General features: G+C 39.2%; 2 protein-coding genes across 4 annotated transcripts; one reads left to right on the top strand and one right to left on the bottom strand.

Moving 5' to 3' along the window:
- The first annotated feature begins 69003 nt into the window (after positions 1-69003).
- On the top strand, positions 69004-463738 carry ANO4 (anoctamin 4). The gene is made up of 30 exons (XM_057316522.1): positions 69004-69095; positions 82196-82279; positions 90538-90789; positions 245480-245671; positions 262798-262902; positions 274775-274911; positions 277501-277659; positions 319400-319500; positions 322947-322991; positions 332802-332933; positions 359939-360045; positions 373837-373892; positions 376214-376335; positions 379539-379673; positions 380713-380809; positions 385441-385501; positions 406724-406806; positions 409344-409484; positions 412351-412515; positions 418572-418608; positions 420625-420736; positions 421708-421765; positions 421904-422001; positions 423715-423857; positions 439416-439568; positions 440534-440681; positions 451996-452115; positions 459387-459492; positions 460928-461123; positions 463287-463738. The coding sequence occupies exons 1-29, from the start codon at positions 69074-69076 to the stop codon at positions 461117-461119; spliced, it is 3363 nt and encodes a 1120-aa protein (XP_057172505.1). The 5' UTR covers positions 69004-69073; the 3' UTR covers positions 461120-461123; positions 463287-463738.
- Positions 463739-496061: 32323 nt separating this feature from the next.
- Positions 496062-550240, bottom strand: SLC5A8 (solute carrier family 5 member 8). 3 transcript variants are annotated; one of them, XM_057316152.1, is made up of 15 exons: positions 549522-550240; positions 544212-544277; positions 542550-542601; positions 537130-537197; positions 535968-536122; positions 533317-533457; positions 530208-530337; positions 527330-527418; positions 526321-526433; positions 522812-522879; positions 509284-509370; positions 505977-506182; positions 500180-500235; positions 496546-496625; positions 496062-496245 (listed from the first exon to the last, which is right to left on the bottom strand). In XM_057316152.1, the coding sequence occupies exons 1-15, from the start codon at positions 549870-549872 to the stop codon at positions 496120-496122; spliced, it is 1788 nt and encodes a 595-aa protein (XP_057172135.1). In that variant the 5' UTR covers positions 549873-550240; the 3' UTR covers positions 496062-496119. The 3 variants fall into 3 exon arrangements, with proteins under 3 accessions (XP_057172135.1, XP_026355602.1, XP_057172136.1); XM_026499817.4 differs by having other exon boundaries at positions 500180-500283; positions 549522-550239; XM_057316153.1 differs by lacking the exon at positions 533317-533457 and having other exon boundaries at positions 500180-500283.
- Between the last annotated feature and the right edge of the window lie 633 nt (positions 550241-550873).

Below are 550873 nucleotides of genomic sequence, written 5' to 3'. Positions count from 1 at the left end.
GTATATTCATGATCGGAGCAATTATAAAAAGCAGTTCAATGTGTATTTAATATGTATTTCCTGTGATGTTTCAAAAAGAAACAGGAAAACACCACTTAGGCAAAATTCTTATTATATTTCCTAACTATTTGTGGGGAAAGTTTGCGTGTAAAATTTTAAACTTAAATTCACGAGTTTATGAAATTTGGGGGAATATTAGGAAAACATTAAAAAACAATTGCCAGTAAATATGAAAATATAAAGACAAATATTTTATAAAATTTAAGCTGTTTTCCTATACATATACTGTTTTGTTCTTGTAGGAAAACACAAGACTTGATCTTGAAGAAATCATGCAAAGATTAAGCAAAACGTTTGTTAACTATAGCACATAGTAGTATTGGTATAACCATAAAATAGAATACAATATAGCCATTAAAAATGATGTAGACATTGATTTATCTTTTTAAAAAAAAAAATTTTATGTATTTATTTGTGAGAGAGAGAGAGAGCACAAGCAGAGGGAGCAGCAGGCAGAGGGAGAAACAGGCTCCTCGCCGAGCAAGGAGCCGGATGCGGGGCTGCACCCCAGGACCCTGAGATCATGACCTGAGCCAATGCTTAACTGACTGAGTCACCCAGGTATCCCTACATTGATTTATCTTAAGTATGTATGGGGGTGAAGTGGTGTGTTTTGCGAGACTGCTGTGATAAAACATTAACATAGAGTATTTTCTTAATTTTTGGTGTTCAGCCAGGGATAACACAATTCTTATTGCATAGGATGTGATATCTAGGTTAATATAATTAATCTCTGTGGAGAGTCCCTTAGGGTTTCATATAATGCATTTTATTTAATATAACCAACTTTCTTAAATTACTTTTGGTTAAGTTGGAATGAATGAATATAATAGAATGGATTAATGTTGGGTATGACTGTGGAGGACCTCTAGTGGTCAAATGTGATAGTGTTGATGCCCTTGTATCTACTCAGATCACCGCTTATGCAAACGTACTGAGTTGTGGAGCTAGAACGAAGACTAAAGCAGTTCGCACATGCAGGAACCTTGGGTTTACAAAGCACTTTGCAACTCACAGCACTCTTAGTTACATCCATGCCTGATCTTCCGAGCTATCCCATCTTAGTATTCTTATCTTCATGAGAATATTAGCACCATATAGACAGGAATTGTGTCTGTTTTGTTTACCACCGTGTTCCCAAAGCCTGAAACAGTGCCTGGCGCATAGTAGGCGTTCAGTACATGTTTGTCAGTAAATTAATGAGTGAACTCTCTTTCTGTAGATGAGGAAAATAAGGTTCAAGAAAACTGACTGTAAATATAAAAAAAAATACCTACTAGGATTGATTAACTGAACTTAAAGGATAAATTTATTTTTACCTATTTACACTTTCCTATAAATTTCATTTGTTCTTTATGTTAATATGATAAAGAAAGTAGGACTTAGGTGATATCTTTTTAAAAATCCACCGAAACATAATACCTTGTTTTTTTATTTCTTCTGAGAAAATTCTTCTTGATTTAATTGCTTTTGGATTACTCTTTATTTTAAGTATTCTAAGCTTGAATAGATTTAGAGATTAGTATATTTTTATGTCTTTAGTTTAATGGTTATAAAGCTCTTGACTATGTTCAAAGCATTGGATGGAGGACAATGTGATGAAGTAGGGGTGCTCTGTAAATGCTGGATGAATGAATAAAAGAAAAATAAGTTTAATCTAGTACAAAATACTAAAACTAGCAATTAAAATCAATTTCCTGACAGTGTAAGGGAAATAGATATTGGTAAAAGATACCGTATTGTAGATGGTCCTAAAACTCCATTAAAAAAATAAAAACAACGAAAAAAATCTTTTGAAAATAAGTGATTGTTCTCTGAGTGAACAGGTTTCATATGCTTCTTCCAAAACGAATAAATAGTTCTCGTTCACGCAGGCCTGCAAATGTGTTACAAAGTTGCATCATGTAGTCATCTCTCCAATAATTCATTGCCCTGCGCTGGGTGCTCTGGAACCCAGTAAGTCGCTGTGGAAGAACAGGCCAACCTGTGGTGTTCACTGGAAGAGGAGTGGAATGTGGCATTTTACATTGTAATCCCCAGCACTGAGGTAAAATGAAGGCAAGTGCCTTTATTTATTTATTTATCTATTATATTTAATTTAGTTTAATTTAACTTAATTTAAGTTCCAGTGTAGTTAACATACGGTGTTATATTTTATTTTTTTGAGTCACCTCCATACTGTTTTCCGCAGTGGCTGCACCAGTTTGCACTCCCACCAACAGCGCACCAGGTTTCCTATTTCTCCGCATCCTTGGAGGGCAAGTGCCTTTGAACCGCGATCTGCAGTAGTTTACATTTATCTGAGCAAAAATGTTTTGGAAGTCCATGAAGTCCCAGGTCTCCTTAGAGGTGAAAAAAAGTCAATACTCCTGGAAATTACAGCCTTTGAGATGAGCGAAGCTCAGAGAGCCAGTTAAGAAGGGAGCATAGTTCTGTGTCCAGAGAGGGGAGATGCTGTTCCTCTGACTGCCCGCTCCTTCCCTCACCCCAGCCCTCCACCTGGCTCACAGTTACCCGTCAGGTCACAGCATAAGCATCACTCACTCAGAAACACAGACCTTCCGAGCCTGGGTGCGGTGCGTCCAGCGTACTTTCTTCCCAACTCACACTTTTCCTGCCATTCGATTGCACCAAACACCAATCTCCCGCTGACTTATCTAAATCCCTGACCAAACCTAGGATGCATAGTTGCATCTCCCGAATTTAGTGCCTGCGTTTAATGCCTAAATGTTTGTGGAAGGAGGGAGGAAGGGAAGGAAATGCCCTTTTACTGAAGGAAATAAGCATCCGTGTGTGTAAAGGGAACCCCTTGCTTCATGTTGTAGACCCATCTACTGGGAAAGGGTTTGCCAGAGAAAATGCCAGCGTAGACTTTGAAGAAGTCCGCAGACGTGACCTGCTCATTTTGGGAGAGGAGAGGGGAAGAGGGCAGTTAAGAGGGGCCTTGAAGTTATGGATTTCTTTCATTACATTAACAACAGATTGCTACAGTTTCACAGAAGAAAAATGTTAGAAACTTCCCAATCTACTAGCCAGGTTTTTGTTTAAAAACACGTATTTTCAGGGATGTGGGAGAATACTCAGTGTAACCGAGATTAGCAAGGGTCCTGCTGCCAACTACTTCAGTCCTCACGCTGAGCAGATGGGGAAACTCAGGCCAGGGAGTTTGTTGTCAGTAGAGCCCAACCCCTGCGCTGCAGGGTCAGGTCAAAGTGGCGGAGATCGTTGTCCCTCGGGTCTATGAATTATCCCAGTTCGGTGGCCCCTTCGATGGGTCCTAAACACACTGGGTCCAGCCCAGAAGATTCCTTGTATTAGCTGTAACTGTGATAGTTTTCTAAAGCGATCTGAACAACCACAACGAGGTAAAACTCTCATTCGTTCGTTTGCTCCGCGAGTGAACGGTTTTTCTCAGGGCCTACTCTGCGCCAGAGGCTAAGCTACAGGCTGGGGACACAGCGACAAGCCCGGCCACTGCTCTCCGGGAGATGACAATCTTCGTTCAAGTGGCTTAAAAAAAAAAAAAAAAGTGTGATTTTTAAAAAATTTTTTTTATTTTATTTTTTATTTTTTTACTATAGTCCACTCAGTTCTTTCCTTGTGATTTATTTTACCCAGGGGATAAAATACCTTGATGACAAGCTTGTCTTCTCATATTGCTTCAGCCTGGGAGCCTATAAAAGAAAACGGAAATTTGGTATTTGTACCTGAGCCTCAAGAGCAAGGGTCATTTACCATCCATTGTTACTCAAAAACTAGAGCAGTAAGAATCAAGTCTAAACAAGGGATTGGAAATGGAAAGGGACCTGAGCTTTTTCTGGGTAAGTCATTACTTAAAATCAAGAAACAAATCTTTGACACAGGGCTGCTTCTCTTACCCTACGGAGTATTTCCTGTGCTTGATTCCTTCCTACCCCCCCACTAAGCTCCGCCTCAGTGTTAAGTGCACCACGGAACAGAGATGAGCTCTCCACGCGGCTGCATGGAGAAGGCTGGTCGCCCTCCAGCCCCCTCTGCCATGTCTGGGGCGTGTGGTTCTGAGACGCTTCCTGGGCTTGGACATCTCAGTGCCTTGCCTCAGCAGATGACAGAGGAAATCTGCTTTTGCTGAAAATTGCAGAACAACACCTTCTGGGCCTTTGCAGCATCTTCCCTACTGGCCTATAGCTCCATGGGACCCAGAGGCATCCTGGAAAAACCTGGTGTGTTGGCCACATATCCAGCAAGCCTGGTCTGTGGTATGCAGGTGTGCACAGGAACAACACAGCCCTTGACCCTCCCCCAGAGCCAAGAGCAACCAACTCTACCCTCTCTTACATCTTCAGTTTCTTTTACCAATTTTCCCCCTAATTCTACAAACATGCTATATGGCCTCTGATTATGCTTTTTCTCCCTATTCCCTCATCCCCAAGTGGCAACCATGTGTTGGTCAAGATGGGCTGGGCTTTGCTACAGAATCTGTAAAACACTCCTCTTGGCTTTTAGCAACAAAGGTTATTTCTCACTCATGCTAGACGTCCATCCGGGTCATCTGGGGCTCTGCTCATTGTAGTTGCTCAGGGACCCAGGCTGATGGAAGCTTCATTTTGACAAACACTTCAATTTTATTTTATTTTATTTTATTTTATTTTATTTTATTTTATTTTATTTTATTTTATTTTATTTTATTTTATTTTATTTTAGAGAGGGAGAGAGGAAGGGAATGGAGGCAGGAGCAGAGGGAGAGGGAAAGGAAGAATCTCAAGCAGGCTCCAAGCCCAGTGAGTAGCAGGACCTGAGATCATGATCTGAGCCCCAATCAAGACTCGCATGCTTCACCGACTGAGCCACCCAGGTGCCCCTTGACAAACACTTGAGCAATTACTGTGGAGGGAGAAGGGGGTGTGGGAATGGCCAGCCCCTCCTTTCTGAAACTTGTCCTTGGTCCTCCTGACATGACTCTGAGTTTTCTCACGATTCTCTGATGCCTCCCTCATCAGTCCAGTTTTCTGACTCATGTTCCCTCTCTGCCCTTTCCATGTAGCTACTCCCTAAGGAACATTCCTTGGCCCTCTTCTAACACATATTTTCTCTCTTGGCAATTTCTTCCAAACTGTGCTTTCCAGTACCATCTCCATGTGAATGATTTCCAAATCTGTATTCTCAGCCCCAGTTCCCTGAGCCCCAGTTCCATTGTCAGCAGCCACCAGCCTCCTCCCATAACTGCCTTAAAGTCTCTTGTCTGAAAAGGGACTTTCTATCTCCACCAAATCTACCCTTCCTCCCAACTCCCCTCTTTCTGTGGACGCCTCTTCCTTTCCGCACACTGAACCTCTCAGAGTATTTTAGGATGTGTCTTAAATCCATCCCCTGCCTTCTATCACCGCCCAAGCTCCTGGCACCTCTCTCCAGGAGGACAGAAGCTCTTTGACCATGTTTCCAGCTTCTCTCCATGGCTCAAGGCTGCACCTGGTGCAACTCCAGGGAGCACCATTCTAGGTGGATGGCACCGCCTGGTGTCAGGCAATGCAGTGGCTCTGCAGGCCCCACTGTGCCCGTAGTAATCTGCCTACAGCTCAGCTTAAACCGTGACAAACCATGGTTCAAAAACCTTCCTTGGCTTCCCATTTCAACCTGAATGCCTTGGCTCCACCCCCCATGGGTCATGATGGAAATCACTCTCCCTTTTCTGAACTCACATCTTTCCTACACCAAGTGGTATTTCCTACCCTGCGTCATAGTGATTTAAGAACAGTTTTTCTCTTATGTACTTGATAAGTGAGAAGTTTGAGGGATTAAATTAATAAACACTATTTGCTGCTTATGGTAAAAAAAAAAAAATCCACATCCAAATGGCTGAAGTTTTAAAAGAGAACGCATGGGCTCACACAAATGAGAATTGCAGAGGTTACATCCTACTGCTTCAGGCAGAGCTGAATGCAGGGCTCAAGTGAGATCCTTGGGATTCCTTCCCTCTCTTTCCATCCCGGAAGCTGAAATCACGGCAGGCCCATCTGGCGGTAGCCAGAGCCAAGGAGGAGGTGCAGCTGCTGGCAGAGAGGCTGCCCAAGGCAGCTGGAGAGAAGAAATACTCCAGCTTCTCCCTTTCCCTGTCCTGGGCTGCTCCACTGGTGCCTCCCTATGGCTGACCCCAGAGTCTGGGAAACACAGCCTGCAGGGCTCAGCGGGGGAGCCAGGGAAGAGGAAGGAGTGTTTCTAAGAACAAACAGGCAGACCACCAGCACAGTAACTCACTCAAAGTCATACCATGGTAAGTGGTGCCGCCTGTCTTGAACCGTAGCTGAAGCTCCGGATCCTGCTACCCGAGGCTGCAGCCAGCATGAAAGAGCATTCCAGGTGGAGCGTCTGTGTGAGCAAAGGCACAGGTGGGAAATTCTAGAACATGTATGGAAATAGCAGAGAGTTCCTTGGGCTGCAATGCAAGGTGCTTTCAGAGGAACAGTGGGGGAATAGGTTGCCCACTGTAAAGACTTAAGGCCTGGCTCAAGAATTTGGCCTTTGTTTGGGAAGCAAAAGGGAAGTTATTGAAGAAAAAGAAAGGGTTAAGATAATTTATTTACAACTATTAAAAATGTCAGAAACAGGAAGGAAATGCTTGGACTCTTTTCAAACAAAAGCAAGGTACAAAGTGAAACAATCTTCAAGAATAAAGATGACAAATATAGTAGAGTTGCTTTTTTCCTAATCTTTATATGGTTGCCATCTATGATACTTATAAGAGAAATTAGGAATGAGCACTCATTCGTTCAAGTGAGGACCTGCTGGGAGCTGGGCCTTGTGCTGGGGTTTTAGAGTATGCCAACTGGAGTCGTTTTCTGGGCTATTCTAATATTTCCCTTCTGAAGTTGCAGGAGAGCACTCCATGTAATGACATTTGGTCTGAAAAGAGACCTGTGGTAAAAATGGTTCACTTTGTACTCACTTGTGGTTTTAAATCTCAAGGTCATAGGCTTTGACTGGCTTTGAAGTTAAATGGCTTGAGCTCATTTGCCACTGATATTGGCGGACTGTGAATAAGTGAAGTGTGGACTGAAAAGGAAAATGCCTCTTGGGGAGGGGGAGAGTGTGCATTTTTGTGGGGTGAGATTGAGTTAGTTATTAAGCCCCTTGACATTTCCATTTCTTTAATCACAAACTGCAGATACTTGCTATTTAATATTAAGTTTATCATCGTCATCTTCAACGACACAGATGCACCAACTAAACGTGTGATTGTGAGCCATACTACATGAGGCATGTCGCCAAGGGGACATCCTATCATATCCACTGAGTTTCTACAGGCGGCTAGCTTTACCACTTTTAATCAGCAGGCAGTACGTAAAAATGCATGAATCCCTAGGTGTTTGGAAACTTTACTCCAGTTCCCCTCCCACGACATAATACTTGCAATTCATCCATTCAATGTTTATTAAGTACTTTCTATCTTCCATGAATCCAACAAAGATTAGTTGTCTATGTGTATTCATCTTTGGATAGTGATGAACAGAATAGAGACGGGTGCACTCCTCGTGGAACTTGCATCTGATGGAAGTCAACTATGTCCACGGTTCGGCACACCTTGTGCTGTCAAAAAGCTCCCTCTTTAGCGGAGACGACAAGCTTATGACCACAAACACAACGTGATGAGTGTATGAAGGTGTTCATTGTGGATGAGAGTCCAGAGAAAGCTCCTCTAAGAAACTAATGCAGTAGCTGGAACTCAAAGGGAGAGCAAGTTTCCCAATATTTGGGGAAACACGCTTTGAGCAGAAAGAGTGGCAGGATGCTGAGTTGTGGAAATGTGAAACAGCGTTCAGAGTTTGTGACGCAGAGCTCTGAGGGCATAGGAACAAGTGCGCAGAGCTAGGTCGTGTGGGGTCTTGTGGACCGTGTTTTAGGGCTTGGATTTTATCGTAAGGTGTATGGAGGCAGTTGATGGTTGTGAAACAGCAGTGACATGACTGGATTTGCCTCTTAGGGAAACCATCCACCAGCACCGTGACTCCAGAAGCTACGAAACAGGCAGGATTAAAGGAACTCAACCACTCCCTGGATGCAGGTAGTGTGTGTGGGTTGGGGGGAGAGTCTAGACATCTCCATGGCATCTGGCTTTTTGAAGCAGCCTTATTCAATCCCCAGGCTTCAGACTTTTCACACTAAACACATCCTGTTGTTGTAGGCCACAACCAGACCTATCTTCCCTGAACAGATCTTTTGCCACGTTGCTTCTTTGCTCCAAAACTTTGAGTCAGTGTTTTTTACTCCACAAATATGAATTTTAAAATCGCCTTCCAGGGCCCTTTGTTGGATCTACTCTATGGTTTCCACTTTGAATCCCTCTGCTCACCTCTTTTTGTGTTATAACACATTCCATTCCCTTCCACCTCAGTGTCCGGCGTTTCCCCTTGAGATCGTCAGTGTACCATGCTCGGAGCCTAGCTTAAGCGTCATCTCCTCCATGCAGCCTTCTCTGACCGCTTTGTGCCTGACTGATCTGCTGTCTCTTCATCTACTGCAGCTCGGAGTTAAGTACATGGCACTGGAGCACGGGCTTCACAAGGGCAGGGGGTTTTGTCTTTTTTGTCCACTGCTATATTCCCACACTTGGAACATGGTAGGTAGTTGATAAACATTTGTTGAGTGAATTAGCGATGGCTAAGGTTCTCCGTAGATATTTAAGAAATATAACATTATCAAGAAATAGAACACTTAATGAATTTGATCAAGCATTGTGATGGTTTCTGTGTACTCAAAACTTGATTAGACCTGGAGTATGTCCTCAAGTTCAAAGTGAGAATAAAATCATTATTCTACAGAATAAAAATCTAGTGAATGTTTACATTTTAACATAACCCCAAATCAGTAGGGAACCATCCAGATTTTTAAAAAAGAAAACAAGAATCTTAGATCTCTAAGAGTTCAACGTTTTCAAGATTGGATAATAGCGAACTTCGGTAAAGATGTGCGGCAACAGCAGCCCTCAAGCGTGGCTAGTGGGAGGACGATTAGTACAGTTGCTTCAGAGAGCAATTTTCTGGTTATTAGTGAAGGCAAAGATGTGTGTGCAGGACAGGCTAGCAGTTCTACCCCTACATGGAAGAACTCGGACATGTTCAGAGGGATACCTGCAATAATGCCACTTGTAGCATGGTTTGAAGTGAATAGCCAGAAACAACCAAAATGTCCCATCAACAGCAGAATGGATAAGTAAATTGTGGTGTATCCAAGCAGTGGAATCTTCTGGAGCTGTGAAAATGAATGAACCTGAGCTATAATTATTCACATGACTCAATCTCACAAATATTATATTAAGGAAACATGATCCCATTTATATAAAGTTTAAACATGAAATATAATACATTATTTCTGAATTGATACATATGTAGAAAAAGTATAAAATATGTCTGATAGGTGACCAACCATCCCGGTTTGCCTGCAACTTTTACTCTTTTATTACTGAAAGTTTCATATTTTGGGACCACCCCCCACCCCCTCCACTGCCGCCTGCCAGCCCCCAGTTCCAGGCAAACCAAGACAATGGGTCACCTTACTTGAAAAAGAGAAATGTCAAGCTTAGAATGGTGATTACTTCTTGAGGGAGGGAAGGAAGTGGAATTGGGTAAAAGTACACTGGGTATAATTCAGCTGAATTTGTAATGTTCTCTTTTTTTAAAATTGGATTATGGGTATGCAGGTGTTTGTTATATTATTCTCCATTTGTATATCTGAATTATCTCATAATTAAGAAAACCCCAAAAATCTCCTATTGTGGATGCTGTTGTGTGCCACCCAGACTCACCCCTTTCTTTTGGGACTGGAGGACTCACTCCTCCAGCTGCCCAGAGTGCTGGCAGGTTCACCATCTGACTCCCAGTTGAGTTTTGAAGTTCCCCAATTCCCAATTGCCTTTGTTAGAATAGACCCACTTCACCTATGGGGGCAGCCTGTGGCCAATGAGTGACTGACACTTGGGCATAAGGGTTCATCCCTCTTTCCTTAATTTGGTACCCTTCCGAAGGACCATCCAGGCTCCAGAGCTCCCTTTGGGATCAGCTGAGATGTCAGTTGTGACATCATCACAGTCCAACTACTACTTCCGCCCAATCGCGCTTCCTTCCCTTCCCTTACAGGTGCCAACCCAAGAGCACTCCCCACTAAACATGACGCATGCAAGTCTCCACCTCAGAGCTGATTTCCCTGGGTAACTTGACCTGCAGTACTGTCCTTCCAGAAAAAGAGATGGATGGAAAAAGAGAGAGAGATAGACTGAGATCACAATTGTAAATGTAACCCCCCTGCCTCTATTTTTTTCTTTACCACCTCCCCACCCCTCCTTGTATCCCATTTTGTTTAAAAATCTCAAGCCAACATGCTACGCAGAATTTGAGGTGTGGCTAAACAGAGTCTGGCTATAAAAAAGGAAAAAGAAATACTGATTAATTTTCAATGAACAACAATAGAATGATAAAATTTTTCCTTTCCTTAGAGGAATTTTGTGGGTTAGAGAACATTCTGGCACATGGTTTGTTTTTGTTTTTTGTTTTTTGTTTGGCACATGGTTTTGTTGTTTCCACCAAATGAATCATTCAAGGAGGACAGGTGATTCCATCTGAGTTGTGTCACTCTGGGAATAAAATAAAACAGTCTAAAACAGCATATAATAAATCACTAAAGAAAAAAAAAGATTCACTAACTCGTGTAATGTGGATAACAAATACCGTTAGAATAGAGAGGAGAAGAAAATCAGGAGATAATGCACATGGTCAGGCTTAGAACACGACACGGAATAGAAGTAAAGGAAGAAAAGCATGAGCATCTCAAATCAGTCGTCTCTCTAGAAGCGAAACAGATCCTACAGAAAGGTCAACCTAAAAACTGCCAAGAGCACAGGCTGCCTCATCTGTCACCACTGCACCCTCCCAGTCCTGGTCTCCATAACCTTGCATACTCCAGAAGGACACACGCACACAGCCACAATTCCTACAGTGGTTCCTAAACTGCCTGATACTATCTTAAGTCTTGCTAGCCAAGTTCCCTGGGGGCAGACACTGTTTGGTACTGCTTTCTAAATTCTGCTGGCAGGAAAGGGCCCTGGAAGCTAGATTTAAATCACAGCGCACCCAATTACTGGGTGTGTGAACTTGTTCAAGTACCACACCTCAATTTCCTCAATTATAAAATGAGAATATGGGACGCCTGGGTGGCTCCGTCAGTTAAGCATCTGCCCTTAGCTCAGGTCATGATCCCACGGTCCTGGGATTGAGCCCCACGTCCAGCTCCCTGTTCAGTGGGGAGTCGGCTTCTCCCTCTGCCCCTCCTTCCCCTAACTTGTGCTCACTCTCCCTCTCTCAAATAAATAAAATCTTAAAAAAATAAAATAAAATTAGAATAACACTCATAAGGTACATATGAGGATTAAGCCAGAAAATGTTTCCAAAGCATTGAGTGCAATGCTTGGAAAACATATATAGGGTTTAATAAATGGTAGATTAGTTGAATTTTAAAAATTAAAAAAATAATGACTCTAAAAAGGTGTAGGAATGAAATACATATTTCAATACGATGCAAATTATTTTAAACTGACTGTGATGTAGGATTAAAATAAATCTAGTGAGGAAAGAAGGAAGGAATAAACCTCACATTCTTACCAACCCATCTGTAGAAATGTTAAAATTAGAGCATTCTTATGACAGAGAATTGTCTTGATAGTTGAACTAAATTGTGAGGGGGGAAAAAATGGTCAGGTTCTGTTTAATGTAACAATTCCTATGAGAGTAATTAAAATCTGAAGTTCTGTTTCTTTTTTTAGAAGTGATGTCTGCCTGAAATGAGCTCTAATTGTCCCTATTTACACACTGACTGCAGAGCGCCCATCCTGCCGCAGACATCTCTGTAATTAGCTCCATTCAAGAACAAAGCAGTGACCATCTTTCAGCTGCTTTCTGGCTTTTGAGCTTAGGAGGCAAAGGAGAGTTTTTGGCAGACTCGCAAAATGGAGTTTAAATCTGCCACAAAGCAGTCCGTTGCAAGGGTGGTAATTGCATAGTTTGTTACAATTGATTTATACAAGCTCCAGGAAAGAATGATCTTCTGGCTAAAATTATCCAATGAATAACAGTAATATGTGAAATTTTCCCTCCTTGGAATTTTAATGGCTGTATTTAGAATAACGTGGTAATGTTGACCTGTTTCTCATACAGTGAATAAACCAGCTGATATTTGGGGGTGTCTCTTAATCGTTCTCATAGAGATCACCTTTTTGAATATTCACTTTCATCTGCTTCCCGTTCAGTATTCTGCAGTTTTCAGATGAACTTTCAATGAAAAAATGTAATTAACTGAATTATATCTTGTAAAAGAACATAGGCAAAAGTTAAAATTGTGCTGCTGGGTCCACGAAACTTTGTAGTGCCACCAAAATCTTTTACAAAGAGCCTATAGACTGAATTAGCATCCTCTCTCCCCCCGCCCCAACACAGACACACAGCACAGACTCGAACATATACACACTCAGCTCAGAGGAAGTGGAAAGATTCAAGTATGTCACACGCAGATACCTGATTTTGCTTGTTCCAGTCAATCTAGGAGTTTCTTTATGGTGTGAATTTCATCTATCTACATTATTGTGATTGGGGATGTTATTTGGACTATCTCTGCTATTTTACTCTGAGTTTCTATTTTCATACTTTCTCTTCTATTTCTTTTTCCTCCTTTCCTGCCTTCTGCTCTCTTTTCCCCTTCTGCTTTGTCCCAGTTTGTGAACATTCTGGTTTTATTCTTTTAAGGGTTACTTTAAACATTTGAACACACGGGCAAAATACAACAACCAAAGAAAACAAGGATTTAGCTATGTTTATCTTCCCTCCTAGCCCCATCTATGGTTGTTTTTCATGTTATTATCTAGAATTTTAGGTTCCATCTTGTCTCCAAATAAGAAAAAATAATTATTATTTCTATTTTTGCCGCCAATAACTATTTCTATGTTACAATCAATAAGTGTATTCCTCACCTTACTTGTGGATTTATTACTTGAGATTTTCCTTCTTCTTCTTCTCCTCCCCTCCTCCTCCTCCTTCTTTTTGTAATTTTATCAGGAAAGATCTTTGGATAATAAACTAGTCTTTGCCTGAAAATAATTTATTTTCTCTTTAAAAAACTTTTACTATATTTACTTTTGGGAATAAGGAATACTTTCACATGATACAAAATTCAAGTGAGCTAAAAGTTGTTTTGGTCAGGTATAGAATTCTAGATCAAGTATTGCTTTTCCTTGGCACTCTGGAGACAGCTCTGTTTATTCTTGCATGCTTCTGCTGATTAGAAGTTTTGCATCAGTCCAATTGTCATTCTTTGTAATTTTCTATGGTGGCTTTTAAGAATTTTCTCTTTTTTGATGTTCTGTAATTATGCTTCTACAAGGTATTTAAGAGTGAAAGCTTTTAAAAAAGTTGTCCTACTTGATATGCCTTGATATACATTTTTATATACCTTTGATAGACCTTTTTATTCTGCGGACTAATGTCAGAGCCTTACAGTTTATCTCTTTATTTCACTTTTACATTTCCTGTCACTTCATCTCTCTGTGCTATATTTTGAATGATGTCCTCACTTTTAATCGCTGCTTTTTTAACTGAATTTTACTGTAAACTGTTTTACTTTCTTATGTCAATGATTACTTTTTTTATCTTCCAGAATTTTTTTAATTGGTAGTTTTTCATAATTTTTTGCTCTTGATTATAACCCCCGTCCTTTATCTCTTTCAAGATTTTAACATAGTTAAAAGTCAGTCCCTTGAGGATTGCTGTATATCGACTTCCTTGAGTATACACTTTCTTATTTGTTTGGTTTGTTGGCTTTCGTGGGTTTGGATCAGCTGATTACTTTGTAAGCTTGTAGCCTCAGTTCTCACTCATTACTATGGATGATTCTGTTCCTGTTCCATCAAAACTTTATTTTTAATTGTGACTATATTTTTAAACTTAAAATATATATAAGCTATCATTTTGATGTATCTGTGCTGGAAAGGAAAGAGTTCATGTCCTCTTCTCTATTGTGACTGGAAATCAATTAATTTGATTTTTAAAAATCAAAGTGTATAAGAGAAGATAAAGCTGAAAAATATATGAAATGGATAAAGTTAAACAGGACACAATGAAAAAAATTAACAGATTATAGCTATAGGACATTTCTATATAATTCTGAGGTTCTGTCTGTGTTGGAGTCTATGTATTTAAGTACAATATTTCTCCAAAGATAAATAATTGGGGATTATGAAGTCATTTATTTATATTTTGAATTCAACAATTACTGAATTCCTCAGCCCGGAAGTGTACTAAACGTAGTTATGCAGAGTCCAGTAAGTCTTAGTTTTGCATCTATAAGATGGGAATCATAGTATATACCATGCAAAGGAGTTGTAAAGAGTAGAGATGAAGATTAAAAAGTACCTAGGGGAGTATCTGGTAACATGGTAGGCATTGAATAAATCAGAGCTCCCCATATTACTATTATCATCAGTTGACACTGTCATCAGGAGATCATGTTGATTTGGGAAGACAAACAGGTAAAGAAATACTTAAATACACAAACACTGGTCAACCGCGCTTGGGATGGCTGGGGAGATTTTGAAGAGAAGACATGTGAACTGGGTCTTGAAGATTGAGCAGGTGTTTGCCAAGTAGAAATACTGGAAAAAGTTGCAAACCATGCAAACTTGAAACCACATACTTAATTCTGGGAACTGAAAACACGCGGGACGAGTGGAGGACGCAGGTGAGTAGAGCTCGAGGAGATACATTTGAAGAGGTGGGCAGGGGTCACCGAGAGAAGGAAGGGCATTTCAGTTATAAGCTACAACAGTCTGGAAACGAGATGACAAAGACCCCAATTTCACAAAGATGGTAAGAGGGAAGAGATGGGAACAGATTTTGAAAAACAGGAGAACACATGTGCAGGACTTGGCAACTGATAGAATGTGGAAGTTCAAATGTCCGGAAGACCGCTTACCCGCTGTGGGGCCCGCATATGTTATTTTATCTCTCTGGGCCTTAACTTCCTCGCCTCTGAAATGGGGAGAAAAGTTGGGGCCTATCTCATGAGACTGCACTGAGCATTCAAAGAGACAAGACACATAAAGCATTGAAAAGAGCACCTAATTCAGAGAGAGTATCAATACGGGATAACTATTATTTTCGTGTGGAAAGTGGAGAGTGCTGGAGGAGCCAGCAATGAAGTCCAGATTTTTTCTGGCTGAGGAACTGAAGAGTTGCTGCTGCCACTTCCGGAGCTGGTGACATTGGGGGAGGAACAGATTTGCCTTGGATTTCCTACCCATCCTTGAAGAAGAGTCAAGCTGTTGTGAAGCCTCAGGTGTAACAGGCAGACGAGTCATTTGCTTCATTCCAGAGCCAGTGCAGAGCTTTCTCCATACCCTGTGGGAACGCAGAATGCTCACACCGTGCAGGGAGTGAGATGGGGGCTAGAGTCAGAAACTGGCCTGGAGGCCCCTGGGGAACTCTTGTCACCTTAGAGTTACAATGAGAAATGCACAGGAAGAAGGGGAAGGAACTTGGGAGTATTTTAAGAAACAAGTCTACAGACAGTTGCATGCTGCTTATAGGCTGAGAGAAGGAAACTATCCATTGAGAGATCAAACTCTTGATCCAGTGACTTTCAGGTAGGAGTGTGTACGTTCTTCTCTGCTGATACCACACCGTCATGCTAAGAGTCTCTTATGTTGCATCACTCTACGTCATCTCATAAACACTTTGAAGGATAAGAAGAGCAGATGTTACCTCCATTTTCCAGGTGAAAAAACAGGCTCAGTGAGATGCTGTTTGCTCAGGTCCCCATGGCTGGAAAACAGGCAAAATCTGGACTAATGCCAAATATTTTGCTTTCCAGTTCCTCTTACTGCTTCTCAACGTGCGTCTTTTTAGTGGGACCGCTTTTGTTCTCATCTCCTGATGTTTCTTTCCCATGAAAGGTGCTCAGTCATTTGACACCTGGCCTCTCTCCCTTTCCCCACTCCACGCTGGGGAGCTAGCAACTTACCTGACTGGTAAATTTAGGAAGAATTCTCCCCTTATCCCTCTTGGGAAGGAGTAAAGTGCTACTCTGAGCTGCAGTTGCAGAAGCTGTGGGGTAGGCAGGGGGGTGGGTGAGAGTGGAGGTTTTTTTCTGGTTCATTTCTGCCTGGAATTTGGTGCTTGAAATGGTCTAATCCAGGCTGCAGGTTACGGTTAATACCGTACATGTTACCCTCCCATCGAGCTTCTATTATGAATAATGCCAATATTCTGGCTTCTGTATGGGCAACACTCTAGAGAGTCTGGAAATAAGAATGAAACCATCATGACCAAGCACTACAATAACCACAGGAATATTGCGTGACTCAGAAAACACATTAGGCGTCAACAGAAGTCAGCTTGGAGAATCCGCTGACGGTACAAAGGAGCAATTAATAGGTGGAAATGCTGAAAATGAAACCCATTCTCTTAGGACAAAAATCAATGGACCAGATAACAAATTAACCTCTATTCACTGCTTAAGTCTCTAGGAGCAAAAATAAAATCAATATGTATCAGTGGTTCTAAGAAATAGCATCAGAAATGAAAACTAAGGTAAAGCATTAGGCTTTTGGGAGAAACCAATTTGTATAAAATAGGCTTCTTTTCTTAAAAATCAACTTACGTTTCACTTCTTTGGTGCTGCTTGTCCAGATTAACCATACCCAACTTTTTTTTTTTTTTAGTGCTTACCATATGCTAGATACCTCCTGACGCATCAAAATGTGCACACATACACAAGTAAAGGCAGAATGTGGTTCCTTACTGAAGAAAGAAGTTTAGCAAACTTCTCAACTGGGAATGAAGAAGAAATTAGCAGAGAAAGAAGACTTTACTTTGGACCAGGGCTGGTGAGACCTTGAATGTGTATTTGCAGACCCCAGTTCTTGTAGATTCAAATGTTAGAACACCAAGCACATTCCTGCTCAGGCCAGAATAGATACCACACAGCAAATCCCAGAAGGAGTAGCTTGGTGTGTCTCTGGATCTTTCCACCTCCCCTGCTTCTCTGTTGGAACCGTCGAGAGCGTTTGGTCAATGGCTCACCCTGTGCTCTCTGTATCTGAGCCTCTGAGAAGCATGTTCACCTCAGGATTCTTATATACAAAGACTCTCTCCTGAGTTTCTGTTGCATTTTCATTTACTAATGAAGTAATGCGAGATTAGTACTCTATCATTCTAGAAACTTGTTTTGAAAATAGTGTGATTAGCATAGACAGTAGATATTTTAAAATAGAAGTGTTACATTTGGTGCTTCTAATACTGATTTCTTCTTTTCTGCTTTGGATTTTTGCTTGGACCTCCTACACATGACTTATACAGTCTTCTAGGCTCTGAACTTCCTGGGGGCCATGGATTGGGTCATATTAATCTCTGTAGCCCTCCTAGTGGTGTGTGTACAGACTGTGTTCAATAAATACTTGTTAGATGAAAGCCCAGTCACATCGTAAGAGAAGACAGAACTCTAAGCCACCCTGAGATTTACTTGTTAATTTAACTTCCCGTCAGGCTTACATGACTTCTGAGAACACATTCCTATGGAGAATAAAGGTGTCTTGCAGGGGGCAACCGAAGTGCGCCAGCAGGAATTTTTTTTTTAGATATCTTAAGAGTTTGCACATCAACTTTCAAGTATATACTAGTGGCTGCAAACAAATGAGGAATTCTTTAGTGCAACTAATCTGAAAACGTTTTTACTTGTCAGAAATCCTTATTTTATTAGGATTACTGGTCAATATGAAAAAATGTCTTTATACGTCTTGATAAATATCACCAACTGTTTTTGAAACAGGTTTTCTTGGTTTCTAACACCATTAGAGGGGTAAGAACATACCTTTCGCAGCACTCTCTCCCGCCCCCAAGCCTGGGTAGTAATCTTTTTTCCCTTAAAGTTTTACTCACTTAATAAATGAAAAATACAAAGTTTGTTGTTCTTTTCATTCTCATTTCTTTTGAGGCTGAGCAATTTCTCCTATTTTTTAAAAAGATTTTTAAACTTTATTTTGAGAGAGAGAGAGAGAGAGTGCGCGCATGCTCACGAGCCAGGGGAGGGGCAGAGGGAGAGGGAGAGAGAATCCCAAGCAGAGTCCCCCTGAGTGGGGAGGCTGACATTTGGACTGATCTCACCACCCTGAGATCATGACCTGAGTTGAAATCAAGAGTCAGATGCTTCACTGACTGAGCCACGCAGGCGTTCCAGGAATTTTTGCTATTCATGTCCTCTGCTCATTTTTATCCTTAGCGGTCTTAGTGGTCTTCTTGCTAATTTGCTTAAGTTTTATTACATAAAGGTGAAAAATATTAACCCCTGTCTTTGTGCTTCTTGTATATACAGTTTTTCCAGTCTATTTGTCTTTTGTCTTATATTTTTTATGTTTTAAATTGTGTGCAATGAAATCTCTCTCGTGATTCCTTCAATCACTCCTAAGTTTGGATTGCCCCCAGAAGTTTGATAAATATTTGTTTTATCTTCTTCTGCTTTTAAAATATGGTCTGAGTTATATATATAAAGACTGAATCTGCTTGAAATGTATTGGGATGCATGTGTGAGATAAAGGTCTAAGTAATTTTTATGCCAAATTGCTAACTATTTCAATACCATTAATTGAATTGTTCTCTTCTGCATTATTTGGTGATATCTTTGTGAAAAATCACATATTAAATTCTTATGTGTAATAGGGTCTACATCTTTTAAGTTTATTCCAGTCCAATGATCCATCTGATCTTGAAAGAGTACCACACTGTTTCAAATACTGCTTTAGAATTTTCTACTATGTAAGACTCTTCACTCTACCCCATCAACATTACTATTGCTTTTTGGAAGTTATTTTATATTTTATATTCGCCTTTGTTGCTTCACATGAACCTGAAAATATTTTTGTCTTCTCCCCCTAAAAATAGTCCTATTGGATTTTTGTCATTGATCTATAAATTAATTTGTGAAGAATTGATATGCTATTTATTTTTTCAATACGGTATGCCTTTTCATTAATCAAGTATTTCAACTCTTGGTAAAATTTTGGAATTTCTTTATAGAGGTCATATACATTTCTCATAAAAATTACTACCAAGTACTTTATCTTTTTTTTTTTTTTTGCTACTGCAACTGGAATTTATTTCTCATTATATTTCCTAGTAGTTTCTCAGTGGTATGTAGAAATGCTATTGATCTCACAAAACACATTTAGTTCTTATCCTGCTTTTTTAATCCATGGGTTCTATCTTTTGTAGAGGATTCATGGGAAGAACATTTCTGTATCATTTGCAAAATCTAGAGTCACCATGTGACTCTGTGCCCCTCATATGAAAGATGAACATAGGTTTCTTTTGGGGCAAAGAGATGTATTTATGTCCTTTGCAACCCGGGTCCTCAAAATACTGCTTTCCTTCTCACCCCATGGCCACCCCTGGAATTCCAGCTGTGGCCAACCGCTGTTACACAGGGATGTTCTTTTTGCCTCCCGGGTTTCTGTTTTGGCCCAGACGTAATGCTCTTGTGGCTTGTAGAGTGTGGCCTCTCACCCATGTCCTCACAATGCCACTCTTCTTGTTTTGATATCTCCAGATGCTGCCACCAAGTGGCTCTTTGTCTCCATTTATCCTGCTCATCTGGGAGTCCTTCCAGGCAGACTGTACTCTGGTGAGGATATAGGAGCAATGGCCCATCTTGTTTCCTTTTGTTGCCCAAGAAACCCAAAGCTAAACTTGTGACTGTTTAACTTACCCCATGCTCATCTCTCCTCTTGATGGTTTTTTCAGTCTTATAATTTTTTTATTGTCTTGTTTTATATAGGATTTGGCATCATAAACCGCATCAAATCTTTTTTTAAAAATAGGCAAGATATAAATCATTAACAAATAGAACTATTAAATAAATTGTACCATATACACTATTTGTACTAGCAACATTAAAAAAAAGATGAGATAGTGGGGATAGGGCACATAAAAGTGTTACCACGTGACTAATTTTCCATTCAGAAAACAAGCTAGAATACTTTCAGTGTGTGTGTGTGTGTGTGTGAGAATATGTGTACCCATACACATGCATGTGTACAGATTGGTATTCAAACATACATGTGTGCACAGGTGATGGAAATATTTTAAATGAAAATGAAAAGTATTTTAAAACAACATGGTCATTGACACCTGGAACTGCATCATTCTGTTGAATTCCCATAAAAATGGTTTTTAAAAGATTCCAGCAACCCTATTTTAACAACATAATTTTTGTTCTAGAATGAAAACCGCTAATTAATGCCTCAAACTCTTCCAAATACTTCCGCGTTGAACTGATGGATATTAGGTTCCTGAACCCAGGGACTCTGTTACAGCTAAGCCTGCCCCCCACTGTCACAGGACGCAGCCTCTGGATGCCAGCGCTCCCCAAGTGGACCAGACCCAGATTACCTTCACCTCAACCTGCAATTCTGCTTGGGAAGTAGGAAGAGGAAGGGTGGGTCTCCTTGTTCCCAGAATACGCCTGTCTGGCCACTCTCCCGGAGCGGGTCAAGGAAATGAATTCTGGAGCTTCCTGGAGTCACTACCAATAGGACCCAGAACACCAGCCTTACTTAAGCTGAAGCAGACAACTACCGCCAGGTGGCGCCAACCGCAGCGTCCCAGGCTTAAACAGGTTTGGCTCTTGCAGCTCTGTTAAAACTCACCTCATTAATTCACCTGGCAATAATGACCCTTTATTTATTCGACGGAGGGTTTTTTGGACTTCTCATTCTGTATTATGGGTGGGAGAGTTGAATTTTAGGTTATTATGAGACTGTACCTTAATTTTTCCCCCTTCCCATCAGTATTTTATTTGGAAACATTTGAAACCTAGAGAAAAATTACAAGAACAGCACAGTATGTAGTGAACACCCATATATCTTCCACCTAGATTCACTAATTCTTAACGTTTGGCCTCATTTTCTCTCCAGATCTATGTGTATATTTTTTTTTCCTGAACCATTTGAAAATTAGTTTCATCATCTTGACTTTTCATCAACTAAATACTTTAGCAAATTGTCTGCTAAGAACAAGGACATTCTTCTACACAACAGGCACACTTAGAAAATGTAACATTGGGACAATATTATTATCTAATATATAGATCTTAGTATTGAATTTCCTAAATGGTCCTGATAATGCCACTTAGATTTTTTTTTTTTAAATCCAGGATCTAATCAAAGATCATACCCTTTATTTAGTTGTCATGACTCTTGGGTCTCCTTAATCTGATCTGGCATGACTCCTCAGCCTTCTTTTTTTGGGGGGGCGGGGTCTTTTATGAAATTGACATTTTTAGAGAGTCCAAGCCATTTTTTTTTTCAGTTGTCTGATTCTTTTTTTTTTTAATCATGGTTAATTTTGGATTAAACATTTTTGGCAAAAACACTGCAAGATGATGATGCATTGTCTTAAAAACAGTTTTTAAAAGATTCCAGCAACTCTATTTTAACAACAAACTTTTTGTTCTAGGAAGGAAACCACTAATTTTTGGCTCTTACATCAATATTTAAACACACACACACAAACTTTATTGGTACTTCCAAGTTTGTCATTGCATCCCACTTCCATACTAGATCACAGATTATGGAGAGCATGTCAAACAAAAGGAAATTAACACCGTGAAAATTGGTAGACCCAAGTTCATAAGGGATTGCATCTAAATTAAGTCCCAACTAGTTCTACTAAATTCTGTTTCTGACGGATACCTGCCTTGTTTGACCAGCAACCTTCCTTTCAAAGAGCCACCACTTCCCTCTCTGCATGGCCGTGGTTGGCTGTCAGTCATGGGACTCAACCTCCCTACTGTAGTGGCTGGTCCAAGGATAAGCGGGAGATGACCTGAATAGAGCCAGTGTCTTCCCTGAGAAATTCTGGAAAAGAAAGTCTCTTTCTTCTCCTGGGATCATGAAATAAAATATAACGCTGGCTAGATCCATTTGTGGTCGTCTTTCTAATCTTAAGGGGCAGATTCTATAGAAGAAGAGAATAAAATTCACACACACGAGATGAAGCAGTGGCAAGCTGCTGGGATAATCAGATAAATGGAGAGATGAAATTAGTCCATGTGACATTTTTTTAGTCCATGGATCTAGCCATGTCTGAAATGAGTGAGATCATCTAAAAGTTCCTCCCTCTTACCCCCAAGCTAGATTGAGTTGTGTTTCTGTCTCTCACAACTGAGTTTTCACTAGTGGACTCATGATTTAAGGACTTGGTCAGAACCTCAAGGATATTTTTCTTTGTGATTGTGGAAGCCATGTCAAGTCACTGAGGAGCCCCAGGCTCCTGGGCTACACATAGGGATGGTAAGGAGGGAGCTAAGTAAGTCCTTCGCAGTGCCTGCCTCATACTGGGAAATCAATGAACACTAGACATGAGTACAAAAGTCTAGGGCATCTGCCAGCCTTCTGCCATTTGCTCTGTGCCCTTGAATTTTCTCTCCCTCTGCCCAGACTAAGTCAAACTTTGCTGAGAACAATGCTTGGTCGGGTAGTAGTAATTGCTCACTGTCATCATCTTGGTCATATTCTCTCCATTTGTCCTATAAATGCAGCAACCCGAGCAGAGCACTGAATATGTCTTGAGGGTATTCAGCGTTTGTTAGGTTATTATTGTTCCAGGTGAGAGAGAAGCCATGGGTGAGGCCAAGCGAAACTTAATTGCACTGACATTTTTGGCAGCAGGCACTTCCAGCGTAAGCTAAACCTGAGGCTGGGGTGGAGGGGTGGTGGGGTGGAAGGGGCAGGGCCAGGGAGAAAAAAATGTTGGGGTTGGTATTTTTCTTTCTCCACCATTTGTATTTGTTTTGATCTTATTTGTCCTCTTTCTGCAACAGTTTCCAGAAGGAAGTTTCTTCTGTCAGAGCCCACAATAGCCTTGTGTTTTTTGGCTGTCAAAAGGACCAGTGTCAACTAGTCTTTCAGAAAAGTAAAGTTCCCAGAGAAGAAATCAAGAAGTTTCTGTAAGTACCTTCATGACTCAGGCATATCATAGGGATTCTAGAATTGCAAAGACCCTCACAATTGCTGCATTTTCTTGGCTCTTGCTCTAAGGACCCTAGCAACCACTAAGAAGGGGCCACCCCAGATAGGAACAAACAGATGTCCTGGCTTACCTCAGACCTGGAGGTCAGTGGAGGAGATACAGAATTGCTGGTCGGGGCAGGCTGTCCCATGGCATTAATTTCTACCCATTCTATGGTGTGTCTGGAGTGGGGAGCAAGGGTGCAGCAGGGACCACTCATGCCTGAACAATCTAGCTCATGTGGACAGAATCTGCTGAGTGTGCTTTGTAGAAATCAACCAATCCAGTTTGCCAACAACTTCCTGTATGTTTTGGGGTTGAGTGATGGTAAACTCAGGGTTGGGAGCAGATGATTTGACCATACCTCAGTTTCAAAGGTCCTGACTGAAGAGTAATCTTTTGTTTTTTTCCTACTTTGATCTACTTGCACAGGAAAAAGACCGGTCGCCCGAGCCTGGCAGGACCTCTTTGCTTGAGGGGCTGTTAGATCCCCCTGAGAAGGACTTGGTGCTAAGGACAGAGGTCCAGCACACAAATCCTGCCCAAGAAAAATGTCTCAGTGGTCTGAGGCGGGAGTGGTCTGAGTATAGTGCTGTTCACCTTCCAGGTGCTCCCAAGAGAGTCCTAGAGGAGAAGCTACAGGTAAAAACCCAAGAGCTGCTCTCACACATTTCTACGAGCGTCTACAACACTAGTCAGCAAGGCTTTGGGCCATGCTTGGGGAAGGACCCAAATGCACAGAAAGAGCATTTCTTATTTCTAGCAGAGTAGCTATGGGCATCATGGTGAGACTTCAAGGGTCAATGCAGGGAGCATGAAGGATGGTGGCAGCCTTGGTGGCCACCTGGAGGGACCTGAGTGCAGCTTTCGTGCGTCCCAATGCCTCCATGAGCCAAGGCAGTCTGTGGCGTGATGGAGACAGCGCTCCAGGTGGGCACCAGAGGGAGTACTGCACTGGCCTTGGACAAAGACCTCTGTGAGGGGGGCTGAGATGGTGGGGGACAGGGGGAAGCACAGAATCCTGTACTGTGTCCTTGCCCCAGACTTCCCAGCAATAATGGGGACAGAGGAGTGGGACAGACGTAGAGAGATATGATTTGTTATGGTAAATGTAACCCCATTGTTACTCTTTTTCTTCCAGGAAGTGGCCTAGGATGGAGGGGAGAGGGGGACGCGGGTTCTATCTATTCACGTTGACTTATTCCGCTGCTAAACAGCGGGTGCCACAGAAGAGAAGTGATGCAGAGTTGTTGTACCTAATTGGCTGGGGAGCAGAATTTGGAGGAAGCCTAATTTGGTGCCCCGGTGCCCCACACGGCATCAAAGAATCACAAAGGGTCTTGTGAAGATCAGCTTGTGGCTTTCCCTTAATTCCCCCTGAGGACCCAGAGTCTAGAAGTAGAAGTAGAATTAGAAATGTCCAGAGATTTGTAAGCAAAGCTTCTCGGGAGAAGGTTTGCACTGACATACTAAGAGGAACGATCGCATTTAAATCAACAACGAGCGGGGCATCATTTACCCCCTAGTCTCAATAGTGGAACAATTCCATAGCTGACAGTAATGTGAATCAAACGGAAGGGAACAATACTCATATGGCTCTAATACAGGCTTTTTGGAAATACCATTTGCAAAAACAGTGACTATCTCGGATTGCCTGTATATCATCTATTATTCTCTAGTAAGACTACTTTGTACACAGAAGCGTGAATCTAGAACATGATTGCTACAATCATGTATCAAGCCATCAAACCTAGTTTTCTGAATTTTTTTTTTTTCCGATTTAGTTCTTGGGAAATTCAGTGTGGCAGAACACAAAGGACATTTACATTGTAATCATAACCTGGTTTGCTCTACTTTTACCAGCTTGTGTGCCCTTGAGGAGATCACGTGACACTGCTCAGATTCAGTTCTGTAGGACTGAGAAAATGCTGGTAATAACATTTGCTGAGTTCCTGTTAGTGTGTCAGAGACAAACAATTCTCAGTTTCAGCAGGAGTTATTAATACAGTATAACATTTATTGCAATCTGATTTTAACAAAGGGTGTGTAAGCAAAAATAGCTCTAATGAGCACACATTGCAGACTGAGCTGGCTACTGAAATGAGGATGACAGGTGCTGGCATCCGGAGCCCCGGGTTAGGTCTGCCTGCTTGCACTTGCTTTTCTATCGACAGCAACTTTGGGCGATGCTGAAGACAAAGCCCAGGAACTCCAATCTGAATCCCAGCAGTTATGGTTGTAAATTGTTTGAACCTTGGTTTATCTACTGAGGTGAGATGGTTCAATATCTTAGAGAAAGTCCACTCCAGTACTTGGATTAGACATTAAGCTACAGAGGATTGTGATTATGTCACATCAAGCATCCAGAAAACACCAAACCTGAAGGGGAAATGATGTTGAGCTCTAATTGCACTGTTTCATTCCAATTTCTACCCTTGATCACCCTTGAGGTCATTCTCCATGGCTGCACCTTGTGGCTGCGGCTCCACAAAATCGGGACCCACTCCTGAGTAGAGTAAGCAGAGCCTCGTGAGGAGGAGGTAAAACTCACAAGTGAGGCTTAAAGTTTGAGAAGGGGGTTGGCTCCGCAGCACAGGGAGAGCAGAGCAACATTCCAGGCAAGGGGAAGAGTCAGTGTGAGCAAATGGATGGACGGATGGATGGATGGATGGATGCATGGAGGGAGGGATACATACCCTTTGCTTAGAAATAAAGATATCTCCTAAATATGGCTAGAGATTATGCTACATAATAGCTAATACTGTTCTCCCACTGGAATTATCATACCAGCTAAAGGCACATCCATCGTATGACTGGCAAGGCCCCAACTGACCATTCTGAATCCTGGCTGTGCTGGTTACTTGTTACCTGTGTTGTCTAGAACTAGTTATTTCCTGCAACGTCGTAGGCCTCAAGTGTCTCAGTTAAAAAAATGAGGACGTTAATATCCACCTCCAAGATTGTTCTAAGAATTAAATGAAATTTTATAAGGCTGTTAGCACAGTCCTTGGCATGTAGTAAGTACTGGATAAATGTTAGTTTTAACCATCATCGTCATCATCAACAACAGGTAATTTCCATCCAAGAAAGAGCAGAGACTGATTGCAACAGCCACCTGAGCAACATTTAGCAAACACCAGAGTGAGCTAAGTCATCTCAAAGCCAGAGAATTTCCAAAAGAAATACCCAGGGATGTTATCTGAAGATCTTCACTGGCCCAAACATATGTCTCAGCCTGAGAGATCAGAGCCTGGTTTGGGATGCCGGTTACTGAACCAGGCACAGCGAGTTGGACACCATGCATGTATAATAAACGCTGGGCCCCATCCGGGGGATACAGACAAGCAGCATGGCTCAATTGGAAAGACTTTCTAGGGATTGTTGTCCTTTGTAAGAGCTGTCACTCTGGACTGTAACTTTTGCTCTCCCCAAAGAGTAGCAGCATGTTCAAAAGAGATGAGTTGGAATACTGACTCCTGAGCTTACTGGCTCTGTAACCCTACTTACTCTTTCTTGTGTTTCTTCATCTTTAAAATGGTGGTGCTCTACTTAACTCCCAAGGTTGCTCCGCTCATTGGACAAATGACCAAAAGCAATGGATACAGAGTTGCTAAGATTAGCGCTGGTGGCGTCGTTACCCAAAGGCATCCAATTCTTAGATAACTTGCTTTTCTCAGAGAGCAGAAATGCCACCTGCCCATAATAAATATTTCAGGGAAGCTGAATTATTTATTTTTTATATACTTGGGTTTACAAGGAAGGAAATTGGTTTCTTTAAAACAATAACATTGATTGGCTTAAATGGCAGAAACAGCACTCTCCCATCCTTATTTACAGACCCTGGACTGAGTTCAAGCATGCAGAGGCACATTATAGACGTACCTTCTGACCTGTAGACAAATAGGAGGGTCAAAAGATCAATTAAGTAATCTTAACTCGTGAGTGGCAGGGAAATATTTCAGCTAAAACATTGATTTTGGTTCTGAAATGTAAGACAGCGGAGCTAAGTAAGTTCATGTATTCATAGGCATCACCTTCTGGCTGCTATCCCAGCCTGGGGGATATATGACTGACGGAAGGCAAACAGAACCCAAGGCTCGGAAAAGAGAGTAAGTAGGTATTTACTCAGCACCTCTTCCGGTCAGGCACCCCATCTGGCTGTTTCATGTAGGTAGCTCACCCAATGAATTTTAATCTCTGGGAGGTTAGTTTCCTTATTTCTTGTCTTCAGGTAATACAACTGGTCAGTGGCCAAGGTCGTGAAAACCAGGATCTGACTCAGAGACCGGTGTTCTTTGTCACCCCCAGCCTGACCATTCATTTAGTCAGTCAACAGACATCCATTGAGCTGCTCCTATGTACTGGGCAATCAGGAAGTCAAAACACACCAAGTAAGTTCTCTGCCCCCAAAGAGCTTACAGTCTAAGAGAGACAGACAAGTAACCCTACGATTACCATGCAGGGTGGAAAGGATGGGGTCAGAGGGAGATTTACTATGAATCTTAATCTTTAGAACTTTTCATTTTTGTGTGTCCCTCCTAAATAAATAACCCACCTTTATGCCTACATCTGTATTTGTAGTTTTGTATTATTTTTCCTAAAGAGGGCCCCTCCAACTGTATAAGCTTCAGAACCCACTAAACGTGGATTCAGCCCGTGGCAGGATTTAGAGTGAGCACCATGGACGTGGAGGTAAAACATATGTATCAGCCAGGAAGGCTCCCAGGAGCCTGGACATGAAATGAGACTTGAGTGAGAAAGGGATTTTAGCTACACCAAGAGGTGGAGGTCAGGTGTGGGGTGGGCAAAGAGAACAGATGAGAATATGTTAACTTATTCAGGAAGCCGTGAGCTGGATGGTTGTTGAGAAAGGTGTGTTGGCTGTGGGGGTGGCCAACAGGGGACGGGGTGCTGGTGAGGGAGGGGCAGGAGAGATAGCAGGCCAGTGTAGGAAAGGACTTTTATGCTAAATTCTATAGAACTTTAACTTTTATCTTTCAAGCTGGAAGGACCATTGAAGGGTTTTTAGGACTCCTTTGTTAGGATTATATTTTACAAGATCCCCCTGGCAGTGCGTAGGATGGCCTGGAATTATGGTGACCAACTGTTACTCAGGACTCCGCTGGTTTTAGAACTGACTGTTCTGCATCCTGGAAAACCTCTCAGTCCCAGGGAAGCCAGGACAGTTGGTCACCCTGCCTGGAGGAAGGTGGGCCCAAAGCAAGAGCAGGTGCTCTCGGTGATCTCCCCTGAACTCTAGGGTCTTCCTGCATGCAGCCACCCCCTCGGCAGCTCCGCTTGGATGTCTAGTTGGTAACTCAAAATCAGTGTGTTTAAAACCTCTTGGCCTTTGAACTTGCTGTTCCCTTTGCCGGAAATGCTGTTCCCCAGATACCTCAGGATTCACCCCTTCACCTCCTTCAGGTCCTTGCTCAGTCTTACTCACCCAGTGAGGCCTTCCTTGAACCCCTACCCTTACTGTTCCCATCCCTATCCTTGCTTTGAATGTCACTCTGACAGAGCATAGAAACTCTACGCCCTCTTGCCCCACATCTGGCTCTTCCTGAATTACATCCTCTGATAAACCAGTGACCTAGCAAGATGTTTCTCTGAGTTCTGTGAGCAAATTAACTGAACCTGAGGAGGGGGTTGTGGAAACCTCTGATTCATAGCCAGTTGAACAGAAGCACAGGTGACAGCCTGGACTCTGCTGTCAGCATGTGAAGTGGAGGAGGGGGCAGTCTTGTGGGACTGGGCCCTTAACCTGTGGATTCTGATGCTATCTCCTGGTCGATAGCGCCAGAATTGAACTGAGTCGTAGGCCACCCAGTTGGGTGGGATAAATAAATGTCGAATGAAGCATCTGCACAAGACATGATGAGAGTCTGAACTAGGGAATGAGCAGACATAATATCTACTAAGGAGCTATGAGCTTACGACTGGCTGGGAAGAAAAAAATTGGAGTCCAGACCCATTACAAATAAATTAATAAAAAGAGATTAATTTAAAATGAATAAAAGAGTTTTCATTTCACTTCATTTTTAAAAAACAGAGCTAACACCTTTATGAACCAATTTCCTTTCCCTCTTAGAAAAAGCAGAAACTTGGGTGCGCTTGTCATACTGAGAGAACTAATTACCCTCCTCACTGGTAAAGACAGTATGTAAGCGAGAAGCATAATTTCAGAAAAACAGGTCCTTTCTCTTCTCCCCTTTCTTGCCACTGTATTTATCAACCTTCAGGCAATGAAGAGTTTTGCTGTTTAAACCTTCTTGTTGACTCTCAAAAAGCAAATCTCTCTCTTTTTTAAAGGTTTTATTTATTTGAGAGACAGAGAGAGAGAGCAGGAGGAGGAACAGAGGGAGAGGGACAAGCAGACTCTGCACTGAGTGCAGAGCCCAATGCGGGGCTTGATCCCATGACCCTGAGATCATGACCTGAGCCGAAATCCAGTGTCAGCCCCCCAGGCCCCCCAGGAAGCAAATCTCTTGAAAGGCCTTTGTGGGAAGCCCTGTTTGCTGCTGGAACGTGTTGAAGAATATTGCTTCTTTCACAAGGTCTGTTTTGTATTTTCAATTTATAAAAGTTATTTTTTTCCCTTTTTTCCCCTATTTGCCACCTCCTACTTCTCCCTAGTCATTCCTCTTGGGCTTCCTATGTGCTTCCCTCTTTGTCTTTCTCACGGAGCTCACATTTACTGAACTTGCTGTGCGCTCCATGTGCGATGTAGGGCATAGGCGCCATCTCATTTAATTTCACAGCTGCTCTGTGAGGTGCTGTTAGGATTCCCATTTTACACATGGAGGAAAGCTGATGCCTGCAGAGCTAAGCGGTGTAGCAGGTGCGGTCGGGAACCCCTCCCATGTTCCTTAGGTCTTCACCGTTTTGGCAGGCCCTGGCTGACTTCCGACTGCAAGGATCTGCATCTGTTCCCCTGGCCATCAGAGCAGGCCAGAAGTGCTGGGGGAATTATGCTCATTTCCCCATCCTGACACCCTTTTCCCTGCCGCCACTAGTCTTTAACCAACGATTGATGGCAGTGGCTGTATAAATATCCCAGGTCCCTTGCTCTTTAAGTGGGTTAGAACTGAACAGCTTTTTCATGCTACCTCCCAGAGGCTCACAGTGTTCCAGTGGCCTAGAGGTAACTGTTTTGGTAATGTACTTTTTTTTTTTTTTAAGATTTTATTTATTTGACTGAGAGAGACAGCCAGCGAGAGAGGGAACACAAGCAGGGGGAGTGGGAGAGGAAGAAGCAGCCTCCCAGCGGAGGAGCCTGATGTGGGGCTCGATCCCAGAACGCCGGGATCACGCCCTGAGCCGAAGGCAGACGCTTAACGACTGAGCCACCCAGGCGCCCCTGGTAATGTACTTTTTTAAAAAAAAGTTTTTATTTAAGTTCCAGTTAGTTAATATGCAGTGTAATGTTAGTTTCAGGTGTACGATACAGTGGTTCGACAGTTCCATACGTCATCCGGTACGCATCACAAGTGCACTCCTTAATTCCCTTCATCTATTTAACACCCCCCCCACCTCCCCTCTTGGCCACCATCAATTTGTTCTCCATAATTAAGAGTCTGTTTTTTGGTTTGCCTCTCTCTCTTTTTCCTTTGCTTGTTTGCTTTGTTTCTTAAATTCCACATGTGAGTGAAATCATATAGTATTTGTCTTTCTCTGACTGACTTATTTTATTAGCATAACACTCTCCAGCTCTATGCCATTGCAAAAGGCAAAATGGCAAGATTTCGTTCTTTTTTTATGGTGGAATGATATTCCGTTATATATATGTATACATATACATATATATATGTATTCCATATATATATGGTATGTATTATATGGGATATACACATTATTCCATGTAATCCGTATATATCGCACATCTTTATCCACTCATCAGTCGATGGACACTTGGGCTGTTTCCATAATCTGGCTATTGTAAATAATGCTGCAATAAACATCGGGGTGCATGTATCCCTTTGAATTAGAATTTTTGTATTCTTTGGGTAAATACTTAGTAGTGCAATTACTAGATTGGAGGATATTCTATTTTTAACTTTCTGAGGGACCTCTATATGTTTTCCACAGTGGCTGCACCAGTTTGCATTCCCACCAACAGTGTAAGAGGGTTCCCCTTTCTCCACATCCTTGCCAACACTTGCTATTTCTTCATTGTTGATTTTAGCCATTCTGACAGGTGTGAGGGGATGTCTCATGTAGTTTTGATTAACATTTCCCTCATGGTAAGTGAAGTTGAGCATATTTTCATGTGTCTGTTGGCCATCTGTATGTCTTCTTTGGAAAAATGTCTATTTGTGTCTTCTGCCCATTTTTAAATCAGATTTTTCATTTTTTTAAAAGTTGTTGAGTTGTATAAGTTCTTTATATACTATGGATACTAGCCCTTTAGCAGTTATGTCATTTGCAAATATCTTCTCCCATTCCATAAGGTTGCCTTTTAGTTTTGTTGACTGTTTCCTTTGTTGTGCAGAAATGTGTTTTTTTCCTGTTTTGTTTGGTTTTGATGTAGTCCCAATAGTTTATTTTTGCTTTTGTTTCCCTTGCCTCAGGAGACCTATCTAGAAAAAAGTTGCTATGGCTGATGTCAGAGAAATTATTGCCTGTGCTTTCTTCAAGGACTTCTATGGTTTCAGGTCTCACACTGAGGTCTTTAATCCATTTCGAGTTTATTTTTGCATATGGTGAAGAGAATGGTACAGTTTCATTCATTTGTTGCTGTACAGTTTTCCCAACACCATTTGTTGAAGAGACAGTCTTTTTTCATTGGATATTCTTCTTGCTTTGTGAAAGATTAATTGGCCGTATAATTGTGGGTTCATTTCTGGGTTTTCTACTCTGTTCTATTGATGTATGCATCTATTTTTGTGCCAGCACCATACTATTTTGATCACTACAGCTTTGTAATATAACTTCAAGTCCGGAGTTATGATGCCTCCCACCATGCTTTTCTTTTTCAAGATTGCTTTAGATATTTGGGCTTTTTTTTTTTTTTGCAGTTCCATACAAATTTTAGGATTGTTTTTTCTAGTTCTGTGAAGATCACTGTTGGTATTTTGATAAGGATTGCATTAATGCATAGATTTCTTTGGGTAGTATAGACATTTTAACAAAATTCGTTCTTCTAATCCATGGGCATGGAATGTCTTTTTTTTTTTTTTAAAGATTTTATTTATTTATTCGACAGAGATAGAGACAGCCAGCGAGAGAGGGAACACAAGCAGGGGGAGTGGGAGAGGAAGAAGCAGGCTCATAGCAGAGGAGCCTGATGTGGGGCTCGATCCCATAACGCCAGGATCACACCCTGAGCCGAAGGCAGACGCTTAACCACTGTGCCACCCAGGCGCTCCGGAATGTCTTTTTCATTTCTTTATGCCATCTTCGATTTCTTTCATCAGTATTTTATAGTTTTCAGGGTACAGGTCTTTCACCTCTTTGGTTAGGTTTATTCCTAGGTATCTTATTATTTTGGTGCAATTGTAAGTGGGATTGATTCCTTAATTTCTCTTTCTGCTGCTTCATTATTGGTGTATAGAAATGCAGCTGATTTCTGTACATTGATTCTGTATCCTGCAACTTTATTGAATTTGTTTATCAGTTCTAACAGTTTTTTGTGGAGTCTTTTGGGTTTTCTATATACGTATCATGTCATCTGCAAATAGTGAAAGTTTTACTTCTTTCTTGCTGATTTGGATGACTTTTATTTCTCTTTGTTGTCTGATTGCTGTGACTAGGACTCCCAGGACTATGTTGAATAAAAGTGGGGAGAGTGGACATCCCTATCTTTGTTCCTGACCATAGAGGAAAAGCTCTCAGTTTTTCCCCATTGAGGATGATATTAGCTGTGAGTTTTTCATGTATGGCCTTTATTATGTTGAGGTATGTTCCCTCTAACCCCACTTTGTTGAGGGTTTTTATTATGAATGGATGTTGCACTTTGTCAAATGCTTTTTCTGTGTATGTTGAAATGATCATATGGTTCTTATCGTTTCCTTTATTGATGTTCTGTCAAGTTGATTGATTTGCAAATGTTGAACCACCCTTGTAACCCAGGAATAAATCCCACTTGATTGTGCTGAATGATTTTTTAAAATTTATTGTTGGATTCAGTTTGGTAGTATTTTGTTGAGGATATTTGCATGTATATTCACCAGAGATAGTGGCCTATAGTTCTCTTTTTTGTGGTGTCTTTATCTGGTTTTGGTATCAAGGTAATGCTGGCCTCATAGAATGAACTTGGGAAGTTTCCCTTCCTTTTCTCTTTTCTGGAAGAGTTTAAGAAGAAAAGGTGTTAACTCTTCTTTAAATGTTTGGTAGAATTCAAGTCCTGGATTTCTGTTTGTTGGGAGTTTTTTGATTACTGATTCAATTTCTTTGCTGGTTATCAGTCTGTCCAAGTTTTCTATTTCTTCCTGTTTTAGTTTTTGTAGAGTATATGTTTCTAGGAATTTATCCATTTCTTCTAAGTTGTCCACTTTGTTGGCAAATAGTTTTCATAATATTCTCTTACAATTGTTTGCATTTTTGTGGTGTTGGTTGTTATTTCTCCTCTCTCATTTGTGATTTTATTTATTTGGGTCCTTTCTCTTTTGATAAGTCTGGCTAGGGATTTATTAATTCTATCAATTTTTTCAAAGAACCAGCTCCTGGTTTCATTGATCTGTTCTATTGTTTTTGTAGTTTCTATGTCATTTATTTATGCTATAATCTTTATTATTTCCCTTCTTCTGCTAGCTTTAGGCTGGCTTCATTTGTTATTCTTTTTCTAGCTACTAGTTTTTTTGAGATTTCTCTTGCTTCTTGAGGTAGACCTGTATTGCTATAAACTTCCCTCTTAAAACCGCTTTTCTGAATCCCAAAGGTTTTGAAACATTGCGTTTTCATTTTCATTTGTTTTCATGTAGTTTTTGATTTCTTCTTTTATTTTCTGGTTGACCCACTCATTGTTTAGTAGTATCTTAACCTCCATGTATTTGTTGTCTTTCCAGATTTTTTCTTGTGGTTGACTTCTAGTTTCAAAGCAATGTGGTCAGAAAAGGTACATGGTATGACTTCGATCTTCTTGAATTTGTTGAGGTCTGTTTTGCAGTTTAATATGTGATCTTTTTTGGAGAATGTTCCAGGTGTACTTGAAAAGAACATGTATTCAGTTGTTTTAGGATGGAATATTCTGAATATATCTGTTAAATCCATCTGATCCAGTTATCATTCACATCCATTGTTTTCTTGTTGATTTTCTGTTTGGAAAAGCTATCCATTGATTTAGTTCATTTAAATTCAAAGTAATTATTGGTAGGTATGTATTTATTGCCATTTATTACTTGTTTTGTGGTTGTTTCTGGAGATTTTCTCTAATCCTTCCTTATCTTTCTCTTTTTCATGGTTTGCTGTTTTCTTTAGTGACATATTTGGATTTGTTTGTCTTTATTCTTTGCATATTTATTAGTAGTTTTTGATTTGTGGTTACCATCTGCAGATGCTCTCCTTGTCTGCTGTGGGCGGTGTTTGGTCCCCAGGCTGAATGAAGTGAGTTTTAACTAGGTGTGCTCTGATCTGCTTGTGAAATGAGATGTGTTACCACCTCCACTAGAACGAGGCCCTATAAAGCCCTCTGGTGAGATGTGGTATGGGCAGGAGTTTGTGCTGGTCTTCTGCGGTAGGGGCCCACTGTGTTGGGACTAAGGCAAACGTGGCCAAGAAGGGCAGTCCCATCAGAGTACAGTGGTGTGAGCTTGGTGTAAGCAAGTTAGTCAGTCAGTGCCCACACTGTGCTGGTTCCTGCAGGTGGCTCTGTGTTTCTGCTGAGGGGTGGAGGAGGAAAATAGCACTGGCCAGCTCCCTTGTTCCTCGAGAGGTCTCCCATGAATGTTTCTTCTAAGGGACATGGTCTGAGAAGAGAAAATAATCTCCCCACTGTGCAGCCCAGGTGCTCTTCAGATTGTTGCTTCTGCACTGTATATCCCCGAGTTGTTTGCCTACCTTCTCTTCTAGAGCACCCCCAATGCCTCCAGATGCTCTCAGAGCCAAGCCTGCTGACATTTAAAATATAAGCTTTAAGCCTGTCTCGTTGCAAGAACTCATGAAATTCAGACCCTCTCACTTCTAAGCCAATGGCTATGGGGAAACGTTCTCTTTGTGCATTCCCCTGTGTGCTTTTCTTTCTTTCTCTCTTGCCCTTCTCCAAGACCATGGCTCCCTCCACTCCACAGAAGCCAGTATCTGTTTCTCCCCTACACCACATCTCTGCACTTCCTACCTTCTTCAATGTGGCCTCTTCTCTACCTTTAGTTGTGGAGTTTGTTCTGCCAGTATTCAGGTTGACTTCTGGGGTATTTTGGATGAGTTGATAGTTATCTGGTTGTATTCGTGGGATGAGGCAAGCATAGGGTCCTCCTATTCTGCTGCCATGTTTCTGAGGAAAACTGTTTTGGTAATGTACCTTCAATTGGCTGCCTCCACGTCCCTCTCTCACTTCCCCCACTGGTATTTCCTGGGATCACTTCCTAAAATTTCCTGCAGTGCAGAATCCTCATCTTAGGGTCTGTTTCTAGGGGAACCAAAGATAAGTCCTTGCTTAAGATTGAGTAGCTACCAAAGGGCAGAGCTGAGCTGCACACTCAAGCTGTGTGATGCCAGAGCCTATGTGCTTAATCACAATGTTCTAATCTTTGCCTTCTCTTTATTATTTTTTCTCTTTATTCTATCTCTTGTTGTGGTGATAACTTTTTTTCTAATGTGTCAAATCATAGCAAACAATGCTTTTGTTTTTTTAAAAAACTCTCCTGATAAACAAACTGGAAAATGCTAGCATTTTCTTCAGATTGAAATTGTTTATAATGACAAATTTATTTTAGCTATGAAAGGACCAGTTTCTGCAAGTCTACAACCTAGCATTAATGGGAACAGCATATGATATAAGTCATGACAGGAACGAACGAGAGCCAGGGTGGATTGATGATAAGTTAGGGGTTCTTTGTTAAGTTAAAACTGAATTTGCTGGAAGGTCTTGGTCAGATTATGGAATTGAGAGAAAAGCTTCACAGTCAAGTCTCATAAAGGACAGAAAACCAGGGTAGACTTGGGGAACAAGAAACTACTGGACAATCTTTTTGGTATTGTCAGGTTGCTGACGCTTCAATCATTCTCCATCTTGGTGAAGAAGCTAATTCCAGGGAAAGAGGTGTGATTGGCTGAGCTGATACATAGATCACTGATACATATAGTGCTTTGATTGACACAAGCAATGGGGAGGATGCCATTTTCCCTGCAAAAAAAATCACCTTGCTGCTTTAGAAAAGGAGAAGTGGGATTCTGGATAGTCAAAATGACAAATGTTCTTGAGGAAGAAAAAGGAAAATGACTGTTGAGTAAAGAAAAGGCAAGAGAAGGGGGAAAATGACAGCACACAGAATAGACACATAAGGCATTCTGTAAAGAAAAGCAAGTGTGGATATTCCCTGCTGTCTACAGGGACCATGAATGTGTATGTTTCCTTCTGGGGTAATCTACTATTCTCCCTTTTGTTCATTCTTCTCCAGACACACCAGTTTTCCAGTGTTCTTCTATCATACCAGATACATTCCTGCCTCAGTACATTTGCGCTTGCTGTTCCCGTTCTGAAACAGTATTCCCTCAACTATCAGCATGGTTGTTCCTTTATCTTCTTCAGATCTTTGTTCCTATTTCACCTTCCAAGAGATGCTTTCTCTGTTCACCATGTCCCCCTCCCTTCTCTGCCTTATTTATCTCCATTTATACTGGATGTTATCTACTATCTATTATTACATATCCATTTGCTTTATATATGTATTCTTTCATAAGAATAAAAACTCCATGAAGGCAGAGATTCTGTAACCCCAGTTTCTGGAGTGCTCCTGACATATCATTAGTGCCTGATAAATAGTCATCAAATGAACAATGAATGGTCTCTCCCCTCTCCCTCCATTAAGGCTATTGACTGTGAAAATCAGGTTTCAAAATGACTCAGAGAGACAAACTCAAGACTGAGGTACTAGAGCAGGCAAGAGGGGGATAGAGGGTATCTAGTAGAGGCCCCTATGGGAAATATGCCCAGAGGATTCTCTACCCCTCCAAGCCCTGCACACACAGGGATGCTACAAGCAGATGAGGATTCTGGCTAGGGATGGAATTCCAGTTTCTATATGCCATTACTCTCTCAGTGTTTTAATTGACTCCTGTTAATGTTCAGTTTTATAACCTGCGGTAATAGCAATATTAGTTTATATAATGATATATAATAAAAACAGTAACCCTAAGAGGAGTGGTTGGATGATTATCTGTTATTTTATATATCATAGGGGCTCTGGGAAAGGAGGAAGGGTAGGCCAGCAAATATATGAAATTAATTCATGAGAAACTCATTCAAGGGTGAACTGACCTCAGTCTCACTCAAATAAAAAATAATCCTTACCAATCTTGATGACCCACTTTCTATGTGGCTTTTGTCATTCCTTTTATCTTAGAGTTTCCAAATATAAATAGTTGACTTATATTTCTTATTTTGCAAGTCACCAGACAACAGTATTAAAGCTTTTGTTTTGTTTTGTTTTATGTGTGGAGGGGGCATGGGGGGTGAGGTTGATTTGGGTATAAGTCTGCAAAATAATGTTTCCGAGTTAAACACATCTCCATGTCTTGCTCCAAGTTTTCTGAGAACTAAGTAATAATAAATTAGCTAAAGTCTGAGGAATGATGAAAAGTAAGTATATATCATCAAAAATTGATTTAATGACCACTAAGACATTTATTGAGCACTTAAAATGTACCAGGGCACTATGCTATGTGGGAATGGTTGACAGAAATCATCTAACTTAGCTCAAAAGACTTTTCAGTTTCAGATCTATAAACATTAAAAGGCTCTTGTGCCAGGCAATGAATATACAACAATAAATTACAATTTCTGTCTTCAATTTTTTGTGTATGTTTGATTAGTTTCTTTTATGTCAATGAAATGGCATGGAAAAATCTCCATAGATATGAAGACACATATGCCCACATTATCTTCATATGGGCACACAAAGACCTTCATTCTGAATTCATGCTTATCTATCTTCCCTGCCTCATTGTTTGTTTTCTCCACAAATCATACCCTAATCCTACTTGTTTCTCTCAATAAGCTATATGATCTCACATCCTTAGGTCTTTATACATGTTCTTCCCTTTGCTTTGAGTTCTCTGGTTTGTCAGCTACACGCTGAATGCCCTTAAAAACTTATTCCACACATCAACTCCTCCATGAGATTTTCCTTGAAACCCTTTCCCCATTCCTTGTTCACTAGGATCAGGAGCTGATCTATAGTTGTGGATGTTGTGCCTTCCCCATATTTAGTCTCCCTTCATTTGGTAATGGCACCCATTTTTTTATGAAGCCACTCCTACTTTTTGTCCATAACGTTTTGGTGAGACTGATCTCACCCTCAGCTCTTCACAGAGGGTACTTGAGCTTAAACTCCCAGTCCAGAGTCTCCGTGAGTGGCTCAGGGATGGACACATGACTTGCCCAGATGACTAAGAACCAGTATCAGCACTTTTGTTAGAACTGTTGAGAAAGAGGATCCCGATTTCAGCTGAGGTTGCTAAACTAGCAGACAAATCTGGTGGCCGTCTTGTGCATATGCGAGGAGAACCTGAGAATAAACCCAACACAGAGGAAAGCAGAGTTTAGGAGTAGACAGAGAGATTTCTAGAGATGCAGATACACCTTTGAAATGCTGGAAAATTTTACCTGTAGATATTTCAGCAATTTCTTGTTGAATAAATGAAGAAATGAGCCAGTAAATTCTCCTTTTTTAAAAACTAGTCAGAGTTGGGCTTCAGTAATTTGCAACAGGAAATATTCTGTTGAATATTCTCTTTCTCACTATTATATGATAGATAGATAGATAGATAGATAGATGATAGATAGATGATAGATAATATTATAGACAACAACACGACAACAGCATTGCTTTCAGTATCCTAGATAACTACTCTTCCATAAAACAGTGAGGTTCTCAAGGAAGGGGCATGTCTTATGCCTCAGTGTATCTTTAATAGTAGCACAGTGTTTGTTGAATGGAAAAAGGAGTGAATTGCTTCTTTTCTCTATATACCAACATAGTAGAATGCTACAGAACTTAAAATGGACATAGGTAATCCCAGGCACCTTCTGAATCATACTTAATGCATTTATGTCATATTGGTAATGACTTGTATGGGTATAACCCTCATAAAGTATTACAATGATCACACCTATTATTTTCATAGGCTTATTTTTTTTTAAAGATTTTATTTATTTATTCGACAGAGATAGAGACAGTCAGCAAGAGAGGGAACACAAGCAGGGGGAGTGGGAGAGGAAGAAGCAGGCTCCCAGCGGAGGAGCCTGATATGGGGCTCGATCCTATAATGCCGGGATCACGCCCTGAGCCGAAGGCAGACGCTTAACCGCTGTGCCACCCAGGCACCCCAGGCTTATTTTTTTTTTTAAGATTTTATTTATTTATTTGACAGTGATGAGAGTGATAAAGGTATCTTTTGTTATGTTAATGAGCGACTTTTAGAGCACTTAAGGATGGAGGCTGGTTGCCTGGAGAACCAATCCTGTGATTAGAGGGTTGGAACTTTCTGTTCCTCCCTCCTGACCTCCAGGGAGGGAAGAGAGTCTGGAGGTTGAATCAATCGCCAATGGCCAATGATTAATCAGTCATGCCTACATAACGGAGCCTCTGTAAAACCCCGAAAGGACAGGGTTTAGAGAGGGTCTAGGTTGGTGAACACATGGAGATTTGGGAGATGATGTCATTCTTTGAGAGAGCATAGAAACTCTACATCCCCTTGCCCATATCTGGCTGTTTCTGAGTTACATCCTCTGATAAACCAGTGATCTAGTAAGATATTTCTCCGAGTTCTGTGAGCAAATTAACCAAACCTGAGGAGGGGATTGTGGAAACCTCTGATTCATAGCCAGCTGAACAGAAGCACAGATGACAGCCTGGACTTGGCTGTTGGCATCTGAAGTGGAGGAGGGGGCAGTCTTGTGGGACAGGGCCCTTAACCTGTGGATTCTGACGCTATCTACAGGTAGATAGCGTCAGAATTGAACTGAATCATAGGACACCCAGTTGGTGTCCAAGAATTTCTTAGTTATATGGAGACTGCCCACCCCTGCCCCCTGCCCCACTGGAATTTGGTGCAGAACCTTTAAATGTTCAAGCAACTATCTTGGCCCGTGATATTTGATGCCATGTGCTAGGATGGAAGAGTCACACATGCTGAGCTGCTTCTCCTAAATTCACCAATCACCTACATTACTCCTCCTCTCTTGGGGATCAGAGAAAAGCCAGGAATGTGAGTCTAATGGAAGTTTTCCAAATGGAAACACGAGGACTGGGAAATTGGTATTACACAGCACAGTACTTTTTTAAATCTTAATTTTGTTTTGTGAAACTAAAGTAATATAGTGAGTGTAAAGCTAGGACTCTGGTTCAGTTCAGCATGACTCTAAAACCCGAGTGCTTAACCATTATGGAGACTGTATAGGTTACCATTACTAATAGTAGTATGCTGGTAAACAGTTAACAACCAGCTGCGGGTGGGAGAGAAAACCCTTCTTTTTAGTGTTTGCCTATTTCCTTGGTGTAAATATTCCCATCAGGTCAATTTTAAGCTACCAGCGGTTCAACAACTGACTTGCAAATCCCTATAAATTTAACAGTCTGCCCTTATGGGCCCATATAAGCCAGCTCTGGAACACCTCTGAAATATAGTTGGCTGAGCCTAAGAGGAATAGCTGCAGGCAAACAGCAAGATGTTTCCAGCTGTTCTTCCTAAAACCCAGATTTTATGGTTTTAGGTCTAATTAAGATAACAGCATTCCAGAGCAAGTTGAACACCTGGTGGGCCCTCATGATGTTGGACAGGAAGTGACTAAAGAGTAATGGCTTGATTTATGGCCTCTGAGAAACTGCATAGGAGTGTCCTGGCCTCCCTGTTTCTTTTTGATGGGCAATCCAGTTTTAGAGAGATCACGAGTACCAAGTGACTCTTCTGGTCAAAAAGAGTTTCAAATATTCATCCTTCTGACAAAGTGCTAAGAATGGCGTCCTTTAAGAATGCATTGCTGGAGCTGAGGGATTTTAGTTCTGCAGAGAGAAGCGGGACCAGAGAGCACTTGGGTGAGAGAGAGAGTGAGAAAGAGCGTGAGCTCTCTGTTGTCACAAATCCACAGTTGACATCTTGCAGGGCATGTTGGAGGGATGCAATGCTTCCTCCAGTAATCAATGGAGGTCTGTAGCTCAATGAGGGCTGTAATTTGAGCAAGTGCTGAGAGGAAAGACTAAGACTCTTTAATAAGGTGTCTGTGGTGACAAGGGCAAAGCAGGGCATACAGATGAGCATTTGGACAAAACCTGCCCCGAGAAAGTTCTCTTACTTACCACATCCTTAGGAGGAAGGCTGGAAATTGTTATTGGAACCCACTGTACATCCTCTGTAGTGTGTGGGTGGTGAGTTTATGCCACAGCTATAAATAGTTCTCCTAACAGAGTGGGCTCAATCACGCTCGATAAATGATTTTGTTAACTACACAAATTCTTGAGTTGAAGAAACTCTTCAGCTTCATTGAATACAGATTCCAGACCTCAAGGTCCCCTGCTCAAGGATGAGAGGTTCTGCACGTGAACAGAACAAGGCCATCAGTCCTTCCCAGGATTCTAGCTCAATGGAGGCCTAATCCTGTCTGTCTTTCTGTGTTACACGAGCAGGACGATGTTTTGACCTAGCTCTGTTCTCCTTCGCATCCGTCTGCTCCCTGAGAGAATCTGTTCCAAGGCCCCAGTGTTTTTGATCCAGCTCACTTGTTTTGAATCTGTTTTATTACTCCAAGGTTGAATTGCAAATTTTAATTTTCTAGTGGTGGCATAGTGCTTGTCCAGTGACAGGATTGTAGACATCTTACATGGAGGTATTGGAGAGTGACAGTGTTGTCCTCTGGTCCCACCATGTCCCTATTCATGAAGCAGTAATGCTCACCTATTAGTCCATGAACAAGCCTCAGAGGGACCATGAACTTCTAATTTGCTTGGGTCATGTCACTATGTCTGTTTTTTGGGGTAGTGGGTCTATCAGATTCTAAAAGTATTTTGTGACCCCTCCACCCCAAATTAAGATCTGCTGAAATTGTCCCTACCTTTTAAAAAATGTGAGCATTGGACTTTGACTTATGTCTTCTTTTCGATCCCCTTCCCACTGGCATTTTCTTAAACTTAAAAGTGTGTTATCATCTTCTGCATTCTGTCTGCATGATCTTCCTTTCTCTATCCTCCTCCTCCTCATTATTAATTTTATTTTAGGGCTTTTCAGAGAAGGCTTTTGAAAAGTAAGTAAACAGATAAATGGTTGATGTTGAAACTAGTCTTTCTGATCTGAGTCATAGGGTATGTCATGTAAAAATGTTTAAGTGCTAATGAGAAGCCACACTGCACTCTGGAAATTGGAGTAGGCATCTGTGAGTGGTGACTGTGTGCTGGTTTCATGCTAACACTTGATGTGGATTATCTCATGAATCTGGTCCTTTGAAGTGGGTACTCTCATTAACCTCATTTTATAGTTGAAGGCAGAAGCTTACAGAGTGAGAGTAACTTGCATAGGTCTGCAGCCTGGGTCTGTCTGGCTACAAAGCCCAAGCATTTAACCACTGCCCTGATTAGAGCTTTTTCTGCATCTGAAAAGGATCCCCTTTCTTTTTCTAACTTTAGGCTATGAGGGTATGGATCACAAAAAGGAACCTTGAAACAATCAGGTAGGATTTTTTTTCCTTGCCAACTTTTTATTTTCTAATATTTCAGACTATGGAAAAGTTGTGAAAATCATACAATGAACATCCACATATCCTTTATGTCAATTCACCAGATGTCAGCATATGCACATTGTGCTCTTTATACAGGTAGATCTTTTCTTAACCATATGAAACTACGTAGCAGGTGTTATGACATCTCATTCCTAAATTCTTCAACATGCATTTCCTAAGAAAAAGGTCGTTCTACTTCTACAACACCATAATCACATATAAGAAAATGAACAATTCTCTACTGTGTTCCAATACACAGTCTGTATTTAAATTTCTGTAGTTTTTCCTAAGAATATCTTTTATGCCTGTTTTTTATTTCTTTTTTTGATCTAGGATCCAATCAAGTTTTTATGAATTGCATTTCTTTATGATGACTCTCTAGTCTGTTTAAATCAGAACAGAACCTCTGCTTCCCTCTGTTACCCCATGACACTGACATTTTAAGAGTCTGAGCCAATTATGTTGTAGTCTGCCCCACATTATGCATTTGCTTTGTTCTGTCTTCATAATTAGATGTTGGTTAAACATTTTTGGCTGGAAAGCGTCGTAGGTAATGTTTTATTGCATCAGATCAGTAGGTGCCTCATGCCAGGTTGTCCCATTACTGGTGGTACCAAGTTTGATCACTTGGATAGTGTGATAGTCACAGATCTTTTCATTGTTAAGGTTACTTTCCCCATGTAATTAATAATTTGTGATTATTTGAGATTTCATCAATGTTTCACTTCCCAACTATCTTTCATCCAGTGGTTTTAGTATCTATCAATGACTTGCCTTAATCAATTAATATATGGAAGGTGACTAAACTGTGTTTTTTTTCTATTCTTTCTTCCACTTTCTGTTTTTTCTTAATTTGCCAACATTATTCTTTTAAAAAAAGCTTCCTTCTCCTCCTTTTTTGAGTATCACTATGGGATCATAATTTCTTAAATCTAGTTCAGTGTTTCTTTGTTCTTTTGACATAACCCCATTAATCTTTGAGCACTTCCTTGACATCTGGCGCAAGATGTCTTGATATCACCTTTTATGTTCCCTGCCCCAGACCTGGAACCATGTCCATAAGAAACCCTGGTTTCCTTGAATGGGAAATGACATTTACAAACAAAGACCTCAGTGTGAGGTATGCTCATTACTCCTGGAGTATCACTGCTGCTGGCCCTTTTTATAGATAAAGCTAGAAAAAATATTAAATGATGAATTCATAATGATTCCTCAATTAAAATAGAAATCAACCCAAAACCTTAATCCCCCACATCATACATGTATTTTCCTTATCCCACAGTGAAAACTTTGGTTTTCAACATCAATATATTTGCTTGTTTATACTATCGTAAACACAATAACACAATAAGCACAATATGGTTTCAGAAACACAACAACCAATAACCCTGTCAATTATAAACCTATTAAGCTCAAGATGTCTTTGCAATTATTTTGATCTTAAAATACAGTCTATTAAGAATGGGCAATCTTAGTATTACATTTAAAAGTTACTCGAATGTGACGATCTTATTGTAGATTCACTTCTTTCTGTAGTCAGTATTAAGGTTTCCTTTTTATTTAACCTTATGGTTTGACTATATAAAATATTTACACAGCTTTAAAGTTAAGACTAGTAAAAAGGTTCTAATCAGAATAGTCTTGCTAACACTGCTATTCCTTACACCCCACCAGCTACCCGCGATGGGCCATTTTTAATTTATCCTTCCTGACTCTCTTTTTGCAAGAATAAGGAAACATGTACATATACATTTTAATTTCCTCCTTCTTATACAAAAGAGCAAACTATGAACACTCTTGTACTTTTCTTTCTATCACTTCCCAGTATGTCTTGCAAATTACTGTTTTTCAGTTCATAGAGATCTTCCTCATTCTTTTGGATGGCTGCATAGGATTCCATTGTATGGGTGTGCCATAATTTACTTATAATGCCCTGTAGATGGGTATCTGAACTGTCCTTAATGTTTTGTTATTACAAGTAATATAATAACAGATAACTTGTACATATCTTTTGTATTTGTGAAGGCGTATTTTTCAGGGTAAATTTCTAGCAGCGGGCTTCATGGGTCAAAGGATTAATGCATATGTAATTTTGCTAGAAGATGCCAAACTCTCCCCCATATGGGATGTATCATTTTTCTCTCTCACCTTCAGTATATGGAAGTTCTCTTTCTTCTCGTAGTCTTGCCATAAATGTATTGTCTAGTCTTGAGGTTTTTGCCAATCAGATAGTTGAGAAATGGCATCTCAGTATAATTTTAGTTTGTATCTCTTTTATTGTGGGCGAACTTGAGCATTATTATATATTTAAAGGTCCGTTGTGTATCTTTTTCCATGAACTGCCTGCTCACATATTTTACTATCTGGCAGGTTTTTAGTGGATATTTTAGAAATCATCAAATTCTATTTATAACATTGGAGTTTACAAAAGACTTTTGTAAGTCATCTTATTTGATCCTAAAAGATTTTGAAAACCTCAGAAAGGATAAAGACAGCACCGGGGAAATCAAACAGTCTCGTTAATCCGGAAAATTTGGGAGTCCCTGCAATTTTACACATGAACTATCTTGTCTGATGCTGATAGGGCCCTTGGGCAAAATGTTTCATGTAGAAGATTATTAATGCTGCCGAGGGCAGCTTGTAACATCTGTATAATCATTTAATGAACATCCTAAGATGTCCGAAGTAGTCACACAAAGCTCCAACTGTTTTCTGCTTGCTGTGCGCCTAAAAGGAGCAGTGGGATGGAAACGGGGTTCGGCAGAACAGCAGCTACACCTATGAACCATCACACTCTGGTGGCTCTGTTCACTTGGCTGATCTTACGGTTTGTTTTTGAACTTTTGCTTTTATTCTCCCTTTTATTCAGAAAGTAACTTGAACTCTCCTCAGTGTCTGTACTGTTTGCTAAGTCCAGCGATTTTCCTTAAGAGGTTCCCTGCTGAACACTTTCCATTTAGCAAAATGAACCACTAAATGCAAGAGGGATTGAATTATTGGAATTATTATTTGGCCAATGTAGAATGATCAACCCTGCCACACTGTGACCCAGAGAAAGATTTTTGGAAAATAAAGATCATTCTCCTTAGTCGGAATAAAACTGCTTTGCAAGGAACCAAATTGGTCCTCTGTCAGCACGATCTTCTTAAGTAAAGAGAAAGACAAATGTGCTCTGTCCACAAACGAAGTTGGCCAAGCCAACTGTGGGGGGGGGGGGTGGAAAAAGCCTCACTAGCTTCCCTATTGATCTGAAAATCACCTTCTTGAAGAAATAAGGTGAGAGAGAGCACACATCTCTAGTTTACAAACCACTTTCGCTCATGGGCAGGAAGAAAGATACAATATAGTGTCTCCATTAACCTTAGACTATCCTCAGAAATCATGCCAAAAATGAACACAGGGTTGGAAATGGAGGGAAATGGATGACTCAGGGTTTCTCGTGAAGGGTGCAAAACAGCTACCCTCAGAGGCAGTCCCTTGACTAAAGCAGAGGTCAGAAATGACTCAACAGGACGCCTGGGTGGCTCAGTTGGTTAAGCATCTGCCTTCAGCTCAGGTCATGATCCCAGGGTCCTGGGATGGAGTGCCCACAGGGAGTCTGCTTCTCCCTTTGCCCGTCCTCCCACTTGTTCTCTCAATCTCTCTCTCTCTCCCTCTCTCTCTCAAATAAATAAATAAAATCTTTGAAGAAAAGACATGACTAAACATAATTTCCACCTGAAGTTAATCACCACAGGCAATGAAGTACTCGAGGCTTCCATATTTCTGTAGAATAGGTTTGAAGTTTACAAGGGTAAACACCAGGCCCTATAATAAATATGAGAGACAAGATAGTGCAGGTGGATTACAGGAGATTAAGAGATGGGTGCAGGAGAGTTCATATACTTTTTTTTTTAAAGATTTTATTTATTTATTTGACAGAGATAGAGACAGCCAGCGAGACAGGGAACACAAGCAGGGGGAGTGGGAGAGGAAGAAGCAGGCTCATAGCAGAAGAGCCTGATGTGGGGCTCAATGCCATCACGCCGGGATCACGCCCTGAGCTGAAGGCAGACACTTAACCGCTGTGCCACCCAGGCACCCCGAGTTCATATACTTTTAGACCAACTTGACTGAGGTATAATTCATAAATAACAAAATACACACATTTGAAGTGTACAGTTTCAAGAGCTTTGACAAATGTATATACCCATACCACCACCGCTGTCAAGATATAGGATGTTTCCATCACCCCAGAAGTTTCCCTTTTCTCCCTTCTCATTCCTGGACCCAAGCAACCACTGACCTGCTTTCTGTCACTATAGAGTAAATTGAAATTTCCTGTGAGTTTCATGTAAATGGAATCGTTTACAAATAGTATTTACAATTTTGTGTCATGTTTCTTTCACTCGGCGTAACATTTTGAGATCCGTCCATGTTGTTGCTTATACCAGCAGTTAGTTCCTTTTTATTTATCCATTGTATGGGTGTATGACAATTTGCTTTTCCATTCACACATTGACTGACATTTGAGCTGCTTACAGTTTGGGAGTTATAAATGAAGTTGCTGTGACCATTCACCTACAAGTCTTTGTGTGGGCTTTTGTTTTCATTTCTCTTGGATAAATACACAGAAGTGGACTTTCTGTGTTGTGTGGTAAGCCTATGTTTAACTTTATAAGAAACCACCAGGCTGTTTTTTGAAGTGGCGATAGCAGTCTACATTCCCACACGCAGTAAATAAGAGTTTAGTTACTCCACATCCTCACCAACGTTTGGTATTGCTATTCTTTTTATTTTAGACATTCTAATGGTGTCTCGATTGCATTTCTCTGTTAACTAATTATTTTAGCATCTTTTCATGTGTTTATTGGCTATTTATATATGCTCTTTAGATATTTTTTTGCCCGTTTAAAAAATGGGAGGTTGTTTGCCTTACTGTGGTTGTTAAGAGGTCCTTAGAGATATTTTTGATTTTTTGATACAAATTCTTTGTCATCTACTTGTATTGCTAATATTTGCTCCTAGCCTGTGTCTTGCACAGAGTGCCATTGATGGACCAAAAAAAAAAACCAAACCAAACCAAACCAAACCAAAACAGAACAAACCAGCACCCAAAAAAGAGATAAGAAGAAACACTTATGGTAAGAGAAGGTGACTTTTGAATTCAGACTGGAAGAAGAAGAGTTAGTGAGTGGGTGACCCCACTGTGGTGGAGCTTTCTCAAAGGCACCAGAAAATGACCTACCTTACATTGATTCTTTCCTTTCTCTTGGATAAAGCTCCAGTATGAGCTGATATCATTAAATTAGTTGATACTAATACTTGAATCACTAACAAGGACATTCCTCTAAAGAAGTATTTGGAATAAAAATAGCAATTTGCTTGCCAAATTACTTTCAGTCCACTCTTTTTTATAAGTCCAAAACTGATGGAATTATAGGGAGGAATTTTGGGGAAGGAAACTTCTGGTTTTGTCTGTAAATGTTTGTCAGTAAGTGTCTGTCAGTAAACTGAAGGATATGCCAAGACAACCCTTAAATCATTTCTTTCAACTTCCTTCATCATATAAGTGGCAAAATAACCATCCTTTGTAAATGGTCATTGTCAAAGTGCTAAAGCAATCTACCTATGAGTCACCTGGACAGACCATGGCCTTGATAGACAGTTGCTTCATTCCCTTTTCTGTAGTAGCAGCTTTATGAGATGAAGAAACACAATAGTTCCTGGTTACAGAAACTGGGATATAATAGTGGTTGTTTCCTTGGGATAGCTGTTTCCTCTTGGTGTTTCCAAGAGGTAAGCTAGCCCTTTCCTTCAAAATGGTGGGGATTCCTGAGATAGATAATGGGTAAATAGGTGAATGAGTAGATGGAAGAATGGATGGATGAATAACTGGGCAGCCAGAGGGAATTTTACCTGTCTATCTGTGAGAACAATAGGTAAAGCAGAAGTGGAAAGAGTATGCATTGAATGGGAAGGAGTGAAAGGAGGAATCAAGGGATAATAGACCACTGTGGTGCTGATCAGGAAAAGCAGAAATAAAAGCACACAGGAGAAGCTACCTGTAAGCAGAGGAGGACCACATGCATCTTAAAATACACCTAACTGGAGGGACTGTGAAAGGGTAAGATAGTTGGGAGTTGGTTCAGCAGTGGCCTTGCTGTACAGTTAGTTCATCAGAGGGTGAAGGGCAAGTGCAAAGCAGGAGAGAGGAACACCTTTGCTGGCTCCCTTCCTTCTATACTCCACTCTTCTATATTCCATTGTCTCCTGGTCAAATGAAAAAAGATGAGATCTTCATTATACTCAGTACAAGGTTTTGTTTTATTGACACATTCACATAATATGAAATCAACCCTTTTAAAGTGTAGAATTTGGTAGTTTTTAATATAGTCAGAGACTTGTGCAAACATCACCACTATCAAATTCCAGCACATTTCATCACCCCCAAAAGAAACCCCAAACCCATGAGTAGTCACTCCCCATTTCTTCCTCTCTCCAAGCCCTTGGCAACCACTATCTACTTAATTTTTTTAGAGCAGCCTTAAGTTTACAAAAAAACTGACAGGAAGTTAAAGAGATTTCCCATGTGCTTCCTGCCCCAACACATGCGTAGTCTCCCATGTTATCAACATCACTTACCAGAATGGAAATTTTTTACCAAGGATAAACCTACATTGACACATCATAATCACCCAAAGTCCATAGTTTACATCAGGATTCACTCTCAGTGTTGCACATTCTATGGATTTGGACAAGTGTATAATGACATGTATCCATCATGACAATATCATACAGAATATTTTTGTTTCTCTAAAAATCCTCTGTGCTGTGCTTATTCATCTGCTCCCCTTCCATCCCCCAATACACACTATCTATCTGCTTTCTGTCTCTATAGCTTTCCCTATACTGGGAATTTCATATAAATGGAATCAAATATATGGCATTTTTTACATCGGAAACCGGGGATGTACTGTATGGTGACTAACATAATGTAATAAAAAATCATTAAAAAAAAACACAAAAAAACACAAATATATGGCATTTTGTATCGGCTCCTTTCACTTAGCATAATGTGATTTTTTCTTTTTTTTAATTAATAAATTTTATTTTTAGAGCAGTTTTAGTGTACAGAAAAATTAAGCAGAAGATAGAGAATTCTTGTACCTTCTTTCCCCACTCCTTACACAGCATCCCCATTGCTTTTTTTTTTTTTTACCATCTTACCCATTTTTACATGTACAGTTCAATAAAGTCAACTCTATCCCAATTGTTGTGCCAGTGCAGTGGTTTTTTGAAAAAGGTAGGTGGAAAGTAGTCCCTTCCTTCCTTCCTTCCTTCCTTCCTTCCTTCCTTCCTTCCTTCCTTCCTTCCTTCTTTGAGAGAGAGGATGGGGGAGAGGGAGAGGGAGAGCAGGCTCCACGCGCAGCCAGGAGCCCAATGCCAGGCTCGTTCTCACAACCCTGAGATCATGACCTGAGCTGAAATCAAGAGTCGGGTGCTCAATGAACTGAGTCACCCAGGAGCCCTGGAAAGTAGTCCTCTGAGCCAAGGAGAAAAAAGTTGTGCCCTCCCTAGAACTGAGAGCCCATGACCTTTTTAAAACTCTCTTATTATCATGTAGCACCCCAGAGGCAGCCCCACCTGGCTGGGGGCTCACTTCCCCTTGCCAAGCTCTATGATAGGCCTGAGGAGCAGTGGTGACTCTCCAAGTATATGCACATTCCTCCCTGACCTTGTAGCATTGATTTGTTCTCCTCCACTTTAGTAAATATTTTAAGGCATTGAATTGGATTTTAAGTATCAGAGGCTTATTTTTATCCTGAATAAAACAACCGAATTCATATTGAAAGCACTAAATGATTCGACTTCAAATACTTGTTGAGTGAGTTCTTCCTAAAACTACTTTGTTTTTAATATATTTGTCTCTTGGAGGACAGAGGCCACCTGTTCTGAAATATTGATATTGATATTAATATAAGATCTGGAAAATTGATAGTATTCTTAAACATTGGAGATTTTTGCAGATAAGGAAGGTAATTTAAGAATAATTCCCATAGGACTGGATTACTTTTTAATGAATATCTATGAAAGGATAAATGGAAGAAAAAGTATAAGGACATAAAGATGCTTTCTGCATTTTTAGTTTATCTATATCCGGTAGAAAAAAACCACTGGATTGGAAATAATAATTGCTACCATTTGTTGAGGGATTAGTGTGTATCAGGTACCATGTTAAGCATTTTTACGTGTGTTTTCTCTTTGGAAATTCATAACAGTCTTATGAGTTAGATGTTATTATAATTTTTTATTGAGATGCATTTGACATATAACATTATGTAAGTTTAAGCACAACATATTGGCTTGATACATTTATTTGAAATATGATTGGCACTGCAGCATTAGTTAACACCTCTATCATATCAATAACTATCATTTCTTCTCGTAGTGGGAATAATTAAAGTTCTGGTCTCTTGCTAAGTTTAATGTTTATAATACGGTTTTGTTGTCTATCATCATTGTACTGTGTATTAGATCTCCAAGACTTATTTGTGTTCTAATTGCAAGGGAGTACACTTACACAACATTGCATGACTTTTGCAGGTGAATTTAACTTCAGAGTCAAAGTGTTCAAGCACTCTGCTGACATGTGAGTTGGATCAAGTAAATTCTCATCTTGATTATTTGGCTCAATGTAATTGGGCCTCAATTTTCCTCATTTGTGAAATGGGGATATTGGATCATGTTCCTGATTCTTAACCTGTGGTTGCCTTGGAAATGTGCTGAACCATCCAGTTGGGAACATGGTTGACTAAGAGCCCCCAGCTACTGCCCCTGAGAACCTAAGACCACGCTTCCACCTGGCTGCTTCCAGCCAACAATATGGCAGGAGTACTGATGCTGGCCCTTTTGGGCTTCCTCTGATGAGCAGGTTTGGCTCAGGGACTCCCCATCAGCTGGGCAAGAGTTCCTCAGAACTGCACTGCAGTCTGAATCTCTTCCTACCCAACCCTTTCTACCCAACACCTCCTTGCCAGGTATTGGACCTGCGTCATGATCCGCAGCCTCTCCAAGCCTACTCCTGTCCACATCCCATTTATCTGTCCCAGAAATATCTTTCAGTAAATCTGGTCGTGGTATCTGCTGCACAAAGGACCAACTTCCAACCTGGGTAGGGGGCTCAGGAGAATATTTCAAAGGGTCCAGAAATTCCATGTTCAATAACAATGTCTTTAGACTCTATGAATTCTAGGTCTCACATTTATATGAACTAAGAATATGAGTGAATATAACATAGAGTCACATAAGAGCATTATTGAATTTATAGTTACTTTTGTCATTATGCATGTTTTCAACCGTGAATTTTAAAAGAAAGATAAAAAGGATCTTCATGCTTGAAAATTTGGGGAGCCCTGGGCTGGATGCTCACTAGGGGCCTCAGGTCTAATGTGCTTCGATTCCCTGGCAGCAGTTACACAGCACAGTGGTTGCACAGCGGGGTTGAGAGCACGGGCTTTGGCACTGGGCAGACCAGGGTTTGAATCCTTACTCTGTTTCTCACTGGCTGTGTAAGCTCAGGCAAATTGTATAGCTTCTCCAAGTCTTTATTTCCTCATCTGTAAATAAAGATCTTGAGAGTGACTTCTGTACGGTATGATTGTGAGGGTTAAATGAGAAAAAAATGAGTGTAGAGTACTTGCCTGGCGCAGAGTGAGAGCTTTGTAGAAGTTCACTGGAGTTATTATCATTACTCACTCTTAGTTTCATTTTGTGTATTCATCTTTGCTTCTAACCAAATGATTGTTTATAGTGTATTTCATAGTCTTTAACTCTTCCTTCATGAGAACAGGAGATAGCATTTCTTATCTTCCTAAATTACGTGGTTCATCCTTCCAAAGAAATTGTGTCTCATGTTGAATACACCCCCCACTCCTTTGAGCTGAGACATTTGTAACCAACTGAGCTTTCATTTAATCATCTGGAATAATCTGGACCTTAGTGTTCTCCCCTATGTGATTTCCTTTCACAGCTACTTTGTCTTTAATGCTCAGACTGGGTCGCTATAATACAGAGAATTAAGGAAATCTATCATTCACACAACCCCATTTCAAATAGAGGACAATTTCAGGCAGATGTAAGGGATTCAGGTTTGGGAGCAGGGAAGCTTTTGGAATAATCTAAATAATTGCTTATCTGAGTGCTGATTTTACAGTTGACAGCAAAAAGTCATCTGGGGTGGCTCATTAGTGGAACAGGTGCGCAGGCAGCTGTTCTAATTAATGTGCTAGGAATCCCCATTCTTGATTTCTATTAAGGATTAGAGAAAAGCTTTGCTATCTACCTGATTACACAAGACTGGGCTGAGGGCATATAACCACTAGGAAATGTTGTTAGGTGAAGGTAATAAAATACATGACTTCAGTGGCTTAAACAAACAAGAGTTTATTTTTCTCATAAAAAAAAACAAACAGTCAAGAAGCAGATAGTTCCTTTTGTTGGTTTATCAGCTCAGCAATGTTTATGCATATCTCCCTGAGATTCTTTTGGCCTTTCCTTCATTGTCTCAAGATGGTTGTAGGAATTCTGATCATCGTGTTCACAGCCAAGGCAAGAAGAAGGAGGAAAGAAGTGGGAATGAGCAGGTCCAGCAGATCCCCAGGAGACCATCAGTATGAGCAAACATCATGCTCACGTCTCATTGGCCAGGACTGTGCATATAGCCACTGCCAACCTGCAAAAGAAGCTGGAAAATGAAGTTTTTAGCTGGGCATTTTGCCATCTTGTATGCAGTCAGAATGCTATTAGTAAGGGAAAGTGAAGCAAATATGTTGGGAGGGTTACCAATCAAAGTGCTCTCGGAGGAAAGCCTAAGAATCTTGTTGCTATTTCTGTCTCGGATCCACCTTGCTCTCTTTGCGGGAAGAGTGAGAGGACTAAGAAATGTTGTAGTGAAGTTACTAGAGATCAAAACACATCACAAAAAGCTTCCAGGAGGTGTCTGCTGCATTCTATTTAAGCTTCCACTCTACTGAGAAATATTTGTGGTAAAACTCAGTAATCTTATTTTTAGTAACGAAGAAATGTTTGCAGTAACAATGTCATGGCAATAGGATTTACTGCCATCACAGAATATAACCGAGATTCCTATCAAATTGTCCCGATTTCTCTGGAACGATGAGATGTATTTGGGGGACAGTACATCCTGGCATCTGTTTGCGAGGCAGTTGTAATTCACTGGAATTAGTTGTCCCCAAATTCACAATTTAGTTTTAAGCTATAAAAGAGATTCAAACTACATCAGGAGCTTAAGCAGAATATAAATAGATCTTAGAGTCCCGAGGTGTGCAATATAAAATAGGCCATGCCTCAGGAGTTTCTTGTGAAGATGCCTGCAACATGAACTTTTGGACCCTGATTCTGCAAAAATTACCCATCTGCAGAACTAGGTAAAAGTGTGAAAGGTGGGCAGGTATCTGTCTGAGCTCTTTCTCATCTGTATGGTACTTAGCTACCTTTGTCAGAAATTATAATGGATGTATACAGTTTTCATTTGTATTTTAAATATTGCTTAAAGTTAATTATATATTTTTCTTGGGTAAAATCAATGTAACTACTCAACTTGCAGCATTTATTTACATTATTTATATAATCCTCTTCCCTGATATCTTTATTATAACATCTTTAAATTGTTTAGGTGTCAGATTTCCCTTTAAAAAATTAATGGATATTTTCAAATTATGTTCTTCATAGAAAATTTGAAAATTACCAAAAAGTAAAAAAGAAAACCTCATATTATTTAAGACACATTTATATGTGTTTATTTGATTCAACCCTGATGACCACTTGATGCAGTGTCCAGGATATCCAAGATATACACAGATATGCAGTGATGTTATATGCCTGGAATGTACCAATACCTACTTAAATCTGGACAAACAAAATCATGTTCTAACCATGTACCCACTGATGCATTGGGTGAGAGCAGAGAACTTACAGGCCAATTTGAAAATGGGAATGAGCTGGAAGAGGGCAGTCAAGAAAAGGCAGCTGGAAGAGGTGTCTTATCATTTATCATACTATGAGTAGACCTGGTAACTCATTAATTTAGAAATATATGTAAATGCATATAACCAGAGAAGTTAGGTGACATAACAGGACACAGACACAAAGAATCAGAACTAGAACCTGGGCTTTCTCATCCTTACACTAATGAGTCCTCCCACTAAAAATGGATGTTCAGATCATGCCAGTGAACTGCAAACCTATTCAGCTAAAAAGTCCCCTGTTTATATTTTCATATTTTGTATGTGCTTGAGGATATGTTGAGGAGATAGACCTATTTTAAAATAATGCCCTGATTTCTTGCTTTGTTTTCCTCCTTCCTCCCTCCCTCCTTCCCTTCCTTCCTTCCTGCCAGGTAAGGGACCAGGAGATTTCATGCATGGACTTGGGAATCAGACAGACCTGGATTTGAATCTTGGGTCTGCTGCTCGCTAGATATAGATATAGATTCCATGCAGTTTGTTTAAATTTTCTATGCCTTAGTTTCTTCACCTACAAAGCCGATGTACGTGCACTTGTCTTATAGTATTATTTAGTATGTAATGGTTCAGTTAGGCTTGATTCTACTGCAGTAACAACTCAAGTTTATTTCTTGCTCCAGCAAAGTCTGCTGTGGGTCTGGGTGACTCCAGGATCGGCATTTCACATTGCCTCATTTTTATTGCACTTGAATATTAACATATTCTTGTATGATCACCATAGCAATGAAATACTTCAGCCTAGAAGTGATATGTATCATTTCTGCTCACATTTCCTTTTTAACTAATAAACAGTTTCATGGAAATGCCGTGCTCCTCCTGTGCATGTAGAATGGAAGGACTGGAAATGTTGGTATGCCCCCATTTACATCTACCCCAATCTGCTTTCCTCATTAAGTTTTCAGTGTTCTCTTCTCTGCACACAGAATCCATTCACCTTTCCCCAAGTTGACAACCCAGTAATTCCATCTCTCTGAGTCCAGGATGAAACATACTTCAGATCCAAATTTTGCTTCTCTTAATCCAGAGCCCTATAATTTACAGTTCATGAAGTGCCTAGTGCCTAGGACAGGGCAAATTCATTATGACTAGCAGTCAGGGATAACAGGTTGACAACAGCAGCAATAACAATATCTTTCCAATCCTGTTATGACATAACAACATCTTCTTCATCAGGATATTTTTATAGCTCAAGCCACCTGTTGTTTTAGCAGTGAAGTTTCAAGGCCCCCTTCTTAGGGACTTCTTAGGGAATTCACCTCTTTTCATCTGGTCCATGTGATTTCAATGGGAGTGCTCCTGCCCTCCTACCACTAGGGGTGGGCATATGACCAATCAATTTATTCTTATCTAACTTGCCATTGAGACATGTTCACTGAGATAGGTGCTCCACTCAACTTGGTCCAGGGAGACTCAATCCTAAAACTTCCACTGGAAAGTGGGGGAAAACCCACTTTTTCTCTTAGGATGTTGAGAGGTTAAGATGAAAGTCTGTATCTGCTAAAGGTCATCTTGTGACCAAAGTAAGAGGCTTCTAGAAATGAAATGAAAAGAGAAGGAATGCCAAGGAGTAGTGAGAATGAGTTCTGCTGATAGTATTTGAACCTCTGGATTCAGCCACTACTGGTTCTCTGGTATTTTCAATAACTTGAACCAGTAATTTCTCCTTTTGGTTAACTTGGATCGATTTGGGTTGTGTTGCTTATAGTGGTAGATTGCAAAAATGGCCCCCAATTCTTCCCCTCCTTGTATTCATACCCACTTGCTGTACAACTTTGAGGGCTTTCCACACTGACTCTGGGTCTAGTCAGGTGATTTGCTTTGGACAAAAGATGCCCACAAACAGGACACAGAAGAGGTCTGAAAACCATGTGTGCATCAGAGTTTTTTCTCTCTTGATGCTTTTTAGGCCCGTCATCACTGCTGCTATGTGAATAAGTGCAGATCATCTCCTTGAGGAATAATGAGATCATGGAACAGAGAAGAATTGCCTTAGCTGAGCCATCTTAGATTAACCAGCCCAGTCAACCTACTAACTAATCACCTACATATGAAAAAGCCCAGCAGAGATCGGCCAAGCTTTGCTCATACCTGAAAAACTTGCCAGAGGATCATGAGTCAAATAAATGATTGCTTTTTTTAAATTAATAAAATTTGGGGTGGTTTGTTAGGCAGCAAAAGCTGACTGATACATTTGCCGACAAAAGGGTTCTACCTGCTGTAGTCATGTTATGATAGTTCTTTTATATCTTGTCTTGCCCTTTTTATTTTATTTGTTAAGATTTTTATTTATTTATTTGAGAGAGAGAGAGCATGAGCAGGGCAGAGGAGCAGAGAGAGAGGGAGAAGCAGACTCCCCACTGAGCAGGGAGTCTGATGTGGGGCTTGATCCTAGAACCCCGAGATCATGACCTAAGCTGAAGGTAGATCCGTAACCAACTGAGCCACCCAGGTGCCCCTTGTCTTGCCCTTTTGAAAGCATACCAATTTTATAATAGTTTAATGAGCATGTAAGTAAATGCTCAATAACTATTACCTAAATAAATGCTTGAAATGAATAGGGGAACTTAAGTCAATGTCTTGCCCACAGAATTGATTCCAAAGTTGACTGTTTTAGGAAGTAAAGAACTGTGGAGGGAAGAACTGTGGAGAAGCTGAGTATCTTTTCATGCATTTGTTGACTATTTGCAATCTTCTTTTGGGAAGTGTCCATTCAAATAGTTTGCTCATTTTTGGGGGGAGAGGGAAGGGAAGTAGCTTATCTTATTATTGAGCTGTAAGAATACTTTAAGTCTTCTGTTAGATACAAATATTGTGAATATTTTTTTCCAAACTGAGGCTTACCTTTTTTGTTTTCTTAATGGTGTTTTTTTCAATAACAAATTTTATAATTTTAAGTCTAATTTATCAATATTTTATTTTATTGTTTGTTTTTATTTTTTTTTAAATAGGCTCCACACACAATGTGGAGCTCAACGTGGGGTTTGAACTCATGACCCTAAGATCAAGACCTGAGCTGAGATCAAGAGTTGGATGCTTGACCAACCGAGCCACCCAGGTGCCCCCTAATTTACCAATATTTTAAATGGTTCATGATTTTTATGTCTTATTTTAGAAATTTTTACTTATCTCAAGATCACGAAGATTCTCTCCTGTGCTTTTTACTGGAAATTTTTATTGTTTTACCATTTTACGTTTAAGGCTGTGATCCATTTCAAGTTAAATTTCATTTTGGTGTGAGATAAAGGTTCATCTTTCCCTTCCCCGCCCTACGCTCCCCTTTCCTTCCTTCCTTCCTTTGCATATGAATGTCCAATCATTCCAGAACCATTTGTTGACAAGACTATTCTTTCCTCATTGAATTACCTTGGCATCTTTGTTGAAAATCAATTGGCTCTGTAAGGATGGATCTATTTCTGAGTGCTTTATTCTGTCCCATTGATCTGTATGTCTATGCTTATGCCAATACTACACTGTCTTGATTCTGCGGCTTTAGCGTATATCTTGAATCAGATAGTATAATCTTCCAGGATGGTTTTTCTCTTTTAAAATTGACTTTCCATTTTCATATACAGTTTAGAATTATCTTGTTATTATTATTTTTTTAAAGTCCTGCTAGAATTTTCACATGGATTGCATTTAATCTATAGTTCAATTTGGGGAGAATTGACAAATCAACAATATTGAGTTTCCCAATCCACAAACATAATATATCTATCATCTATTTAGGTCTTCTTTACTTTCTTTCAGCAATGTTTTCTAGTTTTAAGACTACAGATTTTGTACAATTTTCACTAAATTTATTCTTAAGTATTTTTTATGCTATTATAAATGGAACTTTAAAAAATTATTGCTGGTATTAGAAATAGAATAACTTTTGTTTGGTTTTGGTAGTTTGTGTCTCTGAAGGAATTTGTCCTTTTCATTTAAGTTGTCAAATTTGTTGGCATGAAGTTATCATAATATTATTTTATTATTTTTTTAATATCGTAAAATCTGTAGTCACAGTCCTTCTTTCATCTCTAATATTGATGATTTGTGTCTTTTCCCATTTTTTCTTGATCAGTTTAGCTAGATGGTTTCAGTTATATTAATTTTTTCAAAGAAACAGCTTTTGGTTTTATTGACTTTCTTTACTACTTTAATGGTTTCTATCCTTTAGGTTTCAACTGTTATCTCTATTATTTCCTTCCTTCTATTTGCCTTGGGTTTAATTTCTTTTTCTTTTGTGGTATATTTAGGTGGAAACTTAGATCTTTGATTTGAGACCTTTCTTATTTTCTAATATAAGCAGTCAGAGGTATAAATTTCACATTAAGTGCTAATTTAGTGTACGCTACAAATTTTGATATGTTTTTTGCCAATTTTTATCCAGTTCAAAATACGTGTAATTTTGCTTATTTGTTCTTTGACCCATGGGTTATTTAGAAGTGTATGTTTCGTTTCTAAGTATTTTGAGATTTTCCAGGTATCTACCTAATATCGATTTCTAATTTAATTCAATTGTAATTGGGGCACACACTCTATAGGAGTCAGTCATTTTAAATTTGTTGAGACTTATTTATACCACAGGTGTGGTTCATTTCAGTGATTGTTCCATATGCAACTATGAAGAATATGCATTCTGCTATTGTTCAGTGAAATGTTTTATAAATGTCACTTAGGTAAAATTGATTCATGTTTTTCAAATGTACAGCCTTACCAATTTTTTTTTTTTTTTGTTCTATTCGTTTTATCAGTTACTGGGAGAGAGAATGTTAAAGTAGCCAACTATAATTATGAATTTGTTAATTTATTTCTTTAGTTCTGTCACTTTTTTGCATCATCTATTTTGTTATTAGGTCCACAAATATTTAGGATTGCTGTGTTCTTTTGATGAATTGATCCTTTTAACAAGAAATGTGCACTTTATTATTGGCCACATTCTTGTTTTAAAGTTTACTTAATCTGATGTTAATATACCTCTTCTTGTTTCTTATTAGTAGCATTTCATGTTATATTTTTCTCACTTTTTTAGTTTTAACCTGTGTCTTTACGTTTAAAGCACATTTCTTATAAATAGTATATAGTTGGGTCTTGCTTTTTTGTTTAATGTAAAAATCTCTTCTCTTTAATTGGTATGTATAACATTTATATTTAATGTAATTATTTTTATTGCTGGGTTTAATTCTATGTTCTTGCTATTTGTTTTCTATTTGTCCAACCTGTTTTTATTCCTCTCTTCTTTTCCTGTATTCTTTGGGATTGAGTTTCTTTTGTTTTTTTGTTTGTTTGGTTTTTTGTTTGTTTGTTTTGTTTTTTTCACTTTATCTCCACAATTGGTTTACTAGCTATTATTCTTTGTTGTACTTTTTGCTTGAGGATTAGAGCAAGCTTCCTTAACTCATCATATATCAGTATGAATTAGTAACATGCCTCTTCACATATAATGCAAGGATCTTTTAATATTTTATGTTCTATTTACCACCATCTCTTCTCTATTATTATATATTTTATATCTATAAATTTTATAAATCCTACAATACATTGCTATTCTTTTTTTACTTTAGATAGTTGTATTTTAAATAAATTTTAAAAACTGTGTGATTTGACTAATTAGGTTTCATTGGTGTGGTTTAATATCATTATGGTGTAACACCCATGTCAATGCATTGTTACATGAGTTGAAATTAATTTTATGGAATGGTGGGTATAATTCCTCTGTTTGCATAACACTCCTGGGAATCTATGACATATAGGACAAATATCTTACCATAAAGTTTATCAAGGAAATCGAGTAACAGAAAATGTTCAAGTGGAATTTTTGAAAATCAATTAATGTAATCTAGCACATCATTAGTGTAAAAAAGAAAAGTCACATGATTATATAAAGAATCCAGAAAAAAAATTTGATAAAATCCATCACCTATTCATTAAAAACTCTCAGTAAACTAGAAATAGGGAGGAACTTCCTCAACTTAATAAAGGCTATTTACAAAAACCTACAGCTAATATCACACTTAATGATGAGAAACTTGAAAGTTTTCCCACTAAGATCAGATACAAGGCAAGGATGTCTCTCTCATCCTTCCTTTTCAGATCATATTGGAAATTCTAGCTAATGCAAGAAAAGGAAACAAAAAGTATCTAGATTGGGAAAGAAGAAATAAAATTGTCCTTCTTTGCAGATGACATGATCAGCTATGTAGAAAATCCAAAAGAGGGGTGCCTGGGTGGCTCAGTTGTTAAGCATCTGCCTTCGGCTCAGGGAGTGATCCTGGTGTTCTGTGATCGAGCCCCACATCAGGCTCCTCCTCTGGGAGCCTGCTTCTTCCTCTCCTACTCCCCCTGCTTGTGTTCCCTCTCTCGCTGGCTGTCTCTGTCTCTGTCAAATAAATAAATAAAATCTAAAAAAAAAAAAACTTAAAAAAAAAGAAAAGAAAAGAAAATCCAAAAGAATTTACAACCCACACCCTCAAACAAAAACCTCTCCTGGCATTAATAAGTGATTGTAGCAAAGTTGCAGGATATAAGATTAATATAAAAAAATCAATCACTTTCCTATATGCCAACAGCGAACAAGTAGAATTTGAAATTAGAAACACAATACCATTTACATTAGCACCCACCAAAAATGAAATACTCAAGTATAAAAATATGTGCAAGATCTATGTCAGGAAAACTATAAGGCTGATGAACAAAATCAAAGAAGAAATAAATGAAAGCTATTCCATGATCATAGTTAGGAAGATTCAATATTGTCAAGATGTTAATTTTTCTCAGCAAGTTATTTTGTGGACATTGACAAACTGATTCTAAAGTTTGTATGGAGAGATAAAAGACCCAGAATTGTCAACACAATATTAAAGGAGAAGAACAAAGCTGGAGGCTGGCACTACTTGACTTTAAGACTTACTGTAAAGCTACAGTAATCAAGACACTGGTATTGATGAAAGAATAGACAAATAGATCAATGGGACAGAATAGAGAGCCCAGAAATAGACCCACATAAATACAGCCAACTCATCTTTGACAGAGAAGCGAAGGCAATACAATGGAGCAAAAGTAGTCTCTTCAACAGATGGTGATGAACAACTGGTCATCTACATGCAAAAACAAAACAAAACAATAAATGTAAACACAGATCTTACACCTTTTACAAAAATTAACTCAAAGTGACCACAGACATAAACATAAAATGCAAAACTATAAAACTCCTAGAAGGTAACATAGGAGAAAACCTAGGTAGCCTCGGGTATGGTAATGACTTTTTAGATACAAACCAAAGATATGCTCCATGAAAGAATGAACTGATGAGCTGGTGTTCATTAAAATTAAAAACTTCTGCTCTGTGAAAGACAATGTCAAGAGAATGGGAAGAAAAGCCACAGGCTGGGAGAAAATGATTGCAAAAGACATATTGATAAAAGGCTGTTATCCAAAAATATACAAAGAACTCTTAAAACTCAACAATAAGAAAACAAACAGCCTAATTAAAAAATGGACCAATGACCTTAACAGATACATCACTAAAGAAGATACAGATAGCAAATAAGCATATGAAAAGGTGCTCCACATTATATGTCATCAGGGAAATGAAAATTAAAACAACAATGAGAAACCACTACATACCCGTTAGCATGGCCAAAGTCCAGAAAACTGACTACACCAAATGCTTGAGAGGATTTATGGAGCAATAGGAACTCATTTATTTCTGGGGGGAACGTAAAATGGTGTAGCCACTTTGTAAAACAATTTGGCAGTTTCTTAAAAAACTGAATATACTCTTACTATACCATCCTTGGTATTTACCCAAAGCAGTTGAAAACTTACGTCCACACAAAAAACTGCACATGGGTGTTTATAGCAACTTTATTCATAATTCCTAAAGTTTAGAAGCAATCAAGATGTCCTTCAGTAGATGAATGGATAAAGAAATAGAAATGTACACCTAGACAATGGAGTATTATTCAGCATTAAAAGTAAATGAGCTGTCAAGCCATGGAAAGACATGGAGGAAACTTAAATGCATTTTACTAAGTGAAAGGAGCCAATATGAAAAGGCTACATACTGTATAATCCCAACTATATAATATTCTGGAAAAAAGCAAAACTATGGAAACAATAGAAAGATCAGTGGTGCCAGGGATTGGAGGGGGAAGGATGAATAGGCAGACTACAGAGGATTTTTAGGGCAGTGAAAATACTCTGTATGATACCATATTGATGCATATATGTCATTATACATTTGTCCAAACCCATCAAATGTATACTATCAAGAGACCCTAATGTAAACTATGGACTGTGAAAGATTATGATGTGTCAATGTATGGTCACCAGTTGTAACAACTGTATCACTTTGGTGGAGAATGTTGGTAAATCTCTGTATGGGAAATCGGCTGTATGGGAAATCTCTGTACCTTCCCCTCAATTTTGTTATGAACCTAAAACTGCCCTAACAAAATAAAGTCTTCGTAAAAAAAAAAAAAAAAATGGAATTCTCTTTCTTCTTTCTTTGTTTCTTTGTTTCTTTCTCCTCTCCTTCTCTCTTCTCCTCTTCTTATCTCCCTTCCCCTCCTTTCCCCTTCCCTCTCCCTTCCTCCTTTCCCCTTCCCTCTCCCTTCCCCTCTTCTCTTTCCTTCTCTTCTCTTCTTTCTTCTTTTTCTGACTGATGTCCCCAAAAGCCAAAAGCAAAACAAATGAAAAATGTTCCAATCCAAAATGAGATGTTATATTCCTCCTTCAAAGCTTGCAAATGAGGTGGTCAAACACTGGTAAATACAGATGAAAATGAGAGTCCTGAGGGCTGAGAGATAGTGCACGAGGTGCTAGCCAGAGGAGAAGATTGCCTGTGTCCTGAGATTGTTATAGATGGATAGTCCCAGAGGGGAAATCTCTGAAGAACCTACAAAAGTGCCCCATGAGAGACAGAAAGATCTAACCTGACATGAAAGGCTATTGTGACCCAGTATTAGCTCTCTGGGCTTTGGGTTGGTTCACCAAATGGAGAGCCATCAGTTCAAGTCAATGAATGGAGAATCGGGGAGTTCTCTCATTTAACAAGTTCCTTTCACTTAAGGATTCTCCTGCCACTGTTGCGGCACTCCTGCCACTAATCTTTTCTGGGTTTTGTTTACTTTTGTTTCTTAGTCTGCTTTTCTGCAGTGGAGGCAAATATTTTTCTCCCTAATGACCATATTCTTCTCACATGAAATTTATTCTCAGAAGACAGCTAGCAAAATCCATTCAGCATTTCTCTTGGTTATTAGTTTTCTTTGAACGAGTGGATGTTGTATCAAAGAGATATTTAAAATATCTTATTAACAAGTGCTCATAGAGGGTTTAAATGTGTCCCCCAAATATCAGTTTGTTACGTGCATTCCGATAATCCCATTATGCTCGCTTTCACTTCCCTCAATAGGGAATTAGAAACTTAAATATGTTTCAGATGAGGTCAAGTTTGCTTTTTGGAGTGATTAGGGAGTTCACTGGCTTGGATGTCTAGGGTGGGAAGGTGTGAAGCAGAACTGAAATGAAGCCAGAACACACTGATACCAGTTGTCAAGTATTAAAGTACCTCCATATTTGTTTGGTAATAAACAGGCATTGCTCCAAGACCCCCATCGCCTGGCACCTTGGTTCCCCTAGACTTCTCCAGCAGCAAAATGGTTAAGCATGGCAAGCCTGGGGTCCCTGTTTGACTGGTGGTGCCTGGCACAGTACTGTCTGTTCAATATTATGAATGCCGTCCCTTAGTGAAAGGAATGGAAAGGAATTACTACTTGATTGGCATTGCTAAGGGAAAACTGGACATAATAATCATAGGGGTTAACATCTGTTGAGAACTGTTCTAAAGGTTTTATACATATTAACTCATTCAACCCCCTCAACAATCCTGTGCTGTAGCTATTATAATTACGCACATTTTACAGACGAGGAACTGAGGCCCAGGTTATTTGCCCAAGGTCACACAAATAATAAGTGAAGGAATTTGGAATCTGAACTCTGGCTGACCCCAGAACCAGTGCGCCTTTTTTTTTTTTTTTAAGTCTCCTCATGGCTCTGACCTTCTTTGAGTCTCTAAGCAATAAACATTTATTGGGCTCCTGCCATGTAAAGCACTGTGTAAAGCACCATGGGTGAAATAAAGAAAAATTAGACCTAAATCCTATCTTTTCATAGTTTACCATCTAGCAGATTTGGTAGATGGTAAACTCTTTTCCTGATCTGGCCAAGTCCCACATAACCCCTTTCCGTGTCAGAGAGACCATGTGATGAACAAATTCCAAAGGAAATATTGGGTGTATAAGACTCGTATTAAATGGTGTTCACTGAAGATCAGAAAGGCAATATTTTCAAAGGTTGCTTTCTGGGACACAGGAAATAGTTTTTTAATGTAGACATTTTGGTTTTTCACATTGAGATGGAAGTTTGTGGTAATGTTTTTCATAAATATGAATTTAGAATAAGGTGGAACAAACTGTATCCAGACAAATGGATTTGAATATAAAACATTTTCATTTCCCCAACCTCCAGTTCCAGGAAGAACTCTGTTTGTGCCTCAACAGACCAGACATTACAGTTCTGACAGAGTTCTCTGGCCTGGCCAAAGTGTGTTGTAAAATGGTTTCATGCAATAGTCTTTCTTGAGGGAGGAAGATGATTAAGATCTATAAAATAAACTTACCTACAGCTCAGGTCTCCTAAACACTGACCCCTTCCTAATCACCTTTCCCCCATAGTCAAACATTTTTTTCCTCTCACACTAATTGGTTCAACTAATATTTGTAGAATACCTATTATGGGCCAAAAATGGGCCAGGTGTTGTGATACACTGAAATATGACATGGTTCCCGCCTCCCAGTGGGAAGATGGATGGACACATAGACAAAACTACAATATGTGATAAATGCTATAATAAGTGATATACAAGTGTATTAAGTGTTACAGGAATACAGAGGAGGTAGGGCCATAAAGCTTTGATCAGTCAATAGTAGCAATATTTTTAAATGTCTAGTTTGTTAAGTCTTTGATAATGGGCCAAATTCTAAGTCAAGTTGATCATGGGCAAATGAAAACTAAATTAGTCTTCACATGCAGTAGTTTAAAGAACGAGTATTTGCAGAGTAGTTACTAAACTCCAGAATTAAAATGTTATTAAAAATGTTAATCACAGAGAGTCAGTCTCTTCTACTGTCAAATGCAATCTAATCACATTCAGGCAGTTAATAGTAAGTCAAATAGTTCTAGTTCAAAGCATGCTGAAAAGAAGAAAACTAGTTTTCCTCAGTCTATCATCTGAAAAAAAGCATTTTCCTGGAAAGATTTAGAACACAGCTTTCATCAGGGTTGTGGCAGTTCATATTTTACTCCTGAAAACATGGCTAATGAATAAAACATAGGAAAATTTGAATGACAAGCCTGTCTTTAAGAAATTTTACTGGCGACAACACAAATCCTGAACCTTATCTTTCAAATGTCATTTCCTTGGTGAAGTCATCTGTGAATCCTGCAAAGACAGAATCACTTGCTCCTGGCAGCCAGGTTTCTTTAATAGCCTGTGCTCCATGACAGTATCATAATTCTTTGTTGGCCTTTGTTCCCCTCAAGAATGTGAGGTAGGGAGACGGCCCCCTCCTGCTGCAGACCCGGAGACAGGAGGCTGCTTAAAGATCTCAGTGTCACCTGACAGCACAGGGCTCTTAGTAAATCTAAGGTGTTTTTGTCCATCAATTCCTCAACCAAGAGGCTCAGTATTTTCAATCTTAATTTTATTGAGGACACGGAATATCTCAAGGACTTGGAGTGGTATTATGTGGGCAGAGGTTCAGGTGGCCTTAAGAGAGGTTAATTAATTAGACACTACATTTGAGTTCTTGCTAATTAGAAAGAGCTGCCAAGAATTAAAGTGCGATTTGTAACTCATTTTGACTGTCCTTCTTCATGACCCTACCTGAGCTGGAATGTGGAGGTAAAGGGAGAGGAAAGCTGGAAGTCAGAAGACAACTTACAAATAGCCTTGGGTCCCAGCGGTGGCACAGAGAAGGACAAGAGGTGGCACAGGCTGATACCAGTGCCCAGCTTCGGGTGCTAAGGAACTGAGGGGTGGGAATAGGGAGGCGGCTGAGGTCCTGGAGGGGCTTGGGGTGCACTGGGGGAGGCGGACCTGCTCTGAAGCCCACCTTGGGGCTATACCAGTCTCCTCATCCTGGGGCAGGTTTCCACATGCTCTAGACTTGGGGGCAGCAATCCAGTGTGGGGTTGGGTGGAGTGAGAGGTTGAAGAGACCTAAGGGGAGAGGAGTGTGGGGGCTCTCAGGAGGCAAGTTCAAGGCAGGAGCGGTGTCCAAGACAGAGCCTCAGAGCGCCTCAGGGATGATACCATCTGCGTTCCACCTAACCGCAGCTGCCCTCCTGTGAGGTGGGCATGACAGTAACAACGGTAACCCTCACTATACAGATGGGGAAAATGAAGGCTCAGAGAGGGTGTCTTGACTAAGGGTCGCGCGCTGGTGGTTGGTTGACCTAGGCAGCACAAACTGTCACATCTACGTGCTCTCACTCCCCAGGGCGGGCCTCGCCCTTTTGCCGGTGTGGTTCCACCTGTAGCAAAGGTGGAGGAAGTGTGGGCAGTGATATTTCATCCCTGAGCTCCAGCATGGGTCACCTGCTGCCGCCTGGCTGCCCTCCCCGAAGAGCAGGAGAGCGAGGAGGGGCGCGAGGGGCGCCAGAGCAAAAAGTTGACGTCTGGGTTAGGCCGCTGGAGCCCAGGAAGCAGGAGTGCGCGGAAGCTTCCTAAAGATAACTCCCAATCTTGCGTTCGCTAAATTTCCCTGCCCTTTCTGTGCCTCCACCCGAGTTGGCACAACCCCAAAGGCAGTTAATAGCCTCGACGGCATCGCCATCCAATTTGCTGGACGCTGGTGGTTTTCAAGGCCCTGATTCCCTTGGTGACCAGGCCAGTGGAAGCCGGGGGGGGGGGGGGGGCACTCACGAGCCTGTGAATTTACTCTTGGAACTTGCAAAACTCCGGTGCTCCTAACCCCGAGGGGTCCTTGGACGGCCTCCCCTTTTTTCCCGTTCTTCCCTCTCCCCTTACCCTGGGACCCATTGGTTTCCCACATCTCTTTCTCCTTCCACTTGCCCCTGAGCCGATTCCAAAAGGAGAACCCACCCGCATAGTAGGATGGTTGGGCTTTCAGGTAAGGAGAGCTGGGAGGGGCTCGGGCATTCATTCATTCAACAAACACTGCGTTCTTGCTCTGATTGAAGCACGGGTAGTCAGTGTGGACCAGGACTAGTCACAGCCTGTAACGCACCAATAAAGGTGACAGGATGATGTGCTGCGACAGGTCTGGGCTGTTGGGGTCAGAAGTCTGTACTTGTCCACAGGACACAGTTGCTACTCTCCCCTGGGCTTTGGCCTCGGAGGCAAACCTTTCTTGAGACTGTCCCCTAGGTTGGGAATCGCTTCCGAGAGTCAAGCGGCCAGTGCCACCCCCCCTGCGTCCCCAGGCGTGTTCTCCAGTGGAACTTCCCTAGGAAAAGAGCTGAAGGCTCGAGGTCCGAGAGGCTGTGGCGCGCTCGGGACTCCCCGACCCCTCGTTTGCCGGCGTCACGCTACCGCCCCCACCTGGAGGGGCACCCTGCCTGCTTAGAGTGGACTCAGGCGGGTCCTGCCCGACGTCCGCCCGTAGGGGCCGCATCCGCCGCGCGCCCGGCACCTCCCACGGCTTGCTTCGCTCCTCCTTTCTCCTGGGCGCTCGTCCTCCGCCGCAGGTTCAATCCCCGCGGGGACCCGGAGCACGGGGACCGAAGCGCGGCTGACCGTCTGCGCCCTCGCCCCCCACGCCCTTTCAACCGAGACCCAGCCGGGGGCACCTGCGAGCGGCGGGCACCTCTCCGGGGCGACCGCGGCGGGCTGACTGGGCATGCTCAGGAGCGGGGCGGCCGGGCGCCGCGGGAGCCAAGCGCATGCACTCGCGGGGCCAGGGGCCGACCGTCCAGGGGCGCGGCGCGCAGGCGGCCGCTTTGGCCGACGCGCTGGCCAGCCTGGGCAGGACGCGAGCCAGGATGGCCTCCCTCACGGCATACGGTAACGGCGGGCGGTCGCGGGCTCTCGGGGCGGCCGGGGCGGGCGGGGCCGGGAAGCCGTCCGAGCACCCCGGGGAACTTCGGGCTTCGGCTCCCGGGAGGGTCAGGACGGAAGGGAGGGGGCTGCAAAGCGCGCAGGCCTGGGGCTGGGGGCGGGGCGGGGGAGGCGAGGCTCTGCGGGGTTGGAGTTGCCTGAAACCTGGGAAGGGGGTATTCGCAGAAGGAGTTGGTGGAGTAAAAACTCCTAAAATGTAGGTGTCTGGGAGCTTTGGGTCTCCAGAAAAATTCCACTCGCTTCAGACCACAGAAGGGAAGGGATGAGGGTGTTAAGTTCGTTTCTAGCGATGCGAGGCTTGGAGTTAGGAGGTCTGCGTTCAGTCAGCGCTTATCCTGTCCCTGACTGACCTTGGGCAAGTTATTTAAACTTTTTTGTTTTTGTATTTCTCCATCTGTAAATTAGAGATGAGAACATCTCTCTGACAGATGCTATGGGGTTAAAATAATATGCACCAAAATATGTTTTTAATGCAAAAAAAAAAAATCGGCTTGGAAATAAAAGTTCCATGGAAATGGAAGGCATTATTTCCCCCTCCCCCATTTTGGCTAAAGAAATATATATTTTTATTATTTCTTTAAAGGCATTGCAGAATTCTAAGGAAAGCAAAATCACAGTGTGAAGGTTTCCAGCTCAGCTAGAAATCCCAGCGCACTGGGGAAGCCAACAAGGCTTTTTATCAAGCTTACTGCTTGTGTGGAAAAAGCAATTCTCTGTAGACCTTTGTCAGAGATGCTGCCGAGATTGGGTTATAGGAGGCTGAAACTCAAGTAGACCCCCACCCCCCTTCCCCTGGCTTGCAATCATTTGCTGTGATAACATCTAATTTTGGCGTTTAAATGTGAAGGTAATGAGAATTGTTGGAGAATGTTTTGCAGGGACCTCTCCAAGCCTGGGGTTGGTGGGAGGGAATTTGCTGCTTTTTGGTGTGGCGGTTTCATCTCTAGGCCAGTGATGTCCCCTGCCATTTCCCCAAGGTTAAAGCAGCTGGTCTTTTTTGGGTGGGGATCTAAACTGTTTAAAATGATCACTCAGGTGGCTCTCAGGGTTTGCAGTTGAGCCTTGTGAACTGATAAGGAATTGTGAGAAGATTACAAATTGCATACTAGTGGCTTTTTTTTTTTTTTTTAATTCAGTGCATCTTCTGCTGGGCTGTGACTTGTTCTTACTCCTGCTGCACAATTAACACATAACGTTGTCATTCTTGGGTTACCATCTGGGGATAGTCCAGCATTCTGATGGTGTTTTAAGTATATTCATTGGCAGATACCTATTTTTATACCTTTTTCTATCAGAGGGATCCATCATGTTAGATTTCACATGCTGCCCTGTGGATACTGTGAGTGATCGTAATAATCAGCTCTTTAAATTTCTAGAAACTTTAAAAGCTTAATTGGGCACCCAGGTAGAGAAACTGAAGTCAGAAGAAGTGAAATTATTTTTGAAAAGCAAGCGTATTTCAGTAATTAAAGGGGTGGCGGATAATTTTTTTTTTTTTTTTTTTGTAACTTACAATTACACAGGTTTCTCTTTAGGACCTTAAAGGGAACTAACACAGATTTAAATAAATATATCCATTAGAATTTGCACTATTTTAAATATATTCTTTTTTGTTTGTTTATAGAAGCTTTATTTTATCATTTTATTGCCTCGGATATTTTTTGCTTGATTTTTCTTGAGTTTAAATATATTCTTAACACTCTTCTTCCTTCCTCATCTCTAGAGTGGTGAATACATTTGGCCACATTAATTCTTTGGTCCGTAGCAAAGTGACCCAAGACATGACAAGATGAGTTAGTCCATCAGGGTTTCCATCCTAGTGAATGAGTTAAGGAAAAACAAATTTGAGCACATTCAACGTATTCCTCACCCGCTGAATGCTGTTGAGATCATTATCTGATGAGAGCTTGGTCTGGCTCCGGAACCTTCTACAAATCATCTCTCTGACAACTGAACTGCTTTAAAAAATGTTCTTCCCTTTCAGTTCTGTTGGATTTGGGTTTAGGTATCATGATGGGGGATGATCTAAGTTTCTTGCCCGGAATTTATAGGGTTCAATTTTTATATTCATTTGACTGATTTAATAAATGCCTTAGTCCTATCTTTAGCATAGGGGCTGCCAAGAGAATGAACAGTTATACTGTAGACCGTGTGTTAGGTTCCTGAGAGAGAAATTTGGCTTATATATGCATTTCATTAGCAACAGCCTCCAGTAAACCTCATTAGCTTCCCATCTAAATATGCATTTTTGATCCTATATTGGAACTTGTTCTTTCTGTATTTTAGCATGAATTTTTACTTTCAGACAGCCATCTAGACTCATATCTTCTAGAAATGTGAAATGAGACTCAGGTAATAAGTAACTGTAATGTGCACTCTAACAAATATATGTTCAGTAGATGATGCAGTTTTTAAAATTCTGGATTTTTAATGCCTCAACCTTTTGTACTCACCACTGATTTTTCTTTCCCTGTCCTTTAAATGGTTTAGGCTCTTAACCACTTTTAGTTCATTATGTAACCATGTGCATGAGACGAAGGATGGGTGACAAGTCTCCTTTAGAGAGAAATGACTGGGACTTGATATGTTCTTGGCCATGCAAAAGAAGGCACAGGGGCTGTGTTCTAGTGTGAACCAGAAAATGACTTGTGGTTGGACCTGTCAGCTTTGGATCTGAAGAGGCTTAGTAAGAGGATTGAGGAGCTTACAGAGCACAGTGGGGGCTATTTTAGGGAAAGTGTCCCTGAGGAGATATTTGAACAGACACTTAAGTAAAGGAAAGGAATGAACCATTCCATTATGTGGGGAAAGAGCATTCCTAGCAAAGGGAACAGTAAGAGCAAAGGCCCTGGGGTAGGAATGAGATTGTCACGTTCACAGCTAGCTAGAAGGTCAGTGTGTCTTGAGCAGAGAGAACAAGTAGAAGGAGGAAATGCAGTCAGAGCCAGCATTATTCTTATAACTGTTCTCCCCTCATTTTCCTGCTACCTCTTAAGTTGCTTCTTTGTGGAGTTCCTTTGTTTATGTAGGTGTTTGCCTGGGTTCTGTCCTTGACTTTATAATCTCACTCTCAGCCATTTGGAGGATACTAATTAGGCACCTACCAAATGCTGGACAATGACCCTAAATGTAGAGTCAGTCCCTTGGTGGGAGGCCTTTAAATTGGGGTGACAAAGTTTTCTGCATTTTAAAGTAGAAGTGTGGGGCATCCTCAGACATAAACAAATCAAAATGGTTCTTTATATGAATTGCCTTAGTTAAATCTCACAAAAACCTTTAAGAAATTGGTCCAGTATTAGCCTGGTATTCATTTGAAGAAATTGAGGCGTGGATAGGTTGAGGAACTTACTTAACCTCACATAATGAAAGTGGAGCCCAAATGCAGATTTAGAGAGTTTGGCTTGGAGCCTTGGGCTAAGCGTAGTTAGGAAGCGGAAGAAAATGAGCAAATGTGTGTGTGGGTAATTCCAGGCAGAAGGTGTGGCTTGAGTGAAGGCTGAAAGACGATGGGTGACCAGAAGTTCAGCAACTGATATTCGAAGAGGGTATGGGAGAGGGGTATAGTAAGAGCCAAGCCTAGTCATGCAACGTGAGGATGAAATGAGGCAGAGAAGGGGTGAGAGCACAGGACATAATTTCCCCTCCTCTGACTTTGTCTTTATTCGACTGATTCCCCAATGGAAATCACCAACTCAGAACTTCTTCCTTGTGAGTGCTATGCCTGTATACCTAGCTGAGGGCTAGCCTTCTCTATATGTGTGCGTGTCTAGCGTCTCAGCTCAGCTTGGTGTATCCAACACAGAATTCCCGTCCCTTACCTGTTTCCCAGTGAATAACTTCAGCTCTCCAGCTGCTGAGCTCAAACTATGTGCCAGGCTCTATCCTGGACATAGGAGGGCCTGAATGAGTGAGATCTCATTTTTTCTCTCACAGATAGCAGGATCAGCTGGAGGAAACAGACTTCTAAACTGAGAATTATAACGCTGTGCTGGCGGGGGCGGGGGGATGGGCTGGGAGGAGTGTGGGAGAGGTCAGAACAGTTCCTTGGAGGAGACAATGTTAAGAGACTAATTGGGAGAAGGAGGGCTTTCCAGGGAGGGACAACAGCATGAACAAAAGTAAAGGGGAGAGATGGTAGGGGGCATAAAGGCAGCTGCCAGGGGCACATGTTGGTAGAGCGTGACAACCTGGAGAGGTTGGCAGGGGCCATTCCACTCTTTCTAGGCACCTAGGCCAGAATCCTGGGAGCCTTTGAGTCCTCTCTGGAACATACTAACCATAATACCTTGGGCAAAGGGATTCCCCCCCCCCTCCCCCGTGTCTCAGTTTTCTTATTTATAACAGGGGGTCATTCAGTAGTACTGTAGTGCGTATGTAAAGTACATAGTGACTGCTCAGGAAGCATTACTGTCAACGGCTCTCCCAGCCAATGTACTCTCAATCACCAGGTCCTGCTGATTCTTCTTCCTTAAAATCTTTCTACTCTCTTTTCTCCTCTCTCTGCCCACTGCTCTTATGTTAGTTGAGTCTGCCATCATGGCTCGTTTTGACTGCAGTAGCAGCCTCCCAGCTGGTTTCTCTGCCTCTAGTCCTGGTCTCATCAGTCCCAATTGCAAATTTCATTCTGTATTCTCCTGCTTATAACACTTCAGTGGCTCCCGTCTGCTTATAAGTCAAAGTTTAACTTCCCTCATTTGGCAAACAAGGTCCTTAAGGAACTGACCACCCTTCTCTCTTGCGGTCCCAGCATCCCACCTTTTAGGGACATGGGTGGTTTAGCATGACTGATTATATCAGGCTTTCTCAGGTGTCTGGACCTTGGCCCATGCTCTGAAATACACCCCCCTCCTCCTTTACAAGGCTCACTTCACTCCCCTTCCCCCTGATCTGGGATGTCTCAGGGTAAGTCTTCTCCCGCCCAACTCTTCATTTTGTACTGTGAATATTCCCATCTGTGGGTTGTAAAATCCCAAAGGACAAGGACCATATCTTGTATTTTTGTCTTCCTGGTGCCTTGCACAGTGCCTGACACGTAATGGGTGATCAATCTTTGGCTGTCTGACCGACTGAATGGACTATGTCGGGGGGCACTACGCTGCGCACAAGTTTTTAAAACCTCATTTCCCTACTGCAAATAACAAGCAAAATGACTTTTACCCTTCAGAAAAGAGGAACAAGAAAAAGACCAAAAGCATCCACACCATGTGGTACAATCAAGATGCATGCTATCTGACTGGAACTCATGCTTTATTTACAAAATAAATCCAAGGAGGTGTTTGATGACCTCCCTTATTTTCGCCTTCCACCACCTGGCATTCTTATTATTATGCAATCCAGACACTCATGGTCAACATTGATTAGGATCCTTTTGATTAAGAAGCTGCAGCAAAGCATGTACATGTTATTCTTTGACCTTCAGCCTCCACATTTTAGAAGTCTCTTTCTGGGGTAAGATTAAATTAAAATTTTATTTTGATGCTGTGAAGAAGCATTTTAATCTTTTCCTTTAAAACATAATGTCCTGGGGCGCCTGGGTGGCTCAGTCGTTAAGCGTCTGCCTTGGGCTCACGGCGTGATCCCAAGGTCCTGGGATCGAGCCCCACATCGGGCTCTTCCCCTGGGAGCCTGCTTCTTCCTCTCCCACTCCCCCTGCTTGTGTTCACTCTCTCGCTGGCTGTCTCTATCTCTGTCAAATAAATAAATAAAATCTTGAAAACAAACAAACAAACACACTATAATGTTCTTTGTACCAGCCATGTGGAGTTTTCTGTTAGAACATAGTTTTAGACACACAGTTCACAGCTACTAAGGAAGTTTCTAGAATGGACAATTAACCATATATTTTGTGAGTGCTCACTATGTGTCAGGCACTGTTGTAGGTTCTGGAGGTAAACAAAAAACAAAAACTATCTGTTTTCATGAATCTTACATTGTATTAATAAGAAATGGATCTTTACCTTCTGGAAAAAAATGAAAATAGAATATAGGATTTTCAACATTGAATCAAATAGGTAAAGGGGGAAAGAAAGGAAAGGAAAGGCTTTTCTCTAATTAGGCTTCATGAAAGGGCTTTTGTCACTGTGGAGACTGTGAGAGTGGGAATCAAAGGGAAGCTGAGATAATGAGTATCAGACACAGTGTTTAAAATTCAGGAATGGTGATTAAAGTATTTGAAAGCTTCCTAGAGGCTCTGGCAAACATTCATTGTGCCTTCCATGCATTAGGCAGAGCCAGGCACTATGGCACAAGATGAATAAAGGATGGCCTTGCCCTCTAGGACTTTGGGTCCAGCTCAGGTCCCATGGGGGATGCAGAGGCTGCTGGTACTAGTATGGTTACAACTAGTGCCTGCCCCGCTTGTCTCCTAGTGCTGTGGCAAAAAGCACATGAAAGAGCAAATGCAAACATTTTATGAAAACCTAGAAAGCCCGATAGCAATTTAGTATACAGCACTCTGCTGTGTTGTCTTTATTGTAGTAATAAAGAGATCTGGTATGGGGGGGCGCCTGGGTGGCTCAGTCGTTGGGCGTCTGCCTTCAGCTCAGGGCGTGATCCTGGAGTCCTGGGGTCGAGTCCCATGTCAGGCTCCTCTGCTGGGAGCCTGCTTCTTCCTCTCCCACTCCCCCTGCCTTTGTTCCCTCTCTCGCTGCCTGTCTCTCTCTCTGTCAAATAAATAAATAAAATCTTTAAGAAAAAAAAAAAGAGATCTGGTATGGGATCAGGTATAGGATGATAGGAAATGCTGTGCTGAGTGGAAACATACTTCTTGCGCTTTGATTGATTCATCAGTACCTTAGTGAGACCTCCCGAGGCACCAGTTCCTACCTGGGGCCAGCCTGTGTCTACTGTATGTGGTGGGCAGTCAACACTTCTTGAATGAATGAGTTTCAGTCACAATATAGAGGAGGAAGTTGAAGCCCAGGGAGGTTAGCTGATGATATACAGGCTAGGAGGAAAGGGTGGGTCTTGAATATTAACTTTTCTGTAAGCCTATAAAATATACAGCAAACATGGAATAAATCACACCAGTATTTCTGAAGAAGAGATATATGCATATGTATAGACACACATATCACTATATATATATGTATGTGTGTGTGTGTGTGTGTGTTCTCTAGTACCTTTTATAAACAATTTCGAGTGATTTTTAAAAAAATCAGATGCAGTAGGCAGCTACACAATGAATATGTACTTTTTTAAATTAAATATTTCTAGTGCACTAGTTCGATAGTTATGAAAGGAATTGTATGATGTTTGTTTTCGTAGAGTCAGTAGATATGTATCATTTGTCTTTTTGGTGAATTCTTGTTTCATCTGTTCATGTGTATAAGCATATTTATGATAAGCTCTTAAGGGTTTAGTGAAAACATTTTCTTTCCTTTTTAAAAAAATCCCCTTCTTATTTTTTGTTGGTGAGATGTTTCCCCAGGCTTTGTGGATTCTAGAGGAGAGCTTTACCTCACTCTGGAGTCCCTCTACCAGCAACATTAGCACTGGCTGAAAGTCTATGCAAAATGCAGTTGTCAATTACATCTTATTAAACTTAAAAAAAGAAAAAGAAAAGAAATGCCAAATTAAAGGCCCACCCCAGACCTACTAAATCAAGATATTTACTTTTTTTAAGATCTTCATTTTAATAAGATGCCCAAGTGATGTGTAATCTTAAATTTTCCTTATTTTTACTAAATTTTTGCTGGCTCAACCAGTTACTGTGTGTTGAAATCTCTCCATATGATGGTGTATTTTTTCTCTCTGCAGTTCTATTAATTTTTGCTTCATGTATTTTGAGGTTATTTTATTTTGAATACACAGATGTAATATTTGTTATATCTTCCTGAAGCGTTGAGCCTTGAACCTTTTATCATTATTTATTGACCCTTTGTATCCTTAACAATGCTTTTTGCCTTAAAGCCTTTTTTATCTAAAAATAACATAGTTACTCTGGCTTTATTTTGGTTAGTATTTGCTTGTTTTTTTTTTTTTTTAATATCTTTTAACATTTCTGTATCCTTATGTCTTAGGCATTTCTTTTCTAAATAGCATTTGATTTTTTTTTTTTTTAAGAAATCTTTCTCACAATTTCTTCATTGGCAAATTTGGACCATTTACATGTATTGTGATTACTGATATATTTGAACTGAATTCTACCATTTTACTTTGTATTTCCTTTGTCTTGTTTTTTATTCCTGTGCTTTATTCCAATTTATTTTCTTTTTTCTAAGTTAACTTAAAAGAAATTTTTTTTTAATAGTTAAATCCACTCTCCTATTCTTCCGCACCATCTATATGTCTCTCCCTCTAACACAATAAACTGGTTCGGAAATACAGTCTATTCCTGTTGTTTTTGTTAATAATTACTCTTCTACCTTCACTTAAATCATACCTAACAAATCCTATACTTATTCATTACCCTTTGTTTAACTAACTCTAAATTTAATCTGTTGACTTCTCCCCTGAATAGTCCTTTGACTTTGAGTACCCAACTCCTGGCTTGTGCACTATTATTATTTGGTATTTTAGTTCTATTCTTTGTTTTTTAAAATCTCCCAAATTAGGTATTATAATGATCATTTTACATTGAAAATTTTTATTTAGGGTTGCCTACATGGTTCCTGGAATTCTGCAGTCAGTGGAAAGACATAAATGGGTGCAGTGCTTTCTTTTTCTCCTCTGTGGTTAAGAAGAAAGTAAGACAGAGTGAGTCTTGAAATGGGTGAGGTTTTCTTTCGTTGTAGGAACATTCTGTTAATGAGTATACCCAAAATAATTTGAGACCCAAAAAAGTGTGTTAATTTTAGTCACAACATTTCTGTTAACAGAAATACATAAGATGATGTCCACCTTGTTCTCTGTAGAAGCTCGATGCTTAGCACATCAGATAAATGACTGTCAGATATTAGGTCCGGATGCCGGAGGAATCCACCTAACCCGGCTCGTGATATTAACCTGCCCTCCTGTCTTCCCCTCTGTTCTCAAATAGTTGTCTAGTGTAGGACAAACCTGGGGGTTAATTCCAGCTTCATGACTTCTCAGAAGTAGGAGTCTGTGCACATTCCCTAATTTTGTGAGCATCTGTATAGTGGGATAATCATAACTACCTTGAAAGAGTTGTTTTGAAACTTACATGAAATATGGATGTAAATGAAATAATCAGTGTTTAGCGTAGTGTCTGGTAAAGAGCAAGTGCTCAGTAACTGGTATTGTCTGATTCCACCACCATCTCCTTTTCTTTTCTTTTTTTTATCCAAGATTTTATTTATTTATTTATTTATTTATTTATTTATTTATTTATTTATTTATCAGTCAGAGAATGAGAGAGAGAGTACAAGCAGGGGAGGCAAAAGGCAGAGGGAGAAGCAGGCTCCCCGCTGAGCCCGATGCGGGACTCAATCCCAGGACCCTGGGATCATGACCCGAGCTAAAGGTAGACGCTTAACCAACTGAACCACCCAGGCATCCCCCCATCTCCTTTTCTTAGATGTTTTTTCAGAATTTTCATTCCTGGCCCTGTCATGATTTCTGTCCCTCTTTTTTCTTAAAGAAATTTCTTTAAAATTTACTGTGAGTTATAGCATATATACAGACCTGGGGGGTGGGTGGGTGTAGAAATTTATAGTTTAACAAATACTTATAAAATGAACACTGTGTGACCACTACCTAAGTCAGAAAAACAGAACATTTCCAGGACTGCAGGACCCACCCCCGAGCTGTACCCCCTCCCAAATCAAGGTTGCTTCTTGTCCACCAAAAAGAACCATCAGGCTGCCTTTTGTGCTAATTATTTACTTTTCTTTACAGTTATTTTTCTTTACGGTATTACTTTTCTTTACAGTTTTACCATCCGTGTGTGCGTCCTTAAACAATATAATTCAGTTTTGTTGTTGAAATTTTCATCAATAGGATCATGTGTTGTTTTGGGGTTGCTTCTTTCATTCAACAGTATTTGTGAGATCTATCTATAATATTTTGTGTACCTTTACTTCATTTATTTCCTTTGCTATATGGCATTCTATTTTATGGATACCTTGTTCTTTTGAAGTATAAAATAAATCATAGCTAACACTAATTGAACACTTTCTATGTGCTGCCTTACACGGCAAGTGCCTTTATTATTCTCATCATACATACAAGGGAACAGAGCTACATAGAGATGAAATAATGTGCCCAAGGGTTGGAACCAGGTATCTAATTTAGGTATTGACTCCAGAACCCATAGGGTTTATTAATCTCATTCAGAGTCTCAAATTTTCCCATTAGTTACCTGATCTTTTTCTTTAACTGCAGTTGGTCCCTAAAGGATTAAATGGATATTTGGGCCCTTCCCCCCAAATCTAGCATTTTTGTTTTAATTCCTACACAGGGGAAGCACCTTTTACACAGAATGCCATAACTTGTGCTGTCATTGTCACAGGTCTTTATACTTTTGTCCTTTGAGTCTTTTCAGAATATTGCCACCAAAATTATGCCCTAGTTTTACCCTTTGGCTTTTATTCAAATTTCAGTAGCTTTACCATTACGGTTTATTTATGGCCTCTTCCCAAGTATTCGTTCCTTATTCAAGCACCCTGCCTCTTTGTTGATTGCTGATTTCTAAGTACGCTTTTCCCTTCATTTCTTTTCTCTTCTCCCCGTCTGTAGCCACTTCTGGGCTTGTGAATTTCTCTCTCTATATATTTATTTATATATCACCTTTGATGCCATTGACCTTATCCCTTGCAATTCTTGTCCCTTCCAAAAATCTTTTAAGGACAGATCATTAGCACGGGGTTTACAAAGAATTAGGAATGACAACTTTAGAGCAGTGAGATATGTTTTAGGTCTGGATTTTGTTGATTCAGCTGATCCCACAAATGTGTACTGAATTATTTGCTAACTGTGCATTTGTGTAGCCTATTTATTTTTATTAACCATATCACATCAACCCTCCCCACCACTACCAAAAAAAAAAAAGTGAGATAAGCATTATTGTCACCATTTTCAGGTAGAAACAGCCAACAGCTTGACTAAGTTGTAAGAGTTTATGTGCAGCAGAACTGGGCTTCGAACACAGGCCTGCGGACTCCCAGCCCAGTGTTCTTCCTCTTTAATCCCAGCCACCTCTAATGAAGTTACACTAACAGAAAAGGGAAATGGTCATTTGTCTATTTTTTTTTAAATTTCATGCATCCTTTTTTCTTTCTTTCAACCAATGAGCATGTACTGAAGATACGCTTGATGGCAGACACAGCACTAAATTCTGGGAATTACAAATTGAATAGTGCACGGGTATGTCCTTGGCAAGCCCGCGATTTAGTATGTGTGCTGCCGAAGCGAGCACAACAAGCCCACGGTTTAGACCTGTGTGAACCAGTACGGTCTCCCCGCTCAGTGCTGGTGGGGGCCTGTCTGCTGTTCCGGAGGTACCCTGGAGAGTGCGGGTGGTCTGGGAATGTTTCTTAGAGGAGGAGTTGGCCACATGCACTTGCTGAAATTATGTTTCCCACATTCAAAACAGTTTAAAATATTTTCTAGCATTTTACCTTCCTGTTTGTGGACCTACCACGGCCTTGACGTGGCTTCTGAGGGCCACCATCATTCCTCTGCCCTCTGGCTCACCATCTGCTTTTGTTAATATTTCCCAACTGCTTTCAATACACAGGCTTATTGGGATGCCCTGCAGATGCCTCTGTTTCCTTCCTTCTGTCCACGTACCTGTGCTCTTTCCTCCTGAGAGCGTTCGCATGCCATACCATCATCTTCTCCACCAGTCCACGTCGTGGTCTCATTAAAATCTGACTCTCAGAATGTTTCTATAAACCCTTCTCTTTGAGTGCAATTGACTTATGCTTAATAATTAGACCTATAATTTTTGCCATTTATAGATTAGGGTTTCAGAGTTTTCCTAATATTTCATAACATAATATTCGAATAGTTCCTTTAGGTCAGTTTGGTAACCATCGTTATAATGACTCTTTGTCTCTAACCTGTAGAGTTTTATATTGGAAAATATACATTTACTTTGATATTTTAAAATCACATATTTATGCCCTGCTGTGTTTCCTAAATAGTCTGAAGTGGTTCTGATCTCGATGTGGGCTCTGTTCTGCTGCGTGCTCTGGTGGGGCTCTGGTGCTCAGGCTTCTCAGTCTTCCCATCAGAGCCTGGGGGTGGGGGGGGATGCTGCCCACATGCATGATGATATGTGGATGAAAGTGCTGAGATGCTACGTCAGTGGAGCATTTGGGGTTTTTTTTGCCCCTTGTGCCTAGAACATTTTCTGTTCACAATTGTGAGGAATTCAGTGCCACGCATTGTACCTTTAGCCCCAAAGGGAACTGCATCCACTTCTGTTGTCCCCACTGGCACTTCTCCCACGGCTCAGCCACCCTCACTTCCAGTCAGGATTATCGCAGCGGCCCCAGCAAGGAGTCTCTCTGCCTCTCATCTTGCTTCTTCCAGTCTGTTCTCCACAGGGCCGCAAAGTGATCTTTCTAAGTGAAAATGGGATCGTGCTTTCTAGGCGGGATCCAGACTGTTAATGTGGTTTATAAGCCCTGTCGTAGTCTAGCTGCTGTTCACCTCTCCTCTTCCTGTGCTCAGCTGCCAACTCAGGAAGCTGCCTGTGGCCTCTGAGCCTCCAGATGTGCGTGCGTGCGTGCGATGAAGCCTCTATCTGGATGTTTTTCCTCGGTTCCCCCACCTTTGTCCTCATCAGGTGGTTCTCACCTTTAGGTTTTAGTTTAGATGTCACTTCCTCTCCAGAGCCTTACCTGCCGCCCTCTCTGGATCAAGTGTTCCCTCACCTGTCCCTGCACCTCTGCCAGCATCCTTTCTCACCCCCACTACAGTAACAGTGGCACCCAGCTGAGATTCCCTGGGTGGGGCAGTCTGGGTTGTTTGTTGAATATTCCAAGTGCCTGGCACTGAGCACTAGGTAGGCATCAATGAATGAACCAATGAAGGAGCAGGAGACTGCCCAGAACGGGGGGCTGGTGAATGTACCAGCAGTCATGTATTTACACTGTGTTCATGGATATGATCAACCTTCTCTTTTATTTCCTTAACAGACAGAGATGTGAGCAGTGGCAGTTATAACCTTTCCTCCGCAACGACAGGCAGCTACTACAGTTGTGTCAGCCAGATCACCATAGGTGAGCGATTTTGACATTTGTTTTATCAAAATTATTATTGCTTGGGAACGCCTGGGGTGGGGGTGCGGAGGAAGAAGTGAGTAGAAAATGTAATGGCAGGAGCCTGTATTTTCAGATTCAGAGCAAATGCTCACGGACTCACCTTGCTGGAGCACCCTCTTGTGGCTTCTTACTGCTTCTGTAGAGAGATCCTTGGAGGAAATGTGGTCCGGGGAGCTTAAAAAAAACAAAAACAGCAACAACAAAAACTCCGTGTTTTCCCAACATTTCATCATTTGCTTTAACTTTTTAATTTGTAAATCACCTGTAATATCATGTATACTTAATATTAAAATTGACTTCCTTTTTGAGATTTATATTCCTCTATTGCTGTTCTTGGCCATTAACATACATTATTTTGCTTAATCAGGACTATATGAGGAGGGCATATTACTTTTCCGTCTCACAGATGAGGAAATCTGATCTTTTCCACCCAGCCAATGATTAGTGTATCTAATTTCAATCCAGGTTTGTTTGACATTAGAGTTCATGCTCTTAAACACTATATGATAGTTTCTCAAACCTCAGTAATGTGGACACCTATAAAAAAGAGAAAAGAATTATGAACCCCTAAAATTGATTTAAATTATTTTTATTATAATGATACTTAAGTGTGTTCAAACATAAAAATAAGTGTAGGTGCCTTATAGCCATACAAATAGCCATACAAATCAAATTGAATTTACAAAAAAAAACACTGCCAAGGAAAATAATTACAAATCTGTCACATTAATTTAATATGACAGACATTGCTATCTTGCCAGTACATTACTTCTTGTAATGCAGTGTGGTCCTGGCTGAAGGGATCTTTGAGTTCAGTACAGCTTTACTGCTAGGCATTCATGATAACTCTGCTCTCCCACCAGCTTTCTCTGTCCAACCCACTATGAACTCTCTGCTAATGCTGGTGGGGTTATTGGATCTTCCTTTGGTATAAATGAACCTTGACATATCCATCTCTCTCCTTTTCTCATCGAGTGTACCAATTGGTGCCAACTTGATGAAAACACAAAAGCAAATCTAGGCCCTAAAATTACGTGGTAGAACTTGGTCCACAGTATGCATCTATTAATTTTTAAATGGCTAAATTAACTTAAAAATGAAAAATAAAAATGATTAAAAAATTCTTGTGGAGAGTTCATGGACCCTGGTTTGAAAATACTAAATAACCTGCAATGACGTTCCTAAAGACCTTTGTTAAATAGTGGGAGGCTCAGAGGAGGGGGGACAAGATGAATGCATGGATGAAAGGAGGGATTCTGGTGGTGAACACGATGGATTTCATGTGTTGGGGGGTCGGGTGTCATTGCAGAGTAAGTAGCTGTGACTTTATTCTTGACAAGAGATAGTAATGAACTTGGGAGGTGGGATGAAGAGCAGGTCTGGAGGGACAGACATGGGAGAACTGGCAGGACTAGTCATTGACCGGATGGGGGAAAGACAGGTGTACCTTGACATTCTGAGTCAGGGTAACAGGGAGTCTGAGCCATCCCTAGAAATATAGCAGTCAGGAAGAGGACTTGATGGCTACAGGTTAGATATGTCAGACTTGAGGTGCCTGTGAGACTCCCACCTCAGAATGATCCACAGGAGAGAATGGGCAGGAGATGAAGATACTGGCATTCTCTACACAGAGAAGTCGGTGGAATCTTTGCAAGAGGATGAGGTTGTAAGAGTCAGCATACGGAGTGAGTAGAGAGCCAACACCCCGTCTTTGGGGGAAGCATAATTGGTAGAAAGAATGACAGAGGTAGGAAAACCAAGTGAGCACAGTTTTTGGAAAGCCCAGGGAATTTCTAGGAGAGGCTGAGGAGGTTAGAGTTCAAGGGCTGCCCTGGTGACATCCCCAAGGGCCATGGCAGTAAGTGGTGAGAGGGAAGCCAGGTTGCGGAGCTTGGAATAAGGAGTGAAGAGCTGTGAGTAGAGACTTGTCTTTTAAGACATTTGTCAGTGAAACTGGAGTGGTTAATAGTGAGGACCAAATGGGAGTTTTCTCAGTGCCAGGCACTGTTTTAGGTACTTTTTCTGTATTTACTCATTATCTTCACAAAAATCTTACAAGTTAGAGACTGTTAATTTCCCTGTTTTTCAGATGAGGAAACTAAATTCTAGAGAGGTTAAAAAGTTACTGAAGTTACATGGGTAATAACAGATGGGATTTCAACCTGGGTAATTTAGCTCCCATTGTATGACACTCTTGCTATTTGCCACTGGCCTAGTGCCCTTTCTTGGTCTTTTTGGGTTTCTAAACTCAAATCCAATGTGTGTGGAGGTTCTCCCCCACCCTCTTCCCCCGCCAGTACTAAGCAAATTTGACACTAGCAGGGTGTCTGAGGTTTCAGTTCAATTCTGACACCAAAGTCAACTTCATTAGTAGCAAGACACCCATGTCACTTTTATGGCTCTGAAGCATTTTCAGCGACTGTGGATGAAGACCAAATATATCTGGAAAATATATTTTGGTCATCAATGACCAAATATATATTTCTTATAAGTCATTATATTGCACCTAGTCTAGTCAGCTTCATCCACTATGTCAGGGTGTTTTGGGTTGAATTGTGTCCCCTGAAAAGATATGTTGAAGTCCTAACCTCTGGTTGTGACCTTATTTGGAAATGGGATCTTTGCAGATATTAATCAAGTTAAGAAGAGACTCCATTAGGGTGGGCTTCTAATCCAGTATAACTGGTGTCCTTACAAGTAGGGGAGAAGAGACACAGACACACACAGGGAAACATTATGTGATGGTGGAGGCAGAGATTGGGGGGTTATATGTGCAAGTCAAGAAACACCAAGGATTGCCAGCAAGTCAGAAGCTAAGAGAAAGGCATGGAACAGGTTCTCCCCTAGAGACTTCAGAGAGAGCATGGCCCTGTCGACATCTTTTCAGACTTCTAGCTCCAAAGCTGTGAGAGAATAAATTTGTCTTTTTAAGCCACCCTGTTTGTGGTACTACATTACCAGCCCTGGGAAACTATTAACAGCAGGTCCTTACCATGCAGTCACCTCTGAAGGGGAGGTGAGTATGACAGACAGTTTTCTCAGAAGGCAGAAGCATAAATGAAAGCCTCTTTAATGTCGCTTCAGTTCCCTAACTCAAAGTGGCTGAAACCATAAGGAAATTTATTTCACGTAACAGGAAGACCAGAGGCAAGCCTGTCCTTAGGATGGGTTGATTAAGCTGCTCAATGATGTTGTGAAAGACTTTCTTCCCTTTGCCTTCTGGGAGAATTTATCTTAGTGTGGCAGCCACATGGCTGCCATGGTTCCAGGAATTTCATCTAGACACAATGACCAGAGGGAAAGGAGCTTTGGTGCCTTCCTCAGGCTTTCACTTGAGATGCTGACAGTTTTTCCAGAAGCCCTCAGAGACTACTTCTATCTCATTGGGCGGGATTGGGTCACATGACCCCCTCCTTGGACCAATCACTGGCAGGGGAGATGAGAGTCTCTTTGGCCAAGTCGGAGTGCCAGGGGAGGGAAGGGGGTGATGTCAGTTTGCCTTGAGTGCCCTGGCTGAGTGAGTGTCCACTGAATTCCCAAAGTGGACCCTCTTGAGAGGAAGGAAAGGGATGGATTCTGTGCAGGCATCAGGCAGTGTCCACTGCCCAGAGTGTTTTGTTTTGTTTTGTTTTTTAAGATTTTATTTATTTGACAGAGAGAGTGAGCAGCAGAGGGAGAGGGAGAAGTAGACTCCCTGCCCAGCAAGGAGTCTGACGCAGGGCTGGATCCCAGGACCCTGGGATCATGAACTGAGCCAAAGCAGATGCTTAACTGACTGAGCCACCCAGGCGCCCTTCACTGCCCACAGTCTTTCTAGTACAAAGCACTTGGGCAATATTTATAGTAAAAGCAGAAAATAATTAACAGCCTTAGACTCAAAGTACCAGAGGGAGGACAGATATCTGGATCACCCAGGAGTTCTTTTTTAAAAGCTCTTTTTGTTCACTTTCATCTCCTGTACTTCAGTGCTTCTCATACGGAACACTTACTCATCCATTCCATTTAAGAAAATAGCATACTTGTGGGCTTCCTGTAAATAGTTCCTTATAGGAACCTATGCCCTACCAAGAGAAGAATTGATAAACAAACGAAACAGTAACAAAACAACTAAGGAAAAACAATGATGACAACAAAAACAATTAAGGAACAGAATAAAAAGACTCCTGAAATCTTTCTATTTATCCATGAGACTCTTGGAAAACTCCTTATTTTCTGATAGTAAACTCCTACTCTACCTATGTATAAGAGATTTAAAAACGTGGTAGTTAACAGTTTTTCTCAAAACAGCTTACAATTCTAAGTGTTCTTTACATGCCTCTTTTCACAATTTTGGGTGATATGTTGACACGACACAGAACTCCAAGGGAACTGAGACCCCTGTTCCTACCCCACTCCCCAACAGGGGACGGGATGGTGGATAAGGGAGAATGGATTGGCTACCAATGTGACATTTCTGTTACTTGCCTCTTAGACGTTTGGACACCAGCTGTTCCCCTAGATGGTTGGTTACCCTCTCAAAATACTTTGACCTCATTGCAAATTTAGGCTGGTCCATTTATATTCCATTAGAATCACACAGACATTATCATAGTTAATTTGTATCAATAGCGTGGATTAAAATATTTGCTAATGAACTCCATTTCTGGAGTAAATGACGTGGTAATTTTCCAAACTAAAAAAAAAGGGCTTGTTAGCTATGTGAATGTTGTCTTTTCAAAACTATATAAGTCAGCTATCGTTTTATTTTTTATTTATTTATTTTTTAAGATTTTATTTATTTATTCGACAGAGATAGAGACAGCCAGCGAGAGAGGGAACACAAGCAGGGGGAGTGGGAGAGGAAGAGTAAGGCTCACAGAGGAGGAGCCTGATGTGGGGCTCGATCCCATAACGCTGGGATCACGCCCTGAGCCAAAGGCAGACGCTTAACCGCTGTGCCACCCAGGCGCCCCCAGCTATCGTTTTATAAAAGAAACAGTAAAATCTGAAATTGTGGAGAATCCAGATTTCACTGGGACTTTTAAGCATAACACTTTTGCTCTGTGCTCTATTCTGTATAATGACTCCACAGGAGTTTAGGAATGTGAAAAGAGAAGAGGGGTTTAAGCAAGTTTCTGAATGAAGCAACAGGCAAGGGAAAACATGGTCCTGTATTTATTCTTCTTGTAAAAGGATTCTCTGATGTAAATAAATGGTAATACATCTTCGAGTTTAAAAAACAACAACAAAAAAAACATAACGGGGGGCAGTTGGTGGCACAGTCGGTTAAGTGTCTGCCTTCTGCTCAGGTCATGATCCCAGGGTCCTGGGATCAAGCCCCATACCAGGCTCCCTGTTCCACGGGGAGTCCGCTTCTCCTTCTCCCTCTGCCCCTCCCCCTGCTTGTGCGCGTGCACGCCGCTCTCTCTCTCTCTCTCAAATAAATAAAATCTTAAAAAAAAACACACACAACATAAGGGAACGTCAAGTTAAATGGAGAATTCTGGAATTTCATTTCTATGGTCCAGTGAGCTGTGGGACAGTGTTGATCATACAATAAAAAAATTGACCTCAGAGGTTTAGTCCAAGAAACACGGTCAGTTCAGTCTTCTGCAGCTCTGGGTCCATGGCAGTTCCAAACATTGAGAATTTGTGTTCTCATTGATTATCTTCAGAGGCGCCATAGCCCTCACTGAAGAGAGAGGCACTCACCTTCCTCACTACACTCCACGTAGTAGAACGCACCTTTTACGAAGGTGACTTACCAAGAAGAAGTCCAAACAATCCAGTAGGCAAGTTCTCAAGTTTGGCACCATTTCCCTTTCCTCAAGCATTCTGGTCTATGGGGATTTGTCTGTGAAAAGTTGTTCAGGAAGGCATAAATAACCTGAGTGATGTGGGGGGGGGGGGCAGGCTCCATTTCAAGCCCCCGGAATCCTTCTTGTCACCTGCTCTCTTAGCACCCGTGTTGTCTTCAGTGAGCCTGGGCTTAAATCTTGACTGTTACTTCTGTGGAGCTATTGACCTTGAGGAAGTAATAATGTGCTTCAGCCTCAATTTCCTTATCTGTCAAATGGGAATATTAGTAGTATCTGCCTGACAGGGTTATTGTGAGGTTTAAATGAGGTGGTGCTGGTGGGTCCCTTAGCACAATGCCAGTAAGTGTTAGACAGTATTGTAATTTTTAGTGGATTTATTATTTTATGACAATGAAGTAGGTTGTTTGTTCCTAGGCTTCACCCATGACTTCTATGTGGGTAACTACTAGATTTATGGCTCTGGTCCCAGTTCTCCTGATCCTCACTTCCATTTTTTTTTTCCTCCAGCTACCTGCCAGATATTTCCACATAGATATTTCCATGAAGGCTCAAACTCTTCATGTCTAAAAACACACTCAACCTTCCTCAGCCCTTGCAAGGCCAGTCCTTCTGATCGCCACAGTTAAGATGAGGAAATCCACCGTTCCGTTTGCCACGAGTCTTCTCTGACATCTTGCTAGTGAGGGACAGAACTACCTGGGGGCCCCAAGCTTTTTTCTTTAGTCAGTGTCATGTATCTCTCTGGACTTCTTTTCCTTTCCTGCTGCCAACACTTAAATATGCTCTATTAATAATCCTCCCTTAACCTGTCCTTCACAGCTTTTTGCATCATCTCCTTGCTGCTGGCATCTAGGAACTCAGTGAACAGCAGGTACCCACTGAGTGCCAGCTCTGAGCCCAGCTTTGTGCTAGGGGCTTGTGGGAGAGGAGGGAGGAAAAGCCCCGAATAGAGAGATACTGGGAGGGAGTTTCAAAAATGACTAAGATACCTTCGAACCTTGAGGAAGGCTCAGTTCATGAAGCAGCCACGCTTGGAAAGAACGCTTGGCTGTAAAGTGTAGGTGGGATTGTTTGACATATACCCTGTTCAAGTGGTTTTCAGCACCGTGTGGGTGGACGGCCCCAGACACCATCATCCAGGCTGCAGAAGCTGCACAGGTGTCCTCTCTTGTTACCTCTTTTGGGCATTCTTGATTCCTCCACCTGTCCTTCCCAATTTGGACTTTCTCTTTCAACACTTCCAGTCCCCACACACCAGCACTCTGTAGTGGGCTTTCCTTCACAAATGGTTAAAAAAGCTTGGGGGTGTCAGAGGAGGCCTCCCAGAAGAGACAACCACCAGAGCAAGAAGGGACAGATTCTGGCTATTTTTGCTGCCATGAATTTTGATTATGCCAGTCCTCACTTCACAGACTTCCAGGGATATTGTTTTCCTTGACAAAATTTTAGTTTTCTTACATTGGCATTTAAGACCCTCAACTGCCTTGTAGCAACCTACCTTGCCATTTTTGTTTTTTTCTTCCTAGATTATACTTACATTCCTAAATTCTGTATCTAGGTTGCAAATATAAAGGCCTGGAGAAGTCAGGAATGTAAGACAAAGGAGTGAAACAGGCTGGGAGTAAGGTATTAGGGAGTGGTGGAGACTGTGGCAGACTGGAATTCCCCCACTCCAGCTGAAGAGGGTAGCTGCTGGAATTGCTCCAGCTAACACTTGCCATATGGGAATGTGTTCCTGATCTTGAGGAGAAGATCAAGAGATTTTTCAAGAGAAGCCAGATAGCTGGATTCTCTTGAGAACTCTTTAGATTTTTATGTTGTTAATTTGAATGTGAGTTTTACTTCAATTTAAGAAAAGCATGGGCCAAATAAAACATATCTACAGAATGGATCTGTCCCCGTTTGTTCTGGCCTCTATGTTGCAACCCTTGCCTATAAGGCCAAGTTCATACCATCTTCTCCATGACCTCCTCCCTCCACCCAGAAGAGCTTTCTCCCCTGAGATCCTGGGGGGAACATTTCTGTCCTACTTTAAAGTATCTCTTTCACTTTCCTTTGTACTGTAGTTAGTTGTGGTTTAGGGGAAAGAATACAGATTTTGGAGTCAGACAGGTCTGGGCTTAAATTCTGCCGCTGGCACTTACTGGCTGCTTGACCTAGGGCAAGTTGAGATCCAGTTTCCTCATCTATGGAACTGAAATAGTAACAGTCTCCTTGTACAGTTGCTTGCTAAATGCATGTTGAATGGTGAACACGATCCGTGAAGTGTGACGATGCCTGCCCGTTTATTAGTAACATGCAGCCCTATCTCAAGTGGTGTTTGATTTGACTCACAGCTAAGACTTATGAGAAATACGAAAACAGCTATGGTAAGAGGCTTTGCTTGCTGCTTCTAACTTAATGTGTTTGTCTCGCCAGGTTATGATGTTGCTGGGCCTGTTGCAATCGGGCTCACCCACTGGAAAAATCCATATGCACAAGGTAGACCTACCCTTCCATCAGATCTGCCTCTCTTCGTCTCCAAAGATGCGGGCATCCCCGTGTACCACCGATCCCTCACCCACAAGACTGAGCTGGCTACACCTTTGTCTTGCCCAGCCTCACTGTCCATCACTCCAGTGCCTTCTTACAGCAGCAGCAGCCAGGAAACCCTCAGTCAAGACACGACAGGTAACGGTGTTGGCTCCCTGTTGGAGATTCAGGACTCAGTGTATTTAAGGGTTCCTTCATGCGTTTACCGGCTGAACAAATTGCGTCTGCATTTCTGCTTGTATGATGCTGTGGCCTCCAACAATTCTCCTGTATTCACTGGCCTTTAATAACTTGGCTGTACCAAAGGAAAGTTAGATGTGTTTAGAAATATTTGATCTAAGTGTTAGTTCTAATTGGTAAAATGTCATCTGGAAATCAACTCTGAATCAGAATTCCAAGTTTTGTCATATGAAATTTTGTTTCTTTAATTTCTTTAATCCTCTGTTTAGTGACAAAGCATCTTCTTGGACTAAACTCTCGTATTCAGAAAAATTATCAAGAAGTCATTTTTGAATACCTTAGTTACTACCAGTTCACATCGCTCCACCAAACTGATCTATGTCAGGGGTCTGCAAACTGCTGCCAATGGGCCAAATCTGAGCCGCCCACCTGTTTTTGTGCAGCTCAAGAACTGGCAATAGTTTTTACTTTTTAAAAATGATTGGTGTCATGGTTCATTTGTTAAGTCTAATTTCATCTTAGTTACAGCTGCTATAACAATACCCAGACCGGGTAGTTTATAAACAACAAATTTATTTCTCACAGTCGTGGAAGATAGAGGTTTGAGATCAGGGTGCGAACGTGGTCAGGTGAGGGCCCTTTGTCAGGTCTCAGACTTCTTATAGTATCCTCATATGGTGGAAGGGGCGAGGGATATCTGGGGGGTGTCTTTTATGAGAATGCTGATCTCATTCTTGATGGCTCCACTGTCGTGACCTAAATATTTCCCAAAGGCCCCATCTCCTAATACTGTCACTTTAGGTATTAGGATCTCCGTATATGAATTTGGGGGTGGGGCGACTAACATTCAGACCATACAGTTGGGAAAAAAAAATATTTTGAGACATGAAAGTTACATGAAATTCAAATTTGATTGTTCATATATAAAGTTTTATTGGGACATAGCCACACTCATTCATTTATGTATGGTCTCTGGCTGCTTTCCTGTGACAATGGCAGAACTGAGTACTTGTGACAGAGAGTGCATGGCCTGCAAAGCCTAAAATATTTACGATCTGGCCCTATGCAGAAAATGTTTGCCAACCACTGATCTATGCGATCTTTGGGAGTCATGACTTAAACACTCAGGGCAAGAAAAATGCTCACAACATACTGCCTTAAAATTTATCACTTACATTTCACTTTAAATGAGTTACAGAAAGCTTTATGCAGGGATGATAACCAGCTAATTGTTTTTATTTCTAAAGTCCAAGTTGGAACTTTAAATTATGAAAAATCTATCCTGACACATTTTTCTTCTATAGATATAGCACTTAGGAGTAATGGTTTAGTTGGACAAATCCAATGTGTAATTCCTGTTCTGGAAATAAATCTTTGAAGTTGACACGCAATAGTCCCAATGACACTGAACGGTTCACAGATGCTGCCACCTAGAGGTGAGATGCTGATGTTGCAGAAGTTCCAGATTATCAAAAGCATATCTCTAAAGCAGTAGATTGCAGGCTCCACCAAATGTGAAGGATCACCGTTGAACTTGTTAAAAATAAAGATTCCTGGGCTCCTCCAGGGGGTGCTGTGTCCATGGCACAAAGTAAGCTTCAGCCGTCTGTATTCTGCAGGCCGCACTTTCCTGAAATATTGGTTTCTGAGCTTCTTCTACATACATTGGGGGACCCCCTATGTATTTGTTTAAGTGGCTAGATGGTATTACTGAGCATTGGAGGAACATTTGCCTACCATTAGCTCTGCCATGGCAAAAATGAGCTATCCTTCTAGTTGTCCTGATGGAGGATCAATTTGAGAGTAGAAAAATCATGATCCGGGTTGAACTTTGAAATTTCCTGGGTTTTGATGTTACCATGAATGAAAACTGACTCTGCTTGCTTTAAAAGTTTAATAAAACCTGATGTTAAGAAACGAAGTGCTGCCTTTGGCCGGGGTAGCTGCAGGGTTCTGGCATTTCTTGGCAAAGACGAATGTGAAATGGCAGCTGCCAGATTCACATTTTATCACGTTTCTCTGTGAGTTGACTTTTTTCTTTCCATAGAGCACCGTACTCAGAAGCAATCCAATTTCTGGAGGAGGTTTCTATTTTTAACTTGCAGATTTTCAAAAACAAATTAAAAGCCCATAGTTTTCTTCATTCCTGGGAACTTTCCATTTACAATAAAATATTGGATTTTTTCCAAGCAACTGTTTATTATTATTTTTATTTGTATACTTACAAAGTTAGCCTCAACCTTTAAAGATAAACAGGCACGTAGTATTTTATGATAGAAAAGTGAAGATGCTGGTATAGCTTCTGTAAGTCTCAATTATGATTATATATAGGTTAATTATTATATTTACTTGATTTCTTACAGCAATTTATTGATTTTCATATGCATTTTCTGTGTAAAAGCATCCAGTTTCCTTTCTCTTTCCTTCTTGCTTTTTTAAAAATAATTTGGTAATGTCATCATTTGTTTAAATTTTAGTTTTTGCTTCTCTTGCTAGTTTGAAGAAGAATCTGGGGTGAGATAAGTCAGTTGTGCTACACCAGAATTTCCTGAGGATTCCAGCTTTTGTCAGACATCCCTTCACATTTCTAAAGTCATCTTTCTTCTGCACAAACTGCAGGTCTAATGGGAGAAGCCAGAAAGTTTTAGTCACAAAATCACTCTACACTTACTTATTGATTATTGGGGTTTTCTTATGTTTAAGAACTTCTCCAAACATATTTAAAAATAATGTTTCTACTTTATAAACCCCACCACTCTACAATTCTAGAAGCAACTAAAAAGATACAGAATGACTAGAGCTTCTGGAATTGTCATTTTATTGAGCTGTTTTTACTCTTGCCACTACCCTATGCCATCATCCTTTCCCTTCATTGCATGACTAACTTGTATAATAGGTTCTCTTGATTTGACTTCACTTAACCCTACTTGCCACCTTGCACAGTGAACAACCTGTGAAACTCTGCATGGCCCTCCTTCCTTACGGTGGAGAGTGTTATAATCGGTAAATAAATTGTAGCAGGTTAGGTTGGAAAAACAGTCTCCATTGTCTGGCTGGCTCCATCCATTCATCCTTCCAGCCATCCATCCCTCTGATACATACCAAGTTCTCACTCTGTGCCATGTACTGTGATAAGTCCTTGGAATAGAAAACTGAGTAAGGCATCACCCCTAAGGAGCTCAGAGTCTACAGGAGGAGACATATAAGTAAATCAAGTATTTTAATTCAGTGTAATAAGTGCTAAGATAGAAGATTTCACATTAGGTGATCACATATACATTTTTGTTATTGAGGTATTTCATTAATACACTATTAAAATACAAATAATATAGTATTAAAATATGCTGTTATAAAAATGTAACATTAAAATATATTCATAAAAATATATCGAGTACAAAAGATGTTATTGAATGATTTCATCAATTAAAAGAAGATAAATTTGAGAGAACCATAGGAGGAAAGTCTGGAAACTCGCTCTGTCTCAGATATTCTGCGTAGGTTTGATACCCAGTTTTTGATGGGTATCAACCTGCTTTACCACTTGCTTCCCTACTTACATTTTTGGTCATTCTCTGCCACCAGCTGATTCTCAGTCACTTTCTCCCATTGTATTCAGTGCCCAGCTGCATGCTGGTGACTCTACTGTGCTATTGCCCTGTCTGATTTCCCTGCCAAGCTTTAAAGATGAGCTTGCAACTGCCTTCCAGAACTTTCAGCCTGGATATATCCCAGACATCTCAAAACTATGTGCCACAAAAGGAACTTGCTTCTGGTAGCTCTCAGAGTTGAGTTTCTTACTCTGTTTAATGGTGTCACAGTCTGTCCACACTCCTAAGCCAAAAAGTCAGCGTCCTCATGCTCAACTCTCTGCTGGCCGTCAGCCTCCATAGCCAGCTGGCTCACACAGACTTTATGTTTACCTTAGAAATATCTCTAATTAAGAGCATTCTCATCATCTCTACTAACACGATCTCAGCTCAAACTCTCATCATCTCTACCTGGACTAATACAGCAGTCTTATAACCAGCTTCCCTACATCTTAATTCTTCCATGTCCACAGGGTTCATTTTTTCAAATTCATCTCTCTCTCTCTCTCTTGCTCTCTTCCTCCCTCGCTCTATTACTGCCCTCTCCTATCCCTTGCGAAAACCGCGGTTATTTCCCCCATTGCCAACAGTAAAGTCTAAACGCTTTATACATGGTACTTGAGGGCCTTCCTAACTAGCTTACCTGACCCCCTGACATACCTCACTACTCTCTTCAGATGCATCCATACCATGGTTACATGTAATTCTTTCCTGTTCCTCAAACATTCATGATTTTGCACATGCTGTGCCCTCTGCGTGGATACACTCTCCTCCTAGAAAATGTTTTCTTCAAACTTACCTAAGAAGTGACCTCCTCTGTGAATTCTTTTCCTTTTCTCCTCAGCATATTTAATCATTCTTTCTGTTTCCACTGGCAATTCCCATTGACATTTTGAATTCTGCTCTTGTTACATTGTGAAATAGTTTCCTTTTCACATGTGGCTGGCCTACTAGATGTAAAGTTCTTGAGTTGAGATTTAGTGTCTTAATCATGTATTTGTTTGTTCAGTGTAGAGCCTGGTATATAGGAAGTATATTTTCTAGGACCATTTCAACTGCAGATTAGACACAGTTGAAGAGAGAATTAGGCCTGGAAGATAGAGCTGAAGGAATTATCCCAAATGCAAAATAGAAAGGTAGGAGGTAGAAAAACAAGAAGACAGAATGAGAAAATCCAATTTACAATTAATAGAAATCCTGTTCTGGATTAAGAGAATAGTAAGAATGGAGAGACATAGAATATTTAAAAAAAGACAATGAGAATTTCCCAGAAATTTCCCAAATATTTTGATTCCAGAAAAACAGTGAGTACCAAACAGAATAAGTAAAACTAAATCCACATATTATCAACATATTATGGTGAGTCAGCAAAACACAAACATAAAAATATTAGAATTCTGAGGGGAAAAAACAGATTTCTTGCAAATGAGAAACAAACTTAAGGTAGACTTTCCAATAATAATGATAAAGGCCAGAAGACAGTGGGTTGGTATCTTAAAAGTACTGAAGGAAATAACATTCAATTCAGAATTCTAAATCCAGCTAAATGATTACTGAAGAGGGTTGTCAGCATGAGAACATTTTTGGAAAAAGATTGGGAAAGTATACACAATGCAAACCTAGTGAAAGAATGACTGAAAAGCCTACTTTAGAAAAGAAGGAAATTAAGCCAGAAGAAAGGACTAAGATGAAAGAAATGAGGGGAAAAATATATTTTTTAATTAAAAAAGATCCCTCTAGAAGAATGGTTTTCAACCAAAAATGATTTTGTCTCATGGTGGACATTTGGCAATGTCAGGAGATATTTTTGGTTGACATAAGTGGGCAGGAGGTATTACAGGGTTTGAGGCCAGGAATGCTGCTAAACATTCTGCAATTTATGTGACGTGGTCCTTAATTCATTGTTCATGTTCATCATTAATTCTTAATGCTACTTCTTCCCTTCGACTTTCTCTTCCTGTGTCTTATACCTTGCCCTTGCCGTGGTCCCTGCCTTTGTGGCATTTCCAGGGCTCTGTTCTTGCTGCTCTATCTGGGGCTGTTCTTGATAAAGTATGTCTTTGGCACTTCTGATTTTCTCTTTTCCATATTTCTTCCTGTCCTTTAACTCTTCCTAAATTTTATTTCATGCTGCACCAAGGCCTTTTCTCTTCTTGTTCACTTATATCAGTTTCTCAACCTTGGTATTATTGTCGTTTTGAACAGAGTCATTCTTTGCGGTGGGGGCTGTCTTGTACACTGTAGGTGTTCAGCTGCATCTCTGGCCTCTACCCACCTGGATGCTAGTTGTGACAACCAAAAATTACCTCCCAACATTGCCAGATGTCCCTGGGTGGGGAGGTGCAACATTGTCCCCAGTTAAGAACCACTGATTTACACCAATGAAATCTGGTCCTGTTCTTTGGAATTCTGCTTAGTGGGAGCAATCTGGTAACCTAATTGTTGAGAATGTGTTTGTGGGTTGTAATGAATTTTACCTTGTATTTAACAGGTGCCTTTTGCAAATTGTATCCTAGTCAAAAGCAAAGAAGGAATTTCTTTCCAAAGAGAGAGATTTTTCCCCCAAGTTTAAGGTGTCACCTCTTTTTAAAAGATTTATTTATTAAGAGAGAGAGAACACGAGCTGGGGGAGGGGCAGAAGGAGAGGGAGAGAGAGAATCTCAAGCAGAGTCCACTCTGAGCACAGAGCTGGATGTGGGTCTTGATCCCACAACCCTGAGATCATGACCTTAGCTGAAACCAAGAGTCAGTCACTTAACTGACTGAGCAGTCCCTCACTTGTGAAAAGGAAGGAAGATGTGAAATGACCATTCTCTGTTTCAGATTGGTAATCATTTCCCAAGGGTCTAGCTTTTACCTGTGTACCTACAATCTAAGCATGGCACTGTGTCTTTCCATGATGTTCACTTGCCTTTCCTAGTGACCTCGTAAGCTTACCAGTGCTTCTGTATGTGTGAACTCTGAAAACTTGAGATATGTCAGACTATGGTGATGCCATGAATTTGTCTGAGATATAGAGTACCTTAGAAGAGGTATCTATTTAATAGCGTGAATTTAATTTCTTTCAACAAATTGTGATCAGATACATTCAGAATCGACGCTGAAGGAAACAGAGGAGTTTTAAATTTCAGAGGTAAAGTGCCAGAAAAAGTGACCCTGCAACTTGAGCTCCTGATGTGACCACGAGAGTAATCTGACCCAGCTGGGAGCTCAGCGGTCTCCCTTTAAGAGACACTCACTGACCTGCCCTTGCTTGCGGACTGTGTGTCCAGTCAGGCTAAAGCCAGGAGTTCTGCTGGAGTGTCAGCCCAGCTCAATTCATGGTACAGAGTAATGCAAGGACAGCTGTAAAAAACAGGACAATATAAATTAGACACAGTTTCTAAGCCATTATATTTTAAAAAGGTGAAAGAGGTCAAAAGGTAGAAAGAAAGAAACGAAGGAAAGAAGGAAAGAAAGAAAAAGAAAGAAGGAAAGAAGAGGATTTCTTAAATACTATACATAGAGTGGGGCTTGTGTTTTTATCCACTCTGACAATTTGTCCTTTAAGTGATGTATGAGACATTTAAAATGATGGCTGATATAGTTGGATTAATATCTACCGTATTTGTAGCTGCTTCCTATTCATAGCATTTGTTCATTGTTTCTTTTTTTTTCTTTCTTTTTCTGTCTTCTCTGGCTTTAATTGAATATTTTATGAATCTTTTTTAATGGAATGGATACCTACCTGGTTCTCTCTCTGCCTTAAATTTTTTTCCTTTTCTCAAAATGTCCGTGAAAGAGTATTTCAAATTTTTTAAAGATTTAATTAATTAATTAATTAACAGAGCGCACGTGCACACAGTGGGAGGGGCAGAAGAAGAAGGAAAAAGAATCTCAAGCAGACTCAGCACTGAGCCTGACTAGGGGCTCTGTCTCATGACTCTGAGATCATGAGCTGATGCTGAAACCAAGAGTTGGATGCTTAACTGACTGAGCCACCCAGGCACCCCAGGAGTGTTTCAATTTTAACTTTACCCTATGGAAAAAATTTCCTGGTAAGGTTTAGGTGAAATGTGGGTCTGATGATTAGCCTACTTAAGTTGGGTAGTTGTAACAAGTAAAATCACTTGTTCTGGCTTTTCGGAAGGTGATTTGTGGTTTTCTAGAATACTGACGGGGTAGAAGATATCACAGTAGAAGGGCAAGCGTTTGAGTAGAGGTTGTTTCGCTAAGGGACTGGTGTTCGAGGCAGTGGAATGGTGTACCAAGGCTGATTCCAGGGCAGCTGGGAGTAGCTGTATCTTTCTATTCAAGGTTGAACAATGAATGCATTGTCCATAGAGATACTGTTGTACGTGGTAGTTGGGTTCTCTCAGGCTATTACTCTGGTATTTCCAATTTTTTTTTTTTGGCATTCAATGAATTAATTGACATTTGTGGTCAGGTCCAGAATCTTAACCACCATGTATATGCCACTTCTCTGAGAAAAACTCACATTAGTTCGGGACTACCTTCACTTTAGGACTAAGAGGATCATTGGAAATATTCATTTGACAAGAGAATTGGCTAAGAGAAATATATCACTGAGCTTTCTTTTTCTAATTTCCCTTTGTTCTCTTAAATTTGGCTATATTGTTCTTTTCAGAATTCAAGGCCATGCCCCATCACTTGATTTCTGATTCTAGCACAATCCTGTTAATTCCTTCTCTGTGTGTGATGGTTATTTAGTTCTAGAAGATTGAAGACACCAGTGAATCAGGAAATGATTAACAGCACATGAGGACAAAGTCAATTAAATGATGCAGCTATGAACCTACTTGAGGATTTCTGATATAAGACATTGCAAAGTTTGACTTAAAGCTGTATTAAATCTAATTTGCAAAGAATGATATACTTTAGAATCAGAGGCATTCAGATGCTCTAATAAAGTCATCCATTCATCTGGTCATCTGAACTCTGCTACTCAAAGTGCTGTCCTCAAGAGATAAGAGGGCCTGATTGAAATAGTCCCAGAGCCGTGGATATGATGGGCATTTTGGAGATAGCTTCAACTGGACTTGTGACTCATAGACGTGGTATGTGAGTGAGTGGCGATCCCAAGTATTTCAGTAAAGTTAATATATGATACTGAAGCTTTGAAGCTTAGACCAGTGGTTCTCAAACTTCAATGTGAATAAAAATCACCTGGAGATCTTGTTAAACAGCAGATCCTATTTTAGTAGGTGTGCATGTCTGTGTGTGGGGGGGTGAGATTCTGCTTTTCTAACAAGCTCCCATGTGATGGTTGTGGAGCTTGGAATTTAGTATGAGATGCAGATAACAATATTATACCAAAGAATGTATGGTTACCAACAGGCAGTTGCTGTGAAAGAAAGGGATCTTCTTAAAGATCCTTGGTAGTATTGTTTCGATCAAAACAGCACTCCATAAAGACATTTGCTTTACCACCAGCTTTAAGTGGGAGGTTGCTTGTGATGGGAAAATTATTGACCGGTGAGGTGTAAATGTTCTCACTTTTTATTGTACATTGTTTAGATACTAAAAACCAAACCAAAAACCCAACAACCCTGGTATTAACTTGAGAGTGAGCTTACTTATCTTAGTTTGGCATCTCTGGGGAAAAGATTCTGAATGATAGATGTACATGTGAGAAGTTTATTGGGGAGAGCCCTTGGGATCAAGGTGTGTGTGGGGGCGGGGGGATGGAAGGGTGGAGCATTAGGCAGAGAGTGGATCTGAGCTGCAATGATGCACAATGGCCTCAGCCCATCACAAAAGGAGATCTGGAGCTGGGATGACCCTTCAAAATTGTCCCACCACAGCGCATTTGGACCCTCCCATCATTGCCTGAATGCAGCCTGATACAGGGAAAGGGGTGATCTTGAGAAATTTTCTTTGAGAGCGAGGCCCAGAGAGAGACTCAGCTGAGAGCCATACAATGTCAACACTGGCAGCAGCTGGGGGAGTAAGATGGCGCGGGCTGGCAGCCACCACATTGGCTGGTTGAAATGAAGGAAGCGGATATAAACGGGAAGGAGTGAGGTGGAGGGACTGTGGCGCTCTCAAGACTCGGCTGGGGTAAGTCTCCGCAGACCTTGGCCGGATGGGGAGGAGGTGACTGGCTGCTTGTTTGTTCGAGTGCTTAGATGAAGTAGGTTGGGATTTTTTGAGATGTGGCTCATCAGAGTTCGGCAGGTTTGTGGGTACCAGCTGATTTGTAAATAATGTGGAAAGCCAAGACGAGGTAGAGGATCAGGAAAAAGAGGTCTGGCATCTGGGCACATTTTCTGAGCACCTGGATTCAGGTTCAGTTGGTAGCTCTGTCCAGCGAAGAGGCAGCTAAAGGGTTGCGTTCACCTTGTTAGGAGCCTGCATGATTGGAAATTTGTCTTTTTCAGGAAAATAAGGCTACAACTGACTTACGGTTATAACTGGAGAATGGGAGAGTAGTTTTCTCTTCAGAGGTAGTGTAATCAACAGCTGTGCCATCACGTGCCTACTGTGTGTCAAGCACTGCATCAGGTGCTGGGTCTACCGTGGTGACCCTGGACAAAGTCGCTTTCATTATGGAGTGATGGTGATGATGCAGGCTAGTGGACGCAACAGAGATTAAATCATCACACAAATAAGAACGTTTGGTCAGCTCAATGAAAGACAAAGACTGTTAGGGATTTCTCACGGGCGGCGCTGGCGGGGTGCAGCGCAGCCTCTAGCCCAGGTTCGGGGCAGGACTCGCAGCGGCGGGCGGCGGGGGCGGCGCCGGCGGCTCCGGGGACAGCGGGGACTCGGTGGGGGCTGCGGCGGCCCGGCGGCGGAGCGTGGCCGGGGAGCGGAGGCGGGCGGCGGGGGCGGCGCCGGGGGCTGCGCGGTGGAGGCGGCAGCTGCGGGCCGGCTGACGCTCGAGCCCGGCGGGGGAGCGTAGGTGGAGGCGGCGGTGTTGGCGCAGGTGGAGCGGCTGCCGCAGCGGGAGCCCGAGCGCGGCGCAGCGCAGACCGCAGGGCCACCGAGGGCGAGCCCGGCCACCTGGCGGCGCAGTCGGATCCCGGCTCCCGCAGGGGGTGCAGCGCCGACTCGCTCCAGGCAAACAAAAACGAAACCCTCTACTAGGGAGTGTAACGAGAGGGCGTTTACTTCAGATTTTGGAAACGGAGTGCAATCTCTGAGTGTGGCAGCAGGTGTGAGAGCGATCTCAAAGATGCCTTGGAGCTGGTGAAGATTATGGTGGGAAGGTGGAGACCAAAGACCTGGCGTCTCTCCCAAGCTGTGTCACGTATCATGTTACCTTCGCACGAAGGGCTTGACCTCTTTGAGCCTTGACTTCTTCATCTGTGAAACGGTGCTGTTATGAGACTCAAATGAGGTACAGTAGACAAAAGTGTTCTTAAAATCCTAAAATGCGAGTGAAAGCTATTAATTACTCTAGCTCACTGATTCCTTCTCTTTCTTCTCTTACTTGTCTCATTTCTCCTGGGCTGGGCTTGGATGCCCAGTTTGGTGGGTTGTAAAATGCTATTCAGGTACCTTTTCTCAGCTTGTGGCTTTAAAGTATTTTTTTTTTAAACTCTTACCTAAAGTGAGAAATAATTTTGTATTGTTATCTCCCCCTCCCCTATCTCCCCTGAAAAAAGTTTCAGAAAATATTTAGCCTTATTATTTGTCATGTATTCTGATAGCTTTCATTCCATTCTCCAAAAAAGTGCTCATCAAGATCTATTAAATTGATGTCCTTCTTACTAACGAAATGTAAACCATCAGTGGGTTTGATACTTCTGCAATAACTGGAACATTGAATTATCATATGACCAAGGAATTCTACTCCTAGCTACATACCCAAAAGAACTGAAAACAGGTGTTCAAACAAAAATTGGTACACGTGTTCCTAGTGGCACTATTCACAATAGCCAAAAGGTATGAACAGTCTAAATGTCCATCTGATAAAATATGGTATACGCATGCAATGGAATATTATTCAGCCATAAAAAAGAATTAAGTACTAATAGTTGCCACAATGTAGATGAACCTTGAAAACATTGTGCTAAGTGAAAGAAACTGGACACAAGAGGCCATATATTTTATGATTCCATGTATATGAACTATCCAGAATAGGCAAATTTATAGGGACAGAAAGCAGACTGGGATTGCCCGGGCTGAGGGAAGGAGAAAATGAGGAGTGATTGCTTAATGTATATAGGGTGTCCTTTTGGAGTGCTGAAAATTTTCTGGAACTGGATAGTGGTATGGTTGCCCACATTATGAATATACTAAATGTTTCTAATGATAAATTTTATGTGTTATAAAAATTAAAAAAAGGCTAACTATCTGTGGTCCCGGACCACCAAAATTGGTCCAAGCTTCATAGTATGGAGTTTAATACTCTCATGCTCTTGCCTGGTCTGTCGTCTTAGCTTTGGCCCTATGTTCCAGCCCTGCTGGTATACTGTAATTTCTTTCTGCCTTTACTTATGCTGAACTTTTACTGAGAGTACCCTGTTCTTCCTTCTCTTCTTCCTGATAAAATTTAAGATCTGGATCAAATGCCATTTCTCTGTGAGGGCTACCCCACGCTCCTTCCTCGGTGTTCCCATAGCACCTTATTCAGACAGTTAACCACAGCGAGTCCTAGTTAAGTGTGTATCATCACCCTGCAGATGGTAAGCTCCATGCAGGCAGGGAAAAGGTGTGATTTGAATTTGGGTCCCTATGGCCTTGGGCAGTAAGTGATACATAATTGTTGATCAATATTTGTTGAATTAAAGACTTGGTTATTAAAGTCTTGGTTCTGCCCTTAAACTAAGGCTGTATCCTTAATCCTTAAAACTCTTTGTAATAATCATTATACTTGGGTTACAATCATCCTTGATTATCTTCATCTAATTACCATTAATTGACTTAACCTGAAATTTCTTCCCAGTTTACTAGCTCCTGCTCAACACCATGATTTGTTTGCTTGGCTGTTTGAACACTCCTTTTGCTTTTGCCTGCTCTCAAATTTGCTGATATTGCAGCTGATGTTCTCTTACTTCCCTTCCCTATGCAGAGAGGTTCTTTGATACCTTAACATTGAATCGTTTTCCCTGTTAGAGGGAAAGTGTGACAGAGGATAAATCTTACTATTTTAATCTTTTACTCTTTCATCAGGGCACCATTTGGTCTTAGAATAGCATAGTTTGCAAAGAGGGTATGAGTGGTAAAGCACGAAAAGGGTAGTTTTTCCCCACTTAATCCCAAGTCAGGGCTTCAAGTGTCATTAGTATCACTGTTACCATTTTATGAAGCATTAGATACCATTTCCTTGCTAAATAAAATACAACTACGAAGATTTAAAAGTTCCATCTAAGTGATTTTTGGATATTGTACATTATGCATCTGTGCTGCTAGCATTTTCCTTCTAGTTTTATCGAGATATAATTGATATAACATTGTATTAATTTAAGCTGTACAACATAACGATTTGATACATGTATTCCTTAGATTGCTTTTTCATTTTGTTGATGGTTTTCTTTTTGCAGAAGCTTTTACTGTGATGCAGTCCCACTTGTTTTTGTTTCTGTTGTCTTTACAAATCCAAAACCCCAAAACAGTCATTGTCAAGACTATTAAGGACCTTACCACCCCTCATGTTTTCTTCCAGAAATTTTATGGTTTGTACTGGTAGCTTTGAATTACAACATAGTAAAGGCTGCTAAAGCTAATATTTTTGAGTTGAGGATTCAGAATGAAACTGAAGGTGTCACTTTAATTTGTGCACAGAAAATTATTTTATAATGTAGTTTAATGATGGAATAGGGATTGACCAGAAAGCTGAAGAATTAACAAGGGGCAGGAGAACAATTAGGTGATACCTCTTCACCTGACCCAACATTTGATTTTTTTTTTTTTTAAATCTGTTTTGCATCTTGGGGAAAAAATTGCTGTATAAATTCAGTTGCACTACTTATTGAGAAATATTATTTCTGACACACAATTACTGCTATTTTCATAACCGTAAATCTAGTTAGGTACTTAATTCATCTAATACTTTTTGAATGCCTCCTATGCACCTGCCATTGTGTAAAGTATTGAGGATGTAAAAATGAAAATGTAGGGTCCCTGGTCCTTTTGAGGCTTCCAAAGAGAAAATTATTACATGAATAGTTATGATTCACTGGAATAGACTCCTCTCTCATCACCTGCTTCCCTTACACTCCTTCTTTGTTTTGTGGCTGCTCTTTATAATACTGGGTTCTGTCCCTTTGGCCTCTTCAGGTACTTTACCTTCTCAGTTCCCCTTTCCAGTTAGCACTTACATTCGCTAATTCTACATCCTATAAACAAAAAGACAAAACTCAATTCTCAATCTATAAAAAAAAAAAAAAAATACATGCCCAAAAACCCAACAAAATAAGGAAAACCCAACTCTTAACTTGAATCCCCTCTCACTACTGTCCACCTGTACATCTCTTCACAGCCGAACTCCATCCAAGAGAAGCCAGCACTCCTTCTCTTCCGTTTTTTTGATTTTTGTATTCCTTAACCCTGCATCTGACATCCGCCCACCCCCGTGTGGGGTATATTCTCAGGTCGTCAGTGACCGCCTCATTGCCGAACCCAGCAGGTATTTTCCCATCCTTACCTTTCCTCCTCTCTCTATGGGATATTTCAATTCTTGGGAGATCTCTTCCTTAAAGCTCTGTAGCCATGCATTCTGTTCTTCTCTGTCCATCACTAGACCTTCTCCTACATATATCCCTTACATAACAGTCTGCTCAGTCTGCCCTTTGCCTCCGCTCTTCCTCCATCTGCTTCCTGGTCTGTAGCCACTAACCCTATTTCATCTGAGGTGTGTATTCTGTATTTTAGGCTCAAATCTTCCACCCAACTCTTTCTGACTTCTTTCTTGACATGTCCATATAGATGTCCCACAGCACCCTAACTCAGGTTAGCCAAAAACAATCTTTTTGCCTCAAATTCTTTTCTGTCCTGTATTTTCTGTCTTGTTGAATGTAGTCAGTTGTCCAAGCCAGAAAACTAGACTAATCCTAGGTTCTTTGTTTTGTCCTGTTCCCCACATCCAAGTAGTAAGCCTTGCTGAGTCTGTCTCCTCATCCCCACTCTCCCGCCTTGGTCCTACTCTTTTCACCTTTGGACCGTATTTAGTCCCTGGTCTTCCTTGCAGTCTCTCCAGTCCATTCTCCACATGGCTGTTGCCTTAATCTTTCTAAAGTGCGAATCTGGGTGTGCCTCTCCCTTTGTAACTTTAGTGGTTCCCAGACATCTCGAGAATAAAGTTCAGTCTCTTTAGCCCTTCATGATTGGGCCTCTGCCTGCCTCCTTTCCACCCTGTCTCTGATTACTCCTATATACTAGTCTTCCTCGGGTTTAGCTGCTAAGGCCTGCCGGATTGTGAGGGCCTTGAGTATTGTATGCCAAGAACCTTGACCTTTTGTAGAGGGAGTGACTGAGAACTTTGCATTTGAGGAAGGTGAATTTCAGAATTGAAAGAAACCTTTGAAGGCCATTGAGTCTAGTCTGTTAATTCCTGATAAGTAGATACATGTTCTCTGAACACAGATTGCCAACCTGCCGCCTGTTCTTTGTTCTGATTTATAAAATGGGAACAGTACCAGCTTCTATTCAAGCTTATTTTGAAGTCTAAAGTTACCATTGAATTCATCAGAGAGGACCATCCCACTATTCTCTTCCATTCCTTTTGCTTTAGGGCTCTTGGAGCACTTTTTGTTTGTGTTTCTTCATCTAGCTAAGATGTTTTTTCTGCCCTTTTACACTGTCCACATACTTCAGCTAATGTAGATATACTCCCCATTCCCTAAAGGACTCTGGATTTTGGTATAAAGGAAAATAATAAATACCCAAGACACCCCAGATCACGTTATACCTGGGAATGTCCTAGATGAGGTTTTTTGGATCTGAGATTCACAGTTGAGGGCCTTGCCTTGGGCCCTTCCTTCGTCAGCCTGGAGTTGATCTGCTCTGAAATACTCTGACCCAGATGCACTGTTGGTGGAAAGACTCTGGTCTCAGAGTCACCTGCCCTTGTTCCTGGCTCACTCAGGATTAGAGTAAGGTTGACATTGAACTGTACTTGGATGGGAGTTGTTAGTGCAGATGGTGACCTCAGAGTGTAATGCTTGCCACGTGGTCCGTGTCAGAGAGCAGATGGGTGCCTTCCCTCTGCACCAGCTGACACTTGAATCCTCCTCAAAGGCACACCATACAAATGGAGTGAATAGGTCTGGAGCCCGCAAGACAAGGAGGCAGATCCCAGCATTCTAACAGTCCTGTCTGGAGAGAGCTGCTGGGTATGTGTATTTAGGGGCAGGTCTAGAATTTGTTTCCTCACAGAAGAAAAGTTATTCTTCCAAATTCTGTGACTTAACATCCCTCTAAATAGTTCGCCATATGCTTTCACATGCGTGATCTGATTTGATGTTCATGTTGACCCTGTAAGGTAGTATGTTAGTTTCCTAGGACTGCTGCAACAAATTACCACAGACTTAGTGGCATAAAACCACGGACATTTGTTCTCTCATAATTCTAGAGGCCAGAAGTTTGAAATCAAGTTATCAGCAGGACTGTGCTTCCTCCAAGGAGCTCAAGGGAAGAACTCCCCTTTCCTTTTCCAACTTTTGGTGACTCCCCTTGATTTGTGACAGGGTAACACCAATCTCTGGCTCTGTCTTCATATGGCCTTTGCTGGATGTGTCTTCCTTTTTCTGTCTCTTAAAAGGACAGCTGTTACTGGAGTTAGGGCCCATTCTTTTCTTTCTTTCTTTCTTTTCTTTCTTTTCTTTCTTTTCTTTCTTTTCTTTCTTTTCTTTCTTTTCTTTCTTTTCTTTCTTTCCTTTTTTTTAAAGACTTATTTGAGAGAAAGTGTGAATGGGGGAAGGGGCAGAGGGAGAAGGAGAGAACCCCTAAGCAGACTTTCTGCTGAGCACGGAGCCTGATCCCAGGACCCTAAAATCATGACCTGAGCCAAAATGCAGTCAGATGCTCAACCAGCTGAGCCACCCAGGCACCTTTTAGGGTCCATTCTAATCCAGGATGAGCTCCTCTCAAGATTCTTACCTTAATTATATGTGCAAAGACCCTTATTCCAAGTAAGGTCCCATTCTGGGGTTCTAGATGAACATATATTTTAGAGTGCACCATTCAACTTATACTCCTTTGTGGATGTGGAAACTTAGGGTGATTTTGCTTCGACACGCTGGAACATGGTAAGTCTTTGGACAACCGATCTCTTCCTCTCACTGGGTCTTCTTTGTCCTCCATCTCTCCAAATGTGGGCCATCTGCATGCAGTGGGGGTACCACTTTCATTCTATGTATTTAAGAACCTACTGCATGCCTTGTGAAATGCATATATCCTTGTCAAATTAAGAACAGACTAATTTAAGAGCTTTTTAAAATTTGGCTGAGACCAGAATGAGGAGAGAATGAGTTCATAATGGATTCCTCTGTCTTGGCTGAGTTGTTTTTCTCCCCTAATTCTTCTCTTTCCCACATCTTCAGAGCTATCAGGAGGGGCTGGGCAAAGCCTTGCTGCTAAGGTCTGTGGTCAGTGTGGCTGAACTGACTGAGTGAGGACATGTGACCCCTTCAATGTGGCTGGGGGTTTTTTTTTGTTTGTTTTTTGTTTTTTTGTTTTTTTTCTTTGGTCCCTGGGTAAAAGGCACTTACACCTCAAACCTGAAGCTTGAAAGGTAATGTGAATAAAAGCAATGTTTTCCATTTCTCTATACATTTCTTAGGAAGGCCAGATGAAACTGTGATGGAGTTTAAGGTTGTGATGTGTCCTTCTTGAGCCTGCACCCCCAGGGACCACCCCAGCATCCTACTGTTGTTGTTCAGGACCCCTCCCTGGGACAATTTCCCCTAGTCCCAAAGTTTTCCCCTTTTTTGCCCCCTTATATATACTTTGTGGTCCCATGTGCCATTTTCTCAAGGATTTTTATCTTTTATTTAAACACTTTATTATGAAATAGTTCAGGTATGTGAAAATACATTAAAAAATGAAACCCATACCCACTACTTACCTGAAGACCTCAAATATTGCCGGTATGTTTGAAGCCCCCATGTACCTTTCCTTTCCCCCCAGAGGTAAGTGCTATTCTGAATTCGGGGTTTATCGTTCCCATGCATTTCTTTACGTGGTTACTCCATTGCCTCTCTTCCTGTGTGACACAAATCTTGATCCCAAGGGAATGCAGAGCTTCTTTGGGCTTTGGGGGAGGCCACTTGGGGTGATGTGTAGGGGAAAGATAAGGTGCTAATATTCATTGGGTGCCTACTGTGTACCAGGTCCTGTGTTAGGGGTCTTCTGTGCGCTCATTAGGACATTGGCAGCATGGACATCAGCCACCAGCATTTGGAGTCATTATCCTTATTTTACAGCCATGAAAACCAGGAACAGAGATGGGAAGTAGTTGCTCAAAAGTCAGAAAATTAATACCTGTCTGACTGCACCATGTTGTTCTCAAACTGCAGCTCCTCTCTCCATTAGGGTGCTAGTTGAGCACCTGGCTGTGTGACTCTGAATGAGTTTCCTAACCTCTCTGGTCTTTCTCCCTTTCTAAATGTGTGGCTCCTGCGCCCCTCCAGCCCTGATGCAGGAGCAGCTACTGGTACCCAGAGTGATACGTCTTCAGTTCATGGGTCTGGGTGCTTTATTTTAGTCATGTGGGCTTTTGTGAACTGGCCTAGAATTTTACCATGACTTATAACTCCACTTCTTGCATTCATTCACCAGTCTACCCCACATTAATTGAGCATGGGCCAGCACTGGGACTTCACCTTGACAGTGTAAGAGGCATACATACTCCTTAGACACATGGCGAGCTTCCTTTCTGAGTTCTGAACAAAAGGCTCAGTAACACCTTTTTTCCTAAACTGAGGACCACCTGTTAGCATCTCAAGGAGAAAATGAAAGCACAGGGTGGGGGGTGTGTGCATATTTGGGTAAGAGTGTCCTCTGAGGAGACCTAACACATTTAGCTGCAGACTACTTTTAAGCTGGAAAACCACCCTGATACCCATGGACTGTTGGGCTAATTACCAGGTGATCATTTTTGTTCATATGCTTCCCCAGAGCATCATTCAATCAAACGTGTGTTATGGAAGGAATAGTGCTGGTAACGTATAAAGTGAAAGCTAATACTCTTGGTCACACTCTTAAGGATGACAAGAGGTGAGTCCAGCAGCCATGGTGATTATAGGTGAGTTAGTGGTACTGCTTGCTTGATTATACCGTCATTCTAGCTGTTAGGGTTTGCAAGGAGAAAGCCGCCTATCTGAGAAAGACATCAGTTAAGACTAAAAATGTCAAATTGCTTTGTTTACTTAAATGTACTAAGAAGGAATGAAAATGTGGTAAAACCTTGTTTTCCTAAAACTGGGAGGAATGAAACCTTTTATAGATATCCTGGGGAGGGGGCGGACAGCAAAGTAAACTTCTCTGGAGAGGGACTGACTGCTAGAAGGTTTGGATTTTGCGTCAGGCTCTAAGGGTCCAAGTCGCAGCTCCACGACTGATTGTCCAGAGAATCTTACGTTTCAGTTCTTGTCTGATAATGCCACACCAGATTCACATTAAGCTGCACAGGAGGGCCATTTTTATGCTGGAAGTATGACTTAATTAATGTAATAAAATTGTTTACAAAACAGTAGGAAGAGATATTCAGGTAAGATCTGAGGAATGCCGAAACCCACACTGCTTGAGACCATGTGGAATCGAAGCGATGGAAGATTTGAGTCTTAGGTGAGCATTGTATGCACTGTACATACGAAGAGTCTTTCTCTCCTCTAACTCAGCAGAAAACAAGGTCAAAACCAAACCAGAGGGACCAGAGACAAGTCCTCAATGCTTTGTAATACACGTATTTCACATGGTGGGTGGAATGAAGGTTGTGGAGATGACAAATTCCTTGAAACCCAGGGAAAATGTTGTGACTCTGACCTTGTAGATTTTACATTTATTTTAGCCCTCCTCACACTGCATTTTAATTTATGTGCTTACATATCCAGCTCTCTGTTGGGTCTGTGAGTGCCCCCTGGGTCAGGAACTTCATCTTGTTCCTGTATTTTCAGTGTATTTTTAACACAGGACCTGGGCATCGTAGGTCCTCAATGCATTCATTGAATCTAATTGCTTTATTTGGTTTGTTACAGCTTTGAACTGTAAATGCCGTACTTTTAGGTTAGTTTTTAGTAGTATCTTTGAGTGAAAGAAGACCTGATATTTTTCTGTGACTTAAAATGCTACAATTTCCCCAAATTTTTAGATCTCCCCACGCTGAGTTCACATTATACTTAGATGTTTTCAGGGGAGTGGGAGTAGCATTAATTTTAAGGGCAAAATGATGTTTTTATAGAATCTGACTTTGACTCCTTTAAATCTCAGTAATTACCAGATATTAAAAATGTTATGTCATGAATCTCTGTGACTATGATAGCATCTAATGTGTGAGGAGCCATCTGTTTAGGTAGCTACTTACAATGTGACAAATAGCTTCTCTCTTGAAACCAAGAAAAAAACACCAAAATGCGAAGATAAGGAAACCTATTCATGGAGTCATTTTTTAAACCTACAAAACATCCATGCTTTCTCATGGGACTTTAGAAATCAGTTTTCTTGGGTGTCATTCATTTAATTACAGAATTATGCATCCTTATCAATCTCACTTTTCTCATCAAAGATGCAGGGATATCCTGAGAAGTATGTATTTGTGATTTTTATACAAAGGAAAAATGCTACTGATCTAGCTGGTTCCTGCAATTGATCTGACCTCTTAATGAATAATGCAGAAAGATTAAGAGGATATCCATGAAGATAATAAGAATGTAATTGTTACTTTGGTGTTGTGATCTAACAATGAGTGTCTAGTGTGGTCATCCCACTGGGATGGAGGGAAGATACCCTGGGGTTTCATTCCTGTCTCTGCCCTTACCAGCTGCTATCTACTGGGCAACTCTCTTAGCATCTCTGAGCCTAGTTTTCTGATCTGTGATGTGAGTCTGTTAGAAATTTGTGTACGGGGTTGTTGTGGTGGTTAAATGAATATGGGAACTCTTGATAAGGACTGTAAAGGACTATACAAATATAAAGAATTATCCTAGAAGGGCAGGTCATCTGGATTGTAGATTACTCCTAGGAAAGCTTTGTCATTTCTATGGACATAATGTATAGGTACATTCTAGAATGACACACGTCACTCCCATGTCTAATATGACCTCTTTGCTTCCCACCCCCATAGGACTATGGTAGGGCTCCATTAAGTTTGTTAAACACCACGAAAGCCATCTCTTGGGGAGGCTTAGGAGCCAGAGGCAGAATTAGAATAGTTATAAGATATTGGCTTAACAGTATTTCCAGGAGTAAAATGAACCTAGCATTTTATTGACTAATATTACTTTTACAATTTTTTTTCTCAGCCAAATTATTCAAACTTTTAGGAGATAGCATTTACATTTTTCAAGTAATTCAGCTTAGAGATTGTTTATTATATGAATAGTAATAAAAACATGTTACATTACTTTTAGAATTTATAAAATGTTTGGATAAATATAGTGATAGTTACATAATACATCATGTTCCCCCTTTTTGCTTTGGCTACCAGAAAACTCAAAGCTCAGCTTTCAATTATAGTGACCATTTTAGCAAAAGGCAGTTTTAAGAGGGCTGTCCTTAGACTACCAGCATCAGAAATCACCTGGTGTGCTGTTCATATGGACTCTGGACCTCACCCCAGATCTGGTGTAGACTTCTTAGAACTTGGGCCTTAATAATCTGCATTTTATTAAATTTTTTAAATTAAAGATGTTTATGGAGCAAGAGAAAGCACAAGCAGGGGTAGAGGGAGAGGAGAAGCAGACTCCCAACTGACCAGGGAGCCCGACTTGGGGCTTGATCCCAGGACCCCGGGATTATGACCCCAGCCAAAGGCAGATGCTTAACCAACTGAGCCACCCAGGCTCTGCCAATAATCTGCATTTTAGATGGAACACTGGTTATTTTTAGACACATTAAAGTTTGAAAATTCCTGGCTTAACATTTCAGAGGCTTGATTCTTCCTTCCATGGCATGAGTTTCAACTTTTAATAGCCATATTTTATATCTTATAATCACCCATAGCCTTTTTGGAATAGGCAAGGCAGAATAACTAAGAACATTTATGTCTATTTGGAAAAGATTATTCTGTCTTGGTTTTGATAAAGTATGTTCTGCCGGTTTTCTTGTATTCCTTTTCCTGAGGTGTGAGTAAGGGCTTCAGATCAGCTCCTGCGTTGGAGGAGGTGAGGAAAGAGGACTTGTGGCTGGGAACTGCTAACTCCTATTGTTCTGGTGTAGAGGATATAAAAAGACTGGAGAGCCATAGATCTCATAGTTAACAGACTGTAAGAGACCCTGTCTTGGGGTGGGGGCAGTGTGCGTGTTACATTGATTTAACCATTTCTAGTGCAATGCTAAGATCCTTGGGGACAGGGACTTTCTCTACCTCTTGAGTGCAACATAGAGCCCGGCATAGCACAAGACAGCTGTGGGAGGGAGGGAGAAAGGCGGGCGGGCAGGCAGGTGGGAGGAGCAGAGGTGCTGATGGGTGTCCAGAATCTAAATTTAACCTATTGGTCTAAGTTGCTGAGAATTCTTCTATCCTTGGATATGCCTATCTCTAAAGATAGACATTTTAAAGCCAAATCTAAGTGATTTTACAATATGATTGATTCTGTAATACTCTCCACATCATGGACTCTATTGAAAAGGAATGGGTTAAATTAGAACTAGCAGATTTTAGCCTGAAACGAATATGCCCTTTGGTTTTCTTGAAATACTATTACTCTGTCTTACCTGTATTCCTTTACTCCCAAGTCTCTGCATCTCTTTCAACACCCAACACAGATGGCATTTGAGTCACAGGGAGACCATGTGGCATAATGTAATGACTGTAGGACAGGAACACCTCAGCTCAAGGGTGCCAAACCCTCCAGGAATATTGACACTTTGAGATCTGTGACCAGGGCACACTAATTGTAGATTCTTTTACCCCCTTGGAGCCCAGTGCAGCTACAGAAAGAATCCCAAGGCCATGTCACCAACCAGGTTGATTAAAAAAAGAATAATCCTCTAGGATTTTGATGGATTCCTGTCTCACATCGAGGTCTTTCATCCATTTGGAGTTTATCTTTGTGTACAGTGTGAGAGAGTTGTCAAGATTCATTCTTTTGCATGTAGCTGTCCAATTTTCCCAGCACCATTTATTGAAGAGACTGTCTTTTTTCCACTGGTTGTTTTTTCCTGCTTTGTCAAAGATTAGTTGCCCAAAGAGCCGAGGGTCCATTTCTGGGTTCTCTATTCTGTTCCATTGGTCTATGTGTCTGTTTTTGTGCCAGTACCATGCTGTCTTTGTGATCACAGCTTTGTAGTACAGCTCGAAATTCGGCATTGTGATGCCCCCAGCTTTGTTTTTCCTTTTCAGCAGTTCCTTGGCGATTCGGGGCCTTTTCTGGTTCCACACAAGTTTAAGGGCTGTTTGTTCCAGTTCTTTGAAAAATGTCATTGGTATTTTGATTGGGATGGCTTTGAAAGTGTAGATTGCTCTGGGTAGCATAGACATTTTAACTATGGTAATTCTTCCGATCCATGAGCAAAAATTGACAAGGCAGGAGACAACAAATGTTGGAGAGGATGTGGAGAAAGGGGATCCCTCTTACATTGTTGGTGGGAATGCAAGTTGGTACAGCCACTTTGGAAAACAGTGGTAGGTCCCTTAAAAAGTTAAAAATTGAGCTACCCTAAGACCCAGCCATTGCACTACTGGGTATTTACCCCAGAGATACAGACGTAGTAAAGAGAAGGGCCATATGCACCCCAATGTTCATAGCAGCATTGTCCACAATAGCTAAATTGTGAAAGGAGCCGAGATGCCCTTCAACAGATGACTGGATTAAGAAGACGTGGTCCATATGTACAATGGAATATTACTCAGCTATCAGAAAGAACGATTGCCCAACATTTGCAGCAACATGGATGGGACTGGAGGAGATTATGCTAAGTGAAATAAGTCAAGTAGAGAAAGACAATTAGCATATGGTTTCACTCATTTATGGAACATAAGAAGTAGGAAGATCGGTAGGAGAAGAAAGGGAAGAAGGAAGGGGGGGGTAAAAAGAAGGGAATGAACCATGAGTGACTGTGGACTCTGGGAAACAAACTGAGGGCTTCAGGGGGGGTTGGGGGACTGGGATAGGCTGGTGATCGGTAGTAAGGAGGGCACATATCGCGTGGAGCACTGGGTGTTACATGCAAGTAATGAATCATGGAACTTACATCAAAAACTTGATGTACTGTATGGTGACTAACATAACATAATAAATTATTATAAAAATAAAAAAACCCTGCCTTAACATTGGATTAATAAATTAAGGCTGCCTTATCAATAAAAAAAAAAAAAGCTGATTGAGCTTACTGTGCATCTTCTGGAGTTCTATGGAAATGGAGCCATGCACAATGTATCCATCCATGATTTTTCAATAACTCCTTCAATTCCTAAACTGTACACTTCAAATATGCACAGTTTATCACATGTAATAGTGTTCCAATAAATTAATTACAATTTGAAAAAAAAAAAAAGAATCCTAATGGCCATGGTGGCCTACCTTTCCAGTTCCTCCCAGTCAGAAGTAATCTCTCCTTTAATTGTTTTTAAAAATAGGTTTATTAATTGAGTAGACATAAACTGTTTATAAAATGTACATACTTATCGATAAAGACTGGCACAATCTCAAACATCTGTTTATCCACCACCCAGTTTAAACAAAAGACCATAAACATTGCCTTTGAACAATCCTATGGCCTCTCCCTGATCGTATTTTTTTTTTCTCTCCCATATTTAAAGGTAACTACTCTCCTAAATTTGGAGATTTTCATTTTCTTTATTTTATAGTTTTACTATACATTAATATTCCTAAATAATACATAGTTTAGTTTTTTAAACTTTTAAAAATTTTTGTTAAAATTCAAGGATAGCTAGCATGTATCATTATACATAGTTTAATTTTGTTTTTGAACTTTATATGAATAGGAAAATTCAGTGGATTTTTGAGACTTTTTTTCACCTGAAGATAAATTGGAGGTGATTCATCTAGGTTATTCTGGACAGTGTTCATTCCTATCTGCTCCTGTACAGTGTTCCAGTGTATTAATATACCTAACATCTCTATTCTGCCATTTACAGACACTTGCATGATACCAGTTTGGGGCTATTACGAAAAATTTTCTTGGGGTACTTGGGTGACGCAGTTGGTTAAGTGTCTGACTCTTGGTTTCAGCTCGGGTTGTGATCTCAGGGTCATGAGATGGAGCCCAGCGTTGGGCGCTGTGCAGAGTGCAGAGTCTACTTAGGACTGTCTCTTCTTCTCCCTCTGTCCCTTTCCTTCCCTCAAATAAATCTTAAAAAAAACAAAAACAAAAACAAAAAATTTTCTTATGAATCCTCTTGCATGTGTCTCCAGGAACAAGAGTTTCTTGAGGGATCTACCCAGGAGTGAAGTTGTTGGGCCATAGGGTATAAACCTGATCAACCATACTAAAGGCCAGATTGCTTCCGAAGTTGGTTATATCCATTTACACTTTCACCATCAGTACGTAATTTCAATGACCGTGATGATGATGATGACAATAGATGGCTAAGTCACATAGTGTTTACTGTGTGCCTGGCAGTCCTCTGAGCGCTTCACACCTATAAACTCCTCCAGTCCCCCCGACAGCTCTGAGTGTCCTCATTGCTCTACATCCTTGCCAGCCCTGAAAGTGTTTTTTTATATTTTGCCAGTCTGGTGGGTGGGAAATGGTAACTTACTGTGGTTTTTACTTTGTATTTCTGTCATTACTGGTGACGCGGAGCGTCTCTTCCTAGGTCTCCGGAGTGCCCGTCCAAGTCCTTCCTTCATTTTTAAATTGGGTTGTCTGTTGGTTATCTTTAAGTCCTAATAACTGTACTTTTTCTACTTTCTATTGTAACTATTTGCATCCTGCCCTATTTCTTCCATTAGACTGAACTTCCCAAGAGAGTGACAGTATCTTAGATGTTTGTGTTCTCACAGGGTCAAGCATTGTGATTTGAACCTGGTCATTGCACAGGAATACTTATTTTTGAAAGTTTGTACCCTTTTACCAACCTCTTCCTATTTTTCCTAGCCCCAAACACCACTTTTCTGAGTTGTTGCTGTTCGTTTTGTTTTGAGATTCTACATATAAATGATACCATGAAGCATTTGCCTTTCTCACTTTATTGTATTGTCCTCAAGGTCCATCCATATTGCAAATGGCAGGACTTTGTTCTTTCTCATGGCTGAATAATATTCACGTGTGCACGTACCTGTGCGTGTGTGTATCTTGGTGTGATACTGTGTTTTATAGTAAATTTGGTGTTTTATCCCTGTTTCTAGTACAGAGTTCCTAAAACTCTTGGCATTTTCTAAGTGATGGGAGCAATAGAGCTTTTTTGTTAATGAAGTGACTTTTGTAAAGCAAAAGAAGGGGCTGGCTGCCAGTGGAGCTAACTATGTGATTAGAGGGCTGGAACTTACAGCCCCAGAAGGGAAAAAGAGCTGGAGGGTTCATCAGTTGCCAATGGCCAATGACTTTATCCATCATGACTATGTAATGAAGTCTCCCTAAAACCCCAAAGGATCAGGGTTCAGAGAGCTGCTGTGTTGGCAAACCTGTGGAGGCGCTGGAAGAGGAGTGCCCCTAGAGAGGTCATGGAAGCTCTGTGTCCTTCCCCCATGCCTTGCCCTGTGCTTCTCTTCCGTCTGGCTGCTCCCACATTATATCCTTTTGTAATAAACCAGTAAGCAGAATGCTTCTCTAGGTTCTATAAGCTGTTCTGGCATATTAATCAAAGCCAAGGAGAGGGTTTTAAAAGCCTCTGATGGGGGCGCCTGGGTGGCGCAGTGGTTAAGCATCTGCCTTCGGCTCAGGCCCTGATCCCGGCGTTACGGGATCGAGCCCCACATCAGGCTCCTCCGCTATGAGCCTGCTTCTTCCTCTCCCACTCCCCCTGCTTGTGTTCCCTCTCTCGCTGGCTGTCTCTATCTCTGTCGAATAAATAACTAAAATCTTAAAAAAAAAAAAAAAAAAGCCTCTGATGTTCATTTAACTAGTCGGCTAGAAGCACAGGTAATATATAACCTAGGCTTGCAATTGGCCCCTGTGTGGAAGCTTGTCTTGTGGGGCTGAGCCCTTTTATCTGTGGAATCTGATGCAGTCTCAAGGCAGATAGTGTCAGAACGGAGTAAAATTGAGTTGAAATCTTGGACACCTACTGGTATCTGAGAATTGCTTGTTGGTGTGAGGAAAGCTACACACACTCAATGCTGCAGTGAACATGAGAGAGCAGGTATCTCTTCGATATCTTATTTTCATTTCCTTTGAATATACAGAAGTAGGATTGCTGGATCATATGGTAGTTCTATTTCTAATTTTCTGAGAAACTTCTATGTGGTTTTCCATAGTGACTGTACCAATTTACGTTCCTACCAGCAGTGTGCAAGGGTTCCCTTTTCTCTATCCTTGCCAGCACTTATTTCTTATCTTCTTGATGTAGACCTTCTAACAGGTGTGAGGTGATATTTTGATTTGCATTTCCCTGATTAGTAATGTTGAATACCTTTTCATGTATATACTGGTTAGCCATTTGTAGGTCTTCTTTTAAATGTCTATTCTGTTCCTCTGTTTTTAATCAGATTTTGACTATTGAGTTGTAGGAGTTCTTATACTTTGGGTATTAAACCCTTATCAGATACATGATTCGCAAAGACTTTCTCGTATTCTGTGGGTAGTCTTTACATTTTATTGATGGTTTGTTTGCTTTACTGTGCAGAAACTTTTTAACTTGATGTAGTCCCACTTGTTTTTGCTTTTGTTGCCTTTGCTTTTGGTGTCCGTATGAATACTTACTGAACGAAACAGAGAAGGTCAATTTTGCTTTATAAAATGGTGATCCTTTCCCTCAATCCAGCCTGAAACATTTTCCCTCACAGATTAATTGAATATCTGTCAGGAATGTTGCAAAAGGAATTCCTCCACTGGGAAGGAGGTTGGACTATATAACAGACTTTCTTCCAACTCAAAAATTTGTCAATCCCTGTGAAAATCTTTGACCTATCCAGAAAAGTTCCCTTTGTATCTGGCTTATTATAACCTTGACCAACCAGTTTCCTGGATCACATAGTCACTTACTTAAAAACAAAACCTAACTTTATCATGAAATACAACACAGATATGAAGACAAGTACATAAAGTATATGGATAATTATAACAGCCAAGTCAATTTTTAAAACAACCTCCGTTGTGATGTTGGGTAGATTATCAGCCATCCTTAGAAATTCAGCCTCTTGGCATGATCTAGACAGGGTTGGCAAACTATGGTCTGTGGGTCACATGTGGCTCAATGCCTGGTTCTGTAAATAAAGTTTTCTTAGAACACAGTCATGCTAATTTGTTTTCATATCACCTATGGCTACTTTCACGTTGCAAGAGTTGAGTAGTTGTAGCGGAGACTATATGGCCTGCAAAGCAGAAAATACTTACTCTCTGGTCCTTCATAGACAGTTTGCCAACTGCTGTTCTAGAGTCTGACTTGGAAAAACAGAACTGCCTCTATGTTCTGTGTGGTTTCTTCTCAATAAAACTAGTCTAGAAAACCTTTGTTTAAGAAAAGGAAGTTAAATAATTATAACATTCAAAAACATTAAATTCTAGGATCTCTTTGAACGAAATCTTAAGAATAGTCAGAAACTAAACCCAAAGCAAATTACCTCTAAATCTTGACCTCCTTAAGGGTGTACTGAACTGCATCAACAATATTTTATAACAAAAAGACTGGAGCAACCCAATAATTTTTTAGGTCACAGGGTATAACTAATTGAATAGAAAGAGATCAACATCTTGAGATTATATCCCTGGAGAAGGCAACACCTGAAACAGATTGAGTTTTTTGATTAACTTATTCCTTAGTGAGTAGAGGTGAAACATCCAAACAGATGAAAATACTTGATGGGAAAGAGAGCATGCATCATTCTGGAATTGACATTTGAGAAGTGCATGTGCACACTGCCCCCTTCCCCACACTACACACACACACACACACACACACACACACACACACACACACACTCACGCACGATGATGCTTAGTCAAATACAAACCAAAATGAGAGGACCCCTGTCCGTATGTTTTCTACTTAGACATAGAAAGTTTTGGCTTTAATTCTTTTCCACAACTGTCAATTTCACTGTAGCAAAATCAATCTAATTTTCTTTGGACAATCTCACAAATGAAAACGTAGGGAATAATTTTAACTTACCTGCCTATAGGGTAAGTGCAGTTGAAGCCCAATAATTGTATCAAGTTCATTAAAAAAAATTCCAGTGTAATCTCTCCTCCAAGCTGTATTTCGGTCTAAAGGTCTGATATGTTCAAGGTGTGTGGGGGTACCTTTCCTCGTGCTTGTGAGGTGAAGAGTGAGCTGTAATCTGAGAAGGGGCTATACAATTCAAAGCCTGATTACACCACCTTCGTCCTCCTTCCTTTTACAATTAAAAAAAAATTAGGGGCCCCTGGGTGGGTCAGTCGCTTAAGAGTGTGCCTTTGACTCAGGTCATGATCTCAGGGTCCTGGAATCGAGCCCCAAATCAGGCTTCCTGCTCAGTGGGGAATCTGCTTCTCCCTCTCCCTCAGCTCATGCTCTCTTTGTCTCTCTCAAATAAAATCTTTTAAAAAAAATTTAAAAACAATTTAAAAATTATATACAAGAATGTCTTTTCCAATTTGCATTTGAAGAATGCTTGTGTAGGGTTTCTGAGTGAAAAACTAAACACATTAAAATAGCAGTCTTTGAAATAGAATTATTTTTCCTTCCTCCAGAAAGTAACTACTGGAAGTACAACTCTTTGGAAATGTATTTCTTAAAAATGATGTATAGAACATAGGTGAGTTGGAGATCAGAAGGAGGCCATAGACCCAAACTGAAACCTCTCCTCTAAGAGTGATCCGTGTGCATGTGTATACGTATCTTGCAGTATTAGCTCCTTTATACCCACCAAAGTGGGTGTAAATGGCAGGTGGCAGTGTGATACAGTGGTTGGGAGTTCAGTGTTTGTCATCACACCTGGGATTGCTTCCTAGATCCCAGACTTCCTAGTTGTGTGACCTTGGAGAAGTTGTTTGTCCTCGCAGAATCTTAGGTACCTCACCTGAAAAATGAAAGCAGTATCGATCTCTACAGTAGTGTTATTTTAAGTATTAAACGAAATAACACATATAAAAGCCTTAATGTAGTACCTAGAGTATAGTAAAGGAGTGAGAGAAAAATGAACAGGACGCTCACATGCTTGTTAGTTGCCCCTCCAGGGGTGAAGTTACTGACAGCTAATATAGGTTATTGTGTGTGTGTGTGTGTGTGTGTGTGTGTGTGTGTGTGTTTGAGAGAGAGAGAGATTGCCATTATGACATTTTAGAGCTGAGCCTTTTGCTTGTTAAGGAAGACATTTAGTAACTTTCTCCCAGCTGTTTTTAGACACTTTTTTTTTTTTTTAAAGATTTTATTTATTTAATAGAAAGACAGCCAGTGAGAGAGGGAACACAAGCAGGGGGGAGTGGGAGAGGAAGAAGCAGGCTCCCAGAAGAGGAGCCCGATGTGGTGCTTGATCCCAGAACCCTGGGATCACGCCCTGAGCCGAAGGCAGACGCTTAAAGACTGAGCCACCCAGGCACCCCTAGACACTTAAATTTCTAAGACTTTGCAATCCGTACTGTAACCACGGACTTCTTACCAATCGATGATTAAAAGCAGCACTGAGTAAAGGTGTCAAAAGGTGAAATGATGATAGTAAACCCTTAATGAGTACTTGCTATAATGCTTGGTGCTATTCATTCACGATCTAGTTCTCTTTATCTTCATAAAACTTTAGAAGGTAGCAGTTGTTATTCCTATTACGCAGGAGGGGAAGTGACCTATTCAGGTTACACAGCTAGGAACGGGTAGACCCAGAACTCAAGGCCAGGCAGTCTGACTCCTGAGCCTGTTCTGGGCATGTCATTGGGTCCCGGATGCTCAGATTTTCCTGACCTCTTCTGGGCGGTGAGGAGAATGGTTGCTGGAGCTGAGGCTGTCAGAACGAACTCGTGAGAGCAGTCTACAGAGATCTAGACCCATGTTAGAACTCACGTTAAGTTAATGGTTTTGTTCAAGATCACCCTGGGGATTTAGCACCAGAAATGACTCCAGACCTCCCTGCCTGGGAAGATGAGGTCTTGCCCCCTCAAGTTTACTTTTCTTTTTAGACCTTTCATTATGGGGGTCAAGGAGTATAGGCTCCAATATAATTGCTGGAGTCTGTTGATGGGATACCTTTTGGGGGGACTTTTAATGTGAAGGGGCTACTTGAATTTGTCATAAAAAGAATAATTGTAACCTTCAAGAGTTGTTTTCAAGGATTAATTTAAGACTGAAGAAAATCCCCTTGATCTTCAGGGTCCACTCTCTGGTCAGTTGATTATTTATTTACTTATTTATTTTACAAATACCAATCAAAAAAGGAAGAAGGAATGCCTTTTGAAATAACTCCTAGCCTTTTCTTTTCCTTTTGGGGTAACTTTTCTTTGCAGACTACATTTTTAAGAACTGGCTAGGAATGAGTGGAAGATGGGCAAGAATGATTACGTAGAAGAAAAATATCTAGGTAGTTGTATTTAAGGTAACTCCTTAGGGATACTGCCAAATGTCTTGGAACACACAGGTATTCAGTCCAGGGTTTTAGCATTATAAGGCACCTCAAAGACCATTTAGTCCCCATTTTTGCAGGTAAGGAGGCTGAGAAAAAGCAATTGAGCGACAAAGCTGGGGACTAGAAACCAGGTCTTCTGATTTCTATGTCCCTTTTTATATTTTGAACTGACTGCTGGGAAGAGCAAAAAGCCATGATGAAGAGGCAGCTGCAGCCTTAACATTTAGTTTCGCTCAAGTTTGGGCTCTTTCACAAAGAGATTCTGTAAGTTAGACATTTTCTAAGTTTTATGTGGGAAAAGGAAAAATTGCCTTTGTTGCATGTAAAATTTGGCAATAAACAGTGCCCTTATTTTGTAACAGTATTGCTTGGAATTCAGGCTTATTCAGTTTAATCCCTGTCTTTCCACTTCCTTCCACAAAATGAATCTTAGTGTCTACAAAGATTATCTTCCAACCTTTTACTTATACTGATAGCCCCCGTTCAAAAATTGTGATTTACTGTCTTGTTATTCACTTATGATCAGGAATGTTCTTATACTATCATTTCATTGTCATTCCTCATTGGCTTTAGAAGATAATGCTTAACATTTTTGAAAACGTCCTTTTTCTTCCTCTCTGCCACAGCAAGGAGTTTCAACAGACTTGAATACTTTTGAAGACAAATGAGGGTGTATGTATGCTTGAGTTTTCTGTGGAATCTTAAAGTGCTTGAAGGCAATGTGAGTCAGTAAGGTAGATAAGTATAATTTAATTAACATATACAAATTAAAGATTATGACAGCTGAGTTCTAGTGTTGTTTTCTGCCACAAGGAAGAATCAAAATACGAGACTCCTGGTCATTTAAAGTCCAGAAAAGGCAACTCCTGTGTCTTCTTTCCTGGTCTGCTCTAGGGCTGCCTCTCCTGTTGGAGATTGTATAGTGTGCTGGCAAGAACACTGGACAGAGAACTCTGAAAGATCCAGGTTCGTGGGCTGACTCTGCCCTCTACCCTGTTAGGTTTGGGGCAGATAACATTACCTCTGTAGTCCAAAGTTCTCTATGTGTCAGTTTGGGTTATGGCTTAGACCAGTGATTGTCAACCCAGGCTGTGTCTCCTGATCAGTTGGAGAGATTTTGTTTCCTGGATATTTTATTATGACAGTATTAAAACAGAAATGTTGGTTGAATTTTATAGTGAACACCCACACCTGGATTCTACCATTAACACATTATCTATTAGTGGGGGGGGGGCTTTAAAATATACACACACTCACACACTCATACATGTTATGGAATAAATACCTCTGGGATTAGTGAAGGTGAAGAAGGGAAATTTCTGTATATACTTGTGGTGTTTGAGATTGTTTTACAGCAGACATATATTACAACTGCTACTATTGCTATTACTAAAAACCACCATAACAAAACAAAAACATACACACATATATTCTGGGACTCCAGCCTCCTAAGAGTGATACAGCAGGTCTGGGGTGGGGCTTTGGCATCCCTATTTTTCCAGAATGCAGGCAGGATTGAGCACTCAGAACTATGCAGTCACTACAGTACCACTGAAGTTTTAATATTCTAAGGGGCTATGAACTGTCCCTTTTTGTTAACCGGAAGTTCCCTCTGTAGTAGATTGGTTCCAGATTCGTCCTGGTTCATATAGGCATGCAGCTGAGTGCTGCTATTGTCATCATAATGAGCCTGTAGGCAGCTTAAGGAACATCCCTGTGTAAGTGGAGAAAACCTCCTTTGCAAGCAATGCAACCTGGCTTCTTGCCTTTTTTTTTTTTTTTTTTTAATTTTTTAAATTCTACCGTGGGACTGTTTGAGATCTCTCTAAAGCCCTTAATACTACCTCCTTTGCCTCTTTCTTTGTAGATAATTGCCTGGTTTTCTATGATTGAGACCATTGTCGTTCTAGGTGGTTCCCCGTTCTACTCCATTGGTTCCATTCAGAAGTGCTTGTTCTCCAGGGAAACCTTTAACCCTCAGATCTAGGCTGGGTGTTCCAGCTCCCCAAACATCCTGGCCCTTCCTCCTTTTGAAGTACTTTTCTCAGTCATGTTGCAGTTGCTCATCTGTGCTTCTTTGTGTCTTCCCCACCGTGCTGTCTTACGTATCTTTGTTTCTTCAGTTGGTGGCACATGGTAAGTGCTTGATATGTAGGTATCAGTGACCCATGTCAATGTGAGTTTCTTGCTATCCTTGATGGGACTTTTGTGTTCCCAAAAAACTTTGTATTTGCCAGCCATTTAAACAATATTTTATTAAAGTTACAAATTTAAAATTCTAGTTTTTCCTTAAACTTTCAAACTCACAGAACTTATATGTAGATTTTAAATTTACAAATGTTAATAGTCACAAGGATTCTGGTTATAGTTTTGTCTCAGTTAATTAAATTCTCTTAAACACTCGAATGCATTAATGATTTTAATATTGTTTTCTTTTTAAGACTTCATTTTCCTGCCTAATAAAATTTTCCTAATTCTTACAAATCTAATAAATGTATAATGTGGTGAAACTTCTCCTAAACCTTCCAATATTGTAACAAGCTTAGCAAAGTTCTGCCGTACCTTTTAACTTGAAGTCACAGAATCACATAATTTACATTGGAATTGCAGTGGTCATCTGCTAGCTAATCCAATATGCCATACTCTTTTAAGCATTATAAACACTTCAAATATAGAACACAAAAATACTGATATGACAGAATTAATTTATAACATTATTTTCATGAATTTCTAGATACTCCCAGGCTTAACAGATGTTTACCCACCAAAAAAAGTAATTCTACCATCAACCATTCCACTAGGTTTTAAGGCCAGGAGGTGCTGACATCCAGATGGACTTTTCTTAAAACTATGGCAGACATGTAGACCTCTCTTTCATAGTTGCCATGACAGGGAGGTCTGCAAATCCACATGTTCACATGGAATGAACGGTCTTACAGTCCTCATCAGATGGATTCTGGTTATATCTTCTGTAGTCTGATTTAGGTCTGTAATACCCATCTGGGTTGTTTCACTACTGGATTGGTTAAATCCAATGCGTTTACTGCTTGATTGTATTCCATTTTCTTTTTTCTCATTCCAATGTTTGTAGCTATTTAGATAATATCGGATTGTAATCTGTGTATTTCTGTAGTTCTGCTGACATAGTTTTTAATGACAGTTAATAATTGTTTTGCTATGAAGGACCCTTTTATTATCCCCTACCATGGATTTTGGAGGACTAGTGGGGGGGGGAAGGGCAACATTTAATAAATGATAATTACTGATCACTTTCTTTTGGCTGACCAAAGACAAATTTAACTTCCTATCAGAGCATCTTATTTTCATGAGCTAATTAGTGCCACAAAATAGATTGATAGAATTCCAATTGAAAGGAGGATTGTTTGTTGGTAGCCTGATCAGTGCATATGCCTAACATCTGTTAGGCTTATTGGCAAATGAAATCATTTTTCAGATATTCGTTTCCTTTGTAGGTATCTGGTGGTGGACCACAACTCAATCTTAAAAATTTATCTGTTTTCCTCCCTTTCACAATGGCTGCTTATTCATTCTTTCCATCTTTTGGGGACCTTTCTTATTCATTGCCTTCACCCCTGACATCTCTGATTTCCACCTTCCACTGTTCTCTTCAGCCCATAAGCATCTTACTCTTGCTAAAGAAGCTCCTGATTGGCTTTGGATTCCCGTGAGCATTTTCTAATCTACCCTGATTTTTGTTGTTGTTTTGCTTAATCGGCGTTTATGTTCTAGTATCTCTTCTTTCCTCTCTGACCCGTCCTCTGTCACTTTCGTTAGCTTTCTCTTCTCATGGGGGCTGAGGGAGAACACTGAGCACAGGTTTTTGGAGTCCGGCAGATCAGGATTTGAACCTCAGCTCTGTCTTGGGCAGCGCTTGACTTGCTGAGCTTCAGTTTCCTTCTCTGTCAATGAGGATGACAACAGCTCACTTACAAGTTGTTGTAAGGGTTCAAAGGACAATGTGCATATAAGGTCTCAAGTGGTGACTGGCATTTTATAGACTCTCTTCGTAGTTGTAATAATACACATATTACCCAAGCTTTACTGAAGCATTGTCTTTTCCTGTGAAGCATTCAGCTTTCATTTTGTGCAGTAATTCCAAAATTTGTGTCAAAGCTCCTATTTCCCAGCCTCCAGATTCCTGGGTCTACTGGTGTGCTAATAATCTTCACCTGGATGCCCCATCTAATCCCAGATTCAACATTATTCAAGCAGGACTCAGCCTGTGATTACTTGGTTAACAGAATCTCCATCCCCGCAGTGGCTCTGAGGTTGGAGATTCCCTCCCTCTCTTTTTTCCTCCTCCCTTCTACCCACCCAACCAGGAGGCACTGAGCATTCTGTTATGGGCTCTTCACTATGCTCTGCACTTAGGCTGCAGGAAAGAGCAAGAAGGTCTAAAGGCTGAAGGGAAGGATGACTTTTAAGGAAGTGTGATAGGTGCTCTGATGGTGAAGGACAGAGTGCAGAGGACCCTGGCAGAGTGGGGATGAAGAAGGGCCAAGTTTAAATTTCTTCTCCCATTCCGTTTTCCATAGATCCAATAAATTCTACTTAGGAAATATCTTATTTCCATTCCTTTTTCTCTCTTCCCAGTGCAATTCTTTTTTTCAGTCCCTGTATCCAGGCCCATTGGTTTAGGTTGGACATTCCTAAGAATTTCCCAAATTTGTCTCCCCTCTGTCCTGTAAGCAGCCGCCAAGGTCTCTTCCTTAGCACAAATCTGATGCTATCTCTCTTGCTTAAAACTCTTTATTGGCTACCCCTCTGAGGATACAGTGTAAGAAACCGAGGCCACTCTGGGTATTCCAATCATGAAAGGATTTAACATGGGGGATTAGGGATTATAAAATCAGAGGAGGATTAGAGGAGCAGACACAGGAAGGATGCACCAGAAATCTACCTCTAAGGTCTCTACTAAAAGTCTGGAGTTTAAGAACTTCTAGCCATAGTTGTTGTTCATAGATCAGGAAGCCAGAGGTGCTACGGCCCCTCAACTGCCTTTCCTTACCCAGCAAGACCATGTACCCCAGTATGGTGCTGCAGAAAGACATCACTCCTCTATAATCTTACCAAATTGAAAAGCAGCCAAAAGAGGCCAAGAAAATGGTCTCCTTCTAATTTCCACCTTCCAAAGCCTATGCAAATACATCAAATTCATGGACCCTAATTCTCCTTCAGAGTCCTGGCTTCAAGGAGTCTGGTAAATGTAGGTTGGGTTTTTTTTTTTCCTTTTTCTTTTTTTTTCTTTTTTTAAAGATTTTATTTGACAGAGGAAGAGCGAGCACAAGCAAGGGGAACAGCAGAGGAAGAGGGAGAAGCAGGCTCTGCGCCGAGAGCATGGAGCCCGAGGCAGGACTCGATTCCAGAACCCTGGCCACCCAGACATCCCTAAATGTAGGTTTTAATTTGCTGGCCTCTGTATGGGAAGGGAGACTAGAAGAGGGAGGAATTGAGGGTGAGCAAGGCACCCATGGCATCCGTCCCACCAGGCTCTCTGCTCCCTATAGCAAGTGCTGCAACCTAATGTTCAAAGCTGTGTGCAGTTTCATCCCTGCTCATCATATTTTGCTTAACCTCTTCTGCCACCTACAATGTCTGCCACTGGCAGGTACTAAAAAAATGTCTGTTGAACGTCTGCATGAACTAATGAATCCATTCATTCCTGACCCAGTTCTCTTTCACTTCTGGCCATAACTTTATCAGGTGTGATCTTCATGGCTGGTCCCAACATCTGCCTGCAGAAAGCCTGCCAGTTCTCTGAGGCCCAGCCAAATCTGCCCTCTTCAGAATGTCTTCTACAATTCCCCTGCATCCCCCCTTGTACCTGTATCTTAGAGCTTATCACCATCTGCCTATGTTGAATGTAGCTATGTACTCGTATTTTTTTTTTTTTTTAACCTACCATGTTGTGAACTTCAGGAGAACACTCACTGTTTTATTCAAGGACATGGCATCCTTTCCCTCCATGCTTCCTTTATGCTTTTCTGACCACCTTCCCCTCTCCTCCTCCTTTTCTCCAGACATAGCCACTCCAAGACCCTTCTTGGAGACATTCTTTTCACTTTTCTTATATTTCCGTATTGCAGTTGAAACTTGATAATTTATAGGTGTGGTTAAATCTTTGTGGCTGCCTTTCTCTTGTCTTGCATGGAGACCTACATGCCAATTTTTTCTTATCCTAACACATTTTTCTTGTTTTACTCTTAGGTAGTAATGCAGAATAAATCTAAAAGGGGAAGAGCCTTTGAAGGAAAGAGGAAAAATTTTAAATTTCTTTTCAATTTTTTAGTGGGATTCATGATATGTTCAGTGTTCTGGTTTTCTAGGCCTTGACAATAGAAACTCTATTAGTGGAACATTCCAGACATTATCACATTGACAGTTGGGATTCTGAGGTATAAAGACAGGGTCATGTGATTTGTCTTGTGTTTGCCACAACGAATTTCTTAGAACTTTTTTGGAGTATGGGGAGTTCTCTCACTATTCTTCTTTTTAAAAGGTTCATTTTCCAGAAGTATCTACCTCAAGACAACTGAAATTTGTAGAACACACACACAAAAAAATGAACCCATAGTCTTCAGGGAAAGTGAGTTTTTCTTTTTGTGCTTAAATAGACTTTGTCTTAGAACAGTTTTAGGTTCCCCAAAAAACTGAGCATGAGTACAGAGAATTCACATATACCTCTGTCCCTATATCCATTGCCTCCCCCATTATCAACATACCTCACCATAGTGGTACATCTCTTACAACTGATGAACTTACATTAACACAACATCACCCAAAGTCCATAGTGAACATGAGGGATCACTCAAGGTTATACCTTTGACAAAACCCATGAAATATATGATGTATCTACCATTATGGTATTACGCAGTAGTTATAGGCCATAAAATTCCTTTGTTCTCTACCTGTTCATCTACCTACTTAACCCCTGGCAACCATTTATCTTAACCATCTCCATAGTTTGGTGTTTTCTAGAATGTCATATAGTTGTAATTATACAGTATGTACCCTTTTCATATTGGCTTTTTTCACTTAGTAATACACATCCAAGTTTCCTCAGTGTCTTTTCATGGCTTGATAGCTCATTTCTTTTTAGTGCTGAATAATTGTATTCCATTGTCTGGATGTATGACGGTTTTTGGACATTGACCTACTGAAGGACATCTTAGTTTCCAAGTGTTGGCAATTATGAATAAAGCTGCTATAAATATTTGTGTACTGGTTTTTGGTGGACATAGGTTTTAAACTTGTTTGGTGAAAACTAAGGAGCACAGTTGCTGGATTGTATGGTAAGAGTATAACTGTGTTTGAAAGAAACCACTAACCTGTTTTCTAAAGTGGCTGTATGACTTTTGCATTCCCACCAGAGATACAGATTTATTTTTGTTAGAGGATCAAGGGACTTCTGAAAAATTCATAAATGGAAAAATCCACCCCTACAAAGGTGTAGAATGGTCAGTGTATGGCCTAGTTTCATTTTACCAAAATATGAGCATGTCACAGTTATTTAAAATGCTCATTCTGTTTCTCCTCTCAACTCAAATAATAGAACTCAAGATTGGTTACAGAGAATGAGGGAAAATTGTATTTAAAAAAAGGCAGATTAGATAATCACATCTGTAGCACTGATACTATGGTTCATTCTTGATTTTTCTGCTTGTGGATCAGCAACTTTGGAAGAATGAGGAATGCAGGTGTTTTTCTGCACCCCACCCCAAATGACTTGGCCAGGTGTCTGCAGCCACTTGGGTGGACTTCCTTGCTGATGAGGATGTCACCCAGTTAGTCACAACAAGGGGAGACTAGTTCTTTAGGTGCTAATGGCCATTGCAGCTACAGACAGAGGCATTTTATTCCTGTTCTTTAGATCCATCATAGCTAATTTTCTGTGAGATAGGAGGAGTGGGTGAGAAAATTAGGTAATAGTCTGGCTGGTATGGAGGGTCCATTGTAAGTGCTAGGTCTTGCCCTACTTCCTCAGGCCACACCCCTTCTTGCAGTGGTGCTGCTATGTTTGATGGGAGCACTGGATTTCCAAGGAACAGCCACAGCCCATTGGTAGGCCTGCTTTTATTTATTTATTTATTTTTTGATTTTTTTTTTTTAAAAGATTTTATTTATTTATTCGACAGAGATAGAGACAGCCAGCGAGAGAAGGAACACAAGCAGGGGGAGTGGGAGAGGAAGAAGCAGGCTCACAGCGGAGGAGCCTGATGTGGGACTCGATCCCACAACGCCGGGATCACGCCCTGAGCCAAAGGCAGACGCCCAACCGCCGTGCCACCCAGGCGCCCCTAGGCCTGCTTTTAAGAGTGAAATTCTGCACTCAGGAACACAGGACTCTGTCTCCTCCAAACTTAAATGCTGGTGAAATTTCTCCAAGAAGGCCCTTCTGCTCTAGAAAATCAATAGCCTTTCCTTTGCCAGACAATTCAAAGTAGAAAGTATGTTTGGAATGCCTTATTGTCCCCAAGGTACCCTAATTAGTTGGGTTACCATTAAAAGCCAGGAGTTTCAGAGGTTGAATCTTTGGAGTAAATTACTGCCTGTGGTGTTCTATAATTTCAAGGAGAAGGAGAATTCTTAAATAAAAAAGTGAGCTAATTAAAAATCAGCTCAGTGGGATTTTTAAATTTTATGCACTGAAAGATTTTTTTCCCCACTCACATTAAAAACAATTCCACAAGTATACACTGAGTATCCGTATATACCAGGCATTGTAGTAAGCTGAGAGGTTAAAAAGACAAGATACTTTTACATCTCTTGAGGAACACAGACTCTAGTAAAAGAGTCAGACACACAGAGGAGCCCAGTCTCCCTATTACCATTTGAGTGTGTCCAGGGAGAGTTCATCTCTGGGGATACAAAGGTAAATAAAACTCAAGACTAGGACTTTCCTGAAGGAATCTGCTAAGAAGACAAGATACCATGTGATCAGTGCCATAACGTAGAAATGGTTAACTGTAGCGCGTAGGGAGTTTGTGTCTGGAAATGCTTCAGGGAGGAGGCTGATGCTTGAGTTGGGTCTCAGACAGTAAGAGTTCAGGAAGGGGGTGAACAAGGAGAAGAAATTCTAAGCAATGGAAAAAGCTTGTGTCAGGACCCTGGAATTTTAAATAGCTTGGCATGTTCTGGAGCTCTGAGTATTAGGACATGGTTGCATGGGAGGAGTCAAGTGGGGATGTGTGAGTTAAGGAGTACCCTTCATCCTGCACACGGTAAGGAGCAGGGAAGAGTTTTCAGTGGGAGGAGACAGGAGGGTTGTTTTCACTTAAAAATCCTCAGGTAGCTGTGAGGGATGGATTGGACAGAGTGAGACACAAGTCGGGAAAGCTGCTTCTGAGACCATCTCGTTAGCCCAGGGGAGGACTGGTAATGAGGCTGGGGTGGTGGTAGTGGGGAGCTGATGGACGGAAGAAAGAAATGTTTTGGAGTGAGTATGGGCATGAACTAAAGAATGATGCTTGGGGGTCGCCTGGGTATCTCAGTTAAGCAGCCAACTCTTCATTTCGGCTCAGGTCATAATCTCAGGGTTGTGAGGTTGAGCCCTGCATCAGGCTCCATGCTCAGTGGGGAGTCTGCTTGAGATTCTCTCTCCCTCTTTCTTTCTGCCCGTCCCTCTGCTTGCTCTTTTGCTCTCTCTCTAAAATAAATAAATCTTAAAAAAAAAAAAATGCTGAGATTTCTAAGTATCCTATAGGGTAGCCACGTAAGGGTCAATAAATATATTATTTGGGCAACAGAGTAGAGGGTGATGCTCTTAAATGGAAAAAAGGAAATCCAGAGGAAGAACAGGTTAGGGGACAAATGTTTGGTATCGAGTCTAGGATTTTTCCCCCCTTTTTTAAACAAAACAAAACAAAACTACCTGTTTCTTGCCAATGACAAATCCATATGCCTGTTTTGTAGATCGGCATGCTATTGCTAATTGAAAATACTCTAATTGAAAACTGTGTCCTTCCAGATGACCGTTGGAAAATAACCTTCATACATTATACAGGATTGCCATGGTTATTTATTTATTAGGCCTCCTCTCAGGCTGGGCTAATCAGAAACAGGGATGATGTGGTCAGGCTTGGGAGGATTTCTGTATCTTGCCTTCAAGACAGCTCCCTGGGAGGGGAGAGAAACTGTCTAGATTCCCGGGCTGCTGGTATTCTGAAACCGTTTGTTCTAGTTGATGCTTCAGAGATCAAGGACCTTGTCCACTTCTCAGGATGAGCTTGGGCCAGAGCAATTTTAACATTAAAGAGAAGGAAAATGTGAAATAAGGATCTAGTAAACCCCCCTGATTTATGAAATAAACATAATTTAACATTTTTACTCAGTTCTTCAGTTCCTGCTGTATGGGCGAGGATCAGTATGCCATTTTTGGTAATTCCTGCTTCTAATGGAGCAGGTGTTGGCATGTAACACGTAGGTGCGCCTGTTCCTGAGTAATGTCTGTTATACATTATTAAATATGTATATAAACTTGAACATTGTGGTATTGTCCTGAGTATCCTATTAAGTGACCTCCAAGATTTCATTCCCCCTCAATAGTCATGGATGATTAGAACTTTGGGTAGATGTAGAGAACATAGGAGCAGTTAAACAATGTATACATATTGGTCATGCTGTAAATATTCAAAAAGTGTATACTGAGTACTAGGTCATCTGGCATGAGTACGGAGTACACAGCATGTTCTGGACACTTACTTTTAGGCTCTGGGGACACAATAAGCACAAGAGCCCATCCTTGCCTGAAGGGAGCCTACTTATTAATGTAGAAGACGAGTGTTAAATCAATAATCAAATAAGATGGTTACAGATAGAGATAAATGTGAAAAGTGTAGAGAGGAACGTGCTGGAAAATGATTGGCAGAGTTAGGGAAGCCTTTGCTTGGATGTGAGGCAGAGGATCTTGGGGTGGGAATGAGCTCTGTGAATTCAAGAGACAGAAGGAGGGCAGTGGTTGGGGTGTATGTAGATACCACAGGGGACAGAGAAATGTCTAACTTTTTCCAACCAGTAATGGAATGCTTACTAGAGACTCAGATTTGTGCATGCTGTGTATAAATGCATATCACATCTCATTCAACAGCTTAGTGAGGTAGGCATTGTGATTCCCATCTCCTAGATGAGGGACCTGGGTGTGAGGAACCAGGTTTCTAGGACCTGAGCCTGGGCCTTCTGACTCTTCCACTGCCCCGAACTGCGGACCAGCAGGATTGAGCGAGGCACTTGGAAGGAAGTGCTGAGTCACTGGCCTCCTAGGCTGCCTTTCAAAAGATGTTTGTCTTAAATTTTTTGATGGCGTTAATGGGATATTAACAGTGATCAAGCAGTGATGATAGTGGTGGCAGTAACTCTGCCTGCTATCACATAGTTTTATAGTTTGCGAAATACTTTAATAAGGTTCCTCATTTGTGGCTCAGAAGAGCCCTCAAAGGTGAGTAGAACTTGTTTTATTCTTCTCATTTAGGTTAAGAGATTACCTGAGGTGATACAGGGGACAGGGCTGGGAGTTGGCTCCTCTGAGTCTAATTCAGGGTCCTTGCCTTAAACCACAGAAGCTCCTGATTGAAGGAGGAGGTATATATATGGCTCATAAGCCTGTAGTCCTTCAGACTCCCAGAGAACAAATCTGTGCTTTCTTCAGAGTGCTTTTGCCTGTGAAGAAGAGCTACAAAAAAATGGACTCACTCATGAATATATTGAGCTCCTATGGTGGGCCGGACACTGGGACCATGAAAGGATCTCAAATAGGTTAAAAGACACAAATTACTGTAGCACAGTGTTACTTGCCCTATAATACAAGACTAGAAACAATGCTATGAGAATACAGAGGAAGATGTGATTCAGTCTTCTCTTTGGGAAAGCTTCACCAAGAAAATAACCATGAACTGGGCTTTAAAGGATGAACAGTAGGGTTTCTCCAGGGAGAGAAGGTTATTCTAGGAAAAACAGATACTTACTTTCCCTCAGATACCCTATTCCTTTATCTTGGCAATAAGGTGTATACAGAACACGGGATATACAAGAAGGACTGACGGGAAATGATCCTGGTAGATTGAAATCCAGTTGCAAAGGGCCTTGAGTGCCAGGCTCAGGAAGTGCTATATTTGGTCTGAACTTGCCAGGTTTTTTAGTGAGGCAGTGGCATGATTATACTTGCCATGTTTTAGAAAGCAAATGCTGTTGGCAAGGGGACATCAGGTTGGGACAAGGGAGAAGTCAGAAATTATTGTAATAGTTTGGGAAAAGGACCAAGCCCCTGAATTGGTTGTCATGCCTAATTATACATTGAGGAGAACTGTAGGGGTAACATTTGTGAGGCTTAAAGGTTAATATGGAGACATACCAGTTGGATTTTTGGATGCACACACTGGTTTTCCAGTTGTACGCACACACACCTTGTTTTGGTCTCCCCAGACTCAACCCAATTCTGACTCTTCAAGCCAACCATTGATTTATTTTTCTATCTTCAAAAAAAGAAAAACTTTTAGGTCTGTGATCTTAGGGATCCTTTCTGTGTGATGATTGTTGATCCCATAGGTTTCTTCTGGCTGAGAAATGCTGAGTGCAAACACATTTTTGAAAACCTGGATGCTATAACTATATTTATGTATCGTTGATTATTTACCTTTTATGTATTTGGAACTGTTGTTGCATATTTGAAAGCCCGCCTACTATGCACTTTGGGGAAATTATTCTCATCCAGTGACCTCTGGAAGGGAAACATTAGCAGAGCAACTTACTTTCTTTCCATTTCAGGCTTCCCACTGAATGCTGAAGGAGAATTTAGGTATTAGGCAAAGGATTGTTTGTACTGCAGTGCTTATGTCAGATCCCACACTTTTCTGGAATATTCTCCACTGTTCTAGTAATTAGGGACCACTCATCCTGGTTTTGACATGTAATGTAGAGTCAGAGTTGGGAAAAAGAAATTGACAAATACCAAACATAGCACTTCCTGAGCCTGGCACTCAAGCCTTGCTCTTGAAATTGTAGCCTCAAGAATTTATTTCTGTTGTGTTAAAAGGGTTACATTTAATCTGAGGTAAAATGAATGTTTCTTCTTTAACGTGGAGTTGTCTCATTCCTACTTCACCCAAATTCATGTAACACTATGGGAAGAGTCCCCAAGGCATCCGACCTGTTTAGTCAAACAGATTTTGGGGGTTCTCCTATGTCCAAGTCCTGGGTTTCCGTGGAGAAGAGGAAGCATTTGAGGCTTTTCTGGTTGTTCATATACTGGTATTACCACCTGGGCAAGCGAGCTCCTTCAACCTCCTCGATTCCCAGTTACTGCAATGAACATAATCCTATTCGTGTCCTGGGATTGCTGTGAAGACTAAGATAAGTGAGGCCACTTGAAAAAAGTCTGACACAAGTTGGGGTTCAGTATATATTAGTTCCTTTAGACCCTGATTTATAGAAGTTTGGTAAGACACAGGCTTTTTTTAGGGAGATTTTTGTTTTCAAAACCATTGATGGGTAGCTATATTACTTAAAATTCCTTGATTTTCATACCTCTGTAGACAGATTCTGATGTCAAAAATGGCAGTATATGTCCAGTTTTCCTCTTGGCGATCTAGAAAATAGATGTTCTTACTTTTTCTTTTCAGGCTGGTTACGGAAAGTAGAATCCTTTCAGTGTTAAAAGACCGAGCTTTAGGAATCCTGGTCTCTCAGACTTTATAAAGCTCTGTCAGCAGGTTTCTCCGAAGCAAATTTTCTGAAAAAGCTATCTTTTTTTCTTTTAAAACACGTGGCAGGTATAGGTACATAATTCAGATTACCTTCCAGTCTTTGAAAAAGGGAGTTAAATCATGTTGTAGAACTTTAGCCATTCTCTTGGCCATTCATATGGCCATCCAACAAATACTTATTGTGAACCTTTTATGCATTAAGTACTAGTGTCTTATCAGTGAGCAAGATGGAGTCTCAGAAATTGTCCCAAGTGTAATTGATGTGAATATTTTGTCCCTCACAAAATTTAATTGCCATTTGTTGCTATCTGAAATGGAAGTGGCGCTCTCATCTTTTGAAGACGGAGGAGCAGAGTAGTGGCCAAACTTTAAAAAATTAATGGCATATGGGTAAGTGACTGGAATACCCGTTTTCATTGACCTAATTGGTATATAGATGTGCAGTTATTTAATCTAAGTAATTTGTACATCTGTGGTTTTATCGTTTTCATGCTTCATTATCACCCTGTATAGTCAAGCTATTGAACCTGTTCCATAAACAGTATTAATCTCAATTACTTTGGGAGCTTTAAATAATATTCCCTTATTAAATAGATTCTTTGTTATGCTGCCCATGTTTTTGCAGTGTCAGAAGCTGTTGATGCTGATAAAAGCAAACATTAGATTAAAAAACCTTTTCATGTTTTTAATGAGATTTAAAAAAATAACATGCACATCTATGTTTCCCAAGGTTTTGGTTATGGAAAACACCTTGTTAGGCTAATTTAGAACTTTGAGTCCAAAGTCCAACCTCATGGCTTGTTTTTATTTGAGGGACATTAAAATAGTAGAACATTTTCAGTCTTGGCCAGAATGATGGTGTTGAAATTTCGAAAAGAAGATTTAAATTTGTCCATGAGACTATAAACTTCTTGAAGGCAGGGTCTGTCACTTTCATCTCTGTGGCTCTGAAACATACTTGGCTGTTCTTCAAATGTTTGCTGATTGGAGTTGAACTGAAGTGAAGAATGAAACAGAATTTGGGACTCTATGTTCCAGGTCTTCCTTACTTAATGTACATAGGACTACCCTGGCAAACCATCCTTTCTTCATTTCAGAAATTCCATTTTATTATGTTCATCTTTGATGTGGAACATTTTTATGGCCTCCTGCTGTGACTCATTTGGGTGTTGAGTTAACTGTTTTCTTGGAGCCTAGCCCTTCTTTTTAAGTTGTGGTATTCAGGCTCCCCAAAGTTAGTTTGCCTCTGGGTAGAGATCACAACAAAATGTCCAAATGATACTTTAACTTCTAGGTAAGAACTAAAATGAAAAACTCTGTATCATGTAAGTCACCTGTAAAACAAACCTAGGAACATTTGTGTCTTCCCATTAACTCTTGGCAAGCACAAAGGAATTAATCTTTTGTGCACAGATAAAAAGGTGACCAGAAACCATCTCCTCACATTAAAAAAGTTACGAGGTTTTGGTGCGGAGTCCAATTTGGCATTAACTTTAGAATCTATTCCCCTAATTTAATTGTCACAACCCCAAACGGATTCATATATATGTGCTAAGTTTATGGGTTCAGTATTAAAATAGAATGGGGGGAAATAGCAAGAGGGAAAAGTGTCGACTTCTCTACTCATCCTTTAGTCGCCATGAAGGGGTTTGCTCCTGTGCCTCTATTAGTCTAGCACAGTTCTCACACTTCAGTGTGCCTATGAACTATTGTACAGGGTTGTTTACCCAATACCACACATTCTCAGTCTTACGGGTGATTTAAGAGACCTCAAAGGGGGGAGGCACCTGGGTGGCTCAGTCTTTAAGCGTCTGCCTTCTGCTCAGGGTGTGATCTCAGGGTCCTGGGATCGAGTCCCACATTGGGCTCCATGCTCTGCTGGGAGCCTGCTCCTTCCTCTCCCACTCTGCTTGCTTGTGTTCCCTCTCTCACTGGCTGTCTCTATCTGTCAAATAAATAAAATCTTAAAAAAAAAAAAAAAAGACCTCAAAGGGAACTTTAGCTATCCTTATACATTCATCTCTAACAACTACTTCTGTGCATATATTGCACAAGAAATTGAGGAAATGGAGAGACCTTTTAACCCTTTTCTGCCTAAATTTTTCTTGTGTAATAGGGAGACCAGTCCCTGGTCCTCTCCTCCTGTGCCTTGGCCATAAAGAAGCTCACATCCAAAGTGCCATTACTATACTCAGAGTGACCTCTCTGTGCACATTAGCAGGTTATCTGGTCTGGAGATGCCAGCAGATCTCATTTAGGGTGGGTTTCAAGTCTGGCTTCTTGCAGATGCTGTGGGATGCACAGGAAACTTCCTGAGTGCTTGGGGTCACTACGGGGCTTTAGAGCTTGTTTTTAATAACAAGCAAATATGATCAGCAACTGGATAGAGAGTGAGATGCCAATCCTGCCAAACTTCTGTTGGAGGCAGGGGGCTGTCCTGTCCCTCTCAGAACCGGCTGGCTTCTGATGCTCTCTTGTCACACTGACAAGGGCCCCCTGGCTGGGCTGATTGGTTGCCGGCAATAACTGATACGGAATACTGATATATTCTCCCCAGCAGTTCCTTCCACTCCAAAGAGGCTCCTTTCCCCTCTCTTCTAATGTTCCCGACCCCAGCCTGGTGCCCAGCCAACCCCGACCACGACGCCCCTGCACCCGGGGGAGGAGGACAAGTCCTGGGCGTGATGCTCTGAGCCGGCGGTGAAATCCACCAGGCTGCTTTCGCTCCAGCTCGCTCTCTCTGGAGAGTCCTGCTCCAGACTTCTCAGGGTTTCTACAGCACAAACAACTGCATGCGGGCCGAGGGGAGGCTGAAAAGGACTTGTGTGTGGTGGTTTTATTGCCTTTCGTCACTTTGCTGGCCCCATCCTGAGCCTTGCCTGGATTTCTTTCTGCCTAAGACTCTGAGGAAGGATCCCTTCTCCTTCTTCTGACTCTTTCTATTTTTATGGTAAGTGCTTGCATTGAATGAGCTGCTCTGCGGCAGTGAACTGAAGGCTCTCGCTCGCTCCCTCTCTTCCCAGCTAAGCTTTAGTGACCTTCTCTCTGCGTTTCTCCCTTTTTTCATGGATCCGTGTCTGGGGTGATCCGGCTAACTAAAATGCCAGGGGTCCTTTGTCAGCACTGTTTGTCTTTTAATTCTTATTTAATTTTTTCCGTAAACCTGAGCTGCTCAGCTGTGACGGAAACATTAGCACTCTCTTTGTCCTTGAAGCGGCAGCCGGGGGACTGTGTTCATGATGGTAAACTGCAGCAGTGTGCAGGGAATCTGTGCAGGGTGACCGACAAATTTGGGCAAGACGAATCCTTGGTGTGCTGAGGGTGCACTCTCAGATCCCGGAAGGGCCGGGGCTGGCGGCCCACCTAGCAAACTACTCCCTCTTTCCAGGTGGAGATGAGCACCCCTCTGAGTTATGTCGGAGTCTGCACTTGAAGTACCTGCCCCTGAGTTCAGAACAGCCCTGTATCTTGTGGGCTCTACAACTTGGGCAGTAACATTCGAGGCGGGCGGAATCCTGCACTGGCGAATGGAGTAATTCATGACCTCATTGCTGCTTTTCCTTTGGAATCTCAGGGTGCCTGTTCGGCAAACCATATTTTACATCCTCTTTAGAGGCTGGTGGGGCAGTGTTGATAGGAACATTTTTTGAGTTGACAACATAGTTTTCATCCTCCTGGGAAAGAAAATGCTTTGAGGCTACTGGAATGGTCAGACTTTTCTAAGTGGAAAATAAGCAGGTTTCTGAGAATGAACATACGTGTTGCAGCGTCCACAGGCAGGCTGTTTATTCCAGGGCATCACTCTTAGAAGAGTGCCCTAATTTTTCACCCGGTCTCCTGAGGCTTGCTGCAGACAGAACCACAACTTCAGGTCTGTTGCTGGCTACCTGCCTCTTGCAGTCCATAGGAAACCAAGAACATTGTGGTATCGTTCTCAGTGGTGGTTCATGGGAGTAGCTCTCTTCACAAGGGGATTTTCTTTTTTTGTTTTTGGTCGCAGGTTTATTGAATTATTTTGGCATTCCAAAGAATAAGCTTCACCCTTAGTTCTTTTCCAGCCTTAGGCTGGAGCTGGGTTGTCTTTTTTGATTTTGTTTGGGATTTCCAGTTCTGGTCCATTTCACTCTAGGGAGGGTTCTGATCAAATGTAATTCAGCCTGTGATTTGTAAGATACTGCACTAATAAATGTGATTTTTTTTTTTTTTGGTAACAAATGAGAGGGGAAAAAAGTGGGATGAACTGTCTAGTCTTTCCCCCTGTTGATTGGGAGTTTGGAATATAAAGTTCCTTAACTGTCTTGCTCATTCTCACCACTTTTATTTCCACTGCCTGTGTGGATTTTTCTTAAAATAGTGGTGATGACATCCGGCATATGCTTTTATTCTGTTCCCTGGGTTCAAAGTAGATATATTTGGTGGAGGGTTCTTACATGAAAGCATACATTTAAATAGCAAAAATTGGTGGATGTTTACATGATAATCTATTTGCTGGTTTCATTCTGCAACTGGGCTAACAGCAACAAAATAACAAATTAGGATCCTTGCAGACTGTAGTCTCTGGATCCTTAAGTAATGTTTGAAATACTTTCAGCATTGTTTGGACTAACCGTTCTAATATCCACTCTTCTTCCTACACTCAATTATGGCTCATAGCAATGTTGTGATCTGACTGGTAGACTTCGCGGCTTCTTTTGATCATTCTTTTGTGCTTACTTGTTTACTTTCATCTTTAATGGTGCTTCCCTACCTTATTCTTTTTTTCCCTCCAATTGCACAGATTTTTATCAGGTGCCTGGCAACACAATTTGAGGTATTCATCAAGATGGGAAGAGTTAGAATCAGCTTGTACATCATGGAAATAGACTCCGTATTTTGCACACTGCAAGCAATTTTGGATGCATTTAGAAAATATTTCCCTTTAATTAGTAGCAACTTTAGCTTTGAGAGAAAAAAATTCCTTAGGCTTCTTAATCTTGCTGAACAGAATGTCTGCTTATGCAATCAGAATTTTGTGTGTGTGCGTGTGCGCGCATATGTGTGTGTGTGTGTGTATGTATGTATGCAAACATAAACACAAACGTACTGTTTAGTTATGATTGTTATGTGGACGTGTTCTTAACAGTTGTTGCGTGCTCATTTAGAGAATAGAACAAAATTCCTAAGCTCTTGCATAGCATCTTCTAGCTAGCTTTTTTTTTTTTTTTTTTTTGGTAGGGATTTCCCCACTTCTTACACCCCTCCTCCAGATAACGCCTTTGGGAATTTCTTCCTTGTCTCACAGCATGGTGTCATGTTAATTCCTTTGCAGGGTCTCTGAAGGCAGCCTAGAAAAGGACTGCAGGAAAGATTGATAAAAGCAGTGCTGAGTGGAGCCAGTGTGTGTGATGAAGTCACCACAACATTTTATTTGTGTGTTAATTTAGCTGCTGCACCTTGCAAGTGATTTTGCTGTCTTGAAATGGGTCTAGAAGCACCTAGGTTGGTGTAGGTGCACTTCCTCATTTTTCACACTTCTTGATTACAGCTATCAGTAAAACCATGCTTTTTACTGTTTCTTTTGGTGGTGGTTTAATTTGAAACCTGCAACTTCTGTTGTAAATCAGTATTTCAGGTTTATCCTCTTCCTTTCTGTGTTCTTTCCTACTTCTGCTTCATGTATGTTTATGTGAGCATGTATACGTGTACACATAGAAACTCAGGCAGGGAAAGTTGATGACTAATGAAGAGTTGGTTACAGCTGCTTTTTTAGTGGCCGAACTCCAGAGTTCAACCTGCAATCCTATTCAGGAGGGAAGAAATTGCCCCCAATAATATAAATATAACCTCATGCTTCTGCAGGCATTCTTGTCATTGAAACTATTTTCCATAGTTGATTACCGGGACCAGAAATAGAATCAGTTTTGCATTTTAATTAATGACATTCTAGATCTCTCTAGGTTGGACTGCCCTCAAATCTTGACATGTTTACTACCTACAAGGTCTTTGTATTAAGAGGGGGAGTTTATGGAGTTTATTTTTACAAAGTAAAAAAAAAAAAATTTTGATTCTGTGACACAGGCTTTCTTTGGGAATTGGATAAACCATATTAAGGATGTTGGCTGAATTTTTCTGTTGCTTTTTCCAGTGTAATTAATATAGTCCCTTTACCATCTCTCCGAGAGCCTTTTTTTTTTTTTTTTCTTTACAGAGGAAAAAGAGGAATGTACAACTCCCACATAAAGCTGCTTAGGGAGAGAACTGTTCTTTAACAGAGATTCAAGACCACTTCTAACACCAGCTATGGTGATCTACTTTGAAAGGAACTTGCTATTCAATTGGTGACTTAGATTGTATAAAATAGAAGAAATGCTTCATGAGCTGTGTTGAATACTGCTTTTTTGATCTGTGTCTCCCTATTGAATTCATCTAGGACTATAGTCACTAGACAGCTTTGCAGAAGAAAATCATGTCCTCAGTAGCATAATAATCTAGCCAGACTGTCATAAATGTTTATGTTGCAAGTTATATCTCTTGGGTTGTAGAGGGAGATGGCAGAATTTTGGAGGAGAACCAAATCACAGCCCCAAAATAATGCAAGACAAAAGGGGAAATTCTTCCCCTTTATTTAGCATTTAATTCTCCAGTCAAGCTGTTGGCTCCTAGGTCTGAAGATCCAAGAAATTGTTAAAAACACATAATGACATGTTTTGTTTTGGAAGCCTTTTTCTAATAGAAATCTTTGACCCTTAATTAGGCATCTGCTGTAAGGCATCAGTGACCTTTTGGCTTGTGTGAGCCAGCAGCCATGCTTCTAGAAAGTAGACATCTTGTAATACAGCAGGAATTTACTTACTTACATTTTTCCTGTTGGTCTCCCACTGGGGACCTCCTGAGAGTGTCAGAGGGAATGAGTGTCTGGAGACAGTCAGAGAAGACAGCTAGTCACAGTGGGATGCCTTCAGAACCCAGGGTTCCAGTGCAGGCAGCCCCAGGCACCAACTGCTATGAGACGCAGACTCCTATCTGCTCCCTTGAGCTTGGGCCAGACAATCTCAGAGGGCTCCCTCAGCTACTGAAAATGTTGAACTGTTATTTTACCTCTATTTTTTTTTTACTAGATGGGTGGTAATTTTTAAGGCAATTGATCCAGGTTAGACATTCTTGGAGAGGAGGTGGGCTATCCATTCCCTTGATCCTAGAACTATGACCATGACATGAGCATCAGAATTATTCAGAAAAGTGTGATTATGGTGAAGCTTCATGAACAGAGCTCCTGTGTATATGATGATTACCTGCTCACCCTAGGACATTTTGAAATGTTTTCTCCTTACCTTCCGTAAAGCACCTTGAGGAGTGTCTTATCAACCCTCTCATTTCCTAGATAAGGAAGCTAAGGCTCAGGGAGGCTAAGTGCCGCCACACGGCTGGAGATCTGGTTGGCACCTGGGCAAGACATTTTGGTGCAGTGTGCATGGATTTACTCAGATCCTTGTTCCACTCCTGGTGTAGGGCCCTTTCCGCAAGACACAGCTGACACTTACTGTGTCATTCATTGCTCACAAAACTGCTTTGTGGCTTCTAACTCACTGGTGTCCTTTATTTCTGGGTTCATTTCATGCAGATTACGTGGCTGTACCAGTCAGAGTGAGTCACATCAAGCCAATATTTATGGTAATTTGTTCATGCGTATGTAGAAATGCATTTTTTTGTATTGAAGTTTTGCTTTTCTTTTGAACATTTTAAGAATTCTAACACTGTGCTTAGTCCCCCCCCCCCCCCCCCGTGCTTTAACTATTTAACTGATGATTAGTTTTGTAGAGGGAGGGGTATGTATGAATGGATTCTTTCACCTAATACTTACTGAGCACGTATTGTGTCCATCCAAATGGCGAGCGGTAGGGCTCCCGTGGTGGAGTGGGGCTCCCGTGGTGAAACCGCTGGATGCTGCTGTCTCTGAGGGTGTTCAGAGTGTAGTTACACTTCATGGAGTTTGTCTTGGTTCCTAGCCAGTGACCTTACTGCTTCACATGGTTTCTCAGAATCCAGTTGAGAAGCTATTTGCTTGGTCAGTTTCTGCCTGGGATTATTCCACTGACAAGTTCTTTTCCTAAAAAGTCACCTTTGCTGTCATTGCAACCTGTATCTTTCAGTTTTCCCAAACCTTAATCTTAGCTTCTGTTACCTGACTGAACAAAAGAGATTCATTAGCTAAACTTGTGTGCACTATTGTGATTCACAAAGAGTGTTCCCTTCTTTGGAAAAACTCTTCCCTGGACTTCTAAATGGGTAGTCGAGATAGAGCATGGTGTCTAGGGAACTAATTGCAGGTTAAAGACCAAATCCGTTGGCTTTGCATAGCAAGCCCATAATTACGTACAGCCCACGTTTGCTTGTTTTGCCTCTTGTTCTGAAGCTCCTGTGGAATGTTTCAGAAGCACCAAACCTATGGCGGTGCTTAGAAATGTGCAGTGTTCTCCCTTGATCCAGTGCCTTTGCATGTGCTGGTTCCTCTGCCTGAATGTTTCTCCTCTTTTCAGACTAATTTTCAAGGCAACTTCAGATACCATCTCTCATGGACGCTTTGTGACACTTACCCTCTTTACTGACCCTCGTTGTGCAGAGCTGAGCTAGGTCGTTAGTGTCTGTCCTCTTAACATCCCTCAGTACAAAGATCTCATAGGACTTTAGAGACTGTATTGTGATTATTTGTCTACTGGTTCTCTTTCCCAAATAGATGTTTTGTTCCTTGAGGGCAGGGTCTCTATTCTCATCTCTATATCCTAAGGCCTAGTTTAGTGGACTGCAGATACCAATAGCTAGCGGATACCCAGTAATCCTTGAACAAGCAGATTGGGAATCACCATATGAAACCTACAGTGCTGGTATTGGCAGCTACTGCTCTATGTGGAGAACTTAATTTTTCAAAATAATGTGACTATATGAATTACACTGAGAAGGATAAAGAGATTGGCAGTCATCCTAATGTAATCCATTAGAAATTCTATGTAAAACCCCCAGAAAATGTTTGTCTCTAAATGAGTTTCAATAAAGTAATCAACAAGAATTAAGTGCCTTCTCGAAGCAAAGCATTGTGTTAGGTCCCCAGGAATGAAAGATTTAGGAAAAGCCACAAACTAGTAAGGATTTGTTTCATGTGTAAATGACCTGGTTATGAGGCAGAGATTCTGCTGGGCTGTAGATATGCAGGTAAGTCGGGGTAGAAAGGGCATTCCAGACCGAGGGGCTCGCTTTAGCAGGAACCTAGACATCTGACGGTGTGTCAACAAGGGGATGGATGGCTTGGGTGGTGGTGGTGGTGGTGGTAGTGAAATGGAAAATGCGGGAAGATCAGGGACCTTCGGGTGGGGGAGATGGGGATGATATCGGAAGAGCTAAGTGGCAGTTTATTATTTCTGAAAGATGGGAGATAATTAATAGAGCCTGGATAAAGCCAAAAAGGAATCTCTCCTCAGGTTTAATTAAATCAAAGTCTGTATTCAGCAGGGAAGGAGAGCAGTTGCTCAGTACAAAACCACATAAGACATTTGCTTCTCACCCAGCCCGTTTACCCTTGAGGGGACACTTTGACATTCAGAGTCATCACAAGGAAATGAAGCCAGGAAATCTAATCTGAATCCATCAGTTTAGACCTAGAGAGAATTTAGGATGGAGGTCACTGAAGTGCCTGTGAAAATGCTGTCCAGAGTGTAAAGAACCCCATGGTCCTTTGGTGCTTTATTACTCACAACTTCTAGTGTTTTTTCTTTGGCAGTTAGCTTTGTGCTATTTACAAAGAATACAATCATTTTATTAATCAGTGGGGATATGAATGGAGAAGCTGTGTTCATGTAGGTGAAAGAGTAGCTTATTAAAAACTGTCTGTGATCAATTCTGTTCATCCCCAAGGTATGGTTTCTGCTGTGCCTCTTCCCACTTCCTTTTTTTTTTTTTTTTTTTAAAGAATCAGGGAACATATGTTTAGGGAGTGGTAAGTTAAATTTTGTGCCTCTGAGAGTTAGATCTGGTCGGATGCCTCTCCACCCTGGTTGTAACCTAAGAAGATGGAGTTGTAAGGATAATCTCTAGAAACCTTGGACAGAGCATGAAAGCAAATAGATTTTGAGTGAGAGATGAGGAGGTAGAAAAGCAGCTCACTCACAATTGCTTATTAAGCACTTTCTAGGCTTCAGGCACAGTTCTGGGCACTGGAGAAACAGTGAACAAAACCATCTATATCTTGCTTTCATGGGGCTAACATTCTGGTAGAAAGGGGAGGAGCAAACAGACAAACACATTAGCAGAAACAAAGCATGTCAGACGGTGATATGCACAATAGTGAAAATGAATGTTTATGCTACTATTATCTTCATATTTGGGCTTTCCATTTATTGAACTTATAATATTTAAATTATTTGGCTTCATGCATTGTTTTTAGCTTACTGTTTTTATATTTACTTTCTGACTAGTCTGCATAAACTACAGTCTTGAGGGTCTTTTCCCCTAGGTAAGTACAGCTGTTGAAACAATTGGAGTACTGGGAACAAAATTTATAATCAGGCATTTAGTTCTGGAATTGACTAAAAGTAAGATGGGCATCAGAGTTCATGAATATCTTTCTCAAGGGTAGAATTGTCAGAATTTAGATGAAGAATATAGGATAGAAAGAGACCTGTCTCTCACTTGAGTCTGAAGGGAGCAGATTGGAGTGTTCTTCTGGGGGACTAGGAGCTTGAGCTTAGGGTGCTCTGGCCCCGGGGTTGGGGGGGGGGGCGGGGTGGGCAGGGAAATGGTGGACATCACCAGTGAGCACAGCTCATTAGGAAGAGATGAGAGTGAACTAGAAACTGAACATACAAGAAATTTAGCAAAGAATTTCAGTTTGGGAAGGAAGGAAGAAAGATAAAGCGAGTGAGATGCATGTATGTCAGTGAAGAACATTTGTAAAAACAGGTCCTGCCTAATTTACAATGTCTGGGTGAGTCAGTTAATAGAAATGGTATCTTAAAACAAAAAGCAATATTTTTGAATTTTTAAAGATCCTTACCCTATTATGTGTGGTCTTTAATTCAGTATCAGTGTTCTACTCTATTCTAAGCAAGGTTTTGGTCAGTACTTTCTACCTTTAGTCTAAAAGAATTAGGATTTAAAGGAGAGTCTGTCCTGGTGGTGGAGAGGCTGGGCTCTGGGGCAGGCAGTCTGATTCCTGGCTCTGCCACTTTCTCATCTTTGGACCTTGGACAGGTTGCATAGTCTCTTTGTATATCATTGTCCTCAATTGTAAAACTGAGAATAACTAACAATCCCTATTTCGTAGAGTTATTGTGAGTGTTAAATGCCATAGTACATGGAAAGTGCTTAGCACAGTGTCTGCAAGATGATTATGTTGCCCAACAATTGTTAACTCATTATCATTATTTGTCTCTCTGGTGTTAGAATTTGGAGAAATTCTATGAATGTATGTTTGTGTGTACATATTTACCTGCTTAGCAGACTCTCTTTGAATGATCATGATCATACTTACTTCTACATGTTTGGATGAATGATTTTATGATGAAGTTTTTTAGGAAGATCTCAGTTTTTGCTATCAGTCTCTGAAATGCTGATTCAGTTCACTTGAATTGCAAGTCTGTATCACAGTGACCTATGAACAGGGCAATTGAAGGAGTGAATGACCACAGGGGTCCATGGAGGAAGACCTATTAGACATAGTAAGTGACTTTCTGGCAGGAAAAGAGAAAAATGAGGTGGAGGGGGGGAAAAAGGAGCAAGATAGCAGCAAATAAGATTAAATTCCTTTGACTGGGACAGAGGGATTAGGGATGGTTCCTGCTTAGTGGTGTGTGTTCTAAGCAGGCTATGCTACAGTTTTGTTTGCAATTCCCAGGAGAGAATAAGCAAGGAGATGGGATTGGTGTAGACTGGGGCAGAATGGTTAGGGAAGAGTTATGTGGCAGTTAGTTTGTAGGGAAGATTTCTAAAAGTAGAATGCCTGGATCACAAGGTATGTGGGTTTAAAATTTTGATAGCTCTTACCAAATTGCTAGTGACAGAAGTGTGCCAATTTATACTCCCAGCTGCACTGAATGAAAATGCCTGTTCCCTTATTCCTAAACCCACCAGCAAACATTTTGATCTTTGCGAATCTGCTAGGTGAAAAGTAGTATCTCATAGTTTAGTTTGAGCATGTTTTCATGTGTTTACCTATATTTTCCTCTTCTGTGAACAGTCTGTTAATGGTTTTTGCGAGTTCACTTTTATTTGAGTTTTGGTCTTCCTGATTTTTTAAGAGCTCTTCATGTATTAAAGAAATTAACATTTCCTTATGATTTCCCACCTACTTTGTCATTTGTTTTGATATTGTTTGTGGTATTTTGGAGATAAATTCTTAAGTTTTATATAATGAAAGTTGTCATGTTACTTCTGTTGTTTCTGGATTTTATAATAATGAAAATGCCTAACTCAAAGTTAGGATCCCTAACTTTGGGATCCTAAAACAAATTCAACAGTGTCTTTTTGTATTTTAATGATTTTATTCTAATTCACACATTTTTAGTAATGAAATAGAAATTCAATTTTATTTCTTCCCAAGAACTACCTAGTTGCCCCCAAACATTTTTTGAACTCTGTATCTTTTCCTTACCTGTGATAGGTTAATTCTTGAGAAAGTTGATGTTTACTTAGACCAGGGTAGAGGTGGCATGACAGGGTGGCATCATCTATTAAATCCCCTTCAACAGTTTGAACTGTTTGGGGAGTTTGCTCTGTTTTGTTAACTTAGTTTGTTGGCTAGCTCTACACTGTTAATTTCTCTAGTTTTTTTGTTTTCTCTAGTTTGTTTTAATACCTGATGTGGCTAGTCTCCTCTTATTATTCTTTGTTCCAGGAGTTTCCTGGATCTTCTTACATGCTTGTTTTTCTATATAAACTTTAGAAGTTGTCTGGTACTGGAAAAAAATCATGTTTTTGGGGAAGGGTCAAATTTATAGATTAATTTATTAAGAATTTATGAAATTGAATCAACTTGTGCCCAGAGTATATGTTCCCATTTATTCAAATCCTTTATGGATCTAAGTAGTGTTTTTACAGTATTCTTCATATATCTCGATAGTAGTTTTTTTTTTTTTTTTTAAGATTTTATTTATTTATTTGACAGAGATAGAGACAGCCAGCGAGAGGGAAAACAAGCAGGGGAGTGGGACAGGAAGAAGCAGGCTCATAGCAGAGGAGCCTGATGTGGGGCTCGATCCCATAACGCCGGGATCACGCCCTGAGCCGAAGGCAGACCCTTAACAACTGCGCCACCCAGGCGCCCCTTGATAGTAGTTTTTTATTTAAGTAATTTGCTATACTTTCATGATAGGTTCTTGTCTAGTCTTCATATGTTTCCAGAGGTTTTGAGGGATGAGAAAGGAATGGGATTGTTCTTTAGGCACCAAAGAATAAATAAATAACCTGGGGGAAAAATACTGATAATTTGCATAGATGGATGTGATTGACTCATTTTTCTTTTATCCCTTTTTTATTTATTTTTATTTTATTTTTTTAAAGATTTTATTTATTTGACAGAGATAGAGACAGCCAGCGAGAGAGAGGGAACACAAGCAGGGGGAGTGGGAGAGGAAGAAGCAGGCTCATAGCGGAGGAGCCTGATGTGGGGCTCGATCCCGGAACGCCGGGATCACGCCCTGAGCCGAAGGCAGGCGCTTAACCGCTGTGCCACCCAGGCGCCCCGTTTTATCCCTTTTTTTAAAACCCCATCTTTTGAATTATTGATCTAACTATAAATACATATTTGCCTTGAATCTGTAATTGAATTTAATACATGTTTTTCTCATTCCCAGATTGAGAACACTAATGGCTCAGATCCTTTTGTACAGTGTTCTGTAACATTGTCTTGTATGAATTTATTTGCCTATTAATAAACTAATTCAGGAGGCATTTAACAAGTACTTACTATAGGTCAAACATTAGGAATATGCTAATAAGATGTTCCTTTCATCAGAGGGTTTGCTGTTCACTAGGACACTGGCCTGAAAACAAATTATAATGTACTTTCTTGAAATTATATGAAGGGTGGAATTGAATCTTGGAGTAGGAGTACTTCAGGCCATCCTGAGACAATCAGGGAAGGCTTCACTGAGGAGGTGGCATCTGAACTGGGACCATTTAAATGAGTTGCTGCCAGGTGGGCAGAGCAGGGGAGGCTGCACCAGACAGAAACTAGCAAGTACAAAGTCACTGGGACATGAGTCAGTTACAAGTAATTTGGTCTCTGAGACTATGGAAGGAGATGATGCTTAGCTAATGGGCAAGTGCTGCATCTCAAAAGACTTTATATAACATGGAGAGGAAGTTTTCCTATATACCGTAGGCGCTGGAGAAGATTTTTGAGCAGAAAAGACAAGGTCAGATTGTAGATTACATCAGTTTGGTAGCTATATGGAAGATAAATGAGAAGAGCAAGGGTATACAATCAGGAATACTAGTGTGGAGGTATCAACTCTAAGCCCAGTGGGGGACTATTTTTCTCTTAAACTAGGGCTGTGGCATTAAGAATGACAGGGATCCTATGTAAGACTCATTCATTCAACAATTATTTATTAAATTCACCAATAGGCCTAGGCTTTATACTAGGCTTCTAGGATGCAGCAATGTATAAGATACGCTTTCTGCTTCCAGTGAGATCATGTTCGAGTGGGAGGAGACCAACAAAGAAGCTGATAAATAAGCTGATATGACAGGCACTGGTCAGTTGAATGAAGCAGATGAAGGAGAAAGGGAGGTTGGTGTGGATCATGCTCATCAGGACACGCCTTTCAGCAGAGTGATAGTTGAATAGAGACCCGAGCGGGAGTAGGGGAGGGTATAAGCCAGAGGATATATGGGAAGGGGTATCCAAGCAGAGCGAATGGCTGATGCAAAGGCCCTGAGAATAGACTTTGCTTGGCACGATTTAAGAATAGCAAGGAGGCCAGGAGGGCTGGAGCAGAGTGACAAAGCAGGAGCTGGGAGCCAGAGGTCATGGTAGGTATCCATGAGATGTTAGAGTGAGATGGGAAGTCAGGGCAGTGTTTTGAGTACAGGCATGTAATGATTTGTCTGGTATCCTTGAAAGCATCTTGTCTGTTGCTGCATGGAGAACAGATCATAGGGAGTCATGGTGTAGATAGATCAGTTAGGAGGCTAGTCTAGAAATCTGAGGTGATGATGGACCAGGGTGGTGACATTGGATGTGGTTGAGGGGTGGCAGGATTATGGATCTGTTTCCAAATTGGAGCTGAAAAGATGCAGGAGGAAGGAGGAAGATGGTGGAGGAGTAGGGGGTCCCTGTTTCAGCTGGTCCCCTGAATTTAGCTGGGTATCTACCTAACCATTCTGAACACCCATGAAATCAGCTGAGATGTAAGAATATACATCTGGATCTCTCCAAGCAGAAAAACACCACCTGTCCCGAGGTATGAAGGGTGGAGCCATCATTATGCGGGCAGATATTGGAAGATAAACAGAAGGGGGAGGGAGCTGCCATAAGCTGGCACTGGGAAGGTGAAATAACACCTGAGCGCAAAAGTGTCCCACGCTGGGGACCGGTCACAGACTTGCAGACTGGTTAGCAGAGGGGAAGGGACTTTAGTCTAGCCCCCTGACAGGATGCAGGAGCTGCAGGTGCATGTGCACGAACTGTGGGTGGCTCATGGGTTTAGAAACACAAAAGGCAGAGACGAGCCCGACCCTGGAATTGACCTCTGGGAGGATTGCTGTGGGATGCACAACTGGGGACGCTGTAGTTTTTTAGCAGCACAGACAGAAAGGGAAACTATGTGTCCTGGAGACCTCAATGAAGAGCAGACGGTGATTTCTCTGTTCCGAGATAGAGGTTTGGATGCAGTCACTTCTGCTTTGACTTTCAGAAGACGCAGAAAGCCGCCAGGGAAAGCCACCAGAGAACAAAAGCTCCAAAAGACTGGTTTTCACTGAGGCTCCCCTCCCCAGTAGGGGGCAGAGCAACTCTGTTCATCCAGGGTTGCCTGAGTAACAGCACAGCAGACCCCTCCCCCAGAAGACAGGCTGGAAGAACAAGAGGACGACAACCCTAGGGTCCCTGTAAAACAGGTGCATCTTGCTTGGGTTGTGGTTAATACTTTGGACTCTGTACATTCCCTCAACCCCCCCCCCCCAACAGAATGACTAAGAGGAGGAACCTCTAACAAAGAAAAGAATCAGAGACTATGGCCTCTGCCACAGACCTAATGGATATGGATATAAGCAAGATATCAGAGATAGACTTCAGAGTAACAATTATGAAGTTGATATCTAGGCTTGAGAAAAATATTAGTAACAATATAGACTCTCTAAGGGCAGAAATGAGATCTAATCAGGCTGCAATTAAAAATGCTATGAATGAAATGCAGTCTAAACTGGATACTCTGACTGCCAGGGTAAATGAGGCAGAAGAACAAATGAGTGAGCTAGAAGATAAGATGATAGAAAAGAAGGAAACCGTGGAGGCCTAGGAAAAACAGCTTAAAGCCCAAATGATCAGACTGAGAGATTAATGATGCCATGAAACATTCTAATGTCAGAATTATTGGGATCCCTGAGGGGGTGGGGAGAGAGAGGTCTAGAAGATGATATATTTGAGCAAATCATAGCTGAGGACTTCCCTAATCTGGGGAAGGAAACAAGCGTTTGTGTCCAAGAGACAGAGAGGACCGCTCCCAAGATCAATGAGAACAGACCGTCACCTGGACATATAATAGTACAACTCGCAAATCTTAGATCCAAGGAAATCATCCTGAGAGCAGCTAGGGGGAAAATGTTTCTTACATACAGAGGGAGGAACGGCAGAATAACATCAGACCTGTCCACAGAGACTTGGCAAGCCGGAAAGGGCTGGCAAGACATCTTCAGGGTACTGAATGAGAAGAACATGCAGACAAGGATACTTTATCCAGCAAGACTGTCATTCAGAATGGATGGAAAGACAAGAAGCTTCCAAGACCAGAAGAAACTGAAAGAATATGTGACCACCAAGCCAGCCCTGCAAAAATATTAAGGGGGATTCTATAAAAGAAGAAAGACCCCAAGAGTAATATAGACCAGAAATTTACAATCTGTAGAAACAAGGACTTCACAGGCAACATGATGACACTAAAATCATATCTTTATAATCACTCTCAACGTGAATGGCCTAAATGCTCACATGAAATGGCACGGGGTTGCAGATTGGATAAAAAGACATGACCCATCCATATGCTCTCTATAAGTGACTCATTTTGAACCTTAAAGATACATCCAGACTGAACATGAAGGGATGGAGAACCATTTTTCATGCCAACAGACCTCAAAAGAAAGCTGGGGTAACAATTCTCATATCAGACAAATTAGATTTTAAGCTAAAGACTGTAGTAAGAGATGCAGAGGGACACTATATCATTCTTAAAGGGTCTATCCAACAAGAAGAGCTAACAGTTGTAAATATCTATCCCCCCAACATGGGAGCAGCCAGCCAACTACATAAGCCAACTGTTAACCAAAATAAACATATTGATAATACTTTAATAGTTGGAGACCTCAACACTCCAGTCTCAGCAATACACAGATCATCTAAGCAGAAGATCAACAAAGAAACAAGAGGTTTGAATGACACACTGGACCAGATGGACCTCATAGATATATATAGAACATTCCACCCTAAAACAACAGAATACTCATTCTTCTCAAACGCACATGGAAATTTCTGCAGAATAGACCACATACTGGGTCACAAATCAGGTCTCAACTGATACCAAAAGATTGAGATTATTCCCTGCATATTTTCAGACCACAGTGCTTTGAAACTGGAACTCAATCACAAGAAAAAATTTGGAAGAAACTCAAACAATTGGAAACTAAGGACCATCCTGCCCAAAGAATGTTTGGGTAAACCAGGAAATTAAAGAAGAACTGAAGAAATTTATGGAAACCAATGAGAACGAAAACACATTGGTCCAAAACTTATGGGATACTGCAGAGGTGGTCCTAAGGGGAAAATACATAGCCATCCAAGCCTCACTCAAAAGAATAGAAAAATCTAAAATGCAGTCCTTCTATTCTCACCTTAAGAAGCTGGAGATGGAACAGAAGAACAGGCCTAATCCACGCACAGAAAGACAATTAAGATTAGAGCAGAGATCAATGAATTAGAAACCAGAAGCACAGTAGAGCAGATCAAAAAAACTTGTGTGGAACCAGAAAAGACCCCAAATCACCAAGGAAATGTTGATAAAGAAAAAGCTGGGGGCATCACGTTGCCTGATTTCAAGCTATATTACAAAGCTGTGATCACCAAGACAGTATGGTACTGGCACAAAACCAGACACATAGATCAGTGGAACAGAATAGAGAGCCCAGATATGGACCCTCAACTCTGTGGTCAACTAATCTTTGACAAATCAAGAAAAAATATCCAATGGAAAAAAGAGTCTCTTCAATAAATGGTGCTGGGAAAATTGGACAGCATATACAGAAGAATGAAACTCGACCATTCTCTTATACTGTATGCAAAGGTAAACTCTAAATGGATGAAAGACCTCATTGTGAGACAGGAATCCATCAAAATCCTAGAAGAGAACATAGGCAATAACCTCTTCAACATTGGCCACAGCAACTTCTTTCAAGACACGTCTCCAAAGGCAAGGGAAACAAAAGCAAAAATGAGCTTCTGGGACTTCATCAAGATAAGAAGCTTCTGCACAGCAAAGTAAACAGTCAACAAAACAAAGAGGCAACCCATGGAATGGGAGAAGATATTTGCAAATGCCATTACAGATAAAGAGCTGGTATCTAAGATCTATAAAGAATTTCTCAAACTCAGCACCCCCCAAAAAAATACTCAAGTCTAAAACTGGGCAGAAGACATGAACAGACACTTCTCCAAAGAAGACATACAAATGGCTAACAGACACATGAAAACATGTTCAACATCATTAGCCATCAGGGAAATTCAAATCAAAACTACATTGAGATACCACCTTACCCCAGTTAGAATGGCAAAAATTAACAAGGTAGGAAACAACAAATGTTGGAGAGGATGTGGAGAAAGGGGAACCCTCTTACACTGTTGGTAGGAGTGCAAGTTGGTACAGCCACTTTGGAAAACAGTACGGAGTTTCCTCAAAAGGTTAAAAATAGCGTTACCCTATGACCCAGCAATTGCACTACTGGGTATTTACCCCCAAAATACAGATGTAGTGAAAAGAAGGGGCACCTGTACCCCAATGTTTATAGCACTAATGCCCATAATAGCCAAACTGTGGAAGGAGCTGAGATGCCCTTCAACAGAAGAATGGATAAAGATGTGGTCCGTATATACAATGGAGGGGCGCCTGGGTGGCTCAGTCATTAAGCGTCTGCTTTTGGCTCAGGGCGTAATCCTGGAGTCCTGGGATCAAGCCCCACATCAGTCTCCTCTGCTGGGAGCCTGCTTCTTCCTCTCCCACTCCCCTGCCTGTGTTCCCTCTCTTGCTGGCTGTCTCTGTCAAATAAATAAAATAGTAAAAAAAAAAAAAAAAAGCATATATATATATATATATATATATATATATATATATATATATATATATACACACACACATTATATATATATACACACATATATATACATATATATACACATATATACATATATACGTATATATATGTATATATATATGTTCGATCCATAAACAACCTTCATGAATGTATTTATATATATGTATATATTCCATTATATATATATAATTAATCCTTTCTGATGGCTGAGTATAATTCCATTATATATATATAATTAATCCTTTCTGATGGCTGAGTAATATTCCATTATATATATATATAATGGAATATTACTCAGCCATCAGAAAGGATGAATACCCACCATTTGCATCGACATGGATGGGATTATGTTAAGGGAGTAAGTCAAGCAGAGAAAGACAATTATATGGTTTCACTCATATGTGGAACATAAGGAATAGCATGGAGGACATTAAGAGAAGGAAGGGAAAACTGAAGGGGGGGAGGAATCAGAGGGGAAGACTAACCATGAGAGACTATCGACTTGGGAAACAAACTGAGGGTTTCCGAGGGGAGGGGTGGGGGGATGGGTTAGCCCAGTGTGTATTAAGGAGGGCACGTAGTGCAATGAGCACTGGGTGTAATATGCAAGTAATGAATCATGGAACACTACATCAAAAACTAATGAAGTACTGTATGGTGACTAACATAACATAATAAAAAAAATAAAACAATAAAACCTTCTGAGCTTTTTACAAACTTAAAAAAAATAAAAGGATGCAGGGAGATATGCCTAGGAAGTGAAATGGGCAAGTACGGAGAAGATAACTTCTGCTAAGGAAATTTGCAATATTTTCAAGGGAGACGAGGAAGGAATAGCTGGGGTGGGCCACTGTAGCAAGAGCAGTCAACACAGCAGTATGGTGAGTGGGCCATGGTGAACCCTTGCAGGGTTCTTCCATGCATCTGTATACTTGTAAGCCACACTGGAATGTGTGAAATGATTCAAAAGAGAATCCCTAGGGTTTCCTTAATCTAAAAGGCTATGTTAAATAGGGTTAATTGAAAGTATATGTGTCTACTTTTCTGGGCAATAAAATTGATAAAGAGACTACACTTAAATTTAACTTTAAGCAATTTCACAGCCCAAGAATTTTCAGCAAGCAGTTATCAGGGCTCTGATAATGTAAGAAGTTGGCAGCCCATTTGCATTGACATGGGTCAGAGGAACAATGTGGGAAACATATAAAAAGACCCACAGATCATGGATGTTAGGAGTGTGGGGGAAAATGAACTAAGTATGGCTGAACATTTTAAATTGCCTAACATTTTATTCAAGTGCTTTTAGCTAAGAGTTCTTTCTAAAGCCTGGGTACTTTTCTTTATTAGCAGAAAGGTTATAAAATGTTCCAGAGCTGAGTCAAGGCTAGTTCTCTTATCTTTGAGTATGCAGTGCTGCCTGTTTTAAATAGTATATTTCTGTAAATCACGTGGTATGTTCTGTTACAAAACAGAAAATACATTCATGAAGGTTGTTTATGGATCGAACCCGGGTATCCCTTTCATCAGACCTTGCCTTTTGAAGGATTTTAGGCTGTTCATAAGAATCCAGATTTCCCTTGCAAAATTGAGGATGAAAACCATGCCCAAAGCTGTTCCAGTCACTGTGGACAGGGTAAATTTCCACAGTATAAGACAAGTGAGAGATCAAAGCTGTATAGGAATAAAGACTGTTCTCTTGGCCATAACTGATCAAGGGATATAGTTTGACACATATTTTTCTCCAGTTGACTGTATATACAGTCAACCATGCACAATCCTCATTGAATTGGGTGGATTCACTCTTTCTTAAATTCATCTGTGTTGTCATCATAAGTCACAAAATTAAAGAACTCTATAGTTATAGCCAGAGTGATAGATAAAAAGGAGTCTGTTAAATCATGGCAGTCAATGTAAAATCTTTCTCCTGTTATTTGGCTTCTGTTTTTATAACTTCTTATAGACTTAGATAGACTTATGTCATTGTGTTAAAGATGTGTGTGTGTGTGTGTGTGTGTGCGCGCTTGCATATATACGTACATGCGGACACATACACATATGTAATTCCTCTTTTCTCCTCCCCAGACAGTAGTCTCTGAAATGATGAACCATTCTTATTTTTCTTTTAATTTCTTTACATCTAGTTTAGTATCTGACACAAAGTAGGATCTCAAAAAATGATTGTTAATCAAAACAGAGAAACTTTTTTATTCTGTTGATTAACCACTGCTGTACCCTGCTTAGTTTTGAAATTCTTCTAGGGACCCTAATGATTGTACCCTGTGTTCCTGGTATCTTGGTTTTATGTGACAGTCTATGGCATATTCATGACTCCAAACAGGAAAAAAACAAACAAACAAAAAAACCCAAAAAACCCCGGCCTTTTAAAGAGAAGTTCTGTACATGAATGTAGAAGGATGTGGAAGGAGCACGAGATTATAGGACAAAACTCCAGTCCATATGTACATATATAGGTGTTATAGGTCTATTGTCTCCTATTAGAAGGATTTTAGGCTGCTGATAAGAATAGAGGATACTTGACATAGTAAAAGTTCAAAAGCAAGGAAGAAAGGATGGGAACAAAATGGAACCAGGTATACAATTAAATTGCGTGTCAGAATGACCTAAGTGTAGGATACAGAGGCCACAACTTTGGCTCTAAGCTTTCAGTCAGCCAGCAGGAAGAGGAAGCTCTTGTAGGAGTAAAGAGAAGCCAGTTGCTCAGGATGATTATAACTATTCTTGGCACCAACATCAGACAAGGATTTCTCCCAAGAGTCCCCATAAAGAGTACACTGTGTTTTGTTTTGAAAATCATCAAGTCTTGTAAGGCTGGTTCTTGTAAAACACATTTGTTTTAATAGCATTGCTTCAAAGCAAATTTTGTTAAAGCAACTGCAAGGTTCTGATCAGGTATTCCATTCTCTGATGATGTGGTTTGGCCCAGAGATGTGAAGAGTAGGTGGACTACTTGTCCTTCAGTCTTCCCTGTGTATTGTTTTTCTCAGCTGAGGTTTTGAGAATTATTCATTGATATTGAACTTAAAGGAGCTATTACTCTCTCCTACATAGGCCTAGAGTGCAACAATTTTGTGTGGCCAATTACAGAGAGACACAGTGTCATAGGAGAGTGTCAAATTAAAGCTGGGGTTAGCATCCTTTAGAGTGAGCCAGTTTGCTAACAAAGACATTTGCCTGAATAGAAAGCTGCCCTCCTTATTTCCAGGGGTTGCATGGGGGAAACTAAGCAGCTAGGCCAGTATTATATATAAAAAGTTCTTTACTGGGGCACCTGGGTGGCTCAATTGTTTAAGTGTCTGCCTTCGCCTCAGGTCATGATCCCAGGGTCCTGAGATCACGTCCTGCATGGGGCTCCCTGTTTTGTGGAGGAGTCTCCTTCTCCCTCTGCCCCTCCCCTTACTCAAGTGCTCTCTCTCTCAAATAAATAAAATCTTAAAAAGTTCTTTAGTACTAGCACAAATGGGTGGTCTACTCCAGTGACTTTAAACAAGTATTCTTGGTGGTGTACCTAAACACTCAGGAAAGTATGGAAGGTTCCAAGGGCATCAGTTTCCAAAATCTGGACCGTGTGCTCAGTCTCGTTTCTCCCCACCCTTTCACAGTTACTCTTTCCCCATTTTAGCAAAGAAAGGCATCTCTCTCATCTGTCCTAAATCTTGCTGTGATGTGTTGTGCATGGGCGTAGAATCCACCTGGGCACTGAACACAGCAGTAATTTGAAATATTTTCTTACAAAGTAGTATGGTAGTGTGAGCAATAAAAGACTTACTAACACAAACATATGCTATCTTGGGATAAACTTCTGCAGGGAGGTAGACTGAATCTAAGAGTTAAAGAAGAAAAACTCACTATATAAATTTTCCAACTGGAAAGGAGGAACTTGAATTTGGTTATTTTTAAAGTGGATGATGGTGCTTATATTAGGGTTCTCTAGAGAAACAGAACTTAACACACACACACACACACACACACACACACACACACACACACCCCTGGTTGTGGAGGGGGCAGAGAGAAAAAGGATGAGTGAAAAAGAGATTAAGAGATTATAAGGAATTAACTCCTGTGATTATGGAAGTGAAGTCCCAAGTTCTGCCCTTGGCGAGGTGGAGACCCAAGAAGAACCAATGTTTCAGTTCTGGTTCAAGGGCAGGAAGAGACCAATGTCCCAACAGAGGGCAGGCACGAAGGAGTTCCCTCTTAGCCTTTTTGTTCTATTCAGGTCTTCAACTATATGTATCAGCTTTAGGGAGGACAAACTGCTTTTCTCATTCAAATGTTAAACTCATCCAGAGACATCTGTTCCAGAGTAATGTTGGACCAAAAGTCTGGATACCTTGTGGCCCAGTAAAGTCAAAATGTAAAATTAGCCATCATGGTGGGAAATAGAGAAGTTATGAATTAAAATTTTACTGTTTACATATGCCAGAAATTATATTCTTCGTAATTCTATATAAGTTTATGACGAGGTCAACTTTAAACTTCCTGGGGGGAATCAAAACTTTGGAAGGGGATACATAGGTTTTTGTCTTTTGTTTTTAATTTTTAGGACTTACATGAACAAAAGTGTTTGGAGACACAAATTACTGCCTATCGTATGACCAACGTAATTGCTAGCTTGATAACATGCTTTACCCAAAACAAAATCTCAAAGGTAGGTCAAAGTTTAGTCCCTTCTTTAGGTGAAGAGCATAGGTTCAAAATGTCATTACAACAATTTTCACTACTTTCACCACCACCGCCTTGGTCAAAGTCACAGTCCTCTCATGACTGGATCATCACAGCAGCCTCCCTGCTTTGACCTTGACTGTTACCCAGTGTTCTTAGCACAGATGCCCAGAGTTACCTGGTTAAAACAGAGGTCGTGTCATTTCCGTCCTCTGCTCAAAATCCTATTTTGATCTTCCCTGGACCTGAATGATTTCCTCACTCTATCATATCCTATTTTCCCCCATACTCAGCTGGCTCACTGTGCTCCAGCCACAGTGGCCTCCTTGCTGGTCCTGCAGCATGTCACCCAGCACTCTACAGTCTCAAACCTTTGCATTGTTATTCCTTGTGCCTGGGAACACTCTTCTCTGTCGTCTCAGCCAACCCCTCCCCTTAAGTCTTTGCTCAAAATCTCTGTGAAGTCTTGCTCAACTACCCTATGTGGGACTGCACCCCCTCCCACCGCTTCAGATTCTCTGCTTTGCAGCTTAATTTTTCTTCCCATCTTCTAACACACTATGTAATCTACTCACTTGCTTTGATATTTGTTTTCATTGCCCAGAGAGCAATGATTTTGTCTGTCTTGTTCACTGGTCTTCCCCAGTGCTTGGAATAGTGCAAGCAGGCACATGGCAGCCACATAGTAAGCACACAGTAAGTATTTATTCAGTGAGTAGGCCTACATTTTGTGTAGTTTTCATAGATCAAGTTCAGTATTTTATCTACATTTTAACAAGATAGGTAGTAAAAAAAAAAAAATAGTATAGAACCTTGAAAAGACACAATTATTGTTTAATGTTTTACTAAATTTGAGTTGCAAATCTTTATTTACCCTTGTCTTCCCTGTTCCTTGATATTAGTTTTAACTTAAATTTTTTTGTGCATTTATCTTGTTTGAATTTTTCATTGAAAAATGTTTATTTTGAAACCTTGAATACCTGTATTTCTTAAACAATCTAGTCCATTTTAGAGTGAGTTGAGGTGAACAGAACAATGCACAGCTGGGGTTTCTGGATGACTGCAAGGCCAGAGGAAGGGCTCTTGCTCAGGGGTGCTCAGGTGTTTCTCCAACTCTCCCCCACTTTCTTACCTTGGGAATGTGGCCTTGCACATGCGCAGCTGGCTTCAAGAACCAGAAGATGTTTGTAGCACCACTTAAAAAGGAAAAGCAATGTTTTTAGCATAAGTTCTTTCGGAGTAAAGCCTGAGAAGGAAAGGGCGGAAATCTGGTGAGATTTAGGTTCCTCTCTCAATTCTGGCAGTACTCTGCCCCCATGGAGAGGAAGGGTCATAGGTGACACCAACAAGCCCCATAGGGAATCAAAGAAGAAGGGAAACTCTATGCGAAGATCTGCTCCCCCTACTTGCTATAGGTACCTTTTTTTTTTTTTCCTGTTAAATTCTCTATGCTTGCTAAGAAAATTAGGAATGTATAGCCTAGGGGTGTGTCTGTGTGTGTTGCTGGTGGTGATGGGGTTGTCGGGAATGTTGATGTTGATGGTATTGGAATTGTTGGTAGTGGTGTCGATGACTGTTTTGATGGGGCCGTGGTGGTGAAGGAGGAGAAGGTGCTGGTGGTATGCAGAGATTTTTCTACCAATCCATAATAAGACCTGTTGTGCCATATGAATTAAATACAATTATTTTCATTTTTATATACTCATACATACATATGTAAATTATTTTGGAATAGCTCTAAACTAGTCATTGTTCTTACTAAGAAAGAGACTATATTAATGTCTTTCAAGAAATCCTAAGATTTCTAGGAACTTCTTTGAGTCAGATAAGGCCACTTTCCTATTTGTGGTCCTTTGGACTCTAGCCTTTAACAAGTTGAGTTGTTTGTCTGATGGTTGTTCGTGCACACGTGTTCTCTCTTACTCATATGGATTCCCTGTCAGGGTAAGATATTTTCAGCCTAGTGTTGTATTACCATCCTAAATCCTTCAAAGCAAAGGCAAATCTTTTGTTTCCCCATTAAGCTGTTGCAGTGTTAGCATCTTGATGCTACAATGCATTTTTCAGCATGCTTCACACACTCTGTCCCACTGTGTCTTTACAATAGTTACGAGAGGTAGGCAAGGATTGTTATTATCTTTATATGTCATTCGGGGGTTCATTTTATAGATAATAAAAACTGAGATTCAGATAAAATGAATTACTCAGGTCAGCAAATCCCAAACAGAATCCGGACAAAGTCCAGCATCTTGTAAATCTTGATCCTTTTGTCAGCCTGTTTTTCCTTTTCTGAACCCTGGTACTCCCCCCCCCCCCCCCGACAGCAGATGGGGAGCATCCTCCCTCTCAGTATTAGCGCCTTGCCTGGATCAGCAAATCCTTGCTCTAGATCAGTTCTCCAGTTTTTGTACCAATACAGAATGTCAGGTCAGCCCCTAGCTATAATTGTCCTTTTTGTTCCTATTAGTACTTGGCTGTATACTTGACTATAATTCTGACAGATTGGATTGTGCTAATTCTTCTACCAAATAGAAATATCTTTAGTTCTAGAAAACTATAATATTTACCAGGATTTTTTTTTTGTGGCAGCTTATATAATAATATAGAAAGACATCCTTAAAAACTAACTTTTTTGAGATATATTGTACATAGCATATAATTCATCCACTTCAAGTATGGTTGACCTTGGGTCCTATTAGTACTTGGTTGTATACTTGAATATAATTCTAACAGTTTGGATTGTGTCTATGCCAGTTCTCCTACCAAATAGAAATATCTTTAATAGATAACTTGAACATTTAGCATATAGTATATTCAATATTTAGCAAAACCCATGGTATTTCACTTACTATACTGCCATTTACTTATTTGGATTAAATTTGTTACAAGTTTTTATAAGCTTGTTTTCATATACTTTGAAAGTGGAAATAAAATGAGTATAAATAGTAATCCATTTTGTCTAGACTACAATTTAGACTTACTAATTTTAAAAACTATTTTAGGCATTATTGTTAGTAAGATTTTAGCAGATAACATTACATATATGAGTGTGTGTGTGAATTTGAGTGTCTATTTTTTGCCAACCAAGAGAAGAGTCTTTTGAGGACAAGAGTATTTATGACCATAAAACTAAACAATTGAAAAATTTGGCACATTTAAATATTGCAATAAATAAGCAAGAATTCTTAACTCTTTATGTAATTTGTGTATAGAAATGCATTTTGCACATTGGCAGATGGGATCCATGAATGTTAAGAGGAAAGTTTGGTAAGATTTAGAAGAGAATGAAGTTAATTTTTAAAATATGTTTAATTCAGTGTTCTTTAATTATCTTCCCAAAGCATTTTAAATATGTAACTGTCCTAGCACTACCCACATGGCATAATATTTTTTTAATTTAAAATATTTACTGAGCATCTACTGTATGCCAGGCAAACTGCTCAACAGTGGGCATACAATACTGAATAATATGGTATAATCTCTGTCCTTAAAGAACCTAGAGTTCGGTGTGATAGACATATGAAATAAACACGTGACTACGTATATAATAAATTATGGTCCTTACTATGAATAGTAAGAAGCAAATTACATGAGCAAGAATAACTGGGGAATCATGATTTGTGGTAGTAGGGAAGACCTCTCTGATAAAATGGTATTTATGTGAAGATCTGAAAGATGAGGCAGCATTACTCAGTTTAGAGTAGGTTAAGAGTAGCTCAGATGGAGGGAATAGCATCTGCAAAAGCCCCGTGTTGGGAAGGGATATGAACTGTTTGAGGAGACAAGAAGTGGGTATGGGTAGCTCAGTTAGCAGGTTATGGGAGTAATTCAGTCAAGAAATGAGGTAGTCTAGAGACTAGACCAGACTAGGTTAGTGGCCAAAAAGTTAGACATGAATGGATTTTTAAGAAATACATAGATGGTAGAATCACCATGACTTGGGGATGAATTTGGTATAAAGGGAGAAGGAGGTATTGACAAAGCTATTGATAAAAATAGGTGAATTGGAATCTATCAGATTAAACTGTTATTGTTATACTTTATCTTCTATGAACATTGCAAGACAGTTTATATGTGTATGACGGTGCACTTTCTAACAATACTACTTACTTTTTCTAAACTTTTCAATTGTAAGCTTCTTAGAATTGAGGATTTTCTTGGTATGTCTTTCAGAGTTCTTAGCCCTTTAAACTCAGTTTTTGAGTCAATTTCTTTATGTAGAGAAAAGAATGCTTAATTTTAGTGAAAAAAATCTTAGATCTTTTTTTGGTGGGGGGATGACTTAGGAGAGTTTTCTTGAAGGCAGAGATACGAAATGTAAATTCTTTACAATTTGCCTTTGAGTTGTTATTTTGTAGGGATCTGGGAAAATACAAAATTCAATCAGTGGGCATGATGGGGCATTTATATAGTTCCATAAGTGTATGCCATAGAGACCTTTCAAAAGATAAAAAGATAAAAATTACTTCATTATCTGACTCTGGGGTATAGTTGTAGAACATGCCTACTTGGTAAGATCCAAACAGGAAGATACACAGTTTATATTCCATTAGTAATTGTTGTATCTGAGTAATTTAACTAGTTCCCAACAGATAGGACCAAGGATAATAATCCCTGTTCAGAGTCTGGTTGAGGTCTTTTTGGATTGGGTATGACTTGAGATTTTTGAAAACAAAATACTTGAGAAGAATCAAAGCAATATTGTAATGATGCTGAAAACAGGTTTACTGAACAGCTCACTTAGCCATGTATCTAACAAATTATAATATATGTGAAATGAAGGTTTTACTCTAATCACTACATCTCCTTACTAAAGTGATGGATAAACTTGATAGCCATGAATGATGGAAGGAAACACTGTTGTCCAATTGTTGGGTTCCATATTTTTATCTGCTGACATGACCATTGACTTTAATACTGCAGACTTTCTTTCCTTTTTTTTAAAAAACATTTTTAAGAGCAGTTTTAAGCTCACAACAAAATTGAGCAGAAAGTATAGAGAGTTATCATATAGCCCCAACCCCAAATTATCCAAATTATTTTCTAGCTTCTCCTTTATAGAAGATTCTGCCATAACTAAAGACTCAGAACATAGGACTATGCTTCATAGGCAAAAATAAAATTTTTACTCTACAGCCATGTGTAGGTTTTAAATATACTTAATATAAATATAATTCATGTGTGTTAAAAACTAATCCTGTTTTTAAATGAGGAAATGTATGCTTTGGAACATATTCATGAATAATTAGTTTTTGAAAACCCTTACATCCTGGCCTCCTTAGTTCCCTAACCTAATCTTTGGTCATTCTTTTCATGGTTCGAAAAATTAAAAAACAAATTGCAGTTCCCACTGTTTCATGGCCCCTTGCCTTTGCTTTTGCCATTTCCTTTGTTGATACACTCTTCCCTCTTTTGATTGACTTTCTGATATATTATCCTTAAAACCTCAGCTCATCTTAAGGAAACTTCCCAACACTCAGTTTGGGCTCATTGCTCTTGAATTTTGATACCGTGACACCCTTTTGTAGAATTATTTTAAAACTGCAGATAGTGTACATTGGATTGTATATCTTTCAAAGGTAAGCACTGTGTCTCATTTACTTTCATACACAGGACTTAGCAAGGTGAACATGCTTGACATTCAGTGCTTGTTTTATTGAAGAACAATGTGCTGAAACTCATGTTTTGCAAAGTTCAAAACCACCATTCAGGTATAGAATTTTATGACCAGCTCTTATAAAGATTGGCTGTAGAAAGCAGACACTTGGAAAAGGACTGAAAAAGGGATAATGTGAAAATTGCATTTTAAAATTGCTGGTGATATAATAGATTTGTATCTTGGCTACATGCTGGTGTTGCCATGTTAGGCCTTGAAAAATTTGGGTCAGCGACGGTAGTGGATGTACAAATGGTGAAGCTTAAATATGTTCATCTAAAGTTGAGCATCTTAAATCATCCCAGGCTAATTTTTTGTCAATCTTAGATTGCCCTCAAGTAGCTAAAGAAAATTGAAGGTGGGGGAAGTTTTCATGTAGTGCAAATAGAGTGAACTAATTTTTTAAAGTTGCAAAAAATTGTTTATTAACCAGTTTCATCATTATAACTTGAATGACCAACTAATTACCTAATATGGTAATATCTAATGGGAGAAACAGAGAGGGCATTTTTGAAAGAATATAAGCCTAAGATTCAGGTAATTTGGCTCTCTTCCCAGTGATGCCTTACTCTAGCTTTGTGGCCTTGAGTAAATTGCTGAAACTCTGTAATTCTACTTCCAAATTTGCAGACTGGTTGTTCTCAACTGTGGTGATTTTGTTCCACAGGGGACATTTGGCAATGTCTGGAGGCATTTTTGATTATCATGATTTGGGGGATGTTATTGGCATTTGGTGACTAGAGACCAGAGCTACTGCTAAGCATACCTATAGCACACGTAACAGCTGCCAACAACAAAGAATTATTCATCCCAAATCTCAGTAGTGTCAAGGCTGACAAATTATAGGCTAGATCACTTAGTCTAGGAGGGACTTTTCCAACCTAATTATCTCTTATTCTCAAACTTAGGCTGATCTTCTATTTTTTTTTTTTTTGTCTATTTTAAATGACCTGAATAATATAAAGATGACATTCAATGAATTCAGTTGTCTGATAGGTCTTCAAATGATGTTTTAGTGATTTAGAATGAATTAAATAACATAAGCAGAGAAGAAATGTAAAAATTTACTACTCTGCACTTTATTGATAGAGCATTCTCAAATATAAGTTAAGTATAATTGTAGAAACCCCAGGATAGATGAGGATGTTTATTTTTTCAGTAGTGTGACAGTTTGCTGGTGCTGTCAGATAGGTACTATTAGTATTCATAGAAAAGGGGAGAAAAGTATTTAATGTTGGAGAGCTTAAATACTATAATTTCTTTGAAAGCTGTATTTCAGGAAATAGCTTTAGGGGTGGATAAGCATCCCTATGATTTAAAGTAAGATTCATCAGTGATATAAAAATATTTTAGTATACTGAATTTTATGGTGTGCGATAGTTAAGAATGAGCATCAATGCTAGTAGAATTCTAAATTATTTTGGAAGAAATGTGTATTTTGAAATTCTTGGTGGTGATGAATGATTATAGCCTATCTGCTCCATATTTTTAGGATATAAAGGTTGACTTAAAGAACTTGAGAACAGGTTTTAAAAACAACAACATAGGTACCAAGCACTCTTTTCCAAGCGTAAGATAGTTTTTCATTTGTTGTCTATAAGGTCTTTTAAAGACTGTGGTGAAAGCATGAAAGGCTTGAGGTGGCTGTGGAAGGAGAAGTTGGAGGGGAGTCTCTTCCTTTTGTCTTCTCACTTCTCCCTTATTCTCCCTCCCTGCTTGCCTACTCCAACCCCATGCACACTTACTTACCCTGTATGGAACCCCAGTTGGAGTCCATGCCAAGTTCCTTTGATGGTGGTGCCACGTCTTATTTGTCTTTCTATCTCAAATGTCTGGCATGTGGTGGGTCTGAATTACTACTCTGTCCTCAGGCTTTTTCCCTCAGGCAGCCCTGGCATAGTTTCTACTTTTCATTCTGTCTTTGAGTCTCTTCTTCCCTCCATTCCCCCTCTACTTACCCTCTCCCTTCCTTTCTACTTGGCTTGGCGTTTAAAATTTGTGTGGTTGTATAGCTGCATTTTAACATTTGTAGATGTTTAGAGCGGAAGAGAAGCCTTCCCACCTGACCTCAATCTGCCACACTGCTGGAACCCATTCATTCTTCAATGTCTCTTACTCTTTCCTTTTATCACCAAAGAAACTCTTTCAAACAGCTAAATGATGGGTCCCCTGGTTTTCTTTCCTCCCCAGCAAGAAGATCATTTTTTCTCAAAACCAATGCTCCCTTTCCCTACCCTGATTACTATGTAGCATGAGATTTGACAGAGCAATGACAAGGGATGATTACAGAACAGTTCTTTTACTGTGTTGAAATACATTTGTGGCGTTATTGTCTCAAGGAAAACCAAACACTTCTCAAAACTGAGAAAAATGTAAGTCAGCAAGCAGATCTCTAACTCCCCATGATAAAAGAAATTGAGCGTGATAGAGCTGTCAGTTCTTTCTCTACTGCTATGTCAATTACTTTTCTTCCCCTCAAAATAGAACTGGTATATAGACAAAATTCAAGCTAGCAGTAGAGATTCTGGACTACCTCCATCATTGGATTTAAATCCATAGTGTTTCCCAAGGGCCTGTTCATCCTGTTTTGCAGTGCACAGGTTGTACTCTTCATCTTTTTTGTGTATGCTGAAAAGGAAAATGATAAAGGAATGGATCCTTCTCTTCCTTCTGCTTTGTCATCCTGACCCTGGTTGTGCTGGTGGACTTCTTTATTAATGATGCAAGGTCCAGTTATCTGCATTGTGCTGAGCTGGGCATCATTTTTCATATCCTACTTTTTATCAGTCAGCACTGTATTGAATAGTCTTGGAACTCATTTACCTGGCACGCTGTGTCTGACTATGCCATAGCCAGCACACTTTCAAATAAAAGTGCTTACATTTGTCGGAACTGACGGGACATACCTGTATTTCTGATTGGCTCCCAAATTTGTCTGTTGATGCCCTGAAGGTAGTTGTCAGTTTTATTTATAGAAATGGTTTATTCAGTATAGTCCTATCTAGTGAGCTGCCATATGGTACCTTAGTATGCCATCAAATGGGTAATCAAAGCTTAGGGACTAATTTCCAAGAAATAATAAAACAAATTTGAGCTTTATTTGGGACAGTCTAGGCATCAGTGACTGGAACACTGAGAAAGGTTTTGCCTTTCTCTCTGCTATTTGATAGATAGCAGTTTTTAAACAGGTATGCCTAGTATAGTACTTTAAAATGTTTTATTTTTATAATTAAAAATCAGTATGGACTGGAAGAATAGAAACGAAATGACTCAATTTATAACCCTGTTACCTTTATACTGTTCTTGGCAATATGCTTTCAGATAATCATAAAAATAGAGATGGAGTCATATATATGAAATTAAAAAAAATAAATCTACCTATATACGTATTCAACTTGTTTTTTCAGTTAATTTGTCTTGGAGCAGGTTACATGTCACAATATGTAGGTCCACCTCGTTCTTTTTAACAGCAGTGTGGTACTCCAGATCATAGATACAGTGTCCACGATTTAGGTATGTCTTCCACTGTTGATAAACACAAGGCTATTTCTAGTGTTTCACTGTTATACATAGCAACTTGTGAACATTGTTGTACTTATATCTTGGAGTAAATAGGTTGATGTTTCTGTAGGATTAATAGGTAGAAATAGAATTTATCACTCAACAGTTACGCATATTTTGAATTCTGATGGATATTCTCAAACTGCTTCTCCCCCGATATTCTTTTAATTGGCATGTTCACCAGCATTGAAGGCAAGTGTTTATTTGCCCCACACCCCAATCAGTCACCAGTGTTTTTCTTGATGGAAAAAAGTTTTAAGATTCTTTGGTGTTTGGGCCCACAATCCTCACCCTGACCACACTCACCAAATAGATTCTTATTGTACTCCATGGAGAGTACAAACAAACAAACAAAACTGGAGATACGGATCTTTTGAGCAGCTTAACCAAACGTAAGCAAAGCAAATGAAGTGATAGTTAAACAGAGTTTTCTGCTCACCCCTGTGCTAAACAGGCAGGCAGGCTGGATCGCATGGAGAACTCCCGCACAAAGTGGGATTGTCGTGAACCAGTTGGCAAGTCAAAGGTGTTTCTCCACTTCTTCCTCCAAATTCCCAGCCTGAGTCTTGGATCTAACGACTTCAATTCGAAGAAGTCCACACTACTAGTGTTCAAGTGATAGAGAGCATTTACCTTAAGACTTGACAGTCCCCCTTCTCAGATCTTCTCAAGTGAGACAGCAGCCCCTGGACCCGGCAGCAAGTGTGTGAGAGAGTCTGGGAGAATGAGCACCCCCTCCCAACCCCATGCATACACATGCACAGAGAGAGCAAGACAGAGGGAAACATTTTTCCAAGGGAGTCCAAAAAGTGAGCAAAGAGCATGGATAAGAGAGTGTTAACTGGGTGTTATCCCAGCTACTGGGTGAGAGGGAGAATTTTTTTTTTTTTTTAAAGACAAAGTCTTAAATCTTGATCAGCGTATTATTTGATAGAGAAGTGGAGGGGCATGTGGTAGAAGAACGCAAACTTCCAGTGGGAACCATTACACATTGTATTAGATGTGTACTGCTTATCCTTGGGGTTCTTACCCATACTGCCTTTGTGGCTAAAACTTGAAATATTTCTATTTGTTATTTTTTTTCAGATCTTATCATTTACTACATTATGCTTTGTTTTATATTTTCCTTCTCTTGATGTATTGTTTGCTTGAAAATAACAAATCTACTTGAAAAAATCCAACCTTAACATTTTCATTCAGTTGTGCTTTTTTTAAAAAAATTATATTTATGGATAATGCACAGCATTTTATGTTGCAGTTATGTCTAGGTTCAATGTCATCTTTGCCACCTACTTCTTGCGTTACGTAAACATTCAGTTTATTAAAGGCATAGGAATACTTTTTTTTTTTTTTTTTACTGTGCCTTAGTAAGAAATTGTCAGCCAAATTATGTCTTCTACTTAAAAATTAATTTTCTTATACACATGGTAAATTTTAGGTAAGCCAGCTCAAATTCTATACCAATTCAGGAAGTCCTCTGTAAGTAGATTATCATGAGAAAGAACTGGTAAAATACGTTATATCACTTAAAGGTAGAGAGTCACTCCTTTTTGTTAAACACTTAACTCTTCTTTTCCACACCTGACATTCTCTGTCATTTCTTGTTGCTTACAAGACAGTTGGGACATATATTGCTGTTGCCTTTTACTTTCACATGTAGGATAGAACTCTGAAAAATTAAAGGCTTTGTCGTGTCATCCTTGACTTAAATCATGAGCCAGGTATTTTAAAATAATTTTATATTAAACCATTTTTAAAACCAGCTTATTTGTATAAATCAAGATATTTCCTTTTTTCCCATAAAGTTCTTAGTTTTTTTTTCCCCCTTGGAATGGAAGCCACTTGGAATGAAACGACAAACTGTACAATCTCTAAGTATTTTATAAATCTGATAAAGCTTTGTTTTGTAGTTTGAGATGACTCTGCAGGTAGCAACAAAATCTATTTGGAGGATGAGCTATTATACACCCACAGAGTGGATTTAATGAAATGGTAGGCAATTAAAGTTTACATAAACATGTACTATGTTAGAATAGTTCACATATAGCAAAGATAATTGGATTTTTTGGTACAGTAACCAACCAGTTAGACAATAAGAATAAAAGTGCTATAAAACTTACTTATGAAGACTGCCATTAAAAGACAGCCCTTGTTAATATTGAGAATTTTGGGAGGTATGAGTGGGCAGATGAGTAATTGAAAAAATAATGTCAACATAAAAATCAAATCAAGGATTTCTGAGCTTGTTTTTCACAACTGAGTGCTTTTGAGGCTGTGTAGGAGACTGTGCACTTTAAAAAGAGCCCTGGGTTAGGAGCAGGAAGATCTGGTGTTGGACTTAGCTGTCCTGTACATTAGTCATGTCACTTGCTCCTCCAAGTCTCCAATTCCTCACTTTAAAAAGGACTCTGTACTGCAGAGGAAGGGCTTAATAAATGCTTGTTGAATGAATGAAAGTTTAAAAAGAATCCCTTTCCAAGATTGGGAAATTCCATTAGGAATAAAAAAATAAATATAAAAAGACAGCAGCACAGATTTCCCAAAATCCTCCAACCAAACATTCTTTCTATTTAGTTTAAATTCGTAGATTTAGAGATTTTTTCTAAAGAATGCATTTTCTTAGATGGGCACAGAATGACTTCTGGTCTCAGAGTATAATGCCATATTAACTGATTTAGAAAGAGTCTGGTATTCTACAGAAATACAACTCTGGATAATGCCAAGTTGTCACAGATGGGAATGAATTAGTTGTCCAAAACATCCAAGTATGTGATGCATAAAGCAACATTGGCAGCCTGTGGGAAAGATCTTATCAATGAAGTATACAGAACAGTGAATGTTTACTTCACAGAGGAAATGGCTTCAGAGACCAGAAAACTAAGTTGTCATAGAAACTCCCATGACAGATATTTTAATTCTAGTATTGACGCATTAAGTGGAGTCAGAAACAAAGGAAGTATATTATGAATATTAAACTAAGATATTGTGGTTTTACTTTTTAACTTGCTTAATTGTCCATTTTCAAAAAGATTCTTAATATCTAGAAGGGAGCAAAATATTTCTGTGCAAATTAGCCATAGATTTTTGCTGAAAAGCTGTATGAAATTGGATCTATTTTTCATAAAATGGTGAGCTTTTTCATGTTTCTCATCATAAATTATCTTTTTACTTGAATTAAAAATAATTTCACTGGTATCAATAGTGGCATAGGAAGGAATATGTCCCAACTGTCTACATTTTCATACATAGGATCCTTAATCTTTTACTTGAAGAATCAGATAGTAGTTATTATTGGTTTACAAGTAAAAAGTATTTCAATCTGCTTGATAGCAATTTAAGAAAACAGACAAATATGAAATTACTGGATTATCTAGAAAGTTAGTATTTATTGAGTATGAGCCTGGCTATGCTTAACTATTTGTGTACATAAATCTCATTTAATCTTCTAACTACTCTGTAATATCTTTTTATTTTTTGATGTATAAACTAAGGCTAAGAGATATGCAATGATGTGGCCAAGATCATACATAGGTAGATAGGCTAAGGTAGAATTTAAACCCATTGGCTTCCAAAATGGCACCATGCTGCCACATATAATCAACTAGATACAAAATCTAAGGAGCAGAATGGACATTTTAGGATAAAATGTGGCTGAGATAGGGTAAAGACTAGGATAATGTCCAGGCCTCACATGTGAAGGACCAAGTTAGATATGGAGTTAGACTTTGATAACTGGATTTCCAGCCTGGCATGAAAATTTGAAACCCTTAAGTGTGGACATGACCATATTTCCACATAATTTAACTAATGCTACTTGGGTAAATGATCCAAAGTATGCCTATCTGTGTTTTCAGCTTTTTAAAAGGGAATGATATGATTCTGGATTTTTTATTATTTACAGCCTATTGACTGGACATTTTCAGATGTCTCCCTGCAACATTTGTGTTATTGTTTATAATGTGTTAGATATTATTAAACAAAAAGCTTAAATTGCACAAAATTACTTTATCATAGGACTTGTTACCAACATTAACGATCTTGAGAATATATATCACTGAGGAATTTGGACCAGTCAAATCATTAGGCAGAAAAATGTAATCATCTTGACCTCAGCCAAGCACCAATGATGGGCAAATTAGTTGCACCATGCTCTACTGTGGTTGATGTGATGTTTTATATAAATGAGCATAGATTAGTTGAAAAAGAGTAATGGTTAGAAGTGAAAGAAAATGTACTAAAGACTGAAAATTTGAATTGGAATGTGAAAAACGACTGAAGAGGACAGCTTTGGAAAATGTATAAGCAGATTTTTCTGAAGTATGTGTTTAAAGACAGAAAAAAATATGTCTGAAGATGCAGTTGAGAAAGAAAGATATGGAAAATGGTGATTGGCCATAGAAAAAGATTCACAGAGGTCGTTCATTTAGTAAATGATTTGATGGATGCAGCTAATATGGCTACAGATAACCAGGATGATCCATTAATATTTGATACATTGAGTTCCACTAATCTAACTCATGGGTGTACTATGATGAATACCTCTCTTTCTCTCCCCCTCTCTCTGTGTTTGCTCCTACCAATATATCAAACACTGTCCGTGGTGCTGAACTAGTGTTGTCTGTTGGAAGTTGTAGGGATGTTTTCCTTCTCCCAACTGCAATGCTCTGTTTCCTTACCTTGTGCTGTGTTTGATTGTAAATGCAATATATAAATCTTTCAGTAATAGTTCTTGTTACTGCCATATCCAAGTATTGGATTTCATAGAGATTCCAAACTTGGCGAAAACTGAGCTCCTGATATTTTTCCCAAACTAATTCCTCCTGCAGTCTTCCCCATCTCAGTAAATGGCAGCTCTGTTCTATTACTCAGGCTGAAACCTTTGGTATCATCCTTTACTGAACTCTTTCATATCCTGCATCTATTGGATCTACCTTCAAAATAATCTAAATTTAATCAGTATCTGACCAGTTTTCACCACCCTACTGTGATCATCCTCGTGCAAGCCACCATTATCTCTCACTGTTAAAGACTTTTCACTGGTCTTCCTCCTTATGTCCTGCCCCCTCCTTATGCTAACTTTCAAAGTATGTTCTCAATCCAGCAGCCAGAGTAATTTTGTAAAATGTTAAAGTCAGATCATATCACTTCTTTTCTGAAATCCTATGATGGCTTTCTGCTTCAGTCAGAATAAAAGCCAAAATCCTTATGATGGTCCTTATACGACGTGGCTTTCTTTACTATTTTGTGTTCAACTTCTCACCTCCTCCTGTACTCTGTTTCAGCCACAGAGGGCATTTTAATGATCCTTGAACCCACCCGATTATGTTTTTGCTTAAGACCTTTGTACTTGATGTTTCCTTTCTGCCTGGGGAGTTTTTCCATCATTATATACATGGCTCCCTTGATCACTTTCTTCAGGGCTTTATTCAAAATCTTTTTCATTGACTTGTCTCTGGTCTTCTTATCTAAACTTGTAAACAAAATAAAACAAAAAGCAAACAAGAAACCCCTCCCCCGTAACAGTCTGTATCTCCTCTTCTTTGATTTTTTCCCCCTTAGCATGTTTATAATCCAAGAAACTATAAATTTTAATTAAATGTATTATTCATTTTTAAGATGTAAACTCAATGAAAGTAGGGATTTATTTTTTTGCTTTGTCTACTGCTGTGCCTAGAATAACGCCTGGCACATAGTAGGAGCTCAATAAATATTACTTGAATGAATAGAATTCACAAATGATTGGTTTGGAGGAAAATTAAATGTCAATATCTGATGATATAATTAGACACATTCTGTAAGATTATTTAAGTAACAAAGAAAATGTTCTTAGCATTGATTGCTTTATGGTTTAGATTCTGTTTTTTTGTGTGTAATAAAATAGGTATGAAGTCCAGCTGTTTAAGATGCAAAGGACTTTAGCAGACATTCCAGAGCTGGTCAGTTCCCAGGAGAAAGCTTACATGAAGTCTCTTTATCCTATGTATCTTGCCTTCATTATTTACCCTACTTCTAACATATATGTCTTAGAGAAACTGAAGGTTTCTAGTGGTATAGGGCTAAGAGGGGTATTCCCCTGAAACGATTTCAGATGGAAAGAGGTAGGTTGTATCTAGTCTTATTTCTAGAAACAAGATTTAATATGTGTTCTTGACCAAAAAAAAAATATAAATAAATAAAAATTAAATAAAAAAAAAATCAATGTACACCAGCCGCTAGGGGGTGCTAGGCATTTATATTCAGAGTAAGGTCCATAGTCTTGTTTGTGTTGGCCAGGTAGGATGTCTAGTCTAATTTCAGACCATTTCCTTATTTGTGTTCCTTTTAGTATTTTGTATGAAACCTACATATACTTAATACTTTACCCACTCCCCTTCCCCCGAATATATTCTCCAGTCAGAGCACTTAGGGGATCATTTGGTTTCTCACCTTTAGATACTGTTTAATTATTGATAATCTCGTTCCCATTTGCCAAGTGTCAGTGGCTCATGCAGGGAGGGTTATGGCACTGCAGGTCTGCTGTTGCTTTCCCACCTTTAGTAATTCTTCACTTTCCTAAAAACTATAAAAGTCATTTAAGTGATTTTTGCCTGTGTATGTAGGAGACTTTAAGAAAAAAATGTTCAAAATTACTAGTATTTATATGTATGAGTCCCTGTTTTTTTTTTTTTTTTCTTAAGTTTTTGGTTTTGTGCTATTTTAGTTTAGGAAAATAACACATACAGCACCACCTTATTCTTTGTAATTTTTATACATGATTGCTTGTAAAAAGTAATGGGAAAGACCAGTATCGCATTGCCAAGAATTAAGCAAGAATCAAATAAGAGCGGGGCAAAAAGTAGAGATAGAAATACATATGCAAATAATCTTCTTCTCTCTAACCTAATATAGCTTACTAGATCCTTAAGTTAAACTTTGTTCTTCTTTAGTTGGGACAAAGTACCTTTATTAGAGTACTCTGCTGGTAGAGATCCATGTGTGAAAACCGTATCTTGATTTCTTTCAATACAGTACTATATGGAGGGGCACCTGGGTGGCTCAGTCATTAAGCATCTGCCTTCGGCTCAGTGCATGATCCCAGCGTTCTGGGATCGAGCCTCACATCAGACTCCTCTGCTAGGAGCCTGCTTCTTCCTCTCCCACTCCCCCATTTGTGTTCTCTCTCTCGCTGGCTGTCTGTGTCAAATAAATAAATAAAATCTTAAAAAAAAAATACACTACTATATGGAAAAACTGAGTCAATATATGTTGTCATATGTAGGGGTTAAAATCAAGTTCTTTGGTGTTATAGGCCTTGGTTTAAAACTAACTCTGTTGCTGTGGGTACAACTGTGTAGCTCAGTCAGTTAAGCATCTGACTTTTGATCACAGCTCAGGTCTTAATCTCAGGGTCCTGAGTTCAAGCCCCGCGTTGGGCATGGAGCCTACTTAAAACAACAACAACAACAATAACAAATAACTGCTGTTTCAGGCAAGTTACCTAAGTAACTTAGGTCTGTCTTGATCCTCAATTTCCTCATCAGCCCAGTAAATTTAATAATCTCTACCTCATAAAGTAATTGTGAGGATTCCTAGAGACTTATGTACCTATATTGTCAATAGTACTTGTGTAGTTCTTTATGCATATAAAAATACACATATGCATATGTATAATGGCCAACACACAAAGTGTGGCATACAGTAGCTCTCTACAGAAGGTAGTCCCTTTCTACTTTTATATCCAGATTTTTAATTTAGTTGTTAGATTATCCCAGTCCTAGTGGAAAAGTTAAAAGTTGACTTTGTTCTCCCTTAACACAGTACAATATGTGTAGAAATCACTGGTAAGAATTCTGTCATTAGAATTTTTAGAATGTAAGTAAAAATCAGTATTTTGCTTTATGAAGATATTTTTATTCTGGGTAGAATTCAGAGAAGAAATCAATACAAGGTAATTCACTCTATTAAAGTCGTGCATGTTGAGTTATGCTTGATTGCAACACTGCAGGAACAAAAAACTTTGTATACAGTTCTTTCTTTAGCTTAATGAATGCCAAGACCTAGTCCTCTGTGAAATGGGTGCCATAGCTTTCCGTGATGCACTGTCCATGTAAAATTATCTGTCACTCCATATTTTCTATAGTTTCACAGGTCATGTGTTCACAGTTTGTCTAAGATGCTGCACCATGTTAGAGAATGATAACAGTATTATATTTAAGTCTTGACTCTTGTACTCAATAATTGTGTTACTTTGGACAAGTCCATTAATTTGTTTGAAATACACTTCTTGTCTCTAAAGAGGAGTAGTAATTTTATGTGTTGCGTATCCTTGTATTGGGGCTTATGTGAAAATATAGACATGAGAGCTTTTATAAACTGTAGGATGCTCTCCAAATGTAAGATGGTTTTTGTTGCTGGGCTGGTGGCTGCTTCTTCCACTTGTCAACCACGTTTCAAAGCAATATAGAGTTGCTGTTTAAAGTAGAGAATATGTAAGAGGCCCCAGATGATGTGAGGAAACCACATTTTTCTACTTGCTTTCTCAAATGGCAGTGGTAAGAAGTCTGAGACAGAAAACCAGAGAATTAATTAGGAGATGGTTCTACATTTGCTTAAGAGAATGAAGTTTTTAGGATGCTTTGGAAATTAAATAATATTTAGGAATATGTTACATTTTTCTACATGAGTGTTTCAAAGTATCCTTTGAGTAGGACCCAGACAGATTCTCCTACCTAATCCCAATATGCCTTTTTCCTTACTGGGGATGACACCATAGTAGGTTCTGTCACCCGGGACCATCTGCTCTCAGGCTTTACAGCAGATGACACTCACGGGGCTGCTTCTTGGGCCATAATGAACATCACGTGGGCCCTCCAGCCTCTCTCTCTCTCTCTCTCTTTTGATTTAGTTTTATTTTATTTTATTTTTATTTTTATTATTTTTTAAATGATTTTTTATTATGTTAGTCACCATACAGTACATCCCTGGTTTCCGATGTAAAGTTCGATGATTCATTAGTTGCGTATAACACCCAGTGCACCATGCAATACGTGCCCTCCTTACTACCCATCGCCGGTTTGTCCCATTCCCCCACCCCCCTCCCCTCTGAGGCCCTCGGTTTGTTTCTCATAGTCCATAGTCTCTCATATTTCATTCCACCCTCCAGCCTCTCTTGTAGGGCTCTTTTGTCATCCTTCTTGCTTGAACAAGGGTTTCAGACAGTGCTCTGCTGCTGCCATCAGTTATGACCTGGCTGCTGAATAATCATGTTTCTTGCATTTTATTCCACTACTCCAGCATTTTTGTCTTAAGACATGGTTAATTCGACTTGTATTCATTGGTGGCTTATGCATCATCTACTTTGAGAGCAAAAGCCAGGATTTAAAAAAAATTTTTTTTAAATGTTTTTTGTTTCTTTTTTGAATTCAGTGATAGATGTCTTTTATAAGTGTTATAAGAAAACTGCTTCTTGTGGAAAGTAGACTGGATCTATCCCTTGGTAACATAAAAATATATTTCCCTCTGACGAAGAGCTTTACATGTGTATAGTACAATTTAAAATTTTAATGTGTTTACAACTTGTGTTGTTACAATGCCTTTTCTGTTGCATTGTAACTTGGCTAAATATGCCATTTTAAACTGATATTTAAAACTGTATAAAGATCCTGTGGCTATTGATAAAAGTACTTTAGTAGAAAACACTGTGACATTTAAAACATTGCCACACTGTATTAGGTGACTTTTCTTTGACATTATTGTAAACATCCCATAGTTGATACTTAGCCATTTTTCTGTTGCCAAGTGCCTTGCATAAGGCCTTCTGAGTATATTGATGCTTGTGAATTATACATTTTAGAGGTACCCAGAGAGGGCCCCCTCCTAGAAGAAAATGTTTCCTCCATTGGTTTTCTGATGGAGATTTGCTAAAATTCCAGATGGATTACTTGGAGTTTTGTTTTGAACAGGTAGCTTCATAAATAAAGTCACTCAATTTTGAGTGATTCAATGAATATTTGTTTTGTTTTTTAAAGATTTTATTTATTTATTTGACAGAGATAGAGACAGCCAGCGAGAGAGGGAACACAAGCAGGGGGAGTGGGAGAGGAAGAAGCAGGCTCCTAGCGGAGGAACCTGATGTGGGGCTCGATCCCATAATGCCGGGATCACGCCCTGAGCCGAAGGCAGACGCTTAAACACTGTGCCACCCAGGCGCCCCATCAATGAATATTTGTGTGCCCAATATGTGATATGTACAAGAATCAATTGTTTCTACAATTGTTTTCGATGGGCCTGGGGAAGAAGAAAGTAATCTGAACACTGCGTTCCTGAGTGTAGTAATAAAGGACTGGCACAGAAAAACGGTATGGGCAAGTTTGACCATAGGATATGTTTCATAGACTTAAATAAAATGTAATTAGTGAAATCTGTGATCCTGGCTTCATCAAGTTGTACTATAGTGGAATGCCTAGTGGCCTACGTGTAGGCAAACAAGGGTTTTGCATGGCTGTCTGCCACTCATCCACTTAGCTGTGACCCCTTGAGCAAGTCCCCTCACTTCTCTGGGCTACAACTTACTAGTGGAATGATGGAATGGAACTAAATAACTTAGAAAATGAGTCTGTCTTTTCTGAAGCCTGCTTACCTGAATTTTAATGAAAATATTGGTGGTTAATATTTATTGGGAAATTGAAATATAGCAGTCACCATCTTTATTCCCATATTACAAATGATATGATTTGTAAATTACCAGTCCAATACTCAGTTCTGGTGTCACAGTCAGGATTGAACTGAGACCCGCCAGTCTCCGCTATCCTTGTGCTTAGCCCTTCTGCTGCACAGCCTCTGAGGGAAGGCTGACGAAGAAAGGGAAGCTCCACCTCCCTGCTCCTCTGTGTAATTTTTCAAGATCCCTCGGAAAGATGCAGCCTATCATGAAAGAACACAGATGACCTTTGCAGGAGAATTATGTACTCTTATATTTCAGGATGCCCGACAAGCCCACTGAGGTCCATACTTATTATTATTTTTTTTTTCAGTGCAGGAATCCTTTCTATAAAATCTATGACCAAAACTGTCTTTGCCTGGGTAGGGGTAGGTGTTGGGGTCAATTGGCAAAGAAGCAAGACCAGTAGCTTCTTTGAAACACCTGTTAGGGAGAACTAGCAGTGAGAAAAGAATATCTCTTTAAATAACTAGTCTTCTAATCCACATAGAACTGATGACATTTGCCAGTGTTCATTCATCACCTCAGGAGTCATTCTCGTTTCTCAGAAACGTATAAAGCGTCCACTTAAGTAAATATTATTTTATGTTGCTGATGTTGGAACTTTTGCTTTAGTCAGGAATATTCAGCTAATAGTTCTTTTCCTTGTTGTGCTTTTTGCTTGTGTGTGTGTGTGTGTGTGTGTGTGTGTGTGTTTTCAAACCTACTGATCAATGATTTCAGGTAGTCAGCCGCGAAGTCGAAACCATTTGCCTCTCAAGATGTGCTGAGTTAGTTTTATCTTATCACAACAGAAATGAATTTATTGGACCATTTTGGACAACATGGTCTTAAAGATACCATCTTAAATAAAGAGAAAGTAGAGGAAACAAGATTTCAATCATTGCTTTCTTTCCCAGATCTATCTCATCACCTTTAATATATTGTTCATTTCCTGTAGAAATCTTGGGAGCTGTTACTGGCATCTAAAAGGAGAGAGTCCTGGAGATAGAGCCAACTTGAAATAAGCTTGCCCTTCAGTCAGGGGACTCAGTCAGCCCAAAGCAATTTTTTAAAAAAGATTTTGTTTGTTTATTTGGCAGAGAGAGAGCGAGAGAGCACAAGTGGGGGAGTGGCAGAGAGAGAGGGAGAAGCGGGATCTCCGCTGAGCGGGGAGCCCGATGTGGGGCTGGATCCCAGGACCACGGGCTCATGACCTGAGCCGAAGGTAGACATTCAACTGAATGAGCCACTCAGGCACCTCCCCACCCAAAGCAATTTTATAGAGAAAATTGATACCAATCTCTCTCTTCACTCTCTCCCATTGGCCAAACTGGAAGAAGAATGAGACTGATAATAGGACTTAGATAACATTTGTCTGTAAGTTTTTATTTTTTCCATTAGAAAAGACAAAGGCTCAGGGGTGCCTGGTTGACTCAGTCAGTGGAGCATCTGACTCTTGATCTCAAGGTTGTGAGTTTGAGCCCCAGGTTGGGTGTAGAGATTTCTGGGGGGGAAAAAAAAAATCTTAAAAAAAAAGAAAAAACAAAGACTCATATAATAATATATCAATGGTTGTCAATTCTGGATGTTAGACTCACAAATATTAAATTACTTTTTGTTTAAAAAAAAAATGTTCATTTCCTGCTAATGCTTTGAACACTTAAGCTCAATAAATATTTAAACTTGTGTGTAAGCAACTGGTTTTAGACTTTTAGAAGACTGATTGCCTGGGATTGACACTTCTAACCATGTAAAAAAAAATTTTTTTTTTTTCAAAATACTCTGTAGTTTATTTTCTCCATTTATTTGTGAACACCAGAACTAAACCCATATGAAGGGTATGGGGGAAGGTATGCGTGGTTTCCAGAAAAGTATTGAGGAGCTAGACAGGGTAATGAAAATGGAATATGTAACTTATGGTGCCCGGTCTCTATTTTTAAATAATGGAGAAATTAAAAACTAACATTTAACACCTTCATTCCAGCATCTGATCATAGTCATTGGGTTTTGTTGCAGCTCAAGAAAAAATTGTATGAAAAGAATAATAAACAAATGGAACATATTGTTAGTAATATGCACAAATACATTAGTTTACTATTTTAGATAACTCATTCACTATTTCATATAAAAATTTGATAAGAATCACAAATTTTTGAAAAATTTTGAGAAAATTTGTGATTCTTACCAAATTTGTTTCTAGCCTCTAGCCTATTCAGAGATGAGTAGTCGTAACTTGAAGATTGAAATTGAGATGTTCTACCATTGACTACCTCATATTTAATCTCAGATCTTTTCAGCTCTTCTCTAATTAAGCAGTTTTTCTGTTAGGCACTTAATCTTACATCCCCTTGAAACCACACTTTGATATTACCTCCAGTCCAAGCTCCACCACTTTCTTGTTAATTGTGGGTTCTTGGGTCAGGTGTCTAGCAGAGTACCTGGCTCATAGGAGTTCTTAAAATCTTTGTTTTGTTTCCCTTGCCTCAGAGCCTCACCTTTCTCTACCATCCAGATCCTGTCTATACTTCAAAGACCAGGTCTGGTCACATCTCTTACATGAAGCCCATGAGACTTATATCCTTCTCTGAGCCAAATAAGGAAAGTTATTTGTCACTAAAAAGATACCACTGTGAATTACTTTCTTTTTCATGTTGTATCAGTTGGGGCTTTTTGGCTAGAAGCTTTAAAAATGGATTTGGTTAACTTGAGTGAAGAAAGAAAATCTGGGGATAGGCTGTGTGTAGCCCACTGAATTCACCAGTGCCTAGAGAACCAGGGCTGGAAATGGATAGGAACAAGGCAGTATCACATGGATGAGGAATGAAGAATCTGGTAAATGGTCTCATAGCTGGAACAGTCTGATCAGCAAGCCATTGATGAGATGAATGAACTCCAACCACTTCTCCTGCTGTTGTGGCAGTTTCTCACGATGCAAATAGGAAGAGACCATGTAATGGGCTCAGCCCAGCCACACCAGGGCAATGAGTTAAAGGATTTGTCTTTTTGATTGCCCTAGAAGAAGGTCAGGTGCCTGGATTTCCCATCCCCAAAGACTATACATAGTAGGAAACAGATACCCCCTTAAAAGAAAATTGTGATGGTGTTAAGAAGAAGAAATAGATGGTTAGTGACCAAACAAGATGTTCCCTACCAGTTTTGCCCTTCAATCTCCAGAAATTTTTTGAGAGCACAGATTGTATCATACTATTTTTTTTTTACAGTTCCTGTAGTTTATTCATTGCATATTTATTAACCCCTTATGTGTGCACCAGTACCTATTTTAGGTGTTGTATATGCTTTATTTAGTAGTATATACATAAACATTCCTTTCTTTGGAAAGCTTGCCTTTTGGTGAGGAAGTGAGACAATGAACAAAATGAGTAAAATTTGGGTTGTGTTAGTAATATTGGTTATGGAGGAAAAATAAAGCGTGGCGGGGTGGTAGAAAATGCTTTGGTACAGAACTTGCAGTTTCAAAAAGTGGTCAAGGAAGGTCATACCAGGAAGGCGACATTTGAACAAAAACTGGTTTGCACAGGGAGCGAGCAATGCAGATCTGCAGAGGGAGAGTGATCACATCAAAAGCAACAAACATAAAGGGCCAGAGGCATGTGTTCCCTTGGCAGGCTGAGGAACAGCATGGAGGCATGTGTGGTTAGAGTGGAGTGAAGGAGAGGGAGATGAGATCAGAGATGTAGGAGAGAATTGGACCACCATGGAGGCAACTCATGAACAACACGTGGCCTCCGTTTCCATGGGCCTTATGGTCTAATAGGAGGCACAGATGTGTGAAGACCTACTTCAGTCATTACAGTGAGTACCCACATCAGGCATGCGGGTGGGGTTCATTGCACTCAGGTGGCAGGACAGGCCTGGCTAGGTGTCTACCTGCCTGTGAGCTCTTTCATGGAAAGACCTGTCTTACTCATTTTCCTTCCTTACCTGATTGTAGAGTGCCTGACATATCTTATTTTTGTAAGATTTTGTGTATTTATTTTAGAGAGAGAGAGGATGTGTGGGGAGGAGCAGAGGGGGAGGGAGAGGGTGAAAAGAATCTGAAGCAGACTCCGCACCCAGCACAGAACCCCACACCCAGCTGGAAACCTTGACTGTGAGATCACGACCTGAGCCGAAACCAAGAGTCAGATGCTTCACAGACTGAGCCACCCAGGCGCCCTACTGGCATATATCTTTTATGTGTATATTTTTAAATTCATTTTGAGTGACTGAATAATGAGTAGTTTGGGCACAATACTTAAGGAGGAGCTTTTCTTCCTTAATCGCATATAGTGAGGCTTACAGAAACGACAGGGAATAAGGAAAAGTGACAGAGGATGCAGGGACTGGGATTTGGAATCTCTGCAATTTATTCTCAGTATTTTTCCTGTCCCTGGCATCATTGCTTTGATGTTATGAAATACTGAAAACAAAAACTGCTAAAAAGGATTTTGGAGAGATACACGTAATATCTGTATTAGTTGCATAATTTGTAATGCCAATGTAGTTGACTATTTTACTGCAATATAGGGATTTGATTTATTGGTTTATTTGTGCTGTTTTATCTCCGTGTGGAAAATTCTGGGCTTGTTATTGTAATTTTTCTCTGCAATGTACCCGAAGAACCTCCAAATGTAAAATGAAACACATCCCGTATGGCTGTAGGCAGCTATCAGGAAGCTGATAATTTGAATTTTTCTATTGCAACTGGTGCTGCCAGTATCTTCAGCTATTTAATATTATTTAATGCTGAGTGGTTCCTTCCACCATGGCCTCTTGAATTGTGAAGTGGAAGTTTGGTGCCCTTATGTAACCCAATGCTTGTATTATTTAATTAAGCAAGGTACTACATGAATCAACAAAACAATCCAAGCCGAAATCAGGAAAACACGTTTCAATTAGTGACAGCAGGACCACTGCCTGAGGGCCCCATTCATCCGGTGAAAAATATGACAATGCCAGAAAAATACAAAGCATTACTTATAATAATCTGTCTGCTAAGCCAGTATTTATTGGAGTTGATAATTTTTGCAAAATACCTCTCGTACTTCCCTTTATATTCCATCTGTCAGTAAGTTTTTGGAGTACTCACAGATAGAAATGTAAATTTGTGTTAAGTACATAAAACACCTAGTAAAGGCTTGTCTGGGTTCAGAAGCCTATTAATCAATTTGAAAAACATTTTGTGTCAGGTACTGTACTAGGCATTAGGGGTGCAAAAATGAATTTAAATATGAAGTCTTTCCTTAAACTTTTAACAAGAAAGCGAGAAGCCATTAACTAACATCCCATGTGATAATGGCTATGATACTAGAGTATTTGGAATAGAACACTTTGAGTGTCTAGAGGAAAGAGAAGGTATTCCAGCAAGGCACAGGAGATGCTCCTGAGAAAGTTTTTATGATAAAATGGAGAAGAAGGGAAAGAGATTCCAGATGAAGGGGAACAGCATGAGCCAAGGTCTAGATCATTGATAAAGGGTAGCACTGTAATAGTGCCACATAGATACATACGAGAAGGCTGGCTGAGCGATTGGGATTTATCCTGTTGGTTAATGGAGAGCCAGGAGAGAGATGTTGTCTGTGAAGTTCTTGTGGAAGGTTTAAGTGAAGATGTCAGAAGACCTTTAAGAGAGAATAGGTGTGGAACTTATGAGGGAAGCTGGGTTGATATCCCTAGAGAAGGAATTTACGTTGGAAGTGAAAAGGGCTGCTAACAGGAGGTCAGAGAAAAGTACGATTTGTGGGCAGGTTGAGGAAAGGATGTCCAAGAAGCCAGGCTTTGCCTTGTGTTTGGACTAGGTCTGCCAGCTATTCTTTTAATAGTAAAAGATAATAACTAATAAAAAACAATGGTGATAATGATGTGGTAGCTAATATTTATTGACCCACCTACTCTGTGCCAGATACGTTCTGAGAATTTTTTGTTTAATCCTTATAGCAACCCTATGAGACAAGCAGTATTATTGTCATTCCCATTTTACAGATGAGGAAACCAAGGCACAGATATTTAAAGTCATTTGCCCAAGGTCACACAGCTACTAAGCAGTGGATCTGGGACTCCAACGGAGGCGGCCTGGTTCCAGAGTTTGTACCATATTATATCTCTCAATTCTAACCATTGTTGGGAGAAGTATTAGGAATAAAAACTGTTTCCTTATGCCCAAAAGTCAGGACCCAAGAGTGTTAGCGGTTAAGTCCCATAAAAGTATAGCATTAACAGATTTTTTATCTTCAGATTTCCAACTCAGCATGTGATTGTCTGATAGAAGCATCATAGACATATTGAAGCAATTCCACTTCTCAGAAAGCCCCCACGCCTCTTGAAACTACCCCTTCTTTCTAACAGACTAGCTGATTCTGTTCAACATGAGTGAGGCTTGGGTATTCAATATTGCACAGGACTATATCTGGCCTGTTGGTGGTCCGGGTAGGGGGCATGGCTGACTAGCTGATCCCTGTGATGATTAAGTATGGAATTTAAGGAAGTTTGGTGCCCTTATGTAACCCAACTCAACCCAAAGGTTAAGTATGATGATTAAGTATGGAATATAAGATACAATGGCTGGCTGAGTTTGGCGGTGGTGAAGATGAGGGGATGTAGTAGCAAATGTTTGGAAGGGGCATGGACTAAAAATGAGTTGGGTGCCAACTTGACAGGAGATGACTGAGCCCCAAGATTTGTTAAGTTTTTGATGATTCTAAGCTGACAGTGTCATAAGGGAAGAGGAACAGAGTGCACATTCGATCTAAAACCAAGAAATACCATTAATGTAACAGGAATACAAAAAAGGTGAATTTCCCAGGGCCTGAAAAAGTCGAGGAAGACTTTGCCAAGAGAAAGGGATAAGAACTGGATAAGCATTCAATAGCTCGAGCAAAGATAGGTTGGGAATGCATATGGTGGGCACAAAAGTTAGAGCAGCCTAAGTATCAGGCCACATGTGCGATGAGGAAGGTGGGAAATAGTTTGAGTGAGGTCAGGTGATGGGGGCCTTCAAGGGAGTTTGGTGTTAGGGCATCTCCACTGGCTCCCTTTTTCTCAAACAAGGAATTAAATGAATACAAGGGTGTTTTAGGGTCACTGATTCTTTTTTTTTTTTTTTTTTTAAGATTTTATTTATTTATTCGACAGGATAGAGATAGCCAGCGAGAGGGGGAACACAAGCAGGGGGAGTGGGAGAGGAAGAAGCAGGCTCATAGCGGAGGAGCCTGATGTGGGGCTCGATCCCGTAACACCAGGATCACGCCCTGAGCCGAAGGCAGACGCTTAACCGCTGTGCCACCCAGGCGCCCCTAGGGTCACTGATTCTAATACATGGGATGGCAGAGAGGCCGCAAGAGGGAAGGGAAGTTAGACTGAGATCCTAAAGTGTGTGTGAAATGGATGGAGGCCTGGAAGAGGATGTGGCTGTGGGACTAAGGAGTAAGGTGCCTGACATATCTGTCATGCAGTGTGAAGTGAGGATTGAAAAGAATATAGTGAGATGGAGTAGATGAAAGAGAAGGAACGTGACAGGTAGGCTCCATATCCAGCCTTGAGGAGTGGAAGATTGAGAACACCACTAATGAGCTGCCTGGGAAGATAGGCCTGTTGCATTATCAGTTAGAAGATTTTTAAAAATTGATCCTCCCAGAATTATATACTATAGTTTACTGATTCTAAGATGCATGTCTTTATCTCTCTGGGATTAAGATGCATCCTTTATGTGCTGTTGGCCAGTCTGCAGTTGTGACGTCCTTGCCTTTATCTGTGGGTTTGTACCAGAACTTGCAGAATTAGTGTCAGTGGCTCCGATGAGAAAATCTGAGACAACATGGGATCCCTCTCAATGGCACAGAGAATGATTTTGTGTGGGAAGCACTGAGACTGGAAACACCTAGTCAAAACTGATTTGGGCATTCACACTGTGCAAACGAACAGAGATTAGGGATAACTTAGCCAGTCTATTTCTTTTTAATTTATGTACAAGAATGATATAGGATAAAATACCAGTCTAAGTGAGTTTAAAAGAGCCTTTCGATAGAGATAAAATAAAAATTAAAAATAAGAAAGCATTATTTCATAGTTTAGTTGGTGGTAGTTTTTTGTTTGAATTCTCAGTACATATAATGGACATCTTAAAATCAGAGACGTCTTCTGCTCATTGAAATAAGGTAAAATATCCAGGACCCACTGCTTGTTTGAAATTTGCTTGCTAGGGGTTTAAGACAAATAATCATTTTAGAGACTTCTTTAGGCAGAACTTTGTTTCATTTTTGTAGATTGAGTGGATTTAGATGCTGTCCACTGGTGAATTTAGGTTGGCAAGAAACAATGATTCTGTGTCTGTGAGCTTAGACTCTGAGAAAAATAGTGAATTATTGTAAAATGTGCTGTAGTCTACAGTGTGTATTGGTCTTCTCTGAAGTCTGAGTAAGTAATGCTTTGCACATAACTACTCTGCTTGTCATCCAAACATGGATCCCATAGTACTTTTTACATAGCACTTCTGGTACACAAGGATGGAATAAATGACTTCTCAAAGATAAGGGACATTAGCCACATCGATAACCTGTGTTGTCAGTTTCCGTTTGAATTTCCCCAGTTTGAAACAGTTTGTACTACTAGGTTGGTTCGGAAAAAAACAGGCATTATGCCACTTACAGTTGGGGAACTGAGACCCAGGGAGGGTAAACAACTTGTTCAGGTCATGCTGGTTAGTAGGAAGTGTCAGAGAAGAGATGGACCGAAGTTAGGTGGCTTCTTGTTCAGTGCTCTTCTTTTTACTTGTTCTTACTGAGTCGTTCTGGAGCTTGGATTTGGAAACAAAATAAAACCATATCCCTTTTTTGAGTCACAGCCCCTCAGGTATGTGAAGGCAGCCCTCACAAGTTGTCAGCTCATTTCCAGGCCAAGCATATCCCTTTTCCAGACTGGCAGTATCAGAATTCTCCCAAAGATCCTCGAAGTGACATTTATTGGACGTATATTGGCCAAGGGGGCATGTTGGGCTATGAAATGTTATTTCTTGCATTTGTCTTTGGTTAGCCTCCACTCAATATACTATAAAACTACCTTCAAAACTAACACATCATCTTATTTTTGAGACCCTGCTAGAATCCTTTAGGTACGCGTCTAACACTGTTTGACAAAGCGCAATGAAAGGACCATCTCCATTTGTCCAGCCACTGGTTCTTAAAGAAAAGTGGGCAATGGCAGCTCTCTCTCTAAACTAAACAAAACAAAACAACCCCCACAAAACCTATGCCTCACCACATACCTACTGGAACAGAAATTTGGGGAGAGCAGCCCAAGGATAGATATCATGAAAGTAAATACGCTTGAAAGATTCTAATGTATCCCTGAGATATTACTGTTATACTAATGAAGCCTAAAATGACATTTTAGAAATGCTCCCACCTAATTTTATTTGCTCATACTAATCTTACCATTATTTGATTCATCATGACTTTTTCCATAAAAACTATTACTGAGCTAGGTCTCCTTAATCTTACACATATTCATTTATTGATTCATCCATGCAACAAATACACATACGAGTGCCTGGTATGTTTTAGGTATGGTTGACAAAGTGGTGAATGAGCAAAATACATATCGCCATGGAGCTTATATTCCACTGCAGCTAAACAACAAACAGGTGGAAGTATTTCTTCGGAAGTGGTAAATGCTAGGAAGGAAGATGTAGCTGGGTAACAGGATAGGTAATGATGGATAGGCGGTTTCAAACTATACAAATAAAATGGTCAGCGAAGGCTGAGGAGGTATAAGTGAGGAGAGTCCTGAATAAAGTGAGAGAGCAAACCATAAGCAGATCCAGGGTGAAAGGTAGTCCAGGCAGAGGGAACAGGAGGTGCAAAGGCCCTGAGGCAAGGAAGAAGTGGGACTGTTACATTTCGTGTTAGTATACAACCATTTTTTGATTCTGCATAGTTGGGCTAGTCTTTCAGAAACTTAGGATGTAACTTATCAGAGCCTGAAATTTTTGAAATAATTAGGGGTTTCTCATCCTTCTTTTATCTTAGTCAAGAACTTTTTGACAATATTTAGTCTACTTTTTCTGTTTGCTCTTTGTAGAAGACAATAATTAAAGTCAGGTGATTGTGTATCTTCAATGACATTTTTGTTAGTGCCTTTTAAGAAAGGTGTGTTGCCTCATTGTGGGTGTCTAGAACCTTCCTGGTAGCTGAGTCAACCAGATTGGTGGACCTGACACTGGCATATATCTCAGCCAAATATACTGTATAGCTTCTGACAAATGCTCATACTGCAGTGTCCCTCCCCCCCACCCCCTGCCGCCCCAAAGCCAAGGACATAATATTCTTACTCATTTTCTGGCTCTGAATGTCTTTGTTTTTGCAGCCTAACCTTTTTGTCATCTTTGGCATTTTTCACAGGCTCTGTCTCATTCCTGGCTTTAGTTAAACTTTACTGACATTCTTACAGGTCAGTGCTTTTCATCTGTTTCATTCTTTGTTACTTGTTTCCCCTTCCATCTTCTGTGTGCTTGTTTTAAAACCTGACACCCTCCGAAAGTTCTCTCCTAACTAGTTATTTTCTCTAGAAGCTTGCTCTTTTGCCTGCTCCTCAGAGCTGCCTGTGCATGTGTATGCTTGCAAGCACGTGTGTACGTGGATGTCATTCTTAAAGTCTCTGGTTCCTTTTGAGGTAGACGAGTTCCCATTTAGAACATCCTGAGCGTAACATCATGCTTGCTGTGCTTCTAAGTTTGGTAAGCACTTTTATTAAAAACCTAAATTCATGCTTAACTCAGCCTTTCTCTTCTTTTGTGGGCAAACTCCTACATGATACAATTTCTTTTTCCTAAAGTTCCTGTTTCGCCAGCATCACCAGCCAGTGATTCTTTGTTAGAATTACGGTAAAGGAGCTGTTGCTCTTCTGTTAGCATAGTGATTAAGAGCAGGGCCAAATACAGTCCAAATCCAACTCTGTCACTTACTCTCTGGGTGACTCTAGGCAAGTTGTAAGGAAGACTGAGGTAGTACACTCTAGCTGCTTAGGACAGTGCTTGATACATTGTCATCACTTAATAATTTTAGTGGTCTCTCAGATGCCTGGCTGGCTCAGTCAGTGGGGTATCTGACTCTTGATCTCAGCTCAGGTCTTGATTTCGGGGTCATGAGTGGAGGCTACTTATTATTATTATTATTATTATTATTATTATTATTATTATTAATTTTAGTGGTCTCTGAGATGCCTGGGTGGCTCAGTCATCTGGGCATCTGACTCTTGATCTCAGCTCAGGTCTTGATTTTGGGGTCGTGAGTGGAGGCTACTTAATAATAATAATAATTTATTATTAATAATTTATTATTATTATTATTATTTTATCTGACTCTTGATCTCAGCTCAGGTCTTGATTTCGGGGTCATGAGTGGAGGCTACTTAATAATAATAATTTATTATTAATAATTTATTATTATTATTATTTTAGTGGTCACTACCACCACTACCACCATTATCATCATCACCATCAAATCATGTTTCTGAGAAAACAAATTGTCAAGGCCAGTCAAGAATTATCAGGTTCTCTAAAGTGTCTGGATTGGTAAAATTTCCCATCACTATGATGTTGTAACTCTAAAAGTATTGTTCGTTCTATATTAAGAAAATACCCTTCACACCTCTGTTCCTAAGAACTTCCATTTCTTTTTATAGAGCAGTTTAATTCTCCTCGACTACTGATCCCAGACTTATGTATGCAAATCCTCATCAAAGTGTTTAACAGAATTGGGGACCTTACTGGTGTCAGAAAGTACCCTGTAACCTAGAAGGCAGAGAGGCAAAAGAGAATTCTGTTACTGTTAGGAATGATTGCCATCCCTTCAAGACAGACAAATTACTTTTAACTTGATTAGAATTTTGAACAAGGAGAAAGGAAGGGCTTAATTAGTCAGTTTAGGGTAAATAATTCATCCATGGTGATAGAGTGGCATGGAATAATCTGAGAGCAGTGGTGGGAATTTAGAGTTTAGTCTGAAATATATAATGTTGTTCATATTGAAAAAGTGCTCAGAAGGAAAGCATATTGGTTATTAGACACTTCTCTTCAGATAGAATTTAAGCTAATAAACTTCTTTCTTTCTTTCTTTCTTTCTTTCTTTCTTTCTTTCTTTCTTTCTTTCACTTTAAGTCAGAGACAAGGCAAGGCACATCAAAGATGTTCGTTCGTTTGTTCGTTTGTTCATTCATTCACTCATTCATTCTGCAGTTACCTATTGGGTGTCCACTGTACATCAGGCACTGTTCTGGGCATTAGGGTTACAGAGGTGAACAAGATAAACAAGATGCCTGCCTTCACAGAGTTTATATTCTGGAGGCGGGAATTAAATGTTAAATCAGAATGATAATTTCAGCTGGAACAGGAGTAGTACAAAGAGGAAAGAAACACAATATTAAGGAAAGAGATAGGAAGGATGAAAAGTTGCAGTTCTGGGAAGGGGGAGTACTTGGAGGTACAGCTGGGTTTAATATTTTCTCATCTAGATTGGGAAGGCATTTATGGGTTTCTGGCAGGAGAGTAACATGCTCTGAATTTCATTTCACAGCAATTCCTCTGTCCCTTGTCAATAATGTATTGGAAAAAGATGAGGCTCTTTGTGAGGAGACCTGTTAAGAATTGGGTCTGTAGGAAGGAGGATAGTGGTTTGGACTGGATGGGGAAAGTGGACTTGGAGAAAAGTGAATAGGTTCAAGGTATATTGTGGGAGCTGAATTAACAAAACCTGCCAGTAGACTAGCTGTGTGGGATGATAAGACAGAAGGATGTTTCTGGCCTATCTAATGGGTGGAGGGCGGAGTGAGCCCTTTATCGAGAAAAGCAGAAGAGAAGCTGCTTTTTGGAGAGAGAGGGGATAGAGAGGGAGGGATGAAAAATTAAGGTTGTGGTTTGTTATGCTTGAAAAGCCTATGAGGCATGACGTGGAGGTATAAATAGCCAGCCAGTGGAACAGTCAAAACAAGAGTTAAATTTGAGAGGGTCCGTATATTCATAGTATTAATACCATGGGAATGGGGGAGATTGGCAAGGAGGAGAGAGGGGAAAAGAGCCCTGGACAAACTGTGGTGAAATCCAGTTTGATTGGTGGGTAGAGGAAGAGGAGATTATTAAAAATAAAACTTTTTTAAACAGTAACAGTCTTTTTTTCCCTCATGATTCTGTGGGTTGAGTGGGCTCATCTAGGTAATTCTTAGTTGTGGTTTCAAGCACCAGCTGGGGGTTGGGGTCCCCTCAAAGCTTTTTCATCCCACAAAGTTTGCCTGGCTGGAAAGACTCCAATGGCTGGGGCTTCTCAGGCAACTCTCTCTTCGAGGTCTCTCCATATGGCAGCCTCAGGGATCTGAACTCCTTACACAACAGATGAAGGATTGAAAAGGAACAGCCCGAGAGGAAGAGGGAAAGCCAGGAGAATCTTTTATTGCTGAATCCAAGAAGAGAAGTTTGAGGAGGGTAGTTGTCTATCATGTCAAGTGCTACTGGAAGATTAAAAAGTTGAAAGCACAGAAGGTGCATCATATTGGCAAGACGGAAGTCCTTGTGCCCTAAGCAAAAGTGGCTTTGGTGTGATTTGGGGGTGGGGGGGGGGAGATTGGAGGGATTAAGGAGTGAACAGAAGGAGGGGGAAAGCAGATGGAGATGGTGAGAGCATTGAGTTCTCTTAAGAAGCTGTAAAGGGGCCAGAGAGAGTAGGACCCAGAGGTGGGTGTGAGTTTAAGGGAATCTTAGACATTTGAGATGACACCTAAAAGAAAAGTTCATCTGGGCAGAGGCCTGGCTGGCATATGGTAATTTCTCTGGGGCTTAAAGGGTAGAGATAGCTTGGAGTCAAGGTCTCTGTTCCCTTTTCAGCTTAAGGCAATCTCTCTCCCTCCTTTGTCTCTTGCCAGGGGTTTTTTGAGTATCCATCTGTGACTGAAATTAGCCTGTCCCTGCACATCTCAGTAACATGAGCCAATAAATTTGCTTCCTTTTTTCATGGCTTAAGATACTTGCTATAGAATCTTTTTATTGTCCATGTGATACATACATCTATATATGATACATGTCTATATGATGAACTTTGAAAGAATTTTAAAAAACACGCTGTATAGTTCCTTCTAACAGCCATCCAGACTAAAGAAAGGGGGGGATGGGGAAAAAGTAATATTTTATTATAGAGTTGTTTTTTGGATAGCATGTATAACATTTCCTTTTCCATTTCAATGTAAGTTACCCAATATTTAGAATTGGAAATGAAATCTGATGCCATCTGGTTCAAATTCTTCACTGAATACAAGACATGGATGCCTCAAGTGAGTGAATTACCTGTGGAAGGAAAGAACCTAGGACCTGGGCTGTAACTTAGAAACCAGGTTTTGGAGTCACACAGACATGAATTTGAATCCTGGCACTGCCCCCTCACAAGTCCTGCGCTTATAAAAATTATTTAACTGCTCTGTTTGTTTTCTAATATTTAATCTGAATTAGTTAATACATTGACCTTACAGTTATTGTGAGGCATAAATGAGATTGCAAATTAATTAGGAAGTCATCTTGTACCTAGATATCCTTTGTTTAGTGTTAGCTCTTAAAACGTCCCAAGACTTTGAATGAATTAATACTCTAAACACTGAAAAATTGAAGATCACAATAATAAGGGTCATATTTTCCTCTCATCTTATTGTTAGTTTTGGCTAAACCAGTAATTAGACTTTCCAATTGAAATTATTATTCAGATTAATTGTAGATTCACATGAAGTCATAAGAAATGATATGGAGAAAACCCACATACAGTTTATTCATTTTCCCCCAATGGAAACACTTGGAAAAACCCATAGTATCACTCAACAATTTGGTGTTATAAACAGAAACATTTTTTATTGATGCTAATACCTGTTAGGACATCCGAAGTTATTCTTTAGTACACAGTCCTTCAATAGAATTTGGAAGCTTCATGATTTTTATTTTCTATCATTGCTCAAATGGAAGTATGGATAGCAAGCATTTTGATTCTCTTTTGTAAAGTTGTGATTAGCTTTACATAATTTGGAGCTAAAGCAATGTCCTGATTTGAACATCTGATAGAACCTATTAGACAAGAGGATTTACTGCAGCAGACTTCTGACTTGGCTTTGATTTGGTGACCTTGGCCAAACCACTAAATTTTTTTATATTCTAGAGCTAACTGTAAACAGGGCAAAAGTACATATCTCTGCCTGATTCATGGGAATATTTTGGATGAAGTAGATACCATGTTTATCTATCCCCTGCCTATGTTTCCAGCCTCCTTTCTTGATACTCTCCTTTTGCCTTCTATGCTTGGCCATAAGAATGTTCTCAGTTCCTCAAGCATAGCATGTTGTATCTCGTTTCTGCTCATTTTCTTAGGCTCTTTCCCTCCACCTGGAATATACCCTCATTCCCTCTCTGCCATGCCTCCCAATCTATTCACAGATATATCCCCCCTCCCCCCTCTAAGTCGTACTTATTTTCCAGATCATATCTTTAGCAAAGTCTATAGGGAAAGCTCCCCATGACCTCCAGGCTGGATTAGATCCCCACATCGTATGTTTCCTTAGCATCCTGTGCCCTTATTTCTTGGGACTTAGTCCATATCCTTGCTCTGTTTTGTCTGGTGCCTATTTTCATCAGCATACAAAGCAAAGGCAGGAAAGAGTACTGTCTAGATCCCTGCTAACCACACCTATCACAGTACCTGCTGCAGGGTGGGTGCTCAGTAAATACCCTGGAATGAGCGACTGAATAAATTTAATAAACATACGCTTAGCTTTTTGGAAGAAAACACTATGCAGGTCAGGTGGAATTGTGGGTGGTATTTATTTAGTATGTGACTCATCTAGATTTAAGACCATTAAATGTTTAAAACTATATCTTTATGGGATGGTTTGGTTTTCCTTATTTTTTTCCCCTTTTCTTTTGTTTTCATGTCAGAATTGCTGTGTAATTATCTTGCAAAATACCACAAAGTGTGGCCAAGATGAATTTTAAAAAAGAGGACAAGCCCAAAATAGAGAAGAATGTTTACTTTAATGCATTAAAGAGTTCTGAACGTGAAGCTCTTGCCAGGAAAGCACATACAGTGTAGCAAATGGCTGCTTCTCATTCTGCCTCAGATGGTGAAAATACCTTGCAGTTTTCAGGCCAGTTGAAGTTGTCTGTGCTGTGTGCATCCGAATGCCCAATATGATGCTGTAATTCTAGCTCTCTTGCTGAGACAGAATAATGTTAAAGTGTGCTGTCTGCTTTGGTGTCTTGTACTGACTTTTAAAAAAAATCAAAGAAGAAATTTTTGTGTCTGTGTCACAAAAGAGATCTCATTGCTTGTTTTTCCTCCTTGTAGGAAGAGACTTATAAATGTTCCCCTTTGGGGGACTGGCCTTGACTTATCTCATTATTCTGCTTTCCATTTTCTCTGTCTTAAGTGTTGGGAAAATCCCAGTGAAGCCAGCTTTCTGCTTATACTCAACACTTACATTGGGAGGGAGGAGCCCAGACCTCTCTGTTTCTCTTTCTCAGCCATCAACAAAGTGTTTTGAATTTCTGTCAGGAGAACCAATGGTTCTCGTACTTGGTTTACCATCAAAATCACCAGGAAAACATCTTAAAAACTTAAAAAAAAAATTTCAGGGCCTCATGATCTAAAATGCTCACTCAGTATGTCTGGAGTGGAACGTGAAAATTAAACTGTTTTGGTGATAATGATGTACAAACATATTTGGGAGCTCTGTGGGAATCCCAAATGCTTGAAAACATTTATGTCCCTTTGATGCTTTGGGGTTAACATCTCAGTGCATGAACTTGGTCCTTTGTGTTCTTACTTCTCCTGGTCCGTTGCTTCCTGGTTCATTTCTCCTCGTGACCCCCTTGCACTTTCTCTCAAACCACTGGTAGGTTGCAGAATGTACCACAGGTTTTGTCTGCATTCGGACATGGTAGAGAGTTCTTACCCCTTCCATGCCCTGGGTAATTCCCACTGACGTCTTGGATTTTTCTCATCTCTTTTGATTGAGCTGTCACCCCTTGTCTGGGCTGTCCTTGGCCTTTGCTCTTCCCTTGCCTTCCATACTTGTCACCTTGTATTGATTTGCCCTGCACATTGTGGATGCTAAATAAATAGTTATGGACAGAATAAGTTGCCTGTTTACTTCTGTTTTTCCTACTGTATAGTGAGTATCTTAAAATAAGACCTGTGTTGGGGCACCTGGGTGGCTCTGTCAGTTAAGCTTCCGACTCTTGATTTCTGCTCAGGTCATGACCTCAGGGTCTATTTCTATTCCTACCTGTCCCTTTGTATTTCTGTCTTTAGGAGATTTACTACTTCATAAATTTTAATGCTGTTTCCACGTAACCTATATTTCTATGGTCACAGATATTTTTTTTCAGATAATTCTAGTTTGCTTGCATTTTAATTTTCTTGAACTAGGCAAGTTCAGGAAATTTTATTTAGATCAAATCTATTGATGTTTTTCTTTGTGAATCTTTCCTAGGTTTTGTATTTAGAAATCCTTTCCACATCCACAATGCAGACAGATATTTACCTGTATTTCCTCCTATATATTTTTACACATTAAAAAGTTGAAATTTCTTAAAGGAGTAGTTCTATAATGCATCAGGTGGTGTGTAATAAAAGAGGGAGAGTATAACAACCACAGGGGATATTTGAAGTGAGGCTGCAAGGGAAGCAGAGAACTGAGGGGGCCAGGAAGCAAGCCAACCAGATGTGTGGGTGTGCCTGTTCCCGGGAGAAGAATTAGCAAATGCGAAGGTTATTAATGGGAGCATGTCTAGCATACATACCAAAGGAACATTAAGAAGGCTAGTGTGGGTGGAGCAGAGTGGGTGAGGGGAAGAGAGCAGGAAATGAGGTCTGAAAGAGAGTGGGCTAGAAGCGGGAGTGTCCAGCTCTCATAAACCATTGTGAGTACTTGGGCTTTTACTTCTAATGACATGGGAACTACTGCAAGGATTTAAATAGAGGAGTGATCTGACTTGACTTGCTTTTTTAAAAATTACTCTGACGGTTTGATAAAGCATAGATACCTAAAGAAACACATCCAGGGGGCGCCTGGGTGGCACAGCGGTTGAGCGTCTGCCTTCAGCTCAGGGCGTGATCCCGGCGTTATGGGATCGAGCCCCACATCAGGCTCCTCCGCTGTGAGCCTGCTTCTTCCTCTCCCACTCCCCCTGCTTGTGTTCCCTCTCTCGCTGGCTGTCTTTCTCTCTGTTGAATAAATAAATAAAATCTTAAAAAGAAAAAGAAAAAGAAACACATCCAGGAGAGGGAAGAACCTAGCAGGGACCCTCGGGTGGGAGCAGCCTGGCATGTGGGAGGAATGGCAACAAGTTCTAGTGTGGCTGAAGGTGGGGCAGAGGAAGGTGGAGGGCAAGGTCAGAAAATGTGGGAGGTTGGTGAGGAAGTGTTCTTCCTTCCATTTTTTTACTTTCTTATTGGTTATCTAGTTTTTACTCCTTTTTGGGTTAATTTTGCTCGTTTATAGTTTGTCAGAAAATAGTCCGATTACATTTCTACATTTTTCAGTACTCAACTGCTTAATTTTCTCTTAAGAATTTTTCATCCACCTGTATCTATCAATATCTTTTCTTTTGAAATTGGTGTTTTCTTATAAACTTGTTAAAATCCATTTGCAACATTAATGAAAAGAGTAGTATATTTATTTTTTTTATTATAAGAATATTTTTTTATTATCTTAGTCACCATACAGTACATCCCTGGTTTTTGATGTAAAGTTCCATGATTCATTAGTTGCATATAACACCCAGTGCACCATGCAATATGTGCCCTCCTTACTACCCATCACCAGCCATTAGCCATCAGGGAAATTCAAATCAAAACCACACTGAGATACCACCTTACGTCAGTTAGAATGGCAAAAATTGACAAGGCAAGAAACAATAATTGTTGGAGAGGATGTGGAGAAAGGGGATTCCTCCTACATTGTTGGTGGGAATGCAAGTTGGTACAGCCACTCTGGAAAACAGTGTGGCGGTCCCTTAAAAAGTTAAAAATTGAGCTACCCTATGATCCAGCCATTGCACTACTGGGTATTTACTCCAAAGATACAGACGTAGTGACGAGAAGGGCCATATGCACCCCAATGTTCACAGCAGCATTGTTCACAATAGCTAAATCATGGAAGGAGCCGAGATGCCCTTCAACAGATGACTGGATTAAGAAGATGTGGTCCATATATACAATGGAATATTAGCTATCAAAAAGAACGATTTCTCAACATTTGCTGCAACATGGACGGTGCTGGAGGAGATAATGCTAAGTGAAATAAGTCAAGCAGAGAAAGACAATTATCATATGATTTCTCTCATCTATGGAATATAAGAACTGGGAAGGTCAGTAGGAGAAGAAAGAGATAAAGAAAGGGGGGTAATCATAAGGGGGAGTGAAGCATGAGAGACTATGGACTCTGAGAAACACACTGAGGACTTCAGAGGGGAGGAGAGTGGGGGAATGGGATAGGCTGGTGATGGGTAGTAAGGAGGGCACGTATTGCATGGTGCACTGGGTGTTATATGCAACTAATGAATCATGGAACTTTACATCAAAAACCAAGAGTAGTATATTTAAAAAAAATAACTTACAGCTAGCCTTTTTTTTATTCATCTGTAGTATCAGTTGGGTTGCATTCAAATATAATATATGTGATAAACCCTACTGCAGAGGTTCAACCTAATGGGGCTTTTTTCCCCTCACATTAAAGAAAGCCAGTAGGTGGGTAATTCAAGGCTAGTTCAGAAGTCTCTAGGAAGGCATCAAGGATACAGGCTTCTTCTAGCATACTACGCATGTGTGTGGCTGTCATGCTGTTCACAAAATGTTCTCCAGACTTAAAGTTCTGTTTCCAGACAAGAGGGAGAAGTGGAAGGGCAGAGGGCAGCTAAGACTGTCTTTTTTCATTAGGAAACAAATAATTTTCCTGGAACCTCCAGTATGAAGCATCTGATTACTTCATGGCCAAAATTGGGTGACATAACTACTCTTGGCTTCGGGGGAGTCTCTAGGAGCAAGTATTTTGAACTGGATATATTGCTGCTTTGACTATAATCTGCACTTTCTTAGTTAAGAAAGAGGGAACTAACAGTGTTTGCCACAACAGACAGCCTATAGGAGAAGCAGTACAGATAAGTTTCAAAAGAAAAATATATATGGTCTAGTCAATATATATGTAAAAATGATAAAACCTCTAACAGTCCAAAAATGCAAGTTAAAACTGTTATCATTTTGGCTCATTAGGTGGTAAATTAATAATAGTGATGATACTCAAAATTAGCATAAGGTGAAATGGCACGCCTTCAGGAAGTATAACTTGGTATAACCTTTCTGGAAGCAATTTAATAATACATGTGGAACGTATGTGTAAGGGTATCTTATTGAGGGTTTGTTTTGCATTTCCCTGATGACTAAAGTTGAACACCTTTCATATGTTTGATGACCATTTGAATTTCCTCTTTGGTGAGTTGCCTGTTCAAGTCTCTTGCCCATTTTTCTACTTATTATTTTTTTCTTATTAATATGAAGTTCTTTACATTTTCTGCATATAAGCCATTTGTCTGGGATATGCATTGAAAACTTCTTCCAGTCTGTAGCTTGACTTTTCAAAGCTCTCCTAGTAATGTCTTTTACATACAGAATTTAATTTCAGTGTTGTCTAATTTATCAGTCTTTTTCTTCATTATTAGTACGTTGTATGTCCTATTGAAGAAATTTTTCCTTACCCCAAGTTAATATTTTCTTATAAGATGTTGTAGAAAATTTATTGTTTTTACCTTCATATTTAGATCTAAACATACTTATTTAAAAGGTTTCCTTTCTCGGGGCGCCTGGGTGGCACAGCGGTTAGGCGTCTGCCTTCGGCTCAGGGCGTGATCCCGGCATTACGGGATCGAGTCCCACATCAGGCTCCTCCGCTATGAGCCTGCTTCTTCCTCTCCCACTCCCACTGCTTGTGTTCCCTCTCTCGCTGGCTGTCTCTATCTCTGTCAAATAAATAAAATCTTTAAAAAAAAAAAAAGGTTTCCTTTCTCAATCATTATCTTTGCCATAATTCAAATATCTTTATTCACATCCATCATCTTCTGAGCTCTTGCTTCTGATGCATTGGTCTATTTATCAATCAGCGCACTAATACTATTCTTTCTTATTTTCTGTAGTTTAAAAATAACTTTTGATATCCAAGATTTGGCAAATTCTTCTATTTTTTTCCCCTGTTCATTTGAAACCTATAAAGTCCTTCATTTATCTTTACTGTAGAAATTACAGTATACTTCTTTGACCTATTAAAGTCTACTGTTAATTGAGGTACACAGAAATGTTTTATATGTATACTTACTGAAGGCTAGAATAATCAGCGTCTCTATCCCAAACAACATAAGATTCTTGTTTATCTTTTTCAAGAAGGTCTCCTATTCTGCCTATTGGCTTTACATATCAATTCTTGCATAAGTTTGTCATATAAAACCTGTTAGGATTTTGACTATGATTGCTTTGTATTTGGAGACCAATTCAGGGAGAATTGATATTTTAAACATATTGAAACTTTCAATCTGTGAACACAGTATAGCTCTTTATTAGTTTAAGGCTACTTAGTTTTCTTAGTCATGTTTTCCAGTTTTCTTTATACATAATGCATAATATTATTTTTAGGTTTAGTCATAGATATTTGTTATTTTGATACTCATACAATGATATTATCTTAAATTTAATTTTCTCTATTGCTGGTATTAGAGATATATTTAATGCTTAAATTACTGACTGTATATTCAGCAATACTGCTCAATTTGTAGATTCTTAGATTTTCTATAAACGTAATTATATCATCTATAAATGATGACAGTCATGTTTGTTTCCTTTCAAACCTTTTATCTTTCCTGTCTTTCTGTCCTGGGTAATTTCATCTGTTCAGTGTTGAACTGGTGATAGCATGCATATGTACCTTATATTCTATCTCAAAGAAAAACTTTCAGTAATTCATCATTCAGTATGATGTTTCTTGCAGATTAATCACCAGGTAAAGAAATTTCCCATTTTCCCCTAGTGTGCATATGATTTCTCTCCTTTTTTCTGTTGACTTTCAAATCTTTTTTATTTTGAAAAATTTCAAATTTATGGAAAGGTTGCAAGAATAATGCCATGTGTTGCTTAACACTTTTTGTTTAGATTTTCTCATTGTTGGTATTTTTCACATTTATCACTGTCTATTCATATTTTCATTGTAACTATTCCTGAACCATTTGGGAGTCAGCTGTGGTTATATGACCCTGTAATCCTAAGTATCTTCTAAGAACAAGGATATCCTCTTATAAGCCACTGTACAATGATCAAATTCAAGAAATATGACATTGGTTTGATTCATTATCTAATGTGCAGTCCATAGTCAAATTAACCCAATTACCCCAATAATGTCCTTATAGCAAAGTTTTCCCTCTCTGGGCTCAGATATTGTATTTAGTTGTCTATCTGTTTAGTTTCCTTTAATCTGGAACCTCAAATTTCCTTTGTCTTCACTTTTACTATGTACTTTTTATTTCTTTTCTGTATTCTTTTTTTTTCTCCCTTTCTTGCTTCCTTTTGGTTTGGGCATTTAAACAAATTGTTTTTTCCTGTTGGTAAAGACTATAGTTTTTCCTTTCAAACTTTCAAGACTATAGTCTTTCTTACCTTTACCTTATATATAAGTTATAGCATTTTTCCCTTGACTTATTAAAGTCTAGTGTTAATAGTAGTATCCATAGAGGTATAACATGTATATTAGTCAAGAGCTAAAGATAACATCTCTGTCCTCTTTGCCAATAGCACAAGGATCTAAATACTAAATCTTCCCACACCTTTATGTAGTACTTTGGCTTAGTATTTTACTTATACCTGCTTTCTGGTCCTCTTATATTAACTATTACTTCTTGTGGTTTTTATAGTCAGTAGCTTTATGTAGCTTTCCCAACATAATAACCAGTTTATTTGCTTATTATTGCTTTCTGCATTTCACTTATTCCTTCTGGATTCTGCTTGGTCCTTAATAAGGAGCATCTTTTTTGGCTCTGATGGTAAATCTTTAATGTTTGCTTGAAAATGTCTCTTTTGCTTCATTTATGAATAATAGCGTTGCTGAGTATAGAATTCTAAAGTGTGTTATTTTTCCTCAATTCTTAGAAGATAATTTCTTAGACGTTCTTAGCAGATATTTTTTCATTGCTTCCTGCATCTTTTGTAGCTAATGGGAAATCTGTCAGTCTACTCATGTTTTCTTTGTTGGCAGTTGTCTTTATTTGCTTTAGCTGTGTCCTCTTTTCTTTGAAGGAGTGCAGTTTTAAGTTGTGATAGCTGCGGTCAGGTTAAGAAGTATTAGAGACCCATGTCTTCTTTCAGTTGTGAATATTTTTCAATCACTAGCTTGAATTTTTCTCCCTTGCTATTCTGTTCTCTTTCATTTTAAAACTTGTGTATGCACAGGGTTGACTATTCTATGCTTCATGCTTGCTTAATGGATCTTGTATATTTTTCATTTCATTTCTCTGTACTGCATTCTGCATGATTTCCCCAGTTCTACCTTCTAGTTTATTAACTTTCTTAAGTTGGCTTCTTTTTTGGTTCTTTTTCAGAACCACCTTTTATTCCCATAGAACTGTAGTCCATTTTACTAATTCGATATAGTAAAACATTGTCTCTTTAAGATTTTTCTGTTTCTTTAGTTCTTGGGGCACTAATTATTATATCTTATATACTTCCTCATCATGTTCCATTTTCTTGTGTGGTTTGTAGCTTTCCTTGGTGAACTGATATTCTGCAGGACTTTTGATCGTTTTGGTTGTTTATATGTGCGTTGGTGGAAGGGTTCCATATGTCCTGGCTCCTACATGGAGCCTTTCAGAAACATTTGATGTTTGCTCCCAACTGACTTAGATCTCTATCCAGTTTCTATGTTAATTTCTCAATTCGGGACTCTCACTCCATACAAATATGAATTTGAGTTCTGTACCTGTGCATGATCAAGGCTAGGGTTTGGATTTCCCATAGGTGGCCTTTCTTTTTTCCTCTCTCATGGCATTGTTCAATCAGCAAGATCCCTTGCTACTTTCTTAAGTGAGTGAGCAAAATTTATGTAGTCCCTTTTTCATGGACTGGGTGACATTTTGAGTTCTTGGGATTTGTTTAAGGAGACTTAAAACTAGCTCTTACCTCATGTGGTCCCAAGCCCTTTTCTTTTACCTCCTCATATGCTCTATGACCAAGTTCCTAGGTTTTTATTGCTTAATCTGAAACCTATTTGGACCACAAGTGTATCAGTTTCTGCTTTCTTTTCAGGAATTGAGTTCCTTCTTTGTTTTTGTAGCTGGAGTAGTCCATTTTTATTTTCAAGCTTGGCTCTGATTGTTTTATTTGTTATATCTGTATGCATAGCTTCTATGTGTTAGTAATGTCAGCTTGGTTCAGCACATCCTTTTTTCTCCTTTATTTCTGTTTTTTATTTTCATTAACTTCTACTTTTTGTCCTTAAGCTTTTTATTATTATCTTTATTTACTAAAACAACTTTATGCTAACATTGGAGGAGATTTATTAAAAAAAAAAAAGAAAGAAAAGAAAAAGTTGCCCATAATCTCATAATTGGGGCAGAATGGCCTATTTGTAGTCTCTGGATATCCTTCAGGTCTTTATTCATAGGATTTTGTGGTTACATCTATGCCACATATTTAATTTTGTGTTCTAACTCTCGTTTCATTTTTTTCCACATTTCTAAGTAATCCTCAAATTACCCCTTTTAATGGCTCTATGATAGCTTCTTGATGTACTCTATCATGCTTAGAGAGTTTCCTGTTTTCAGTTTTTCATTGTTTTAAGCAATTTTTCCCAGAATATTTTTTGCATATGTAGCTTTTACATTAATTTCTTGGCTAAAATCTCAGGAAGGAAGATGTTCAATTAAAAATTCTTGGTCAGGCATTACCAATTTGTCCTTTGAGTGGACTTTCTCATCTTATAGTAACTTTAGGAATACATTTACATAGCAACCAAAAGCATTTATTTAACACTTACCGGGAGGGCAGCTCCGTGCATTTTGAACACCGTAGTGATTAATAAGACCTACTTCATGTTTCAAGTAACTTACAGTGAAGCCAAGGATGTAGCTGTGTTAAGTTTTATAATATTAGGGCAAAAGGAATAAGTGCTATAGTCAAATCTAATCAAGGAAGAAATTTCACAGAAGAGCTTACATTACAGCCAAGTGTAGAGGAGAGAGTAGGATCTCCCTGGGCAAGGAGAGGCTGGACAATGTTCCATGCTGAGAAAAGTTAATGGGCAAAGCCAGAGGCATGGAAAAGTCTACAGTGCATTTAGGGAACATTGAAATTGATGGTGTGGCTGGAACAATGGATGAGGAAAGGAGTAGGTGGCAGACGAAGTTGAAGGAAGGTTGTTGGATTGTAGATCTTGAGTACTTTACTAAATGGTTTTGACTATAATCATCCAGAGTTTCACTTCTGCCTCTAATTACAAATGCTGGGTTTAGAAAAGCAGCACGTATTGTAGAATCATGGTACCTTATGGTAGGCAGAGGTCTCAGCCAGTTCTCTATTTTATAAATGAGGAAAATGATTGCTATTTTAGGAAACTTTTCCAAGTTTACACCGATAGGTTGAGGTATATCTGAAGGTAAACCAACTCCCTTTTTCAGGAAATATTTGCTGAACATCTGTTCATGGCTCTAAGCACTGCTTCTGAAGAAAATGTGAATAAAGCATATGGCCAGCTGTCATAGCTGGTCAGGGAAAATAGAAAAATCAATCATTGTAAAACAGAGTGGGGACAATGATAGAGATGGGTAGAAGGTATTCAGAGAACACAGAAGAGGGGCCGCTATTTTAGCTTGGCAAAGTGGGTGGAGGAGAAATTGTGGAAGATGGTGTCTATATTGTATCATAAAGAGTGGGTAGAAAGAAATTTGCTAGTTATGTGAAAACCGTGGTGAAGGAAAGGTGTTCCAGTATGAACAAAGGCATGAGGTGGGAAATAGCAAGGTGAATATGGGAACCAAAGCCATTTCATATCCTAGGAGAATCTGTAGTGAGGCAGAGAGTGTCAGGATGTAAAGCAGCTACTAGATGGCTAGATTGCGCTTGTCGTGGTAAGCAGTATGGGCTTTATCTTTTAGGATAGCCGAGGATCTTAAAATATTTAAGAGGGAAACTTGGCAGGACTTTCTGGCTGATCGGAGGTAGGGCTAAGCCTGAGGGAGAGATGAGCAGAGTATGATTCTCACATGGACTTACATGTCTTCTTCAGTTAGTTGGGTTCATCAGGTTTTAAGGTGGTGGTGCTTTTGTTTCAGTAGAAGCGGTGCACTGTGGTGTCTAGGGCAGTAGAGCAGCCCTTATTTGGGCATATGGAGGTTCAAGCATTTTTGAAATGCCTGAGAGGACATCCAGGTACTTTTGGAGGTCACTTCCAGGGGCCATAGACATTATCACATTTTTAAAAACCCCTCTTTATTGCTAAGAAGTTTGAAGGTATAAAAAAACATAAGGTTCAGGGGCACCTGGGTGGCTCAGTTGTTAAGCGTCTGCCTTTGGCTCAGGGCGTGATCCCAGCATTCTGGGATTGAGTCCCACATCGGGCTCCTCCACTGGGAGCCTGCTTCTTCCTCTCCCACTCCCCCTGCTTGTGTTCCCTCTGTCGCTGGCTCTCTCTCTCTCTCTCTCTGTCTCTCTGTCAAATAAATAAATAAAAAATCTTAAAAAAAACAAGGTTCAGAAAACCTTCTTTTTTTTTTTTTTTTTAATTTTGTTTTTTTTTTAATTTATTCGACAGAGATAGAGACAGCCAGCCAGCGAGAGAGGGAACACAAGCAGGGGGAGTGGGGGAGGAAGAAGCAGGCTCATAGCAGAAGAGCCTGATGTGGGTCTTGATCCCATAACGCCGGGATCACGCTCTGAGCCGAAGGCAGACGCTTAACCGCTGTGCCACCCAGGCGCCCCCAGAAAACCTTCTTAAATGGACAATCTCAAATGTGCAACAGGCAAAGCAGAACCAGAAGTTCTTATGAATAGAGTAGCTCCTCATTACAGAATGACAATACTAGGTGGTAATAATAGTAACATTTATGGGGCACTCATTATTTTCTACAAGTGCTAAATGCTTTGCATTCATGGTCTTATTTAATCCTCACTACAGTCCTTAAATGAGGAAACCAGGGCACAGAGAATGTAATTACTTGCCCATGGTCACTAATTAATGCACGTGCTGAGGAATACCAACTCTGAGGCCCTCACTCATCAACTCCAGGCCATCCAGCCTCCCCATGAAGCTGATAGACAGGTGTGGTGCCACATTGAGATTTTCAGGGTTCAGCTGTCAAAACGATGGCATCATTGAATCACCTATGTGGAATAAGAGGTTGAGGGCTTTATATCAGCTCTGTTTGAGACCTGGTAGATGTGGAATGAAAGAAATTAGATGATCTCTGAATCTTTCTGAGTTTGTAACAGGACTACAACCTCCTTAAATTGAAATTATAAAATAATCTATGTCACTGCTTCTCTTATGAAGGATTTTTCTTACTAAATATGTCAGGGGGAGAAGACAGATTAAATATTAATTTAGGCCTCCATTTGAAATCAAACCGTTAGAACCAGCAAAGAAAATTAAAGGTAACCTTCCTTAATTTCTTGGCAGGGATATATGTATGAAAACATAAATTCTGTCATCAGAGGTAGAAGAATTTGAGATTGAGGACTTCATGGGTTGGGAAGAGCAATTTTTTTAAAACTACACCTCTGGAAACCATATATATATTATATATATATATGTATATATATACATATATATATAATATATATATAATTTATATTTGCTAAAATAAAGCTATTTTAAACCTCATACTAAATATGACATTTTCTATATTTATATGGGTGTGGATTATATAATTAATTTCTACTTATTTCTTGCTTCTTAGAAACTTTATGGTCCTTCATAGTTCAAAGAAGATCCCTTTTAATTTCCTCTGTTTACATTAATTTGCACATAAAAAGGATTTTATCTTATTTGAAATGGAGAACCAGGCACAGAAAATCAATGCCTCTGTGACTTAGCTTCCCCTCTTCTTAGAGATACAAGTGGAGTTTCAGGATTTGGGGTCTATTTTCCCTTAGCTTCCTGTTTCTTGCCAGTAATTTCATCGCAAAAACCACTTCTCCTCTGCCATCTGCCCTGCTTCTTTTCTCTATTTTCCACCCCCGTTTCCTCATTTTCTAATTACTCCCAACAGCAGTGACTCAAACATGTATTAGAAGCAAGAGTCACACAGTTGCCAAATAGGAGTAGGAATTTCACAAAAGGAGTCATTGTGCATCTGGATTTTCATCTCCCAAAGAAAAAGAGCAAGGACCCTGAAGGAAAGTCAAGCCTTAGGGCACAAAGTAACATAATAAACATATTCAGGAATAGCACTTCCCTGTAATTCCTCTTCTGTTACGTCTTTAAGGTAGCCTTCCAGGCTGTTCAGTTATTTGATTTCCTCCCTCTTTTGGGATACAGTATCATACAGTAGCTCTTCCCTAGTCAGCTGAACTCAGATATGGTCATATGACTTGTCAGAGCCAGCTAAATGCAAGTGGTAGTGACAGATGTCTCTTCTGAGCAGAAGATTCAAGAGTCCGTGCATGCTTTGATGTATTCTAAATTTGTTTTAAAGATCTTATTTATTTGAGAGAGAGGGAGAGGGAGGGCAGAGGCAGAGGCAGAGGGGAAGCAGACTCCCTGCTGAGAAGAGAACCCAGTGATGTCAGGCTAGATCCCTGGACCCCAGAATCACTACCTGAGCTGAAGGCGGGCGCTTAACTGACTGAACCACCCAGGCACCCCAGTATATTCTGATTCTTGACAGTAGCTGCTCTCAAGTTGAGTCTCTTGAGTGATGATATGAACAGTCCCCTAGCTGACTCACAACAGGACATGTAACCTGACGAAGAAATAAACCTGTGTTGTTTTAAGTCACTGAGGTTTTTGGGGTTGTTTGTTTCTGTGGCAAAACCTAATCCATCCTGACTAATACACTAAACTCTTCCAGCATCTTAGGCCCATAAAAAACCTATAATCCTCAGTGCCTGGGTGGCTTAGTCAGTTAAGCATCTGCTGTCAGCTCAGGTCATGATCCCGGGGTCCTGGGATCAAGTCCCACATTGTATCGGGCTCCCTGTTCAGCGGGGAGTCTGCTTCTCTCTCTGCCTCTGCCACTCCTCCATGCTCGTGCTTGTGTGTGCGCTCTCTCTCTCTCTCTCTCTCTGGGTCTCTCATTAAAAAATCTTTTAAAAAATGTATAATCCTGTACGTAGATCACAGATGATTTGCAGACTTGAAAATTTAAAGTATTTTTAGAGCATTAACTCTGAGAATGCACTTTTTCTGCATCTCTGTAGTCGTGCCTAACCTATTGCACAATAGTTTTGTGTTTAGAGATTGGCTGTGTTTCCAGAGGTTTCTTAAGGGCAAGATGATGTCTCATTGTTTCTTATTCCTGGGCACCTAGCACCATGTATGTTTAATGGGCACTAGATGATGACAGATTAATGAAAAGGACCAAAAAATTGCCTAGGTGATCATATAACTATGATAGGTGATCCATAACTATTTGGTGTTGAATACCTTAGTATTCATGGTCGTGAAAAGTGCATTCATCTCCTTGGTGGTAGCTCCTTGGCTAATTTTCCAGGCACAAAGGAGCAGTTTAATGTAGATTCTCAAGTTGTATTTTCCATGCCACTGGGGCCTTTAAAAAGCTTTATTTAAAAAAGTACCCTTAGTGCAACTTTGGCTGGAGGGATGCTGTATTTGCATATAAACTTATGTGGAGCTGGATGCTGAGCTTGCATCTTGACCATCTTTCCACTGGGCATTATAATTAGGAGGAATCCTGATGCCAAAGCTTGGCTAGTGCATAGTTATTGATTCAAAGTTTATTATTTCACCAGGGATTGTGAAGAATTTTATTTGGTTCAAAATGTGCTTAATACATGTTATTCTGAATGTCGAGGAATTATTGAGTTCTGCTTTGTGTGCTTGCCTTGATCCAGTGAAAGCTCTGCCTCCATCCCTCCCCTCCTCCCACCAGCCGCATTTTATTTCTTCCCAAAAGGGATTTCAGGCATCTGGGAGAACATGCGTACACAAAGCTGTTGTGATCGAGTTCCTACTTGCTTACCCTTCCATTCCCTCCCTCCTCTCTAAGTGTAAATTCCCTAAATGGAGCACACTTTTTCATGTTTGTCTTTTGTCTAAGCAGGTTCTCCAGTGTCCAAAAAGCCATTCCCTGAGTTTATTCACTTATTCTATTTATTAAGAGCCTACTCTACACCAGACATTGTTCTAAGCCTTGGGAAGAAAGCTTTTTGGGAGCTTACATTCTATTGGAAGAGACCGATGACTAACAAATAAGTAAATACATAGTATGCCAGGTGGTGATAATATAGAGGATACTTGGGATCATGAATGTGGGAGTGGGGCAGGGCAGTGCTGCTAATTTTTGCAGGGAAAGGAAAGCCTAATAGATAAGGTGCTTCTTAGATGTCTCAAGTGAGGAGGAAAGCCATGAGCACAGGAGATGAAGAGAAGCTGGGAGGGTTCACAGCAAAGAGAAATGCAAATACAAAAGCTCTGAGGCAGGAGCATGCTTCAGGGACACAAAGAGGAAGGAAACCTTGCCAGGGTCAGAGGGATGAGCTGGGGGTGGGCTGCACAAACCATGTAGGGTTTTTTGATCAGTGTATTTTTTTTTTTTTAAAGATTTTTATTTATTTATTAGACAGAGATAGAGACAGCCAGCGAGAGAGGGAACACAGGCAGGGGGAGTGGGAGAGGAAGAAGCAGGCTCATAGCGGAGGAGCCTGGTGTGGGGCTTGATCCCATAACGCCGGGATCACGCCCTGAGCCGAAGGCAGACGCTTAACCGCTGTGCCACCCAGGCACCCCTGATCAGTGTATTTTGATCTTTGGTCTGAATGAAGTGGGAAGCTATTTTGCATTTTTTGGGCAGAGGTATGTCTTAAAAGGATCTGGCTGATGGGTGAAAATAGATTGTCACATGGGGTAGAACAGGAAAAGGGTGACCAGTTAGGAATCTCTTAGACTTATTTAGACAGGAGATGAAGGCATTGACCTTCAATCCTCAGTTCAAGTGTTGGCTTTTCGAGGAAGCCTCTCCTAATTCCCCTAGGCTGAGTTGGGCCCACTTCCGAGCTCCTGTAACGAACTTATTTTTGAAATGAAGTTGTGTACTTGAGTTGGCTTAAGTCTGGAGGTCGATTGTAGAATTGAGAGTTCTCTGAATTCATTGCCAATTAGAATACTAAGTTTATTTAAAGATAATAAAATAAGCTATTTAAAAATATATATGTATGTTACGTTATTAAACATTACAGTAACTGCCACAATTATTTAGAACTTCAGGGGAGGAATATTTTGATAAAGTTTAAAATTACCAGTGAATAGTAATAGTAAAAAGCAGACTGACTCATAGCAGCTTCTATTATTGTTTTTAAATTCTTTATAATCTGCCCTTTTAATGCCTGCACCCAGGATGGGCTTATATCCATGTCCTTGGTTTGTCACTGACAGGAAGAACTTTTTCTATTGTAGGTGACAGAGCACCCAGCTCCAAGTCCCTTGAGCAAAAGAGAAGTTGAGAGGAATATCTAGCTTCAGGCATGATTTGACCCAGGGATTCAGTTTTCCTCTGGGTTGGCCTCCTTCTCAGGCAGGCTGTCTACTCTTAGCTGCAAGGTGGCTGACAGTGGCTCCAGCCCCGTGGATGCCTTGCTCTGGGTCACTACAGCAAAAGTCCCAAAATATCACTCTGATACCATCATATGCTCACCCTTGAGTCAGTCACAGTGGCCAAGAGGATATGATATTCTAACTGGCCAGACAGGCCGGGGTCTCTTTCTCCCTTGTCACTACAGCTTCCTCTCCCTAAAGGGTTAGGTTTCTTTCTTTTTTTTTTTTTTAATGATTTTTTATTATATTATGTTAGTCACCATACAGTACATCCCCGGTTTTCGATGTAAAGTTCGATGATTCATTAGTTGCGTATAACACCCAGTGCACCATGCAATACGTGCCCTCCTTACTACCCATCACCAGTCTATCCCATTCCCCCACCCCATTCCCCTCTGAGGCCCTCAGTTTGTTTCTCAGAGTCCATAGTCTCTCATGCTTCATTCCCCCTTCTGATTACCCCCCTTTCTTTATCCCTTTCTTCCCCTACCGATCTTCCTAGTTCTTATGTTCCATAGATGAGAGAAATCATATGATAGTTGTCTTTCTCTGCTTGACTTATTTCACTTAGCATTATCTCCTCCAGTGCCGTCCATGTTGCAGCAAATGTTGAGAACTTGTTCTTTCTGATAGCTGAGTAATATTCCATTGTATATATGGACCACAACTTCTTAAACCAGTCATCTGTTGAAGGGCATCTCGGCTCCTTCCACGATTTAGCTATTGTGGACGATGCTGCTATGAACATTGGGGTGCATATGGCCCTTCTCTTCACTACATCTGTATCTTTGGGGTAAACACCCAGTAGTGCAATGGCTGGGTCATAGAGTAGCTCAATTTTTAACTTTAACCAACTTGCATTCCCACCAACAATGTAGGAGGGATCTAAAGGGTTAGGTTTCTAAGTGGGAATCTCCTTTTCAACCTCCCTCCCTCCATCTCCCCTCCTTCTCTCTCTCTCTCTCTCTCTCTCTCTCACACACACCCACACCCACACACCCCTACCTTTCATAATAAGCTCTGCTTTTGCCTCAAGGACTTTACTTGAGCTGATCTCATCATATTTCGTGTGTGTGTGTGTGTGTGTGTGTTCAGAAAAACAAAATAATGCCTCACAAAAGCTGCATTTTGTTTTACCCTGTTGATGCTATATAAATCTGGGTCTCAGCATGAAACAGATGGAACACTCAAATTAGGATAATTTGAGAAGAACGCAGTAAAGGGACCATTTGCAAAGGTGTGGGCAGGGTGTAAGGAAACCACAGGAACAGTACAGCACTCTGGGGCTAGTAACTGCAGCTCTATTTACCTCCCCTAGGCCTGAGGGGGTGGAGGTCGATAGAAGCCGCTGGCAGACTTGTGTAAGGGGACACAGCCAGTCGTTACTGGAAATGAAGATGTATATTTGAGTCTGCTTAAGTCTAGAGGCCAACTACATAATTGGCCTCCAGATGGCAGCAATTAACACAAGGGCATTAATGCCCTGACATCACTCTCCTTTAGCTCTCCTGTCTTCTACTGGTGGCTCCCATTGGCAGAAGGCAACCAGAAGCCACAGGGCAGAGGAGCTCATTGATATAACCCATCTAAGTCAGCCTCTCAGTGCATAGGACAGGATGGAGGGGGTTGAGAGAAGATCTGGAGGGACACTGGGTGATACTCGGCACAGTTCACCACTTTTGCCCCTCTGTATATGCATTTATCTTTTGTCTAAGGGTAATGTCCTTGTTGCCTTCACAGGGGTCTCAGCAAGTCCCTATGGTTCTTTGTTGAATAATTTCACTTTAGTGGTGCTCCCTCCTCAAACCAGGAGCAAGGGACTAAAGGAACAATGCAAAGCACAGCTGCTGCAGTGCTGGATTCTGTTGCATGAGTTGTCTTTCCCCATCCTCGCTCCCGGTGCCCCTTACTTCTTCCAGCTTCTCAGCTAGATAGGACAGGTGGACCCAAACCTTTATTCCTGCAGAATCTCAGTTCTGGCAGTCCCTTCTTTATTGGGTTGTTTCCATGTTCCTGGTTCCATGGAGGAACATAGTCCTGCATATTGTATTAGCAGCCCAGTTTCTCCGTGGTAATTGGGATTAGTCAGTGAGTCCTTCCCTTGCCTGCTTAGTGATAATGGCCAACCCAAGTGACCCAGAGCCATCTCAGCTTCCAACTCAGTGGAACTCTGGCTGTTTCCTGATTAGAAGCACGCCAACAGGCACTAAGACTTCCCAGGTCAGGTGGTCAAGGTCATGGGGATGGAAAGCAAAAATTCTATAAGTGATTGTTAGGGTGAGAGTTAGGATAAGAACACTCTCACCTCTCCTCCTTGTTTCTGGACCAGTATATTTTGGTGAGGGAGGAGATAAATTACGTAAAATGCTGTTTACATGGGAAACATGGTAAGATCAGTAAATCCATGGATGAGAGTGCAATGCTGCACTTCTTTTGTCTCAAAATACATTCCCTGGACACAGGCAATGTTGGATAAGATAACACAGCAAATGGATAAGGCATGCTGCAAGTCCGTGAATAGTGGTGCTGGCAGAACTGCTGCAGAGAACGATACGACAGAGAGATCAGCCACTATGGTAAAGGTATACTGTTTTTCCCAATAACTGAAAGCAAATTAATTCTGATTTTCTTTACTATGGGGATGGAGGGAAATAGCATTTGCCTGGTTAGTAGCTGCATACCATATGCCACAGTCTGTTGATTTCTACAATAAAAATACTGCTGGAGCCACAGTTGTGATTGGCAATGCCACTTAGTTCAGTTTGTGATTGTCTCCCAATAGTCTCCACAAACCATCTGGCTTTTTCGGAGTTAAATAAAGATAAGATGGGAATCACCACCCTTTAATTCTTCCAGTCTTGGGTAGCAGCACCAATCTCTGCAGCTACCCTAGGTGTTGACAATGATTCTAGTTTATTCTACTGGATGGGGTAGTTCTAGGAGTGTCCATGTGGCCCTCACTCAATGAATCAGTGAATCAATGTGGGGGGTTTGCCGATTGACAAATATATCTGTTTCTGCTATACATTCTGGGACTGGGGAAATAGCCCCGGGAGAAGTCTCTGGTCCATTGGACCTACTGTGAGGTGGACTCAAGCCAAGACTCTTATCACCTGTCTCCAAGCTGTCCTCCTTTGAATGGTGCACCAAAGCAGTATTTCAGAGAGCAGTGTAAATTCAGATCCATTATCTAGTTTGTGGAAGTTCTGAGTATTTCCTTTTCTAGTGCACAGTCACCCTAGAAATAGCCACAGGATCCTCCAGGGAAGGCTTGAGGGATACCTGAGGCAGCATTGTAGGACTCAGCCTCTTCCTCTGTTGAGAAGCTGTGTGTTAGTGAAACTTAGTAAGAAGTTGAGAAGCCCTACCGTAGTGACTGCATTACATTTCGGCCCATGAGACCTAGAATTTTTCCTCTCATATGTGTCAAGTAGCACCTTCATAGGTTAATCTATTTTTATTTCATTTCTTGGAATCTTGATCCTTGTGGATCAAGGATCTAACTACCACTCATTCCTGTATCCAGGTACTTGTTCCTGACAGTCAGGTACCACCAGCTGGCTCTACCATTCTTGGATCCCTTTATCTCTATTGAGATCAAAGAACTTGATTTCATTTCAGCATCTTTCCCATCACCTTCCATCTTCACCTGCAGAGGACAGCCACCACATGTTTTTCAAGGGTGCCTCCCTCCCCAGTCTTGGTCAAGTGTGGGAGTTCTGGTTAGGGAGTGGTGGTTGCTCATAACGGAGCCACTTCAGCATCCCATCTCTCTAAAGTTGAGGCTCTTTCCCCTACAGAAGTCAGCTCACTCAACTTCTGCACAGGGCCAGATGGTAAATATTTTTCAAGACACAAAATTCAGCAACTGTTTTTGCCAAAGACTGATAATTTTTGTTGTTGTGATGGTGGTGGTGGTGGTGGTTGTTTATGTGCTTGTATTTTGATATAAAACAACTAAAAACTATTCTTAGTTTATGGACCATACCAAAACGGACAGCAGTCCAGATTTGGCTCATAGGCTGTAGTTCGCTGACCCTTAGTGTACAGGAGGGCAGGGAGATTCAATGTGACATCATAAACTTAGGGCACCTTTGAGCCCAGGCTTTAATTTGACAGTTTGTCAAATCACTGATGCCACTCTGGTGGTCAGGCAGAAACATTAAATCCTAAATCTTGGGTGAGTGTATACTGACACTGAATTAAACCAGACCAATGCCCTTAGAAACTCACAAATCCTCCCCTGGTTCCTGACAATGGAGATTGGCAAGGTTCTCTCCAGGCTTTACTAGGATCTAAACTTAGGTGTAGACCTAGAGGCAATGAGAGGTGGTAGAAATGGGTTCTGGAGGAGGATGAACCATCAGTAGGCTATTATACAGGGAGAGACTGATTTTCTTAGGGAGTAAATGTCTATCCCCACGTGCAGGAGAATTTTGTGGGTTCAGAGTTTTCACCTTTATCAGGGTCACGCACTCTGCCCACCACGACCTTAATATCACATACCTGGTGGAGCCGATGGTGTGATGAGCACTGCAGCTCTACAGCCTTTATAATCTGTCCCGAGTCTTGGTCCTCAGCCGTATCTGCCCTGTGACTCTGGAAGATGAGGGATTGTTATACTGTAGGAGAGGAGTAGCTATGGGAACTTTCTATCTTATGCATGCGTGCTCTCAATTGTATATTCAGATTTCAACTTCTCGTTTTCCATTTGTACACCTTCTATGGCTGTGAAAAGAAGCAAGAAACTTGATAATATTTATAATCACTACCATCACCATAGCAATAAAGTGCTTTGGCCTCTTAACCTCCCAGCAACTTGGCAACTTGAGTAACGGATATTTTGGCCTGGGTCAGTGGCCTTCCCTTTTCTCCTGGCAAGGAGGTTTTGCCTGCATTTCTCAAATACACGCGCAGTCCAATGCCAGAATCTCACTTCACGGTCTTCATAGAAAACAAATAGCATGTTCAGGTTAGGATGATTTGAGAGGAATTTCATAAAGGGATATAGAGGCCTGAAGCAGTGATGGGAGAGGGACTTGCCGGAACCCAAGGCAGTTGTCACTGTGTAGGAAGAGTTGCCAGAAAGGAGCTAAGAAGATCCTAAGTTGAGGGACAGAGTCAGCACTTTTGTCATTTTCCTGTAATATGTTATGCAGTTATGCAGCCAATCTCATTTTAAATGTACCTTATTTATAACCCCAGAGCATCCTATGACTCCTGTTTTTAAAAGTTCACAAAGTAATCATTTCACTTTCTTTAGACATCCTGGTCATGTTGTTCAGCTGATGGAATTCAGTTAAGCAGCTTTGGCTGTCTCTTGAAAAACTAAATGAATATAGTGAGGATATCTTTTCAGTTTTCATTAACTTTTTTTATAGCGTAGTCTTTGAAACATGACAGTTTGTTGTTCCGTATATTTGTAGGATTTTTTGTAATGTAATTTTATTTTTTAATTTTTTAATTTTTTTTTTTTTTTTTTTAGAAAACTATCCAGATCTATTTTCTTCAAATACCATCATAGCATAATTTATTTTAATCCCTGAGCCTGTGGGTCATTTTTATCTGATGATTACTTTCATTTAAATTTAATGAGGGTTTGCAAGTCCTTCCTTTAGATACTGCAGGACAATAAATAAACTTTTGTAGTGTGGCGGGGTGATTCATAGTCCAAGAAATCAATATCCCGACTTTGGTATGCATTAGTTCACGGCAAGGACTATTTTTTTCATTTGTTCTTGAAATTACTTTAGATTTCCAAACACACAATTCTACAACATTCTCTAAGTTAAGGATGGAGGTTCATTGGTTCTGAAGATGTCTCCTTCTCCACCGTGGTGTTTTTCAGGTATTACTGGGATATGTCCTTATTTATCTGGAGAATGGGTCCTCTTACTCTTTTGTATCTTTCCTACCCAGTACTAGGAGATGACCAAAAAAAAAAAACCCCTCATTTAATAGGCAGCATACATGCCTCTTAACATCACTGTCCCCATATATGGGGCTATTAATTATTCCCTGGAAATCATTTTACCAGGGCAGTGCCTAGTGGTCTGTCTCCATCCGTCACTTTGTGATTACTGAGTTTTTATATCACCTTAAATTTTGATGAGCTGTTGCCAAAAGAAAGAAGGTCATTTTTCATGTCTGTTTTATTGAAAAGACTAGACAAGACAAAGAGGTGCTACCTAATCTGTGATGCCCGTGAAACTTTCTAACCCGTGTTCTTCAAGAGATAAAAATTTCTTTAATCAAACTCTGTACAAAATAAATGGGGTGTTGTTTGTGAGAAACCCCTCTCTCTCCACACCAAACTTTTCAGCACCTTTCGATATATAGCTTGAAAGTCTGGTTCTCTAGGAAGTGCTTGTGTGTGTGTGTGTGTGTGTGTGTGTGTGTGTGTGTGTGTGTGTGTGTGTGACTACTAGAAGCAATTAGCTGTTCCCAGAGCTGTGCCCCAATGCACTTTGTATGCATTTCTGTGATAGCATTAAACACCTCCTGGTTTGTTAATGTATCTTTTTACAGGTCTTTCTCTTCCTGTAGACTGAGCGACTGAGCGCCCTGAGAGCCCAGACTGTTAATTATGTACCATTCTGTACACAGCGCTGCTCAGTGCCTGATGGCCGGCTGAGTGAATTTTGAGCAACCAGCTCAGCTGACCTGTCTTTGCATTTGTATGGGATTACCACTGATAACTCAGCTGAATTTATGATACATTGAGGATGCTGTTTTCCTAGTCTCGGCAGCCAAGTGGTTATTGGATGAACTTTTGCAATGTATTTTCATTCAACATTTTTTACGCACCTATTAAATGCCCAGCTCTGACTTAATCTTTGAGAATTATAGAAGAGTAGCACCTTGTGCTGCCTTGCCCTTCTTTCAGTTAGGAAGAAAACATAAAAACCAAACAGCTGTATCACAGCACTGTAGATGCTGTCATGGGAAAGAGTGGGAACAGAGGCGATGGAGTGGAGCAGGGCAGCTAAAGGAGACGCACCAGCACGCAAGGGAGCGCGAATGCATGGTCATGAGGTCAGCTCCATTTTCTGAGCAACCCTGGCAAGCGGGTATAGTCAGGAAAATGGGTTCATGTGTCCAGGTAACCATTTGCCTTTCACTCTACGATGCCAAGTGATAATGAGGATTAGCTGCAGAATTAACACACATTTTCGGCTAAGCAAGTCATTAAAAATAAATGTAAATCCAATTTAGCTACTCTTTTAGCTTTAATAAACTAATATGTTACCGTAAGAACCTTGTTAATTTGTACGTTGATAGGAAAAAGCCACAAAAATGACGTGATTTGCACTTTAATTTATATTCAAGCAGCTGTAATTTTATAAAAATGGAACACATTGGCCAGCTACAAAGTCCTTATTATGTGATTTCTACAAGTCATTGAAAGTAATTATCATATAATCCAAATGCTTCCCTGAGGTTCCCGTGGGAAATAAAGAATATTCAGTCCTAAGTATCTAGGACCTTTTCTCCCTACCATCTGTTAGTTTAACAAATACTGAGTGCCCGCTACGTGCCAGCAAACCAAAAGACAAAAATCCTAAGTTTACCCTTGGCCTGACTTCTGAGGTCACAAAGAATAATTACTGGAAAGGATATTTTCAGAGGCCCTTTCCAACATCCTACAGCTGGGACTCCTAAGCCAGTCCTTGGTGGGGCGCTCTCCTTCTGAATCTACACACACTCCAGAGGCCTGCTGCCAGAGGCATGATGAGTTTGTGTTAATTAAAGTAATTGGTGGCTGTAGGAGATAAACATCAAAATCCTTGTGGTTGAACACAACAGAAGTTTCTCACTCAGGTCAAGTCCAGCTGTCCTGCAGGGAGGAGTGAAAATCTGTCCCATCTTCAGGGACCCAAGGCTGGCCTCTGCCATCGTCAAAACGTGGTTTCCAAGGTCACCCTGGTGTATACCAACCCACTGACACCCTGAAGAGAGAGAGTTGATTTCCTGTAGGAAGGTTCTGTGAGCCAGGGTGGCACACATTGCCTGTGCCCTCCCACTGGTTGGAACTCAGGCACGTGGGCACAAACACTGTAGGAGAGGGAGCTTGGGGACTCTCGCTGTGAGCCTGGGGGAAAAAAGAAAAATAGAACTAGGTTTGGTGAATAACTAGCTAGTCTTTGCCATAATGATGCTGTACTGTTTTTGTCATTATTAATCACATTATCCACAATTACCATCTATTGAGCACCAACTTGCAATAAGAATTTTATACTAATTGCCTCATAATTTTCACAACAACCCCATTTATCCCTTGGTTCACCAGCATATGTTTATTGTGCTCCTCTCATGGGCCAAGTATCAAGCTAGAGTGAATGCAGTAATAAAAAGCAGATTAGGGATCTATGTTTTGATAGGATTTTTTGATGTATTGCATCTGATATAAACAACAAAGAATCAAGAATGACTTTCAAGTTTGGGCATGAGCAACTGGGAGAATGTTGTCATTTACTGAAGTCAGCACAGAGGCAGGGGCAGCTTTGTGGGGTGGATGTGGGGAAGCACAGAAGTTGTTGTTATTGTTTTGTTGTTGTTGTTGTTTTGGCCTCATCAAGTTTGAGATATCTCCTAGACAAGCTGCCAAGGTCACAGTTGGATAAAGAAGTCTGGAGCTTAGGGGCGGCTGGGTGTCTCAGTCAGTTAAGTATCTGACTCTTGATTTTGACGCAGGTCATGGTCTCAGGGTTGTGAGATCAAGCCCCGCATCAGGCTCTGTGCTAGGCATGGAGCCTGCTTAAGATTCTCTCTCTCCCTCTGCCCCTCCCACCCCTGTTCACACACTCTCTTTCTCCCTCTCTCTCCCCCTCCCTCTCTCAAAAAAAAAAAAAAGTCTGAAGCTTAGGAGAGGTCAGGACTAAAGATTTAATTTAGATGTCATCAGCATAGATATGGTTATTAAGCCAAGAGAGCAAATGGGACCCTCAGAGGACGGGCATAGATAGAAGAAAATGGTTTGAATTGGTGTTTAGGGGTCCTCTAACCTTGAGGAAGGATCCAGAGCCAGCTTCATGGGCAGGTGACTTTCACAGGTGTGTGCACAGGGCCCCTGTGCTTTAAAGGGTCCATGCTTGGTTTAATGGTTTACTGTTGCTGTCTTGGAATTCTTAATTTTTTAAGAGCCCCACATTTTCATTCTTCAGTGGATCCTATAAATTATATATAAATTCATCAGTCCTAAAAGAAATTCCTAGTGAGGCAGAGGAAATTGAGTGTGGGGTCCTGAGGGCAAGGCAAGGAAAGGCTTTTAAGGTGGAAGATGTTGTGAGAGAATCAAGAAACATAAAGACAGAGAAATAACTATGGGATTTGACAAGATGGAGATTGCTGGTGACTTTGACATGAGGCACAGAGTAGAGTGGAAAGGGGCCACTGGAATTGGCTGAAAAAAGAATGGTCTTACAGCTGACTCTACCTGTAGTTTTGGGTGGGCAGGGTGTAGGGAAATGTGATGGTAGCTGGAAGGGGATGCTGGGTCAAAGAATGTTCGTTTATCTGCAATGTGAGGGATTCAGTAGACAGGAAGACACTGGTGATGCAGCGAGAAAGGGAAGAATCATAGGGGAAAGTGCTTGAGTGGTGAGAGGGAGCATGTGGAGGACAGGTGGGGGGGTGATTATAAGAATAGACTTCTTCGTTTCAAAAGCAGAGAAGGCAGAGGCTATGGGTTCAGGTAGGTCGGCGATTGAGAGTTCATTCTAGGCTGAATGCTTCTTTTTTAATGGAATCTGGGGAGAGGTTAGTAGCTGAGGTGGTGGTAGAAGGTGTCATGAGTTTGGTGAGTCACTTTGGAGAACTGACAGGTCAGTTTACTATAAAAGGGTAGGATATGGGGGAAATCTTGTGCTGAGGTTCCATTAGAGATTTTTGAACATCCATTTACAGTCAACATGGTTGAATGACCTTTTTCCAGAACCGTTCAGTTTTTCAGGTGCAAGTCTAGAGTAGAAGGATAGTGGGATTTAGACAGAATTGGTTCTATTACTGTCATGTTTTACAGATGAAGAAAGTGGGGTTCAGAGAACTTGCTAGTAATTGGCAGAAATCAAACATAAATCTCTGACCGCGGACCCCAAGTGCTTGAGTACTGTGCCATATTTCAGAGCTGTTCTTGTTAGTATGCACTGATCAGTGTAGCTTCTACAATATTATGCTACTTCCCACAGTGGTGAGCAGGTGAGTAATCCCATAGTCTGTATCTCCGTTTTTTTCTAGTGTTATCCAAAATATAATGTTTTTCAGCTAGTCAACAAACCATGGCCTTTAGAATCACAAAGCAATATTGTCCATTAAAGATATGCTGGTGGGGTGGGAAGAGTTTGAGCAAGTTTGAGTGCCACTTCTCCTGTTGGCCATGTGATTTGCAGGGCTGTGTAAGGATCCATTCAACATTTATTGAGCACCTATAGTGTGCCAAGCAATATGGAAGGTGCTGAGGAGATAGTAGTGAATTAGTCTTAGTCTTATCCCCAGTGAGTTCAGTGAGATAATATATAGACAGTGTGGACACAAGTTGGACACTTGATAGGTGTTATTCTTTGCCTTCTTTTTGTAGTTGTTTTCAAGTAACTGATGATACTTCTTGGTAAGAATATCAACAACCAGTGGGAAATTTGTTCCATTTCCTGATCAGATACTAAGTGAGGGTCCCTCTTATGTATAAATACCCAATTGCGTTACCATTTAAAATTTGGTTCCCACCCAGCCAAATCATAATCAACAACTTGGAGCCAAGGCAAGACTTCTACTGAGTTGATTTTCTCTCTCTCTCTCTCTCTCCACACACACACACACACACACACACACACACACACATATAATATATATTATATAAAATTATTTTATATATGTAATATATAATAAATTGTTATATATTATATATTTTATATAAACATATAAAATTTGTATATAAATCATATATATAAAATTTTCTTAAAGCAGTAGGAATGAACACAGGTTAGCATGACTGCCTATTGGCAGTAATCCCTGAGTAGTGCTGTTGTCTATGTGGCAGTTTTGTATTTTATTGTATTTTATTTTATAGTGAAAGAAGCATCAGCTTTTTGTGGTTTATTTGATCTCTAAAACCAATGAGAATTCTTTAAGTGAAAAGAGTCAACCATCAATAGGTCTTAAATTTTACCCTCTCGATGCATGCTGTGATTTACCAGTCAATATTTATTTCTGAGCTCCAGACCTTGAAAGCTCTGCCTGTGGTACTTGAATTCGTGTTTCCCAAGAAGTCAACCCTTGGGATGGTAATTGTTTTATAACACAAATGAGGGTGGATTTTGTATTCCTGGAGGAGGAAGTATTTTGTCTTTCATCCCTGCATCAAAGGGTCTGTTGTAGGATAGTTTATAAAATGAAGGAAGGAGTGGATCCACGGTAGGGAAAAGGGCTTCTTTTGCATTAATGTATTTGAATTTAGTGCCATAAATCTCACTTTCTAAAATTTCTAGTGCCGTTCAAGTTTCCGATAGTGAAACAAGTCATTAAAACATAGCCTTGTCAGGGCACCTGGGTGGCTCAGTCAGTAAAGCATCTGCCTTCTCTTCAGGTCATGATTCCAGGGTCCTGGGATTGAGCTGTCATCTGGCTCCCTGCTCAGCGGGGAGTCTGCCTCTCCCTCTGCCCCTCCCCCTGCTTGTGCTTACTCTCACTCTCAAATCAATAAAAATCTTTAAAAAAACAAAAACAAAAATATGTCCGTATGTTTAGTACAACTTCCAACCAAGCCTCTGTGCTGCAAGAGTATCTACTCTAAGCTGAAGACGTTTATCTGTGGGACCATTTGCTCTGAAATTCCGTTCTTTATATCCCCTTAACTGTCACGCATCCACCCAGTGCGCTCTTAGGAGTCAGATTTTGTGGAAGAGTATGCCTTTTCATCAGTTTATTTGCAGAATATACTCAAGCATTGATTGGCTGTGCTTATCAAATTCTCCACTCTTAATAATATGTAAATAGCAATGTAAGATGGTTTCCCATTAGGTTTCTATAGTTAAGTCTTAGCAGTCTGTTGTGATGGAAGAGTTTGAGACCAGAAGATCTGATTTTAGTTTTTACTCTGCTGCTGACATTGTTGTGTTGTCTGGGCCTATCATGGAACTATTCTAGACTCCAGTGTCCTCACCTGGAATATGCGGTTATTGGAATAGATGATCTGTAAGCTTTCTCCCAACTCTAATGTTACATGCTTGTGGACTTTTATAATCCACCAGAGTTGTTTAAAAGGGAGAAAGGCAGTTGTCATAGCAACAGTGATTTAATGCACAACCCTGTTTCTTTTTTTTTTCCTTCCAATCTTTATTGAGGTATAATTAAAAAAATATTTAGGGGCTTCTGGGTCGTTCATTCGGTTAAGCATCTTCCTTTGGCTCAGGTCATGATCCCAGGGTCCTGGAATTGAGCCCCGGGCCAGCTCCCTGCTTAGTGGGGAGTCTGCTTCTCCCTCTCCTTCTGTGGCACACTCTCTCTCAAATAGATAAATAAAATCTTTAAAGTATACAACATGATGAATTGATACATGTATGTATTGTGAAAGGTTTCCCACCATTAAGTTCATTACCACGTTCATCATCTCACATATTACTCTGTGTGTGTGTGTGATGTATGTGTATGTGGTTAGAACACTTAAGTTCTGTCAGCAAATTTTATTTGTATAATACAGTATTAGCTGTATTTACAACATTCACCAATGTTATCCATTCGATCCATAGACCTTATTCATCTTATAATTGAAAGTTTGTACCCTTGTACCAGCCTCATCCTGTTTGTTCCACCCCCTTAACCCTAGTGATAACCAATTTATTCTGTTTCTATGAGGGTTTTTTTTTTTTTTTTTAAGATTATACATGCAAGTGAGATCCTGCAGTATTTGTCTTTGTCTGACTTATTTCATGAAGCATAATGACCTCTGGGTTCATCCATGTGTTGCAAATAGGATTTCCTTCTTTTTTACGGCCGAATAATATTACATTAATAATATTACATAATACATGGTGTATACCAAATTTTCTTTATCCATTGATGGACATTTAGGTTGTCTCTATGTCTTGGCTATTGTAAATAATGGTGCAGTGAACATGGGGGTACAGATATCTCTTCAAGATAATGATTTGATTTTTTTTTTTTTTTTTTTTTTGGTTACACACATAGAACTAGGATTGCTGGATCATATAGTGTTCTAGTTTTAATTTGCTGAGAAACTTCCATACTATTTTCTATAGTGGCTGTATCAATTTACATTCTAACCAGTAGTGTACAAGGCTTCCCTTTTCTCCACATCCTCACCAACGTGTTATTTCTTGTCTTTTTGGTAATAGAGACCCAAGCATGGTGTGAGGTGATACCTCATTGTGGTTTTGATTTGCATTTCCTTGATGATTAGTGATATTGAGCATCTTTTCATGTGTCTGTTAGCCATTTGTATGTCATCTTGGGAAAAATGTCTATTCATATCTTCTGTCCATTTTTAAATTGGACTGTTTCCTTTTTTGTTGTTGTATGAGTTCTCTATATGTTTTGGATACTAATCCCTAATCAGATATATAATTTGCAAACGTTTTCTCCCATTTAGTAAGTTGCTTTTTCATTTGGTAGTTTCCTTTGCTGTGCAGAAGCTTTTTAATCTAATGTGGACTCACATATTTATTTTCTTTTGTTGTCATTGCTTTGGATATCAAATCTAAAAGAACATTGCCAAGACCAATGTCATGGAGCTTACCTCCAATGTTTTCTTCTAGGAGTTTTACAGTTTCAGGTATTCCATTCAAGTTCTTAATCCATTTTGAGTTGATTTCGTTTATGGTGTAAGATAAAGGTCCAGTTTTATTCTTTTGGTTGTGGCTATCCTGTTTCCCTAACACTATTGATTGAAGACACTGTCCTTTCCCCATTGTATATTCTTGGCTCTTGCATGAATTTATTTCTGAATCCTCTTTTCTCTCCCATTGATCTATGTGTGATTTTTATGCCAATACCATATTGTATTGATTACTACAGCTTTGTTATATAGTTTGAAATCAAGAAGTGTGATGCCTCCAATTTTGTCCTTCTTTCTCTAGATTTCTTTGGCTGTTTGGGGTTTATTGAGGTTCCATACAAGTTTTAGGATTGTTTGTTCCATTTCTGTGAAAAATGCCATTGGAATTTTGATAGAAATTTTATTTAATCTGTAGATTGTTTTGGGTAGTATGGACATTTTAACAATATTCTTCCAATTAGCACAGAAATCTGATCACTTATTTGGGTCTTTTTAAAATTCTTTCATCAGTGTTTTGAGGTTTTCAGTGCACAGATCTTTCACCTTCTTGGTTAAATTTATTTCTAAATATTTTACTTTTTGTTGCTACCGTAAATGAGATTGTTCTCTTAATTTCCCTTTCAGATAGTTTGTTGTTAGTGTATAGAAATGTGGCTGGTTTTTGCATGTTGTTTTTGTGTCTTGAAATTTTACTGAATTTATTAATTCTAACAGTTTTGAAGGGTATTAAGGAGGGCACATATTGCATGGAGCACTGGGTGTTACACGCAAACAATCATGGAACACTACATCAAAAGCTAATGGTGTACTGTATTGTGACTAACATATAATAATAAAAAAATTTAAAAAATGAAAAAATTCTAACAGTTTTGGTGGAGTTTTTAGGGTTTTCTATAAATAATCATGCAAACTGAGAGAATTTTACTTGTATTTTTTCCTTTACATTTGGATACCTTTCCATTCTTTTTCTTACCTAATTGCTCTGGCTAGGACTTCTAGCACCATGTTGAATAAATTTGTTCAGAATAGGCATCCTCATATTGTTCCTGGTCTTACAGAAAAAGCTTTCAGCTTTTCACTATCAAGGATGATGTTAGCTGTAGGTTTGTCATATGTTTTTATTTCTATTATGTTGAGGTACATTTCTTCTATACTCAGGTTGTTTAGAGTTTTATGAAAGGATGTTGAATTTTGTCAAATGCTTTTTCTGCATCTATTGAGATGATCCTATCATGTTTATCTTTCACTTTGTTAATGTGGAGTATCACATATATTGATTTGCATATGTTGAACTATCTTTGAATTCCAGGAAAAAAATCTAGCTTGATCATGGTGTATGTATGATCCTTTTAATGTACTATTGAATTGAATTTGCTAATATTTTGTCTGAGGATTTTGAGGATGTTCATCAGGATATTGGCCTGTAATTTCCTTTTCTTATAATGTAATGTAGTGCAGTGCTTTGTTATCAGAGTAATCCTGGCTTCATAATATGAGTTTAGAAGTGTTCTCTCCTCTTCAGTTGTTTTTTTTGGAAGAGTTTGAGAATGATTGGTATTCATTTTTTTTAAATGTTTGGAGAATTCACCAATGAACCCATCTGGTCTTAGACTTTTGTTTCTTAGGATGTTTTTGATTACTGATTTTTTACCTCCTTATTAGCAATTGGTCTATTCAGATTTTCTGTTTATTCATGATTCAGTCCTGGTAAATTGTACATTTCTAGGAATTTATCCATTTTTTCTAGGGTATCTAATTTGTCGGCATGCAACTATTCATAGTAGTTTTAAATGTTTAAGGAAAAAATATACATTTACAATTTAAGGCATTTCAAATGGACCTTAAAATATAAAAATTGCCTGCCAGACAAATTTTCATTAATTATTAACTATATCAGAAATTTAAGTAATACTGAAATTAGTCAAGATCAATTTTATAACTCAAATCACATAAATAACCTTCATTGTTCTTTTGGAAATAATCATTGTACACTTGATTAAGAAGTTACATTTCAAAGTGCATGTAACTTAGTGTCATTTTTTTTCCTGTTTTTCAAACATCTGTTAAACCAAGTGTCTATAGAAGCACATTATACAGCTAAAAATCTAATTGGGTCATTATTAGCATAGAGCTGTAATCAGTAAGTAATTAGTGCGCTGTATTCTGAAGTTAGTTTTGATAAATTTTTAGACTTTTCTGAATTAACATTTGTTTTATGGCCAGTTAAATTAAATATTGATTAAGGAAATTCAGACAGAGGCCACTTGACCATCTGTCTCCTACCCTGTCCCCTGAGTACACTGCCTTGAACATCTGGGAGGCCATGCTGACTCTGGGGAAGGCTCATTGTCAGTGGTGGTGGCCTGGGATAGGCTGATAGACCAGGGTGTTGGAATCATTAGCAAAAATATTAATCAGATTAAGGAGAGTTGGGAACCTGGATGAGTGTTTTATTGCTATGGTAACAAATTACCATACAAGTGTAACAAATTACACTTGGTGGCTGAAAATGACACAAATAAATTATTTTAAAGTTCTGCAAGGTAGAAGTTTGATACAGTTCTCACTCGCCTAAATCAAATTGCTAGCAGAGCTGTGTTTCTTTTGGAGGCTCTAGGGAAGAATTTGTTTCCCTTCCTTTTCCAGCTTCTAGAGCTGCCATATTCTTTGCTTTGTGGTTCCTTCCATGAGCCAGTCATCGAGCATCTCTCTCTGACCCCAGCCACAAAATGTTCTCTGCTTTTAAGGCCTAATGATGAGATTGGGTTTCCCCATATAACCCAGAATAATCTCCCCATATCAAAGTTCTTAATCAAATCGGCGAAGTCATCTTTTCTGTGTGTATGGTATCATATTCACAGATTCCAGGAAAGCCATTATTCTCCCTACCACAGGACCTGAATTCAGTGTATTGGATTCACTGTCTGCACTTCCTGTGTTTACCGCCCATCTTCTCATTCTTCAGCTTTTTGTGTTTTGGCATCTGTTTCTGTCCCAGTTCACTTTAAACCTTTGTCTTCTCCGTTCTCAACTTCTTTGACATTCCTTTTGCATGCAGTCAGTCCCCTTGACTCCTTTCTCCTACTGAGAGCAATATTGCCATGTGGGCTAGTCAGGCTGCCTGGGTTCAAATCCTGGCCGTGCGACTTATGTGCGACCTTTGGTAAGTTACACACTATTTCTGTACCTCAATTTTCTCATCTGTAAAATGGAAATAAAGAATGTGTATGGCTAATGTATGTTTGACACAATGATTAAATGAGTTAACATATTTGTTACTCTTAGAATGATGCTTGGCACGTAGAAAACCCTCCACAAATGCTAACTATTGTTGCTGTTATTTTGGTTACTCCCCTTCTAGAAGTTCCCTCAAGATTTATCCGAGATCTCATTTCTTTTCTACAAAAATTACGGTATCTCTCAGAGCTTTAGCATTAATCTGTCTCATTCACTGGCCTCCTCAGTGCAATTCTAGGCAAAGAAATCCAGCCAGAGACATTTCCAAACTCCACACCTCTATTTCTGGCAGTGTTGGGTGAACATTTTATTTGGATGTCCAAATCCAAAGACTATGGCTTAAAATTAATACCTTGGAAAAGACTTATTTTTCCAGGGGGAGCCAGAGACCTAGCATATCCAAAGCTTAACCCAACATCTTGCCTATCAAATATCCCATCTGTTTTTATTTCTGCTGCTATCTTCAGATCCAAAGTTAATTTTGAGTCTTTCCTCACACTCCTAAACCTCAAAAAGTTTATCAAATTTTACAGAATCTACTTTCAGTCTCTCTTGAATCTGTTTGTATTCTTACTGCCATTGTTCTGATCCAGGCCCCTGTGATTCTTACCCTGATCTTTTTCCCCAGTTGAAGTAGGCAGTCTCTTCTTAAATCTCTGCTCTGATGATGCACCCTCCCAACATTGCTCACATATCTTCAGTGATTTGTCACTGTCCTTAAACTGAAGACTATTAGTCTGGCATTCAAGGCTCTGGACAAATTGCCTAAAAATTTTAAAATTCCATACAAAAGTTAGTTCTTATCATTACTTTCAGTCTAAACAGCCAGTGTTACTGTTCACATGTCTTTTTTTTTTTTAATTTCCAAAATATTTAATTACTTTTTTACTGGAGTAGAATACTTTAGTAAGTAAGTACAGATGAAAAGACACAGCATGGCATTATGGAAAAGAATAAACAAACTGGACTTAGAGTTAGGTTTGGTCTCTAATTCAGGTTTTTTAAATAATTTACTACTAAACAAGAAACATCCTTTTCCTAGAGCACTCTAATCTTATTTACAAAAATCATGCAGTTAACCTAGATTATTTTTACTTCCAAGTTGTCTTTTTGTCTATGCTTCTATACATCTCATATTTAAAATATTTGATCCTCCAGGGAATGTTTGTTTGTTTATTTTTAAAATATTTTTTTATTATATTATGTTAGTCACCATACAGTACATCCCTGGTTTTTGATGTAAACTTTGATGATTCATTAGTTGCATATAACACCCAGTGCACCATGCAATACGTGCCCTCCTTACTACCCATCACCGGTCTATCCCATTCCCCCACCCCCCTCCCCTCTGAAGTCCTCAGTTTGTTTCTCATAGTCCATAGTCTCTCATGCTTCACTCCTCCCTCTGATTACCCCCCCTTTCTTTATCCCTTTCTTCTCCTACTGATCTTCCTAGTTCTTATGTTCCATAGATGAGAGAAACCATATGATAATTGTCTTTCTCTGCTTGCCTTATTTCACTTAGCATCATCTCCTCCAGCAAATGTTGAGAAATTGTTCTTTTTGATAGCTGAGTAATATTCCATTGTATATATGGACCACAGCTTCTTAATCCAGTCATCTGTTGAAGGTCATCTCGGCTCCTTCCACGATTTAGCTATTGTGGACAGAGAGCTGCTAAGAACACTGGGGTGCATATGGCCCTTCTCTTCACTACGTCTGTATCTTTGGGGTAAATACCCCTTAGTGCAATGGCTGGATCATAGGGTAGCTCAATTTTTAACTTTTTAAGGGACCGCCACACTGTTTTCCAGAGTGGCCGTACCAACTTGCATTCCCACCAACAATGTAGGAGGGATCCCCTTTCTCCACATCCTCTCCAACAATTTTTCTTTCTTGCCTTGTCAGTTTTTGCCATTCTAACTGGCGTAAGGTAGTGTCTTAGTGTGGTTTTGATTTGAATTTCCCTGATGGCTAATCATTTTGAACATTTTTTCATGTGTCTGTTAGCCATTTGTATGTCTTCATTGGAAAAGTGTCTGTTCGTATCTTCTGCCCATTTTATGATTTATTTGTTTCTCACGTATTAAGTTTGAGAAGTTCTTTGTAGATCTTGGATATCAGTCTTTTATCTGTAGTATCATTTGCAAATATCTTCTCCCATTCCGTGGGCTGCCTCTTAGTTTTTTTGACTGTTTCCTTGGCTGTGCAGAAGCTTTTTATCTTGATGAAGTCCCACAAGTTCATTTTATCTTTTTTCTCTTGCCTTTGGAGATGTGTCATGAAAAAGGTTGCTTTGGCCGATGTCGTAGAGGTTGCTGCCTATGCTCTCCTCTAGGATTTTGATGGATTCCTGTCTCACATCGAGGTCTTTCATCCATTTAGAGTTTATCTTTGTATATGGTGTGAGATAGTGGTCAAGTTTCATTCTTTTGCATGTAGCTGTCCAATTTTCCTGGCACCATTTATTGAAGAGACTGTCTTTTTTCCACTGGATGTTTTTTTCCTGCTTTGTCAAAAATTAGTTGCCCAAAGAGCCGAGGGTCCATTTCTGATTTCTCTATTCTGTTCCATTGGGCTATGTGTCTGTTTTTGTGCCAGTACCATGCTGTCTTTGTGATCACAGCTTTGTGGTACAGCTTGAAATCTGGCATTGTGATGCCCCCAGCTTTGTTTTTCCTTTTCAACAATTCCTTAGCGATTTGGGGCCTTTTCTGGTTCCATACAAATTTAAGGGCTATTTGTTCCAGTTCTTTGAAAAATGTCATTGGTATTTTGATTGGGATAGCATTGAAAGTGTAGATTGCTCTGGGTAGCATGGACATTTTAACTATGTTAATTCTTCCGATCCATGAGCATGGAATATTTTTCCATCTCCTTGTGTCTTCAATGTCTTTCAAGAGTGATTTGTAGTTTCTGGAATATAGATCCGTTACGTTTCTGGTTAAGTTAATTCCAAGATAACGTATGATTTTTGGTGCTATTGTAAATGGGATGGATTCCCTAATTTCTCTTTCTTCAATCTCATTATTCGTGTATAGAATTTCACCTGATTTCTGAGCATTGATTTTTGTATCTCGCCACATTACTGAATTGCTCTATAACTTCTAATAGTAATATGGACGCCAAATTCTCAACAAGATCCTGGCTAATAGAATCCAACAGTACATTAAAAGGATTATCCATCATGACCAAGTGGGATTCATCCCTGGGATGCAAGGGTGGTTCAACATTCACAAATCGGTCAGTGTGATACATCATATCAACAAGAAAAGAGTCAAGAACCATATGATCATCTCAACAGATGCAGAAGAAGCATTTGACAAAATACAGCATCCTTTCCTGATTAAAACCCTTCAGAGTGTAGGGATAGAGGGTACATTCCTCAGTCTCATAAAAACCATCTATGAAAAGACTACAGCAAATATCATTCTCAATGGGGAAAAGCTGGAAGCCTTTCCCTTAAGATCAGGAACACGATAAGGATGCCCACTCTCGCCATTATTATTCAACATAGTACTAGAAGTCCTTGCAACAGCAATCAGACAACAAAAAGGGATAAAAGGTGTCCAAATCGGCAGAGAAGAAGTCAAACTGTCTCTCTTCGCAGATGACATGATACTCTATATGGAAAACCCAAAAGAATCCACTCCCAAACTACTGTTTACATGGCTTAAACATGCTTGAAACTAGACTCCTCTTCCTTCCATGAATTCACTCTGATCTTTCATACCCTTGTGCCCTTGTTGCCAGGAATGCTCTTTCCCTCCATCTTTGCCTATTAGAAACTTACCCAGCAGTCTAGACTTAGTGACACCATGTACTGCCCTCTTCATGAAGCCTTTCCTGATAGCCTTCCCCAGAACTCTGGGTGGGGAAAACTACAGCCCATGGTCCAAATCTGACCCGCTGCTTGGTTTTAAAAGTAAAATTTTATTGGAACCCAGCCACATTCCTTTATTTGTAAATTGCCAATGGCTGTTTTGGGGCTACACCAGCAGAGTTGAGTAACTGCAACAGAGATCATATGGCTCACAAAGCCAAAGCTATTTACTATGTGGCTCTTTATAGGAGGAGTGTGCTTCGAGTGTACATAGTCTGAACCATACCTCCCTTGTGGCCCTTTCACCTCTTCCTTCTGTTGGAGTTACTTCTGCATACTTTCTTTCCTTGCAAGATCACAGACTCTGCCTTCAACCTCCTTGTTTCTGTCATTGGGCCTAGGAGGGTGTAGAGCTCAGTCATTGTCAGTAGAAATAAGTTATTTTGTAAAAAATTCTTTTTAACTAAATTTTTGGTCACTTGACTAAATGACCAAAATCTTATATAATTAGCACTGTTCCTTTTAGGGGGTTAGTGCTTGTCATTTGATGTTACTGGTAATAAACCATTTTGTTTCACTTATAGAAGCATTTTATTGATTGCCAAAATAAGTTAAAGTTGAGTCCGAGGATCTTAAGAAATAATATTCTTACGCTATTTAAGTTGTTCACTTGGAGATACCACTTAATAAGTGGTTGCACTGAAATTTAGGAATGGCAGTGTTTACATTTTCACAATGTGTGTGTTTTACCATGTGAAATAGACACCCTAGTCTCTTGGTTATTTTTGTTGCCTACCCCCAACTGTATGTACTGGGGTGTGATAACATTTGACCACACCACTCTATTATGAAAAATGCCAAATAATTCAATTTGTTTTAGAAAAACCAGAAATGCCTTTTCACTGGCTGCTTAAGGAAAGACAAAATGACCTGATCTTTTTTTAAATCTATGAAGTGTTGATATCTTTCTCCAGATGGCATTGGATGCCCTAGCTCTTTGCTTCTTTAGGACTGGGGTATGCCTTCTCTGTCAGACTCTGAGCTCTGCGAGTATAAGGACTTTATCCTTTAATCTCTGAATCCTCGAATCCTCAGTGCTTAGCAGAGTGATCTCTTAACAAATGTTTGTTCCATGGATCAATCAATAGACAACTGAACGTCTCAAAAAGAGCTCTTTCCCAAGGTGTTAATTTTAAACCGTACTCTCGTAATTGCCTACTTCCATCTTGTTTACATCCTTAAGTATGATCTATGACAAGTTTCCTGTTAGAAGTTTTATATCTGTGTGTGTTTTGGCTGGGGGGGGGGGGATGGAATACATTGTGTCTATGGCCACAGAACACCAGGAAAACCCTTAAACTTTCATGGGATTACAAGAATTCCATAGCCATTTTCTCAATGTTACGTTCAGTAAAGACTTAGGATAAGTTAAATATTGCAGGATGAGGTGAAGTGAGAAATCCAGAGTTTAGATTAGCCTTCAGAGTAGTGAAGAAGAAAAAGATGATAAAAATGTTACAAAACGAGAAAATGGGGAATAAAGGTGAAGGATAGCCCACATGAAGTTTTTGAGAACCTTCCAAGAAAGTTCTCAGTGATGTTGTTGACTTTTGAGTATGTAGAACCTTTAAGTGTTAAAACTGAAAGGGATGGATTTCCAAGTCTCCGATAACAAAGGTTCAGGAGAAAACAGAATTCTCACAAATGAACAGACTAATGAAGGTGATTCTTATGCTGCATAGGAGGGATTGTAGTAAGGAAATTAAGAGGCAGTGAAGCACTCAGGATCTAGGAAGAGTAGGGGCTTAACTATTTGTAAAGAGGATAACATTAGAGCCCAGCAGAAAGAGAGCCATGGAAAAGGTGCCATCCAATAGGAGTAGATCTTGTAGATGCCCCTCAGAAGTGCTGAAGTAGTGAGGGAGCAGGGCGTAAATAACTCAGGCAAACTATGCAAGCACATTTCATGTCTCTGCTTTCATTATGTCCAGTAACATTCCATTGACTGAAGCAAGTCATGATGACCAAGTCCAAAATCAGCAGAGCAGGGAACATACTTTCCCTCCCTACTGGGAAGTACTGATGGGCCACACGGCAGAGAGAAGATATGAACTGGGGACAATAATTCTGGTTTCCTGAAATGAAGTGCTTCTGGTAGAATTCTGTAGCAGAGGGGGGAAAAATGGAAACTCTAAATCAGCCTCAGGCACAGGAAAGAAAGAAGTTACAAAAAAGGTATATAGAATCTAGAGATGGGTTTGAAGGAGAGAAACTCTGGTAATTTATCTCCAGCACTTTATCTGAACTTAGTAAGGCTGGTTATACATTATTATAGGCTCCCATCCTTTCAGATTCTGTAAATTCTTTACGTAGACATTGAGCCAAAAGTTAAATCTAGATAATATTATATCTAATCCTCAGCATTTTGGTCTTTTTCCAAAGTGCTTGAATGCTAAGTTCATGTGGCTTTAGATAGACAACTGTCACAAAAAATTACAAATAACAGTGACTTGGCAGTTTTGATGTGTTTTCATGTGTTGGTATTGCTGGATTGGTGTAACATATTGATGTTAAACCATCAAATAGCCTGCTACAATGCAGGGAGACCAAACAGGAGACGTGATGCATTCAAGGACCTGGTGTGATGGAGGAAGGTTGGATTGTAGCAAATCCTCTCATTAGGTCTACTAAGACTAAACAGTTCACCATCTTCAGGCCTCCAGAAGGGTCTCATATGGGTTACATCTCAGCATCTGTGACTGCTCCCTGGAATGTACCCACATTCAGTTACCCATCATTTCTGATACTCAGAGCTCCTCAGAACGTTTGCTGTGGGTCCACCTGAGTTCATCTGAGGTTGCACAAATTCTGCCCACTGAAATGGGATTATACCTACGCTAATAATAATTGGGGTACATCCTTGGCTTTGTGTAATCTACGTGTTTGAGTTCTTCCTTCCTAGAATATGGGAGGGTATCAGCCTATTTTATAAATATTTTGTAAAATGAATTTGAACCAAATAAAAGAGGACATTAGGAAAGCTCCAGAAGTTTTGGAAAGCAATTCTAAGCCTGAGAAGCAGCCAGGAGAATTTTCACCTCTGTTCTCATAAGTGTTTTGGGAAAAGGAAGTGACAGATTCATTCTCTACTTTGTAGTTAAATCTGAGAATAAGAGAAAACTAGAAATAAACACACCCTTGCACAAATTTCTTTCTTTTTTAATAAGGAATAGGTGAGTTTTATGTTTTGCTCATGGTAGTGACATTCAAAACATAGGTTTTCAGTGGTTTGAAAAGTAATTTATCTAAGAAATGACAAGGAGAGTGATGCAACACAGAGACGCTCTGGCTGCAAGTTGTAAAACATCGACAGAACTGCAGATGTTCCCGTGGCACAGAGCTCTTCTGAATCACAGGAGTGACATTTAGATGAAAGCAAATCGCTTTTACATGGGTGTACTTCTGCGCAATGCAGCCAGAGCTAGTGCACCTTGGAAGTGAGCCAGAGAGAAAGAGCACCAGCGAATTTTATTTTATTGAGAAAAATACTCACATTTTAGATAGGATTTTAGGGAAAATGTGAGGTACTTAAGAGAAATCTGAGCTTGTTTTCTCTTATCAAAATATTAAACATTTTTTGTGTTTCTGTGGACTCATTGACTTTCTTAGGAGAAGATTCAGGCCAAGTAGGAAATATGGGCTTGAAATTTGGGAGACAGAGCAAGAGTGACTTTGGGAATGACCTCATGAAGACAGTAGCTGGAGATGTGGAATCTGGCAGATTGCTTGGGGAGAGGATAGAGAGAAGGAGAAGAACAAAATCAAAACCTTGGGAAACACCTCTGCCTGTGGTAGAGTGATAATAGTCCCAAGTATACATTCATGTTCTAATCTGCAGAGCTTGTGGAGATGACCTTATTTGGAAAGAATTTATAGATGTGATTAGGGTCCTTAGTGATTAAGGACCTTAAGATGAAGAGATAATCCTGTATTGCAGGTGGCTCCTAAGTGCCGTCATGCATGTCCTTAAAAGAGAAAGGCAGAGGGAGATAGGAGGTGATGAAACTATGGAGACAGACATTGGAGTGATATGGTCACAAGGCAAGAAATACCAAGGAGTGCTAGAACCCATGAGAGGCTGAGAGAAGCAAGGAGAAAAGGTCACCTCCAGAGCTTCTGGAGGAATCACAGTCCTCCTAACACCTTGACTTCAGACTTCAAGCCTCCAGAACAGGGAAATAATAAATTTCTGTTGTTTCAAGCCACCAAAGCTATGGTAATCAGTTATGGTAGCCCAAGAAAACTAATACCCCCACCTTTGGGAAGAAAGAAGAGAGTTTCCAGTTAGGAGAGGGAGTGGTGAGAAGCGTGAATATCATGGAAACCAAAGGAAAAGTTTAAAAACAGATGAACAGAGGCAATGGCATTAAATTCTAGGGCCTAAGGAGTGAGAGTGAAAAGTGCAGGGAAGTCATTGGTATGTTAGAAGGTAATGATGACCCCTGCCTTGCACTGAGCACCTGCTGTGTGCCGAGAACCGCCCTAAGCACTTTGTAGGTATTAACTCATTCTCTTGACTCTGTAGGGTAGAAACTGTTATTGTCCCCATTTTACAGGTGATTAAAGTGAGGCGCAAAAGATTAAATAACTTGTACTAGGTAAAATGGGTAGAAAATGGTATGGCCAAGAATTGAACCCAGAAACCCTGACTCCAGCACTCACATTTTAACACCTACTATGCTTGCTCTCTTCATCCCTAAAGGTATGTGTTTCTCAACACTCTGCCTGCAGATCTTTTATCAAGTAAGGTAGATGATAGGTCTCGAGAGAAAAAGATACTTTTTTTGAAAGATATTTTGAGGTAGAAAGGTGGTAAGATTAGAAACTTGACATTGCCTGGGCTCCATCTTCTCAGCTGCACTGGGGAGGAAGCTGTCTGCTGAAGCTGAGGAAAGCAGCCAAGTTTCAGGCCTTAAGGAGTCTAGGAAAGATGAATATATAGTGAAACAGGAAGCATGAAATTAAAAATTTGTTGCACAGGTCAACATACTCAGTGTCACTTCCTTGGCTGGCTCTTGACTCTGCTCTGCCTTTTCCCGAAGAGTCTTTGCACCACGTTGAATGCAACATGCAGAGGGAGAAGGAACTGAAGGCAGATTGTTATCCCACATCTTTGTATGGAGTGTACTTTGTTCAGAGCTGAGAAAGGAATCTGAGAAGTACTCGATAAGATCCTTGTCCCTAGAGACTCTTGAACTACTTGGAGAAATGGGACAGCCATGTGCTGACAGATGAATGAGAATATGAGAGTAGTGGTTCTTACTGCAGTATTTTGATAGCTGGTCAAAAACCAGGAAGACATTTCAAAATGGATGGAAAAGAAGGAGAAGAGATGGTTTCATAAGAATTTGGGTCAAAGGGGTGTCAGCATACCATACCTTCTAACCCTGCCTTGTTAAATTATTTAGAACCGCTATAGACTTAAAACAGCCTATATAGGGGCACCTGGGTGGCTCAGTCAGTTAGGCATCCAACTCTTGATTTCAGCTCAGGTCATGATCTCAGGGTTGTGAGATCAAGCCCCACATCAGGCTCTACACTAGGCGTGGAGCCTGCTTAGGAGTCTATCTCTCCAGGCACCTGGGTGGCTCAGTCAGTAAACAGCTGCCTTCAGCTCCAGTCATGATCCCAGGGTCCTGGGATCAGGTCCTGCTTTGGGCTCCATCCTCAGCAGGGAGTCTGCTTCTCCCTCTCCCTCTGCCCCTCCCCCCCAGCTCCTGCTTTCTCTCTCTCTCTCAAATAAATAAAATCTTAAAAGTCTATCCCTCTCCCTTCCTTAGAGCCCCTCCCCCTCCCTCTCTGAAAAACAAAAACACAAAAAAAACCAGCCTATGTATTGGCATATAATTAATTAAATTCATCAGGCTGCATGCTATAGTGGAAAAGATGAGGGTTAAAATTTCAGTTACTCACTTGTGTGACATTGGACAGATAACTTTACCTCTTGAGCCTCAGGTTTCCTATCTGTAAAATGTAGATACGAGTTCTCTGTCTTGTAGGATTGGGGTGAAGCATTAATGGTGTAATGATCAATATTTAGCACAGTGCCTGGCATTTAATAGATGATCAGCATCAACATTTTTTCCCAAAGTAATTAAGAACAAATTGGACAATGCAGTTTATTGACTGATAGTTCATTTCTGAGGATGCAACTGCTGAGTCTTCAATAAATGTTAACTTTTCATTTCTGGAGTATATTTGATGTCTTATGTGCTATTTATTTACATCTCTCTCTCCCCCATGGACTTAGCCATTGTGTGAAGAGAGCTCTGATGAGCCAGGTCCTTTATCTGTACCTCTTAGAAATCTTAATTTCTGGAGGACCATATGAATTTGCTGAGGCAGTAAGGATTCCTCCCCAGTTCCCTTGTAACATACCCATCTTCCCCATATCCATCCTCTCCTGGCAATACTCATGAGGTTTTTTTTTTTTTTTTTGACATTTCCCCCCATGATCTACATTATTATATTTTTAAATATGGAATTCAAAAATTTCAAGTACCTATGCCGCTTATTTCCACAGTGTAATTTTTATCGTCATTTATAACATTTTGTACTTCCTTGAAAGGAGTTTTATAAGAGCTAGAAGTGCCCCACTGAGTCATAGTCCTGGTTCCTTTAGCCTTATAATTCTCTGCAAAAGGGGCAAGGAGAAATGTTTTTTTCAGGAGTGGTTTGTTCCATGGTTGCAGACTCAGACTGCATGTACTGTCCAATGTTGACTTAAAACATCTCCTAGCCCTTTAATCTGTCACCTGGAAATTTGTCTACATTCTTCTGGAGTCTTGGTGGGTCTACAGATAATTCGTTTTGCATCTCTCTGGAAATATGGAACATATAACCATGGTAGGGAGCATTACAGAGTGGAAGAATACCAGGTTGATGCTCTTGTGTTAGTTCCACCCACAGAGAAACACCTAGGAGTAAAAGGCTGACACTTGCCCAGGCACCTGAGCATCAGAGCGGGGCATGCATTGTGAGGGGAAGGCTGCCAGGTAGAATCCCAAGGGGTCACCCAGCCTTACCTGGGTGAATTTCCCAAGAACAAGTCTCAGGCTCATAGCACTGTGGGCTTAGAAACCAGGTCTGTGGGCGGATTCATTCTAAGCAATCATGAGAAGATATAAGTGTAGAAAGAAATTCAGGATGCCGATTTGTTAGCCCACACTGAGAACCTTGGTTGCTGGGTAGATGAGAACATTAGTATGATTACTCTCTCCCTGCAATGGAAACCAAATCCTAATCTGAAGATTGGTGAATGCTGTTAGAGCAAGGGCAGTTAAGTGAATAAAAGAGAGTAAAATTGTGTCTCAGGACTGTCTGGCTTTTGGAACACTTGAACTTTTAGGCTGTCGTCTGGATGGGCACAAACTCACTATGTTTGTTTGTTACAAGTTTTGTTGCTGTTGTTGTTGTTGTTGTTAGGCTTGGCTGACCAAACCTCATTTGTTAGAATTTACAGTTTGGCCCAGGTCACATCATTTTACCCCTTTGGGGAAATTTGAGATAACTCTTTATACCTCTGACATGACCCATGATTGCTGATTTATACTTTATTTCTGAGCAGGCTTTTGCTTCCCTCATTTCTAGGTTTTTAATAGACTTCTTGCTGACCTTCCAGTACTGATAATAAGTAGACTGATTGTTTCTCCCTGCCAGGCTCAGTTTCCTCATCTATATAAGGCACCAAATTAATTAGCCAACCACTAAGGTAACTTCCAACTCTAAATTTCTACCTTCAAATTTCAAGATATTCTTCTCAAAAAATTCTGCAATTTGGTAAAGCTCAACTTTGCTCCATCAGATGGCATAATTCCTGACCATGTTCCCCAGGCTTGTTGGCATTAAATAAGGCTAACACGTTTCCTTGGCTTTTTTTTTTTTTTTTTTTTTAAGATTTGGATTTAGGGGTGCCTGGGTAGCTCAGTCATTAAGCATCTGCCTTTGGCTCAGGGCATGATCCCAGGGATTTGGGATCAAGCCCCACATTGGGCTCCCTGCTCCTCTGGGAGCCTGCTTCTTCCTCTCCCACTCTCCCTGCTTGTGTTCCCTCTCTCACTGGCTGTCTCTCTCTCTCTGTCAAATAAATAAATAAAATCTTAAAAAAAAATAAAGATCTGGATTTAGTCTTCCATGAGTTTGAATTCTAGCTCTGTCCTCCTAGTGCTTCTTTAGACAAAACTCATCTTTCATATTTCACTGAGGCTTCTAAAATTACTTTCCAATTCTCTTTTCCATCAGTAATTTATTAGTTGGAAATCTGTAGTAAAAACTTTATCTTATAAACTATTTGGTTATCTTGAAATATGGCTAGTAAAGGAAAGGCAGGGATAAATGTTTGCTTCTTTCCCTTTATCAATTTTCTGAGTAATGAATTGGTGTTCTAGCAACCTCTAATGATGACCAGTGAGTATTCTTTTTAAAAATCTTTTGATTATTAATAATTTTATTATTTTAAAATATCTAGAATTTTTATATCGTTCATATGTACCAGTAGATTTAGTCCATATTGATAGAATCAGTGTAAGTCAATACAATCAATATTGTTTTTGATGAGATTGACATGATGTCTAGAGTTTGCTTTAAATTACTCTAGCACCTAAAAATCAAATCAACAACAAAGGGAGTGGAATATGATGAAACAAGATTAGCAAAATCTTTTTCTCTCCCCAGCTTTATGGAAAAATCTTGATATTTGTTGAAGCTAAGTGATGGGTACATGGAATTTATTAAACTAATCTTTTTGCATTTGGTATGTTTGGAATTTTTCCTGGATAAAATAGCTCTAAAAAGGTACATAATTCTGAGATTATCAGAGGCATAAATCTGAGTTCAGTCTTCAACTCTGGTCTATTCATGAATCTCATGGGAAACATTGCTTGATTTTTTTTTTTTTTTTTTTTTGAGTTAAAAGTTGCTTGGGGACTCCTAGGGAAGATGGTAGATTAGAAGGACCCTAAATTCACCTCAGCTCACAGATACAACTAGATAATACTCGCTTCAAAACAAACAGCCCAGAAAAGGACCCAAAGACTGGCCAAACAAACTCCACAACTGAATGTAGAGAAGAGGCCACATTGAACAGGGTAGGAGAGGCCAGGACTTGGTGGGAACCTAAACCCTGTGGATCTAACTGCTGGAGGGAGGTTAGCTACAGGTACAGAGAGGAGTGAGAAACAGACTAGCACACTGGGGAGCCTATAAGGGGAAGAGAAATCCCCATAGCATTTGGCTCTGAGAATCGGACTGAATTTCAGGAGTACTTACAATCAGCAGGACTTAAAGCTTGGAGCTTTAAAAATCAGCTGGCTCAGCTCTCAGAGCCCAGAAGGCAGTAGGAAGCTGAGCCCCTACCCTTAAAGAGACAGCACAGCAGACAGCCTGTGAGGATGCAGCTTGGAAGCAGCAGTTTGAAAGGCACCTGGAGCTTACAGGAAGGAAAGTTAGTTACTAATCTCAGAGTTCACTGAGAGACTTTTCCAGGAACAAATGAGCTGGCAGATGCCATTTCCCTCCTCTACCCCTCATCATAAACACAGCCACCTGTGGGAACCAGCGGGGCACTAGCAATCCCTACCTAACTTGCTTATACTGCGCCCTGCCCCTCCAGCCAGTCCTGCCTCAGTCCTGGTGCTGCAGATCCTCTCCCTGAGAAGACCCACAGAGACCTTGCCAACACTCTGTCTCCCAACCCCCTGTGGAAGATGTGGGCACTTTGTTAAGAATGCATCTCTCACCTGCGGGTGCTTTGCGGAGTGGTCAGGCTAGCCCAGGTCTCTGCTAAGGCTGTGTTTCCCCTGTAGAGGAGGACCAGCACTACCTAGTTAAAAGTGCACAGCTGGCCCACTTCTTTCAAGAGCAAGAGATGTAGCTGAGTTCCCAAACACACAGAAACAGACAGAGGGCTAGACAAAATGAGGAGACAGAGGAATATATTACAAATGAAGGAACAGGACAAAACCACAGCAAGAGACCTAAGTGAAACAGATATAAGTAACATGCCTGAGAGAGAATTTAATGATCATAAAGATACTCACTGGACTTGAGAAAAGAATGGAGAACAGCAGTGAGACCCTTAACAAAGAGATAGAAAACATTAAAAAGAACCAGTCAGAGATGTAGAACAGTAAGTGAAATTAAAAATAAACTTGATGTAATAAATAGGCTGGAAGAAACAGAGGAATGAATTAATGAACTAGAAGACAGAGTAATGGAAAGTAATAAAGCTGAAAAACTGAGAGAAAATTATGCAAAATGAGAATAGACTTAGGGAACTCAGTGACTCCATCAAACATAATAACATTGCATTATAGGGATCCCAGAAGGCAAAGAGAGAGGAAAGGGGACATAAACTTTATTTGAAGAAATAATAGCTGTGAAAACTTCCCTAATCTGGGAAGGGAAACCTATCCAGATCCAGAAGGTACAGAAATCCCCCAACAAAATCAACCAAAGGTGGTGCACATCAAGACACATAGTAATCAAAATGGTAAAAAGTAGTGAGAAAAAATTTTAAAAGCAACAAAGGGAAAGAAGTCAGTTACATATAAGGGAGTCCCCATAAGGCTGGCTATCCATAGATTTTTCAGCAGAAACTTTGCAAGCCAGAAGTCGGTGGCACGATGTATTCAAAGTGCTGAGAGAGAAAAATCTATAGCCAAGAATATTCTATCCAGCAAGGCTATCATTCAGAATAGGAGAAAGAGTTTCACAGACGCAAACTAAAGGAGTTCATGACCACTAAACCAGCCCTACAAGAAATGAGAAAGTGAACTCTTTGAGTGGAAAGGAAAGACCATAAATGAGAGTATGAAAAGTAGGAAACACGAAAGCAGTAAAAATAAGTATTTCTGTAAAAAATCAGTCAAGGGATCCATAAAATAAAAAGATGTAAAATACGACACTATGTAACTAAAACATGGAAAGGAGTAAAGAATGGGTTTGAACTTAAGTGACCATCAACTTTATATAGACTGCCATATGCAGAAGATGTTAATCTACAAACCTAATGGTAACCACAAATCAAAACCCACAAATAGATATGTAAAGAATAAAGAAAAAGGAACCCAAGCATATCACTAAAAACTAGCAAGCCATGAAAGGAAGAGAAGGATCTGAGAAAAACTACAAAAACAATCACAAAACAAGCAACAAAATGGTAATTAACACATATCCATCAATAATTACCTTGAATGTAAATGGACCAAATGCTCTAATCAAAAGTCACAGGGTGACAGTGGATAAAAAATAAGACCCATCTATATGCTTCCTACAAGAGACTCATTTCAGACCTAAAGACACCTGCAGATGGAAATTGAGGGGATGGAGAAACATTTATCATGCAGATGGGTGTCAAAAGAAAGCTGGAGTAGTAATACCTAAACCAGACAAAATAGACTTTAAAACAAAGTCTGTAAAAACTTAAAAGAAGGGCACTATATAAATAAAAGCAAATATAAACTATTGGGACTACATCAAAATAAAATGTTTCTGCATAGTAAAGGAAACAATCAACAAAACTAAAAGGCAACATGCTGAATGGGAGAAGATATTTGAAAATGACATATCTGATGAAGGGTTACTATCCAAAATATATTTAAAAACTCAACACCTAAAAACCCACAAATAATTCAATTAAAAATGGGCAGAAGACATGAACAGACATTTCTCCAAAGAAACAGACACATGGAAAAATCCTCAACATCACTCATCATCAGGGAAATGCAAATCAAAACTATAATGAGATATTATCTCACACTTGTCAGAATGGCTTAAATCGACACAAGAAACAAGTGTTGGTGGGGATGTAGAGATATGGGAACCCTTTTGCCCTGTTGGTGGGAATGCAAACTGGTGCAGCCACTGTGGAAAACAGTATGAGGGTTTCTCAAAAAGTTAAAAATGTAACTACCCTATGATCCAGTAATCACACTTCTGGATATTTACCCAAAAAATACAAAAACATTAATTCAAAGGGATTCATGCATCCCTGTGTTTATTGCAGCATTATTTATAATAGCCAAATTATGGAAGCAGCCCAAGTGTCCATCAGCTGATGAATGGATAAAGAAGATATGATATGTATATACAATGGAATATTATTCAGCCATAAAAATATGAAATCTTGCCATTTGCAACAACATGGATGGAGCTAGAGAGTATAATGCTAAATGAAATAAGTCAGAGAAAGTAAAATACCCTGTGATTGCACTCATGTGGAATTTAAGAAACAAAACAAATGAGCAAAAGAAAAAGACAAACTAAGAAACAGACTATTATTATGTTCAGTTAGCCACTGTATAGTACATAACTAGTTTTTGATGTAGTGTTCAGTGATTCATTAGTTAAGTATAACACCCAGTGCTCATCACAACACGTGCCCTCCTTAATACCCATCGCCCTGTTACCCCCTCCACCCACCCTCCCCTGCTTTGAAACCTCATATTGTTTCCCAGGGTCCATAGAATTTTATTATTTGACTTTATTGGATCTCCATTCATGAAACTCTCGTCATGAGAACTGAGAATGTCCACTTTTGAATGAAATAATGTTCAGTGAATAATGCAATGTGAAAATCAATTAGTATCAGAATTCCAGTGTCATTAGCATCCCTTAAGAATTTGAACCATAATTACTTATGCTGTCTGTATTTCATGCCAGAAAATAATTTGGCATTTTAACCATTCAGAACTGACTTCTTTAATAATGTGCTATTTCTCATTCCAGGTTTAAGTTTATCTATTCATGGGGCTGAAAAGCGTTTGCAAATCCATCAACGGCGAAGTGTGGCAAGCCGTCCAGGGTCACGTCGCCTGCCCGTGGTCAGGCATTCCTCACTTCCACCAGGCAGAAGGTCAATAAAAATGGAGGCAAGTTCTTCTGGAATCACTAATGGGAAAACCAAAGTCTTCCACCCAGGTAATGCATGGAAAATATTCCACAAAAACCCATTTTAGCAGCAACCTAATGTTGCCTGCATTATTTTTTTATTCGAGTTAAACTTACCTTTTTATTTTTTATGTTTATTTTTTTTAACTCTCCTTTTTAAAGAGTCTTGTTTTCTCCTCTCTTTTACCTTTGGTCAGTGGTAAATGTCACCAAGACCAAAAAGAAGAGAAAGAGCTCAATGTGTCAGAAAAGGTTAAGACTACATTCTACCTACAATGGTGGAATCTAAATGAAAATCTGAGTGAGTAAACTCTTACTCAGTTCAAAAAAGCTTATTGTATAATACAATAAAATAGAGATTTGGCCATTTTCTTGATAATTTGTTCTAAGATAGTCCAGGGAAAAATTCAGGCTAAAAATGCCCACTTTGAGGCCTGCGTTATCTGACTTGCCTTGGCTATATTGTCTGGAGATTAGGAGAGAAGACTGGAGTTGTATTAAGTTTCAAGGCTCTGGAGAACATCTGTGATTTCTTAAAATGAGTCTATATTAAAATAGGTAATTTCAACTAAAAGGTTTTATTTGCTTGTTTGGATGAGAAGCTCATCTAAGCATTCATTCATTCATTCATTTGTTCATTCAGTGAATTTATTGAGTGCCTTCTGTATGCCATGCATTGTTTTGGGTTGAGAAAAAGTGAATAAGGCAACATTTCTGCCCGTCTGATTCACAGAAACATTGAATTGTGAGGCAGTTCAGAAGTCCTTTAATGTAACTGTGACCTGATCTTGATTCCTCTGTGTTATGTCCTAGCAGGTGGCCACCTAGCCCCAACAAAAGCCAAGCCTCCATATCTAGATATGTCACACCATCTCTCTCTCTCAACTGATAACCTTGTTTCCTAACTTCACTGAGGTACCCCAGGGCCATTGGGTGTGAATTACTTCAGATTCCTTACCCTCCATCTCCAAATTTATCTCTGCTTACTTTCATCCTACTTCTCTTTCCTCCGGTTTTCAGAAAGTGAAGTTCCTCCCACTGTCCTTGACCAAGCCTTCACCTGTGGCCTTGGCCACCCTTCTTCTCTTGAGCCTCACTCAGGAGAATGTGTACCCTCATTGTTGTCTTTTCCCCTCCCTTGCTTTTGACTTAAGAAGGCTTAAGCTTCTCCCATTCTAATCATTTTCATTTGACACTGACCTTTTCTCTCTTCTGCCATGGTTCCTCCTCTAAAAGAATAATCTACTCTTGTTTTCTCTTCTCTCTCACTTCCCAGCCACTCTTGAACCTAATACAATCTGGTTTCTAGATTCTCCACTCTGTCACAGCTGTCTTGAGGCCCTTCGTGACCAACTTTTATCACAGAATGCTGTGTGGCAATCTCTTCTGATGCACGAGATCAGGGTGGACCACCACTTCTTCCCCAAAACACTGTTCCCTGGTTTCCATGATGGCCTTCTTTCTTGGTTCTCCTCTTGCTTCTCTCACAGGGAACTTGGATGGTTTCCCTACCACCAGTATCTCTCTCTTCCCCTTGCTTCCTGTCTCAATACATCCTTTATATCAAATCCAGAATGATTCATCTCTGCCCCTAATCATGTCATTCACCTTGTTGATCCTACCGATTTTGAGGTAAAGTTCAAACCTCTGAGCGTGTTAAAAACAAATGCCTTCCCTGATCTAGCTCTGCTGCCTCTCATCCTTCATTTTTGCCCCCTTCTGCCTTAAGCTTTATATTCTAGGATATCACTCCTAGTTCAACCAGAAAAGCAGAACCAGTAGAAGATGGATATTTAGAGATTTATTGCAAGAAATTGGCTTCCATAATTGGGAAGGCTGTGTAGGCAAATCTGAAATCCATAAAGCAGACCATCATCAATGGCATGCTGGAACTTTTGGGCACAGGTGAAGCTGCTGTCTATAGGAGGAATTTCTTCAGAGAAGCCTCAGCTCTGTCAACTGAATCAGTCCTGCCCGGATTATTTAGAATAATCTTTCTTATTGAAAGCAACTGATTATGGACTTTAATTATATCTACAAAACACCTTACAGCAACACCTAGATTAGTGTTCATTGAGTAACTGGGGATTGTAGTCTAGCCAAATAGTCATATCAACCACACCATCACATCTAATCAGACTGACTTGCTTTCAGTTCTCCATCACATGATGCTATTTCATGTCTCCCAACCTTTGTTCATGCTGTTCTCTCTAGGATGCCCTGGTTTTGTTCCATTATCTTTTAACATTTTGAAGTTACCTATCTCTCCACCATAAGGTCTTCAAGGGCAGGGATTCTGGATATTTATCTTTGTCCTTTCAATAAATATTTGCAGGGTAGGATTGAACTGAATCTTCATTAGCTGTTTTTCAGACTATTACAATAGCTTCATTGTACATTTTCCCAGCTTTATTGGGATATTGTTGACAAATTACAATAGCTTTTTAATTGTTCTACCTGACTTTCTTTCAACAAATATTTATTGGAGACCTATTAGGTTACCAGGCACTCTTCAAGTATTTGGAATACATTGGTGAATGAGGAATGAGTCTGGCAGTTTGAGGAACAGCACAGAGACCCCTGAGCCTGGAGTGAGGGGGAAACACCAGCCTAGATAGGTCAGATAAAGCAGGGCCTTGCAGGCCATTATAAGGACTTAGAACTCTTTGCAAAATGGAGTTCTTGTGGGTTTTTGAGCAGAAGATTCCCATGATCTGACTTATTTTTTTTTCAAAATTTATTTATGAGAGGGAGAGAGCACGAGAGTGTGTGAGCAGGTGGGGGGAGGGGCAGAGGAAGAGGAAGAGAGAATCCTCAAGCAGATTCCCCACTGAGTACAGAGCCTGATGCAGGTCTTCATCCCAGGACCCTGAGATCATGACCTGAGTCAAAATCAAGAGCAGGATGCTTAACTGACTGAGCCACCCAGGCACCCTGATGTGACTTATATTTTAAGAGAACCACATTGGCAACTATGTGAGAATACATGATAGATGGAGAGGGTGAAAGGAGAAAGGTCAGATAGGAGACCATCATAACAGTCTGGTGAAAGCAATGATGGTAGCTTTAACTAGGGGTGGCAGAAATGGTAGTGAGAATTTAGATTCTGGGAATATTTTAAAGTTGGGCCATCAGGATTTCCAAGTGGATTGGATGTGGCGTAAGAGAGAAAAGAGAGCTAAGGATGGCTGTAAGGTTTTCGGCCGGAGTAAGTTGGATTGGTATCAACTGAGATGGAGAAGGCTGCAGGGGAAGCAGATTCAGTCAGTTTTAAGGAAGAATTAGGGTCAAGATCAGAAATCCGATTGTGGACATGATAATATCGAGAACTAGTGAGATCATGTGGGTGGTAGAATAAACATGTCTGGAGTTTGAGAGATTGGTCTGGGAAGGAGATATAAAATCAACTATTGTTGACATATAAATGGTCTTTAAAGCCATGTGATGAAAAGAGGTGACAGAAGGAAGAAGTAAAGATGGAGAAGGGGAGAAGACTAAGGGCTAGAATCTGGGTGACTCCAATAGTAAAGGTAGGAGAGAATGAAGACCAAGAAAGAATGACTGTCAAGGATGTCAAGAAACTAGAAATTACATGTTTTGGAAGTAAAGAAAGTTTACCAAGAAGAGAGGAGTGATTATATAGGTTAAATGTTGCTGAAAGTCAAGTAAGATGAGAGCTAAGGGTTGGCCATTGATTTTAGTAAAGTGGCGATCAATGGTGATTTTGATAAGAAAAGTTTTGGTGAAGTGGTGGGGATGAATCACTGATTAAAGTGGGTTTAAGAGAAAATGGAGGGATATGAATTAGATATTGTGAATACAGACAACTTTTTAAAAGCAATTTTGCTGTGAAGGCTAGTGAAGAAATAAGGCCCTGACTGGAGAAGAAGTAAAGTCAAGAGAGCATTTTGTTTTTTTCAAAATAGCACATCTCCAGCAGATAATTTATGATGTTCAGGAGAGGGGAGAATTCATGATGTGGGTGTCAGTGAGAGATGAGAGCTATGCACAATAGAATTATGAATAATTTATCTGTGATAACAGATGGGAAGGGAGAGTGTATGTGGCTGTTGGCAGTGTGATGAGGGTCTAAAAAGTTCTTTCCTACTGTATCAGTTTTATCTGTAATGTGGGAAGCAAGGTCATCACTGAGAATGAGAATCAAGTCTTGTTCAGAGATGGAGGGAGAGGGAGATGGTATGAAGATAGGTGATATGGACAGGGGAAATATGATTGCCTGCCAACCCACATTAAAGGGCTATTCGAGATTCATGGTCATGAAATTAAAGTAGGACAGGTCATCATGGTTGTGTGTTTTTCTTTAACTTTGTTTAGGTACAAGCTTGAAGACATAGAATAGATGGACAGTTACATATAGTCGGGGTTGTGATTTTGCCAAGGAATTAGGAAAAGAGAGAGAATCGAAGGTGCATGAAAGGGAATGATGACAATTGGTTATGTGATTCAAGCTTGGTAAAGAGGGAAGTGAAGTCAATAAGGGAATGAGGGGCAGTGGGAAGTCGATAGAATTGGTTGGAGGTTCCAGAGCTTTGGAAGGGTGTCAGGTTCAGTGTAGGGAAAAGAGCTAGAAAGTTAAGAGGTGGTTGTAAGAGAGTGAGTGGAATGCCTGGCACTGATATTATGGAGGGGTTTGCTGTTAGTAATAATGACAAGGTCTACACTAGGGTATGAAATGAGTGGCTGTAATAGGGTGGAGGGCAAGATCATTGAAGGAAAGAATTCTCAGGGAGTGAGAGGCCAGGGTTTGGGAAAGATCATTCATATAGAGGTTGAAACTGTCAAGGAATTGAATAGTGTTTAGAAGAGGGATAATAAGCCAGGACTTGACCTCACCCAGAAGTGAGGGAGCATGTCCTGGAGGCAGCAGGGAATCCTTCAATGATGAAGGATTGAAAGTGATATAGCAACCTGAGATTCAAGACTGGAGATGTTTAGGGAATAGGGAGGACCAGGGTCTGAAGGTGCTATTAAGACTCAAGGAAGATACCTCTTCCTTTCCAGGCCCATTGGTGTCAGGACTGTAGGAGAAAAATAGTACCATAGGAAGGAGCCACAGGGGGAAGCAGTGACCTCTGGAAAAGCCAGGCTTTCATATGAGCAAGAAGATGAAGAGAACAATCTGAGGAAAGACTGATGATGGGAGGAGAATTCTGGAGGGCCCAGTGGAAGGGATTTGGATGTTGGGGAATTGTATTCCAAAGCTTTCTTTAATTATTTTTCTGGACCATCCCAAAGTTTTCCTCCAAAGAGACTATTAATATTATCCCTCCTCTACTTAATGATCTTTATGGCTGTCCAGAAGAAATCACAACCTTGTGAGTCCAGTTTTTCAAGCCCTCTGCAGTTTAACCTTTCCCTGTCTTTGCTGGCCTATCTTTTGTACCCCATTCTGCCTTATTCTACTTTAACCATATATGGTTCTTTGCTATTTCTCAAATAAGCTCCTCCCACTTTTGGAAATGCTCCTTCCCTTAGTAAATGTCTACTTAGACCTTCTCATTCCTCAAAATGTAACCCAATTCCACATCTTCTTAAAAGCCTTCCTAGATCTCACTGGTCAGAATCGGTCTCCCACTTTCCAGTACTTCCACAGAATTCAGAAGCTTAATCAAAGTCCACATGTTTTTTAGATTTCATAGGTCTCCTGAAAGGCAGGAACTGTATTCAGTTTATCTTTGTATTCTCCATCTCCACTAACCCCATGCTTTATTCAGAGAAAGGTTTGCTAAATGATTATTTGCTGTTTGTTGAAATCTATTCTATCCACTGGATATAGGTTTGCTTTCTGAAGTTACACAGACTAAATCTAATTCCTTTAAATGATGTTCCTTTAAAAACTCATCTTAGCTATTTGCCAGCTGAAACATTTCCTAGTTTCGTCAATGCTTCCTTCAATGATGTGGTATTCAGTTTTTTTACCATCCTACCCATTTTGTTGTTAGAAACCGTCTTATTTCAATTACTGCCTCTTTGAATATACAGCACCCAGAGTATTTTGTTCATGTCTGGCCCAGGTAGAGTCAGTCAGTGTTTACTTGACATCTTGTAATGTAATAAAAATTTAAAGAAATGTTAAAGTATTTTCTAACGGTGTAATGTCAGTGTGAGATAATTTAGCATATGTCAAGTCACTGATCTCACCTTAAAAACATCACTATGTTTATCCATAATTTTATCATAGATAGTGAACCCTACTTGCATTGGCTAATGGCAGAAAATATAAGTAAAGCCAATTCTCTAGCACTGAATTAAAACAAAAATTATATTTAATTATAATTAAAAACCTGTTTTTTAATATGTGTATTTAAAACTATTCTGCAGGATAGATATGACATCAGTTACATCTTTTTATTTTTAGTATACTAACACTAATGCATCATAGCTCTCTGTTGGGAGATTATAAAAGGGCTCTCAAACTTACTTGTAGTGAGTCATAGATGTTAGAAGCATCATGGCCATTTTAGTAATATTGAGGCCTATTATGTGATCCATCTACTTTTTACAAAGTTAATAATCGCAATTCTCAAAGTGCTTTCTAAAAGCTCACTCAGACTGGCTGTGAAGTACAAAAAGAAAAAAAATAAGTCTTGTTGATCTTCTATGCTATCAGCCCTGAACAATTTCAATTAATATATCCCCCTTTGGGTTTACAAACATTTCTGAGTTCCTACTATGTACAAACAAATATTTATTTGGGAGATAACTCGTTGGGACTGCAATGGTGTAGAACTCTTTTATACATGGACTTTAGGGAGCTTACAGTCATGTTCAAAGAGAAATCAGTCAGGGTTCTTTGGTTATAAACAACTGAAACTAATTATTTAATCCAAGCAAAGAAAGAATTTAAATCTGGAGGATATAGATGGAAAGCCTATGCATGGAACCAGCCTTGGAAAAGGAACAGAAACCAAGAAATGAATTATTTGATTATCTGGAATAAATGAACCCTTACAGTTTGTCTTAGTTTTGCATTATTTGGCTAACGTTTTGAAGACTTGGGAGAGACCAGTCTTATTGGCCATATACCTTTCCCTTGGCTGGGTAGGTGGTAATGAAAGAAAGGATAGGACAGAAGGAAACTTCTCCCTTCAGCTATTATAATAGGATTGTAGGACCACTTAATTTCTCCTCCCATCTAAACTACATATGGTAAGGGAAAGACACTGCCCCAAAAGGAAATAGAGGGGATGTTAGAAAAGAGAAATGTACATAGAAGATTGTCCACTACAGGGACCTGTATGTAACCTGCTATAATAGAAGTAAAACTGTTTTAATGGCTGGAATGGAGATTTAAATAAAGTTATGGGAATATTCTTAGTGGGAAAAGTTTAAGAAGGATTCACAAGGTATATAGTCTACAAATTGGACTTTGAAGGTCAGCTAGAATGTCAACGGGAGGATGGAGGGATGAGCATTCATATATAGGAGGGAACATAATGACAGAGAAAATGCACTGTACTGGTTATGAATGTAGGCTTTGTTGCTAGAGATTTTGAACCCAGATATGTTAACTGATAGCTATGCAGACTTGGGCAAATGACTTAGGTTCTGTGAATCTCAGTTTTTTGACCAGCGAAACGAGGATATTAATACCTATTTCATGGTGTTAGAGTTGCCAGATAAAATACAGGACTCACAGTTAAATTTCAAATAAACAGCAAATGTTTTTTGGTGTATTTCTCAATATTGCTTGGGGCACACTTATAATAAAAAATTATTAGTTTATTTGAAATTCAAATTTAACTGGGTACTCTATTTTTATGGACTATAGCTGGCAACTCTATATAACACCGTTAGGAGAAGTTGATAAATTCATTAATGTGAAATGCTGAATATGATCCTTGGCACATAGTAGGTGCTCAGTAATAAATGGTAGTGATCACTTTTGTTTTCACCATCACAGACAAAATTCAGAAGCCTGAAAGTGAATATGTCCCAGAACCCATTCTTGCTCAGTCACTGTACCATAGAGCAGTTTTCCAGTTAACTTGTGCTGGAATGAATATTCTCATTGTGCTATACTGACACAGGAGCTGTTTACCTTTGTCTTGTATTTGTGTGGTTTCATTTTTCTTCTGATAGTTTCAGATGTTTCTCTTGTGTGTTGATTTCTATTTGACCTTATCTTTTAGCCACTCATAATTAATGAATACTATTTTCTATTCCCCTTTGAAGGCTGATAATAGAAGTATTAAATGGCACCAAACTTGGGACGATAAGGGTCAAGAGCAGAGTAAACTGAAGCATTGATTGCAATTTTTTTAATTCGAAACTGTAAAACTTAGTGGGCATAGATCACATTATCCCAGTTTAATGACTATGCCATATAAAATAGAATTAGAAGCCTTCTGCAATCTTAAAATATTTCTTCTCTTTCTTTTCCTTTATCTGTTAGGCCAATCATACAGTCCCAGAGGAATATCATCAATCCCAGAATTTGTCCTTTCTTCTCTTTTGGAGTTTGTAAAATGGCATTTTTACTGATATGTTTCATGGTTTTCTCAAATAATTTCTAACACAATTCCTTTTATCTTTTAACTTCAAATCTGAGCAGCCCTTTATGCATGATTATTTTTTCCTTATGTATATATGGTGTCTAAATGCTGGGATGATTTGATTTCACACAAGAGAGACTTTAGGATTTTGTTGTTTCCAGTGAAGCTAGAATGTAGTTAGTTCTGTCTGTATACAGAGGTATTAAGCGTTTGACAGAAATAAAATTATAGCTACAATTTATTAATTGCTCTACCATATTCTCAACCTCAAGAACTGTTAAGCTGCTTGCATTCTTTATCTCATTTAATTTCCCTAATATTCTCATGCCTTTATCCTTATTTTTATGGCTGGGGAAACTAAGGCACAGAGAATGTTAAATAACTTGCCCAAGGACAAACAGCCAGTAGATGGCAGAGGCAAGATTCCACATCAGGTAGTCTGATTCTCTCATTCAATGTGCCAATGTTACCGTCTTCTTCAAATGATGTGGTGGCAATATATTTCTAGCAAATCAGTGTAACAAAGCCTTGGAAAATTTAAATTACAGGCCCTATAATAGTTCAAACCTTAGCGTAAGAAGACCATACTAAAGAAGGGATCAGTAAGATTCCATTGGAAAGTGATGATCCACTTTGTGGCTTCTTTTTTTGTTGTATTCTGCATTAGGCCTTAATTTTTCTGTCCTCCCTTTTTCTGGTTCCGGTATTATAGAACACATTCCCATTTCGCTGAGTTTTAGGTATTACTTTCTGGCCCTCATGTCAAGGTCTGATCTCAAATTAGGGAATAGACTGAACTCGGCAAGTGCCTTTCATGTTCTCTTGTGAGAGAGAGTACCAGGAGCTATGAGGAAAAGGACAGGGAGAGACAAGGAGCAAGTAAGGAGAGATTTTTAAAAAGCCAAATGAAGGCTGTCTTATCTCTAATTCTGCCAAAATGAGAGTGGAGATTCAACTCATTCTTTAGGGAAAAAGTAAGGAAAAAGCAAATGGATGGCTATTCTTTACAACAGTAATGATCATAATACAACCACCTCACGTTAAATGATGCTTCATTGTTTCCAAAGGGCTTTCACAAATATTTCTCCGACATCTCACTTAGTTCTTCCAGCAGTCCGTGAGGTGGAATTATTACTATTTTACTATGGCTCAGGAAATGAAGTTGCTTGCCCAAAAGTATAAAATTAGTAATCGGTGCTCCGTAACTAAGACCTATGTCTTTAAATTCTTACAAGTGTTTTTTGTTGTTGTTTTTGTTTTTCAGCTGTGCCATTTTTTTTTTTTTTTCCTCTTGAAGACAAGAATTAGTTGAGTGTGAAATTTTGGTGTTTTTCTCATCACTTTATCTGGAAACAAATATTGAGAATTGTGGCTGAAGCTTCTTTACTGAACCTAAAGAACCTGGCTACTCTTCCTGAGTAGATCTGAAGCTGGGTGAAATTATATGTGTGTTTTATTTGTGAAATGGATTTTTTGTGTGACCGGAAGCTAAGATCTTCCACATGGCTTTGAAATTATGTGGTAGAAAAACTATAGGAGTTACTTCGGACTTCTGTTTCATTTCTCATTGTGTTGAAGGTGAATGTGGTGTCTTTCAGAACAGTCAGTGGTGTGATTTGGAAATAACACTAATCATCCTTCATTTGAATCTCTTCCTCTTTAAGTGTTGGTGTTTTTGTTTTGTTTTGTTTTGTTTTTTTGGTTTTTTTTTTGTTTTTTTGATGTGTGATGTGAGTTTAGTAAATTTGGGGTGCTTAGGAAAACAAGCTATTTTGGGCATTGGTATCTGTGTTCCTTGCTCTCATTTGCTGAGTAACAAAATTGTGTTTTCTAAAAATATGTGCCAAATTCTTCCCTTAGATATTTGCATTTTCTTTTCCCTTTGCTGAGGGACATATGCACATATTTTGACTTATATGATGCATGTAGAGAGAATTTTCTGAAGAATCTTTTCACAACCATTTGAACACACAAAACGAACGAAGAAAAGCTGTAGAAAAGGCAGCCACAAGGAAAACCAAATGACTAATTTCTGGAACAAGGATTGTGTTTTGTGGAACCTAAAACTCTATCTTCTGCCCAAGGTTATTTCAAAAATTTTATATTTAAGAAGCTTGGACAGATTTAAATAAAAATTTATCTCAAGACCATACAACCGTAACTAGTGACCTAACCCCAACCTAAGCCCTTAATTGTGGTAGATAGTTAGTAGTAAACTTCTACTATGCTTAATTTCCTCAGAGATGAAGGTCATGTACAAAATGGACAGAACCTTAGCACTCACGAGGCTTGTTGTCTTGCAAGGCCATACTCTCATACATTCATCTCAAGCTTTTCTGTAGATTTATCATGCAAGTTAAGAGAATAAGCAACATTATAGTAATGCTGAAGGTCTCATAGTTTTTATCGTGCAACTGCTCCTAATCCTGAGTTTTTTTCATCCCTTCCTGTGTAAGAATGTGTATTATCAGAGCAACAGAACTCAGCAGGAGATTGGAAGACACCCCCACTCCCCCTCCATGGAGAACTGCCTACAGGACTCACAGATCCTTCCTGTCCTTCAGAGCTTTGCAGCTCTGATTTCCAAGCCGTCTTTGGAACTCCTAGTGCAAGGATGCCTTATAAGTTAGGAGGTCACTGTTTCGCCAATCCTGAGAAACAAACAATTTTGTTGAAAGTCAGCCATTACTGCCTCAAGTACTAGAATTATTCTTTCCATTTTAGACCTGAAAAACATCTACCCTCTATTAGCCACATGTGGTTCTCCAGTCAGGATCCAGTCCAGAATTGAGTCCTTAGAACTACTCAGTGTTAATCATTTGAAAAAACATCTTTAGTTTCTACAGTGACTGGTGTGGGTGAATCAGTCTGTGTATTCCTTCTAATACAATGTTGAGCTTTCTTTTGTAAGAGAATGATCTTGCAATATCACTAGATTTATAGTTACACAACACTAATATGAAAGAGTGATTCGTGGGTCTTTTTACAATAGCACTTATGAAGCATCCTCTCTTGTGAAGCCTCTATAGCTTATAGCATGCTAAATAGAATTTAGTAAGCACTATAAAGTTAAGACACAGAGATGGAAAGTTTTTCTAGAACCAGTGGAATATCCCACATGTGAATCTAGGGTTTCCAATTTCAGATCCTTCAGAAGAGCTAAATTTATTTTCTTCCTTCTTAAAAAATATATCTTGAACACAGTCTGATGCAGGGAAAGTTTGTAAAGAAGACAGAACATACCTCTCCCTCTTCTTAAATACCATTATTCATCTTAACACTGTCAGAAACACTGATTTCACTATGGGGAATTGAAAACAAACTCTCAATTACAAAAATGGTGTTTTTTGCAGCCTTTTTAGTCCAAAAATGTTACATGTGAGGATTTATTTTAGATATTTATATCAAGTTTTGATATATCACTGTTTCCTATTTTGTAAAAATGTTGCATTTGACAATTTGTATTAAAAATACCTCTCAGGACAGGAACTACCAATTTTTATTTGCAGAGTATAAATAGAATGTAACAGATGCTCAGATCAAGCATCATTCATTATGAGGAAATCACAGAAAATACCATTGTCCCCTTTAGCCTGGTTTACAGAGTTCCCCATCTTTTGTGTTGCATGGTGAAAGTAAAATTTAACTTGTCACACTTCTCTTTATTTCTGTTTCAACATGAAACAGCTATTCCAAGTCCAATTACAAAGTTTTTTTTTAATGCATTGTTTTTATTTAGTCTAGACCCTAAACTTGGAATTGGCCTTTATATTTCAGAGATGGATTTAATGGCTCAGGGTCGCATAAAAATGGAAATCAAGTCCAGGTCAATGTAGTGTCAGAATCTGCTTTTTTTTTTTTTTTTTACCACTTTGTGTTAATTTGTAAATATAATATCTATTTACATTTGAACAAGAAACTGAATTTTAAGTCATTTCAAGTTATTAAACTAAGGCAATATAACAGAATAAGAATAGTGATTGGATGGCTGGGTGGAGGGCAAAAGGAAGTGAAAGTCATACAACGTATATTGTCTTGTATCATAGCAGGAAATATTAAGTAATATATAAAATTGATCAAAGAACAATGGAACACCCACATGGAAATAGCCAAAAAGAGTAAAAGCAAACTCTTGAGAGTATTTGTGCTAAGTAATAGGTTTGGGGTTGAGAAAGGGGTAAGGCTGGCAACTGTTAGCTTTCATTATAAGCTTTAAGATGTTGGTACCTCAGCATTTTCTTTATTATTTGACAAGATTTGAGAAGAATTCACAAAAAAAGTAAATATGTGATCTAGAACATGTCTTTCATAGTTGTCTATAGATAACCTATCAAGATGCCTTAAAATTATGGACGATGAAAGAAAACTGGGATGTTTTCTCAAGTCTGTATCCACTGTTACTAGTAATATGAAATTGCAGTATAAGAGCTTTAACTGAGCAATTAATATGTTCAAGGCCTTGATCTAGGTTCTGAGGGGATAAAAAGGTAGATACAGTTTGGTCCCAGGCCCCCATCATGTGATAGTCTAGTTGAGGGTCTAGAGATGAAGAAGAAAATCTAGATGGGGAGAAATAGGAGCTCACGTGTTGTCTGTGTCTACTCCACACTGTGCTAGATACTTTACCTACCTTATTGCTGATGGAAAACGTGTACCATAGAAAAGATAAAATATAGGTTGCTATAGAAGTTCAAAATAGCAATGGTAGAAAATGGTGTTTGCTTGTTAGGGTCAAGAAATGTTTCCTGAAGCGGAGCATTTAGAATGGTGCTTAAAAGTAGAAAGGGATTTCTATAGACAGAAATGGAATGGGAGAGGCATTGACATGTGTGCTGAGACTCCTATTTCGAGCTTGTTTTTTCGATTCCTTTTGTATATAAGCATTTAGCTAAATCCGTCTAAACTAGTTACAAACCTAAAATGAATTTTTATTGTTTGCTCAGCTGAAGATCTTTTATTAAATGTAAGCACTGTTATCAAGGCTCTTTTTTATTGAAGCTACTTTCAACTTTACTCTCACACAACAGAATCACAATTAAGATTTGAGTATAATCAATCAAGTATGAGAAAAGCTCAAGACAGATTTGAAGATCACATGAATTTTGTGGCTATTTTTGATTTTTAAAATGGTTCATTTTGTTCTCCACATCTTCAGGAATCTTTTTAAAGTTTCCCTCTTCAATGTAACTTATTGGTTTAGTTTCCTTGGGATTACATTTGGTTGCATGTCAATTACTGAGGCCCAGTGGGGGTTATATTTTATTTTAAAACTTTATCAGTTTGAAACCATGACATTTTCACCATCTTGCCTCTGAAAAGGAGCTTTGTGTTTTGACTCAAAGTCAGAGGCATCTGTGACTGTAGAAAGAGCTTTGATTCTCAACTTTTTAGAGATCACATCAAAACTATAGGACTAACAATAAATAAATATCGGAAGTTCAAAGTAGGACATAGAACTTTTGTATTGAAGTATTTTTTCTTGTTCACTGGGCAGTATGTGCTAAAGGTAAAGCTTATCACCTTGAAGGATTCATTTGAAAATGTCCTTGCACAAGCGATCACTTTCTATTTAGGAAAGTTTACAAAAGTCCTTGTTTTATAGCATCCCCTACTTTGTCATGTTGGACTTTAATGAATGATTTCCTGCCAGAAGTTTCAGACCGTTATATTACACTTTAAAGTGTATTTTATATTTCTTCTAGAGCAGAGAAAGGAAAACACCTTTATTTTAGGAATTTTAAATGTGATCTTACAGTTTACTACGAAGAGAATGTTGCATCCTGCAATTTGGAGCTCTTTAAATTATATATTTTAAGAATTGTATTAATCCAGAAAATTTTATGTTAGAATTATCTCTTACTGGCCTAACATTTGTAGTCTTTAAGTCTTGAATCTGAACTCTCAATATTTAATATTCTCCACTGCCACAATCTGAATTTAATGACTTTAAAATTATAAAAATATTTTGTTTATTGTAAAAAAAAAACATAGACAAGATAAAGAATAAAACAAAATATACCCATAATTTTAGAGATGAGGGATAACTGTGTACCCATTTGGAGTATTTTCTTCCTGCCTTTTTTTCTAGTCATATAAAAGGGTACTTTTTAAAAATATACTTGAGACAAATCTATTTATCTCTATCCTTGTATCCATTTTCCTCACATTTTCTTGATATCTTAAGCATTAAATATTCTCTAAAGACAGACTTTAACGACCTGAATGCCTCCTTTATGTTGCCTCTTTTGTGACTTCCTACACTCCTATACTGTTCTCTAACAAAAAAATAATTACTGGGGCATCTGGGTGGCTCAGTCCATTAAGTGTCTGCCTTTGGCTCATGTCATGATCTCTGGGTCCTGGGATTGAGCCCCACGTGGGGCTTCCTGCTCAGCAGGGAGTCTGCTTCCCCCTCTCCCTCTGCTCCTCCCCCCCTTGTTCTCTCTCTCTCTCTCTCTCTCAGATAAATGAAAGAAAATAAATAAATATAAAATATATAAATAAAAATAAATAATCTTAAAAATAATTACTAAAAATTTATGGAATTTTGGTTATTAGAAATTGTAGTAATTTATTAGTCAAAAGTACTTCTACATGAATTTATGAGCTCCTAAGACAAACAAGGTAAATAAGTTGGGCTCTTGTGTATTAGCCTATTTATCAAGTCATTTGCTTTTTAGGTTATATAGTGGCATTTGTCATGTCGGAAGCACTAGAACATGGGACTATTGGTAAATCCTTTTCCCTTATTTCTAACAGCCTGTATTTGTGACAGCTTTGATATATGGGGGGTTTTTAAGACTGGTAGGAGCATGGGTTGGAGTTGCATCTTGACAACTTAGTAGCTGTATAACTGGGCAAATTATTCCTTCCCACTGCACCTTCTTCTCAAAGGTAAAGGCTAAATGAGATGATAAAGTACATAGCCCAGAGCCAGCCTATAGGCGGTATTGAATATTCTTATTTATTTTTTGTCATCGTTATTATGAAGCGTTTGGTTTTTGAGCAGAACAGTGGCAGCTAGCCTTAGCAGAGGTTGAAAAGCAACAGCACTTGTCCCTACTTATGCACAGTAGCCGGCCGTGGGAAAACCAAATAATCCATTTTAATTCCTGTTGAGAAGCTTAGTCTCAACTGTTAACTTCAGTGAGGCAACCACATGCATGCATTTGAGAAGTTCACGGTGTCTGCAGTGCTTGACGATGCTTGACAGTCACTGAAATGCATGCTGGTGTCCCAAAGAACAGACTTGTGGCTTCCTTCTCATTATTCAGTAGCAAGTTTCTGTATAAATGTCAATGTTCCTTTGATACATTATTATGATGGTAATAGTAACGGTTTCCATTTATGGAGTGCTGACTATCTGACAGCTAAGAGCTTGTCATGCATTATCTCCTTTAGTCTTCATGGTTGTTCTGTGAGACTGTTATTATCACCCTGATTTTATAGACGAGAAAACCAAGATTTAGAGATATTCAGTGTTTCCTAATAAGAGTTTGAATGCTGGTGTTCAGGACTCCAGAATCTGGGCTTATGGCTTTCCTTATAGCTCTACGGGCTTTCTTTCATAATTATCACGTAGCCTTAGTCATTCATTCAGCCTACATTTGTTGACGGCCTGCCTACTCGGTGCTAGGCACTGTTCTGTGTACTGGGTGACAGCGTGCAGGTAAAAGTTCCTGCCCTTCTAAAGCTCACCTTCTGTTATATTAAGTTACTTGTGTTCATGTCCCTCCTAGAATGAGCATCCTTATACGATAGCGACTGTGTCATATTCTTTTGAGTTTTAGCGATGTAACTGAAATTTATTCAAGGCTAAGAATAATTCTACAAAAATATTGGAAGCTACGGCATGCCCCACTCTATTCATCAGACTATCTTTTTATTTTAGCACTGGCTTTTTAGCTCTTCTAAAGTCCTCAGAATTGGAGATGATTATTTTAAGAAGCATTTAAAGGTTTATTATTGTTAGTGATAAAGCTACTTTTTAATATCTTGGTTCCTTTGATGTCCTTAAATGTTCTCTAGGTGTGTGGAACAGCATGAAAAAAACCCTCATCTTCAGAGCACACCAAAAATACGTGAGACAAATCTAGTACAACAGGTTTAATTACTTCATAGCAAAAATAAAAGCATTCTGATGTAATTGAAAAATTGATGTAGCAGGGAAGTCCAACTGTGAGGGGAAAAATGTCTATTTTCCTGTGATATAAAGAATATTAAATCCTTTTCTAAGAATGAATTACTATAGTTTTAGAGAAGATGATATAAAGTATTTGTGTTGGATGTCACTTTTTATCCATGTGAACTGAAAATAATTTTAAATGTCCTTGGGTGGAGGCTAGCATGTTTTATTCTTCACCCAGGAAGTCATCAGTAAATACTATGAAGTGTGTAGTATTTTAATAAAGTAATTGCCTTATTTTTTACGTTGGAAGTACAATTGAACCTTTTTGGTCCCATAAGGAGCAAATGCCTGGTAATATTTCTCATTTTTTTTTAAAGTCCTTTTTCCAAGAGGATCATTGGCAAATCAGCTGGCTGTTCATTTTAGATTTTGACATTGCTTCTCCTTGGGACCCTAATGCTGGGCTCTCTGATAACCAGTGCAAACTCCATGAATATCTTTCATTTCTCTAGAAGGAGGTGTGGATTTGCAAGGCTACCAGCTGGATATGCAAATACTACCTGACGGCCCAAAGAGTGATGTGGACTTTTCAGAGATTCTTAATGCAATACAAGAAAGTAAGTTTCCCTCAAATTTTAATTTGACCATGGAAGGAGAAACTATTCTAATACTTGGGAGGTATAATAAAACTAGAAACTTTAGATGCCAAGTTTAAAAAAAAAAATGTCTTAAAGGAGATACTGTGTAAAATAATTTTGAGACCAGAAGAGATGGTTAGTGAAATGCAGGTTTAATTTGTGAAACTGAGCCACGCAGTATTGGGGTCTTTGAAAAAACCTGATGGAAGAACTGAAGTTCTGTACTTAAGATAATATTTAGTAGATCACCAGGTACTGTGATTTTTTAGATTCTTTGATTTAATCATAATTAAATAAATTTTTGAGAACACTATTACTAGAATACTATCCCTTTGCTCAGATGTACGAGTAGTAAGTAAATGTTGATGGAGTAACCTGAAATCATGAATTTATTCTCCAAAATGGGTATCTCAAGTCACTGATGATGGGCTGTGACTTGAGAAGTGACCCCACTCTTCTAAGCATTTTGATTAATCTCTATGCTTCTTACATTACTTTTTTAAATAGTTTTTACTAGAATTTGATCTTAATCAATACATTTACACAAGTTGTAGATTTAGCATTGAGGATGGAGGATGTGGTATCATAGACTAAGTCATTGACATTCATGTTTCATTCTCAGAGCTCTAATACTAGATCAAGTAGTATTCTACAGTGTTGCGCTTGAAGGGGTTAGATCTGAAGACCACGGCAGGAAGAACCACTGTAATTTTTTGCTACTTTTAGTTTCGTGACACTGCGTTTCTATACTAAATTTTTAATGAGCAATTTTAAGCATTTTCATAGCAGTTATCCCCTTTTGTCATCATACTACCCTCCTGACCTTCTGAGATAATTAATACTTTCACTTTATAGGTAGGACAACTGAAGGAAGGAGAAGTTAGGTGCTGAGGTAATATGATCAAGATTGGAGACCAGCTGGAATGGAGGGTCTCCTACCCTTCATTTAATTCCTTTCTGAATGTGCTCAGTATGGGGTTTAAACACATCAAGGGGAAGGATCCTGAAATTGAAGATGAGGCTGGTTCTAAGAGAAATATTTTTAATGAAAAAGACAAAAGGACCAGCTATTTGTTCTGCTTGGGCAATCCTTTCATATTAGGTTAATGAATAAAAGAGAAAAAATTTCCCCAGGAGATTGAAAATCCGATTAATAGACACTGGAGAGAAAATAATTTTTTCATGGAAAGTTATAAAATTCTGTAATTATGTCATCTGATTTGAAAGATGATAGATTATATAGTGCTGAAAGGATTTTTAAAAAATGTTTAATAAGTGATAAAAGTTGGCTTCTATGCAAGTGCAGGAGATGAACTTAAAAATTTTTTAGGGCTGCATAAACTTACATCAAAATGAATTTAATGTTTATGAGACTATTTTTACAGTAATTTTTGTTAGGATATCTTACTAAAGAAACATTTGTATATGATAACGTGTATTGTTTAGAGTGGTGAGCTCTTTGTGAACAAGCAGAAGCGTATGTTTGAATAGTTAATATTTAAGTTTAAAAATAAGAAAAAGGAAATGTTATTTCACCTTATTAAGCAAGTCAACTCTTTATAAGTTTAAGAATTTTCTAATACTTTGGAACTAATCTGTTTTCTTGTTTAAAAAAAAAAAATAAGCTTTATGCTAAGTAGGTTTAGGAAGCTGTCTACATGGTCATTTCTGGTAGGAAAGATTTGGGCCATTTATGTACCTTCAGTTTCACCGTAGATTCTAAATGTGACTCAGATACTTAACAAGTTAGTTGACATTTCTAAGTATAAAAATACATAGTTTGGTTCTTCAAGGGACTATACCTTAGATTGTTATTTGTAGGAAGTTTTGAGAGACCAACTTACAACAATGTAAAAATAGGATTTGGACATCAGAAAAATTCCTTCTCTCCTACAAACATTTTTGTTAAGATGATGGAAAGATTTCATTATTTTCTTGGAATTTTGTGGACATATATGTATGACCTTTAAGATTAAGCTAGGAGACAGAGAAAATTTGCCAATTTTTTGAGTGTCTAAGCTAGGCCAGCCATTATGGTAAGTGCTCTTCCCATACTTTATCTTTTCTTAAAACAACCCTACAAGAAATAGTAGATGTGTTTTCTCGATTTTAAAGGTGAAAAAACTGAGTATATTTCCCCAAGGCTATATGGTTAATATTTGATAGTCAATATTTAGTCATATGCTGGCCCTTGTTCTGATAAATAAAAGGTTAAATAAACATGATTAGGAAAAGTGAACTCCATATTTTTTTATAAAATTATTCTTATTTTGTTACGTCTTGATGCAAGAATTCTTCCCCATGCTTCTACATGGTAAATTACATTTTTTGCCTATAGTGCTTGTGTCCTAACAATGGCTTCATCTGTTCAAAAGAAGATGTCTTAGAGTGGCTAGCCATCTAAAAGTTGTTTCTCAACTTTCCGCCTAACAGATGTGGCTTATAAAGAAGAAAAGTTATTTTATCCATTCACCCATCTCTCCATCTCACCTGTCATGTGCCAGGCACTACGTTATGCATAGTATCTTAAAGCAGTGGTGAACGTTTTGGTGCACAGTTCAGTTCAAGAGAAATTGAAAAACAGATCACATTTGTTTTGTTCAGATTGAAAACAACTTGATTGCTTTCTAGGAGAAAAACATTTCTATGTGCAAGTATAATGTAAGGGTGTGTGTGTGTCTGTGTTTTCCTTGATGTAATTTTCCCTTCTCTCTATTCTAACCCATTGTTCCCCATCCCCAGATGGTAGCTAGGTCTCCTGAGCTTCTTTGTTTCAGCAGAGTTCTGTGTTACCTGTAGTCCCCGGCTTTTGTGTTCTGAAAGTGTGGGCTTCTGAGTGGCTAATGCTTGGTAAAAAGGGACAGACACAGAGATACCCACACACAGAGACAGAGGGAGAAAAGGAATTTTCTGTCCAGCTCCCTTAGATTGTCCTGCAGTGGTAGCATGGCTTCCCGTGTATGGGGAGAAAGGGAGGGATTGGCTGGGTTGTGTGCCAGGAGCCTGTGCTTGAACCACCTGAACTGCCAGCGTTGGCTACGCTTCTCCAGCCTGAGGAAGGAGCAGGTCTTCCATGTTTCAGGGAACTTTGGGGGTTCTGGGAAGGTGGCAGTGTCATCTTCGTGTTTCTTTGTTGCATCTCTAGTACCTTAAGCAGAGTACAGAGTATAGTAGCTGCTCAACAAATTTTGTAAATGAATGAGTGAGTGAATGAATTCTACTCTAAACTTGCAATGTGGGTGGCTCAGCAGAAGCAGTGTGGCTTGGAGACCTGAGTGCTCTCTAAACGTTCTGCTGTTTACAAAACCTCTGTCAAAACCTTTTACAGTCCTACATATGTGGGGTAGAGGACTGGGAATGTCAGCAATGACTGAAATTAAATTGTCTATCAGGCCAGTTGGGGTGGGGACTTAGAGACAGATTTAACTTGATGTAATGATGACAAGGTCGTGGGGGCAATTCTTACTTATGGATTGCAATTTTTGCAATCAAATTGCAAGATTTTTGAAATATGGACATTTTTGAGAAGTAGACATTTAGAAATATTTCCTTCTGAAATTAGATTGAGGATCACGTTTTAAAGCTCTGTAGTCCATGAAGCCAGTGTGTTTGTGTATGTGCATTTGTTATATTAGCAAACCTTTAAGAAAGCTATCAAAGGTTATACTGAACCTTTTTATTCTTGCTTTAAATTATTACCAGTGCCCCGTCTTTTCTAGGGATCCTTCCTCTACCCTGCCCCACTCTTTGTTGCTTACCCCTCCTGCTTTGTCCTTAGTTTTTCTTTTCTTGATTCCTAGTATGTACAGATACAGACCATGGGGACTCTTGAGTGGCATTCAAACTATGGTACATTATTGTGTTATAATCCATTAGGTTCTAAAGAAGGAAAGTGAGCAAAAAGCAAAGTGTTTGAAATGAGGACTTGGAGGTTGGAAGGATTGTTGTTTTCCTGTAATCGGACTCTCTGTGCTTGCACGTGTGTCTACGTAATCACAGTGCTGTTCCTGCACTGGTGGTGCTCTGTGCTTCTGTGCCCGCAGAGACTGAGTCATTTCTCAGTGACATCCAGTGAGTCATTTTGAATCCAATTTCTTGAGCCCTGATTTCCAGTTTTATTTTTAATCCATATGGTCATGCTCTTTCAAAGGGGAGGATGGGAAGAGGGAGATGCTGACATCTATGGAACACATAATCTTGCCTGGCAACTCTGTGGTTGACCTTTTTACCCATATTACTCTTTTCAGTCTTAAGTTTTATTTGCTTTAATTTCCACATCCGATAAAGGGAGATAGTTCTAGTAAATCTATATAAAGCCCTTAGTGTGGTGCTAGGCACATGACAAGTGTTGGCCGCTACCTTGGCTTCATTCCTCTCAGTTGTGTGTGGGACATTGTATTATCCGCACTGATAGGACAAAGACACTAAAGCTTGAAGAGTTAAATGCCCAGTCTAATAGCTAGTAGGTACGAGGACTAGCATTTGAACCTAGGCTTGTCTGAATCCACAGCTCACGCTCTTTCCAGAGAAGAGGAAGTTATGGTCAGGAGACTGAGGATCTTTAACGCAGGACATCATTGACTTCATTTCACATTGTGAAAAGATAACCAAGGCTATTGAGCAAAGCTTGAATTAGGTACTTGGTTCTTCTCTAGGTATCATTTTCAGGTTGTTAAGAGGCACCGTTATTATCTGCCTTGTTATAGAAGTAATCAAGGTGTCTGTCCTTTTCTTTAGAATGAAGTTAGTAGCAAGAGAAGCTCTTCATAAGAAACATGCTGTCCCAGGAACAAGTTAATGATCTTTGCCCCATTGCAGAGTGTCCTGTGGATGCCCCATGCTGTGGTCTATGCTCTGTTGTATAAACTGTATCATCACTGAGCCAGGAAATGCCAATGAAATTTTTTTAATGAGCACACTTTTTAAAAAATTATGACTTTTTTCTTTGCAGAGATATATTTGAATCTTAAAGTATTTCAAGTAAACTTCCCATGGCAGAAAAAAGTACCTACTCTCATATCTATCACAATTAGAACCCTAGCTTGCTTTCTTCAGGTTTTCTTTGGGGAGATGTTAGCACAACCGTTTAATTGTTGCTGTAACACACTAGCAGAGATTTCCAAACTTTTTAAAGCAGTAGAATCGATTGTTTCTTCCTCAAATATATTTTCGCATATAGTCTCAATACATAAAAAAGGTAACTGAGTTGTTTGGGGTAGCTGGGGGTAATGGGTGTAGTGCTTTTCTCACTCGGTTTCCTCTTTGTCCCTTCCATTGCCCCTGAAGCTCCTCCAAAAGGATCCTGGGGTTCCAGGGAACACACTTTGAAAGCCCCTGACATTTGGAAAGGAATAAAACTAGCTAAGGGAGGATTTATGTCTTTTCCAATTTATTTATTTTGAGTTTTCCAATTTAGGCCCTTTTTTCCTCTCATTGGTAAACCAAACAGTCTCTGCCTTAGGGATGTTGTAAGATTCACGTGAAGTGTATTGAGCAGAGTTCTAGGCTTGCTGATATATACATCTTACATAGTGTTTGGTCTAAATCCCAGCCTAAGGTGCTCAAAGCTATGCTGAGTCTGTGTGTTTCTCTGAATTTTTAAAGACCTTTAATTGGATCTATTTGTTAAATTTTAAAAAGTATCAGACCTGTCCAGTGACAGATGTAAAGTCTAGCTTTATTCAGATAAATATTAAAACTGTGACAAGACAGCTGGGTGGCGGTTAAAGGACTTCCTGTGCTAGAAAGCCAAACACGATTTTTTTTTTAGTATTAGAGCGTGCGCTCTCACACGCGACCACGTGCGTGAGTGGGGAGGGAGGTAGGGAGGGACAGAAGGACAGAGGGAAAGAGAGGGGATGCAGATCCACTGAGCTGGGAACCTGATGCAGGGCTCAATCCCAGGACCCCAAGACCGTGACCTGAGCTGAAACCAAGAGTTGGACACTTAACCGACTGAGTCACCCAGGCGCCCCAAGCCAAACATGATTTAAGAACAGTGGGATGCTTTCCACAGAAACAAGAAACCGGCTAGAAACAGCGTGGATATGAGGGTCAGAACTGGGTTAGAGTTCCTCTCTGTCACTTGCTAGCTGGCCTTGCTCAGCGTCTCTGAACCTTTCTTTCGCATAATGCCCTTCTAAGGTATTTTGAGGACAAAAAGGGAAAACAGGCCTGAAAATCTTGAATACAGTCAGCTCTCAACACTGTAGTGCCCACGACTTCATCCTCAGTCTCTGGGTCTGAGAGAGAAACAGATACTTTGAAGCAATCCCACTAAGAGATAACTAGAATGAAAAACCAAATTGATAGAAACTTACAACTCGTTTTTTTAAAATTTACTTAAAAATGGGCCCGGAGTGCCTCCTATTGGCTAGTCCTTGCGTCAGTTTCAGAGCTGCCTGGGGCCTTCACCTGGAAGAGACCCTAAGGCTGGTTGTAAAGATGAACTGGTTACAGAACATCCTGCGAAATGTACAAATTAGGATGTAAACAAGCTTTTCTTTTCTTTCTTTTTTTCTTTTTGCATTCTAAATTATTCTTGAAGGTGTCCTTTTTTTGTGTTTTCTAATGAGGCTTTGAGGTTAATATGCAACATCTTCAGAGTTCTAAATATCAGATGTAACTAATAATTTGGAGCTCGGGACAAAAATAGTAAAATGGGCTGACACTCTGGAGGACAAATACAGACACCTGGATTACACTACACGGTCCTCCCATGTTGTCTTCAGTGACCTACAATTTCACTTGATTTTCTCTGCATCAGGAAATACTGAGATTAAAGTACTTCTGTGCAGTTAATGCCAGTGTGGGGTTTTTCTACTGCATTTGAGAAATAGGAAAGTTAAAAGAGCAGTGAGTCGAGCTCTTTGATTTTTTTTGACATTTATTTCTTACTCTCTAAAAGACACAGTTACTGTTTGTTTTCCCTGCCTTTACAGCACTGATTCGATTTCCTCCATTCATGTCTTGTTCATTTTCGTACCTCTAGCACCCTAACCTAAATGTCAGAAGATAATAACTTGTTTGCTTATTTATCTGAGAAATGTATCTGTGGCCTTCTTTCCTTAGAGAATGAATAATGGCTAATAATCCAAGTGATTTTCACTGAATAATTTAAATAATTACAAATATTTAATGAGTAGATTCAGTGCTATTGCGGTAAACTTGCCTTCCCATCACATAAAGAATGTCAGGATCTCCCTGCCTCCTGGCCCGCTGACTTCTGTGCTCTGTCTCTCTTCTGGAGTAACGCAGCAAGTCAGCCTACAGAAATCTCTTTCCTGTGCTGACTTTGGTGATTTACTCAGACTCTAGCAGGTTTTTGGTCTCCCAGGCAATTTGAGGTTCTCGACTCTTGTGTAGCTGTTTTATGTGAGTCTTTGCTCTTTTGTTCCCTGGTCTTCTTCAGCTGAGTGCCTGCTTTTTGTGGAGGAGAATCATTTGAGCTTCTCTCGCTTTCCAAATGTATGGTATCTACCTACTGTGACTCAGTTTTCCAATTCTGTTCACAAAGCCTTTTGACGCAGTGCAGGTCTGTTCCTTGGGTTACATGGAATTTTTGCATTTTCTCTTCTCTTGTCATTCTTTTTTTTTTTTTTTTTTGAGCTTTTATTTATTTATTTGAGAGAGAGTCGGGGGAGGGACATAAGGAGAGGGAAAGAATCTCAAGCAGAGTCTTTGCTGAGTGAGGAGCTGTAGGTGAGGAGCTTGGCTTGGGAGCTCAGTGAGGAGCTCGATCTCACGACCCTGAGATCATGACCTGAGCCAAAACCAAGAGTTGGACGCTTAACCGACTGAGCCACCCAGGTATCCCTCTTGTCATTCTTAACTGACTCCTCAGAATATTTGGCTCTTTCTTATTTAATGGGCCTAATAGCAGAATTTTGGCAGATAATTATCAAACTTTTTTTTTTTTTTTTTTTTTTTTTTTTTTGAGAAGTGTAAGGAAGGTGAGGGGATCCATTACAAGTAACCTTGTTTGGATGTAAAGTAGCTTTGTGACATCCATGCCATGGATAAAAAGGCCCCACTGCCACCTTGGCTAGATGGTGAGCTCTGTGAGGAGAGGGGCTGTGGCTGCTGTGTCCAGTCCTTGACCTAACCCAGCACAGGGTCCAGCCAAAGTAGGCACCCACTAAGTACTTATTGAATGAACAGATTTTTAAAAATTGATTAACTTTGGAAGTTGGGGGTTGTTCTTCTCATTAAAGAAATGATATAAGTTTGCTTCAAACGATATTGTACCTTGTTTCTAAAACTTAGCTCGTAAAGCTGCTCTATCAGTAACAATGGTGGAGTGTTGATAAAGGGCTCATGCTTCTTCTGTCTGTATACTTGTCAACATGGTCTGCAGTCTTCTTAGTGACCATGTGTGCAGCTGAGCATTTTTTGACAGATCAGCATTTTTAATCCCTGCTAAGGCTCTTGAGAGGCTGGCAGGTGATAATGGTGCCTTAATATCACTTAATTCTCTAAAAATCAGGTTTCACGACATACTGATTTCCCTTGAGCACTCAGGTAACATTAGCCCCGTAACAACTTTCAGACAGTAATACTGATGGGTAGCAGTGGGGAAAACAAAGGACTTCTCTTCCTTTTTCCAAGTGAGCTGGTCCCTCTAGAATCAACGAGTTGGGCCTTTAATGTAGAACAGAATTTTTCAACCTCAATTCTATTGACATTTGGGCTAGATATCTCATGTAGGGGCTATTCTGTACATTGTAGGGTGTTTAGCAGTATCCTTGGCCTCCACCCACTAAATGTTAGCACTACCCCCTCTCCTTAGCCATGATGATCAAAAATGTCTCCAGACAATGCCATGTATCTCCAGGGTGACAACAGGGTCCCAATTGGGAACCCCAGACTAAAGAGGGCTTTATAGGACTGATTATACCAATGCAGAAGGTGATACTTGCAGGAATGACCTGATAATTTTTTCTTTTCTTTTCTTTTTTTTTTTTAAGATTTTATTTATTTATTTGACAGAGAGAGAGACAGCCAGCGAGAGAGGAAACACAAGCAGGGGGAGTGGGAGAGGAAGAAGCAGGTTCCCAGCGGAAGAGACTGACGTGGGGCTCTATCCCAGAACTCCGGATCACACCCTGAGCCAAAGGCAGACGCTAATGACTGAGCCACCCAGGCGCCCCGACCTGATAATTTTCTATCTTAGCAAAAGCAAAGGGGCAATTCTCATGGGATGGATGAATGGATAGTCAAAAGTTTGTCGCCAGGGTGAGCCAGTCAGTCACTTGAACATGAATCTCTGTGTCCTCCTTAGCTTCTTTATTTCACACCTTACCCCAGTCTACCCCTCATAACAACCATTCCAACTTGTAAATGCCTCACCTCTTCTGTCTTGTGTTGCTAAGGCACAATTGCTGACGTAAGGTCCCAGAGTCTAAAATCAATAAACCAGCTCTGCCATGGGTCAGACTAACATGTCTATGATCTCATTGAATCCTCTTAGCCACCCTGAGAGAGAAGGTTTCATACCAGCCTCACCAGTGAGGAAATGGGAGCACAAGTTCACATGGGTGAGTGGTGGAGTTTAGGATCGTAAGCAGATCTACTTTGTAGAAATATTTTTATCCTGTTGTTCAAATCTAATCAATATCTACTTGAAATTTAAGCACTATGTACTTAAAAATTTAGTGAGTATCTACTTGGCAACTACAGAGCTCCTGGCTTGTGAATAAGAATTGTGTTAGGAAAAATGTACAGGCAAGGTCCTAGAACCATAGGATATTGGAGAAGAGGAGGCTCTCAGACATCATTAGACTGTGTCCACCTTGAGATCATCATTCTGTCATTAAACAAATATGTGTTGAGGGCTGTGCCAGGACCTCTGTGCACCAGTTAAGACAGACAGGGTCCCTGTTCTTATGGAACTTATATTCTAATAGGGTAAATATCCATCACGTAGTAAACAAATGAATAAACAATAAGTGCTGTGACGAAATGAGCAGTGAGAGGGGATGGAGAATAATCGGAGGACAGGAGTTTCTTTATGTAAGGTTGTCAGAGAAGTTGTCTTTCCTCTTGACATCGTCCACAACACTGGACATACTGTGCTCTTTCCAAACTGTTTCTTTCCTTGAGTTCCTGGCACAGCAAAGGTGCTCCTAAATCCCAGTTGTATGAAAAGACCATGATGTTTTCTTCTTTGGAGCTGCAGAGTCTAAAAACCTATAGTAAGTGTATCTTTTCGTCTTGCTACTGCCACAAATTACCACAAACTTAGTGACTTAACACAAATTTATTTTCTTTCAGTTCTGGAGGTCGGAAGTCATCGAGGTGCCAGCAAGACTGTGTTCCTTCTGCAGGCCTGGGGGAGAATCTCCTTTCTTGCCTTTTCCTACTTTCTAGGACACCTTCATTCCTTGACTCATGGCTCTATCCTCCATTTTCAAAGCCAACATCCGTAGCATTTCCCAATCTGTCTCTCTGACTCTGACCCTCTTGCCTCCCTTGTAATTACATTGGGCCCACCCATATAATCCAACATAATCTCCCATTTTAAGATCCTTGAATTACATCTGCAGAGTCCCTTTTACCATAGAAGGTAATATATTCATGTGCTCTAGGAATTAGATCACCTTTGGGGGCCATGATTCAGCCTATCACAGTAAGCAGTAAATGTTAATTTTATTGCCTTGCCGATATTATTTTACAGAAGAAAAACTAGATGTTAAATGAATTGCTTTGGAACCTGGTCACACCATCTAAGTAGATGATCTCTATTCCCTCTATATCCAAACTATGTTCTTTTCCTTATAGCACTCAATGCAATTTATAATTCTTCGACTCTTTGTTTTGTTTACTTATTCCCACAAGGGCAGGGAGACATGTCACTTTTATTTATCAGGGTATGGCTATCAGTCAACTCTGTGCACAGCACAGTGTGCACATCTCAAAATTTTTTGAATGAAAGGATGAATACTCTTGTATGTGCTATATAAGTGGTACCATATCGCCTGCAAATTATTCTGCACAGCAGCTTGTGGTGGGTTAAAAACACTTAATGATTTCTAAAGCATCAAAGGAAAAAGTGAAATTCAATGTTGGTCTGTCATTTGAGTTGCTGAGGAAGGGTCCTGTACCTGGCATTATGTATCTTCAGCCACTAGTGCTGAACTGTCATTTCTGATACACTGCAAGGCACTATGCATTTGAACGTGATAGTCTTTATTTGCAACTCTGATATATAGTGCTTTATGTATTGGCATCAACAGTCTCTTGGAAAGGCCCCTGAATGGGTAACTTCATGATTTCAATTTATGATTAGAGAAAGAAGAAATGCAGAAAACGTAATTGCATGCTTTGTTACTGCATGAGGTTTTATTTATTAGACCTTGGGATGTAACAAAGGTGTAAAATTACGGATCTTACTGAACCTTGCAGTTGGCACATATATGGGTTCACTTAGCAGGTTGTATGGCACTTTCATGAAAAATAAAATGAGATAAAATATAAAAGCTTATGTCCAACACAGAGAATGAGTTCTTAGAAGTCATAAGTGAAAGTACTTTATGCTAAACAAGTATGTGAAAGAAAACTAAACAAACATAATACCTCCTCTTGTCATGGAAGGCAAGTTATATTTATATTATGGAGGTACTTTACTTTGCTTCACATTGTCCTTGATCTTCCTTTATCAAGACACTGTTTGATCAAACATGTTTTACATCTGACATCCTTTTCTCTTAGGAAATAATATACCTATCATTCAAGTGGTTTTTGAAACAATGAAAAAATATGAAGCCAAAGGGAGAGATGTCTTCTATTTTGGTATTGCTTTTAAGATCCCAAATTCTTAACCTCACTTGTAATGTATTTATTTTGGTTTTAGTGGCCAAGGATGTCAATATTCTTTTTGATGAATTAGAAGCTGTCAACAGTCCTTGCAAAGATGATGATTCTCTGCTTCACCCTGGAAACCTGACCAGTACTTCAGATGATGCTAGCAGATTGGAAGCAGGGGGAGAGGTAAGTGTATGATTTCTTAAAAATACAATATTTCATCCAGGTGGAAACCTGTGAAGCATAGTCCAGTGGATTGTTTAAAGTCATCATCTTGTTGAACTGTAGGTTTCCAGAAAACAAGGAGCAGGTCTTACATCTTTTTTATTTCCTCCGTAGGTCTAGCACATTTCGGGGATCCTGAATCTACCTATGCTTAAACTTTACTAAATGATGCATTTCCCATCTTACACCTAGAGACATTTCATTTATGTAAAGGGAGATTCTTAAAACCAGCTGTCATTTTATGATAATCTACTTTCTGAGCGTCACTAGGAGAAAGCAAGCTTTACGAGCATGGACTTCCTTGTATAAATCCCCCAGCACATAGAACAGTGACACAGAATGGACCAGCTCTCAGTAGATTATGTTGTCCAAAGCCGCCCCCAGTTTCTGTCCACCTCTGTAATCTGGAAATTCATTGCAGTTGTAAATAAATCCATCTGTTCATATGTCATTTTGGAAGAAGAGTCTTTTGTTAGGGGCATTCGCTCTTGCTTAGATTTTGTTTCAGTGGAGTTTAGTACCTTCTTTGTATATACATTAGGTATACACAGAGTCATTTATCGCATATTCCTACTGTTTTTATTATTCCAGAGCCAGTTAACCATTGACAGGATGACACCTTTGAACAGGAAAAATTGCTTACTTTTGCCAAGCTTCCCAGACCTCTTTCTACCAACACCATATGCTACTGTCCGTGTATTTTTTTTTTTTTTTAAACTTCATTCCCTTGTCATTTCTTCACACAGTTACCTTGAGTGCCAAGATGTGGCATAAAGGAGGGATATCAAAAGGGATCTCAAAGAGCACCTACTCTCATCTCCTTAACTCACAGATAAGGAAACAGTCTCAGGAGGGTTAATGGCTTGCTAACCCTCCTCCTGATGCCGTGGCTGAAACCTTGTTTTTGCAGACGGATGCTGATGTGCTAAATCTACAGAGTAGTTCCCTGCTTGGCAAATAATTGTTAAGAAAGTGTTTATTTGGGTAGACTTCTGAGTACCTCTTAAAGCAAAAACCAAAAAAATAATCAGTGAGGATTGGTCATCCATTGAGAATGTCTGCACCAAGACATGGGATGTGATATTTCCATCCCTCCTGGCTGATATTTTCCCTTTTAGATGAGGCGGCATGCATTGCACTTGTGCAAGAATGTACATTCTAGCAATGATCTTGGAGGTCTGGCATGTTTGCCTCCCATATACCACTGTTTGAAAACTGATGTAAACTGGGCCTACAGAAAATTAGCCAACCCCCCTCCCCCCATTTGCACTTGCTAGATTCGTAGACGTATTTTTGAAATCTATCAACCTGAGAAAATTGGCTCTAGCCTAACCAGGCTGTACTTGATGGTCTCTTTCAGTGTTGTACATGATCATAACAAGCCTAGGGAGCCTGGAAGAAAATTACACCTACTATTTTGTTCTCTAATTTTTGTATGTGTAATCACTACAAAATGATGTTTATAACTTACATGTAAGTTTTGAAGCATAATAAAATAAACACCTTAAACTATCATCCAACTGAGGAACTAAGATGGTATTTTTCAAATTATAATGACAACCTAGTTGTAGGTTACTAACTCTATTTTTAGTGGAATGGGAAAGTAATATTAGCATGTATGCAAGTAGAAAGGATAAGTATTGTCTTGTGAAACTTTTGTCTCAAATAACTTGGTATGCTTATATATGTACACAGATATCACAAAGTAAAATGTTTTTTCTTATTGTGGGCAAAAATTTTGAGAAATGTTGAACTAGAATAATACTAAAACCACCAAAACTGCTTTCAAGCCCATCCTTCTACCTTATCAGAAGTCCTATAGTCCTGAATTTTTGGTTTTTTATTCTCTTGATCTAAAAATATCTTTACCATGCATATACATAGCCTTAACAACTTCTTTCTAGATTCATTTTATTTGTGCTTCATTAAAAATCATGTGCCATGGAGTCCTCTGTGACTTGCTTTTATTCCTGTCAATATTGTTTTAAGAGTTATGCTTACTCTTAGATATAACTGTAGTTCATTCATTTTTACTGCTGTATAATATTCCACCATATGACTATTCTATAATTTATTTACCTATTTTCCTGTCCATGGACATTTGAATTAGTTCACATTTTTTATTTTCTACTCTTATGAACAATGCTGCTATAGATACTCATATACATGTCTCCCAGCACCTTTAATAAGGATTTGTCTTCTTATGGGTTATATGTTACGCCAATGTTCAGTTTTACAAGATAATGCCAGTGTGTTTTCCAGAGTAAGTATTTCAGTTTTCACTCTCGCTTTTTAGAATATGATCATTCTCAGTTGTTCCACATCCTTGCCAACATCTGGCATTATTGTTAGGGGTCTTAAGTTTTGTCCATTTCACTCAATTCTTTTTCCAATTTTTAGTTTTTCTTCCCTACTATTTACATTTTTCATTAATAAAAATGTAATTTTGATAAAACACAATGAAAAATTCATTTACTTTTAATTTTTTAATATTATCTCAGGCTCATTTTTATGAGTGTCTTAAACTGGTTTCTTTCTCTGTGTGTGCAGACAGTGCCGGAAAAAAACAAATCAAATGGACTTTACTTCAGAGATGGAAAGTGTCGAATTGACTATATTCTTGTGTACAGAAAATCCAACCCACAGACCGAAAAGAGAGAAGTATTTGAAAGAAATATTAGAGCAGAAGGATTACAAATGGAGAAAGAGGTAAATAGTTTGCTTAAATGAGAAGAAACACAAATATGCATCTATTCATATCGAGAGGCAATTAAAAAATAAGCCATTATGTTCGTTATGTGAACTGAACATTTCATTTGTTTGGAGTTTGCCAGTCTGCAGTGTTTGGGGAATGTTCCAATAACTAATTTTTTGAAGCACGGTTTGCCTTTGAGAGCATTTGAATGCCAAAAGATTCCATGAAAATCAAAATACTCTATTTCAATTAAATGAATTGCTTCAGAGTGTTATGATTTACTTGACTTCCTATGTCTACAGTGTCTCTGTCTATGTGAATGGAGGGTTCTTTTGCATGGATTTAAGAAAACTTTGGATAAGATGCAATCATCCCACTCGGGAGCCTCTTTTTACATTTCAGGAAACATAATGAGCTTGGGCATCCTCATAGCAGGAGAGGCTGTCTGGCTGATTTGGCCAAAAACAGTGGGACTTTAGAAAATGATTCCATTTTAAGAGACATTCAGGTGTCTTTTCATGAGGTTCTGTAACTCAAGAGTTACCTTACCAGTGTTTTTCTCTCTCCCCTCTTTCCTTCTCTGTATAGGGACCTTTCAGGGAAAAATTACTAAGGAAGGTACCAGCGGCCCAGCTACACCTCTGACCCACAATGAGATTATTGTGTACCCCAAAACACCATGCACATTTATAGAACTTGGCCCTGTTAGGTAGATTACATAAGTCCTCTTAGATTTTCCTTAAACGTTTGCAGAGCTTCTGGACCTTTTCATAGTCAATGAGAAGAACGTATTGGCAGTTGGAAACATTTGCTTCTGATTTTGCTCCTCAAGGCCGAGGGGATAGATCTTTGAAATCAGACATCCAGGTTCTTCTTTGTATGGTACACGCAGGTTGCATGCTGATCTTAGGACACTTAAGATAAGCGGGATTTTTCCAGATCTGTTAGACTGACCTCAACTCTTGAGCGTTTATGAAACAGAACAGCATTTTTCTGGAACATCTCCAAAAAGAGCATTAGAAAAATGGCAAGGGGTGCTGAGTGGCTCCGTTGGTTGAACATCTGACTCTTGATTTCAGCTCAGGTCATGATCTCAGGGTCCTGAGATCGAGCCCTGCATCTGGCTCCCCGCTTGGTGCAGAATCTGCTTCTCTCCCTTTCTCTCCCTCTCCCTCTGCCCCTCCTCCTGTGAACAGCCCTCTCTCACTCTTTCTCTCTTGCTCTCTCTCTCTCAAATAAATAAATCTTAAAAAAAAAAAAAATGGCGAGATGATTGTGGCCATAACAGGTTCTCCTTCTCGGGAAAGTGCATATGGGTTTCTCCAAAGACTGTCTCAGTTGGAGGTTTCCTTGCAGCAACACACAGAGTTAAGTATGTTGTTTCCACTTTTGTGGGGCTCCAGGAAACCTTTGTTCCACCCATAGAACATACCTTTGATAAATCTTGTTCTTTAAGTGGTTATCGAGACAACTGTATACTCTTTTCTTAACATCGGCAGTGCATTAATATTTTTATTATTTTTTAAAGATTTTATTTATTCATTTGACAGAGAACACAGGCAGAGCAGCAAGCAGAGGGAGAGGGAGAAGCAGGCTCCCTGCTGAGCAGAGAGCCCGACATGGGGCTCGATCCCAGGACCCTGGGATCATGACCTGAGCTGAAGGCAGATGCTTAACCAACTGAGCCACCCGGGCGCCCCTAATATTTTTATGCTTAAAAATCATTCCTTCATCTTTTATTCTTATTCTTTATTCAGAATTTTTATATAAAGCAATGTGAATTGCCACCTGATCCTAAATAATGAAAGTCTTTCTTCTGATCCATTCTGACTCTGTCAGAGTCTTAATTCCCATCAAAAGTAGGTAGCTTTGTTCAATTACTGAGATATTTCTATTTTAAGCTTTGTAACTATGTTCTCCGTTCCTGGGGTTTCTTCTGCCTAGATTGTTTTAATGACATTTTATGACTTATTACTTAAAACTCAAAAAGCCCAATACTTTTCTGAATAATACTCAATACTACAGAAATTGCAAATCTTCTGTGTGTCTCCTGAAATATCATCTGTGCTACAGTAGTCGTCTACTGGGATTAAATCAGGTAGCAGAGAATTGTTCTGCCGTTTGTTACCCAGTTGTGCTGACCATGGTGTGCTGGATGATTGCTGCATGATTTTGGTTGTATACAAGATAATTTTGTTTGGTTTTAATTTTTTGAAATTTTAATAGCTAGATATTTGCTTAATGTATACTAGAAAAAATAGCAATTAGAAAAAGGGTGATGTCACCATATGGAAAACTTCATAAAACTTATCTAAGCATTTCTTCTCTTTCCCTCCAGAACTTCTTCTCTGGATGGCAGCTCTCTATTTCTCCTTTTCCCCCACAATCCTCTATCCACTCCCAACAGCTAGGTTGTCCTCTTTCTGGAACCTTCATTCTAAGCAGCCTTTCCCATTTCCTGGCTCCAGTCTTTTGCATACATGACACAATTGGCTCTAATTGAGCCTCTGAGCTCTGCTTTGTGTTCTCATGGCCACAGCAGGCTCAGCAAGAAGGGCCTTTGCAGGTTCTTCTGTGCCTGAGAGGTAGCAGGAAATTATAGATAAATTAATTTTTTCCCTGTCACAAATAATTAAAATGTCCCTTAGTTGAACAACAAACTTGTATCTACATTGTGTTATTAGATTTAGAAGCCATCAAAAGCACTCTAATTTAAATCAAGTGTTTTATGAACAGCTACAGCCAAGAGACAATAATACTAATAGCTATTTCAGCTTCCAGGAGTTACTTCACTCTTTTACACAGAAAACAAAGAACTTAGTTCAAGGTGGAAAAGAAAAAAAGAAAACGCAGAAAGCCTACTATGAATCCATATACGTCTGAAATGATTAACAATAAATACATTGTATGGTTAGTGTTTTTTTTTTTTCATTAGCTGTGTGTCATGATGCCCAACAATTACGGAAAACATGTTTCAGAGACTTAGATGTTTTTGCCTTCAAATGGGTAAAGACAGGCTCTGTAGTTGAACATTTTGATAGTAAGAGAATCGTTATCTCTTTTAACACTGAATTTCAAGAAACAACTAGGAGAATGTTTAATTCATGATAACAGTGAAGACATAGTCAAATTTAATCTTCCCTAAAAAACTTTGCCCCTGCCTGATTACTCAACAGCTAAGTGCTTGCTTTTGGCACCCTGGGTCTTTAATATTCTGTAACTCATCTTTCATATTAGCCCAGAGAAAGCAATCCACAGCAAACTTCCCGAATAATCATTAAGTCCAAATGATCTGCGTCTTAGTGTCTATTTAAGGAAATCCCCCCTTTTAAAGGTAAACTCCTATTTACTACTCACATTTTCCATTTCAGATTTTTTTTCTCATTTTAAATTTTATGTCCATCATTGGCCCTTTGGTACCTATTTTGAAATGATTATCATCAATAATAAGTTTATCTTTTCCTTCATATAAATAATCAAATTGTTGATGACTTTTGAATTGCTTGGAATGTGTGAGTCGTAGTTGTATTAGTGAAGCACACTCTTCTCTTTAGACCCACACAGAACTAGTGATAGCCTCTATCACTAGTCATTACAAAATAACTAATTACATAAATCATACCATTTTGATGATAGTTAATTCATTCAGCAAACATGCACACTCCCTCTATTCCAGGCACTGTTTCAGGTACTAAGAACTCAGCAGTAAATAAAACAGACAAAAAGCCCTTTTCTGTTGGAACTTAAGCACAAAATTAAAAAGTAAATATATATAAAATATCAAACATTATGGGGAAGAAAGTAAAGCAGAAAGTGTTGGAAGGGGTTTGTAATTTTTGTAGAAGTTGGCAAGGATAGGCCTCTCTTCCATGAAAAGAGAACAGTAAGTTCAAAGGCACCGAGGCAGAAGCTTCCCTAGTGTGTTCATGAAACACTGAGGAGGCCAATATGACCGGACTTACTGAACAAGGTGGAAAATAATAAGAAATTACTCCAGAGAGACAATGGAAGACGGATGACATTAGGCCTCAGTGGTCACTGGGAAACTTTAGCTTTTCTGAGTGACAAGAACATCCTTGGAAGGTTTTGAGCAGAGGCAGGACAAGATCTGGTTTCTATTTTATTAGAGTCACTCCGATTGCCTGGTGATTTTGGACTTAGAAAGGGAAGTCATGGCAAGGGCAGAAGCAGGGAGATCAGTTAGGAGATATGTTGCAAAATTCTGGAAGGAGAGGATGGTGGGTTGGTCAAGCACTCAGCAGAGATGTTGAGAAGAGTAGAAAGTAGACCTTATGGGAGTTTCAGACACTTTGGGTGAGTGATGTAAGAGAGAAGGGTCACAGGCTGTTTACCTGTTACACGCTATTCATTTAAGGAGTTGGAAGAAAGGAGCTGCCCTTTTACAGGGATGCGGAGAAGAGTGGGTCCTCTTGTAGACAGATTAAGCTTGGTGTGTCCCTGTGGTGGAGATGTTGAGTAGGACAGAAGAGTCTGGAATACAGGAGAGCTCTGACTGGGAGATAAACACTGGGATGAGCTCACCAAAGGAATGACTACAAATGGAAAAGAGACCCAAGTATTGAACTGTGGGACACACCTGTGTTGTGAATTTGGAGGATAGAAGAGTCAACAGAAAGGAGCAAGAAGGGAACTCAGAGGGTGTGGTGCCCAGAGGAAAGTGTTTCAGGAGGGAGTGATTGTGTCAAATGCTGCTGAGAGGGCCAGTAAGATCAGGACCAAAGTTAACTATTGAATTTAGCAACGTGGAGAAGTTTGGTGAGCTGGGCAAGGGAAGATTCTGTGGGGAGGTGGAAGTGAAAGCATGACGAAGGTATATTCAAGAAAGAATGGGAGGAGGAAACTTTGAGAGAGCAGTTATAAATAGCTCTTTCAAAAGAGAAATGGGGTGATAACTGGAGGAAGAAGTTGGGGCAAGAAAGAGTTCTTTGTATTTAAGATGGGAGAAATAACAACACGTTTTCATGTTAATAAAAATCGCTTACTTTCCGAAATTGGTGTTACAGAAGAGCGAAGGAAGAATTTACAGAGCATTGTCCTTGAAGCAATAAGCAAAAAATGATCACAAGTTCCTCCCATTGCAGGGACCTACTTGCCTGCATCTGTGCCCACAAATGCAACGTTCCCTCTCATGCCAAGGGTACCCTGACCATGCTCCTAGCTAAGGCCAACTCTTTGCTTTGGGCTCAAGATCCCATCCTCTGAGTCCTACTCAATAGCATTGCTTCCAAATGTGATTAATTATAGTAAGCTTTAAAAACACACAAAAAAAATACAAAATAATGCATTTTGTCAAAATTTTTTCTGTTTTCACTTATTTCTAGAAAGATTGAAAACCTAACTGCAATAAACACATACACAACACTCAAGATACTCAGGTATCTTGGACATTTTCCTTTGAGATTATGACAAAAATAGTATTAAAATTTTAACTCTTACATTTATTAAGCGCATACTATTATCATCCCCATTTTGTAGATGAGACAGTTGAGGCAAAGCAATAATGTGCCCCGGGGACAAAGCCAGCAAGAGGTAAAGCTGGGATTAAAACCTGAGCATACTTGCTCTTCATTCTTTTTTTTTTTTTTTAAAGATTTTATTTATTTATTCGACAGAGATAGAGACAGACAGCGAGAGAGGGAACACAGGCAGGGGGAGTGGGAGAGAAAAGCAGGCTCATAGCAGAGGAGCCTGATGTGGGGCTCGATCCCATAACGCCAGGATCACGCCCTGAGCTGAAGGCAGACGCTTAACCGCTGTGCCACCCAGGCGCCCCATACTTGCTCTTCATTCTTATATTGTGTTGATTTCTGGTATTTGAAGATGGATCTCAAAGTTAAGGAGGTTCAGAGAAAGGCTGAGGAGACAGGCACTGAGTTAGGAAAAGGAACCGGGAAAGTTGGGATTCATAATGAAGTTGGGTGCTGTCTAGACTGTAGTTCTTGTGCACTTTGCCTGCCAGTAGCCATGGATTTGAATCTTGTTACAACCACTTACAAGCTGTGTTGTCTGGAGTGGCTTACCAAACTTTTCTGGATCTCAGTTTCCTTATTTTTAATAAGGAGGTTGATATTGCTTACCATGAATTATGTGATAATTAAATGAGAGCATATAGACAAATACATAGTGCAGTATAAATCTTTATACTTTTATAAAACTATCCAAATCTTTTTTTAATTTTACTTTACCTTTTATTTTGATTTGGTTTTACCTTCTATTTATGACAAGTAATATTGATTTTCCCTATATTACTGTGTTGTAAAAGTTCTTTATAATTATTTTAAAAGTGAGTGCATTTAAGGAAATTTAGGAAATTGTTGTAGATGATACGCACATTTGGCAAAAATTGAGAAGTTGACAAAAGCATGATTCCACTTTGTTACTTGCCTAGTGCTTGTGGTGGAATAACCTATTTAAGTCAGTGAGACCTGCCTCATGGTTTTCACACCTTTGTATAATTTACTCCCCTTGAATGTGGGCAGGACTTGTGACTTGCTGTTGACCAACAGACTATGGCAAATGTAGTAGAAAGTCACTTATGTGATTATGTTATGGTATATAAGACCTCATATCAATCACCTGGTATTAGAAAGACTCTTCTTTGTTAGCCTTAAGGAAGTAAGCCCCCGTGTTGCAAGACAGTCTATGAAGGGGGCCAAGTACAAAGAAAGGTGGGGTAGCCTCTAGGAGTCAAGAGTTGCCTCCAGTTGACAGCCAGCAAGAGGACAGGGACCTCAGTCCTACAACCACAAGGAGGTGAATTCTGCCAACAACTGGGGGAATTTGAAAGCAGATCTTTCCTCACTTGATCCTCTGATGAGACTGTAGCCCTAACCAAGAGTAGTTTTAGAGCCTGGTGGACCCCAAAGGAGAGAAGTCAGCTATGCTGTGCCTGGGTTCTGACCTACAGAAACTCTGAGATCTCTAGTGTATGTTGTAAGCCTGTAAGTTAATAGTGTAATCTGTTATACAGTCATAGGTAGTTAATAGAGTGATTAAGAGTCTGGGGCTAGACATTCTCAGTGCTTATTTTTTTCCACCATTAAAAGCTGTGTGCTCCTGGGGAAGTTAGCTCATCTACAAAATGAGACTAATGAAATATATTTCATGGTTATTATGATAGTTAAATGAGATAATTCATATCAAGTGCTTAGCTCTATACCTGTCATATTTTAAGCATTTAATAAACCTTTATTATTATCATTATAGTTATACCAACTAAATAAAGTATATTAACACTCACTTCTAAAATAGTTTTTCAAGGCAAACTTTAGAAAATTTCTCATATAGTTCACAAATCCCTTAAAATGTAACCATTAGGAATCAACTGACCATATATTGCTAATGTATATGCATTAATGAGATTAATGGTTATCTATAATGCTCTTGGAAAAACTCAGAATACTTTAAGTAACAAGTTTAGCATTGTCAGGATTCAGGTATTTATCTGCTTCCAGAGGATTTGGTTTTGGATTCATCAGGAAATGAAATTATAGATCAACCCAGACCTTTAAAACACACACACACACACACACACACCCACACCCACACCCCTCTAAACTGTACTTGTTTGCCCATCCTAATCTTGCTTTACCCTATTCAAGGGAAAATTTCACAAAAATTTCCTCATTTAAAACTAATTTCACCCAGGTGTTCTCTGCCTACATAGGCTTCCTGCCCATACTACCATTTCTCTTTTTCATCCCTGTTTATGTTCTAAGATGCTCTCCTAATTAGGATCCAGAGCTCTGAGATATGAGGAGAAGAGAAACAGGGACTCCTCCCTCCCTTCATAGTTAAAACCATGATGAGTGGCAGGACAAACTGAACGATCCAAATTCCTGTCCTCTACTGCTTTCTGGCCTTAAAAGAGAGATTTACTTGGGGCGCCTGGGTGGCACAGCGGTTAAGCGTCTGCCTTCGGCTCGGGGCGTGATCCCGGCATTATGGGATCGAGCCCCACATCAGGCTCCTCTGCTGTGAGCCTGCTTCTTCCTCTCCCACTCCCCCTGCTTGTGTTCCCTCTCTCGCTGCCTGTCTCTGTCTCTGTCGAATAAATAAATAAAATCTTAAAAAAAAAAAAAAGAGAGATTTACTTTACTTAATAATCTCCATCTCCTCATATGTCACACATACGTATTACTAAGGGTCTCAGGTTGAGGTAAAGGGAAAAGAAATTTAAGGACAATCATAAGCAAAGAGCAGAGAAAACAGATTTTCTCTGAACATCAAAGCCCTAGAGATTCCTTGAAGATCTGTGTTAGTCCATTCTGGCTGCTATAACAAAGTACCACAGACTGGATGGTTTATAAACAATAGAGATTTCTCACAGTTCTGGAGTCCAAGATCAAGCAACCCACAAATGTGTCCGCTGAGGACCCACTTCTTGGTTCATAGCCATTGCCTTCTCATTGTTTCTTCACATGGCAGAAGGGGTGGGAGCTAGCTCTCTGGGCTCTCTTTTATATATAAAGGCATTTTAATATATATATATATATATATATATATGTGTGTATGTATGTCTGTATGTATACGTGTGTGTGTATATACATACATATATTTGTGTGTGTTTATATATATGTGTGTATGTATATGTGTATGTGTATATATATACGTATATATATATATATATGTATACACATACACACACACCCCCATTCATGAAGCTTCACTTCACCTTTCTGACCTAATAACCTTCCAAATACTTCCACCTCTTAATATCATGACATTGGGGATTAGGATTTCAACATATTTTGGGGGGACAGAAAACATTTAGACCATAGCAGTATCTTTCAGGGTTTACCATGGGCTTTTTCATTAAGTTTTTATTTTAATTCCATTATAGTTGACATACAGTGTTATATTAGTTTCAAGTGTACAATATAGTGATTCAACAATTCTGTACGTCATTACTCAGCACTCATCGTAAGTGTGTTCTCAATCCCCTTCACTATTTCACCCATCCCCCTACCCACCTCCCTCTGATATGCTTTATTTTAAATGAGTACCCTCAATTAATTTTTTTTTTCAACAAGAATACTTTTTACTTGAAGCATATTTCAGAATACATGGTTCAAAAAGATATATAAAACATTCCATCAAGAAAAAGAGTACAGATTTTCTTCAAGTGCACACAGAAGAATTACTTGGTTAAATCACATAAAAAGAGACATAACAAATACTACAAATTTAAGAAGACTGAGATCATACCAAGTATCTTTTTCAACCACAATAGTACAAAACTAAAGATCAACAATAAAGCTGAAAAATTTACACTGTAAATATTAAATATTTAATATGTAAATATTAACCCACTACTGCACAAACCAGGGGTCAGATAAGAAATCAAATGACAAATCAAACTAAGTCTCAAAACAAAGGAAAAAAAAAAACAATATTCCAAAACCTATGGGATACAGCAAAAGCAGATGTTAGAGTAAAATTTATGCTATCATACTTGTATTAAGAAAAAAAAGTTCAAATAAACGTAACACCACAAGGAACTAGAAAAAGAAGAAACTTAGCTGAAATTTAGTAGAGGAGAAATAACAGAGAAAAATCAGAAATAAAATAGAGACCAGAATAACCAATAACATAACATTGAAAGTAAGAACCAGTTCCACCCCCCCCCAAAATTGGCAGTGTTTTAACTACATTAACTATGAAAAAAAAAAATCTCAAAAACCAAAATGAGAAATGGAAGAGGAAACAATACAACAGATAACCACAGAAATACATAGTGTGATAACAGATTACTATAAACAATTATATACTAACAAATCAGATGGCTTACCAAAAGATAATTCCTGGCGCGCCTGGGTAGCGCAGTCGTTAAGCGTCTGCCTTCGGCTCAGGGCGTGATCCCGGCGTTCCGGGATTGAGTCCCATATTGGGCTCCTCCGCTGGGAGCCTGCTTCTTCCCCTCCCACTCCCCTGCTGTGTTCTCTGTCTCGCTGGCTGTCTGTCACATAAATAAATAAAATCTTAAAAAAAAAAAAAAGATAATTCCTAAAAATGTACAAGTTACCATAACTGAATCATGAATCTTGAATCCAAGAAATAAGAAATCTTCTTAGACTAATAACAAGAATGAAAGTTGAATTAGGAACCAACAATCTCCCAGGACAGGAAGGGCCAAGACCACATGATTTCATTGGTGAATTCTACCAAAGATTTAAAAAAATAATTTATGACAAATTCAAAATCATTCCATGAAGCCAGTACTACCCTAATACCAAAGCAGGATAAAAACAACACAAGAACAAAACAGTCTATTTCATTCGATATGTATATTGCTACTCTTTCTTTTGACATCCATTTGTGTGATAAATGTTTCTCCACACCTCACTTTCAAGCTGCAGGTGTCTTTAGGTCTAAAACGAGTTTCTTGTAGGCAACATATACATGGGTCTTTCTTTCTTTCCTTTTTTTTTTTTTTTTCTTTTATCCATTTTGACACCCTGTGTTTTTGATTGGAGCATTTAGTCAATTTACATTCAAAGTAATTATTGATAGGTATGTATTTCTTGCCATTTTATTACTTGTTTTGTGGTAGTTTCTGGACATTTTTTCTGATCCTTTCTTGTCTTTGTCACTTTTGGTCTCTCCTTTGCACTCAAAGAGCCCCCTTTGATATTTCTTATAGAATTGGTTTAGTGGTCTTTAGGTTTTGTTTGTCTGGGAAACTCTGTCTCTCATCGTATTCTGAATGATAGCCTTGCTGGATAGAGTATTCTTGGCTGCAGATTTTTCCCACTCAGCACTTTGAACATATCATGCCACTTTCTTCTGGCTTGCTAAGTTTCTGGTGAGAAATCTCCAGCTAGACTTATAGATTTTCCCTTGTAAGTTAAGGACTTCTTTGGTCTTGCTGCTTTTAAGATTTTTTATCACTATATTTTCCAAATTTAATTACAGTATGTCTTGGTGTTGGCCTGCTTTTGTTGATTTTGTTGGGAGTTCTCTGCCTTCTGGATCTGGATGTCTCTTTCCTTCCCCAGAATAGGGAAGTTTTCTGCTATTATTTTTTGAAACAAATTTTCTGCCCCCTTTACTCTCTCTTCTTCTGAGACTCCTAAAATACAAATGTTATTATGTTTGATGGAATCACTGATTTCCCTAAGTCTATCTTCATGTTGCTTAATTCTTCTTTTTCTCTTTTGTTCAACTTCATTGCTTTCCATTATTTTGTCTTCTAGGTCACTCACTAATCAGTTCCTCCACTTTTTCCAGCCTGCTGTTCATTGCATTAAGCCTGGTTCCAGTCATGCTTATTGTATTGTTCATCTCTGGATTGATTCTTTTTCAACTCTTTTATCTCTGTTTTAAGGGTTTTACTCATGTCTTCTTTTCTCAAGTCCAATGAGTATCTTTATGACTGTTACTTTAAATTCTCCATCAGTTATGTTACTTATATCTGTTTCACTTAGATCTCTGGCTGTGGCCTTATCTTATTCTTTCTTTTGAGATAAATTCCTCCATCTTGGCATTTTGTCTAAGCCTCTGCCTTCTTCTCTGTGTTAGAAAAGCCAGTTATGTTTCCTGCTCCTGAAAGTAATGGCCTTATGAAGAAGAGGTCATGGAGTGCCCAGAGCCTGGTGCTTTAGGAAGTGTCTCTGGTGTGTGCTCTCTTGTGGTGTTTTGACTGTTCATTCCTTCATGCCAGTTGTCTGTAGAGACTCCTCGCGGGCTGCAGGCAATGTTTGGTTCCTGGCCTGAATGTGGTGGGTTTGAAGTAGGTGTGTTCTTGTCTGCTTGTGAAATGAGATCTGACACCAACTCCATCAGAACTGAGGCCCTACAGAACTCTCTGCTCAGGAGACATGGTATAAGCAGGAGTTTTTGCTGATCTTCTGGGGAAAGGGGCCCACCACGCTGGGACTGATGCAAGCTTGACTGGGAAGGACAGTTCCACAGCAGCACAGGGGTGGGTGGGAAGGCGTGTGTGTGCGTGTGTGTGCGTGTGTGTGTGTGTGTGTGTGTGTGTGTGTGTGTGTGTTGGGGGGAGTTGGTGTAAGCAAGTTAGGCAGCCAGTGTCTGGGATGAGCTGTTTCCCTTGGGTGGCTCTGTGTTTATGCTGAGGGGTGGGGGACAGAAGTGGCACCAGCCAGTTCCTTTGTTTCTGAAGAGATGTCTCCCTGAGTGCTGCTTCTCAAGGAGAAACTCCTGGAATAGCAAGTAATCTCCCTACTGTGTGCCCCAGGCGTTTTTCAGATCACTGTTTCCACACTGTTTATCCCCAAGTTATTTGCTTGCCTTCTTTCTAGGAGCAGGACAGTGCCCTTTGAGTTCTATCCTAGCTGTAACCACAGACCTTTAAAACTCCAGATTTTAAGCCCTGCTGGTTGCAAAAACCCATAAAATTTAGCCCCTCTCATTTTCCACGCCAGTGGCTTTGGGGAAATGTTCTCTTTGTGTGTTCCCTTGTGTGCTCCTCTTTCTGTTGCCCTTCTCTGTAACCAAGCCCCCCTTCCCTCCACAGCACCTATGATCCGTTTCTCTCTTAAATCACATCTCCACACTTTCTACCTTCTTCAGTGTGGCCTCTTCTCTCCCTTTAGTTGTGGACTATTTCGGTCAGTATTCAGGCCAATTTCTGAGATATTTAGGATGAATTCATAGTTATCTAGTAGTGTTTATGGGACGAGGTGAGCCCAGGGTCCTCCTACTATGTTGCCATCTTTGGTCAGGGATTACCATTATTGATGCATGCTTTCACTGACTCCTTTTTAAAAGTGCTGTCTCGGGGCACCTGGGTGGCTCAGTCAGTTGAGCATCTGACTCTTGATTTTGGCTCAGGTCATGATCTCAGGGTCCTGGGATTGAGCCCCATGTCGGGCTCCATGCTCAGTGGGGAGTCTGTTTAGATTTTCCTTACCAGAAGCAGAGCCTGAGGCAAGGAATTTTGCTAAAGTTGATTGGCAGAGTACTCTTGAGAAAGGGAAGTAAGGAAAGTAGAAAAGGGCAGGGAGAAAAGCTAAGCCAAAAATGTGTTCTTTGATTCAACAGGGAAGCCCTGGAGCAGAGAGTACACCACAGAGCTGGGTCACCTTTAAACTCCCGTGTTAGTCATTGGCTGAAGCTTGTGGAAGTGGTAGGAGGTGGATGCTGTTCCTTTTTGACAAAAGGTGATTCTCCAACATTATGGAAGCTTGATTTCTGGGCCAGGGACCATTAGCATTTACTACCACTGGTAATGAGTTTGTAGTAGAGATGTTGTCAAGTCTGTGGTGTTTAGATGGCCCACTTTGAGATCCCAGTAACCATGGAATTCATGACGGTCCTTGATGGAAATAAAGAAAGAAGAAACGCACTTGGGCATTTTATTTTGCCCAGTCAGTGAACAGCTGATTTCCATGGCTATGTCGAGGTAACACCAATCAGTTTAGTTCCAGGGTTTCTCAGCTTCTGCACTATTGACATTTTGGGCTGGATAAGTCTTTGTTGTAAGGGGCTGTCCTGTATACCAAGGGATGTTTAGAAGCATCCCTAGTCTCTACCCACTAGATCCCAGTAGCGCCTACCCCCAAAGTTATGATAACCAAAAATGTCTTCAAGCATTGTCCTGAATCCCCAGGAAGGGAAGCAGATGAGTGCAAAATCATTCCTTGTTGAGAGCCACTGAGTTAGACCCTTTGATCCAACCTTATATAGTTTGTTGCAGTGTACATGAGGCAGCTAGAGGAACTAAAGGGAGCTATTACATACAGACTAACTGATTTAAACACTCTTGACATCAGACTCGTGAGTCAGAAAGAGTCCTATGTATTTGAGAAAAATTGGGTAAGATTGGCCTTTTGGGGGATGTAGATCCAGTTACTAATTTATCACGTACTAAATAAATAACTAGGTAAGATTCTTAACCTCTTACTACCTCAGTTTCTTCATTTTTTTTATTATCTGGCAGATAATTCAAATGGGGCTATTATAAGGATCAAAAGAGTTAACACGTTATAATGTGCTTAGGTAAAAGTCTGACACATACTCAGTGCTCAGTAAATGCTTGCTGTTGGTATTGATAGTGAAGGGAGGGGATCCATCCATTGGTCATCTGTTTCCTGATCTCAGGCATTTAACCCATCATGACCTCTTGGTCTGAGGGTCCTTGCCTTGAAAGGATTTGGTAGGTAGCAAAGATACCCAATGGCAAGTCTTACCTAATTGCCAAGGACTCAGTCCTTTTTGGTGTCACCTTCAACTGCCCCATATCAGTCCATTAGAATCACATCCTTGTTCCCACGGCTCCATCTTCTTAAGACAGTTTCATCAAATTGTGGGGGAGGCCCCTCTCTCCTTCTCTATCTCTGTCTTATTCTGTCTCCCTCCCTTCTGTCTCTTCTGTTTTTCTCCCTCTGTCTCTCCTTCTCCCTACCAACCCCCTCAATTTCACTATAATATGTAAAACCAGTTAGAGATCTGAGGGCCTAATTATTATTGCCTCCACTGCTTTTGCTTATTTAGGAAGACACTTATGTTGGCAGGTCAAGATGACCAGTACAAAGTTATCTTGAACTGACTTACTCAAAAGTTTATTCTTCAATACATATTTCTTATGACTCATGCATATTCCTTTGCTAAAGACAGAATTAACATTAATAGAAAAAAATACCCATTACATAAGGCACAGCTGAAGAACTGAGTTGGTATTATGAATTATTGTTACCATCCTACAAGACAAAATACTTTGAAAGACTTCCTAAGTGGTCTAAACTGAGCTTGTCTGATACAGAACACATTTTGCATTGTCATCGTTTACTACGTACCAGATGTAGGCATTGCATTGTTACACCTCTGAAAAGAACTGAAGTTCATTCGTTCGTTCATTCATTCATTCATTCATTCATTCTTGATTTTAATTATTTATTTGACTGAGAGAGCCAGAGAGCACAAGCAGGGGGAGCAGTAGAAGGAGAGGCAGAAGCAGGCTCCCCGCTTGGCGGGGAGCCCCATGTGGCCCTCGATCCCAGGACCCTGGGATCATGACCTGAGCCAAAGGCAGACTCTTAACCATCTGAGCCACCCAGGCACCCCTGAAGTCCTTCCTTTATGGTGTTATTTTTGTTCCTGTTGTTTTTACTACATGTTATATTAAATTGCTGAAGGTTACTCGAAGTATCTACTGGGGATATGGCACTACTTATTCATTAACGAGATGGAGAAATTTCAAAGCTTTGAAGCAGTCCAGAGAAGTATAAATCCATGGTCTCCCACCTGTAATCCTTGCAAGTGGAAACTTTGAAAAAGATGAATTATAAGCTGAATTTTATTAACCAAGCCTGATATACTTTGATTGCAAAAGTGATGATGCAGCACTGTCTCTTTTTTTTTTTTTTTTTTTTTTTTTTAATGATTTTTTATTATATTATGTTAGTCACCATACAGTACATCCCCGGTTTCCGATGTAAGGCTCGATGATTCATTAGTTGTGTATAACACCCAGTGCACCATGCAATACGTGCCCTCCTTACTACCCATCACCGGTCTATCCCATTCCCCCACCCCCCTCCCCTCTGAAGTCCTCAGTTTGTTTCTCATAGTCCATAGTCTCTCATGTTTCATTCCCCCTTCTGATTACCCCCCCTTTCTTTATCCCTTTCTTCCCCTACCGATCATCCTAGTTCTTATGTTCCATAGATGAGAGAAATCATATGATAGTTGTCTTTCTCTGCTTGACTTATTTCACTTAGCATTATCTCCTCCAGTGCTGTCCATGTTGTAGCAAATGTTGAGAACTCGTTCTTTCTGATAGCTGAGTAATATTCCATTGTATATATGGACCACAACTTCTTAATCCAGTCATCTGTTGAAGGGCATCTCGGCTCCTTCCACGATTTAGCTATTGTGGACATTGCGATGCAGCACTGTCTCTTGAGGCAGAGACCAAGGTTTAACTCCCTTCCTGTTGTGTTTTAGGCGTATTTTAAGAGCAGTTGTTAGTGTTGATGACTCCATTTCCAGATGGATTCATTCTTTATTCATTCATCAAATACCTAATGAGTATCTGCTCTTATTGAGGGAAGAAAGGCATTAAATAAACAAATGTGTCAGATGTGATGAGTATTATGGAGAAAATATGCAGGAATAGTGGGAGGGAGTCATTATTTCATTCCAGAAGTTCAGAAAAAGTCTCTAAAATAATGGGGGAGCTAATTAGCACAGAGAAATTGGAATTTGCATTCCTGAACCCTATACTCTAAGGCAGTTTAGAGTTTTCCACTGTTTTACTTTTGTCTTGCATTTTTGCTTGTGTGGGCAGAGATGAGGTTAAGAAGACTGTGTAGAACAACTGAGTAGAGAGGGTGTACTACAGGCCGGGGAACCAGCTGGATTCGGCTGGGGGAAGGGAAAGGGGAGGACTGTGGTGTTTTTGCATCTAAATGACTTCTCCCAGGGCACAGAGCAAGAACAAATCAAATGCTTGAACAGTCTCTCCTCTGGGGAGATTAGACCTTGTTGCAAACCCCCTCTTTAACGTGTTCTTTGTCATTCATTAGTTTAGTTGTCACCTCTGTTGGTGTTCCCTCTTTTGAGTTCTTCCGCACTTTTGTCTATACACACACCAACATTTCTTCTTTTCATGTCTTCCCTACTGCTTGTAACCACTTAGAGTTAGGGTTCTGTATGAGGACGAGCCACTCTGTGTCTTCCAAGAATGAAGTGTTCAGTATAGAAGCTTATACCACTGCTGAGAAGCCTACTGAGTGAAGGGTAGGGAAGCCACCTGCAACTACTTCCTGAAGTACCATAGGTGTGGGTCCCAGGAGCTGGCCTGGAAGCCACTGTCTGACTATGGCACAAATGATTCTCAAACAACTTACTGCAGCTGTCATTAACTTACACAAATAACTTCTACAACTGTCTCTAATGGCTTACCCAGAGTGGAACACAGCTTCTTCTTTTCCATCTTCCAGATTTCACCTAAGTATCATTCATCTTTCCACAGGGAAGGAGATTCTGGAAAATGTAGTCCTAATCCCCCCACACCCCCCCGCCCCAGCAATAGGAAGGCAGGCCTTAGGAAGGGGCAGAGATGCCAAGTTGACAAAAACATTATAGGCAGCCATCAGCCTACTCCTAACAGGATTGACTAGCTATCCGTCCCTTCACTTAGGGCTATGCCAGCCCCTTCTGTGTCATATCCAAATGGTTTTACAGTTCTAAGTCACGAAACTTAATACCACCCCCACCAAGATGGTGGTGGGATAGCCCTTTCTGGTGTTTCACATGGGCACGGCTGGGCAAATTGTCCACAATCACAGGCCTTCTCCACACCCACCCCCTTGTTTTGATGCTAACACCACATAGTTCTCTTTGTTCAATGCAGAATTAAATTCATTGAGACCAAATTTTTAATTTGAGGAACAGTAACTCACAGCCTGCATAAAGAGACATCCATGTATTTGTGATGCAGAGAAAAGGGAAAGAACAAAGGAAAGACAAGCTGAAAACTCCTTCCCCCACAACTGCCCACAGGAAGAATAAAAGAGGAAGGTCCTCTCCACCACTTCCAACTCTTTGGTGTTAGAGTATTGATCATTATGCACATGTGTTTTGAGTGTCTATCCTATTCCAGGCACTGTGCCAGGCAGTGGAGAATCAAAAATAAAAAAGTGTTCTAGTTATCTATTGTTGCATAACAACTCCAGAACCGGTGGCTTAAAATACCACTCATTTATTTTACTCTCAAATCTGCAACCGGGCAGAGCCAGCAGGAACAGCTTTTCACTGCTTCATGGGGTATCAGTTAGAGCAGCTCTTTCTAGGGGTCTGGAGGACTCCTTTTCAAGATGGCTGATTCACAGAGCTGGAAAGTTAGTGTTGGCTGTTAGCTGAGAGCTCAACCTGGCATGTGGGCTATGGGCCTTGGTTCCTTTCCATGTGATCTCTCCACAGGCTTTTCTGGGGCTCCTCTTCTTCAGGCTTCCCTGTCACATGGTGGCTGGGTTTCAAGAGAACAAGGCAGAAGTACATTTTAATGACCTAGACACAGAAGCATTTCTTCTATATCCCATTGGCAGGAGGAGGATCAAAGGGAAGGGACAGAGTCTACCTTTCGATGGAGAGTGGAAAGGTTCTAGCTATTGACATGACAGCTATTGTCAGGGCCATCTTTATAAAATACAACCTGCTATGATATGCTCAGTGTGTTGAGGAGCTTATTGATTAGCTATGGACCAGAGGATTGGTATACAGCCTGAAAAGTTTCTGTGGAAGCACTGAGGGGACTTCAGACTTTGTCTAGAGCTTTCAGGAAGGTTCACGGAAGTGACCCGGGTCTTGAAGGATAAATAGATGAACGGGTATTTACTGAGCAGAAAAGTAGAGGGCATGGCATTCCAGAAGGAGAACAGTATGAGCAAAGGCATAACTTCTGATTGGAGGCCTCAGGGCTCTTCTGTGCATCTCTGCTTCTCCATCTAATTAGTTCATGGAAATCCCATGAGGACTATAAGGGCTTCCCCACAGAGCCTAGCATAGAGCCTAGATCATTATTTCATCTTGACTTTCACATTGTTTATTCTCATTCAGCAATTTCATATAATTCATGTCGGATATAATTGTTTTCCTAGGCCTTAATGATTGGTCTGATACTGGCCAGATATGCATTTTGTAGTTATTTTTTTAAAGATTTTATTTATTTATTTATTTGAGAGAGAGAGGAGAGAGAGAGAGCACGAGAAGGGGTGAGGGTCAGAGAGAGAAGGAGAAGCAGACTCTCCGCTGAGCAGGGAGCCCAATATGGGGCTTGATCCCAGGACCCTGAGATCATGACCTGAGCTGAAGCAGATGCTTAACCGACTGAGCCTCCCAGACACCCCTAGTTGTTTTTGTTTTTGTTTTTGTTTTTTAAAGTGGTCTAACCTAGTATCATTCAGCTTCTTTGCAACCAAATCCATCCCATTGTGCTTCTATAGAGTCCTCTCGTTGCTGGATTTCCTTCAGGCCAAGAGTTTTAGTAAACCAACGGTGCCAGCTATTACCTGCAAACTTAAGGAAGATTGTGATGGTCTTCCAAGAAAATGATGTTTTTTGCTCACGAGAGTTCTTTTTTTTTTTTTTCTACCTCTTTTCTCCATTCTGACTTTTTCTACATGTGTCGAAATTAAAAAGAGCTTTATGGAAGGCTGGGAGTAGAGCAGGCAGAAGAATGAAACTGTACTGCCCGCTGTTTCCCTTGACCTTAGCAGTCCAGCAGGCAGGAAAGAAAATTACACACGGTGAGACCTCATGTCCATTAGTGTTTCAGAAATGCATTATGTCTCCTCTTGGGACCTCTCCTCCTCCACAGTCTGTAGGTTCCTTGGTTTAGCCAGGATATGATTTTGGAGTGCACAGCAGTAAATCACTTTGGCATTCATTTGAGGCTGCCTTGATTCAGCTTTTCAGACTAACAAGTGCCTGTGGGTCTTCTGAAATCTAGTTCTTTACTCGGCAACTCATGGATGACACTGTATACGTTATGTTTGAGGCATCCACTGTTACTTCTTATGGCTGGAAGAGTTCTCCTGCCCTGCTGTTCTCTGTACAAACTCTAGTAGAATGAAAAATAAACTAGTCTTGATTCATTATGTCATACAGCACTCTATTTGGTTGGCAAAACAAAGAAAAGCAATCAGCAAGTCAGTACTGAATTTTAGTTTGTGATTTTCCTTTTTTTTTTTTTTTCCTGTTTATACTTGGTGAAGTTGTACCTCTATCTCCCTTTAAAATGAAGTCTCTTGGGGTGCCTGGGTGGCTAAGTTGGTTGGAATGTCCAACTCTTGATTTTTGGCTCAGGTCATGATCTCAGGGTTGTGAGATCAAACCCACGTTGGGCTCCGTGCTCAGTGGGGAGTCTGCTTGAGATTCTCTTTCTTCCTCTCCCTCTGCCCCTCCCTCCATCTAAAATAAGTAAATAAATCTTAAAAAAAATAAAATGAAGTCTCTTTGGGAAAAGAGAGGTCTAAGTAAACCCTTAAATATTTGGAGCTGAAACTTGCTTTGAATGAATTTAAATGTTCTAAATGTCACTGGAAAGTACATCAAATATGGTAACAAGCCTGTTGATTAATTATCCCAACCATGTTTTAGCCATCATTTCATCACCATCATCATCACCATCAGTGAACAAAACAAGCCCTATCGTCATGGTGCTCACATTCTACTGGGGGAGGCAGTGAAAAATAAACATTATAAATACGAAAATAGCATAGAATATTAGAAGGTGGCAAATGATATGGCAAAGGCAAGAGTAGAACAGGATATGAGAGTACTGGGGGGGTGAAGGAATTCTGATTTTAAACAGGGTACTGAGTAGGGGCTCACTGAAGGTGACATCTGACCAGAGACTAATTAGGTGAGGGAGTTGGCCACCTTTATTCCACATTTTCTTCTCAGCCCTCGACCGTCTCACCTTTGTACCTTCCCCTACCACCACCACCACACACACTGCTGATAACCTTGCTTGTGCTCTGACAGAGAACAGAAGCAGCTGGGTGAGATCTTCTGCATCTGTCCCTATCCCTGCCTTCCCTCTGTTGCTATGCATGAAGTATCTGCCGCTATCTCAGGAGCCCTTCCATTATGTGCTATATCCCATCCCATTTCACCTTCTCAAGGACCTTGCTCCTGCAACCATCTCCTCTCTCTTTTGCATCATCAGATTTTGCTCTCTTCTCAATCATTACAAACATGTTCCTGTAACTCACATCTTAAAGAGAGAAATCCCTTGACCCCCCGTGTTCTCCAACAACTGCCCCATTTTTCTTCTCCACCTCACAGAAAATCTTCCTGAAAGATTTGTCTAGTATCGCCGTCTCCACTTTCTCACCTACCATTTTGCTTTCAAACTACTCAGGCTGAGCTTTCTCCTTCATTCAACAGAAACTGCTTTCATAAGGGTCAACCATGACCAAAATCTAGCAGTCATGCCATCTCTGTTATCGTATTGACATTGTCAGCAGCATTGCTGCTTGTAGTTTATTCTTTGTGCCTTGAAAAATGTTCTCTTGGCTCTGGAGCATGTCATACTGTCCTAGCTTTCTCCCTTCTTCATTGGCCCTTTCTCAATCTCCCTTGCTTGCCTACCTCTTCTCTTTGAACTCCAAATGGTAGAACATTTTCAGTCTTGCTCCTGCACTCCCTTTCCTTCTAGATCTCCTTGTGATCTTGTGAAGTTCCATGCAGATCTTTATATAACTTCCACATGTCACTGGAGGCTTTGTCATCTCAGAGGCTTAAGGTAACAGGGTTTAGTTCTTGATCTTAGGATAATAGGGGAGGGTGAAGGAGACTACTCTTATAGTTAGCAGGGAAGCTTCACCCAGACACCTACCTCTGTAGCAGGGAAAGGTGAATCACACAGCAGTCTTCAAGGTTCTGCTCACAGCTCAATGGCCAGAGCTTAAGATATGGTTCCAGCCTACCACAGTGGGTTGGTCAGAAGACCATTTTCCCTGAAGGAGAAGAGAACCCAACGTCAGGGACACATTAATGAACCCACACAACATGGTTTCAAATGATTATCTAATATATATTAACATTTATAATATCCAATATTTAATCTATATAATACTTATATAATACCTAATAACATATATATCTATGTATCTATATGTCGATAGATAGATAGTTATCTTAGTGCTATAAAGTAGGCAAAGGAGAGGAGTTACATCAGTCCCTCATTGGCATAATGCTGATATGAGTTAGGTATAATCTATCAGGTACATTTCTTTGTTATCAAAACTCATATGAACCTCATTCTTGACAACTTTTTCATAACCTTTAGGTAAAAAGCACTTTGTAAGCTGTACAGCTATGTGCCCTATTATTGCATCCTCCAATTTTGATCAGCATTTCCACCAAAAGATAAATAGAACAGGCCTAGGAAGGATGTCATAACCTCTCCAAGCTCATTAGAAGGTATTTCCAAAGTTAAATCACTTCTTCACTGGCAGCAGCCACCCTGTGCATCTGTCCTTTCTAGGTCGTGCTTATTTTATGGCTGTTAATCACTGTAATTTAGTAAGGGCATAATGACACATGGGTTATTGGCTGGGTCATAACTGTAAATAATTATCAGTGGCTTGATCATTTATGATAATATAAAGCATAACAGTGATGATATAGATGTCTCCATGTTCAACTTCCTAATATGCTACCTTGAAGAAATAGGGAGATGTTATGATGATCTGTAACAAGTGAAAGGACTTTTCAGGTTATGTAGATCAGAAATGACATTGCTTACTTCCGAGGAGAGATTTAGTGCTACACAGAGGGAGCATCCACAAAGGGAGCATTTTCACTCCTGTCCTCCCATAGGACATTAAACCAACTTCTGTTCATATCCATCACATTATTTATAGTTAGTGTAATAATGGCTTTGCTAAAATGTGAGTTCCCTGAGATGCAGGACCATGTTTTAGCTTTCTCTATATGCCTAGGGGCCAATATAGTGCTTGGGATGTAGTTAAAATTAATAATGTTGTTTGTTTGAATGACTTTATGATTCATTATGTTGAGAGGAAGAAAAGACATTTGCTTTACATACTAGGTTTACTGTGATCCTAAGTAGTGATAGAGGAAGGCTCTTCTATACCAGTGTGTATTAATTATCACTACTCATCAGATATAATCCATCTTCCTGATGGTCTTATAGACAAATGGATCCATATGACTATTTCTGTCCAATGGGATGGGCCCAGAAGTAGCATGTGTCCTTATGAGACCCTTTGAGATCTTCTTTCCCTCTGGCATAGTGACCCATCATCATGAATCACTGAATTATTAAAGTGAGTTGACCTGCAATGGACAGGTAGCAAAACCAAGAAATAAACCTTTATCATTGTACCAGCCAATAAAAATTATGTAACTTTAAATTTTCTAATAGTCACATGTGAGAAGTAAAAAAAAAAAAAAAAAAAATCAAATTAATTATAATAGGTTTTTTTTGTCAAATCTTTTTTTTAATATTTTTTATTATATTTTGTTAGTCACCATACAGTACATCCCTGGTCTTTGATGTAAAGTTCGATGATTCGTTAGTTGCGTATAACACCCAGTGCACCATGCAATACATGCCCTCCCCTCACCCATCCCTCACCTATCCCTTTCCCCCACCCCCCTCCCCTCTGAAGCCCTCAGTTTGTTTCTCAGAGTCCATAGTCTCTCATGCTTCATTCCCCCTTCTGATTACCCCTCTTTCTTTATCCCTTTCTTCTCCTACCGAACTTCCTAGTTCTTATGTTCCGTAGATGAGAGAAACGATATGATAATTGTCTTTCTCTACTTGACTTATTTCACTTAGCATTATCTCCTCCAGTGCCATCCATGTTGAAGCAAATGTTGAGAAATCGTTCTTTTTGATGGCTGAGTAATATTCCATTGTATATGTGGACCACATCTTCTTAATCCAGTGCTCTGTTGAAGGGCATCTCAGCTTCTTCCACGATTTAGCTATTGTGGACAATGCTGCTATGAACATTGGGGTGCATATGGCCCTTCTCGTCACTACATCTGTATCTTTGGAGTAAATACCCAGTAGTGCAATGGCTGGATCATAGGGTAGCTCAATTTTTAACTTTTTAAGGGACCGCCACACTGTTTTCTAGAGTGGCCGTACCAACTTGCATTCCCACCAACAATGTAGGAGGGATCCCCTTTCTCCACATCCTCTCCAGCAATTGTTGTTTCTTGCCTTGTCAATTTTCTCCATTCTAACTGGTGTAAGGTGGTATCTTAGTGTGGTTTTGATTTGAATTTCTCTGATGGCTAATGATTTTGAACATTTTTTCATGTGTCTGTTAGCCATTTGTATGTCTTCATTGGAAAAGTGTTTGTTCATATCTTCTGCCCATTTTATAATTTATTTGTTTCTCATGTATTGAGTTTGAGAAGTTCTTTGTAGATCTTGGATACCAGTCTTTTATCTGTAGTGTCATTTGCAAATATATTCTCCCATTCCGTGGGCTGCCTTTCAGTTTTTTTGACTGTTTCCTTGGCTGTGCAGAAGCTTTTTATCTTGATCAAGTCCCACGAGTTCATTTTATCTTTTGTTTCTCTTGCCTTTGGAGATGTGTCATGAAAAAGGTTGCTGTGGCCGATGTCGTAGAGGTTGCTGCCTATGCTTTCCTCTAGGATTTTGATGGATTCCTGTCTCACATCAAGGTCTTTCATCCATTTAGAGTTTATCTTTGTGTATGGCGTGAGAGAGTGGTCAAGTTTCATTCTTTTGCATGTAGCTGTCCAATTTTCCCAGCACCATTTATTGAAGCAACTGTCTTTTTTCCACTGGATGTTTTTTCCTGCTTTGTCAAAGATTAGTTGCCCAAAGAGCCGAGGGTCCATTTCTGGGTTCTCTATTCTGTTCCATTGGTCTATGTGTCTGTTTTTGTGCCAGTACCATGCTGTCTTTGTGATCACAGCTTTGTAGTACAGCTTGAAATCCGGCATTGTGATGCCCCCAGCTTTGTTTTTCCTTTTCAACAATTCCTTGGCGATTCGGGGACTTATCTGGTTCCATACAAATTTAAGGACTATTTGTTCCAGTTCTTTGAAAAATGTCATTGGTATTTTGATTGGGATAGCATTGAAAATGTAGATTGCTCTGGGTAGCATGGACATTTTAACTATGTTAATTCCTCCGATCCATGAGCATGGAATGTTTTTCCATCTTTTTGTGTCTTCTTCAATGTCTTTCAAGAATGATTTGTAGTTTCTAGAGTATAGATCCTTTATGTCTCTGGTTAAGTTAATTCCAAGGTAACGTATGGTTTTTGGTGCTATTGTAAATGGGATGGATTCCCTAATTTCTCTTTCTTCAGTCTCATTATTCGTGTATAGAAATGCAACTGATTTCTGAGCACTGATTTTGTATCCCGTCACATTACTGAATTGCTCTATAACTTCTAATAGTTTGGGAGTGGATTCTTTTGGGTTTTCCATATAGAGTACCATGTCATCTGCAAAGAGAGACATTTTGACTTCTTCTTTGCTGATTTGGATACCTTTTATCCTTTTTTGTCATCTGATTGCTGTTGCAAGGACTTCTAGTACTATGTTGAATAATAGTGGCGAGAGTGGGCATCCTTGTCGTGTTCCTGATCTTAAGGGAAAGGCTTCCAGCTTTTCCCCATTGAGAATGATATTTGCTGTAGGCTTTTCATAGATGGTTTTTATGAGATTGAGAAATGTACCCTCTATCCCTACACTCTGAAGGGTTTTAATCAGGAAAGGATGCTGTATTTTGTCAAACCTTCCAAAAAACAAAATGCCAGGACTGGATGGTTTTCCGGGGAATTCTACCAAACATTCAAAGAAGAAATAATACCTATTCTCCTAAAGCTATTTCAAAAAATAGAAACAGAAGGAAAGCTACCAAACTCATTCTATGAGGCCAATATTACCTTGATCCCCAAACCAGGCAAAGACCCCATCAAAAAGGAGAATTACAGACTGATTTCCCTAATGAATATGGATGCCAAAATCTCAACAAGATCCTTGCTAATAGAATCTAACAGTACATTAAAAGGATTATCCATCATGACCAAGTGGGATTCATCCCTGGGATGCAAGGGTGGTTCAACATTCACAAATCTATCAGTGTGATAGATTTTATCAACAAGAAAAAAGCCAAAAATCATATGAATCTCTCAATAGATGCCGAAAAAGCATTTGACAAAATACAGCATCCTTTCCTGAATTATAATAGTTTTATTTAATCCAATAGATCTAAATTATTTAAACACATAATCAATATAGAAATTAGGTATTTTACATTCTTTATTTCAGATATTCTAAGTCTTCAAAATTTAGCGTATATTTTCTACAGACAGCACATCTCAAATTGGACTAGCTATATATATATTTTTAGTAACATTTTTTATTATATTATGTTAGTCACCATACACTACGTCCCTAGTTTTTGATGTAAAGTTCCATGATTCATTACTTGCGTATAACACCCAGTGCACCATGCAATACGTGTCCTCCTTAATACCTATCACCAGCCTACCAGCCTATCCCATCCCCCCCCCCGAAGCCCTCAGTTTGTTTCCCAGAGTCCATAGTCTTTCATGGTTCATTACGCCTTCTGTTTACCCCCCCCTTTCTTCTTCCCTTTCTTCTCCTACCGATCTTCCTACTTCTTATGTTCCATAAATTTGACATCGGCCATAAATTTGACATCTTTGACATCGGCCACAGCAACTTTTTTTCATGACACATCTCCAAAGGCAAGAGAAACAGAAGAAAAAATGAACTTGTGGGACTTCATCAAGATAAAAAGCTTCTGCACAGCCAAGGAAAAAGTCAGAAAAACTAAAAGGCAGCCCACGGAATGGGAGAATATATTTGCAAATGACACAACAGATAAAAGACTGGTATCCAAGATCTACAAAGAACTTCTCAAACTCAATACCCAAGAAACAAATCAAAAAATGGGCAGAAGATACAACAGACACTTTTCCAATGAAGACATACAAATGGCTAACAGACACATGAAAAAATGTTCAAAATGATTAGCCATCAGGGAAATTCAAATCAAAACCACACTAAGATACCACCTTACACCAGTTAGAATGGCAAAAATTGACAAGACAGTAAACAACAAATGTTGGAGAGGATGTGGAGAAAGGGGATCCCTCCTACATTGTTGGTGGGAATGCAAGTTGGTACAGCCACTTTGGAAAACAGTATGGAGGTCCCTTAAAAAGTTAAAAATTGAGCTACCCTATGATCCAGCCATTGCACTACTGGGTGTTTACCCCAAAGATACAGACGTAGTGAAGAGAAAGGCCATATGCACCCCAATGTTCATAGCAGCATTGTCCACAATAGCTAAATCGTGGAAGAAGCTGAGATGCCCTTCAATAGATGACTGGATTAAGAAGATGTGGTCCATATATACAATGGAATATTACTCAGCTATCAAAAAAAAAAAAAACGATTTCTCAACATTTGCTGCAACATGGATGGGACTGGAGGAGATTGTGCTAAGTGAAATAAGTCAAGCAGAGAAAGACAATTATATGGTTTCACTCATTTATGGCCTAGCTATATTTTAAGTGCTCAGTAGCCACACATGGCCAGTAGCTACCATATTGACAATATAGCTCTACCATTTTAAGTCACTGATATTTGGGGTTATTTATTGTTGCAACATAACTTAGCCCATCTTGACTGTTAGACCAATCATTGATTTTCTTCAGATATCCTGATGAAATAAGTTTCCTAAGCTTGGTGTGGGGATCACCAGGGTTGATGCAGAGTAACCAAGAGTAGATTGCATTGGTGTTCACTTAATGGCAACAGAGGGAACCTTTGATGAACTGTGTGAAGATTTGTGTTTAGCTCCTTAGCCCTGGATCTCTCCTGATTGTGACCTAAAGGAGTGTTTGCTTGAGCTCCTCATAAATTTAAGCCATTTTGAAACCTTTGTTTTGGAAAGAAGAGGAATTTTTTTGTAATAGGGTTTTAACAAGGTAACAACACGAAAAAGCTACTCATAGTCTAGATCCAAGACTAGTTCATAAATTAATTTAGGGAACATTCATTCTCAATGACTATGTGCTTAGTAACATACTGGGTATTGGGAATACAGCTGTGGAGAAGCTGAACAGTCTCCTAGAGACAACAGAGTAATACATAATTACAGAATTAACTCATTGAAATGTGACCTCAAACTTAAAAGGCTTAAAATAACCTATGTTTATGATTTCATCGTTTCTGTAGGTGTCAAGAGTTCAGGTCTAGTTGAACAGGATCTTTGATCAGGATCCCACAAGTCTGCCATCAGATGTCAGCCAGGCTGCATTCCTTTCTGGAGCTTAAGCCTCTCTTACATGGTTTTTAGCAGAATTTAGTTTCTAGAGGTTGTAGGACCAACACCCCCATTTTGTTGCTGGCTGCCAGCCAGGGATTGCTCTCAGCTCCTAGAACCACTCATGATTCCTCGCCATTATAGACCCCCTTACAACACATAGCTCACTTCTTCAAAACCAACAGCAGAACCTCTCTGATCTTGAGAGTCTCTTTTAAGGACTCACCTAATTAGTTCAGACCAATCCAGGGTAATCTGTGCTTGTGATTAACTCAAAGTCAGCAGATCCGTATCTCCATCCCAGAAGTGATAGGCCCCCATATTCACAGGTTCCACACACACTCAAGGAGAGGAGGTTATACAGGGCGAGTACACAAGGAGAGTGGGAATCTTGGGATAATATTAAAATTCTGCCTACCAAGTAACTTGAGACCCGAAAGAGCCTGGAATCTATCAGGCAGAGAAAATAGCATATGAGAAAACCCTGAGACTATCAGGAGCTTGGTGATTTAGAAAAAAGAAGAAAGGCCCATGTGACTGGAACATAGAGAAAGAAAGAGAGGCATGAAATAACCACGTTAGTGATTTTCCAGAGAGCCACAGGAAACCATGGATCACAATGCATTTTTAAAGATGTTTCTGATGCCAGTGAAAATACACAAGGCAAGAATGGGATTTGGCGGGGGGGGGGGGGGGGGATTGGAATGAGCCCGGCTAAGAGGCTGCTGCAGTCTTTGAGGAGATAGATGATCGTGGCTCAAAGGAGGATGGTGGCAGTGGAGATGGAGAGAAGTGGGCAGATTCAAAGGCATTTTAAGAGGGAGAATCAATAAGACATGGTGAGTAATCGTATGTGGGGTAAGGAAGAAGAAGTCAAAGACAACTCCTGGACTTGAGCAACTTGGTGGGTGGTTTTGCCATTTCCTGAATCTGGGGATACTCAGGAGAAGAGCAGTTTTGCCAGAGAAGTGGATCCATTTTAGACACATTGAGTCTGATGTGCCAATGAGACAGCCAAGGGCAAGTATCATCATGGTGGTCATTGGCTATGCTGATCTGGAACTCTGAAGAGAGGTCTGGGCTAGAGATGAGATTCTGGGAGACTTTGGACAATAGGTGACACTGAAAGCCATTGGGAAGGGATGAGATCATCCAGGGAAAACAAGTAGATGAGACTAGAGCATGAATGGGCAACCCCATTTAAAGGTCTGCTGAGGAGGAGTGAGCGGTCATTTCACATACATATTTCCTGTTGCTGACACTAGCATCCTTCTCAGGGAATGAACATTGAGGCCATTTAGGAATATATGCAGTACCTCAGAGGTTTCTCTCCACCAGGGCATAGTGACTATGTGTATGTGCATGAGCGCATGAGTTGTAGAGAATTACATCAGAATCAGCTGAAGAGCCTTTTTGAACTACACTCACAAATTCTCATGTGTCCCTAAAGGAATCAAGTATAAAAATGCAAAAAAGGAAAAAAAGTCTCCTTAGAGACGTATGCCCTCATTTTTCAGAGAAAATGGCAGCTCAGAAAAGTGCAAGTGGCTAGATGGCAGCCCTGCTGAGAGGAGCAGAAATTGCTTAGTGATTACCTCGAGCCCTTTACCCCTCCAGAAATGTACAGTTCTCCATCAGTTTTAGAGAGTAGATTCCTGATCCACCAAGAAATTGCAGCATCAGCTAGGGGTCAACAGAATATCCACCAAGCATTCAGTAACTCTGGGAGGAGGATGAAATCCTCTTTCAGCCATTTACAGCACAACCATGTCAGTTTCAGAACAACCCTGCAAGGTGTGTGCTGTTGCCCCTGTTTTACAAATGAGGAAATGGAGGCTCATGAACTAAGAAACGTGCCCAGAAATACACGTCATGAGTGGAAGAACCGGGTTTCAAATTTATTTTTACTACTGGCCTTACATTCATTTTAGGATGTGTAGAGGGAACCGTATGCACTAGTCCCTGGATTCCAATGTGTAACTAAGCATTTTTCCAAAAGATAAAATGACAGTGGAATTGAATCCATGAGAAAATACATTCACATTAGCCCCAGCGAATGTGGAGCAACTGTTCTGAAGTCCAAATGCCTTGATGAGAACCTAGGTTCTACTCCTTAGTTACTGTGTGGTCTTAGCAAAGGTCGTCTACCTCTTTGTGCTTTGGTTTCTTGTCTGCAATAAATTAGGATAATACTAGTGCTTGCCTCATAGGGTTTGGTAAGATTATATTATTTAATGTATGTAAAACCCCTAAAATACTTCCTAGCATGTGGTAGCACTGTGTAACTGCTCCCACCTCTACCGCTGGTTGTTTTTTTTTTTTTTTTAATTGAACTATAGTTGACATACAATGTTATTAGTTTCAGGTGTGCAGCATAGTGATTTGACAACACTATACATTATTCTATGCTCACCATAAATGTAGTTACCATCTGTCACCATATAACATTATTACATTATTGACTGCATTCCCTATGCTGTATTTTTCATCTCCGTGACTTACTTATTTTATAACTGAAAGTTTGTACTTCGTTATCCACTTCACCCTCCTCCCAGCAACCACCAATTTGATCATTGTATTTGTGATTCTGTTTCTGTTTTGTTTTTTAGATTCCATATATAAGTGAAATCATATGGTATTTGTCTTTCTGTGTTGGACTTATTTCACCTAGCATAATATCCTCTAGGGTATAATATAGGGTCACCCACACACAGCCCACATCTTCTTTATCCATTCTTCTGTCATTGGACACTTAGGTTGCTTCCATAACTTAAATATTGTAAATAATGCTGCAGTAAACATAGGGCTGCATATATCTTTTTGAATTAGTGTTTTCATTTTCTCTGGGTAAATACCCAGTAGTGGAAGTATTGGATTGTATGGTAGTTCTATTTTTAATTGTTTGAGGAACCACCATACTGTTTTCCACAGTGGTTGCACAAATTTATATACTTGAGTCCACTCTTTTTGCCTTGATGAATCTGGCTGAAGGTTAATCAGTTTTGTTTATCTTTACAAAGAACTAGTTATCGGTTTCATTGAACATTTCTATTTTTTTTCTCCATTTCTACTCTGATCTTTAAAAGATTTTCTTTATTATTTGAAAGAGAGAAAGTACAAGCAGGGGGAGGGGCAGTGGAAGAGGGAAAGAATCTCTGGCCGACTCCTTGCTGAGTGCAGACCCCAGCGCAGGGCTCGATCCCATCCTGAGATCATGACCTGAGCCAGAACCAAGAGCCAGATGCTGAACCGACCCAGCCACCCAGGCTCCCCTCTACTCTGATCTTTATTATTACTTTCCTTCTACCAAATTTGGGCTTTATTCTTCTTTTTCTAGTTTCTTTATGTGTAAGGTTAGATTGAGATTTTTCTTGTTTCTTGAGGTAAGCCTGTATCACTATAAATTCCCTTTCAGAACTGCTTTTGCTGATCCAAAGATTTGGAACAGTTATGTTTCCATTTTCTTTTGTCTGCATGTATTTTTTTTTCCTCTTTGATTTCTTCCTTTACCCATTGGTTGTTTAGTAGTATTTTGTTTAGCCTTCATGTGTTTGTATTTTTTCCACTTATTTTTCTTGTACTTGATTTCTAGTCATCGCATTTTGCTCAGAAAAGATCCTTGATGTGATTTCAATCTTCTTAATTTATTGAGACTTGTTTTGTGGTCTAACATGATTTATCCTGGAGAATATTCAATGTGCACTTGAAAAAAATATGTATCCTGCTGTTTTGGGACAGAATGTTCTGTATATATCTCTTAAGTCCATCTGTTCTAATGTCATTCAAAGCTACTGTTTTCTTATTGATTTTTCTGTCTGGATGATCTACTCACTGATGTAAGTGGGGTGTTAAAGTCTCCTACTATTGTACTACTGTCAATTTTTACTTTTATGTCTGTTAATATTTGCTTTATATATTTAGGTGCTCCTATGTTGGGTGCATAGAGGTTAACAGTTATTTTATCCTCTTGTTGGACTGATCCCTTTGTCCTTATGTAATGCCCTTCTTTGTGTCTTGTTAAAGTCTTTTTTTTAAAGTCTACTTTTTTATGTAAGTATTGCTACCCTGCCTTTTTTTTTTTTTTCATTTCTATTTGCTTGGATATCTTTTTTCATCCCTTCACTTTCAGTCCGAATGTGTCTTTAGGTCTGAACCACTGCAGTCTTTTTCTCCGAGAAGCTTATCTGAGTTCCTAGCTGAAATTAATATTTTTTTGACCCAGCATTTTAAGGGTTTGCTTTGTTTTCCTACCAGTATAGTTATGAGAAAGCGACATCCAGCTATTTGCCTAAGGGGATACAGAACAGGTGCAAGTGACTACCCTGATTTGACCCTTTGTGCTCAATAAAATGAAACGTGAGGCATATTTATGCCTCAGGCCCTTTGCCTTTGACTCTTCTTGCTGCCTGGAATGTTCTCTCCCTGGATAATGAAACTGCATTCTTATGCACTTTCTTCAGGTTTCTGCTCAAATGTCACCTTATCAAAAAGCCTATTCACACGACTCTATCTAAAATAACCTCTTCTTCCCACCATTACTTTCTATTTCCTTACCATTCTGTATTCTTCTTCAAAGCATACCATCAGAAATTTTATATATCTGTTTATTGAGAGTCTCTCTCCCCAGTAGAATTCACAGAAGCAGTGATTCAGTCTGATTCATAGCTGTCCTCCTGACGCCTTGTAGGCTCTCAGTAAAGGTTTGTGGAATACATGAATGGGTAAGTGAGTGAGTGTTAAATTATAGTTCACAAGATGAGATTCATGGCCATCTGCAAAGAGCACCAGGATTTCCCCGTGCACTTCCACTGAACCCATTTGGAACAAACTGAATGATTCCAGACCTTCCTTCTGCAGGTGAGGAAACTGAGGGCAGAGAGGAAGAGGCCAGTTTCCAAATCTAAGGTCCAGTCAGAGACAGGGCCAGGACTGGGTAGTTTTCAACGTGCTTTCACAGCTTATGCCAATCTGTGCCTCAAAAAAGCCCAGGAAGTTTGGCATTCAGGGGTCATGTTACCTCCGTGTGGTCAGAGGGGAACTGAGAGAAGAGTGAAGTGACTTACCCAGGTGTGCAATGGAGAGTGGTGGCCGGACCTGCCCAGGTGTTCTTTCCACTGCACAGCAGCACCCAGTTGGTTGTTGGCCAATGGTTACCTTTCAAGGCAAGCCAAGGATACTTCTAGATACTTTTGGAAAGTATCTATGCCTAGGTCTTCTTTAGTCTTCTGTGTCCTAAGTTCCAGCTCTTTTAAGCCCATCTCCTTCAAGTTTAAAAAAAGGATTTGGCATCATCTTTTGAGTTCAGTAGACCTAAGATGATAAAGGGGCCATTTTAACTTTGGCAGCCTCTTGTAGGGCCCCTGGACTTCTCGGGGTGCTGTGGACAAACACACCTATGGAGACTATTTCCAAACAGACCTCCATTTCATTCTCCCATTACATCTGTTCTCTCTTCCTTTTAGGTACAGACATAACCCCAACCTTTTTACTTGAGATGAAACCAGAATCTAATGAGCTTGCAAGTGAGAGAGGCAGGCTCCCTTGAGCCAGACATTCACTCTGTGATATCCGTGGAGAGGAACAATCTTCAGTTCTCACATGCAACTGCATTTCCTAGTCCCTCCAAGCAAATACCTCCTTTTTCCTAATGTTCCTTCACTATATTTTCATGGCCAAAATTTGCAAACCAGGTTGGAAGAAAGTGATCTTTTTTGTCCCTCAATCAAAGCTTTAACTTTTGAAAATATTTTTAAATGCCTTTGATGATGAATCACATACATACCTTCCTCACCATTTAAAGAGCATGTTTAGTGCACAAGGAACTAACAAAATACTTTGCATGCATTAAACCTTGTAGTCCTAAGAAGAAATCTGAAGTGAATGCTGTTATTCACATTTCGCAGATGAGAGAATGGAGGCTTATAAAGATGAAATATTTTGCTCAGGGTAATCAGCTGCTAAGGTAGCATATCTGGCCCTTGAACCTTGAATTCCAAAGTTTAGGAATTCCAAAGCTAGGACTTTTAACCATTACACCGTGTGGTTTCTCTACTCTATTTTTCTCAATATATAAAGAAAGGTTGCATATTGTGCATTGTTTATTTCTTATTTTATAATTTTTCTCAAATTATATATGCGGTTATTATGTATCCATGGCTGGGGTATTAGCTTCTCACGGACAGGAACTGTCTCCTTTTTTTGTATAGGCCAAGGCACATCAGAGTTAGTTGCCTCATTCTAACACAAATGACCCTTTCTCAGCACAAAGCTAGTGATTAATACCCCTGCAATGAATGTTAAATAAATGATTAACCAAATCCTTTTAAATTGCTTTTCTTTCTCCTACTTTTTAAGAATTGCCACCATGTTTTAATATAAACCAACCAGTGAAAATGGACCTGAAATGAAAATAAATTGATAAAAGTTTCCCAGCATAAGATTTCTGTGGCAAATGTGATTTCTGGTGTATTTCCTTTATGTACACATACATACACACACACTGTCCAGGTGTGACTGTGTACGAGATCATGATCTCATTCAGACCTGTATCATAGATGTAAAATGAAACTCAAATTACAATGAGCTTTTTCTTTGAAATCAGCATATGTGTGTGTGATGAGGGCATGGAGGTGGGGTGGGAGGGTCGATCTGCATGACCGTCTCAGAAATTCTGGGAGGTTGCCAGGAGTTTTTGCCTGAGAATTCCTGGGAGGAGTGTGGAGAGCGTACAGCCAGAGACAGGGAACTCCAGGTGCAGAGCAGAGACTCAACGCACTTCTGACCCCTTGACAGAGTGCTCTGAGAGGGCTGACAGCTCTCTCCAGCGTGGGCTTAGGGAGCCATGCCTGGGCTTCATTCTTTGCTGCTGGTTTGCGTGTGGCAGGGAGAGCACTTGGGAGAGACATGGCTTGGTACTTGTGTGCCCTCCTTGAAATTAGTTCTGACTCCTCGTGGAAGTTCCTGGCTTTCTTTCAGAGAACAAGCTGAACATTGTTGGAAACAGTTCCACCTCAGCTCTGCATCCTCTTTAGAGCCAGGGCCAACGGCAGTGTCAGCAAGCACAAAGAGGCAGCTGTAGCAGCAGAGATGAGACATGGCACTACTGAATAAGGCCACCTTCAGGCAGCAGCCTGGGGGAGCTGTGGGAAGGGTTCCCTGAGCTGTCATCCTTCTAGAAACCCCCATTCCTCCCAGCTTCTATTTTGTCCCTCTTCTTGTTTCCCACCTCCCTCTCTGGTGGCTCCTTCTTAGTCTCCTCTGATGGTTGCTTTCTCCTCTTCCAGACCTTCTAAATGTCGATGTACCCTAACGCCTGGTCTTTGCTTCTTCCTTAGGTAACCTCATCAAGTTCTGTGCTTTTAAATATCAGTGGATTGTCTGTAATTCTCAGATTAGTAAGTCCCATCTCCCCAACCCCTGCCCTGAGCCAGATTCACCTACCCATTTGCGTACTTCACACTTGTATGTAAATATCTCCCAGGGATCTCAAACATAGCATATCCCGGAGTAAACAAACATCTTTTCCCTGATTCTTCTCTAATTCATTGTGCGGTACTACGATCCATCCACTTTTCCAGGTGAAACAACATGCCCACTCATCTGGACACTGGATTTTTTTTCTCTCTCTCCTCATTTGACCAGTCCCAAATCCTTTCAAATCTACCTCCAAATTAATCTCTAGTCTGTTCCTTTTTTTCCTTACTACATCTGCCTTCTGGTTTCAGCCATTATCTTGTCTCACCTGACCTCCTGGAATAACTTTCCTATTGACCTTCCAAGCCTTGTGTTCCCTCTGGGACGTTTTCCACAGAGCATTTAGAGTACACTCTATAAAACAAGGAATTCTGTTACCTTCCTGCAATTTAACCCATTGGTGACTTCTAAATGACCTTACAGAATAAAATCTGAACTCCTTACCACATTGAACTTGGCCTCGCATGATCTGCCTACAGCCATTTTCTCCAACTCCATCTCTGGTAACTCTCCCTACCTCACACTTTATAATGTCCAGTCACCTGAGTCTTTGAATTTATGGTACAATCTCCAGGTCTTTGTACTTGCTGTTCCCTCTGTCTGGAATGCTCTTCACTTGGTTTCTCCATGGCTAGCACTTTCTCATCTTTTGGATCTCGGGTTAGATGCCATACCTTCAGAGATCAGCCAGGCAATCTAAAGCCAGGTGCCTCCAGTTCTTCTCTCCCACAGCATTCTATTTTTTCCTTTTTGTCACTTCTCATAATTTTAAATCATGTTTATTTGTTTAATGTTTGTCTACTACTAGAAACTAAATTCTGTCTACCTCGTATATTCAGCCGAGTATCTGATATGTAGTAGTCAGTGGATATCTGTTGAATCTTAATGAGTGAATGTCCCTAGAGGAACATATAAAAGACCCTGGGGACCATGGAGGGACCCTGAGACAGAAATTGGGGGCTTGACTCTCAGGGTTTCTTCAGACTTAGACTTGTAGTCAAAGAATGGAAAATTCTTCTCAGATCCTGGTTCCTTATTTGCCACATTTACAGGTTGTAACTTGGATGAGTAGGAGTGCTGTGTTCTTCCCAACACCACCAATATGGCATGGCCCTTCTTGGAGATCATGATAACTAACGTGTTTCTACCTGTGCATCTTATCCATATTATGCCATTTAATATGATTCCATAATTAGATATTGCTGTCATTTCCCATATTACAGTTGAACAAACTGAGATTAGATAGCTTGCCCAAGATCACAAAGCTATTAAGAGAGACACATATGAATATGAATATGTGGAGTCTGACCTCAGAGTCTACATTCTTTTTGTTGTTGTTTTTCCTCTTTTAATTTATTCAAACTCAATATAGTTAACATATAGTGTATTATTAGTTTCAGAGGTAGAATTAATGATTTATCAGTTACGTATAACACCTAGTACTCATTCCATCCCGTGCTTTCCTCAATACCCATCACCCAGTTACCCTATCCCCTCCAGCAACCCTCAGTTTATTTCATAGAGTTAAGAGTTTTTACGGTTTATATCCCTCTCTGATTTTGTCTTATTTTATTTTTCCCTATATTGATCTGTTTTGTTTCATAAATTCCACATATGAATAAAATCATATGATAATTGTCTTTCTCTAAATGACTTATTTCACTTAGGATAATACCGTATAGTTCCATCCACGTTGTTGCAAATGGCAAGATTTCATTCTTTTTGGTGGCTGAGTGATATTCCGTTGTATATAAATACCTCATCTTCTTTATCCATTCATCTGTCAATGGACATCTGGGCTCTTTCCATAGTTTGGCTATTGTGGACATTGCTGCTATAAACATTGGGGTGCAGGTGCCCTCTTACACCCCTGGTAGGAATTCAAACTAGTGCAGCTACTCTGGAAAACAGTATGGAAGTCCCTCAAAAAGTTAAAAATAGACCTACCCTATGACCCAGAAGTTGCACTACTAGGTATTTATTCCAAAGATACAAATCCAGAGTCTGCATTCTTAAACTAACCTCTGAAGTTCAGCTACCCATGTGGCTCTGCAGCTATACTTTCTCTCAGAGTGACCTCTTCCAGTGCCATGGTTTAAATACCATCTATGTCCTGGCCATGCTTACTCTGTATCTCTGGCCCAGACTGCTCCCCCCTGAGTTCCAGACTAATTTATCTACCTACAAGGCATCTTCTCATAGGTAACTGAAACTTAACATTTCCAAAACTGAGTTTGTGCTGTATCTCCATCAGCATCTCCTTCTCAGCAATGGTATCAGGGTCATGAGATGTAAACATGCGTACATCCATACGTGTGTCTTAGAGAGATGGCTTGAATTAGATAATGGCATGGTATTTCTTCTTTTCCTTACTGTTGCTTGATTTAACCTTCCCTTACTAGATCATGACATGCCCAGGTGAGGCCCCAGACTTATATATACCCTTGTACTCCTAGCATCGAGTGCATAGAAGGTGTTGAATGGGATCTTGCTGAATGAAGGAAAGAAGGAAGGAATGTTTTCTGTGAATATTATCTATTTCTACTGCAGGTAGTTTCCATGCTACTTCTTAATTTCTCAGGATGTTTTCCAAACTCCTCTAACTGGCCATTTTTTCTTCTCCCCATGGTTCTAACCTAAGGGGTGAGATATTAATGAAATGACTCTGTTTCAAAAAATCATTTTCATTTCTCTTTGCTTTGTCACTTGCACACTTCGGATTTATGTGGAAAGGAATACTTAATAATGAGGAAAAACCTATTTAGAAACAGTAGCATAATCATTCAGTGGTAGAGAAAAAAGTGATATATGAGCCATATAATTAGCAGTAATCTGTCTCATATTTATTTTTCTGGGCTGAAGTTCAGTTCCTCCTTGAAAAACTGAATGTAAGTAATAAGTTACACACACACACACACACACACACACACACACACGACCTGTGAATAAATATCCATCATCATCCAAGGGAATTCAGCTAACATTTTTCTCAAGATTATGAAAAAAAACTTTAAATTGTCTCAAATCAAATCTAAGTTCATTAACTGCTTAATTTTGCTTCATTTTTGCTGCTTTGTTTTCTAAGATATAGAATTCTTTTCAATTTAGTTGGTGTAAACTGATAAAAGAACAATTCAGAAATTATGTATCTTCAATGCATGTACAAAGCCATGGATTTATTTAAACCTCAGAATTTATTAGGTAGAATTGGCAAGGGAGTCAAGGGATGTGAGTGCTAACTGTATCTGGGATAGATGTTCAGTTTGGCTATGAGTGAATTACTTGACCAGTCTCTCTCTCCCCTTTAAGAAATTGAAGGAAAGCCTCCCTTGCAAGGTTTGTGTAGGAATAAAATGAGGTAACAACGTGAAAGCGCTTCCAAAATTACAAAGCTCTACGAAATAATAATAAAATGATGGCTTTATAATTATTATTATAATTGAAATAAGGAAACTGAAGTTATTTTTATCATAATGAATGAATCAAAACAGCTATACTTTTATGCAGAAAATGGAAGAGATCCCACACTAGAATTTTAGTTGATTTCGTGTGTGTTCAGGTAATGAACTTGGCTTTTCCACACACAGAAATGTGGCATTTAAAATGTGCCCTAAGTAGAAATATTTTAATGTATTCTCTTTAATGTTTTCATATATTCATGGAGATCTACAAAATGATTTTTCTTCCACTGTATTTACTTTCCGTAAACCTAGCGATTACAATAAGAGAGTGAAGAGAGTATATCCTAAAATGATATTCTGCTATAAATCATAGTTTGGTTGAGTCTGTGAATCATTCACATTCCCACATTCCTTGTTGTACAGTTTCCCTCTTTGTATCATAGGAAGATGAGAGAAGAAAGAACCAGTGAATGTAGAATCTGTAGGAAAGCTAAGTGAGCTTAAAGAATTCCCATTATCACAATGAACATTTTCAAGTGGGAAAGCCACAAAACCTTCTCAGACTCTGAAGTATATCTTTAAAATAAACAATAAGATCCATTTGAGTATATGATATACTGCTATTGTTTATCTATGATAAACAATAAGATCCATTTTTTTTTTTTTTTTTTAGAAAATAGAGCCTTTCTTTTGTTTTATAACTTGGAAAACTGTTCTATATATTAGAAAACAAATGGCAGTCTTTTCCAATATACAAAAACGCTCAACTGATAAGCTGAGACCATCTCAGATCTGCATCTGCAGACATGTATGGGACGGGATGGAGATTTCTGTGGGTGTGTGCAATTTCTCCATGCTCTGTATGGACACTGCCACCTGTGAGCTCGTTCACACTCACCCTGGCTACATAGCTCTAAGCACCCAGTATAGAAAGGATTGGATATAATGGGTTACTAAATAGAAAACCAGTTTGTGCAAAGAGATCTAGCCCTGGTCCATCACATCTTCAATGTGTACTGGCTTGTCTGTTCCCTGGCTGGGCGCCTCATTTATTGTTACCAGCTATGTTGGCTCCAAGAGTCACTTCATCCACGGTTACTTCTTGCTTCACAAGACAAGCAGCTTTCATCTGACCAGGACTAACTGTTCACACTTCACTAACCATATTGTCAATTAGATGAGTATTGGCTATGTGCTCCCTCTGGACCAGACATTGTGCTAGGTCCAGAGGATTTACCTGTGAATAACAGAAACTTTCCTTGTTTTGGGGGGGCTTACAGATGTCAGAGATCTGCTTGTCCCAAGCTAAAATATAAAACCTCATTTCAGCTGGAATTACCAGAATGTTTGGTTTTTCAGGCCAATATCAAAGGGTGCCCTCCACCCTTGTGGATTTGGGTCCAGGCCCTCCTCCTTTTGGGAAATTCAGCACTGTCAGAGCCCCTGCGAATTAGTAGTTGATACTAATTTGATGTTCGTAATATCTTGAAGAATTATTATAAATTAAGTACAATATTTATAAGCCCAGCAAGAAGACTCTGAATGAAAATATGAGCAATGAATTGCAAGTGCACATCATCTGCAATTTAAAAACAGTTCCCTGTAGTGCAAATTTACCCCCTAAATTTGGGCTTCTATTTTTGCCAGCTGTGTAGAAGTATTGGAGTGTTTATAAATACTGTTACAAGGAGAGGTAAGCCACAAAAGCCTAACACATCTGTTGACATTCTTATGCTATAAAAATTTAAATGGCATGCAGTCCAGAATGAGCCTGTGTGAAAAAGATACGGATAAATAATAGACCACTTTGCTGGTTTAAGCTGGTTTGGCTCACTATTTTCTCATTTTTCTTCTACGTCCTTCAACAACCCACCCCTACCCCTGGGAAATGACTTCCAAAGAAAATCTAATTGGGGAGACGCCGGGGTGGCTCAGTCGGTTAAGCATCTGCCTTCAGCTCAGGTCATGATCCTGGGGTCATGGGATTGAGTCCTGCATCAGGATCCCTGCTCAGTGGGGAGTCTGCTTCTCCCTCTCCCTCTGCCCCTCCCCTGACTTGTGCTGTCTCTCACTCACTCTCTCTCAAATAAACAAATAAAATCTCTTAAAAAAATAAAATGTGAAGTCCTAGTTGACTTCCGTATGTGCTGTATTGATAAAAAGCCCAAGAGGAGGCAAAAGTTTTGGGCCAAAGAACACAGTCCTTTGAAAAAGCTTTCCCTGACACCCACCCAGATTCAAGACTCACATCACCAAGTCCCCCCATCTCCACCACCATCAATTTTTGCTTTTGTCTCGAAGGTTGAGAGATCTCCTCTTCTCTCTGCTTTTGCTGCAGCTCTCCCTTATAATGTTTTCTCCATGCAGTAGCCACAGTGATCTTTGAAAACCTAAATCAAAATGACTTCCCAGTGTTCCTAAAATAAAGTCCAGTTGTCCTGTTGGGGCTGATAAAGCACTGCACATGCTGGCTTCTCTCACCTTTTCAGCCTTTTCTTACGCTAATCTTCATGATGAATACACTCCAGCCACTCTGCTCTCCTTACTGCCCCTGAGCATCAGACATGCCAAGCGATTTCCCAGCTTAGGGCCTTTGTACCTAGAACACTCATCCCATGCTCTTACCCAGCTCTGGCTCCTTTGTGTCTCAAATTTGTAGGTCCTCTCTGCAGAGGGGCCTTTTCTGCACCCCTGCCCAAGGTAGTGTGTGCTCACCTCCCTATAACTTCTCCCATTAACTGCGTTATCTTCAGAACGTTCATCACTATCTGAATTTATCCCTTTCTTTTAAACTCGTTTTTGCCTGTTTTTTTTTTTTTTTTTTGTATATTTGTAGAATATAAATGCCATTCATATCTCTTTTGTTCACAGCTGGGTCTCCAGAGCCTGACACACAGTGGTATATTTTTTAAATGAATAGAGGCACACATAAGGACCCAGTTTTTTGCTGAAGAATGCCCCAAATCTTAAACTCCATATAGATTCATGTGTTCTAAGTTCCAATTCAATTTAAACCATAGGAGACTTGGGTATACTTTTCAATTTAGTTTCTTTTTTCTGTTTCAGTCCTCTCTAATAAATAGTGACATTATCTTTGTGAAGTTGCATGCCCCATGGGAAGTGCTTGGAAGATATGCAGAGCAAATGAATGTAAGAATGCCTTTCAGGTAGGTGTAAATATATTTTTCCTAGTCTCTGCTGTTCCCCTGTAAAACTAATGTGCTCCTCTCTTGAAACAAATAAAACTGAAATGCAGACTGGAACACTCTTAGAGAAGATCCTTTAAATGTTTAGGAAATGCATAAGTCTTCATGACTTTTAGTGACTTCATGGTTTTAGGTGAAAATTCTTGGCTAATTCAGTCCTTAGCAGGTAGATATGTCAAATGCCTACGAGAAAGAAGCATTTTCCAAGTGGCATTTTCATTTCTAAAATGCCATTTTCAGAAGTCCTGTGTGTTGCTGCTTTGAATGGCCAGACCCCAGGCATCAGTGGTGGAGGTTCCCTGACATTCAAATCTGCTTCCAGTAAAGCAAGTTCAAGAAATTTCATAAAAACGAGGTCTATTTTTTAAATAAACTATTTTTAAATTTTAAAAAAGTCAGGTCATAAATACTGTGCAAGCACAAGCATTGATATTTTTTCCAAGGGTAATTAGAAAATACTTTGTGTGGATTGCTTAGTTATTTAAAGGATTAATTTACCTTCATCTCATAGCCAGTATTCATATTTTCAGATTAAGGAAGAAAAGTGATCTCTATTTGCTAGATGGAAAAGTGATCTCTATTTGCTAGATGGAAATAAAGTATTAGATGGAAATAAAATAAAGTATTAAACTTGAAATTATAAATGCCAAGATATATGGGAAGTAAATAATGGAATCTTCTAAAGGAGATGGAAGGATTTAGTACAAAGGACAATTCTAATTCTTTAATAAAGAATTAAATACTTTTGCTTCACAATTTGACAATAAGACCAAGTCAGACGACAAACCAGGCAAACTGGTGCCAATTCTGAAATATACCTCTTAATGAGCTGTGGAAAATTATAGAGACAGGGAGGCACTAGGGACACATTTAGAGAAGGACAATTTCCATTCACAGGTCTGTAATGTATCTCCCTGGTGCATCTTATTTTCTTTGTTTATTGGCCTTTATATTCTAATACCAAGTCAAAATAGAGGCTGTTTACCTCAAGGCAGAATTCGCAAAGGAATTGAGATAAGCATCGTTCTAAACTTTTTATTTTTGTATTTAAAATGTAACAAAGGAAATCTGAGAACCCAAGGATTAAAAAATATTATATAAAATCACTGAGTCATTTATCAATTTAGTTTCCATTGAAACTTGTTACACTATAATTACAATTAAAGCCAGTTATTTATCAATGCTATAACTGTCCAGTATGGATTAATACTGTATCACACATAAAGACCAAAAGGGAAAGAAATCTGTGCTTAGATACAGTCGTATATCAGATCAGCATCTTATAGCCAACAATCCAAAGTCTATGTTCAGATATAAGTGAGATAGTAAAACTTAGTGAAATTGATACGTTATCCCTCCCCAGCAATCTCACAAAACCTTCCACCAGAATGTATTTCTCAAGCAAAGAACCCAAGCAGATTGCACAAACTTGAGCAGTGTTAATGCACAGCAAGTTCCTAGTCCCTGGAGGCACTTCATATATGAAGGGCCTGACTGTACCATAGCTAACACTTCTTACATGGTCATTACGTAGCAGGAAAGTGCTGCCTGCCAGCAGCATTAATACTTTCCTTATACCACGTTAAGAGAATGTGATCCAGGGAATAAATGAAAACAATGATAACTATGATTAATAGTCTTCTTTTTAAATGTAGCTGTTCCTGCAGGACAGTTTTAGGAGAAAATACAATTAATGTGTGGACACATTGGCCTCGTTAATATTGACGCGATTTTACCTAAACATAGCTTCACTTGCTACAACCTGATGCATTTAAAATGTGTGCTATTGTTTTATCCAGTGTTTCAGATAAATAACTGTAGCCTAAGAAGATCTATGTATTTCCAAAGGAGGAATTTTCCTGCCATATCACTTCAACAAAATGTACAAACATCAGTTTGGCTACATGTAAATGCCTCAAAGAATGTTATGTGTATTTATTTTTTTCTGTAGCTTACACTTTTGAATCCCAGGTTTAGTCTCCTTGGATTTGTATTCCTACAATGTGTGAAACAAAGTTAAAGAATAATTTTCTTATGGGAAGTTGTGAATAAAATTTCCTTCTTAAGTACCTATATGTCCATGGATATGGACTTTTTTTAATTAATAGACTGATTTTAGGGCATTTTTAGGTTTATAAAAATTTGAGTTGATAGTACAGTGTTCCCATATATCCACTCTCATGCCACTTACAGTTTCCTTATTGTTAATATGTTGCATTAATGTGGTATATTTATTATAATTAATGGATCAATATTGATATATTATTATTATCCAAAGTCCGTAGTTTACTTTAGGGTTCACTGTTTGGGTTGTATAGTTCTATGGGTCTTGAAAAATCCATAATGTCATGTATCCACCATTATGGTATCACACAGAATATTTTCACTGCCCTAAAAATCCTCTTTACTCCATCTGTCCATCCCTTTTGCTGCCCACCCCAGCACAAACCCCTAGCAACCACTGATCTTCTTATTGTCTCTATAGTTTTACCTATTAAAAATATGAATATATTTTTAAGTTTTCACAGATGTGCAAAGCTAGTTGTATATAGACTTCCCATTTTCCTTAAATGAGAGAGCTCAGTAACAGTTCAGAATACATATAAACCACATTAATTTCCTTACTACTCCATTGGTGGAAGCCCAAACTATGGAAAGGCTGATTGCATTTTTATAAAGCATCGAATCCATATGCTCTCCATTCAGATTACACCCTAAATTTTAATCTGTAATGCTTTAAAAAATGCAGATATACAGAAGTACAACACATCCTTAACAAATCTCACTTTTAAAAGATTTTTTCCAAGATTCCTTGTTTTACCTCTTTAATTCACCTATAATCAGGGCCAGTGGTTAGGCAGTATTCCCCAGTGTGGTGATTTGCAGCAGGATGTTGATGCCGATTAGTGTTCTTCCCATACTGGTAGTAAAATATATATTTTTATATTACCCTGCCTGTATCAAATGAGACAAGTGTTCTGTAAACTGAAGTGCTGTATAAATATTAGTTAATATAATAGTATGCCCGTTAAATTGTGCATGTTGCCGGCAGGCTGGCAATCCATTTCTTCATTCCTTGAAAAAAAGCTGACCTCAGCTAAATTCACATGAATACCAGTTGCTTCAAATCATTGCTCTGCACAGGCTGTGTAGGCGAGGAGCAACCATAAAAAATTATGATAATGAGAGGGAGAAATATCAATGGAAAGTATTTCGTAAGATTTCATGACTCAAAAATGCATGCCCTATGTTCCAACTACATTTCTCACTGTTAATCTCTTTTTAGTTTTTTCTTCTTCACCTCTTACAGGCTTCTATCTTCAATCTCCTTTCCTTCCTTGCTAGTTCAAACTGTAACTGACGATGGGTTTTCTTCTCGACTGGCTTCATTTTTGCTGTTCTTCCAGGAGAAAAATCTATTACCTGCCCCGCCGGTACAAGTTCATGAGCAGGTTAGTAGCATGCTCTGTCATGATGTGTTTGATATGTTGGCCTGGTTTTTTTCCAACAATGACAAGGAATACAAGCTGGGGAGGATGGGCCTTTGTCCCATGGCAAAATTGGCTGCCATGCACAGTCCAAAAATAGCTATTTCAGGTTAGCCTGAAAAGAAAAAAGCAAAGATGGAAATGTTTCTTTCAGAATCTTCCCTGTGATTTCTCCATACTTGGAAGGACAGAATTTATCTGCAGGTGTGTTGGGGCTGGTTTTTTGTTTTTTGTTTTTTTTAGCCCATTCTATTAGATAAATTACCAGAAAACCCAGCTGTTCAGCACATCTTTGGTCTGAATGTTATTTTTTTCCACGCAAATCCCATCCTCCGCCATAAGTAACTTGAAATTGGAAGTGCAGACAATGAACAACTCAAAAAGCTGATAGCTGTTTAGCCCCCCATGGGTGGGGCCCTCCTATATTAGTAATATTTTGTTAATAAAATATGCAGATGTATTAACTTACCAGAAGCCCTTCCTACTTTTTTTTTTTTTTTAACCTCCCCACCCACCCAAAATTCTACTGGCTAAAGATTGCCTTTAATGTACTATGTATTCTTCTAAAGTTTGTTTCTCATTTTTTGAGAAGCCAGGGAGAAAGGAGGAAGCATCAGTGATGTCCTTTAACTCAATTCTGTTGTGATCACTGGAAATCTAATTTCAAAATTTTAATTGGTCTTATGTATCATTCACCCTGAGCTGAGCTGATAGTTAAATTTGGAGACCATTGCATTTCTCTGAAAATCCTATTGTTCAGTTCTGTGAGAATTAAGATTCATGTTTACTCTGTTTGTGTGCTATGCAGAATGATAAGTATAAGAGTAATTGACATATTCTAGTGGATTTACTCAAATGCATGTATACTCAATAAAGTATGATACAAGAATTGACATCCAACGAAACAAAGATGTGTTTTCCAAAATTTCCCTGCACAATATCCTTACTAGCAGTTCTTCTTTGCTTAGACAGTAGCCATGGCATTTGGATTCACCATTATTTAGATTGGTCCCTTGTCATATAGTGACCTTCTATTAAACCCTGAGGTAACACATTAGCCTATATCAGTAGTCCTCTGTAATTCTCAAACTTTAACCAGCATCAGAGTAACCTGGAGGACTTATTAAAACACAAGATTGCTGGACCTGTGCTCTAATCTATGATGTAGATGTCCATCTGTCCTCCTGGATGGTATGTGAAGGCAAGGATGGCTTGTCCAATTCTGTATTTCCGGCACCTAGCACATAGTAGGTGGGGTGAATGGGCAAATGCGTCTCTACACACGTGAGAAGATTTGAGTGAGGAAAAAGGAGGTCACAAAGAAAAGCATAGAAAAACCAGGTGTGTCTAAATTGTCAGACACAGACTTGGAACTGAAACATTTGCCTTCACAATGGGGGAGGGATGAGCAATGAGGGCTTAAAAGAAAATGGTGGTAAAAGGAACCATAAATCTCAAGGTTGGATTGGACATCAGATGTCACCAAGTCCAGCCATTCAACAGATACTTGAACATCTGCTAAATGGCCAGCCAGCCCATGTTTGAACATCTGTGCAAACAGGGAATTTCAGAATGCAACTGTGGGCACCTGACTTTTAGGAAATTCTTCCTTAAAATAAGCCATAATCTCTCTGTCTCTTCAGCTTTTACTCCAAAGAACATTCAGATTATAGTTCTCCCTGGATAGATGAAAAATAATCTACAGAGCAAAAAGGCAAAGTGTATGAGAAAGATTATGAAATTCGAGGCAAAAGGACTTAGCAAGTATTTGGAAATTGAGAGACAGGAAAGAGAAAGAGGTTTCCATATCTAAGGGATTGGGAAAATGTTGGCGGTAAAAGGAGAATGGAAATCCAGAAGAGGTACAGGTATGATGAGAAAGATGATAATTTTTGTTTTAATAATTCAGTATTATAACTCACAGTAGGTCTTTGACACACAGGTGTCCTGAAGGCCTCTGGAAATGATGGCAAAGCAACTGGAAGTAAGGCTAGAGAATCCAGTTGGGAAGTCAGAGTATAGAAGTCATGACTTGAGCCAGAGGAGTGGATGGGGTTTCTCAGGGAAGGGTGTAAAGTGCAAAAAGAGGGCCGATGGTAAATTCCTTGGAAAATCTTGTTAAGGAGGCAGGAAGAGATGGAAGGAAGATGAAAAAGAATAAGGAGGCAACCTACGGGAAGACAGTGTCAAAGGAACCAGGGAAGAGTTCCCATAAGAATGGGTGTTCTTCAACTTCTGATGGAGGCTGAGAGATGAGAATCAGTTTTCAATACTTAGAAGTTAGTGATAACTACCATGATAGCAGTCTCCATGAGAGGTGGTTCTCAAAGTTGAGTGGACCTCAGAATTATCTTCAGGGTTTTTTAGCACTCAGATTATCTAGCCCATCCCTGGAGTTTCTGTGGTGAAGCGCAATATTTTGCACTTCTCTCAAGATCCTAAGTGATGCCGTTGTGGCTGATCTGGGACTACATTTTGAGAATCACGACCAGAGAGGAGGGTAATAGAAACCAAATTACAGCTGGTGGAGAATGGAAGGCCCTGATGCATCAGAGGCAGTGAGGGTTCACTACTACCTTGATAAATTTTTGAGATAGAGGAAAATAGAGAGGGGGCACGCTTAAGAACAGTAGCCAAGAGGAAGGAAGCAGAGGAGAGGAGACTGTGACAGGTGACCAATCACATATTCTCCAGGTATGCAGCAGAGAGGTTTTAAGTGAGTAAGAGTTTGGGAAATCCTTATTTCTTGAACTGAAAGAACAACTTACTGAACGGTAATATTTGGCCTGAAAAATTCAGTGCTACTTCAAGAGCATAAATCATAACTATAGAAGAATTTAGGCATTGGAAGTCACTGGAAGACTCAAAGTGAAGAGAAAAGAAATCCGAACCGTGGTAGTAGGACACATTGATTCAGACCGCCTGCTAAGACAAGCTCCGTTGCTTACCACATCACCGCAGTGGTGTACCTTAGTGAACTCCAATGTCTGGTTTCATTTTTAAAGTGCAGTTTGTCAGAAATTTTGGTATCTATTTTAACTCTTGTTTCACCTCAGAACAGATTCAGACAATGGAGAGTATCTCTTTGTAGCCAGCTCTGATATTCCAAATTGAAGGGCACATCTACGTCTGGCTATCCTGGTTGTACACCAGTAATAAAACATTGACTGAGTGTTCTAAAATTCTCATGCCATACTAAATATGGATATTTAATTTAGCATTTAGTTTCATCGACGTAAATGATAATTCCATTACTTTGCAAAAGCATCCCTGAAACAGCCTTATCTCCTTTAATGCTAAAGGAAATGATATTACAAAGTTTCCGAGCAGACAGAGATAGAGCATCTTCTCACAAATATCTCGATTTTTTTAAATCATCCGACCCCCCCCATAAAACACACTGATGTGGTTCAGACTTATATTCTTCGAGTAAATGCTATTTTCATCATGTATTTGGTCTATTAAATGCTCCTTTGATTCTTTGGGCAGATTTATAGGCCTTATAAATTGCCTATCCAATAAAGAGAGGGAATTTATCACCTGTTTTCTGCCCGGTTTTTTGTTTTTTTGTGTGTGTTTGTGGGGTTTTTTGTTTGTTTTGTTTTGTTTTGCCTTCGCCAAAAACTGCAAATATAGTCTGTGGAAGATGTGATTACAAAGGAACAAATTTGATTATGGTCAGTGGCTTGTAGCTGAAGTCTCATTACTACTCATTCCTTTTCCGTCCGCTCCCCCATACACACCTGCCTGATGTTACCCTTTGCAGTCGTTTGGCAAAATAACTGCTGCCCCTACTACATTATACATTCAGTGCAGTTGCAATCTTATCAGTTGAGTATACAGGCAAATGACAAAATAACTTGTATTTTCCATCCTAGTTTTAAAAAATTAATATATGTAGATGTTCCAAAGCCTTTGGACTCTTCTATGAGATATTTAGGTTGTGCCCCAGTTAGTAGCCTTGTGACCTAAAAGAATCCTAGCTCCTATCCAAGGAGAGGCTATAAATATAGGAGACCTGGCTCTCAGAAGAGGAAAAAGAAATTCAAGGCTCCTGCTGTCTAACTGTTATCAGTCCAGGAGGGCTTCATTTATTGCAATGTAGGGCTCTGTATGGTGCCTCCATTTAAAAAAAAAAAAAGAAAGAAAAGAAAGTTTATCTGTAGTTTCCTTTTAGGTATATCACCCCTAAAAATGTAATCTGTTTGAAATGTGATGCTATTATTATAATATTCTGGTCTGGGGAAAAGCAGGTATCTCTGAAGTAGCCTATTTCATTTCATTTAGCCTAATTAAGTTGTCATTAGTACAAACTCCCTCCTGGGTTGTTAGTGGCTCGAGGGGAATGCCCTGGTCTTCTTCAGGGTATACCCACAGCATCCAGGTTGGTGCTCTGCACACAGTAGGTAATTTATAAAGGCCTACTGATGGCTTAGTATGTGGGGAGTGAAATCCTTTGGCATGTGGCCGTTTTTTTAATTATTACCACTCCTAAGGTGGGTAGGATAGTCTCCCCTTTGCAGTCAAGGGAACAAAGCATCAAAGAGGTTCTAGCAGAACCTTCCCAAAGCATATTTCCAAGGCACAGCTTGGGAACGCGTAGCACACAGAGCTGGTAGTCTGTACCCATTTGCCTGGGCTGCGCTGCCAGCTCTTTCTAGCCACTCAGGACCTGACCTGCCATGAACCAGAACTTGGGGGGAACCCTGAACTTACTGTAATAACAACTTTCTATAAAAATAGCCACATTTTACTTCAGATATTAGCTTGACAAGTTAAGGCCAGAAATGCCCAAGTGGATGATCAATCCATTGTATCTTTATTGATTTGCCTATGTAGTCTATAAGGGGGCTTTTGCTCAATAAATGGCAGAAATGGCACAAAGTGATAATGCGTCCAGCCAAAATCAATACTAAATCATTAATCCAACATTTTCTCTTTGCTTTTCCCAGTCAGTGGAGATTTTATTAAGTAAGCCCAACTCCTATACTTAAGAGACAAATTGGATACTTTCTAGTTAGTTGGTTCCTCAACTCATACATCTAAGAGAATTTCAGGGTTGCCTCTTTAGGGAAGTTTATTAGATCAAGATGGGAGCACAGACCTCAGTCCACAAGTGAGAATCTTAGCTCTTGAATTCCCATTGATCTCTACATAAGAGTTTATCATCCTCATCTTCTGCATCCTAGACACCACCACTGAACTGAGCATTTTGTACATAGAAGGCATTGAGCAAACACCTGATATTTGTTATCTTCTGTAGTCCTCACCACTGACTCATGAAACAGGTGCATTCACTCCAAGAGGTTTAGTCAATTGTCCAGCATGCACTCATCATTAGAGAGATGGACAACAAGTTGGGAACGTACTTCAACTTCAGAGTCCATCATTCTGTATGAAAGGTTATCCATTATATTGTGAAAAGGAAAGCTCTTTATTAGCTTGTTGTTTAGAATATAGCTGAGATACTATTGCCCAAATCACCAGCAACATGTAGTAACTAAAAAACAGCAGAATCAGAAACCCAATTTGGGTCTCATGCTTTCCAGCCTGGTGACTTTTCACTATGTGTTTTTACTTGCACTGTGGAAGAGGATCCCCAGAGATGCCTAAGTACCACAGTTTGGGACGGGAATGTTTGTTGAAGAGTGGCCAGTTGTCATCCAGCCACAGAGAAACAGATCTTTGTTCCCAGAGTCACTGGACTGACAGGTGGAGTAGCATGTGGAGTGTTAGTCTCAGTATTGGGAGCCTGACCAGCCATGGCCAGGTCTCAAGGGGAAAATCAGACCAAGACTGTTTTCAGAGGCGTATTAAATTCCTGTTGCTGTTGTAACAGATTCCTGCAAACTTAGCTGCATAAAACAACACAAATTTATTATCTTACCATTCTGCAGGTCAGTAGTCCAGGGGTGGAGGCTTAACTGAATTCTCTGCTCAGGGTCTCTCAAGGCTAATGTGAAGGTGTTGGTTGGCCTAGGCTCTTCTTGAGGCCATGAGGGAGAATAATCTTCAGGCTTGTTCAGGTTGCTGGCACAATTCAGTTCTGTGCTAAATTTCTTTAGGATTCTTGGACAAAGGTTGTTCTCAGCTTCTAGAGGCTGCCTGCACTCTGTGGCTGCTGGCCCTCTTCATCTTCAAAGTCAGCAATGGCCAGTTGAGTCCTTTTCACACTTTGAATATCTCTGACACTCCCCTCTGCCTCATCTTTGCTATCTCTAGCTAGAGAAAGTTCTCTCCTTTCATTAATTTTTCTATTTAAAATCAACTTAATTAACATATATTGTATTATTAGTTTCAGAAGTAGAATTTAGTGATTCATCAGTTGCATATAACGCCCAGTGCTCATTACATCATGTGCCCTTCTTAATGCCCATCACCCAGTTACCCCATCCCCCCACCACCTTCCCTCCAGCAACCCTGTTTGTTTCCTAGAGTTAAGAGTCTCTTATAGTTTGTCTCCCTGATTTCATCTTATTTTATTTTTCCTTGCCTTCCCCTATGTTCATCTGTTTTGTTTCTTAAATTCCACATGAGTGAAATCATATATTTGTCTTTCTATCACTGACTTTGCTTAGCAAGAAGGTATTATGCTAAGCAAAGTTCTCTCCTTTTAAATGGCTCATATGATTAATTTGGGTCCACCTGCGTAATCCAGGATGCTCTCCCACTCTAAAGGTCTGTAACCTTGCTTACATTTGCAAAGTCCGTTTGCCATGTCACATGACATATTCACAGGTTCCAGTGATTAGGGTACACGCATATTTCGGGAGCCATTCTGCCAACCAGAAGAGGGTACAAACCACTGACCACATTTGAGTATTTGTTTCTGTAATTTTGAAGAGCACAGAGCATGGACCAGCATGTGTGGTGGAACCTGTACAGTCCATGCTTTGTCCTCCTGCTTCTGCTCAGGCTACCGCACTGAAGGCCGATTCACCCACCCACTCCCACCCCCAGCCAGTGTCTTAGGTGTTTTGTTTTTCAGATATCTTTTGAATATCTTTCTTCCACCATAGTGTTTTAAAAGCCCAGTTCCTCTGCTTTCCATCACTTTTATATTAGCCTCCCTGGTCCTTAAGTTACTAATAACACTATTTGCCTGGCAGCTTCTCCAAAGCATTGCATGCACACCATCCTTTGTAGGTTTCCTGACAACCCTGCAAGGTCAGTAAGATGGTGATGATGATGATTAGCCCAATTTAAAATAAGGCTTAAAAAGGTGAGTGATTCGTGGAAGGTCACACTGCTGATAAGCAACAGAGGCAGGATTTAGGCACCCCATTTCTACATCCCAGCTTCTTTTAGGAGCCTCCCTTCTCTTCCTTCCACTTCTGGCCCCTCCTCATTTTTCAATGAATCATTTTCATTACCCTGTTCCACTCTCTCTCCAACATCTCCACATTTCATTTAAATTGTGGTGCTACAAGCTGTTGCTGAAAGCTGCCCTTTCATTCCCATAGAGTATTGATGCCTGCTTTTGCACAGCTTTATTTGTTTTTATCCATGCTGAGCACTGTACCCAGCTGGATTTAATTCATAGTTGTGGCACGCAGAGCCCAGATTCTGTAAGAATGTGAACTTTGCAAAGTGTAATCCGATTAGTGCTGCAGACTAGAGATGTGTGGGAGGTAAAAGCTCTATTATGAAAAGCCTCTGGGCCAATGTCCTCTTTCTTGAACGAGTTTAAAGGCAATCAGATGAAATAAAACCAAGAGTTATGGGGAAGGCCACCAGCTTAGCCTAGGAAGTATAATTTATGAGTCCATTTAAGGACTACCTCATTGAACTTGGCCAAGTTGTAGATGCTGGTGAAGCACAATTAACTTTGAATTGAAAAGAAAAAAATGTTAAGAGGCAAGCTCTTTGCCCAAATTCTTATTTTGGGGGGAAAAAGTTTGTAATAATAGCCAGTACTTAGTGTACACCAGATAATCTTCTGGAGATTTTTACATATTGATTAATCACCACAACCCTATGAATTGAGTATTATTATCATGTCCACTTTATAGATAAGGAAATTAAGGCACAGCAAAGTTAAATGACTTGCCCAAGGTTACACTGCTAATATTTACAGAGCCAGGATTTGAATCCAGGTACTGCAACCCTGTGTTCTCAGTCACTATATTCTGCTGTGTCTCTGGTGTGCATTATGTCACTGTACTTCAAGTGTCTTTAAAGAGTGGTGAGAGAGGAGAGGACCAGGAGGAGGAAGGATGGAGGAGATGGGAACTGTTTCTCCCTCCCTCCCTTTGGGGCCTTCCAATGTATTATTCTCTTCTGGGCACATGACCTTGAGTAGAATCTTTATTTCTGTGTGCGTATATGTGGTAGGTACGAGTTGTCTTTGAGAGGAAGGGCCTAGAAAAGTTGTGAGATTCTTTCTACTCTGAACTTTCAGGGGTCCTGAAGAAAGGCCAGCCACCACTTGGTAGAAGGGGGTTGTGGTGAGACTGGAACCCTGCAGAGAATAAAAGAAGTGGTAAAAGAGTTAACTATTATTTTTCGTCTTGGAGCTCATTGGTTATAGAAAAAGTAATTCCTTCACCTAGAAGTTTCATTGAAAAGGATAAAGTGCCGTGTAAATATTTTTTGAATTGGAAAAAAAAATCCTGCCCAAATTCTATGTGTAATTAATAGACTTAGAGGGCATTTAGATATTTTCTTCATTAGAGGAATCCATCCCTTCTGTAGCCTTGAAGTGAAGATTTCCAGGATCAACTCCTTTGATGGGGTGACCCCTAAAATCAAGAGTCCAAAACCAACATTCTGTTCCTGGCTTTATTCACCGGCTGGGTAGTTTGAGCTGGATACTGACCCACTACGGGTCTCTTCTATGATGTGTAAAATGAATATGGTACCTGTTCATTCTGCCTCAGAGATGCTACTTGATACGTGCTCTTGGAACATACTTTCTTCAGTGGGTATAGACACCTGAAGTAGCACAGTTGTTTTCAAGTGTGTTGGGCATTTTGCTCCTTCTAGTGGTTTTCTGTGAATGACGGTCAATCTGGTCACTTGGAAGCCAGATGCTTTCATTGGCAGAAGCCAGAGGAATCGGGAGGGGGTTGGGCGGGGGGGACTGTGGCTTGTAAAGCACCCTCACAACACTGTTGTTTTCTGTGACTCGGCATCATTGTGCGCCGTGGCAGGAGTGACACATGTGGCATCATGCCCCGTACTTTGAGAGCCATGGAGTCAGCCTGAAAGACAGACTGAAAGCTGAACAGCCTGCTGTCTCCTGAGAGGCAGCTCAGGGAAGGTGTGAAAGGCAGGAAGCAAATCATGACATCACGCTCTGTGCACACAGGCAACCCACTGGGATGTGCTGTCAGCTGCCCTGCTGAAAGTTAACTACGGCCAGAGCACTTCCCTAACCAAGGGAAGATGGGGAAATTTTCCAAATACAAGATGAGTTTCTAGAACCTGCGGAATGTAAGAAGTTAAGGTCCCTGCTGCTTTGCTTAAGGGGCTCTTCACTTCCTTTCCAGAGCCTCCCAGCCTTGGTCATTTATTGGCATGTGGGTGAACATATAACTCTTGGCCGCTATTTCATAGACAATAATATTGAGGCCCTGCGATGAGATCGAAAAAACACTGGAGTTGAGACTCTCTACTTTCTGTCTGTAGAATAGGCGTATCATGGGCTCATGTACAGTGAGAGTGCCTGGGGTGTGTGGTGTGATAATTATGGCTCTATGGAGACTTCCGTCCTGTGTTTTGGGGCAATGCTGACATGCTGTACCCTTTGGTCTTGCCTTCCATGTACCACAGGATCGATAAACAAATAAGCAGGTTTCGGAGATGGTTACCTAAGAAGCCCATGAGGCTGGACAAGGAGACACTGCCAGACCTGGAGGAGAATGACTGCTACACTGCCCCTTTCAGCCAGCAAAGGATCCACCAGTGAGTGTTTCGTGTGAAAGCCTTTGTCTTACTAAGGACATGCAGCTGTCATAGAGCCTTCTCCTGTACGCCTTTGAGTCCTTGGCATGTGGAAGGAACAGCTTAGTGCCTTTCTTCCCTGAACGTCCTGTGAGTGTTCATATCCCTTTTGTGTTAGGGTAAGAGAACTGTTCTAACAAACAATCCCCATATCTCAGTGGCTTGACACAGTAGAACACGCGTTCATATGTGTGTTGGGAAACGACCTTCTCCATGGTGATTCGGAGACCCAGGCTCCTTCTGTTTTGTGCCTCAGCCAGTCCTCAGGCTCAGAGCCCCTGCAGGCTTATCAGCATCTAACCAGCAGACAGGGAAATTGGTCTATCCCTCGCCCTGTTTAAAAGAGGGGTCGTTTGTTTGTTTCAATCAATCTCTGTTCACTTCTCGGTTCCCCTTTCTTCAGCAACTCACCAAGTTCCCCCAGGAAAAGCCATACCCTTGAGTAGCCTGGTTGCTGGCTCTTCCATCAGTCTCTGAACAGTAATTTCTCACTTTTGACATGCGGGGGGAAAGATTGGCTAAATAATTGAGTCTTTGAGGAATTGCAAAAGTGATAGGGAATTGACTCTGAAGCTTCTGAGATGACAAGAAATTGGGATGGTGGGGTCAGTGGTAGGAGAGAAAAGCATACCAAAGACGTAAACAACTAGGCAAAAACAGCCTCTCAAAAGGCAAATAAATAAGTTTGGCCCAGCCTTGCTCTCAGCCAGACTTCCAGAATTCCTGGTTCTCCCACTCCCACTATGACTCCAGTCACAGAGACAGCCTCAGTAAAAAGGACTTCCCCAAGGGGAGGAAGAGGGTAACAGATTTTTTGAAAAAAATACAGTGCTAACTTTGAGAAAAAAAACCAAATGGCAGTTGTCAGGTTGCAGGGAATGTCCAGTTAGGGGCATGTTTCAGCAACAGGAAATCCGTTAATGTCTTTGGGCTTTTAGAGGGTGAAGGAGAAAAGGAAAATCAAAGAGTAGATGTTCTGCATCAAAATATATAATGTATAATGCAAGGGAAACCAATTTATAAGCCTCTAAAATAGCCAACCTCTGGATCCCCACAAGTCAGATTGATGCCAACCCAGCCACATTTTGTGAACATTTAAAAGGGTCATTGAAAAAGACATGAAATTCACAGGCTGGCCTCAGAATCCTAGTTAAATCCTCCGCAGGAAATAAGAAATGAAAAGGGTTTCATGTTAACGCAAAGATCAAGACTTATGGGTGTTTTTTAAGAGAAAAAGACAGATGAAAGCTGACATGTTCCTGCTCTTAAACCTTTGCTATGCCTGTGTTGTTTATCTTGAAGTTTCTTAGACAAGTGATTGTAGGTTTTAAATTCTTCTGGAGTAGAGCCTGACTTACATGTATAATTTTCCCTTTGCTTCTCACCTGCTTAGAGAGTACCTAGCACACACAATGCAGGAGCATCTCACAATTTTCAGGTGGATAGGTACATGAATGGATAAGGAGGTGGCTAGAAGAATCAAAGAAACACAGGGTATGTGCCTGAGGTTTTGCTTTACTTCAAAGGGATATAGGTAAATAGAAGAGGAAGGTTTCCCACTACTCATTTTCATGCTGGTTACATTTCCTGATGTTCTTTCTTGCTTTAGAACACATTTTTTAGCAGGGTTCTCAAAGTCAGAAGCACCTGGGCACCCATCAGGATCTCTAGGGAATAGAACCAAGATTCATATCTTTATAAGTATTTTAAAATATATAATAAATGAGGGATGATAGCCTGTGGGATCACAAAGGCACTCAGCCATCTCTGTCACAAATTTGAGAGGCCTTTTTTGATATGTTTGGGCATTGGTTCACTGAATAATTAATTCATTCAGCAGTCTCTGATTTGATGTCTACTTCTTGCCAGGCACTGTCTGGGTCCAGAGGATATAAAAATAAATAACACAGTCTTTAGCCCAACCTAGTAAAAACAGAGAGACCATTTTAAATAATTGTACACAATATGATAGGCGTGACTTAGAAGAAAGAGAGCTCCATACTGTGGATTTGGAGGGAGGTTCTAAAAAATAAGAATTGAACACACACAAAAATGCTCGAGATGGGTCTTGAAGGATAACATTGTCCAGGTGGGGGGAACAGATCTCAAGAGAGAATAATTTATAAAAGTATATGGGCATGGGGCACCTGGGGGGCTCAGTTGGTTAAGCGTCCCACTCTTGATTTTGGCTCAGGTCATGATCTCAGGGTGGTGAGATCAAGTCCTGCATCAGGCTTTACACTGGGCATGGAGCCTGCTTGACAGTCTCTCTCTCTGTCTGCCTCTGCCCCTCTCCACCCTGTATATGGCATGAACAGAATGGAGTGTCTGAAGAATTACAGGTAGTTTTCTGTGAATGAGCATAGGGTGGAAAAAGCAGAGGGATAGCTGGAAGGAAGAAAACCTAAGAATCAGGCCTCGGTGGGATCAAGAGGGTAGTTTGGGCAGTTCCATTATGCCGTTGGGTGATGAAGAATTAAAAAAGGTCTTGAACATCATGGGCGGTGGGGATTTCTTTCTCTTTGAGAATTGTCATGCTGCACGGACAACATCCCTTTAATGAATGTAAGACTTGAGGAGTGCTGGCTGTCCAGTTGGAAATGATTGGTATAATCAGAAGAAAAAAAAATCCCTAAAGATGGATGCTTCCCTAAGGTGACACTAATGGGTTTAAAGTAATCAGAGGTAGCTGGATAATGAGCTCTAGGGCTTATAATATGATTTTATGGTTTTCCAAACACAGTCCAAAATCCCATGTGACTTCTTGGTTTTGCAGAATATTTGATATTGTGTTTGCCTAGGAGTAAGAGAATAATAGATATTTGTGTGTGTGTGTGTGTGTGTGTGTGTGTGTGTGTGTCTACATGAATGTAGTGGAAAAGGGAGAGCAAAAATTAGGAGTTTAATAAATAATGATCAAAGTGGAAAAGAAGTCTTAAAAATACTTTGTGCTCAGGATAAAGCCCAGAGTCCTAAGCTGGCTCACTAGCTCCTGCTTCCCTTCCCTGTTGAGTGCTTCATCTACAATGAACTGTTTTGACCTTCTTAACTCAAAGCGTCCTCTTGTCTCCTGTTGTACAAGGTCTTCCCTCTGCCTGGTGTACTCTTTCCCTTAGACTCCCTTCTTTCAGGTTTTGTCAGAGGCATTTCCTTCAGAAAACCTCCCAAGATTTCCAACCTTAGATGTGCATTTCAAAAATAACATTCTGTGTGCACTTGGGAGATGGATTGGAGGTGAGCAAGGGTAGAACCAGGGAGATTGGTTATATTACTTCTTGGTTTTAGAACTCAATTCTGGGTGAGGTACATTCTTCTATATCTTGATAATATATTTTTTTCCTATCATAACTCTTGATATAGGACTATATAGACAGTAAATTCTCGAAAGGCTATGTCTGCATCATCAATTATGAATCTTATAGTTGGTGCTTAATAATGATTTGTTAAATGAGAAATGAATTGATAAAAATGAAAATAGAACAATCATGTTGAAGAAAGAATATAGATGGTGTGATGCTAGCTCATTGCACACTCCTCTCAGACCAAATTCAACCCATTCTCTCCTTCAGTGTGGTCCACTTCCATTGTCCCTGGTCTAGTAAATGGCACTAATATTTGTGCAGTGGTTGAAACCACAGTCAGGAAGCTATTTTAGACATCTCCTTCACCTCCACTTTCTGCATTCACTACATCTCCAAAGTCTGATGATTTTATAAGCTGAGTGTCTCTGTAATCTAACAACTTCTCTCAATGTCTACCATCATTATCTCACTTCTCAAACCTAGAAATAATGTAACAGATCTCCCTGGTTCTATCCTTGCCCACCTCCAGTCCATTCTCCCAAATGCATACAGAATGATGTTTTCAAAATGCATTTCTAATCATGTTACTTGATCCTGTTTAAAAACCTTAGGATAAATATCAAAATTATTGATGTGACCTACAAGGCCTTAGATAGCCTGACGACATGGTCAGCTCCTCTCCAACCTTATCTGCCTTTACTGTCTTCCACCCTCCCTTCTTATCATCTAGATACATACAGCCTCTCTCAGTTCTTTGGATGCACTCTCCTTCAGGGAATTTGCACATGCTGTTTTCTCTCTTGGATTCTCTTCCCACTTCTTCCCCCTTCCCCTAGTTTACTCTTATTCAGTCTTCAAAACCCAGCTTCAGAACTCTTCCCAGAGAAGCCTTCCTCTCTTCCTTCCAAAGACTAGGTCTCCTTGCTGTATTCTCTTTAAGTCACATGTTTCTATGTAACATTTTTTTATTTGAAATTCTATAATTTTGTAATTATTTGGGAATTATATGATTAATCCTTAAACCCTCCAGGTAAACTAAACTCCATGGAGGCATATACCATGTCTGTTTTTACTCACAATTATATCTCTAATACTTAACACAACGCTAAGGGGGGAATGATTTTGTAGGAAGTTTTTATGGGCCAGGCTAAGAAGTGGTGTACAGCACTTAAACCCACATTTCATGGGCTAGAATTCAGTCATGTACTTACCCCTACTCAAGGGATGCTAACATAACTAGTCTATCTGTGTGCCCAAGAGGGGAAAGGAAGCAGGTTTCCTGAACAACTCAGCTGTCTCTCTCAGTGATGGAGTAGGAATTCAAATTCAGACGGGGAGGCTCAAGATTCCACACTCTTTTTTTTTTTTTTTTTAAGATTTTTATTTATTTATTTGACAGAGACAGAGACAGCCAGCGAGAGAGGGAACACAAGCAGGGGGAGTGGGAGAGGAAGAAGCAGGCTCATAGCGGAGGAGCCTGATGTGGGGCTCGATCCCATAACGCCGGGATCACGCCCTGAGCCGAAGGCAGACGCTTTTAACCACTGTGCCACCCAGGCGCCCCGAGATTCCACACTCTTAAGCATTACACTCTACTATAGGATTTTTCAACTTTTGTGCTGTTGACATTTTGGACTGAATAACTCTGTTGTAGGGAGCTGTCCTGTGTGTTATAGTGTGGTTAGTAAATCATTGTCCTCTCTCCATTTGACGCTAGCAGCATTTCCCTCCTGCCTTAGTTGTGAAAATCAAAAATGTTCCAAACATTGCCAAATTTTCCTAGGTTGGGGGCAGGGGAGAGGAAGGGCTCAAAATCACAGCACTCTCTCCACTTGAGACCCATTGCTTTACTGGCTTTTATTACATGACACCCTTCGGGCAGGACCACCCACTTTCTGACATCAGTTAAACTCTAGATGAATCTGATAATTATGACAGACAGTTCTACTTAAGATTTAATTTTTTCCTCTTCACCTCCTTGCCTGTGAATGTTGGCCTGCTTAAATATCATCACCCTTCATTCTTACAATGGCATTTGCAGTAATATCCTTGGGGCAGTTACTTTTTAAGGTTGATACTCAAAGATTTGTGCTGGTAGACAGAGAAAAGGCAATGTAGATAAGTTGCGTGCCATTTTTTATAATAGATATACAATATATTCTTTCAATAAATAGATCAATTCTGAATTGCCTTTCAAGAAATGTTTGTGTTAGATAGAAGCGGGAAATGTTTCTCCTTGTAATTTTATTCCTGTTATTACCATTAGTTTCTTTATTTTTATGAAAAGCTATAAAAAATGAAGTGAAATTAAATATTGACCATTTCCTAATAGAAGATTCTGGAATTTGTTTGTTGTACGTGCATTTGTTTAAATAGGTACTTATTCGTACACACGCCCCACGCCTGTTGTTGTGGATGCTTGGGAATCAACAGTGAACAAATAGGCCAAGATCCTTGTTCTCCTGGAGCTCACCTTATAGCTGGGGCTGACTGGCAATTATGTATAAACCAGTGGTTCTCAGTAGGTGCATGATTTTGCAAGGTCTGGAAGCATTTTTGGTGGTCACAACTGGCAGCAGAGAGTGCTACTGGTATCTAGGGGATGGAGGGCTAAACATCACTCAGTACACAAGCAGTTCCCACAACAAAGAGGTCTCTGGCCCTGTATGTCAGTAGTGTTGAGGTAAACATTTAAAAAAATCAATTGTAAAGCATGTTAGACTGTGATGGATACTATGGAAAAAGAGAAAAAGAGGAGTAGGGGTTAAAAATGAAGAAATCTGGCATGGGGATGTGAGTGCAGGTTAGATTTTCAAAAGATGGTGTTTATATTCTTCTGTAGGCCTCAGATAGAAGGTGTGATTAGGGGGCGCCTCGGTGGCACAGCGGTTAAGCGTCTGCCTTCGGCTCAGGGCGTGATCCCGGCGTTATGGGATCGAGCCCCACATCAGGCTCCTCCGCTATGAGCCTGCTTCTTCCTCTCCCACTCCACCTGCTTGTGTTCCCTCTCTCACTGGCTGTCTCTATCTCTGTTGAATAAATAAATAAAATCTTTAAAAAAAAAAAAAAAAGAAGGTGTGATTAGAAAAAGACTTAAAAGAGATAAGAAGGGGGAATGGAGAGGGGGTTCTAGGTAAGGGAACAGCCAAAGCACAGGCCCTAATCTGTGAGCACATGTGGGTGAAAGTAAGACCTTTGTGGCTGGAATAGAAATGACAAGACCGGCAGCAGGGATGAGTTAGAAGGGAAAGAGGGAGGCTGATTATATACAGCCATGGCTTTTACAAAGGAAAGCGATAGTCTAATTAACTGTTGAAAATACCATTCCAACTCCTTTAAGAACAGACTGTAGAAAGCAAGAGTAGAAGCAGGAACCAGTTAGGAGACAACTGCAGACATCCCAGTGAGAGATGATGTATTTATTTATATATGTGTATATATATTTTTACATTTCTAGCTTTTAAAAGTCTATAGTAACAATAGATATCACATATAACTCAGTATCAATCCTTTTCCTTGCAAAGCTTGGTTGTACACAAAACATTTTAGCATGTGTCCTATGCATGTGTGAAATAGACATTATAGAAAGAGCCCTTGAGATGAAATTTGCTTACATGCCTTTCTCCCCCTGCTAGACTGTGAGCTCCTGAGGGCCAGAAGTTCCTGCCTGGTAGCCAGTGACACCCAGGCTATGATTATGATCATAAGACCAACGGAACAGGAAAGGCCGTAGCAGAGTTGGGAGTTGGCACTGTTGCCACTGCAGGAAGACAGAGCCGGGACTCTAGAATCTTGTTCTATCATCTAAACCCAGAACGTCCATATGAAAAGTTGAAAACCATAGTCAACTAGTCAGTTGTGGTCTCCATATCCTACTTGAATTTCCCCCTGGATTGTTGATTTATTTTTGGTCTCAGTTTTGCTAATAGACTATCTTCCCTATCCAGTTTTGTGGCTATTAAATTCTGCTCTCAGGGTTAATGCCCGACCCCAAGACACTTAACTCCTACATCATACATTTTAATGCACATGTCATGTGTGTGTGGGAAATGTCAAGTGGGTACATCAGAAGGCCACTTGACATTTAAATTGGCTTATATTCTTTTTTCTCCCTTTCCAGACCATGATCTAGGGAATAACAAAACAACACAGCTCTTTGTGCCCAAGAAAGAACTAACCATGGACATCTTGGTGCTGGGGCCAGTGAGGGCTGGTAAGGACAGAAGAAAGTTACTGAAGGGTGGTTGATGGGAGGTTCCCTGGAACCTCTCTTTGATTGCCTTCGGAATAAGCCAGCAAACCATGGCAGTGAGGCATGGACTGTAGTTATAAGTCAACTGGCTGTCTAACAGCTGTCTTCAAGTAGTGGTAGCAACAATTGCAATGATAAAAGGTGGTAGTAGCCACCATTTATCTGTAACTCTGTATTCCAAAGTTGTGTCATAGATGCATTACAACTCTGAGGGTACAGGTGTATGATGAGGGTCAGAGAGACTGAGTGGCTTGCTCATAGTCACTCCAGTCAGTGGCAGATTAGCGAACAGAAGTGTGTCTTCTCCACAATGCTGATACCTCAGGTATGTGCCACATGGGCAAAGCCAAAGTAGTTTCTCTTCCAGCTGCATTACACTAGTGTAAACAGGTGCATGTAAATATACCTGATTATGCTTGGAGTTTGTTAAAGCATTTGAGATGGGGTAAACAGACAAATAAAATGGTAAAATATAAGTAAATATTCTGAACTAAGGAGAATATAATTTAGAGTAGGCATTCAAGTTCAGGGGGAAAAAAAAACAGGCTTAGATTTGTAGCCCTCAATGGCCTGTCTATCTGTAATGGGTGATAAATGAGCCAGCAAATTGGGCTTTAAGCATAGTGGGTAGAGCAGAGGGAGAAACACAGTAAGTCACGTAATTCTAATTGTCAGGAAGAAACCCAATCCCTTAGTGAAGCAGAACTTTTCTTAGCATTTTCCTAGCATTTGCAAGAAATAAAATTCTTGCACAGGGAAAGAGGGAAGGCTGTGAATAAAGCAGTGAACAATTTCCTTAGCAACCTCCTTCAAGCAAACATCTTGTAGGGCTTTTCCATGAGCTGTTTTTGGTAGGTCCCTCAGCATGGTTCTGGAGAATTAATTGCTTGGGGCTATAACATTTTGGAGGAGTTTAGACATCAGCAAAATATTGCAGCATATCCTAAACTAACCTCATGTAAATCTTTTTTGTTTGAACTACATTCTGCAAGAATTACAGCTGAGAATTGATTAAAAAGCAAATAGCTTCATGTTCCATTTCAATGTATATTTGTGTTTGAGAAACAATAAAAGCAAATCTGTGGGTATACATTTTTATAAATCATTGTGTAATACCATTTGGTTGTTTTACATGATATCACCTCCATATCGCTTATCAGCCATAATTGTATGGGAGCCTAAGAGTCCGACTCCACAGAAAGCTCTCCTACTATAGCCATTATGTGGGGCCCAAGGCTATCAGCATTAGGGTCAGTCATTCATTGGAGTACTGTAATTCCAGAAGACCCCTCTCAAAACTCAGACAATTTCAGAGAAAGTAATTCAATACAACAGTGGGGATTTTGTTGAATATTAGGCCTGTGAATAAGGTAAAGTCATTATCCCTATTTTTATAGAGGACGAAACAAGCACAGAGAGGTTAGATAACTTGCCCAAGGAAATAGTTGATAAGTAGTGGGACTTGGATTCTAAGGTAAGACACTCTGGCTCCAGTCTTATCCTCAAACATTATATATCAGTTCTCTATCGCTGCTATAAAAAATCACCATGAATTTCGTGGCTTAACACAACACAAGTGTGCTGTGGTCCTGCAGGTTAGAAGTCTGCCATGGGTCCCACCAGACTAAAATTAAGGTGTGGCAGGGCTGCATTCTTCTGTAGAGGCTCTGGGGGAAAACCTGTTTCTTTGCCCTCTCCAGTTTCTGGAGGCTGCTGCATTCTTGCCTCTGGGCCCCTCCCTTCCTCTGCAAAGCCAGCAACGGCCAGCAACGGCCGCTGAGTTCTTCTCACATCACATCATTTCACTCTGACCCTGCTCTGTCATCCCACCTCCTTCCTCTTCCATTTTTAAGAACCCTGTGATTACACTGGGCCTGCCTGAATGGTCCAGGATAATCTCCCTACCTTAAAGTCAGCTGACAAGTAACCTTAGTTCTATCTGAAATATTAATTCTTTTTTGCCATATAAAATAGTCATACCTAGAGATTAGGATGTTGACATTATTCCGCCTAGCACGACTATATAAACTGGCCAATATGCAAAGCCCTGAGGGTCCAGAACAAAAGATAGGTAAGTTTGGGTAGAAGGAAAAGAAAAGGAAGAGAGGGTTGTGGCAATAGGATTTAGGGACAGTCAGTGAAATGGCTTGTGTAAAATATTTAGTCCAGTACCTGGCCCATAGAAAACACTCAATAATTAATAGATATGGTGATGATGATGATGAAAACACTCAATAATTAATAGATATGGTGGTGATGATGATGATGATGGAGAAGAAGAAAGAAAAGAAGGACCACAAGTACAATGAGAATTCTTGGGAGAATCTCTGAAAAGTTGCAGTCAACGTATAAAGGGCAAGTTTGAGGTGACAAAGACTATTTTTTGCAAAGTTAAATATCTGACCTTAACTGGAATAGCATTCCTTTCAAGCTAAATGTTTTCCCTGTTGTGGATATGTTATGGAGCGAATGTTCATGCCCCACCCCCCAGATTCATATGTTGACACCTAATCCCCACTGTGATAGTATTAGGAAGTGAGACCTCTAAGAGGTGATGAGGTAATGACGGTGGAGCCCTCATGAAAGGGATTAGTGCCTTAAAGAAGAGACCAGAGAGCTAGCTTACTGTCCACATGGGAGAATACAACCAGAAGTTTACAACCAGTAGAGGACCCTCACCAGACCTTGACCATACTAGCACCCTGATTTCAGATTTCCAGTCTCCTGAAGATAAATTTCAGTTGTTGAAAAGCCACGTCCCAGTCTATGGTAATTTTTTATAGCAGCCCCAACTGACTAAAGGCAGGATACACCACCATTTCACATTTATCAGTAATATAGGTACATTTGTTTTATCTTTTTTTTTTGAGGGTTTTATTTTTTTATTTCTTAATAATTTTTTATTGTTATGCTAGTCACCGTACAGTATATCCTTAGTTTTTGATGTAGTGTTCCATGATTCATTATTTGCATATAACACCCAGTGCACCACGCAATATTTGTTTTCTAACTCCTGTCAACATGGATGGCTGAAGCTACAGATTCTTCCAGCATGTGCCTTTTTTTATATTTTCTGTTTAGAGTTTTTCTGGTGTTTTCATCGATCTGAAATCTTTAGAGAGTCCTTTAGGCAAAGAGATACTGATATTGATTTAGATAGGATTAATGTTCTTTTAGTGCTCCCATGACTTAGAGGTCTCACAACACATGTTTTAGTGCAATCACTTATTTGGCATTAGGGTCCTCAATATGCAGGTGGTTTTTATTGATCCAGAAACCTACCTTTCTCCCGGAGAGTTTTAGACTTGAGTTGAAAATGAGACAAGCCACACAGCCTGAGATTTATGTTTCTTTTTTTTTTCATAATAATATTTTTTATTATGTTAGTTACCATACATTACAGCCCTAGTTTTTGATGTAAAGTTCCATGATTCATTACTTGCATATAACACCCAGTGCACCATGCAATACGTGCCCTCCTTAATACCCATCACCAGCCCATCCCATTCCCCCCACCAAAGCCCTCAGTTTGTTTTCCAGAGTCCATAGTCTCTCATGGTTCATTCCCCCTTCTGTTTACCCCCCCTTTCTTCTTCCCTTTCTTCTCCTACCGATCTTCCTACTTCTTATGTTAATAAATGAGTGAAACCATATGATAATTGTCTTTCTCTGCTTGACTTATTTCACTTAGCATTATCTCCTCCAGTCCTGTCCATGTTGCAGCAAATGTTGAGAAATCGTTCTTTTTGATGGCTGAGTAATATTCCATTGTATATATGGACCACATCTTCTTAATCCAGTCATCTGTTGAAGGGCATCTCGGCTCCTTCCACGATTTAGCTATTGTGGACACTGCTGCTATGAACATTGGGGTGCATATGGCCCTTCTCTTCACTACATCTGTATCCTTGGGGTAAATACCCAGTGGTGCAATTGCTGAAATCAGAATAATTGGTGGTTTTTTGATTTTGGTTTTGTTTTATTGGTTTGTTTTTTGGTGTCAAGTTATATCAGTTCTTTATATATTTTAGAATATTAACCCCTTATTGGATATATCATTTGCAAATATCTTCTCCCATTGAGTGGGTTGTCTTTTCATTTTGTTGATGGTTTCTTTGCTGTGCAAAAGCTTTTTCAGTGTAGTCCCGATAATTTATTTGTGCACTTCTTTCTCTTGTCCAAGGAGAGAGATCTAGCAAAATGTTGCTAAGGGTGATATCCAAGAGATTACTGCCTGTGTTCTCTTCTAGGAATTTTATAGTTTTAGGTCTCACATTTAGGTCTTTAGTCCATTTGTGTATGGTTGAAGAAAGTAGTCTAGTTTCATTCTTTTGTATGTAGCTGTCCAGTTTTCCCTGTATCAGTTATTGAAAAGACTTTCTTTTCCCCGCTATATATTCTTGCCTCCTTCATTGTAGGTTAATTGACCATCTAAGCATGGGTTTACTTCTGAATTCTCATTCTGTTCCATGGATCTGTGTGTCTGTTTCTGTGCCAGTACCGTACTGTTTGATTACTATATCTTTGTAGTGTATCTTGAAATCTGGGATTATGATACCTCTAGCTTCGTTCTTCTTCCTCAAGATTGCTTTGGATATTCAGGGTCTTTTGTGGTTCCATACAAATTTTTAGTATTAATTTGTTCTAGTTCTATGAAAAATGCTGTTGGTATTTTGATAGGAATTGCATCAGTTCTATAGATTGTTTCGGGTAGTATGAACATTTTAATAATATTAATTCTTCCAGTCCATCAGTATGGAATATCTTTCTATTTGGTGGTGTCATGTTCAATTTCTTTTATCAATTCATTCAACAACTGCTTTTAATGTATTGTGTGTCAAGTATTATGCTGTAGTAGAGAATGTTATTTTGTGTTCATATATATATTTATATATGTGAACATATTTTTAATTTAAATTTTTAACTTGAGCATATTAAATTTGATGAGAAAGATACTGTTTTACTCACAAAATGGTAGAAAGTCAATTTAAAGCATTTATAGGAAAAGGAAAGTTTTGCCAAATTTACATATAATAAAATAATCAAGGGTTAACAAAAGGGAAGCAAAAGGACTAGGGCTGCATTTGTGGATGGGTTGTATGCTGAATAATCACATTGTGCATTACATCATCTGGAACAATGGTCAGGAGAAACAAGGGAGATCAGTGGGGGAGCTCTGTGCTGCCTGTTCTTTATTCATTGTCTTATTTGACACTTGCAATAATCCTGCAACTTAATTTGATTATCCTTACTTTACAGAAGGTAGAACCCAGGCTCGGAAAAGTTAAGTACTTTACCCAGGGCTACACAGTAACAAGCAGACTTTGGGGTTAGAACCTAAATCTGTCTGATTTCGAACCCATGCTCTTTCCAAGATACCACAGTCAACATTCATCAAGCACTCATCAGGCTACTCATGAGACTAGTAGTGTTGTTATATCCACTTAGAAATGGAGAAGTGGAACAGAGAGGGTTAGTCAGTTGTCTGAGTTACCGAGCTGGCAGAAGCAGGAAATCCTCCTGAACAATCAGATTCCACAAGCTCACTGTTACCTACTCTGCTAGCATACTCAAACCCAGGCTCTCATATTTATCTTCATTAGGATTTGGGGAAGAAAGACAATAGATTTATCTCTTTTAAACCTGCACTCTTGAATCTAAAGGCAGGGCAGGCCTGCTTATAACAATTGTAAGGCTTGGGGCAAGAGTACAAACGAAGCTTATAGACCATATGTCTAAATAATTAAAAGTAATAAATCATGTTAACAAGTACAACAGTTTCTTTTACTACCTTGACAAATACACCTGCATAAAGACCTGTGAAAGTCTAAGTTCTCAGGATTCTTAGAAATCCGTTCCATTGGTGGGGTGTGGGGAAAATTGCCCCCCCCCCTCATGGCCTGCCCTCTTCTCTTCCTATCCCCAGCTCTGTCCCACACTGAGGGACCTCAGGCTCACGTATTTGGACACCCAAGCCCCATGCCCAGGTGCCATCCATGTCCTCTGCAAACATCTTAGCTACTTGGTAAGCATAGAACTGTCTTTAGGAGGTAGGTCTGAGAAGCCCACAAAGACCAGAAATGGCCTTGGTGATTTGGGGGCAGCCTGCAGGTGGGCACATCCTCTTGGCCTGGCCAATACCTCACCCTGTGGGAAGCAGTACATGTCGGGAGGCTGATTTATGAGCCCTCTAAAATCCAGAGCCTGGGCCTGGACAAGGGGCCTCTTACATCTGAGAATGGCACTGGGTGTGGGGGACAGAAGCTAAACCCATGGCCTTTGTGAATAGTACTTTATTCAAATGACTGCTAATTTACAACCATGTTTTAGAAATGTCTTTATCCCTGGAAATAAATTTGATTTTTCTCATTTCCCGCTTCTCTCACCCCCAGTACAACACCCATACCATCAGTTTTTGTTTTCCGCTCCTGATTAATGATATCACCACTGCATGTTGACCACCTTTGACACTGCCCTCTTCCTCATCGTCCACCATCACCACTCAGTCCTTTTGGTCTTAGCTCCTCCTTTCTGACCTCACTGCCAGTGTCTTAGTGAAAGTGGCCACCAACTCTTGCATGAACAATTATAAGTGTGCTCAACTCCTTCATCTTTTCCCCACTCCCATATCCACCACACCCATGTTGCTGGGGCACATGCAAGGCTCCTACCACTCGCCCACATAGCACCTTTGTACAATTAGGACACCCTTCCTCTAAGAATTCACAGCCCACAGATTGACAAGCAGAATATCTTGGATTTCTACCCATCCTTATCCCTTAGCCAGGCACCCTTCCTCATCCCTTAGCAGTGAATACAATGCACTGCCACAGGTGGTAGCATTGCTTCCTTGCTTGACAGCTTTCAAAGATTCCCTAATCCCTTTGGGATCAAGTCCAAACTCCTTAGGGCATGGCACACAAAACTGCTTTCCTCCCCTCCTCCCAGACTCCTGGGCTGGATGTGCGGAAAGTTCTTACCACACGGCCCTGGAGGCTATCTAACTATCCCGGGACTCCTGTTACATGTTCGTAAGGTGTGCTCTTCCTGCTCACTCTCTGTTGAAAGCCTGTTCTTCCCTCAGGAACTAGTTCAGATGTTGTCATCTTTGCGAAACCCCTTGTGTCTCATGCAGATGGCATTAGACTTCTGGGCCCATTAGCCTTTGTAAATACTGTGATTACAGCAGTGATTACATTGTACCACGATTATTTGTTTCCATATCTCTGTGTTGTACAAAGCACAGTTCAGCCAAAAGTAATTAGAAGGGATTTCCAGTTTTTACTCGAGTTTCTCAAAGGACACAAAAAAAGCCAAGTGCATGGTCTCAGCAACCACTTGTTATCATCCTTCTTTCTTCCTTCACACCTTCCCTTACGACCACTGACAAAGACGTCTCTCCTCCACTGAAGTCTCCACAGCCTTTCGCTCCTCTCCTCCCCACAAGCCTCACCCTTCTGTCCCATCACTTTGTTATGTGGACTGGCATAGCTTCTCCACAAGGAAGGAAAAAAATCCATCTTCTTCGGGATGGAGTAAATTAAGCCATAAATTGCAGGATGTTCTTTGTTGGGTTAGAGATGGGCCAGTCAGATTACGCTAGGTTCTACTGCACTAACATCCCTCCACTCCCAGTGTCTTACTCAGAGCGGCCAAGCATGGAAATGGGATGTGAAATTGTCCTTCTCCCCAGGAGGAGGGACTGCAAGTCCATGGTAATGGGTAGGGATATATAATCTTCACAAAGAAAAGCAGCAAGTTGGGAATAAAAAGCAATCTACCCAGGAATACCTTATGTTAGTATCATTTTGTCCTGTCACATTTATACAGCACATTAGTCGGGGAGCTCTCCTAGGGTTCAGGTGATGTCTTGCACTGTTTTGCTTTGTTTTGAACACCCTCCATGTTTTTAGGAAAGAACGTTTCCATAAAAGTTAGCAAAGACAGGCAGAAGAGAGACAAACTCTGTAGGGTAGAAATCAGACTTGGAATTGAAATATTTCGAAATTCAAATTCAGAAACCATCGTGATACCACAGTGATATTCCTGTCAGATTAACAAGCAGGATAAGTAGACGGTTGTTTACGTTGTATACGATTTCAAAGGAGAGAAGGTGTTTTCCCCAAAGGATGTTTCTCTTTCTAGCTCCCTGGACCTCTCAGGCTCCACTCAGGAAAACTGATACCCAGGAGCTGTTTCAGCAGAGAGGTTAATGTGGGGAATCACTTAAATAGGTATCAGAGAACTAAAATGTCATACAGGGAGCACTGAGTCCACACAGATACTAACTGCAGGAGGTGTGGGAAGAAGCCAGTGCCCCTAGGGCTAGGGGGTCTGAAGGAAGAAGTTGGGTTGATCAGAACCTGCGAGCTCAGGGAAGGTTGCCCGCGGGAGCTGACCCCACACCTCTGAGGAGGAAATGTTACCCTTCTGGTGCCAGTACCTCTGGGTTGTGCGGGAGTCCGGTGAGTCGAGTTTGGGGTGGTTTTTTTTTGTAAGATGGGAACTGGAACCAACTGCCACTTTGAGGTTGAAGAATCACTGTGGGAGCAACGTTGTCAGGACACTCGGCTAACAAGTAAGACCAGATCCCTTCACCTGCATTTGTTCCCCTTCCAGTCTCCCTGTAGTGCCTCCCACTGGCAGAACAGATCAGAGAGCCAGTCACAAGTGGAGCTGTAGTTGGCAGAGTCCCTGCTCCAGTGTTACAGAAGAGGGAGCTAAGAGAGAACTTGGTGACGGTACAGCCCCTAGTACCTGGAGTTTTACAATGTGAACTTTAATCCTTTGGCTAAAGTCATCTGCATTTAAAATAAATGCCCCTGGGAAAGATGAAAGTTTTATTGTTATTCTTCATTTACAACCTATTATGAGTAAGCTTATCAGCTCTTTTCTAGAGATTTAAAAATAAAGAAGAGGAGGGGCGCCTGGGTGGCTCAGTTAACAGTCTGCCTTTGGCTCAGGTCATGATTTCAGGGTCCTGGGATCAAGCCCCACATTAGGCTCCCTGCTCAGTGGGGAGCCTGCTTCTCCCTCTCCCCCCGACCCCCACTCATGCTTGCTTACTCTCTCTCTCTCTCTCTGTCTCAAATAAATAAATCTTAAAAAAAAAAAAAAAAGCTAAGAGGGAGTGCTTTGGCTCTAGCAGGGATAGATCAAGGATCTCACTAAGCTGGAAGAGGGGGTGGAATGTTAAAAAAGAAAAAAGACCAGGGAATTATGGAGAATAAATTTTTACCAACTTTCAAGTTTTGTGGATGCTTGGCAAGGTTTCTAGGTCTTTGCTGACCACAGCAAGATAGATGAACTGCAAGAAAGTAGATAGATCTGTCCCTTTGGTCAGCACTCAGTCCTACTCAGAGCCAGTAAGGGAATATAAAAATAAGACCCATGACCAAGACCAGACTAAGACAACAGCCACAGATGTGTCACTGAATGATCAATTTATGCAGTGATAATTGCCTTAGTAAATCAGGCAAAACCTTACTATTGACTCAATTACAGTAGCACCCTAATTAGTAGAGAGCTGAGGCCTGGGTTATTCTAAATTGGATTTTTCTGCTCTGAGGATTAATTAGGAAATCACTAGGTTTCCAAACTTGTTTTTATAGATTTTTTAAAAAATGATTTCCTCTTCATTCTGGCTCACTTTTGAATGGGAAGGAACAGTGATCTCTAATAAATGTAACTACTGCAATACTTTCGTGTTTTCATCCTGAATATCCATTTTGGCTCAGGCAGCATCAGGCACAGGCTCTGTGACAGGCACTGTGTAGGGCTGGACAAGGATGAATGAATCACAGCGTCTGTCCTTAACGCTTAGTGGTTGAGCTCACACAGGCTCTGGAGTCTGTGAGACCTGGGCCCCGAATGCCAGCGCTGCAACTCACAAGCTGTATGATTCTGAGCTTCAATTTCTTTATCTGGAAATTGGGATTCATAATAATACCCACGTAATGTGAAAATTAGCACAATATATAAACGCCTGTGGTAAATGTTCAATGAATTTGTCTACTAATAATACATGTACCTTACAAATGAATAGATAATTTTGCCATATGTGCGTTCTATATATGTTGATTTTCTCTGTCCATTGCTAAAGATGGAGGTTATTTAGGACCGGTCTGGATTGCTAGCAGTCCCAAGATAACACTTTTTTCTCTCGTCCTCTTTTCTCCTCTTTCCTACAACCTTCCTTTTCCTTTTCTTGCCTGCAATCTTCTGGGTTTATAAGAAGTAATTCCATCTAGCCTTGAGGCAGCTTCTTCCTCCAGAACTGGAGAAAATTAATTTCTTTTGTTTAAGCCACCTAACGTTACTGTGGTACTTTGTCATAGAATCTATAGCAAACTAGTACACATAGTTATTGTGTTTCATTCTTTATGATCATTTGGTCATAAAAACTTTTCCCTCGGAATTTTGAAGGTCTTCCTCCTCTGATTCCAAAACTCAGTATCGCTGCTTGGGACTTCAAAGACGTTCCAATTCCTAATTCTCTCAATTGTAACCTGTTTTCTCCCCTGTGTGAGTTTGTATGGTTTTCTCTTTGTCCCCAGTGTTCCGAAATATCACAGAAACATATCTTGAGGTGGCTCTCAGTTCATCTGTTTTATTGAATCAGCAGTGGACCCTTTTAACTTGAATACTCTTTTTCAGTTCAGGAAAATATTCTTGAGTAATTTTTGAATCTTGCATATGATTTATCCCTTCTTCTTTCTTTATGGAATTCCTAGCTGATCCTCTCATGTCTGTCTTTTCTCTCCTTTTTATTAATCTGTAAAGTTTTGCTCTAGGAGATTTTTCTCAGCTTACTTTCTGGAAGATTTCAACTTATTTTCAAATGCTTCTATTAAGTTTTCAAATTGTGCTATCATTTTGTTTTAATTTACAAGGGCCATTTGATTTTCATAATGTTCTGGCTTTTTAAAAATCGTATTTTGAGCTTTTTTCACAATTACAACATCTTAACTTTCTGAGCATAATGATATTTTTAATGTTTCATCACTCCACATGGCCTAATATCCTCTAACATGTTTCTTTCTATTTTTTACTGTCTTTATAATTCTCTTTCATTAATGAATTTCTTCAGATACCCAGTAATCTTTGGCTGACTGTCCACATTAAAGAATAGGAAATACGAAAACTTGAGTATAATTTCAGAGTAAATGGGTGGGGCTGTCAACTGGTAGTTTTGTTGTAGGGAGATGGCTGGGCGGCGGGGGGGCGGGGAGGGTTCATTTTGGAGTCTCCAATCTCTCCCTCTTCAGATCTTTCATCTTAAGCTGGTCAGATTCCCCAGAGAAGTCTCTGCCAGTGTCCTCCCTGGAAAGTCAAAACCTGGCTGCCAATGTTCTGGAGCCTAAGCTGATGAAGACAGTTGGGAATTTCGGCTTCCAGGATGCGAACATTCACTTGGTCCTCCAGTTTTCACTATGGCTCCCTTACCCCTAACCATGTCTGACGTCTTACAGTTCAGGGGCTGCATTATTACCCTATGCAGAAACAAAAACCAAAACCAAAAACCCTCACAAAACACAACTCCTCCAGGCTTCTGTTAAAGTACAGGTGAAGATCTCAGGATCTAACTTCTTCCTAAACAGCTTTCAACCAGTGCTTATTTTAGCAACCCCTTCACCTGGCTTCTAGAGGCCACTGGTGCCCCAGTTCTAAAATTTTATGAGATGTTGTAGTTTAAATATGATTGTTCTTGGTCTTGCCCAGAGATGGTTTAGAAATCTGCTAAGTCTGTTACTACCTGTCAGTCTGCTTCTCACATTCCAACATTTTGTTGCTGTTGCTTTCTGCTGTCTTTGTTCCTTAAGGGTTTATACCTGTATGTAAATGTGCACACAGCCCCATTAAGCTCCCTGCTCAGTTAGGAGTCTGCTTCTCACTCTCCCTCTGCCTGTCCCCCTGCTTGTGCTCTCCCTCTCTCTCAAATAAATAAATAAAATCTTAAGAAAAGTAAACACACACATTACTGTTATTTTCATGGGGGTATTGAGAGCCAAATTAAATGCAGGGGTTTAATTTCCCATCTTTACCTGGAAGTCTCAAGAGTAAGTATTTCTTAGTTTGTATTTAACGTTCACATAGTAAAGATGATGTCATAAAGTGCAATTAGAAATGACCAATAGAATAAGAAAATGTCTCACATTGCTTTATATTTCAGCACCTTATCACCTTAATGCTATGAAGAGGCTTAAAAGTCTTTACCGAACAGTCAGAACTCTGAATATTATGTATATTATATATTTGGCCTGATAGTTATCTCATCCTTTTACCAAAAACAATTATACTTAAGAAGTTAGTTATTGCACTGCGGTGCCTAAAGCCCAAAAAAAAAAAACCTCTCAAAATAGGCCTTGTCACATAAAAAATTAATTGGTTGCTTTGTTCCTCCTTAGATTTTCATTAATTTGAGGACATAATTTAAGTGACAGTTAACTGTACCACCTTTGCTTCTCCTTGTTAAAAAATAAATCACTATTTAAAAGTCTAGTTAAGAAAGTTTTCTGAAATATTTTTCAAAGCGTTAGCTTTCACTTTTCTTTTTGCATTGTGAAATAATACAACTTTAGCCATCAGAAAAGACTGGCGTTTTGGTCACCTATTACTACATAACAGTCTATCACAAAATTTAATTTAAAACACATTTTATTTGCTCATGATTCTTTTATTTCAGCAGTTGTGCTGGGTTAAGCTGGCCAGTTCTTCCACTGGTTCCATGTAGAGTCAGTATGTGGTTGCAATCATTCTACAGGGGAAGGTGGGTAGACAGTGAACATGTAGATACATCTCCTCCCACCCCCTAGAAAGTAAAACATAAGAAAAATACAATAAAACAAGGTAATGGAAGACAGAGAGACTTGAGGGACAGGAGAGTAACTATCCTAGCTAAGGTATTAAAGGTGACATTTAAGTTGAGACCCAACTTGTTGGGTTGGAAAGAAATGTTGGAAAGAAACAAGTTGTGCAAAAATCTGGGAGTTGCATGAACAACAGCCCTGGATGGTGTCACGCTGGGTTTTTTCAAGGGCAGAGGAAAGGCAATGTTGCTGGTTTATAATGAGCAAGAGGAAGAGGAGAAGAGGTGAGCACATTGGTATAGGCAGGACCAGACCATGTGCCTGGAGCATGTAGACCATGGGAAGGAGTTTTGGTTTTATTCCAAATTCCAAATCTAGGGGAAGTTGGTGAGGAGTTTTAAGCAGAAGAGGGATGAGATTTTATTTGTTTTTAAAGATCCTTGCTATGTAGAGAAAGAACTGATGGGAGAAAGTGAAATTGGAGGAGTTAGGAGATTATTATAATGCTCTTGGAAACAACTTCAAAGCAAAGAGGGTGATAAAAGATCAGATTCAGGATAACATTTCGGAAGAGGAACTCAGAGAATGTGATTGGATATTGAACATGAGAGAAAGAGAGGATAGAGGATGCATCTCAAGTTTGTGACTTGAGAAATTGGGTTTTTACCATATAATGGTATAGATCTAGAGTTCTGTTTGGGACATGTTGGGTTTGAGTTGTCTCTTTGACTTGTGTGGAGTCCAGTCATCTACCAGCTATGTTTGATGGTCTATCTCAATACTTTATAGTCTCACTTTGTGATTAACCCCTTCCTTGGGCAACTAAGACATTACGACCCACATTTTTCTGACAAGTAACTGGGTCCCAAAGAAGCTCATTGACTTCCTTGTACACAGGTCTATAGGGCATTTTCATCCCTTACTCACTCTCCTGGTCCAGTTTTTGTAGTCAAAGGGAGAGGCAGGATAAGGATCCCATTACTGAGGCTTTGCCTATATACTCAAATTTTCATTCATGTTTGAGGCAACTGGCTATCTCCTAGCCACATGTGGCTATTTATATTTTAATTTTAATCAGTTAAAATTAAGTAAAAGTAAAAATTTACTTTCTCATTTGTGCTATCCACAGTTTAAGTGTTCAGTAGCTACATGTGACTAGTGGCTACAATATTGGGCAGCATAGATAAAGAACATTTTCATTATCTCAGAAATTCCTTTTCAGCAACAGTGGACTCTAGCTAATTTGTACTAAATTAATTGTGAAGAAAGTGTAGTCATATCTTAATAGCTATTGCCTAAGAGGAAAGTTAAAAAAAATGAGTTGGTATTTGCTTTAAAATAACACATTTAATGGTAAGCTGTTTTTTTTTTTTTTTGCTGTTTCTTTTTTAATGTCAAAAAGGAACATACAAAGTCAAAACATGATACAAAATTGAGTAAATAATATTATGACATGTAATATATACTTCAGATTATTTTAAAATACACAGAAAAATAAAGATGGTAATGATCATTACATTAAAGTGGTAGTGGGAGGGTGCCTGGGTGGCTCAGTGGGTTGTCTGCCTACAGCTCAGGTCATAATCCCTGGGTCCTGGGATCAAGTCCCAAATTGGGCTTCTTGCTCAGTGGGGACCTGTTTCTCCCTCTCCCTCTGGCCCTCCCCATTGCCCGCATCCCTGACTCATGCTTTCATTCTCTCTCTCATGAATAAATAAAATCTTATACAAATAAAATCTTAAATAAATAAATAAAGTGGTGGCATTATAAGTGATTATTTTTCTCTTCTCAAATTTCCAAATTATATATGGATGGCCTATTACTCCTTAATATTTCAGTATGTATATCTGAAAAACAATGACACTCTCATACATAACAATAACACAACCCTCAAAACAAGGAACTTAATACTGATAGCCACCATAATGGTAAGCTGGTTTTATACCCAGCTCTAATGAACACCTTTCCCCAAATCACACCCCTTGAATGTTCGTGTTTCTCATTTTATCTGGTAAGAATAGAGGAGCCTCTATTCTCTATATAAAGAAACTAGGTTCTTTCCACCTTTGCATTACCCTCACTCAAAATACATACTGCATAACACCCACATTCCTTTGTACCCACTGCTCACCTCCACATGTAACACTCTCAGTGAACAGTTCTTTGCACAGAACAAGCCAAACATTTACAGAATGTTTACAACCAGCATATCACAGTACTTTACAACACTGCTGTGGACGATTGGCTTCAGAACAGAGTGCTAATAACCACAGCCTCAGGGAGTCTGTAGCTAAAACATAATTTCATTGAATATTCTCTTCCGGTTTTTGCCCTTCCTAGCATGGAGGAGATTGGGAGGCTCATCAAGTGAAAACTGAGGGCTGCTCACCTCCAGAGAAAGCAGGAGAGTAGAGACCCTAGAGGGGAATCTGTAGGAATTTAAGGCTCAGGTTTGCCTGTTACTTGATGACAGATCAGCAAGGCCTTCCTCATAGGGCAAGATGAAATCATCCAGAAAGTCCCTTTCACACATACATGCATACAGGCAGGCATGTGCTCTCAGCAGTTCCTTTTACAAATGAATGGGAAAATTTGGAACCGACAGATGGGTTTTGAATCCTTCCTCAGTTATGTGACTTTGGGCATATTACATAACTGCTCCAAAGGGTAGGATAAGTAGATATCTGTGCAGAGCCTCGATCGCATAATTATTCCTCTGCCAATTCAGTTTATTCCTCTCCTTATCCTTCAGGGTGAAGGAGAGAACAAAACTAGAACAGAAATTGCATTTTCCCTTTAAAAATTTCTTTTAAAAAATATTTCATGTTTTTTTATAGGTAGTACTTACATATGATAAAAATTTCCAAAGTATGCCAGTGAAGTTTCCTTCCTTTCCAGCCACCTAGTTCTCCCCAGAGGCAGCTAGTATTTCTGGTTGTCTGTGTGTCCTTTCCATAGTCATCCTGTGCATGTGCAAGCAAATAAATACATCATTACATTTATATCTACTTCCTTATATGTGTGTGTTTTTCTCTTTGATGCAAATAGCTGTGAGGCACCTGGGTGGCTCAGTTGGTGAAGCATCTGCCTTTGCCTCAGGTCATGATCCCAGGGTCCTGGGATCGAGCCCCATGTCTGACTCCCTGTTCAGTGGGGAGTCTGCCTCTCCCTCTGCCCCTTCCTTGCTTGTGCACTCTCTCAAGTAAATAAATAAAATCTAAAAAACAAAACAAAACAAAACCCAAATAGCTATGTGACTATTTTGAACTTTTTTTCTTTTGTTTGAAGACAGTTGTTTTGGCTAAATGGCTAAGAAAAGCTTGAGAGCAATGATATCAAGAATCATCACTGTGCCTTCTCTTAGCCCTTCAGTTTGAAAGAGTGACAGAGAAAATGAGATTGTTCGACACCCTGTAAGAAAATCCTTTGGCAGTGTGGAGAGAATGATTCAGGTGGTAGTTGGAAAGGTGAAATAGGTAGAAATATTTCCAGAAGAAGTAGATGCCAAGGTATAAGGAGATGGTATTTAGTCACATAGCCCCCAATGTTAGCAGGTGTCCTCCAGATGGTCAGTTCATTTGAGCCCATCGTAAGGGCTAGTCATGTGCCAAGCCCTGTACTAGCTCAGGGAATACAGAGATGAGCATGGCTGGTCCCTGCCCTCAAGAAGCTCATCCAGAGAAGTCAGGTATATAAGCAGACAGTTTCTATATGATGTCATAGAAGCAACAGCAATGATGACAGCTAACTCTGAGAGCTTATTAAACACTAGACAGTGGGGTTCTGCAAGGCTTGCCATCTCTCCTGATTCTACCAAAATGCTATGAGAGTAATTACAGTGTTATCCCCATTTCACAGATGAGGAAACCAAAACCCAGGGAAGTTGAGGGACAGTCTCAGTACCACATAGTAAGTGACAGAACTAGGGTTTAGTCTGTGGACTGTCTCATTTCAAAGTCTTAGGGGAAGGAGGGGTAATGTTAGAACTTAAGGCTCATTTTCCTCCTGCATTAAATGATTTCCTCCTTCCCTCTCTTATTGTAGCACCACATTACTTTTCAGGGGGCGGACACGGGGTTAAGGTAGACCCTTAAAGGGAGATGTGCCCTGTGCCCAGGCTCAAAGAATAAGTGGAAGCAAGGAAAACATTCCAGGCAGAGCAACTCTTGGGCTGATCTGAAGGAGAGTCAGCCTCCAGGAGTCAGGAAGTTTCTGGCACAGGGAGACAGGTGAGTGGAGTGGGTGAGAGGGTGGCCTCTGGAGCCAGACTGCCCGAGTTGAAATCCTGGCTCTCCCCTTTAGTTGAGTGACTTTGGGAACATCACTCACCTTCTCTGATTCTTCACCTGCACGATGGAGCTAGAAAATACTATGTCCTGGGTTATTGCAAGGATTGAATGAGTTAATGTATCTGGAGCGCTTAGAATAGTGCCTGGCACGTGCCCTATATATTTGTTCCCACTATAGAATCTCCAGGCTCCAGGTACAACCTAGATATAAGGAAGAGGAAAACAAAATTTTGAACCTCATCTGCAGTGCTTATTATAGAGAACTATTACATGAGCTCACACAATGTAATGTGGTGCTATAAAAGGAGAAGAAAGCAGAAAACCACTTAATAGAGGAGGGACATGGGCTTTTAGGCCAGAATTGTCCTGTCAAGCATGGTCATTCTTATCAGCTTTCAGCCATCATCTGGTATTGTGAGTCAAAAATGGGCTTTTTTATTTGTTTCTTTATGGCATCTTTATTTGGTATTAAAATGGAATGGTCTATCTTAAATAAGGTGAAAAGGCAGAGGAGGATAAAATAAAAGGAACTGCATTCAGCGTAACTTTGGTTTTCCTCTCCTCCACTTTGATGCGATAATATGTTTTCAGAAAACCCTGAAGAAAATACCAGCTAAGCTCTGCAGCTTCCTCATTCACCCACATAGCATTTATCTCTCATCCACCAAGTCAAATTACTTTTTCTGAGAACAGTATTCTATAACAGAATCCTAGGGAAGTGAAAGTGAGAGGAAAATACTTCTCCAGGGAATTGCTCATGTGATTTACATTTTATTTTCAAATTCTCTGGCCTTTGTCCCCTTTGTATACTATCCCAAACTCAAATTCCCAGCTGTTCCCAAACCAGACCCCATGCCTGGACTATCTTCCCTAGCTCAGTTTTCTCTCTTCCTCCTGACATTTGAACAACTCTTGGGAATCCATCTTCTTGAAAAAAACATTTAATAGCAATTTCCCCAACATAAATCCCAATGGCCCTCACTTACTGCTATTCAAAAACATATACCTGTGTTTGTACCAGCCACTCACTAGATGCTGGGGCTACAGAAATTAGTATGATTCAGCCTTTTGTCCTGAATGAGTTCACGGTCTTCTGTGGGACAGAGACATGAAAGGGAGGTTGATCCTGCCCGTCTCTGCCATATGATCAAGTTCATTTCCTTTATGGTTTGTCTTTCCCGCTAGACTGTAAGGCTCTCAAGAACAAAGATTTTATCTGTTTTGTTTACTGCTGTATAATCAGTACCCTAGACAAAGCCCTCAATAAACATTTGCTGAATGAATGAATGAATGAATGAATGAATGAAAAAACAAGTGACAATACAGAATAATTGATAAATCGATGTGCTTACAAGATAAGAAGTAGCACAGAGGAGGGAATACTGAATTCTTTGCAGGAAAGGAGTGGAGTTGGAGGGGTGAGGAGAGGTGACTTCTGAGCTGGGTTTTGAAGGCAGTGGCTGCCACCATTGGTATGCCTCGCACGGCATCCCCACTCTTAGGAGGTACCTCATTAAAGTTTGCTGAAGTTAATAAACTTCACAATTTATGAAGCAATTATACTTACAGTATGTCTAATACTGTACCATTTAACACATTCCTGGGAAGGGAAGACATGGCCACTTCATGCTGGTTATTGTGGTCCTGAAAGCTCTGTCACCTGGAAAACCTCTCAGTTCTCCGTGGGGTAGGAGTGTCCCCTGGAAAACCCAGTGTCTTGGTGTGTGTGGATATGAGCCCTGTGAGAAGCTTTAGAGGCTGGGTCGTCCACTGGCTGAGAAAGAAAGCAATTTTAAGTGTATGTTTTAGGAGAGGAGTCCCATCCAGCAAGGAACATGGGAAAGGAACAGACAGAGGCCCTGAGCCAGACCGGAGCTTATTCCCTAATTCCTATATCCACCACCCAAACCAGTTTCACGTCTTAAAATGTCTGAAAAACCAGATGGTTATGACATGGAAGGGGAGGGGCTGGGGAGACGAAAGGAGATAAAAACACAATACATTTTTAGTTGGATTTATCTAATGACCTTACTGAGGGGAAAAAATTATTTTATTTTAAGGTTTACTTAATTGCATTTAGCCCCAGCTCCTTCCCGGCATACTTAGGTTAATGCTCAGGAGACTAAGAACCAAAGCTACTGAGGGGTGTGAGCCTCTTGCCTCTGGTGTGATCCCTGGGCTCTCTCATGCTGTTCCAGACCTACCCGCTCTGTGACTGACGGAAGACCCCTCTGTATGAGTCACACCACATTACGTCACAGATTAGGCTCCTCACCTCCAGTTAACCTTCAGCTTGTGTTTTCAATGTGTGCAGCTTCATCATACACAACAAAGACACTTTCTTCAACAATGCCACAAGAAGTAGAATCGTACATCATATTTTACAAAGAATAAAGTATGAAGAAGGAAAAAACAAAATTGGTAAGTAGTATATTAGTATAACAAGCTACATCGGATTTGGGGGATTACAGACTTTTTTCTTTGGTTTTATAAAGCTTATATCAATTCTAGAACCACTCATCATTTATAAAATCTCTACTTCTTTGATGGATAACTCACAAGTGTAAAAATCTTAATATCATCCTTAGATCTCTTTAAAATAGCATGTTACCTCATTTACCTAAGATCATGGAGAATTTCTCTCAATTCAGCAAATATTTATGGCGTGCTCATTACGTGCCGGCACTGGGCTGGATGTTGGGGAGATGAGCATGGTTCTCTCCTGGGGCGTATGTTCAAGCATTTGAATGACGACAATAAACAAATGAATAGATACAGTGAGTAACGTGAAAAGATTGAAATGGTGAGGGGCGCCTGGGTGGCGCAGTCTGCTTCGGCTCAGGGCGTGATCCCAGCGTTATGGGATCGAGCCCCACATCAGGCTCCTCCGCTGGAAGCCTGCTTCTTCCTCTCCCACTCCCCATGCTTGTGTTCCCTGTCTGGCTGTCTGTCTCTCTGTCAAATAAATAAATAAAATCTTAAAAAAAAATTGAAATGGTGAGTTCAAGCTGAGATGGAGTGGTCAGGGGAAGCTTCATTGAGAAGCTGGGGTTTGAACTAGACCTGATGAAAAGAAGGGGCTGATATAGGAACATGGTGGTCTCAGGGGAAGAGGGGAGGTTGTTCTAGGCAAGTGCCGAGATGAGCTGTCACATAAGGAAATTCTCCAAATAATCACCTTCCCCATTAAACAGCTTCCATAATTCATATATATGGATTTTTTAACTTTATTTTTTAATTCCAGTGTAATTAATATACAGTGTTATATTAGCTGCAGTTGTACAATATAGGGATTCAATGGTTCTGTACTCAGTGCTCATCCTGATAAGTGTACCTTGATCCCCTTCACCTGTTTCACCCACCCACCCACTCCCACCTTTGGTAACCACCAGTTTGTTCTCTTTAGTTAAGAGTCTGTCTTTTGGTTTATCTCTTTTTTTCTTTGTTTTGTTTCTTATATTCTACATGGGAATGAAATCATATGCTATTTTTCTTGCTCTGACTGACTCACTTCACTTAGCACTCCATCTTCTAGATCCATCCATGTTGTTGCAAATGGCAAGATTCCATTCTTTTTTATGGCTGAGTAATATTCCATTGTGTGTGTGTGGGGGGGGTATGTATATATACCATATCTTTATCCATTCCTCTATTGACGGACACTCATAATTTATATTTCGGGCATTTTATGAGAACCATTCCATATTACCAAATTTTCTCCATTATTAAACAGATTATCATATATCAAGAGGACTCAGGTGGCTTTGTCCTTATCTCTGTCCAGACAAGATTTTTATTGATAGTTTGAACAATGACCTAGTCAGGAGACGAAAATCACACATAATTTTTACAGGGAAAGTTTAATATAAAATATATTATTAAATATTAATATAAAAACATGAGAGAGGATTGGAGTAATCAGGGATTGGTTAGTAAAGGTTAAGGAGAACTCTAGAGAATAAAGAAATAGGAGATATTAGAGGCAGCTACCACTTCTAGAAAGACTCTCCCCACAAAGCTGAGACGTAGATTCTGTTGGAAGTGGTGTAGCTGTGGTTCAGTAGGTGGCAGAACAGTTTTCTGGGGGCATGGTGGGGGACTGCCTAGAGGGGTTCCAGGGAAGCCGTTCATTGAGAGGTGTTGCATCAACAGCGTTGCTCTGTGAAGCTGTTCAAGGAGATACCTGCCCTTGGGGAGGTGCCATGTGCTACGGGCCACCATGCCCTGTAGGAAGTTGGTGCCATAGAAGCCATGTGTTGCAGAAGCCTGCTGAGGGAAGCATACTGGTATCAGGGAGACAAATTTCTTCCTCCTCCAGGGTGTTTCCAGTGCCTAATACTGACAAAGCTTAACATTGTACAGTCTGTTAAGGAGAAATATTTACAAGGTCTAGCTCCATTTTTGCAAAGTAGGCAATGAAAGTATAGTTGGAGCTAAGGGGCAAATGTATTGATAACTGGTACTTGGCCTAAACAGCCTGTCCATCAAGCTTTCAGGTGGAGTGGACTCTGGAAGAATGCATTAAATATGTTTGTCATTGGAGTCAGGAGCATAAAAGATCTCAGTGATCTGGAAATCTCAGCCAAATCCAACAAGATGACATTTAATTGTTTGTAAATGTGAAGTCCTATACTCGAATTCAGCAAAACAACTACCCTGGTACAGTGTGGGAGAAATGTTGCTTAAGAACATCATGAGAGGAACAGACTTGAGAGACTTAGCTGAACGCAAGCTCAGTGTGAGTCACTCTGTGAAGCCGCCAAAACTACTTTGATCCCAAGCTGCATAAATTAAAATATAATAGAAAATGATAACTATCTAGTCCAAATCTGGATACACCTGAAATAATGTTGAGTGAGAGTCTATGTAGGTGGATACGGTAAAATCAAACCTGATTTAGATATTCCTTAACATCAGCGGGGTTGTGAATTAGGATATCTTCATATTCTCTGCATCAATCACCCATCTTTGAGACATGTCCTCTCCATGACGTCCTCCATGACCATTCCACCTTGAAGGAATTCTTCCCTCTTCCCATGAATTCCTATGGCACTTTCTTTGAGAGATGATTTGATAATTATGTACAATTCTGATTATCTTGAATTCTTTATTTTCAATGACATTAGGAAAATTCTACCACCTAAAGAGAACCATTGTAATATTTTGGTGTATTAAATAATTTAAATATTACATTAATTACTTTTTTCATATTTATGCATTTATCCATAATTTTAACAGACTTAGGGTATACTACACTAACTTTTATCATACCTTTTTCAGTTAACATTGTATCATGAAAATGCTAAAAAAAAAAAAAACAAGTGAAAGTAAAATGATTATGGCAATAGCTATTCTGAATTATTTTATAAAATGCAAATTTATAAAAAACAGTGCCTTCACTAATATTGATGCTATGATTTGCAGCACACCTCACAGTTTATTATAAAACACTAGGGTGTTGAGAATCTGCAGCTAAAACTGCTAGTTGGACAATAAGCTCCTTAATTGTAAATAAGTTGCCCTATTTGTCTTTCTGTCATCATTGCCTAACATAATTCTGGCTTATAGTAGGAGTGCTTGTTGAAATGAATTGAAAATATTTTAAACATGATTAATATCTAACCATCAGCATCCTTGCACGGTCGAAAATTGTGTACAATGTGGCCATTCAGCAATTATTGTGCTTAACTTTTGCATCTCAAAATGTGAGCTGTTTTTAGAAATGGTCAAGATGGAGGCAAAAAGAGACAGTGATTTGTAAATATTCTTTTTTTTTTTTTTAAAGATTTTATTTATTTATTTGACAGAGATAGAGACAGCCAGCGAGAGAGGGAACACAAGCAGGGGGAGCGGGAGAGGAAGAAGCAGGCTCATAGCTGAAGAGCCTGATGTGGGACTCGATCCCATAACGCCGGGATCACGCCCTGAGCTGAAGGCAGACGCTTAACCGCTGTGCCACCCAGGCGCCCCTGATTTGTAAATATTCTAAAGGAATGCAGGGAGTGTTGTTACTAGTAAGAAATGATGTTTATAAAAGTTTCTCTCATTTGATGAAAGAAAGAGAATTCTATCCAAGAACTCCAGTGCCTTTTATTTTTTAAGTTTTTATTTAAATTCCAGTGAGTTAACATACACTGTTAGTTTCAGGGTACAATATGGTGATTCAACATACACTGTTAGTTTCAGGTGTACAGTATGGTGATTCAGCACTTCCATACAACATCTGGTGCTCATCACAAGTGCACTGCTTAATCCCCATCACCAATTTAACCCATCCTCCCCCCTACCTCCCCTCTGGTAACCATCAGTTTGTTCTCTAGAGTTAAGAATCTGTTTCTTGGTTTACCTCCCCTCTCTTTTTTTTCCCCCTCTTCCCATTTGTTTTGTTTCTTAAATTCTACATATGAGTGAAATCATGTGGTATTTGTTTTTGACTATTTCACTTACCATAATATTCTGTAGCTCAATCTATGTCATTGCAAATGGCAAGAGTTCATTCTTTTTTATGGCTGAGTAATATTCCATTGTGTGTGTGGCTATTTATATTTATATTTATATTTATATGATATGTATCTTTATCCGTTCATCAGTTCAGTGCTTTGAAAATTGGTAATGATGACCTGGAGAAGTATCTGATTAGAAATGACCAATCACAGAGTAAATTATTAACCTAGGGTCAGGCATTATTCTGAAAAATATGGAGTAAAACCACAAATGCTTGGTTGACCTGATGATTCATTGTCATGTTTGGTTTCATAAATGAAAGAAATAACATATTAGAAGAAAATTTAATTTATTGATAGAATGGTATTTATCTAATGTTATTTTCTACCTGAAGCTCTTTCTGAAAGTAGCATCTTCCATGAACCAACATTGATTAGCTGATTTGTAAACATGATTTGTAAGGACATTTTGCTGGAGTGTAAACTACCACTATGTAAGTTTTCCAGATTCACTCTGAATTTATTACAACTGTGAAAATCAAACTATTGAAATCCACTCTCAAAATAGAGCAATTAATAGATCAACATAGATTTATTTAACAATATAAGTAGATAAAATAAATTTTGAAATTGTGTTTTCAAAATTGGTGCTCAAAGGGGAAGTTGCTGAAGTGGTTGACTTCAAATATTAACTACTTTCTCACTTTGCACAACTTTGATAAATTATGATAAACTTACTGGGTCATCATCAGAGTCTGTTATTAGGTCCCGTAAATTCTGTTTTTTTCTAGTATCTGAGATGTTTGAAAGTTTATTGATGGGATGCCTAGGTAGCTCAGTTGGTTATGCGTCTGCCTTCAGCTCAGGTCATGATCGGGTCCTGGGATCAAGTTCCACAGCAGGCTCCCTGTTCAGCAGGGAGTCTGCTTCTCCCTCTCTCTCTACCCCTCCCCGCTGCTCATTCTCTGTCTTTCTCTCTCTCTCTCACTCTGTCTCTCAATAAAATCTTTTTAAAAAAAGGAAGAAAGTTTATTGATGAGATATGTGGATTTCTCAATAGAGACTTGAGGCAATCAGAGCTTTCCACATAATAATTTATTCATTCATAACAGAGGTATTTATTGAGGGCCTCCTGCATGCTAGACAAAATACAAAAGCCCTACAGATATTTGCATTTCAAATGTTGTTCTTAGACATTTATTGTTCATGTCAGTCATCTTAAAACACATTACTGTATTAGTGTGATTAAAAGTACCTAAACATTGATTGACCCGGCATCAATAAAAAGTGAATCAGTGCATGTTCCATTTCCCAATAAGGCTAAGCCTCTGGACTCTAATCAGGACCTAAAGCATGGGGAGCATTCCCCTGTTAGCCACTTGAGAGACATCCTTCTAGTCATCATCTTTGAGGTATATTTTAGGAAGTAGTATAATTCTTGACTTGAAAGACACTTTAAGGACCAACACATTGAACTTCCACTTTTGGCCAAGACGGAGTAACAGGCACAAGATTTACTCTCCCACCTGAAAAAAAGGAAAAACAGGAAAAAAAAATGTGGGAGACCATTCTTTTCAAGACACTGAACATTGGGCAGCCAAGAATAGAAATCCCTGAGAGACAGAAAACAAATGCAGTGAGCACTATGATTGCATCAGCCCACTACGTTGACATAGTTTCTAGATGGCAGCCTAGGGAGGGAGAACCCAGGCAGAACCTGGTAGACTCCCTGAGTTGCGAAGATATTGCTAGGAGTCTAAGGAAACCAAGGCAGTTAGAGTTCACAGAAGAAAGTACAAAAAGCAAAAAGTTCTGCCAAGAGAGAACCCTGAAGATCATCAGAGGGCCCCCCACCTTAATTATTTAGCAGAGTACTAGTTAGTGCATATGTATTAGGAAACTACTCAAAGCCAGTGAAAGAACAACCCCAAAGGATTTCCAGTGAAATTGGAACGGCTCATAATTCACAGAGCATTGAACATAAATGTTCTAAAGAACCCAATCCAAAATTCAGAATAAAAAAATCAAGGCCTAGGGGCACCTGGGTGGCACAGCGGTTAAGCGTCTTCCTTCGGCTCAGGGCGTGATCCCGGTGTTGTGGGATCGAGCCCCACATCGGGCTCCTCCGCTAGTAGCCTGCTTCTTCCTCTCCCACTCCCCCTGCTTGTGTTCCCTTTCTCGCTGGCTGTCTCTATCTCTCTGTCAAATAAATAAATAAAATCTTTTAAAAAAAAATCAAGGCCTAAATTCTTTGCTGCCTGCAAGAAACTTTAAAGACACAAATGGGTTAAAAGTAAAAGGTTCAAAAAAGTTATGCTTAACCAAAATAAAGCTGAAGTGGCTGTATTGATATCAGACGAAATAGATTTCAGAGCAAAGAATATTACCAGGGATAAAAGTAAATTCAGTCAGTTCATCAGGAGGACATAATCCTAAAAGCCTGGAGCTTCAAACTACATGAAGCAAAAACTGACAGAACTGCAAAGAGAAATAGACAACTCCACAATTACAGTTGGATATTTAAATGCTTCTTCCTCAGTAATTAATAGGATAGGTAGAAAATCAGTAGAGGCTAGAAGACCTGAACAACAGTCTCAGTGAACATAACTGATCTTCTGGATCACTTCCAACAACAGCAGGATACCTGTTTGTTTTTTTCAAGCGCACATAGAACATACCCAGGATAGGCCGTGTTTGGGGATATAGAACAAGACTTCATCTAAAGTGATTCAAGTCATACAGAATATGGTTTTTGACCACAGAGGAATTAAATTCAATGTTAATATGAAGATGATCTCTGGAAATGTAACAGATATTTAAAACTAATACCTTTTAAATAACTCATCAGTGAAAGAAGAAATCAAAAGAAAAATCAGTATGTTGCACTCAATGAAAATGAAAACAATATATCAAAAAGTGTACAGTCCTTAGGGAGAAATTTATAGTATAATAGGCCTATATATGAAAAGAAATGTCCAAATTAATGACCTCCCCTTCCACCTTAAGAAAGAAGAGAAAGAAAAAGGAATTAAAGTAGGTAGATGAAATAATAAAAGAGAAGAAATCAATGAAATAGAAAACAGAAAAAAATAATAGAGAAAATAAATGAAACCAAAAGCTGTTCTTTTGAAAAAAATTATAAACCTTGTGATGAACACACCCAAGGTGACTTCCTAGTGAGCCATGGCCTGTGTAATTACTTTCCCTTAAGTGTAGGTAGAAACTGTAGCTTACATTTATTTTTTTAATAATATTATTTTTTTATTATGTTAGTCACCATACAGTACACCCCTAGTTTTTGATGCAGTGTTCCATGATTCATTACTTGCATATAACACCCAGTGCACCATGCAATATGTGCCCTCCTTAATACCCATCACCGGCCTATCCCATTCCCCCACCCCCCTCCCCTCTGAAGCCCTCAGTTTGTTTCCCAGAGTCCATAGTCTCATGCTTCATTCCCCCTTCTGTTTACCTCCCCTTTCTTCTTCCCTTTCTTCTCCTCCCGATCTTCCTACTTCTTATGTTCCATAAATGAGTGAAACCATATGATAATTGCCTTTCTCTGCTTGACTTATTTTGCTTAGCATTATCTCCTCCAGTCCCGTCCATGTTGCGGCAAATGTAGCTTACATTTAACCAATAGAATTGCAAAGGTGATTGTGTCACTCCTGTGATTATGTTACATAACATGGAAAAGTTTAGGAGACCTTCCAGATGTAAAAGAGCTCTTAATTTGACTTTGACTTAATCAAAGGGAAGATCATCCTGGGTGCGCCTGACCTACTCAGGCAAGCCCTTTCAAAGAGTGTTCAGGCCTGCCCCCAGCTCAGAAACTTGAAGCAACAGGGACTCCCTCTCTCTGTTGCTGGTTTCAAAGAAGCAAGTTGTTGTGAATATAGCAGCTGCAGGGAAATCAGTTCTGTCAATGATCAGTGGGTCCTTTCCTAGTTGAACCTCCAGGTAAGAATGCAGTCTAGCCAAATCCTTCACTTTGGTTTTGTGAGACCCAGAGCAGAGAACGTAGGTAAAGCATGCCCAGACTTCTGACCAAAAGAAACTGTGAAATAATAAATGGCTATTGTTTTCAGCTACTACATTTCTTGTTACACAGTGATAGAAAACTAATGCAAATTTCTAGCCAGGTTTATCAGGAAGAAAAGAGAGAAAATACAAATTCCTGAATTTCCAGCAATAGGGGAGATGCTGTCACTAAAAAAAGGTGGGAGTATATTAAGGGAATATTTGAATAATCTTTCGTCAATAAATTTGACAACTTACATGGGTACATTTCTGGACAGATGCAAATAATCAAAACCCATTCAAGAAATAATAACCCTGTGTTGTTGATTTTAGCCATTCTGATTGGTGTGAGATGATACCTCATTGTAATTTTGATTTGCATTTTCCTGATGATAAGTGATGTAAGGATCTTTCATGTGTCTGTTGGCCATCTGTATGTCTTTGCAAAAATGTCTGTTCATGTCTTCTGTCCATTTTTTAATTGGGTTATTTGTTTTTTGGGTGTTGAGTTGTGTAAGTTCTTTACATATTTTGGATACTAACCCTTTGCCAGATACATCATTTGTAAATATTTTCTCCCATTCCATAGGTTGCCTTTTGTTTCTTTTGCTGTGCGGAAGATTTTTATTTTGATGTAGTCCCAATAGTTCATTTTTGCTTTTGTTTCCCTTGTCTCAGGAGACATTATCTAGAAAGAAGTTGCTACAGCCAATGTCAAAGAAGTTACTGCCTAGGTTCTCTTCTAGAATTTTTATGGTTTCAGGTCTCACATTTAGGTCTTTAATCTATTTTGAATTTATTTTTGTGTCTGGTGTAACAAAGTGGTCAAGTTGCATTCTTTTGCCTATTGCTGTCCAGTTTTCCCAACACAATTTGTTGAAGAGAATGTCTTTTTCCCATTGGATATTTTTTCCTGCTTTGTTAAAGATTAGTTGACCATATAATTGTGGGTTCATTTCTGGGTGTTCTGTTCTATTGATATATATTTGTATCAGTAAGGTACTGTTTTGATTACCACACCTTTTTATTTATTTTTTTTTAAGATTTTGAGACAAAGAGAGACAGAGCACAAGCAGAGGGAGAAGCAGGCTCCTTGCTGAGCAAGGAGCCCAATGCAGGACTCAATCCCAGGACCCTGGGATCATGACCTGAGCCAAAGGCAGATGCTTAACCGACTGAGCCACCCAGGTGTCCCATGATTACCACAGCTTTTTTAAAAAAGATTTTATTTATTTGAGAGAGAGAGAGAGACCAACTGGCGTGAGGGGCAGAGGGAGAGAATCTCAAGCAGACTCTGCGCTGAGTGCAGAGCCCAATGCAGTGATCAGTCCCACCACACTGAGATCATGACATGAGCTGAAACCAAGAGTCAGATGCTCAACTGACTGAGCCACCCAGGCACCTTGATTACTACAACTTTGTAATATAATTTGAAGCCCAGAATTGTGATGCTTCCAGCTTTTCTTTTTCAAGATTGCTCTGGCTATTTGGGGTCTTTTGTGGTCCTATACAAATTTTTGTTTGTTCTAGGTCTGTGAAAAATGCTCTTGGTATTTTGGTAGGTATTGCATTAAATGTGTAGATTGCACAGGTGTTGGTGAGGATGTGGAGAAAAGGGAACCCTCTTGCACTGTTGGCGGGAATGCAAACATGTACAGCCACTCTGGAAAACAGTATGGAGGTTCCTTAAAAAGTTAAAAATAGAAATACCCTATGATCCAGCAATTGCATTATTAGGTATTTAACCAAGGAATACAAAAAATACTAAATCAAAGGGATACACAAACCCCAATGTTTATAACAGCATTATCTGCAATAGCCAACCCAAGTGTCCATCAACGATGAATGGATAAGGAAGATGTGATATATATACACAATGGAATATTACTCACCCATAAAAATAGAATGAAATCTTGCCATTTGCTATGACATGGATGGAACTAAATGTATTATACTAAGCAAAATAAGTCAGAGAAAGACAAATACCATATGATTTCACTCCTATGTGGAATTTAGGAACAAAACAAATGAGCAAAGGGGCAAAAAGAGAAAGAGGTAAACCAACAAATGGACTTTTAACTATAGAGAATAAACTAACGGTTACCAGAAGAGAGGTGGGTGGGGGATGGGTTAAATTGGTGATGAGGATTAAGACATGCAGTCTTATGAGCACTGGGTGATATATGGAAGTGTTGAATCACTACACTGTACACCTGAAACATAATACTGTATGTTGACTAACTGGGATTTAAATAAAAAATTTTAAAAATAAACTTATGTATACAAGCATTAAAAATAAGAACCTAATTAGCTCCATATTTATTAAAGAAATTGAATTTATACTTGAAAATATTCTCACGAAAATACCCCTACAGGCCCAGATTATCTTACTGGTGAATTCTGTTGGGCATTCAAGAAAGAAATAGTACCAATTTTACAAAACTCTTTCACAAAACTGAAGTGTGGAGAATATGAGAGCATTATTACCCAGGTACAAAACCAGGCCAAGATTGTATTAGAAAACTATGAATCAATATACTTCATGAATATAGAGGCAAACATTGTAAACAAAGTTTAGTAAATAATATATATAAAAAAATATATATATATACATATATATATATAAAATATATATATAAAAAGGATAATTCATCATGATCAAGTAGGGTTTATATAGGTCTGGAAGGTTGGCTTAGTGTTTGAAAATTAACCAACGTAATTCTGTACTTTGGCAAAGTAAAAAAGGAAAATGATATGGTCATCTCTGCAGATACAGAAAAAAGTATTTGACAAAATTCTGCATTCATTCTGGATAAAAACGCAGCAAAGTATGACTAGAAAGGAACTTCCTCAACCTTAGTAAAGTACATCTATAAAATACTTATAGTTAACATCATACTTGATGTTAAAAACTAAATGCTTTCCCCCCAAGATAAGGAACAGGACAAGTATGTCTTCTCTTGTATTCATCATTTTGCTAGCCAATGCAGTAAGACAAGAAAAGTAATAGGCATCCAAATTGAAAAAGAAGTAAAACTATCTTTAGTCTCAGAAGACATGATCATCTGTATAGAAGCTCCAACATGATCTACAAAAACACTAGTAGAATGAGTATAGCTATGTTGCAAGAAACAAAACTGATATACAAAACTTAATTGTATTTCTATAAGCCAACAACACACACTAAGGAATTAAAATTTTAAAGACCGTGCCATTTATAATAATATCAAAAAAATATGAAATACTTATCTGACAAGAGATATGCAAGGGGTGCCTGGGCAGAACAATCTGTTGACCATCTGATTTTGGTTACAGCTTGGGTCATGGTCCTCAGGGTCCTGAGACTGAGCCCTGCATCTGGGGTCTGTGCTCAGTGCAGTCTGCTTGGGACTCTCTCCCTCTCCTTCTGCCTCTTCCCATCTCTCTCTCTCTCTCAAATAAATCTTAAAAAAGAAAAGATATGTAAGGTGCATATACTGAAAACTACAGAACATTTGTGGGAGAAATTTAAAACTTTAATAAATTTACCCTGATTCACCCTGTTCATGGATCAGAAGACTCAATGTTGTTAATTCTCCCCAATTTAATCTATAGGTTCAGTGCAATCTCATTCAAACTCCTAAGGTTGTGTGTGTGTGGCTATGGAAATTGACAAACAAATTAAAAAATTCATAACCTAGAATAGCCAAAGTAACTTTGAAAAAAGAAAAGCACAAATGGAGGGCTAACCCTACTTGATTTCAAGAATTATTATAGGCCTAAAGTAATCAAGAGTGTGGTATTGATGTAAAAATAGACAAATAGATCTGTGGAACAGAATAGAGAATCCATGAGTAGAGCCACATATATGTGGACAATTGATTTTTGACAAAGGCTCAAAGACAATTCAGTAGGTAAAGGATTCTCTTTTCAAAAAATGGTGCTGGAACAATTCATACCCATATGCAAAAAAAAATGAACCCATATATAAAAATTAATTCAAATGGATCATAGATCTAAATATAAAACCTAGGGTCACCTGGTTGTCTCAGTCAGTTAAGCATCTGACTTCAGCTCAGGTCATAATCCCAGGGTCCTGGGATCAAGCCCTGCATCGGGCTCCCTGCTCAGCAGTCTACTCTCCCTCTGTCCCTCCCGCTCCTTGTGCTCTCTCTGTCTCTCTCATATAAATAAATAAATAACATTTAAAATTAAAAAAAAAAAAACCCTAAAATTATAAAAATTCCAGGAGAAAATCTTTGTGGCCTTAGGTTTTTTGGGAATTTCTTAAACACAATACATAAAAGAAAAAAAAATGGATAAATTGGATTTCATCAAAATTAAAGCTTTTGCTCTTTGAAGTGTATTTTTGAGAGAATGAAAAGAGAATCCACATACTATGAGAAAAAAAATTCAAAGCATATGTCTAATGAAAGGCATCTAGAATATATAAAAAAGTCATAACTCAATAATAAATTAATGGGCATAAGACTTGAACAGATATTTCACAAGAGAAGATATGCAGATGGCAAATAAAGTTAAATATATACCCACCATATGATCTAGTTATTCCACTTCTTAGTGTTTTCCCGAGAGATAAAAGCAGATATCCATACAAAGACTTCTACATAAATGCTCACAGTAGTATTATTTGTAATAGCTCAGGACTGAAAACAAATATCAAGGGGAGTAGATAAACAGTTATATATCCGTTTGATGGAATACTCAGCAATTAAAAAAAAAAAGAGTTACAACATGGATGAATCTCAAAATAATTATCCTGAGTGAAAGAATTCAGATAAAAAGGAGTGACGCTGTATAATTCCATTTATATAAAACTCTAGAAAATGCAAACTGATAATGACAGAAAGTAGATCAGTGTTTGCCTTGGAGATGGCACAGGGAGGAGTGCAGTTACAAAGTGGCATGATAAAACTTTGGGGTATGGATATGTTTACTATCTTGACCATGCTGATGGTTTCAGGTATGCATATATAAGTCAAATCTTCTCAAATTGTATGTTTTAAATATGTGCCATTTATAGTATGTCAGTTATGCCTCAATAAAGCTATTTTTAGAATAATCCACATATCCAGGGCATCTTGGTGGCTCAGTCGGTTAAGTGCCCAACTCTTGATTGCAGCTCAGGTCATGACCTCAGTCAAGGTTGTGCAGTCGAGCCCTGCATCAGGCTCCATGCCCAGCGTGCAGCCGGCTTAAGATTCTGTCTCTCTCTCTCTGCCTCCCTCTGCCCCTCCCTTCCCTAGTGCACATGTGCTCACTCTCTCTCTAAAAAAAAAAAAATCCACATATCCAACACCCCTTCCCCATTTTATGTATGAGAAAACTGAGACCTGAGGACAAGAGGACTTTTTCAAAATCATACCGCTAGTCCAATGTAGAAGGATTAGATTTATCCACATTAAGGCTTCTGGATAACAACATAAAAAGAGCTCCTGGTAGATCTTTTTTTTTTTGGTATGATAAATTCATCCACTTTTCTCAGTACATTCTCATCTTTGTGCCAGGCACTGTAGTAGTATGTTTACTGTTTTCTTTCTATTTGAAAATCCAATTTCCCAGCCCTTGATTCCAATTTCCTAGCAGATAGCAAAACTTTCTAAACTGTTGGAGTCCCCAACTGGGTTTGAATCATTTTTGAAAACCTAGATTATTTTCTCCAAAAAGTACCACCCTTACATTAATCTTGAACGTCGTGAGGATTCAAACTCAGTATTAATTCAACTGAACTTTTTTGTTGTTTCAGGTCTGAATCGTTTGCTTACCAATGGCTCCTATGAAGCTGCATTCCCTCTGCATGAGGTACTGTCCTGCCTTTCCTCCTCTGTCAATGTCTTGTTATTAAATCGGCTTCTGGGAATAGTCATTAATTGAGTTTGTTGATATGACATTTGTTCAGAATGAATTTAATTTGTTCAGTGGATAATTAGGGAGGGCCTACTTGCATTGTGACGTCTCTCCCCCAGCATAGATTTATTTCTGGTTTTTTTTTTTTTATGTAATTGTAAGAATACTTGAATCAAGAGTCACTCAGCATGAATTCAGAGGAATCACTGAGGGACTCCAAGCCATAAAATTAAAGAAGCATTGAAAAATTGCATGAGGCACCAGACCCATGGGGAAAATGCTCTTGAAACATATAGTCGCTGTAACAAAGACATTTATAGCTGTTCCTTAGAGAGTAGGAGGGAGCCATCTTGAAAAGCCTCTGGTAACCAAAGGGTGATGAATGGAAATGAATAGTATTGTATCTGTTATTGCTTATTTAAGATATATAAATTTTGATATTCTCTTTTTTTGCTGCATAGTTTTTGTCATATTTTAGTACTTTAGTAAATAAAACTGTGGTTATCCTTAACCCTGCTTTCCCCATTCAATCTTGGGTTATTTAACCCAGAATTCTCTTGTACACATAGGTTTTTAGGGACATAATCCTTATGATTGGTGAGAGATTGTTTTCATCTTCATGGTATTGAGCTTTTACATTGTACCAATCACTGTGTGACAAAGAAAGCACAAAGATGATTATCCTCGCCCATGCCCTGTAGGACCTCACAAACTAGCCAGGCTGGAACTCCTGGGAGTGATTTCCAGAAGTCTTCTACTAGAAACAGTGTTAACAGTTTGCCAGTAAGCTTTGCAGAACAGTTCCAACAGTTCCCAAATGGCAAGCCTTTCCAAAACATACCTTTTATTTGGCTTACAGTGCTGCTTCTGTTGTTTTAAACACTACAAGGATGCAAAGGTGATGGAGAATGTTACAAATCTTATTCACTAAGAAAACTAGAAGCTTTGGTCCCAGACCCTATTTACAGACTTCCATGAAACATTTTTGGAATGATCCTTTTCATATGACAAAAGCAAAGATTTTGACCGAAAGGTTTTCTAGAGCCACACACGGGTGATTCTGAACTCTGAAGACGGAGTCCCTCCCCGCCAAAACATCATCTGGCTTCCTATAGTTACTAGTTGGATTGCCCAAAAAAACGTTTCAGAGACAACTGCATCCTCCCACAGCCGAGCCCCTGCCTGTAGTGAGGGCAGTGTCTGATATGGTAGGTGAGCAGAAATATCTGTGCATGTGAGTAGGTGGCAGGTATGAGGATGTCTGAGAAGATGTAGCTCTGAAACCCCATGGAGCAATTCAAAGCCTCTTCTCTTTGGCTTTCTTATCTCAGTAAAGCCCTGTGTTCTATGAGAAGAGAACTTCCAAGTTAGTAATAGCAGTTCTGTTGACTCTTTACTCTGTTTAACTTAATTATATTATTTAACATCCTAATAACCTTCAGAGGCAGAAAAACAAGAAGGGCAGATATTGTCGCCCTTGTTTCATGTTAAAATTTTAAGTAGAGGTTTAGAGAAAGGTTAGCCCCCTCTCGTTATCGTGTGAGTTGTTGGTTGAGCTGAGACTAGAACCTGAGTTTTTTTTATCTCTCAGCCTTGTTCACCTTCCACTAAGAAAGAACTTCTCAGGTTAATGTTAATAATTAGTCAACTTCCAGAAAGTACTTTTTCTGCTTGTGAAACTAGCATTGCCACTAACTGAACTCAGAAAAACTTCCACCTGTGTGGCCCTTGGTCTCCTCATTGGCTCCATGAGGTGGTTGAATTAGATTGAATTGTTGTAATTTTGAGGTTACAGCCAGCTTTTATATTTTAGGATTTTCGTATAGATAAGGCAAGGGCTTATCTGTGTGGCTGTTTACTAACTACCCTGTCTTGAGACAAATGGAAAAGAGAGCTAAGTCTTGGGCATGGCCTCTAGGCAAGACACTTTTCACTCAAACCATGGAAGAAACTTAATGAGGCAGGAATTATTAGTTCCATTATGAACTAGGAATCTAAGGCTCAGAGAGCTTAAGGTCTCCTAGCTAAAAATAGCAGAACTGAGTTTGAACTCAGTTCAAACCTGCCTGATTCCTAGCAAGCATGTGCTTTTTACTATATAGCACCATCAACAAGATGATGTCCACAATAACTGCTTTCCTTTCAATAGTGTGGATACATTTCTTCCTTATATCACCCCTATCACTACTCCTTCCATAAAAGACTAGTATTACTATAAGATTTTCTTTATGGCTTTTCTGGGTATTACCTCACTGGCAGTGGTGTTTTTATCCCAGGGAAGTTACAGAAGTAAAAACTCCATTAGAACCCACGGAGCGGAAAACCACCGACATCTGCTATATGAGTGCTGGGCCTCCTGGGGCGTGTGGTATAAATACCAGCCTTTGGATCTTGTAAGGTGAGTTCTTAACCAGCTGCAAATATAAAACTTAAACAGAATGATTAGGGAAGATTGTCAGCTGGGACAAGAAAAAAGTCTGTGTTACATAGCTCTTACTCAAATCCGGCTTCATCTCAAGAAGGCAACTCATCAGAGGACATCGGTCATTCTTGGAAACTAGACCTCAGTCTGATGAGGTTGGTGCTTCCTCCAAAAAGGTCTCAGGAAGGGGCTTGTGAGATCAGTCAGGCCTCCCACAGGGCTTTATCTGGAGCAGGTCATCCACGTGACAATTATTGACAAATTACCAGTAATCGTTACAGAAATGTGACATGTTTACATATATTAGTGACAAATATTAGTTACTATCTATGTAAGTAGGAAAAATGGAGTTCTATCATTCTAATAAATTTCAGGCTTATTGTAATTTTCAACTAATAACCTTTAAAAATTGTTTTAATTCTGCAAATCAAATTAGTATATCAGCTTTTAACCTATGATAACTGTACAGTGGAAATGTATGTTTTTTTAACTATTTATGTCCAACTTTCTACCATGGCAGCATTATACTCTGACATCTCATTATTTATTTAGAAACTGGTTATTAAGGTTGGGTAGCACCAATCCACACTTTGTGGATTCCTTATAAAAAAGAAAATCGTCTTATTTCCTAGACTTGCTGGATTTGGTTTACTTTCACTAGTGCCCTTAAAAAATGAGCCCAGAGGAAAATGAAATAATAAGACAACTCACTTTACACTTTGTCTCCCTGGGTAGTCACTCTTACTGCCAGAGTCCCTGTTACTAAGTATTTACTTCTATTGACCCAGGGTCATTGATGAATTGTGTACTTTTCTTTGTGTTGGTAGCAAATAATCCAGATGATCTGGGTGAGTGGAAAATAGTTTCTGAGATGAGACCATTTTCTTTTGATCAGTTTCAATACATGCTAAACCAGTGGGGGAAGAAAAAAATACAAGTAAGTGTTCTTCCCAGCCTCAGTCCCAATATTACAGGATTACACTGATTAAAAATTACAGAAAATTAGTGCAGGCAAAATATCTGTCCTCCTTGACAGTGTTTTGATTAAGACTTGCAGTTTGTCAATAAGTATTAATTAACTGCCCATTGTGTTTCTAGTATGATGCTAAATACTATTGGCAAAGACCAATGGAAGCCACTATCTCTGAGAAACTCAGTTTCCTTCAGTAAAACAGGCTCTGCATACTTGAAACAACTTGAAAACAATGCAAGACTATGCACAATTAGGTAAAATGTATGATGAAGGTGGTAAGTTTCATAACAATTTGGAAAAATGGAAAGGATAGATATGCATCAGTGCCTCTGTGGAAGGCTCTGTAGAGCTGAGCCTGGAAGAGAGTAGGATTTGTACTGGCCAAAGGGAAGAGAGATGAAAAGCATAAGCAATATTTCAGTAGAATGAGGTCGTGGAGTATCCAGGGAATCTCAACTCTTAAATAGCTCTTGTCCTATAGATTTTGCTTCCTCCATATCTCTTGATTCTGACCACACCCCAGGACCACCTCCACCATACTGCCTCCTTCACCTAATGACCTGGACTATGGCTGTTGTCCCATACTTGGTCTCCCTTTTCCCACTCTGGTCCCTTCTAATCTATTCTCTACCCTGCAGACAGAGTGATCGTTTTGGAATGTAAAGCTGATGATGTCCTTTGAATGTTAAAACTATCTTATGATTTTCCCATTCTCTCAGGACAAAGATTAATGCATTTAGCGTGGTTTACAAGACCTGCCGAGGCCCAGCCTCCACCTACCTCACCAGCTCATCTTTTGTTATCAGTGTTCCAGGTGCACTGCCCCTATTTCACCTGGTCCCTTCTGCCATAGGATGTTTGTACTTACGATGCCTTTGCTGGAAACACTTTTTCCTGTCCCCAGTTCCACCTAGGTAATAGTCACCTCCTCAGAGAAGTCTTCCCTAAGTAGGCTGGTCACATGGTCTTGGTTTATATACTTGTGGAATTGTGTTTCTTTCCTTTTGTAAACCCTTTTCCAGTTCTAATTATAAACTTATTTCTTTAATTGACTGATGTCTATGCACTCTGTCAGCCTGTGAGTTGCACAAGAGCAGGGACCAAGCTGATTTTGCTCATCATTGTACCCTCAGCTCCTAGCACAATATTTGCCACATGGAAGGTATTTTTTTATTTGTTGAGTAAATTAAAGAATGTATCTCTGTATTTGGATGTTAGCTGGAAAAGTCTTCAGAGAGCAGAAAGTTTCTGTTGGGACACAGTGGAAGATAGGATAAATAATCTTTAGTCCATCTTTCAGAATTTAAGGAAGCATTGGCTGTTCTAAGAGGAAAGCAGAAGCCAGTATTTGGAATCAGGTGGTCAGCAACATTTGTTTAGAATGAGAATAAAAAAAAAATAATTAGAATATTCTTATATTAGACTGAAAAGTAATTAACTTCTAACTAATGAAATAGAGCAGTTGAGAGGCATAGAAAGCACAATTTGGGTTGTATTTTAACATAAGTTAATAATATTATTAATGGTGTTTGAGAAAGAAAAACAAGGAATTCCCTGGACATTTCTAAACTTCGCACGCTGTAGGGCACTAGGCAGACTGGTTAGTCTCCGAAAAATATTTATTGAGGTAGATGTTGAAACTTGTGAAAAATCATAACTTAAAAGGAAAAGTTGCTCTCAGTGTCAATTCATGTTGAATCTCTGTAATTAGAATTTTTTTCTAATATCTTCTCATTCTGGCATCATAAACATCTTAGCTACAAAATATTGAAAGGGGTGTTTAAAGTTTCTCACAATAACTTTGTTTCCTATTTTTAAAGATACATGTAATTATAATACGGGTGCTACACACAAGCCCACAGAAATGGCGAAGATGAGATTATGCGTTGTCACCAACACTTCAAATTCCCCTGGCTCTGTATTAATAAGTGCCGTGTCTTCCTGAATGGGCTTGGGTTTATTCTGTGTTCTCAGAACAAGCTTGTATATAGTCCTGTTCTTCTATGGAAAGAAAGTTTCATTCTATTTCTGATATATAATAATAGGAGAAGAAATTTAAGCCCAGAGCCTTAATTTGGGCAAGTGCTCTATTCTCTTGGATGCATGTTTATCAGCAAGGCCACAACAAAGTAAAATGAGCAAAGTATTATAATGCCTAACTCTGAACACTTTGCTGTGATTTTCAAGGCGCTTGTGTCTTAAACAGGCGGTACTTTGGAGAGAAGATTGGGTTGTATTTTGCCTGGCTGGGCTGGTACACCGGCATGCTCTTCCCAGCCGCCTTCATTGGATTGTTTGTCTTTTTGTACGGAGTCATTACTCTGGATCACTGCCAAGTCAGGTACGGGGAGCTCTGGGTGAGCCTGCCTTTGCAGAGACGGGTGGTGGTGATTTAGGAATGTTCCAGGACTGTGGGCCCGCTTTTCCTTCTAACTTCTTTCTCGGTCACTCCTGGGAAGAATTCACTAGATCTTGCATCCATTGCCTACAGCTGTAGTCTTCAGTTACCAGGGAAACAAAGTTTACATTTGTGGACATATAAGCTACTCCATGTTCAGAGAAAAATCACTTTCAGTCACTGGCTAAAAGTTGCTTTCTTTCTGGCTTTTTTTACCTTTTCTCTTTCTGCTAATCCGGCAAAATGGTGGGTTAATAATCCTTTTTTATGAATTCTGTGTTTTTACAAGGACCCTTTAAACCTAAGCCAGAAAGACATTTACCAACTTGTTGGGGCCTTGAGAATGATTCAGTGTTGAGAATTGTTATCTCAGCTCTCTCACCAGAGTATAGTTTAGGGTATTCATAGAGATTTTATTGCCTGGCTGGACAATGATCTTAAATAATAAATGTGCCTTTTAAAAGTGATTACAAAAGTAAAAGTGATTGATTTATTCTCCCACCTGTAACAGTATTTTACTTTCTGGTGAAATTGTTAATGGGGATGTAGTTTTCCCCTAGAACTAATGCGTCGTATTTTTATTTACCCCTCCATTATTAGTTTTCATTTATGCACATAGAGATTGAGACAGGCACTTTTAGGTACCTGGTTGTTCCTATAATTCAGTATGAAATTGCTTCAAATCTGTGCAGTGTTGTGAATGACTTTTATGTCATTTAGGGGATAACATCTAACGTTGTGCTTCATGTGTTTTCAGAGTTTAACTTATTAATATGTAAAACCAAGAAACAACCTCATAAATAAGTAGGTTTATCAAATTATTAAAATGTTCAGGTACTTGTTAACAGATAAGGCTAGGAAGCTTCTAAGGACAAAAATCTAATCTGGATCTTATTTAGTGGTTACGGATTCTCGTGAAATTGGAGGGAAAAACATGCTCTTATGTCATTAAAAAGCGGTCCTTTTCTGCTCTCTTTTCCAGTAAAGAAGTCTGCCAAGCTACAGATATCATCATGTGTCCTGTGTGCGATAAATACTGTCCATTCATGAGGCTGTCAGACAGCTGTGTTTATGCCAAGGTAATTTCAAATCTGCGACATTTTAGGTAGATTGAGTTTTTTATACATTTTTTTCTGAGGAACAGAGGGTAACCATATTCTCTTTGTCATTTCTGGTCTTGGAGTCTCAAGTTTATATTGTAGGAGAGAGGTACCTCTGTCACTTGGTATTCTCGAATGTTTTGTACTGTATATGTATTTTAGATGTATTAGCTCTGATTGTCATCACAGGAAGCTGCAATGTGCATACTGCAGAAAGTACAGTTGTTAGAGTCAGAGAAAGACTCAGATCTTGACTCTGCTCTTTACCACTTGTCCTAGAACAAGTTATTTACCTCTCTGAGCCACAATTTTCTTATCTGTAAAATGGAAAACATGATGCTTGTTTCACATGATTGTTATAAGAAATGAGATAAAGTGTATACTGAGCAAAGTGCTTGGCAGATGGTAAGATCTCAGTAAATGAGTCACCATCATTTTCCTCTTTCATTATTGTTTTTGTAAAAAGAAAAAATTTAGATTGAGGACTGGTTCAACTATTTGCCTCCTTGACCATGCACATGGCCAGTCTCTTTGAGGCTGAGCTTTCTCATCTCAAAAATGCAGGCAGTGCTACCTGCCTTCTCTGCCCCATGGCTTGTCAAGAAGACCAAGAAGATAGTACATATATGGAAAAGTACTTTGAAAAAAACAAATACATAGCATCATTGTGTCTATTATATGTTACTTCATGTCCCTTTCTCATGTTATGCCTTACTTTATTAAAATTTTAGACACAGGGGCGCCTGGGTGGCACAGCGGTTGGGCGTCTGCCTTCGGCTCAGGGCGTGATCCCGGCGTTATGGGATCAAGCCCCACGTCAGGCTCCTCCGCTATGAGCCTGCTTCTTTCTCTCCCACTCCCCTTGCTTGTGCTCCCTCTCTCGCTGGCTGTCTCTATCTCTGTCTAATAAATAAATAAAAAATCTTTAAAAAAAAAAATTTAGACACATTCATCGAATTCCTTATTTTTTACTTATGGACAGGGTCACTAATACAAAGCAATAGCTGGAGTATGGGCTGCTGAAGACTTTTCCAAGACCACTACCTGTCAACTTGCCCAGATTTCAGATACAAAAAGGGTTGGCACACTTTATTGAATGTCTGCAATCCCTGCAGCTTGGATCTATTTAATTACACTGTTGGCATGGCAGAGTTTTGTTCATTTTAAACGAGGGAATATTTGATAGACAGCCAGGAGCCTGCCCATCCATGATGTCTGTGGCACTGCAGGTGGCCAGTCTATGTGGGTAGAGCCCAAACCACACCAGCCAGCTGTGATCTTAGAACGATGTGGATAAGTGCTGCAAGAGATAAAAAGCACAAAATGCTCTCCCTAGCTTTGGAGAGCCTACAGATAGACCCAAGCTAGTGAGGAAAATTTAACAGAATGAGCTTGGGAAATACAGATTTGGTGAGAATCAAAAGAGTTTTGTCAGTAATATAATCTTGTTTAAAGATCATGAGTTAAGCTTGAATGATTCAGGTGCAAAAATTCTGCTTTTTGAGAATCTCAGAAACCCAGTCTTCCATTGTTGTTGTTTGGGGATGTTTGTTTATATGGTAAGAAATGCCTTGAGTGATGTTCTCTCCTTAGGCGATCCAGGGTAATTCCCTAAGAGGATCATCATGGAAAGTTCAGGGTGCTCAGATTTTATAGGAGCCAGATGAGCAGTTATCCTACTGAACATAAGCTCTAGAATAATGATAATTATAATAATAGCTAGGCTGTAGGTATAAAAGTAGCTAGGCAACCTACATTTTTATTTGCAATTCCGATAGCAACTTCAAGGTAGATGTTATTACTCTCATTTTACTCAGAGGTAAAAATTACTCATCCGTGGTCACACAGTAAGTAGCTAGGCCTTGGTTTATCTGACTGCAGAACTTATCATTGTGCCATGCTGAGGCTACAAGATGTTTGGATTCTGGATTTTAGAGTTGGTCTTGCCTTAAAAAACTTAGTAAAATGAAAGCCGAACAAAAAGCCTCAGATGAATTGAAGTTCTATAGATTTTCCTTTAGAAGTATTTATTAGAAATGCCAGGCCATCAAAAGCTAAGCATATGCTGTATGGTGACTAACATAACATAATAAAAAATTATTATAAAAAAAAAAGAAATGCCAGGCCAATTTCATGGGACTGAAGATACGTGGGGATATTGGATCCAATCAGAGCCCAGATCCAATCTAATCAATGGCTGTTCTGCTGGTCAGGAATGCTTTATCCCCAACCTTTACATTTGCAAGGTCAGAAACCCAACTGAAATTGGCTTAAGCAGAAAGGGACTTATGGCTCATTTCACTGGAAAATATACTGGAATAGCTCACGCTATCTGAGAACAAGGGCCTCAAGGCCTAAACTTGTCCCCCAGGCCCCAGATGTCTCTCTTTGGCCACCTGTCTACATGATCCTTCTGCAGAGAGGTTGTCAGGAAGGTGGCTGCTGACTGACACAACATCAGGCTTATATCTTCTTTGTCTTCTTAGGCATGTTTTTATGTTTCTTAAAAATGCTTGATCTGCTGCTACAGAATGCCTGTTGCAGAACATGGATATTGCCTACTTTGGAATTCCTTGGAATCAGCCATCTTCCCCAAATACTTCACTATTTTGACCTGTGCATGTTTGTCCCCTGGAGGTGTCAACCATTTTGAGTAACAGTCAGAGGCCAGGCACTCAGCTCTCAGTCCTGGTGAGTTTACAGAAAGGAGAGGACAGTGTGTCCCAGGCACCACTGGGTGCTGCACTTTTCCAGAGGACGTTTTTGGTCAACGTTTCGTTTTTAAGCCTGCCTAGAACAAAACAGAATTAGGTGGAGTCACTGTCCCTGGATTGCAATCTACCGGGCCTAGAGTTTAAGAGAAGCTGGACTGAGGAGAGAAAGCCAGGCAGCACCTCCTCATCTCCTCAACCAGGGCCTGGTTGAGTGTCCCTGATGTTACCCCAAGAACCAGCCCCTGTGGCTTAGCCTGTTACAGCTGGTTTGATGGGAGACACTAATTGTCCAATGACCGTTGAGGGAGAGGCTGGAGTAGAACTTACGTATTGCTCCAAGCTAAGCTCCCACTCTGCTTGGGAACTGCCGCTCACTCTCCCTGTACACCACCACCTCCATCACACACACACACACAAACACACACACGCCAGTTCAAGGCAACTTCCTATGTCCCCTCGGGTTTGTCAGGGGTTTTGTTTTTGTGTTTTGTTAGTTCCCAGAATCTACTATCTTGCTTCTCTAGGATTGATTTTGGCAAAGGGAAACATCAGTCTATTTTCATTTACCATTTTAGTAGGAACCAGAAGTCCTTATTAACTCACCCCTCCTGATTCACATATTCCCAAGTAATTGCAGCAGAAAAATGTCTCTCTCCAAATGTTTGTATATCAGTTCCAGGGAAGGTCTCTAATCGATTCTGTTTGAGCCACATGCCGCTAGTGACCTATGTGAGAGACATCTATTACCAGGAGAAGGGAGAGAGGTAATGTGAACAGCCAAAAACAATGACCACCACAATTCATTCCAGAATCTACACTGATGGTGAAGGCTACAACTTCCACCAACTCCCCGTAAATACCCTAATAGCACAGACCAGCCACATACCAGTGGAAACTCTCAGGCTTGATTTAATGCTCAGTGCATTATACAATATGCAATATACAACGTAACACTCCCTCTGGGATATGAAATAAATTGTCTTTTGCCTTGTATCTACATTAGGTATTTGAATGCTGCTCATCTCTCCTATGTTCAAAGAAAAAGAAGGCATAAACTTTTGGAAAATTTTGAAATACTTCACACTCTGATAAAACAGGAAGAGACCTGTTTATAGTTGGCACATTCTCCAAGGGACAGTAAAATATATTTTATAGAGAGCTATAAAGCACCCAAAAATGGTTATGCTTTATGAACGTATCAGTCATCATTTCAGTTTGGCATGACATTGGTGTGATTTATCCTGGAGGCGGAAATGAGCATGGCAGCTTTGCAGGACGAATATCTTTGCTTTCTGCTGTGGTATTTGTGATAGAATATATTATCTAGCAATAAAGTATTTGCTAGCTGTCTTCGTGTTATGTGTAATAGGTAAATACAGTGATTACCTGCAGCTTTCATAAAGGTGGAAGTGAATTTTGTTAATGGTCTGATCTCTCTTCTTTGTAATACTAAAATCCAGAGGGCAGCCCAGAAAACGTTTGCTCAAAACTACACAAACAAAATAGCCATGTTTTCAAAGTGAATAAGTGAGGCATTAAAAATAGAAATCAGAAGACTTTAGAGCAGCAACAATAGTACCTCCCTGGTCTTAAATATAAGTATATCCATATGTCTACATATAATAGTTTTTATGGTGCATAAAAGAAAACTCTTAGCACTATTGGAGCTGCTGATAAATGTTCAACTAGGTGATATCCACATAAAGGGAACAACTTTTCTCTTGTGTATGCAAACTACTTCATAGTTGGAGGAACCCCCTTCTTGATTATGACCCAAAAGTAATATCTCGCAAAGAAACCTTGCAAAATTCATTTATTTTTACAGAACTTGAAAAAATGTGAATTGAAATATAGTATATGAGAAACTAGTTTAACTATGATTCATAATGTTCCCAGGTAACCCACCTCTTTGACAATGGAGCCACTGTCTTCTTTGCTGTTTTCATGGCAGTCTGGGGTAAGTGTTCTGTATCCATGTAACTCGAGTTCCCTTTATATGCTCTATACTATGTACCTTCAGAAATCTGACTTTGTCATGTGGATATGAAAGGAAGAGGCTTAAGTAAATTCAGTTGGCCATTCTATTAGACATGAGCTGATAAAAAATTCATTCAGTTTGTTTAAAAAGTAATGTCATAGAGGAGAAATACATCTCACTTCTCTTAAACCTTCAATAATTTCATCAACATTCCATTATTAAAGCAAAATTCACCTTCTGTTGGAGACAAAAATAAAGCTTATAGTATATCAAAAAGTCTGGTAAAGATCTTAAGTACTCGAAGAAGTATATGGGACTTTCTGTTGTGAGTGGAATCTTTTCCACTAATGGAATCCAGCTAATGTATGAGTGCCCACCTCTAGCTTCCTTCCAGTTCTGGTTAAAATGACCCCCTAAAAACAAGAGCTACTTACAAAACTCAATTGAGATCTCCTAGTTCAGTTTAAGTCAAGAGTTCCATAATAACAGGTGTGATGAAACATTCATTTAAAGAATTTCTTAACGCAAAGAAAGTGCTTAACCTACTTCTTTGTAAAATGGGTTTCATAATACCTTTCTCACTGGATCATTATAATGTTTTGATTTAGTAGTATAGAAAAGTGTCTGGACAAATTTAGAGTAAACAGCTAATGGTGGTTACCTTTGAAGAGAAGTTTCCCCTGTGGAAAGGGTAAGTGAGCAGTGATGAAAGACAGATTTTTTTACACTATATTTTTTCAATTTGGTTTAAATTTTTCACAGTTATTATGCATTTCTTCTAGAACTTAAAATACCAGAATCTCTGTTTTGCTGTTATAAAACTCTGCTAACTCAAGGCTTAGGCTCGCGTTATCCTTTATGTCTGGAAGGAATATTAGATCTCAATCTTTCAGAGACTAGCTGAATTGTCGTCTTCATCCTTTGAACTTCATAACATTTGAGTTCTGGCATTCTTTGGACACTTAAAATGATTTGCATACACAACTTATCTCCCCTAGTAGGTTCATATTCCTCAAGGATCATTATGGTTATTGGCAATTTCATACATTTCTTTTGAAGACAGATTCATATTTGTTGGATGGATGGAATGGATGGATGGATGGGAAAAAAAGGGAGAAGGGATAGAGAAGCAAATTATCAAAAGGGTTTCTTTCTAAGACAATGAATGTGTTTAAATGGTCTCTTTGACAACAGAAAATATAAAAACCTTGTTCTCTTGAGGAGGCTTGTTCTGGATATATTCTTTCTTCCCTACCTAGAGATCTTCAAAGGAAAATCGTCTTTCCCACTACAGCTCTGTTGAAGGAACATATTTTGAAACCTGTGACTAGCCCCTCTCAGTCAGTGGGCATTGGACTCAAAACCTTAGTCAAACCATAGTGTAGTGAGTGGCCTGGAAGAAGACCTGAGCTTCTGTACAAAGAGGAAGTGTAAAGATCACCCATAGGCTATTCTCAAGGATGTGGGTTGAAAAATGTGAAGAGAGACAGGGAGTTAGAAATAGGATTTGAGGGGCGCCTGGGTGGCACAGCGGTTAAGCGTCTGCCTTCGACTCAGGGCGTGATCCCAGCATCATGGGATCGAGCCCCACATCAGGCTCCTCCGCTAGGAGCCTGCTTCTTCCTCTCCCACTCCCCCTGCTTGTGTTCCCTCTTTCGCTGGCTGTCTCTATCTCTGTCAAATAAATAAATAAAATATTTTTAAAAAATAGGATTTGACACTGAAAAATGCAGAGAGGACAGGAAGGGGGGAATAAGAAGGAAATTGAGGTTGACCACGAGGTCGAAGCAGGGATCAAGAGAAATTAAGAGCAGGTTTAAGTTATGAGAAATCAGAACCTAGAAATAAGCAAAAGCAAAGTACTAGTGGAAAAGATATAAAGTAGAGGGTCCAGAAGCTCACTGGTAGCCACTGGAAGAAAATGCAAGACAGTCCCCCAAAGAGAAAGAATGTAGCCAAGTCACATTATTAGTAGAATATCAGGGTAAAGACAGGATCTCTTGTGGCTGGAGTCTCTCAAACTGCTGCTAGCTTCTGTATCCTGTTTTGAATAGGCTCTTTTAATTCCCATGGGACTCCTGCCTCCCCTGATAGGACTTGTGAAAAGACCTCATTGTCTGTGCTGTACGTTAGTTCATGTGCATTTCTGTCCCTTGCAAACAAAGGAAGCTAATCATAAAAGAATTTTGGTTATGGGACTGAGCTCTCAGATCAAGAATGTATATCGGGTTTTTCTAGAACATATTTGTATTGGTAACTATGATAGGAAATATAACAAGCCACTCAGTGCTTAAACATTGCCATTGTTACAATTGGGGGTACTTTAGAAAATGTATTCATTTATTAAATGAGTGGTTCCCAAACTTTTTCCACTCATGGCACACATATTAAATGATACTGTTTGCACAGCATACTGATGTAGATGAACTGCCCTAAGTGCCTTTGCCTTACCTGCCCCGAGAGATGAAGGGATTATCACCTCTTGTACACCTATAATCATCCCTGGCATACCCATTGGGCAGCTCTGCTTTGGGCCATGAGTCTACTATGTAATGAGTTAATTCTTAAGTATGGAGAGTAATTTACTGGAAGAATTAATACATAAAACTCCCTTACCCTCTTTAGTATTTAACCAATTTTGACTGAAATAATGTTTTCTTCTCCCAGTTTATCCTCTGAGACTGTAGAGAAATGAAATTCTGGTATAATGACATTTGTCTAAAGGGCAGAGGTCATCATCTCCCTTATCCCTCCCCCAGTACCACCATTATAAAGAGGATTGCATTCCTTCTTTACAGGTTGTAACGTCTTATGCTGGTGATAACAAATAGTTGTATTTTATCCTGACAACCTCTGTTGATTGGTGGTAGCTGCCTGGAGTATGGAGCTGAGAAGCTTCTGAGTTACAAGTGGGTGAATTAGAGATTTGACAGTTCTTGGGCCTTGGAGAGTACCCAGTAAGAATCTGATAGATGTATTGTAATAACCTTTGGGCAGAAGGGAACATTTTAGGGCCACTCCAGGCAAGGCAAGCCTGGAATAATTCATCCTCTGAATTGCTTTGTCTGAGTTGACAACTTACTGCTTAAATCTTGTATGGTTTCCAGAAATGCGATAGTTTGAGAAAAAGAAAGATTTACCCCAGTGTTTCACTGTAGATGAGTCTGTGCTTTTTGCAGAAATCTGGAATGGCCAATAATAACAGCTATAATAATAGCATACACTTATAGAGAGCTTACTATCTGCTAGACACCATCCTACACAGTGTACAGTATCATCTCAGTTAATTTTTATAGCAACATTTGAAGAAGGTACTATTATTATCCTCATGTGATAGATGAGGAAGCTGGGTAGTAGCTAGAAAGTGGCAAAGCCAGGAGTTAAACTGGGCACTCAGCTTCTACACTGTATTGCTAGTTCGTGTATTGTTTGTAACCCTATTTACTTCTGCTTCAGAGATCTAAACTTAAAGGACTGTTAAACTTGCCCCAAGGCCCATTTATACTGTTTCACAATGGTGATGTTCTATAAAAGTGTGTCACTTCTGATGGAGCTCAGTTTAATGGTCTCAGACTCATCTTTTATGATTGACAAGTTACATTTAAGGAAACAAATGCACTATATTTTTGGGAAATTGCTAGATACAGAGATGTTGAGAACAGATGTGAGCGGTTTACAGGACCTCTGAAGGATGGGGCTGATGTGTTTGTTTTGTTGCCTTTTGCTTTGTGTGTTCACCAGAGAAACAATAGGGCTCCATTTGGAACCAGTCCACAGCAGCTGGGAAGGACTTTGTGTGGGGTTAAAAGCTTGACAGAACCCCATTACCTTTTGATAGCAGAGCCTCCTGGGGGCCCTCAAGGTACACCTGTGAGGCTAGGGCTCTAGGCTAAACCACAGTGTGGCTGTTTCCTCAATGTTCATTTTTGTTCAGAAAGATTCAAGAGACAGAACAATTATGGCCTAAATTAGCTTCTCTCCCTAGGGGGAAAAAAAATGAGTCATTAGGGAGCTAGATGTTGGCGGAGACTTGTCAGGAATCAGATTATCTTTCTCTTTTCTTCATTCCTGGGGTTTTTTTTCTCCTTCTTTTTTCTTTTCCTTTTCCTTTTGTTGCCAAAAATTAAATTGCCCTCAGTAAATAAATAAATCAAGGTCTCAAGGTCCTCAGTGTTCTCCAATCAAAATAACAAGGTTGTGGTTATTTTAATGGAAATTCAAAGATTCTTTATATGGTTCTATCAGTCAATTTGTAAGTGAAGTATGTCTCATTTTTGAAAATAGGTTTTATAATAATTGTCTTTTATTGCCAGATATTTACATTAATTTTATCTTTATAGTCTTATGTATATGTCCAACAAAATATAGCAATTATATATTTATATACATATATATATATATTTACATATATATATGTATATTTACTAAATGCTTATTAGATGTGTAGGTGTTGTCACATATGACCTCATCAATTTCTTACAACCCACCTAGAAAGAAATTATAATCTGTGCCTTATAGATGAACATATTGAGGTTCAGAGAGCTTATGCAGTTTGCCCAAGATTGCCCAACAACTGCTAAGTCGTGGAGTCTGGTTTTAAACTCAATCTGGTCTGCCTAACTCAAGTCATTCCAGAGTTTGTGTACTATGTCATGCACCTTTTGTAGAACGTGTTAAGATTTCATTACTCAGCAGACACTATCACTTGGCAATGCATGTACAAAAATGAGTAAGATGTGATCTCTGCTCTCAAAAATCTCCTAGTATGTTGAGGGAGAGTTGATAATTACAGGACAGGTTATCAAGTCCTATTTACAATGGGAAAATGAGGATCCACGCTGCCAACTTCCTGAAGCCAAAAGGAAAAGCAGAGATGGTTTCATCCAAAAGGAGATGGTGAAACCAAGTCTTAAATTTGCCAAGCAAAGGAGTGGGGGTGGAGGGAGGTGTGGCAAACATTCTGAACTGAGAACAGGGTGGGCTAGGCTCTGAAAAGGAAGGCCTTTCAATGTGCTAGGGACATACAGTATGTATTAGTTTCCTAGGAGTGCTATAACAAAGAATCTCAAACTGGATGGCTTCAAACAACAGAAATTTATTCTCTCACTGTTCTGGAAGTGAGAAGTCAAAAATCAAGGTATGAAAAGGGCCAGGTCCTTTTGAGGGCTCTGAGGGGACACCTGTCCCATGTCTCTCTCCTAGATTCTTATGACAGCGAGCAATCCTTGACAGTCCTTGGCTTGTGGGTGCATCACTCCAGTCTTTGTCTCCATCTCCACCTGCATTCTCCCTGTGTCTCTGTGTCTTCACATGGCAGTCTTCTTATAAGGACACTAAATCACAGTGGATTAAGAGCCCACCCTACTCCAATATGATTTCATCTTAACTAGTTAATCTGCAGTTACCTTATTTCCAAAAAAGGTCATATTCTGAGGTTGGGCCTTTGTTAAAACATCAACATATCTTTAACAGGAGGCACAGTTCAACCCATAACAGAGAGTATGTTGAGGGCTGAGGTTTGTTTATCATAAGACATTTATGTTCCAACAGGGAACCATGGCTTCACCCTGTAGACAACAGAAGGCCAACTGAAGTTATAAGCTGGAGAGTGACATCATCAGTTGGGTTTGGGAAGTAACTCTGGCAACAGCAAGAGAGGAGTGAACGTGGGGTCACTTAGAAAGCTGTTCCAATATGCAGTCAAAATATTATGCAGCATCAGCTTTAGAAAAGATCTAAATTACGGAATAAAAACCTCATACATAAATGTGTTTTCCTAGTTTTAGTTATTTATAATAGGCAAAATAAATATCTAACAATAGAAGAATCAGTAAGGGAATTATAAGCAGCCCTTAAAAATTAGTCTTTCAAAGCAAGTAATAGAACATAAAGATTATATTTTAAAAATTGGTAAATACAGGATATAAACTATACAAATAAATGTGACTTCGGGTATATTAAATACTAATGAAAACAAAGTGATTATGTCACAATATTAATAGTAGTTTTGTCTGGGTGAGGGGATTACGGGAAGTTTTTATCAGCTTTATTTAGGTATAATTTACATAAAATCCAGCAACTTTAAATGTGCAATTTTACAAGTTATGTCAAATGTATATAGTCACTTAACCATCACCATAATGATGATATAGAACATTTTCATCCTCCAGAAAGTTTCCTCATGACTTTGCAGTGAGTCGCTTGGCAACTTCTAACCTGCTTCCTACCACTATCGTTTCACCTGTTTTAGAATCTCATGCAAATAGAATCATTCAATATTTAGCATTTTGTGTCTGGCTTTTTTCACTAAGATTAATGTGACTGAAATTCATTTTTGTTGTTGCATATGTCAGTCTGTTCCTTTTTAGTACAGAATAATACTTCATTGCCTGGATGTGTATATCCATTTACTAATTAATGAACATTAGGATCTAATCCAGTTTTTAGCTATTAAAAAATAAACCTGAGAATCATTGGATATTAGAATTTTTGCGTATTTGCATAAGTCTTTGTATCTATTTCTCTAGGGGAAATAACTAGGAGGAGCATCGCTTGATCCTAGGATAAGCGTGTGACTTTATAAGAAATTGCTTTCCAAGTGCCTGTGTCATTTTGTATTCCCAGCGGCATTATATAACAGTTCAGGTGTTCCACATTCTCACAAACTCGGGATTATCAGTCTGTATCATTGTAGCCATTCTAGTAGATGTGTAGTGTTATCTCATTGGGGTTTTAATTTGCATTTCCCTAACAACTAGTGATGTTGAACATGTTTTCATGAGTTTATTTCAAATCTGCACATCTTTGGTGAAGTGTTTGTTCAGATTGTTGCCCATTTGTTATTGGTTTTCTTATTTTTAAGTTAAAAACATTCCTTACATATTTTTTCAAATATTTTTCCCAGTTTGAGGCTTTCGTTTCTTTTTCTTAATGATGTTCTTTTGAAAAGCAAGAGGTTGTTCTTTTTTTCTTTTTTGTCTGTGCATTTGATTTTTTATTTAAGATATCTCTGCCAAACTCTAGGTCTCTTAAGATTTTTTTCTATGTCTTCTCATAAAAAGCTCATAGTTTTAGCTCAAATATTTAGGTTCGTGAGTTATTTCAAGTTGATTTTTGTATATAAGGTAAAGGTCAGCTCTATTTCTTGGCAAAAATGGATAGCCAGTTGTTCCAGTACCACTTGTTGAAAGATTATCCCTTTCCTCCTCGAAATCAATTGTCCATATGTGTGTGAATCTACATCTGGAATTTTTTTTGATTCACATATGTACTCTTAAAAAATCATTTTTATTGAGCTATACTTGACACATATTAGTTTCAGGTGTACAACATAATGATTCAATATTTGTATATATTGCAAACTGATCACCACAATAACACTAGTTAACATCCATTACCACACATTGTTACAGACTTTTTTTCTTGTTAAGAACTTTTAAGATCTACTCTCTTAGCAACTAACAATACAATATTGTTAATTATAGTCACCATGCTATATATTATATTCCCATGACATTTATTTTATAAAAGTTTTATATTTTATAGTCAAAATATGTATATTTCATAGTAAAAATCTGTACCTTTTGACCACCTTCACTCCTCTTGCCCACCTCCAGCCCCCACCTCTGGAAACCACAATCTGTTCTCTGTATCTATGAGCTTAGGGGTTTTGTTTGTTTCTTTGTTTGTGTTTAGACTCCATGTATAAATGAGATCATAAAGTTATTTTTGTGAAAATTCAGAGTTTCTATATGTGGTTCTGTCAGGAAGAGCAATGCTTCTCTTTGTTCTTCTTTCTCAAGATTGCTTTATGTATTTTGGGTCTATTGTGGTTCCATAAAATTTTAGGATTGTTTTTTCTGTTTCTGTGAAAAATGCCATTGGAATTTTGATAGGGATTGTATTGAATCTGTAGATTATGGACATATTAACAATATTAATATTTCTTCCAATCCATGAACATAGAATATCTTTCCATTTAATTGTGTCTTCTTCAATTTCTTTCATCAGTGTCTTACAGTTTTCAGTGTACAAATCTTTCAAACTCCTTGGATATATTTATTCCTAGCTGTTTTATTCTTTTTGATGCATTTATGTATTATATAAATTAGTATTAATTAATTAGTATAAATTAATTTTATATCCAGAAACTTTACTGAATTTATTAATTTTTTTATTAACAGTTTTTTGTTGTTGTTCTTTTTACTGGAGTCTTTAGGATTTTCTATACATTATATCATGTCATCTGTAAGTACTAACAGTTTTATTTCTTACTTTTCAATTTGGATGCCTTTCATTTCTTTTTCTTGACTAATTGCTGTGGCTAGGACTTCCAGTACCATGTTAATAAAAGTGGTGAGAGTGTGCATCCTTGTCTTGTTCCTGCTGATCTTAGAAGAAAACCTTCTAGCTTTTCACCATTGAGTATAATGTTAGCTGTAGGCTTGTCATACATGACCTTTAATATGTTGAGGTCCATTCCCTTTATACCCACTTTGTTGAGCATTTTTATCATAAATGGATTTTGAATTTGTCAAATGATTTCTCCATATCTATTGAGATGATCATAAGATTTGTATCCTTCATTTTGTTAATGTAGTCTATCACGTTGATTGATTTATGGATGTTGAACCATCCTTACATCCGTGAAATAAATCCCACTTGATCATAATGAATGATCATTTCAGTGTAATGTTGGTGTGTGTGTGTGTGTGTGTGTGTGTGTGTGTGTATATATATATATTTGGTTTGCATATATATATAAATATATATTTATATATTTTTTACTTTTTACTTTTTTATTTTTTAAGTTTTTATTTAAATTCTAGTTAGTTAACATATAGCATAATATTGGTTTCAGCAGTAGAGTTTGGTGATTCATTACTTACATATAACACCCAGTGGTTTGCTAATATTTTGTTGAGGATTTTGCATCTGTGTTCATCTCAATATTGGCCTGTAATTTTCTTTTGTTGTGGCATCCTTGTCTGGTTTTGGTATCAGGGTAATTCTAGCCTCACAGAATGAATTTAGAAATGGTCCCTTCTTAGGGCACCTGGGTGGCTCAGTCGGTTAAGGATCTGACTCTGGATTTCAGTTCAGATCATGACTTCCAGGTCATGGGAGCAAGCCCCGCAACTGGCTCCACACTCAGAATGGAGCCTGCTTGGGTTTCCCTCCCTTTGCCCCTCCTCCTACTCACTTGTTTTTGCTCTCTGTCTCAAATAAATAAATCTTAAAAAAGAAAATGGTACCTCCTCTTCTATTTTTTGGAAGAATTTGAAAAGAATTAGTATTAATTCTTCTTTAAGTATTTGGTAGAATTCCCCAGTGAAGCTCTCTAGTCCTTGACTTTTATTTGTTGGGACAGGTGTACTTTTATGGCAATAACACACTGTCTTGATTATTATAGCATAATAGTAAGCCTTGAAATGTCATTCTTTTTAAACATTGTTTTGACTGTATTAGGGACTTTGCATTTCCGTAGATATTTTAGAATCAATTTGTCAGTTTCTACCAGAAAAGATGCTGATATTTTGACTGTGATAGAGTTGAATCAAGAGATCATTTTGGGAAGGTTGAAAAGTCAATATCAAACACATCTATGAACATTATTTACTTTTTATGTAAGTGATTTGTAATTTCTCTGCAATTTTGTATTATTTTCAATGTATAGTTTTGGATATTTTGTTAAATTTATCAGTTTTTAATACATTTGATTTTTTAGTAGTTTTATTTCTGTGATGTTAATTTCCAGTTGCTCCTTGCTACTATATAAAAATACAATTGGCTTTTTTACATTTACCTCATATCCTGTAAATATCCTCACTTATAAGTGCTACTAGCTTTCTTGTAGATTCCTTGGGATTTTCAACATAGATGATTATGACATTTATAAATAAATACAATTTTATTTCTTCTTTTCTAATCCACATGGGTTTAATTTTTTTCTTGCCTTACTACACTGACAGAATAATGTTAGATAGAAGTTATGATATCAGACATCCTTTCCTTGTTCTCAGTGTTGGGGGGGAAGTATTAAGTCTTATACTATTAAGTATGATAGAAAATACAAATTTTTGTAAATACCCCTTTATCGAGTTGAAGAATTTTACTTTTATTTCTAGGGGCTGAATTTTTATCATGAATGGGTTTTGAGTTTGTTAAAAGCTTTCATCTGTATTAATAAAATATCCTGTTTTTAAAAAAGATGGTTGATATATTCATTACATTGATTCACTTTCAAATACTACAGTGACTTTGAATTCCAAAACAAACCCACTTCATTGTAATATATAGTTGACTCTTGACAGCATGGAGATTAGGTTCACCAAACCCTTTGCAGCTGAAAATCTACATATAACTTTTGACTCCCCCAAAACTTTACCCACTGTTGATTGGAAGCCTTACCTATAACATAATGAGTTGATTAACACATATTTTGTGTGTTATATATATTATATACTGTATTCTTATAATTAAGCTAAAGAAAAAAAAACATTATTTTAAAAATCGTAAGGAAGAGAAAATACATTTAGAGTAACTGTATCCAAAAAATCCATATAAGTGAACCCACACAATTTAAACCCATGCTGTTCAGAGGTCAACAGTATTATCTTTTTTCTGTATTTCTGTATTTGATTTGCTAAAATATTTTTAGGATTTTTGCATCTATTTTCATAAAGGTTGTCTATGAATTCTATGAATTTTCTTCTGGTTTTTTTTTTTTTTGGTTTTGTTGTTTTTTGTTGTGAGGTTATGTGGCTGCATAGAGTGAGTTAGGAAATGTTCTTTTTTCTGTTTTCTGGAAAGGTTTATATAAAAATGATATTACTTATTTCTTCTATGTTTGGTAGAATTCACCAGTGAAGCCATTTGGGCTTGGAATTTTCTTTGCAGGAAAGTGTTTAATACAAACTTTTTCTCCTTAACAGATTTAGAGTTCTTTAGATTATCTATTTCTTCCTGTCTTCAAGAATCTGTCATTTTATCTAAACTTGCGAACTTATTGGCATAAATTTGTTTATAATAATCTCATATTTTACCTTTGGTAGGATCTTTTACGACATCATTTTGTTCATTCCTGAAATTGTAGTTCTTGTCTTTCTCTTGTTTTCCTGTTCATGCTGCATAAGAATTTATCAATCCTATTGATCTTTCCATGAAGAAGCTTTTGATATTAATGGTGTTTTTATATTGTTCTTATGTTTTCTTTTCTCATTAATTTCTGTTGTTATCTTTCCTTCCTCATGCTTACTTTGGGTTTAGTTTGCTCTTCTTTTTAATTTCTTATGGTGAATGCCTAGTTCACTAATGTGAGAACTTTCTTCTTTTCAAATATGAATTTAATGCTATAAATTTCCTCTAAGTACTGCTGTTGTTGCATCCTCTGCATTATATTTTCATTTTTAATGAGTTCAAAATATTTTCTAGTTTCCATTTCTGATTTTCTCCATGACCCATAAGTTATATAGAAGTGTGTTATTTACAAAAAATTTGGGAGATTTTCTAGGTATCTGCCTGCTATTGATTTCTAGTTTAACTCAGAGAACATATTTTGCATGATTTCAATCCTTTTAAATTTACTGAGATTTGTTTTATAGCCCACAATATGGTATCTCAGCAAATCTCCCATGCCCATTTGAAAAGACTATATATTGTGCTGTTGTTAAGTTTAATGTTTTGTAGGTTTCATTTGGGTCCACTTGGTTGATTATTTTGTTTTAGTCATATATATATATATATATATATATATATATATATATATACACACACACACACACACACACACACACACACACACTAATTCCAACTTTATTTGTGGATTCATCTAGTTTGTCTTTCAGTTAGATCAGATTTTGCCTCATGTATTTTAAATATAGGATTGTTATGTCTACTTGAGGCCCCTTAGTCATTATGAAGTTTCCCTCATTATTACCAATAATATTTCTTGTTTTCAAGTATACTTTGATATTAATTTGATATTAATTTGATATTAGTAGTGCCACACCAATCTTTCTTGATTTGGGTTTGTATGGTATATTTTTCTTTCCTGTACATTTACCTCTCTGTGTCTTTATATTTAAAGTGTTTTATACACAGCTATTAATAGTAAGTCTTACTTTTTTTTCCAATCCAATGATCTCTTATTTTTCATTAGAATTTTTATACTATTTACTTTCAATGTAATCATAATACATTTGGTTTAAATATACCTTCTTTTTATTTGCTTTATATGTGTCCCATGTGCTGTTGTTTTATTTTCCATCATTTTCTCTCCTTTTGAATTAGATATTTTCATGATTTAATTTTATCTCCACTGTTGATTTATTAGTTATACTTCTTTGTCTTAATCTATAATGGTTATTCAAGGATTTATAATATATACCTTTCATTTATAACAGCCTACTTTCAAATAATATAATGCTATGTCACATGTGGTATGAGAACTTTAAAACAGTATACTTCACCTTTCATTTTCTGTCTGTTGTATTATTGCCATATATTTTACTGCTATTTTTGTCCTATATCTTACTGCTATTCTTGTTAATATGTTTTATTTTACATGTTATAAATATCTTGATACATTGTTATTATTTTGGCTTTCAGCAGGTAATTATCTATTAAAGAGATGGAAATGAGGAAAAAAATTCATTTACCCATATATTTACTTGTTTATATGTGCCCTTCCTATCTTTATATTAATCCAGATTTCCATCTGGTATCATTTCCTTCTGCCTGAAGAACTTCCTTTAAAGTTCTTATAATGCAGGCCTATTGGTAATGAATTTTCCCGATTTTTAAAGTCTAAAAATATCTTCAATTCACTTTAATTTTAAAGATACTGTTGCTGAATGTAGAATTCTAGGTTGACAGAGGTTTTTTTTTTTTCCTTTCAATACTTTAAAGCACAAGTTCTCAATCAGGAGTGAATTTTGCCTCTCAGGAGACGTTAGACAATGTATGGACACATTTTTTATTGTCATAACCGAGAGAAAGGAGTGATATTGGCATCTCAATCTAGTGGGTAGAAGTCAGGGATGCTGCTAAATGTCATACAATGCACAGAATAACACCCCCTCCCAACAAGGAATTAAATGGTCTACAAGGAATTAAAGGGTCTACAATATCAATAGTGTTGAGTTTGAGAAATGTTGCTAAATTTACAGTCTTTCTTTTCCTGAAGCATATGGCCTAGTTGAGTTTCTTTTGGAAAATCATCTGACACTTCTATCTCAAGTTCTCATTTAATCTGAAGATTAAAGTACCACTAACATATGCAATGTTTTGATGTAGAAAAATGACTTATATTTTCAAAATTGTTGACACAATGTTAATTGTGTCAAGATTGAAAAACCCTTAAGGGATGCCTTTCCATTGTATGGAGGCTTGCACAGTTTTTTATAAGATGTCTGCTGACTTTCTCTTTCTTTCTTTTTCTTTCTTTCTTTCTTTTTCTTTTTCTTTTCTTTTTTCCTACATAAGATTTTCCTCCCTTGTATCTGCTTTGAAGATTTTTACTTCTTATTCTCAGGAATTCGATTGAGATGTGCTTTGGTGTCATTTTCTTTGTGTTTCTTGTAATTCGGGTTAAGTTTCTTGCATCAATAACTTTAATTTTTGTCCAATTTTGAAATTTGTCCAGAATCACTCAATATTGTTCTATAGGTCACTTATGCCTTGTTCACATTTTTCATTCTTTTTAGTCTTTGTGTCACCTGTTGTAATTGTTTCTCCATAGAAACAATGTGAATTGTAAATTCATATTTGAACTGAATTGTATTGTAATTGTTTGAATTGTAATTGAATTGAATTGTAATTGTTTCTCCATAGAAACAATGTGAATTGTAAATTCATATTTGAAAAGAAGAAAGTTCTCACATTCGTCTTCAGATTCACTAATTTTTTTTTCCTGAAAAGTCTAGGCTTCTGTTAATCCTATCCAGTGTATTTTTCCTTTCATAGCTTTCATTTTCCATTCTCAAATCTCTGTCAGTTGGGGCTTTTTATGCCTGGTATTACTTTCCTCATTGTGTTCATGTTTTCTTCTATCTTCTTGACATACAAAGCATACTTGTAACAGTTGTTTTATCACCCTTGTTCTATCATTTCTGGGCTGTCTCCCTGGGAGTGACTGAATTTTCTCCTATTCATAGGCTTTATTTTCTTGCTTATTTGTATGTCTGGGAATTTTTTATTAAATGCTGAAAAGCGTTGAATTTTGTTTTTCATTATGTTTCCTTACTGTTGGACTTTGTTCAGGTATGCAGTTAACTCTCTTGAAGCCCAGTTAGATTGTCTTGTGACTTGGTATTAGCTTGTTAGGGTAAGTCCAGACCCACTACTAAGGGATGATCTTCATGAGGCCTCTTATAAGTTCTATGAGTTGCAACATACATGTACTCTGACTAGTGGGATTGGAAACTTCTTTCAGCCCTCTATGAATTCTGAGGATTTTTTAGCTACTATTAAGCAACCAGTAAAAATACTGTGGCCCTCACCAATTTTAAAAATAGACAAATAAACTATTATTTTGAAACTGAGTTTACACAAAGACACATTTTTATAGTTTCTCTTGAAAAATTCTAAGATCTGGCCACAGTGCAATCAGTGGAAACTGAAGAACACCTATCACTTTACTTGGTGCCCACACTCCCCACCTGGTCCTGTTCCCCACCACTCCCTATCATGTGGTTTCCTCTTCTAGGTTTTGTACTGATCTGGTCGTCTTAGCATTTGAGTTTGTGACTCCTCACTAAGCTCATTCATTATGGGTAGATTTTATGAGTTAAGTTCTCGGGAGGTGACCTCATTCTTCTATTTCTAAGTTCTTGGGAAGCACATCCACATAACTGCCCTGTACCTTCTCCAAATGAGTATTCTCAGAAAGTTATAAAGGACAGAAATAATTAAATCTGTTAGTATTATTCATTTCACTTTTAAAAAGAAGGCAATTAGAATTGGAAGAAAAATGACTATGTGTAATTTCCTAGGAAGAGAATCATGTTGACCAGGTTTCTGAAAATGCTTTGAGTCATTAGACAACAGGCACTTTTCTGAAATAAAAACCATCCTTCCTTTTTCCTATATATTGCTCATTTTATTTCTGGCCACAGCTCAATTCTTATTTTTATACAAATAGAACACAATCTTTTGACAAGTTAAGGAAAGATGTTACACTATAGGATCTTTAAGCCCTTAGGGTTTTTTCAAAAATAAGAAGTAAACATGTCTTTATAATTAATTTCCTGGCATTAGACACAATTCTCTTCTGGACTCCTAGGCTAGAAATTTTGCAAATGAAGAATCAGATTAGGCCTTTGAATACCTATTATGTTACTAAAGGGCAAAAACTAGCAGCATGTATCCCTAGCAGCTTTGGGAATAAATGTGGGTTTTTCCAGGCCTCCAGAAAAAAATATAGATCTAAGGGAAGCACAGAGAGTAAATGCCAGGCTCTCACAGGGAACCTGTAACCTGGTGTGTGGTACTTTGGTTTTTATGATAACTAGTTTCAGCAAAGTGCTCCTATGGTTCAAAGAGTAGGCTTTCTTTTTCTTTTTGGCTCTTCCTGATTCAATAGAAATTAGAGGCCCCAGATTAGACTGTGCCCTTCTAGCTACAAGACAGTACCCCTGGCTCTTACCTTAAATGCCAGCTGCCCCTAGTCATTGTGATAGCCCAAATAACCCTGTTATAGGTTGAATTGTGTCCTCCAGAAAGATATGTTTAAGTCCTAGCTCCCGGCACCTGTGCAAGTACTTTATTTGGAAATAAGGTCTTTGAAGATGTAATCAACTTAAAACAAGGCCATGCTGTATTCCCAATATGGCTGGTGTCCTTACAAGAAGAGAAAATGGAGAGACAGACACTCACAGGATAGGATGCCTTGTGAAGACAGGCAAGGGGATTGGAATAGTGCCTCTGCAAGGCAAGGGATGCCAAAGATTGCTACCGACTACCAGGAGCTAGGAAAAAGGCATAGAAGATACTTTCCCTGAGAGCCTCCAGTAGGAACTAACCCTGCCAACACCTTGATTTTGAACTTCTTACCTCTAGAACTATAAGAGACTAAATTTGCTGTTTTAAGCTCCCTCACCAAAAAAAAAAAAAAATATTAGACCCAAGCCCCAGTTCTGTCATTTACTAGCCATGTGACTTCTTAGTACCTCCGATTCTTCATTCATAGGATAATGAAAATAATACCCACCTTGACAGACTTTTGAGAAAATAAAGCATAGTACCTAAAATGTAATAAGTTTTTACTATCCAGTGACTAAACACTGCAGTGTTTCAACCCTGCCATGGAACCCAAGGTGTGCAGCTTAAAGGGGAGATTTTTCCTGCATAAGACTCTCAAAATGCCTCAGGAAGGTGACAAAAAATAGTAACTCGTGGGGTTTTTTCTTCCTGTTTGCAAAATGTTAACCATGGCTGTACTTTCCAAAAAAACTGTTATCAGTTAGGATGCCTACAGTTAACTGCTGTAATACACAAAAAGCAAAACCTAGATGTTTAATAGAACCCATGCACGTGAGGGGGCACCTGGGTGGCACAGTCAGTTAAGCGTCTGACACTTGGTTTTGGCTCAGGTCATGATCCAGAGTTGTGGGATCAAGCCCTGCATCAATCCACCTTCCCAACCCACCACCCCCATGCTTGTTCTCTCATGCTCTCTCAAGTAAAGAAATAAATCTTAAAAAAAAAAAAAAAATGCACATGAAACCCAACCAGATGTTTCTGGTTGTCAGCCTTCCACGTGGTCATTTAATTACCCAGGTTCCTTTTATTTTGTGGCTCTATCCTCTTCTGGGTCCTTAGAGTCCTCTCCATTCACCCCTCAAAAGAAGAAAAGAAGCATGGGGTGATATAATTACTTCCTAATTTTCTAGACCAAAACTGACATACATCACTTCTGTTTACTTTCTGTTTCCCAAAACATGGCCACATCTAACTGTAATAAAGGCTGGAAAATGTAATCTAAGTATGCCTAGAAAGACAAGAAATGGTTTTGGTAAATGTATAGAAGTCTGCCACAAATTGATCTGAAAATGACAATAATTGTTCTATTTAAGAAAATGATAATAGAGCATGGCCTGCAGAACACTCTCTCATGTCCTTTTTGTGTCCTTTATGGGCTACATGTGACAACCTTCTCAACTTTGTACAATTCTGAGCCAGGCGTGTCTTGGTGTTTGAACACAAACCTACCCAAACACTAACCTTGACCCTTCCTATTTCTATTACTTAAATTCAGAAGTCTCCTATTTTTCTAATGCGTCCACTAATGTTGCGAGGGCCTTGTTATTTGGCATTGATGTTAACACCTCAGATGAACTTCATTTGGTTAGGGTACAGTGTAGTATAGAGTAGAAAAGGGAGAGAAGAAACAGCACACAGAGCTCTGTCTTATCACTAAAATGAATAAAGTTTCAGATATTGTGGCTTGATATTGCCCTATCTAAAATCCGTAAGGGAAGTAACTCGTAGGTTTTTTCATCTTCATGCCTCCTCCAATGTCTCAGTGATTAAATGGGGTAAGCATTCCAGGCTGGCAGATAGCTCTGTACCACATGGTCATTCAGGAACTCATATTCTTACTAACAAGTTGTTTGCCATCCTCCCAGGCCTTGGCATCATTTGCATAACATCAACTGAGTCACTTGGACCCCACCCATCCAAAAGGGTAAAGAGAATGTGGAAAAAGCACCCTGTCTTAAGATATCAGCAGACAAGGGGCATACATCACATTACTTCCTTTCACATTCTGCTTGTGAGAACTGGCCTTTGGCCATATCTAACAGCAAGGAGATCTAAGAACTGCAGCATAGGTGGGCAGCCAGGACACCAGCAACAACCCTTTTACTATGGAACAAGGCAAGAATGCATCTTAGAGGCAGTCCTTGCCACAGGCTCCATGCAACCCAGTAATAGGAGTAATATTTAGAAGAGAATGATATTGGAGCACCTGGGTAGCTCAGTCCGTTAAGCATCCAACTCCTAATTTCAGCTCAGGTCATGATCTCAGGGTCGTGAGATCAAGCCCAGCATCGGCTCTGCGCTCGGTGTGGAACCTGCTTGGGATTCTCTCTTTCTCTCCCTCTGCCCCTGCCCCACTCCTGTGCTCTCTCTATTTCTCTCTCTCTCTAAAAGAAACAAAAAACAAACAAACAAACAAACCAACACAGAACGATATTTTATTGCAAGGCAAAAGAGAAGCAAAGTAAGTTTCAGTTTTTCATGTTAGTAAGTTATTTATTATCTATTTATTTATTACTATATAAAGTATATATACTAATATATATATTACTAATATATATATTATTAATATATATATTACTAATATATATATACTAATAAAGTATATATTACTATATACTATATAAAGCATTCACAAGATATAATTGCATGTTTTTCAAACTTACACCCTAATTTCTTATAAGATTTAGATAAATAAAAAAATAATTTACCATATTGCTCTCATTTTCATGATAGCATGTCATTTGTACATTTACTGTGCCTCTATGATGCCAGTCACTGTGCTAGACCCTGGGGATATAAAGAGAGCTAATATGTAGCCCTTATTCTCAAGAAGCCCATAACTAGTGATAGAAACTATCAGGTTTTTCTGTTATTTTTTTAAGTGCTGAATGCTATGCTCAGCACTGACCTAGAGTTTATCTGCACAGCTCAGTATGGGTATAGAGAAGTTTCAAAGGGAGTGGTTGCAGAACACATGGAGCCAAACTGGAAGCAAGAGTGGGAGTTGGTCAAATAGACCCAAATAGGGAAGAACACTATAAGCCAAAGAAATAGTGTGGGCAAAGCTAAGAAAGTCGTGTAACAGCTCACCTGTGAAAATGCTAGTGAGGTAGCCTGGAGTCTAGGGTACAAGTTAGGGCAGAGAGGGTTAGAGATAGGCAGGGACGTTAGGAGCCTTGCTTCCTGGGCTGGTAATGGGGGCTTTTTCTGTAGGTGGTGTCGCTCCTTGATACCCAGACCTGGTCAGACCTTGTTTTTGAAAAAGCATTATCTACATAGAAAGACAGATTGGCACCTAAGGAGTTCGAAATGCTAGCAGTAAGTTTAAACCTTCTGATTCTTTGAGGAAAAGATATTTTAGACCAAATCTTTGTGGAAAGAATTCTGCACAGTAGAAAATCTTGACAAAACACTTAGGAATTTTAAGTGTTTTTGAGAATCAACCCATAAAAGAAATAATGCTTTTTAATCAACCTTTAGTACTGAGTGGTATAGTGGTAGAAGACAAATATATATATTAACATAAAGCCAGCCTCAAAGGAGACAAAGAGGAAAATGTGAATTCATGATGTAAGGCAACATATAGTTATATGTTGTGCATATAACTATAACATATAGTGCATATGTTGTGCATATAACTATAACATATAGTGCATATGTTGTGCATATAACTATAACATATAGTGCATATGTTGTGCATATAACTATAACATATAGTGCATATGTTGTGCACTCGAAGTGCAGTGGGCTCTCAGGGCTGTGAGTATTTTGGCAAGGGAATTTAAATCTTGGAATAATAAGGGTGTGGGATTGAAGATTTGCCTTGAGAGGAGACAAGCTATATTTGATTCTATCCTAGTTCATGGTTAGAGATAGCAGATTCTTCCTCAAATGCATTTTCACACAAAAACACAAGAGAACGGCAATTGTCCAAGCAGCTAATTTCTTCTCATCCTCCCGTGTCCTGGAAGGGAGGAAGAGGACGATTAGCCACACGAGGGAATTCTTGGTTAGAGTTTCTCTCTCCTCCAGGCAGGATGCAGCACATGCTAGGGAGAAGAAAGGTGGTGGAATATTTCTGACAGCCACTGGTCTGTCTTAGAAGTCAGTTCCTTCAGATGAGCCCCACAGGTGGGTTGGTAGGGCTTGGTGGGAGCAGCAGCCAGTAAGACAGCCTGGTGCGTATCCTGTGGCCTTAGGCTGTCCCACAACGGTCCCCCATCAGGCCTCTCTGAGGCCACTGGATACAGTCCTGACTTTTCGTGAAGAATAACCACACTTTCAAGGGCTGGCTGCTTCATCTCTTCAAAGCCAGGGGAGACTCGAGACAAAAAAGAGAGAAAGTCTATAGAAAGTACCATTTGCTTGAGGGGCCGGAGAATCTCGTAAAATAATTGTCCCAGGGGGCCCATGCAAAGACGAGAAAATTGGTGAGGCAGAGGGCAAGTGTACAGAAAAGAGTTAACATAGCAGGCCTGCTTTAGAAAATCCTGCCTACCAGGTCTGCCCTGGACCCTTGCTTCTGTAAGTCTAAGTACCATAGCAAGGCCCAGGAGAGAGAGCCACCAATTCCATCTCCTGAGTGTCTCTGTGATAGCTTTCGCTGCAGTCATCATCAGAGTTTGAGAGCGTGTGCGTGTGTGTGTGTGTGTGTGTGTGTGTGTGTGTGTGTGTGTGTTGTGTGTGTGTTGTGTGTGTGTTGTGTGTCTTATCAATTTCCTTGTGACTTCGAAGGCAGCAAGATTATGCCGTGATTATTTTTTCCCCTCTGTCATTGAATAATAACTGAATTGAGTAGAAAATTACTTTGGCTGAATGAGGATAAACCTTGATTTCCCTGCGTGGGAAAGTCAGCTACCCCATGCCTCATTAAAAAAGGTTCTTAACAGAATTTGCACACTTTTTCCTTTAATGTGACAACAAAGAAATATTTTGAAAAAAAGAGTAAAATAGTAAAATTGCTTCTTTCAATAAAGTAGTAAAATACATTTTACATGGATATTTTTTGCGAGAAGGATTTGGGAGACACGCACTGGCAGTCAAATACATGTAAACTGCTAAGCTTTATTTTTGCTTTTCTGCCCTTACCTGCCCCTTGCGTTTAAAAATAAATACTCTATCAATGAGAAAGATGCTGGTAACCTACTTTTCTGTATTTTTATATCCCAGGAGCTTTGTTATTCTAAGTCTGTTTCTGCCTCGACTTGCAAATCACCTTAATTTAATTCTAAATGAAATCTCTAATTTTTCATTATGTTTGACACAAGCTTAGTAATTCTCAGAAAAGGTCCTTGTTAAATGAAGCTTAGCTACAAATTCTGATATTCAAGGATGCTTACACAAACAACTGTTATTCTCTGCAATGACTTCATTATTCAGTGACAGTTAACAGCATTGTTTTATTTGAAAAACGTCTTTGTGTTTCTCTGCTTGTTCCAGCGACAGTTTTCCTGGAGTTCTGGAAAAGACGGCGAGCCGTAATTGCTTATGACTGGGATCTGATAGACTGGGAAGAAGAGGAGGTTTGTATTATTTACCTCAGAATTTTTCAAAAAGCAAATCAACAAATACACAGTCCTCTCGAGTCATCACTCGGCTCTGTGACAGAGTCAGGTTTGCTCATAAAGCATTTCAATACCTGTCTTTGCAAAAAAGCTTCAGGTAGTATAAAAACGAGCAGAATTTAAAAGAAAGAAAAGACAACATTGTGATTGCTTAGTCGATTAAGATTCCGTGGCTAAGTGAAACATTTCACTTGTAGGTAGGGACTTCAGAAGCGTTAGTAGTAAGATTTGTTTAGTTTTCTTAAATAGTATCCATTTTCTTTCCTTTAGCAGAAGAGTGTTAGTCTTACAGCTGTAGGTTTGTTTAGTTTTCTTAAATAGTATCCATTTTCTTTCCTTTAGCAGAAGAGTATTAGTCTTACAGCTCTAGGTACATGGAAGGAAACCTCATGAGAGAATTCCAAGGAAATGTTTCTGTGTGCTCTCCAGAACCCTGGACAGTGCCCAGAGCTGCAAAGGCCCAGAAGTAGGACCTCAAGTGCATAAATGCTGAGGAGAAACCACTCCTCGAGAGGCCTCGTTGGTGGAAGCATCTAAATGCCTTGCGTGCTAGCCTGTGGCACTCAGGTTGCTGTGCAGAAAAGCCCCAACTTGCTGCCTGCCTTCTTCACGGAGAACCCAGGGTATTAGTTTGCTGGGGCTGCCGTAACAAAGGACCGCAGACTGTGGATTAAACAACAAAAATTAGTTGCTCCCGTTGCTGGAGGCTGGAAGTCTGAGATCAAGGCGTTGGTACAGTTGGTTTCTTTTGAGGACCATGAGTGCAAGATCTGTTGCAGGCTCCCCTCGTTGGCTTGTAGATAGCTGTCTACTCCCTCTGTGTTCACATCATCATTTCTCTGTGCATGTCTGTGTCTAAATTTTTTATAAAGAACCAGTCATATTGGATTAGGGGTCACTCTAATGACCTCACTTGACCTTAATTACCTCTATAAAGACTCTGTCCAAGTACAGTCACACTCTGAAGTACTGCGGGTTAGGGTTTCAACAAATGAATTTGCAGGGGGAGGGGACACGGTTTAGCCCATAACACCCAGACACACAGGTCTCATTCCATGATTGGCCTCAAGTCCCTGGATACTTAACTTAGTGACCCTTAGATGACACTCACAGCCTGATAAAGTCAGTTTCCCAAAGAAACAGAAGATTCCAGGTCTGTTCTGTTTATATCCTCAAGCGTCACTTTCTAAAATAAGGGAACGAAGTCAGAACCTGTTTATAACTGTATCTCCCCCGTCCTTCCCTGTTACCTGTCACTGAGTGAAGTCCAGCCTTGGGCTTATTCTGCAGCTGGAGTGAGGCTTCCCTTCCTCCTACACAGAGAGGCTACTGCCTAACTGTGCCCATTGTCCAGAACCTCTCTTCTGTCAGCTCCTGCCTCACTTTCTGTCAGTCTCTCCATCTGAGTCCCGAGCATTTCTGCCTGGGTTAACTCAGTCTCCATTTCACCAGACTTGCCACTCCTTTCCCCTCCTCTTGCAAGACATTCACATAGAATAGGTACTTAATTAACCAGAACCACTTTAGCCTATCCTCTTGCTGATTTCCCGTTCCTAATCCCGTAATTGCTTTTTAGTCAGAAACTTTTCACATTAAATGGAGCTCAACTAAATGAAACAAAACCTCAGCTTGATTTAGAATTAGAGCTGCCTTGATATTAGCTGGATTTGAAAGATGTTTACCTTGTTTTCAATACCAATTAATACATTTAAAATATACTGGTTAAAGGTGAATGACTCTTACAGGAACTTATTAAAAAGTAGATTCACCATATTTTTGGCTGCCTCAATTGAAAAGAAATATTCTTAATTGCAGGAGGAAACTAAGAATTATATTTGCCATTATAACTCACAACATGAATTCTAGGCATTTTGCTGTTCAAGAACTTTCTTTGCCCTGGTGTCTGTATCATTCCCTGGTAATAAAAGTAAAAGTTTAGTAGTCGTTTCAAACTGCTAGGGATGGAAAAGGTGGCCCCTTTTCTCATTCTGTTTGTTTCTGCAAGCACAGCTGAATAAGATAACAGAGACACTTAACTATAGTCTAAATTACACTGTCTTGGAGGGGCGCCTGGGTGGCGCAGTCGTTAAGCGTCTGCCTTCGGCTCAGGGTGTGATCCCAGCGTTCTGGGACCAAGTCCCACATCAGGCTTCTTTGCTAGGAGCCTGCTTCTTCCTCTCCCACTCCCCCTGCTTGTGTTCCCTCTCTCGCTGGCTGTCTCTCTCTGTCAAATAAATAAATAAAATCTTTTAAAAAAAAATTACACTGCCTTAGTGATAATAAGTCTAAAGCATCACCTTTTAGGTTTTCTTCAAGTGGCCAATTTCCAAACATTTAAACCTGGGTCTTTGAGCCACCTCACTGATTGACTAATTAGCGTGGTAGCTGTTGATTCAGTTTTATGGTAGTAAAAAGGTTGTTGGTTTGGTTTGGTTTTTTTACATTGTGTGTATATATCTCTCCAGTGCATAAAAAATGTGTCTGTTTGTTCTTAGGAAGAAATACGGCCCCAGTTTGAAGCCAAGTACTCCAAGAAAGAGCGAATGAATCCCATTTCAGGAAAGCCAGAACCATATCAAGCATTTGCAGATAAATGCAGCCGACTTATCGTTTCTGCATCTGGGATATTTTTTATGGTTTGAAACTTTTCTACAAAACTCTTTGTTTCATAAAGTACAAACCTGTAGCGTGGTGTCAACAATAATCATATCGGGCATTTGCATAATTCCACAAAACATTTTTGCGCATTCTGTTATTTACTCCTCACAAAGACTCTGTGAGGTGGTCAGAGATGGTACTGCTGTCCCTGTGTTCCAGATGGAGCCACTGAGACACTCTAGAAGGCTAAGGGGCTTGTTCAGGATCAGCCAGTAAATAGCCAAGAGCTCCAGTTCTTTCTGCTTGCCTCTCTGTGCTATGCTGAAAGGAAGTAAAAGTTGAGATAGGAGCTAGCAGCAGTGTTCTTCAAGCCTTTTGCTTGCCATGCCCATAAGTGAGACTACATTCTCTGTCATAACCCAGCGTATGCCATGCCAGGAGATGTATAAAACTAAACAGAGTAACTGAAACAGTGCTCACCATTGCAATATGCAATACTCTGATTTTTTTTTTTAATGCCAGCCACAACCCCTAAATATCATTTCCAGGTTCACTAATGGTTTTTTCAGTTTGAAAAACACTACTTTGAACCTGGGTTGTTGACTTTTCCTAAAAAGAAGTCGTTTAGTGATCAACTTTGACTCTGTTAATCACTGGACAAAACTTACGCAAATTTTTCAGAAATGTCATTTTAGAACAGTAAGGGGTGGTTAGGATTCTCCTTTCCTCTTTCCAAATGGAAGAGTGTGTAAATAGGTATTGTAAGTCATTAGATTAGAAAGGACAAGATGACAGCAAATCTAGACACTCCATCCCCCCTTTAGCCAAAGAAACTGGGAAGGTGAAAGGGTGGGTGGGCAGCACGCCTAGGAGTCTCTTGGCTCAGACCAAGATTCAAATCCACACCTTTCTATAGACACTACTCTGTAAGCCATTGTGTTATGCCTTGACTTTCATAAGTACATTCATATTTATTGTCTTTTTGTATCTTACAAGACATATAGACATAGAAGTTTTTCCTACTCTACAGATGGGCAACCTGGAGCATAGGAAGCCAAAGCCATAGAGAGGACAAACTACGTGCCCACAGTTAGAATGCTAGGTAGAAGCAGAGCCATGATCCAGACCGGACTTCTGACTGAGTCCCGCGAGCTGTCCATTCCACCATATTGCCACCCTGTCTGAAATTCAGTGTAGATTTCACCAATCTCCCCATCAATAGCTGAAGGATTAAGATGTGGGCAGTTGTTGTTGTTGTTGTAATTTTGGCCAGTTCCAGCTAGGGTTTATACTCGAGCTTTTAGACCATGTCACTCATAGGAAGCCAAAAATGGTGTAAAACAGAGGAATGCTTCTAACAATCTCGAAATCAGCAGAGTCCATCCTGAGGCTCAACTTAAAGTTTTTGATAACTAAGTAGGTAGAGGTCTTTAATTTGATAGATTGAGTCACCTAACGAAAGACACAGACTTTTTGGAGTCTCAGATTCCCAATAGATAGAAGACATGTTGTGTTCTTGTCACATACCACGAAGTCTTCAGAGAAAGATAACTAAATTCAGTGTTTGTAACTGATGAGTAAGAGATTATGTACCTGTCACACAGTTGGCTTATTCAGGAACAAATAGCTGAACTATGCACCTGTAACTATGTAAGGTGCTATAGAAACTATGGTGAGCAAAACAGACTCCACACCTGCCCTGACGGAGCCTATAGTGCCCCCCTCCCTTATCTGCAGTTTTGCTTTCTGGAGTTTCAGTACCTGCAGTCAACCCCAGGCCAGCAGCAGGTGATTCTTCTGACATATCATCAGAAGGTCAGTAGTAGCCTAATGCTATATCCAGGACCTGTGTCATCTGCCTCACTTCATCTCATCACGTAGTCATTTTATCATCTCACATCACCACAAGGAGAGTGAGTACAGTACAATAAGATATTTTGAGAGGGGGAGAGACCATACTCACACAGCTGTTATTACAGTGTATTGTTCTGCTTTATCATTAGTTACTGTTGTTAGTCTCTTACGGTGCCTAATTTGTGAATTAAACTTTCTCATAGGTATGTATGTATAGAAAAAAACATAGTATATATAGGGTTTGGTGCTGTCCGAGGTATCAGGCATCCACTGGGGGCCTTAGAAATATCCCCCATAGATAAGGGGGGAACTATTGCACTTTCTAAATGAGGGAAACTGGCAATAACCAAACTGACAAATTGTTAGAAATTATCAACAGGATACTAAAAGTAGAGTATAGGTACCATATGACAATAGCAAAGTCTGAGGGTCATGAAAAGCTTCAGTTACGAAGTGGTTCTTGAGCTGAGGCGTGACGGAGGAGTAGGTGTTATAGGGCGTGTGTGCGTGTGCACATCCATGTATGTGTGTGTGTGGTATGGGAAAGGGGGGTGGTCAGCCTTTTAGGCAAAGGAAATCGTGTTGGAGGTTAGCCCATTTGAAACCACGAGAGAGGTTCTGGAGTCCCCAGACAAAAGGGAAAATGGCATTCAACGAGGTGGAGAAAGTCTTGCCACCATTTAGGCTTTGCTTTTATCCTAAGAGTAAAAGAAACCAATAAAGAGTTTTACACAGAAGAGTGACATCCTAAGGTTTCCATAATAATAGTGCTCAATCTGATGCCCTGCTTAATAAAATGTTACCCCATAGCTTACACAGTTTATCAGCTTTCAAGCACTATGGTTTTTCTATTTGAATAACAAAGAACATACAGGCAAAAGAAAGTATTAACCACAATGAAAAGTTAGCATTTTATTGTGGTTTCTTGAGTCAATACCACTGTTGCTTTATTTCCTTTTCTTGTTTTCCAGTGGTGGGATTTTGCAGTGGTGGGAACCCTCCTCCTGAGACATTCCACCAGTGCTCACAGGCTCTCTGTCTTCCTCCCAGATCTGCGTAGTGATCGCTGCCGTGTTCGGGATCGTCATTTACCGGGTGGTGACTGTCAGCACTTTTGCTGCCTTCAAGTGGGCGTTAATCAGGAATAACTCTCAGGTTGCAACCACGGGGACTGCCGTGTGCATCAACTTCTGCATCATTATGCTGCTGAATGTGGTAAGTGACCACAGGGTAACCAGCCTCAGGTTCAACGATCTGGGCTGTGGTTTTCTTTTGATGCTAAGGGGACCCAGCCTCGGAGGGGTGAGTCTGTCACGTAGCGCGGATGGCTAGGCAGCAAACTGCTGGGCAGGAGATGCACTCAGGTCCAGGGATTGAGGAGGCTTGAGTCAGATCTAGGCTCCAGGATTTTCTACAGTGGAAGGCACTAGCCCTCTCTGAATCTCCGTTCCTTTATTTACCCAATAAGATAACACTGTATATATATACCTCTTGGGGAAACTTAGAGAAAGAACATATTTTAAAGTCCCAGCCCAGAATCTGTGACACAGCTCAACAGTGTTGGTTCCCATTTCCTTTTGATTCTGAATGACAGGAAAGGTCAGTATCCAACGCATTGCTTGAGATAACCCTGCAAGGGACCCATCAGGATGGTGCACGTTGCTTGTGTTAATTCCAGGCTTTTTTCAGTTTTGTATTTCAGCCCAGATGTCTCCCCTGAGCCGCATACATCCAGCTGCTTCTCGTCCCTCCAGACCCCTCTCTTCCCTCCAAAATCAGTTCCTCCACGCTCCCCGCCCTTCCCTGGTAGCCGCTCAGGCTGAAAACCTTGGCATTATCCTTGACTTCTCTGTTTCTCTCAGTGTCTGTTTCCAGAGTTTGATCACTTCTCACATGTCCCCAAGTCCCACCTTGGTCCCAGATCCCAGTAGCTCCCACCTGGGTTATTGCGGTGCTTTCCTAACTGGTCTCCCGGCTCCCACGTTTGCTCTCTCAATTTAGACTCATCACGGCAGCTAGTGAGAGCTTCTTACCTGCGAGTCAGCTCCTGTCGCTGCTCTGTTCACCGTATGCAGTGGCTTTCCTCTTGCTCAGAATGAAAGTTCACATCTCCATGTGGCCTCCAAGGCTCTCCTTCTGGTCCCAGTGACATCTACGACCTTGTCTCCGCATCTACGACCTTGTCTCCTCCCTACTCACCCTGCTTCTCCTGCTCCAGGCTGACTTTCCCTTTGTTCCCTGGATGTGCCAGGCATGCTCTCACTCTAGGGCTTTCTACTTGCTCTTCTCTCTGCCTGGAATATTCCTCCCCATGGGGTCTGCCTGGCTTACTCCCTCACCTCCTTCATTTCTTTGTTCACATGTTACTTTTCTAATATAAGGTTTCCATGGTCACTCAGTTTTAGAATTATAACCCTCTCCTGCCAGCTAAAATTTCCTATCTCCTTGCCAGCTCTATTTTTCTCTGTGGTACTTATTACCATATAACTTCCTGTTTTTAATTTATTATATGTCTTCTCCATTGGAATGTAAACCCATGAGGGCAGAAACTTTTATCTATTTGTTTTTTACTCTTATTATTTCCCAGTGTCTGAAACAGGGCCTAGCACATAGTAGGCTCTCAGCAAATTGTTGTGATTATTTGCAGAACAAATAGTATCATTTGCTGACATTGTTAGATTTGAGGTCAACCTATACATAAAAATACTGACACTAGAGATTTGTTAGCAGGGAATAAATAATGTATGTGGAGTGTTTGACATGGGGTAGCTGTTCATTTAATTATGGCTCCCTCACCCTTGGTTAGCTTGCATCTTAAATCTGGGCCATAATGTTGAATTTCTCTCATCATTAAAAAAGGGTTTTCCAAAGGCCAAGTAATTTAATACTATTATCAATATAGTTTAATCTCTTTGGATTGTCATTTCTAGCTCTTTAAATAATCCTAAATTCTATAACCCATAAGCTCAGAGTGATTCTTCAGAGAATTCAACCTACCCAATAATAAAAAGCTTTATTTAGGATTCTTAAGTGAGCTAGTAATCACTGAGCTAATGAAATATAGTTGATTTATTATTATTATTATTATTACTAAAATATGCAGAACTTCTTTATTATTTTCAGAATAATAGTTTCAGAATACAGAAGTTCTAAAAATGAAACAAGAGCAGTTGCTAATCATTTGACATGATGATTGTGTACGTGTGTGGTCAAGTGGAGGTTGAGAGTGGACATGTGGCACCCCCTGGCCCTCTCTCCTCCAGGACTCAGCTCGTCTCAAAGTTAATTGTGGAATATATGCATTGTGAAGGGGAGTGATTCATGGTGAAATTAACCAAACAGCCAGAGCACTGAAAGATTCTGCATCCAGGTAGTTTGCAATGAATTAAAGCCCTCTTTTTCTCTAATGTCTTATTAAAATTTAATTTATGCATCTTAAGAAATAAATACATGCAGTGAGTCTATAAATACATGGCTGCTCATACATTTTGAGCAGACATACCAATGTTGTCAGAGTAATACTTCGTTCAACTGGAAATCACTTATCGGGCAATCTCTACTTCATGAGACACAGTCAAGAAAAAGAAAGTAAACTAAAAATGAAGAAGGGAGCACAGGGAATGGGAAAACGATATAGTTATGGACATTGCAAAGCACGTACTGTGTGCTGGGAGCTAGACTACTAGGCGTTTCTGTGCTTCATCTAACAAGCATTTCGGAGTCACCAAAATGGATGATGTAGGGTCTACACACTAAAGCTGACATGTATTATGTTTATGAATGCCCTTAAGGGGTATTTTCATTTATTTTAGGTACATGTGAACACTTTGGTGTTCTGATTTCTCACCAACATCAGACGAGAAAAACAGGAGGTTACTAAGGCACGAATTCTGACAAGGGCAGGAAATGACAAGCCATAGCAAAGGGAAGGAAAGAAAATAAGAAACATATGTAAGAACTTTCAAAGCAGCAGCATGCAAGACCCTTCCGTGCAGGGAGCAACCACCTTACTCTCCTCAGCCCGTGTCTGATGACATCCCCATCCCAGCAAGCACGTTTACAGTCCTGCATTATGTCCTGAGGCCTTGCAGGTTCCATTACGAAGGCAACTGAGTGTGTAATATAGTTCGGAAAGATTTTCATCAGAATATCCAAAAAATAAAAAAGTAAGTCCTTAAGCAAATATCACATAAATGATAGGTGACAGACTAATAACTATAATGTAGCTTTGACCAGTTCAGAACCAAACTATCTACTGACTTCTGAAATTACTCAATTTAAGATATTTCATGACCCTACAATATACATTTTTTATAGCTACATAAATTATTTTCAACTACTTAAAATTTTGGCCATACTGGTCTTGCAAAAAAAATCATCATTTAGACATGAATCATTAATACTTTCCATTAATTGAGTATAAAAACCTTGAGAGCTAGATTGGTTTTTAACTTCTGTTCATTACAGCCTCTAATTTTTAAATATTGTTATAGATCACATACCCTGTTTCTGACTTTCTGCTAGAGTTGTCCAACCTTAACTGAACAGGCAGATCTATAAGGATGCCTAGTTTCTAGATTTTATGATGTGTATTTACACTTGTTTGTTAGTTTTGTTTTTGATGTGTATTTACTCTTATGTAGCGTGTACACTAAAAATTTATGTCATAAAAAATTTTTGATCTGGGGCACCTGGGTGGCTCAGTCGATTAAGCACCCAACTCTTGATCTCAGCTCAGGTCTTGATCTCAGGGTCGTGAGTTCAAGCCCTGTGTTGGGCTCCCAACATGGAGCCCACTTTAAAAAATACATATTCTGTAACCCAACAAAATATTAACCTTCTTAGTGACTGGTTAAGGGGCACTTACTAGTTTTCATTTTATTTCCTCTTGAAAAAGAAATACTTCAAAGATGGAGCGAATAAGATGGATTTTCTTGCTCCTTGTCATACTGTTTCAATCCCATTCTGCTTCACTAGTGACCAAAGGACATCCCAATATGGTGGTCAGAAACAAAAGATGCCAACAAAGAATGTATCCCAAGAGGAGAATAAACGTTATAACCATCCTTTTTATTCAGCCATACCAATATGAATCTCTTATTGCATTATACTCTAAACAGTGAAAAATACTGGGTCTTATTCCAGAAAGAAGTGAGCCAGAAAATATGGATTGCATCAGAACATACATTGATTGGGTGGACAAGATCAAATTACAAGTACTCATAGGTTCTTTTGGAAGTGTACTTAAGATCAGAACACTTTCTGTCAGTTACAGATTTAAACTCTCACAATTTGTGGTGTCCGGTTTGGAAACAGCTTTTCTACTGCTTTTATCAGAAAAGACCATCCATGATTTCTATCTCAACTGCCTAATGAGAATCCGACTTTTTCCGGAAGCCGCTCATCTGCAGGTCTCTTGCTGGCCATCAGGCCCTCTGCTTGTGTGCCCTTTCTGGTTACATCCTGCTCAAAGCCTCACTGCTCATCCCCTTGCACCTTCAACGTTTATAAAATGTTCACACATGCCATGGATCCCAACTGTGTCCCCATATACTTTGCCTTATTTTTCAAAAGGTAATAGTAACCATAGTTTGACTCCTGTGCTGTTCCCTAAGTTCCTTTTTTTTTTCCCTTCGGGGTCCAAACCAAAATAATATTGGCATGTCACCAGCTACCAAGACCTTTGAGACAGGAGTGCAAAGTGAGGTACTTGGACCAAAGCATGTCAACATGAAAGATCTAAAGGATAAACTCGACAATCAAAAATTGTATTTTGAGGAAGGTGGCCTCACCAGTCAAATTTAATTTTCCTTGAAAATTATATAACTAACTTTAATGATAGAGTGTAACAGTAAAACATATTTTATTAAAACTGTCCTAATCTGTGGTTAACCAGTATTTTTTAGATTAAAATGTATGACTATACCACAGGATTTCTTATTGAAAATTATACCAATCTCTTAACTTTTGGCTCTAAGAGTCTGTGGCTTCTGTACACAAAATATGATACTATGGCCATATTAGTTATCTTACTTTAGCGAACCATAGTCACTGCTGAAAATTTAGAGTCATACAGTCAGTATTTTCCCCTAATTCTGTAGTTAGCAGAAGTCTTGGATAAGAGAATTCAAAAGTTGGGAAGGACCTTAAGATCAATGAGTCCAATACCCATTCTCAATCACATAAAAGAAAACCATCATCTAAAGAAGAGGTGAGGTAATGTGCCCAGGCTCTGCAGCTTGCTGGCCGGCGAAGTCATAGTTACCGCCTGGGGAATTTTTTTTTTTTTTAGATTTTATTTATTTATTTGACAGAGATAGAGACAGCCAGCGAGAGAGGGAACACAAGCAGGGGGAGTGGGAGAGGAAGAAGCAGGCTCCTAGCAGAGGAGCCTGATGTGGGGCTCGATCCCAGAACGCCGGGATCACGCCATGAGCCGAAGGCAGACGCTTAACGACTGCGCCATCCAGGCGCCTCAAGCCTGGGGAATTTTGACCAGTGCATTTTCACTGCTTTAAATGTGATCTTAATTTTCATGTTGCTCCAATCCATCTGACTCGTTTTTCTTTTCCATTTTACTGTCTCTCATTTTAGAGAAGACACTTGTTCTTTTTCTCGATTTATACCCTCTCTGGGGAATCTCCTAGAGCTGGGTTTGCCCTGAACTGTACCCCCTGCTCTTCCATATACATATGCATACACACGTGTGCACACGCATGTATACACACACACACACACACACACACATTTTCCCTTCCCTCTTAGGATCCTCCATTTACCAGATGGCTGGTTGAGTTAGGATGCATCCAGTGCAGTAAAGGAAAAGCAGAGTATCAAAAGTTAGGAGTTCCTAGTAAGGTTTCATCACTTCAGCATTTATGAAAGCTCTAATCTAGAAAATACAGCAGTCCATAAACAATGAGATTACAGAATCTTACCATCAGAATCAGTCTTAGAAATGCTGAGGTCGCGGAATGTTGTGATTGTCCCAGCATCACTTAGCAAGCTGGTAATTAGTGGCAGCTAGCCTTGTTGCCAATTAATTACTCCAACATAGGAAGTGAGAATTTAAAAATAGTAAAGTGGGACCTTGTGCTTTTCTTTCTTGCCCTGAAAGGACACAATTGTTTGTTTACATTGTTTTCATTGTTGAGTAATGGGCAGTTAATGAAATTATTTTCACTCATGGCTTGATTACCTATTTCCTTTATAATTAGGGATTTTATAGCATCTACAGCTTCTTTGTTAAATGTATGAAATTTATTTTACAGCTCTATGAAAAAGTAGCGCTGCTTCTGACAAATTTAGGTAAGTGAGACCCTTCTTATTTCATGGTACAGTATTGTGATCTGGGAAGTAACTTTTCAAAGACTGATTCCTGAAACACTGCTGAAGAGAAATATTCTTTTTTATTTCAAATTGCATACAATAATTTGTTCTTTGCCTTCAACAGGACGTTTTAAATACATCTAGTAATTGGGGGATCATTTCTATTTAAAGGTTTAAAACCTGTCATAAACATTATCTATCATGAACTAATGTAATTTGAAGCAGGTTTTCTCTTAATGCACAAAAAATATTGCATCACAAAAGTTGTAGATGAAGTGCCCAGAGTCATTTAGAAAAGTGTTCATTTGCTATGCCTACAATTTTTATTTAATTAAAAATGTATCAGGTTTTCGTGGTATATAAAAACCACAGCAAGGTTAGTTGTTTTGAAGACTGGGGGCCTTCTACCAGGAGTGTAGGTGGCCTAATCATTCCTGACATTTACTTTCATCTGGACAAGTCACCCCTAAGAACATTTCTCTGACTCCATAAAACATTAGAACAATCTGGTAGCTGACTATGCACTGTACATTTTCCATGTTTTCAAGATAAATTGTCCCAATTTTATTAATGAAACATTAGTCATTTTACTCTATGCAATTTGAGAAAATTGCATGCTCCCACACGTAGACCTATTTTAGCACATTCCCATATGTAGCTTGTCCAGAGGGGGGTAAAATCACAAAAATGCTTTTATTTTTAATCATTATAATACAAGATGTCATTTATTGAGCCTTTCTATGTGCCAGATACAGAGCTAGGTACCTGGCATATCTCTTTTAATGTCGTTAAAATCCTCCGTCATTATCACTTGCCCTGAAAGATAGAAAGAGGTTTATATGCACAGAAGAGATAACTGCATTGGCAGATTGTGTCCAGTGGCACCTTGATCCAGGCTGGCAAAGATGCCAGGGAGATACAGTCCTGGCCCATCTGTGGTTGGGATACCTGGGCACCCACCCAGCTGGCTAACATAATGGGAGACCTTCCTACGTAACCAGTAGTTCAGTAGCAGAAGTGAAGTAAAGCTAAAACCTTTTGAAAATCCTTTGTCTTTTCTTCTCTCAACAGCAGTACAGCTTTGTTAAATATGATTCTCCTCCCCCTTCTCAGATATGCTCCCAGCAAGCATTTTGAGGCATTAGTGGAAAAGAAATTGATGGGGTGAAGTGGTAAAGAGCAATTAGAAGCTCAGAGAATGTGGAAACAGAGAAAGTACTATGGAATTAAATACATTTTCTTTGACATTGCTTGGGATGAGGACACAGCTCCTAGGGAAGGATGGGTACATTTGACATGAGATGTCAAGCTGGAAGTTTGATTCATATTTTGCTTCATATCACAATGTCCAAAGAGCACTTGCTTTATGGAAGTCAAACTATAAGGAGATAGAATTGGCTCCTGAGGTCAGAATATTGTAAGATACAGATGGTGATATACAGTAAAAGCTCTAAAGTGAGGTTGTCTCCTTGGTATTTGTCCATGAGAATTGAAAATGATGGATGAGGGTAACAGGCAAAAAAGTCAGATACTCTCAGCATTCTGAGAGAGGGGTCTGACTCCCTCTCATGCAGCAGCACCTGGCATTTCACCAGAATAGAATTGGAGAACAAGGAATTAATTAGGAGCTGGGAGGGGACCTGACAGACAGGCCTGCCCCACAGGCAGCAACTAAGAGCAAAAGGGAATGAGGCCCCTTCAGCTTAGCTGTCTCTACTCCAGGCCAGAGTGCCCCAGGATGCCCAGAGAGGGCATCCATTCCCTCAGCTACCTCAGTAGCTGCTTCCCACCGCATCCTGGTTGGGGCTGGTCTGCAAGCTTGAGGATCTCATGGGTGGTCCATTCCATCACACACCATCTGTAGGCAAACTGGGGTCTCCTGCAGCCTCCTTAGGACACCTCTGCTCCTGCCCTGTGTGTATAGGGAGTAGGGCAGAGGGAGTTAAGAAGGGGTCAAAGGCAACCTCTCAAACTCTGCTCCCCTTTTGTCCACAGAGCAGCCTCGCACAGAGTCTGAGTGGGAGAACAGCTTCACCCTGAAAATGTTTCTTTTTCAGTTTGTCAATCTGAACAGCTCCACATTTTACATCGCGTTCTTCCTTGGAAGGTAAGGGCCTGATCTCCACGCTTCTGCAGGCCAGGGACAGAGCAGTCGGCAGTCCCTGACCAGGGTGAGAGGGAAGCACCTCCTTCACAGTGATTTACATAAAGGGTAAAAAGAGATGAGCCTCCTCCGTTCCCTTCCTTTTCCCATCCTGGGGAATGGCCGCTCCAGTCAGAAGTTACCTGTGCACCTTTTCTTGCTAAGGTACATAGGGGAAAAGCATTTGCACAAGTGAAGGATGGATTTAAAACTTGTGCGCTCCATCCGCACCTGAGTCAGGCCCCCAGATCACACACCTATATGAGCAGGAGACCTAATGGGGAAGGTGGTCTGCAGTGTGTCCTGGCTGCCTGCCTTCACAGAAGAGGGAAGGACATCCAGACAGGAAAGGGGCTGACATAGGATGCCAGAGGAGAGCGGGCAACTTCTGAATCCCGCAGTTACGAGGATTTGCAAAAGGTCCTGTGTTAAGTAGTCCCGTCCTATGAATTCTTTTGTGCTGGGAAGTAGTTTCGGAGGAGATAAGAACCAGAGACGGGCGAGTGTTGGGTTTTAGTGGGATGGATGCAGTAGCTTCTTCTTGGTATCGAGCGACTTCAGTGTGGAATTCTAGTCAAACAGTAAAGCTGGTTATTTTTCTTTAAATTAAACTTCTACTCAAAAAGATCAGAATGTGTTTCAAACCAACATGCTGTTTGTTACACAGGCCAGAGCGCTCGATAGTTAGCAGAAAACGTTCAAAGTCACAGCCAGCGACAAGAGCCGGCCTCTGTGGTCAGCAGCCAGACAGTCCAGAAGGGAAATATACCCTGGAGAATTCCAGAAGCTGCAGTTTGACAGCTCTGGAGAGTTTCCTAATTCTCTCAGCCCTGGTTGTACCAGTAGTTTTCACTGGAGGATGTGCTAATCTGAACATACTAGTCACGAACGGCTTAGACCTACAGGATAACGGTTTGTTTTTCTGTGTGTCGAAGATTTACAGGACACCCAGGTGCCTACTTGAGGCTGATAAACAGATGGAGACTAGAGGAGGTCTGTATTCTTCCATCATTCCTTATTTCCTATAGTCTTATATTAAATAGCCTCGGGCAACTTTGTGCAGATTAGAAACCAGACACTCTTTCTTCCTCTGCACTGATTCTGGAATTTCTGTGTTTGCTTACCTCGCAGTGCCACCCTAGTGGATGCCTTATTGATCTCTGTATGCAAATGGGCATTATAATGGTGCTAAAGCAGACCTGGAATAATTTCATGGAACTCGGCTACCCGTAAGTACCTTAGACATCTAGAGTTGAGACGCAGCATTGCTCATTATTGGCGTTTCTAGGTGTGGCAAGTAAGATAAGCGATGCAGACTCCGCCGTTAAGGCAGTGCGTATACGTGGAGCTGAAGCGCGCATGCTCAGTTATTCAAGCACCGGCTCTTTAGGAAGATTCGGTACCAGAAGTGTGAGTGATAGTGAATATGCTTTAAAAAGTCTCTGTGGGGCCCTAAATATTGAACACTTCCTTATAGCAGCTCCTTCAGATAATGCGCGGCAAGGCTCACACTAGTTACGACCCATTAACTAGAGCTCTACTACCCCACCCCCGTGATAAATCAGGAATGGTAATTTTTTAAAACTACCTTAAATTGAAAATGTACAGAAAAAGAACTTAGGGAAAAGAGAAAAGTTTAGGGATGCAGAAGAGAAACTGGAGAATTTCTAGGTCAACATACCTTGACAAGTAAAAATATCCCCTGGTGTCGATAGTTTATGTTGATGACAATAGGCAAAAACTTGCATCACTTTTGTAAGGATAACCTTGAATTCTGCTGTGTTTGCTCAGCTCTGGTCAGTTAAGTTTTAAAGGAACATAAATCAGCAACTTCTATTTCTGCTTTAATTCCACACCTACTGGTTTCCGTGTCCGTTTGGTGTCTCCGTGGAGAACTCCAGGTTTCCGGGAGGACCACTTAGCCAGAATGATTAGCTAGATTTTGGATCACTTCGGAAAGGTCACCTCTTAGCTCTCAGTCAGAACCTATGCCAGTAATTTTCTATTCTTTGGTTTTTAGAAAACTTATTCCAAGTGCTTGATATTTTCTATCAAACTTTTTTTTAAATGCATAAAATTTAAAAATCAGCATTATATGCTACTTTAAAGTATAAGCCATAATTTATCAAAATGTCAGAGACATCAAGGAAACTATATTTTATCTTCTAGTAGTATGGACAGAGAGCAAAATTGTGAAGTAGGTTGTTTACCTTCGATACCTGTCCCATTATTTCCTTTATTTCGCAATTTGTTTTTGGGTTTTTTTGGCATGTCTACTCTTGGATACCCCTCAATTTTTCCTTGTCCCCTGTAGCGCAGAGATCTGGCCCTTGCACCCATTTCCTCAACCCTGTTCCTTATCATAAGATGCACTCCTGAACATTACTAAGGATTAATGTGCTAACCTCACCAGTGTGAGATGCATTTTATTGGGAATCAGAGCCCCTGTCGAGCTCGAGCTGAAAGCAGGCAAGTCCAGTTGAGGACGTGAAGGCTTCCGTGTGCTAAGAGAGGAAGCATTTAGTGGGTCTGCAGATCTTCCAGGCCCTCAGTTAGAATATGCAGGTCAGCACCCGCATGGTAAGACTGCCCATGGGTCCTAAGTTAAGTCAGCTAGGCCAGACCTTCCTCTACTCCAAGGTCTGGGTGTTGCCTTGGTGCTAGAGGGTCAGTGTATAGATGTTCTTAGTCCTCTATCCAACCCTCTGAGGTGACACCGAACATGAGACAATTGCATGAATAGTTAAAAAGTCATTCTGTTCACTTGTAAGGGCAAATGCATGAAGTATAGCCGTTGATATTGTCTTCCTAATCCAAGGCTTTATTTTCTTGGCAGCCTATCCTAAACATTTTTAGGTGGTTCTGTATTTGAAGTCTGTCTTATTACTTAAGTCTTCTGAACAGTCACATATTTTTTTAAAGGAATTGGTCTTGTTGTGCAGGTTAATTCAGAATTGGTGGACCAGAAGAAAAGTACGACAAGAACGTGGACCTGAAAGAAAAATAAGTTTCCCACAGTGGGAAAAGGACTACAACCTTCAGCCCATGAATGCCTATGGACTCTTCGATGAATACTTAGAAATGAGTATGCCAATATCCTATTTTATCCTATTAATTCTAAATGCCAATTCTAGATCTCAAGCTATATTCAGCTAGACATGCACCCTCTATCATTGAGGCCAGCAGTGTGTGGGGTTCTCCAGCTGAATGCAGAGGAGGGAGTTTCTTGTTTTAAGAAGCTCAATCCATAGAGATGGTGTCAAAAGCCTAGGCCTTCAAACTCTTCATGACATTGTCCTGTCCCTTGTAATTAATCACCAGGGAACAAAAATAAGTTGGAAAACGGTGAACCAAAGAAAAGAGAATTATTCATAGCATGATTGATTCATTCTTCTAGCAGACATGTATTGAGCCATGTTATTCCAGGCAGACGCTATGCTTGACACTAGAGCTACAAGAAGGAATAGCGCATAGTCTCAGCTCTCAAAGAGTACACGGGCTAGCGGGGTAGAGCCAGAGATATAAAGAGTAAGTGCAATAAGGAGTCCTAGAAGCTGCAGGATGCATCAGTAGAGGGGATGGCGGAGCAGCCATTTCTCTTGGCGAGGATGGCAGGAAGCTGGGAATGCTGAAGCTATGCTTGCACTTACATGTAAGGAATTAGATTTCTCCATTAATCAAACCCAAGCTATTTATCTTGTATGTTGTATATCTACCCAAGCATGTATTCAAGAGCATGGGCTATGGAACCAGATTACCTGGGTTCAAATCCCAGCCCTGTCACTTATTAACTATGAAGCTTGGACAATTAATCTCTGTCTCAATTTTTTCACCTCTAAAGTGGGGATAATAATGAGATCAACCATTTCATAAGGTCCTTATGTGGATTAAATGAGTTAATGAGCAATTAGAACAATGACTGGGCTCATAGGATACACTTGGGACATGTTATTTGTAGCATCATTATTATTTTCCTGTTCTTAAAGAAAAGCTAACAGAATTGCTTAGCAGATAGATGGTGTGTATGGGTTTTTTTTTTTTTCAATTATGTTTAAGCTCTATAACATTGGGGTAAAAGTGGGGGTAGGGATGGGCAAGATGCATTACTTCTGAAAGAAACAGTTCTTTCTGGGAAAATCTGAAAATTAAAGGAATAGTAGAATAGATGCTTAATGTTCTTAGATTGCTTATGTCTTAAGTATCTACTGATGTTTTTGAAGTTTCAATTATAGAAGGGATAATATAACTTAGAGAAGAAATCAATGTGGGCATTAATAATAAAACTTAATAAAGGGAATTCATTAAGAGAACTAACCATTTTGAGGTCTCTTAATGGACTTTTCTCCCATAAAGAAGGAAATGAACAATAATGTTGGTATATTGAGTGCTTGAAAAGAAGTTTTTATGGGGCTAGAATTAGTAGTGCTCCAAATACTGCAGTATCTGCAACAAGACACAAATCTCAGAAGCATCACAAGCAGACTAGTGAATCCTAACTGCTTCCTTCTGTTCTTCTCATTTTATTTTCTTAATGACTTCCGTGCTTTGTTATCTATATTTTTAATGTATTCATTGAAGTATGATAGTGCAGAAAGTATATAAATAAGTATACAGATCAATAAATTTTTACATATTTACCAATCTGTGTAGGTGAGAATTTGGCAAACTATAGCTCTCAGGTCAAACTGAGTCCATTGCCTGTTTTTGTAAATAAAGTTGTATTGGTTCACAGCAATATCCAGTTATTTACATATTATCTATAGTTGGTTTTGCACAATAATAGGGTTGAGTAGTTTTGACAGAGACTGACCTAGCAAGCCTGAAGAGTTTACTGTCTGGCTCCTTAAAGAAAATGTTTGCCATCCTGTATGGTCAATCAAGAAATAGAATATTATCACTTTCAAAGAAGTCTCTCTTTTCTCTCCCAGTCATAATACCCTCACTAACCACTCTCCTGATTTCTAACACCATAGATTAATTTTGCCCTTTTTTTAAAATCTCCATGTGAATGAAATTTTACAATACATACTGTTTAATAACTGGCTTCTTTCAAGATCATGTGTATAAGATTCATCTATGTCGCTACACATAGTAAGCTTTCTTTTCATTGCCGTGTAGTATTCCTAGAATGTATACCCGAAGCAAAATTATGAAGCAGGTGGGGTTTCTCTTTGATACTCACCTCCATCTTTAGGGCACATGTGATTTTTTTGCATTTCTACTCCCAGATACTCCCCAACTTTCTCTTCTTCCCCCCACACTGCACAAACCCACCACCACCAATCCTTCAGCCCTCTCCCATATCATAAAATGTACCTCGTGAGTATGAAACTTCGTGAGCACTGCTAAAGATAAATGTGCTAGATAAATGCTTTTTAATAGGAATCAAAGCCTTTGTCAAGCTTGAGTCAAGAAAAGGCGAATTTACTTGTGGAAATGCAGATGTCAGTGTGCCAACACAACTATTTTGTGAGTCTACAGATCTTTTAGCCTCCTGAAAACAGCAATGTACCATTATTTATCTCTCCATTCTACAGGTGATAGACATGTGGGTTATTTCCAGGTTTGGGCTCTTACAGATAGTATTGTGAACATTTTTTACATGTGATTTGATTAACATATGTACATATATCCGAAGGGAATTTATGTAGCGGTGGAGTTGCTAGGCCATAAGATAGGCATTTGTTGATCTTCGGACACTTTCTGTTTTCAAAACTGGGTTGTACCAATTTACACTCCGACCAGCAATCTTAGAGTTTCAGTTATTCCACATACTCACTAAAACTTGTTAGTCTTTGCGAATTTTAGCCCCTCTGGTTGGTATGTAGTAGTATCTCATGGTTTTAATTTGAAATTTCATGGCAACTAGTAATGCTGAGCACCTTTTCATATGCTTATGGCCATAAGGTTATGCTTTTTTGTGAATTTGCATTTAAACCCATGTTTTGTTTCGTTTTTTTAGTGATTTTAGAAATTATTTACCTATTTTGGATATGAGTCCTTTGTCAGATAGCTATGCAGCAAGTCAAATATCCTTTCCTGGTTGGTGGCTTGACTTCTTACTCTCTCTTATAGTGGTGTATTAAAGTGAACAAAAGTTTCAACTTTATTCTTCTTCCAAATTTGTTCCCTGTAACTTTTAGGATCAGATTTCTGATTTCTACACTTAGCTCACTTTTCTATTGGGATTTTCTTTTCCCGCTGATTTTTATAAGACTTTATTTTTTTAGGGGAGTTTTAGGTTTACCACAAAATTGAGAAGTCTCAGAGATTTCACATATGCCTCCTATCCCCACATGTGCATAGCCTCCCATTATCAACATCATTCACCAGAAAGGCACTTTTTTTTTTTTTAAATCAAGGATGAACCTACATTAACACATAATCACCCAAAGTACGTATTTACTTTACTCTTGGTGTTTTACATTCTATGGGTTTGGGCAAATGTATAATGACATAGATCTGGCCTTATAATATGACACAGAGTATTTTCATTGTCCTAAAAATCCTCTGTGTTCTGCCTGCTCCTTTCCCCCCAACCTTGTGTATATCTTTTGTCAGGTTAAAGAAGTTTCCGTATAGCCCTAGGTTGCTGAGAGTCATCATCATGAATTCTACTTAAATTCTATTGAATCATCTAAATCTGCTAAAATGATATGAGTTTCTTATCAATGTGGTGAATTTTATTGACTGATTTTTTTGTTGTTGTTAAAGTTGTTACACCAAACTTGGAAAAAGTACTCACTTGGTCATGATACTTTTTTTCTTTAATTGCCAAACTTGCTAACGTTTATATATAAGTTCATGAAACATATCCTACTATAGTCTTTCTTTTTTGTAGTATTTCTTTCAGGGTTTGGTGTCATTGCTATGATGACCTCTGATTTGGATAATTTTCTCCTTCTGTTTCTATTCTCTTAAACTGTTTGTATAAGATTATTATTTCTTATATATTTGGAAGAACTCAGTCAAGTTGGCTAGATCTGGAATTTTCTTTGTGGGAATATTTCTAACTGTGGATTTAATTTATTTAATAGACATAGGACTATTTAGATTTTCTATTTCTTCTAGTATTCCTTTTGATAGCTGTTTTTTAATTGTGTTTTTCAAGAAATTTATCCATTTCATCTAAATGTTGAAATTTAGTGGAATAAAATTGTTTATAATACCCTTCTATTAACTTATGTGTGTAAGGTCTGTAATGTTCTCTTTTTCATCTATAATTCCATAGTTTGTGCTTTTCTCTTTAACAGTGTGGCAAGAAATTTATTAATCTTTTCCATATGTAGAACATTCTATCCAACAGCAGCAGGATACATATTCTTCTCCTATGTACATGGAATATTCTCCACGATCATATGGTAGGACACAAAACAAATCAGCAAATTTAAGAAGATTGAAATCATACCAACTATTCCAACCACAATGGTATGAAATTCAAAATTTGCAAGAGGAAAGTTTTAAACCTACAAATATGTGGAAACTAAATAACATACTTCTGAACAACCAATGGATCAAAGAAATCAAAAGGAAAATAAAGTATCTCCAAACAAATGAAAATGGAAATACAACATACCAAAATTTATAGGACAAAGATAGTTTAAAAATAACAGTATAATTATTGTACAGTGTTATATTAGTTTCAGGTGTACAATATAGTGACTCAACAATTCTTTACATTACTCAGTGCTCATCCATGATGAGTGTACTCTTAATTCCCTTCATCTAGTTTACCCATCCTCCCACCCATCTTCCTTATGGTAACCAGTAGTTTGTTCTCTGTATTTAAGAGTCAGGGTTTTTGGTCTGTCATTTTGTTTTGTTTTGTTTCTTAAATTCCACATATGAGTGAAATGATCTTGTATTTGTTTTTCTCTGACCAATTTATTTCACTTAGCATTATACCTCCTGGATCCATCCATGTTGTTGCAAATGGCAAGATTTCATTTTTTTTATAGCTGAGTAATATTCCATTGTATATAAATAGCACCTCTTCTTTAGCCATTCATGCATCTGTCAGTGGACTCTTGGATTGCTTCCGTATCTTAGCTATTGTAAATAATGCTGCAATAAACATAGGGGTGCATTTTTTTAAATTAGTGTTTTCGTATTTTTTAGGAAAATACCCAGTAGAGGAATTACTGAACCATATGGTAATTATATTTTCAAATTTTTGAGGAACCTCCGTACCATTTTCCACAGTGGCTGCACCGGTTTACATTTCCACCAATAATGTACAGGAGTGACTTTTTTCCCCACATTCTCCATAACACTTGTTTCCTTTGTTTTGTATTTTAGTCATTCTGATGGGTGTGAGGTAATATCTCATTGTGGATTTGATTTGCATTTCCCTGATGATGAGTAATGTTGAACACCCTTTCATGTGTCTGTTAGCCATGATGTCTATAGCCATCTATATGTCCTTTTTGGAGAAATGTTTGTTCATGTCTTCTCAATTTTTCATTGCATTATAATTTTTTCTTTTTTTTTTGGTGTTGAGTTATATAAATTCTTTATGTATTTTGGATATTAACCCTTTAGCAGATATATCATTTGCAAGTATCTTTCCCCATTCACTAGGTTGTCCTTTTATTTTCTTAATGTTTCCTTTGCTGTGTAAAAGCTTTTTTTTTTTTTTTAAAGATTTATTTATTTGACAGAGAGACAGCCAACAAAAGAGGGAACATAGGCAGGGGGAGTGGGAGAGGAAGAAGCAGACTCCCAACGGAGGAGCCCAATGCGGGGCTCTATCCCAGAACGCCAGGATCATGCCCTGAGCTGAAGGCAGACGCTTCACGACTGAGCCACCCGGGCGCCCCTGTGTAAAAGCTTTTTATTTTGATATAGTCTCAATAGTTTATTTTTGCTTTTGTTTCCCTTGCCTTAGAAGACATATCTAGAAAAATGTTGCTATGGCCAATGTCAGAGAAATTGCTGCCTGTGCTCTCTTCTAGAATTTTTATGGTTTCAGGTCTCACATTTAGGTCTGTAATCCACTTTCAGTTTGTTTTTGTGTATGGAGTGAGAAAGTGGTCCAGTTTTATTCTTTTGTATGTAGCTGTCCAGTTTTCCCAGCAACATTTGTTGAAGGGATTTTTTTCCCATTGCATATTCTTGCCTCCTTTGTCATAGATGATTTTGCCATATAATTGTGGGCTTATTTCTGGGCTCTCTATGCTGTTCCATAGATCTATGTGTCTATTTTTGTGCCAACACCATACTGTTTTGATTATTATATCTTAGTAGTATATCTTGATATCTGGGATTGTGATGCCTTCAGTTTTGTTCTTCTGTTTCAAGATTGCTTTAGCTGTTCAAGGTCTTTGGTAGTTCCATACAAATTTTTGGATTATTTTAGTTCTGTGAAAAACGTTGTTGGTATTTTGATAGGGATTTCATTTAATCTGTAGATTGCCTTGGGGAGTATGGACATTTTAACAATGTTAATTCTCCCAATCTATGAACATGGAATATATTTGTGTCATTTTCAGTTTCTTTGATCAGTGTTTTATAGTTTTCACGGTATAGGTTTTTCACCTCCTTGGTTGTTTATTCCTAGGTATTTAATTATTTTTGGTGCAATTATAAATGGAATTGTTTCCCTAATTTCTCTTTCTTCTACTTCATTATTAGTGTATAGAAATGCAACAGATTTTTGTATATTGATACTACATCCCACAACTTTACTGAATTCATTTTTCCTTTTTAGGTTTTTTTTTTTTTGGTGAAGTCTTTAGAGTCTCCTATATATGGTACCATGTCATCTATGAATAATGAACGTTTTACTTCTTCCCTAGCAATTTGGATACCTTTTCTTTTTCTTGCCTGTTCTGTGGCCAGGACTTCCAGTACTCTGTTGAATAAAAGTGGTAAGAGTGGACATCCTTGTCTTGTTTCTGACCTTAGGGGAAAAGCTCTCTGTTTTCACCATTGAGTATGATGTTAGCTGTTGGTTTTCATAGATGGCCTTATTATATTGTGATACATTCCCTCTAAACCTACTTGGTAGAGGGTTCTTTTTTTTTTAATCATGAATGGATGTTTTATTTGTTGAATGCTTTTTCTGCATCTATTGAAATGATCGTCTAGTTCTTATTGTTTATCTTATTGACATTACAAATCATGTTGATTGATTTATGAATATTGAACCACCCTTATATCCCAGGAATCCCACTTGATCATGGTGAATGATTTTTTTATGTATTATTGGATTTGATTTGCTAATATTTTGTTGAGGATTTTTGCACTATGTTCATCAGAGATACTGGCTTGTAGTTCTCTGTTTTTGTAGTGTGTTTATCTGGTTTTGGTATCAGGGTAATGCTGGCCTCATAGAATGAATTTGGAAGTTTTTCTTCTTCTGTTTTTTGGAGTAGTTTAACACTTCCTTATATGTTTAGTGGAATTCATCTGTGAAGCTCTCTGGTCCTGGACTTAACGTTTGTTGAGAGTTTTTTGGTTACTGATGCAATTTCACTGCGGGTAATCACTCTGTTCAAAATTTTCTGTTTCTTCCTGATTCAGTTTACGAGATTATTTCTAGGAAATTGTTCATTTCTTCTAGGTTGTCCCATTTGTTGGCATATAATTTTTCATAATATTCTCATATAATCCTTTGTTATCTCTGTGGTATTGGTTGTTATTTCTCCTTTTTCATTTTTTGAGTCTTTTTTTTTTTTTTTTGATGAGTCTGGCTAAAAGCTTATCATTATGTTGATCTTTTCAAAGAACCACCTCCTGGCTTCATTGATGTATTCTAATATTTTTTAAAATTTTCTATTTCATTTATTTCTACTCTAATCTTTATTACTTTTTTCCTTCAACTGGTTTGGGTTTTGTTTGTTCTTTTTCTAGCTTCTATAAGGCTAGGTTGTTTATTTGAGATTTTTCTTGCTTCAAGAGGTAAGTCTGTATTGCTAGAATCTTCCCTCTTAGAACAGCTTTTGCTACATCCTGAAGATTTAGGACCATTGTGTTTTCATTTTCATTTGTCTCCATGTATTTTTTTATTTCCTCTTTGATTTCTTGGTTGATTCATTTATTGTTTAGTAGCATGTTATTTAACTTCCATACGTCTGTGTTCTTTCCGATTTTTTCTTGTGGTTGATTTCTAGTTTCATAGCATTGTGGTCAGAAAAGAGACATAATATGATTTCAGTCTTTTGAATTTGTTGAGATTTGTTTTGTGGCCTAACGTGTGATCAATTCTGAATAATGTTCCATGTACACTTGAAAAGAATGTGTATTCTGCTGTTTTAGGATGGAATGTTCTGAATATATCTGTTTAATCCATCTGTTCCAATGTGTCATTCAAAGTCACTGATTCCTTGTTGATTTTCTGTTTGGAAGATCTACCCATTGATGTAAACGAGGTGGTAGATTTTTCTGCTATTATGGTATTATTGATTACTTCCTGTATGTTTGTTAATAGCTGTTTTATGTATTTTGGTGCTCCCATGTGGGTGCATAAATATTTACAGTTATTATATCTTCTTATTGTTCTCTTTATAAATTGGTAGTGTCTTTTGTAACAGTCTTTGTTTTAAAGTCTATTTTGTCTGATGTAAATATTGCTACCAGCTTTCTTTTCACTTCCATTTGCATGATAAATATTTTTCCCTTCACTTTCAACCTGCATGTGTCTTTTCATCTGAAATGGGTCTTTTGTAGGCAGCATATGGATGGGTCTCGCTTTTTTATTCATTCAGTCACCCTGTGTCTTTTGATTGTGGTGTTTAGTCCATGTACATTCAAAATAATTATTGATATTTTGGTACTCATTGCCATTTTGTTACCAGTTTTATGGTTGTTTTGTAGTTCTTCTCTGTTCCTTTCTTCTCTTGCTCTCTTCTCTCATAGGTTGATGGCTTTCTTTAATGATACATTTGTATTTCTATTTTTTTGTATATCTGTTACTGATCTTTGATTTGTGGTTACCAGTAGGTTTATATATAGCATCTTATACACATAGCAGTCTATATTAAGTTGATGGTTGCTTAAGTTTGAACCCATTCTAAAAGCACTAAATTTTTCCCCCTCCCCCCACGTTTTAGGTATATGGTGCCATACTTTACATCCTTTTATTTTGTGAATCCTTTGATTTTTACAGATATACTTAATTTTAGTGCTTTTGTGCTTCCTACTTAACATTTCTCATAAGACTGGTTTAGGGGTGATGAAGTCCTGTAACTTTTAATTTTAATAGAGAGCAGCAGCAGCAGAGGGAAAGGGAGAAGCAGACTCCCTGCTGAGCAGGGAGGCTGACGCAGGACTTGATCCCAGGACCCCGGGATCATGACCTGAGCCAAAGGCAGATGCTTAACCAACTGAGCCACCCAGGCACCCTGTCTAGGGAATTCTTTCTCTCCTTCTATTTTGAATGATAGCCTTGCTGCATAGAGTATTCTTGGTCACAGGTTCTTCCTTTCAGCACTTTGAGTATATCATGCCACTCTCTTCAGGCCTGTAAAGTTTCTGTTTAAAAATCAGCTGATAGTCTTATGGGGTTTCCTTTGTATATAATGGTTTTCTTTCCTCTTGCTGCTTTTAAAATTTTGCCTTTATCACTGCTTTTTGCCATTTGATTATATGTGTCTTTTTGTGGACCTCCTTGGGTTGATTTTGTTGGGGGCTCTCTGTACCTCCTACATCTGGATTTCTATTTCCTTCCCCAGATTTGGGGAGTTTTCAGTTATCATTTCTCAAACTTTCTGCACCCTTTACTCTCTCTTCTCCTTCTGGGATCCCTATAATGAGACTGCTGATATGCGCACCAGATGTCTGCCCCCAGCCCACTGCCAGGGTTGCAGTTGGACTGGTAGGTGTGGTTTATCTTCCCCTCTCCCCAGGGCATGAGTCACTCTGGAGTGCTGTTGGCCACTGTGAGGGCTGCTTGCACAATGCCACCTCTGTGGCACGGTTTTAGATGGACTTCTGCCAAGGGTGTATTGGATGGAGGTGGATTCATAGGAGAGCATGGGGGCAGGGTGAGTTTTTAGCAAGCTTGGTGGAGGGTGTTCTTGCTGATTTTCACAGGTGTCCATATATCTAGGCTAGGGGACAGGAAGAGAAATGGCACCTGCTAGTTCTTTTGTTCTTGGAGAAGTCTCCTAAAGATCCCTGCCCCTCCAGCACATGTTTTGAGATTAATAAATAAATCTTCCCATATACCCCAGGTGTTTTTTAAACTGATTCTATGCTATATCTCAGTGGGGTTGTTTGGGCAGGGACTCAGCTTCCTATCACCCTCTAACTCTCCCAGAGTTGAGCTGCTAACTTTTACAAGTTCCAGGTGTTAAGCCCCACTGAAAACCAGAGGCATTTAACTTCATGAGTTTTTAGAAAGCCAAATGTTGTGGGGATTCATCTTCCCAAAGCTGGTCCCCCATCCCTGGGGTGTCTCATGTGAGATTTGCTCTTCTCCCTTCTTTATGCCTGTGATGTAACTTCCTCCAGTGGACAGTCTTACCGGTCAGTTTGGTTACCAAATGTATCTTCACCCTTCCTCCAATTTTTGATGCAGCCCCTCCTCTATGATTAGCTGTGGAGAGTCTGTTCTTTCTTTCCGTCTTTGAGTCATTTTCTGAGTTATTTACACTGATGTGGGTGTTTGTTAACTAGGTATATCCAGGGACAAGGTGAACTTAGGATCCTCTTTGCCATCATCCACAGAAGTAATAAGGACAGTTTTTGAGAATAAAGTTTATAGCAATAAATGTGTGTATTAAGAAATTTAAAAGATCTCAAGTATCCTTTCTGCTTCAAGGAACTAAGAAAAAGAACAAACTCTGCTCAAAGTTACCAGAAGGAAGGAAATAACAAAAACGAGAGCAGAAATAAATGAAATAGAGACCAGAAAAACAATAAGTAAGATCAACAAAACAGAGCTGATTTGTTGAAAAAATGAAATTGACAAAACTTTAGACTACAAAAAAAAAGAGAAGACTCAAAATTAGAAATGAAAAAGGATACTACAGAAATACGTAGGATTATAAGAGGCTCTAATGAACAACTACATGCCAACGAATTAGATAACCTAGAAGAAATGGATAAATTTCTAAAAACATACAACCTACAAGAGTGAATCAGGAAGGAATAGAAAATCTGAACAGACCACAAACAAGTAAAGAGATTAAGTCAGTAATAAAAAATATCCCACAGTAAACCTGGGACCATATGGTTTCACTGGTGAATTCTAACAAGCATTTAAAGAAGAATTAACACAAATCCTTCTCAAACTATTCCAAAAAAACAGAAGAAGAGGAAACACTTTCAGACTCATTCTGCAAGGCCAGAATTACCTTGATACCAAAGCCAGGTAAGGATACTACAAGAAAACTATGAGCAAATATCCTGGATGAATATAAATGCAAAAACTCTCAACAAAATATTGGTGAACTAATCATTTTAATGTCTTCTTAAACTCAAACACCATAACCAAATGGGATTTATCCCTGGGATGCAGACTGATTGATTGAAAATAGGCAAGTCAAATGTAATACATTAGTAGAACGAGAGATTAAAATCCTATGATAATCTCAATAGATTCAGAGAAAGCACTTGATAAAATACAACATCCTTTCATTATAAAAACCCTCAACAGATTGGGTATAGAAGGAACATACCTCTACATAATAAAGGCCATATATAATAAACCCATAGCTAATATTATATTCAGTGGAGAAAAATTGAAACTTTTCCTCTAAGATCAAGAAGAAGACAAGAATGCCCATTCTCCCTACTCTTATTCAATATAGTACTGGAATTCCCATCTAGAACAATTAGGCAAGACAAAGAAAAGGCATCCAAATCAGAAAAGAACTAAAATTGTCATATTTGCCCATTAAATGATTTTATATACAGGAAATCTCAAAGACTCAACCAAAAAAACTGTCGGCACTAATCAACAATTTCAGTAAAGTTGCCCGATATACTTACACTAATAATGAAACCTCTGAAAGAGATAGAAAGCTATTCCATTTAGAATAACATCAAAATCAATACCAAGGAATAAATTTAACCAATAAATTTAGCCACTGAAAGATCTACAAAACTTTGCTGAATGAAACTGAAAAGACTCAAATAGAAAGACATCCTCTGTTCATGGATTGGAAGAATTAATGTTGTTAAAATATCCATACTACAAGAATCCATCTGTAGATTCAACGCAATTCTTCACAGAAATGGAAAACAAAACAAAAACAAAACAGGGTGCCCAGGTGGCTTAGTCAGTTAAGCAGTTGCTTAACTTGGCCCGAGATCGGTGATGATCTCGGGCCCTGGGATCCAGCCCCACATCAGGCTCCCTGCTCAGTGGGGAGTTTGCTTCTCCCTCCCCCTGCTTGTGCTCTTTCTCTCAAATAAATAAAATCTTTAAAAACAACAACAACAAAGTAAAAGAAAAAGAAAAACCTAAAATTTGTATGGAACCACAGAAGAACTCAAATAGCCAGTGTAGTCCTGAGGAAAAAGAACAAAGGTGGAGATATCACACTTCCTGATTTCAAACTGTATTCTAAATCTGTAGTAACAAAAACAGTATCTTACTGGAGTAAAATTAAACACATGGACCAATGGAATAGAATAGAAAACCCAGAATTAAACTCCTTCATGTATGGCCAACTAATATTCAACAAGAGAACCAAGAATACTTAATGGAGAAAGGGTAGTCTCTTCAACAAATGGTGTTGGAAAAACTGGATAAGCACGTGCAGAAAAGTTAAATTGGACCCCTGTCTTAACATCACTCACAAAAATTAACTCAAAATGGATCAAAGACAAACATAAGAGTCAGTACCATACAGGGAAAGAGCCATAAAATCAAGACAGAATAAGTTCTCCAATGTAAGCAGAGTTGCAGAAGCTACTAAGGAAGCAGTAGTTAATTACGAGAGGTTCCAGCAGAGGCCACATCACGCTTACCGTGAAGGAAGACTAGAATTTCACCAGACTATGGATAAAAAACCCTGGTATATGACATAACCCCATAAAACCAGAAGTCCAGTGTGGCCAAAGTAGAGGATTGTTCGGGAAGCCTGTCTAGGCATGAGGTATGTTTGAACATGAGGCTTGGAAGATCCTTGAATGGCACAGTGAAAAATTTGGGATTTAGTCTACAGGCAATGAGAACCTTCTGAAACATTTGGAGTAGAGAGATGATCGATGATTGATTATGGGCTTTAACCAATATTGTCAGCAGTGAGATGGGGGAGGGAGGTGAAAGTCTGAGGCAGAGAAGTCAGAACATGAGAGTCTGAACTCCAGTAGGAAGAGTGGAGGCTTGGAGGCTAATTAACAGTCATGAAAAGTGAGCTAGATGAGACCTGATTTGTATGCAAGACAAATCTGAGGGTAAGGAAGACATGAAAGGAGGAGCATGTAAGGATGACAGATTGAGGTTTGAGATTGAATCAGGGTTTGGAGAGTGCTGCTTCTATAGCATAACAGCAGGCAGCTGGAAGTTCCCTGATAAGATTCAGGGTGAGAGAGAGGGAATTGAGAACCCTTATCAGAGAGCTAATAACGAAGTCATGAGAGTAGATGGACTGACCCAAGGAAAGAAGAAAGCCAGCAGAAAGAGGAAACCAAGAGGGAAAACTAAGGGAGATGCCTGTGTCTCCTGGTGGGTGAAGAGCCAGCAGCATAGGCACAGAGTATGAATGTGACCAAAGACAGGTGACACCCTGAAGATGGCTGTGCCACAGAGATGAGGTAAATGGACTGACTCTTCAGGACTCTGGAGCCACATTACCCACTAAGAATTGCTTCTTAGTTGTGCGTCAAGCAAGTTCCTTGACTTCTTAGTGCCTCCATCTCCTCATCTGTAAAATAAGGTAATAATAATGCCAATACAATAGGGTTATTGTGAAAACTAAATGAGCTAATATATGTGAAGTAATGAGAACAGTGGCTGTTACATAGAAATGGTATATAAGTGTTAGTCATTATTTTGTTACTTTCTAAAATAGTCTACAAAAGCAAAAACAAACTATACAGTCCTCCACTTAGCCAAGTACTTTTTTTGCAGTCCACAATGCCCAATAAATTCTATTTTTTAATTTTCAGTTATGTTCTCTGGTTGCTTTGCATCAGGGATTGCCTTTTTTTTAAGCTTGTTTTTAACATTTTATTTTCCAAATTTGCAAAAATAATACAGAGCTCCCATATACTCTTCACCTTGTTTCCCCTAATGTTAATACATTGTATATTTATTGAAACCAGAAAATAAACATTAGTACATATTGTTAATATAATACATAATATTAACACAATAATTAATACTATTAACTAATCACAGACCTTTTGTTAATATTACCTTTTTTTTTTTTTTTTTACCTTTTCTTGTCCAAGACCCATCCAGGATCCAACATTGCATTTAAATTGGGTCGTCTTGTTTTCTTCCCATCTATGACAGTTCTTTGTTTTTCATGATCTTGATACTTTTGAAGAGTGCTGGTTTACAGTTCAGTAGAAGGTCCTTCAGTTTGGCTTTATCTAATGTTTTCTCACGATTGGGTTCAGGTTATGGCTTTTTGGCAAGATCACAGAAATGATGTACCCTCCTCAGTACATCATATCAGGGGTATATAATGTCAATATGTCTTATTACAAGTAATATTTACTTGGTGAAGGTGATGGCTACCAGGTTTTTCCACTGTAAAGATAATGGACTCTGGGAAACAAACTGAGGGCTTCAGAGGGGAGGGGGGTGGGGGAATGGGATAGACTGGTGATGGGTAGTAAGGAGGGCACGTATTGCATGGTGCACTGGGTGTTATACGCAAGTAATGAATCATGGAACTTTACATCAAAAACTAGGGGTGTACTGTATGGTGACTAACATAATAAAAAATACTAATGTTTTTCCCTTTGTAATTACTATCTTGTAGGGAGATACTTTGAGAATATGCAAATGTCTTTTTTTTTTTTTACTATAATTTCCCCTATTAATTTTAGCATTCTTTGGTGGTTCTTGCCTGCAACAATTACCATGATGTTTTTGACCAATGGTGATTTTTCTATCTTTATCATTCCTTTTACATTCATTTTTATGCATTTATTTTCTAATTTATTAAAATTCAATCATAGGGAGGAGCTATCCCTTCTCCCCCATTTATTCAGTTATTTATATCAGCATTTATATCAGTATGAATTTAGATATTTTGTCTTTGGATTTAACCCAATACTATCATTTATTTTGTTGTATGTATCGTTCCAGCTTTTGCCATTGGTAGCTCCTTCATGTTTGTCCTGTGTCCTACTAATATGCTCCCCATTTGATTTCAAGGTCTTCCTAACTTTCTGGCATCATGAGATATTCCAGCTTCCCATGGTATTGTCCCTGCCATGGCTCTGGAATCAAACATTTTTTAAAGGAGCTCTGTTCCTTTTATTAGACAATGGTATTTAGAAAACAAGATCTGGATCCTAGATATGATCATTGCTCCTAGGATGTCATTCCTTCCAGGCCCAGGTAGTACCTCTTTTTCCAGTGTCCTTGCTATCTTTCTTGAAGAGATGTTTCCTGTGAGTCTATATTGGAAACAATATGGGCGAAGACAAGGGCACATTCAGATTATTACCCTTTTGAAAATAGTAATGGAAAACCAATACTCTTTGTTCTTTTTCCTTTTTTCTTCTCTAGTTCTTCAGTTTGGATTCACAACTATCTTTGTGGCAGCTTTTCCCCTAGCACCACTTCTGGCCTTACTGAATAACATAATTGAAATTCGACTTGATGCTTACAAATTTGTCACACAGTGGAGGCGACCTTTAGCTTCAAGGGCCAAAGACATAGGTAAGTTGGATTTGAAATTTTTTTAGATATTTTAAAGATATTAACCATCTGGCGGATAAAATACAAACAGACATCAACTTTAGATTTTTACTTGTGGTTTCCATGTAAGATGACTTAACTTATTCTAGAAAAGAATAATTATGTTAGCTTTAACTAATATGAGACAAGTAGTAAAGCTGCCTATTTTGAAATTTATAATTTCCAGTGCTAGAGAATTTGTGCTTAAATAGATTCTCAATTTGGTTATTTGAACTTGGACTCTTGATTTATTATGACTTATTTCCTTTTTAAAGTAATCTTCCATTGTAAGCACATGTCCAACAAATGTTTTCCTGAGTCACATAAAGCATGGTCCAGTTTTCTAAAGACAGAGATGGCCTTTGGTCTTTGACAAGAGGCTGAGTCGAATCAGGTGCAGCCTCTTGAGCACTGCCTGAGATCAGAGACCATTTTTTATTCATTCCTGCATCAAATGCTTAGAACAGAGCCAGCAGGCACTCAGTGTGTATGGAAGAGAATTGAATACGGATGTACTTGGCTCACAGTGGTCTTTAACCTCCATATCAAACAAACCCACATTCAGTGAGCACCTACCTTAGGTCAGTGCAAAAGGGACTGGGCCCACCCAGATGTCAGCACCCTAAGGAGCTCCCAGCCTGGTAGTGGCTTGACAGTGTGAGTGCTCATCTTATCGGATAACGTATCGGTGCCTTATCACCGACCAGAACTCTCTGACTTAAGTCTGATCCTGACTGAGTCATTAAGTCATGAGCATTGGCACTTTTCCAGAAACTCCTTCAGTGCCAAAGTGTTTGCAAGTACAAGTTCTTACTCTTGGTTACAAGTGTATTTGGGGATTTGAAAGGACCCATGAAAGGACTATTGAAATGAGTTACCCCAGTTGTTTTTGTACTATTATCTCTGCTGTTGTGTCTGGAACTAATATAACACTTCTCTTTGAATAGGAATTTGGTATGGAATCCTTGAAGGCATTGGAATTCTCTCGGTTATTACAAATGCATTTGTCATAGCGATAACATCTGACTTTATCCCTCGCTTGGTGTATGCTTATAAATATGGACCTTGTGCAGGCCAAGGAGAAGCTGGACAAAAGTAAGTTTGTCATAAAATCATGAAATCCCCGTTTCCTATGCACTGTGTGATGCTGGTACACTAAGTCAGAAGCTTCGGCATTGGAGCAATGCAGGATGAGAAGGGCAGTAGTGGGGAAGGTGGAATTATGAGGACACTTTCAGCCAAAGAAAACATATCCTGATCTACTGAAGAGATGGGGCTCAATACAGGTAACACAAGTTTTAGGTGGAATTAATCATTTCTCCTACCCCTGACTCCTACCAACTATGAATTCAGAAATGTATGGTATGCTAATGTGTGTAGCCAAAAAAAGTAGCACATGATACAGTAAATAGTTATGCCATTTTCATGAGTTTGTAAGAGGACAGTTACAATTTGATTCCTCTTGTGACATCATAGGAGATTCTGCAAATTCTCCATGGGAAATATGCAACCATGCAATATGTACCCTGTAGGTACTCAATAAGTATTTGTGGAGTAACTGAATGATTCTTTATTTTTTCCTTTTAGTCTTTTTTTTTTATTATGATGTTTAGTCACCATACAGGACATCATTAGTTTTTGATGTAGTGTTCCATGATTCATTGTTTGCATATAAACATACTCTCCTCCCTTCTAAAACCCTCAGTTTGTTTCCTGGAGTCCATAGTCTCTCGTGGTTCATTTTCCCCTCTGTTTATCCCCCCTTCATTTTTCCCTTCCTTCTCCTAATGATCTCCCCGCTATTCCTTATGTTCCACAAAAGAGTGAAACCATATGATAATTGTCTTTCTCTGCTTGACTTATTTCACTTACATAATCTCCTCCAGTCCCATCCATGTTGATGCAAATGTTGATTTGATTCTTTCTGATGGCTGAGTAATATTCCATTGTATATATGGACCACATCTTCTTTATCCATTTGTCTGTTGAAGGGCATCTCGGCTCTTTCCACAATTTGTGGACAATGCTGCTGTGAACATTGGTGTACATATGGCCCTTCTCTTCACTACATCTGTATCTTTGGGGTAAATACCCAGTAGTGCAATTGCTGGGTCATAGGGTAGCTCAATTTTTAATTTTTCAGGAACCTCCACACTGTTTTCCAAAGTGGCTGTACCAACTTGCATTCCCACCAACAGTGTAAGAGGATTCCCCTTTCTCCATTTGTTGTTTGTTGCCTTGTCAATTTTTGCCATTCCAACTGGTGTAAAGTGCTATCTCAATGTGGTTTTGATTTGAATTTCCCTGATGGCTAATGATGTTGAACATTTTTCATGCATCTGTTCATATCTTCTCCCATTCTGCGGGTTACCTCTGTGTTTTGATTACTGTTTCCTTTGCTGTGAAGGAGGTTTTTTTATCTTGATGAAGTCCCAAAAGTTCATTTTTTTCTTTTGTTTCCCTTACCTTTGGAGATGTGTCGTGAAAGAAGTTGCTGTGGCTGATGTCAAAGAGGTTACAGCCTATGATCTCCTCTGTGATTTTGATGGATTCCTGTCTCACATTTAGGTCTTTCATCCATTTGGAGTTTACCTTTGTGTATGGTGTGAGAGAGTGGTCAAGCTTCATTCTTCTGTACATAGCTGTCCAGTTTTCTGAGCATGATTTATTGAAGAGACTGTCTTTTTTCCATTGGATATTTTTTCCTGCTTTGTCAAAGATTAGTTACCATAAAGCTGAGGGTCCATTTCTGGAGTCTCTATTCTGTTCCATTGGTTTATGTGTCTGTTTTTGTGACAGTACCATGCTGTCTTGGTGATCACAGCTTTGTAGTATAGCTTGAAATCAGGCAACGTGATGCCCCCAGCTTTGTTTTTCTTTTTCAACATTTCCTTGGCAATTCGGGGTCTTTTCTGGTTCCACACAAATTTTAGGATTGTTTGTTCCAGCACTTTGAAAAATGTCATTGGTATTTTGATTGGGATAGTGTTGAAAGTGTAGATTGCTCTGGGTAGCACAGACATTTAACTATGTTTATTCTCCTGATCCATGAGCATGGAATGTTTTTCCATCTTTTTGAGTCTTCTTCAGTGTCATTCATCAGTGTTCTGTGGTTTCTAGAGTATAGATCATTTACCTCTCTGGTTAGTTTATTCTGAGATACCTTATGGTTTTTGGTGCTGTTGTAAATGGAATCGATTCCCTAATTTCTCTTTCTTCAGTCTCATTGTTAGTGTATAGAAATGCAACTGAGTTCTAGTAATTTGGGGGTGGAGTCTTTTGGGTTTTCCACATAAAGTATCATGTCATCTGCGAAAAGAGAGTTTGACTTCTTCTTTGCCAATTTGAATACCTTTATTCTTTTTTGTTGTCTGATTGCTGTTGCTAGGACTTCTAGTACTATGTCGAACAATAATGGCGACAGTGGGCATCCCTGTCATGTTCCTGATCTTAAGGGAAAGGCTCTCAGCTTTTCCCCATTGAGAATGATATTTGCTGTGGGCTTTTCATAGATGGTTTTTATGAAATTGAGGAATGTGCCCTCTATCCCTACACTCTGAAGGGTTTTAATCAGGAGAGGATGCTCTATTTTGTCAAATGATTTTCCACATCAATGGAGAGGACCATATGATTCTTGTCTCTTCTCTATTAATGTGATCTGTCACACTTATCAATTTGTGAATGTTGAACAACCTTGCATCCCAGGGATGAATCCCACTTGGTCGTGATGGATAATCCTTTTAATGTATTGTTGGATCCTATTAACTAGGATCTTGTTGAGAATTTTGGTGTCCATATTCATCAGGGATATCGGTCTGTAATTCTTTTTGATGAGGTCTTTGCTTGGTTTTGGGATCAAGGTAATGCTGGCCTCATAGAATGAGTTTGGAAGTTTTCCTTCTGTTTCTATTTTTTGAAACAGCTTCAGGAGAATAGGTATTATTTGTTCTTTCAATGTTTGGTAGAATTCCCCAGGGAATCCATCAGGCCCTGGGCTCTTGTTTTTTGGGAGGTTAATGATGACTGCTTCAATCTCTTCATGATTAATTGGTCTGGTTAATCAATTTCTTCCTGTTTCAGTCTTCATAGTTTATGAGTTTCCAGGAAGGCATGCATTTCTTCCTGGTTGCTTAATTTATTGGCATATAGTTGTTGATAATAGTTTCTAATGATTGTTCCTATTTCCTTGGTGTTGGTCGTGATCTCTCCCCTTTCATTCATAATTTTATTAATTTGGGTCCTTTCTCTGTTCTTTTGAATAAGTCTGGCCAGTGGCTTATCGATCTTGTTAATTCTTTCAGAGAACCAGCTTCTAGTTTTGTGGATCTCTCTCCTGTGCTCCTGGTTTCTAATTCATTGATCTCTGCTCTAATCTTAATCAGTTGTCTTTCCGTGCATGGCTTAGGCCTGTTCTTTTGTTCCATCTCCAGCTGTTTAAGGTGTGAGTATAAGGACTGCATTTAGATTTTCCTATTCTTTTGAGTGAGGCTTGGATGGCTATGTATTTCCCCCTTAGGACTGCCTTTGCAGTGTCCCATAGGTTTTAGACTGATGTGTTTTCATTCTCATTGGTTTCCATAAATTGCTTAAGTTCTTCTTTAATTTCCTAGTTTACCCAAACATTCTTAAGGAGGATGGTCCTTAGTTTCCAAGTGTTTGAGTTTCTTCCAAATTTTTTCTTGTGATTGAGTTCCAGTTTCAAAGCATTGTGGTCTGAGAATATGCAGGGAATAATCTCAGTCTTTTGGTTTCGGATGAGACCTGTTTTGTGACCCAGTATGTGGTTTATTCTGGAGAAAGTTCCATGTATGTTCAAAAAGAATGAGTATTCTGTTGTGGAATGATCTGTATATATCTATGAGGTCCATCTGGTCCAGTGTGTCATTCACAGCTCTTGTTTCTTTGTTGATTTTCTGCGTAGATGATCTGTCTGTTGCTGAGAGTGGACTGTTGAGTTCCCCTACTATTAACTTATTATTATCTATATGTCTCTTTATTTTGGTAAACAGTTGGCTTATGTAGTTGGCTTATATAGTTGGCTGCTCCCCTGCTGGGGGCATAGATATTTATAATTGTTAGATCCTCTTGTTGGATACACTCCTTAAGAATAATATAGTGTCCTTCTGTGTCTCTAACTATAGTCTTTAGCTTAAAATCTAATTTTTCTGATACGAGAATTGCTACCCCAGCTTTTTTTGGGGTTGTTGGCATGAAGAATGGTTCTCTATCCCTTCACTTTCAGTCTGGATGTATTTTTAGGTTCAAAGTGAGTCTCTTGTAGACAATATATGGATGGGTCATGTCTTTTTATCCAATCTGCAATGCAACCCTGTGTCGTTTATGGGAGCATTTAGGCCATTCACATTGAGAGTGATTATTGAGAGAGATGATTTTAATGTCATCATGTTGCCTGTGAATCATTGTTTCTATAGATTGTCTCTGTAAATTTCTGTTATCATTCTTGGGTTCTTTCTACTTTTATAGAACCCCCTTAATATTTCTTGTAGGGCTGGCTTGGTAGTCACGTATTCTTTCAGTTTCTGCTGGTCTTGGAAGCTCCTTGTCTCTCCATCCATTCTGAATGACAGCCTTGCTGGATACAGTATCCTTGGCTGCATGTTCTTCTCACATAGTGCTCTGAATATGTCTTGCCAGCCCTTTCTGGCTCGCCAGGTTTCTGTAGACAGGTCTGACGTTATTCTGATGTTCTTCCTTCTGTACGTGAGGATTCTCTTCCCCCTGGCCGCTTTCAAGATTGTTTCCTTGGATCTAAAATTTGTGAATTATACTATTATATGTCATGGTGTTGGTCTGCTCTCATTTATCTTGGGAGGGGTCCTCTCTGCCTCCTGGACACAAATGCTTGTTTCCTTTGCCAGATTAGGGAAGTTCTCTGCTACAATTTGTTCAAATATCTTCTAGAACCCTGTGTGTGTTTGGTGGGCGGGGGGGGGGGGGGAGATGGGTTCAGTGAGAACCTGTTTTTTGGGGCTTTTGTTCTCTGGCGGCTTTCCCTGGTGGCTTTCTGTGATTCTTCTGAGAGAGCAGCAGTGACCGTATCCAAATCTCTGTCTCAGAACAGAGAGATCGCGGTCTGCTCTTCACTGAGCTCTCCTGGCCACACTGACTCCATTTCTGTCGGTGCTGCTAAAATCCTGCAGCATCCTGGTTTGTGCGCCCCACAGCCACTCTCCCAGTCCTCACTCCCAGGGCTGGCTCGTCTCTGCCCTTTGTGCTTCTAACACCTCCAGCCGCCCCCGGTTCCCACACACGCTCCCAAGCTCCCGGTTTCAGTCTGGTTTCCTAGTGGCTGCTGGTCAGCGAGTCCAGCCCGCTGCCCAGCACAGGAGGCTTCTGCCTTCCCCAGCACCCGAGCACGGCGGCTCCCTCCCCCTTCCGTTTATCTTCCGATATCTGCGCGCAGACTCTCGGCTCCCCGCTTCATACCTCGAGACCCAGCGCCAGAGATGTTCTGTTTGTAGGGCTCCATATGTATCTTCTTAGGTCCCAGGCTGAGTTCATGGGTGTTCAGGATGGTCTGGTAGATATCCAGCTCGAGTAAGGGGACCGGTTAAAATAGGGTCCCCCACTCCTCCACCATCTATCCTGGAACCGAACAGAATGATTCTTTCCTGGCTATTGGCCTGACCAATGTACATATTACCCCAGGCAAATTCAATTCTGTAGCATCACTTAAATGATACCCAGAAGTCAGGGCTTTCTGGGTATTTCTGGTCAAGTAAAGTCCAGGCAAAATTATAATACATCCCCTAGATTTCATTTCTATACCCTTGGAAAGAGACAAGAAATTTAACCTACTTTCATGGGAGAAAAATCCTTGTTTGGATAAAGTAAAAACAATCCAGTTCTAATTGTGGGATTTAGATGTCTGTAGGTCAGAGTGGAGTATATTTTGGGAGACTTTTCAGTGCCCCAGAAATCATCCCATGTGGGCTGACTACTCACACAGGCAGCCCTGCCTGCTGGTTTACTAGTCGGAACTAAACTAATCCGTATAACCACTGTAGTTCGATTAGCCCCCAAGGAATAAAGTGCTACCAAATCAAGTCAGCCAAATTCATGCCCGCCTGGCCTAGGTCCAATTCCGTTGTTAATCTTACGTAACTGCTCTAAGGCATGGATAGTTGAATGCAATAAACCTCACAATCCAGCTATTTGAAGAGGCTTCTGTAAAGTCCTTTACCATAATAACCATGTGGCCATTAGACACTAATTAGCAACTTTAAGTGAACGTACCATCCTATTTTAAGAGGTTTAAAGACTTATGTTGTACTACTCACCTATTCTTTCTAACTTGTTGCCAATATCCTCTGCTTGACTGAGCCTAGAAAAGTTTGCCTTTGTTTAAACCACTTTCCCATCTTCTCAAAACAACCCCGGGAGTGGGACATGCATTATTACCCTCACTTTGAAGAGCAGAAAGAGATTGAGAGGTTAAATCCAGAATCACAAGACAGAGTAACTGATAGAACCCACATGAAGGCGAAGCCTAGACTCATGCAGTGCTCTCTGTGCTGAACCACAGCCCTGGGGGCTATTGCCAATAAATGTTTATCCAGCTCATCTAACGGGAGAACTCCCCAGGGGTTTAAGTCCCAATGGTTATTTAAATTCTTTTTGGACTGCAAATATAATGAAACCTGTGTTGGTCTGGGGGGGGGGGGGGACCCAAAAATAAAGTGGGAACATTTATGTGCAGTTGATAGTGAATCACAGCTTTAGAATGTTGACAACTTTTTGGATTTAAGACAATGTTCATGGAGATTAAAATTTATCTAACAGTCTCCTTGATTTAGGTTTATTGGGCTCCCCTGGGCTATTTTTTACATATAACCTTTCACATAAGAGCCTTCTGCCACTTTGAATATTTATAGATCTACCTTCTATCGTTTTTCTTGTTTTCACATAGTTGCATTTGTATAAGTTTCTTCATGAATCTTATTTTCTGCCTCATCAGCTACTCTGTTATCCTTTTTAAGGTTTTGGGGTTATTTCTTTTCCAGTTTGGAAATGCTTTAGAAATGATTGCCCTCATAGAAGAGCAGCGTTGTCAGATTTTAGCATGTTACAGGCTTTCAAGGTAGTGTGTGCAGAGTCACATTCCACTTACGGCGTTTCTCCAGGTGAATTAAATCCTAGTATTTCAGTTGAAGCTGACTCTAAATCAAAAGTGCTCCAAACCAAACTCCGAAACGCCCTCAGTGTCTCTTTCTTACTCTTTTTTCAGCTTTCCCTGGCTTCTCCAAAGATGAGAATTTCATACATATGTCCAGAGTCACTCAGTTCACATGCCTCTTATCCCTGTGACCGGATGTGTCAGCCATCCCTGACCATGCCTTCCAACCACAGTCCCCCTACTATCATGAGTGTTCAGTGAATGCCTCTTTAGTGGCATAGAGGGGAGGACGTTCTCATTTTCCAGCCAGATCTGAACATGGGAGGAATACCATGAGTTGAGGCAATGTTCTCCACACAGTGGATACACAGGAAATTTTTAAATGTTTCATCTTTCCTCTTAAGACATTTCTTTTCCTTTGGCTGCAGCCTGCCTCAGTAGGTTCCTGGACCAATGCCCATGCTCGGATTGTTCATTGTTTGCAAAATGAAGTCACTTCCTCTTTCAGGAGATCCTCACATGAGCCGTCTAGGAAAGTGCTTAGAGAACTAAAATCACCTCTAGATATGCATCAGGAGACAGAAATTATGAAACAAAATTGAAGGCACATACTATGAAATTTAACTCTGACAGAACAGTTTTAATCAACAAACTAAAATTATTTTTCAAACAGCAGAAAAAATCATTTTGAGCCCTCCCCCATCCACTGAATGTTTTGAGAAACTAATTACTTTGTTATCAGGCTAGAGTTGTGGAACATTCTCTAAGAATATGTGCAGGCCTTAGGATTATTGTGAGGTATATATCTGATGCAGTGATCTAAATCAAAGCTGATTTTCATGTAGAAATAGTGAAATCATAAGGACTTAGAGACTTGATCAAGGACACAGTGCTCAAACTGTCACAGAATGAACTATAGGTATCTTAATAAAGTGATATATTTTTGCAAATTATAAATCAATAGAGCAACATCATAACCAATTGCAAAGTTGTGTTTAAAAAATAAAGCCAACTGTACAGAGATTTAATCTTTCTTTTTTCATAATGTCTGGCATTTTTATTGCAATAAGTCAGAATTCCACTTTCTTCTGTCCTTATCTCATTAGCCTAATTATAAATAAATTTATAAATTTGTCATTATCTATAAGACACATTTGACTTTAAATGCATAAACCAGATCTTATTTCTTCTAGCTTTTTCATCACTTGAGCCCTATCCCATTCTGTTTGTGTCACTATATCCAAATTTGCCTTTGAGGCAAATTTAATAACAAAATTCAAAGACATTCCACAATAAGTTTGATCTGGAATCTACAAACTCAAAAGTCAACTTCAAGTTCTTTTCTTCCCCTTAACACTGATTACTAATGATCACTAGTGCATCTTTTTCCTTATAGTAAAGGATTGAAACAGTAAGTCATGAATGGTTTTAAAACCAGAATTCTCAAATTTAAATGAACGTAGTCTTTACAGAAGTTACTTGGTGGGTATTAAGGAGGGCACGTATTGCATGGTGCACTGGGTGTTATACGCAAGTAATGAATCATGGAACTTTACATCAAAAACTAGGGATGTACTGTATGGTGAGTAACATAATAAAAAAATAGGGGCGCCTGGGTGGCACAGCGGTTAAGCGTCTGCCTTCGGCTCAGGGCGTGATCCCTGCGTTATGGGATTGAGCCCCACATCAGGCTACTCCGCTATGAACCTGCTTCTTCCTCTCCCACTCCCCCTGCTTGTGTTCCCTCCTCGCTGGCTGTCTCTATCCTGTCGAATAAATAAGTAAAATCTTTAAAAAAAAAAAAACATAATAATATTTTTTTAAAAAGTTACTTGGAAAAGGCATGCATCCTAACTCAAACAATACTACCCTTACATATTTTCTGAATCTCCTTTCTTGAAAATGCCTTCAGAAGCCATCTACCAGCCCCTTAAGAAAATTAACTTTTTTTGTATTTACGGAAATCCTCCCTTCGTTTGATAGTTTTTTCTATCTCATATTGCCTGATCATCAGTGTAGCTTCATCTTTCCTCTAACTTGGAGCTGGTGGTGGGCCGCATCGAGGGTATAGTGATCTCCTGCCGCCTATGGCTCCAGATTGACATGTGAATGCCACTGGCTGAACTTCATACAGGGAACTCTAGGAAATCTCATTTTCCTGAATTGTGACCACCTCAACTATTTACTGTGGGCAATAGCTAAGATTCTACCACAGTGAAAAGACTTTGAGAAATGCCCAGGCAGTTTGGTATTAGCAGTCCCTCTTCTTCCCTGATTATGGACAGGATAGAGAAGGGAGACTTACACCGCTAACTATCAATACACATCCTACATGCATGTGTGAGGCTTTGTACACAGCACAGAACCACCAAAGGCACATTTTCAACTTGGATTTATGACTGATATTACATGAATATGCTTAACAAATAGTTCAAAGATACATCTTCTTTATTATAAAGGTAGAGTGTTGTCCATGAGACTGGTATTTTATTTAAATTTAGATTTTTCTCAATTGAGTTTTTGGACAGAGCAGCCATTAGGCCACAGCTTTAATCTCAGTAAAGCTGCAGGGCTGTTTTGGGAGATAAGAAAGAGTGCAGAGGGGCTTGTGAATATTTCATTTCAATGTTAGGCCTGTTTTCTGCCAGTTTGCAGAGCACCTTTCCTTTCCCACTGTTTGGCTCCTGAGAAAACTCTGCTATGTTCTATAGTTCACAAAAACTGGCTCCCTCTCTATGACAGCTAATAATCATCAAAGCACTAATTTGCTTCCATGTCATGTGCTAGGCGGTTCAAAGAGGAGTGAGACATTATTCCAAATTACCAAGGAGTGGTAGGGGAGACCTGCTGCCAGTTGGAGTAAGGCATGTTGCACACCCACTGACCATTTGTTTCACCCATGAGTGACTTGACAAATGGGTCCTTCTGCTTGCTTCATTTTTTTAAGGCCATGATAAAACCCCAGTGATTTGTCTTGATCAAGATAACACGCAGAACTCACGTCTTCTCAGAACTGCGTTTGTGTCATCATTTTGGTTTGGTGTCCAGCAGCTTGGAATAGTCATACCAGACAAGTTAATGAAGAGAATTTGAAAGCTATGATTTATTCATTAAATCAATAATTATTTATTGACCTTCTGCAAGGTAAAAGAAATAAAATTAATAATAGCCACTCACATTTAATTAAGATCTTGCTATAGGCTAGGCACTCTATCACTCACTTTACATGTATCATTTTGTTTAATCCCCACAATGACCCTAGGAGGTAAGCACTTTTGTTGCTTAAAGAAGTTACATAACTTGCCAAATTTGCATGGCTAGAAAGCAGAAGAGCTACAGTTTGACCCTCAAACCCAAGTTTTTAGTGTTGTAATATACTGACTCCTAGTGCGGAATAGAAGCTATGTTCTCAAGAAGCTTATTAGCCCTGGCATATGTCGGCAATAGTTTTATTCCTGGGTCATTCTTAAGACCTTGATAGAATCTCTGATGCTTTAGTTTTCCTCAAATGAAATTAATTGAATTTGATATTTAGTGGATTCCTACACTACACAAGGCATAAAAATACTTATGACACCTGCTCTGCTCCAAAACAGCCTAAAGCAGACCTCCCTCTACGCAGGTAACCCGCCCAGCTGCACGGTAATGGTGAAGTCAGGTACAGCGGCACCATACGTAAGAGGGAACGAGTCTTTTTCTGCGGGGATTAGGCATCTTCCCAGAAGGGATGCCATTTCTGTTGGTCATTGAAAAATGAGCACTATTTCTACTTAGAAGGAAATGAAGAGGGAATCCCAATAGAAAAGATAACCTGAACAGAGGCATGAGAGCATATGGTATATGCAGGGAATATAGTCTAGCATGACTGTAGAAAGGGATGTGCGTTTGGAAGGGGGTCATAGTAACACCAGTCACATTGAGGGCATTATGGGAGAGTGTAGGTATTCGTTAATAAAGGAATGTGTCTGTGTGTTTACATCATCAAGGAGAGAAACAGTGACTTGCCTACTAATCCTGCAATCACCTGTTTCACTGAAGTATTGATTGGGATAGTGGTATTCTGTACGACGATTCTGAACAAGAAGAACTAGAATAGAAGAATGACTTGTTCCTGATTCCACATACCCGGGGTTTTTCTGTGTATCCTGAGTGCTTATGACAAGGCAGAACCAGCGAAAGACATTTACAAGTGCAAGAGTTTCTAGGAAGTAGAGCCTTTAGTGAATTGGATGCAGTGGTGATCAGAGATCTAATTATAGAATTCTTTTTCAGGTGCATGGTTGGCTATGTAAATGCCAGCTTATCTGTATTTCAAATTTCTGACTTTGAGAACCGATCTGAGCCTGAGTCCGATGGCAGTGAGTTCTCGGGGACTCCTCTCAAGTACTGCAGGTGAGGATAGCACTCTTAGCCAATCCTGGGCTGGCTTTGCCATGGGGAGGTTTTGCTAAGAGAGCCCTTTCTGACTGAATGGGTTTAAAGCAGTGGTTCTCAACCTTAATCATGCATTAAAATCCACTGGAGAATTTTAAAATCTCCTCTTGAACAGGCTGTGACCTAGAAAATTAAAACAATCTCTGGGGTGGAACCCAGACATCCAGATCCAGGGAGCCAGATAAGAGTAACCCAAAGAGACCTACACAAAGACATCATAATCGAAAGTTAAAGAATATTAAAAGCAGCAAGAGAAAAACAACTTGTTACATACAAGGGGACCTCTCCCCATAAAACTTATCAGATTTCTCAATAGAAACTTTATAGGCCAGAAGGAAGTGGCATGATCTATTCAAAGTGCTGAAAGGAAAAAAAAAGCCTGCCAACCAAGAATATTCTGCCCTGCAACAGTGTCCTTCAAAATTGAAGGAGAGATGAAGAATTTTCCAGACAAGCAAAAGCTAAAGGAGTTCATTTCTACTCGACCAGCCTAACAAGAAATGTTAAAGGGACTTCTTTAAGTTGAAATGAAGGGGCACTAATTAGTAACAAGAAAGCAGATGAAAGTATAAATTTCACTGGTAAATATATAGAAAAGTGGAGATGATCACTTATAAAGTTAGTATGAGGTTAAAAGACAAAAGTAGTAAAAATCATTATAACCACAATTATTAGTTAAGGGATACACAAAATCTGGAAATTGTAACATCAAAACAAAATGTTGGGAGAGTAAAAATATAGAGCTTCATATTGTGATCAAACTTAAGTAATTATCAACTTAGACTGCTAGTTGTTATATGTAAGCCTTGTAATAACCACAAAGCAAAAAACCTATAGTAGATATATGAAAAAGAAAGCCACCAAATCATAAAAGGAGAGAGCAAGAAATGAACAGAGGGAAACTCCAAAACAGCCAGAAAATAATTAACAAATGGCAGTAAGTGCATACCTATCAGTAAATACTTTAAATAAAATAAATTCTTCAATCAAAAGACATAGAGTGGCTGAATAGATCGAAAGACAAGCCTGATCTATTTGCTCACTTCTGATGTAAGAACAAGATCTCCTAACATACCCAACACAGGGACACCTGGTATATAAAACAGATATTAACAGACCTAAGGGAGAAATAGATACACTTTAACACCCCACTTACATCAATGGATAAATCAGACAGAAAAATCAATAAAATAACATTGACCTATACAACATGTTATAGATATATACAGAACATTCCATCCAAAAGCAACAGAATAGACACTTCTCAAGCGCACATGAAATATTCTCCAGAATACAAATCAAAACCACAATGAGATACCACCTTACACCAGTCAGAATGGCTAAAATTAACAAGTCAGTAAACAACAGATGTTGATTAGAATGCAGAGAAAGGGGAACCCTCTTACACTGCTGGCAGGAATGCAAGCCAGGGCAGCCACTCTGGAAAACAGTGTGGAGGTTTCTCAAAAAGTTAAAAATATGGCTACCTTAAGATCCAGCAATTGCACTACTAGGTATTTACCTAAAGGGGCACCTGCACCCCAATGTTTATAGCAGCAATGTCTACAATAGCCAAACTATGGAAAGAGCGCAGATATCCACTGACACATGATTAAAAAGATGTGTATATATATATATGTATATATATATATGTATATATATATACACACACACACACACACACACACACACAATAGAATGTTAGCCATCAAAAAATGAAATCTTACCATTTATAATGATGTGGTTGGAACTAGAGGGTATTAGCTAAGTGAAATAATTCAATCAGAGAAAGACAATTATTTTATCTCACTTATATGTGGAATTTAAGAAACTAAACAGGATCATAGGGGAAAGGGGGAAATAAAATAAGATGAAATCAGGGAGACAAACCATAAGAGACTCCTAATCATAGGAAACAAACTGAGGGTTGCTGAAGGGGAGGTGGGTGGGGTAACTGGGTGATGGACATTAAGGAGAGCACTTGATGTAATGAGCACTGGGGGTTATATGCAACTGATTAATCACTAAATTCTACCTATGAAACTAAAATGCACTGTATGTAACTAAATTGAATTTAAAACATTCTCCAAGATAGACCATGTTCTGCCACAACACAAGTCTTAATAAATTTAAGAAGACTGAAATCACATGAAGCATCTTTTCTGACCCCAGTGGTATAAAATGAGAAATTACAAAAAGAAAACTGGAAAAATTCACAAATATGTGGAGATTAAACATACTACTCAACATCCAGGGGGGTCAAAGGAGAAATAAGACATAGCTTGAGACATTTGGAAATAGAAATACAATGTACCAAAACATATGGGATAAAGCAAAAGCAATCCCAAGAGGGAAGTTCATAGCAATAAATGCCTACCTCAAGATACAAGAAAAATCTCCACCTAACTTTATACCTCAAGGAACAAAACAGAACAAAAAAGAACAAATGAAGTTAGTAGAAGGAAAAAAGTAAAGATCAGAGCAGGAATAAGACTAAAAACAAATAGAAAAGATCAATGAAACTACGAGGTGGTTCTTCTTTGAAAAGATAAATAAATTGACAAACCTGTAGCTAGGCTCTCCAAGAAAAAAGATTCAAATGAATGAGAAATGAAAGGGGGTATATTGTAACTGACACTGCAGAAGAACAAAGGATCATAAGAGACTAGTGAAAAATTGTATACCAAAAACTTGACAACCAAAAGAAATGGATAAATTCCTTGAAACATACAAATTTACCAAGACCAAATCAGGAAGAAACAGGAAATCGGAACACACCAATTACTAGTAAAGAGATTGAATCAGTAATCGAAAACCTCCCGACAGGGGCTCCTGGATGACTCAGTCGGTTAAACCTATGACTCTTAATTTTGGCTCAGGACATGATCTCAGAGATGAATCCCAAGTGGGCCTCTGCACTGGGTGTGGAACCTCCTTAAGATTTTCTCTCTCCCTCTGCCCTCCCCCCCCCCCACCCCTCTCTCTCCCTTTCTAAACAAACAAACAAAAACTCCCAACAAACAAAAGTCTAGGACCAGATAGCTTCACTGGTGAGTTCTACCACACATTCAAAGAATAGATACCAATTCTTCTCAGAATCTTCCAAACAATAAAAGAGGAGCAAATACTTCCTAACTCGTTTTACATAACCTTAACTCCAAAACCAGACAAGGACACCACAAGAAAAGAAACTACAGGCTAACATCCTTGGTGATGTTACTTACAACAGCATAGATGAATCTTAGTAGCATAGTAGTAAAGGAAAAAAAAAATGCAAGCCTCAGAAGACTACATACAGTATAATATCCTTTCTAGAAAGTTCAAAACCAAAACTAAACAGTATAGTATTCAGACAAATATTGATACAAATGTTTGTTAATAATAAAAATGAAATTCAGGATAAGGAAAGCAAGGGGAGGAGGAGCACAGAGAGTAAGGTATAAGTTCCTTATGTTTTAATTCTTGTGTTACATGATAGATATGAGAGATCATCATATTAAGTATTAAATAAATATAAAGGTTAGAGAAAAGAACACGAATGGATCAATGAGGTTAGTTAAAAAGATTATGATTAGGCCAATTCTGTGTACCTGAGGTTGAATATAATGTTATATGAAAATGCAAAGGATGTAGAATAGTCAAGATACTTTTGAAGAATAACTAAGTGGAGATTTACCTTACATTAGAACTAGTATAAAATTAAAATAATTTTTCAGTGTAGTGGTGGTGTCACCGAATCAAATAGAAAATGGAATAGCGAGAACTTAAAAATTGCATATTAAAGATGTAATAACAAAATAACACATACAATATGATTTATATAGAGTTCAAATCAGACAAAAGTACACACTGTTTTATTGAGGAACACTTGTATAAGTAGTATAACAATAGAGAAAAGCAGAAAATTAAATAGCAGTGAACTTTCTGGGTGTCTGGTATTGCCAGTTCGGCATTTCTAAGTTACTGACCATGTTCTAGGTCTTTACTTGGATGGCGGTTATGTGAAGTTCACTATCATTCTTTTAAATGTACGTACACTTTTACGTTTTTAAAAATGGGAATGAATTAACTCTACCTGGCACTGGAAAAAAAATATGTTTGCAAGCCAAAATTCCATTTCCTGAGAAATAAAAGCAGCCGTAGAGAATGCACTAACTTAAGTAGGGACGTCCTGCCTTCCCCACACGTGGAATCAAAGCCAAGAAATTACAAGTGTTACTTTCTGAAAACAACTCTGACTCACTTGAAAAAATTCTTCCAAACATTAATGCCACTGGACCACTTAGTTTCTTTGAAGATACTAAACGAAGATTAGAGGAGTAAAGTGTTGATTCAGTTGGCTTTGAAACTTGTCTTTCTGTTTCTACAGCAAGACCAGGGAAGTGTTTTCTTTGCACAAGCAGACATGTAGCCATTTGGCAAATAAATAGCACTGCATCAAAAACAGACACATAGGGCACAAATGACATCTGAGCCCCTCTCAAATCTCTGCCTCATTGAAGAGGCCAGTGGGATCAGGAGTAGGCTGGCACGTGAACTGAGAGCGCCACCTGAAACAGTCATCTGCAAACTCAAAGAAAAGAGAGAGTCCAAAATTTTAGAGCCTGCTGAGATGGAGAGACCCTAATTGTGTTATTAAGGAAAACTGATGTCTGGAGAAGCTTCATGAATTACCTAAGATCACAAAGTCAGGAAGACCCCAAATTTGGTTTCAGTGTGCTTTCCAGTGCATAGTTCTAGAGACAGCTGAGGGCAGAAGCAGGTGACAGCAAAACTCATTAGCACCACTGCAATTTAATTGCCTTAAGGAGCAGTAAGAAGTTTTCTAGAGAGAAACTGGACTTTATAATAGCACGAGAGAATAGGAAGGCCAGAAACCTACTGCTTCTGAAAACTGAAACTTCTTAAAAATTTCAGAGATTCTAAGAACAAGAATCAGAAGAATGGATAAAGAAGATGTGGTCCATATATACAATGGAATATTACTCAGCCATTAGAAAGAATGATTACTAAACATTTGCATCAACATGGATGGGAATGGAGGAGATTATGCTAAGTGAAATAGGTCAAGCAGAGAAAGACAATTATCATATGGTTTCACTCATTTGTGGAACATAAGGAATAGCAGGGAGAACATTAGAAGGAAGGGAAAAATGAAGGGGAATCAGAGGGGGAGATGAACCATGAGAGACTATGGACTCTGGGAAACAAACTGAGGGTTTTAGAGGGGAGGGGGGTGGGGAATGGTTAACATTGTGATGGGTATTAAGGAGGGCATGTATTGCATGGAGCACTGGGTGTTATATGCAAACAATGAATCATGGAACACTATGTCAAAAGCTAATGATGTACTGTATGGCGACTAATGTAACATTAAAAAAAAAAAAACTACAGATGGCCAACAGACACATAAAAAGGTGCTCAGCATCACTAACCATCAGGGAAATGCAAATCAAAAACACAAAGAGCTACCACCTCACACAAGCCAGAATGGCTAGTATCAAAAAGACAAGAAATAAGTGTCGGCAAGGATGTGGAAAAAAGGGAATCCTTGTCTACTATTAGTGGGAAGGTAAATTGCTGTAACCACTGTGGAAGACATTATGGAGGTTCCTCAAGACATTAGAAATACCATATAATCCAGTAATTCTACTACTGAGTATTTACCCAAGGAAAATGAGAAGAAAAATCCAAAAAGATCTATGCACCCCTATGTGTATTGAAGCATTATTTAGAATAGCTAAGGTATGGAAGCAACCTAAGCGTGTGCAGATAGATGAATAGATAAAGAAGAGGTAGTTTATATACATACAATGAGATATTACTCAGCCATTAAAAAGAATGAGATCTTGACATTGTGACAATATGGATGGACCTAGAGAGTATTATGCCAAATGAAATAAGTCAGAGAAAAACAAATACTATATGATGTCACTTATATGTGGAATCTAAAAAAACAAAATAAATGAACAAAAAACCAGACTCTTAAACACAGAGAACAACGTGGTGATTGTCAGAGGGGAGGTGGGTAGGGGGATAGGCTAAATAGGTAATGGGAATTGCATACCTCCAGTTATAAATAAGTCCCAGGATGAAAAGTACCACATAAGAATATAGTCAATATTGTAATAATGTTGTGTGGTGACTATACTTATCATCATGAGCACTAATGCATAGAATTGTCAAACCAATATGTTCTCCACCTGAAACTAATATAACATTGTATGTCAATTATACGTAATTAAAAAAAATACTCCGCATAGGAATTACCTTGTATCCTCGTACACAAATGAGTGCTGACCTTGAGGTTAGGTACTGTCTTACATGAGAGCCTGGATAATCATAGCTTTTCCTCAGATAAGGGCATTTGGTATGTTTGCACACAGAAGTGTTAGAAGAATTAGCATTCCAGACCTTTCCACACTTCTGGGGCTAGTGAAAAGAATACTGGTGACACAGAGAATACTGGTGAAAACTAATATTGAGAGTCATTTTTCAGTCCTCCCACCTGTGGTAATAGTAATGATAATGGCAAAGATAAAATGGAGCCAAATGGATTTAAGTTCCTAGGACAGGTGCCTGGTTCTTAATAGTTATTCAACAAATATTTGTGGAATTTGATGATGCTGACTCAAAAGTTATAGTTGGAGCATGTATTAGGAAGGACTCTTTAGCGGCAGGGGGCAGAAGTCCAGTATAAATGGACTTAAAAAGAAATTCACTGGTTCAGGTACCTGGGAGGTTGGCAGGATGACCCTAACATTAGTAACGGCTGGATCTCAAACCTCCAGCAGTGTCAACAAGACACCGCCTCTCTGTTGACTCTTCGTTGCTCAGATGACTTCATTCTCGAGCAAGCTCTCTCCACACAGTCTGTGATGGCCAGCGGCAGCACCAGGCTTTACCTTCTGTGGACTTAATTATAATTCACTAAATGATCATTCCAGCAGAAGTCTTGGTGAGGGTTCTCACTGATCAGGTCTGAGTCATTTTTTGAGCTGGGGTCAGGGTGAGGGGGTACACCCTGCCTCATCCACATGGATATTCCCCAGAGAAGAGCTATTCTTTTACCAGACAAAAAAATGATGGACAAGTGACAAATGTCTAAGACGGAGAAACTTTTAAACTATTTTTCATGAATGAGGACTACATAGTGGGAATGGATGAGATTTGGGAGTCAGGCAAATCACAGATTGGAATGTAACATTCATTCTCCTGTGTATTTATAGATACCGAGACTACCGTGACCCCCCTCATTCACTGGTACCCTATGGCTACACACTGCAGTTCTGGCACGTCCTAGCAGCGCGACTGGCTTTTATCATTGTGTTTGAGGTATGTTCTCTTAACCAATTCCTTTGCCATAATTAAGTAACTAAGAATAACACGTTAAGGGTAAGTCTGAGAACTTTCAATGTGATTATCTATGCCCAGAATTATTATAGTAATAGCATATAGCCTCTTTTTAAAATCTTTTTCTTCACCTTGAGTTGTCCAAGAAACAATTCAAAGTCCATTGTTGATTGTTAATGGATAAGTCAGAAATCATCAGTCCTAATATTCTAGGGCCATAGTTCTTCAACTTTGGGAAAATTGCAGTTTTTTTCATCACTACTCCTAGAGACTCAGATACATCATGTCTGTAAATTGCTTTTCACAAGCCCTCCAAGGGGATTCTTTTTGTTGTAGGTGTTCAAGGACTATAGTTTGGAAAACATTGAACTGGCTACTGTAGAAGTGGTAACCTCTGGTTTTGTGTCATCAGGACATTAGTCATATTCAAGACACAAATAAGTATTATCTTAGACTCAAATTTGACTTTTAATCTATCTAATAATTACCTGTATGTCCGTAAAAATACATCATCTGTTTTCTTTTAGTCTTGAAGAAAATTGCTACTAGAAATCATTAGCATTTCTATGACTGTACTTATAAATGGAAATTTCATCTCCTGTCACACATATTAAAGCCAGATTAATGCAAACCAGGACTGCCTCTTGGCTTGCACTAGACATTTCCTATACCTCTTCTTCCATCTTTTTTTCCTTCATTCCAGCTAACCAAGAGAATACAAGCTGTTCTTCTTTGGGAATTCACTTATTTAATACTTTAGAATTATGAGAGCCTTTAAGTTATCTGGTACTTTACTAATCATCATCATATACACAAAGAGAAATGATAGTGTTTCTAGAGTTTCAGCTGTTAGTAAAGAATTTGTGGCAGTTTACCAGAAAAAAAAGTTTCTTCCTGAAATGATAACTTCCTTTAGGCCTACTGATCATTCTTGCAATCCAAATTTGTGAAGCAAATTTGGCAATCTGCAAAGCATTTTGAAATATTTTCTTATAATTTTCCACCATAATGCCCATTTTATACATGAGCAAATTGAAGCTCGGAGTGACTTTCTCCCAGGTAAGCAGACAGCTCTTCAGTAATAACAGCTACAGAGCCGGGGTTCAACCCTGGGTTCCTGGCCCCACGGTGTAGGTACTTCCGGCCCACCTTTGCATTCTCCGACCGCTCGTTCTCCACATTCTTCCCTGATTCCTTTTCTCATTCCCTATGAAGTGTCATCGGACCACGTTTAGTTCTCACCTATCCCTGTGATCTTCTTTCCTCCCATATCCGCCCGGCCTCCTTCCACTTTCCAGACACTCAAGAGGCTCCACATCCCTGGACTGTGGGGGGTTCTTGTGCCAAGTCCCAGAGCTCTTTCCAGCTAAGGATGGGCGATAGACCTAACTTGTCGTATTCTCCTTTATGTTTTTAGCATCTCGTGTTTTGTATAAAGCACCTCATTTCATATCTGATCCCAGACCTCCCAAAAGATCTAAGGGATCGAATGAGAAGAGAGAAGTACTTGATTCAGGAGATGATGTATGAAGCAGAACTGGAGCGACTCCAGAAGGAACGAAAGGAGAGGAAGAAAAATGGAAAAGCACACCACAATGAGTGGCCGTGACCGGGTAGGTGAGAGGTGTTCTCATGGTCTAAAACCTCTCCGTGGGTTGAAGGGGGCGCTTTAAACTCCCTGAATCAAAACTTGCCATTGTCCTACTGATAGAAATCGAACTCCTTAGAAGCTTCCCAAACCAGTTTGTTTCTTAATTGCACAATTTAACTTTTATCTTCCCTTTCCACATAATTCCTGCAACTCTTCTCTACCTCCATGCCACTCTTGGTCTGGCGGTCGAGGTCTTCAGGAGTTGGCCTGGGTGTTCCCTGAAATAAACCTTCCTCTCTCCCTTCTACTCCAGTCTGGCGATTCTCTTTAAACAGAAAGAAGAGTCATGTTGCCTTGGGGATGTAAAGTCACCTTTTTATCTCACCCCAGATGGCCTTCCCTTCATCACCCATTTATTGTTTCCTCCCAGGCTGGTCCATGTCACACCACACCCTCTGCGAAGTTTTCCCCACACTCATCAGCCCACTGAGACTCACTTCTTATAAACTTCTCTGGTTATTTCATCAGTGCTACATGCATTAACATATATACATGTATATATATATGTCTGTATTGTTAACTCACGATTTTCAAATAGTTATCAGCTTTCCCAGCACAACTGTAAGCATCTTTAGGAACGTCCTTACGGATGGTAATTTTATTCTTCCAATTAGTTAGCGTAGTGTTAAGTACATGACACCCATTAGATGCAATTCAGTTAATAAATTCAGGTGGATTAAGGCTAAAATCATTATAAGAAAGTTTCATAATGTTCCCACATATCAGAAAGTTTTTCTGAAACCTTCTCTCTGGCAAGTCTATTAGCTGTGTCCTTGGGCAAGTCAGTTAACCTGTGGGCCTCTGTTTCTTCAGTGATGAAACGATTAGATGACCTCTCCGTTTTGGTACTCTGTCAGTCTAACATTATAGCATTTCTTTTGCCTTCCTCACCCTTCATTTCTCTGTCTCCACTTGTTTGAAGACTAACTTTGAAAACATTGCTCAAAATTTGGCCTCCAAAAGAAAAATAAGATATATGGGGGGGGGCTAGATTTTTCCCTTTTTGTATCGGTTAAGATGTAGCAGTATCTGCAGAGATGTTTGTTAATTTAGTGAATTTGTGTGACCCCAGATCTGTGTTAAGAGTCCAGGAGGTTATTAAGAGTTGGATATGAGGGTAGACTTGGAGGAGATCACCCAGACCCCAGACCCACAGGGATAATAGTGGTATAAAGATACTAAACAGTGCCTTGACCCTCAATTCCAAAATAGGCCTTGATTTCACTAAAGGCCAGGCATTTTTTGCAACATAATAATTTTGCCATTTCCCAGATCTGCCATTTGGCTCTGTGACTTGGGGGAAATTGCTTAATTTTTCTGAGTCTGCTTTTTGGCAGAACTGATATGCAGTAGAAGGCAATGTATGTGAGACCCGTACGAAACAATAAAGTGCTATAGAATACTATAGGGGATTTGTAGTGTTAAACGTTTTGTTATCGTCTGCCAGATTCTAGACCTGGCTTTTCCATTCTCTGTCTGTAGGACCTGGAATGGAATATTCATGTGGATTCGATTTCCACATTTGCAAAAGTAAAGAAGTTGGAGAGAACGATACTTTAAGAGCCTGTCCAGCTTTTACCTTCTGGGATCGTAGAATCTGTTCCAAGCCCCTGGCCCTGACACCCATTCTGATCACCTCTTCTCTGGCTCTGGTCAGCCGTCAGAGCAGAAAGACTGACTATCCAGATGGCTTTGTCTGGGGGTAGGAGGCAGGCATCAGTGAGGAGCACTGCTCCTAGGAGCTCCAGTGGCTAGAGACACCTAGGGGCTGCACTGGGCTGTAGGGCTGGTAACCAATTGGGAGTTTCTTCTGGCCTCATCATTATGGGCTGCTTTCTCCCCAGAGGCCATTTCTAATTTTTGCTTGAAAGCATAGTGTTTGTCTGTCTGTCTCTATTCCCCCAACAGTTGGCAGGATGTCACCTTGCTTCAGACTGCCTTTCTGACTCAGTCTGTTCATCTGTAAAGCAGGCACAATAATGTTTATACCATACCTGACTCAGTTTGGGGTTACAAATTCTTTGAATGCCTTTGATTCATGGTGAGTACAAAACAACCATTGCACACTGTGTTCTTAAGCCATCATGTGTACATAGGGTTTTAATGCTTTCTTTTCTCTTTCTAGGTAATAGTTCATTTCCAAGCCAAGGACCTGAATTCTGTTTACTTCTCCCAGCTGTGCAAAAGCACATTCGAGTGAATGACTAAAACACAAGCGCAGTGCATGTCGCAGACATTGGCAGCAGCGGGGGGGTCAGCACCCTTCAAGGACTACCTGGGAAATCGCGCTGCTGTGAAACCACATTGCAGCACACACCTGCTATTTATCCATAGACCATTCTTGACCAAGCAAGCATGCACGTCCTGGGCAGTTACACTCTCAAGTTTTTAAAACCAAGGGGAACTTGTATACTGGGCCTGTTTTTCAGCCTGTTTGCTACCTTTTTTGCATTCTACCCCATGTGAATTTTACAGACACTGGGCTACTAAGGGTATTCAGACACCTGGACACACATTCCTAGAATGTCATCCTATGGTCCTAATTCCATGTCACCAAACGATACAGACAAGACCCTGTTTACAACTTTTTTTTTTTTTTAATTTCTGATATTATATATGACATATCTATAGCTATGTGTATGGCCATAGATGTATTTCTGTGTGTACATATGTATAGTCATGTATTCTTACATATGTACATACAAATACAGAGATATATAAAGTACATAGAAATTCCTTACTTGTAAATAGCCAAAGGGTACTGACATGAATGATAAATTTTCACACTTAAATAGTCATCAACATGAAGCCATGTTTAATGCTTGTATAATGTGATGCAGTAAAATTTAAAATAAATTTATGCACATGGAATATTTTCAGTTGGGTCTTCTGAAATTCTGTTGTATTTTTTTCTCATAGAATAAGAGAAATTACAGTGGGATCTTTAAAGAAAGGCTTATAACTCCCACATACTCCTGAGAAATCACTTCACCCTTCAGAGAGACTATATATATTTTTTCTAAATCTACCTTTTCCATCTTGTTTCTATGCTACCTTTTTAGAATACCAAGCCACCTAATTAAAAATCTCTCAGAAGAACTTGGAAAATGCCATTGGCACACTTTGTTGAAGAAATATGAAATATAGCCAACGACACTTAGGCATTTTGATTATCCTGCTTACTAGTCTGGCCTGGTAATTGTAGGAAGAAGCCATCTATCTGGAAAAAAACAAAAGTTTCTAAGCATGTCTGTTGTGGTAACTTTTTCTAGAGATGGCAGAACCTGCCCTTGAACTAGGCTATCATCATTTTGCCTATGTCAGGGAGATGAGAGCGCTCCCATTACCGTGTCTGTCAAACACTGTCCTCTTTCAGATGTGTGTTCTCTTAAGCTGATAGATTCCCAAAGACCTTAGTTGTTTTCTTAGTCTTATAGAAACAGGCAGAGTGGCTTTGGGCACACCAGAACTTCAACCATTTCTTAGTTTTGTCTTTCCATGACCTGATATTCTTAGGAGTTTTAAAATTCTAACCCTTAGCAGGACCTAAACTAAGGAGATGCACTTTATGGAAACTGAAGACAAAAGGCCATTGAAAGAGTTTCCTTTTCAATCTTTGGCTAAGAAGTCTGTGAAATACTTCACAGCAGCCCCTGGGAGAGGAATTTCTATGAAAAGTCTCGAGAGATGAAATGTAAAGAGACTTTCCAATAAGACAAAACTCCCTCTACTGACTCAGCTTGTAACTTTTGTTTGCTGTGCCTCTCCAAGCTCCAAGCATCACGGCCCAATAAATCCTTGGGGCGGGGAGAGCAGCAGGGGCAAAGCAAAGCATTGCAAGCCCCTCTTTGGGTTTGGAATGGGCCATGAACATTTAAAGCTAGGTAGAGGACCACCAAACACACCGGTCAGGGTAAAGAAGTAAACATTTACGTACCACTTTCTAAACAGTCGTCTGAGCATAAACAGAACTGAAGACAGCTCTATAGCAAGAATTTTCTTCTTCCCGTGGAATTCTGCCTTTGCTATTCCAAGTGCTGGAATTGTGACAATCACAATTCCTGGTACGTTTCTGGCTTACAATTGTTTTCTTCCTCTCTTCCTCCTTTACTCTCTCCCTCTCTTCCTCTTTCCTCCTACCGTCCTGCTTGCCCACTCTTCACTTCTTTCTACCAGTGCAGTGAGTGTATTTATTCACCTTCTCTGTTTGGGGTACAAGGAAAATGTGAATATCTTAGGGTGGGTTTTGGGGGGAGAAAGGCAAAGAAGGTTATAGAAAAGAATTTCTGATGTACTTTACAAGAAATAAAGTGTTAGGAGTAACATTACTGAGATGGCAACATAGGTTCCTGACTTGGCTCTTCCTCACAAGATGAAAACTAATAACTATTCATGGATAAGACCACTGAGAGAAATTAAGAATGCAGGGGTAATGCTGAAGCACCCTCTGTACCATGGAGACCAGCAAAGACCACATTAGAGGAGTAATAGCAGCTACATGCTGACCACATTGCCCTCCTCCAGGCTGGTACAGTGTTATGCCTGAGCCTACAGTTCCTCCAGGGGAAGGAAAGAGAGCCCAGTGTGGACATCCAGTACCCCCAGCATTGTGGGTCATTTTTTAGCAGTCCCTATTCCAATTTTGCCCCACAGGAATTGCAGGAGAGTCTGTGGGACTTGACCACTGGGAATCTGATTGTGATGGAGAAGTGGGGAGGGACTTGCAACAACCAGCAGTCAAATCTCAGAAAACTGAGTTCCCAGCTGCAATGCCCAAGAAGTAGTCCCAGCCAGTGGCTTTATCTGCAGAGCCATGACCAGGGAACTTACCAGGATGCAGATTTGCCTGATTCAGGTCCTTAAAACACACGGAATGGCTGAATGCATAAAAAAACAAAATCCAATGATATGCTGCCTAAAAGGCACACAGAGACTGAGTGAAGAGATGGAAAAGATATTTCAAGAGTAGCTTTACTTCTATCAGACAAAATGGTGTTAAGCTAAAATGGTAAAAAGAGGCAAAGAAGGTCATTACACAATGATAATGGGGTTAATCTATCTAGAAAATGTAACAATTGTAAATACACCCAACATCAAAACACTTAAATATATAAAGCAAAGGTAACTGAGCTAAAAGGAGAAATGAACAGGAATACTAGTTGGGGACTTTAGTAGCCACTCTCAATAACGTATAGATCATCCAGACGGAAAATCAATAAAGAAATGGCAGATTTGAGTAACACCATAGACCAAATAGACCTAACAGACCTACAGAGAACATTCTCTCTGACAACACCAGAATACACATTTTTTTCAACTGCACATGGAACATTTTCTAGGATAGACCATATGTTAGCAAATTCAGAAAGCCTGAAATCATACCAAGTATCTTCTTTGCCCATGATGGTATGAACCTAGACATCAACAAAGGAGGGAAACTGGAAAATTCATGAATGCATGGAGATTAAATAACACTCTCCTGAACAACCAATGGATCAAAGAAGAAATTAAAAATATCTTGGGACAAATGAAAATGGAAACACAAAATACTAGAACTTATGGGATGGAGCAAAACACTTCTAAGAGGGAATTTCATAACAGCTAATGCCTACATTAATAGACAAGAAGTATCTCAAATAAACAACCTAACTCTACACCATAAGGAACTAGAAACAGAAAAAAAAACTGAGCCCAAAGGTAGCAGAGGAAGGAAACAATAAATATTAGAGCAGAAATAAGGAAAAAATTTCAAAAGATTATCTTTTCATAAAACCAACTGTTAGTTTTGTTAAACAAAACTGACAAACCTTTAGCAAGATTAACCAAAGGAAAAAGAGAGACTTAAATCAACAAATGTATAAATAAAAAAGGAGACATTACAACTGAATTCACAGAAATAAAAAGATCGTAAGAGGCAACTAAGAACAACTACATGCCAACAAACTGGAATACCTGAAGAAATGAAAAAATTCCTAGAAACATTCAACCTACCAAGACTGAATCAGGAAGAAATAGAAAATCTGAACAGACCAATTTCTAGTAAGGTAATCAAATCAGTAATCAAAAATCTCCAACGAAAAAAAGCTCCAGTCCAGATGGCTTCAATGGTATATTTTACCAAATATTTAAGAATTAATGCAATACTTCTCAAATCTCCACAAAAGAAAAAAATCAAAGAAGATGGAAGACCTCAAAGCTCATTTTGCAAGGTCAGGATTACTCTGATACCAAAACCAGAAAATGACACTACAAAGAAAGAAAACTACAGGTCAATGTCCCTGATGAATAAGATACAAAAATTCTCAATAAGGTGCTAGCAAGCTGAATTCAGCAGCACATTAAGAGGGTCATTCACAGGGGCAACTGGGTGGCTCAGTCGGTTAGGCATCTGCATTTAGATCAGGTCATGATTCCAGGGTCCTGGGATCAAGCCCTGTGTTGGGCTCTGTGCTCAGTAGAGTCCGCTTTTCCCTCTCCCTCTGCCTCTTGCCCCTGCTCATGCTCTCTATCTCTCTCTTAAATAAATAAAATCTTTAAAAAAAAAAGGGGGGGTCATTCACCATGATCAAGTGGGATTTATCACTTGGTGCCATGATGGTTCAACATACAAATCAATTAGGTGATACAGCTCATCAATAGAATGAAAGAAATCATATGATTATTTCTATAGATGCACAGAAAGTTTTTGACAAAATTCAACATTTGTTCATAATAACTCCTAACAAATTATTTATAGAAGGAACATACTTCAACATAATAAAGGTCATTTATGTCTATCCCACAGCTAACATCATACTCAATAGTGAAAAGCTGAAAGCTCTTCCTCTAAGAGCAAAAACAAAGATGCCTACTCTCACCACTCCTATTCAACATAGTACTTGAAGTCCTATCCAGAGCAATCATACAAGAAATAAAAGACATCAGAAATGCAAAGGAAGAAATAAAATTCTCTATTTACAGAAGATTTTATATACAAAATATATAAAGACAGACTACAATTACTGAAAAACTGTTAGATCTAATCAATGAATTCAGTAAAGTTGTAGGAAACAAAATTAACATAAAAAATCCATAGCATTTCTCATGGGTTAGAAGAATAAATAGTGTTAAAATGTTGATACTACCCAGAGCAAACTACAGATTTAACTCAATCCCTATCAAAATACCAACAGCATTTTTCACAGAACTAAAACAAACAGTCCTAGAATTTGCAAGGAACCACAAAGGCACTGAACAGCCAATGCAATCTTGAAGAAAAAACAAAACAAAACAAAACAAAACTGGAGGTATCACACTGGAGAGCCTTGGGAAGATGGTGAAGTAAGCGAACCCTAAGCTCACCTCATCCCACATTTATAACTAGATACCACTCACATCTAAGTAAACAAAACAGAGAGTGATCCAAGGACTGGCAGAACAAACCACAACTAAACGTATAGAAGAAGCTGCAGTGGGGAGGAATGTATAGGAAGGGCAAAAACTGTGATCAGGAGCTGCCTGCAGGAGGGAGGGAGTGGCAGTCTTGGAGAAGGGAAAACACCAGGGAGCCCACATTGGGAAAATGAATCCCTATAGTGTCTGGCCTTGAAAACTAGAAGGGGCTAAATTCCATGAGTTTGTATAACCACTGGAACTTGGAGGCTGGAGCTTTAAAAGTCAACTAACTCAGCAATGGGAGGGTGAGTGATAGCCAGTCTCCCAGCTTAAAGAAACAACAGCCCAAGGAGAGGAACCATAGATGCAACAGCTTACACAATGGGAGGGAAATCTGTTTATACTGATTTTGGAGCATGTTGGTGAACTTCTTGGGGAACAAAGGACCTGGCAGTTGACATTTTCCTATCCCACCCCCCCAGCATAAACACAGAACCATGTGTGGGAGGCAGCACGGCACAGACCCTTGCTATGGAAACTGCTAACAGTGAGGCCAGCCCATGAGTTCTCCTGAGGATTCCAAGCCTGCTGGTCTTGGCCCTGGGCTCAGCACAAATTTTGTTAATGCCACATGTGCCTCACCCAGCCACTGCCTATGTGTGCCATAGCCCCATGGCCTCCGTACTTCAGGAGATCTGGCCTAGGACTAGTGGCCCAGCACAAATTTTGCTAAAGCGCACACACCCTATGCAGTCGCTGCATGCACAGATGTTGCAAACCCCAGCTGCAAACTTCTCACCCAGCCATTGCTCACATAGACATGAGGAGCACAGATAAATACCCAGCCACTGCATGAACAGATGCTATAGGTCCCTGGCCACTTCAGTTGCTGTATGCTGCACTCCCCGCAGCCACTGGGCTGTGGGAGATAGGGCCAGGACTAGTGGCTCAGTGCAAATTTTGCTACCACCACCACCCAGCAAAAGCCCTTCTGCTGTCATGGCCCCTCAGAGCCAGCATGCCTGAGTCTCATTAACATCACAGAGAGTAAGCACAGCCCACAAAAGGCAAAGAGTCAGTGCAGATGTCTGGACTGAAAGAAAAAAGCGACTCAGACACAATAGCAGATTGCAAGCAACAAACCTAGGAGACTCCCCTGAAGAGCCAGGTTCTGGTAAACTGTGGACACTACACAGGAGGTTCCTACAGGACCTCTTCATGTGTTTTCTACTTTCAAGAGCAGACTTTCCTAACACAGAAATAGAATGGTAGACAAAATGAGGAGATAGAAAAATATGTCCCAAATAAAAGAACAGGGCAAAATCAGAACAGGAGATATAAGTGAAAGAGAAATAAATAATATGCCTGATACAGAATTTAAAATAATGACCATAAAGATATTCAAAGGACTTCAGGATAAGGTGGATAACATCAGTGAGACCCTCAACAAAATGATAAAAAAGATAACATATCCGAGATGAAGAGCTCAATAAATGAAGAACTCAAAAAAATACAATAGATAGAATAAATAGTTGGCTACAGGAAGCAGATGAATGTATCAGTGACCTGGAAAATAGAGTACTGGAAACCTATCAAGCTGAAAAGGTGAGAGACAAATACTGCATAATAAGAATAGACTTAGAAAATTCAGTGACTCCCTCAAGAATACAATTTTTGCATCATAGGGATTCCAGAAGGAGAAGAGAGGGAAAGGGGAGGAGAAAATGTATTTGAAGAAATAATAGCTGAAAACTTCCTAAATTTGGGGAGGGAGAGATCCAGATTCAGGAGACACAGAGAGCCCCCAACAAATTCAACCCAAGAAGCCCCATACCAAGACACATAGTAATTAAAACGGCAAAAAATAGGGCTAAAGAAATAATGTTAAAGGTTGCAAGAGGAAAGAAGACAGTTACATACAAACAAAGCCCCATAAGGCTATCAGCTGATTTTTCAGCAGAAATTTTGCAGGCCAGAAGAAAGTGGCATGATGTAGTCGAAGTGCTGAAAGGGGAAAAGCTGCAACCCAGAATGCTTTATCCAGCAAGGCTATCATTCAGGATAGGAGAGAGAAAGTTTCCCAGACAAACAAAAGTGAAAAGAATTCATGACCACTAAACCAGCCCTACAAAAAGTGTTAAGGGTAACTGTGAGTGGAAAACAAGAACCATAAATAAGACTAAGAAAAATAAAAAACAAGCATAAAAATTTTTTAAAGTAAATCTGTAAAAATCAGTCAAGAGAAGCACAAAAGGATGTAAAAGATGGTACCAAACATCTGAAAGATGGAGGGGAAAGGAGTAAAGAATGAGTTCAAAATTAAGCAACCATCAGCTTAATATAGACTGCTATATGCAGAAGATGTTCTATATAAACTGAATGGTAATCACAAACCAAAAACCACTAATAGATATAATAGATATAATAAACCTAATCAAAGAGGTAAAATACCTGTACTCTCTAAAACACTGATGAAAGAAATTGAAGATGACAGGGGTGCCTGGGTGGCTCAGTCATTAAGCTTCTGCCTTAAGTTCAGGTCATGATCCCAGGGTCCTGGGATCAAGCTCCACATCAGGCTCCCTGCTCAGTGGGAAGCCTGTTTCTCCCTCTCTCACTCCCCCAGCTTGTGATCCCTATCTCGCTCTCTCTCTCTGTCAAATAAATAAATAAAATCTTTTTTAAAAAATAGAAATTGAAAGTGACACAAAGAAATGGAAAGATATTCTATGCTCATGGATTGGAAGAACAATATTCTTAAAATGTCTGTACTACCCAAAGCAATCTACACATTTAATCTAATTCCTATCAAAACAGCACCAGCATTTTTCACAGAACTAGAACAAACTATCCTAAAATCCAAATGGAACCACAAAAGACACCAAAGAGCCAAAGCAAGTTTGAAAAAGAAAAGCAAAGCTGGAGGCATCACAATTCCAGACTTCAAGTTGTATTACAAAGTTGTAGTGATCAAAACAGTAGGGTAGTGGCACAAAAATATGTACATAGATCAATATAACAGAATAGAAAAATCCAGGAATAAACCCACAATTCTGTGGCCAATTAATCAACAAACCAGGAAAGAACATGCAATGGGAAAAAGACAGTCTCTTCAACAAATGGTGTTGGGAAAGCTGGACAGCAACATGAAAAAGAATGAAACTGGACCACTTTCTTACACCATACAGAAAAATAAACTCAAAATGGATTAAAGTCCTAAATGTGAGACCTTAAACCATAAAAATCCTAGAAGAGAGCACAGGCAGTAATTTCTATGACATTGGAAGTAGCAGCATTTTTCTAGATAGGTCTTCTGAAGCAAGGGAAATAAAAGCAAAAATAAACAATTGGGACTACACCAAAACAAAAACCTTCTGCAGAGCAAAGGAAACAATTAGCAAACTAAAAGACAACCTACAGAATGGGAGAAGATATTTGCAAATGACATATCCAATAAAGAGTTAGTATCCAAAATAAATAAAAAACTGATACAACTCAACACCCAAAAAACAAATAATCAAATTAAAAATAGGTAGAAGACATGAACAGACATTCTCCAAAGAGGACATATTGATGACCAACAGACATGAAAAGATGCTCAATGGCAGTAATCATCAGGGAAATACAAATCAAAACTACAATGAAATATCACCTCACACCTGTCAGAATGGCTAAAATCAACACAAGAAACAAAAGGTGTTATAAGGATGTGGAGTAAAAGGAACTCTCTTTTACTGTTGGTGGGAATGCAAACTGGTACAGCCACTGTGGAAAACAGTAGGGATGTTCCTCAAAAAGTTAAAAGTAGAACTGCCCTAGGATCCAGTAATCACACTACTAGGTATTTACTCCGAAGATACAAAAACACTAATTGAAGAGGATACACGCACTTATGTTTGTTACAGCATCATTTCCAACAGCCAAATTATGAAAGCAGCCCAAGTGTCCATTGATAGATGAATAAAGTCGATATGGTATGTGTGTATATAAATATATAATAGAATATTATTCGGCCATTAAAAGAAATGAAATCTTGCCATTTGCAATGTCATTGATGGAGCTAGAGAGTATAATGTTAAGTGAAATAAGTCAGAGAAAACAAATACCATATGATTTCATTCATATGTGGAATTTAAGAAACAAAACAAATGAGCAAAGGGAAAAAAATTTAAAGAAGAGAGAAGTAAACCAAAAGTCAAACTCTTCAAACTGAGGGCTTCAAAGGAGTTGGGGGTGGGGGATTGGGATAGGCCAGTGACGCATATTAAGGAGGGCACATATTGCATGGAGCACTGGGTGTTATACGCAAACAATGAATCATGGAACACTACATCAAAAACTAAGGATGTACTGTATGGTGACTAACATAACATAATAAAAAATTTAAAAAAAAAAGAATCACACTCTTAATTATAAAGAAAAAACTGATCATTACCAGAAGGAAGGTGGATGAGGGAATGGATGAAATAGGTGATGGGAATTGAAGAGTACACTTATTATGATAAGCACTAAGTAATATATAGAATTGTTGAATCACTATATTGTATACCTGAAACTAATAATAACATTGTATGATATCTATACTGGAATTAAATAAAAGACAGACAAAAACACCACAAAAAAAAAAAAAGAAAGAAAACGACACATCAATATCTCCGATGAACACAGATGCAAAAATCCTCAACAAAATATTAGCAAACTGAATTCAACAATACATTAAAAAATGCATTCACAACAATCAAGTAGTATTTATCCCAGGGATACAATGGTGGTTTAATATTCACAAATCAACCAATGTGATACTTCACATTCACCAGAGAAAAGATAAAAACCATATGATCATCTCAATAGATGTATAAAAAGCATTTGACAAAATACAACACCCATTCATGATAAAAACTCTCAAAGTGTGTTTAGAGAGAATACACCTCAACATAATAAAGGCCATATATGGAAAAACCCACAGCTAACATCATACTAAATGATGAAAGACTGAAAGCTTTCCTCTAAGATTAGGAAAAAGACAAGAATGTTTGCTCTCACCACTTTTTTTTTAAATTATGTTCAGTTAGCCACTGTATAGTACATCATTAGTTTTTGATGTAGTGTTCAATGATGCATTAGTTATGTAAAATACCCAGTGCTCATCACAACACATCCCCTCCTTAATACCCACCACCCTGTTACTCCCTCCCCCTGAAACCCCTAGTCTGTTTCATGGGGTCCATAGTGTCTCATGGTTCATCTCCCTCTCTGATTTCTCCCCCTTCAGATTTCCCTCTCTTCCACTATGGTCCTCCGTGCTATTGCTTATGTTCCATATGAGTGAAACCATATGATAATTGTCTTTCTCTGATTGACTTACTTCACTTAGCATAATCCCCTCCAGTTCCATCCATGTCAATGCAAATGGTGGGTACTCATCGTTTCTGATGGCTGAGTAATACTCCATTGTATATATGTATCACATCTTCCTTATCCATTCATCTGTTGAAGGGCATCTCAGCTCCTTCCACAGTTTGGACATTGCTATTATGAACACTGGGGTTAAGGTGCCCCTTCTTTTCACTACATTTGTATCTTTGGGGGAAATACCTAGTAGTGCAATTTCTGGATTGTAAGGTAGATCTATTTTTAACTTCTTGAGGAACTTCCATACTGTTTTTCAGAGTGGCTGTACCAGCTTGCATTCCCGCCAACAGTGTAAGAGCGTTCCCCTTTCTCCACATCCTCGCCAAAATTTGTTGTTTCCTGTTTTGTTAATTTTTGCCATTCTAATTGGTGTGAGGTGGTATCTGATTGTGGTTTTGATTTGTATTTCCCTGATGGCTAGTGATGTTGAGCACCTTTTTATGTGTCTCTTAGCTATTTTTATGTCTTCTTTGGAGTCTGTTCCTGATTAAAACTCTTCAGAGTATAGGGATAGAGGGAACACTCCTCAACAACATAAAAACCATCTATGAAAAGCCCACTGTGAATATCATTATCAATGGGGAAAAGCTGAGAGCTTTTCCCTTAAGGTCAGGAACATGACAGGGATGCCACTCTCACTACTATTGTTTAACATAGTACTAGAAGTCCTAGCATCAGCAATCAGACAACAAAAAGAAATAAAAGGCATCCAAATTGGAAAAGAAGTGATCAAACCCTCACTCTTTCCATATGACATGATACTTCATGTGGAAAACCCAAAAGACTCCACCCCCAAATTACTAGAACTCATACACCAGTTCAGCAATGTGGCAGGATACAAAATCAATGCACAGAAATCAGTTGCTTTTCTATACACTAATAATGTAACTGTTGAAAGAGAAATTAAGGAATCTATTCCATTCACAACAGCAACAAAAACCATAAGATACCTAGGCATAAATCTAACCTAAGAGGTAAAGGATCTATACTCTAGAAACTATAGAACACTTAGAAATTGAGGAAGACACAAAAGGATGGGAAAATATTCCATGCTCATGGATTGGAAGAATAAACATTGTTAAAATGTCTTTCCTGCCCAGAGCAATTTACATTTTCAATGCCATCCTTATTAAAATACCATTGGTATTTTTCAAAGAACTGGAACAAACAATCCTAAAATTTGTATGGAACCAGAAAAGACCCTTAATCACCAAGAGAATGATGAAAAAGAAAAACAAAGCTGGGGGCATCACATTGCCTGACTTCAAGCTATATTACAAAGCTGTGATCATCAAGACTGCATGATATTGGCACAAAAACAGACACACAGTCCAATAACAGAACAGAGTCTCCAGAACTCTATGGTCAACTTATCTTTGACAAATCAGGAAAAACATTCAGTGGAAAAAAGACATTCTCTTCAATAAGTGGTGCTGGGAAAATTGGACAGCTACATATAGAAGAATGAACCTGGACCATTTTCTTACACCATACACAAAGATAAACTCCAAATGGATTAAAGACCTCAATGTGAGACAGGAATGCATCAAAATCCTAGAGGAGAGGAGGGGAGGAAAAAAGATGGTGGAGGAGTCAGGGACCCTTTTTCAGCTGGTCCCCTGAATTGAGCAGGATATCTACCAGACCATCCTGAACACCCACGAAATCAGCCTGAGATGCAGGAAGATACATCTGGATCTCTACAAACGAACATCTCCAGCACTGAGTATTGAGGTACGAGCCCCTGCTGTGAATCCGCACACAGATATTGGAAGATAAACAGAAGGAGGAGGAAGCCTCCGCGCTCAGGCACCGAGAAGCACTACCGCCTGCACTGGGGAGCAGGACAGACTCGTGGACCAGCACCCGTGAGAAAGCAGACTGAGACTGTGAGCCCGGGAACGCGTGCATGACCAGACTGAAAACCGGTGCTCTGGAGCGCACGCTCGAACTAGACTGAAACCGGGAGCTTGGGAGCATGCGTGGGCACCGGGGGCAGCTGGCGGTGTTAGAAGCACAAAGGGCAGAGACGTGCCAGCTGTGGGAGGGAGGACTGGGAGAACGGCTGTGGGGTGCACATTCCGGGACGCTGCATGGTTTTTAGCAGCACCGACAGAACAGAGTTAGAGCAGCCAGGAGAGCTCAGTGGAGAGTGGACTGCGATCTCTCTGTTCTGAGACAGAGGCTAGGTTATGGCCACTGCTGCTCTGACTCTCAGAAGAGTCACAGAAAGCCACCAGAGAACAAAAGCCTGGAAAAACCAGTTTGCACTGTGCCCATCCCCCCCCCCCACAGGGGACAGGGCAACTCTACCCAAACAGGGTTGCCCGAGTATCAGCGCTGCAGGCCCCTCCCTGAGAAGGCAGTCTGAAAAAACAAGAAGCCCATATCCCTAAGGTCCCTATAAAACAAGTGCACATTGCTTGGGTCCTGGTCAATAACTTGGGCTCTGTGCATCCCTGCAACTACACCTCATCAGAATGACAAGGTGGAGGAACCCCCCAACAAAGGAAAGAAACAGAGACTGTGGCCTCAGCCACAGAACTAATGGATATGGATATAATCAAATTGTCAGAAACGGATTTCAGAGTAACAACCGTCAAGGTGATGTGGAGGCTTGAAAAAAATTTTAATGAAAATATTAACAAGAATATAGAATATCTAAGGGCGGAAATGAGAGTGAATCTGGTGGAAATTAAGAATGCTATGAATCAAATGCAGTCTAAACTAGATGCTCTGACAGCCAGGTAAACGAGGTAGAAGAACGAATTAGTGAGTTGGAAGATGAGATGATAGAAAAGAAGGAAAAAGAAGTGACATGGCATAAGAAACTCCACTTTTAAGAAATAAAACTATGGGAGATTACTGACTCAATGAAACGTTCCAATGTCAGAATCATCGGCATCCCCGATGGGGTGGAGAAAGAGAGAGGTTTAGAAGAGATATTTGAACAAATTGCAGCTGAGAACTTCCCTAATCTGGCAAAGGAAACAAGCATTCGCGTCCAAGAGGCAGAAGGGACCCCTCGCAAGATCAATGAGAACAGACCAACACCACGTCACATGATAGTAAAATTCGCAAATCTTAGATCCAAGGAAACAATCTTGAAAGCAGTCAGGGGAAGAGAATTCTCACATACAGAGGGAGGAACATCAGAATAATGTCAGACCTGTCTACAGAGACCTGGCAAGCCAGAAAGGGCTGGCAAGACATATTCAGAGCACTAAGTGAGAAGAACATGCAGCCAAGGATACTGTATCCAGCAAGGCTGTCATTCAGAATGGATGGAGAGACAAGAAGCTTCCAAGACCAGCAGAAACTGAAAGAATAGGAGACCACCAAGCCAGCCCTACAAGAAATATTAAGGGGGGTTCTATAAAAGTAGAAAGAACCCAAGAGTGATACAGAACAGAAATTTACAATCTATAGAAACAAGGAATTCACAGGCAACATGATGACATTAAAATCATCTCTCTCAATAATCACTCTCAATGTGAATGGCCTAAATGCTCCCATAAAACGACACAGGGTTGCAGATTTGATAAAAAGATATGACCCACCGATATGTTGTCTACAAGAGACTCACTTTGAACTTAAAAATACATCCAGACTGGAAGTGAAGGGATAGAGAACCATTCTTCATGCCAACGACCTCAAAAGAAAGCTGGAGTAGCAATTCTCGTATCAGAAAAATTAGATTTTAAGCTAAAGACTATAGTTAGAGACACAGAAGGACACTATATTATTCTTAAGGAGTGTATCCAACAAGAGGATCTAACAATTATAAATATATCTATGCCCCTAGCAGGGGAGCAGCCAACTACATAAGCCAACTGTTTACCAAAATAAAGAGACATATACATAATAATACGTTAATAGTAGGGGAACTCAACAGTCCACTCTCAGCAACAGACAGATCATCTAAGCAGAAAATCAACAAGGAAACAAGAGCTGTGAATGACACACTGGACCAGATGGACATCAGAGATATATACAGAACATTCCACAACAGAATACTCATTCTTTTCAAATGCACGTGCAACTTTCTCCAGAATAGACCATATACTGGGTCACGAAACAGGTCTCAACTGATACCAAAAGACTGAGATTATTCCCTGCATATTCTCAGACCATAATTCTTTGAAACTGGAACTCAATCACAAGGAAAAATTTGGAAGAAACTCAAAAACTTGGAAACTAAGAACCATCCTGCTTAAGAATGATTGGGTAAACCAGGAAATTAAAGAACTGAAGCTATTTATGGAAACCAATGAGAATGGAAACACATTGGTCCAAAACCTATGGGAGACTGCAAAGGTGGCCCTAAGGGGAAAATACATAGCCATCCAAGCTTCACTCAAAAGAACAATCTAAAATGCAGTCCTTATATTCTCACCTTAAGAAGCTGGAGTTGGAACAGAAGAACAGGCCTAACCCATGCACGAGAAGACAATTGATCAAGATTAGAGCAGAGATCAATGAATTAGAAACCAGGAGCACAGTAAAACAGATCAACAAAACTAGAAGCTGGTTCTTTGAGAGAATTAATGAGATCAATAAGCCACTGGCCAGACTTATGCAAAAGAAGAGAGAAAGGACCCAAATTAATAAAATTATGAATGAAAGGGGAGAGATCACAACCAACACCAAGGAAATAGAAAAAATCATTAGAAACTATTATCAACAACTGTATGCCAATAAATTAAACAACCTGCAAGAAATGGATGAATTTCTAGAAAAATATAAATGATCAAGACTGAAACAGGAAGAAATTGATTATCTAAAAAGACCAATTACTCATGAAGAGATTGAAGCAGTGATCATTAACCTCCCAAAAAACAAGAGCCCAGGGCCTGATGGATTCCCTGGGGAATTCTACAAAACATGGAAAGAAGAAATGATACCTATTCTCCTGAAGCTGTTTCAAAAAATAGAAACAGAAGGAAAACTTCCAAACTCATTCTACGAGGCCAGCATTACCTTGATCCCAAAACCAGGCAAAGACCCCATCAAAAAGGAGAATTACAGACCAATACCCCTGATGAATATGGACGCCAAAATTCTCAACAAGATCCTAGTTAATAGGATCCAACAATACATTAAAAGGGTTATCCATCACGACCAAGTGGGATTCATCCCTGGGATGCAAGGTGGTTCAACATTCACAAATTGATAAGTGTGACAGATCACATTAATAGAGAAGAGACAAGAATCATATGGTCCTCTCCACTGATGTGGAAAATCATTTGACAAAATAGAGCATCCTCTGATTAAAACCCTTCAGAGTGTAGGGATAGAGGGCACATTCCTCAATTTCATAAAAACCATCTATGAAAAGCCCACAGCAAATATCATTCTCAATGGGGAAAAGCTGAGAGCCTTTCCCTTAAGATCGGGAACAGGACAAGGATGCCCACTCTTGCCATTATTGTTCGACATAGTAATAGAAGCCCTAGCAACAGCAATCAGACAACAAAAAAGAATAAAATGTATTCAAATTGGCAAAGAAGTCAAACTCTCTTTTCGCAGATGACATGATACTTTATGTGGAAAACACAAAAGACTCCACCTCCAAATTACTAGAACTCATACAACAATTCAGTAACGTGGCAGGATTCAAAATCAACCCACAGAACTCAGTTGCATTTCTATACACTAACAATGAGACTGAAGAAAGAGAAATTAGGGAATCGATTCCATTTACAACAGCACCAAAAACCATAAGGTATCTCGGAATAAACTTAACCAGAGAGGTGAATGATCTATACTCTAGAAACCACAGAACACTGATGAAAGACATTGAAGAAGACACAAAAAGATGGAAAAACATTCCATGCTCATGGATCAGAAGAATAAACATAGTTAAAATGTCTGTGCTACCCAGAGCAATCTACACTTTCAAAACTATCCCAATCAAAATACCAATGACATTTTTCAAAGTGCTGGAACAAACAATCTTAAAATTTGTGTGGAACCAGAAAAGACCCCGAATCACCAAGGAAATGTTGAAAAAGAAAAACAAAGCTGGGGGCATCACGTTGCCTGATTTCAAGCTATACTACAAGCTGTGATCACCAAGACAACATGGTACTGGCACAAAAACAGATACATAGACCAATGGAACAGAATAGAGACTCCAGAAATGGACCCTCGACTTTATGGTCAACTAATCTTTGACAAAGCAGGAAAAAACATTCAGTGGAAAAAAGACAGACTCTTCAATAAATGGTGCTGGGAAAATTGGACAGCTATATACAAAAGAATGAAACTTGTCCACTCTCTCACACCATACACAAAGATAAACTCCAAATGGATGAAAGACCTCGATGTGAGACAGGAATCCATCAAAATCATAGAGGAGAACATAGGCTGTAAACTCTTCGACATTGGCCACAGCAACTTCTTTCATGACGCATCTCCAAAGTCAATGGAAACAAAAGAAAAAATGAACTTTTGGGACTTCATTGAGATAAAAAGTTTCTGCACAGCAAACAGTCATCAAAACAAAGAGGCAACGCACAGAATGGGAGAAGACATTTGCAAATGACACTATAGATAAAAGATTGGTATCCAAGATCTATAAAGAACTTCTCAAACTCAATACACGAGAAACAAATAATCAAATAAAAAATGGGCAGAAGATATAAACAGGCACTTTTCCAATGAAGATATACAAGTGGCTGACACATGAAAAAATGTTCAAAATCATTAGCCATCAGGGAAATTCAAATCAAAACCACATTGAGATACCACTTTACACTAGTTAGAATGGCAAAAATTGACAAGGCAGGAAACAACAAATGTGGGAGAGGATGAGGACAAAGGGGAACCCTCTTACACTGTTGGTGGGAATGCAAGTTGGTACAGCCACTTTGGAAAACAGTGTGGAGGTCCCTCAAAAAGTTAAAAATAGAGCTAACCTATGACCCAGTAATTGCACTACTGGGTATTTACCCCAAAGATACAGACATAGTGAAGAGAAGGGCCATATGCACCCCAATGTTCATAGCAGCATTGTCCACAATAGCCAATCGTGGAAGGAACCGAGACGACCTTCAACAGATGACTGGATTAAGAAGATGTGGTCCATATATGCCATGGAATATTACTCAGCCATCAGAAAGAACGATTACCCTAACATTTGCAGCAACATGGACAGTACTGGAGGAGATTATGCTAAGTGAAATAAGTCAAGCAGAGAAAGACAATAATCATAGGGTTTCACTCATTTGTGGAACATAAGGAATAGCAGGGAGATCAGTAGGAGATGGAAGGGAAGAATGAAGGGGGGGTAAACAGAAGGGGAAATGAAGCACAAGAGACTATGGACTCTGGGAAACAAACTGAGGGTTTCAGAGGGGAGGAGGGTGGGGGATTGGGCTGGGCCCGGTGATGGGTATTAAGGAGGGCACTATTGCATGGAGCACTGGGTGTTATACGCAAACAATGAATCATTGAACACTACATCAAAAACTAATGATGTACTGTATGGTGACTAACATAACATAATAAAAAAAATTTTTTTAAATCCTAGAGGAGAACATAGGCAGTAATCTCTTCAACATCAGCCACGGTAACTTCTTTCATGACACATCTCCAAAGGCATGTGAAACAAAAGCAAAAATGAACTTTTGGGACTTCATCAAGATAAAAAAAACTTCTGCACAGGAACGGAAACAGTCAACAAAACTAAGAGGCAGCCCACAGAATGGGAGAAGATATTTGCAAATGACATTACAGATAAGGGGCTCATATCCAACATACTTAAAGAAATTCTCAAACTCAGCACTCAAAAAACAAATAACCCAGTCAAAAAAATGGGCAGGAGACATGCATAGACACTCTCACCACTTTTATTCAACATAGTACTGGAAGTCCTAGCAGCAACAATAAGACAAGAAGTAAAAGACATCCAAACTGGTAAGGAAAAAATAAGCCTGTTACTGTTTGCAGATGACATGATACTATATATATACAGACTCAATGAAAAAACTATTAGAACTGATACATGAATTCAATAAAGTTACAGGATACAGAATATACAAAAATCTGCTGTTTCTATACACAAATAATAAAGTAGAAAGAGAAATTAAGAAAACAATCCCATTTAAAATTGCATCAAAAATAATGAAATACCTAGGAATAACTTAACCAAGGAGGTGAAAGACCTGTACTCTGACAAGTATAAAACACTGATGAAATAACTAAGGATTACACACATAAATGGAAAGGTATCCAATGCTCATGCACTGAAAGAATTAATATTGTTAAAATGTTCATACTACCCAAAGCAATCTACAGATTTGATGCAATCCCTATCAAAATATCAACAGTATTTTTCACAGAGCTAGAACAAACAATACTAAAATTTATATGGAACAATGAGAGACCCTGAATAGCCAAAGCAATCTTGAGGAAAAAAGAACAAAGCTGAAGTTATCATAATCTCAGACTTCAAGATACACTACACAGATACAATAATCAAAACAGTATGGTACTGGCACAAAAATAAACACATAGATTCATGGAACAGAATAGAGAGTCCAGAAATAAACTCATGCTCATATGGCTTATTAATCTATAGCAAAAGAGGCAAGAATATACAATGAGGGAAAGACTATCTCTCCCATAAATGGTGCTGGGAAAACTGGACAATTACATGCAGAAGACTGAAACTGGATCACTTTCTAACACCGTACACAAAAATAAACCCAAAATGGATTAAAGACCTAAATGTGAGACCTAAATATGAGATCATAAAACTCCTAGGGGGTAATCTCTTAGACATGGGCATTAGCAACATTTTTCCACATGTGTCCTGAGGCAAGGGAAACAAGTGCAAAAATTAACTATTGGACTACAATCAATAAGTATCAGAAATGCAAATTGAAACCACATTGAGATACCACCTTACACCTGTCAAAATGACTAGAATCAAAAAGACGAGAAATAACAAATGTTGGTGAGGATGTGGAGAAAAAGGAATCCTTGTGCCCTGTTAATGAGAGTGTAAATTGGTGCAACCACTATGGAAAACAGTATGGAAGTTCTTTTAAAAATTAAAAATAGAAATACAATGTGATTGAATATTTCTACTACTGAATGTTTACTGAAGAAAACAAAAACACTAATTTGAAAAATATGTGCATTTCTATATTATTTGCAGGATTATTTACAATAACCAAGATATGGAAGCAATCCAGGTGTTCATTGTTAGATGAATGGATAAATGGTGTGTGTGTGTGTGTGTGTGTGTGTGTGTGTGTGTATATATATATATATAATGGAATTTTATTTAGCCATAAAAAGAGTGAGATCTTGCCATTTGTGATAACATGGATGGACCTAGAGGATATTACGCTAAGTGAAAAAAAGTCAGACAGAGAAAGACAAATACCATATGATTTCACTTGTATGTGGAATCTAAAAATAAAACAAACAAGGAAACAAAAAAGCAGACCCTTAAATACAGAGAACAAATTAGTGGTTGCCAGAGGGGAGGTGGGTAGAAAGATGGGTGAAATAGATAAAACCTTAAGAGGTACAAACGTCTAGTTACAAAATAAGTTATGGAGATAAAAAAATACAACACTGGGAATATAGTCAATAATAGTGTAATAACATTGTGTGGTGACAGATGGTGACTACAATGATCATGGTATTGAGTAATGTATATAATTGTTGAAACAATATGTTTTACACCTGAAACTAATACAATATTGTATGTTATGTATATTTCCATTAAAAAAGAACTATACAATAATCATAAAAATCCATTTAAAATCAGCCAAGGATCTGAATAGACATTTTTTCAAAGAGGACATGCAGATAGCCAACAGATATATGAAAAAGTGCTTAACATCACTATCATTAGGGAAGTTCAAGTCAAAACCACAATATCACCTCACACCTGTTAGAATGGCTATTATCACAGAAGAAAAATAACAAGCGTTGTGAGAATGTAGAGAAAATAGAACACTTGTGTACTATTGGTGGGAATAAAATTGTAGTCGCTATGAAAAACAGTACAGAAGTTTCTCAAAAAATTGAAAATAGAACTACTGTATGATCCAACAATTCCACTCCTGGGATTTTATCCAAAGAAAACAAAAACATTAACTCAAAAAGATATCTGCACATTCATATTTATTATGGAATTGATTATAATAGCCATGACATGGAAGCAACCTAAGTGTCCATTGATGAATGAATGGCTAAAGAAAATATGAGATATCTATATACACATATATAGCTATGTATGTGTGTGTGTGTGTATTACCATTTGCAACAACAACGTGTATGGATCGTGACGGCATTAGGCTAAGCAAAATAAGTCAGAAAGAAAAAGACAAATACTACATAATCTCACTTAAATGTGGAATCTAAAAAAACAAACCCCCAAAACTTCCAACAACCAAACTCATAGATAAGGAGAACAGACTGATTGTTGTTAGAGGTGGGGGATGGGTGATATGAGTGAAAGTGGTCAAAAGGTACAAACTTCCAGATATAAGATAAATTAGTCCTGGGGATATAATATAGAGATATCATGGTGATTACAGTTAATACTGTATTGCATATTTGAAAGTTGCTAAATAAATTATCTTAAAATTATAAGTAGATGTGGAGATGGATGCTGTGGTCATTTTACAATATATGTAAATATTGGATTATGTAGTATACCTAAAACCAATATAATGTTATATCAATTATATCTCATTTTTTAAAAGATAAATAAGTACTAGGGATATAAGGTACAACATGATGACTTTGGTTAATACTGTTTTATGATACATTTGACAGTTTTTATTAGAGTGGATCTTAAAAGTTATCATAAGGAAAGCAACATTTAAAAATTTTTTTTGTATCAGTATGAGATGATGGATGTTAACTAAACTTAAATCATGTCAACAATATATGTAAGTCAAATCATTGTGCTATACACCTTAAATTTATACAGCACTGTATGCCAATTATATCTCAATAAACTGGAAAAATAAAAAAAGAAATCAAATGCTTATTGGATGAATGCATGCAAAAACAAGTAATTTGACCATCAAAATATTAGCATATATTTGTGATGAACTTTCTTTCCCAGTCTTGATGGTGGAATATTTTAAATATCATGCATAATAAATATGCTATAATTTGAGGATTTTCTAATCTACTGAATCTTAGGAGTCTTCATAAGACTAGAATATTAGAAATATCCTACTTTAACACTGTAATCATCATTAAAATTTCAGCCACCAGTATCCTTCAAGAAAGTAATGATTCTAGATATTAAGTTATCCAAATATTTAGCAAGGGTGGTTCATCTTGGAACTGACAAAATTTTATTTTAGCTGATTTTTCAAATGGACATTTTGTACAAATGGACCATACACTTTCCAGGGGTTCTTAAAGGAAACTGAAACCCATTTATCCTTCCCTTATTGATTCAGTATCAGCACTGTAAATATATTATTCTAATGTACAGTAGGGACCGATTAAGAATATAGCAAATGACTGGAGGAGATAATGCTAAGTGAAATAAGTCAAGCAGAGAAAGACAACTATCATATGATTTCTCTCATCTATGGAACATAAGAACTAGGATGATCGGTAGGGGAAGAAAGGGATAAAGAAAGGGGGGGTAATCAGAAGGGGGAATGAAACATGAGAGACTATGGACTATGAGAAACAAACTGAGGACTTCAGAGGGGAGGGGGGTGGGGGAATGGGATAGACCGGTGATGGGTAGTAAGGAGGGCACGTATTGCATGGTGCACTGGGTGTTATACACAACTAATGAATCATCGAGCCTTACATCGGAAACCGGGGATGTACTGTATGGTGACTAACATAATATAATAAAAAATCATTAAAAAAAAAAAAAAAAAAAAAAAAAAGAATATAGCAAATGCCCCTGCCAGGCAGCAGACCATTCTAGATTCAACACTCCAGAACCTCAAATGATTCTCAGGAAGGTGCTGGTAAAAGACCTAATTTTTCATCTTGGCCTTCAGAGCTGGCCACTCTACTTATACAACCTTTTTTGCCTTAGTCCCATCTCCATGCTAGCCAGGTCCACCTCCTCGAATCCCCCAGAAGAGCAGATGCCATCACTCCTTCCAAAGCTTTCCTTATGCACTTCCTCTGTGCACCATGCTCCCTGACAAAACGTATTTCCTCTCTTCTTTGCATATTCAAATCATCTCTAGTGCCAAGGTCTAGCTCAAACTCCAACTATTCCACAAGTAAGTCTCTCAACAAGTCCTGTCCCTGGGTTCCCCTCTTGCCAGAAGTCTCCTATTAAACAATCTGCCCATTCACTCAGACTCTTTCCTTAGCTAGTGCATGCATGTCTGTCTTATATCCTCATATAGCTTCTAAGTGATAGAGGTCAAGAACCATACCCTCACCTTCCTCAATGCCTAACGGAGTGTGATGCCTACAGTCAAGTGCTCAGTGCTTCTTAGAATAAATGAAACTGAAAGGGAGACACTGTTGTTTATAACATGCAATCAATTTAAACTCACTTTCCTGTAAATACATTTCATCATGAAAGGGACAAGTGTAAGACATTAACTATAATTCTCTAGTGAAGAAGTTAAAGTCACCCAGATTTGAACAACAGCTATTGTTTTTCCAACAGAGATACTGAGTAATTTCTCCAGATTGACCATTGATCGTCCAAATTTGAATACCGATTTTATATTTAACGAAAAAATTTAAGAAGGCATAACAACACTTTCATTACACAAGTGGTTTTGAATATTTGATATACTCAATCCTCTAGTAGAGAAGGATAAATACTAAAGCTGTTATTAGTGGTATCCTCTGTATAGCTGCACTCAGCTTGCGTAGACATCAGCCCCAAAGGAAGTAATCTTTAATTTTCATCCAGACCTCACTAATGAGGAAGTTGTGATCATATGGAAAGGCTGAAGTCAAATATGCAAAGAAAATACGGTGAACAAAATAGAATAAATATTTGAACAATTTTCAAAGGAATCATTTATATACAATTTATTCACTAGTCATAAACCCAGTTTGTTTTTCCTACTAATTATCAGTATCATCTAGTTCATTAGTTCTCAAACTAATTCTAGCACACATTAGAATCACCTGGACCCTACCGCCACCATTCCTGATTCAGGTGAGCCAGAGAATTTTAATTGTTACAAGTAACAATTAGGTGGGTAACAATTTTAAACTCTGATTTTAGTACCATAGCAGTTATCAGGTAATCATATCATTCAATACAAAGCACTGCTACTACAGGCTCCTGGCTGAGTAAGAGCACTGGGCATTTCTTGAAGGAATAAGTGCCACAAAAGGTCTTTCACCTTGACCTGCACTTTGTATCAACCCAGGAGCCGGAGAATAAGTTCTCTCAACTCCAACCCCTCACTCTCACCAATTTGGGAATGAGCTTACATTCATATGCATAATGAGCAAAAATATTATGATTATAGGCTCAGAAGTCAGACAAAACTAAGTTCAGGTCCAAGGTGTATGACCTTGGGCAAGTAATTCAACTTCTCTAAGACACAGTTACCTCAGGAAGTAGACACTGTAGTACACTGCTGAGATCCTCCTTCGGTGAAGGACTTCTTGCCATGGCGTCGGGAGTGGTAAAGCCAGACAACATTCATCTCTCCGCCCTTTCTTAATTGCATCATTGCAGAGGATCACCTGCTCTGTGACCACACCCCTTCCTGTAACAGCCCAGGTCAGTGACTAACTGATGCAGAAATATGAAAATCTGGCTGTCTGGGCCCAACTTGGCTTAACTCTAAAGGGCTCCTCTCACTTCAGAAAATCTGAGGAAATTGTCCTCGGATCAACACTGCAGCTCAACCTCCACTTCTGTCCAAATCTGCATTTTTAGTCTTCCTTCCACAGGTGTTAATCCTAAAGGCTCTCCTTAATAAACATTAAACACACTAAACCCCATCACAGACTCTGCTTCTCAGGGAATCAAACAAGTGACACTCACTTAAAAACAAACCAAAAGATGGATGAAAGCTCTAAGAAGCAGGATTTGTATAGATTCATTCATTCAACAAGTATTTATTGGGCCAGGCTCTTTTCTGGATGCTAAGAATACAGCAGTGAACGCAGATGACTAAATTTAAGAAATCATGAAAAGCATTAGGTGATTGAAATCAATTTTGAGCCACAGTATTGACTAGTTGCTATAAAAAGAGAAAGGTATTTCTGCCTCCCATCACCACTCCTTCACCTGCCTAGTTTTTTTTAATTGTCTAAGCTTATAATATTCATGTTCTGTTCAGAAACCATAAAATCCTTGATTGCTAGTCTAAATAGGTCTTTAGCTTGTTCGAGCCTAATTCCAGTAAGGGTTTTCTTCCTTACCTCCTTGCTGCCATTGAGAGCTTAGAACTCTTCTACTACACTAGATCGTAGGAAATTGTGACACTATTTAAAGTCCTATTCATCTGGACACCTCATACAGTAATTTCTGCTTCAGTGCTTATGAAACATGGTAAAGTGTTTCTAACACCCCAAGGCCCCGTGCCTGCCCAGACATACCACTTAGCTGTGTACGTACTGGGGGATCTTATGGCTCTAAGCTCTAATCAGGAGCTGGGGCATGGGTTGTGTTGGTTTTCAAACTACATAAGCCTATGGTGGTTTGCCGCTGCCATCCCTGGCTCAGCACATAGAGTAGAACACAGAGACCTTTCCTCCAAGGCTCACCAATGTACTAACTCTCATTGCTTCCTTCTGACCTTCACAGCTTAGGGGGTCCATTTCTACTCTAGGAGTTCCGGAACCAAGCTCTTACCTTCTAAGATATTTTATCCTTATCAACCTGAGAGGCTAGACTTCTGACACTCAAAAGCCAAGAAGAATTCCCCCTTTTCTGAGCTATAAATATCGAAGACCTGATTATTTGAACGTGAAGAAGATCCAAGGAGGCAATAGAATGCTCCAGGGAGTAGGGGGAGGTCATTGGTTAAATTTTCTGAATATCTCACCATTATACTCAGAACCTCCTCACATGCTTTTCTTCTTTGCTTGATTACCTCCCCTGTAGATGGCCTCCTTGAGCCAGCACCTTGCCTCCCCAACGTTTTTTTTTTTTTTTTTTTTTTTTTAAGATTTATTTGAGAGAGAGAAAGAGAGCATGAGTGGGGTGAAGGGCAGAGGGAAAAGCAGACTCACTACTGAGCAGGGAGCAAGATGTGGGGCTCGATCCCAGGACCCCGAGGTCATGACCTGAGCCGAAGGCAGATACTTAGTTGACTGAGCTACCCAGGTGCCCCAACCTCTCCAACACTGTAAACCAAGGAACTCCTTCATTCTTACGACTTTTTTGCAGTCTTGCGTTTGCTTAGGTATCCCAGCTTCTACCCAGTGTTACATAGTGATGCCATGTATGGCCTTAGCAGGAAGGTAAATCTATGTATTTACCTCTCTTTCCTATCTTTTGTCTCTCCACCTCTTTCCTTTTCCCCCCACCATCTATCTTCACAACTGGTTCTATTATAAATTGCACTGTACTTTACATGCCTTATTTATTGAAACATCATGTTTCCTACCCTGCCTTAAGTATGTGAATAGGAGGCTTTATATTTTTCTAAAATCATAGTATATTTACTTCTGTTTAGCTCTCAAATGACTTCTCTGTAACTCACTTTCAATTAAAACTCTCCAACCCTCAGAATGGAAGAAATGTTTGCAAATTATTTATCTGATAAGAGACTTATATCTTGAATATGCAAAAAACCTCTTACAACTCAATAATAAAAAGACAAGCCAATGAAAAATGGTCAAAGGGTCTAAATATTCATATTGCCAAAAAAGACATACAGATGACCAATAAACATAGGAAGATGTTCAACACCACTATAAGGGAAATGCAAATCAAACCACAATGAGATACCACTAATTATAGAATGACTATAATAAAAAATATAATTAATATTATAATATTATAATATATAATATATTATTAATTAATATAATTAATAACAAGCACTGGTCAAGATGTGAAGAAGTTAGAACCCTCGGTGCTGATAGAAATGCAAAATGGTGCAACGATTTTGGAAAACAGTCTGTCAGTTCCTCAAATGGTTAGTGATAGAGTTACCATATGACCCAGCAATTCCATGCTAGGTATATACTCAAGAGAAATGAAAATATATGTCCACACAAAAGCTTGTACACAGTGTTCAGAGCAGTATCGTTGATAATAGCCTAACAGTGGAAAAAATATGTCTTTCAACTGAGAAATGGATAAATAAAATGTGGTATAGCCATACAATGGAATATTACAAGGCCACAAAAACGAATGAAGTATTGATATACGCTACAACATGGATAAACATTGAAAACATGCTATGTGGAAGAAGCCAATCCCAAAAGACCACGTATTCTGTGATTTCATTTATATGAAATGTCCAGAAGAGACAAATCTGTACAGACAGAAAGTAGATCAGGGGTCAGTTGGGCTACGGGGCTGGGAGAAGATGGGGAGTGATTACAATGGATACGGGGCTTCTTTTGTGGGTGATGAATGTGTTCTAAGATTGTGGCAATGGTTGTATAACTCTGGGAATATAATAACCATTAAACTGTACATTTCAAATGTGTTGATTGGATGGTGTGTGAATTATATCTCCATAAAGCTTTTATATAAAAACAAGACTCTCCATGTACCTCGGCATTCCTGTGTTCAGTTTATAACAGATTATCCTATTTTGCACATTGTTTTGAAATTGCTATGTGTGATGAATATCTCCTCATGCCGCCACAGCCTAGGATTAAGCAAATGAAAAGAATAATAATAACAAAACTTTCAAAAAATTCTGGTCCATACTCATACAGATGGGGGCCCCTCCTGCTAGAAACATACAGAAATTCTGGATAAAATGTCACAAAATGAAAATTTTAATACATAGTCTAACTTGTAAGAATGAAAAGGGAAACACCAGGTCCCAATATTGAAAAGAAAAATGATTGATGGTTGTCAGAGAGGAAGAGGGTTGGGAGATGGGCAAAAGGGGTGAAGGGGGGCAATTGTATGGTGATGGATGGTAACTAATTCTGGTGGTCACTTTGCAGTGTATGCAAATGCCAAATTATGTGGTACACTTAAAAGTAATTATATACCAATTTTATCTCAATTAAAAAAAAAAGTCAAAACCATAGCAATGGTACCAGGAGGTGTTGAATAACCTATGAAGGTATAGTTCCTGATGAGTTTGTGGGTCCTCATGGGGACAAAGATGAGGTTTCTACTTCCAGAATGTGGAAGAGTGAGAACTCTATTACAAATATCACCAAAAGCTTGAAGCCTTGAAGAACTGCCCCATTATTTAAAAGGGAATTTTAAAGAAAGTTTGCCTCCCTCCAAGTCTTTGATGGAGAACAAAGTACCTAAGGCTCCAGCCCTAACCCCTGTGCCATGTATGGATAGGGGACGAAAATTGATTCTGTGAATCTAAGACAGAAGCCCTAACTTGAGATAATGATGTAAGAGTGGTAGGAGGCAATTACAACATGGGCACAGCCAAAGCTGATTTAAAACTTCTCTGTGAAGACTTTCACTAACCGGAGCCCAAGGAACTCCCCTACTGAAGATAAACTTTCAGTTAAATGATCAACTACACAAGGAAAAAAAACCATGACTGAGAGCAAGCAAATGAACAAGTAAAAGAATTAGCACGTCAAGAATTTCAGACAACATAAGAGTAACAAATATGGTTAAAATTATTAGAGATAAAAGAATAATTTGGAATTATAATGAAAGAATTCAACATTAGGAAAGAAAAGGAAACTTTGAAAAAATTGAAAAAGCACATCTGACTCTAAAAATGAAGAAAATAAAGTCATTGAAATGGAAAATTCAATGGACAGATTAAGTAGCCGATTAGGAAAAACTGAAAAGAAAATATGTGTGTGTGATGCACCCTGAAATTTTTAAATATAAAAAGATAGAAAGTATGAACCAGATTAGGAGACATGGAGGATAGGATAAAGAGGTATGCCATTCCTCTAATAGGAGTTAAAAAGTTACAGGACAGAGAAAATGGGAGGGGGGAATATTCAAAGGAATAATGGCTAAGAAATTTTCATTACTGAAGATGTGACTTTTATTTTCAAATACAGTGTTAATTACTTAAAGCATAAAATATTCTTCAGCGACAAAAGTTCTACAGGTTTATTTCTTACATTTTTATAATCTGTATGTAGTATACAGAAAAAGTACTTTATGTGGTAGAGTGGAAATAACTCTCTGTAAAAGCTGATAACCTTAATTATATTCAATTTGACATTTTCTTCCCCAAGAACAGACAACTGCAAAGACACTTGTAGAGAGTTTAATCAGCAAGTTGAAAAATTAGAAATGCAAACATGTTTTACACTACAGTTTTCAATTCCCTCAAGATTGTTCACGATGGGAACACAACTTAAAGATAAAAGTAAATTTTTTTTTTTTTAAAGATTTTATTTATTTATTTGACAGAGATAGAGACAGCCAGCGAGAGAGGGAACACAAGCAGGGAGAGTGGGAGAGGAAGAAGCAGGCTCATGGCGGAGGAGCCTGACATGGGGCTCGATCCCATAACGCCGGGATCACGCCCTGAGCCGAAGGCAGACGCTTAACCGCTGTGCCACCCAGGCGCCCCGATAAAAGTAAATTTTACAATAACTAAATTATGTGGTAAATTTCGAGTAACTGTGCATGCACTCGGTTAACTGTATCAACAACTATTATTGGAAAAAACTAAGAATTTCCTACAAGAATTGACACAGAGAGTCATCCCCCTGATCTCACGCCTATCCCTGTCCCTCGTGTCTACATCATGGACAGACACTGAGTTGTTAACATACAAACTATACTTTCTGGGGTTTTCATAAGTAAAACAAAATTACGAAATCTTCATATTCATATATTTAATATTTCCTTCATCTTAATGTGTGTTAATGTTGGAAATCATGTTGCAAAAATGAAACTTTCATAAGAGTTGTTTTTATAGGGGCGCCTGGGTGGCACAGCGGTTAAGCGTCTGCCTTCGGCTCAGGGCGTGATCCCGGCGTTACGGGATCGAGCCCCACATCAGGCTCTTCCATTATGAGCCTGCTTATTCCTCTCCCACTCCCCCTGCTTATGTTCCCTCTCTCGCTGGCTGTCTCTATCTCTGTCGAATAAATAAATAAAATTAAAAAAAAAAGAGTTTTTATAATTATTCACAATTTTATATTCCTTAATATTTTCAAAATGCTATGAAAATATATGGTCATTGTTCTGTATCCTAACATTGTGTATGGCAGCGACACTTTAATCCTCACCTGTAGATGAGAATGATCAGATTGAGGAGTCAAGGCAATTTCCCTAAAGGAACAAAACCATCAGGTGTGACTTCAGGAAAATAAAAATTGCAACCTTAACCTCTAGGGCAGGATTTCTTAACCTCAACACTACTGCTACTTGGGGCAGGATCATTTTTACTGTGAAGAGGGGCCGTCCTATGTATTACAGGATGTTTGGTAGTGTCCCTGAATTCTATCCACTAGATGCCAGTAGCACCTCATCACCGACTGTGACAACCAAAAATGTATCCAGATATTTCAAAATGTTCCTGCAGGTGCAAAACTGCCCCATTAGAACCACTGGTCTAGAGAGAAAATTAATGCATAAGCAATCAAACAGAGGCATATACATTTATACCATTTTATATCCTACATATAAAATTTCATTTCTCTATTGGGTGAATATGATTGGTCTGTAGCTTTCTTTATAGTTTCCATTCTCTTTGTTTGAATAATCCTGCTGATTCCTAAGTACAGTTCAATATTTCTACAGCACATATTTTTTAGACATCATTACATTGCAAATTATTACCAGTTTGTCGTTTTTTAAAACTAGCAAGTGACCTTTGTCTCAAATTTTGATTTCCAATCATATTAAAATTTTAAGTAACACTATTTGAGCTAATAAAGTGCTATCTAATCTTTCATACTCACATTATTTCTGTGAGGTAGTTAAGTGTTTAGAGTTAAATTCCATCATTAGAGGAGATTAAGTATAAATTCAAGGTCATACAATCTGTCAATGACAAAATGAAAATAGACTACTTATGTGGGTTTTCCCTCCTGTTGCAATTGTTGTGATTCAGAAATAATTAAGAACATTAGATGATTTCATTCACATTATGATATACTAACATTTTACCTCCATTTGGTTTTACCCGAAGATTCAGATAAGATAAATGATTTTTCATAATAACAGTATTCCGATTTCTTAAGAATCTGGTCTGGCACTCTTATGTGTTCATAAAGGTAAAATATCAACAGTTCCCAAGGTCACAACGATATATTTGGTTAAAGAAAGTGGACAGGAATGGAAGTATCATATCTTTCATTAAGAAACACATTGCATCATCCCTCAGCAGTTAGATAAAGAAAAAATTATTTAAATAATTGGACTTTGATTTCCAAAATTGAAGCATTCTATGTGCATTTACACTTATTAAATAAATAACAATAGTTCAAATCACACTTGCATAAAACAAATAAGATTACGTCTTCCTACTCATTAAAAAATTGGAGAGATTTACAAAGTTTGATGTATGCTTACAAACATATTGATTAAAAAAATAACATCTATACACATATGAAATATATGAACACATGATTAATTTAAATGTTATATAAATCTCTTTCTTTAGATAAATGCTACTTCCTATTTTTTTATTGCTTCATGTTTTCAATTGGCAACCTTTAAAAGTACAGAGCATACTTATCTAAATATCAGAAAATAAGCAAAAATGTATTTAATTCTAAAATATATTTAATGTACCTAAATGTTTCTCACATTTTAAAACATTGTAAAGCAAACAAATAAAAAAACCACATTTCTAAAGAGTATCTAATGGGGGAACTGTAGAAAAAGATGTTATTGATAAAAGTCTGTGACCAAACTCTTAGCTGGAAATGTAGCAAAATAAAATAAACTTTGAGATTGCTACTTGAAATTTTAAACCATGGAACAAAGCATATAGTTAGTAATTCAGAACATTAAAAAAAGTTTTTGCCTACGTAATGGAACTCTTTAAATGGGTGAATACACTAGAATTCAAGATTTCTAAGCATATGTACCTTTTAAATTCAATTAACTGCAAATTAGTTGACATTCAAATTAATATTCAACATAATCATGTAATTCCACAGAGCTTAACCATTTTAATCATGTAAATGTTCTTGGGTCACCAAATCTGTAAGTACCTATGTCGAAAGTACTTTAGTCAGTATCAGGCTCATAGGATTTCTAATTTATAGTCTGGGACTTAGTAAACCAGAATCCGGGGTACCATGATTCATACTGGGTATCTCAAGATATATACAAGCCCAAGGTAACATAGTAAATAGGAAACTAGGAAGGCAAGCAAAGTAAAGTGTACAACAAAACCTGAGTTGATGGGTCAAAACTGGGATTGCATATAAGAACTGGAGTATAAGGCACTATAAGCAGTCAATGGCCAAGAGCTCTAGATAATTAGCAAAAAGGCACAAGAATAGACACATAGCACCAAAAGACCTTGATCATTGGGCCCATGTTCTGTCCCAAACAGGATGCTTCTTGATTACCACCTTCCTGAGCAAGAACTGGTTCCAAGGTTAATAAGCTCCCTGATAAGGCTGATATGGATCAATGAGAAGCAAAGATCTAGACAACATAGATCTGTCGCCTCATTGTTTCCTAAAAATAGAGTATGTTATAGAAGGAGAAAAGGTCTTTTCAGTATTACTTCTGATTTTGGCAAACCCCAAAACTCATATGCTAGCATCAAATGCATGGAAAATATTTTTAATAATGCCCAAATTTAAAAATACTCTTTTTGACCATCAAGTATGTGTGTACCTGTGTATATTAATCCTTCAGCATACATGTGGTCATAACTCTCACAAAGACAGCTTCATTAAAATAAGAGAAATAGAGGAAAATGCCGATGCTGAAACTCAACTCCAGAGTAGCATTAATTAATGAGCATAGTAAGTGAAGAGTCAGCACTTTGCTTTAACACAATTTTACCCCCAAAAGTTTCCCCCCAAACCTTACTCATTATAGAACCCCCCCCCAAAAGAAACCTGACCCAGTTATCTTAGAAAACATATATAACTGTTTAAGATCATCCAGTATCACAGATGCTTCACAAACGAGTCCCACTCATCTTGCCACTTTGATCTGGGAAGTTCAATTCAATATGGTTGAAGGCAGGATTATCAGTTCCACCGTCTTGTACTGGGTGAGATTTATAGCTTAAAATATGCTTCTTCTAAAAGAAAATGTTAACAAAGTGATTAGAGAAAAAGTAACTGTTCAATTCTAAATAGTTGTTACTGCTTTTCTTTCTCTAAATCAGCTTTGTAGTCTATTGAAGACAGGATATACGAAAGAAATAGACCATCAAAGAATACAAAACAAAAACAAAAAACAAACAAACAAACAAAAAGAATAGGGCAAATACCTTCCTTGTCTATCAGAGTTCAAAAGAGAGTCTGAGGACTAACTAATATTCTATCCTGATGATAAAAGCACAGTCTCACTAATTTAAGGAGAAAGGAAGCCAACTTACTTTCTTAAAAATGTCAAAATTGGATAAAAAGTCCTCTTTGGTTAATAGGAATCTGCGGTCTACGTTTTGTTTTCTTCCTCCTGAAAAACATTTACATCATTTACAATGTTAAAAGATACCTGTAACCACCCAGTGACGGCCCATCATACAAGCATTTAACTCGTGCACGTCCAACTCTACGCACTCATAAAACACACAGAGAAAGAGAATCTTTAACATAGTGCTGAAGACTTGGCTTACCATTTCCCTTCTTTTAGGCTTAGATTCTGCAAGCCTCTCACTGTGACAAATGAGTCTAGTGTTCAAAGATGAATGCGATGGTTCTTAAATGCAAGCCCCCTACTTCATATGATACTTAATCTAAGAGCCCAATACTCGTAGGGAAACGGATATAAAAGCATCCTCTGCGACCTACCAATAAAATATCAAGCCATGTGCCTCAGCTTCAGAGCAGTTGCCTTTCCCCAGTTTGATGGCTATGAATATAGATGTGCACGAAGAAATGCAGGAAATTATGAGTTATTGAATAAATTAGTTAAGTAAAAATCAATATAATGATTGGTGTTTGATTCAACTCCTCTTCCCGAATATTCTGCTTTATAAAAAATATTCTTTGTTTTGGTATTTTATTTGTAGATCAAAGACAAAGCTTTTTAAAACTGTGTGGTTCTCAAACTATTTTTGTACAAATCATCTAGCAGACGTACTTGAAATGCAGATTCCTGGACTCCAACCTGGACCAACCCAGTTAGAAACTCTGGGTGGGCCACTGAAGCCTGATTTTTACCAAATTTCCAAAGTGATCTTCACGCTCTCTAATATTTGGGATCCTCCACTTCGGTATAAATACTAGGCTTTAATTATGGGAACCTCTGCTGTTCTGGAGATGGTATCAACTTTAAATTAATTCATTCAACATTGTTGAGTGCCTACCATCTGCGAGAGACTCTACTAGGTGCTAGAGAGTCAGAGATGAGTAAAACAATTACTGCACTCACAGCTCATGGTCTACGTAGGGCATTATTTACCCCATTTTACTGTTGAGGAGACAGACCCACTCACAGTACACAGTACATGGTTAGGTGAAACTGAAATGCCAACCAAGTCTGTATGGCAGGAATTCTTACTGAGTCCTGGTATTCCTATTTATTTCCCAAGGAGTGTTAGGATTTCATGTTTCTAGATTATTTTTTCAAGGTGCTCAGCTCATTGCTGTTGTGAAGTGGAAATAAATCATTTATGAAATTAATGAAGTTGAATTGTTTTTTATCACTGGATGCCTGCTCACTAGGTAAAGCATGACTTTATAAAACAAAACAAGCAGTCATATATGGTTATCGGAATAAAAACTTCTAAGGAAAAAGAAAAAGGGAGCGCTCAAAGGATGCTCTGATACTCCATTTTCTTAAAGAAAAAGGAATGGGTTGAATAAGGATCTAAGGTCAAATAATACAAGGAGATTGATAGTTGTATTCCTGATCTGAATAACTGGGTTACTGGGTAAGAAAACTTTAAAATCTGTCTTAAAATATATCAAAACAGACAAAAGAATAAATCTACTGTGTTGGTGATTTTATTTAGGAAGAAAGGCACAGTCCTTTTTGAAAAGAAAGAGAATAGTTTAAAACAACTGTTTGAGGGGCGCCTGGGTGGCTCAGTCGTTAAGCATCTGCCTTCAGCTCAGGTCATGATCCCAGGGTCCTGGGATTGAGCCCCGCATCAGGTTCCCTGCTCGGTGGGAAGCCTCCTTCTCCCTCTCCCACTCCCCCCGCTGTGTTCCCTCTCTCATTGTCTCTCTCTCAGTCAAATAAATGAAATCCTTAAAAAAAAAAAAAAAAACAACTGTTTGGGAGGTAATAAATAGTTACAAACTTTATTATAAATGTATAATTATGCATTACAATATATCATAATTATAATTAATTTAATTGTTGATATGATTATATTAATATTAATATAATATATTAATATAATTATACAATATATTAATAGAATTATATTATAATATATTAATATAATTTATTAATTATAAATATAAGTATCACAGAACTTTGAAAGGCAGTGCTATTCAGGAGCCACAAAACAATGATTGATAGAATTCCTCCAAGTGGCACAGTGTTGGTAGCTTTGTAGCATAAAGCAAAAAAAGACATCAGACATACTAAGACAAAGTATAGGATTTCTGACTAGTTATTGCACCTTTGATGAAGAGGGCAATAGGGCTGTCTTCCCCCACTCTGGTTGCTATGGATATACATGGGTGAGGGAATGCAGGAAATCATGGAGCCCCACACTTCTCACTAGCTCTACACTGCTACCCTGCTTTGAGCTGCCGTGACTGCTCACCTGGATTACTGCAATAGCCCCCTACCTGCCCTCCTTCCCTTTTAAACTATTCTCAAAGCTGAATCGCAGTGCTCCTTTGAGATGTATTGGAAAAGTAACTGGAAAAGTATCCCATGTAGTAGACCTAAAAGATACAGTGATGGAAAATAGGAGAGAAAAGAGAAGAAAATTAGAATAACTGTCTGAGACTAAAACATCTGACTAACAAGAGTTTCCAGAAAGAACAGAAAATCACAGGAAATTACAAAAGAAATAATACAGGAAAATGTCCCCAAACTGAAGGACATGGGTCTTCAGATTGAAAAGACCCTAACAAGGGCTTAAGGCAAAGCAGTCATTGTGAAATGGGTCACATGCAAAGTGCCAACAGGTAGCATGGCACTGGCATTCTCAATAACAACATAATCAGCTAGGAGAAAATTAAGAGATCCTCTCAGAAACAACAAAATTATTTTCTTAGGATTCTCTGCTCAAACAAGTGATCAATCAAGTATAAGGGAGAATTAAAGACATTTTTTCAAGAGACACTACACCTTCAAAATCTCTTGTCTACCCTTTCCCAAGAACATGCTAAAGGGTGTGCTCCATTCAATTAAGGGGATAAACAAGAATTATCAATAATGGAATACAGGCAACAGGGACTCCAACACAGGAGAGACCAAAGGAATTCACAGAATGAGGACAAAATGAAGTCCCAGGATAACAGTTCTGTAGCAATCCCGGAGACCAGTGTATACGATGCGTATTATCAGTCTGTTTTTTTAAATAATGTTTTTAAAGTTTATGGACATGTGAAAAAAGCTTCACACTATGTTCAGATGTAAGGACTGTAGTTATCATTCCTTACATTTGTATACTTCTTTACAGTTTATAAAAAGTCAGCATAGGATGATGAAAAGGTCATGACACAGGATTGTTACAATGCATGTAAAATCCTAGCAGTGTAGTCGCTACATAGGATTTGTCAAGCACTTTATCTTCATCTTACAGCAACCTGTGAGATAAGCAAGTCAATCGCCACTATCCTCATTTCACACATAACACAGCTCCGCCTCAGAGTAGCCATATGGACTTCCCTAAGTTTATGCAGCTAGTAAATGGCAGAACAAAGGTTCAAATAGAATCTTCTGCTTTCCAGTCCAGGCACTCAAATTTTCCAAGAGGAAAATGGAACAAGTAATTAAACTGTTAACAGAACTATAGAAAAATAACATAAATAGGTATAAAAGAGATATAGTAAAAACTGATATGGAGGTAAATACAACAATACTAATGTTTAGATAGTTACCTGTTGGTAAACTGATCAGCATTCCCATGAATACCGTTACCAAAGTTCCAAGAGTGCTGAAGTACAGATATGATAAAGAATACCAGTTATCCATCAGTGGAGTCCTCAGAGAGAACAAAAGCATAACTGTAAGATTTCATGTGATGCCATTAGCAACTAGAGCAGTCCCGATAATCTTCATGCATAGTAAAAGTCAGAATAAAATATTTAACAATGTTTTTAATGTCATAATCTACTGTTCCAACTTTATCTTATTGGATCAGGAATTAAAAGCCTGACTTAAACTTGACCATACACTATAATACTAAATATCCACGTGTATTCATTCAACTCTGCTTTATGTCCCAGGCACTGTTCTTGTCACTGGAAAGTCTACCATAAAAAAGGTTGATAAGGCTCCTGCCCTCATAAAGTTTACATTCTAATGGAGAGAGAAATACAATAAATAAGTAAACTAATAAATACAATAATTTCCACTGGTGGAAAGTGCTGTAAGGGAAATAAAACAAGGTAACGTGAAACAGAGTGGAAAGAAGGAACTACACTCTAATGTGTGGTCAGAGAAAGCATTTGTGAAGAAGTGACATTTGAACTGACATCTGAATAACAAAAAGTTCTTGAGGAAAGCGTCCTAGAGAGAGTTAAACACCACCTGACTAAACCATAATGAGCAACATAAGAGTAATACAAGATGAGAGGAAGGTAGAGGTCTTTTTTTGTTAGATTTATATGAAGTTTGGATTTTACTTTGGGCAATGGCACTTGTGGCAGTATTTTAAATGGAGGAGTAACATGACCTGATCTCAAAAAGAAAGTGTATTCTGCTGCTTTAGGATGAAATGTTCTGAATATATCTGTTAAGTCCATCTGGTCCAGTGTGTCATTTGAAGCCATTGTTTCTTTGTTAATTTTCTGCTTAGATGATCTGTCCATTGGCGTAAGTGTGGTGTTAAAGTCCCCTCCTATTATTGTATCATTATCAATGAGTTCCTTTAATTTATTATTAGTTGTTTTATATATTTAGATGCTCCTGAGTTGAGGGCATAAATATTTACAACTGTTAGATCTTCTTGCTGGACAGGCCCCTTTATTATGATATAGTGCCCTTCTTTACCTCTTGCTATAGTCTTTAGTTTAATTCTCAAATGATATGTAGAAAATCTGAAAGACTCTGCCAAAAAATTGCTAGAACTAACACTCAAACTCAGTAAAGTCACAGGACACAAAATCAATGTACAGAAATCAGTTGCATTTCTATACACCAATTATGAAGCAGCAGAAAGAGAAATCAAGGAATTGATCCCATTGAAATGTACCAAAAACCATAAGATACCTAGGAATAAACCTAACCAAAGAGGTAAAAGATCTATACTCTGAATACTATAGAACACTTATGAAAGAAATTGAAAATGACACAAAGAAATGGAAAAACATTCCATGCTCATGGATTGAAAGAACAAATATTCTTAAAATGTCTATACATCCCAAAGTAATCCACACTTTAATGCAATCCCTATCAAAATATCATCAGTATTTTTTTTACAGAGCTAGAAAAAACAATCCTAAAATTTGTATGGAACCACATAAGACCCCAAATAGCCAAAGCAATCTTGAAAAAGCAAAGCAAAGCTGGAGGTATCATAATTCTGGACTTCAAGTTATAGTACAAAGTTGTAGTGACTAAGACAGTATGGTACTGGCATAAAAACAGACATATAGATCAATGGAAAAGAATAGAAAACCCCAAAAATTGACCTATCACTATATGGTCAACTCATCTTTGACAAAGCAGGAAAGAATATCCAATGGAAAAAAAAGACAGTCTCTTCAACAAATTGTGTTGGGAAAACGGGATAGCAACTTGCAAAAGAATGAAACCGGACCACTTTCTTACACCACACAAAGAAATAAATTCAAAATGAATGAAAGACATAAATGTGAGACAGGAAACCATCAAAATCCTAGAGGAGAACATAGGAGCAACCTCTCTGATATAGGCCATAGCAACTTCTTACTAGATATATCTCCAGAGGCAAGGGAAACAAAAGGAAAAATGAACTATTGGGACTCCATCAAGATAAAAAGCTTCTGCACAATGAAGGAAACAATCAACAAAACTAAAAGGCAACCTTCAGAATGGGAGAAGATTACAATATTATGTTACAAATGACATATCTGATAAAGGATTGGTATCCAAAATCTATACAGAATTTATCAAACTCAACACCCCCCCCCAAAAAAAATCCAGTTAAGAAATGGGCAGAAGACATGAATAGGCATTTCTCCAGAGAAGACATACAGATGGCTAACAGACATGAAAATGTGCTCAACATCTCTCATAATCAAATCAAAAACTACAAATGAGATACAAATGAGATCAAAAACTACAAATGAGATACAAAAACTACAATGAGATATCACTTCACACCTGTCAGAATGGCCAAAATTAACAACACAGCAAACAGCACATATTGGCGAGGATGTGGATAAAGGGGAACCCTCTTACACTGTTGGTGGGAATGAAAACTGGTGCAGCCACTCTGGAAAACAGAATGGAAGTTCCTCAAGGAGTTAAAAATAGAGCTACACTATGATCCAGCAATTGCACTACTAGGTGTTTACCAAAGGATACAAAAATACTGATTTGAAGAGATACATGCACCCCAATGTTTACAGCAGCATTATCAACCAAATAGCCAAATTATGGAAAGAGCTCAAAAGTCAATTGACTGATGAATGAATAAAGAAGATGTGGTATATATACACAACAGAATATTACTCAGCCATAAAAAAAGAATGAAATCTTATCATTTGTAACAATGTAGATGGAGCGAGAGTATATTATGTTAAGCAAAATAAGTCAGCCAGAGAAATACAAATACCATATGATTGCACTCATATGTGGAATTTAAGAAACAAAACAGATGAACATGGGGGGAAAAGAGAGAAGCAAACCATAAAACAGACTCTTAACTATACAGAGCAAACTGAGGGTTGCTGGAGGGGAGGTGGGTGGAGGGATGGGTTTAATGGGTGATGGATATTAAGGAGGGCACTTGTTGTGACGAGCAATGGGTGTTATATGTAAGTGATGACTCAATAAATTCTACTCCTAAAACTAATATTACACTATGTGTTAACTAACTGGAATTTAAATAAAAACTTGAAAGAAAAAAAAAGACTGATAAGTTGAACTTAATTAATTCATTGTAGAAGAAATTCTGATCACCAAAAAGTACCATTAAGAGAGTAAAAAGGCAACCCACAAAGCAAGAGAAAAATATTTCAAAATATATCTTTGTACCTAGAATATATCAAAAACTCCTAAATAAATTAGAGAAAAACTGAGAATCCATTTAAAATTGGATTAATGATTTCAACAGCCAAGTCACAAAAGTAAATATCCAAATGGAAATGGCCAAAAAAACATATAATAATAAGGTATTGAATGTAATTGATCATAAAGAAAATGCAAATTAAAACTACAACGAGGTATCGATATATACCCATCAAGCATTGGGAACTTAAAGAATAAAAACTGAATCTAGGTAATGGAAACACAGTATCTAGAAAAAGGATATTTTGTTTCATCCTCAGCTGTGTCAGTTTATTCCCCTTGTATTCTAGGGACACTGAACTATGTATGATTTCCTAAAATACCATGTGGCTTCAGACCTTCACGCCTTTGCATATACTGTTTCTCCACTATGCAATATGCACTTCCTTCTGTCCCTTCTGCCCAACCCTGTTCACCTGATTAATTCCAGCTCATGTAATCCTCCTCTAAGAAGGTTTCCTTGACTCCACCAGGAAGAGTTAGGCTCATCCTCCCTCTGGCTCTCTTGATCGCCTATGAGTACTATTTACCACAGGGTATTGTTTAAGTGTTTATTTTCTTGTCCAACTTCCCTCTGGTCATTTTCTGTGACTTTCCAGACCCTCTCCTTCTAGCCAACCTCTGTATCCTTCAAGTAGTACTACCTCTCTAAAGTCTTGATGCTAATCACTCTAATTTTGTTTATATTCATTCTTTTAAAAGATATTTATCAAGTATTTATTACTGTTTACCATGTGCTACTTTTATACTTACTGTGCTTACTGAATTAAGTGTTTTGTGTATATTAGCACACTCTCCCCAGCTAGACTATAACTTCCTGGAAGGCAGGAACCACAGTGAATAAGAGGGGAAGACCTTCTTGGGATAATACGTAAATGGCCAGCCCAGAGCTGAGTACATAGTTCATTCTTAGAAATTCTTGTTTATTACCTGTTTTTTTAATAAATAAGCTAACATGTAAAAGTAACTATTATGGTACCAGGAACATACTAAACTTCAGCTCATTTATTTGTTTCACAATCCAAATAACTATTCTGCCTCAGACTCTTAAATTGAGAGAGATATTTACACAATCAGGACAAATGCTAAGCAAAATTGTGAAACAAGTATATTCTGAACGTCCTCCCACGTAGCCTTCAATTATTTTTTTCTCCCTTTCTGACTCTAACTACCCCCCCCCCCCCACAAACATTAGTGCTTTCATGCTTGTCCAAACTGCTTTTGGCATTTCCCTGCCACTCACGCCACAGCACCCCACCTAGTCAAACCTCCTCCAAATATGCCTCAGGCTCTGGAACTACATTTTCTCTCTACCTATGCATTTAGCAGCCTTGAACTTCCATCGGCAAGCATTCTCATAGTTGGGTTTTGTTCGGAACACGAATTACTGATAATAAGTCACATTCCTTCTCTCTCACACACTGGAGTGTGTCCAGTTTAAGAGGGAGACACCAGGGGCGCCTGCGTGGCTCAGTCGTTAAGCGTCTGCATTTGGCTCAGGTCATGATCCCAGGGTCCTGGGATCGAGCTCCGCCCTGGGCTCCCCGCTCTGTGGGAAGCCTGCTTCTCCCTCTCCCACTCCCCCTGCTGGTGTTCCCTCTCTCGCTGTGTCTCTCTCTGTCCAATAAATAAATAAAATCTTTTAAAAAAGAAAGAAAAAAAAAAAAGAGGGAGACCCCACGTCTTGACCCAAAGAGAATGAGTCTTTAATTGTTTCATTCCAGGAATGCTGGAACTGGGGGCAATAATTTGGGGGCAGCAGTCTCATCTTTGTATTCCTTGAATGTCTCCAAGGGGGTTTATGCTTTAAGGCTGGACATTAAATTGTCCACTAAAGGAAGTCTTGCCCTTATAGTCACTATGTTATAAAGTACTCACCTACCTATAGATCCATATCATTTCATTAAATCAGATGACATAAGGATCCAGAAGCCCAAAAGTACACTGCATACAGAAAACTCTAGCAAGTGAGCTGATCACAGCTGCAACTCATTGCCAGTGCTTAAAGATTTGGAATCTTTAAACCTAAACAAATAGTAATGATCTAACATATTTAGATGATTTTAGCTTTTAGACTATAAAGGCTATACTTCAAAGCCTATAAAAGCTATGTTTCTTTTATGATTTTGCTTTTCATTTCAAAACGTTTTTAGTTGACAAAGATGATTTTTCATTCAACTAGAGCTGATATTTGGTAGCATTTACCCATAACAGAATTTTTTTTGTTACTATTCAAGTCTTCTCTAGATCTGTGAGGCAGAAATTTCTACCAAAATTAAGAACATATAGCAATTTTTGCTGTTTCCAAACAAAATACTATAGCCAGAAAGCCACAGGGGCTCTACCCATTTCAGAATTGGGGAAAATCGCACCACTGCAGGCAAGACAAAAATCAACTGGGGTTCTCTTCCTGTCACATGCATTTCCTTAAAATATGACATTATAAAGCTAATTTGATACCTTTCCGCATTGTGTATTTGAAAAGCACTAGTAGAAAATGGCATTTCTGTGGTTGTCACCCAATTTGTCACATTGTATGTGCTGTTACAGCCATAGGTTTCAAGGCTTAGTGGCATAGTTCTCTCAGGCAGTGGAGGATAAAGTTGAGCGCCAATTCCAACCCACAAAGAAACAGCAAATCCAGCCATCAGACCAACAAGTGCTCCCTGTAAAACAAGAATGCTTTTAAAAGAAAAATAATATAGTTTTCTTTGAGATAGAAATTAACATCAGAAGATTAAGCTCAGCATGGTCCAAGCCAGATTTTCTAGCTTCTCTCCTAAAATTATTCTCTTTCCCAAGATCCTTGCTTCTTGTCAAGGGCAGCGTGGGCCACTGGTCCCTCATCCCAGAGCCCTCAGGACTCGGTACCTTTATTCCCTTTCCATATCCCTATCTCACCCTGCTCATTTTTCTTTTTGTCAATCTCATAATTCCATTCCTTCTACTCTGTTTCCATGGCTGGCTCTCTGTTCTGGCCTCCTCCTCTCTTCACACCCAAAGAACTACAACAATCACATGGTTGAGCCCAGGCCAACTGCCCCGTCTATTTTCGCTTAATCTGTGAACAAATGGTATGCCAAATGAACAACAGACTATGAAGGGGAAAGCAGACACAGAGTTTATTCCCATACTTAACATGCATGATTGTAATTGTGCTTCGGGATAATTAGGAAGAAAATAGGAGACAGTTTTCACAAATGACTGCAATGGTGTACACAACCACACCAAGTATTTTTTTTTTTAATATTTTATTTATTTGACAGAGAGAGAGAGAGAGATAGAACGAGAGAATACAAGCAGGGGGAGAGGCAGAAGGAGAAGCAGACTCCCGACTGAGCAGGGAGCCTGCTGCAGGGCTCAATCCCAGGACCCTGGGATCATGACCCAAGCCGAAGGCAGACGCTTAACCTGAGCCACCCAGGAGCCCCAACACACCAAGTATTTCTAAAGACAAGAAGAGATGTTCCCTCTGAAGACATTTGGTTTCTCAATCTTTGGAAAACTCGGGTTCCCCACTTCTGCTATTCACCAGCAGTCCAGGTGTTCTGCCAGACCTTGAATGAACCTTTGAGCTGGTAGGCCTTTTCCTCTGTGATGAAAATTTCTCCCTTCTTTTAAGAACACTGACCAGACAGCACAGCTTGTGCCTTGGGCTCCCCATAGAGAAGACAGGGGAGGATATCTGAAGTAAGGGGAAAAACATAAGCAAAATCATAGGGCAGGAAAAAAGAATGGTGTGTTGATGGGATAAGATGAAGGCTGATGACAAGATCAGAGGATTTATGTTACAGACAAACACTATGAGCTCTTTCATTAAGCTCTGAACCTTGGAAGCGGAAGTAGATTTTTTATTTATTTATTTTTTTTTGGTTTTGGTACCCCAGCACTTACCACAGTGCTGGACATGTAGCAGGCATGCAATAAATATTTTTCAATAATATGAGGTTGGAATAGTAGTGTGGCCAGCTGTTGACAGGGCAGACTTGCTTATTCTCAGCATTGTACATGATTTGATCAAAGATTCACAAAATTATAAAGCCCATGAGTACAGAAATATTTAGTATTCTCTATTGCCAGGATAGTGCTTAGCTCATAAATATTCAATGAATGAATGAGAGGAAGGGACGGAAAGAGGAAGAAAGGGAGGAGGAGAAGCAAAGGAAGGGAAGGAGAAAAGGGAAAGGAGAGGAAGGAGATGGAGGGCGAGAGGAAGGCAGGAAGTCCATTCCAAAGCAAAGGTAGATAATCTGCTAATGGAAAATGTGGGTATTGTAAAAAGAGGTACTTCCTATGACAGGAATAATAATATCATACTTTTCCTGAGAAAAGGTTACATGGGACCTAGTCTGCTACAGCTTTTCTGGAGGCAACCCATGGTGGTAGTAAATGTCAAAAACCAAGTCAGTCTTTCTTAATATTTCAGACACTCAACAAACCACTGCACATTTCATAATGCAAAGAGTCTAATCAAAGCTTCAAAATTCCAAGGTAGATACAAACTATTCTTTCATTGTGATTAGCTTTTCATATGATACTTCATTGACAATTATTTTCTGGAGAATAATTATTTTTAAAAAAATTTATTTGAGTACAGTTGATACACAATGTTACATTAGTTTCAGGATATAACTCAGTGATTCAACATCTCTATACATTATGCTATGCTTACCGCAAGTGTAAATACCAACTGTTAAAAATTCTTTTCTCTAAGAATGATTATTAATAATAAAGGTAATAATCTTTATTAGTAGCTACTTTACCAATCCCTAATGCCTCATGAAGAAAATAGAATTCTAAATGCAAATTCATGGTTCTGCAGTTATTCTATGTCCACATGAAACAACCATATATACATTATCAGTTTTTCCTGAACTTCACCTTATAGCAGGACTGACCCAGTGGAGTCTCTCCCGGCTTTCAGAGAAATAATTTCAATTTCATTTATTCCAAACAAAATTTAGTACTTTAAAGCATAGAAATGTCTGTGTAGAAGAGAGATATTACCTCATTCTGGTTACTATTCCCAATTATGATCACCCCTTTGGGGCCAGAACCATGATATTGGAACTATACCTTTAAATATCAGGAATATAAACTCTCTGGTCAAGGTGGTGAACAGCTTATCTTATTGCTTCTTTTTGCTGTACTCTGGCTATTCACAGGTATCCTCAGCTCTATTGCCCTTAAATCTTTCACATCTGAGCCTGTTGATCTCCTTTCTTTAAAGCCTAGTGATTTTCAGCGGTAGAGTTTAGTGACCTCTGAAGCTAATAATACACTATATGTTAATTAATTGATTTTAAATTTAAAATATGTAGAAATCCTAGTGATTTTCAAGGGCAAAAAGATAAATGAACAAAAAATGTTGTTCCTTTAGTTATGTTATATAATATTCATAATATATATTACATATAATGTAAAATATAATACATATTGTTTCATAATATATATCCTTTAGTTATGTTATATATTCTATAATATTATATGGTTAGTTATATAATTATATTGTAACATTATATGATTTAGCTATATAATATTCATAATACATATTATTTGGCAGCTTCCATTTAGTTTCACATCTGCAGACTCCGAGTGCACAGCACTTTATTTTATACCGCAGCAAAGTCCATTTGAGTAATTTAAGTCATCAGGTAACTAATGAGAGATATCAAAGGAACTATATCTTCCCATTTGAGAAAAAATTATAGAGCTGTTACTTTAGTTAGGAAAGTAAGCTTTACACATACTCATTCATTATACTTACAATTGAGTTGGCAAAGGGAACCAAAATGCCCAAAGCAAACAAGCCCAGAAGTGGTCCACCAACCATGCCAAATATGCTGAGTGCTGCCTACAAAAATAATAAAAAATCAGCAACTAGCAATCTCAAATACCAAGTTAAGGTGTTTCAAAGTAATTCCATCAGAATGAGGATTTAAAGTAATCAATCTCCTCCTGAAAATCATGGCAGCCTTGCCATTGGCAAATAGGTAATCAGAACTTGACACTTCTGCTTCTCAGTCTCAACTATTCATCTGTTCATTCAGATATCCTCAATAAAGGAAGCAGAATGTAAAGACGGTAGAGTCATGACAAGACAGTGGGAACACCTATATGAATTCATAAGCCAAGAGGGACACTACTTCTCCCAACTGTTCCTATAAGTGATAATAACCAATCACATCACTCCTTTGTCCTTTGACAGTCTCAAAATCTTCTGTAAAACAAGACTGTGGATAAGTATTGCTAAGTGAGCAGCGATGGCAATGAAACCAAATGCCATTCTTGATTCCCTAAGAATGGAACTAGAATGAAAAATATGATTAATTTTTTTAAGAGATTGATCAAATCATGTCGATTTAAAATTTAATTGGCTATATGCAACCTTTGCTTTGATGTATAGATGCCAAAATCACACCAATGAAAAAAAAGTTACAATGTGAATAATGGAGAAATGCAAAAGCTGAAAATTCCAAGAGATGTGTGTTCCCAATAAGCCAATGGCTACTTTTTAAGAGTGGATAGAACCATAAAAGAAGGATGAGAGGACACATTGGTTTGTCTACCGAGTAAAGGAGCTTTATAACAGAATCAGTAAAGCAAAGAAAAAATATCAAGAAAAATTTTATAGGATATAGATAGCAGTCCTAGGTTAAAAAAAAAAATTAAGAAGCCTATGTTGTGGACTAGGGAAAGGAGTGTGGATAGAGAGGAAAAAGAATTAGTGTTTGAGGAGGATATGGGTTCAGAATATAATCCTAGGGAGTCATTTCACAACTTCTTTTGAACCAGATCCCAGTAGGAAGGAAGACAGACTTCACTGCAAAATGTGAAATAAGCCACATGGCCCATGAAGCAGGCTGTGACAGTGTGACTTGTGAGCCAGTTTTGGAGGCACAAGGAATATACCCCAAAAAAAGACCTGTCTCAGGAAATAATACCTTGGTTAGAGATGAACCAAGGTAGAACTGGTTTGGAGTTATGATGACACTACTAGAACACATCACTGTATATACTCAGGCCAGAGTTGATACATGAAAAAAGGGGAATCAATCACAATAAGAGTTATAAGCAATGAGGCAGACTATGGAAGAATAAGCAATAACGCAGACTACGGAGAAAAGCACATTCAGAGGAGTATTATTGGTTATGGCATAGATGTGCTAGATAAGCTTGGAGCTTCTGGACATCATACATTCATTCATATAATCAGGATGAAACCAAACTATTTAAAAAACTGGTATGCCACAAGCAAACAAACCAGAATGGACCCAAGACTTAGGTCTAAAGCAGGAGTTTGGAGGACATGCTTTGCTCAGCACTGATCTTCAACTTTCCGGATCATGGGTAGGTCCAGGAGTCCCAGACAGCCATGATAAAGCTGCTTCAGTAATTACAACATGCTTGAAATAAATGAAAAAAGAGAAGGTCTTAGGAAAAAAAAAAACAGAAGGCCTCAGCAAAAACATAGCAGATATAAAGAACCAAATGGAAATTTTTAGAACTGAAAAATACTAACAGATAAAAATCTCAATAGATGGATTCAACAGCAGAATGAAGGAGACAGAGGAAAGAATTAGTGAACTGGAAGACAGACCAATAGAAATTACCTAATCTGAACAACAGAGAGAATATAGACTTTAAAAAAATGAAAGGAGTTTCCAGGATCTGGGCAAGCATAAAAAAAAAAAAAAAAAAATCTAACATTCACGTCATCGGAGTCCTGGAGGAGAAAAGAAAGAGTGAGGCTAAAAAGTACTCAAAGAAATAATGTATGAACTTCCTAAATTTTACAGGAGATATAAACCTACAGATTCAAAAGCTCAGCAAACCCCAAACAGGAGAAACCCAAAGAAATACATGCCAAGACACACTGAAATAAATTTCTGAAAACTAACAACAAAGAAAAAATTCTAAAAGTAGCTAGAGAAAAATGATACCTTGCCTGTAGGGGAGAATAATTAGAGTAGCGGCAAATTTTTCTTCAGAAATAATGGAGGCCAGAAGAAAGTGGCACATATTTTTCAAGTGCTGGATAAAAAGAACTGCTGACTCAGAGTCCTATACCCAACAAAAATATCTTTTGGGAATAAAGGGGAAATCAATACATTCTCAGATGAAGGGAAATGAAGGGAATTTTTTGCCAGCAGACCTATCCTGAAAGAACCTGAAAGAACGGCTAAAGAAAATTTTCTAAAAAGAACAGAAATTATAAAAAGAAGGAACCTTGGGACATCAGCAAGGAAGAAAGAATACAATAAGCAAAGATATGGCTAAATATAAAAGGCTTTCCTTCTCCTCTTGAGTTTTCTAAGTTATATTTGATTGTTGAAACAAAATGATAACACTGTAATTCATGTAATTCATGTAATGTATGTGGATCAAATATTTGACAGCTATATTAAAAACTGGGTAAACAGACATAAAGGGAGGTAAGGATTCTATACTGTACTCAAACTGGTAAAATGACAAAACAAGTAGATTGTGTTAAGTTATGCTTATATAATGTAATACCTAAAGCAACAATTGAAAATGCTATTCTAAGAGGCAAACTCAAAACAACACAGATAAATAAAAATGGATTCTAAAAAATGTTCAAGCATCCTATAGAAAGGTAGGGGGGAATGAAAATAGAAAGAACAAACATTAAACAAAAAATGACAGACTTACACCCTAACATACCAGTAATTACATTAAGTGTAAAAGATGGTCTAATACACCAATAAAAAAGACAGAAATTGGCAGGATATATTTAAAAACATGGCCCAATCATATGCTGACTGCAAAAAGTCACTTATAGACAAGTTCAAAGTCACATATAGACAAGTTCAAAGTAAAAGGATGAAAAGAGGTGCATTATGCAACCATTAATCAAAGGAAAGTAGGAGTAACTACATTAATATCAGATAAATTAGACTTTAGATAAATAAAATTATTAGAGAGAAACATTATATGATGAAAAAAGAATTACTTCACCAAGACATAGAAATCTTAAATATTTATGCACCAAGAACTTCAAAATACATGAAACAAAAACTGACAAAACTAAAAGGAAAATAGACAAATACACAATTATAGTTGAGAATTCACCACTCCATTCTCACCAACTGATAAAAAAAACTAAACAGAAAATCGGAAGATATAGAAAACTCAAGGACACCATCAATGAGCAGGATCTAATTGATACTTATGGAATGCTACACCTAGCAGTAGAGTACACATTCTTTTTAAGTACCCATGGAACATGTACCAAAATGCCATATCCTGGGCCATAACAGACCTCAACAGATTTAAAAGAATTAAAACCATACAGAATGTGCTCTTTGACCACATGAAACTAGAAATCAATAGCAGAAAAATAACAGGAAAATCTCTAAACACTTGGAAACTAAGTAGCATACTTCTAAATAATTCATGGGTCAAAAGGACATTTCAAACGAAACTTAAAAATATAAAATATGAAAAGTTGTGAGACACAGCTAAATTAATGCTGACAGAATTTTTTAGCAATTAGTGCACCCACTACAAAAGAGGAAAAGTTTCAAATCAATAATCTAAGGTCTCATCTCAAGAACAGCAAAATAAACCCAAAGCAAATAGAAGAAAAGGATAAAGATAAGAACAAAAGGCAATAATTGTAAATAGAAAAACAACACAGAAAAATCAGTGAAATGAGAAGGTAGTTTTTTGAAAATATCAATGAAGTTGACAAACCTCCAACAAGAATGAAGAAAAAAGATAACATCACCAATATTAGGAATAAAACAAGCAATAATACCACAGACCCTGCAGACACCAAATGTATAATAAGGGAATACTATGAACAACTCCACACACACACATTTTACAACTTAGATGAAATGGACCAATTTCTTGAAAACACAAACTACCATAATTCACCCAATATGAAACAGATAATTTGAATAGCCTTATAACTTATGGAAATTTAATTTGTAATTTTAAAACTTCCAAAAAAGGAATACCCAGGCCCAGACGGTTTCACTAGAGTATACTATCAAACATTTAAATCATTAACACCAATTTTATACAATTTCTTTAAGAAAATAGAGAATAATTCTTCCCACTTTATCTTATGAAGCTAGAGTGACTGTGATACCAAAACCAGACAAAGCCATTACAAAAAAAGAACTACAGATCAATATTTCTCAGGATGCAAAAATCCTTAAAAAAATATTAACAAATAGAATTCAGAAATATATAAAAATAACTATACACCATGACCAAGTGAAGTTTATTCCAGGAATGCAAGGCTGGTTAAGCATTTTAAAATCAATTAATGTAACTCATCATGTCAAAGGACTAAAGAAGACTATCATATTACCATATCAACAATGCAAAAAAAGCACTTGACAAAATTCAACATTCATCCATAATAAAAACTCTCAGAAAGATGGAAAATAGGGAAATAGGGAATTCCCTCAACTTTGTAAAGGGCATCCTCTAAAATCTTACAGCTAACATTATATCTAGGAGTGAAAGACTAAATGCTTTCCTCATCCAGACTGGGGAACAAGGAAAGGGTTTCTACTCTTACTACTCTTTTTCAACATGATGTGGAAGTTGAAGCCAGTGCAATAAAGAAATAAAAACTATACATACAGATTGGAAAGGAAGAAATAAAACTGTCCCTGTTTGAAGATGACATGATTGTGTAGAAAATCCCAAGAACTAATAAGTAAATTCAGCAAGGTCTCAGGATACAACACAAATACATAAAAATCAATTGTATTTCTACATATTAACAAACAGATGGACACCAACATTAAAAGTACAATATCATTTACAATCACTTAAAAAAATTAAATACTGGGATAAGGAAGGAGATGGTGGCAGAGTAGGAGGACTCCAGGCTCCCCTTGTCCCATGAATACAACTAGATGACTATCAAGTCACCCTACATACCCCAGAAATAGACTTGAAGACTGGCAGAACAAACTCCACAACTAAAGGTAGAGAAGAGGCCACATGGCAGAAAGCAGGAAGTGTGGAGACATGGTTTGGGAGAGAAACAGGTTGTGGCCACTGTGGTGGGGAGAGAGCGGTGGTCTCAGGGAAGGGCAAGAGACAGACCAGCACACAGGGGAGTGCACAGGGAAGATGATTCCTTACAGCAACTGGATTGGAAAGTGAGAGGGGCTGAATTTCATGAGTTCTTGCAACCAGCAGGGCTTAAAGCCTGGAGTTTTAAAGGTCAGTGGGCTTGGCTCATGGAGAGCCCAGAGGCATTGGTGCTACTCTTAGAGAAAAGGCAGGGCAAATAGTCTGTGGACATACAGCATGGAAACAGCAATCTGAAGAGTGCTTGGGGCACATAGTGCGGAGGTTATTTGCTCTTCTTGGAGCATGTCTCAGAGAGGCAGCATTCATAGATAGACCCCCTCCAGGAACAAAGATAACTGGCCTCCACTGCCCCTCAGCATAAGCACAGGGCCACCTGTGGGAACCAGTACGGTGCTGACACTCACTACCTAACTTGCTGACACCAAGACCCATCCCACCCACTCCAGTGGAACTGCCCATCTCAGTCACGCTTGCCTCAGTCCCAGTGCAGTGGGCCCAAAGACTGGCAAACCCCTGCCCACACCATGTCTCCCTACCCATGAATTCTGCAGGGCCTCAGTTCTGGCAGCTGTGGCAACAGGACTCATTTCATAAGCAGACCAGAGTACACTTAGTTAAAATTCCCCACATTCAGGTCAATGAACAAATACAGCTCATGATAGGTAAATAGAGCCTCTTCAGACAATTGGCCTAAAGGATAAAGTGGCCAGGACACAACAGCAGAGTGCATGCAGCACACAGTGGAAATACTCTCTGAAGCGCCAGGCCCTGGAAAACAGGCAACTGTACATTGTAGGGCACTACAGAACCTCTTCTTCATAAGGCCATTACCTTCAAGAGGAGGAAATGTAGGTGACTTTTCTAACACAGAGAAGCAGGCACAGAGACTTAGACAAAAGAAAGGACAGAGGAATTTGTCTCAAATGGAAGAACAGGACAAGGCCACAGCTAGAGATATACATGAAACAGATAGAAGTAACATGCCTGATAGAGAATTTAAAGTAATGATCATAATAATACTTGCTAGACTTGAGAAAAGCGTGGAAGGCACCAGTGAGACAATTAACATGGAAATAAGGAATAATATAGCAGAGACAAAGGGCCCAGTAAATGAAATCGGAAACATGCTTGATGGAATGAACAGCAGGCTGGAGGAAACACAGAGTAATGGAAAGTAATCAAGTTGAACAAAAGAGAGAAAAAAGAATAATGAAAAATGACAATAGACTCAGAGAACTCAATGACTCATCAACACAGTAACATATGTATTATCGGATTCCCAGAAGAAGAAGAGAGAGAAAAGAAGGCAGAAAGTTTATTTGAAGAAATAATAGCTGAAAACTTTCCTAAACTGGGGAAGGAAACAGATATCCAGATCCAGGAGGTACAGAGAACCCCCAACAAAATCAAAAAAAGCAGACCCACACCAAGACATATTGTACTTAAAATGGCAAAATATAAAGAAAAAAATCTTAAAATCAGCAAGACAAAAGACACGTTACATACAAGGGAAATCCCATCAGGCTATCAACAGATTGTACAGCAGAAACTTTCCACGTCAGAAAGGACTGGCATGATATATATTCAAAATGCTGAATGGGAAAAATTTGAAATCAAGAATATTCTATCCAGCAAGGCTATCATTCAGAATAGAAGGAGAGATAAAGAGTTTCTCAGACAAAAACTAAAGGAGTTCATGACCACTAAACCAGCGCTGCAGGAAATACTAAAGGGGACTCTATGAGTAGAAAGGAAAGACTAAAAGTAACAGTATGAAGATAGGAAACACAAAAACAGTAAAAATGAATATTTCTATGAAATATCAGTGAAGGAACTCACAAAATCAAGGATGTAAAATATGACAACATATACCTAAAATTTGGGGAGGAGAGGAGTAAAGAATAGGTTCAAACTTAAACAACTATCAACTTAATATAGACTGCTGCTATATGCAGAAGATGTTATATACAAACCTAATGGTAACTACAAATCAAAAACCACTAATAAATATACAAAGAATAAAGAGAAAGCAATCCAAATTTATCACTAAAGAAAACCAGCAAACCATGAAAGAAAGACAAGAAAGGATCAGAGAAGATTTTCAGAAAAAACCACAAAACAAGTAATAAAATGGCAATAAGTACATATCTTTCAATAAGTACTGTGAGGGGTGCCTGGATGGCTCAATCAGTTAAGCATCTGCTTTTGGCTCAGGTCATAATCCCAGGGTCCTGGAATTGAGCCCTGCTTTGGGCTCCCTGCTCAGTGGGGGGGGGGGGGGTGTCTGCTTCTCCCTTGCCTTCTGCCCCTCCTCCCCACTTGTGTTCTCTCTCTCTCAAATAAATAAAATATTAAAAAAATAATTACTGTGAATGTAAATGGACAAAATGTTCCAATCAAAATACAGGGAGACATAATGGATAAAAAAACAAGACCCATCTATATGCTTCGTATAAGAGACTTGTTTTAGAGCTAAACACACCTACAAATTGAAAGTGAGATGGTGGAGAAACAGTTATCATGCAAATGCACTTCCAAAGAAAGCTGGAGAGGCAATACTTATCTCAGACAAACTAGACTTTTAAAAAAGATTCTAGGACACCTGGGTGGCTCAGTAGGTTAAGCTTCTGCTTCTTGATTCCAGCTCAGGTCATGATCTCAGGTTTGTGAGACTGAGCCCCACATCAGGCTCCATGCTTAGCACAGAGTCTGCTTGAGATTCTCTCCCTCTCCCTCTGCCCCTCCCAGCCTCAAATGAATAAATTAAATCTTTAAAAATAAAAATAAAAAAAGATTCTAACAATAGACAAAGAAGGACACTATATAACAATAAAGGGGATAATCTAACAGAAGATATAACAATTGTAAATATTTATGTATCTAACATGGAAGTGCCCAAATACATAAAATAGGTAATAACAAACATAAAGGCACTAATTGACAGTAATACACTAATATTAGGGGATGTTAACACCCCATTTACATAAATGATCTAAACAGAAAATCAACAATAAACAATGGCTTTGAATGACACACTACCAGATGGATTTAATAGATATATCCAAATCATTCGGTCAACCAACAGCAGGATACACATTCTTTTCAAGTGCACATGGAACATTCTCCAGAATAGGTCACATATTAAGCCACAAAACACACCTCAATAAATTAAAACAGATCTAAGTTATACCATGCTTCTTTTCTGACCACAATGCTATGAAACCAGAAGTCAACCCAAGAAAAAAATCTGAAAGACCACAAATACATGGAGGTTAAATAACATGCTACTAAACAATGAACGGGTCAACTAAGAAGCAAAAGAAGAAATTAAAAACTACATGGAAACAAATGAAAATGAGAACACAATGGTTCAAAACCTTTGGGATGCAGAAAAAGTGGCTCTAAGAAGGAAGTTTATAGCAATACAGGCCTACCTCAAGAAGCAAGAAAAATCTCAAATAAACAACTTAACCTTACACCTAAAGGAGCTAGAAAAATGAATAACAAAGCCTAAAACCAGCAGAAGGAAAGAAATAATAAGGATCAGAGAAGAAATAAATAATACAGAAACTAAAAAAATAGTAGAACAGATCAATAAAATCAGGAGCTGGTTCTTTGCAAAAATTAATAAAATTGATAAGCCTCTAGCCAGATTTATCAAGAAAAAAGAGAAAGGATTCAAATCAATAAAATTACAAATGAGAGAGGAGAAATAACCACCAACACCACAGAAATACAAATAATTATAAAAGAATATTATGAAAAACAACAAATTGGACAACCTAGAAGAAATAAATTCCTAGAAACATATAATCGATGAAAACTGAAATAGGAAGAAATAGAAAATTTGAACAGACCAATTACCAGCAAAGAAATTGAATCAGTAATCAAAAAACTCCCAATAAACAGAAGTCCAGGATCAGATGTCTTCACAGGTGAATTTTACCAAACATTTAAAGAAGAGTTAATACGTACTCTTCTCAAACTATTCCAGAAAATAGAAAAGGGAGGAAAACTTCCAAATTCACTCTATGAGGACAGCATTACCCTGATACCAAAACCAGATAAAGACACCACAAAAAAAGAGTACAGGCCAATATCTTTGATGAACATAGATGTAAAAACATTCAAGAAAAAATACTAGCAAACTGAATCCAACAATACATAAAAAAATCATTTACCACAATCAAGTGGGATTTATTATTGGGTTGCAAGGGTGGTTCAATATTCACAAATCAATCAATGTAACACATCACATCAATAAGAGAAAGAATAAGAACTATATGATCATTTCAATAGATGCAGAAAAAGCATTTCACAAAGTACAACATCCATTCATGATAAAACAAAACAAAACAAAACCCTGAATGAGGTAGGTTTAGTGGGAACATACCTCAACAAAATAAAGGCCATATACAAAAACAAAACAAAACAAAACAACCAAACAACCCACAGCTAACATAATACTTCATGGGGAAAAGTTCAGCTTTTCCCTTAAGGTCAGGAACAAGACAAGGATGTCTCACCACTTTTTTTTTTTTTTTATATTTTATTTATTTATTTTAGAGAAAGAAAGAGAGAGTGCACAAGTAGAGGGAGAGGGAGACAGAAAATCCCAAGCAGACTCTGTGTTGAGCATGGAGCCCAACATGGGGCTTGATCCCACAACCCTGAGATAATGACCTGAGCTGAAATCAAGAGTCAGATGTTCAACTGACCAAGCCATCCAGGTGCCCCCACTCTCACTACTTTTATTCAATATAGTTATGGAAGTCCTAGCCACAGCAACCAGACAACATAAAGAAATAAAAGGCACCCAAATCAGTAAGAAAGAAGTAAAACTTTCATTATTTGCAGATGCCCTGACACTATATATAGACTCCACCAAAAAAAAAAAAAAAAATGCTAGAACTGAAACAAATTCAGTAAAGTCACAGGATACAAAACTAATCTACAGAATCAACTGCATTTCTATATACTAATAATGAAGGAGCAGAAAGAGAAATTAAGAAAATAATCCCATTTACAATTGCATCAAAATAATGACATAGCAAGGAATAAACTTAACCAAGGAGGTGAAAGACCTGTGCTCTGAAAACTATAAAAAACTGATGAAAGAAATTGAAGATGACACAAAGAAATGGAACGATATCCCATGCTCATGGATTAGAAGAACAAATATTATTAAAATGTCTATACTACTCAATCTACACATTTAACTCAATCCCTATCAAAATACCAACAACATTTTTCACAGAACTAGAAAAAACAATCCTAAAATTTATATGGAACCACAAAAGACCCCAAACAGCCACAGCAAGCTTGAAAAAGAAAAGCAAAGCTGGAGGCATCACAATTCCAGACTTCAAGTTGTATTACAAAGCTGTAGCAATCAAAACATACGGTACTGACACAAAAATAGACACATAGATCAATGAAACACAATAGAAAATGCAGAAATAAACCCACAATTATATAGCCAATTAATCTTTGACAAAGCAGGAAAGACTATCTAGTAGGAAAAAAACAGTCTTTTTAACAAATGGTGTGGGGAAAACTGGACAGCAACCTGCAGAAGAATGAATCTGACAACTTTCTTACACCATACACAAAAATAAACTCAAAATGGATTAAAGTCCTAAATGTGAGACCTTAAACCATAAAAATCCTAGAAGAAAGCACAGGCAGTAAGTTCTTTGACATGGGCTGTAGCAACTTTTTTCTAGATAGGTCCCCCGAGGCAAGGGAAACAAAAGCAAAAATAAACTATTGGGACTTCATCAAAATAAAAACCTTCTTCACAGTGAAGAAAGTAATCCACAAAACTAAAAGGCACCCTACTCAACGGGAGAAAATTTTTGCAATTCACAGGTTAATTAGGGTTAGTACCTAAAATATTTAAAGAACTTATAAAAGTCAACACTGAAAAAAAAAAAACTAATAAAAAATGGGCAGAAGACATGAACAGACACTTCTCCAAAGAAGACATCAGGCAACAGACACATGAAAAGATCCTCATCATCACTTATCAACAGGGAAATGCATACCAGAACTACAATGAGATAACACCTCACAACAATCAGAATAGCTAAAATCAACAACACAAGAAACAATAGGTGTTGGTGAGGATGTGAAGAAAAAGGACCATTGTGCACAATTGGTGGGAATGCAAACTGCTGCATTCCACCCTTGATGGTAATACATACTTAGAAACTGTATGGAGATTACTCAAAAAGTTAAAAATAGAACTATCCTATGACCCAGTAATTGCACTACTGGGTATTTACCCAAAGAACACAAAAACACTAATTCAAAGGGATATATTCACCCCTAAGTTTATAGCAGCATTATTTACAATAGCCAAGATATGGAAGCAGCCCAAGAGTCCATTGACTGGAGATTTTATATATGAATATTAGCCAGCCATAATAAAGAATGAAATCTTGCCATTTATACTGATGTGGATAGAGCTAGAGAATATAATGCTTTGTGAAATAAGCCAGTGAGAGAAAGACAAATATCATGATTTCACTCATGTGGAATTTAAGAAAACAAAGGAGTAAAGAAAAAAGAGAGAGATGAACCAAGAGAGATGAACCACTCTTAACTATAGAGAACAAAGGTTACTAGTGGAGAGCTGGATGGGGGGATGGATTAAGTAGTTGATGTAGATTAAGGAGTGCACGTGTAATAATGAGCACCAGGTAATGTATGTCATTGTTGAATCATTATCACTATATTGTATACTTGAAACTAATACACCACTGTATGTTAACTAACAGGAATTAAAATTAACACTTTAAAAAAATTATGGGGCACCTGGGTGACTCAGTTGTTTAAGTATCCCACTCATGATTTTGGCTCAAGTCATTATCTGATGGGTCGTGGCATTAAATCCCACTTTGGGCTCTGCACTCAGTGGGGAATCTGCTTGAGATTCTCTCCCTCGCTCCTCCCCCAACTCATGCTCACTCTCTCTCTCAAATAAACGTCTTTTTAAAAAAAAACTTAAAACAATTTTTTTAATTGTAAGGTGTAAATCTCACTAAATATATACAGAGCTTGTATACTGAAAATTACAAAATGGTGATGAGAAAAATCAGAGATCTAAATAAATGAAGAGATATACTATACTCATGGATTCAAAGATTCAACATAGTAAAGATGTCAATTCTCCCCAAATTGATATATAGGTTTAGTGCAATTCTATCAAAATTTAAGCAACATTTTTTAGATATACAGAAGATTATTCTAACTTCATATGGAAAGGCAAAGGAACAAGAATAGCTGTAACCATTTTGAAAAATAAGAATAAAGTGTAAGGAATTAGTTTACCTGATTCTAGACTTATTATAAAGCTACAAAAATCAAGACTGTATACTACTGGCACAGGGACAGACACATAGATTAACAACAGAAAAGAGAAACCAGAAATAAGTCCACACAAATATGCCTAACTTATTTTTTGAAAGATTTTATTTGAGAGAGAGAGAGCACGTGCGTGCAAGTGGAGGAAGGAGGAGAGGGAGAGGGGCAAGAGGACTCTGTGCTAAGTGCAGAGCCTGGCAAGGGGCTCAATCCTTTGACCCCAAGATCATGACCTGAGCTGAAACCAAGAGTCACATGCCCAACTGACTGAGCCACTCAGGTACCCCGCCTAACTCATTTTTGATATAGGTGCAATTCAATGGAAGAAAGACAGCCTTTATAATTGTACATCTATGGAGAAAGCAGGGGGGAAAGAACATCAATCTAAGTCTCACACCATTGAGGGAAAATTGGTAAAGGGTGTATGGGATCTTTCTGTATTATTTCTTAAATTGCATATAAGTCTACAATTTTATCAAAATACAAAGCTTAATTTAAAAAAATTTTAGGGGCACCTGGGTGGCTCAGTCATTAAGCATCTGCCTTCAGCTCAAGGCGTGATCCTGGAGTCCTGGGATCGAGCCCCACATCGGGCTCCCCCGCTGGGAGCCTGCTTCTTCCTCTCCCACTCCCCCTGCTTATGTTCCCTCTCTCGCTGGCTGTCTCTCTGTCAAATAAATAAATAAAAATCTTAAAAAAATTTCTTTTTAAAGAATTTAGTCAACTCTGTTCCTCGATATGTCTATGAATAGATGAATAGAGAAGTCTGGAAGGATGGTCACATCAACATTTTAAAAAGAATTCAGTGTTTATGATTCAAACCTTGCAGAATCAGCTCTTACCTGCAGCAAAGCTCCCATTAGTGATGCCAGTGCAGCCATTCCAATGCACAGAGCTCCAAACAGCACACCTAGAGGGATGATGCAAAAGCCAGTGTAAAATTCAGACCCAGAGGATTAGAATTCTCAGTAGAATGAACTACCCTGCCTTTGATTCAAAGTAATTAATATGATTGTGGTGAAAAATGGCCACATACATCAGCGCCAGCCAAAAAAAGGGAAGGGGTGTTTCCCTACAGGATCAGCAGTGTGCAAAGGGGAAAGAAAACTCTGATATTGTGTCCTGGGATTAGTGACAACATTAGGTTATATAAGTAAAAAAATCCCTAGCATTAACCATAGGGACTTTAAAGCTAAGAACTGTTGTGTTATTTATCTAATCCTCCATAAACTTTTGTTTTATAAAGGAAGGCTCAGGTTTCTGTTTTCAGTTTGTCAGAAATGGGACACAATCCAGCTCTGCTCCCTATGACATGATGGGGGAGGGGAGTAACAAACATCAGAAATTAGAGTCGTTTGATTTGAAGTGTTCACTTCTCCTGGGAAATGACAATCCCCACCAAGGGTAGGTTTAGGACTTTTAGTCCTCTTGTAATCTCCATCAACATCCTCAAGCCTTTCCTGTTAAACTAGCAAAGAAAGATAGTATCAAGTATGACATTACCCATTCTACCAAATTGTTTTCCCAAACTTTATAGAAATTCTCAAGCCACCACAGCTGGTCAGAGTATAAATTATAGGACTTTTTTTTTTCTTTTGGCTTTTAGTACTTTCCAGATTTTCTCCAAATACATGTTTTACTTTTTAAATTATAGGAAAATTTATACACATGTTCCCTGATTTTTATTTTTGAAGATTTCCATTTAGCACAAATCACCTGAAATCAGTCAATATAATTTCCCATACATAAAAATCAAACACAAAAAGAGGAATGATAACTTTGCTCATCATAAAATTAGTGCATTCCTTACCTCTAATTTACACTAGCACTCACACCTTTGTTAAGTATATTGGGTAAATAACCTTATTGCACCTGAATGGAAAATTTACATTAAGTTTTTACATAGAGCTCATGTTGCAATGATTTTTTTAAGCCTCCAAATCCTAATGTAAATAGTATTTCCAACATATTTAGCATGATTATTCTCTGATAGCTCATGAATGGTCACCACAGTGAGGTTTTGGTATTCAAAGTTAATGGAAATACACATAAATTATTTGCCATGTTCTTCTCTATAATGTCCTCACTGTACATACCTCAAGATAATGACTTCATGTAAGTCATTATATAAGTCAAAGTAAGTGAAAACCTCATCTACACCAGCAGAGTTGATTTGTTATTAATTATCATCAACACCCTTCCTTGAGCACCAGATAGTGCTTCTTATTTTATATGCATTATCTCTAAACCTCATAGTACCTGCAAGATGAATATTTTTTTCTAACATTTTTCATACAAAAAAATTCAAGCTGTATTGGGTTATTGGGTTTGCTTGAGGTTAGTAAATTGGTAAAGCAAGACTGGGTCTGTCTGGCTTCAAAAGTTTCTATTTAAAAGCATACAGCTTCAATAACCCTATAATGAATCAATCTAAATACTCCTTAGGAAGAATTGTATCACTCTGTAATTATGTTCCAGGATTAAAATTAGGCACATAATAAGATGATGCAATGTTATTTAAATTTAAGGGACACTGAAGAATATAAATTATTTATTCCAGGCTATAGTCAAGACAATTACATATAGAATTATAGTTCAAAATAAGATATTATTTACTATTTCTTTGACAGTCTATTAGTATTACTTGGTTGAAGTTAAATATTCTTTTTAAAAAACAAGTTTGCTAGTCATTCATTCCAAACACATATAACCAAAACGTCAAACACAAAGAATGAAGTATAGTAACCAGATTTCTTTGAGTCAGATTGGTACATTTGGGACATCTGGGAACTGGGGTCTTTAAACCTTTCCATTCAACTGATATTTAACCCCTAATAAGGTTCTACAATCTATCAATAGAAGCTGAACATTCCTTGTACAATTTAATTGACTATCTCCAGGGCAGTCTCCATATATAGATAGAATAGACAATCAATATGGGTCAAAAATCATAACACTATGTTTCTTTATCTTCAATTCATACACATGGACTATGTACTCTATTTTTTTGGCTTAGGTTTTCTTTTTTTATTTAAATTCAACTAGCCAGCATATAGTACATCATTAGTTTCAGATGTAGTGTTCAATAATTTATCAGTTGCGTATAACACCCAGTGTTCTGTACTTTAAACAGTGCCCTCTTAAGCAATAAAGAAGAAGTGTGGCTCTTGGCTCCAAACTAAGGGTATTTCTTAAAACCGCTGGCTAAAGTTTGAAAAGGAAAAGGGTTGAATTTTTTGTGTGTGTGGCTAAGAATTTTAACACAGATTTGGGATAGGAAGAAGTGAGAAAAGAAGGACAGACAAATAAGGACCCCTGAAAAGACACTCAACATCTCTCATCATCAGGTAAACAAATCAAAACCACAATGAGATATCACCTCACACCTGTCAGAATGGTTAAAATCAACAACACTAGAAACAACAGGTGTTGGCAAGGATATGGAGAAAGGAGAACCCTCCTACACTGGTGGTGGGAACGCAAACTGGTACAACCACTGTGGAAAACAATATGTAGATTCCTCAAAAGGTTAAAAATAGAACTACCCTATGATCCAACAATTGCACTACTTGGTATTTACCCAAAGAATAAAAAAATGCTGATTTGAAGGGATACATGTACCCCAATGTTTATAGGCAGCATTGTCTATAATAGCTAAATTATGGAAACAGCCTAAGTGTTCATCAGCTGATGAATGGATAAAGAAGATGTGGTATATATATACACAGTGGAATATTAGCCATAAGGAATGAGATTTTGCCATTTGTAACAACATAGATGGAGCTAGAGTATATAACGCTAAGTGAAATAAGTCAGTCAGAGAAAGACAAATACTATATGATTTCACTCGTATGTGGAATTTAACAAAGAAAACAAACAAGCATAGAGGGGGGAAAAAGAGAGAGGCAAACCAAGAAACAGACTCTTTACTATAAAGAACAAGCTGACGGTTACCAGAAGGGAGGTGGGTAGAGGGATGCATGAAATGGGTGATGGGGATTAAGGAACGCACTTGTCATTAGGAGCACCAGGTGTTGCATGGAAGTGTTGAATCACTGAAACTAATATTACACTGTACGTTAGTTAACTGGAATTTAAGTTAAAACTTAAAAAAAAAAAATAAGGATCCCTGGATATTGTTCTTCGTGGTCCCCTGACAATTAATCGCTTGTAATGTCTCTCAAATCTTGATTGCAAATATGGCATGACGACATTTAGTCATAGGCATGCATATGTACATATACATTTACACTTCAAAGTTCTTACTCGGTCTCTTCCATGGAAAAGATTTCTGGTGTTTCTAAAAATCATCTCCTGAAGGTAAAATGGAATTGTGAAAATGGAAACTCACTCATTCCTTGGGAAATCCAAGAGAGAGACCTTTCTGAGAGCGATCTGAAGTGAGGTTTAATTAGATCTTCCACAGTTACTGCAGCTAATGCATTAATACTGGAGGACACTGTGCTGTAAGAGAAAATCAGTCTTTTGATTTATAATATTTTAACTTTGACAACACTTTAAGTAGGAATAAGAAAGGGGGCAAACAAACTGTCATTTCTGAAATATAACCAGATTTCTACTATATTTTTAATGATCACAACATCCTCCTTCTGGAAGCTGTTATCATCCAAGAATGATTCAGGCAACATCCATAGGCTTAACAGTGAGAAAGGACAATTTTATGTTGCTTCCACTTTGCAATAAATCCTCAGTGTCTATGGAAAGAATCTACACAGACTACATAGTACTACTATGTAATGACTTTAAAACATATTTTTCTTTGTGCATAGAAAGGACTGTCATAAATCCTCACAAACGTATGCCATCAATATCAGTAATATTAATTTCCTGGATCCTCACTAACAAATGCTGTGCGTGTTAATAATATATTAGAATTCATTCCCTGGCACAAACACTGGAAGAAAGTGCAATGAATAAGTTGAAACACAGAACAAGCTTGTTGCACAGTGTATATTATTCAGCATGATAATAGGAGACTTTACTTCTAATTTTCCTTTGACCATGTTTTAGCAATACATACATTTTAAACCAAGACTGTAGGCACCCCTTTTTGGGAATCAATGAAAACTGCCATCAGCTGATCATTACTATGGTGACCCTACAGAGTATGTGATGATGTATCATAGTAGAGACCAAGTTAAAAGTGGAGACTCAGGATAATAGACTGATAGTCCACATGGATAAGAGTGAGACCAACAGAGAGGATACATGGGGTAAGATTACCCACTTTTGGTCATTTGTGCTCATGTCCAGAATTCAGCTTTATCCCCCAAAATATCCAATAACAAAAGAAAGATCCCAACAGGGAAACCATGTATTGTTAGAGTCATAATTCATACCTTAATGTTCCACTGTAAGCACAGGCCACAAAAAGTCCAGGTAGTCCTGGAAAATCTTGCAGAATGTCCAGTACCAAATAAGGCATGAGCTGAAAAATTTCAAAATTTACTTCTGAGTGCTATTTTCTATCAAATGAAATTAATTAATGTCTCATTTATCTTGTATCCTTCAAAAACTAAAGGAACCTATTCCATATAATTGAAATTTCCAAATATGAAAAATTAAACTCATTTATTGTTAACACTTAAAATAATAGCAGAGTAGTTAAGGATACAGGGTCTGGATTCAGACAGAGGTGGTTTTGTTACTTCTCTAAGACTCAGTTTCCTCATCTGTAAAGTAGGGGTAATAATACTAACCTCAAAGACTCGCTATAAAAGTTAAATTACATCATCTATGTCAAGCTCTTAGTATAGTACATGGAATACAGTAAATGCTTGATAAAAGGTAGCTGTTCTCATTCTTTGGAATAATAAATCAATTTAAAGGAAATATTTACATACCTCTATGCTTAAGCATTCACTTAACTTTACAGTTGACTCAAAGATATCTTTGTGAACTTTAATCACTACCCAGGACTGAAAGTGTAATTATAGCTGCACGTAGTATGAGACATAGTGACAAGTGGAGCGTAACCTCGGGAAGTTCCAGAAACTTGCTTCTTTTTAAAAAGCTCCTGATATCCACTTACTTTTTGATAAGTTACTTTTTAAAAAATAAATATTAAATAATAATGGGAAGGTATATTACTTCAGTACTATGTCACATGACAGTCTTTTGGCAAAACTGATTTTTAAATCAGAGGGGTCCTAAGAGGATAATTTTCTAGAAAAATGTCACCTCATTTGCACTGAAACATTCTTGAGTTCTTCTCCGATAGTATAGAGTGGATGTCATGTCCTATTGTATCAGCCTCTTCTGATTTCACTTGACAATAGTTTGTTATGGGATGAGGAAGAACATCCCCCACAGTTGCCAGGGTCTGTGCTAAGTTGTTTTTAAGAATGTCTCCCCTTTATCCAAAGCTTACTCATTTTTTATTCTCAGAAAGAGAGAACTGCACTTATCTCTATATGAAATCAAGACCCAGTTATCCCAAGATAGTCTTGAAAGCGTAACTTCAAGTAGTATTCCATACATAAGCAAAAGTTAAGTTTCCACTGTTTCTGTGGTAACGAGATCTAAAATCCTCTACCCTAATATCAACTTTCTCAAAAGTCTTTGGTGTGATATTTCATGTTCTCAGTGGCCCCCTTAGGTATAGGTAGAACCAGAAAGGTAAGAATGAGAGAAAAATAGTAAAACTATATCCAGACACTAATCTTGCTTCCTCAGGGCGAGCTATAGAGAATGCATCGCAGGAATATATCTCACTCTCCTTAGGTTAAGATATCGACCTGACCTTCTACGGACTGTGCCTTCTGTGCACTGTATACCTAGGGAGATGCTAATTGAATCAACTCCTCGATAATCAACACAATACTGGACTCGTCCAATGAGAAGGAAGCCTCTTTCTTTTTAAAAAGTGTAGCACAGGCTCTCTAAAGGTGCATGCATGCAAGACACCCCTGAATGCATTCTGTGACAAGGAGTCTCAAGGGCAGGAAGTTGAAGACATTTTTTGTTGTTGTTGACCAGGGATAGGGGAAGATATATGAGAAACATTTTTAACATCCCTATTATCTACAAACAAAAAGGACTGACAAAAGTCACAAAGTATTCTTCACTAGAGAGAATATAAGGGAAGAATGTGTCTATCTTCAGAGTAAACATGATTCTTAGATTCTCTGAGCAAATAGGAAAGATCTACTTATTAGTAGGAGGACACACGTGACTAGAGGGTTGAGAAGCACAGCTCAAGGAAGCTCTCATTTTCTAATCCCACAAAGTTGCATTTTTTTCTTGGAGTATGTGATGCATTTATGTCAACATAAAATTCAGTCTATCTTCAATCTAACGAGTCCCCTGGGCACCTGTTCTACAGCAAGTCTTAGAACACAATTTTGGCAAGAACTCAAGCTTCAGAGTCTAGCAGTCCTGGGTTTGAATTCTAGCTATGCTTTCTGAAAGGTGGTATATGGCATAGAGGTTCAAAGTTAGGACTCTGGTGGCAGCCTGCCTGCACTTGAATTCTGGTTCCAGGTTTACTAGCTATTACATAACTTATCTTTGCCTCAGTTTTCTCATCTTTGAAAGAGAGATAATCATAGCACCTAACTCAGTGTGTAGTTATAAGGATTCAAAGTTGAAGTTTATATAAAGCACTTATAATAGTATGATGAGTGCTTACAGCTATACTTATAGTTTATATTTATCAGCTATGTGACCTTGAACAAGTCGTATAAATTCTCTGCAAGTCACTCACTTCCTCACTTCTAAAATTAGAATTATCGGGTCATGAGAATTAAAAGAGATAAAGCACGCAAAGCTCTGGGCACAGAATCTCATCGCATAGTTGGTCCTCAATAAATGTTCACTCATTAGATCTGTTTCTCTATCATTTAAAAACTGGAAGGTAAACTGTTGATTTAAAAAAAGTTATCTAAGAATACCCACAAAATGTTTTACACTATCGTGGTTTGTGTATAGTTTTTTCCCCCCTCTGTGTTTACATTTCCACTCTCAGCCTTGACCTAGTTCTATTTAATACTTGGCTTGAAATTGTCCAAGTATTTCAATAGTTTAATCTTGGATACAGCATTCTTCATTTTTGCTATATCTGCTAAAATAAATTTTTGCCAAATGCTTTCTAGAAATTTAAGATGATTATGTTGTTCACATTTGCTGTTTGTCTACAAAAACATGAACACTCTTTCCTCCCAACTAATCAGCTTTCTGGATAACATTAATGCATATAAGAAAGGCATGGTACTGAACCTGGTCTGGTGCAGATACTTTCTTGGCTGTCCAAGGATCACAGTCATGATACCTGGAATATAGGGCAAGCCCACACAACACTGAGCAGACAAGGATTGCCCAGAGTCCCAGAAGATTGATGTAGAGAGACCTAAGGAAGTGAAAACAAACCAACAAATGACAATTGTAATTTCCATCCCAAAGATCAGAAAAATTGTTACATAAACAGAAGAGACCTTCATGATTACTCAATAAATGCACATTATTTTTTGGTTATCAAAAATGCTATCTATTTTATTCTAGCCTAACCTTCTACTTACGCTGTCAATCAACAATTTATTTGGAAATACTTGGAATAGATGGGGGCTTCTCTATTGAATAAATGTATCCTCCTGGTCAGAGTCCCATGGGCATATCAGCTTTATAATGGTATCTAATTATGGTACTTCAGGGCTTCTTGTCATGAAATAAAGATTTTTAATGGTCAACAGAGCAGTAACTATTACTCATTTTCCTTTTCAAAGTAATGCAGTTATACACTGCTAAACATTGTTAGCATCTACATAGCAACTCATTAGACCTTTTAAATGTGGTTTCTAATATCACCTAGTAAGTATGAGAGGTAAACCTGCATTCCTTGAACAGCTATCTTCCCAAACAATGTTCGGCATCATAATACATGGTGTGTGCTCCAGGAGGTTGTAAAGGTTTGTATAACAGCACTGGAGTCAGACATGGACATAAATCTTCATTCCATCTACCATATGCGACCCTGGGCAAGTGATTTCACTCCTCTGATCTTCAGCTTCTTCATTTACACCTATAGATAACGATGCCTACCTCACAGAGTTTTAAGATTAGATGAAATAGTGTGTATCATATAGCACAGTGCTTGCTGTGTAATAACATTTGTTAAACGGTAATTATTGACATTATGAGTGCTAATGGCATTGAGTTCTATGTCTTAATAATCAGTTGAATAATAATCTTTGTTCCCACTAAGGTGTCTACATCCCCCCCCCCCCATAGTGCTATAGTGGATACTGTAACAAGCTGCCCTAGGCTGAAGAGAGGTATAATCCCCAATGTCATGTCTCCTTCCTTGGGGCACCAATGACTACTGCATTCAGAATTTTAAAGGACCAGTCTCCTTATGCTAACCTGGGATAAATCTGGAGTCAGCTCAGCATTAGGGCTTCCCCTAAGGCTTTGGCTAAGAATGCATTACAATCCAGCTTCTCTCTCTGGCCAATTCTGCTTCCCTCTCTTTTCTTTCTTCTACAGGTGGTGATTTCCTCACAGACTTTGGCATGCCAAACTCCGTCTCAGAGTCTGTTCCAGGAGAACTCACCTTCAACAGGTAGCAAACAACAGATTGCTAGCCTTTTCCCTTGATTGACTAAATTTACTGTATGTTTTGCCACTGACTAAAAATAGCATAAGTAACTATAGTTCATCTCCAAATCACCAGAAAATATACCCAGACACTTCCCTGCTCAAACACCCTTGTTCATATATGAGTTTAATACTTTACTATATAGTTTTATTTGACTTTAATGCCATTCAAATAGGTCACTTATCAACAACATCTGATACTGTCCCCAGTTAATCAATGTCAGTAGGTCTTATCTTTTTGACTGGGATTCATTCTTTCCATAGAGCCAGTGTTAAAAAGTAGGAGAAAATGGTTCCTCTCAGGGCTCAGGGCGTCTGCTGAAGGCCATTCCAAAGGAAATTGCTTCTTATTAAGAAAGCTCTAAAGCTCTAATGCTAGTTTCTTAGTTATAAAATTGGGCCTTTTGAGTTTCATGCTCCCAAAGAAACAGAGGAGCATATGCACAATTAATTTTGGAGAAGCATCAGATCTAGTACAGATTTAAAGTCCAGTGGATTACTGGATGTATAAATCACATTCCTTCAAAGTTTCTTAAAATATCAGAGCTCCTAAGCTCACTTTTGGAGGATTCTATATCCATTTACTGTGCTGATACTTGTGTAGGTCTTTTACTATGGAATTTTCCAAAGAAAGATAATGTCTAAACCAATTTACTCTCAATATATTGAGTTATGACATGTGACATTACAATATTTTCATGTTCTTCTTTGAATAGAAATAGAATTGCCATTCCTTGTCCTACTCCAACCACCCTGTTACTCTTAATCTATTTATAATTTTTAAGTTCCTAAATGCATGTAGGCGTAGTCAGCTTTATTTAGCAGCACGGGGAGTGGTGGTCACCACACTGAGGCCTCCTGAGAAAGAACCAGCCACCATTCATACTCTTTGCTCAAGCCAAGATGGGCTTGAGCAGTCCCTCACCATATAATCCTTCTGACCTCTGGGCTGTGTCCAAATCAATGTCTATCTGGAATGCTCTGCCACTATTCTCCACCTGCCCACATATGGTCATTACTCAGGATCTGCTTGGTTGACAGGAATCTCTCACCCATTCTCTGCCTTCACGTCCCATGATTTGCGGTCACATTTACTGGACCCCTACCAAGTGTGTGCCAAGCACAGTATTTTACATTACCTCTCATGAGATGTATAATATTTCTTATGCTCGTTTTATAAGTTTAGAAACTGAGACTCAGGGAGACTAAGTAACTTGCCCGCTCAAATAGCAAGTATTAGGGCGGAGTTATAAACTCATGACTTTGTCTGAAAATAAAATATACTAGCACAGCCGGCAATATGATGTCCTCGACCATTTCTTCTATCATTACATTGTTCCAAGGAACTGTCGTACCTTTCTAGTGTTATTTCACTTTTTGCATACTTGTATATATACATTTTCCTAACTAGATGTTAAGTTCCTTCATTATAAGAGCCATATAATTCTAATGTTTATCCTCCATAACTCCTTATACAAATAGATACACAATAAATGCCTATTTATTTAATAAGATTTATTTTACTTAATAAGTCATATAAATATTTCAAATAGCTGATTTAAAATATGCAGTACCACTTTGTTTTACTTAATCCTTTTATAACTAAGTATATCATTTATTTCTTGGAATTTCATGATACAAAAGGCTTAAACCTGAGCAAAGCTTGACTAATTAACAAGTTTCAATAAAGACAACTGATGGTTATTAATGATTTCCATTCTATAGTTTGGCTTACATTTTTGCCTGGAATCTGCTTTTACAGGAAATATATCTCTGCACTTGGGATTGGTTGACACCATAGATGCTGGTCCATGTGAAGGTCCCTCCTATAATAATTGTCCAGAATGTATGTCTTTGCAAAGGATTGGGATCAAAACTAAATGAAAAGAGACAGAAAACGAATCTTAACTATCAGCAAAAAACTACAGAAAATTCTCCTAGAATATTTTTTGGGAGCAAGCAATGTACATCTGGACAGGACTAAAGGAAAATGAATGCTCTAATTCTGAGCTTTCATAAAAATTGTTCTCCTGTGGCCTTAGGAAATTGCTATTTAAACAAGTCTGCTCTGCTATAATCAGAGAAAAGCATGAAACTAAAAAGAGAGAGAGCAATAGAGTAAAGTTCCTAAGTGCATCAGAGCAATAGATACGGTACTGAAATGAACACAAAATTGACACATTTTGCATATATAATTTCTCTCCTAGCACATGTACAGTCATATTTCTAATTTATATTCAAGCTCAAGAACTCAGTCGATTAATGCAGTTTAAAGGCTTTCATCTTCTAAAATTACCATGTCATTATCATCATGCTTTCTTAAGATGCTGTGAGCACAAGCTAAATGCTAATAGTGAAAAGTCACTTTATGACACATACTTAAGTCCAACATATTGTTACAAAGAAAGCTCCACTTCTGTATTTAGTATGTCTTTGAACTCTTCTTAATGCATTATCTTGGGAGGAATGATTCTGTTCATCCACGATACACAATATGAGTTCGACAAATTTCTGCAAAATTGGCTTTCATAGGAACTTTCTAAAAATTATGAAATTCTGCAAATCCATTTCAATCTTATATTTAAGATTAGTGGAATAACGTGTTCTGATTACATTCCTGTGGAAATATAAGAGCCTCTATTCCATTCTCTAACACTTCATATTAAAGTTTAAGTGTTTCAAGGGTATTGACACTTTAACCCATAGAGAAAACAGCTACTATATTAGCTAATGGAAGTCAAGAGCCAAAAGGATTCAGGAATCTACTTGAGGGAAGTAAGACAAGATTTATAACACCCAATTTAGTGATTTTAGGTCATACAGAATATATATGTCAACTATAGACCATACAGAAAATACCAACACAAAATCCTTCTCTTGGTTTATCACCACCAGAGCAGATATTTTGCCCACCATATTCTCAAATATATCAGACTCACAAGGAATACACAATAAGGCTATTCATTATTGTTTAATGGTTGGCAGCCTCCAAAGTAAAAGTCATAAAAGTATCTAATCTTTTACTTTTAAGAATCTCTTATTGGTATATAAGTTGTCACTTCAGTGCAGCAATATGGGTTACCTTTGTACAAAGTGACAGTTATCTTGCAGAAAAATGATTGGTTCCACACCCTCTCCCCTCAATTTTGCCTACTAGGAAATTTAGTAGTAATCAAGATCTTCTGAGTGGCCACTGGCTGTTTCTGCTTCTTGGTATCCATTCTCCTGTCCTCTAATAACAGCAACCCAATTTGCTTTGGGGAAACGGCCATTTCACCATACAATGGTCTAAATGGTTGTCAATAAAACGTGCTGCTCGGCCCCAACAAGGGACGGAATAATGGCCAAGCTAGGACAACTGGGGGCGCTCTTCCTTGGAATCTGAATCTTGAGGTTAAAAAAAAAACTATTGAAAATAGCTGAAGTTGATTTGTCATAATTCAACTTATCTCTGCAAATTAACACATTGTCCCTGTCCAATTTCTGAAAAGGCTCTTCTCAAACATTAGCACCATTTTCAGAAAACTAGAAGAGTCACCAAGTAAGACATGTTTTTTCTTTCTTCTTGCCGGTGATTTCAGCTTGCCTGGCTCAAAGTAGAACTGCTTAAAGAGGAAATAAGCCAGTTCATGTCAAAATGAGCCCCTCCCCACATTGAACATGATAACAAGAACGACACTACTGATCCACAGTGGAAGGTGTTTTAAATATTCTTCTAAGTTGTGTGGTATATTTGTGATGAAATATCTAGTTTCTCCATTGATCTTTGTCTAGGAAACTTAAACAGCTGTTTAAGATATGCTATATCATACAATATACTGACACTTAAGGCATTAGTCGTAACTTTTCTAGTCAATCCTCTAGAAATAATATAGTATGTTATAAAATATTTATACATATATACAATTATGAAATACAGTAATAATATTCTATATATTGCCAGGGCAATATCAATAGAAAAATTCTCTAGGCTGCTTGAAACAAAGAACCATCAAAATGACAGCTTGGTCCTTTAGTGTTTTTCTCTTAAGAGGTTTCCTTTTCTTATTTCTCCACTATCTCTTCCCTAATTACCCTACCCCACCCTTTGACCAATTCCAGATTTTAGTATCTGGGAGAAAAACACTCTTTTGCTATCAATCCTTTCTCAGGAGGAAGCACTATCCTATATTCCTGGTAACTGAGAAACCATCTGACTGCTTTAACCCCTGAAAGACCTGATGGAAACCCCTCACACATTAACTTATCAGCTTCAATATTTTGTACCACATTCTTAGCCATCTATTTGATTTCTAATGTAAATCTACTACTTCAATAATGAGATCATTTTTGCAGAAAAAAACCAAAAGGAGTGTTCTATTGACCAAGAGAAAAATAGGAACTTACTTCCAGAAGTTTAATCTTCCACCATTATAGCAATCATTTACAATAGTGCTGATTCCACCTTGAATCACTGTAGCCTGTATAATCACAGATGCAAATCCAGCCACCATGATCCCAACTTGAAAAACATCTGTCCAGATAACCGCTTTAAGACCACCCTTTGAGGGAAAAGTGTTATGGATTAATGCTCTTATCAGACATTGTTAGTCACCTACTTGCTTATATACTATACTGGACAAAAATAATGAAAACATAGATCTTGACTAACGAACACATTCAAGATGGTAGACAGTAAGGTTGGAAGAACCTTCAAGAGAAGGTGTGATTTAAGCCAAGCCTTCAGACAGAAGCAAAGATGGAAGGTCTTCCCAGAAGAAAAAACAGCATGGGCAAAAGCATAAAGAAGTCAAAGTCCATGACGTGTTGAGTTTGGCCAGATATATATTTTGGAGCAAAATGAAATGGTATAGGAAGATTGCTGGGAAGAAAATTCAGAGTGAAATTACAAAAGGCAATATCATAGATTTTATCCTATAGGCAGGGCTGATATCCAATCAAGTATGCTCATAGAAGGGCATACCAGTTGTTGAAATATTAGAATTGTTTTGTACTAGCCACTGCCAAAAACTTCCCAAGTGTTTCACTTCAGTTCCTATGTCCTTGTCTGACCATCCCCTTCCTGAGATCTCCATCTTCTAAAAAGTCCACTAAAGTCTTAAGACCTAGTATGTCAGATATGCCACAAGAGTTGCACCACTGCTAGGGACTACCATCCATAATATTATCAGTGTCCATACTATCTGGTTGTTACACATTTTGGCTGTGATTCCTGCCTATAAGCAATGGGAAGTTATCTTAGTTTTCAAAGCTGAGGAATAATATGAACACAAATATAATAATTTAGCAATAGTAAGGATCAATTAGGAGAAGTCTCAGGACCACTGCAATGGTTCAGGTAAAAGAAAAAAGTTTCAGTTATGATCAATGTTCTATAAAGAATCAAATATTTCCCCAGATGGAACATTTCTTATAAAAAGTTACACTGTGGGAGGTAGGAGTAGGAGAGGACATATGAACAATCTAGTTTGCAGAACACAACTACTGGAATTTTCAACTTTGCAAAACAGTTGGTAGAGTGAAAGAGGAAATAACGTTTTTGACATACCAGTGTGCAGTAGAATGTACAGACCACCCCTGTTGCCACTACTGCACCCCACAGATCAAATCCTGTGACTGTAAACAGAAAAAGAAAAGAAAATGCAGGCATAACTGTGAAACGTGCATCATAAAAATTCTTCTCAAAAATCATCAGTAGGAAGCTATATCATTTATGAGGCACCTATCTTTCGACCTACTTCTCTACTCTTGCCTAAAATTAGGTCCAAATCTCATAAAATGTCCCCATGAAGTTTAAAATTTTACATGTTAAGTTAAATGGAACTGGTTTCTATCCTCAGAGAGCATTCCTAGATCCAACATTGCCTAAACCAAATACATGAAAAAGCATTTATATTGTAATGAAGCTAAGAAACAACTTGATAGTGTGAGGTAGTTATCCAGACTGAATGGGGTCACAGAGTATGTGTCATCGTGATTCAAATAAACACACTATTCTACCAGTCCTTGAAAGACAAGTTGTGCATGTTCCTAAAATGAGACCAAGAAAGAGAAAAGTTGTAAAATTTGCTACCATTTAGCTAAGAAGTGGAGGGGCATGTGATATTCTTTTTAAATGGAAGGATAATAAACTCTGCCCACATATGTAATAATCTATGTAAAATGGACCAATTCCTTTAAAGACTCAATGGGCCAACACACTCATGTAAGAACTAGATTATCTAAATAGGCCTAGATCTATTAACGAAATTGAATCAATAATTAAAAACCTTCCAAAACAGAAAGCTCTAGGCCCAGGTGGGTTGACTGGTAATTTCTATCAATTTAAGGAAGAAATTACACCAATTCTCCTGCATCTCTTTCAGGGAATAGAAGCAGATACTTCCTAACTCATTCTATGAAGCCAGGACTGCTCTAATACGAAAACCAGATAAAGACATTACAAGAATACTACAAACCAAAATTTCTCATGAACATATTTGCAAAAATCCTCAACAAATTGAAGATTAGCAAATTGAATCTGAAAGAGTATAAAAAGAATTATACACCATGACCAAGAGGGATTTATCCCAGGTATGCAAGGCTGGTTCAACATTTAAAAATCAATTAATGGAATCTATCATATTAACACACTAAAAAAGAAATATCACATGATCATATCTAAAGATGCAGAAAAAGCATTTGACAAAATGCAACATCCATTCATCATAAAAACTCTCAGTAAACTAGGAATAGAGGGGAACTTTCTCAAGCTGATAGACTATCTACAAAAATCCTGCAGCTAACATGCTACTTAAGACTGAGAGACTCAAAGCTTTCCCACTAAGATCAGGTCCAAGAAAAGGATGTTCCTTCTCACTGCTCCTTTTTAACATTGTACTGGAAGTCCTTGCTAATGCAATAAGGCAAGAAAGAAAATAAAAGGTATACAGATTGGGAAAGAAGAAATAAAACTCTCTTTGTTCACAGATGACATGATCATTGATGTAAAAAAGAAAACACTCCTGGAACTAGTAAGTGATTATACCAAGGTTGTATGATGCAAGGTTAATATACAAAAGTCAGTTGTTTTCCTATATAATAAATTAGCCCCAAATGTAAGTGACATACATAATTGGTAATCTTAAGATGTACCTTGATTCAAAGCCAGGGCAGAAGCACAACTGGAGTAACCTGGACATGCATACACTGTGGAGTGGGCATGTAAAATGGTACAACCATTCAGAAAAATTATTTTCCAGTTTCTCTTAAATTTTGTACATGCATCTGCCCTATACTGGGTTATAACAGGTGTATGTTTAACTACACTGCTTCCAGGTATTCACCCAAAAGAGATGAAAATAGGTGTCAAAAGCAAATCCCCAGACACAAGCTACCAGGATCTACAGGATGATCAAACTTGGTCTTGGTATTGATGGAGATGACACTACTGCTGATGACAGCAATGTTGCCATAACCAAAGAGATGCTGCCCCTCAAGGGGGGGTGACAACACATCATGCATGGAAGAAGTAGACTAAATGCTGCTCCAAGAATTATTGGTACATGTATTCAATACTTTATTCCCTCTGGTAACATATTTTCAAGGATGTTTTTCTTTATTTTTGTTAACATTTTAAAAATCTATATGACGTGACAAGAACTATTTAAGGGGAAGATAAGATTTCTTTCTGAGTGATGCTGTGATATTCAGGAACTAAAGCCCAGCTAGTTTTTCGTTCCTAGTTCCACATTGGCTTATTTTAACGGAACGAGGTAACATTTGTTGTAAGATGTAATGTAACCTAATGTTAACTGTGTGGTCTAAAGTGTTTAGCAATCAAGCAGATTCCTTAGTAAGGCCAAATTTCTTGTCACTGAAGTATTCTGAGCTATACTTTGATGTTTAAAAGAAAAATATTGGTTAAAACAACTTTCACCTTCTAGGATCTGCTTTTTAAATCTCCTATCCCCTGTGGTTATCAACTGCATGTACCAGGCATCTAGAAACTAGTATGTTAAACTGAACTAACTTGATGGGAATAACTACTCGCAGGGCTTGTTTTCCAAAGAAGAGCACTGTTTAGAGTAGCGAAATCATAAGCCTATTTAGGATTGTTGTAAAGCATTCAAAATGCAACTCAGCAAGTTTTGTGAGTGGAAATGTAGTGTTCAAGTCATATTCTGCTTTAAAAGGCTGTGACAAATGCAAATGAATTAAAAAAAAAAGCAAAGCAAGACAAAACAAAACCTGTGCAAGAATGATTTTAGTAGTCTTAATTCATAGTAGCCTAAAACTGGAAACAACCCAATGTTGTTGATGGATAAACAGATTGTAGAGATACAGATGATGAAATACTAGCAACAAATAGGAACAAACTACTGAAACATGTAGCAACATGAATGAAACTCAGAAACATTTTGTTGGGTAAAATAAACCAGTTACAAAAAAGCCACTATTTGATTCCATTTATATAAAATCTAAGAACAGGGAAAACTAATTTATGGTGATAAAAATCAGAAAGCAGCAGCTTGGGTTGGTGGGGGAATTTATTAGAAGGAAGCACAAGAAAATCTTCTAGGGTTAGATGGTGAAAATAGTCTGTATCTTGACTTGGGTGGTGGTCACAAAACGCTGTACAATTGTTAAAACTTGTCTAACTATACACTTAATTTCTGTACGTTTTATGATGTATAAGCTGTATTTCAACAAAAAATGTTTTTTTAAAAAGATTTTATTTATTTATTTGACAGAGAGAGATAGCCAGAGAGAGAGGGAACACAAGCAGGGGGAGTAGGAGAGGAAGAAGCAGGCTCCCAGTGGAGGAGCCTGATGTGGGGCTCGATCCCATAACACCGAGATCACGCCCTGAGCCGAAGGCAGACGCCTAACGACTGAGCCACCCAGGTGCCCCATCAACAAAAATGGTTTTTAATTTTAAAAAGCAAGAGGGGCTTCTGGATGGCTCATTTAGTTAAGCGTCTAACTCTTGATCTCAGCTCAGGTCTTGATCTCAGGGTTGTGAGTTTAAGCCCTGCATTGGGCCCCATGCTAGGTTTGGAGCCTACTTAAAAAAAAAAAAAAAAATTAAAAATTAAAAAGCAAGAAAGAGAAACTTAAGAGACAAATAAACTAATTGCAATTACATAAACTTACTTGAACCCTGATTCTAACAAACACTGAAAAAAAATCAGGGAAATCTGAACATTGACTTCATATTGATATTTTTAAAAATAATGTTAATATTTTAGATATGAATATGGTATAATTGTATAACATCCTGGTACGAACTTCCAGTTATAAAATACATAAGCCATGGAGATGTAATGTACAGCATGGTGACTATAATTAATAATCCTGTATGTTTGAAAGTTGCCAAGAGAGTAAATATTAAAAGCTCCCATCACTAGAACTTTTGTAACTATATATGGAGGCAGATGTTAACTAGACATTGTGGTGGTCATTTTGCAATATATACAATTCTTGAATCATTATAATATAATACAACGTTATGTCAATATAACTCAGTGAAAAAATTAGCACATCCTTACTTTTAAAAGACATTGAATTCAGATGAAATTATGAAATACTTCAGACTTATACCAAAATAACCTAGTGAGGAAAACAGAGTGAATTGAACCAAGAGTTGATCATTTTTAGTGTAGAGTTAAGGGTACATTAGAGTTCAATATACTGTTCCATTGCTTCTAGTATATGTTTGAAGTTTTCTATATATATATTTTTAAAAAGGTAAAAAGGAAATGATTGGACCTAGAGAATATTAAGATCCATTTCACTTAAACAAGTTTCTATGGAGCATCCGTTGCTCACCAAGTATTTATATTTATCCTTGGTCACAGTAAAGTACTGTGATATTCAAGTGGTCAAAATGCAGGGTCCTAATTCCTAGGGAATAGCCCAATAAAATGATAAGAGCAGAGTCCTTGATTTCTTCATAGATGGAAGGCCAGGACTGTACTTTCAAACCCTAAAGCCACATCTTTAATTATACTTAGAGCGAATAGGTAACTTATGAAGTTTATAGCTCAGCTCTTTATACAACACATGACCCATTCATGATGTTGGTAATATTGACATGGAACATGCCTGGCATTCAGAATCCAAGAGCATTTTATATAATGGAATTCTTTGTAATGATACTGTTGTACTTTATAAACTTAGGTAATAATTACTATCTATCTACCATGAAAGCAGGAAATTAGAGTGTGGATTTAGCAGGGCTTTTCCATTTTATATTAACTCCAGGAAATGCATCACATTTTTCCCGTCAGAGTCCACTTGTACATTTCATAAGGAAGCTTTAGTGATAAACTCACATCTAATTGATAAGAACTTAAAGGATGTTGGGTTCTCCGAAAGCCTTTTGAAGGTATGACTAACAGGCACCTTTGCCTCAGTAAACTATTCCAGTTTCATGGCTTTTATCTGCCTAAAACCAAAGAGTCCAGGAGTATGTCAATCAGCATCATATTCATATATTTGTTTAAAAGGACACCAGAGTCATCTTTCATTTTGTCACTAGGAGCAAGCTGATATTTCAAATCACACAGATCTCCTTCTATTGCATTTTGGACTACATTAGAAATGGGAATAAGAAAAGTTCTCCCCCTGCCATATTTTACAATGGAACTGAGCTGAGTAACACAGAAGCCTCCTGACTATGGGCTCCAGATTACAGCCACCAAGGAAGAAAGTACAAGCCATTCATGATTTAGACCATAGGGGGCGTGCATTCTGAAGGAATGGAGCATGGCAGGTTGGCACCTCAGGGAGGTCTGCTCTTCTATTAATCATAGATCTTTTGGAGCTATCGATCCAGGAACGCAAAGAAGCTGCTAAACACTAAGCCCATCTTGCTCCCCTCAAGCTGATGCAGGTTACTGGAAACATTCCTCCATCTCCCCATCTCCCCAAAGAGAGAATGACCCCCAAAATCTGAGTGACATAACTGGTAACTCTAAAATGTACCTTGATTCAAAGCCAGGGCAGGGGCATAAATAACAATTCCAGTATACAGAATCTATGGGAAAAAAGAAACCAAATAAACAGTATGAATCATAAAATAAATTATCAATTTTTTCTATAAATTCAACAATGAATTAAAACAGTAGTTTCAATATACTTAATAAAATGTGTTTGTAACTTAAAAATGTTATTTAAATCTTTATTTAAGTTGATTCTCCGTTTCTGTTTGTGGTGTGGTCATAGGTTACAAAAATCTTTTATGACCAATTGTGTTAAAATTATGGACTTTTCACATGGTGCTTAGTGCAGATAGTCACTGATCCATCACCTCAAGTTCGAAATCAATTCTCCTCAATCTAAACAACTGAAAGAAAGAAAGAAAGAAAGAAAGAAAGAAAGAAAAGAAAGAAAGAAAAAATAAATTTAAAAGGAGATGCCCTCTCATTCAAATGCTTTCAAACTATCATTAATCACTGCATAAGTAACTAGGAAACCAGTGAAAATTTTGGAAACTGGTTTTAAAAAGTTTGCACGCTCATTAATTAAACAAAAGCATAAATTTGCACTGAAAAAATCCTGAAAGCCATCAAAAACCACATTCTATCTTTTCTATATATTATTTTTCACTCATACATCTAACAAATATTTATTAATCTGGGGTACAATAGTATGATAAAATGGTCTTTTTTCTCAGGACATCATTTTCTTTTTTTTTTAAGATCTCATACTCAGATACAAAATTTAATTTTCTTTGTAGTAAAAATAATTTTACAGATATGTATTTTTTATTTGATTTAAACTTCATGTAAATTTTTTTATAATAATTTTTTATTATGTTATGTTAATCACCATACAGTACATCCTTAGTTTCTAATGTAGTGTTCCAGGATTCATTATTTGCATATAACACCCAGTGCACCATGCAATATGTACCCTCCTTAGAACATCATTTTCACTGCATTTTATCTTTCAATTATATATATTGTATGTGACTTATTCTATAAAAATGTATTATGATTCTATGATTCTCTATGATTCTATGTTTACTCTATAAAAACATATTATGAAAAAAGCCAAATTATATAGTATTTGAATGTCTGATTATATTACATGGGTAGATCAATGGAAGTAAGTCCTTCAAGTGGGAGATGCTTTCCTCTTTTTTGCAAGAATGAACCAGATTTCCACAGTCATTATCCTGACCAAGCTGAAGATTTGAAAACATGGCTATGGACCATTGTCCTAACATTTGTTCCCCACTTTTCATTTCTGTAGGCGTTTCTAAAAATGATCCAGAAAGGGTCCGGACAGTAGGGTAAATGCAAGCTACCAGGTTCAGTTCTCTCTACCAGACCCCAAAGGGTTCCTTCCTTTTACATTGGAAGTGTTAATGACCAATCTAAGTTATGCCATTTACAGAGAAAGAAAATGGAGTCAAGTTAAGTAATTACGAAGGCACTCATGCTCTTGCAAATGCTTAGGTAGCTTGTGATTGGAGAAGTGAATTACAAATAGGGATGAGAATGAAAACTCCTTCCTGGGCCTCCATTATCAAACCCATCCCTAAAGCACTCAGCTGCTAAGAGGAAGATGAATATAAATGAAGTGTCAATAACCATGAAAAGCCTAACAAAAGGTAGAGCAAAGGAATGGAGAGTGACTTACTGTTTGAACAACGAAGAGGACTGTTCCACAGAGACGTACACATTTGTTAAATCGGAGCTCTAAATACTGTTCCCAAAAAAAGAAGAAATGGTTAATACGTGAAAACTTTACACACTTTAAAAAAATCAGCTGCTTAAGAAATAAAGGGGTTGGAAATTTAAAGCCACTTCAGTCATCAAAAAGAATGAAATCTTGTCATTTGCAATGACATAGATGTAACTAGAGGGTATTATGCTAATTGAAATAAGTCAGTCAGAGAAAGACAAATACCATATGATTTCACTCATGTGGAATTTAAGAAACAAAATAGATGAACATAGGGGAAGGGAAGAAAAAAAAATAAGATAAAAACAGAAAGGGAGGCAAACCATAAGAGACTCTTAACTACAGGAAACAAATGGAGGGTTGCTGGAGGGGAGGTGGGTGGGGGATGGGTAACTAACTGGGTGATGGGCATTAAGAAGGGCACTTGAAGTAATGAGCACTAGGTGTTCTATACAGCTGATGAATCACTAAATTCTACCTCTGAAATTAATAGTACATTCACTATATATTAACTAAATTGATTTAAATTTTAAAAAAGAAATTTAAAGCAACTTCATAAGTGATTTGTATTCTGTATTCCTACGTTACTACTATTTTTCTTTACATATAGCAAAATTGACTCTTGCTTTAAAGTACAGTTCATTGCATTTTAACACATACAGCCCAGTTCCATCACCCTCAGCGAACTCTGTTATGTTGTTCATTTGTGGTCAAACTCTTTCCCAACCCCTAAATCTTGGCAATCACTGATCTGTTCTCCATCCCTAGTTTTGGCTTTTCCAGAATATCACCTAAATGGATTATATTCTGCATTTTTAAAATGAGCAAAGTACTGTTCTCCCCTTTCTCTTGGCATCTACTTCAGACATTTCCCTGATTCACATGGGAATCAGCCCTTTCCCACTGTAGGCAATTGTGATGGAATTGTCTATCAAGGTGCCCTGCCTCTTTTGACTCAGGGATGGTCACATGACCCAAGCTCAGCCAATCAGTTCCTCTCTCCAATGGGTATTTCGATCTCCGAGGTACAATATAAAGACAGAAAACGACTGAAACAAAGCAGACTGATCCTGACAGTGGCCTGAAGAGGCTTCCCTGGCTTCTGTCTTTCACAGCCTATTTGTTCAGCTTTTCACTCTTTTCTATGGGCTACCCCTATATCCTCCCAAATAAATTATTTTTTACTTAAATTGGCCTAAGTCAGTTTCTGTTCAGTGCCAACAACCCCGTCAATTTTTCTTACTCTCCTTGGCATCTGCCGTATCTTAAAATATAGTTGGCTCATCTCCTGTATTCTATGTCATAATATACTATAAAGTTAGAATCATAGAATTTTAGAGCTGGAAGGAAGCTGGGATCTTAAACATACTTTAACTTGAATATTATTACTCACGTAGAGAGAATTTTAAAGCTGAAAACAGTCTTCATACCAGAAAAAAAAGAGGAACGAAAAACTGACATGAAGTAATAATCTGGGGAAACGACACCAGATATTTTTGCTCCATAATCACAGGTAACCGTTATAGAGTACCTGTTGTGTACACTGTCCTCCCAACAACTCCCTGAGGCCATACTACCTGTTAGAGGGGAGGGCACTGGGGCTCAGGGAGAACATCAAAGTTGAAACCTAATAGCTGTCAGAGCCACAATGCAAGTCTAGGACCATTTAATGCCCAAATCTGGGCAGGGAACAACTACATTATTCCAAATAAATAAGTAAGCAAACTGACCATGGCTTTGAGTGAGTAGGTGACACTGACATATAGTAGGACCTTCCAAAACACCTGACAGGTAAAAAAATATGCAGCACAGTATAGTTTTTGGGAGGAGTTCCAGCCCTCAACCCAGTCCTACTTGTGACTGCACAAGCTTGGGGCCGTCACTGAAGATCTTAGGCTCCTCCTCTTGAAAATGAGGATCACAGTATTTTCTTTCCCCTCTTACATAGCAGGGGTTTGGAGACTACTGAATGATATGAATGGATGGGGAAATACTATAAACTGTTATTCAAAACTAAAACATTAAGAAGTTGGTATCCAAATCCACAGATAAATATAATTCACAATTATAAGCATACATATCTATTCACAAATAAACATATATAAATAATATATACACGAATAAATATAATCCACAAATATGTATATATACACACATATATATGTATATAGATATATATACACACACATATATACACACACATACATATATTCTGGACAACTCAGTTCCAACACACAGATTACATGGACCCAGAAAGATCCCGAAAAAGTGGGGAATGAAACTGGATTCCTGCATTATACTTCTTGTCTGTGGGTCTGGAAGTGGCTAAACACCTATCAGGCCTACACTTTGAAGGCAGGGATAAACAGATAACAAAAATGCTTCTGAACAGCCAATTCTAGCTAAAGAAATGTAAGTAGGAAGAGATTTCATATTTCAGCAAGAATACCAGGTATCACTCAATGCTGGACTTCTCATTCTGTGTAGGTGGTTCCACCTCTCAGCATAAAACAAAAAATACTCACAAGAAAGGGTTTGCTATGGCCAACTATCAGGGACAAAGCATGTTATCTCACTTCTCTGCCCCCAGTGCCCCCAGTCATGGACACCCCCAGCATACCCACAACTCTAGGTGTTCTGTTCTACTTCTCTTGTTCTCTCTGCACTCTTTTAAGCCCTGCCTGGGGGTATAACAGACTTACCAGAGGCTTCAGAAGCAGCCAGTAGGCACCAATTCATAGCCTCCAGGCATGTGTCTACTTTGCCTGATACTCTCTTATGTAGCTTAACTTTGTCTGCAACATGAGGCTCTCATAGTACGTCCCTTTTAAGGATTGAGTATTGAGTCCGATCATGTATGTGTGTAAAACATGCACCCCAGCGCCACACATGTATTAAGCATTTGGTAAACGTTAACTTTTTGCCATTTTTAGCTGGAACCCTGCTAACAGCCTCCACCACGGGAAATGTGTGGGAAATCTGTTTCTGGTTGAGTTAATGTTGATGCCCCCAAGGAGGCATGGGTCAGTGCTTATGAGAGGAGCATTCCTCTCTGGAGACTGAAGTCCTCTTGCCAGGTTCTTGAAACCCTTTCTGAGTTCTGGAGTTAACTACAGATCAGAGCTCAAGGACTCAAATTGCCTAAGGGCTCATACACCAGTGGTAATATACACCAGTGGATCAGCCCGGTGTTCCTATATTAAAATGTTGGAATATTCCTCATATCTGCTAAGAAATTTGTCCTCTCACATCTCCCTCAAAAACAAGTACTCCCTTCACTCCCTACCACCATTCAACAGCTCTTTAAACTAAAGTTCTCCGTAAGTCCCAGTGTCCATTTTCTCTTTTGCATTTTTAAGGAAGACAAAAATGCAGATAAAGATTTCTCTACCATAAGAAAGTAACCATGCACCTACAATGATGAGGCCTCAATAAAGACATTAACAGGGAGTGAGAGCAATGGCTGTAAAACTGGAGTTCCTGCACCACAGGGAATGTGAGCCCAGTGTCACCAGTCTTCTAGATTGTCGTTTTTGTTTTTTTTAAGATTTTATTTATTTATTTGACAGAGGGAGAGAGCACAAGCAAGCAGAGCAGCAGAGGGAGAGGGAAAAGCAGGCTGCCCCTGAGCAGGGAACCCGATGTGTGCTCTATCCCAGGACCCTGGGATCATGGCCTGAGCCGAAGGCAGATGCTTAACTGACTAGGTACACTCAGGCTTCTACATTTTCAAAAGAAGTTAGAATCTGGAATTTTTTTGACTTCTCAACAGCATAAATGCTAAATTAATTTTCTTTCAGAATACCATAGGGTAAAAAAAAAAAAAAAAAAAGGCACCAAAAACAGAGTTTGGCCTGGGACAGCAAGTTTGTTACCTTTGAGCAAAACAGAGAAATTCCATCCTGCTCACTTCTGGGATGATGACTGAACTCTTCCAAACACAATGACCGGAGTGACTGGAAGGCACTGTTGCCCCAGGGGTGCCTCACCCTAGATGGCGTCACTACAACCCCGTCAGTTTGTCACCGACACTTGTGCCATTGAGGCCCTATAGCCGGCACCAGTTGAACCAGCCTCACTAGGAAACCACCTCTCCAGTGGCTCTGGATTAGAGCAAAGAGTATCTAAGCTCAAGGACTGAGGAGGTTGCTGAGGATGAGTGTCAGCACCCTCTGGATCATGACCTGGGAGAGAGGAAACTTTGCCCAGTTTGTCCATGTTGCTTATGGGTGAGTGCCTGGGGAAGGGAGACCAGTGAGGGCACTGAACAGGCCCCTCACTCGCCTGAGCTTTTATCCACCCTCCCAACCCCACACTCCCATTCAACAGCTCTTTAAACTAAACCAAATATTCCCCAGCTTTGCAAAGCCCTTTCCTGTAGACAGCTGAAGAAAACCTATAACCCGTGGAGCTGTGCAACAGGAAGGATGGTTTTCCTTAATCATCTTTCCACATACAGAGAAGGTAGGCCTGTTTAAGAACCTTGCAGCCAAATCTTCCTAGTGTCCCCAAGACAACCACTTCTGCCACTACCACCACAAATACTTACGGTCAGAGTTTATCCAGCACTCACCCTGCTCCAAATACTATTCTAAATGCTACACTTGAATCTCATTTAATCCTCCCAACAACTGGATGAAGTTGTTGGTATCATTTTCATTTTGAGATGAAAAAATGGGCACGAAAGGTTAAATAAATCACCCAAGGTTACCCAGCTAGTAAATGGTAGAATCTGGTCTCAAATTCAGGTACTGAGACAAGAGTTACAGCACCTTAACCATTTGGGAATCTGCCTCTCCAGGGAATGTGTGTGTGTGGAGGGCGCCAAGGGGAGAGTGCATTAATTTTTCTCCAGCTATCCTGGAAAAGTGAATGGTGCCTGGGGACCTGGAACAAGGGGATTCCTTTCAAGGAGGGGGGCTGAGACTTGAACAACTTGCCCTCCCTCTGATAAAGAGTATTAAAATCTTTCCCCTTGACTCCGAATCAAAGATGTTAAAGCAGAAAGGGCCCTTGTGAGTACTAGTCCAAATCATTCCGTTTACTTTGGAAGCCTCTCTTTTTCACTGAGCTCCTGAGAGTAAGTCCCAAGATTCCTTCGCCTTCACTGGGCACCTCTCCTCCAAAAGGGAGGGCAGGGGAGGTGAGGGACCTAGACAGGGAGAGATTTGGATACGGTGGTGAGCCCGCCCCCAGGAAAATCCCTCCAAGATCCTGAAAAGCCCTGCCCCTTTTCCTCCCCAGCGCCGCCCCCCCCCCCTTTACCTCGTAGGTGCTGGTAATTCCCAATTTGTAGAACACGGGAAGGAAGACCTCCGCGCTGATGGCCACCACAAAGAAGTAGGTGATGGCAAAGATGCTGAATATGGCCCCAAAACGGTAGACCTCCGAGGGGGTGCCCAGGACAGTGACGGCCGACATGAAGCTAGCGGTGAGGGACAGCGCCACGGGCACGGCAGTCATTCTGCGGCCGCCCATCAAGAAGTCCTTGGAGGTCTGCTGGCCACCCCCCGCGAAGGCGTAGTAGATGCCGATGGCAGCCGAGATGAGCAGCATCCCGGCGAACACCACGTAGTCCCACACCACGAAGGTGCCGATGCCCCGCGGCGCGTCCATGGTCGCTCGGTCGCCTGGGCTCTGCGTACACACTGTGGCCCCGCGGCGCGCTGCCCGAGCCCGAGTTTTACCTCTGCGGCCTGGCGCGCTCTTCTTATTACCCGCGCTGCGGGCGCGGCGGGCGTGGCGCCCGCGGGGATTGGAGGCGTCCTCCAGGTATCCGTCCCCCCACCCGCCCCCAAGTGGCCCCGGGCTGCCCGGCGAAGGTGCGGAGGCCGGAAGGCGCCGTCAGCTCCTCTAACTGGGACTCCGGGGAGCTCCGGGCGCTACCCTCCGCCACGCTAAACCCTCATCTGGTGCGGGCTCGGGGTGGCCGGGATCGCGGAGCGCCGCGGACACCTGCGAGAAGTGGAGCCTCCAGCTGCGCCAGGCAGCCAGTCCACACGGAGCGATCGGCCTAAAGGTTACCAACTGGCACCTGAAGAGAGGCACCATTTAAATAAGCAGGTGAGCTACGGGGGGGTGGGGGGGGGGTGGGTCGAAGGCTAATTGTCACGCCTATACTTTTAGCTTTCCAGTTGAACAGTCCAGGTCCTTACGAGAAGATACACCCAGAGTTTTTAGATTGCCTTATTTGATAAATGAATGGGAGATTCCGGTGATAGTGTGCAGTGAGCTGAGGTTATCAGTCCTGAGGCAGGTAAGCAATGACAAAGGAGAGGAAGAAATCTGTGCTATTGGTGCCGGCCTTTTCATTCAATCAACATTTCTGATGCCCAACAGTCTCTCCTAAACACGACAGTTTCTAGAGTATTAATAATACCTACTATTTAAAGAGTCTTATCATGTGACATAGAACATGCTTGGCACCTTATACATTAGTGTAATTCTTCCAATCACCCTTGAGGTAGGAATCATCTCCATTTTTCAAATGAGGGAACTGGCTTAGGAAGATGAAAACACTTGCCCAAGAGTGGCAATTAAGATTTTTATTCCAGGTCTGATCTCAGAATTTGTTCTTCGAATCACAATGCTATATTTTGTAGAGTTCAAATGTAGAT

This window comes from Ursus arctos, unplaced genomic scaffold (genome assembly GCF_023065955.2).
Source record: "Ursus arctos isolate Adak ecotype North America unplaced genomic scaffold, UrsArc2.0 scaffold_21, whole genome shotgun sequence".
In the NCBI taxonomy this organism is placed as follows: Eukaryota; Metazoa; Chordata; class Mammalia; order Carnivora; family Ursidae; genus Ursus; species Ursus arctos.
Note: the sequence above shows the minus strand (reverse complement) of the source record. Positions and strands in the feature narration are given on the sequence as shown.

Excerpts from the sequence above, each read along its gene's own strand:
- ANO4 (XM_057316522.1), top strand. The coding sequence starts at position 69,074 with ATGGCCTCCCTCACGGCATACG. Across the intron at positions 319,501-322,946 it reads AATGTAAGAATGCCTTTCAG|GAGAAAAATCTATTACCTGC; the intron begins GTAGGTGTAAAT and ends CTGTTCTTCCAG. Across the intron at positions 422,002-423,714 it reads TTCATGGAACTCGGCTACCC|GTTAATTCAGAATTGGTGGA; the intron begins GTAAGTACCTTA and ends CTTGTTGTGCAG.
- SLC5A8 (XM_026499817.4), bottom strand. The coding sequence starts at position 549,872 with ATGGACGCGCCGCGGGGCATCGGCACCTTCGTGGTGTGGGACTACGTG. Across the intron at positions 530,338-533,316 it reads AGCAGATTCCAGGCAAAAAT|GTCTCTCTACATCAATCTTC; the intron begins GTAAGCCAAACT and ends TCACTTCCTTAG. Across the intron at positions 522,880-526,320 it reads TTGGATTTCCCAAGGAATGA|GTGTGCTGTTTGGAGCTCTG; the intron begins GTGAGTTTCCAT and ends TCATCCCTCTAG.